This window comes from Schistocerca nitens, chromosome 4 (genome assembly GCF_023898315.1).
Source record: "Schistocerca nitens isolate TAMUIC-IGC-003100 chromosome 4, iqSchNite1.1, whole genome shotgun sequence".
NCBI classification, from domain to species: domain Eukaryota; kingdom Metazoa; phylum Arthropoda; class Insecta; order Orthoptera; family Acrididae; genus Schistocerca; species Schistocerca nitens.
The window spans coordinates 354,442,038-355,018,753 of record NC_064617.1 but is presented as its reverse complement, the minus strand read 5'-3'; the positions used below and the strand labels follow the sequence as shown (position 1 = coordinate 355,018,753).

Sequence of the window (576,716 nt, the reverse complement as noted above, 5' to 3'; positions counted from 1 at the left end):
ATCTTTTATTAAAATCATTGCATCTGGTTACGGAAAGCTCTTCCGCTTTTCCCAAAGACAATTTTAGCTTTCGGTGCCTGAACCCTTTTAGCCACTATTTACCTGCAATTTTGTTGGCGTCTGGAAAGGTAAGTATTATTTTGCTGGACTCTGCGAACTCGTAGGCAGCCGTCCTTGCCTACTTTTAATCTATCGGTAAGCCACGTGTACATAACAGCAGAATTCTTGAAACGAATTCTTTTTCTTGCCCCTAACTAAATATTGTTTGACAACATTTTACCTTTGTTGGAAAATTTTTTCTACTTTGCAGCCATCTTTGCCGACAGAATGCGACACTCCAAACAATTCTGTAGTGTGGTGCTGAGTTTTACCCTCCCGGTAAGCTGTAATTGCAATTTACGTGTCATCCTCGGTCTGAAAAGAAACATTTTTTTATTTTTTATTTTCCCAACTGCAATACAAAACGAAATCAAAATTATACATAACGAAAACATTATAATAATTGCAATAAACTGAAATAAAAGTATTGTCCATTTCACCCGTTTCACCCGCACTGTACTGATTCGGTTCAGTGGAAATCCAGAATATATATATATATATATAAGAAACTAGAATATTTTCAGAACTTACCACAAACAGCACAGCCTTCCACAAACTTTAACACAACAACGAACACACCAGACAACGTTTTCCACTTTCCAACATACATAGCCGGCCGAAGTGGCCGAGCGGTTCTAGGCGCTACAGTCTGGAACCGCGCGACCGCTACGGTCGCAGGTTCGAATCCTGCCTCGGGCATGGATGTGTGTGATGTCCTTAGGTTAGTTAGGTTTAAGTAGTTCTAAGTTCTAGGGGTCTGATTACCTCAGCAGTTCAGTCCCATAGTGCTCACAGCCAGCCAACTTACATACCGAGTTCCAACAGTCACCGCTATGTGGCGACACTTCCTATACAACTTCGTATGTGACTGTCAGAAGAAATTTTTTAAAATTGATCCGATTCATCTTCCGACCCCGGCCGACCTTACCCTGTTGTATGTCTGTAGCTGAGTATATTATGGAGGATTTGTGACCTTTATTTGATGATGTGATTATAATGTTGATGATAATGAGTAGACATACGTTGTTAAGCTCGACTCTGCATCACGTCTCTTCGGTAAATAAAATACGTCTCTCATTGCTGCACTTCCATCCGTGATGATCCTTTATCCAATGTTGTCGATTACTTCCGTATCGTGTTGTTAATGGAATACAATCTGAACTCAGACGGTGCTTTCCAGTCAGCTTCGAAGGCTCTCTGTAGCAGAGTAGCAATTTGACACCTATTTCTGTGAGTACTGAGAAAGAGGGAGAAATCATGCGTGTTTATAGCTCTTCTCAAGACCTCCCACTACTCTGGAACGAGAAAACGGTAGTGAAATTGCGCTTTAAGACACACCTAGCCCGCATCTCGTGGTCGTGCGGTAGCGTTCTCGCTTCCCATGCCCGGGTTCCCGGGTTCGATTCCCGGCGGGGTCAGGGATTTTCTCTGCCTCGTGATGGCTGGGTGTTGTGTGCTGTCCTTAGGTTAGTTAGGTTTAAGTAGTTCTAAGTTCTAGGGGACTTATGACCACAGCAGTTGAGTCCCATAGTGCTCAGAGCCATTTGAACCATTTTTTTGACACACCAATTGCATTTGGTACCTCACGTTGTGAGCGCCAAAAAATGGCTACCAGTGGCCCAATATGACATAGATTCTGATAAATCATAATTCTATAGTACACACTCATCTCGTATATCTTAGAACTTATTCTAAACTCAAACGTATCGAGGTATCTCAGACTGAATGACCTCCTACAGCTATCCACCAGGAATTCCACAGATGATATGAAACTGAACTTGCATTTTTCTCACATGATATCCTGAAAGCCATAAATCAAACAAGTCAAGTATAAGGAGTATTTCTTGTTTTCCAAATATCTTTCGGCTCCACCTAACACCTACGTTTATTATTGAAAGTAGGATCATATGGGATATCAAGCGAAATTTGTGACTGGACAGGGGATTTCTTAGTAGGAAGGGCGCAGCATGTTATCTTGGATAGAGAGTCAGCGACAAATTAAATAACTTCAGCTGTGCTCCAGAGAAGTGAGCAGGGAACGTTGCTGTTCATGTTGTATGTTATTGACCCTGTAGATAATATTAACAGTAGCCTCAGACTTCTTGCAGATGATGACGTAATTCGTCTACATCTACACCACACTCTGGAAACGACAGTGAATTGCATGGCAGAGAACACTGCGCATTTTATCAGTTACAGTGCTATTTCCCGTCCGTCATATTGGAGTGCGGAAAGAATAATTTCTTAAACCCTCTGTGGGCCATGTAGATAGTCTAATTTTGTCTTTACAATACCTACGACAACGAGACATGAGGGGATATAATATATTCCTAGATTAATCACTTAATGCTGGTCCTGGAAACTCTGTATGTGGGCTTTCGTGCGAAATCTGGCATCTGGCATCTGCTTCCAAGCATTTGTCAGCTCAGGTTTTGCAGCATTCCGGGACACTCTCCTGTCGGTCAAAGAAACTTGTGACCATCCGTACTATCCTTCTTTGTATACATTCAATATCCCCTGTTAGTCGCATTCGGCGGTTTCCAGACACCTGATCAACGTTCTAAAATGTGTGATAGGTAACATCCTTGACAGACTCTTTCCATTTCCCTGCACGAATCGAAGTCAGCCACCTAACTTACCTACGATTGAGACTACGTGAGCGAACACTCACGCATCAACAAATTATTGCTCTGAGGTGTTTTTATGAGTTGACCGATTCCAGTTGCGACACGTTGACATTGTAGTCAACGATACCACGGTCTTTTTTTGTGTGAAATGCACAGCTTTACACTTCGCTATATTAAAAATATGTTGCCACTCTTGAAATCTGAAACTCTACCAAAATCCGACCGAATCTCTGTACGGCGTTTTGGAGACAGAACTTCATTATACGTAATTGCAACATTTGCGAAAAGTTTCTAGTTACTATTTCTAGTTACTATTAGTATTGTATGTAAAGTCATAAACATGTAACATGAACATCAAGGGTCAAAACACACTTTTCTAAGGCACACCTAAATTTACTCTCCATTCAGGATAACTTTCTGCGTCCTCCCTCCCCAAAAAATCCTCAGTCCAGACACAAATTCTGCTTGTTAGTCCATACGTTCGTAATAAGCGTAGGTCTGGTTCGTAGACAAATGCATTCCTGGATTTTCCTTTGTAAAAGAACATTTGAAAACGGAGTGCAGCATTTCTATTTTTACTTTGTTACCTTTCATTTCAGTTCCGGTTTCGTCCATGAGTGTCTGGACACTAACTTTGGTCTGTAATGACCTACTGTCAAGAAATAGTTGCACATATTTAGTCTTGATCGGGCTTCAGAGTGATGCAAAAACTGGCAATTTGCTTTACTTGTTCAGAAATGTAAAATTGTGCTCTTCACAAAAAAGTAAATAAGTAGTTTTGTGTGGCTACAGTATCAACGAGATATCAACTGGGAACAGTCAACAGATACAAATACATGGCTGTAACAAATTGCAAGAACATGAGAAATGGAACGATTATGTGGGGTGAGTCGTATGTAAAGCACGTGACACACTTCGGTTCATTGGTATAAGACTTGGGAAGTACAATCAGTCTACAAAGGAGATTGCTTAATAAACACTCTCGTGTTTAGGTGTGCGGAACCTGTATGAGATATGACTAAAAAGGAAAATTGAACGTACACAAAGTGCAACATGAATGGTACAGGCGTCTGTTTGACTCACGGAAGAACGTCTAGGAAAAGCTGACAACCTTAACTGATTGATGTTTTTAGATATACGTCAATTATCTCGCAAAACCGGTGTTACAAAGTTTTAAGAACCGACATTAAATAATCTACGTGTGTGCGAAACCGCCTGTAGTCACTGCTGTGGCGATGCGAAGTCACGGTTAACGCATTGAGACAATCGTTTGCCCGTTACTCCTTACGTGAGTGAGATAGGAAGAAGCCCTGCTACGTACATCTACATCCATACTGGGCAAACCACTGTGAAGTGCATTCGTACAACATCCCCAGTGACATCAACTTGAGATGGGTTCTCCATACCTGAACAGTATTGCAAAATGGGTCGCACGAGTGTTTTTTAAGCGGTCTCCTAATTGTTACTATGGGAGAATTCCCGTAAACCTCAGTATCCACTCGACCTACGACCAGAGCACAAGAGAATCCGCTGTGGGGCTGCCTATATCGACGTTTCTCCAGCGTGTGTCGTAATGTTAGCGAGCCATACGGGTTATGGGTTGTAAGAGATAGCGCCCGCAGTTTGTGCCTGCCCTGCTTGTTGTCGAGGTTACCTCACATTGCGGAAGGGGAAGCGCTCGAGACGGGAGCTGGTCCACTGTTGAGACACCGTTGGGCTACGCACACATGGGCGGCAAGTGCTACTGCGGGCCGGTGACCCCGATATGCGACAGACGGAAGTAATTTCTCAACGATTCAGCAAGTTACAGAGGTCAAAACCTTTGGGGATCAAATTATGCTGGTGGAGGTGCGTTCTAGACTACGTAGTTTGCCCTAGTTTGCGAGTCAGGATGCGGACCGAATTCATGTGGTGGTTAAGCGACAGTTAGTCTGCCACTCCAGCCGGTTCTCCACGGTCTTTTAGAAAACACAATGCGAACAAAGTTTACATGTTTCACAGACAAAGAGCGTACACGACATTTCTCCCATAATGTGCATTCACAACATGTCTTTTTTCTGTTTACGTTTGCGCATGTCTTTACATTTCCAACAGCGGCAGCACTTTTCGTATTTGTGCGTACGTATTTAGTTCTAATTTGGCGGGCGTGCGTCACAGCACATTGCTTCTCGTGTTTGATGGGAACCTTATGTGATATTTACCAGACGACATGCACTTGGTACCGTTGTAAATTACATTGTGTATTGTATTTCAGTTGTGCTTCAAGGTTATTTGGCCGAGCGGTTCTTGGCGCTACAGTCTGGAGCCGCGCGACCGCTACGGTCGCAGGTTCGAATCCTGCTTCGGGCTTGGATGTTTGTGATGTCCTTAGGTTAGTTAGGTTTAAGTAGTTCTAAGTTCTAGGGGACTAATGACCTCAGAAGTGAGTCCCATAGTGCTCAGAGCCATTTTAACCATTTTTTAAGGTGATTTATGTTCAGCGACGTCTGTTGACTCAAAAGAAATACGCTGAAAATTATAGATGAAGTGATATGGAAGTCATACGGAAATCCAATTTCTAAATATCATTTGAATAAAAATATCATTTTGCCCTGCGTGCCAAGTGTGGACTTGACTTGGCGGGAACTAAAAGTAAGATACACTCGGAACGTTCGTAGTGTCATGCCGGCGTCTTCAACATTCCCGTCCGAATGACAAAAGAAGTGCTTGTCGGTGTCGGAATAGTATTCCGTCAACCACCGCCCCACCAATGACCTTTACATAGACCACGCTACTGACTGTGGATAAGTGTATTCAAACTAGCACGTCATGCTAGATTTTTACCTAATCCCGTAAATAATGTTTCATCCCGTAAGCCTTCGATCGAGCATATTCGTTAGGAAAACGAAATTTCAGTGTCGATTTACGGAACGACAAGGCCGATTCGTTCCATGCTTCGCCGCGTTACACCGCTACCCACTTAGCGTAAACACCTCGCGCGCTACACGTGCTGCAGGGACGTAAATACCGTCAGAACTAATGCGACGCCGAAGGTAGACCGTATGCATGCATGTCCAAAGGAACATTTCTGAACAACACAGGCACTGCAATCTCGTATTTATCCTCCGACACGAGGTGAGCGACTTTCAATTAAAATGTCCCCCCAGTATGGGAATGTACTTAATGAATATACGAGCGCAGGTTGTAGACACACTGCTGACGACACATCGAAGTTTGAATCTGGCCGTGATGCGTGCTGAGATAACCTAATGGTAAGGCGACAGCTCGCGATAAGCGGGAAATCCGGGTACGAGTTCTGGTCCGGTACAAATTTTCATTATCGTCATTCCATTATACAGCTAAATGTTGCATATATTCGCAAGTGGGAAGACATTTCATGTACTCGTATATCTATTATTTGTTTCTCACTTTTAGACAAATCACTTCACAAAACTATTCAGCGGTTTATTTCCCAATATTTTGCTTCAAAATTATTCTTTTGTCTGTTAAGTATCCCTTCAAACCAAATTTCTATGCCCAAAGTAGCTAGGCCTCGAAGAAATGAACTAGTTGACACTTCATGAAGCCAGCAAGAAATGGACGTGAAATGTTTCAGTTGTCCTCCAAATTGTGAATTCAGTTTCTCTTAATTATCCTGAATACTTTTTTGATTACTTCGATACCCCATTTGTACATTTGTCACTCTTCGTTTAGGCAAAAAAAAAATTCGGGTATAGGCCCATTGTGAAATTTCTGTGGAGACTTGTTTTCTCTCCGCTACAACTTTTGGCCAAGGTGCCTCTCTGTCTACTATCATTTTCCCAAAACCTCATTTCGATGTTTTGAACCGTTCACAAATAAAAGAGAAGCAAGTTTTAGGTGCCTCACCTTGTATACAGAATGTTACGGAAGGAACAGTAAATATTCCTGGAAGCGGTAATATAGACTAATTCAAATAAAACGTTCTATAGAACATATGTGCAACGTTTATTAGTTATAGAGATACATCTAGTTTCAGATATAACTTTTTATTTAGCATGTTGCTATTTCAGTTGCTATTTGTTTATTAACCGTTTTTTTATGTCCAACTTGTGAAGTTGTGCTTGAGCTTAAATAATTGAATTTTTCAACTGTGATCGTGATATGTTGCGTAAATCTACCGTATCGTTTAGGCAAAGCCGCGCCTTGTTCAGTACGCTCATAAGGTATTTGTGTACGGATTTTGCAATTGAAACTCTGCGATCGCTTGTAGAGAATACGGTTGACGACTTCCCAACCGCAGAGTACCAGATTCAAGAGTGTTTACTTGTGTTTTGGTTCAAATGGCTCTAAGCACTATGGGATTTAACATCTGAGGTTATCGGTCTCCTAGACTTAGAACTACTTAAAACAAGCTAACCTAAGAACATCACACACATCCATGCCCAAGGCAGGAATAGAACCTGTGACCGTAGCAGCAGCGCGGTTCCGGACTGAAGCGCCTAGAACCGCTCGGCCTCAACGGCCGGCTTACTTGTGTTTTCATAACCAACTTGAGACTGTTGCAGTGCTCAACATCCATATTTTATCCGAACACGCAAGTGAACAGAGTGTTGATGAAGTACAAGCTATTATTCAGTTGGCGGATCGCTGTCCTTCAACAAGCACACGCAGAGTTTCAGCACATATCGGTATTCCACGTACAAGAATATGGCGAACTTCGCACGTGGACGGCGTCTACCCATATTGTTTACTGTGGGACGGTTGGAATTTCGTCGTTGACTAATTGCAAATATTCGAGTAATGCCGCTGTTTACCGATGAAGCGATCCGAAGGAACTCCTCATGTCATTGTGGAGACATGTCTTACAACGTCTCTCTATAAACGTGTGATATACTACGATAGACAATCAGATGACTGGTCCTGTTGTGTTATCGTATCACCGTACAGGGTCCCGTTGTCTAGACTTTCTCGAGAACGAGTTCTCATAATTATTGGAAGAGGTTATTCCTCTGGCTACAAGGATGGATATGCTCTTTCAGCATAACGTGGTTCCTGCACATACAGTCGTCAGATCACACATCAACAAAAGCTAACATTTCCCGTAAGATTGCTCGGACGATATGGTCGCGTTTGTTGGTCACTGAGATCCTCAGTCCCTTAGATTTTTGTCTGTGTGGACGGTTGAAAGGCGAGTCTATGAAGAAAAAGTAAACACGAGATACGTATTGATCGTTCGGATCACGAATAAGGCCAAGACGATTTGAGTGGTGTTCTCAAGAGAATACGAAAATGCATTGAAGTCGCAGGTGGAATTTATGAAAATCAGCTTTCAACTCTAATCATTTGCCTTTGCTTGAAGCCCTCTCTGAGGACTTGCTTGGGTTCAATTCTAAAGATGTGTATATCTGGAACCAATAAAAATTTGACGCATATTATTTGGAATATTTTATTCGAATTTGTCTCTACTACCTCCCCCAGAAATATTTACTCAGGGCCTGGTGTCGCCCAGCTATGTATTTATTCCAGTCTTCTATTAGTTCACCTTCTCCTCCCCCTTCTCTCTGCCTATCTCCTCCTTGCCCATTCCCTGGCCATCTCCTCCTCCCCTCTCTCTGTCTATCTCCTCCTCCCCCCTCTGTCTCTGTCTACCAACTCCACCCCACTCTCTGTCGATCTCCTCGCACCCCTCTCTCTGTCCCTCTGTCCATTTACCCCTCCACCACTCCAATTCTATCTCCTCCTCCCCCATCTCTTTGTCCGTGTCTTCCTCCCCTTCTCTTTGTCCATCTCCTCCCCCCTTTCTCTCTGTCTACCTCCTCCTCCCCCACTATCTGTTCATCACTTTCTCCCCCTTTTCTCTGTCCATCTATTTCTTCCCCTGTCTCGATCCAACACCTCCTTTTTCCATCTCTGTCCGCCTTTTCCTCTTTCCTTTCTCTCTCCACCACTCCTCTCTTTCTCCATTTCACCCTCCCCACTCTCTGTCCACTTCCTCCTCTCCCTCTATTTGTGTACCACATCCTCATTCCCTCTCTCTCTCTCTGTCCATTCTTCCTGTCGCCATCACTCTTCATGTTATCACCTCTGTCACAGAAGGAGTCTCTTGGCTCTTGCCCCCACAGTATTTATTTGCAGATCGCAAGTAACATCTGCACCAAATTTGATTTAAATCGTTCCAGGGGTATAGGATGAGCTTTTTATTCGTGGCTTTGCCTGATTACACACATGTCAAATATATGTCACACGTAATTGTACACATGTTTCACCTGTACCTGTTACGAATTTCGCCTTGAAGTTCCATTTTCACGCAGCTCAATGTTTACGACGTTGTATCTCCAGAACTATGTGTCGTACAGTGATATAAATTTGTAGGTACACCCAGAGGTATATTTTTCTATTGTGAGCGGAATATTTAGTAGTAAAGAAGTAATAAATTAAAATGTCGTGCATGATGTGGCAATTTTTCAAGCATACGAGGTGTGGCAAGAAAAAAACCGGACTAGTACTGGTGAAACAATAAAACGAATGCAATAAGGCTGAAAGTCGCGTGGCCTGTCACGTGACTCTCGCTCCGCTTACTGCTCGAGTTTCATCTGCCTCCTGCACTCAGTCTGCCCGTGGCGTCTGTTTTAAGTAGTTGACGTTTTGTCTGTGCGTCGGAAAATGTTGAGTGTACAGAAAGAACAGCGTGTTAACATCAAATTTTGTTTCAAACTAGGAAAATCTGCAAGTGAAACGTTTGTAATGTTACAACAAGTGTACGGCGATGATTGTTTATCGCGAACACAAGTGTTTGAGTGGTTTAAACGATTTAAAGATGGCCGCGAAGACACCAGTGATGACACTCGCACTGGCAGACCATTGTCAGCAAAAACTGATGCAAACATTGAAAAATTCGGTAAACTTGTTCGACAAGATCGCCGTTTAACAATCAGAGCAGTGTCTGAGTTAATAGGAGTTGACAAGGAAAGTGTTAGGCAGATTCTTCATGAAAGTTTCAACATGAACAAAGTGTGTTCAAAAATGGTTCCAAAGTGTCTCACAATTGAACAGAAGGAACGTCGAAGAATGATTTGTTCTGACATCCTGGAAAACATTGAAAGTGATCCCACCTTCTTACAAAATGTTATTACTTGCGATGAATCGTGGTTTTTTACTTACGATCCCGAAACTAAACGCCAATCGATGCATTGGAAAACTCCTGGTTCTCCACGACAAAAAAAAAGCACGAATGTCAAAATCGAAATTCAAGGCAATGATGATTGTTTTTTTGACATCAAAGGGATTGTGCATATTGATTGGGTACCAGAGGGACAAACAGTGAATCAGCATTACTACATTAGCGTCCTGGCTACCCTACGTGAGCGAGTACGGAGAAAACGGAACGATTTGTGGAGAAAAAAGTCATGGATCCTTCACCAAGACAATGCCCCAGCTCACAGTGCGTTGTCAGTGAAGACGTTTTTGGCAAAACACAACATTCCCATCTTAGATCATCCACCCTACTCACCTGATTTGGCCCCCTGTGACTTTTTTCTTTTCCCTAAAGTCAAGTCAGCTTTGAAAGGAACTAGATTTGAGACTGTTGAAGCAGTAAAAGAAAAAGCGACGGAAGTAATGTATGGACTTACCGAAAATGATCTGCAGCATTGCTATGAACAGTGGAAAATTCGTATGGAGCGGTGTAGAGACCGAGGAGGAGAGTACATTGAAGGAGATAACATGAAATTGTAAATAATTGCAAATAAATGTTTTTTCCAGCATCAGTCCGGTTTTTTTCTAGCCGCACCTCGTATCAGTAATTGACGGCGTATCTTATAAAAAATTTGTAGTATAGTGATATACTTTTGTAGGCACATGCAGTGGTGCATGTGAATACTGTCTGCAAAATGCCTTGTGAATACAACTAGTAGTAAAGAAGTAATAAATCAAATCTGCCTCATGCGTCAGTTTTACTGCATGCAGGAAGCGATAAACTTTTTTTTTTTTGAGTTTGTGGAGATTGTCAGTGGGAAAAAGATTCGTAAAGGTTTTAAATTATTTATAAAGTTTCCTGCAAGTAACTAAGTGCTCTCACTCTCAAATACTGGATGAATAAAGTACGGGTATTTGCGTGTCGTGGTGTACAATGCTTTTACACCCCAACCCTTTGAAAGGTAGGTGGTTCTACCCCCACAGTAAATGACTGACAGACAGACAGTAAATGATATGTGCACCATGTTCGGTTGAAATCGGTCCAGTGTTTTACGAGTAGATGTGGAACATACATACGTATATAGACACATACTTATACACACACATACACTGATCAGCCAGAACATTATGACCACCGACCTACTATCGATATAAACCCGTCCAGGCTATAGCTGCATCACCTGAAGAGGAATGGCTGCTGGTCAGTGTACAAATGTGTGAACACACAGTGCACAGAACACTCCTAACGATGGGCCTCCCAATGTCTGTGCCAATTTTGACACCACGACTGAAACGGGCACGTGACTATCGGCACTGGTGGGTGTTGGTGCAGTGACAGTGTGTTGCATGGTCTACTGAATACCGATACCTTCTTCATAATGCGCGAATCCGTCGTCTTCCAGGGGAACAGCTCCTTGACATCTCTACTCCGGGACGGAGACAAGACGGGGCGGCTGTGTTATGCTCTGAGGAATACACACGTGGGCATCCACGGGTTCAGTGGAGCTCGTGAAGGTCACCACGACGGCTAAGGAGTATCGTACCACGTACACCTCTTCATGACGATCATGTTTCCCGACAGCAGTGGCACTTTTCAGGAAGATAATGTACCGTGTCACAAGGCTAGGAGCGTGATGGAGTGGTTCGAAGAACACAGTGGCTAGTTCCAATTGATGTGCTGGCCCGTAACTCACCAGATCTGAACCCAATCGAACACATCTAGGATGTGATTGAACGTGGCTTCAGAGCTCATCGTCCCCCTCCACAGAATTTACGGGTATTAGCTGAGTCGTACGTGCAGATGTGGGACCATCTCCCTTTCCTGGGACCTACAAGGGCCTCACTGCTTCCGTGCCAACACTTGTCGCTGCTGTTATCCGTGCCAAAAATGGAAATAACTGCTATTAGGCAGGTGGTCATAATGTTCTGGCTGACCAGTGTACGTACGTACATCCATTTTTACAATGTATGGATTCCTCCTGAAACATCCTGTACACCAGACTATCGCATCGTTGACGGAGTAGCTATGCATCTACTGAGCGTGCCACCGTGGTACATTGCAGAAGATACAGCATCGCTATTGACTAACTTCAGGCTAGAGGACAGCTGAATAGAGGAGAACCTCAAGTAGTCGGAACCGGCTGCAAACTCAGAACCACAAACAAATCCGCTGCCTAGTCGATACTCACAAGGGAACCTCCCCATCGCACCCCCCTCAGATTTAGTTATAAGTTGGCACAGTGGATAGGCCTTGAAAAACTGAATCCAGATCAATCGAGAAAACAGGAAGAAGTTGTGTGGAACTATGAAAAAATAAGCAAAATATACGAACTGAGTAGTCAATGCGCAATATAGGCAACATCAAGGAGAATGTGAGCTCTAAAGCGCCGTGGTCCCGTGGTTAGCGTGAGCGGCTGCGGAACGAGAGGTCCTTGGTTCAAGTTATCCATCGACTGAAAAGTTTAATTTTTTATTTTCAGACAATTATTATCTGTCCGTCCGTCCGTACGATGCGAGGTAACTGCGCCGTAGTATGGGGACGCCACACCTAAACAAACATCGAAACACACGACGTCAGTCGACTACAGCGCACGGAAGAGAGAGTATTTCTGCTAACGAGGCTCCCTGGCTGGCAGTTGACTGTTCACTACTTTAGACGAGAGTGCATTAAATACGTGAGATATATTCAGTGGGCAATATGAATTCAGCAAATATAGCTCGCGATTTCAATAACAATCGCACGGTTTTGCGGTGCGGTCGCAAAACACAGGCGCTAAACTTATTACAGTGAACAGAGACATCAGTGAACGAACGGACAGATGATAACTTTGCGAAAATAAAGAAAGTAAGATTTTTAGTCGAGGGAAGAATTGAACCAAGAGATCTCTGGTTCCACAGCCGCTCACGCTAACCACGGGACCACGGCGCTCCTAATCTTGCAGTGTCCTTGATGTTGCTTATCTTGCACATGGACTACTCAGTTTGTATATTTTGCTTACTTTTTTTCATAGTTCCACACAACTTCTTCCTGTTTTCTCGATTGATCTGGATTCAGTTTTTCAAGGCCTATCCACTGTGCCAACTTATAACTAAATCTGAGGGGGGTGCGATGGGGAGGTTCCCTTGTCAGCAGTTGGTCAGACCGAGCATTGAGCGGCTCTGTGTGCACTGCTAGCCGCCAGATGGCGGGTCGTCCTCTCACTGCTGGCTAACTAGTATGTTATTTCAGCGTGTCGCGAGCGCAGATTACATGCGAGATGTCTGACTGCACTGCGCGAAAGGTAGTTATTAACTAACAAAGTAAGGAAAGTGTACGGTTATTACCAACTGAACATAATAGCTCTTCTGCTCGACAGAAGTTGCGCTGCAACTGTTACGCTCGCTGAGATCTGTTTCGAGGTGATCCTCTAACCCAGACAGAATTGTCAAGGCTGCACCCACCCTCCTCCCCTTCCCTCCCTCCCCTATCTTCCTGAAATTTTTTCCATTCGGATTTACAATTTTTATAATTTTGTTAGTAGTCATACTAACAATAAAACATTATAGAAAAATATTACTTAAAGGAATTATACGAACGAAAAATACTGAACAAAACAAATTATATGTATTTAAAATAATTACAAAGTATGCAAACTTTCTAAAAAAGGGAAAGTAAAAAGGAACTACACTGAAGCGCCAAAGAAACTGTTATATTCATGCGTATTCAGATACAGAGATATGTAAACAGGCAGAGCGATGGGGCGCATCTCCGAGATAGCGATGAAGTGCGCATTTTCCCGTACGACCATTTCACGAGTGTAGAGAGAATATCAGGAATCCGGTAAAATATCAAATCTCCGACATCGCTGCTGCCGGAAAAAGATCATGCAAGAGCGGCACCAATGACGATTGAAGAGACTCGTTCAACGTGACAGAAGTGCAACCCTTCCGTAAATTGCTGCAAATTTCAATGCTGCACCATCAGCAAGTGTCAGCGTGCGAACCATTCAACGAAACATCATTCATATGGGCTCTCGGAGCCGAAGCCCCGCTTGTGTACCCTTGATGATTGCACGACACGAAGCTTCAATCCTCGCCTGGGCCCGTCAACGCCGACATTACCTGGTCGGACGAGCATCGTTTCAAACTGTATCGAGCGGATTGACGTGTACGAGCATGGAGACAACCTCATGAATCCAGGGACCCTGCATATTAGCAGAAGCTCTGTAATGGTATGGGGCGTGTGCAGTTGGAGTGATATGGGACCTTTGATACGTCTAGATACGACTCTGACAGGTGACATGTGCGTTATCACAATGTTTGATCACCAGCATCCATTCATGTCCATTGTGCATTCCGACGAACATGGGCAATTCCATCAGGACAATGCGACACCTCACACGTTCAGAATTGCTACAGAGGGGCTCTAGGAACACTCTTCTGAGTTTAAATACTTGCGCTGGCCACCATACTCTCCAGACATAACATTACTGAGCATATCTGCGATGCCTGGCAACGTGCTGTTCAGAAGAGATCTCCACCACGTCGTACTCTTACGGATTTATGGACAGCCCTGCATGATTAATGGTGTGAGTTCCCTCCAGCACTACTTCAGACATTAGTCGAGTCCACGCCACGCCGTATTGCAGCACGTCTGCGTGCTTGCGCGGACCCTACACGATTTGAGGCAGGTGTACCAGTTTATTTGGCTCTCCAGTGTATATCATACTGTTTGTGGCAGCTACTTTATATTGGCTTTGGAAAGATGCATAGTAAGGAACAGGTTTTATTTTCTCCTTGTAAGTTATTACTTGGAAATAAAAGAAAATAGGAATAAATTACAAGTAAAGAAAATATCTCTTTCCAGGAACTGTGTTCATATTAGAATTGAATTTTACTTTGCATTTTCTTACTTCGAGCAAAGCTCATTGCATACGTCATTGAAGTCAAATTTATAATCTGTGTGGTATTCTGTCGAACAGATAGCTAAATCTGATAATCTACTTTCACTCATACTCGAACTAAAGTAGATTTTTACAACCTTTAATTTGGAGAAAAGGTATTCACGAAATGCTGTAGTCACTGTGCATTGTCATAGATAGCCGCTAAGCAGTTTCTGTATTCTGAACAGAACCTTAAACATATCCTAATGAGAAGTCATGTTATTGCCTGTCATCAGCTTTTTCACTGGAACTTGAAAGCAGGTAGTTCGTTAGCTAGTTCCACTGTCCCAATACCTCTGTTACAATTGGCGCCAAAATCAGCTGCACATTTTTAGACAGTTTTTGTTTAAGGCGTTTTGTAACAGTAAATTCGCATCGGATGAAATTGTATGATATATGTTTTTCACTTATTGTTCTATAAAATACTTTGAAGCATCCAAGCACGAAGTTTCTCAGTACATGTTTGCATAGACGAGGGGTCAACTTAGATGAACAGAGTATAGATGTTCTTGGACACAGTGGGCCGGCCGTGGTGGCCGAGGGGTTCTAAACGTTTCAGTCCGGAACCACGCGACTGCTACGGTCGCAGGTTCGAATTCTGCCTCGGGCATGGATGTGTGTGATGTCCTTAGGTTAGTTAGGTTTAAGTAGTTCTAACAAGGGAACATCCCCATCGCACCCCCCTCAGATTCAGTTATAAGTTGGCACAGTGGATAGGGCTTGAAAAACTGAACACAGATCAATCGAGAAAACAGGAAGAAGTTGTGTGGAACCGTGAAAAAAATTAGTAAAATATACAAACTGAGTAGTCCATGCGCAAGATAGGCAACATCAAGGACAACGTAAGGTTAGGATCGCCGTGGTCCCGTGGTTAGCGTGAGTAGCTGCGGAGCGAAAGGTCCTTAGTTCAAGTTTTCCCTCAACTGAAAATTTTACTTTCTTTATTTTCGCAAAGTTATGATCTGTCCGTTCGTTCATTGACGTCTCTGTTCACTGCAATAAGTTTAGTGTCTGTGTTTTGCGACCGCACCGCAAAACCGTGCGATTAGTAGACGAAAGGACGTGCCTCTCCAATGGGAACCGAAAACATTTGATCGCAAGGTCATAGGTCAACCGATTCCTCCACGGGAAAACACGTCTGATATATTCTATACGGCACTGGTGACGGCATAAGCGTAACATGACAGGAATATCTTGTCGACCCATCTAACTTGTACACTTGGCGAATGGGTAAAAAGATTCTTCTACCTTGCCCGATTCAGGTTTTCTTGTGGATGTGATAATCACTTCCAAAAAAGTGATGAAAACATAAGAGTTTGTCACATAAACTGAAAATAAAAAATTAAAATTCTCACTCAAGGGAAGACTTGAACCTAGGACCTCTCATACCGTAGCTGCTCTCGCTAACCACGGGACCACGGCTCTGGTAGACTGCCAGTGTCCTTGATGTCGCTTATCTTGCGCATGGACTACTCAGTTTGTATATTTTACTAATTTTTTTCATAGTTCCACACAACTTCTTCCTGTTTTCTCGACTGATCTGTGTTCAGTTTTTCAAGGCCTATCCACTGTGCCAACTTATAACTAAATCTGAGGGGGGTGCGATTGGGAGGTTTCCTTGTAAGTTCTAGTGGACCTCAGATATTATGTCTCACAGTGCTCAGAGCCGTTTGAACCATTTTATACACAATGGCTAGCACACAACTCCTGTTACATTATTAATCAGCCTTGGAGGGCTTAAAAACTCTTGCTACATTATTAATCAGCCACGGAAAGCTGATTCTTAAATTCTTTTATATTTACACAGCGGATCATACTAACCGAAACTTATGAGCAGCAAAAGTACTCGCTGGAGGAGCGAGTACATTATATATCGTCTACATCTTTTTTTGCTTGCTTAATCAACCGTCGCGTCTCGCTCGAGTCCTCAGTCGGTAGAATTCGATAAAAATTGTAAGTCTTCGGTCAGGCAACATGTTTATATGCTTCGACAATGAGTCGCCGCAGCGGCTAGAATTGCTTTGTTGAATATGAGCGAGCTTGTGAACCAAGGGCACTTTCGCCACGTAAGCAGTGTTAGTGATAGACATTTCATTAGTGGTAGCTGATTCTCTATGATGCTATTTGGATGAAACGATACTGTAGAGGTGACACAATGACGACGGCGTGTGTTTAGAGTCGCGGGCTGGGGGAAACGTTTCTTCTCGTAGACAGAAGATAAGCCAGGTGCAAGGAGAAAGTACGTACCTATCGTAGATAATTGTAAACTGTCTTCCTTCTCTGTTTTTGTAAATATGCCATCTTATTAATTAATTTCTCGACAAAATCTGCTTTGTGATAGTATTTAATTTCACCGGACTAGTTTTGGGTGTTGCCTATCATCAGCGGCATCTGTATTACACAAAAGACACGGTTTTCTTACAATAAGTTACTTATAACGTATATTGTAGTGTTCTATGTATATGTGATTTCTCAGTTCATTGCAATTCGACTTGCCTTCTATGTGATCTTCTCTGGTGTATCCGAATGCCAATTTTTTGTAATGTTGATGTAATAATACCGACTCAGCAAAAAATTAAATTATATTCTGAATCAACCAACAATGAAAAAAGTCTGTGGACCTGATACCTGATGATGTTCATATCTCAGAGAATGCAATATTTATTTCCTTGGGTATAGCCAACATGTACACTAACAGTTAACGAAACTATTGAAATTATCGAACATAATTTACATGCACATGGTAAAAAGTGCACAACTGAAATAGAAGAATTTATAACTGTATTGAAACTGACCTATTTTAAATCCGGCAACCAGGTACATATACAAGAACAGCATTTTGGAATGGGAAATTGCCTTGCCAGTATATTAGGTAATATTTTTCTTCTCCATAACGACAAAAATTATAAAAAACATCCAGAACAGTCTAATAAAATTCAAAGCTACCGCAGTAACGTAGATGACACATTAATTTTATTTGAAGGAACAGAAAACGAAATAGATATCATCCACTGACAGTGGAATAGCCTACATAAAAATAACCCCTTTATAATCGAACATGAGCAAGATAAAAAAAGAAACTTTATTGATCTCGAAATCACAAAAGTGAAACAATGCACAATTTCGGGATCCACTGAAAACAAATAATTACAGGCTGTATAATATATAATAGCTCTTGTCATCCAAAAGCACACAAAGGGCCATATTTTCGAACGTATATAAAGAAACTGATAAAGTATCCATTGGCTAAAGAAAACATCTGAATTAAAGAGAGTAAGATGAATAGCAAAAAATAATGGTCACAAACCCACTATAGTCGACAAAATTTATAAAATAAAATTACACACAAATGAAAAGATAATAAAAGACAGAATTAGCTTAACAAGAACAAATTACAGCAAACATACAATATTCTCTATGGAGAAATTTCACATAAAATTAATCTTGCACTCCAGAAAAGCAACGTAAAGTAGGCTTCAGAGCACACAGTGCACTGATCTCAGCTTTGTTGAAACGTAGAACAGTTCCGTAGATTTGCACGTTCATATGTTTGTAAGTTAAAATGAGATAACTGTGAGAAAATTTGCACGGAACAAACTGGACGCAGTTTCAGAACACGTTTGAAAGAACAACTGAACACAGCTGACATGAACCTGTCTTCGTTTAGAACTGTAGGCGCCCCGGTTGTCCCGGTCGCCTACAGTGGACTGCGAGCTGAACGGTGACTTCTCCAGTTGTCAGGTTGCTAGGAAATGACTGTGGACGCGTCAGAAACGCCAAAGAAACATTATTAATTCATGACACCCTTATTCCTGCCGAGTACAATGTGGCCCGCGGAACACAGGCTGGCTGAGCTTGGTGATATCAAGGACCTTCCCCGAGTCCTCGCTGACTCGGAGCGATGACACCAGCTCCGGGCCGCACAGCGCCACGTGCTGTGACGTAGCGGTGGCCGCCCTTACTTCGGCCGCACGTGGCTGGCGGCGCCCGGCTGGCCGGCCAGCTCGGCGGTGGACAGCTGGCCGCTGCGCGTAAGAGACTCCGGGTTGGAGTCCCGGCGCTGTCAGCACGAGAGGCGTTCTCGTAGTGCGGAGTGTACTCTATCTCACCCCGTCTTCTTCCCTTGTGGCTCGTCCGCGGTGGACGGGCGGAACGGGCTGCAGTCCCCCAGCATCGTCGGCTCACACGGTTGTGACGGTGGATGCACAGGGCCTAGGCCCCGCACGATCTCGACGAGAGCTCACTGATGTGGTCAGCATTGGCGGCGAGCGAGTCTGCCCGATGTCTGCTAATCCTGGGTTGATGATTGACTGCGGCAGCAGAGAGGACCAGAGCTGGTACTGTCCCCTCACGTCTGCTGCTGAATAGGCCGCCCTTACTGCAACATCTCCTAAATAAAGATTAACATGTCGATCATCGAGCTGAGCGCTACGCAGCGACCCAGTACACATCTAACTGCAAGTCTAACTGCGAGTGTCTTATTGCTATCAAAGCTGGCGTATTTAAAGGAAGCACGAGCGACGTCCTGACGTCATGCTCGTTTGTAATGAATGCATTCGTTCCACTTATACTGCTGATTTATCTGTCGTACTCGCCCCTTAGGTGTTCTTGTGACAGAGTTACATGTTGTTAAGGTAGACTTACGCGAAGTTCTGAAATGCAGTACGGCTGATGCTATACCTCTGTCTTACACTCTACGAAAGTCTGTGTCTAACACAAACCCACGTGCTAAGCAATTCTCTCTCGCCTGTTGAGTGTAACCAGGCCACTGCCCCTGTGACGACACATTCCGATACATGTGCAATCCTCTTACCTCTTGGCTAACCTACTGCCTCTGGCTCTCGGCATAGGCAATGAAACTTTGACAATATTCCACGTTTCCAACTCTTTACTATTCCGTGACACTACAGAAAACACTTAAAAGAACAAAATCACACAGCCAATGATTTACGTTATATGCACCAGAGAACACGTATAAGGCAAGTCGAATTAAAACGAATCGAAAAATCAAATAAAACACTACAACATGCACTATAAGTAACTTATTATAAGTAATATATGTGTAATTACAGATACTGCTGATGGATAACACCCAGAACTAGTCCGCTGAAATAAATACTACCACAAAGCAACATTTTTAACTATTAATTAGTAACATTACAATTACAGTTTCTACAAGCTACAAAGCACCAAACATACAAGGTTCTCTTTTTTTGTTTTTCTTTTTCTGATAGGTTTTTATGCCTCCTCTGTGCCTTTGCCCTTGGCAGGAGCTTACCTCGTCATGGCTTCGGTGCGCCCCTATCCATACTAGATTCTTACGATTACACACGATAACAATGAAATGTCAGTTTACTATACTTTCCAAACGTGCATCGTGCGCTGACGGAAAGACATCTTACCAATACATGCCTTCAGTACCCTAACCAGAAACGCACACCAGATACTCATGCCATGAAGAAAAGGAAGATTAGGGTTAACTTTGTCGTCTGAGTGGCTAGGAAAAAAGAGTGTGCACTTAAGGGACAAGTGGATGACGCCTTGCTCGTAACTGAATTTCAAAGGAATAGTTAAGTACATTTTCCAAGAAGAAACACTCATAGGTTCACAGTCGGTCAGCTTTATGATTTTTTATTTATTTTTTAATCTTAAGTAAGTTATATGCTAGAATAGTAGACCTAAAGCTGTTTCAGTAATTGGAGAAGGGCAAATAAATTGCATGCAGCGTATTTATTTGACAAATGATTGGGAAAAGAAGAAAATTTAACCGACAGACACAAATAGTTTCATAGACATTCCCAAGGCTTTTGACAATATTGACAGAAGCAATCTCCGGTCGATAATGGCACGTATTGGATAGTCCAGACAATTTATAAAATTCATCAAACACAGGAGAAACAATGACTAAAGAGATTTTAGCGAACAGGACTGTGCGATAAGGGCACCCAGTACTAGGTACACCTTTTAATATATACGTACAAGGCATAAAACAAAACTGGAGACACTACGTAAAATGGAAATCAGATTACCACGAAGAAATACTTTACTCTAAGTAGAGAATATCTTGGTTTTGCAAGAAAGGAAATATATTTACTACGTGCACTGAACCATTTATATGATAAGGGCAAAGAATACGGTATTAAGATTTGCAAAGGCAAGACTAAAATAGTAGCGTCTGGGATAACAATTCATTAAGAACTAAATTCTTCTCAGATAAAACTGGAACTTGCTTCATTCTTCAGCTGCCGACGTTCGGTTATGTTTGGTATGATACGATAGCAACTAAGTTATTCAATTAATTTGTAAATATAATACTGTAATGTCCATTGCAAGTTAAAGGCTAAACCATGTGGGACATAAGAATGAAATTTCATAAATTTCATAAATTTTTTAAAATTTTGGCTCTTCCAATCTTTCTGCATCGCAGCGAGTTCAGGGTTGCAAGAGCAGAACAACGAATAGAATAACAAGGTCAGAAATTAAATTCTTGAGAAGAACAAGAGGCAACTCTAGAGCATATAACATAAAAAACCAAACTTTGTGTCAAGAACTGAAAGCAGAGACAAGTGAATGTGTAATAAATATGCAGTGTAACATATGATATGAACGCATACAAAGAACACACACCATAAATTTTACGATAGTGGTGATAAATTACAAACTAAATTGAAGAGCATGGCAAGACCGTAACAGAGATGGAGAGACGATTTGTAAAGACCGAAAAAGTCACAAGGTACAAGATGATGTGCTGAATTCAGTGGGTAGAATTCGTTTTCACCTGTCTTATCTTGCCATATAACTAATGACTGAAATAAAAGAAAGATTTCAGAGTAGGATTAAAATTCAAATTGAAAAGTTATCAAGTATAAGATTCGCTGATGACATTGCTATTCTCAGTGAAAAAGAAGAAGAATTATAGGATTTGTTAAATGAACAGTCTGACGAGTACAGAATATGGTTTGAGAGTAAATCGAAGAAAGACGAAAGTAATGAGGAGCATTAGAAATGAGAGCAGCGATAAACTTATCAGAATTCGAGGTCACGAAGCAGGACAAGTTAAGAAATTCTGCTACCTAGGCAGCAAAACAACCCATGACGGACGGAGCAAAGAGGACGTCAAAAGTACACTAGCACTGGCAAAAAGGACATTCCTGGCCAAGAGAAGTCTACTAGTATCGAACAAAGGTCTTAATTTGAAGAAGAAATTTCTGAGAATATACGTATGGAGCACAGCACTGTATATTTTTGAAACATAGACTGAAGATGTGGTGCTACAGAAGATTGTTGAAAATTAAGTGGATTGATAAGATAAGGAATAAGGACGTTCTCCGCAGAATTGACGAGGAAAGGAATATGTGGAAAACACTGACAAGAAGAAGAGACAGGATGGTAGTACATTTGTTAAGACATCAGAGAATAGCATCCATTGGACCGGGACAGATGCAGAGGGCAAAAACTGTAGAGAAAGACAGGGCTTGGAATTCATCCAGCAAATAAATGAGTATGTAAGGTTGCAATTGCTACTCTGAGATGAAAAGGTTGGCACAGGAGAAGGATAGGTACGCATCAGACCATTCAGAAGACTGATGACTCAAAAAATATCTTGCTGTACATTAGGACGGACACTGAAAGCGAACAAGGGAAACTTTTACAGCGTATTATGGGAATGAGATGTAAATTTCTCAGCTTTCACAGACACAGTGTTAATATCAATGACACTTCGTATTTATACTTGCAAAGGCTACCTCCACCAGCGATAACGACATGTAAAGAGCGGAAGGGAAATCTGTATGACATAGCTGCTTTAGGCATTGAAATTATTGAACAGCTGCACTTGAAAATTTGTGCCGCACCGGGACTCGAAGTCAGATGCTACGCTTCTTTAGAACGACTACCTTAACCGCGTCGGCCATCCGAAGACGCTTCCCGACCGATCCAAATTCCCAGGTGCTGCTCATCACTGATTTGGTGACCCAGTTCATTCTCCTCCATTGCCTGAAGCCTCATTGTATTCCCGCATGGGGACGAACATTGGTATGCATCCGCATTGAAACAGTTGTATGCTCATTGAGGCGGAGGCCACACATACAACAGTAAGCAAAGAGCTATTTTTGTCACCAGTCTTCTGAATGGTTTGATGCTGCTAGTCACAATTTCCTGTTCTGTGTCAATTTCTTCGTGTCCTCCATTATTTACTGTATACATTGCAAGGTCTGTCTTCCTCTACAGAGTGCCCAAGTGTTCGTCGAACGAGGAATGTAAATTACCCGCCCTGTGAACATAGCTGTTGCCATGTTCCCAGACATGAGTGCCTGTAGCATACTTATCATCAGTATTTAGGAGAAAGGGTAACACTTGGTCGCCAAGAACGTTGAAATAAACTTCCTGGTTCACGTCAATGGCAACGTGAATGGACCCAAGCCACAGAACATCACAAAACCGTCTGTGGCCTGAAAATACCCTCCACAGACAGTAGGTTAAACACTTTTCTGAGCCGTTGATGGACGCGATGCCTTGCGTCATTTGATAAGAGCAAAATCATTACTCGCACATCACACTACATCCCTCCAATTACCTGCTGCACGTCTTGCAGAGCATGTGGGCGATGTAACACTTACAACGCCTCTCGGTGTTAATAAACCAAAATAGCTTCCAAATTAGCCCCCATGCCCTCAAAATATAATTGAGGCACTCGGTCGTAGAACATGGTATCTAACAATTTTTGCCAATTGGCGTTTTTGGCAACGTTGGACTCCTTACAGCTGATTTCATAGATTGGTGAAGGAATCTGTGGGAGATGTGTACGTTGTAAGAAATTATGTTGGTATTATGTTACGGTAAGTGACAGCTGACTGCAGGTAAAACATTGTAAATAACAAACATGGCGGCCCGACACAGTCTGTTCCGTAGTGATGAGGAACTTAAATCGAAAGTTTCGAGCGCTAACAATAATTCTGACTACAGTTCTTCCTGTAATAACGAAGATGAAAGCCCAGAGTATTATCCTGTTTATGAGTGCAAACAAGTCGGATGCAAATTACTCCTTAAAAAGGTAAGAACAGAGGCCTTTATTTCTTAATCTGTTTGAAGTAAAAGATGGTATGTACTGCACTTACCAAGTTTTATTGCCTGTTCCGTATTGAAACTTTTCAAAAACGGAAATTCTGAACATTCCTTTCATCAAATATGAACTGAGTACGTGGTAACCAAACTTCGTAAAACATAAACACAATGCATTATATAGAAATAACAGAAATAGGTTTCATTTTGACTCGCAAATTATAAATATGTGCGAAGGTGACCACGGTATCTACTAGAGCTACCATGTTTTACACCCACTAGGTTAAATCACTCAGAATTTTTTCTATTATCATGGTGTAACTCAGCTCTTCAGAAGAAATGTCTACCTGAAACGTAAACACAACACATTTACCTTACGTCCTGTAGTGTAGCGACTTAAGCGCTTGACTACCAAGCCAAAGGTCACGAAATTGAATCCTGGTCGGATCACGAACCGTTTTCTGTTAATCTTCGGACCGATCGTTTTCAATAAGATACGAATTATGCCAGATACAGCCGCGGTTCGGCTTCCGCGATGAATTGTAGATCCCTTCTCTTGCAGGTTGGGGATACGGGAACCTCCCAAGTGGCTTCAATTTGATAGACTAACAACAGAAGCGGGAAGCACACGAGATTTTTATTATTACCCCTTGCACTTTTTTTGTTTTAGAAAGAAGGGTAATGAGCTTTTCCATACAAGTATTCCTTGTTTTGTTTCAGAAATCGACCGCGCTCAGTATCAACCAGGATTTTGAGTCGGAACCATGAACCAGTAGGTCTACAACCAATAGTCATGATGAAAACAATGCGGATGTAAGGTCACCTACTGCTTCTGGAAAATCTAATCCGCCTAGTAGAGTCTGTTATGCAGGATCGTCGGTACCTCTTGAACAGAAGGGTACTGTAGATGATCAGGAAAAATCAAACAAAAAATGTAGAAAAAGGAAACGTGGGGTAAACCAACAGGAATAAAATAAAAAAATTAAGAAATTTAGGTAAAAACTATTTGTCTTATCGAGGAAAAGGAAATCCACAAGCACCTCGAGAAGCAGACCCAGATTGCCTTTGTAAGAAAAAATGTTTTTCAAAGATTGATGCTGACGAACGACACTCGGTGTTTGAAGAGTTCAATAGAATGGGAAACTACAACATCCAAAACGCCATTCTCTTTGGTCTAATAGATGTTAAAAAACTGCCAGAAGTACGAAAAAGAGTGGAAGTCCCTCTCGAAGAAAAATTACCATTACTTACAGTATCTTGGTTGAAGGACAAAAAGTAGAAGTATGTAAAACTGCTTTCCCCAACATCCACGGACTGCAAAAAAGTACGGGGAGAGTCGAAATTTTGGTTTAAAAAAAAACCAATGGCGCTCATACTCCACCATCAGATAAAAAAGGTGCACATGGACACCACAAGAAAAAGTATTCAGAAGACGATATAAAAAATGTGCATACTTTTGTATCAAAACTGCCCAAATACGAAAGTCACTACACCAGGCGCAAAAATCCTTATAAGATATTTATGTCTATGAAATACACAGTTAAACGTTGTTTTGAAGAATATACTCAGTTCTGTTCAGAAAGTGGTAGCAGTCCTGTATCTTCAGACAAGTTCAGAAGAATATTTACGGAAGAATTTAATATAGGATTCAAGTCTCCTAAGACAGACACATGTAAGGACTTCGACTCAATGAGAATTGAACTGCAACAAGCCGAAAACGATAAAAATGACGCTAAAGTCCAAGAAATTGGACACAAAATCGAGAGACACCACCTACATGCTACTGCTGGCCAAAAATTTTTGCAAGTTGCCTCAGATGACAAAGAAGCCTTTGTTCTAACATTTGATCTCCAACAGGCGTTGCCCATTCCAAAATTATCCACTGCACCTGCATTTTACAAAAGAAAATTGTTTTGCTACAACCTCAGCATTCATGATTGCTCCAATAACCTAGGGTACTTTTATTACTGGGACTAGGCTACTGCTAGGAGAGGAAGTGATGAAATTTTAAGTTGCTTATTGAAACACTTCACCGTGAATGACATACAGTGCAAGAATCTGATAGTAATATCAGATAACTGCTGTGGTCAAAATAAAAACTGGACAATAGTTGCTCTCTGGCTTAAATTATTTGCAAGTGGCCGTGTAAAACGTGTTGAACATGTTTTTCCAGTAGTTGGACATACTATGTTGCCATCACATAGAGATTTCGGCCGAGTAGAGCAGTATGTGAGGGATCACATTCAGAATGTGTACTGCCCGGAGGAATGGGGACAGATCTTGAAAAACGCCCAACGCTCACCTCCCTTTAATGTGTAATGTGTACGGAATGCAGCAGGGAGATTTCTTTTAAGTTTCTTCACTGAAGGCATTGTTTAGAGCACTCAAGAATGTAATTGCTGCGTCTGTCAAACATCTGTTGGTCCGCGAAGAACCAGATTCTATGACTGTTTATAAATCATATTTCGGATCTGGTGAAGAAATATCATTGAAGCTGAAAGGTCGTCCTCTTACAGAAGATTTTCTGGGGAAATTTAACGCACCTCTTCCACTGCTGTATAATACACCAATGCCAGTCAATAAGGAAAAATTGCGCGATGTCCTCAGCCTGTTCAAGTATATTCCAAAGGCATAACACGGATATTACACGAGCTTAGTTCCTGAGCATTAAATGTAAAATAATTGTACCTAAACACTACTAATAAAACAATTGGTAATGCAACTTTCGGCTACTTTATTTTATTTTCAATGTGATTATCATGTTACACCACTGCACTGTAAACATCCTGGAAAGGTTCCATCTATGTGGTAACAGCCACGTACCAGAAGCAACATTTAACGTCGGTTGTTGTGAAACATGGTATCTGGCAGATAACAAGGTAGCAATGTCTCATACGTGAATGAAAAATATGGTATCTACGGGCATCTTTCCTCTGATTTTAGTTCTTATATTCGCAAAGAAAATGTTATGAGGAGCAGCTAAGACGAATTTTACTTTTCAGTACACACAGAATTTCTGCGCAACATAATTATGTGAGTTTTGTTAGAGAAAACTATTTGATATTTTCCTCAAAACTTAACAGTCGATTTCCCGTAAGTTTTTATTTTGGTGGTTACCATGTTTTACGACCGAACGCCCCAAAATCAGAAAATGTTCCAAGCCCCTCCACAAGTAGTAATTTACGAAATAGAAATAAGAGACAAATAGAGGGGCCCGCATCTCGTGGTCGTGCGGTAGCGTTCTCGCTTCCCACGCCCGGGTTCCCGGGTTCGATTCCCGGCGGGGTCAGGGATTTTCTCTGCCTCGTGATGGCTGGGTGTTGTGTGCTGTCCTTAGGTTAGTTAGGTTTAAGTAGTTCTAAGTTCTACGGGACTTATGACCACAGCAGTTGAGTCCCATAGTGCTCAGAGCCATTTGAACCATTTGAACAAATAGAGGGAAATCTATAGTAGAGACATAATAGAAAAAGAAAAGAATTTTAATCACAAATTTTGGAAGAATGGGAGGGGGGGAAACGATAGAAATGGTTAAATTATTAGTTATTCTTATATATGAGAAAATCAATATTATAGTCACAGAACGTAGGTCTTGAACACCAAAGACAGCGTTTAATAAAGTATAAATAGACATACTATGCATTTATGATACTCCAGTCTCTATCCTCTAGTCTGTTCGAAGTCAATTAGGACGTACAGCTTTTGGACGCAACAATAGGAGCTTTATTAAATCAGGGCGCAAGAATAAATCGCGACGAGATTGTTTTTTGGGAAGCATTAATTTCAGATCAGAATTAGAACTTTTGTCACATTAGAGGAACGGGGAGGTGATCAATAATCTCTCTGACTTTAGCGTCACTTCGTGTGAAGATTTAAATATTTTACGGAATTAACGATTTTTGGACAGATTCGGACTTTGTATTGTGATAGTGGAAAAGCTATACTTCACGCGACTAGTAATCATAGTTCGTGACAGTTTATGGATATTAAACGGGAACAATCTTTTTATCGAAAGTGACAGAACATTGTTTAGTATCTCTGATATTGACGGGATTCCAGATTAGATACTTGTTCAAAGAACCCCTTTGAATGCGATCGTGTGGATGAACTGATTTATTAATAATTATTGTTAAATAAAATAACGTGTTAATTTGAAACTGACTATTCGTCTTGAACTTTACTTCGATTTAGGTTCATAAATAATTTTGTTATGTGATTTTCACCAAGAATAAACTGCAGACTAGTAACTGAAACAAGTGAACGAGAATCTATTGAAAACACTAGTATTAATTTTCTTATGGATATTAAACGGGAACAATCTTTTTATCGAAAGTGACAGAACATTGTTTAGTATCTCTGATATTGACGGGATTCCAGATTAGATACTTGTTCAAAGAACCCCTTTGAATGCGATCGTGTGGATGAACTGATTTATTAATAATTATTGTTAAATAAAATAACGTGTTAATTTGAAACTGACTATTCGTCTTGAACTTTACTTCGATTTAGGTTCATAAATAATTTGGTTATGTGATTTTCACCAAGAATAAACTGCAGACTAGTAACTGAAACAAGTGAACGAGAATCTATTGAAAACACTAGTATTAATTTACTTATGGCTTTTTCCTTCAGAACTGGGAAGACAATACTTGTAGTGACTCACTGGGGTTGATTTAAGAACTAGCCGGGATAAAAAAAAAAAAAAAACCTCAATACCAGTCAATGGTTCAAATGGTTCAAATGGCTCTGAGCACTATGGGACTTAACATCTGTGGTCATCAGTCCCCTAGAACTTAGAACTACTTAAACCTAACTAACCTAAGGACATCACACACATCCATGCCCGATGCAGGATTCGAACGTGCGACCGTAGCAGTCCCGCGGTTCCGGACTGAGCGCCTAGAACCGCTAGACCACCGCGGCCGGCAATACCAGTCAATGTATAGATAAATTAACAGTCCTACTTTCATGCAAGATACGGAAGTCGAGATAGAAAAAAGGGTCGCTACAGCGAGCATTATCCTGTTGTAACAACACATCACTTTCATGTTTCAAGAACGGCAAAAGAACGGTCTAGCAACATTCTGCATGTACCGAGTGCTGGTTAGAGACCATAAGGCCTGGGGTGGGGCCAGTGTGCCTTGGGCGTATGCATTCTGCAAGACAGCGCTCACCAAGAGTATGTTGCATGTACAAATGACCATCCCTTGCATGCAGGCAGAATCTGCTTTCATTGCTGAAGACGAGGGCACGCCATTCCATCTTCCAGCATCAGTCGAGCTGCGGACGCCGATGCTGTGTGGCGTGAGTGAAAGACTGACTAGAGGTGTGCGTGTGTGCCGGTAGTCCCACTGCTAATAACCAGTTCGCAACAGTTTGGGTTGACACGACTGGGCTCACAAGCCCTCTTATTTATTCTGTGGTCGCTGTACGATCTGCCGCTACTGCGCTTACAATACGACGATTCTGGTGGGTGTCTTGCTGTGTCGACGTTCAGAACCTCCTCTACAAATGTTAGAATGCACATTAAAGTGTAGACACAGATAACGCTCTGGTAACTATGTCGCTACGCTATCTTTTGCGGGCGACGTTGAACCGTTATCAGTAGATCTACTACCCCCCACATTACATATGCCATCATAGGTTCAAAATCGGCGACGTCTTTCCAGGTGTACTATTTTTTTTTCCTGCAATGTATTTTCTTAAAAGTTTCATCTGTAGTGTAGCCTTATGCGGAAGCGAAACGTGGGCGATAATCGTTTCAGGCGAGAAAAGAGTAGACAAGAAAAGAATAGAATCTTTTGAAACGTCTTGCTACACAAGAATGGGGACGATTAGATGCGTAGGTCGTCTGAGGTGCTGAATCGAATCGCGAAAAAAATAATTTTATGTCATAAGTTGACGAAAAGGAAAGAGAGGTTGATAAGGACGCATCTTGGGGGATCAAAAAATATTGAAGATGGTAATGGAAGTAAGTGCATAATTAAAAATTGTAGAGAGAGAGAGAGAGAGAGAGAGAGATAGGGAGGCTTGAATACAGTGAAGTAGGTCCAAGTGAATGTAGGCTGCCGTAGATGCGCAGTGATAAAGAGACTTGTAGTTCTCCACACAGATCTACCTTACACATAAAACCATTCTTCGAAGCGAAGGGTACAACAATTTTTCTTTTGGTAGTCTCACAATTTATGGTTCACTTTCATGCAATGCTATGTTCCAGAGGTACATTCTGCGAAATGTTTTGCTCAGGTTAAGGTTATATTTGATACTAGTAGCGAGCTTTTGGACAAGATGTTATTTTTGCCTGAGTTACTACGGTGCTCTTTGTTTCTTTTTTTTTCTTCTTGGAAGGTAGCAACATCTCTTCACTATATGTCGTTAATTTTGTGGCTGATCCCATTTTTACTACTGCTCAGTAATAATGTCTTTCGTCGGTTTCTGCTCTCTCCACGATCTGTCGTCCGCAGGCTGATTATTCCATTCAACGGATCCCGTCATTCTTCCTTATTTTTAAAGAGAATAGCAATGTCACCAGCAAATTTCATCATTCATACATTTTCAACCTATACCTTAATCTAACTTTTAAGCCTTTTTTTTATTTCCTTGTAAGAACCACCCGACTGGAAGGCCTAGTCCAGCAGTTCCGCATCTCAATCTTGCGTTTTCGTATTGAGCTATTACATAGGAAAAAATTGGTTCAAATGGTTCTGAGCACTATGGGACTTAACATCTGAGGTCATCAGTCACCTACAACTTAGAACTACTTAAACCTAACTAACTTAAGGACATCACACACATACATGCCCGAGGCAGGATTCCAACCTGCGACCATAGCGGTCGCGCGGTTCCAAACTGAAGCGCCTAGAACCTCTCGGCCACCCCGGCCGGCTGTTACTTAGGACCGCGACCGCGACGTGTCTTACTCTTTTCTTATCCCTTCCAAGGTCGCAAGCAGCTTCACCCAGACCTCCTACTTGTGCCTGAATTTAAATAATATTTTAATTTGCACACATCTGGAAAATAAGAGTTATACACTTCCTGAAATCTCTTTCCTATTGATATTACTATCGTGTTTATAATCTCTAACGCTTCGTGATACAGCTGTGGTAGTAATGCGTCAAGGAGCACAGCACAACGATTTGTATAAATAGGAAGACTAGGCGGTTTACGAGAACGAGCTCTGTTATAGCCGTATTGTAGAAATCTTTTCCTCTGCTGCCAAACAAATGCGTCGGACAACTGATCTTCGTTATCAGCGGAAGAGAGACAGGCATGAGGTACCAAAATACGGCTTTCCTGCAGAATATAAAAACTATGATGGACTTTATTTGCAAACTTCTAGAAAAATAAAACTGAAAATCGAGTGTATATTGGACTTACGTCAACAAATAACCGAATATGGTTGACCATGTAAACAATACAGCATTACTACAATGTTGAATGCTAATTTTAGAAAGTGTGTTGTCGACTGTCTTAGGAATCTGTGGATCGTTGTAAGAAGGAACTAATTTATGCAGCGTTTTGCTGGAGTACATGAGACGTGAATCTACCCCACAAACGAACCAGTATTCAAATGGCGAAGTTGATATTAAGTGCCAGTAACATTATGGGCAGTTTTCTCGGATGTAAATGAGATTCGTGTTATTGGTTACTTCGCAAGGGGTAAACAATATAGCTGAAGTCATCTGGAGCAACTGTAGGCTGAATTCCAAAATAAAATTTAAAAAATAATAAAGGTTACAATACATGAACGCAATGTCTCTGTAAAAACAGATGGATTTGAAGTATTCGCTGCCGGACCATTTTTTAACAGATTTAGTATTATTATAAATTTGGCTAACATATTTGCGGGATGAAAACGATTTGAGTCCACAGGAGAGACTGTGGTAACTATCGATTGGGAGCTCAGAAGCCTTGAAGAATCACACTTTAGTCATGTAATCTGCTTAGCTCAGAAGCCTTGAAGAATCACACTTTAGTCATGTAATCTGCTTACTGGACAAACATCGGAGGAAATGTATTGACCTACGAGGTACACATAATGTAAAAGTTACGAGGTACTGCAATTTTTAGGCAAAAAATTAATATTTCTTTTACCTAAAAAGTGCTGTTTATCACCGCCAGGCCGCGAGTTTTCCATCCTGTCTTCGTAATTCTCGTATGAAAGTTGTACTAATAATAACAGACATCACTGAGAAACGAAGGTGTTATCAACCTTATTTGCATAGCTCACGGACATAATGGAAATACCACTTATGTCATTACCACCACCAATAAGTATCTTACTGCGTTGCAGCTGAGTTCAACGGAATTTCGAACATTAAAAACGAAGTGTATGCTACGCCATGCACTACTTGTTCTTTCTTACTACAAAACACAGGAAAATAAGTTATTTATAGAAATATTCGAATATCTGATAATATTTTTAAGTTTTGCATGTAAATTCTAAAGTGAGAAATGGGTAAAGTTGACCACGAGGTGTCTCAGTACTTAATCCAACACGCTTTTACACTTGCAGGTTATGCTAAGTCTCGGCTATTCACCCGAAATGTTACAATACTGAAGAAGACATGCGCCGTCATAAAAATCTTAAACTCTTCTGTTAAATGTATCAGCATTAAAAACAATTTTGAAATCATATCTAATTGACGGGCTTCCTCTTTTCTACATAAAAATGAACTTAAATCTTGATTTAATTTTATTGTAAGTATAAATGCTAGGAACTTAGGCAGCTGATCAACATGTAATGTTATATATATATATATATATATATATATATATATATATATATATATATATATATATATATTGGAATGATGTACTACCTGTATAAAACAGGTCACACATTTCATACCATACAGAAATCTAACATAATCCATGGGGCATTGAAATAATTAACTAGGGATTACAATTTACATCTCTGCCAAAATTCCCCAGTCAACGTTAACAGTTTGTGATCCACGATCGCTAACTCCGACGAAGTGCAACTTCCAGATTTTCTCCAATAAAATTTTTATTTCCTGTCTAGTCACCTCTCCAAATTCATGATCGACTAAGACACGTAAGATGCGAAATTTCCCACGATAATTACGAAAAATACGTTGGAATGGTTTTCTACCTTCTGACAACAGTGCTTTCAACGGTGTGCGCCAACTCCGTCCTGCCCAGCCAAGATGCCCAGCAGACACAACCCACCAATAAAACCGAACATCACTGTGACACTGGATACGGGACGACACCTACGATACAGTGCCATGTTTTTCAATACGGCACCATTCCCCAGTGGGACGTGAGTCGCAATCAGGATATTTGAATTTCAAAACACACGTTTTCTAGCTTCCATTACGCAGTGTTCACTTTGTTTTCAGGTTTGGCACATTTATATGGCCTAAATTCGGTGCTTCTAATGGAATGAATTATGTGTCATGAACCAACTGACTTCCAGTCTTATGACTGGTTTGATGCGGCCCGCCACGAATTTCTCTTTTCTGCCAGCCTCTACATCTCACAGTGCCACCTGCACCCAGCGTCCTCAATCATTTGTTGGATGTGTTCCAATATCTGTCTTCCTTTACAGTTTTTACCTCCTGCGTCTTCCTCTGGTACCATAGAAATTATTCCTCGATATCTTGAGACACGTCCTATCATCCTATCCTTTCATCTTGTAACTTCCAGGAAAGGTTTCGTCAATGTGTAAACAATGAAGGACGACATTTACCGACATGATTTTTAAAACCAACTAATGTAAAATGGCATAATATTTGTTATTTCACAAATACAAATATTTTCTCTGTATCTTTGTTCCTTTGTTTGCAATTACCTTTTGAAATACGCAAGGTATTTTTGCAAGGACCGTGAATGATCGTTTTGTTCCAGGATTTTCCTTTCAGCTTTCGTAAGGCAACTAGAATTCTCAGGTCATCATATTGGCACCTCTCTTCGAGGATTTCTTATGAAAACTATTGGTAGTGTTAGCTGACGTTCTTTCGAATAAAATCTGTCGTGACCTAATAAATTTTTACCAATCCAATAGTTCTTATTAAGAGGGTACGTTAGTTTCGTTAACGTCTCATCAACAGCAAGGTAACTGGAGCCGGAGTACAAGCGCAATCCGAGAAAAAGGAGGGACAAATTGGCTGTGACTTAATCGAAGCCTTCAACTTTGGATTTATTAAAGTGAAACTATGAAATCTAGAATGGTCGAATGGGAATTCGAAACGTTTATGAGCGCACAAAACCAGAACCACTGCGCCAACTCGGTCGCTCTGAACAAGGTCACGAACAAGGTCGTTCAGTGCTGTTGTCCTTACTTTCGCATCTGGTTCTTCCATCCAGGACAACATCTCTACTTGAAAAATAACGGTAACATCTCCTTGGTGTAACTACACTCGTGAAGTTTATTAAACATGCAGGTTGAATTTCACATTTCCAGAAATCAATGTGCCTGTTGAACTATGTGTATAAAACTTATTTCTCCGCTAAAAGCATCTTTCTTTTCAATCACAATCAAGGGTATCTGGTGACCACAGAGGCCAGTCAGATGAGCTACTTCTGCAGCCCAGGTCTCGGGTTGAGTGACCGTAGTGAAAGGCAGTCGTCGTGACCCAGTAAGATCCGGTGTAGCCGCTCACCAAGTGCAAACTTGGCTAAGTGCTCATTTCTCCGGATACTACAACCCCAGTCCGCAGTGTGGACGTAAGGCCCACTGCTTATACAGAAAGTGAATATCGTTGCCTCCTTTCACTTGATCTCAGTTTGGCCTTCAGTCTCTTCGCTCGACCACGATCATGGTTGGATGCGCTAATCGATATGTTGGTGTGAGGTCCGATCTGAAATCACAATGACTGGAGTGGTTAGGTCTGACGGGGTTCGGTGAAGGATGATAAAGTGACGGTGAACACCGCCAGTTCGTTCACAAGTGTACGTGTGTTAGTCATTCATTTTTATTGGCTGGCCGCGGTGGTCTCGCGGTTCTAGGCGCGCAGTCCGGAACCGTGCGACTGCTACGGTCGCAGGTTCGAATCCTGCCTCGGGCATGGATGTGTGTGATGCCCTTAGGTTAGTTAGGTTTAAGTAGTTCTGAGTTCTAGGGGACTTATGACCACAGCAGTTGAGTCCCATAGTGCTCAGAACCATTTGAACCATTCATTTTTATTGTCACCTAGAAATAAGAGTATATTTAACTGCTGTTTTGTTTGTTTTCAGGCACATGTCTGAAGTCCTGGTAAACACTGAAATCCCCGCGACTCAGTACCGTAGTACTCCGATAGAGGGGCCAAACAGAAATGGCGCAGTCCACCATCTCCACTTTATTTATGGACCGTGTCATTTCTTTACGGTCCCTGTAGTGGCGTGATACGGTACTGTGTTGCCTGGCTTTTACCTTTTACGAGCATCGAGTACGTATATCTAAGGAGCAAGCATAGCCTACTGCGCATCTTCTCAACATCACGTGATTTTGGGTAATTCCTTACTGAGAATGGGTCAGTTGCATTTACCTCCTGTTGGAATATTCTGATTCCTTGTAATACAGCAGTCTGTTGACGAGGCTGTACAAGGAACTTGCGTGATACTTACGAAATTCGGGTTAAGGACAACACGTCGCTACAACTACCACGCTGGCGCGAAGAACTGCTTCTTGAAGAGGAAACAGCCATTCCCCTTTTGCAATGTAGGTAGTACCAATACACCCAGCTGCTTACATGATCTATGGACTAAAATTATTTGTCTCCCTCAATCTGATTTAATTACTAGGTATTAAATATTAACCGTTACACTAATTTTTACATGGTTCGGTTAGAACTTCCTTGTGGACCTCTTTCTGGAGATACCCATTGAAGCTAGGATCAATGTGTCGATTATGCATAGATTGCTATAGCCAGCCGGCCGGTGTGGCCGTGCGGTTCTACGAGCTCCAATCTGGAACCGCGTGACCGCTACGGTCGTAGGTTCGAATCCTGCCTCGAGCATGGATGTGTGTGATGTCCTTAGGTTAGTTAGGTTTAAGTAGTTCTACGTTCTAGGGGACTGATGACCAAAGATGTTAAGTCCCATAGTGCTCAGAGCCATTTGAACCATCTGCTATAGCCAGTTGCACTGAAGATGTTGAACACAGTACCAGTATCGGTTCGTCGACGCAGTAGTTTTAAAATGTAATGCTTCAGTTTCAGTACGTGCACAGTTCTGTGAGCCAGATGCTACTGACACATTAGTATAAAGTGCTAACATGTGCATTGATTTTCCTGGGCTTCTTTGCGAGGCCGTTACTATACGTCTAAGTCGGCTAAAACCGATATTCCACCTTCCGAAGTACGAAAAAGGAGATTCAGCGCACGTGGCCACCACAGCATACCTCTCCGGTATTCGCTCCCGCTTGGTTAGTATGAGAAACAGTCTGCACTATTTTTTTCGACACATACCTGACGAAATGGCAATGGCAATGGCAGTAATATGAGAGAATTTGCCACTGTTTCCTCACACCATTCACCACACACCATAAGGTGGCTTACAGAGTTCAACTGTACATGCAGGTAGATTTATATAGCCTACCGCTTCTGGTAGGAGATGTACATCCAAGATGCGCTTTGGTGTGTTACTAACAAGTTTCCACGTTGCATCACCTGGATGTTTTCCACTTTACTCTGATACGGTATGGTACCTGTGCTGGTAGATACGTGGACCCTCAGTAATCTTATTCGTCGTGTACCGCGAGAAAACTATTTCCTACATTCTTGGCAGAGAAGGAAAAAGTAAAGGCTTAATGGGAACGTTTCAGTGCTGTGAAGGGCCGGACACCGCTAAGAGACCGTAAACTGGATATTTTGTTGTAATGGTATCGCGCTTCGCATCGCGTCGCACACTTAAGACGTCGGCGGAGCGAGACCCACTTCTCACGGCGCCGTGGCCTGCCTCGCCTTGTGAAGTTTTGCTGCGAGTTAGCAGGCTACACACAAAGAACCGCGCTGCCGTGTTAATGAGCCGACCCAGCGTGACCCGTGTCCGAGAAAGCTGCTCGCTCTTCGACCAGCATAGCTCGCCTGTAAGAACTCCACTTTTCTCTCACATTTTCGAGCAATGAATCATTCTAAATCAATTTCAACTACAAATTACCTGAACGTGACACGTATTTTTATTTCCACTACGTTTCAGAGAGTTAAAACCCCTTCAGATGGATTTCAAAAATGGTTCAAATGGCTCTGAGCACTATGGGACTTAACATCTGTGGTCATCAGTCCCCTAGAACTTAGAACTACTTAAACCTAACTAACCTAAGGACATCACACACATCCATGCCCGAGGCAGGATTCGAACCTGCGACCGTAGCAGTCGCGCTCAGATGGATTTATGTCAGTTAATAAGGCGTTTGTTGTATGTACGACTTTTGTGTTACCTTTGCCTATGTCTTTCATTAGTTACAGCCTCCTTTTTTGGACGTGATTACATCACATCCATGACAGAAATAATAAATTGTGAATGGTTACAGTAAACTGTACTTTCCATTGATGTTCACAACTGTCACGATTCAATAACCCTGGGTTCGGTGTGGGGCGGCGGTGAGGTGGGTGGACTGCTGTGGCCTGTTGTGGGATTTTGAACCACTGAGGGCTACAGCAGGACGAAGTATCTCCGTCGTTTCTAGGTCCCCGGTTTAGCACACACACACACACACACACACACACTGTCACGATTAAGCCTAATCTAAAATATTCCCATAAATTATTGTTCAGTAAAATGACGGGTATTTAAAAGAGATATCAGAGACGTGACATTTCATGGACGTTTTCCAATATCTAAGCTGTTCGTTGTTTCCTCAGTACCTGACATTTTCTTTCAAACGTTTCCAGGAACGCAGAAGGGTGAAATCCTTGAACTAATGGTTGCATGTGATAACAATGTGGCAAATCTCGAACAATTCTCTTGATAAAATTTGAACATAGCTTATTTGCAACCTTTTTCCCCAAATGTGGTGTACCATATACCAAAAACTGTCAGTTGTGGATGAGAAAATGTTTTGTGCTTCTGTACTGCAGTGTTGTGACTGAGCTGTTACGATTACCTATCGAAATGAAGTTAGTTTATTAGCTTTATGTTCCACAGATCATTTATGCAATTAACCGTAAGAATAATGAGTCATTTTACATTTATTTTGTACATTCATATGTTAATATAACTACATGCTGGCCATTTACAAAATACTGTTGTGAATTATTAATACCTGGACACCACGATTTACGTATTACATAAATAGAAATTCCTCTATGGAATAGAAACAATTGTCAAAGAGAAATATTTTCAGTTTGTTTTCAAATTTAGCTTCATTGTTTGTTAGAAATTTAATAATTTTGGGTAAGTGACAAAACATTTTGGTGACAACATTGTGTACCGTTTTCTGTACATCTACATGGTTAATCTGCAATTCACACTTAAGTGCCTGGCAGAGGGTTCATCGAACCATTTTCATACTTCTTCTCTACCATTCCACTCTCGAATGGCGCGTGGGAAATAGGAACACCTAAATCTTTCCGTTCGAGCTCTGATTTCTCTTATTTTATTATGATGATCATTTCTCCCAGCGTAAGTGGGTGTCAACAAAATATTTTCGCATTCGGAAGAGAAAGTTGGTGACTGAAATTTCGTAAATAGATCTCACCGCAAAGAAAACCGCCTTTGTTTCAGTGACTGCCCTCCAGCTCGCTTATCACCCCTACTGCGTGATAACACGAAACGAGCTGCCCTTCTTTGCACTTTTCCAATGTCCTTCGTCAATCCTACCTGGTAAGTCAACGGTATTGCTCCTTCTGAACTGCCGTACGTTAATACTACGAACTTCACGAGGAAGTAAATACAGGGTCTCCCAGGAGGAATGGTCAGTATTCTGGAATGTCACAGAAACGATTACTTTAAGCTAAAATGTTTAGAAAACATGGGCTCTAAAATGCATACCTTAAGCGTTATGGGTATTCGTTCATCTTCGAGACTGTGAAACAAATCTCTTCTAATGGAAGCTCTTTGCTTTCCGTATTTTGGGAGGAGGTAGTATGGACCAAAACAAGGAAAAATGTCTAGTAAGCATGGGCTCACAAAAGCCTACCTTAAGAACTATAAGTTCCTGTTCAGCAGAAGAGATGTTTTACAGTAGCGAAGATGAACATGTCCCCATAGCTTTTAAAGCATCATGCACTTTAGAGCCAAAGGCGTCATTGAATGCTGTATGGAGGAGCGTGGAGTGAGCACACAGCTCTCGCGGCCGCTGTCAGTTTTCGTGACCTGGAGCCGCTACTGTTCGGTCCAGTAGCTCCTCAATTGGCATCACGAGGCTGAGTGCACCTCGTACCAGTCCTCCCATCAAGCAAAGTCCCTGGCAGTATCGGAATTCAAATTCAGGTCCCCCACATTTTGGGTCATTGGAGTCAGAAAATGGTGGATTTGTCCTTTTCTTTCTTTTTCGGCGTATTTCTAACTTATTTATTTATTTCAGTATGAAGGGTTTTCTCTGAAATTTCAAACTGTTTCGACCAGTACTGGTTATTCTCAATTCGAATCAGCATCAGGTCGTTTCTAATACATGTTTCCTGTAGTGAGCAAATGTTCTCTGACAGTCGAGATCCTTTGACCCAAGAAGCTGAAGATGTCTATCATACTATAACGCCAACTAAAGTAAAGTTTTGGAAGTGTAGTTTCTGTAACATTAGTGTGTTTCATCCAAATATGACTCTAGTTATACCAATTTAGTTACATTTTCGAAGATGGGTATTGCGGGTTTGCTGAATTCAGTATAATTTGCCTGCGTCGTTCATTAAAACTTACCCAAATGCTTTGTAGCAAACGCGAAGTTCGTTTTTCATATTATGCTAATCTAAAAAGTACATGCCTGAAAGCAGAAGCGTTTCTTTCATACTACGCTTTGTTCGCTCTTCGTTATACAGGGTTTTACAAAAAGGTACGGCCAAACTTTCAGGAAACATTCCTCACACACAAAGAAAGAAAATATGTTATGTGGACATGTGTCCGGAAACGCTTACTTTCCGTGTTAGAGCTCATTTTATTACTTCTCTTCAAATCACATTAATCATGGAATGGAAACACACAGCAACAGAACGTACCAGCGTGACTTCAAACACTTTGTTACAGGAAATGTTCAAAATGTCCTGCATCAAACCAGTCTCAGGACTGAAGACCACAACAACAACAACATCACAGCCGTCCACAATACGAGCACGAAGAGTCTCAACATTTGGTACCGGGGTTGCGTAGACAAGAGCTTTCAAATGCCCACATAAATGAAAGTCAAGAGGGTTGAGGTCAGGAGAGCGTGGAGGCCATAGAATTGGTCCGCCTCTACCAATCCATCGGTCACGGAATCTGTTGTTGAGAAGCGTACGAACACTTCGACTGAAATGTGCAGGAGCTCCATCGTGCATGAACCACATGTTGTGTCGTACTTGTAAAGGCACATGTTCTAGCAGCACAGGTAGAGTATACCGTATGAAATCATGATAACGTGCTCCATTGAGCGTATGTGGAAGAAACTGAAATGAGCTCTAACATGGAAATTAAGCGTTTCCGGACACATGTCCACATAACATCTTTTCTTTATTTGTGTGTGAGGAATGTTTCCTGAAAGTTTGGCCGTACCTTTTTGTAACACCCTGTATACCACCAGCCACTGAGGCATATTTTTTCCTATTTCAGTCAATGCTTTCTGTAAATTTAGAAGGTCTATACATAGCTAAATGGCCTAAAGTTCTTAGCACACATATCCACACGCTTGTCAGCCACTATGTCTTTGTCCTCTTTCGAAATATTTATAGAGTGAGTAAACTGAGGGGCCACATTGACAAGCATGTCGTAACATACTCGAAGTCCCTGAATGAGTGCTTAGTAACTTTTTATTCAATTTGCATTGCGGGATACCTACCGATTTATTTGAAGCTGCCTTATATACAATCTTAAACTTTTCTCCCGCAGGACTTAGGCTCTGTTTTGTGACTGATATATATTCAAATGGTTCAAATGACTCTAAGCACTATGGGACTTAATATCGGAGGTCATCAGTCCCCTAGACTTAGAACTACTTAAACCTAACTAACCTAAGGACATCACACACGTCCATGCCCGAGGCAGGATTCGAACCTGCAGGCGTAGCAGCTGCGCGGTTCCGGACTGAAGCGCCTAGAACCGCTCGGCCACAGATATATATTCCCCCATTCTTAATTTTTTCTCAACTTCCTTAAGGTTTGGTTTGCTCATTTTGCTGTTCCAACCGTTCTGATAAATGAGCTGTCGTGAAACTACAATACCCAAACATATACCTGGCTAGTCATGTTGGATTGATAGCGCAACCTGTTGTCAGTTGCAGCGGGCCGAAAGGTCTCACGGAACTCGTCAGGCTTCGGCAACCCAAGCTGGCCTGCGTTAACGACTGTGCTCTAGTATACCAGGTGTACCGGTATGAAATGAGCATTAAGATACAAATGTGTCGATAGGGAACATTTGTTGTGATCGAGCCTTAATTTTTTTTTGTTTGGTTGGTATGACATCTGTCGAAGATATTTAGTATATATCAAGTCATGGAACAAACATCATCATATGTTTTCATCGTGTTAACAATGTCAAATTTTGTACCAGAAAGTGATGATTTGCGGGAAAGCATTAATTTTATCATTTGAAAAACTGCTGCAGAGTGGCATCAAATGCTTGTCGAGGCATATGGCGATCATACTCTATCAGAAGCAACATGCAAAAGATGGTTTCAACGGTTCATAAATAATGATTTTGATGTAAGAAATGAAGAATGTAGAAGACCACCAAAAAAGTTCGAAGACGCCGAATTGCAAGCAATATTGGATGAAGATGATACTTTGAGTCAGAAGCAAATGGCAGCAATGCTAAATGTTGCACAACAAACAATTTCTCACATTTTGAAAGTTATGGGAAAGATCCAAAAGTGTGGAAAATGGGTGCCACATGAATTGAATGAAAGACAGATGGAAAACCGAAAAACCATTTGTCAAATTTTGTTTCAAAGACATGAAAGAAAATCAATTTTGCATCGAATTGTTACTGTCGATGAAAAATGGATTTATTTTAAGAATCCTCAACGCGAAAAATCATAGGTTAATCCGGGACAACCATCAACATCGACTGCAGAACCAGATCGATTCGGCAAGAAGACAATGCTCTGTGTCTGGTGGGATCAGAAAGGTGTGGTGTATCATGAGCTTCTAAAACCCGGTAAACTGTGAATACTAATTTATGCAGACAACAAATGATCAATTTGAACTATGCATTGATCGAAAAAAGACCAGAGTGGGCCAGAAGACATGGCAAAGTAATTTTTTTAAACGACAATGCACCTGCACACAAAGCTAAACTGGTTCAGGATACAATCAAAACACTTGGCTGGGAGCTGCTACCCCATCCGTCGTATTCATCAGACTTGGCCCCTTCCGACTACCATTCGTTTTCATCAATGGGACACACATTGGCTGAGGAACACTTCGATTCCTACGAAGAAGTCGAAAATTGGGTGTCTGATTGGTTTGCTTCAAATGACAAACATTTCTATTTGCGTGGTGACCACAAATTGCCAGAAAGGTGGTCAAAATGAATAGGAAGCAATGGTCAGTACTTTGAATAAAATGTTTTTACTTTTCAATTGAAAATTAGTGTTTCATTTTCAAAAAAAAAAAAAAACGCTCATTTCATACCGGTACACATGGTAAGTACACTCCTGTGTCACTATTGTGTCACTATTGTAGCGGGTTGAACTACTTTAATGGTTGCGGTGGAGAGAGAGCTATGCAGGCTGGACGGTGAATTTGTACGCATCTGATTGAAGCATGTAGTTCAAATTATGGAAATTTGACCTTTGTTAGTTCGAAAAATGGTTCAAATGGCTCTGAGCACTATGGGACTTAACAGCTGAGGTCATCAGTCCCCTAGAACTTAGAACTACTTAAACCTAACTAACCTAAGGACATCACACACATCCATGCCCGAGGCAGGATTCGAACCTGCGACCGTAGCGGTCGCGCGGTTCCAGACTGACGGGCCTAGAACCGCTCGGCCACACCGGCCGGTTTGTTAGTTGCCGACTTCATTTTAGTCCAGTTTCAGTGATCACCATTGTATCTTTCGCAGGTGCTGACAGTGAATCGAGCTGCATGACGTGGCTGTATCATCCTGCACCGTCGATCGTCCTCTCGGGCACTAGACGGTTGGGACCGATGAACTCCTGCCTGGTGTACGGGTCCGGAGCGATAGCTGCCACGAGTCAGCCGCTCTGAAACGTGAGGCGCGAACCGCGCGGGCAGCGGCCGGCTGAATGTGTGCCGGGCTGGCCCCGGCTCGGTCACGGCCAGGGAGGCCCCGAGGTCGACAGCCGGCCTGTGTCGACACGGCGAAAGCAGCCGCGAGGCCGGCGCTCCTCGTCTGCGGAACATCTCCCCACCCCCTGACCTCCGCGGCCAGCGCGCCAGCACTGCGCTGCCTATAAACGGGGGTGCTGCCACATATCTGTCAAGTCCGCATCCGTGGAAAACCTGGAAACTGAACTAAATCTATTTGTTCATCAAAGCTCAGCAAACCCAAATCTGATTGTTGCTCGAACACAATTTCGTAGCGTTTTTGTTTTGCACGTTGCTATCCTGGGTCTATTTATCGATTGTCAATTTTTCTTTGTACTTCACTGTAACTATTCGAGTGTAGATATTTTCATTTTGTCAATGGGCGATAGTTAGTGGAGCTGTAGACACTAGAAAATGGAGTACCAAGCGGAGAAATCTGAACATTTCCGACATTTTCTCTTGTTTCAGTTCAGTAGGGGAGTGACACCAGCCGGCCGGGGTGGCCGAGCGGTTCTAGGCACTACAGTCTGGAACCGCACGACCGCTAGGGTCGCAGGTTCGAATCCTGCCTCGGGCATGGATGTGTGTGATGTCCTTAGGTTAGTTAGGTTTAAGTAGTTCTAAGTTCTAGGAGACTGATGAACTTAGAAGTTAAGTCCCATAGTGAGCAGAGCCATTTGAGTGACAAGCGAAGGGAGCCAGAAGCATTTCCGCTGTGTATGAGGATAGGCTAATGCTATTAGAGAGAGAACGCCAAGAAAATGATTCTTTTTAAGGAGGATCGTTTAGACATTAGTGACCCTCCACGTTCAGGAAGACCCTCGGGGTTTGATGAAGATCCATTAAACGCATTAATACACGGTGGTCCATGTCACTGTACTTTAGAGCCGGAAAACGTTATGAACTCTGATCATTTCACCATCGTGCGACATTTGCATGCAATGGGAAAGGTTCAAGGATGGGTGTATGGGTACCGCATGCTCTAAGCCAAAATCACAGAAATCAGTGGGTGGCTAAATGTGCATCTCTGCTTGCTTGTCATCAATTGGCTCGTGGACAACACCAACCGTTCCCATCCTGTATCGTTAGTAGTGACGATAAATGGTGTCTTTATGCTAACATAAGGGAAGGAAGGGAACGGTCGAGCAGAAACAATACAGCAACTCCCTAAACGAAGGCCTGCGCGCATCCAAAGAATATAATGTTATGAATCTGGAGGAACAGTAACAGTGTGTTGTACTACTAACTGTTTTCCCGAGGTTTAACCATCACTCCTGACATTTATGGTCAACAACTAAGACGTCTACCAGACGTAGTCCAAGAACAACTATCAGGAACACTACGTGAAGTGATACTACATCACGATAACGCCCGTCCGCATTATTTTAGACTGACAAAAAACGCTATACTGGACTTGGGTTGAGAAGTCATTCCTCACCCACTTTATCCACCTGATCTTGCGCCCTCAGGTTTTCATCTATTACGCTCTCTATCGAACAAACTTCAAGGAACTCCCTTCTGGGACAAAAATGCGCTCCGATCATGGCTCGACGAGTTCTTCGCCTGAAAACCACGTGATTTCTACAGCCGCTGAATCGAAAAGTTAATCCAGCGTTGGCACACTGCTGTAAGTACTCAAGGAGTTATGTGTATTTATTGTGTTTATTAAAATTACGAAAAAACGCTTCGAACTTATGCATCAACCTAATACAATCTCCTTGTGATAAGAGACGCTAGCGACATTATTATGCCATGTGAAAGAGAGATAGAAGTGTGGGACCTGCTGAACGGAATGGACAGTCTAACGAACACAGAATATTGATTCAGGATTAACCAAAGAAACACAAAATAAACTAACCAAAAATGTTAATCATCCGCTTAAACGAGCACACTGGTCGCCTTGGAGCGCTCTAAATCGTGACGAAGTGTTACCAGACGGGCATGCGACCCTTCACTGCGGACGTAAGAATCACAATGAAGTGATGTGTATGTTCAGTGGAGTCAGCACAGTAGGACGTGTCGACGTGCAGTCGTGACTAAGCGGCAGAAAGGAGATATTACGTTCGGATGTGCCCGCAAACTCACCATGAATGAAGTTGCCCGGTGTGTTGGTTTATCAACGCGGACTTTCCAAAGTGTTGATTCTCACTTATCCTCTCTCCTCCCTCCCCTCCCCCCCCTCACCCTTGGGGTGGACAGGAAAGGGCAATATCACTATACCACAATCTTACTAGGGAGAAACGGTGTGATTGACTGGACGAATTTACGTAGACGTTGCACTTTTCATTAAACATTCATTTCAAAATAAACAAACGGCATTAACCTGAAGGCAATTTTGATAAATATATTCTTGCTTTGTTAAGACACAATGCAATAATTTAACACGTAAACGACACCCAGAGGTTTTAACGTCTGCACAACTACAGTCAACTAACAAACAAGAAACAGTTATTAAAACACAGGATCATTTAATCCTAATCTCAGCTAACATATACTATTTTGACATTTAGCACAATAATCACCAGTTCTGTGAAATATCTTGTTAACTACAGTTATTAAAAACTTTAGAAGTTCAATTTCTTGTAGAACATCAAATAATTCAAAAACTGAGAGACATCTCCACTGTGGCCTCCACATAAATACGAACAAATTCTGACCACTGCCATACACGGTGCACTGCCAAGGACTTGATCAAAACTTCAGTGTCCTTGTTCTATTCCGATCAGTAATCAGTTTCTAAGAAAGGCAAGGCAGATTAACACGCAGATGCAAATCAGAAAATAAACAAGTATTAATTTCGTGCAGCGGTAATATAAATTTGTTATTTCTATTAAGTCTCAAAGAAGGCAGCTTGTAGTCTACACAACTGATGTCTCCTGTGTGCACTAACATTTAACGCGCCCACTTAATATGACAGTTTACAAACTATAATACAAGCAACTCTACTTAAAACTACGCCGGGGAGGTTTCGGAATAGTTTGTTAAATAACCAGTGCGCCCTCAAACCATTAATGACACACAACTGCACATGCAGCGCACAACGTCGCCAAGGGCAAATATATTCGGTAAATTGAGGGGTGCGTAATAAACCTCCAATCAGAACATGATAAACTGTCCACAAATCACTCCTGTGGCTTAATACACGTCACGAAGATAAAACCAAAAAAACTCCGAATAACATATTGCAGCGTACACCTAGTCTCTAATACATCTCATTACCGGTAGTACAGACACATTAAACTCCAAACGGCTGGACTCAGCAACCGTTTTTCGATACAGACTTCAAGACATCGACCTCACTTACGGAAATCAGAGTACAAAAGCAGTTCAGTACCTTGTAATTTGTAGCCGGAGAATACACCACGTGCCCCACATTTCTTAAGACGTCAGCCACAATAAGTACAAGCCTGGACGATGTCTTAGTCCGGCTCCAGTACCAATAAATCATTCAGTCCATATATATGGCTGAAACGTTCCACTTTTCATATACTGGCCACTCTCATCATCTACAGTATAAACGTTAATTGCTACCACACCAAGTTTCAGTTGCTGCCCTGCAAAGAAAGTTACAAGCCGCCTCCAAAAACCGGATCTTTTCTGAAACTCATGACCACTGTCTCCGGTCCACAGTACACCGGACAAGCCCCATTAGACACACACACGCCAGGAACCTTTCACACGCGTTGTTCCTTTATGCGTACAGTCAGTTTTCGGTAGATTGCGCGGTACGCCCTTCCCTCTGACTACAGAACCACCAGCAGCAGATTCGAAATGTGCGGACAACTGGCACAGTGTCTACAAGGAATGGTATACCACTTGTAGGCATCTAACATGGTATAAGAACAGTGTTAGTGAAAAGACCCAACGAACACGAACCAAAAACTAATGTCTTGCAGAGGAGTAGCGCCTTGGATCGCGCCTGTGTAAATTGGCCAGTATAGAGCAGACAGCTTCACACATGAGTCATGGTTCCAGGATGCAGATGTGTTTTCTGATCCAGCAGCAGTTTTAAGTAGTTTCAACTGTGGCCGAAATGTGTCGGCATCTTACGGACTTAAACCATACGTAGTTAAACCAATATATTTTAGAAAAGAATGTCTATCTTTTGTGAATATTAAATCTTCTGTTAATTATTGTTAAAATAATAAGTTTAATTATTGGGGTGAATAATGGTGGGAATGGAAAGCAATGTACTAAATTAATATTATTGTGTCAATTGAATATACGTTAGCGTGAGAACTGTATCTGTACAGAGTGAATCATAGTCTCAAGGGAAATTTGTATGGTGCAGCTGGTCAGTTTAAGCGACTGGGGAAACAAACATTTTACGATCATACTTGTATTTAAAGAGGGAGTATACTTTGATGATTGTGGATATTCTAAATTTGTTCATTTAATAAATTATTGATAAAAACTATCAGCTTGTGACGGATCAAAAGTAAAAAAAAAAAACCTAGTACAACATCGGATTGTTTATGCTTATCCATTACGGATATTTTAGAACCGTGACTGTATATTCAATGTAAATAAGTTATACACAACTGCAACCAGTCACTTTTTTTCAATAATAATGCTTTATTGCATGAACCGGTTTTCGAACGCTTTCAGGTTCATCTTCAGATGATTTCGGGAGGATCCGGGAAGTTACATCATTACTGGTAGTAGCATAATGCTGGGTGCTGGTTCTATGGCAGAAAGATGGGTCACACTTTAATGTATCGCCATGACTATAGCTTATCTGTCGATATGGATGTAAATTTAGTTTTTACTTACTGCGACAGTATAGGCAGACAGATACGAAAAAAGCCGCCTATACTGTCGCAGTAAGTAAAAACTAAATTTACATCCATATCGACAGATAAGCTATAGTCATGGCGATACATTAAAGTGTGACCCATCTTTCTGCCATAGAACCAGCACCCAGCATTATGCTACTACCAGTGATGATGTAACTTCCCGGATCCTCCCGAAATCATCTGAAGATGAACCTGAAAGGGTTCGAAAACCGGTTCATGTAATAAAGCATTATTATTGAAAAAAAGTGACTGGTTTCAGTTGTGTATAACTTATTTACATTTAATATCGGATTGGCTATGACCCAGATCAGCCAATGAGAGGACAGTACGTTCCCGCTTATTTTGTGGGCTAAGAGGATTGCTTTGGGAAGACTAGATTATGTACGTGCTCAGCCATCATAATGTTCGGACACATACGTTAGGATCTCTGAACATATGTGACAATTTCGCGGAATAATGAGTTAAAATTGACCTTCAAGCGCCGCAATGTGAACTCGAACGTGAGAGGAAGATTCAAGCGCAAATTTCAGATTTTTATATGTAAACTGTGACAAAAACCGCATGGCGTATTGTGTAAGTGTGGATCGATAACTGAACGTTCAGGGACATTTATTTGGATAATACTCGTATTAGAAGGAGCATTCTGTCAAAGTTAATCCGTTTTGCATTTTTTTCTGATTTTTAGTTTTGGTTCGATACCATAAGCTGGCTGCTTCGAGTGACTTATTGCGTATGAACGTCGAAACTGTAACTTACGATTAGAACGGGCTTGGCAACGTTTTTGTATTAAACAAATGACAATTTATCGAAGTTTTCATTCAAAAACTACCTTTCAATTTGTCGCTCAGTTAACCTGGTACAAGAAAATATTTTATGTAACTTGTAGGGATGTGTAGTGCGACTTGTTTCCGCTGTAGTTTTCTCTAGCCGACGAACATTACTTATTTTCTAACAGGTAGGGCGTGTGGACTGGACTGCAGAAGAAGAAATCACCGAAATGTGAGCGGACATTTTCTGTAGGGCGAACAATTTAAAACCGCGCAATTGCAACGTGTTGCCGATGAGAATCGGTTTTAAGCCCGACAAGAATTGGTGCTATCAAAGCTCAACCAGTTTCCAAGAAACTATTTTGAAGGGAATTGCACACAGCGGATATTTCGAGTCGGGAACATCGCTAAGGGCCATTGCTCACAGAGGGCAATCAAAGCTCCACGTCTTTAAAGATGCAAACAACACAGAAACTGGATCGTAGTTAACTGGAGGAGCAGAGTGTGATTCACGTATCTTTTCAAATAATAAAAGGAGACTAGTCCACCAGCGAGACGTTTAACACGCAGTGTGTGGAAGGTGTAGTTCAGGCCAGTCATTCTGTGATGTTTTGAAAGTATCGTTCGTACCCAATCATTCAAGTTACACTCAACCTGAAGCAGGTTTATTTAAACATTATCGTTGACCACGCGTTGCTCTTTCTTCTGTATCTTCATGATGAGTATATTCTGTAGACTCCCGTCTCCAAGGAGGACAGCAGTCGTGTTCACATGTCTCCAGGTACACGTTCCTAGATTGAGGAACACGCACCACTGTATCTCACCTCGACTGGCCGGCTAAATTACCCGAATTTAATTCCTTAGAAAAGATGTAGAACTATTTTGATCGGTGGATGAATAGCAGTAAACATTCCCGCAATTCGATAGCTCTACCGAAACTAAGGACCAATAAGTTATTTCAGCTGAACACAGTATACCTGCAGAAACTTGGAAACTTTCTTTCTCTCCTTATAGAAGCCATCATCAACGCTAGAGCCAGTGTTAACACGGGATCAGCTCGATGTTTCCTAAGGATGACTAACTTTTTGTCGTCTGCTTATTACGCAGCGCATGAAATAAGGTTAATATTAGTAGATGAACTGAAGGAATTACATTAATTTGCAAGCAAAATAACGCGACAGACGAAGCAAGGGGGATATAAAATGCAGACCAGCACAGACGAAGAGAGAATTGATCGACAAATGAAGTCGAAAGCATCAACATAGGTCATTGCTTGAGAAAGAATGTACTGCACGTGTGGAAAACAGCATTGTATGGAAGTCAAACATGAACCGTGCATGTCGTGGGATCTGGTGTTTCAGAAGGCCGCTAAAAACTGATTGACATGATTAGAAATGATGATGTCAGCAGATGAGGAAAGGAATGTATGGAATAGAAATGTTAGGACGACAGGATGTTTTTAAAGACATCAGGGAGTAACCTGCATGGTACAAGAAAGTGCCGCAGTGGGCAAAAACTGTAGGAGAACTGAGTATGTTGACTGTAATCGTTACATTGTGATGAACAGATCTACACAGGAGAAGGCATAGTACTTTCTGCATCAGACCAATCATAAGACTGATAATCCTAAAAGAAGTGTCTTACCCCAGCTAGAAGACTTCTCATTTGCGAAGTCGGAGAGCTGAGATATAGAACGCCGCACTTTAAAAGAAGGGAGGAAATGAAATTCCTTCACCACAGAAGACGAATTAAATTTTCCAGAATTCGAATCAAGAACAACTGCCAACAGTCTTAAAAGTAGATACTCTAGATGCAGTGAAACAGCTCAAATCACTTATAAAGTCAAGTCCTCCGGTCCAGACTTTAGATCAATAGGTTCCTATCAGAGTATGCTCATACAATAGCTCCATACATAGCGATCATGTACAACTGCTCGCTCGTCGAAATATTCGTACCTAAAGACTGGAAAGTTGCACAAGTCACACTAATTTCCAAGAAAGGAAATAGGAATAATCCGCTGAATTACAGATCGATATCACTAACGTCGACCTGCAAAAGGATTTTGGAGCATTATGAATCACGTCGAAGAAAACGATTTATTGACGAATAGCCAACACGGATTCAGCAAATACTTTTTCTTGTGAAACACAACTAGCTCAGACTGTCGTATCCAAGTGAAAAACCAATAAGCCTGAAGAGAGCTGTCGAGGATTTCAGTACTGACCTGTGTGCACTATCAAAATGGGCACAGACTATAGTGTTAAAGTTCAACCTACTCAAAATCAAACTGGTGCTGGTTGATCATTCTAGACACATTAGCCCTAAATATCAAGAATTCCTGCAATTTTTAATACTAAATGGGACAAATACCAACTTCTCTCCATGAGCAGATAGTGTAGGAGTAATAATAGACGAAAATCTAAATTCGACTGAGCACGTAATTACAATGTGCAAGAAGCCATCAGCATCTCCTCGTGCCCTGCAAAATGGACTTGAAAATGAAATTTGTACAAACACTTGTACTTGCACAGTTATTGATTACAGCAATGTTATCTAGCAAGGTATTTCTCAGAAAAGTTCACGGCGCTTGGAACCTGTTATCACTGCTTGTGCTCGTTGTATCTATGATGTTCGACTCTTGGATTGAATTTTACCACCATACGCACAGCTTGCCTGGCTGCGTGCAGAAGAACGCAGAGGTTTCAGTACACCCTCTCTCCTTTATTGCCTTATCAACGGACATTGTCCCGCATATCTGCCTTCAACCTTAATACTCTTGTCGGAACAGCATGACAGAAACATCCGTTCCCATCAGAGCAAAATACTTTCTGTCCCACTTTCATCACGCAGCTACTTTCTCGAAGGACTTTTCAGTAGCAGAAACCTGACTCTGAAATAATCTCCCTCATTATATTAGAGAACTGAACAACATCTACTGTTTCAATAGGCAGTAATGATGTGTCTACTGAAGTAACAATAATGACCGCCATTGTTTCTGGCGTACTCGTTGCACCTTTAATTCCTTCTTTCCAGCCAGATCTTCCTCATTTCCGAATGTTCTTAGCTGGTGTATTATCCTTAAATTATCCTTCCCCGGTACTCGCCGTACCAGAAAGTATTTTGTATACCTATCAGTTTTTTTTCTTTCTGACTCTACTATTATTATCATCAGGAAGTTGATAATTTTATCGATTTTCCCCATTACCTTCATTGTGAAGACCTGCACTAAGTAACTTTCACTGTCACTCTTTACAAAACAACAGTAACCAGTAAACAGTGATAGTGAAAGTTATTTAGTGTAGACCTTCATAGAGAAGATAATGGGGAAACCAGATAAAAATGACAAACTGTGAAAGGAAACAACTGCAATCAAAAACATAAAAATCCAGGAAAACCACAGCATGTGGTAACAAGTTAATAAAAGCCAACTGATGATGCTGAAACTTCGGCGAAACCTGTCTGGGAAATAAAGGGAAACATAAAAATTGTTTTGCTCAAGGAGGACCCTCTCAAAAATAAGCGATTTGTAAGCAAACACGGACAGAAGAGTTTCAACGTCAAGACGATCATAACAGCTACTTTCTTCAGTATTAGTCTAGATGCTGTATGAGAAGCATTAGCGCGTATTTTTATCAAAAAGACAACTATATGGTATTATCAGGATTTCTTTCCAATTTAAACGATTCCAGTAATCAGCAGACCCAAAATTAATCCTCTATAGGTGAGCACTTGGCAGAATACTCGTGTGCTCGTTCACCAAGCATTTAGCGAATTATACGGAGTGTAGTTAAGTAAAAACATAAATAAAAGTAACATTTTGGAACCATCTAATATTGCCTCTGGCATTTCAATATATTTTTCGTACATAAGATAAAGATTCCATGTATCCTTGACATTTTACTCTCATAAAGTGACAGAGCGTTGTATGACTGTTTCTATGAGAAATTCATTTAACTTGACCTACAGAGATCTCAAATATAGCAACTCAGGTTCCCGTAATTTCATATAAATATTTGTGGCACAAATAGTTTCATCTTACACCAACCAATTGATTCATTCATAAATTTGGGTTAAAAGCATTATTACACCGAAGCGCCAAAGAAACTGTTATAGGCATGCAGAGATATATAGACATGGACGATACGGCACTCCGCTCGGCAACGCCTATGTAAGACAAGAGTCTGGCGCAATTGTTAGATCGGTTACCGCTGCTACAATGGCAGGTTATCAAGATTTAAGTGAGTTTGAACGTGGTGTTATAGCCTGCGCACGAGCGACGGGACACAGCATCTCCAAGGTAGCGATGAGTGGGGATTTTCCTGCATGACCATTTCATGACTGTACCGCGAATATCATGAATCCGGCTAAACATCAAATCTCCGACATCGCTGCGGCCGGAAAAAGAGCCTGCGAGAACGGGACCAACGACGACTGAAGAGAACAGTTCAACGTGATAGAAGTGCAACCCTTCCGCAAATTACTGCATATTTCAATGCTGGGCCATGAAGAGTCAGCGTTCGAACCATTCAACGAAACATCTTCGATATGGGCTTTCGGAGCCGAATGCCCACTCGTGTAATCTTGATGAATGCACGACACAAAGCTTTACGCCTCGCCTGGGTACGTCAACTCCGACACTGAACTGTTGATGACTGGAAACATGTTGCCTAGTCGGACGAGTCTCATTTCAAATTGTATAAAGCGGATGGATGTGTACGGGTATGGAGATAACCTCTTGAATCCATGGACTTGCGTGTCAGAATGGGACTGTTCAAACTGGTGGCGGCTCAATAATGGTGTGGGGCGTGTGCAGCTGGAGCGATATGGAACGCCTGATACGTCTAGGTACGACTCTAACAAGTGACATGTACGTAAGCATCCTGTCTGATCACCTGCATCCATTTATGACCATTGTGCATTCCGACGGACTTGGGCAATTCCGACAGCACAATGCGACACCCCTCACGTCTAAAATTGCTACCGAGTGGCTCCAGGAACACTCTTCTAAGTTCAAACACTTCCGCTGGCCACCAAACTCCTCAGACATGAACATTATTGAGCATACCAGAGATGCCTTGAAACGTGCTGTTCAGAAGAGATCTCCACCCCCTCGTACTCTTACGGAATTTTGAACAGCCCTGCACGATTAATGGTGTCAATTCCCTCCAACACTACTTCAGACAATAATCGAGTCCATGCCACGTCGTGTTGCGGCACTTCTGCGTTCTCGCGGGGACCTACACGATATTAAGCAGATGTACCAGTTTCTTTGGCTCTTCAGTGTGCTTAGTCATTGTTCATCTTTAAGCAATTAAAAAACCAAAGAAGTAGCAATTAAGTTTACAGAAACATATTCCGTTAATAATCACATTTCGTATGAAATATCTGCAACACTAACTGATGATACAAAAATTTTGCAAATTATAATGATAGCTACATGCAAATAATTGCTCATCACTCCGCTACGAAGGCGGTCTTGATTATCTCCTGATAACCCCACTCTACTGTTCACACACGGTTATCCTTAGCTGACTCGCTGATTTGGCTTTTACTGTAGGGCGCAGAATTACGTCAGAAGTGAGTAGATTAGATTTATTTTCTCCCGAAGAATGTGCTGACTTGTCTGTAGTTTATTTGAATTGAGACCCTAATTGTTTGAGAAAACTGTTAGTATTATCTATCAAACATTTATATTCATTCTGGCAATTTTTTTTAATTTGAGTTAATAATTTTCATAACCATACGAAATTTCAGGCATTAAAACAAAAAAAAATGTGTCAAATAAGTATGTCTGTAATGTTAATTTGGTAAGAACATTGCAAATCTGTTAAAAATAAAACGAAATAGTCCTTTTAGTCTGGTTTCTTGGGGTACCAAAAACAGAACAGTTAGAAGAATATGTAAAACAAAAGTTATGAGATAGAAAAGACAGCAGATTATATCCAGTCTCTGTGTCTTGATGAATTTCGAAACCAATTATCAGAGGCATTATACATAGATACCAGAATACTCCAGAGCACTTTAATCATCTACTGATGATAATGACTTTAATAAAACAGTCCCAAAAGAATAGGGACAAAAACGACCTTCGCCAACGTATGAAAATTAAAAAAGTTTACTGCCAATGCTTGCAGTGTTCAAATGAATGGAGGATGAAACTGAATCGAAACAGTTGGCCTGGAATCCGAACCATGATTCTGCCATGATTGACAAACATACCGACGTGACGTGAAACACAGAAATAATTAAGATCACGATCGCCCAGGCCAGCTTTACCGCTGAATTATAGTAGCTCCTCATTAGGTTGGTTTCATGCCGGTAACCAATTAACGCAGCGGAATGGTTTTGTCTCATTTGTAGGGACAGCTGCGCACGTTTAATTTCACACCCTGGGACTGTCTGTAACTGACCGTTCACATATTGCGACGCACGAAAACTTGAAAGGTGAGATGTCATTGGTGAGATTGCTCTGCAGGCACACGTACCCTCCTCTGCTCACGCTTTCTCCTTTCGCTCTGGTATACTGCCCGCTATGTGGATGATGGCCATTTAATGGATTTAACGATGGCGGTCCGGTAGTTATGCAAGACTCATAACGGTGTACAAACTCTTACTGTGAGCAGCTCTCTGATTAAGAAATGCGACGACCTTCTAAAAAAATACGACCCGGGCATCCACTCTCTAAAGATACGAATCAAGTGCACTTGCTCCGGGTGCAGGAGAGAAATTCAGCCTTACGTAACGCAGGGTTTCTGCATCTAAAACACTTTTACAAAAGTGACAAAGTGCGCATGATCGTGATAAACAGGTACAACAGCTTCGAGTTTTATAATGAACAATTTACAACAGTGTGAGGTAGTCTTTTCCTTTATGACAGAGAAATTAAGTGAGGTTCCGTTAACCATCTTGGAATCCTTATCGAGTAGGCATGACACTAGACATCGAGCGCATTTTAGAGACGCTCTGCTAGGATGTTAACAGAACGGTATGGCCCATATATATCACAATATCCTTTTAAATAAATTAGAATATTATAGTGTAACAGGAAATTCTGCAAAATGATTCAAATCTTATATCTCTGGCAGGAAACAAAGGGTGTTATTAGGAAAGAGACATATATCAAGCTATCAGGCATCATCCAACTGGGAACTAATTACGTGTGGGGGTTCCACAAGGTTCCATTTTTGGGGCCTTTACTTTTTCTTGTATATATCAATGACCTTTCATCAGAAACATTACCAGACGCCCGAGGCAGGATTCGAACCTGCGACCGTAGCAGTCGCGCGGTTCCGGACTGAAGCGCCTTGATCCGCTCGGCCACCGCGGTCGGCTGAAGCTCAGTGAAATACAAGTTATTAATTTATTGAATATTCATTTTTACTTACAAATTGTCACATTGAATGTTGAAAGCGTCCCCCCTGTTGTTGAATACAAAATTCAATTCGTCTAATCATGTTTCCAAACACAAGCTGTAACATTTCTTCTGTAACAGAAGCAGTGAAAGTGGATATTGCAGTTTGCAATCCATCGATGGATTTTGGACGGTTTTTATAGCCAGTTGCTTTCGCTGCACCCCAGAAGAAAAAGTCACGTGCTTTGTTGGTCAGGCGATCGTGGAGGCCAAACTCCCTGTGAAATTATGCGATCACCAAAAACATCAGCAAGCAGTGACATTGAAACGCGAGCTGTATGCGCGGTTGCACCATCTTATTGAAAATAGCCGTTCACTATTTCACTTAACACAAGTTCTCCTATGAATGAGTACAGAATATCACAGCAGTATCGTTGTGCGTTTATTGTTTCGTTGAAAAACCCAGGCAGTCGAACAATCATACATCAAGCGCGGCTAACAATCATACGGCACTGCAATGATGACAGAGGCCTCACCCCAACGATTCACCGTGATTTTGTTCACTGCCAGGTCTCCGCAGACATTCTGCACTCACCCATGAATATCTGCGACGCTCTGGTTTTCCGCCAAAAGTAACTAAATGACAGCCCTCTGGTTGTAACGCACCTCCGTTACAGACGCCATTTTGAGGGATACGTACTGCACCACCACTATCGGAACTTCATGAAACTATAGGGGCTGACGCGAGAATATTCCCCATGTCCTGCAACAAATTGCGCAATTTTTAACGGCAATACGCCGAGAAAACATATGTATTATCTTACTTATTGAACGCCCTTCGTATGATGCAATCATGTGAAGATGGGCGCCCTACTTATGCTGTCACACAGTCAATCTATAGTACTGTGCGGAGAGATCCTCATTTCAGGCTAGCGTAATGCACAAATACTGCTGATCTGCGGAGAGTGACGACGCAATGGATAAGACACTATTCTAGATGACCACATGCAAATCTCCGTCAAACCGTTCTGATCTGAATTTACCTCAGTTTCCCTAAATAAATTAAGGCCACTTCCAGTATTGTTTCTTTGAAGAGGCACGACCAACGAAAATTTCCTTCGTTGTCAGTATTCGAACATGAACACCTGCGGTGGCATTGCCACTGCACTTTCACACATTCTCTTCGTGAAATTTAATGTTTCATTGCCAAATACGACATCCCACAGGTAACGAATAGGTAATAATGTTTTCTAGCCGCCTCATTCTTAAGATGTAAAACAGATGTAACAAAATGCTTCCTTAGTCACGCGAAGGAATGTACTATGACTCTCCAGAGGTTATTGACTTAGCACGTGTTCATTCTCCACCAAAGGTCGCGCAGTGTTCTGCGTCCGGTCGCCTCCCAAAAAGCGAACAGTGCTAGCATATAAATTGGCGTTGGAAGATTGGAGGCCGATGGCCTGGAGCATCGACAATGTCCGTCATTTGCATGTTCAGAACCTGTTCTGCTTCCGCGTCAACGACGACCCGGAAGAACTTTTGGTGGGTTTACCTCAGAGTCATCTGCATGCCCCAGGAGGCTCAGCAGTCGTGACAACAAAACAGGTGTCGTGTACCCACATCGTCATTGAAAATGTTGCTAAGCAGAGGCAACCATAAGCCATAAACCAGACCTTCCCCTCCTAGCGTTTTTCCGTTTTAGCTGGGTTTGCCTTTTTAGATGCTGGAATGTATTTTTATCGATCTACTTTATCTTCTGAACGGAAGCCCATGAGAAATATCCGATGCAATAAACAGGAATTACATAGACCGTTTCGGAATCGTGTTAATAATACAGAATAATAATAATAATATATAATAATAAAATTATTATAATAATATATAATAATAATAATATATAAAAATAAAATTATTATAATAAATTATAATAATAAATAATAAACTCAAACATCCCAGAACAAACAAACAAAGAACACCGCACACCAATTAAACAATCAGAGGAAAACGAAATCTTAAGACAGCCACCAGAACAAGCACAAATAGAACATGAAGTGACACACATGTTAGATATAGAATACAAATTTCAGCTAGCATATATAGAATACAAAGACACAAATACAGACATTAGACCATTCTTGCATAGACCACCAACTAACCCACAAGTCGAAACAACAATAACAACTATAAACACAATCATAGACAACAAAATAAATGAAAATACAATTATGGAAGAGTTACAACTACTGGTTTATGTAGGAGCACTCACTACACTAAATATACACACTAGGCAGAGATCAGAACCAACCAACACACAGAAGAAACCCACAACACAGGCTACAGATCAGAATAGAAAAACTGAGAAAAGACATCGGACAGCTAACACAATTTATAAGAAATGAAATGTCAGGAAAAAAACGAAAAAGGTTAGGTAAAATCTCACAACAAGAAGCGATAGAGCAATTAGATGAAAAGAAGCAGAAATTACAAGCATTGGCCAAACGACTTAGAAGATACAAAAAAAGTGAAAATAGAAGGAAACAAAACCAAACATTCAACACAAACCAAAAGAAATTTTACCAGACAATAGATAACACACACATTAAATTAGACAATCCACCAAACATAACAGACATGGAACACTTCTGGAGCAACATATGGTCAAACCCGGTACAACATAACAGACATGCACGGTGGATACAAGCAGAAACAGACTCATACAAGATGATACCACAAATGGCTGAAGTGATAATTTTGCAACATGAAGTCACCCGAGCAATTAATTCTACGCACAATTGGAAAGCCCCTGGAAATGATAAAATAGCACATTTCTGGCTAAAGAAGTTCACCTCAAGACATTCGCATCTAACTAAATTATTTGACAGTTACATTGCAGACCCATACACAGTCCCAGATACACTTACACAAGAAATAACTTATCTGAAACCTAAAGATCAAGCAGACACAACAAACCCAGCAAAATATCGCCCCATAACATGCCTACCAACAATACACAAAATATTAACTACAGTCATTACACAGAAATTAATGACACATACAACACAAAACAAAATTATAAATGAAGAACAAAAATGCTGCTGCAAAGGAGCACGAGGATGTAAAGAGCAACTGATAATAGGTACAGAGGTGACATATCAAGCTAAAACCAAACAAAGGTCGCTGCACTACGCATACATTGATTACCAAAAAGCTTTTGATAGTGTACCCCACTCATGGTTACTACAGATGTTGGAAATATACAAAGTAGATCCTAAATTAATACAGTTTCTAAACATACTAATGAAAAATTGGAAAACCACACTTACTATCCAAACAAATTCAAATAATATGACATCACAGCCAATACAGATCAAGCGTGGAATATACCAAGGAGACTCATTAAGTCCTTTCTGGTTCTGCCTTGCTCTGAACCCACTATCCAACATGCTAAATAATACAAATTATGGATACAATATTACTGGAAGATACCAACACAAAATCACACATTTGCTATACATGGATGATCTAAAACTACTGGCAGCAACAAATCAACAACTCAACCAATTACTAAAGATAACAGAAGTATTCAGCAATGATATAAATATGGCTTTTGGAACAGACAAATGTAACAAAAATAGCATAGTCAAGGGAAAACACACTAAACAAGAAGATTACATATTGGATAACCACAGCGACTGCATAGAAGCGATGGAAAAACAGATGCCTATAAATATCTAGGATATAGACAAAAAATAGGAATAGATAATACAAATATTAATGAAGAACTAAAAGAAAAATATAGACAAAGACTAACAAAAATACTGAAAACAGAATTGACAACAAGAAACAAGACAAAAGCTATAAATACTTATGCTATACCAATATTGACCTACTCATATGGAGTAGTGAAATGGAGTAACACAGACCTAGAAGCGCTCAATACACTTACACGATCACAATGTCACAAATATAGAATACATCACATACATTCAGCAACAGAAAGATTCACATTAAGCAGAAAGGAAGGAGGAAGGGGATTTATCGACATAAAAAACCTACATTATGGACAGGTAGAAAATTTAAGAAAATTCTTTATAGAACGAGCAGAAACTAGCAAAATACACAAAGCAATCACTCATATAAATACATCAGCTACACCATTGCGATTTCATAACCACTGCTACAACCCTTTAGATCACATAACATCAACAGATACAAAGAAAGTAAATTGGAAAAAGAAAACACTACATGGCAAGCACCCGTATCATCTAACACAGCCACACGTCGATCAAGACGCATCCAGCACATGGCTAAGAAAAGGCAATATATACAGTGAGACGGAAGGATTCATGATTGCAATACAGGATCAAACAATAAACACCAGGTATTACAGCAAGCATATTATTAAAGATCCCAATACCACAACAGATAAATGCCGACTTTGCACAAGCGGATGTACAATACTAGCAAATACAGAATACCCCAGAAGACATGACAATGTAGCAAAAATAATACATCAACAACTTGCCATACAACATAAACTAATAAAACCAACACGTTCCCACATACAAGTATTCACCACAAAATGTACTGGAGAATGATGAATACAAATTATACTGGAACAGAACCATTATAACAGATAAAACAACAGCGCATAACAAACCTGACATCATACTCACCAATAAAAAGAAGAAATTAACACAACTAATCGAAATATCCATACCCAATACAACAAATATACAGAAGGAAACAGGAGAAAAAATTGAAAAATACATCCAACTGGCTGAGGAAGTCAAGGACATGTGGCATCAGGATAAAGTTGACATTATACCAATTATACTATCAACTACAGGAGTCATACCACACAATATCCACCAGTACATCAACGCAATACAGCTACATCCAAGCATATATATACAACTACATGTTGTTGTTGTGGTCTTCAGTCCTGAGACTGGTTTGATGCAGCTCTCCATGCTACTCTATCCTGTGCAAGCTTCTTCATCTCCCAGTACCTACTGCAACCTACATCCTTCTGAATCTGCTTAGTGTATTGATCTCTTGGTCTCCCTCTACGATTTTTACCCTCCACGCTGCCCTCCAATGCTAAATTTGTGATCCCTTGATGCCTCAAAACATGTCCTACCAACCGATCCCTTCTTCTAGTCAAGTTGTGCCACAAACTTCTCTTCTCCCCAATCCTATTCAATACCTCCTCATTAGTTACGTGATCTACCCACCTTATCTTCAGCATTCTTCTGTAGCACCACATTTCGAAAGCTTCTATTCTCTTCTTGTCCAAACTAGTTATCGTCCATGTCTCACTTCCATACATGGCTACACTCCATACAAATACTTTCAGAAACGACTTCCTGACACCTAAATCTATACTCGATGTTAACAAATTTCTCTTCTTGAGAAACGCTTTCCTTGCCATTGCCAGTCTACATTTTATATCCTCTCTACTTCGACCATCATCGGTTATTTTACTCCCTAAATAGCAAAACTCCTTTACTACTTTAAGTGTCTCATTTCCTAATCTAATTCCCTCAGCATCACCCGACTTAATTTGACTACATTCCATTATCCTCGTTTTGCTTTTGTTGATGTTCATCTTATATCCTCCTTTCAAGACACTGTCCATTCCGTTCAACTGCTCTTCCAAGTCCTTTGCTGTCTCTGACAGAATTACAATGTCATCGGCGAGCCTCAAAGTTTTTACTTCTTCTCCATGAATTTTAATACCTACTCCGAATTTTTCTTTTGTTTCCGTTACTGCTTGCTCAATATACAGATTGAATAACATCGGGGAGAGGCTACAACCCTGTCTCACTCCTTTCCCAACCACTGCTTCCCTTTCATGCCCCTCGACTCTTATAACTGCCATCTGGTTTCTGTACAAATTGTAAATAGCCTTTCGCTCCCTGTATTTTACCCCTGCCACCTTCAGAATTTGAAAGAGAGTATTCCAGTCAACATTGTCAAAAGCTTTCTCTAAGTCTACAAATGCTAGAAACGTAGGTTTGCCTTTTCTTAATCTTTCTTCCAAGATAAGTCGTAAGGTCAGTATTGCCTCACGTGTTCCAACATTTCTATGGAATCCAAACTGATCTTCCCCGAGGTCGGCTTCTACCAGTTTTTCCATTCGTCTGTAAAGAATTCGCGTTAGTATTTTGCAGCTGTGACTTATTAAACTGATAGTTCGGTAATTTTCACATCTGTCAACACCTGCTTTCTTTGGGATTGGAATTATTATATTCTTCTTGAAGTCTGAGGGTATTTCGCCTGTCTCATACATCGTGCTCACCAGATGGTAGAGTTTTGTCATGACTGGCTCTCCCGAGGCCATCAGTAGTTCTAGTGGAATGTTGTCTACTCCCGGGGCCTTGTTTCGACTCAGGTCTTTCAGTGCTCTGTCAAACTCTTCACGCAGTATCTTATCTCCCATTTCGTCTTCATCTACATCCTCTTCCATTTCCATAATATTGTCCTCAAGTACATCTCCCTTGTATAAACCCTCTATATACTCCTTCCACCTTTCTGCCTTCCCTTCTTTGCTTAGAACTGGGTTTCCATCTGAGCTCTTGATACTCATACAAGTGGTTCTCTTCTCTCCAAAGGTCTCTTTAATTTTCCTGTAGGCAGTATCTATCTTACCCCTAGTGAGACAAGCCTCTACATCGTTACATTTGTCCTCTAGCCACCCCTGCTTAGCCATTTTGCACTTCCTGTCGATTTCATTTTTGAGACGTTTGTATTCATTTTTGCCTGCTTCATTTACTGCATTTTTATATTTTCTCCTTTCATCAATTAAATTCAATATTTCTTCTGTTACCCAAGGATTTCTATTAGCACTCGTCTTTTTACCTACTTGATCGTCTGCTGCCTTCACCACTTCATCCCTCAGAGCTACCCATTCTTCTTCTACTGTATTTCTTTCCCTCATTCCTGTCAATTGTTCCCTTATGCTCTCCCTGAAACTCTCTACAACCTCTGGTTCTTTCAGTTTATCCAGGTCCCATCTCCTTAAATTCCCACCTTTTTGCAGTTTCTTCAGTTTCAATCTGCAGTTCATAACCAGTAGATTGTGGTCAGAATCCACATCTGCCCCTGGAAATGTCTTACAATTTAAAACCTGGTTCCTAAATCTCTGTCTTACCATTATATAATCTATCTGAAACCTGTCAGTATCTCCTGGCTTCTTCCATGTATACAGCCTCCTTTCATGATTCTTGAACCAAGTGTTAGCTATGATTAAGTTATGCTCTGTGCAAAATTCTACAAGGCGGCTTCCTCTTTCATTCCTTCCCCCCAATCCATATTCACCTACTATGTTTCCTTCTCTCCCTTTTCCTACTGACGAATTCCAGTCACCAATGACTATTAAATTTTCGTCTCCCTTCACTACCTGAATAATTTCTTTTATCTCGTCATACATTTCATCTATTTCTTCATCACCTGCAGAGCTAGTTGGCATATAAACTTGTACTACTGTAGTAGGCATGGGCTTTGTGTCTATCTTGGCCACAATAATGCGTTCACTATGCTGTTTGTAGTAGCTAACCCGCACTCCTATTTTTTTATTCATTATTAAACCTACTCCTGCATTACCCCTATTTGATTTTGTATTTATAACCCTGTAATCACCTGACCAAAAGTCTTACATAAATCTGTAATTATTGATACATGTTCAATTACCCGAAGGTTCCTAAATGCAATGTAACATATACCGTACAGTAAAAAGGAAGTCACGCTTGATCAAGGTCCGCGTCACTTTCCATTTTCAATCAGACATAATGTCTGAGACAGGAAAGAATAATAATAATAATGGAGGTAGAATCCGTAGATGTAATATTAATGGAGTTGGTGGTAGTATTTGCAGTAGTTACAGTGTTGATAATACTAAAAGTACCTTTTCTGTATTTTTATCACATAATTTTCCTTAAACTGTATGTGTAAATATAACTTCTATTCTTTCTTTTGCTACAGTATTTATCCCGCATTGTGCGCAGGGTCGGTGGGGTTAAGGACGGATTTGGGATGGTTAATTTTAATGGGTGGTCGGATGCCCTTTCTGCCGCCACCCCATACCCTCCGGGACGGAATTAGTGTACCCCAGCTGTCTGCGTCTAGTGTAAATCGTGAAATAGTGTGAATGTGTTTCAAATGTCTGCGAGTCGTATAACTGAGGCGGGACGTGAGGACCAGCTCGGTATTCACTTAACAGGATGTGGAAAACCGTCTAAAAACCACATCCATGCTGGCCGGCAAACCGGCGGTCATCGTTAATCCGCCGGGCGGATTCGATCTGGGGTCGGCGCGCCTAACCGAGTCCAGGAAGCAGCGCGTTAGCGCTCTTTTTTTTTTTTTTTTATAAAATTTGTTTTTGTATTATAGATTTATTTTTGTTTCATTACAAACAAAGATCCTACAACTGCCGTAGCCGAGCGTCCGTGTCGTCTTCTCGTCTGTTGGGAGGGGTTCCTCCCTATTCCGTCCGTAGAGGATCAATATGCTCCAGGATTCTTCGTCATTTTCAGCGTCTCATACCCGGAACGCCCCAGTGAGCAGGAGGATCCGCAAATAATGAACCTAAATAATTTGCGAAACGAGTTCTGTACTTCGGGTGGCGGCTGAAAGCTGCATGTGTCGTCATCAATAGTGACCAAAAGTCGAGTGTGCCTTTGGGAGCATCGCAAAATATGTAGTAAACGGCCATGCCTTTTAGCCAGTTAACGGCGTTCGTTCTGGTTGATGGAAAGTATACGACGTCGGGGCGCAATACGTCATCAGGGGAGATAGACTCCGGCAATCGCCGCAAGAGTAATGCCAGCATGCGCTGCGTCAGTAGCCAGCACTCGCTGGTCGCGGCACACGTCAGACGGTGTGCATCCGAGTCAGCGACTGAGCATGTCGGACACAAGGGGTCGTCCGTGAGATGTATGGAATGTAACCTCTGACGAGTAGCAAACTTCCCGTTCACAACCACGTACCACAATGAACGCACCGTCGTAGGTAGAAAAGCCGTGTGTACCGCTCGCCACACCGTATTCCAGGCAACTTCAGGATGTCTGTGGGTGACCGTATTTACAGGTTGCCGCTGCTGATAGAGGCGATAATAGTCTTTTGTGCTGGGCTTCCGTGTCGTCGGAAGTTCTGACCGTAAGTAGCTGAAGTCAATAAAGAAGTCTCTGATGTGGGTGAGTGCCGGTGAAATGTGTCCTACAGAAACCGGGGGATGCAGAGAGTGTGGTGCCACTTCCGCTATCAGGGTGCCCGTCAGAGTGGCGTGGGCAGAGGTCCACGTGCGACGCATAGTGTTGAGATAAAGCGATCGCGCGCGGTTATATACGTGAATTAAACCGATACCGCCCGCCCGCTGCGGCAGTGTCAGGGTGGCGTAACGGACTTTAAAAACCAGACCGGTGCTTACGAAATGTCCGTATGCTGCTTGAAATCTGTCGGCCATCGTAGCTGTCAAGGGAAGGATATGCGCAAAATAGTTCAGTTTTGAGACAAGATAGGTGTTGACATAACGTGTTCTGAGGAACATGTCCAAGCGACGCAGTTTGTTGTCCTGCAGCAGAGCACGTGTCTGGTGTAGGAGCCGGCGGTACGTAGCCGCCGCCGTGCGGCGGACATTGCTATAGAATTGCACTCCTAAACACTTGAGTACGGGCACCTTGTCAAAGGGCACCGCCGTTGTGTGGGAAATCCCCCCTCCGACATCCATGTATTTTGTTTTCTTCACGTTGATGACGCTCCCAGCGACCGCCCCGTACTGGCGTAGCCACTGTAGCGCCATATGCATTTCAACCTCTGATCTGGCCAGGAACACCACGTCATCGGCGAATGCACCACAACAAAAGGTCACGTCCCGCAAGGAGATACCAGTTAATCGCTGCCGTAGACCATGTAAAGCTGGTTCAAGCGCTGCAGCAAATAATATGCCCGACAGGGGGCACCCTTGTCGCACTGACCGTCCAACAACAATGTGACCAGACTGATAACCGTTGACCATCATGCGGGAGCGCGCTCCGTGGACCAGTCGAAGGACCACCTGTGCAGACTCCGGAGAGAGGCCCATGTGTTGCAAAACTGCGCGTAAGAAGCCGTGATCGACGCGGTCGAAGGCGTGGTCAAAATCTACGGCGACAAGGGCGCCTCGAATTTTGCAGGCCGCCGTCAAAGCAATTACGTCGCGGTATGCTCCTAACGCCGTATGAATGTTGCTGACACCACCTAAACATGTCTGATCGGTGTGGATGGCTTTCCCGATAGCGGTGTGGAGACGCGCGCGGAGGATACGGGCGAAGATCTTGTAGTCGTTGTTGAGGAGTGTGAGTGGGCGAAAATCCTGCCACCTACAACCACCATTCGGTTTCGGAACTGGGATCAAGATGCCTTCTGTGAATTCTGTGGGGACAGTGAAATCAGGGCGGATCAGGTCTTGAAACATTTGGAGCCACTTGTCACCCATAAGGTGGTAAAAAGTGCGGTAGAATTCCAGGGGTAAACCGTCCGGTCCAGGCGACTTGTTCGGTGCTCCACGTGCCAAGGCCGATGTCAGCTCGTCGGGTGTAATGGGCAGCAGCAGACTATCATCGGGTGCCACGTCCCGAGGGGCGGGAAAATCGTGCAACAGCTCGTCATAATCACGTACATTTCGCGGATCTTCCATGTACAAGGTCCCATAGTGTCTGGCGAAAGTGTGCGCGATGTCCGTTTGTGTCACTGCGCGCCCGCCGTCCTCCGTGTTTACCGCCGTAATGAGCTGACGTTTGCGGTGGCGCCTCTCGCGCACAATGTGATACACTGACGCTGTTTCGTTGGGGATACAGTCTTGCACTCGCGCACGGATGCGGACACCGTCTAGCTGCTCTGTCCTGATGCGAAGTAGACGAGCTTTGATGCGTTGTACGGACATCTGACGTTCGGGAGACGGCGGTTGCGTCGCCAGCTCACGTAACGCTGTATAGTAAAATTCCGATGTTGCCCTTTGCCAGTTCGATCTGTCACGCCCGTAGGCCATCAAGGTTTTTCGGAGGGCAGGTTTGACACATCCCAGCCACCACAGCAACGTGGAAGCATACATAGGCAGGCGCCTGATACATCGACGCCACGTGTCAGTGATTGCTCGCCGACACGCTTCCTCGCGAAGGAGGGAGACGTTCAGCGTCCACGGGCCCCTGCTGCGTCTTGTGAGTTGTCGGGGCAAGGTGACAGTGCAGATGTACGCGAGATGGTCCGTGAAGGCCGTCGGCCAGAGTTCTGCATCACGGGTTGCTGTGCGGAGGGCACGCGAGACGTATATCCGGTCCAGACGACTAGCAGAATGGCTGGTAAAGTGCGTATATCCACTCTGGGTCCCATGATGTAAGAGCCATGTGTCGTGGAGCGCGAGGTCACGTATCAATGCTTGTAGAGCCGGGCATGGGACGTAATGCGGTATCTGGTCCTCGGGCCGCAGAACACTGTTAAAATCGCCGCCCACAATGTAATGGTCCATATTTCCTTGCAAAAGTGGGGCCAACTCCTCCGAATAGAAGACATGCCTGTCACCACGGTGCGAATTACCGGAGGGAGCGTAGACGTTAATGAGGCGCACTGCGCCAAGCGTGAGTGCGATGCCTCGCCCGTTCGGCAAGTACGTCGCGTCCGTCGCGTCTATGCCATCTCGGAGAAGGATGGCCGTTCCTCCTGCGCCATCACCTACGGGTAGGCTGTACGTGGTGTAGCCATATAGGTCTAAACACAGCTCGGGACGGACCTCCTGGAGAAGGGCAATGTCCAAGTCTGCCGCTCTGATCATGTCGTGCAACATGCGGGTCTTGACAGTGGAGTGGACACCATTTACGTTGACTGTTCCCACACGGTATGACTGAGACATATCAAGTGGCGGAGGCAGTGTGCCGGTGCAATCCCACAGTGATCTCACACACCACACACCACACAGCCATCCATCTGCATGCTGTGCATTACTGTGCCGTAGGAGTCCCTGACTGGCAGAGCCCTCCGGGCTCAATGTCAGCCATGGGCTCTGGTGGAGATATCGATGTTTGCTGTGCATCATCTGCCTCCATATCGTCTGCCCAATCACCAAGAGACGATTGTGATGTCATTGGGGGCTGGACGCTTTCACAGGAGCCCACATTTTGGGAGTCGACGCAGTGCGCCTCGTTTTCTGGGCCACCAGATTTAGGAGAGTGTTCCCTGTCTTCAGGCACCGTCTGGTGAATGATGCCACCGGAGTCCGTCGCAATTGTGGGCGAGTCAACGAAGTCGATGTCTTCCGCCGGCTTCACATTCCTGTCCTGTTCGTCAGCTGACAATCGCCTCTTCTTGTGTCGCTTGGGTGATTTTTGCTTTCGGGTCCGAGATTCGACATCCACTGGAGGGCGGGGCTCGACACAGTCTCGGTCGCGAGGAACCCCTGTGTCTGATCCCGACAGTGACGGTGGCTGGGTGCCCACGACGCTGCGGTGGGCGGAGGCTGTAGGAACCTCTGCACCGTTGGGCTGCGGCGTCGTCGACGGCTCTGACTCTCCAACGGAGCTGGCAGCGGCTTGAGGAGGGAGCAGGTTTTGATCATCCATCACATCATGTCGTGCCGCCTCCACATATGTTAGCGGGAGAGAGGTCATAGTGGATCGTTGGGGAAGTTCATTGCGGGGCACCTGAACGAGGCGGCGCTGCAGACACTCAGTTCTAACATGGCCCTCCTGGCCGCAGCCCGAGCAGGTCCTCGGTTGTCCATCATATATAACAATTGCGCGGCAGCCACCAACGAAAATACACGATGGAACGTGCTTCTTAAGTTCTATGCGCACTTGTCGTACCCCGTTAAGGACAGGGTACGTTTCGAATGTGTTCCACTTCTCCTCTGTGTGGCTCAGAACTGTGCCGTATGGCCGCAGCGCATCAACGACTAGGTTGGCAGGAACTTCGAACGGTAGTTCAAAAAATGGTTCAAATGGCTCTGAGCACTATGGGACTCAACTGCTGAGGTCATTAGTCCCCTAGAACTTAGAACTAGTTAAACCTAACTAACCTAAGGACATCACAAACATCCATGCCCGAGGCAGGATTCGAACCTGCGACCGTAGCGGTCGTGCGGTTCCAGACTGCAGCGCCTTTAACCGCACGGCCACTTCGGCCGGCGGTAGTTCAAAGATGCGCACGGTACGCACCCCCAGACCAGCATGGTCAACTCCTACCACGCTCACGTTACCGTCTGCGTGACAGAAGCGAAAGCCGTTTGCAGATCGTTGGAGTAGTCTGTCGCAGGCCGCTTCGTCGATCAGTTTGAGGTACACTGTGCTGGTTACAATAGACAGATGAATTCCTATCAGTTCTTGTGGTTCGATGTGCATGATGTCTCGTAGAAACCGTTCAATTTCATGGGCCTTCGGTCTCGTGTACGATGCGTTGAACGTTAGTTTGATTGTAGCTTTTCGATATGAGAACGCCATGTCGGGTCGGTACAGGTACTATACGGCAAGACAACGACGCGACCGCGCGCTAGCGTGTAAACAACAACACCTGCGGAGCACTGCCCGGCGCGCCGAGCCCGTCCGCACGGTAACACGGCTGAAAGCCGACTTAAAGGTAGTTCTCTTCTTTCACATCCCAAAGCCTCAAATGGTTCAAATGGCTCTGAGCACTATGGGACTCAACTGCTGTGGTCATAAGTCCCCTAGAACTTAGAACTACTTAAACCTAACTAACCTAAGGACAGCACACAACACCCAGCCATCACGAGGCAGAGAAAATCCCTGACCCCGCCGGGAATCGAACCCGGGAACCCGGGCGTGGGAAGCGAGAACGCTACCGCACGACCACGAGATGCGGGCAGCTCTCGGCTATCCTGGCGGGTTGTGTGTAAATGTAACTGTCAGCAGAAACGACGAAACTATTAATACTTGATAATAAGCTATAATTCCGAGTAAATAAATTAATTAATTGCAAAGTATTTATATCATTCAGCAGTCGCTGCTTAAGTTGTGCTCATAGTCGCCCAGCATATTGTCTGCATTGTACGCAGTTCCAATGAAAATCGGAGGCGTAGCTCTCAGGATCTATCAGTTCTCATATTTGGGAAATACAGGATGGTTATAACTAAAAAATACTTACTTGAGCCAGTGTAGACAGAAACCTACTTACCACACGGAAATCAACTTTATAGAAATGATGTTCAGACTGTGCACTGCAGGATTTGCGTTCTTATTTGTGTTTTTGTCATCACTTGCTGTTAGGTACCGATAATGACATGGCGACGCAGTGGTAAAGCAGAAGCATCAGCGTGCATTACAGTGGCAGACAGTCAACGTGCGTCTGGATGACGTGAACAGGGCTTTACTCGTAAACTTGTTTTGTCAAAACTACAGCAATACTGCTGCTGCTCTTGGTATGGCGACGTAGTGGGAGGCAGAAACATCAGTGTGCATTTCAGGTGCAGGCAAAGTGGATCTGACAGGGCATTACTCAAAAACCAGTTTTGTCGAAACTACAGCAATAGTGCTGCTGCTTTTCGCGAGTATCGACTCATTAAAGGAATGCAGAGAGGTCCTCTTTGCGCAACGAGGTTGAAGAAACATGATTCGGAAGTTCTTAGCTAGCGATTTGGGAATTGCTCCTGGGAGAGACCGACAGCAAATAACGCTATAAATTGTTGAAGAGGTTACTGTTACCATGACTGATAATGCTGGACGCTATGTGCCATCTTCAAGCGGTGCACAAGCTGTGTCACGACAGCTAAACGTTCCATAATGAAACATTGTTTCGGGCAGCAGTATAACAATCTCTAGCGCGGTTCCAGTCTGTCGTGGATGCAGACGTCACATTGAGCAACATTTGTAACCTGGAACGTAAACGTGGTACGCAGCTAACAAATGCTGCCCTCTCACGTAGAAATTAAAATGTCTTTCATTCAACTGTTTTATGGTTATTTCTCTTCCGAATGTCCTTACAAATCTTACCCCAAAGTTTCGTTGGCCCGCGATCACTCGTTTTTCATGGGGGTTCTCTCAAGTAGCGAAACCGTGATTGTAACCAGCCTGTATCCCAAATCTCTGCAAGATATTGTCGTAGACGACATGAGCAAACAGCTAAATTTGCAATATTTAACATAGCATTTGCATTCCTTTAAAGTGGCGTTGGATTTCGTTGGCCACTGTTATTGGGCATCACACAGTGTCATTAGCATTGTAGGGAGAACGGACTGTGGGTCTCGGCATTTTTTGCGGCTCAGCAGCTGGTGAAATTGCGACCTCGCATCCAGTTTGCTTATCGTCACAGAAACAAAAGAAGAGAATTCGGATGATGGCTCTTGGCAAAGTCTCTTCAACTAGCCGTTATAAGTTTATTTGCAGAGGTTGAATCCGCTTCATTTCCAGCAGTAACAGATTCTCGTTCACGGTTATTTTAAAAATAAATCAAGGACCGTACACCAAGCAGTTGTGATAAAATCACCTCAAACTTCGTAGCATACATCTCAGAGTTTAAATAAATTCATAGTAGTTGTTTCTGTTGCTATTTTTAGTCCGAAGATTAGTTTGATACAATTTTTCATGATAATCTATCCCGTGTAACGTTCTTCGTCTCTGTACAATTCTCGAAACCTACATCCACCTGATCCAGTTAACTGTCACTACGCCTTCGTCCCCTTTCACCCCTCTAACTGCAAGCCGTTTCACTGCCCTGTATAAGCAAACTGACGATTTCTTGATGTTGCATGATGTGTCCTGTCAAATGATTCCTTCTTTTATTCAACATTTACCATAAATTTGTTTTTATCCCCTTTGAGTCTTTACCTCGTAATTAGTTATTTGATTTTCCCGTCTAATCTTCAGCATGCGACTGTAGCGCCACGTTTCAAACGCTTCTCTCTTCGTCTTATTTATACTGCTTATCGTTCAGGTGTCACTCCCATATAAGGCTACATTCCGTATAAATAATTTCAGAAAAACCTTCCTAATACTTAAATTTATGTTAGATTTTAAAACATTTCTCTTTTTTCAGAACAGCTTATCTTGCTATTACCAGTCTGCATATTTTACCCTCTATCTCGCCCATCACCAGTTATCTTGCTGCTCAGATAGCGAAAACTATCTACTAATTTTGGTGTCTCATTTCCCAATCTAATTACCTCAATAGCAACTGAATTTTGCAACACTCCTTTATCCAAGATTTATTTTTGTTGGCGTTGATTTTACACTCTCTTTTCAAGACGCTACCCATTCCGTTAAACTGATTTTCCAAGTTAATGGCAGAATTACATTGTCTTCGGCAGATCTTAAATATTAATTTCTTCTCCCTCAACTTAAATTTCTTTATGAAATTTCTGTTCAGTTTCCTTTACTGCTTGTTCAATGTGCAGTCTGAATAACATGAGTAATGGGCTACAATCCTGTCTCGCGCCTTTCTCAGCTAGTGACGCCCATTATGTCCTTCGACTCTTTCTGGTTTCCGTACAATTCGTAGTTTACCTTTAGGTCGCCGTATTTTATCCCTGATACCATCATGATTTCAAAGAGTGTATTCCAATCATAGCTGACGAAAGCCTTTATGCGTACATGATGTAAGGTTCCAGTTCGCCGTTGGGTAGCCTCTATGCTCGATGCAGAGTGCCATCCTGGTGGATATGGAAGCATACAGGTAGAAAATGATAGCCTGTCTATATCTGCTGAAACTATGTCTAAAAATCGCGTACGTTATAAGATCACTGCAACGTCCTAAGTGATGCTATACGTGTTCTAAGAAGAGCAGGTTGGGCAATCTACCACGTTACGAAGACATCGTTAAGATATCCTCGTTAGGCGTAGCGAAAACTGCCTTGCTAGAAAATACCTTCTGTAAGCCCTTCGATAAGATACAACACATGCTGCTGCAGGATGTTTTGCACGCACCGCTGCGTCGACAGCGTCTTCTTATCACGACTAGGGGTGACCGCGTGTGGTATGTCACAGTCGCACAGACCTGCACGCCGGGAATTCAGACAGACGCAGGCAGCCGTTCTCACTGCCGGAATGCATCATCGCTAAACACTAACTACAGGTCTTCCTTGGCTAATGTATTGTTTTAATCCACACCTAACAAGGGAACCTCCCCATCACACACCCCTCAGATTTAGTTATAAGTTGGCACAGTGGATAGGCCTTGAAAAAGTGAACACAGATCAATCGAGAAAACAGGAAGAAGTTGTGTGGAACTATGAAAAAATAAGCAAAATATACCAACTGAGTAGTCCATGCCTATGATAGGCAACATCAAGGCGCACGCGCGCTCAGGAGCGGCGTGGTCCCGTGGTTAGCGTGAGCAGTTGCGGAACGAGAAGTCCTTGGTTCAAACTTACCCTCGGGTGAAAAGTTTAACTTTTTATTTTCAGTTTATGTAATAAACGCTTATATTTTCATCAAGTTTTGGGAGTGATTATCACATCCACAAGAAAACCTAAATCGGGCAAGGTAGAAGAATCTTTTTACCCAATCGCTAAGTGTACAAGTTAGGTGGGTAGACAACATATTTCTGTCATGTGACGCACATGCCGCCACCACTGTCGTATAGAATATATCAGACGTGTTTTCCTGTGGAGGAATCGGTTGACCTATAACCTTGCGATCAAATGTTTTCGGTTCTCATTGAAGAGGCACGTCCTTTCGTCTACTAATCGCACGGTTTTGCGATACGGTCGCAAAACACAGACACTGAACTTATTACAGTGAACAGAGACGTCAATGAACGAACGGACAGATCATAACTTTGCGAAAATAAAGATACTAAAATTTTCAGTCGAGGGAAGGCTTGAACGTCGGACCTCTCGTTTCGTAGCTACTCACGCTAACCGCGGGACCACGGCGCTCCGAGAGTCCCATAGCCCTTGATGTTGCATATCTTCGTATGGACTACTCAGTTTGCATATTTTTACTAATTTTTTTCATAGTTCCACACAACTTCTTCCTGTTTTCTTGATTGACCTGTGTTCAGTTTTTCAAGGCCTATCCACTGTGTCAACTTATAACTAAATCTGAGGGGGGTGCGATGGGGAGGTTCCCTTGTAAGTAGAGGCAACAGGAGGCGTAAGCCAATAATGGTAAGCGCAGTATACGCTAGGGTAACAATTTTACTTCTAGAAAGCGCCTGTCATTGAAAAAGTTAGAATACTGAGGCCTGTGACGGTGTTGTCACGTTCCCATTAAATGTAAAGACTGGAATATGAACTACGTTTTCAAACGTTCCTTTTCGAAGGAACAATCCACGAGTATGGCCCCGTTTATTCTTGCACTACTAGCTGAAGGCAATAGAACTGAACCATGCTCCAGGGCCTGCTGGAATTCCTATTAAATTCCAAACAGAATTTGTGGCTGAATAGCATAATGTATGGTAGATCCCTCGAACAAAAAAACAGCACCAAGAAATTGCAAGAAAGCACGCGTCACACCCGTCTACATGAAGAATAACAGAATTGACCCATAAAATTACCGTCCAGTATCCTTGACAGCCGTAAGCGTAGGTGCAACATATTCTCAGCTCAAAGGAAATGAGGTATCTAGAACAAAATGACCTCCTGCACGCCACCCGGCATGGATTCCGAAAAAAATGGATCATGTGAACCACATTTCATAAATTTCTCACGTGACATCCTGGCAGTCATGAACAGTCAGTCAGGTACATGCAGTATTTATTAGCTGCTGATAAAGTATTTGGCTCAGTACTACACCTGCGTTTATTATGGAAAGTACGAACGTGTGGGTTGTAAGTAGGCTGTTTAGGTTTTATGTTGGTGACGCCACTAGTGCTCTATATTAAAATCGCTGACTGCGCTGTGTGCAGCCTGTGGCTGGTTGGACTCATTGTTGGAATATTCGCTAGTGTAGTGTTGGGCTGTTGGATGTGAACAGCGCGTAGCGTTGGGCAGTTCAAAAAATGGTTCAAATGGCTCTGAGTACTATGGGACTTAACATCTGAGGTCATCAGTCCCCTAGAACTTAGAACTACTTAAACCTAACTAACCTAAGGACATCACAGAATTTGTGGCTGAATAGCATAATGTATGGTAGATCCCTCGAACAAAAAAACAGCACCAAGAAATTGCAAGAAAGCACGCGTCACACCCGTCTACATGAAGAATAACAGAATTGACCCATAAAATTACCGTCCAGTATCCTTGACAGCCGTAAGCGTAGGTGCAACATATTCTCAGCTCAAAGGAAATGAGGTATCTAGAACAAAATGACCTCCTGCACGCCACCCGGCATGGATTCCGAAAAAAATGGATCATGTGAACCACATTTCATAAATTTCTCACGTGACATCCTGGCAATCATGAACAGTCAGTCAGGTACATGCAGTATTTCTTAGCTGCTGATAAAGTATTTGGCTCAGTACTACACCTGCGTTTATTATGGAAAGTACGAACGTGTGGGTTGTAAGTAGGCTGTTTAGGTTTTATGTTGGTGACGCCACTAGTGCTCTATATGAAAATTGCTGACTGCGCTGTGTGCAGTCTGTGGCTGGTTGGACTCACTGTTGGAATATTCGCTAGTGTAGTGTTGGGCTGTTGGATGTGAACAGCGCGTAGCGTTGGGCAGTTCAAAAAATGGTTCAAATGGCTCTGAGTACTATGGGACTTAACATCTGAGGTCATCAGTCCCCTAGAACTTAGAAATACTTAAACCTAACTAACCTAAGGACATCACACACATCCATGCCCGAGGCAGGATTCGAACCTGCGACCGTAGCGGTCGCGCGGTTCCAGACTGAAGCGCCTAGAACCGCTTGGCCACACCGGCCGGCGTTGGACAGTTGCTACTTGCCTAGCTACCTTGGGGAAGTTGGAGGTGAGCCGCCAGCAGTGGTGGATGTGAGGAGAGAGATGCCAGAGTTTTGAGAGGTTACTATGAGCGGACGATCTGGACATGTGTCCGTCAGAAAAAGAAAATTTGTTTAATCGGATGTCACAAAATTATGTATATAATGACTTTTGAACGCTATTAAAGTAAATACATTGTTTGTTATTATCAAAATCTTTCATTTGCTAACTACGCCTATCAGTAGTTAGTGCCTTCAGTAGTTAGAATCTTTTATTTAGGTGGCAATATTGGCGCTCGCTGCATTGCAATAGTTCGAGTGACGAAGATTTTTGTGAGGTAAGTGATTCATGAAAGGTATAGGTTATTGTTAGTCAGGGCCATTTTTTTGTAGGGATTGTTGAAAGTCAGAATGCGTTGCGCTAAAATATTGTGTGTCAGGTTAGTGATGATCAGATTAAATAAAGAGAAAACTGTCTGAGTACGTTGAGTTTTGTACAGCTGTTTGAAAATCAAATAACGTAATAGTTTTTCCAGCACTGTCATTCTTTACATACAAAGGGGAAGTTACAGGGTTATCAACAGAAATTTCTGGCTGGACTGCGGATTTCTCGAAAAGGAGGAGTCAGCCTGTTATCGGGATGGACAGACGTCGACAGTAGAAGAAGTAACATAACATCAGACGTGTTCCGTAGAAGTGTGTTGAATCCCTTGCTACTTACGTTATATTTTAATGAACGCGTTATTAATAACAACTTCATAGTTTTTACAGATAAGGCAGACGTTTATAATGAAGTACCGTCATATAAAATCTGCGCAAATAGTAGTCATACCTTTGTAAGATTGCAAAATGAAGCAAAGACTGGCAGCTCCCTTTAAACATACACAAACTTAAATTGTGCTCTTCACAAAAACGAGAGACGTAGTATCCTATGACTACAGTATCAATGACTCTAAATTACAATCAATAAATTCACACAAATACCTAGGTATAAGAATTTGTGAGGATGTGAAATAGAATGATCATGCAGACGCATTCGTAAGTAAAGCAGGTGTCAGGCTTTGGTTCATTGGTAGGATACTGGGAAAATGTAATCGATCTATAAAGGTGATTGCTTACGAAACACCCGTGTGGCCTGTCCTAGAACATTGCTCGAATTGTAATATTCAAATCAAATAACAATTGCAGGGGTATTGAACGTACACAAAGAAAGGCAACAAGAACGGTAGTGAGTTTGTTTCATCCACGGGAGAACGTCACCGAGGTGCTGATGATAACTATTCTACAAAAGTCTACTTACAAAGTTTGAATAAGCAGTTTTAAGGGGTGAATCTAGAAATATGCTTCAACCCATTACGTATCGCCGCCATAGAGATGGCAAAGAAAAAAATTAAACTAATTACGGCGAGCTCAGAGATGATCAAACAATTATTTTCCCTTGCGCACCATACACGAATGGAATGGGAATAAAACATAAAAAATGGGTCAATAGGAAGTACTCTCTGCCCTGCATTTTACAGTGGTCTGCAGAGAAGAGATGTAGATGCACTTGGATGGTAGACAAGGAAACAATTGGAATCGCTTGACTTTGGCAGTGGATCAGGCGTCCATGGTTTGGATGTTCGCAAACTAATATTATTTGGGGTAAATGAGATGACTTTGTGTGCCTCCATGTAGTTCCAATGTCTGAACTAGTGTTCTCTTGCCAAACAATTTTACGGAAGTGGTGTCTTGATCGAGCAGAGCAACTTATGATGCAAGGAGTCCCTGAACCACAGCCTAAAATACCCGGTATCATCACAATGACCGACCGACGTCATACCCGACAAATTACTGCGTCTTGATGCACGGTAGAAATGTTGGTGTGCTAGACTTCAAAGTTTTCTGAACCGCCTCCAATGAACTCCAACAGATGATGACACCTGTCGCCCGAACGTATCAGTTCATTATGCTGTTTTCGGCATGCCTGTTGCAACGCACCTGAAAATCATTCAAAACTGCTCATATAAATGGAACACAGCTTAATAGACTGTATTTCAATAATCAGTCTACCAACAGTTGCGGAAGGTGGCAGCGCTTTGAGGTTTGCAAACTTAATGACACGCTCACGAGCAATTACATTTGGTAGACCGTGAATTCCGCCTCTTCACGGCTTTACCAGTTCAAAACAGTCACCTGCGATACCGGTAAACTGAGATACATTGATGAAAATAATGGGGCGATACTCCCTGTTGTGAGTTTATAAGAATACGGAAACAAAATTTTTATTTCACTTATATTTTCTTCATATTTTTTACTACTAACTATGAATAGTTCTCAAATTTACGAATTCCAGTGGGGGAGTAAACACTGTCGTTATGATTATGTAGAGCGGTTCAGCGACTGTAGTCTGCCTTGGTGAAAACGCAGTTGAAAGTAAATGATAATTAATTGAAACCCTCAGCTGCCGACAGGTGTTGATATACCTCGATGTGGGCCAGCTGAAAATGTGTGCCCCGACCGAGACTCGAACCCGGGGTCTCCTGCTTACATGGCAGACGCTTGTAATGGTACTTGAATTACGTAACCATTACGGCACCTCACCTCAACCTCTCAATACCAGCAATATTCTACTGTGTTTCTGTAAAATAGTTAACATATTTCTGTGAGAACATTCAGAATTGATCTCATTAATGTAGAGGTACATCGATATGTTTATATTGCAATGATATTATTCTTATGTGTATTCTTTCTTTTGTCACTATGATGTTTTAAGTACTTGTAACTCTGATTTTTGGGCGCGTAAGCGGTTGTTAGAGAGTCAAGTCTTGGTCGTCGTGGTGAAAAGACGCATACTGTAGTCAGTTTATGAAATGTGAACTTTAACAGTGAGGAAGATGTTTTCAAGTATGTTTTATATTGTGAAGTGATATTGCAACGAAAGTAATAAAAAAAGAAGAGTAACTTAAATTCGGAGTGCTGATTACTTTTTTACATCACCATTGTCCTAACTTGCAAAAGTTTAATCTTCAAGAATGGTTTGTGAAACACTTCTATAAAACTTTTGAATATCGCAGAATAGCACCTAGGCCTCTTTGCATCCGAGATTGGAATCATCACTATCTAGATTTTCGACGATTGAGCCATGAGTTCACAACGAGACCAGCGTGGGAAACACGAAAAGATGAGTGCCTAGTTTATCCATTATTTCATGAAATGACTATTAACTGTGCGCTAATGACACCTGCCACATAATATAACTTTGTTGTTGCCCGAAAATGCAATATTTAGCAGCGTGAGCAACACTACAATCATAATTAATTTTTGACCTTTGTTGTGGTAGAGTTGTTAGGAGTTGTTAGACGCTCTATCCATCTGAGCCACCGAGGACACAGATGAATAGCAAATATCTATTAGGAACATTACGTATGTAGATTGTGGACGGTTGGGAATGTGAATCTCACTGAAAGCGTGCAAGGGATAAGTCCCTGCATTCGCGCTATTCATCTGTGTCCTCGGTGGCTCAGATGGATAGAGCTTCTGCCATTTAAGCAGGAGATCCTGGGTTTGAGTCCCGGTCGGTGCACAAATTTTCAGCTGTCCCCACCGAGGTATATCAAGAAGACCTGTCGGCAGCTGAGGGTTTCAGTTAATTATCATATATTCTAGAGAAGCTTCACGGTCATCAGTGGTATCTGTTCTTTCGTGAGTAGTTACTATATTCATACACAGTTGAAAGTATTTCTCGCGCAGAGACGCAATGGGGACAGACAGCCTAAGCGCTGAGTTTGCGTTCCTGTAGAAAAGCATACAGTCATTATGCATACGTGATCAGAGCTCGGAAAAACAAACAATTCGCACGAACAGCACATAGAGAATCACATAAAATGACGGAAAAAAATTGCGACACCAAGAATAAATTGTGCGACATAAACGAAATTTGGAAGGCGTGTTTCTACACCCGCAAGGTGATGTCTATTCAAATATCGCGCCAGTTGCATAAGAGCTTCGCTAGTAGTAGTGCCACTGCGAGGATGCAAACCAGATTTAACGTTTGTGAGGGTCAGTTACCTTAAGACGCCATTATTAACACCTCACTGAGCTTGGTGTAATAGGGCTACGATAAGCTGGATGTTCCATCTGAAATACTGTAGAAAGTCTTGGCAGGAATGTAGCCACTGTACATGATTGCTAGCAGCGGTGGTTACGAGAATGTACAGTCGCAAGAAGACCGGGCTTCGGACAGCCACGTGGCACTATCGAGAGGGAAGACCGCCTTGTTTGGCGTACGCCCGCGGCTCATCGTACTGCGTCTGCAGCAATTGACACCACAGCGACGCAACGAACTGTCAGAAATCTGTTACTTCAAGGACAGCTCCGAGCGGAAAGCACAGTAGCGTGGATTCCACTAGCCCCAAACCCCGACATTTCCGACTTCAGTGGTGTCAAACGAGAGTTCACAGGAGGGCATAGTGGAGGTCAGTAGTGGTTTTTAATGAAAGCTAGTTCTGCCTCGGTACCAGCAATGGCCGTGTGTTGGATAGAAGGACTCCACTTGAGAGCCTGCAACCGACCTGTCTACGTGCCAGACACAATGGACCTACACCTGGTGTTATCGCTGGGGTACGATTTCGTATGACAGCCGGAGAACTCGTGGTTGTCCCACGCGCCCGGACTGAAAAATTGTGCGTCAGTCTGATGGCTCGACCTGTTGTGCTGCCATTCATGAACAGCATTCCAGGGAGTGTTTCCCACCAGGATAACGCTCGCCCACATACTGCTGTCTACAACCAACATTCTCTGCAGAGTGTCGACATGTTACCTCGGCCTACTCGATCATCTCTGTTTCTAATCGAGCACATATGAGACATCGTCGGACAACTCCAGCGTCATCCACAAACATCATTAGCCGTCCCTGTATCGACCGACCAAGTGCAAAAAGCATGGAACTCAATCCCACATACTAAGATACTGTATCTGTAAAACACAATGAAAGCACATTTGCATGCTTGCATTCAACATTCTGGCGGTTACACCGGTTATTAACGTACCGGTATTTCACATTTTCAATGGCTTATCCCGCGCTTACATTAACCTGCGAGCTTGCAATATTAATCGCTTAATTATGGTTCAAATGGCTCTGAGCACTATGGGACTTAACTTCTGAGGTCATCAGTCCCCTAGAACTTAGAACTACTTAAACCTAACTAATCTAAGGACATCACACACACCCATGCCCGGAGCAGGATTCGAACCTGCGACCGTAGCGGTCGCGCTGTTTCAGACTGTAGCGCCTAGAACCGCTGCCGGCGCTTAATTATGTTATCTAGACAAATGTATTCCCAAAATTTCATTACTCTGCATTAATTATTTCGGTGTTGAATTTTTCCGTCAGTATATTTCTTTCGCAGTGCAAAGGAACAATGCCAGTCCTGCTTGTATAGCTTGCAAGACAGGGACGTGGGCCAGAACCGGATAGTGTCCGTGCGGCGGATTGGTCTAATGCTCCAACCAGCCTCTGTGCGGCTTTTACGCTGTATCCACGCTTCTTAGGTAACTGCCGAGCTGGACCATTGCAAATACGACAGATAAACAATTACAATTGATAACACACAGGACAAAGTTAACACGATTTACTGATAGATGGCGCACTATTTCCCTCTTTTAGGTTAACTGTCGATGGTGCTGACTGGCAGGGACTCTGGCCACAACGTTAAACTAAGATAATTCTTCGAAACCTTCAAAATAGCGTATCCTTTTCAAAGGGTAAACATTAGGAAAGAGAGAGAGAGAGAGAGAGAGAGAGAGACGGACGGAGCAAGATAACAATCTCGTGCACAAGTTGACTCGCACTCACATAGCCCGAATTTGAGAGGGCGCTAGTCCAGGAAATTCATTTCGTACAGGATTTATTGACATGCCAATCGTTTCTACACACACATAAATCTTACTCTGACAGTACTATTCGAAGTGTGTCCTCTTGGTGAAAGGCATGCCGGATGTTTTATCAAAGTAATGCTTTGTACGATCGTGGACAAAATTACAAATGACACTTACAAAAATTTGAAACTCCAGAACGGAAAGAAACTGTCAGTTACCGAATTCACAATATAAGAGGTGGATAGCCGCCTTGCACGGTTCAACAAAATTCCAGATACAACTGGTTTGGCTGAGGTGCTCATTGTCTTACCACAGGATGGTCAGCCTCTAACCGTTCTGCTCCCATCGCCAGCCTATGGTGCACAATCGTCCTAGTACGACCACCACTTTAAATCTAAAATGTCCCCCACTATGTCCCCCACTCTCTCACTCTTCCCATGCGTCGCAGATAAATGGGTTCTCGGAAAGGAGGAAGACAAGTTTAGAACCTATGTCCAGATGTAACATATAAACACTAGGAACGCTATGCCACGGGCAGAAGGAACAGGATTGCTTGTTGACTGGGGCATAATATTGCTATCATCTCGTTTTGTAGTCAGACATGGCCTTTGGAATCTTCACCCTCGTTTTAGCTGAACTCAAACTCGTCCCACCTCCATATCAGAAGGCTTCATGTGATTACCAGCAGCACAACTCGACCACCTGTCAGCAACACTGTCTGCATCAAGTTGTCGTGCTGCTGTTTTAAAGCGTAACTGAGCGATTCTCTGCTTGACTTTGTTGTGGCAGCTAACTATCTTATACTTATGACATATCATCTCACGCCTGTCAGCACTATTACAACAGGTTCACGTAAGTGCTATTTATTAAAACCACTCTAATCGCGCGGACAGCCGCGTTAGCATTAGCTCGTACAAGTACTGATTTTCCAACTGGGTATTCCTTTTAATTGTTTAGTCAGCATATACATAATCGTTGATATTGTGGAGTACGGTGCACTTCAGTGTTGCGGAAAATATTTCAGAAAAGAACATTCTTGCTGGGATACAAATTTATTACCTTTCAACTACGAAAGTAAACGTATATGTGAATATCAGGAACCCTCATCTGCTACACGTACGAAGGCTATTCGGAAAGTAAGTTACGATCGGTCGCAAAATGGAAACCATTGTGAAAATCAAAAATGTTTTACTTGCCATGGTAAGCTTGCTGCTACTTCTCTACACAGTCGCCGCTACGACTTTGACATCTGTCGTAGCGTTGTACCACTTTCCTATACCCTTATCATAACAGGCAGCCGCCTTTGCTTTTCGCCAATTCTCGACGCACGCCTACAGCTCGTTGTCTGTGCCAAAATGTTGTCCTCACTCCCAGCGGTTCATGTGAGCAGAGATGAATTTCAGGACGAACCAATTACCGGTTGTGTTGTGGGTGGTTAAACACTTCCCATCGAAACGCTGCAGGAGCATCTTCACTGCCCCTGCAGAGTGCGGCCGAGAATTGTCGTGTAGAACGAAACGCATGACAGTTACGTTTTTCCATTTAGCGACCGATAGGCACTTACTTTCCTTACTTTCCGAATAGCCCTCGTGATATATTCCGGTGGCGAAATAATTCATTTTTTGGTTGCGACAGAGGCGCAGTGCCTTTTAACTCTTTAGTTATATTCGAAAAATGAAAAACACTGAAATTATGTTACGGTATTCTGAAAGTGACAACAACATGACCATGACTTGGTTGCCAGTTTTACGAGTACCCAGAAAACGAATATACTGATAAGGTAACACGGATGAGGCGGTACTTTAAAGCTGTTGAAACAATTTGAGGTTGATATTTAGGTCATACTGAACCTAAGACATCAACTGCGTCGATTGTAATTCTCACTTTTACTACTGAGCAACTAACCGTGTACTCTCCAAAACAGAACGAATACCACTTAAATGAGTGTCTGTATGATGCCTAGAAGATTGAGGATTCAATGTCTAAAATGCCTTGCGCCTCCGAGGCTGAGAAAGCCCCTATTCCCTTTTGTTGACGCAAGTATTGGGGCTTTCCAGCTGGGTCAAAGGCCAGATGGGTGGAGCGCATCTCTCACCTCCCCCCCCCCCTCCCCCTTCTCCGTCACAACTCATACGCTACATCTCATAGCTGGTGGCCAGCACCACACAGCGTTCGTGACAATGAACAGGTCACTACACTTTCCTTTCGCAGTGGTCTTCAAACAGGCAGTAACAGCCCTTTTTCTTTACCTTCCAAGCTATAATTTAAGGCATATTTTTAAAGTTCTTCACCCTTTAGACAGAAAACATCAAACGTATACTTACGCTAAGCTTCCATAAGCTTTTTTCTTTCAGTGATGAAAGGCGTACTGAGTTGTATAAAAGTGATGTCCCTTCTTACCACCTAGTTTAAAGCTGGCGACATGATTGCTCTCTTGGATGACAATCCAGTAATAAAATTCCTGAAGATCCATGTGCATTCAAGACAATGGTAGTCTCTACGTGAATTCGTTATAAATGGCAGAAGCGCACCTCTGTGAAATTACGTGAGGTTGTGGACGTAACAGAAAGCTGTGTAATGAGTTACCTACGAACACTTTAAATGGAGAAATTCGTCTGCTTCGTGGATATCCCTTGTATTACGCCTTGAGAGGGCAATTTTTGTACACTGGAAATATTAACACTGAAACTTCCTTTTGTCTCGTTCTCAGAGCTTCCGTGGAGTTGTGCGAAGTATTGCTCCTCAGATTTACCTTGAAACGTTTATTGACAAACTCAGACTAATTCTCCGTACAGCTACACTCTTAAGTTTAAATTAGAGCGCCGCAAGACAGAATTAAGACTCCCACTATCCCTGTATCACTAAAAAATTCCATGGAAATACTATTCACAGTTATTTCGTCAAAACAAATACAAAAACAGCACATTCCAAGTTTAAACGGAAACAAAAGGAAGCCATAGGCTTCAGTTGGACCTTGCCACGTTCACATCGTCCGTCGAACATCACCTCCACTAACCACTTTGCTCCACAATGTGATAAGAGGCCTCTGCCTAAACAGCAAGTGCACGCTATATTCGCCGAAAAAACCGAAAAAATAAGCGAAATTCAACGCTGTAAAACAGCAGCAGTGTTCTTCTTGAAAATACCATTCCCCACTACAAGAGCTGCTCGTTATTCAGTTTAGAGAGACTACACACAAAACAAAATGTGTTTTGGAGTTTAGATAGTCAGGGAGATTCCGTGATAATATTACAGACTTTCAGTGATAATGTAAAAGGGTAAATGTATCAATCTGAGATAAGGAACGCTGGTCCGAAAACGACCGAGTTGAAAGTTATAAGCGTTAATCGTTCTGGTACCTCTGACAATGGAATACAAAGTTATGTACCAGAACAGTTGTCACTAAAGGCAACATTCAGAGTTGATATTATAGACAAACCAAAAGTCTAGTAACAAGGGCTCTAAAATGCGTATCTTAAGAGCTATAAGCACTGTTGATCTTCGCTACTGTCAAACACATCTCGTCTAATGATCACTTTCTCATATGTCTTAAGGTATGCATTTTAGAGCCACTGTTTATTAGACATTTCTTATTGTTTTGGCCTATACCAGAACTTCTGAAAGTTACCTACCCTACAGTCTTAGCAACAACAATACCACTCTGTTAGAAGTATCAGAACAGTTTTCGCTTATATCTTTCGACTATGTCAGTCGGGAACTAGGGTCCATCACCTCAGATTGACAGATTTACTCCTCGCTATCATCCCTTAAAGTTTGTAATACCATCACGGATTCACACTGTTTTTAATTATTACCAAGAGAATTTTCCAGTTTACATTTTTGGGAATTAATTTTCTTTTTCGTTCCTGCTATGGCGTAATTACATCGTATAGCGTAGTGAACATGCGCGCGACGCACTACGGATACAGTCCCTTCCGTTACAGCCCCGTGGAGGAAAGGATCATTTCAGTGGTTGACACGTGGGTAGTGGAACAGGTACGCTCGTTAACTGCTTAAAGGCCGCTGTAATGTGCCAATAACCGAGAGTATAGACAGAGAAGGTCATCTGCGCAGGTGGCTGGCCGAAAGTAGATCGTGTTCCCCGCGGTCAGGTTTTCGCGTGTGAGCGCCGGTGGCGGGGAAACGGCCAGATCGCCAGATGAGCCGGCTGCCGCTGGAAGTGGGGCTCCTGCAACGAGACCACACAGCCTCTCAGCCGACCCCCATTACGGAAATATACTCCTAACCTAAGACCGCTACTTGCCGCGGAACAATGCTGCTAAATTGAGCTCGGCCTCTGCGGTTCAGAGTATGGCATTCCCAAGGAACAAGCGGTACTGTCTTGTATAACAAGCTAAGATCCTTCTCCTTTAACCCACATCTAGACTGCTGGTCACAAAATTTTCTACAGCATGAAGACGACATAAGACAAACATTTAATTGGAATGAACTGTACTATATACTTGGTACGCAAATGATTAATACACTACTGGCCATTAAAATTGCTACACTAAGAAGAAATGCAGATGATAAACGGGTATTCATTGGAGAAATATATTATACTAGAATTGACATGTGATTACATTTTCATGCAATGTGGGTGCATAGATCCTGATAAATCACAACCCAGAACAACCACCTCTGGCCGTAATAACAGCCTTGATACGCCTGGGCATTGACTCAAACACAGCTTGGATGGCGTGTACAGGTACAGCTGCCCATGCAGCTTCAACACGATACCACAGTTCATCAAACAGTAGTGACTGGCGTATTGTGACGAGCCAGTTGCTCAGCCACCATTGACCAGACGTTTTCAGTTGGTGAAAGCTCTGGAGAATGTGCTGGCCAGGGCAACAGTCGAACATTTTCTGTAGCCAGAAAGGCCCGTACAGGACCTGCAACATGCGGTCGTGCATTATTTTGCTGAAATGTAGGGTTTCGCAAGGATCGAATGAAGGGTAGAGCCATGGGTCGTAACACATCTTAAATGTAACGTCCACTGTTCAAAGTGCCGTCAATACGAACAAGAGGTGACAGAGACGTGTAACCAATGGTATTCCATACCATCTCATCGGGTGATCCGCCAGTATGGCGATGACGAATACATGCTTCCAATGTGCGTTCACCGCGATGTCGCCAAACACGGATGCGACCATAATTATGCGGTAAACACAACCTGGATTCATCCGAAAAAATGACGTTTTGCCATTCGTGCACCCAGATTCGTCGTTGAGTACACCATCGCAGGCGCTCCTGTCTGTGATGCAGCGACAAGGGTAACTGCAGCCATGGTCTCCGAGATGATAGTCCATGCTGCTGCAAACGTCGTCGAGCTATTCGTGCAGATGGTTGTTGTTTTGCAAACGTCCCCATCTGTTGACTCAGGTATCGAGATGTGGTTGCACGATCCGTTACAGCCATGCGGATAAGATGCCTGTCATCTCGACTGCTAGTGATACAAGGCCGTTGGGATCCAGCATGGCGTTCCGTATTTCCCCCCTGAACCCACCGATTCCATATTCTGCTAAAAGTCATTGGATATCGACCAACGCGGGCAGCAATGTCGCGATACGATAAACCGCAATCTCGATAGGCTACAATCCGACCTTTATGAAAGTCGGCAACGTGATGGTACGCATTTCTCCTCCTTACACGAGGCATCACAACAACGTTTCACCAGGCAACGCCGGTTAACTGCTGTTAGTGTATGAGAAATCCGTTGGAAGCTTTCCTCTTGTCAGCACATTGTAGGTGTCGCCACCGGCGCCAATCTTGTGTGAATGCTCTGAAAAGCTAATCATTTGCATATCACAACATCTTCTTCCTGTCGGTTAAATTTCGTGTCTGTAGCACGTCATCTTCGTGGTGTAGCAATTTTAATGAGCAGTAGTGTATTTCAGCGCTGTCACACGAAATAGGGATAGTAACACCATTCACATTTTGTATATCAGGAAGGTCAACGCAGTGGGTTTCTCATTCAGAAATCTCACTGCATTATGAGGAAAGAAAAATTGTTATCCCACTGTTTGAGCTAATTTTACCTTCACGATATTTCAGGAGGAAACAATAGATTGATTGACTCATCTAGGGATGTACGCTGTCGGAGATTTAATAGTAAATCACATCGCGCTGCACGACGCCTCTGTTGTAGCGTTGCCAAGTGAAGTTGAATGAGCATCTACGTGAGATTTACTAAACGAAACTATAACGAAACGCGCTACTCGTCTTTGGATCATCTTTATTTCCTCTATCAATCCCATCTGACACGTATCCCAGACTGACGAGCGCTACTGAAATACCGATACTACGAGGGTTTTATAGCTACCCCCTTCGTGTGTAAACTAGTCTTTCTTAGGATACATCCAGTGAATCTCAGTTTGGTTCCTACCTTTCCAACATAATTTTTGTAGAGTCGTTCCACTTTAAATGCCCTCGTACACTTGATCCCACGTATTGAATGGATACGATCGCTTCCAGTAGCTGTTCAGCAACTGCGTAATCTTACAATAACAGATCTTTCGGTGTAGTTATGTGCAGTACGCTTGTTTATGTTGAGGATCACCTGGCAGTCCCTGCACCAAGCACTGCCATGGCAGTCTGCATTTCGCTATAATTAACTGGAGTTTGCGACCACTTAACATACAACAGCATGACCTGCGAATAATGTCAAAGAGCTTCCGATGTTATACGCTGGGTATACCTTGAGTATAACGTCCTGTCGATGACGATGTTACTGGAGACGATGTATATGCTCGGATTGTGGAGGGATCAACAAGAAATTGGCAGTGCCTTTCAGTGTAACGATCCTGAAATTTGCCGTAAGCGATTAAGGGAAACACTGGAAACTGTAAATATGGATCGCTTGATCAGTCTTTCAACAGTTGTCCGCCGAATGTGAATCAAGTGTCATATCAATCAGCCCGCTCTTTCAGTGCCTTTTACTGCAACATACTCTCTGCCGACAAGAGGATTTTGATTCGGAACTGGACGAGAATCTACGAAGATTATTAACGAAAATCTCAAGAATCTCCAAAAATTATTTTTAATTAGTTTGTTCCTCAATTTACAATTTACTAGTATTTTCTGATTTCCTGCAGACCAAAATACAGCTACAAAAATTGCAGCCATCACTTCAGGCAAATGTCATCGATGATTACAAAGAAATTTCAAATCATCAAACGTGTTGATATATTTATCTCACTGGGAGACGAGACGATCAATTACTATTTCCTTCAATGCGATCGACCGCTGACGGATCCACAGCCGCACCCACTCTTGCGCTTCTCTGTCCGACTGAAACCGACGTCCACTCATGTCATTCTTCAGGTCACCAGAAATGTGACAATCACACGGTGAAAGACCCAAGCTGTACGAAGTAAGCTGCAGTATAGCCTTCGTCCGACTGACAGTGTGGGGGCGTTTTATCGTGCAACAGGACGATTCCGTCCGACAGCCCGAGGGCAGTCGGCAATGCCTACAGTGGAAACATCCCACATGTCTCCCGCCCAAGGAATCCAAAGCTGCACACAAACGTCATGATGACCTCCTCCTTTGACTGCAGGGGCCCTCTGCTCGTCGAGTTCCTCGAGTGTGGAACTACAATCAACTAGCAGCGCAGTGAAGGCACTTTGAAAAAACTGCGATGCGCCATAAGTCAAAACGCCCAGGTATGCTGTCGGACGAAATCATCCTGTTGCATCATAACCAGTCTCTCCCCCTCCTCCCCACACAAATACACTCACACAACACACACACAGTACCAATTGGATGAGGGCTATACTTCAGCGATTTGGTTGGGAAACGCTACAACTTCCTTTGTAAGGTCCGGATCTTCCATCGTGCGATTTTTACATGTTTGGCGACCTAAAGAGAGACATTCGTGGACGTCGGTTTCAGTCGGACGAGGCATGGCAAGAGTGAATGCTGTTGTGGATCCGTCAGCGGCCTACCCCGTTCTGAAAAACAGGAATTGACTGTCTCGTCTCCAAGAAGAATAAATGTCTTAACGCGTGTGGTGTTGACTCTAATTGTTTCATGGTCCCGTTGTGGTGAGTTTTAGATTTTCTTTTGACTGTCAGTTTATCATACAAGGAAGTCACAAATAAAACTGAAAGAACATTTTCCTTGGAATGAAAGACCAGTCGCATCTGTAAGAGGAAATGTCATTTTGTTGTAAGTAGCTGTTACAATCTCAACATGACAGAGGTTGATGCCACCACGCCTCTACCCATTAACTAACCACATCACACAAAGTTTTACATCACCCCGGTTCCCAGAACTCCTGAAGACAGACGTTGACTGTGGGTACTGTATCACAGACACAGTCCCTTTGAATGTTCAGAGATGTCACTAAACCTGCCCGAAGATTTAAACAACCAAGCATGAGCAGCACCTATTAGGCGGAGGGAGTCCAACAGCCGACCAGTTCCAGTATTCCACCAGGAAGGAGGTACAAGGTTCGTGTTGTCTGTTGTTCAACCATGCCTAGATGATCAATACCGCGGTTCGATCGCGTCCATATTGTTACTTAGTACCAGGAAGGGCTCTCAACAAAGGAAGCGTCCAGGCGTCTCCGACTGAACCGAAGCGATGTTGTTCGGTCATAGAGGAGATACAGAGAGACAGAAACTGTCGATGATATGACACGCTAAGGCCACCCAAGGGCTACTACTGCAGTGGATGACCGCTACCTACGGATTATGGCTAGGAAGAACCTTGACAGCAACGCCACCATGTTGAATAATGCTTTTCGTGCAGACACAGGACGTCGTGTTACGACTCAAACTGTGCGCAATAGGCTGCATGATTCGCAACTTCATTCCCGACATCCATGGCGAGGTCTATCTTTGCAACCACGAAACCAAGCATTGCGGTACAGATGGTCCCAACAACATGCCGATGGACCGCTCAGGATTGGCATCACGTTCTCTTCACCAATGAGTGTCGCATATGCCTTCAACCAGACAATCGTCGGAGACGTGTTTGGAGGCAACCCAGTCAGGCTGAACGCCTTTGACACACTGTCCAGCGAGTGCAGCAAGATGGAGGTTCCCTGCTGTTTCGGGGTGGTATTATGTGGGGCCGACGTACGCCGCTGGTGGTCATGGAAGGCGCCGTAACGGATTTACGATACATGAACGCCATCCTCCGACTGATAGTGCAACCATATCGGCAGCGTATTGGCGAGGCATTCGTCTTCATGGAAGACAATTTGCATCCCCCCTCGTGCACATCTTTTGAATGGCTTCCTTCAGAATAACGACATCGCTCGAGAAGAAACCCTATCGAACATGCCTGGAATAGATTGAAAAGGGCTGTCTATGGACGACGTGACCCACCAACCACTCTGAGAGATCTACGCCGAATCGCCGTTGAGGAGTGGGGCAATCTGGACCAACATTGCCTTGATTAACTTGTGAATAATATACCACGACGAATAGAGGCACGCATCAATGCAAGAGGACGTGCTACTGGATATTAGAGGTACCGGTGCGTACAGCAATCTGGACCACTACCTCTGAAGGTCTCGGTGTATGGTGGTACAACATGCAATGTATGGTTTTCATGAGCAATAAAAAGGGCGGAAATGATGTTTATGTTGAGCTCTATTCCAATTTTCTGTACAAGTTCAATAACTCTCGGAACCGAAGTGATGCAAAACTCTTTTTGATGTGTGTACAAGAGGAAGCTAATTACTATGTGATTTTAGTTTATGATTTGTTTCTTACTAATGATAGGACTGATGATTTAGAAATATATTATTAAAGTGAATAAGAATAGTTGTAACTTAACTTAAGGGTTATACATTTTTAATTATCAGTTGTTGCTTATTTATTTTCATGTGTTTAATTATTCCGAGGCCTACTCCCCACACTGATTTTTAACATAGAAGCTTATGGTGGAGACTATGAAGAAATATAGTTTATTAATTTTAATCAGAATACATTTTCGCAGAAGGCACATTATAGTCTAACAAAATGACAGAGGCCCTGAAAGAATGGGCCACATCTGTGTAAGATGAGAGGTAACCTCTGCCTTTGGTGTATCGAATACACAGACATAAGCTCTGCAAGCAGCTTATTCCATTCTCGCGGTATCCTATTTAATTCTTTGGTAGATGAGAACTTGTGAGATCCGTGCACGACAGCCTGGACCATCTAGAGGACAATCATAACGAGAAGTCGAGGGAAGAAATGACAAAAATAAATGAGAAGACACAATCGCAGTATTTGAACTTACGCACACCAGGATTGAAGAAATTCACACTCACACACAGTGCGCAGAATTCTAATTTTTGTCTGGGAGTATAGACATTTTCCCAGAAAAAATTTAGACTTAGTTCCAATCCCACAGTTTTGACCAAGGTTTTAAGAATATTTCCCTTGGTTATCAGATGAATTCCAGGCCTGGAAATCCCCCCCTCCCCACCCAAATCTTCTCAATTTGGAATCCCTTTGTCTGGTTACCACACCACTGATTTCATTGACACAGCGGACTGCAAAGAGCACCCTCTGAGTACAGTTGCATGTGAAATTAAAGGGGGAAATAAATGAATGTCTCCCATGAATCTTTAACAATGAAATTTACTATTAACTGAATGTAGATGTACTGTCTCTTAACGATGTAATAGTATCTGTATGGACTAGCTAGCTATATCGTCAATATCTGTTATGGTGAACATGCATTCAAAGTTTTCGGAAGATGTGCATCGCTTATTGTCAGACATTCTAGTTGTTATCGCCTAAAATTTTAGAACGAGTCACGGCTCTAGGGCTGATTGTTGGCGGTGACAGAAAGGGAGGAGACACCCCCCCCCCCCCCACACACACACACGCTGTGCGCATATTATCCTTCTCTGGCAATAATGTGGAGGCTTTCCGGCACATACTTTGTTGCAAAAAAAAAAAAAAAAAAAATATGGTTCACATGGCTCTAAGCACTATGAGACTTAACATCTGAGGTCATCAGTCCCCTATACTTAGAACTACTTAAACTTAACTAACCCAAGGACATTACACACATCCATGCCCGAGGCAGGATCGAACCTGCGACCGTAGCAGCAACTTGGTCGCATACGGCCACTTTATATAAAGTGTTAATGAGGACAAGAATCAGTGAAATCATATCGCTCTTAAATCTGGAGGAAAGCAACGTCCAGCGTTGTCCACGGCAAGGCGTCTGGAAATAAACTCTCTCGTTAGTTGGCAGGTGATGGAGGTAAAGGCATAGGTCATTTCGATATCAGACTGTCTATCGACTACGCGTGCACTTCAGGTAACATTATTCACCTACGTTTGTTGTATATAATCGTATAGCTTCACTTTATCTCATCGTTATTTCTTAACGAGAGACTAACAATGGGATCATCCATTAGTGGTCTGTTAGACAATATATTCATGAGGAACTTAGAGAACAAGATGATTAGCCACATACTAAAATCAAAAATATGCAAAGTTACACTGCCTGACAAAAAAACTGAAGCATCCAGAAGGGAAGCCAGGAACGAAATGAATCTCTACGCATTGAGAGGGTACGTGATAGTATTCCAGTGACTACAAAATCGACTCATATTCACAAAAAACTTGGCAATGTGAACCGACATATCAGCAGGTCTTGGACCTATCTGGCCTGCATGGATGCACAGATTCGGTTGGAAGGGTGTCAAAATCCCGTCCTATCTTCTCCCGAGGAAATCTGGGCCACAATCGTTAAACTATTTTATTATTGTGAGCGAGTATGTGTCATTTTGTTGTGTGTGGGGATTATTTCTCTGTTGTATCCTGATGTGAAGTGAATTATAGTTTTGTTAGTGCTGAGAGTGACAAACATCCTGTGAAACATTGCTATATGACTTCTCTGAAAACTACCCAGAATAGATGACTCAGAATGCCACCCCTGATGGAACTGTATGAGACCTAATGGCAACAAATAAGCCTGAACTCTTTGAAGATGTGCATTTCCGCGGCGCTTCTCTCATTGCTCTCCTTATTTTCACTTCGTTCAAATTTTGTTTGTCAGCTAGGTTTTCACTTCTCTTGAACCTTTGATGAAGCTATCTTTGTTTACGTAGCAGTTTTCGAACACAGCTACTAAACCACAGCGGGTCTTAACCACGCCTTAAGACCTCCCTCGAAACAACTTTCTAAAGCTTCCTGAACGGTGCTTCTGAATTTTTTTTTCCATTTCTGCTCCACATCTTCGTCATCAGCACTGAATATTCGATGTTGACTACTCAAATACTTTGCTATTTGTACCCTGCCGCTCTTGCTAAGCAAAAATATTTTCCTACCTTCCTTAACATTCCTCGTAAAGCCCGCAGTCGTAGGTGCTATGATCACTAACAAGCCTTTCGCCTATAGTGTTTTAGCAAGTCCGCAGAAAACCCAAACATGGATGGCTGGGCAGGGATTTGAACTCCGTTTCTCTAATCCAGTGTTTCAACTATAGCGCCACGCGTACCGCTTACGAGGAAGAAGTGCTGCCGACGCGAAGAGTCGGTAAATTCAAGGCTACAAAGCAATAGGGCCTTTGCAGTGACCAGGAAGCAAAAAGCTGGCAGCTTCGTGTACTGGAACGCGTATTTCGCGAACGGAGAGCGTCCTACATTCAACTACCGGTTCCACTTCAGTGGTTTCCACTTTCCTTAGTTGCTGCACCAGAATGTAGATTACTTCCTGCTCGCAGAGCAGGTTCAAGCCAATTTGTTCTTAGTCCTTTAAAGAAACAACAAAGCATCTACGAAGTTACGTTTGAATTATTATATATATTTCGCTTTTGTTCTCTATTAGCACCGGTTCAACTCCTTTCCATCTGCGTCTACATATACACCGAAGCGCCAAAGAAACTGGTATAATCATGCGTATTCAAATACAGAGATATGTAAACAGGCAGAATACGGCACTGTGGTCAGTAACGTCTAAACAGGGTGTTACAAAAAGTTACGGCCAAACTTTCAGGAAACATTCCTCACACACAAATAAAGAAAAGATGTTATGTGGACATGTGTCCGGTAACGCTTAATTTCCATGTTAGAGCTCATTTTAGTTTCGTCAGTATGTACTGTACTTCCCCGATTCACCGCCAGTTGGCCCAATTGAAGGAAGGTAATGTTGACTTCGGTCTTTGTGTTGACATGCGACTCATTGCTCTACAGTACTAACATCAAGCACATCAGTACGTAGCATCAACAGGTTAGTGTTCGTCACGAACGGGGTTTTGCAGTCAGTGTAATGTTTACAAATGCGGAGTTGGCAGATGCCCATTTGATGTATGGATTAGCACGGGGCAATAGCCGTGGCGCAGTACGTTTGTATCGAGACAGATTTCCAGAACGAAGGTGTCCCGACAGGAAGACGTTCGAAGCAATTGATCGTCGTCTTAGGGAGCACGGAACATTCCAGCCTAAGACTCGCGACTGGGGAAGACCTAGAACGACGAGGACACCTGCAATGGACGAGGCAATTCTTCGTGCAGTTGACGATAACCCTAATGTCAGCGTCAGAGAAGTTGCTGCTGTACAAGGTAACGTTGACCACGTCACTGTATGGAGAGTGCTACGGGAGAACCAGTTGTTTCCGTACCATGTACAGCGTGTGCAGGCACTATCAGCAGCTGATTGGCCTCCACGGGTACACTTCTGCGAATGGTTCATCCAACAATGTGTCAATCCTCATTTCAGTGCAAATGTTCTCTTTACGGATGAGGCTTCATTCTAACATGATCAAATTGTATATTTTCACAATCAACATGTGTGGGCTGACGAGAATCCGCACGCAATTGTGCAATCACGTCATCAACACAGATTTTCTGTGAACGTTTGGGATGGCATTGTTGGTGATGTCTTGACTGGGCCCCATGTTCTTCCACCTACGCTCAATGGAGCACGTTATCATGATTTCATACGGGATACTCTACCTGTGCTGCTAGAACATGTGCCTTTACAAGTACGGCACAACATGTGATTCATGCACGATGGAGCTCCTGCACATTTCAGTCGAAGTGTTCGTACGCTTCTCAACAACAGATTCGGAGGCCGATGGATTGGTAGAGGCGGACCAATTCCATGGCTTCCACACTCTCCTGACCTCAACCCTCTTGACTTTCATTTACGGGGGCATTTGAAACCTCTTGTCTACGCAACCCCGGTACCAAATGTAGAGACCTTTCATGCTCGTATTGTGGACGGCTGTGATACAATACGCCATTCTCCAGGGCTGCATCAGCGCGTCAGGGATTCCATGCGCCGCGTGACCGCTACGGTCGCAGGTTCGAATCCTGCCTCGGGCATGGATGTGTGTGATGTCCTTAGGTTAGTTAGATTTAAGTAGTTCTAAGTTCTAGGGGACTGATGACCTCAGATGTTAAGTCCCATAGTGCTCAGAGCCATTTTTGATTCCATGCGGCGGAGGGTGGATGCATGTATCCTCGCTAACGGAGGACATTTTGAACATTTCCTGTAACAAAGTGTTTGAAGTCACGATTAATGTGATTTGAAGAGAAGCAATAAAATGAGCTCTAACATGGAAAGTAAGCGTTCCGGACACATGTCCACATAACATATTTTCTTTCTTTGTGTGTGAGGAATGTTTCCTGAAAGTTTGGCCGTACCTTTTTGTAACACCCTGTATAAGACAACAAGTGTCTGGCGCAGTTGTTAGATCGGTTACTGCTCCTACAACGGCAGATTATCAACATTTAAGTAAGTTTGAACGTGGCATTACAGTCAGCGCACGAGTAATGGGACATAGCATCACCGAGGTAGCGATGAAGTGGGGGTTTTCCTGTATGACCATTTCACGAGTGTACCGTGAATATCAGAAATCCGGCAAAACATCAAATCTCCGACATCGCTGCGGCCGGAAAAAGAGCCTGCACGAACGGGACCAACAACGACTGAAGAGAACCGTTCAACGTGACAGAAGTGCTACCCTTCCACAAATTGCTGCAAATTTCAATGTTGGGCCATCAATAATTGTCAGCGTGCGAACCATTGAACGAAACATCATCGATATGGGCTTTCGGAGCCGAAAGCCGACCCGTGTACCCTTGATGACTGCACGACACAAAGCTTTACCCCTCGCCTGGGCCCGTCAACACCGACATTGGATTGTTGATGACTGGAAACATATTGCCTGGATAGACGAGTCTAGTTTTTCAAATTGTATCGAGCGGATGGACGTGTACGGGTATGGAGACAACCTCATGAATCCATAGACAAGCTGCTGGAGGCTCTGTAATGGTGTGGGGCGTGTGGAGTTGGAGTGATATGGGAGTCCTGATACATATAGATACGACTCTGACAGGTGACACGTACGTAAGCATCTTGTCTGATCACCTGAATCCATTCATGACCATTGTGCATTCCGACGGACTTGCTCAATTCCAGCAGGACAATGCGACGCCGGCCGCTGTGGCCAAGCTGTTCTAGGCGCTTCAGTCTGGAACCGCGCTGCTGCTACAGTCGCAGGTTCGAATCCTGCCTCGGGCATGGATGTGTGTGAAGTCCTTAGGTTCGTTAGGTCTGATTAGTTTTAAGTTCTAGGGGACTGATGACCTCAGATGTTAAGTCCCATAGTGCTCAGAGCCATTTTTTTGACAATGCGACACCACCACACGTCCAGAATTGCTAGAGTGGTTCCAGGAACACTCATATGAGTTTAAACTCTTCCTCTGGCCACCAGACTCCCCAGACATAACATTATTGATTATATCTGGGATGCCTTGCAACGTACTGTTCACAAGAGATTTCCATTCCCTCGTGCTCTTAGGAATTTATGCGCTGCTCTGCAGGATTCATGTCGTGAATTCCTTCCAGCACTACTTCAGGCATTAGTCGAGTCCATGCTATGTCGTGTTGCGGCACTTTTGGGTGCTCACGAGGGTTCTGCTCGATATTAGGCAGGTGTACCAGTTTCTTTGGCTCTTCAGTGTTTATACTCAGCATGTCTCTGTACAGCATATGGCGACGGACTTTTCACGACGGTCTTAGCGATTTCCTGTCTTGTTGCTTTCGCTTTTTGGGATTATACGTCTCGGTATGAGCGCTAATCTCTCCTATTCCCATGATCCCTACAAGAGATACGCGATGAACCCATTAAAATTACCACACCATGTTTCTCGAATAACTTCTCTAAATTTACCAACTAGTGTTTCGAGAGAACTACATTTCCTTTCTTGCAAAGATTGACTGTTAAGTTCCTTGTGGATCTATGATACCATTTCCTACGGCATATGCCGACCAGTTCCGAACCTGGAGCTCGTTTCTGGATAATTTCGATCTTTATTGACGTGGCTACTTGAAGGGAGCTCCAAACATTGTAGCAGTACTCAAGTTTCTTGGAAGCCATTTCCTTTACAGGTGTGTTTAAGTTCCCCAGAATCCTTCTAACAAACTGATGTTTTCCTAACGCTTTTCCTCTCTCTCAATAAGTAAATGCATTACATCACACTTAAATATGAAGAAGTTATGAATCACTTTATATATCACGTTTCAAATTAGTCCATGACCACCTACGTGTGATTTGTATCAATAGCCGGCCGCGGTGGCCGTGCGGTTCTAGGCGCTGCAGTACGGAACCGCGGGACTGCTACGGTCGCAGGTTCGAATCCTGCCTCGGACATGGATGTGTGTGATGCCCTTAGGTTAGTTAGGTTTAAGTAGTTCTAAGTTATAGGGGACTGATGACCTAAGATGTTAAGTCCCATAGTGCTCAGAGCCATTGGAACCATTTTGAACCATTTGTATCAATAAAATACCGTTCACGAAATTAGGTAAGGAAAAGATGTGTTGTTACGTCCTGTGCTGGCCCGGCGACTTACATTCATTCACACTTTTTCCTACGTGTCCTTTGTGGTACAGCTGCAACTGTCTCTCTTCTTGTTTCACTTTACAGTTCTGCGGTTCACTATCCGAAAAACCGAGCGTGGTGTCGCAGTGGTTAGCACACTGGGCTCGCATTCAGGAGGACGACGGTTCAAACCCGCGCCCGACCATCCAGATTTAGGTTTTCCGTGTTTTTTCTACATCGCTCCTGGCAAATGCCGGGATGGTTCACTTGAAAGTGCACGACCGATTTCCTTCCCCATCTTTGACATAAGCCGACGTTGTGCTCAGTCTCCAATGATCTCAATGTCGACGGGACGTTAAATCCCGTCTTCCTTTTTACTATCCGAAACACAAAGAGACGCGGAAGTATGACGAAACACAATCAATTTGACCGGATTCTGACCGGCGCTCGGTGGTCCTACACAGCAAATAGACCTACGCTGGCCCTCGGAACGAAGTTGCGGTGGTTAACGTATTCGGTTGGAATCGGGTTGGAACCGGAAAAATGACGATACAAACACGTGTGAGGTCACCTAGACTTAAATTCTCAGTTCTTTTCCTGAATCAGTTAAGACAAATCCCGAGATGCTTCCTTTGAAAAGGCTACGGCCGAGTTCCTTTCCTATTCCTGCCCAATCTGAGCTTGTTATCGTCGCTAATGAACTTGTCGTCGACAGGTCGTTAAAACTTAACCTTCCTTTCTTTGCTGCCCGCCGTGACAGCTCACTCTCTAAGTACACAAGAATTAAGAGCTGCTTGCAAGAACCCTCCCCACTCGTACTAAACCTCTAGAAAACCTCAGTTTAGCCAGTGAGTCCGTAGATGGTGGTATAAGGGGCGTACAGTATAACTGGCCACACTTTCCCTACCAAGTTTTGCGATAATTAAGCCAGTCCGTACTTGAGTCCGTAGATGGTGGTATAAGGGGCGTACAGTATAACTAGCCACACTTTCCCTACCAAGTTTTGCGATAATTAAGCCAGTCCGTACTTGACCTGACTTAGTGAGCCGGCGCGTAGGACTTCTTCTTACCTGTTACGCGGAGATGCTCTCTTAGTTTTATGTCCTCTTGTGGAGCCGTAGCAGCGGTTTCGGATTCCGAAAGTGCAATACTACTGTCTATGTTTTACGTAATGACACGGGGAGAAGTCTTTCTTGTGCAAATAATTTTTACACGGGGTGCCATTATGGTGCGTTTATTTAAGAAGCACCGTAAAATGAACTTGTTCACACTGATTATAAGCTAACTGTTAACGGTACAAGAGCATGGTCTACCGCAGGACTAGAACCAAAAGCATCCTAACGACGACTGCTGACGGTGGCGAACAGTTTGTAACTTGAGCGTATAATCGTAATAGTTCGTAGAAGATCGTACATCTTCGGTTACGCCAAAGTTATTCATTTATTTATTAATATCAACGTTTCCTGGCATTCCAAAATTAATGGAAGATAGTATTTATGATCCGTAGACTCCTCCTAATGCCTGAGTGGCAAACGGCAACTTTTGTTTGCAAATATTTATTAATAACAATTATTTGATTTGCACCAAAATAAATTTCCTTTCCCTGCGTATCTCTTTGCTAACATCAAGAGCGATTTCTGCATCGGTACCTCATCCCACTGGCTCTGAAAGCGCCGGAGGGCGAACCGTCTCTGCTAGCTAGTGTGGGAACCTACCTCTGGCTCTTTACTCCGTAGGTAATGCAGCGCTCATACATGCACTTCACGTATGTGAAGCAGCAAACGTGGAAATAAAGTAAACTTATCTTATCTGCAAATAATGAGTACCTTACATGCTATCGAACTTTTAAGAGGCTTGACTCAAGATGAAATCACAAATTTCTCTAATTAACATTCCTAAAAAATTGGCTGATCGCAGGAGGCGAATACGAATAGATATAGTCTTCGTCCTCTCATAACCAGGTCTCATATACCATCTTCGAACATAATAGCGTAAAGTGAAATCTGTGAAATTATTATAGCGATATTTTGGTAATTTTTCCCGTTAGAGGTGATGTTTTTCACTCTGTAGCGACAAGAAACTACAGCTTATATTGTTGCAGATTTCCACGAATGATTTTCAATGTCTTCTCAAATCAGGAGCGTTTCAGCAAGGGCAACCGCACCGAAAGAATCTTAGTAGACATGTTAAAAATAAATACAAAAGTTAAACTCCCGAATGCAGTTCATCTTTTTAAGATTGATGTGCGATTCTTTATCTGTTGTTGTTGTTGTTGTTTTATCTATATGCGTGAAATTAGAACAGTAGTTAACCCAGGACATCCGACAAGCACAGATAATTTTATGAAATATTTCCCAAATGCTGCCATCTCTTCGGATATTTACTGTCGCTGCTGAGTAGCAGGTACTGTACGTTGTCATGGAATACTGAGGGCAGTAATTTACGCGGCGCAGGCAGCGGAAGATGGACAAAATAATCCAAATTCCTCTCCAGTGTGTGCGGTGTAGTGTAACATAGGAATTAGTTCCATTAACTGCATATCGAGTACATAACCTACAATGAAGTGTGTATTTGCGGGATATTTAGAAAGACAAAAACTTCTTTTAGCACCTGTGTCCTCTTTTCTATACCATGAACGAAGACGTTATTCTCAAAGCTAGAGTCTTTAGTTTTGTTTGTGTGTGCACGTCGGCCGTGCTGGGAGTTGCGCCTCCTGAGGACAAATACATCAAACTGAAATGAAACTTTCAGCAATTTAAATGATTTGACTGAATTAGTATCTTCATAATTGGAAGTGAAGAGGCAGCAGTGAAAGGACAAGATACCTCTGAGTACTGTGCGCATGGAAAATCGTGCTGTCATATGAAGACAAAGAGTGGGTGAGAACTTGTGGGGCCATTTTTTATCACACGTACATAGTAACTGTATGGCATACAGCCAAACATTCGTAATACTCTGGCTACATTGAACGAAAATTAAAACTGATTCTCATTAAAAGTTAACGCAATACATGCGATGAACATGTAAGTAGTATACAGGGTGTCCCAAAAAACCTACAAGCTTTAGGGACGCGGTCCTTACACCAAAAAAAGAAAAAATGTCAAGTAATCGGACATTCAACAAAGCTACGATATGCCTTGAAAATGTCCTCCGCAGAAACGGACGAAACCTCTGGTTTTAAAGTTAAATCCCTTCGACCACGGCATAATAGCCCGGAATATTTTATTAAATGCCAAGTAAACATAGGCTCTAAAATGCATCCATTAAGAGTTATGAGCACTTCATCTTCGATAGTTTGAAACAGATCTCTTCCACTGTAAGTACTTTGCTTTCCATATTTTGGGAGAAGGTAGTACGGAACAAATCAAGAGAAAAAGTCCAATAAACATAGGGTCTAAAATGTACACTTTAAGAACTATGAGCATTTGTTCGTTTTCGCTGGTGTGAAACACTTCTCTTCTACTGAACAGGTGCTCATAGCTCTAAAGTCATGCATTTTAGAGCCCAAGAATAATAGCCATTTTTTCTTATTTTGATGCGAAGAACCTCTCCCAAAACCTTGTCCGTGTCTTTTTGGGACACTGTCTATATAGTTACTTATTAATGACAACTGCCGCGCAGGGTAGCCGCGCGGTCTGGGGCGTCTTGTTACGGTTCGAGCGGCTTCCCCCGTCGGAGGTTCGAGTCCTCCATCGGGCATGGGTGTGTGTGATATTGATGTGATCGTCTACCTCTAACATTCTTACACTCGCTCACTCCACAACAACCAGAATAAATATCACATTACTACTGCTAGAGACTACCACAAATTCCATTACTATTAAGCAGAGAGTACATGGACTAAGTTTAAGAGACAAAATGTGAACTAATGAACATGCGCATGCATAAGACACAAGAAGTACAAGGAACATCTCGGTTAAAGGTTCGTTAAAATCCGCAAAACATGTCAAGCATACAAATGAACCACGAACGCTGAAGACGTAGGCATTTACCGAGAATTTCATGAAAGGTTGTTTGTTGAGTTCCGTAACTCACTTGTCACTCCAAGTGCAATATAGTGACATTTTGAAAACCAGACTGTCAGTCTGTCCAGTATAATCCGCCTCCTGTTGGGAAATATTGTACCTGTGTGTGTGTGAGCGGATCTGGACTTTCCAGGTCCTTGTTCAGGTAGGTACTGCCGAGCATCCTCTGACAGCGGATGCCTTAGGTAGCCTGGAGACAGTGCAGAAGTACGTCTCAAACAGCCAAGGGCCGCAGCTTGTGGGCACCTTGTAACATATTACTTTGTACGCTTGTGAAGTAACAGAGAATAAAGTATATTCACATAAAGGTTGTGTTTTGTCTCATCTTTGCAGAGTGGAAATAAGGGGAGGACAGAGAGTCCTCCCGTACTACACACTCCAGACTTAGCCGGCCGGGGTGGCCGAGCGGTTCTAGGCGCTACAGTCTGGAACCGCGCGACCGCTCGCTACGGCCGCAGGTTCGAATCCTGCCTCGGGCATGGATGTGTGTGATGTCCATAGGTTAGGTAGGTTTAAGTAGTTCTAAGTTCTAGGGGACTGATGACCTCAGAAGTTAAGTCCCATAGTGCTCAGAGCCATCTGAACCAACTCCAGACTTAAATGTGCCTGCGCAGGCCCAGTGGCCTGCAAGTGAACTGCATACAACGCTTTAAATGTGATCAAATAGCACAAATCGCAAAAATGCGTTATACTGGTCAACTGCCAAAACACCAAATAGTTTAGCCTTCAGATATATACTGAAGAACCAAAGAAATTGGCACGACTGCTTAATATCGTGCAGAGCCCACCACGAGCACGCAGAAGTGCTGCAAAACGACGTGACAAAGACTCGACTAACGTCTGAAATAGTGCTGGAGGGAACTGACATCATGAATCCTGCAGGGCTATCCGTAAATCCCTAAGACCACGAGGAGGGGGAGATCCCTTCTGAACAGCACCTTGCAAGGCATCCCAGATAGGCTCAATAATGTTCAAGTCTGGGAGTTTGGTAGCCAAAAAATGGTTCCAATGGCTCTGAGCACTATAGGACTTAACATCTGAGGTTATCAGTCCCCTAGACTTAGAACTACATAAACCTAAAAAACCTAAGGACATCACACAAATCCATACCCGAGACAGGATTCGAACCTGCGACTGTAGCAGCAGCGCGGTTCCAGACTGAAGCGCCTAGAACCGCTCGGCAGCAACGGCCAGCTTTGGTAGCCAGCGGGAGTGTTTAAACTCACGTGGGTGTTTCTGGAGCCACTCTAGCAATTCTGGATGTGTGGGGTGTCGCATTGTCCTGCTGGAATTGCACATGTCCATCGAAATTCTCAACGGACATGAATGGATGAAGGTAATCAGACAGGGTGCTTAAGTACGTGTCATCTGTCAGCGTCGTATCTAGATGTATCAGGGGCTCCACACCACTCCCACTGCACACGCCCCACACCATTACAGAGCCTCTACCAGCTTGAACACTTCCCTGCTGACATGCATAGTCCATCGATTCTTGAGATTTTCTCCACACCCGTACACGCCTATCCGCTCGATACAACTTGAAACGAGACTCGTCCGACCAGACAACACGTTTCCTGTCATCAACAGTCCAATGTCGGTATTGACGGACCCAAGCGAGGCGTAAAGCTTTGTGTTGTGTAGTCATCTAGGGTACATGAGTGGGTCTTCGGCTCCGAAAGCCCATATCGATGATGTTTCGCTCAATGGTTCGCACGCTAACCTTTGTTGATGGCCCAGCATTGAAAATTGCAGCAATTTGCGGAAGGGTTTCACTTCTGTCACTTTGAAAGATTCTCTTCAGTCGCAGTTTGTCCCATTCTTACAGGATCTTTATCCGGCCGCAGCGATGTCGGAGATTCACCGTACACTCCTGAAATTGTCGTACCGTACGGGAAAATCCCCACTTCATCGTTACCTTAGAGATGCTGTGTCTCGTCGCTCGTGCGCCGGCTGTTAACACCACGTTCAAAGTCACTTACATCTTGATAACCTGACATCGTAGCAGCAGTAACCGATGTAACAACTGCTCCAGACACTCGTTGTCTTACATAGGCGTTGCCGACCGCAGTGTCGTATTCTGCCTGTTTACATATCTCTGTATTTGAATACGCATGCGTATGCCCGTTTGGTTGGCTATTCAGCGCATAGCATATTACAGCTTGAGTGAATTTTTCTATTAACACCTGGTTCAAACCCTGAATTCCACAATGGAAGAACATCGGTTTACAACGGAAATTTCATTAACATTTCAAAATGCATTTCGTACAGCACTCGCGCACTGAAGATGCACACATTTACTATGAGTTGCCAAAGAATGGTCTCAGATTCCACCATCAATCAAATGGCAGTGTGGCTATGCGAAGCCATAGACTTTCAAGTTCCAAACTTGAGAACTAATTGTATTTCAAACTCGCGGTCCTCACAGTTAGTTTAATAAATTTACTCTATATTTTTAGAATGAATACACTTCCATAGTCTCTTTTGTTCTCCCACACATGTGGAATACAGTTCTTTCACGCTTACCGCATTCTTACCAGAATTAAAAAAAAAAAAACGACACTGCAATTTCACACAAAGTTTATACCCACGCTAACTAACATGATTACCCCTGATTCCATAAGAAATTGCAATAAAACGACTGAAATTTCGCACCTTAAATATTTCAAACTCCACCATCCATGGGCTAAACGCAGATCGGTCCACACTCACCAAAATGTAGAGCGAACATTACTCTCAAGTACATTAGTACACGTCCAAAATCCGTGTTATATTGTGTTGGTGCGTAAGGTTGTAGCGTTTTTCCGTAAGTTTCTTAAACAACAGATATCCATAACAGAGACCCCATAACAGAGACTTTTGTCATCAATAATGTATTCTCCTTCTCAATTTTCGACAGTCTCCCAGTCCTGGGCTAACTTTTTAACTCTCCAACCGTAGAAATCACGTGTTTTTCAGGGGAAGAACTCGTCGAGCCATGTTCGGAGCGCATTTTCATCTGGAAAGAAAATTCCGTGAAGGTTGTTCGGTAGAGAGCGGAAAATGTGGTAACCTGCTGATCAGGTGAATAAGGTAGATGCGGAATGACTTCCCAACCTAACTCCTGTACAGCGCTTTTTGTCAGTCTAGGACAATGTGTTACTTCAGGGTAGCATCACTTCACACTTTATGTAGTCTTGTTGCTCGTTGTTCTCGGATCGTGTCTGCATGACGTCTCAGTTGTTGACAATAAATGTAAGCAGTGACGATTACACCTCGGGGAAGCAATTCGTAGTAACCATATAATCTTTTGTGGATGGGTGCAGGTCTTTGTATGGGCAGTTGCTGCTTTGTTTGGGCTCAACCATTCCTTCCTTTTTGTTATTTTAGCATAAAGACACCATTTCTCGTCTCCAGTAACGATACAAGACGGGAACGGCCGGTGTTGTTCACGAGCCAATTGATGACAAGCAAGCAGAGATGCACATATGGCCACCCACTGATTTCTGTCATTGGCTTAGAGCATGTGGTGCACATACAAACGATCTTTGAACCTTCCCCACTGCATGCAAACGTCGCAAGATGGTGGAATGATCACAGTTCATCACCTATGTCAATTCTCGAGTACACTGACGTGGACCATTGTGCAGTAATGCGTTTGAACGATCTTCACTAAGCCCCGAAGGTCTTACTGATCGTGGAGGGTCACTAATGTCAAATCCACCTCCTTAAAACGGGAAAACTATTTTCTTGCCGTCCCCTGTCCAGTGGCATTATCTCCAGACATGGCGCAAATGTTTCTGGTTGCCTGAGCTGCTGTCACCCCTCTATTGAACTCAAACAGAAGATTACGTCGGAAATCTTGCGATTTCTCCTATTGGCACTCATTTTCTAGCGTCCGAAGCTCCACTCACTACTTCCAAATCATAAAATGATAATATGTAAACTTAAATAGCAACAATGGACTACAAATAAAAAATGACAGTTGATAAATAAATCCGTAGCAACCGGAATTCCAACATGCAAAACAAAAACGTTACAAACATATGCACCTATTTAATATATTACTTTTTTCTAATGCCTTCAAATTCCATAGTGTGTTCCTGACTATGAATGTACGGGACAACTTAACGTATCTAATCTTCGTAACAAGTACAGCAGACAATCACCCCCTCTCGCAATGAGGCAGCACTCTAATACCGTGTAACACCGCCTCTAGCTTTGTAAACGGCTTCAGTTTGGCGAGGAATGGATTTCGCAAGTTCCTTCAGGGATACATATTGAGCTGAAGTTAGTCTTCGATGATTCGATTCCGTATAGCTACCAAACTGTGGGGATGCTGATTGATATGTTTCACTCGCTGCTCCAAATAGTCACAGACATTTTCTATGGCGATAAGAGTGAATAATTTAGTGGGTCAATTGAAATCCGATAGGATGAGAGTGTTCATTAAACCAGGAACGTATTCGTGCAATCCTGGGAACAATATTGTCATCATCTTGAGAGGCGTGACCGTAAACAGTATATTAATCATGAAGATGCAGCAGAAAGGACAAGCCGGCATCTGTGGCCGAGCGGTTCTAGGCATTTCAGCTCGGAACCGCGTTGCTGCTACGGTCGCAGGTTCGAATCCTGTCTCGGACGTGGATGTGTGTGATGGCCTTAGGTTAGTTAGGTTTAAATAGTTCTAAGTCTAGGGGACTCATGCCCTCAGATGTTAAATCCCATAGTGCTTAGAGCCATTTGAACTATTTTTTAGAAAGGGCAACAAGGGGTCACGAAGAACGTTCAAATAAACGTCATGCGTTCTATTCACGATAACTTGAATGAGTTGCTCCCAAGCGACTGGAAAACGGTCAGGTGACTAATATAAGCAGGGTAAAAGAACGGACCCGCAAAATTCCAGACCAATATCCCTAACACTTCGGTTAGCTGCAGAATTCTAGAAAATATTCTGAGTTCGAAAATAATACATTTCCTAGTGACCGAAAAGCTTATGTCAACAGATCAGCACGGTTTTAGAAAGCGTCGTTCGTGAGAAACTTAGCTTGCCCTTTTCTCACATGATTCACTGAGAACAATGGATGAAAGGCAACAGGCAGATTCCATGTTTCTACATTTCCGGATAGCGTTTGATACGTTGGCCCATTGCAGGCTGTTAACGAAAGTACGATCATATGGAATAAGTGTACACATTTGTGAGTGGCTCAAAGATTTCTTGAGTATTTGAATCCAGTTTGTTATCCTGGAAGCTGACAGTTCATCAGAGACGAGAGTATAGTCAGGAGTGCCCCAGGGAGGTATCTTAGGACCGCTCTTATTTTCTGTGAACATAAATGATGTGGTGGAGAACGTGGGCAGCAATCTTGTTATTGCTTACTGATGGCGCTGTGGTGTACAGAAAGGTGTCGAAGTTGAGTTCAAATTTTTCAAATGGCCCTCAGCACTATGGGACTTAACATCTTAACGTCAGTCCCCTAGACTTAGAACTACTTAAACCTAACTAACCTAAGGACATCACACACATTCACGACCGAGGCAGGATTCGAACCTGCGACCGTAGCAGCAGCGCGGTTCCCGACAGAAGCGCCTAGAAACGCTCGGCCACAGCGGCCGGCGAAGTTGAGTGACTGTAGGAGGATACAACATGTCTTAGACAATTTTTCCTTGTTGGTATAATGAAAAGCAGCTAGCTCTAAATGTAGAGAAATGTAAGTTAAAGCATATGAGTAGGAAACATAAAAACTCATAATGTTCAAATACAGTATTAGTAGTGTCCCGTTTGACACAATCACGTCGTTTAAATATCTGGGCGTAACTTCGTGGAGCGATAAAAAAATGGCACGTGCATGTGAGAAATGGTAGGGAAGGCGGATGGTCGACTTTGGTTTACTAGGAGAACGTTACGAAAGTGTAGTTCGTCTGTAAACGACACCGCATATAGGACGCTGGTGCGACCTATCTTTGAGTACTGCTCGAGTGTTTGGGATCCGTACTAGGTCGGATTAAGGGTAGGTATCCAAGCAACTCAGAGGCGCGCTGATAGATTTGTTAGCGGTAGTTTCGAAGAACGCGCGAGTTTTACGGAGATGCTTCAGGAACTCAAATGGGAATGCCTGGAGGGAAGGCAACACACTTTTCGAAGAACCGTATAGAGAAAATTTAGGGAACTGGCTTTATTTGAATCTGACTGCAAAACGATCCTACTGCCACCACGTACAGTCGTCCTCAAAAGTAACCGAACGACCTGAATTGCATTTCGCCTGATTCGCATGCAACCGGCATAACGCGGCTATCTAGCAGGTCCTATAATCGCTCCTTGGTACAGTCGTTTGACTATTGAAAATGGTTCCGAAAACTCACCACTAGAAAACACTGTTCTGTATCACAGTAACTCAAGATGTAAGTTAATACCACGATGCTACAAATATCAGGGAACACCTTATCACAGATAAGACTGTCCTTAAGGCTTGTAAGCTCACATTTATTACAATAAATGACATACCTGAAATGTTACCACTCTCATTATTACGTCAGATAGGTAATGCACGTAGTACGTTCGTCGTATTCATGATTTCCTCTTCAAAGTATCATACAATACTTACTACTAAACATAAAATGACATTAAAAATTTAAGTTATCCACGAGCAGCTAGTTGAGAATATGTATGAACTTCAAATGACACGACGAACCGTCTCGTTCTGCATATGGATTCAAACCCAGCTCAGGCAGACTAAGCAAAGTTTTCCTGACTGACGCAAACTAACAGTCATTCCTGATTAGGCATACAGAGAGTGATATACCTCAATTTTAGACAGTATCAGTTATCAAATATCAACTTTAAATTACACAACACAAACATTTTTAACGGACGCGAATTCCTACCCAGCATCTCTTCTCCCTGTTAACGAACTACGAGAGATGTTAAATATTGCTTCTTCACAAGTAACTTACTTGAAATTCCGTGAGGTAAAGGTTCGTGTTGGACAGGGATTCGTACCCAGAACCTAATCGGACTGATGTCGAAGCACAACCAACTGTGACATATCGGATTTTCTCGGCAGTAACTCGTTGTTTTAACCGAAATGATGAGACGAAACATTAATTTTTTCCTTCCAAGAACTCCAACCCGGTACCTATCGCTGTTATATTTTAGAGCCAACGAACGTTAAATATTGATTTGTTGCACCAGCAGCGACATGTGGGCATGTTTGAACTAGAAGTAATATGACGAAGGGTTCAGTGCTCAAAGGGAATAGAGCCCCACACATATTGTTGTTGACTACACACAAAGAGACGTCAGCTACCGAATTTTTCTCCACCAGCAGCTCGGAATAACATCTTGAACTTACAGTGATCTCGCAAATAGTTTTGTGTCCCACTGGGAGTCAAAAACGTCAGATATCGTTAGTGTTGACAACGAATGAAAATACATTATAAATCAAAATTATTATCCACCAGCAGATAGGTGTTCTCATGCTAGAGCTTGATAATACATAATGAAATCTTTAGTGCCGGGCCAGGATTCGAACCCATTCACGCGTAATATGTGGAGATGTTGAGGAATCTGCAGTTTTGAACAAACAACAAATTGTAGCCGAGCTGTATTGTCACGAAGGGATCAAATTCCGCGTTAAGGGCGGTCTGAGTTGCATTCTCAGTTCAGAACCAATTATATCGACATACAGAATCTCAGATAAAACATGGAATAAGTGTCCTGTGACCCCACATAGCGTTTGTTTCGTCACTAGAAATAAGTAACAAGTATAAGAAAGGTTACTGGTGATAGAGTTTCTACATGTCGCCACTCCAGACTTTATTGTGGTTCAACCTAACGTCTACTTGGCAGCGAAGGAATATCATCTTTAATGTGAATTTCAGACCACACTGCCATTATATCTTTTTCACTTGGTGTAGCCAGAAGAGAATGGAATCTTTCTCTCCCTATCTAAAATCATTGACGGAAGTGGGAATCAAACCCAGACCACAGGTATAAGAACCTATCATCAGTCCAACAGACCACCAAATCCTCATTTCCGTGACTCATTTTTCTACCATAACACCGTTGCGCCACACTAGATGAAAATTCTGACACACAGGCTCCCTGTAGTAAATTGCAGCATGTTCAGTAAATTAATTTACTTGGTTGACCGAATCACCATGAAATAGCTGCCTCGGCTACCCAGCACATACATTCGACTCTATTTTGTAATCACGGAAATACACTCCTGGAAATGGAAAAAAGAACACATTGACACCGGTGTGTCAGACCCACCATACTTGCTCCGGACACTGCGAGAGGGCTGTACAAGCAATGATCACACGCACGGCACAGCGGACACACCAGGAACCGCGGTGTTGGCCGTCGAATGGCGCTAGCTGCGCAGCATTTGTGCACCGCCGCCGTCAGTGTCAGCCAGTTTGCCGTGGCATACGGAGCTCCATCGCAGTCTTTAACACTGGTAGCATGCCGCGACAACGTGGACGTGAACCGTATGTGCAGTTGACGGACTTTGAGCGAGGGCGTATAGTGGGCATGCGGGAGGCCGGGTGGACGTACCGCCGAATTGCTCAACACGTGGGGCGTGAGGCCTCCACAGTACATCGATGTATTCGCCAGTGGTCGGCGGAAGGTGCACGTGCCCGTCGACCTGGGTCCGGACCGCAGCGACGCACGGATGCACGCCAAGACCGTAGGATCCTACGCAGTGCCGTAGGGGACCGCACCGCCACTTCCCAGCAAATTAGGGACACTGTTGCTCCTGGGGTATCGGCGAGGACCATTCGCAACCGTCTCCATGAAGCTGGGCTACGGTCCCGCACACCGTTAGGCCGTCTTCCGCTCACGCCCCAACATCGTGCAGCCCGCCTCCAGTGGTGTCGCGACAGGCGTGAATGGAGGGACGAATGGAGATGTGTCGTCTTCAGCGATGAGAGTCGCTTCTGCCTTGGTGCCAATGATGGTCGTATGCGTGTTTGGCGCCGTGCAGGTGAGCGCCACAATCAGGACTGCATACGACCGAGGCACACAGGGCCAACACCCGGCATCATGGTGTGGGGAGCGATCTCCTACACTGGCCGTACACCACTGGTGATCGTCGAGGGGACACTGAATAGTGCACGGTACATCCAAACCGTCATCGAACCCATCGTTCTACCATTCCTAGTCCGGCAAGGGAACTTGCTGTTCCAACAGGGCAATGCACGTCCGCATGTATCCCGTGCCACCCAACGTGCTCTAGAAGGTGTAAGTCAACTACCCTGGCCAGCAAGATCTCCGGATCTGTCCCCCATTGAGCATGTTTGGGACTGGATGAAGCGTCGTCTCACGCGGTCTGCACGTCCAGCACGAACGCTGGTCCAACTGAGGCGCCAGGTGGAAATGGCATGGCAAGCCGTTCCACAGGACTACATCCAGCATCTCTACGATCGTCTCCATGGGACAATAGCAGCCTGCATTGCTGCGAAAGGTGGATATAGACTGTACTAGTGCCGACATTGTGCATGCTCTGTTGCCTGTGTCTATGTGCCTGTGGTTCTGTCAGTGTGATCATGTGATGTATCTGACCCCAGGAATGTGTCAATAAAGTTTCCCCTTCCTGGGACAATGAATTCACGGTGTTCTTATTTCAATTTCCAGGAGTGTAAAATCATGTAACTGCCACCTACACAGAAGTGCCAACAGTGTAGGATGCAGAAATGTAAATAGGAAGTGTTCCTTTCCACTTGAGCTATTCTATTGCGCTATCTGTTTGTAGAAAACGTCGTGCAGCGCAAAGAAAAGCTCTCAGAAGTCTAGACCCGGACATTTGCATTATCTCGCAGCGCTGTGGTATGCAGAAGTTTTGGAGGAATTGTTGTTCAGCTCTGGAGCTCTTGTAGATATGTGTCAGCTAGTAGCGTAATGGCAAGTGTCGTACACCATAGGTAAAATGTCGCGACTTCCATTACATTTACTGTTAAATTTTTTTAAAACGCAATCTTGCTGTCTGCTGAAGTGACCAATCTAATGGAACTTTGAACATAATTCCCTTCACTTGTCAAACCAAAATAGTCGCATGTGAAAAAAGGCCTAACTTCTGTGACATTTTGTTGTTTTCAGGTTAAATAGAGAGGTAGGCAGCAGATGCATCTCGAAGCTTTTGTATTATGTATGGCGACAGCGCATCGTGCCCAAATCCGTCAGAAAAGTATTTTCTACATTAGCTGTCGTGTGGTAGTGGCATTTTATTCTTCTTCAAACATTGTTTGACAGCTTTAACTCAGAACAAGTTTTCTACATGCATGTAAACAATAAACTGCATGTGCATTGTCAGACTGTTATAGATAACATCAGAGAATTCCCATATATCGTTGATGATTAATTTCCCTCTCCTGTTTACTATTGTTTCAACAACACTAAAGGAAACCTTACGAAAATTGTGTACTGTATTATAAGAAATGAAATAAAGCTACCCATGATAACCTTACGACGAAAGACTGTTTTAATAAAACTGAGTATCTGTACACAAGCGTGCCTCTATCGACACGAATTAGTAAAATACTACTCACTTAGATTTTGATTGGGTCTGTGTTCAATTGGCATGCTGTGTCATACTCAAGAGGTATGCAAATGTGGCATTTCATAAATACAGTTATCTATTTCTAGAAACCCGAAATTTGCTTGTCAGCAGCGTAAAGAGGCGTCACCTGTTGTGCAGCATTGTAAGTTTTTCACCATTGCACTATGAGCCGAAAGTATTTTCTTGCGATGTCCTTATTGATGTTTGATCTGACTGCTTGTAGTTCTTTCACAGAAGGGATAAAAACGTTGCAGTCAGTGCGACTGGAACTGCGAACCATAACAGGAGCTTTCTCACAGATCAGCACGTTACCACAGAGCTGGCGAAGAGGTACGTGTCTTGCTTTTGTTATACAAGGCCAATAGCGGCTAGAACTCATAAACCGATATTTAAAGGACGAGATTAGTTGAGATTTCCACCTGCAACGATTTTCCTGTGCTGAAAACCGTAAGTTTACAATATTTTGTTACACCTCATGCGATAATAACTCAGATTATTCAATTGAAATGACAGATAAAATCAAGTGATATTTGAGGGTTAATTCCGTGCTCACCAGGAAGTAACTCGTCGATCACAGAGTTGCCAAACATACGTTGTCTTGTTGCCAAATCTCAGTTACAGTACCAGCAAGAAGAAGACGAACCGATGAGATCCTACAGCGGGCTGGGAAGTGACCATAGCTGGTGTCTCCAAGTCGCAGCTGCTACGGCCTGGAACAGGTAATGCGTCTGATTCGCATTTCTGTAACTAGGTTTAGGGACTGGAACGCAGTTACTAATAATACTCAGAATTGACTGCAAACTAAGCAGCATAAATCAATAACTCTCATACTTTTTATATTTCTTTCGTTAGTGTTCTCAAAACTAAGAAACTCATTCACAGGCGTTTTTGTGCCTCGCTCATAGTTGAGCACAACAAACAAATAAAAATAAAAAAAGAATGTGTGTGTGTGTGACAGAGAGAGAGAGAGAGGGGAGAGAGTGAGAGAGAGAAATAAAAGAGAATGAGGGAGAGATTGTGTGTAAAATATTGTTGTAAAGAAATTGAATCATGGTATGTAAATAATTCTTTCATTTAAAATGACACGTTCCACATCATTACGAAATGTCGTATTCATGATCTATGGAACAAGAATTAATCTAATCTAATCTAATCTAATCTAATCACATCATATGATGACTAGCCATGAATAGTCATGAATTACCGAAATTTTGGCCAATACCAGTAACCAAATCTAAACTTGAAAATAAAAGACGACGATTTTTGTAATAAACCGGTACTCCTATCAAGACCCTTTCGTCCCTGTTAGCTAACCACGACAGATGTCTGATATATCTCCATTCTGAAGTAACAAAGTGTGCATGCATTTAAAGATGAAGTCCATGATGTGAAGTTCTGTGACAGAGATATGAACCCAACACGTAATCGGATTGTTAACTAAGAAAAATCAAATGCTACGTATCGGTTCATCTTACGAGCTGCTAGGTATTTGAATCTAAAATAAGGATACAAACTTTAGTGCCTAAGCGACAATCGAACTGCACACCTACCGTGCACCCAGGAGTATAGCTTAAGTATCAGTTGCTTACTCACCAACAGTAAGATGTGTGCGTTTTTGACCAGAAATAACGACTCCTATTGCGACTGTAGCCAACACATGAACAGACATTAAAAATGCACGTTAATTTTCACTAGCGGGTGTGTGTGCACTTGATAGGGCTTGAAATGAAATTATGAATATTTTTGTACTTGATCCTTTGGAGGAGACCTAGAAAAGATTGCAGTCTTGGGAAAAGGAACGAAATGATTGAACTATACTGTTCCGAGAGATTCAGATCCTCGAAAGAGGAGATACGAATTCGAATCACAGTCCAGCACCAAATTTTTCAAGGTCTCTAGTTCAATCAAGTACAGGTAAAATAAGAGCCCTTTTCCTTAATTGGCTATCGGTTCATCAAATATAATAAAATTTCCTAATGTAAGTAAGTTTACTGGCGACTGTATTTCTGTTTGCCATGACTTCCGCTATGTCATTTTCCAACGTAAACCGGCTCTGCCCAGTTGGTAATGAAGGAACCTGATGTTTAATGCGGATTATGAATTATAACGTCTTTCTCTTGAGGTTACCAGAGGTAAAATAAATCTGTTCTGCCTCTTAAAAGTAAATGCCTGAACCCGTGCATTGCACCTGTGATAATTCGTTTCACCAGACCATTGTGGCCACATTTCCCAGTCTCAAGAGTGTGCTGAAACGGATGATGTGCTTAGCTTACAAAATTAGTCACGGTGGAAAAAATGCGAGTCTATGAAATGGTTAAGTAGAAGCAAGCTACTGACGCGGACATTATGTTATTCTCATGTCAGCAGGATGTAAACACTCTTCTAGGCATCATAGGCTCGAAGTAAAGCCATTTTGAATTTTCACAAATTGAGCAAATTTCTTAGTTCGAAAAATTCACTGTGAAGTGTGAAGTTACCGGATAATTCGATTATTACCGTCATTATTACTGTCATTTTATTCATACCGCTGCTGGAACACATGTGCTTGAACATCATTTAATGCCTTTTGGTCACTATAGTAGTAGTTTCCCAAGAACAGGTTCTTTCCCTGTATACGGAATCCTTTTCATGTTAAAATCAAACATCAGCAATTACTCGTAGATTACATTAAAACTAAAGTAATTGATGAAGACGTTACATGATAACATAAACGAGCTGCCTTTCTTCATTTACTTGCGCCTAGAAATGGCTTTCGAGTACTGCCAAACCAAAAGGCAAGAGATCTCACTGCCTTCCGATATATGTTGCTGTCAGTTCTTCCATACGATTTGGTCGACGTGACCTGTTTCAAGTTGTGTAGGACAGACAATGTTTTAGAAGATCAATTGTTTTCCTTTGAAATAAACAGAAAGATTTTCATTTTAAGCTATCCAAGTACAAAATTTTCACGATATTAGTTCAAATTTAATATCGGCTTCTATAATGTAGGAAAGTATTTCACAGTTGCAAAACTTGCATCCGGCTCATTGACCTTACATTTAGTCGCTGACCATTCTAAGCTAACCCAATACAAAATTTTCACAATATTAGTTCAAATTTAATATCAGCTTCTATAATGTAGGAAAGTATTTCACAGTTGCAAAACTTGCATCCGGCTCATTGACCTAACTTAGTCGCTGACCATAATTTCTAGCTCAGAGTGACACCAGTTTAAGTAACCTAATGTGGCGAAGACTGTTTGTCAGTGCTCTTTCTCACCCGACAACACGCAGTTCACTCATTTGGCACGATAAGTACACTGTAACAGTAATTTCTGAGTGTATGCAATGCAATTTCTGGCCAAAAACGCACACATCTTACTGTTGGTGAGTAAGCAACTGATACTTAAGCTATATTCGTGGGTGCACGGTAGGTGTGCAGTTCGATTGTCATCAATTGAATAATCTGAGTTATTATCGCATGAGGTGTAACAAAATATTGTAAACTTACGGTTTTCAGCACAGGAAAATCGTTGCAGGTGGAAATCGCAACTAATCTCGTCCTTTAAATATCGGTTTATGAGTTCTAGCCGCTATTGGCCTTGTATAAGAAAAGCAAGACACATACCTCTTCGCCAGCTCTGTGGTAACGTGCTGATCTGTGAGAAAGCTCCTGTTATGGTTCGCAGTTCCAGTCGCACTGACTGCAACGTTTTTATCCCTTCTGTGAAAGAGCTACAAGCAGTCAGATCAAACATCAATAAGGACATCGCAAGAAAATACTTTCGGCTCATAGTGCAATGGTGAAAAACTTACAATGCTGCACAACAGGTAACGCCTCTTTACGCTGCTGACAAGCAAATTTCGGGTTTCTAGAAATACATAACTATATTTATGAAATGCCACATTTGCATACCTCTTGAGTATGACACAGCATGCTGTACCGAGCGAGGTGGCGCAGTGGTTAGCACACTGGACTCGCATTCGGGAGGACGACGGTTCAATCCCGTCTCCGGCCATCCTGATTTAGGTTTTCCGTGATTTCCCTAAATCATTTCAGGCAAATGCCGGGATGGTTCCTTTGAAAGGGCACGGCCGATTTCCTTCCCAATCCTTCCCTAACCCGAGCTTGCGCTCCGTCTCTAATGACCTCGTTGTCGACGGGACGTTAAACACTAACCACCACCACCACACAGCATGCCAATTGAACGCAGACCCAATCTAAGTGAGTAGTATTTTACTAATTCGTGTCGATAGAGGCATGCTTGTGTACAGATACTCAGTTTTATTAAAACAGTCTTTCGTCGTAAGGTTATCATGGGTAGCTTTATTTCATTTCTTATAATACAGTACACAATTTTCGTAAGGTTTCCTTTAGTGTTGTTGAAACAATAGTAAACAGGAGAGGGAAATTAATCATCAACGATATATGGGAATTCTCTGATGTTATCTATAACAGTCTGACAATGCACATGCAGTTTATTGTTTACATGCATGTAGAAAACTTGTTCTGAGTTAAAGCTGTCAAACAATGTTTGAAGAAGAATAAAATGCCACTACCACACGACAGCTAATGTAGAAAATACTTTTCTGACGGATTTGGGCACGATGCGCTGTCGCCATACATAATACAAAAGCTTCGAGATGCATCTGCTGCCTACCTCTCTATTTAACCTGAAAACAACAAAATGTCACAGAAGTTAGGCCTTTTTTCACATGCGACTATTTTGGTTTGACAAGTGAAGGGAATTATGTTCAAAGTTCCATTAGATTGGTCACTTCAGCAGACAGCAAGATTGCGTTTTAAAAAAATTTAACAGTAAATGTAATGGAAGTCGCGACATTTTACCTATGGTGTACGACACTTGCCATTACGCTACTAGCTGACACATATCTACAAGAGCTCCAGAGCTGAACAACAATTCCTCCAGAACTTCTGCATACCACAGCGCTGCGAGATAATGCAAATGTCCGGGTCTAGACTTCTGAGAGCTTTTCTTTTGCGCTGCACGACGTTTTCTACAAACAGATAGCGCAATAGAATAGCTCAAGTGGAAAGGAACACTTCCTATTTACATTTCTGCATCCTACACTGTTGGCACTTCTGTGTAGGTGGCAGTTACATGATTTTATTTCCGTGATTACAAAATAGAGTCGAATGTATGTGCTGGGTAGCCGAGGCAGCTATTTCATGGTGATTCGGTCAACCAAGTAAATTAATTTACTGAACATGCTGCAATTTACTACAGGGAGCCTGTGTGTCAGAATTTTCATCTAGTGTGGCGCAACGGTGTTATGGTAGAAAAATAAGTCACGGAAATGAGGATTTGGTGGTCTGTTGGACTGATGATAGGTTCTTATACCTGTGGTCTGGGTTTGATTCCCACTTCCGTCAATGATTTTAGATAGGGAGAGAAAGATTCCATTCTCTTCTGGCTACACCAAGTGAAAAAGATATAATGGCAGTGTGGTCTGAAATTCACATTAAAGATGATATTCCTTCGCTGCCAAGTAGACGTTAGGTTGAACCACAATAAAGTCTGGAGTGGCGACATGTAGAAACTCTATCACCAGTAACCTTTCTTATACTTGTTACTTATTTCTAGTGACGAAACAAACGCTATGTGGGGTCACAGGACACTTATTCCATGTTTTATCTGAGATTCTGTATGTCGATATAATTGGTTCTGAACTGAGAATGCAACTCAGACCGCCCTTAACGCGGAATTTGATCCCTTCGTGACAATACAGCTCGGCTACAATTTGTTGTTTGTTCAAAACTGCAGATTCCTCAACATCTCCACATATTACGCGTGAATGGGTTCGAATCCTGGCCCGGCACTAAAGATTTCATTATGTATTATCAAGCTCTAGCATGAGAACACCTATCTGCTGGTGGATAATAATTTTGATTTATAATGTATTTTCATTCGTTGTCAACACTAACGATATCTGACGTTTTTGACTCCCAGTGGGACACAAAACTATTTGCGAGATCACTGTAAGTTCAAGATGTTATTCCGAGCTGCTGGTGGAGAAAAATTCGGTAGCTGACGTCTCTTTGTGTGTAGTCAACAACAATATGTGTGGGGCTCTATTCCCTTTGAGCACTGAACCCTTCGTCATATTACTTCTAGTTCAAACATGCCCACATGTCGCTGCTGGTGCAACAAATCAATATTTAACGTTCGTTTGCTCTAAAATATAACAGCGATAGGTGCCGGGTTGGAGTTCTTGGAAGGAAAAAATTAATGTTTCGTCTCATCATTTCGGTTAAAACAACGAGTTACTGCCGAGAAAATCCGATATGTCACAGTTGGTTGTGCTTCGACATCAGTCCGATTAGGTTCTGGGTACGAATCCCTGTCCAACACGAACCTTTACCTCACGGAATTTCAAGTAAGTTACTTGTGAAGAAGCAATATTTAACATCTCTCGTAGTTCGTTAACAGGGACAAGAGATGCTGGGTAGGAATTCGCGTCCGTTAAAAATGTTTGTGTTGTGTAATTTAAAGTTGACATTTGATAACTGATACTGTCTAAATGCGAGGTATATCACTCTCTGTATTCCTAATCAGGATTGACTGTTAGTTTGCGTCAGTCAGGAAAACTTTGCTTAGTCTGCATGAGCTGGGTTTGAATCCATATGCAGAACGAGACGGTTCGTCGTGTCATTTGAAGTTCATACATATTCTCAACTAGCTGCTCGTGGATAACTTAAATTTTTAATGTCATTTTGTGTTTAATAATAAGTACTGTATGTTACTTTGAAGAGGAAATCATGAATACGACGAACGTACTACGTGCATTACCTATCTGCCGTAATAATTGAGTGGTAACATTTCAGGTATGTCATTTATTGTAATAAATGTGAGCTTACAAGCCTTAGGGACAGTCTTATCTGTGATAAGGTGTTCCCTGATATTTGTAGCATCGTGGTATTACCTTACATCTTGAGTTACTGTGATACAGTGCAGTGTTTTCTAGTGGTGACTTTTTGGAACCATTTTCAATAGTCAAACGACTGTACCAAGGAGCGATTATAGGACCTGCTAGATAGCCGCGTTATGCCGGTTCCATGCGAATCAGGCGAAATGCAATTCAGGTCGTTCGGATACTTTTGAACATGGCTGTACATTTCACCTAAGGATCAAGGAGATAAAATATAAGGAATTAGGGTTCATACGGAGGCATATAGACAGTCGTTTTTCCCTCGCTCTGTTTGCGAGTGGAACAGGAAAGGAAAATACTAATAGTCGTACAGAGTACACACCGCCAGGCACCTTTCGATGGGTTGCGGAAAAAGTATGTAGATCTAGAAGTCTGGTGAAAAAAATAGCAAAGAGCATCCTTCATCCTTCGGCCCACTACACTCTCCTCACACTGCGGGTTAAAAGCCTTATTTGGTCGTCGGGGCACTCGATGCCTTACATCATTTAAAAAGATGCGAATTCACTATTTTTCGGATCACACTAGACGCCTCGAGTCGGTTAATGTCCTGTTTCTGTGTTTGTCTCAATAAAGACTTATATCTTAATGTGTCACTTCGAGCAATTGCCGTTTTCCAGGTATTCGATTCCAAATGTCCAATGCATGCAGTTCTCTTTGCAGTGTTCTCTCGGAAGGTAACTGAGATGGACCTACAATGACTAGCAGCAGCAGTTCCCATCGGGTTTGATCATCCTTATTAGGCGTTACACTCGTCTCCCGTCCGCGTCGGTCAAGATGCTTTTACGCTTCCAGTTCTTACGTCGTGTTACATACTGGGGAGTACACCGTTGTGTGTAGATATGCTGGACACTCCGCACTGATCCACCAACAACCGGTTATCTTCACTCTCTATTGTGACGGTAGGTCACATAAATATTGACATTTTTATCGGTTGTAAACCGTAGTTAACGTATTTTATGAATATAATTAATATAAAAGATACAGTTAATGTTCTTGAAGCAACTAATATGCAGCGATAATTTAAGAGTAACCTCTTTATTTAAACATGTCTATGAAAATAAAAAAGGATCGAAAAGAGACGTGATTCTACGGCCTAGGAGGAAGGACGTACTTTATGGTACTCACACTGTTTTGTTTCGCGATACGGAAGGCAGCCATTGAGCGGCTACACATATTTTATGTAAGTTATTCGGTATTCTGCTAAAATGGTCGCAGCGTCTAATTATTTTTAATAAGCATTTTTTTCAGTAATTTACGTTGCGAGAAGCTCATCTTCCGATGCAGCCTCTGGTCGGCGATTACGCGCCGAAATATTAATTTATTTTTCAGTGTTAAAAGTAACTGTAAATGCGAGAGATTTCGATGTAAGAACCTTTTCAAATTGCAACAGATAATTAATGTACGTTAAAGTTCATTTTTTAAATTATACAGATTCCATGAGTTCAGTAACTTTTATCTTGGCTGCTCCACGGCAACAATCGAAATTCTCTCGAGCCTTGCTTTGCAATCAATAAATAGAAATTAACAAAATTACATTCAATTCAGTTATCGGCAACTATATTTTAGTCATCACGTTCAAAATCTAAAGTTGGTACATGAATAACAGCGACCCTTCAAGAACCCGTTTCATATTTACTTATGCACGTAAGTAAAAGTGATAAGAAAAGATAATATCCCTGAAAGAATCATGCTCTAACAAAAGAAAAATTCATGCTGATAAATTACAAATAAAAATATATAAAATATATGTATATAATTTTTATACATATAACGTAACAAATGGCAACGTAACAAACTGTTTATGTACACTATGTAATCACGGGCATGTGCAAAAATATAACTCCTTTCTGTCATTCTGCCACATTTCCAACCCGATCCGTCGTACTGTTCTGATTCTATATAAAAAATTGCACATACACCCCACTTACGTCACCGGTTCAGCGTCTTACGACCTTCTAGTACCAGTTCCACAGCGCTCCATAGTGACCAGAATGCTCTTTTACGAGGGTGACTATGCTGTGTCCATGAAGTGTATTCGCAGTTGGACAACCATCAGCTGTATAATGCAGTGACGAAAATGAATATTTGTGCCACACCGGGACTCGAACCCGGATTTCCCGCTTATCGGCGAGCAGTCTCCTTACCATTATGGTATCTAAGAATGACTCACGGCCAAACTTCCATATTTCGTCAACCATGTGTCTACAACCTACACTCATACATCCATTTTAATTCAAAGTCGTTTGCCCGGTGTCTGCGGTTAAATACGATATTGCGTGGGGTGTGTTATTCAGTACGTTACAATGTTCCTTCGGACATACATGTATGTCCGGAGGAACACTGCATCGTAATTCTGAGCAACACAGGCACTGAAATATCGTAATACTGTGTCCGGCGAATTTATACGGATATGCACGGAAGCAACTTCGATACTCAGAACTTCCGTGTTTCACGCTCATTATTCTTCGTTTTAACACAAATAATTGTGTGCAAATAAATGTGTCAACAAAGGACTCTACCGCTGTTATTAAGAGAATTGACAAAATGGTCGAAACTGTTTCTCTATGTAAAGAGCTAGTCTTGGAAAAGAAAAAGGAGTTACCAGTGTTCAAGAACATAGCGACTGCAGGCAGAGCTGTGCTTGTTTTTAGAGCTCTCACAGAAGTCGTGAGCACTACCAAACACAAGCAACAGTCATGGCTGCTGACCTCGGAGCAGTATCGAAATTCGTCTGAGATGGCCCGCGGTACGACCCAGTTGGAACCAGACATCTTATCGCACTCCTTGGTTCTCTATTTAGTAACCGTGCTATGCTGTCCGCAGTCTGTCGACAAACAGCAGCATCTATACTTGACAACACTACCAAACACATCAGATTATTCTCATAAAATACCACAGTTAAATAAGCATCCGATTCGTTAAAATCGCTCCGGTTATGGAAATCTACAAAATGCATTACACACATCCTATTTCATCAGGCGTATTTATGACAGTCGTTGAATTTATTGTAATCGTTGGTGAGATTTTAAAAATCCATTCAGTACGTCATCTTCAGTTAAATAACCGAGGAAGGACATGGCAGTATTAAGACCAACAATAAAAAATATCGCTAGGTGCAATGTTGCCTTGCCAAGTAAACGACTTGCTAACCATACATCTCTTCTAGGAATTTCTTACCTCATGAACAATAAACCAAGAAACTATTTAGTAAAAACACTCAGCCCTATGGACTTTTACATTCACGTCTCGAATTACAATTTTGTTAGTGTGACCTATTATCAAAACACGCTAGAGAGGCAGGTTTCCTACTACAGATCAATATGAAGCTGGAAAAGTTGTTTGGAGCGCTTGTCAATCTCCTTCTTAAGGGAGAGAGAGAGAAAGATTGAACAAACTTAAGTATAAATCACCATCCCTTAGAAAAGTAGCTTGGGACAATCAGGTAAATGGTCAACTATTGCCATATTTTTCACTGATAGAATGTGGGCACTATAAATGTAAAACTGACTTGTTTCACATCATACCGAGAGACAGCAATTACGATCTGCAGAGCATGCAAATAACTTATAAACAGTAATGCAGGAACCAGACACGGGAATGTTCTTTCAGGACTATAGTGACTTACCTAAAAGGAACAACCTGAAAAACGAGGCTTCCTAATCTTCTGAAGTTCGTTGCCATCAAAATCTAAAATGTAAATGCATTTGAATATACAGTAATTTCGTGCACTGTGAGTACAATAAGTACGGGGTGTTTCATTATTGTACAATAACCCGTCAAGACCAAAGTCATTTGGATTAAGGTAAATAGGTACAAGTATACAATATGAGATGATACAGCTAAATACATCGCAAACGGGACGTTAGAAGCAGTTCCAAACATGTGGACCGCCGATATCCTCACATTAAAGATGTTTCGAGGTTGGTTCCTCCAAGTAATATAATTTCTATTACGTTGATTGTTGCTTTGCAGGAGGTTTAAAAACGAAAGCGCTATTGAAAAAGGAAGATAAAGGAAGACTGGAGTTACATGCCAAATCGGTAACGAAGCCACTGGGCACGGAACGCAACCTGGAATTGAGAAAGTTTGAGGAGGAAACCGGGCGTGTAATTTTTAAAGGTGCCATCCCGGTATTTCCTTCAAGTGACTTATGAAGACCAAAGAAATCATAAATCTGTTTAGTTGTTCGGGGTAACGCACAGTGCCTCTGCTAACAGCACGACATTGTCCACAATGCCTCTCCTGGAGTCGTGACCATATCTATTAGACCCTAGACGGCTGGAAAACAGTGGCTGATTACGTGAGTCCCGATTTCAGTTTTAAAATGTGCAGGCTCCAAGAAGCCATGGACCCAAGTTGTCAACTAGGCTCTGTGCAAGCTGGTGGTGGCTCCATTATGGCGTGAGCTCTGTTAGATGGAATGGACTGGGTCTTCTTGTCCAACAGAAGTGATCATTGACTGGAAATGGTTATGTTCGGCAACTTGACCATTTGTAGTCATTCATAGACTTCATGTTCCCAAACAATGATGGAATTTTTGTCGATGGAGATGCGCCATGTCACTGGATCATAACGGTTCGCGATTGGCTTGAACATTCTGTACAATTCGTGCAAATGATTTGGTAATCCAGATCTCCCGGCATGAATCCCATCGAACATACACTCATCCTCATAAATTAAGGATAATTGCAAAATATGGTGCCACACAACGTGGCACTACACAAAACTGGCACTAATAGCATAGGCAAATAGGGAACACACACGACACAGACCTGTAAGTCCACGGTATTGGTGATAAGTTGAGAAAACCGTCCCGAAACACAAGTGCTACAAAACGCCACTGTTTCCAATGCATGTACCCCGACATCAGTATGGGATATGATCACCATGCACACGTACACAGCCGGCCTCGGTGGTCTAGCGGTTCTGGCGCTGCAGTCCGGAACCGCGGGACTGCTACGGTCGCAGGTTCGAATCCTGCCTCGGGCATGGGTGTGTATGATGTCCTTAGGTTAGTTAGGTTTAAGTAGTTCTAAGGTCTAGGGGACTTATGACCTAAGATGTTGAGTCCCATAGTGCTCAGAGCCATTTGAACCACACGTACACAGGCGGCACAACAGGTTGTCATACTCTAGATCAGGTGGTCGAGCAGCTGCTGGGGTATAGCCTCCCATTCTTGCACCAGTGCCTGTCGGAGCTCCTGAAGTGTCGTAGGGGTTTGAAGACGTGCAGCGATACGTCGACCGAGAGCATGCCAGACGTGCTCGATGGGGTTTAGGTCTGGAGAACAGGCAGGCCACTCCATTCGCCTGATATCTTCTGTTTCAAGGTACTCCTCCATGATGGCAGCTCGGTGGGGCAGTGCGTTATGATCCATCAGGAGGAAGGTGGGACCCACTGCACCCCTGAAAAGGCGGACATACTGGTGCAAAATGAAGTCTCGACATACCTGACCTGTTACAGTTCCTCTATCAAAGACGCGCAGGGTGTTCGTGCACCAATCATAATCCCACCCCACACCATCAAACCACGACCTCCATACAGGTCCCTTTCAAGGACATTAAGGGGTTGGTTCCTGGTTCACGCCAGATGAAAACCCGGCGAGAATCACTGTACAGACTATACTTGGACTCGTCCATGAACATAACCTGGGACCACTGTTCCAATTACCATGTACTGTTTTCTTGACACCAGGCTCTACGGGCTCTCATGTGACCAGGGGTCAGTGGAGTACACCTTGCAGGTCTCCGGGCGAATAAACCATGTCTGTTCAGTCGTCTGTAGACTGTGTGTCTGGAGACAACTGTTCCAGTGGCTGCGGTAAGGTTCCGAGCAAGGCTACCTGCAGTACTCTGTGGCTGTCTGTTGGCACTGATGGTGAGATATCGGTCTTCTTGTGGTGTTGTACACCGTGGATGTCCCGTACTGTAGCACCTGGACACGTTTCCTGTCTGCTGGAATCGTTGCCATAATCATGAGATCACACTTTGTGGCACACGGAGGGCCCGTGCTACGACCTGCTGTGTTTGACTAGCCTCCAATCGCCCTAGTATTCTACCCCTCATAACGGCATCAATGTGTTCTTTGAGCCATTTTCAACACACAGTCTGAAAACGTCTGCACACTTACTCGCTGCACCGTACTCTGCCATACACCAACACACCTCTGCGTATGGGGACTGCTGCCAGGCCGGCCGGAGTGGCCGAGCGGTTCTAGGCTCTGCAGTCCGGAACCGCGTGATCACTACGGTCGCAGGTTCGAATCCTGCCTCGGGCATGGATGTGTGTGATGTCCATAGGTTAGTTAGGTTTAAGTAGTTCTAAGTTCTAGGGGACTGATGACCTCAGAAGTTAAGTCCCATAGTGCTCAGAGCCATTTGAACCATTTTGACTGCTGCCAGCGCCACCGTGCGACGACCGCAAGTCAAATGCACCGCATAGTCATACTCTGAGGTGATTTAAACCCGCAAACCGCACCAGAGCGTTGTTTCACCATGTATAAGCATTATCCTTAATTTATGAGCATAAGTGTATATGAGACATAGTCGAGAGGGCCGTACGTGCACAAAATCCTGTATCGGCAACACTTTTTCAATTATGATGCGACTGTAGAGGCCGCATGGCTTAATATTTCTGATTATGCTCACGTCTGACAAAGGAAAACGGTAACTGTGACACGAAGTATGCGACTTTTGGCTGTTTTATCTGAAAATTACTGCTTACACAAGTTAAAACGTGTATGGAATGACAGAATTAAATTAAATGTAAGACTAAGTAACATTTTGTCGAATATTTTACAACATTTAGAAAATGATGACATCCAGACAGTAATAAGTGACAGAAATTAAACATCAAAATACTAAATCAAAATCTCCCAATAAGTGAATGTAATTTTCTATAGTTGAAAACCGTAAAGTTAACTTCTGTTTGAAAGATAGATCTTGGCAGACCAGAAACAGAATTTAACGGTGTCGTTAATCCTAAATATGAAATAACGTTGTTTTGTCGTAGCAGATCCCAAAGATAATTTTCCTAACGCTTTTTTGTCATTGTTGTTGGTAAACTGGACAATACAAAGAACTTGTATTTGCTTGAAGACACTAACCTACATGAGGAAACCCCTATTACACAATTCAGCGAAGAAGTTACCGGTCGATAAGTAACGCTCGTTTTCAGAACTACTGAGAATTTGCCGGTCGCGGTGGCCGAGCGGTTCTAGGCGCTTCAGTCCGGAACCGCGTGACTGCTACGGTTCGAATCCTGCCTCGGGCATGGATGTGTGTGATGTCCTTAGGTTAGTTAGGTTTAAGTAGTTCAAGTTCTAGGGGACTGTTGACCTCGCATGTTAAGTTTGATAGTGCTCAGAGCCATCTGAACTAAGAACTTATGTCTGTACAGATCAGTCAGTATTAAAGTTTCAATCTGTGATGTACGAGAAAGAAACTACTTGTGACTGTCGTGTGTATATTATTAAGTTACTCTGTTCCTACGGACTAATCATCTACTATTCCAGAGAACATCTGGCAAATGTTAGCCGTTGGAGCAACCCACATTGCAGAATCTGCCTGTAACTACAGTGGCTGATATATCGCGCAAGGTATTAAAAACCTCGGACTGCCTGATAAATTAAGCATCCCAGCAATTGCAACCTATTTAAACCCCTTCTTATCGGTGAATGTAAGAAAATTGTTGTTTCTACGTCTGCTTCCAGTATGCTGTACCGTACATTTCATTTCGGGTATGTAAATTCTGTAGACACATCAACGACAATACATAGAATTTAGCAATGTGTACATGTTTTCGTAAAGTGTATTTCAGACCCACACTTAAAGCAATGACAACAAAATTTTCTGCATGTATACAAGAGAATCAGCTACCACCTTTCATGTTTCACATTATATACTGAACAAAAGCTACGAGATCACAGTCACATGAACAAAAGGCTAGCGGAAGAGTGAGCAAGACGGTAGAGAGATTTCAGAGCCGTCCAGAAAGAACGAGCGCTTACATTTTGTAAAGAAACAAAGATAGTAGCCGGCCGGAGTGGCCGAGCCGTTAAAGGCGCTACAGTCTGGAACCGCACGACCGCTACGGTCGCAGGTTCGAATCCTGCCTCGGGCATGGATGTGTGTGATGTCCTTAGGTTAGGTTTAAGTAGTTCTAAGTTCTAGGGGACTTATGACCACAGCAGTTGAGTCCCATAGTGCTCAGAGCCATTTGAACCATTTGAAAGATAGTAAATAAAACCTTTGTGACTCAGAATACTTAGGCATCGCGTTTTCTGTCACACAGACTGCGGGAGTTACATAATTTCCTGTTAGCACTGCGTGGAGGATGCACTGTGGAGCTCTTACGCTCATGTGGCCTGCTGTGCATGTCGTCCTCACAATGGAAAGCTTACTTCTGCCGGGAAAGGACCACTCCCATTTCCTGCTCCAGGCGGCGCTCTTCTCCTTATCTTTTGTCAGACAATACTGTAGATCTAGCGCGCAAAGAACCCGCTAGACACCGAGTATAACTTTCAATATCCCACCGTCGGCGCAACGATACCCCCAAATGACAAAATATTAAGGTAGTAACAGACGAGTCCCGTCGAGGTAAATAACATTTCTGTCCTGTTTTTTATGAAATTTTTCCGTAATTTGTGAAAACCAATGTAGTTAAAATATCTGTAGAAAATGTCGGTGGATTCGTTGGAAAATTTCTGCAACGCACAGGAAAAAATGTAGAATAAAACTTTTGGTGGCAACCTACACTCATCACACCGAATTGTAACCTAATACCAGGAAATAAGTGAAATCGTCCCATATTATTTGACTGCGCTATTGCAGGAGAATCTCCTGAATGAAATATCTAGACTTATCCTTTCTGAGCGGCATACGCTTGAAGTTCGTATAACCTTAATTGTGGGAAGGATGGACACCAAAAAGAGATTCATTTCAAACATCGTCAATGACTTATTCATTCAGGAAGGAGAACTGGTGAAATGGATGGTCTGGCTTCTTCGATATTGGTCACCAGCGTTAAATTCGTATGAAGGTGGGTGAAGAAATACAGATAGACAATATTCTAAGAATCGTTGCGCTATTACACAGTTTAGTTATAGTTGGTGCCAGACCATCACAAAATGCTCGACAGCCTCCATCAACAAAGCATAACAACAGAGATGTATATCACGGCATGGCTCACTCTTCAGATTTGGAGGGTGTAAGTTTGCAGACGAGTCACGAAACAAAGTGCTTCCTCCCCCTCAGCCTTATAGTGATGCATACAATAAGCCGCTCCACCTCGCACGTTCCCCAAAGGGAAAAAGGAACGAAAACAATATTGATACACCATGTAGAGTCCGCGACATTTCGTTCACGGCGCAGAGAGTACTTATTTTGAAGTAGGTTTTACACGTAGAAATAGCCACAGAGGTTTGAAGAGTGACTACCTAGGTCTCGGTGTTCGGTGTCTATTGATTTCGCGAGGTAATGAAGGCGACATCGACAGGCTTTTGCAACCTAACATAAATTTGCCCGTTTCTGTGTAACGAACTAATGACGATCTTACACGTAAAACTGTCCGTGTTCTTTAACTTAAGTTACGACATGAAGTCATGTAAGAGGCATACGGCCGTTATGTAAAATTGAATTGTTATCCACTGCTGAATATGTCGCTAAATAATTACTTACTTTTGTGTTCATAAGTGATTTATTGGGGCGTAGAGACTAAATGTGATACCCACATGGCTGCGGAAGACAAAATGTTTTAGTGATTAAAATTCTTCTGGGTATTATGCCGCGTCATTGCTAAAAACTAACAACAATAATAAACTAAAACCGACGTTTCGGCCGAATTGCAACGGCCTTCCTGAGTCTCTGAGTCGTGCCCTGAGGAAGGCCGTTGCAATTCGGCCGAAACGTCGGTTTTAGTTTATTATTGTTGTTAGTTTTTAGCAACGACGCAGCATAATACCCAGAAGAATTTTAATCACTATGACATCGGCCGCGGATGCCTGCGTTCATTCTCAGACAAAATTTTTGTTCGCACAAACAATTGCTAAGTCCCCCAGAACATAATAAACCATCCACCCACAATTACTTTTCGTTTTAAGTCATAAATCAAATATGATTAGAAAAAATTGCCTCTAATTACAGGGACTGGAATGGTTCTGTTACGACTTGCAAACTTCTGTTTTATTTGCAGTGGACTACAATCACCACTAGACAAGTCTAAAGAATATGCAGGAAAACAGCTATTACAACACAAAAAGATGGAAAACTAATGCTTGTTCTGTAGACAGACATATCTGCGTTCGCTGCATTAAAATAGTTTTACTGTTTTAATATATCAGTTATACAAGATAAAGTAAAATAGGTCTACATTAAAGAGTGAATCAGTGTACAGTAAATTTGAACAAAACTCTTTTAGCATGACTGGAAATTGAGGTCGTCAACAGAGAGCTAATCAGGAAGTAAGTGTACAACAATAATAATAGGACTGCGATGGTATGTTTATGGCAGGAACACATACATACGGAGCTCGTCCCAGTATTAGTCACACACAACAAAGAGGTCGCTTGGAGCCTAACGGAGTACTGTACGAGCCGAACACAGCAAAACAGGACGGGACAGAGTATCACACAACTCCAAGCACAGCCTTTTCTTCACGTAACCTGGTCAGTGCAAGTTGTCCGCAGCTCTATACAGGGTGATTCTGTGATGTTACAATCTTTCAAAGATGATGGAGAAGGGTAAATGTATCAATCTGAGACAAGGGTCCCTAGCCAGGAAACGACCGAATCGAAAGGTATAAGTGAAAATTTACTCAAGTTCCGCCTTATCCTAGCGCAACGCTCAAATTAAGGGCCCCATTTTGCCAATGCTGGTCATGAGGCTACCTACTGTGCTTTGTGTGGCCAACGCAGTAAGTAAGTAAGTAATCATGCCATATAGAATTCCCGCTGAATTATCCCCAATACCTTCAGATAATTTCCCCTGTTGATGGACTATTAACGGAGTGCGTAACTTGACGTAAGAAAGGCCGAAAATCCGAAGTCTACAGTACAGTAATAATGAGTTTCATTTACTATACAAGTTTCAAAAGCTGCTACATTTACAACAGTTGCTCAAAATGGTGTCCCCCAGCGTCAGTGCAGGATGACAGCGCTGAAGAAAGATCTTGTGGACCTGTTCTACACTCCTGGAAATGGAAAAAAGAACACATTGACACCGGTGTGTCAGACCCACCATACCTGCTCCGGACACTGCGAGAGGGCTGTACAAGCAATGATCACACGCACGGCACAGCGGACACACCAGGAACCGCGGTGTTGGCCGTCGAATGGCGCTAGCTGCGCAGCATTTGTGCACCGCCGCCGTCAGTGTCAGCCAGTTTGCCGTGGCATACGGAGCTCCATCGCAGTCTTTAACACTGGTAGCATGCCGCGACAGCGTGGACGTGAACCGTATGTGCAGTTGACGGACTTTGAGCGAGGGCGTATAGTGGGCATGCGGGAGGCCGGGTGGACGTACCGCCGAATTGCTCAACACGTGGGGCGTGAGGTCTCCACAGTACATCGATGTTGTCGCCAGTGGTCGGCGGAAGGTGCACGTGCCCGTCGACCTGGGACCGGACCGCAGCGACGCACGGATGCACGCCAAGACCGTAGGATCCTACGCAGTGCCGTAGGGGACCGCACCGCCACTTCCCAGCAAATTAGGGACACTGTTGCTCCTGGGGTATCGGCGAGGACCATTCGCAACCGTCTCCATGAAGCTGGGCTACGGTCCCGCACACCGTTAGGCCGTCTTCCGCTCACGCCCCAACATCGTGCAGCCCGCCTCCAGTGGTGTCGCGACAGGCGTGAATGGAGACGTGTCGTCTTCAGCGATGAGAGTCGCTTCTGCCTTGGTGCCAATGATGGTCGTATGCGTGTTTGGCGCCGTGCAGGTGAGCGCCACAATCAGGACTGCATACGACCGAGGCACACAGGGCCAACACCCGGCATCATGGTGTGGGGAGCGATCTCCTACACTGGCCGTACACCACTGGTGATCGTCGAGGGGACACTGAATAGTGCACGGTACATCCAAACCGTCATCGAACCCATCGTTCTACCATTCCTAGACCGGCAAGGGAACTTGCTGTTCCAACAGGACAATGCACGTCCGCATGTATCCCGTGCCACCCAACGTGCTCTAGAAGGTGTAAGTCAACTACCATGGCCAGCAAGATCTCCGGATCTGTCCCCCATTGAGCATGTTTGGGACTGGATGAAGCGTCGTCTCACGCGGTCTGCACGTCCAGCACGAACGCTGGTCCAACTGAGGCGCCAGGTGGAAATGGCATGGCAAGCCGTTCCACAGGACTACATCCAGCATCTCTACGATCGTCTCCATGGGAGAATAGCAGCCTGCATTGCTGCGAAAGGTGGATATACACTGTACTAGTGCCGACATTGTGCGTGCTCTGTTGCCTGTGTCTATGTGCCTGTGGTTCTGTCAGTGTGATCATGTGATGTATCTGACCCCAGGAATGTGTCAATAAAGTTTCCCCTTCCTGGGACAATGAATTCACGGTGTTCTTATTTCAATTTCCAGGAGTGTAGTTTCCCCTGTCCCGTCCGAACAGTCTCGCAGGTGGCCAGAATTCTTCCCAGGAGATTCTCTTCGGTTCAGACAAGCTTCTCGTACACAAGAAGAAATCAGCCGGCCGGGGTGGCCGAGCGGTTCTAGGCGCTACAGTCTGGAACCGCGTGACCGCTACGGCCGCAGGTTCGAATCCTGCCTCGGGCATGGGTGTGTGTGATGTCCTTAGGTTAGTTAGGTTTAAGTAGTTTTAAGTTCTAGGGGACCGATGACCTCAGGTGTTAAGTCCCATAGTGCTCAGAACCATTTGAACAAGAAGAAATCAAGTTGGGTAAGATCAAGTGAACGTGCTGGTTGTGAAACAGGGCCTCCTCTGCCTATCCACTTTTCAGGAAATGTCTGATTCAGGTGTCCACGAACGCTCAGTCCTAAGTGGGGTGGAGCTCCAAAGTCACATCTGTTGAGCAATAACAAGTGGAATACGTGGCTAGTACGTCTCTGATAAACACTGTGTACATTGGTGCATTTCGGAGAGAAGAAAGCAGAAACGGTCTTAGTACGTAGTCACTGACTGTGCCTGCCCACACGTTGACTAATAATCTGTGTTGACGGCTCTTCACAACCGTAGCGTATTTAGCACCCAGTCTCTGGTGAATCTGACCTTATCCATGGAAAGTACATATCCTGGAATGTGAGTATCGACTGTCTAGGCGCAGCAAGTACTATTGGATGGTTACGACACGAGGCCCTAAGTCAGCAGGAGTCAAAGTATGCACTCGCCACAAAATATTGTACGAAACATTCATTTCATGTGCAACTGAGAGCGTTGATTTCAAGCTCCTCATTCACTCGAGCAAGCACTGCATCTACTAAGTCGTGAGTCCGTGTAATTCATCATCCTCCTCGGTCGTTATACTGCAGTACCAACTGCCGAGTTTCACAATCTTTGGAACAATCCTGGAAACATTGTGTGAGCAGGATGTTTTCAAAGCGGATGTTCCGTCAAAAACGGTTCAAATGGCTCTGAGCACTATGGGACTTAACTTCTGAGGTCATCAGTCCCCTAGAACTTAGAACTACTTAAACCTAACTAACCTAAGGACATCACACACATCCATGCCCGAGGCAGGATTCGAACCTGCGACCGCAGCGGTCGCGCGGTTCCAGACTGAAGCGCCTAGAACCGCTCGGCCACTCCGGCCGGCTATGTTTAGTCCTGTACATCCTTTCCGCTTCTCTCCTGCTTCAATTTGGTTGCTCTACACGAAAACCATATCTGCAGATTCCGTCAGCAGGTACAACTCCATTTGGTTAGTGTTGATCGACAGTACAAAAACTTTTAAACAAAGACTGCAGTCTACAACAGTAAAGACATTGTACACAAAGACTGCTCATGTCAGTACACAGTACGCCACCTGCATTGGATTAGTTTAGTAACCATACCAACCTCTACACCTAAGTGCTTGTCGGGGTTGCCTACCCTACAACCTGTACATGTATTATGCATTCCACTGTCCGAGGTATAAGAACGATTTTCCCTTATAACTTCCGACTCGGTCGAATTAGGACCGGGATCCCTTACCTCAAATTAATACATTGACATTTCTTCACAAGGAACTCGAAACCAAAATAATAGGAAATAAAATCAAAGAACATTTTAAACCCTTGCAGAGAATCAGTATGGTTTTAGATTCGGTAAATCAAGCACAGCTGCACTATTCGTTCTTAGACAGGTTGTAGAGAAGTCCATTTAATACAAAAGATCAACTTATCTTCGTTTTACCGATATACAGAAATCTCTCGAAAGGATTTAGTTAACAGACGTCATAAATATGCTCTACAATTGTGGGATTCCTTTCAACTTGATAAAAACAATTGAAGACATTTATTCCCACAACTACACCCAGGCGAAAATTTCTTCCAGGCTAAGTAGTATACAGCCGTTACTAGTGAAGTTAAGCAAAGTAACTCTTTGAGCCTGCTAATTTTTAACGCAGTCACGAACGCATGGTGATAAAGAAGGTATTGGCTGATAGTGGTTACAGAATGGGGAACGGACAAATAAAAATGATTTGTTATGATGTCGATGGAGTCTAACAGTGAAGATAATCTGCAGAAACTTTTATATGTATTTAAATTAGCAGCCATAAACCTAAATATGGTCTTATCCATTCAAAAACTAAATGTGTGACCATATCTGTGGGACCAACTAGAAACGAACTCTAAGTGGATGGAAAAATTATTCAGTAGGTAATAACATTTAAATATCTTGGCATTGAATTGTTAGCAGCGGAAATATCGGAAAGGAAGTTGGACAATAAGTAGCAGGAGCAAACACAGTGGTAGGATGTTTTAATGATGCTATTCGGAAAAACAAACATATAGAAAAAGATGCAAAGGCAAGAGTACACCAAACAATAATATGACCAATTATGACACACACATTGGATACAAGACCTGAAACGTCAAAAACTAGAAGACTTTTGGAAACCACGGAAATGAAAATTTTGCGAACGATTCAGGGAAGAGACTGATAGAGAGAGAAGTGAAAGCATTAGAAAAGGATGTGAAGTGGATGCCGTTAATACACAAGAGAAAGCATGAATGGAACGAACACATAGACAGGATGGATGAACTGAAGATAGTGGAAATCATAAGAAATAAATCACCAGCTGGCAAAAGAAATATTGGCCGTTCAAGGAAAAGATGGGGTGGCAACCTTAGCGTAGACCGATGGGAACACAAGAAAACAGACTTAGCTCTAGGAAGAAATTAGGAAGAAGTAGAAGACACTACCCCATCATCCAAAAAAGTTTGTAATATCATCATGGAATCACTCTGTATACGCACGGCCAAAAGCAGCTTCGTACAGTTCGTGTTCGATTCTTGCTGCGGGTCATCTGCTTCAAGTATGGCAAACCGTAGTTAGCATCATTGTGACCTGGACTAGAACTGCTGCAAGGTAGACTTGTGACCATCCACCACTGACGGAAGCCATGGCAGTGGAGCGATTTGTATACGCCAGTCGGGCGTAATGGAATCAACGCAGTAACATGGGTCGATTTGGAGATGTGACACAATGGCAGAAAGGAGCTATCGTGTTTGGACGTGTCCTTATGCACACCGTGAAGGAAGTTGGTGTGTCACGTGGACTGTCCAAAGTGAACGGTGTCCCACTCGAAGCTATGTAACACGACGTAAGGTCAGTGGACGTAAATGGATCCTAACCCACAGCTCCGTAGATGTGTCATCCATTGGTTTCAAACCCGAGAGGAACTTCTGTTGCCATTGAACATTCTCTATGGCCATGTGTGGCTTTTCTTCACGATAAATATGCTGCGGACACACTCGTCTTCCAAGATGATGACACCGTGTTGCAGGGACACACTACCTGATCAAAAGCATCCGAACACATACTAGTGTTCATTAATGAGGTGTGCCCGCCCTTAGCCTACAGGATGGTTTGAATGTACTGGGGACACTTTCAATGACGTGTCTAAATGTTTGAGGGATGGCAGTCCATTCTTTCTCTAGAGCCGAAACCGTAGAACGTTATGATATTAAACTCAGGGCCCTGGAGCGAAGTTCACTTTATAACTCATTCCAAAGGTGTTTCATTGGGTTTAGGTCAGTCCATTTCAGGAATGTCATGATCCACTAACCATTGCTTCACTGATTCTGCTTGATGCTGATACAGTACAGTGCAGATGCTGATACTGTACAGTATATTTTACCGTGTAAGGGAGGTCTAGACAGGAGGTTCTTTTCTATTTTCAAACATGAAAGCAACTGATAAACTGAAGCCACCTGAGTATGAATACATCAAGAAAGACAGATGGAAGGAATCATTTGTAGATGTGCATTCAGGAGAATAATTCGTTTACATATTTAAGACTTATTCAGCTGTTAGCTGCAGAAACATTTGACAAAAATATTTAAGTGCAAGGAAACAGCTCTGCAACTGCTTATTTGTTCGTTTAGGAAAATTCAATTATTTATTTCAGAAATATGTAACAGGGTTCAATCCCGCGTCCGGCCATCCTGATTTAGGATTTCCGTGATTTCCCTAAATCGCTCCAGGCAAATGCCGGAATGGTTCCTTTGAAAGGGCACGGCCGACTTCCTTCCCCGTCCTTCTCTAAACCGATAAGACTAATGACCTCGCAGTTTGGTCTCTTCCCCCAAAACAACCCAACCCAACGTAACAGGACTACCTACCGACCCTCCTACAATAATTTATCTTACTCTTTTTATGTTTGTAGACGCTTCTGCGTGAAGAGTCTGACAGAGCACTGAAAGACCTGAGTCGAAACAAGGCCCCGAGAGTAGACAACATTCCATTGGAACTACTGACGGCCTTGGGAGAGCCAGTCCTGACAAAACTCTACCATCTGGTGAGCAAGATGTATGAGACAGGCGAAATACCCTCAGACTTCAAGAAGAATGTAATAATTCCAATCCCAAAGAAAGCAGGGGTTGACAGATGTGAAAATTACCGAACTATCAGTTTAATAAGTCACAGCTGCAAAGTACTAACGCGAATTCTTTACAGACGAATGGGGAAACTGGTAGAAGCCGACCTCGGGGAAGATCAGTTTGGATTCCGTAGAAATGTTGGAACACGTGAGGCAATACTGACCCTACGACTTATCTCAGAAAAAAGATTAAGGAAAGGCAAACCTACGTTTCTAGCATTTGTAGACTTGACAATGTTGACTGGAATACTCTCTTTCAAATTCTAAAGGTGGCAGGGGTAAAATACAGAGAGCGAAAGGCTATTTACACTTTGCACAGAAACTAGATGGCAGTTATAAGAGTCGAGGGACATGAAAGGGAAGCGGTGGTTGGAAAGGGAGTGAGACAGGGTTGTAGCCTATCCCCGATGTTATTCAATCTGTATATTGAGCAAGCAGTAAAGGAAACAAAAGAAAAATTCGGAGTAGGTATTAAAATCCATGGAGAAGATAGCAAAGGACTTGGAAAAGCGGTTGAACGGAATGGACAGTGTCTTGAAAGGAGGATATAAGATGAACATTAACAAAAGCAAAACGAAGATGATGGAATGTAGTCGAATTAAGGCGGGTGATGCTGAGGGAATTAGATTAGGAAATGAGGCACTGAAAGTAGTAAAGGAGTTTTGCTATTTGGGTAGCAAAATAACTGATGATGGTCGAAGTAGAGAGGATATAAAATGTAGACTGGCAATGGCAAGGAAAGCGTTTCTGAATAAGAGAAATTTGTTAAATGGTTCAAATGGCTCTGAGCACTATGGGACCCAACTTCTGAGGTCATCAGTCCCCTAGAACTTAGAACTACTTCAACCTAACTAACCTAAGGACATCACACACATCCATGCCCGAGGCAGGATTCGAACCTGCGACCGTAGCGGTCGCGCGGTTCCAGACAGTGTAGGTGACTGTGATGGGTCTGTGTGTAGCGTAGTGCCATATGTATGTTGGATGAGGTGCTGCAGTTATGGACTGTGCGGCTGGTCCCGACGGAGGTTCGAGTCCTCCCTCGGGCATGGGTGTGTGTGTTTGTCCTTAGGAAAATTTAGATTAAGTAGTGTGTAAGCTTAGGGTCTGATGACCTTAGCAGTTATGTCCCATAAGATTTCACACGCGTTTGAACATTTTTTGAACCTTTGAAAGGGAAAGGTAGATTTCCTTGCCTAAATTCCCACAAACCGAACTTGTGCTCCGTCTACAGGGTGGTCCATAGGTAGTGACTGGGCCAAATATCTCACAAAATAAGCATCAAACGGAAAAACTACAAAGAACGAAACTCGTCTAGCTTGAAGGGGGAAACCAGATGGCGCTATGGTTGGCCCGTTAGATGGCGCTGCCATATGTCAAACGGGTATCAACTACGTTTTTTTTAAATAGGAGCCCCCATTTTTTATTACATATTGGTGTAGTACGTAAAGAAATATGAATGTTTTAGTTTGATCACTTTTTTCGCTCTGTGATAGATGGCGCTGTAATAGTCACAAACGTATAGGTACGTGGTATCACGTAACATTCCGCCAGTGCGGACGGTATTTGCTTCGTGATACATTACCCGTGTTAAAATGGACGTTTACCAATTGCGGAAAAGGTCGATATCGTGTCGATGTATGGCTATTGTGATCAAAATGCCCAACGGGCGCGTGCTATGTATGCTGCTCGGTATCCTGGACGACATCATCCAAGTGTCCGGACCGTTCGCCGGATAGTTACGTTATTTAAGGAAACAGGAAGTGTTCAGCCACATGTGAAACGTCAACCACGACCTGCAACAAATGATGATGCCCAAGCAGGTATTTTAGCTGCTGTCGCGGCTAATCCGCCCCTCAGTAGCAGACAAATTGCGCGAGAATCGGGAATATCAAAAACGTCGGTGTTGAGAATGCCACATCAACATCGATTTCACCAGGAATTGCACGGCGACGACTTTGAACGTCGTGTCAGTTCTGCCACTGGGCACAAGAGAAATTGCGGGACGATGACAGATTTTTTGCACGCGTTCTATTTAGCAACCAACAGCGGTAACGTAAACAGAAATAATATGCATTATTGGGCAACGGAGAATCCACGATGGCTGCGACAAGTGGAGTATCAGCGAGCTTGTCGGGTTAATGTATGGTGCGGCATTATGGGAGGAAGGATAATACGCCCCCATTTTATCGATGGCATTCTAAATGGTGCAATGTATGCTGATTTCCTACGTAATGTTCTACTGATGTTACTGCAAGATGATTCACTACATGACAGAATGGCGATGTACTTCCAACATGATGGATGTCCGGCACATAGCTCGCGTGCGGTTGAAGCGATATTGAATAGCATATTTCATGACAGGTGGATTGGTCGTCGAAGCACCATACCATGGTCCGCACGTTCACCGGATCTGACGTCCCCGGATTTCTTTCTGTGGGGAAAGTTGAAGGATATCTGCTATCGTGATCCACAGACTATGCCTGACAACATGCGTCAGCGCATTGTCAATGCATGTGCGAACATTACGGAAGGCGAACTACTCGCTGTTTGGAGGAACGTCGTTACACGTATTGCCGAATGCATTGAGGTTGACGGACGTCATTTTGAGCATTTATTGCATTAATGTGGTATTTACAGGTAATCACGCTCTAACAGATTGCGTTCTCAGAAATGATAAGTTCACAAAGGTACTTGTATCACATTGGAAGAACCGAAATAAAATCAAACGTACCTACGTTGTGTATTTTAATTTAAAAAACTTACCTGTTACCAACTGTTGGTCTAAAATTGTGAGCCATATTGTTTGTGACTATTACAGCGCCATCTATTACAAAGCGAAAAAAGTGGTCGAACTAAAACATTCATATTTCTTTACGTACTACACGAATATATAATAAAAAATAGTGGTTCCTATTTTTTTAAAAACGCAGTTTATATCCGTTTGACCTATGGCAGCGCCATCTAGCGGGCAAACCATAGCGCCATCTGGTTTCCCCCTTCAAGCTAGACAAGTTTCGTTCTTTGTAGTTTTTTCGTTTGACGCTTATTTCGTGAGATATTAGGCCCGGTCACGATCAATGGACCACCCTGCATAATAACCTCTTTGTCAACGGGACCTTAAATCGTAATATTTCTTCGTTCCTACGAACGTCGCTCACGCACGACACACCATTGTTATTCTTGCGTTTGTGTTTTATCGCCTTAAGGTATTGCAAGCTGTCGTTCGCTTTTGTGGGCCACGTAGGACGTGCTCTTAGGCCATTTCAAACGCTGAAACTTCCCCCTCAGGGCAAATCACCGTCTTTCCAATAGCTGATAATGCTCTACAGCAGCTTACACACGCGACCCAAAATGGACGGAGCGACTTTCATATGATCGCCATGCCACGCCACTGCATTCTCCAGCCGCTGTGCTGTAGAAATGCTGTGGCAGCCTGCAGTGGCGGACAATGTGGCTCAATGTGGGTTCCCGAACAATGCCGTGATTACCGTTACACGAGGTAATATTGCCGAACCGATACTGCACGACAAGCTGCGCTGTTTATCATGTGTCTTGGCACTGTGTGACAAAAGGAACAAAAGTCGATTTACAAAAATGGTAATAAATATGATACAGGGAGGAATTTTGCTGTGGGGTAACACTATTGAAGTTTATTACGTCGATTCTGCTACTACGACCACCTGGAGGTAAACTTGTGCAATTCGTAAAGATATTTTGAAACCCTAGGCACAGAGAAAGCAAAAGTAAACCTTGAGTTGATACATTTACTGCCTGATAAGAAAAGCTTGGCAATAAAAACCTTCTTAGGCCGGTATTACACTATCAAATTTCTTTGACAAAGAAATATGATAAAATATTCGTCAAATTTCTTTGACAAAGATCTTTGACGTGGCGCTAAAAAGGGATATTACAATGTCGTCGTATTTTTCGTCAAATTTCAAGATGGCGGACAACAACTGTTATTATGCGCTGCACTTGTTACTACCATAATTGCATTGCGTGTATATTTGGGAAAAAGCAGCGGAAGAAAGGAAACATACTTGGATGAAGCTAAAGGTATAATAAAAGCATTGAGCAAAATTCAGAGTTTATTTCAGTATTTGCTCAGTAAAGTGGCGTCTCATATTACAAGACAGAATACTCTCTTGAGAAATGCTATATGTGCAGAAGACATGCAAACTGTGACACTGGGATTTCTTGATACAGGAGACAGCTACTGTAGTTTACAACACAGCAATGGAGTACCACATTGCACATTAACCAAAATAGTTCCAGAAACATGTGAAGTGATTTATGAAGCACTGAAGTGCGATTATGTGAAGGTAAATAAATGTTTAGTACCTTATATGGGTAATAAGAACTATTTTTATGTTTGAATAATTTAATTAGTGGAATTAGTGTTCCAACAACTACAAAGTTAATGAAAAGCTCGAAACAGAAGCATCGCTTTTTAACTTGTGGTATCCAGGGTTCAAAAATAGACAAAGTAAAATAGACAGCTAAGAAAGAATTTTTTTTTGTTTGAGAGTGCCACCACATCCTCTATTCTGGCTTGCTGGAAAGGTGGCTGAATGTTTCCAGATGTAGAGGTGGATGGCTGTAGCTATAATTGTGGACGTGAAGTCGCCTGCAGCATATTCCACCTGCCCATTAACACACAACTAATAGGAGCACATCAACTTTGAAGCCATGTTTACAAAACACACTATAGACACAAATAGCTGCAGTGACGCCAGCGCTCCAAGTGATTACATTTCACATAGCAGTGAACAGAAGGCGAAAGAATTTTATGATCAAATCTACGGCGAGGCCCTAGATTTGATTACATTTATTTGACGACAGGCGAGCTTTGACAAAATTCCCTATTACACCACCAAATTTCTTTGACATAAATATTTCACATATCAACTTTGACAAAGAAATATGATTGTGTAATACCGACCCTTATCAGTAAGAGTTGCGCGCCCTCTGTTCTGGATGCACGCACTAATTCAGTATCCCCTCCAGATGCACGCTAGACATTAACAGCTATAACTGATTCTCGATATCCTGGAAACGGGCAATGGGACTGAGTTGACGACCGAACTGGTTCCACGTATGTTCTACAGGCGACGTATCTGCGAATCCTGCTGGCTACGAAAGTACCTCAACATCACGCAGCCAGCTCATAGAGACACATGCCACGCCTGGACGACCATTGTCTTTTTGTAAAACGGCACCAGAAATTTGTTGGTTGATTGGTTGGTTGATTGATTTGGCAAACCAAATAAATAGTTAAGTCATCTGTCCAAACGGATTAGGGAAGTATGGGGAAGGAAGTCGGCTGTGCGCTTTCAGAGGACCCATCGCGGCATTTACCTGGAGCGATTGGAAATCACGGGAAAGCTAAATCAGGTTGCAGTAACTCCGTGACGAAACGTTGTACCTCCAAAGTCCTCTCAATCAGAATTATCTGAACTTGTGTAACTGATAATTCCCCACACAATGACGTTAGGAGTAACACCGCTGTGTCTCTACAGAACACTGGAAGAAAGTGACTTTTCTCCAGGTCGCCGGCATTCTCGCCGATGATAGTCATCCGGGGTACTGTAGAACAGCCCTTCATCTCTTAACACAATGCGACGCTATTCAGCAGCAGTCCATACTTTCCGGTCACGGTACCATTGCAAAAGCAGACCTTTTTGTTACGGTGTTATCGGCAGCATACGCATGGGGCGGTAATTCCGTTGTCCTGTTGCAGTTGAAAAAAAATGTTCAAATGTGTGTGAAATCTTATGGGACTTAACTGCTAAGGTCATCAGTCCCTAAGCTTACACACTACTTAACCTAAATTATCCTAAGGACAAACACACACACTCATGTCCGAGGGAGGACTCGAACCTCCGCCGGGACCAGCTGCACAGTCCCTGACTGCAGCGCCCTGTTGCAGTTAATCTCTGGCCAATGGTGCCGGCTGACAGTATTGCATGGAATCCATTACTTGCACTCTGTCAGGTGCAAATGTGTACGGGTTACAACGTGCTTGGTGCACTATACTGCCATCCTCTTCTGTAGTGGTCAGATACGAACGATCGAAACCGTGACGGCCAGTATGCCTGCCCCAACGTTCCGACGCAGTCTAACCCCCCCCTCCCCCACCACCACTTCTAGTCGACCTACTGGATTGAAATATAACTGACCGTGATCGCATATGCCTAATGAAACTTTATAGGGAGTAAGGCTATCGTTACCGAAGGAAAACAACACCGGTTAGTTGGAGGAAAGTGTACAACAGACACTTCTGAAGGAAGAATCTAGTCTAAACCTAATCTAAATACTGATGATAATTTTGAAATGGTTGGAATATACTGCAATCACTCACGAACCACACAGGGTGAAAAAGTACCACGTAATATTTACAACAAAAATTACTGATAATACAAAGAGAAAAGGGGATAGTTAATTGTCGCCAGGCCACTTGGGCAATGAGTCTGCAGACTTAAGAAAGGTAATGGCAAAGAAATTTATGCAAATAATCACTGGCGTGGCAACAGAAGGTTATCACGCTTTTCCACAGCACAACAGTTCACGAGAAAATAAACGAACCAGAAAGCAATGAGTTTGAAGTTACTTGTTCTGAAATACTAAATTTTGAAAGTAAAGTTAAATGGAGTTACTGGTTAAATAAATGTAACTACAACTTTGTTATGTAAAAAAAATTACTTTCAGTAACCTCAGCAAGGCAGAATTTAGAAAATGACAAGCAGTTTACTTCTGATTGTTGAAACATTGGACTGAATTTACTTTGTGCAAACAGGCAGTTGATTTTAATTTTAATGTAACAAAATACATACCAAGCCATCAGAAGTCACTCGCTAAGCTAAACACAGAATAAATGAAATTGCGCATTCTCAATTTGTGCTGAATCTTTAGTTATTAGTTTTGTCCGTAAAATTTTACGTCACTTTAAGTGAATGAAATTAATACAAAGATTTTCAAATTATTTAGGCCTCTGTTACGCAATACAAGAACGAACAGTTACTGAGGCAGAAAATTTAGACTGATACTGGTCATTAGCAAACACACAAAACTGGCAGTAAATAGTTACCCAATTTGTATATTCTTACGACACTCGGTGATTGCATGGAAAGGAAAGGGGCCCGGCCTGGTAATAATGTTTGAGGACAATTACAACACCTGTGCCGTACAAGTTATAACTATTGCTGGTTATTATTAAAGTTAGTCATACTTTGTGAAAGAAATATCACTGGATAATGCCCACGTAAGTTTATAATTTTTCACTTTACAGTCTAACGATGTTGTAGCTGTGTGGACGACGAACAATGTAACCGTCAACAATGCTGAGCTGCCGATGGTGCTGCTACTGCTGGCTGAGAAACCCGAGTCGTCTCCAGAGCCACGGATACTCATGGTCCAGGTAATATACAGGACCGAGCGAGGTGGCGCAGTGGCTAGCACACTGGACTCGCGTTCGGGAGGACGACGGTTCAATCCCGCGTCCGGCCATTCTGATTTAGGTTTTCTATGATTTCCCTAAATCGCTCCAGGCAAATGCCGGGATGGTTCCTTTGAAAGGGCACTGCCTGCTTCCTGCCCCGTCCATCCCTAACCCGATGAGACCGATGACCTCCCTGTCTGGTCTCCTCCCCCCAAAAACAACAAAAACAACAACTAATATCTAAAATGGCAGCTTCCTCCGTCTGTCCACTCCTTCCGTGCTCTCAATACTCGCCGGTTAACGAATCAGGGGCGTCTACACTGGCGCGAGCATAGCTGCACACCGCGTCTGCCAGAGAGCCCCAACAAATACTTCCGCACTCTTTTATAAATCAAGCTGCTCTGCCTCCTCTCTGCTCGGAACGCGACAAAGACTCTCCATACGCAAAGATAAACAACGGCACAGCTACTGCCATTTCGGCATTACTATCGATACATTTAAATTAAGTTCTCTTGGCTATTATCCAGCAACCTACTATATTTTCATTATAATTACAATCAATTATATACAGTCAGAATTAAATACACTATTACATCGATTACGTACTAAATATAATTTCCGTAATAAAGCTTACAGATTCAGAATCACAAGTACGGTACAAGTTATCAACGGATATTGTGGTGGTTCTTTATGTATTGGTATTTATATGTTATGAAAAGCCGGCCGAAGTGGCCGTGCGGTTAAAGGCGCTGCAGTCTGGAACCGCAAGACCGCTACGGTCGCAGGTTCGAATCCTGCCTCGGGCATGGATGTTTGTGTTGTCCTTAGGTTAGTTAGGTTTAACTAGTTCTAAGTTCTAGGGGACTAATGACCTCAGCAGTTGAGTCCCATAGTGCTCAGAGCCATTTGTTATGAAAAGTTGGTGTTAGCAACGGACTTAGCTCCACATGTTGTCAGTGCACCTGAGCTTGTATGTGTGATAGATTATTAGAACGATGGTAACATTTACAGTTCAGTACTTATTTGTCAACATATTACGATGTAATAAGTGTCGTACTCATCGGATCTTGTGGGACTCTCACAGTCAAAAGGCTGCATTTTGACGACGACATGTACTCATATCAGATAGTTTTATATTCTGACGGAATGTAACATTTGCAGTGTTACTTGAAAATGGCCATAAGGCTGAAATTGTAATCGTGATAATAAATATTTTATACAGTCAACGGCGACTATAATGTCTTTTAAGGAATTTAATAAAGTCTTCGGGTCCAGACTGTATACTAGTTAGTTTCCTTTCAGAGTGTGCAGAGAACAGCTGCCAACATGAGTAACGTAGATGTAAATACCCTCTGAGTAGTGAAGCAACTTAAATCACTTAATAAATGCAAGTCTTGAAATGATAATTAAATAGACACCCTAGATGAGATGGATAGAGCGTCTGCCATGTAAGCAGGAGATCCCGGGTTCGAGTCCCGGTCGGGGCACACATTTTCAACATGTCCCCAATGAAATACATCAACGCCTGTTTGCAGCTAGGGTGTCCATTTAATTATCATTTCATTTCTAGCAAAGCTGAATGGTCATCCACGGTAACTGTTCTTTCGGGAACAGATACTACCGTCATATATAAATGCAAGTCTTCTGGTCCAGACTGTATACCAATTAGGTTCCTTTCGGAGTATGCTGACGCATTAGCTCCATACTTAACAATCATATACAACCGTTCGCTCGACGAAAGATCCGTACCCAAAGACTGGAAAGTTTCACAGGTCACACCAATATCAAGAAAGGTAGTAGGAGTAATCCACTAAATTACAGGCCCATATCGTTAACGTCGATATGCATCAGGATTTTAGAACATACATTGTGTTCGAACATTATGAATTACCTCGAAGAAAACGGTCTATTGACACACAGTTAGCATGGGTTTAGAAAACATCGTTCCTGTGAAACACAACTAGCTCTTTATTCACATGAAGTGTTGAGTGCTATTGACAAGGGATTTCAGATCGATTCGGTATTTCTGCTTTTCCAGAAGGCTTTTGACACTGTACCACACAAGCCGCTCATAGTGAAATTGCGTGCTTATGGAATATCGTATCAGTTATGTGACTGGATCTGTGATTTCCTGTCAGAGAGGTCACAGTTCGTTGTAATTGACGGAAAGTCATCGAGTAAAATAGAAGTGATTTATGGCGTTCCCCAAGGTAGTGTTATAGCCCCTTTGCTGTTCCTTATCTATGTAAACGATTTGAGAGACAATCTGAGCATCCGTCTTCGGTTGTTTACAGATGACGCTGTCGTTTATCGACTAATAAAGTCATCAGAAGATAAAAAAAACTGCAAAACTATTTATAAGAAATATCGGAATGGTGCGAAAAGTGGCAGTTGACCTTAAATAACGAAACGAGTGAGGTCATCCACATGAGTGCTAAAAGGAACGCGTTAAACTTCGGTTACACGACAAATCAGTCTAATGTAAAAGCCGTAAATTCAAATAATACCTAGGTATTACAATTACGAACAATGTAAATTGGGAGGAACACACAGAAAATGTTGCGGGGAAGGCTAACCAAAGACCTGCTAAGGAGACTGCCCACACTACGCTTGTCCATCCACTTTTAGAATACTGTTGCGCGGTGAGGGATCCTTACCAGGTAGGACTGACTGAGTACATCGAAAAAGTTCTAAGAAAGGTAGCACGTTTTGTATTATCGCGAAATATGGGAGAGAGTGTCATAGAAATGATACAGGATTTGGGATGGACTTCATTAAAAGAAAGGCGTTTTTCGTTGCGACGGAATCTTCTCACGAAATTCCAATCACCAACTTTCTCCTCCGAATGCGAAAATATTTTGTTGAAACCGACTTACATAGGGAGGAACGATAACCGAGATAAAGTAAGGGAAATCAGAGCTCGTACGGAAAGATGTAGATGTTCATTCTACCCGCGCGCTATACGAGATTGGAATAATAGAGAATTGTGAAGGTGGTTTGATGAACCCTCTGCCAGGCAATTAAATCTGATTTGCGGAGTATCCATGTAGATGTAGATAGCTCCACACACAGCAATCATATACAACCGCTCGCTCGACAAAAGATCCGTATCTAAAGGCTGGAAAGTTTCAAAGATCGCATCAATACCCAAGAAAGGAAATACGAGTATGTGCTGAATTACAGGCCAATATCACTGACACCGATTTGCATTAGGATTTTGGAACATGTACTATGTCCGAACATTATGAATTACCTCGAATAAAACGATCTGTTGACGAATAGTCGGCAAGGATTCAAAAAATATCGTTCTTGGGAAACACAACTAGCTTCTTAGTCACACAAAGTAATGAGTGCTGTCGACAGGGGATCTGAAATTGATTCCATTTTTCTAGATTTCCAGCAGGCTTTTGGCATCGTCCGTCACAAGCGACTTCTAATCAGAATGCGTGCCTGTGGAGAATCACTCCAGTTGTGCAACTGGATCCTTGATTTCCTCTCAGAAAGGTCATCGTACGTAATAATCGACGGAAAGCCCTAGCATAAAACAGAAGTGATACCCACCGTTCCCCAAGAAAGTGTTATAGGCCCTCTGCTGTACCTAAAGTGTCGAAGCTGAGCGACTGTAGGAGGATACAAGATGACTTAAACAAAATTTCTAGTTGGTGTTATAAATGGCAGATAGGTCTACATCTAGAAAAATGTAAGTTAATGTGGATGAGTATGAAAAACAAACCCTTAATGTTTGGGTACAGCATAAGTAGTGTCCTGCTGGACACAGTCCCACCGTTTAAATATCTGGGCAGAACGTTGCCAAGCGATATGAAGTGGAACGATAATGTGCGGATTGTGGTGCCGGCATGAGCGGCTGTGCGGTTCTAGGCGCTACAGTCTGGAACCGCGCGACCGCTACGATCGCAGGTTCGAATCCTGCCTCGGGCATGGATGTGTGTGATGTCCTTTTTTTTAGGATTGTGGTAGGAAAGGCGAATGGTCGACTTCGGTTCATTGGGAGAATTCTAGGAAAGTGTGGTTCACCTGTAAAGCAGATGGCATATAAGGCGCTAGTGCGACCTATTCTTGAGTACTGCTCGTGTATTTGGGATCCGTACCTGGTAGCATTAGAGGAAGGCATCAAAGCAATTCAGATGCGGGCTGGTAGATTTCTTACCGGTAGGTTCGAATAACAACAATCAAGTGTTATGGAGATACTTCGGGAACTCAAGTGGGAATTCCTGAAGGGAAGGCGACATTCTTTTCGAGGAACATTACTGAGCATATTTAGAGAACTAGTATTTGAAGCTGACTGCAGAACGATCCTTTGCCTCCAACATACATTGCGCATAAGGACCACGAAGATAAGATACGAGAAATTAGAGCTCATATGGAGGCACATTGACAGTCGTTTTTCCCTCGGTCTGTTTACGAGTGGAACAGAAAAGGAAATCAGCGGTAGTCGTACGGGGTACACTCCGCCACAAGCCGCAAAGTGGATTGCGGAATATTGATGTAGATGTATATGGAACAATCTGAGCAGGACTCTTAGATTGTTTGCAAATGATGCTGTCGTTTACCCTCTAATAAAGTCATCAGAAGATCAAACCCAATTGCAAAGTGATTTGTGTCACAAGATAAATCACACAAATATAAAGGATGTCAACCCAGCTAAATCCTTAGGGTCAATCAGTAAAAAAAAAGTCAAGATTGCTTTTCGGTTTCGGCACTAAACAAAAAGTAAATAATTCCTATTCAGAACTGAAAGATGTGGCTTATCCACAGTATCCTTTATTTTTATTTTTCATTCTTTTTATTAGGTGTGACAAGTTGGCTGCCTGGCTCTGCCGGCCTCCTCCTTACCACTCAGCCCCTCTCGCTGCCGGCCGAAGTGGCCGTGCGGTTAAAGGCGCTGCAGTCTGGAACCGCAAGACCGCTACGGTCATAGGTTAGAATCCTGCCTCGGGCATGGATGTTTGTGATGTCCTTAGGTTAGTTAGGTTTAACTAGTTCTAAGTTCTAGGGGACTAATGACCTCAGAAGTTGAGTCCCATAGTGCTCAGAGCCATTTGAACCTCTCGCTGCTAGGCCGAAGCGCGTCCGGAGCACTCACGGAGCGCTGTTTGGCCGCGCCTACCGTAGAACGGTTGAGTTACGTCCTTTTTACTAATCTTCTATCAGATACTTGTATCGCTATACAGAATGAGATTTCTTCGGAAATAGTAACGATAATCAATGTGATACACTCGTAGTTAGGTGTAAGTGATGTATAGAAGGACGAAATGGGCATTTATCTATCTCCTCTTCTTTCCTTTCTCTGTTCATATCCGCCTTCCCCCTCGCTCTATGTCCTCCTCTTCCCCTCCCCCACCTCTTTGTTCTTCTCCTCCTTCCCTGCTCTCTCTCTCTGCATTATCACCCCCAGCCTGATAGGAGATTGCTGTTTCTGACACCATTTCTTTCCACATAGTAACTAATATGTGACTCACGTTTGGTTGAAATAGATCCAAGGAATTCGGAGAAGCTTTTTATCCGTGGCTTGCCTGCGAACAATGCACACTTCGCATATATTCAACGTATTTCACGCATATCTGTACACATATTTCACCTGCATCTCTAGCAAAACTCGCCTTGCAATTTCGTTTTCACGCAGCTCAATGTACATGACGCCATATCCCCAGAACTATGCGTCGTACAATGATATAAGTTTGCAAGTACATCCAGTGGTATATGTGGATACCGTCCCCGAAATGTATTACGAACAGAATCAGTAGTAAAGAAGTAGTAAATTAAAACGTGAAGAACGATGCGGCAGATCTTCAAGCGTCTCCCTGTTTATGATGTCATATGTCCTCAACTATGTGTCGTACAATGATATACGTTTGCAAGATATATTCAATGGTATACTGACGGAAAAATATGTTGCAAACAGGGATAATAGAAAAAAATGATAAATTAAAACATTATGCCCAAGGGAGTTGTTTTGCCTCATGAACAGCGAAGATGTACTAAACTATAAACTTTTCCCTTTTATCATTTTGAATGTGTGTATGTAGGGGGGGGGGGGGAAGCGGGGTCTGGGGGGGGGGGGGGGGGGACAATGAGGAAAAGGTCTCATAAAGGTTTGAAATTATCTGTAAAGTTGGTTGCAAGCCACTAAGTGACTCATTCTCAAATACTGGATGAATACAGTCTGGCTATTTGCGCGTCGTGAGCTATGCTCCTTTTTTACTCCCACCGTCACCCCCATTAATACGTAGGTGGTTCTTACTTTCACGGTGGTTCTTTTGCAGACAGTAAATGAAATGTGTGCCGAGTTTGACTGAAACTGGTCCAGTGGTTTAGGTGGAGACATGGAACATAAATATACACTTTTCTATATACATTTTTGTAATAAGTATGGATATGGGTTACCTCGGGGAAGCCATACCGTCCTGGGCCTGACTTGAATAATGTACAGTGTATTTGCAATATGCGCATGAATGTATCGATAAACAAATGTTTATTCCATCACGGTTCCTTACTGTGCCTGGCATATAGGCCTACATAACCACCATGACAATGACAAATTATTATTACTAATATTACTATTACTGTTCATTTGCAAAGAAACATGATTCGTTGTAATGATACAATTGTTGGTGCTAGGTTAAAAAAATGACATGTTTGGAACGTAGTATGGACAGACTTCTAGCCAGCCGACTTTGCATGTTTTTTAGCTGGTGCTGTCGTTTAATATTCAACAGGCTCGATTTCTAGGAAATGCTTGAGAAGCGCATTGTACTGCAGCAAATTTTGTTACATCTAAATATATTCTACAATAGTGCGACAGATGATCCAAGTCACTGTTACGTGTGGTGTATGATTTCCACGTAAGTGATGAATGGTTGAAAACTTACAATCTTCGGCAGATGTATTGTCTTCGTGAGATACATCTACTGATGAGCTATAGCCCGCATCTCGTGGTCGTGCGGTAGCGTTCTCGCTTCCCACGCCCGGGTTCCCGGGTTCGATTCCCGGCGGGGTCAGGGATTTTCTCTGCCTCGTGATGGCTGGGTGTTGTGTGATGTCCTTAGGTTAGTTAGGTTTAAGTAGTTCTAAGTTCTAGGGGACTGATGACCATAGCTGTTAAGTCCCATAGTGCTCAGAGCCATTTGAACCATTTTTGAATTTGATGAGCTATAAATGGGTATTTGACTTAAATAAATAATCAGTTTTAAAACTTACTGGTCGTTTACTGGCCGAAGGTGACACTGTTCAACTCATTCGTAAATTACCTGTGAAAACCTGGCTAATGACGAATTTTCACAATGACCGTTGTAAATGTCCGCCTCCGTAGATCAGGAGTCAGAGTGTGCTGTTATCTACTAACGACTTATTAACTTGTACTTCGCTAAGCTTGTACTTCGTTAGAAGAAAGCGAGATCACTCCAATACAGGATCTGGAACCGTGTGACCGCTACGGACGCAGGTTCGAATCCTGCCTCGGGCATGGATGTGTGTGATGTCCTTAGGTTAGTTAGGTTTAAGTAGTTCTAAGTTCTAGGGGACTGATGACCACAGATGTTGCTCAGAGCCATTTGAACCATTTGAACCAATACAGGAAATCAGAGACACAATAGAGAGAGCAGGTGAAAGGGCTAGTGTTTAGGTTACCGAAGTTAAACGCAATAGAGCCCTGCAAACTGCAGAGGCTCTGGGCAGCTGTTCCAGGGTAGAAGCTTTCACTTCGGAGAATTAACTGGTAACTATATACAACGCCTAAACGCTGACGTAAAGTGTCGTGGTAGAAGATGGTCAGAAACAGGCACATGTTAGCATAAGCAGCAAGTTTGATACTTGTTCCTAACAACAGCAACTTCACTGGGTTTAGGACTCAGGGCGGGGCCGTGTGACGAAAAACAAAGTTGTTGCTAGGAGTGGCGTTTAGCTTTCAGCGGAACGCTGTTGCTACCAAACTTGGAGTTTGTTAATGTAAAACCCGGGAACATCGTTATCTACAGCGTAGGTGAAAGGGAGGGATCTGAAGGTGGTAGGCCAGAGGCATCCTGGAGGTTGTAATAAAACTGATTATGGTGATATAAACGTACTAACCGAATTTGGATCATATGAAGTGAACGATGCCACACCGATGACATGACAAGCAATAATCCACTATTAGATAGCTAAGTGAAAATGTTTAAATGTAACGTTTATAAATATTAAATGTAATAACAACGATGATTAGGGCCTTCTCAAAATAGATGGATAATTAATTTATTTAATTTATGAAATGTATGTTTCAGGAATTTTTGCATAAATAGATCGATATATGTTAGTAATTTCTTTGCTGAATGTTATTAGAGGTAATTCTTTGTTGTTTGTACGAGTTTGAGCTGCGAAGATAGAGAACGAGTTATGTGTGTTTAACTGATTTGTATTGTGAAGTGAAACGACTGAAAATATATGTGTAATTCTGCAGAAAGTCCACCAGAATTCATATTATTATTGAAACATCTACCCGATCATCCAGGAGACGATTATAGAAAGGTAAACAACAGAAGAGAAATGCATAACGAGTCATCAGCACGCAACAAAGAAGAGTATTTTTACTATCAACAAGACTGGTTAATTAAATTCGGCCGGCCGGTGTGGCCGCGCGGTTTTAGGCGCTTCAGTCTGGAACCGCGTGACCGCTACGGTCGCAGGTTCGAATCCTGCCTCGGGCATGGATGTGTGTGGTGTCCTTAGGTTAGTTAGGTTTAATTAGTTCTAAGTTCTAGGCGACTGATGACCTCAGAAGTTAAGTCGCATAATGCTCAGAGCCATTTGAACCATTTGAATTAAATTCGACGGTCCCTTTCATTCGGTGCAGTGTGTCACTATCTCAGTTTGGCAAGTGCTACGAAAATGTAATCAGCCGGCCAATTTCCTAACTTACTCTAAACATTAATAAACCAACTTTGGGCAACAAGAGAGTGGGGACGGTCAAAAAGTGCAAAGCCGCACATCATATTGGCCGATGCCCGTAAAGTGCTGGTGGATTGATGGGCCAACTGTAGAAAGAAGGAAATAGTGCTCCGCCACAATCCTTTAAAAAACCAGGCTTTTGTATACAAAGGAATTCTCAGTCAGATCGTTGAGACAGCAACTCCGTGTCCCTCGTCTCCAGACCCCGAGAAGTCTTTTCTTCTCGCTTCGAGTGCTGTTCTCAATGTTTGGGCTTTATAATTCTACAAATGACTGATACTTTTGTTAGGCCTCACCACGGGGACTCAGACACTGACCACATTGCGCAACCAGCTGCATGACTTGCTTTTTCTAATGTTTAGAATTATCCTTCAGTGTAGTAGTTAGTCTGAATGCAAATAGTGTTATTCAGCCCCCTGAGTTCTTTGAGCTCCTGCTGCGATTATCCTATCGAGTCCCAGAATCGGCACCGCTCGTAGGTTCCCTGTGACAGTGTTTGGCGCTGATCCAAGTAGTCAACCTCCCATCACTGTCTTTCTGCATTTGCTGCTAAACGCTCGGGAAATGCAGACTGATATGTGAACCACTTTTTTTTCTCTCCCCTATGCTAGGAAACGACAGTGTGACTGCCATGCTAAGAGCGTAGTTTCGGTTCCCAGTACTGCTAGAGGCTTTACCCTGTTCTGAGTCCTGGAAGGGGATGCACTTTTGGCAGAGGTTGACACAGCTGTCAGTCAGTAGCGTGCAGAGCTTGATCGTGAAGCTAATTTAGTTCCTGATAAATAATGGTACGGAAAGCCTCAACAAAATCGGATTTTATAAGCAAAAGGTTTTCTCAAAATTGACAGAAAAACATTAAGACATACTACACTCCTGGAAATTGAAATAAGAACACCGCGAATTCATTGTCCCAGGAAGGGGAAACTTTATTGACACATTCCTGGGGTCAGATACATCACATGATAACACTGACAGAACCACAGGCACATAGACACAGGCAACAGAGCATGCACAATGTCGGCACTAGTACAGTGTATATCCATCTTTCGCAGCAATGCAGGCTGCTATTCTCCCATGGAGACGATCGTAGAGATGCTGGATGTAGTCCTGTGGAACAGCTTGCCATGCCATTTTCACCTGGCGCCTCAGTTGGACCAGCGTTCGTGCTGGACGTGCAGACCGCGTGAGACGACGCTTCATCCAGTCCCAAACATGCTCAATGGGGGACAGATCCGGAGATCTTGCTGGCCAGGGTAGTTGACTTACACCTTCTAGAGCACGTTGGGTGGCACGGGATACATGCGGACGTGCATTGTCCTGTTGGAACAGCAAGTTCCCTTGCCGGTCTAGGAATGGTAGAACGATGGGTTCGATGACGGTTTGGATGTACCGTGCACTATTCAGTGTCCCCTCGACGATCACCAGTGGTGTACGGCCAGTGTAGGAGATCGCTCCCCACACCACGATGCCGGGTGTTGGCCCTGTGTGCGTCGGTCGTATGCAGTCCTGATTGTGGAGCTCACCTGCACGGCGCCAAACACGCATACGACCATCATTGGCACCAAGGCAGAAGCGACTCTCATCGCTGAAGACGACACGTCTCCATTCGTCCCTCCATTCACGCCTGTCGCGACACCACTGGAGGCGGGCTGCACGATGTTGGGGCGTGAGCGGAAGACGGCCTAACGGTGTGCGGGACCGTAGCCCAGCTTCATGGAGACGGTTGCGAATGGTCCTCGCCGATACCCCAGGAGCAACAGTGTCCCTAATTTGCTGGGAAGTGGCGGTGCGGTCCCCTACGGCACTGCGTAGGATCCTACGGTCTTGGCGTGCATCCGTGCGTCGCTGCGGTCCGGTCCCAGGTCGACGGGCACGTGCACCTTCCGCCGACCACTGGCGACAACATCGATGTACTGTGGAGACCTCACGCCCCACGTGTTGAGCAATTCGGCGGTACGTCCACCCGGCCTCCCGCATGCCCACTATACGCCCTCGCTCAAAGTCCGTCAACTGCACATACGGTTCACGTCCACGCTGTCGCGGCATGCTACCAGTGTTAAAGACTGCGATGGAGCTCCGTATGCCACGGCAAACTGGCTGACACTGACGGCGGCGGTGCACAAATGCTGCGCAGCTAGCGCCATTCGACGGCCAACACCGCGGTTCCTGGTGTGTCTGCTGTGCCGTGCGTGTGATCATTGCTTGTACAGCCCTCTCGCAGTGTCCGGAGCAAGTATGGTGGGTCTGGCACACCGGTGTCAATGTGTTCTTTTTTCCATTTCCAGGAGTGTATATCGCGCAAAAGTTACAAGTCTCTTTTTCTCACTCGTCAACCTCCGTAGCTGAGTGATACCGACTCTTGCTCGTCGTGTTTGATAAGGGACTGGCCATCCTCTGTAATTAAAAAAAAATAATAATAATAAAATAAAATAAAAAATAAAATAAATAAGAACTATGTGAAGTTCTCATCTATGGTATTCGAAAGATGTCATCCGCACTGCCTATAAAAAGACGAAGAAACAAAAGAGAAAAAAGTGGGAAGCTGAGAATGAAATAAAATGTGTGGCCAAGGCCTCCCGACGGGTAGACCCGATCGCCTGGTGCAAGTCTTTTGAGGTGACGCCACCTCGGCGACTTGCGCGTCGATGTGGATGAAATGATGATGATGAAGACGATACAAACACCCAGTACCTGAGCGGAGAAAATCTCCAACCCAGCCGGGAATCTTAGTGCAGCTGTCCTCGACACTGGAGTTAACATGGCTCCACATCCCTGTCTGTGCATTTCAAACAAAAAAATGGTTCAAATGGCTCTGAGCACTATGGGACTTAACTTCTGAGGTCATCAGTCCCCTAGAACTGAGAACTACTCAAACCTAACTAACCTAAGGACATCACACACATCCATGCCCGAGGCAGGATTCGAACCTGCGACCGTAGGGGTCACGCGGTTCCAGACTGAAGTGCCTAGAACCGCACGGCCACACCGGCCGGCGTACATTTCAAACCTAACTGACTCTCTACCTACTCTTTTTACATCGGCCCTTGCTGCAAAATGCGTTTATTCAGGGTTCTGACAGATGGTCACAATAATGTGACTTGACAGCGTATAAAGGATAAGATGGGGAATAGGTTACAACCGTACCTCACTCCACTCTCAACGGACGTGACTTTGCTGTAGGATCCTGCACCTCGGAGTGAACAGTACACGAGGGCTGGATAAAAAATAGTGGCAATACTCCCGTTAGATGAACAATATGCGTCTCTGTTACAGACTCAGTTTCACGTTCTGCTTACCGACAAATAAATAAGACCGATTTAGAGTCGCAATGAGGCCGCAGCAGTGATGACGCTAGGGCCCCAATTCAGAAATATGTCCTTAATTTTTAAGCGTTTAATTTACCTCCGAATAACATGTGCACGTAACGCATTATCAGGTGCCACGCAAATTGCTTTTTAACTATTATCGGTGCAACATAACCAACATTACTCAAGAAACTAAAACAAAAACATCACAGACAATTCTTATTAGATCCTGAGGGTGTTTTAGAACAGGATAATTCTCGCCCACATACCGCTTTTCAGCAACATACTCTGCAGAGTGTCGCCATGTTGCCTTTGACTGCTCGATCAAGAAGCCTGTCTCCAGTCGACCACATTGGGACATCATCGGACGACAACTCATCCACAAGCAGCATTAACCACCCCTCTATTTGTCGATCGTGTGCAACATGTATAGAACTCCATTCTACAAGCCGACATCCGGCACCTGTATGACACAATGCATGCACTTTTACATGCATACATTCAACATTCTGGCAGTTACACCGATTATTAACGAACCAGCATTTCACAAATGGAATGAATTTTCTTACGCTTACATTAACCTCTGATCTTGCAAAATTGGTTCAAATTGCTCTGAGCACTATGGGACTTAACATCTAAGGTCATCAGTCCCCTTGAACTTTTTTAGAACTACTTAAACCTAACTAACCTAAGGACATCACACACATCCATGCCCGAGGCAGGATTCGGACCTGCGACCCTAGCAGTCGCGCGGTTCCGGACTGAAGCGCCTAGAACCGCTCGGCCACCGCGGCCGGCTCTTGCAAAATTAAGCAAACAGACAAATGCATTCTCGAAATTCGATTACTTTCGTTAATCATTTCTTGAGGTTGGGATTTTTTGCGTCAGTGTATGTAGAAATGAATTAAAACCTAACACTTGTACTACAAAGGCACAAGTTAAAATAACATAAAACAGGATCACATAGTTAGAACTAAGTGAATCAAAATTTTCACTAACCTTAGCTGTCAGACTTCGGAAGTATTCTGATTATCCGACAGTTTCAGTGAGTGGGCTATGTCGTATGTTGCGACGGTGTATCTACAATGTTTGTCATTAAAAGAGGAACTTCGGAAAAGATTGCAAGTAACGAAATTTTACTTAGTGCATGTATGTCGTGTGTTAGTCAGTCCTCCAGTCGAACACTCTCCGTATCGTTGTAGGTCAGAGCAGCGCGGGTAATATGTGGTCTTGCGTTATGTTATTCAAAGATTATGTCACAGATACCTTGCAGGTAGGACACCTCCGCTGGCCTTTAACGTCAGAACTGTATCGGCTAGTGACTCAATTACCGGCTATGCGATCATAGCTGATGATATTGTGTATCCTGTGGCACTACATACTATCACACGAGATGCTGGGCCCGCATGACGACAAAAAAAGCAATCTTCAACGTTCGATCTCCTTGGAGACACCACACAGGTTTACGTCCATAGTGATACTGTACGCGAAACTGGGAACGTCTAAAACGACGACATAGCGTCACTCTTGTCTTCGGTGTTGTAGGGCGCGCCGCTTTCTGTGCGCCTCTCTCTGTTGCCGCATCAAGGGAAACCGCAGCAATGTTCACCCTGCTGACAGCCGTGGTGTACTAGATGTCGTCCCACTGTCCGTTTGAATACTTACTTGCTACAAACAAGTCCATTTCCTGATACAACAGACGTGACTTCGCCGCAGGATCCTGTATATCGGAGTGAACAGTACACGAGGGCTAGATAAAAGACAGTGGCAATACTGCCGTTAGATGAATGATTTGCGTCATATGGCATGCGGGCTGTTTGTAGCTGAAATAGTGCAGTGAGCGGCGACGGCTATGTTTGAGTCTGTTGCTGTGTGTACTGTCTGGAAGTTAGGACGGCCTGATCAAGCGCCCTAACAGTAAGCTTAGGAAAAACGAAAAATATGCGTGGATCAGCACTGAAGTGACACGTGGTCGGGGCCCACAACAATGTCTTAGGGACTGCGTGAGACATATCGTTATGCAGCATTGCCATGTCGTAAGGTGGCCAGATGGGTGACAGGTTTTCGGTATGGCAGGGATGTCATTTAAGGTCAGCCCTGCGTCGGCAACATTGAATAAAAAGTTGACAGTTGATGGTTGGAGAGACGACATCACAGTTACGGGGAGACTGCGTAAACCAGTTATTTTGGCCACTGATGCATCGTATATATGGATCGTGATAACCCCTTCACCATCAACTAAGGCCTGAAGACGGTGCATTAAAACGCCGAAACTGGTAGTTATACAGTAAACGAGAACATAGAGACGGCTGTAGATGTTTCATTTTCTTACAACAGTGAACGGCCGTAGTGCCCCAGACCTCCAGCCACAAGGATGGACATACAGAAACTTGAATAAAAAGTTCTCGGGTTTCCAGCAGCGTCAAGTAATTAAAAGTGAACGAGTTTTCGGCCAAGTACTCCTTGGTCATTGTCAAGTGGTATGACTGATTGATAATGACCAAGGAGTACTTGGCCGAAAGCTCGTGTAATTTTAATTACTTGCCGCGACTGAAAATTCGAAAACCGAAAACCTTTTTTTCAAGATCAGCTCCGTTCTTGCAACAGGCTAGAAGGAACCTATGTCAAAGAGCGGGTGCAAAAGCAAACACATTTAACAGGTTCCAAGGCACGCAGTCTCACGCTAGATAGTGGCACGAGGACTGCTTGCGGGTGGTGTCTCTGACCTACGACCGGTACATTGCGTTGAGGCAGCACCGTTGACGATGGTGCCAAGAGCACAGGAACGGGCCAAAGAGGAGCGGGCTCGTGTGCTTTGCTCGGATGAGAGCAGATTCAGTATGAGTAGTGACTCTAGACGTACCCTCATATGACGAGAGGCAGGAACACGTATTACACCCCGGAACATTGTCGAACATGATCATTTTGGAGGTCCAGGCGTTATGGTGCGAGGAGGCATTATGTTGCGTTCTCTAAACCTTTGAACACCGCGCACACTCCGTTCAACGTTATGGCGACGCTGTACTCCTTCCCCATGTGTGTGTGCAGGGGTGCATTCGACTCTGACTTTATTTTTGTGGATAACAATGCGCTATCCCATCGAATAGTGCAGGTGGAGGAGATCCTGGAACGATAGGATATTTGGCGAATCAGCTGACCTACCAGTTCCCCCGTCTTAAATTCCGTCGAGCACATGTTGGATGCGATGGGCAGCGGCATTCCAACACATCCACATGCTCCAGCGACCATCCAGCAATTGTCCACCGCACTGGTGTAGAAATGGAACACCCTACAAAAAGAACTGTTCACCAACATTATTACCGGGATGGCATCACCTTGCAGATCATGCATCGCCGTCCATGGTGGTCAGACACGCTAATTAGCTCCATTACCCGTTTTCTGTAAAGTCCTGGGGACCACAGTGACTTCAGTGTAATTATTCTCTTTGAATGAAAGTGTCGTCTCTATTCGTCTTATTCCGTATTTCTCTCAGTTACCTTTCTTCTATCGGTGTATAGTCCACGTTCCACTCAGCTATGTTACTTGGCACCAACAGTGCGGAAGTTACTTTCGACCGTAACCTCTACACACTAGTGTATGACAAACTCTGCTTACAGCATGATCTAGCTCCTGTGCATTACGCATTGCATTACTGCAGTGTTTGTATTTGACAGCGTCTGCAATGTTCCTTCGGAAGTGCATGCTTGTCCGAAAGTACATTGCATCGAACTTACAGACACTGTCCAATACAAAGCCAAAGCCAAGGCAATCTGATGAGAAAACCAAATAAGTCTCTCCCTGTGCAGGAATCACATAATCGTCCGAGCACTGTGGGAAGCAGACACTGGGAAATATGGAAGTTTGGATCTGTCCGTGAAGTGTGCTCTGGTATCCTAAGCGCTGAAGGGAACAGCTCTTGTAAGGCAGCTAATCCGGATATGATTTGCGGTCCGGCACGAATTTTCATTTGATTTCAGTAAATTTTACAGGGTGAATCCCCTAAAATTTGCACCGCATATATCGCGGGAATGGAAAGTGTTACTGATGTGCTATTTTCACAGAATGGATTGATAGTCAGGGGCTCCTATTGACAGCCAACAAACGGATTGTAATCATACTTAGAAAGATTATTTTCTATGGAAAAATAATTTTCTTAAGTGGAACGATGCCCATTGATATTAATAATTTAAAAGTAGAGTAAATTAGAATGTCAGTGGTGATTGTTGCGGGATTCTAGTGCGAGTCGTTTACGAGATATCGTAAACCACACTTATGTAATAACTTTGGTAACATATACTAAAGAACAACACAAAAATGGTTCAAATGGCTCTGAGCACTATGGGACTTAACACCTGAGGTCATCAGTGCCCTAGAACTCAGAACTACTTAAACCTAACTAACCTAAGGAATCACACACATCCATGCCTGAGGCAGGATTCGAACCTGCGACAGTAGCGGTCGCGTGGTTCCAGACTAAAGCGCCTAGAACCGCTCGGCCACACCGGCCAGCAAGAACAACACAAATGCATATATTAGTCATGGGGATTCTGACCAGTAACGGGACCACTGACTATCACAGGTTGTGTCTAAAATGACTACCGGCAGTGCCAATACACGTTCCATTCTGGTAGGGAACGACTGCTGTTCACGTGTTAGCATCTCAGAGAAGATGTCCGAGCTGCACTAATACGTCGTTGCTTAGTGAGAATTTCATTCTGCAGTGGAGTGTGCGCTGATGTGAAACTTCCTGGCAGATTAAAACTGTGGGCCGGACCGAGACTCGAACTTGGGACCTTTGCCCTTTGCGGGCCAGTGCTCTACCAACTGAGCTACCCAAGCACGACTCACGACCCCTCCTCAAAGCTACAATTCCACCAGTTCCTCGTCTCCTACCTTCAAAACTTCACATAAGCTGTTCTGCGAGTTCGAGTCTCGGTACGGCACACAGTTCTAATCTGCCAGGAAGTTTCACGTCGTTGCATGTCGTCGGGTGTAGTTCATTTGTCCTTGTAGACAGCGACTTTCTGCTTTTCCCACAGGAAAAAGTCTACAGGCACCAAATCCAGGGAGAGGACAGAACAAAGCACAGGTCCTATTCGTCCAATCCAACGGTTTGAAACAATTCGTGAAGACATGCTGTAGTACTTCGTGCACTATGGGTTGGAAAGCCGTCATGTTGGGACTACAGATTCCTACTACTCTGCAGAGGAACGTCGTTTAGCATCCGTTGAAGATGGTCTGTTAGCAGGCTGCGATACTTGTGCGCGTTCAGTGTTCTATCTATGAAAGACGGGCCTGTGAGATGATGGTTCACTATCCCACACAACACGTTTACACTCCAAGGACGCTGACATTCCACCTGAGAAGCCAACTGGGATTGTCAACAGACCTATAGCGCATGTCCCGACGGTTTACCTGGCCGTGACTGGTAAATGTGACTTCATCACTAAACAAGATACATGATTCATCTGGAGTGTCCTGTCTTAACGTCGATGCACAGAAGTTAACGTGATTCTCATAATCGCCCCGTGCAGCTCGTGATGGAGGGAGATGTGATCCGGATGGAACCTATGCCGATGGAGAATGCGCAGGACATTTGCCGACTCATGCCGCTTCCTCGTGCGATTGCGCTGGAGCTAACGTGAGGTTGATAAATCACTGCCGAGATGATTGACGTCTATCGGGATATCTTGCCTCATATACCGTACAAGAACGAACTGTATTCTTCCTACGTTATCCATACATCATGAGCATGTCGGCTTCTTCTTGCATTATTAAATCCCATCGTCCACCAACGACCTAGTGCTTGGACTGTCACACGCTAACTGACTAGCAAGTCCCATTGCACTCAAGGTACATATTGTATGTGCACCCTCTAACCCTAGAAAGTAGCAACTACGCAGGTCGAATGGCGCAAACAAGTGTGAAATCTTTTCAAAAAGCGATAACTCGTAAACGACTGTCACTAAAATCCTGCAACAAACATCAGTGACATTCTAATTTATCCTACTTTTAGTCTGTTAATGGCAATAGGCACTGCTCCATTTAGAAAAGTTTGTTTGCACAAAAACATTTCTGCAATATTTGCGGTGCAGTTTGAAGTGGTTTCTCTTGTATAACTTTGCTGTTAGCGTATTGGCAATTTTCGAATACATTTCATCATTATGTATTAGCTTGTAGGGCGTGCCTTGTACTGTAAAAATACATCAGCCGCTGCACCTGGCAGTGACAGCTGAAGCAAAACCCGTACCGTGTAAAAATGGCCTATCGATGGGGAGGTAGCCGGAAGCAAAGGCCGGCCGCGAGGTCCGTGGCCGGGAGGAGTGGTCCGGCCAAAACAAGGGCGCGATGCGGCTCTGCGCGGTAGCGGGTCACTGGAGCGGCGACTGTCGCTCGCGCATGCGCAGTGCCGTTCCTCGGCAGAAGAGGCGGTGGCGGCGGCGGCTGCGGCCCGGCCGCAGTGTGTGCGCGATGGTCGACTCCGCCGGTTCGCTGCGGCCGCGCCGCTTGCTGCAGCTCCACGTGCCCCGCCGGTGAGTGCGCACGCGGCTACACTCGCCAGCCTTTTGCGAATATCCTCGGCACACCAGTGCATGGCAGAGGCTAATCCTGACTCACCTTTGCCCCTCTTCTACACACCGCGGCCAAAAATGAGACTTCATCCCGCTGTACCCGCTACGATCTCATCTTGTGCTTACGGTCCTTCTGGAACACACAGTGTGTTTGTGTGATGACGAGACAAACCCCCAAGGGTGTTGAACATATACAGATGCATCAGTTTGATGGAATAAGTAATTTTCATATTTTGGATTCTTTCGGCCCTTCTTGGAAGAACAATTTCAATATATTATTTGTTGGAAAACAAATAAACTGCATTTTTGTTCTGCTAGTACTTATTTCGAACCGGTCTTCGACTCACTGGGCCATCGTCAGGAAAGAACTGAATGGAGGAAATGGAAAACGTTCTAAGTGGAATTTTTTCACAAAACGCGTCTTCACTGCTGTTGCGTTCTCGGTACTCCGTTGCATGTCGCTACACTTGATCCGAGTGTCATACCATGCACGGAATGTTTCAAATCATTACTAGCTGCCGCATGATCCTTATGTCACGCAGTGGTACTCAATTTAGCCTGAGACGATTTGAAGACATAACACACCTTTTTTTGGTGAGTGGGCAGAGATTTTTGAGCTGCCACAGGGATTTTGCAATTACAGAGACGGAGAACTGGAGGTAAGGCTTTCCTTTGTTCCACAAGATTTGTACAAAATTGTTGACTCAGCTACCACTATGAACCCATTCCACGCAATGCCACTGCATACAACTGACTTCTTTTATTTTAAAGGCGCTGCCGAAATTTGTAGTCATTGCAGGAGTGTAAGATTTCCAAATGTTGTATGATCGAAGTGTGTCGTACTCTTTTCAAATAGGTAGTACAAATGAAGACTAGAAAAAATGTCAATGTATTCAAAAGAGGAAAGACCATGAGTCATGTACGCCATACCGTACTTCGTCTGAAAGACCAGCCACGTTTATGAAATACGAAACAGAAAGACCTCTTAACGATGTTGCCATTTCTTCCTCAACGGCACAGGGAGTTTTGCAGTAAGCTTTGCACCATCTAAACCCAAGAATGGAATTTTGTATGAAACAGAAGTCAATACTGAGACTTCTTTTCATGGATTTGTTTTTGTTACTCCCTTCTAAAAAATTTGAAAGAAATGAGACATTGTTGTTGTTGGCTACATTTCTAATAGTAAAATATTACTGCTGTATTTCTGTAATTGTATTATCCAACTAAAAGGTGGTGTCTCTGTATTACACATGAAATAAAACTTCTTGCTGGCACTAGGAACCAGTCAGTTCCTCGGTATGGCACCTAGAACATTCTCAATAAATTATTTTCTAATTTGCCTCATTATTTTTACAGTAATGAGATGGGCATGGTGATTCTATTATGTCAGAATACCTTCTCAGTTTCTTTGATACAAACAAGTTATGCACAAGAAGGGATACCGTTCATTGTTTCTTGATTCTCCTGACAAATGTGACATTTGGAACTTTTTCCATTTACTCTTCAACTACCTGTCGTTCACAAGAGACACTAATGTGTGGGAAACTAAACGTTGCAAACAAAGATGCTACCGATACACAGAGGCATCAAGCATGTTATTCTATAATTTAACACTGTAATTTAACATGCCTAATGCATAACGTAAGTGAATAACTTTCGATTTGACATCTCTCACGACACGACCGAAGATTCTGTTGTGTTGACAGTACCTTTGTTTCTAATGTTTGGTTTCCTACATATTACTGGCCCTCTTGAGCGCTAGTCAGCTGTTTCCTAACGGTGGCCCAACAAGCCGGAAACAGGCTCGAAATAAATATTAGTGGGACAAAAACGCAGTTTGTTGTTTTTCAACACTAAATAAATGATTTCCCTACCTGAGGCTGCTTTCGTTTGAAAAATACAATTTATTTCATTTCACTTGCGGTTAGTCACAGTCAGCCCTTTGGGCACTATAAAGTAAGTTCAGACAGTTAAGAAAGAGTCGTGTGACACTGTTGGCTGGGACACGCGGAGGTCTTTTTCAACCGCCTTATCGGAAATGGATTCCTTTTTCAGCGAATAGTGGCCACTCTGTACCTTATGTACGAGAGTGGTGTCTTAAGTGTATTTGCTGAGTGTTCGTGGTAGTAACGGGTGTTTATAGTGAGGTATTACGTTTGTCTTTTTAGATGATGAGAGAAGGGAGAGGAGGATATCCGGTGTCGGCTTAGCCTGCTCCTCCAGAACAGCACCAAGTGAACTACCGGGCTCTTCTTCCTTGTCTGACGGACAGATCACCACCACCAGTATCGCTTGTTCTCACTTCACGAGACATTGCGCAGTGATCTGAAAATAAATCAGGACCTTGGTGGAAACTGGTTGTTAGCAACGTTAATCTAAAACCTCTCCTCCCCTTGTGGCTGAAATACAGACAATGAAAATTTCAACTACCACCGGTATTCGAACTGGCTACCTCCGAGTCGAGCGCCACTGGACAGGCGTAAGCTAGCGACCTCGGCTACGTTGGCGACATCAGGAAAAGAGTGTAACATATACATATGCATTTCCACTTCTGCACATTATCATGTGCTGCATTCTTATTAGGGACGGCATTGCAAGTTGTTTTCTCCACACTGCTTGCTACGTGCAGCATTAAATGCTGTAAGCACATACGTAACTTCTGTGTGATCTCATACGATAAGTCAAAGCGGCAAAATTGGTTAATCTTAAATGAAATGAAATTAAATAAATTCTCCGTTTCAAATTTTAAAAAAATCCTCACGCAGCATCATGGCTCTGAGCACTATGGGACTCAACTGCTGAGGTCATTAGTCCCCTAGAACTTAGAACTAGTTAAACCTAACTAACCTAAGGACATCACAAACATCCTTGCCCGAGGCAGGACTCGAACCTGCGACCGTAGCGGTCTTGCGGTTCGAGACTGCAGCGCCTTTAACTGCACGGCCACTTCGGCCGGCACGCAGCATCATGACTTCGTTCAAGAAATTTAATACTGCTTTGGGCCCAAGAATAAAAGAAGACAACTGATACATCAATTTGAGATTTTCATGTTTGCCATTGGTTTGCTGGAGATGATAAAACTGCATGCAGACGCACATTTTTAAAGTTTGATTACCTGAGCAAGGTGCTATATTCATTGCAGTTCACCAACGTGACGTAACCCTTTTCAGTGCAGACGTTACACAGTCGCACGAATTTAGTTACGACTCGTCGTATCTGGTGGAGTAGTGATGAAGTGTGTGCCTGGAAAACGAAAGGCCTTGCCAACAAACCCCGCTCGTACCAGAGAATATGTCGGTCTACCTTTAACTAAATCTTCTGTTCTCAATTAAGCGAAGATGCGCTACGAACGATTCGTGGTTTCGCGTTAAACTGTAGATGCCCTTTCCCCTGTTGGACTATTGGGGTGGGTTAGGGATACGAAGGTCGCCAAAGTGGCGTCCATTCGAAAGAATTACACGTGTCAGTTGAGCCACACGTAATTCATATGCTCGTTCGAATAACTGCGGAGTCGTTGGAACAATATCGTCGGCAGCGAGAGCCTCTTCTGTCTCGAAAGATCTCTCGCAGATAATACTTTACATTTAAATCCACTAGAAAAACGCAAGTGGGGCCAGATGAGAATAACCTGGCCACGCAGCAGAACTTCACCTTCATATCCACACTTTAAAGAAAATCTGACTCAGGTGTTTGAGAACAAAATGTGCGGAATAAGCTGGTGCTTTATCATGTTGGACTATGTAAGTGCATGGGAATCAAGAAGAATATCTCCGAATCGCAATGTGAGTGCATCTGTCTGTCTGAAGCAAAGAGTACACCGAAAATGTTAAACGTGGAGGAAGCAGAGACAAGGTCACAGACAGGCCTGTTATGCAGTCTTTCACTATTTCCGTCAGCAGGTTCAAGGAAAATCAAAGGAAAAACACCACGACAAATTGCAGATTAAAACTACCAACATACGCATAATGTGCGAAAGAATTCAAATAAGTCTTAAAGGCAGCACAGAAAGTGTTGAAACATGTTTGAGTACAGCAAACCTAATCAAACTGTATTTCGCACAAAGCGGAATTTTCCTCCAATTTTTCTTAGCAAGCACGGAAAATAAGGAAAGCTACAACATCTTTAAGATTATTACACAATGTCCGACCGAAAAGTTCCGAGACTGACTTTATGGCTGGCGTCAGCGCAGTAACTCCGATGGTAGCTTGAACTAACAAGTTTAAACAACAGATGTGAAATCGATCAGCCCACATCACTTGTGAGCAAGCAGTGTTGCTTAGTTCACGTGCGGAAATAGTGTGTCAGCGGTGGTGTGTCACAAATCGCAATGGAGCAACATTTCTAAATCAAGTGTTCAGGACAATCTACATTCTGCAGAACGTTTTGAAGAAGATAAAAGTGTGTCCAAAGTTTGTCCCTCACACTTTGACTCCCAAACAAGCGTGGACACTTTCCGAGACTTGTTTGAAATTCTGTTCTAGAACAAATCATCAAAATTGACAAGATCTGACATTATCAATATGAACCCACGGCAAAAAGTCAAAATGCAAAAATTCACATGATGGGTCAATGCTCTGACGACACAACCGACATTCAAGCTAACGTGACGAGCGAGATGAACAACATCCCAAAGTATAATTTTTTCTGACAGCTTCACGTGGTTGTATGAGTGTTCTGTGCCTCGTGCTCAAGTTTTCTTTTCTGTATTATTTTGTTAATCCCGTCTTGAAACTCATTTGAACCGTCAAGCGCTGCGATTGCCGTAGACGTTACTATCAGCTCTAGGAATCGCTTGTCGTGAGTTTGCATCTGCTGAGCACTCGTGATATTTTTTCAAGTCTGTGAAAAAAGAAGAGATACTGTAAGATAATTAAACGCTGCGAAGACAACTGGGTCATTATGCAGGAGCCAGTAATCCAGTTGGAGGAATTACGTTATAGGATTTTATTGAGAGTTCAAATGGCTCTGAGCACTATGGGACTTGACATCAGTCCCCTAGAACTTAGAACTACTTAAACCTAACTAACCTAACGACATCACACACATCCATGCCCGAGGCAGGATTCGGACCTGCGACCGTAGCAGTTGCGCGGTTCCGGACTGAAGCGCCTACAACCGCTCGGCCACAATGACCGGCTTTATTGAGGGAACCATGCTACCATTGAGATATAATGTTTTACACACGAAACCTGAAATATTATGACTGGACGGGTATCTGAACCTTGTTCCTCTCAAAAAAAGCAACTTTTTGATCACTGTGCAATGTTGCCCATCTGCCACTCCCCTTTCCCCACCCAACCCCACGCCATTATTTCTTCTTGCAGATTTTGTTAAAGATTCTTTTCTTTTTCATCCTCTTATCTTTTTCGTCACTTGCTTATAGGTCTTTACTCACGCTGAGTGATAAGTTAGTTATACTTTTTGTGGGATCATGGAAAAAGGAAACGAGATTCCACGGAATGTTCCCAAAGGTTGTTTACCAGGAATACCCTCCGCTCACGGGGATGTACAAAAAGCGATCTCAGACCACCTGGCAGAGCGTGATAAATAACTGATATTTGATTTACTTAACGCTCCTTTTGCATCAAAAACAAATCGTATAATACAGGGGGCCACACCCGAGTCAAGAAAACTTATGTCAATAATGGTTCGTAACTAAGCTCCAACTTGTTTGTGATCGTGTTGGCCTCAAAATCGCATGAATTTTGAGCGACTTGACTCTCACTGAAGTAAGTCAAATTTCAATAGGGTAATCCGCTTTGCTGCCACTTCCTTCGGGATACGAAACGAAATTGCTTTTAAAATGATTATTGACCTACGAGGGTATATAGTTTTGATCCTCCCATAAAAGCGCATATATTTATAATGACTAACAAAGTCATAGGTTAACTCCACTCCCACAGGAAATACCGAACTGATTTCAATGATTTTACATATGCTAAAGAAAAAAATGACCATATTAATAATACGTCATTGCAGTTATGTGAGTTTGCACAAATATTAAGAAATGTGAAAATTAAATTTGTCTTCGTCAAATTTGACGAACAATGGGTAGTTAATAATGTACTAAGCAAACAGTACACGTTCACTTCGGCAGTTAAATTTTTATATATATGAAAATGGTATCTGTTCTTTCGGACATGTCCGAAAGAACAGATGTATATGATGAATATATATGAAGATATCCGAAAGAACATAAGGCTCACCGGTCATCTGACCATCTTCTTTGCAGATGCACAAACGGTGCCCGAAATCTTACGGGAATCGGAAGTAAAGTCGTGAGTAATGAGTATGATGGGCAGGGGCACTATGAATATAGTGCGGGACAATAAGTTGCGAATGTGGGTCTCAAGGGAGGCGTGCCAAAGATAAGTCCCTGCAGTCGCACTATCCTCTGTGTCCTCGGTGGCTCAGATGGATAGATCGTCTGCCATGTAAGCAGGAGATCCCGGGTTGGAGTCCCGGTCGGGGCACACATTTTCAACTGTCCCCGTTGACTTATATCAACCCCGTATGCAACTAAGGGTATTCATTTCATTGTAATTTCAAGTTAAATTTTTGACGTCATTACGTCAGTAATATCACTGGCGTAGCTTATGATTACAGCGACAGACACTAACACTGAACGTTGAGCGCTACATTGAAACTCATCTGTTCGCCCCGCCAAGTAATCATACGATGTAGTGGCAGGATCAGTCCACAAAAGAATGACTATGGCTTCACCGTTTGGGCAGCAGATGTCTGTCTTGTTCATCTGCCTTTTGAATGACGTGCTTCAGTACGCCGACAGCAAACGGTGTAAGTGACGATAGTGCGAAAGACCTAACAGTGCTACATACGACATAAAGCATCCTTGATTGATCACGCACGCCACCACACTTAACCACTGCCGGTCTACTTATGCCTGCTGCCGTCTTCCACACTTCATAACCACGAGAGATGTGATATGTGTTTATGAGTTCACTGCTGTAACCCCGAAGAACAAAAAATATAGAGCATCTGCAGAAGACAAGCCGCAGTATATTTTTTGGACCTGAAGCACAGCAGCATCCTGTTTCCTACATCAGACCAGCTATCCACGCATTAGCATGGCGAGGCCCTTCGTTTGACTCCTACAAATTCTAGATCACGCAGCTCCAATTTAGTTTTCCTGCCATTTTCCTAACTATCCGACTGAATGTACGCATCTTCATTATTGAGGACATAACACACTCCAGTATAGAGATGCTCGACCCGGAGGATGTCGCTTCGAATCCAGCTGATTTTCCTCACGAATGCATCAATGGCAAGGGAAAAAGAGATGCTGACTTAAAGTTTCCGGTCGCAGGCTCAGCCAAACTCATGTGTTAAATACCAAATCTCTCTGCATCGAATAAGGTTACGTGGCTCACCCACAAGATACAGACGTTAGGTCAAAGCGTCCCTCGTCCCCCATTCCCTTGCGCACTATTCGAAAGCAGCAGGTTATGTGCTCGCACTGGGTGTCACCGCTTCTCCGTCGCCTCTCGTCGTCAACAACAACATAAACTTGAGCCTCTACAAGAGCTCATCAAAGTCATCTGCCCTCAGTAAACACACACAATGCTCAAAATTCACGTTTTCAAAAGGAAGTAAGTCATTGTGTGTGATGAAAGAAAACGTTAACAATTAGGTGGCTGGAGGCCTCACACGATGCCTCCCGATCAACAATTTCATTTTTTAAAATAATTTTCACTAAAATTCGTGGAAAAGTTGATCCTCTTAGGCCTACGTTCTTTATCTGAGCAACTGTTTCTCATCTGTTATTCGCACAATCTGTCCATAGGTTGCACGTCCGTGACCGACCGCTGACTGCGCGTATGACCCAAATAACTCGACGAATCGCCGACGATCGTGTGTGGCAATGTGGCTATTAGCTGCGATACATTTGTCTAGCTATTAAGTGGTTCTGCAGTTTTGTTTTGTTTCGCTATGGCCCTTTGGAGGAAGGATTTTCCGTTAGAATTTATAGAGTTATTCAGGAATCACGGGACACTGAAAACTGAAGACGAATGAGGAGTTGCCATTTACATTAAGAAGGGATACAAAATTTAAAAAAAAAGTTCAGATCTTACAGTGACTACCATCCTGAAATTTGTGTCGTAGACTCATGGAGAGTTAATAGTAATAATCAAAACATATAGGCCTCCAGATGGTATTAATGAACAACTTGACGCTTTATTCAACTTTTTAACATCTAAACAGAAATAGCTAATACACTACTGGCCATTAAAACTGCTACACCAAGAAGAAACGCAGATGAAAAACTGGTATTCATTGGACAAATATATTATACTGGAACTGACATGTGATTACATTTTCACGCAATTTGTCTGCATAGATCCTGAGAAATCAGTATCCAGAACAACCACCTCTGGCCGTAATAACGGCCTGGGCATTGAGTCAAACAGAGCTTGGAAGGCGTGTACAGGTACAGCTGCCCATGCAGCTTCAACACGATGCCACAGTTCATCAGGAGTAGTGACTGGCGTATTGTGACGAGCCAGTTGCTCGGCCACCATTGACCAGGCGTTTTCAATTGGTGGGAGATCTGGATAACGTGGTGGCCAGGGCAGCAGTCGAACATTTTCTGTATCCAGAAAGGCCCGTTACAGGACCTTCAACATGCGGTCGTGCATTATCTTGCTGAAATGTAGGGTTTCGCAGGGATCGAATGATGGGTAGACCCACGGGTCGTAACACATCTGAAATGTAACGTCCACTGTTCAAAGTGCCGTCAGTGCGAAGAAGAGGTGACAGAGACGTGTAACCAATGGCATCCCATACCATCACGTCGGGTGATACGCCAGTATAGTGATGGCGCCGGCCGGTGTGGCCGTGCCGTTCTAGGCGCTTCTGTCTGGAACCGCGTGCCCGCTACGGTCGCAGGTTCGAATCCTGCCTCGGGCATGGATGTGTGTGATGTCCTTAGGTTAGTTAGGTTTAAGTAGTTCTAAGTTCTAGGGGACTGATGACCACAGATGTTAAGTCCCATAGTGCTCAGAGCCATTTGAACCATTTTTTTTTTTTTTTTTATAGCGATGACGAATACACGCTTCCAAGTTGCGTTCACCGCGATGTTGCCAAACACGAAATGGCTCTGAGCACTATGGGACTCAACTGCTGAGGTCATTAGTCCCCTAGAACTTAGAACTAGTTAAACCTAACTAACCTAAGGACATCACAAACATCCATGCCCGAGGCAGGATTCGAACCTGCGACCGTAGCGGTCTTGCGGTTCCAGACTGCAGCGCCTTTAACCGCACGGCCACTTCGGCCGGCGCCAAACACGGATGCGACCGTCATGATGCTGTAAACAGAAACAGGATTCATCCGGAAAAATGACGTTTTGCCATTCGTGCACCCAGGTCGTCGTTGAGTACACAATCGGAGTCGCTCCTCTCTGTGATGCAGCGTCAACGGTAACCGCAGCCACGGTCTCCGAGCTGATAGTCCATGCTGCTGCAAACGTCGTCGAACTGTTCGTGCAGGTGGTTGTTGTCTTGCAAACGTCCCCATCTGTTGACTCAGGGATTGAGACGTGGCTGCACGATCCGTTACAGCCATGCGGATAAGATGCCTGTCATCTCGATTGCTAGTGATACGACGCTGTTGAGATCCAGCACGGCGTTCCGTATTACCCTCCTGAACCCACCGATTCCATATTCTACTAACAGTCATTGGATGTCGACCAACGCGAGCAGCAATGTCGCGATACGATAAACCACAATCGCGATAAGCTACAATCCGACCTTTATCAAAGTCGGAAACATGATGGTACCCATTTCTTCTCCTTACACGAGGCATCACAACAACGTTTCATCAGGCATGAGAAATCGGTTGGAAACTTTCCTCATGTCAGCACGTTGTAGGTGTCGCCACCGGCACCAACCTTGTGTGAATGCTCTGAAAAGCTAATCATTTGCATATCACAACATCTTCTTCCTGTCGGTTAAATTTCGCGTCTGTGGCATGTCATCTTCGTGGTGTAGCAATTTTAACGGCCAGTAGTGTATTAACTGAGCAAGCTGAGTCAAATTTTTAAAGGTGTGCAGTAGCTACTGCAGAGATAAACTTTGTTTTCTCGCCGTTTCATATAATTTCTCTCTCCGTCATGTTAATTACAATAAGTGTTACGAAAAGCAGAATACCTGTTATCGCTAGAATTTTTATAGACACATTGAGATCGCAGAAACATAGCGTAAATGTTTGTCGTTAAACGACATGAATAATAAACGAGAAAGGAATCGAGGATTTTAAGGTATATTTACAAAATATTACCTTAAAGATATTCACAACACACTTGGCTTTCATGAAAAATGTAATATATTCTGTAACATAACCCACAACGTCAAAACGAGTTTAATAAAATGAACTCGCATTTCTTTTATTTTTGTCACAATTATTAAGTATAACAGTTGATTTTCTATACCGCTTAATGGCTCATCGATATTTGAAATGCTGGCTGAAACTGTTTGATAAATCGCTCGTGTGTAGCAGGGTGGAAGCGACCGACGGACTGCAGGTGATATCGCTAGCGATACATCGATCGTTTATGGGCCTTTACTGATAGTAAACAATTCTCTGTTCCCGTTAAATGCTATCTAGAAGAAATATTGGACAGGAGAGGGTATATCCCAAATAATTTGAACGAACAAAGCATAGTAACTGTGAATACTGTGAGGTTTAGAGGGATGCAGTAATGAGACTGAAGGAGCATGCGAATCATAATATGGGACAAAAGTACGTTGAGAATTTGTGTAACGAATTGATGTAACCCTGAGATCGGACTGAGTAGTTCCATAACGACGACCTAACACACCATGTGCGAATATGATTGACGCACAGATAGAACTGTAAACTCACCGAGTTTACATTGTGCCCTCCACTTGGCGTTACGAGTACAATGTCTTGACACAATGGCGACAAGACAAGGAAACACTTTTTGTGTGTTGGAATATGATAGTTTTTTATCTGTTACAAGAGTGCAGAGTGAATTCAGATGGAATTATGAAAGAGAACCGCCATGTAAACAGACCACTGTGCGTTGATATCGACAATTGAGGGACACGGGTTCTCTATGAACAGAAAAGTACTGATCGACTAAGTTTCTAAATGCAACGATGGAAAGGGTGAGTGAAAATTTCGTCCGAGTCCAAACAAATCAACGGTCCGCCCAAGCCACCGCAGCAAATTATGTGGAAGATTTTGCGACGGCGGTCACAGTTCAAACCGTACCATCTGCAGATCATGCAACAATTAAAGCCCGAAGGTTATGACTGGCGCCTTCAGTTTTGCATCACAATCCAGGAAGCACTTGAGGATGAAAATTTCGTCACCAAGGTTATATTCAGCGACGAAGTAGCCTTCCATTTATTTGGAAAGGTTAAAAGCCACACTGTGAGTATGGGGCACTGAAAAGCCTAATGGAATTGTAGCGCATAAACGAGAATCGCGGAAGGTTAATGTCAGAGATGAAGCTGTACGGGCCGTTTTTCTGATCTGAGAAGACTGAGGTGGTGCAAAATGCAAACTTGGTGAGCATATGGTTCTATTCATGTATCAATCATATTTGTAAATGTAATATTTTGGAAAATATAGAGCTTTGAAAACGAAATAGTCATATACAGTAGCCCCCTTACTAAAGAAAACTGGCCCCACGCTAGAAGTGTCCCACCACTGACGCATTTGCTTGTAAAGTGCTGAAAAATGTGTGTTTCTGCGTACAACTCTTATTACTGTTTTGTAAATTGCATACGACACTGCCAAATTAAGATTTTCACTAAGTCGTAGTTAATTTATCGGGTTACGTTGTATGTCTGAGGTACAAGAAGTAGGAAGTGGCTCGTGTTCATTAGAATTAAAGGTAGCAGAGTTTGTTATAGCAGTACCACAACGGTAATGTGCAACTCATGTTAAGAGGTATGAGCAATATAAACTGATGAGCCAGAGGAACTGATACACCTGTCTAATATCGCGTAGGGTCCTCGAGAGCACGCAGAAGTGCCGCAACACAACGTAGCATCGATTCGACTAATGTCTGAAGTAGTGCTGGAAGGAACTGACACCATGAATCCTGCAGGGCTATCCATAAATCCCTAAGAATACGACGGGGTGGAGATCTCTTCTGAACAGCGTGTTGTAAAGCATCCCAGATATGCTAAATAATGTTCATGTCTGGCGAGTATGGTGGCAAGCGGAAGTGTTTACACTCAGAAGAGTGTTCCTGGAGCCACTCTGTAGCAATTATGGACGTATGGGTTCTCGCATTGTTCTGCTGGAATTGCCAAAGTCCGTCGACATGCACAGTGGACATGAATAAATGGAGGTGATCAGACAGGATGCTTAAGTAGGTGTCACCTGTCAGACTCGTATCTAGACGTATCAGGGGTACCATATCACTCCAACTGTACACGCCCCACACCATTACAGAGCCTCCATCAGCTTGAAGAGTCCCCTGCTGACATGCAGGGTCCATTGATTCATGAGTTGTCTCCATAGCAGTTCACGTCCATCCGCTCGATATAATTTCAAACGAGACTCGTCCGACCACACAACCTGTTTCCAGTCATCAACAGTCCAATGCCGGTGTTGACGGGCCCAGGCGAGGCGTAAAGCTTTGTGTCGTGCAGGCATCAAGGGTACACGAGTGGGCCTTCGGCTCCAAAAGCCCATGTCGATGTTTCGTTCAATGGTTTGCACGCTGACACTTGCTGATGGCCCAGCACTGAAATCTGCAGCAATTTGCGGAAGGGTTGCACTTCTGTCACGTTGAACTGTTCTTTTCAGTCGTCGTTGGTCCCGTTCTTGCAGGATCTTTCTCTGACCGCAGTGTTGTCGGAGATTTGATGTTTTACCGGATTCCTGATATTCACGGTACACTCGTGAAATAGTTGTACAGGAAAATCCCCACTTCATCGCTACCTCGGAAATGCTGTGTCCCATCGCTCGTCCGCCAACTATACCTCCACATTCAAACTCACTTAAATCTTGATAACCTTCCATTGTAGCAGCAGTAAGCGATCCAACAACTGCGCCAGATACTTGTTGTCTTATATAGGTGTTGCCGACCGCAGCGCCGTATTCTGCCTCTTTACATATTTCTGTGTTTTATTAGGCTTACCGACACCAATTTCTTTGGCGCTACATGTATATCTGCAGTCATTTCCATTAAACAGACCACGATTCATAGAATTCCGACGACGCACAAGCAAAGCACAACAAAATAAGCAGAACAAAATGTGTGTATGAAGGATTGTTGCAGGCTTCACGCTACGGAAGTTGGATTTTGAAAGTGAAAGCAAACGGTAGCGTGGGTGTGATTATATACGTTACACAATTTGCAGGACATGCGGGTGCTACGTTATACCGATATGAAATGCTGCTGTGGGTGGAGGACTTTCGATATTTTATATGGCCAGTGGTATACAAAAACAAAGTTTCTAGTAATGAATGAATTAGCGATTTATATCTATTTGTAGAGTTAAATCTCTTGCGAGAAGTGATATACTAGTTGCAGATCACGTACGGCACTCCGCCACTTTTGAGCATGCTCACTTCTTGTAAATGAGACGCTCTAGTAGAGCACAATAGTTTGTCTGTGAACTTACTATTATTGTTATTACCGTACGACACACAGCAAATTCAGAAGTATTTACGAGTTAAGGTTTAAATTTGGTAACAAGAGGGCACCATATGATATCACTTCATCCAAACCGTTCAGAGCACCTTTAAATGCATGGAATAGACAGTTCTCTTATTGATATTTCCTTTCCACAACAGTTATATTCAGAACTTTCACATCAGTCCCCCTTCCTCAAGTTGCGGACATACCTTCCTCTTCGATTCGGAAGCTGTTGAGTCTCGTCCATTCATCTCAGGGAAGATCAAATCCTGTTAGCTTATTTGTTGAATTTTGAAAGAGGTGGGAGTTGTAGCTGATTGCTTGTTCCGGCATTCTTTCCAATTTCTCTGACATCTAAACAATATGAACCCCCAAGTTCCAAACCAATACGGTTTCCGTAACTGCCGTGCCTCGTGGATTATGGAAAGCGCTATTAAGAACTTACAATGAAATGAATACCCTTAGCTGCATACAGGCATTGATATAAGTAAACGGGGACAGTTGAAAATGTGTGCCCCGACCGGGACTCGAACACGGGATCTCCTGCTTACATGGCAGACGCTCTATCCATCTGAGCCACCGAGAGCACAGAGGATAGTGTTACTCCAGGGAGTATCTCGCACACACCTCCCACATTCTCACCTTATACGTCCACACACTACATTCGTAGTGTCCCTACCCAACACACTGCCGGCCGCTGTGGTCGAGCGGTTCTAGGCGCTTCAGTCCGGAACCGCGCTGCTGCTAAGGTCGCAAGTTCGAAACCTGCCTCGGGCATAGATGTATGTGTTGTCCTTAGGTTAGTTAGGTTTAAGTAGTTCTAAGTCTAGGGGACTGATGACCTCAGATGTTAAGTCCCATAGTGCTAAGAGCCATCTGGACCCAGCACACTCACTACTCGTGGAAAACATGTAAGTAGGCTGTTTAGGTTTTTTTTATTGGTAATGCCACCTCTGTATAAAAAAAATCACTGGCTGTGCTGTGTGCAGTCTGTGGCTGCTTTGCATTGTTGTAATACTCAACCATTGTAGTGTTAGGCAGCTGGCTGTGAACAGCGCGTAGCGTTGCGCAGTTGGAGGTGAGCCGCCAGCAGTGGTGGATGTGGGGAGAGAGATGGCGGAGTTTTGTAATTTGTCATGAACTGCTATATATATGATGATATCAAGGTAAATACATTCTTTGTTCTCTATTAATATCTTTCACTTGCTAACTATCCCTATCAGTAGTTAGTGCCTTCCATAGTTTGAATCTTTTATTTAGCTGGCAGTAGTGGCGCTCGCTGTATTGCAGTAGCTTGAGCAGCGAAGATTTTTGTGAGGTAAGTGATTTGTGAAAGGTATAGTTTAATGTTAGTCAGGGCCATTCTTTTGTAGGGAATTTTGAAAGTCAGATTGCGTTGCGCTAACAAAATATTGTGTGTCAGTATAAGCACAGTCCTGTAAAATTATTAAAAGGGGACGTTTCAAACATTCCTACCAAGTCCCATAAAAGGTCGGGTAATATGTGTGCATCCACACAGAAGAGGAAGATCATGGATGGTATTGCCAGAACTATATACTTATATGGATATGGTTTCTGTTCTTTCGGACATGCCCGAAAGAACAGATACCATCTTCAGATATATATATATATATATATATATATATATATATATATATATATATAAGCTCACTGGCCATTTGATCATATTCTTCTGTGCGGAGGCACAAACAGTGCCAGAATTCTTACGGCAATCGGCAGTAAAGCCGCGAGTAATGAGTATGAAGGGCAGGGTCTCTTTTAATATAGTGCGGGACAATAAGCTGCGAATGTGGGATGTCACGGGTGGCGTTCCAGAGATAAGTCACTACAGTCTCACTATCCTCTGTGTCCTTGGTGGCTCAGATGGATAGAGCGTCTGCCATGCAAGCAGGAGATCCCTGATTCGAGTCCCGGTCGGGGCACACATTTTCAACTGTCCCCGTTGACTTATATCAACGCTTGTATGCAGCTAAGGGTATTCAATTCATTTCATTGTCGACCGGGGGCTGAACCGCACAATAACGCTGAAAGAGTGGTTCGGTGTGGGGCGGCCGAGGGGTGCAGTGGACTGCAGTAGTCGTCGTGGGGTTGTGGACGTTTCTGGGCCCCCGATTAATATACAATACAATACTTACAATACAATGGTGAGTAGTACGGAAATGCTACATACAAGGTAACTCTTGTTAACGTTTAAGAAAACCTGAAGCTACGTAGATGGCGATGAGACAAGTTATTTAGTAGAAGGCACATGGGGCCGCAAATGTCGGGAAACAAACCAAAAGTGCTTGACAAGTACTGAACATGTGACTTCACCAGACGACGTACCCCGCCGCACGTGCAGCGACTCGGCTTGTCGATCCTACCCTCGCCGGTAGAGGGCAGTGACACGCACGCTCCGATAGGCTACTCCGTTTCCGAACAGTCTGTAGATGTGATCTGTTGTAAACGTAGAAGTTACAGAATTATTGTCCTCGGTGCAACCAATCAAAAGCTGTTCTAATTCTGTGTTTCTTCCTTTTGTCCCCTCTCTTTTTTTGTTTCCAGACTTCATTTAGTCAAGAATACATAGGTCATTTACTGATAGCGATGCAATTCGGAAGCTCAGTTTCATTTACTTATGACGCAATACGGTTTTGCTGTACTGTACTTTGCAGTTAATCAGCAGAGACCGCGAGAGCGGCAAATAAAATAATAAATCTTATCTCAATGTAAAAACGTGATTCCTTAATGCAATGCAAAGAAATACTGCCTGCCAGACGAAAGACTAGATCCGCGAGGCCCGTGCGCTAAAGTCGCGGCTGTATGCCCGGGGGCACACCGAGGTGAAAACTTTACTTGAGTTGGGATGATGAGCTGCGACAGACTTACAGGTGCCACTGCTGCACGTGCAGCGAGCTACGTCATCCGATGACATCACATGTTCAACATCTGTCATACACTTTTGGCGTATCGCCGTCCGCTGTGGCCGAGCGGTTCTAGGCGCTTCAGTCCGGAACCGTGCTGTTGCTACGGTCGCAGGTTCGAATCCTGCCTCGGGCATGGATGTGTGTGATGTTCTTAGGTTAGTTAGGTTTAAGTCGTTTTCAGTCTAGGGGACTGATGACCTCAGATGTAAGTCCCATAGTGCTTAGAGCCATTTGAACCATTTTTCGGGGTATTTCTCGACATTTGTGGTCCTGTGTGCCTTGTATTCAGTTATTTGTCTCAGTGTCCTCTAAGTCGCTTCGGGGTTTTTTAAACATTAACATGAATCACCCTGTATATTAAGTCGCAACATACAGATTTCAAAATAAGACATATATTTTCCCTGACAATTAAGCTTCGCAAAGTCACTGTGATCAGTATCCACAAACCTTTGGGACAGTCCTTTCAGTAAGGTCTTAAAGTCAGGCACTACCATATATATTGGGGAGCCCCTCAGCGAGACTGTATAGAACTGACCGATTTCCACCTAGTCTACAATGATAAGCATGCAGGTCATTTAGATCTGCTAAATGGCAAAAGAATTATTCTTCCGATATCTGGATAATGTCCTCATCAACGTACAGCAATGAAAGTGTGACACCAAGAAAACTTCTCAGATCATTCCCACACAATCAGTTCAGACCAGCCATCATTCAGTATGGAGTAAACGTTTCACTTATTCCCTCAGTGTGTGAGGCAAATTTTGTCGATGAATATTGGCAACCATGGAATTCCAGTTACCATTCTGCATAAGCGAAACACAAAAATCCGTTATTTTGTTTAGTAATATTCGCCATCTATATTTAAATATGCGTTATTAAGAGTAATGAGAGATGTAAATAAGGATGAACGTAATCTAAAGGACCGTCGTATGTTATTCGTAGTCTGAACAGTCGAAACATGAAAATCACATCAGGTCAGTTGCGACGAACTATGTGGCGTGGGTTAGTGAATGTGTTTTAATCAGAAGGGTAGTTTGAACACCGCAGTAAGCATTATTCTGTCTAAGTGGTATGCCCTTGTGGAGTACTTACCAAGATAGCTTTTCTGATACGCAATATACACGAATGTGTTGTGGTGTAGTTTATGTTAACGACCATTTTTATTTCAGTTTTAATGGAAAGAGATATGCATATTTTTCGACGTGTTCTACATTGAAGAGGTAGTTGTTCTTCCGAGAGGTTTCTTATAATGATGATTAAAACATAAGTATGGGATTGAAATTACCCTGAAATCACCCTGATGCTCGCGCATCAAAATAAAGTTCTTGGACAAATGCGTAAAACAAAAATCATAATCACTTTCAAGGAAGCTACACCACAGGAAAAAGTTCTTTGATACCTGTCTCAATTAATACGGGTAGGGACCATGATAAAACAATCCTTCGTTATTACTGTACCTTTTGTTTCACTGTGACAGCCGCTGCTGTATAGCCAAGAGTTGAGTTTCGCAGTTACGACTGATATGCTACAAAAGCAGTGAAGAGAACATTCTAACGCTATTATTCGTACCTCTGTTTTAATCTTCAATGGATTGTGTAGAAACACGACTCTGTTTATACTGCTATGTAAACTTCCCCAAGAGACTTCCACAAAAAGTACGTTCTTTCCTCTAGTAATTTCCGCGCATGTTATCCTTAACAGGTCTCTTACAACTTCAGCACCATACCTAAGATTCTCTATCAGTTACTGGACATTTGAATTATACCAAAACCTTGAGTGTTACCCAATAATAGGTCTCTTTAGTCTTAAACGAGGTTTTAAAGCGTAGGCCTACTAGAGTTACCATAATTCTAGAAATAAATTTCATTTGAAATATTAAAAAACTAAATAACAACTACAGGTGAGAGAAGACATGAAAAGTAAGAAAAAGTAATCAAGAGGACACCAGGTAGTGAGAACACATTATTACAGAGGAAGGCAAAATGATAAGAATAGCCTCGAGTGGCCAAATGACAAAACATGGAAGAGAAAGCCAAAAACTTCACATAGCATAATATTGGGGAACATTTCTAGATTGATAAACAGAAACACAGGGGGCACACTTCGACTGGGCCTCCTAGTTTCGGTTTTCTGTGTGTTTCTTATAGATAACAGGAGGATGTATGGGCGCTAGTTTCGGCAAGACCACGACTGTTTCCCTTCCCTGTCCTAATCAGAGGCGATCTCTGTGGTCACACCGTTGTAATAAAATTCTGCTGGAACATTTCCGCCTTCCGGAAGGCTTATGTGCAGAATATTGACTCCGAAAAGCAAATGTCTGATTGCGACTACCAGTCCAGTACACAGTATTGACTTTCTCCAACATGGCCACTATTGCCCTGATCTTCTGAGATCTGCGGTTTCACTGAAAAACTGGTTTAAACTGTATGTATTTGCAAGTCATAGCATTTATTTTAATGTGGATGTAATACGGCTGGACGAGTAGATTATTAGTAAGTACTTGACGGTAGTGTACAATTTCGTCTGGAGTATATAAGGCTCGTTTTGAATTGTGGTCACCTTATTCATACTGTACTTAAATACATTCATTATGTACAACGCAATAAGAGCTCGTCGAATGATATTCCTAAATGGGCGCTGAGCAAAGTCAACTTGTACGATGTAATATGTTGGAATGCTAACTGCTATCATGCCAGTCGTGTGATTGCGTAATGAAGCAGCAATAAATATCAGTGTCCTATCTACGACTTGGAAGTCAACAATAAAATTTTCTAGTGTCTGACGACATGTTCGTACACAGTGTCCTAGTCAGTGTACTAGCGGTAAGACCAGTACGAAATACCGTGATTCAAAGGAAGAAATAGCGTCTTCTCAGCAGTAATCAATACGAATCGTGCTGCTTTTGATTAAAAATGTGCTTCTGGTTCCAGTGTTTGCCAGATTTTGTAGTTGCTGCGTCTTAAGAGAGACTGCTGGCCGGCAGCTGAGCTGGTGCCTGTTTTCATTGAGTGCGCGTCCTTCACGCGTTATCGCGTCGGTCTCTTTTTTGTCCATTAGTTAGCAGGGAAGCTATGCCTACCAGCTGAACTGTAAGACAGTACTCGGTAGCAGAACGCTTGTGGAAGGCAATTCCTATTTCGGTCTACATACAGTCACAGTAAGAAGGACGTTGAAAATAAGGAAGCTACACTAAAAAAGATTGGAACCACATTAAGTATTTGTGAAGCACTATATTTTCTTATTAACTTGGTGTACATTTAGAACACATCGTTACTTATTAATTCATAAAATCACCCTAGCGTCGAGACTTTCAAAAGAGTTCTAACATTGTAGGACTATTCCCCTTGTTCTCAAACACTTTGTTACCGTTCCTCCGACCGTTGTCGGAAAAAAGGTTTTTCAGCTACGCATGCTGCCAATTCAGTTATCACTTGAAACTCGCTCAGTGTTAGATATGATGTGTTTAATTCTACGCCAACATTCGCAGCCGAAGCAGTGCGACAACTCCTACGCTACACCCAAAAAAAAAAAAAAAAAAAAAAACAGTTCTGTAGCCCAATAAATAAGTTCTCACCGTTCCAAGTCAAGAATTGCTCCTCACCAGCCCTTAAAAAATTGCTGCCCGTGTTCTGCGGTAAAAAGTTGAAGATTCATTTTTCTACGAATATGTATGCGTATGTAACCATTCTTTTAAGTATCGGTATTCTCGGGTAAGACTGAGCTCTCAAACTTCCATCTGCAGTTCAATAAATGGATATAGAAATTTTGCACATTAGCTTCGTACATGATTACAGACATTCTTTCTCTCGCTGTCTATTCATAAAACACTCCAGCGGACAATTGCATAAAAAAGAGACGATTTGCACAGGCCCCTCTTTAATATCTGTTGTGAAGCAAGGGGATAACGAAAAATAATGAGCCCCTCCATTGTATAATCATTTCCAATTTGAATTCTATTCGATATGCAACGGAGAAAAGGGATTTATGTTTACAATGAAAATGGATTGTTATTTTATTTAAAAATAGTCTGAGACCCGGAAACGCAGTTCCGCAGTTTTTAGTTGCGTATATTTGCATGGCAATAACTGACGCTTCAATGTTTCTGACGCTGCCTTAAAACAAAAGTATCTCTGTATTCACTGTCTATGGTGCAGGAGAGTGTAAAGATCAGAAAGCAAACGAATGAACAAAGACAATTTTCACAATATGCCTCATACTAATTGGAAGAAATTTCACCATGCTTAGAAACCACGAGAAACTGTCTTTCAAACGACAGAGTGCTACAAGGTTCTCAACAAAGATTTGTTTGCGTAATAGACTTTAAGTATGGAAGAATATTCATTAAAAAACGCTTGTTCACACAGAGTTCCTCACTTTCAACATATGCTGTGAACTTTAGTGGTCTTATAATGTGCAAACTGTCTGTGTCAGCAAAACTAAATATCTAAATAATTTTGTTCGCGATGGACAGTGCTGTTGCAGTAATAGTGTTACTTTCGTAAAATTGTAAGACAACGACCTGCCGTCTGGCAGTAGTCGTGATTTTCTTTCAATGTACGATGCATTTCGGGCCCTGGATGCTCATCTTCAAGTGCCTGTCATCACATTTCCATCATTGTTTCAAAATATTTTAACACTGATCCTTTTAAGTGTACGTGGGCAAATTGCGAGGTGCTGTACACTAAGGTGCCAAAAGTCATGAGAGCGTGATATGCAGTTATACAGATGGCGGGAGTAACGCGTATAAAAGGGCAGTGCATTGGCGGAGCTGTCATCTGTACTCACATGACTCACGTGAAAAGATTTCCGACGGGAATAAATACACTTGGAACGCGGATTGGTTGTTGGAGCTAGACGCATGGGACATTGCTTTCCGGAAATCGTTAGGGAGTTCTATATTCCGTGACCCACAGTGTCAAGAGTGTGCCGAGAATACCAAATTTCAGGCACCACGGACAACGCAGTGGCCAACGGCCTTCACTCAGCGACCGTCAGCGACCGAGAGCAACGGCCTTTGGTTAGAGTTGTCAGTGCTAACACACAAGCAACGCCGCATGAAATAACCACTGATATCTGTGTGGGACGTACGACGAACGAACTCATTAGGACTATGTTGCAAAATTTGGCGTCAATGAGCAATGGCAGGTGACGAATGGTTCAAATGGCTCTGAGCACTATGGGACTTAACTTCTGAGGTCAGCAGTCCCCTAGAACTTAGAACTACTTAAACCTAACTAACCTAAGGACATCACACACAGCCATGTCCAAGGCAGCATTCGAACCTGCGACCGTAGCGGTCGCGCGGTTCCAGACTGTAGCGCCTAGAACCGCTCGGCCACCCCGGCCGGCGGAGACGAATGATGCGAGTGTCTTCGCTAACAGCAATACATCGCCTGTAGCGCCTCTCCTAGGCTAGTGAAAATATCGGTTGGACCCTGGGCGATTGGAAAACCGTGGCCTGGTCGGATGAATCCCGATTTCAGTTGGTAAGAGCTGATGGTAAGGCTCGAGTGTGGTGCAGACCGCACGAAGCCATGGACCCAAGTTATCAACAGGGCACTGTGCAAGATAGTGGTGACTCCATAATGGTGTGGGCAGTGTTTACATGGAATGAACTGGGTCCTCTGGTCCTACTGAACCTTTCATTGACTAGAAATGGTTATGTTCGGCTACTTAGAGACCGTTTGTAGCCTCTCACGGACTTCATGCTCCCAAACAACGATGTCATAACACAGGGGTGCAACGGTTCGCGAGTGGTTTGAAGAACATTCTGGACAATCCGAACGAATGATTTGGCCATCCAGATTGCCCGACAATGAATCCTAATCGAACATTTGTGGGACGTAATCGGAGATACGTTCGTGCACAACATCCTTCACCAGCAACACTTTCGTAACTCTTATAAGGAGACTTTATGGGTGCAGCTCCCGTATATTAATTTCCTGAAGCAATTTTCAAAAAAGCTCGAAAAAATACCCTTTGAAGATTAGAAGACATACCAGCGCTGTTAAGTACAAAACATTTGATACTTATTAATGGACCGGCTGGTAGTTTAGGATATGTAATAGGATTGAATTCTGTAAGTCGATAGTTTGAATCTCGCTACTAGCACGCTTTTTTAAATCTTTTTTGAATTCTGTATTTAATAAGCATGGAAATATTAATTAATAAATAATGAATTGTAATTTTTAACACAAATAAAATTGTATTATTTTTAATTAGCATTCATATGAAAATGCCAATAACTTGAAATTTGGTACAAAAATGAGAAACGTCGAATATAAAACCAAATAGTTTTTTGTTCCCAGGGATTGAACAGTCTTATTTATGTATATATTTTTTCTCCTTTAGCAAAAATTATTTCGCTTTCTGGATCAAATTTTAATTTATTTCTATACCACCAGTAGTTAAATGTAAATGTTCATTAAAAAGTTGTGATTCAGTATTTGCTATTTAACATTTCTATTTATTGATAAATGTGGAATTTAAAAAAGTATACTATACGGAGATTGGAACCAGTGGCTTTGTGATTGCAATTCTGTTGCGTTATATACTTCTTTTCTTTTAACACTCAGACCAATCATCATGACGTTTCTGCTGTAGGTTAATGTTCAATGTTTGGCACGCCAAAGCACGTTTCTATAGTTTAATTGGTTATTATCTTTCACTTTATCCGAAAACGCAAAAAATACGTTATAATACAGGTTCCATACGTAATATCAAGTAAACTTCCGAACTTAGTTGCTGAAGAATTCATTAAGGAAGTACAAATGTTTTGCAGATAGCATCGCTCACAAATATTCCAGTCATCAAATATGATTTTTATTTTTTAGTTTTTTTTTTGTCGGGGGAAGAGGGCATTGGATCGTACTACTTTAGAAAATTAACGTTCGGGCACGAACGCTTAAAAGCTATGAGTATGAAGAATGCCAGTCTGTAAAGTCCCATTGTGTTGTAATGTAGCTGCAATTCTTATAAAACTGAGATAAAACGTAGTATTATTTACTGTTCCAGCATTGGTGATGTAGTTTTTAGGTACAGTATGTGTAAAAATATTTACATGCATTGAAATAATTTTAGTTTCACAGCACATTTTCAATATACTTAAACAAGTCGAAGAGTATCTGAATGTAAAGATGTCATATTTTTATCTTTACACAAGTGTTATTTGCAACACGAATTGTTTTCCCGCAGATATCAGATGTGAATATGTTGCAAAATGAATAGTAATGATTGTTAAATTCTGACTTCATTACATCGTAAGTAACATCTGACAGTAGAAAAAAATTCTGTTTTGCAAGCATCTGTATACAGATAAAATATTCATATCAAAACACACACACCCACACACACACACACACACACACACACGTACATACATGCGCACACATTATAGAGTTACCCTTTAACTGCTTTAAATTTTGTGCAAACGTGCTGTGAAACCAATCTGTTCCTACTCGAAACTATATAACTTCTAACCGAAGCAATAAGTAATTCTCTTTTAGTTTTGTAAAAGATTGTAACTACATTGCAACACTGTACAGCCTTGACAGCACCTGTGGTACCCTGCTTTCAAGCAATGATGTTAAACTCGTGTGAACTACCTTAAAGCAATTTTATGTAAATATTAATCCGACCATAGTTTCTTACCTCAACGTACTCAGTTTACAAACCTCCTCAAAGCACTCAGTTTACAATCCTCCACCGTCCATATAACTTTCACAATGAAATCATAGAACATTCCCCACCCATTTCAAATCGAAATGGCACTCTGTTAAATTTGTTCGTTTTACAGCACACTACTTTACAGTGGCATCATAAATGATCACCAACTGAAGCACGGTGCTAGCTTATTCTGGAATTCATACCGATGGATCTTTTATGTGGTATGAATTCGTTCTGGAACAATATTCAGCAATTATAGCCGCGTGGCCTATGGGGGTCCTGTCACGGTTCGGCGGCCTCCCTCGCCGGAGGTTCGAGTCCTCCCTCGGACATGGGTGTGTGTATCGTCCTTAGCGTAAATTAGTTTAAGTTAGATTAAGCTGTGTGTAAGATTATTGACCGATGACCTCAGCAGTTTGGTCCCATAAGACCTACCACAGATTTCCAATTTTTTTTTCAGCAATGATACTGGAAAAATATGTTTCCGAAACCGATCAGCAAATAAATTTCAAAGAAATAATTTTAGTTGTTTGGTGGAGCTCCTCGTACAAAGCGGATTATGCAGCTCCGGATCCAATCCAAGCATCCACCATGCGGAAACGCATCAGGCAAATCGTAGGGCTTGAGACTCGATCAAGTACTGCCATCACTACTCATCGATTCGCTTCGCCTATCGTGTATGCGAGTCAGCAAACACGGGTGCGATGCGGCTTGCATACTGGACGTGCGCGGCACCTGCAGCTGTCGGTAATGAGCACAGATGTGGAAGGCCGACTGATATTGTCTGGATGCAATATGGAATATTATGAAAATAAGTCTTCCCTGCGAAATATTTTTAATACCCCATGCACAACTCTTTTAGTTCAAAGTTATCGAAACAAGAACCACTGAACTTCACGCGGGAATAGACTTTGTCTGTCCGAAGTGGACAGCGCCATATTAAGAAGGTGACAGAATCTATACTCGTACCTTGGCTCTACATAACACATTAACACGAGTTCTTTTCGAAGCTATTTTTGTTTTTAAATAGTTCCAACAGTTTAGGACGCTCGATTATCAATAGAAGGGAATTTCTTTTCTTTCTAGACGACTCGTGGCCACGAAAAGTGACCTCCGGAATCTCGTCATTATTAGAAACATACATTTGGTATCCCACGCATAAGTGGATGTGTGTGAAGTTCTTAGGTTCGTTAGGTTTAAGGAGTTCTAAGTTCTAGGGGACTGATGACCTCAGATGTTAAGTCCCATAGTGCTCAGAGACATTTTGAAGAATCCCATCAGACTAGGTGCACTTCGCATTCTACAAACACAGCACGGTTCACATATTGCTTTTCTTGCACAGATATTGATCTGTTCATTTCTCATTATTTTCAGCCGAACAGTATGTGAGCGATTTTTAATCAGCCCGCAGAGGCAGAGATGCGAGAATAATTCCGTAAAAATGGAAACTTTGGTGGAATAACATATGTGAACCACTCCTGGGTACTGTGGCACTGCGCTGTATTTGTACCAGGAACCAAATAACACTGCAAACATTATACTGCACGGAAAAAACACGTAATACTAGCAATAAAAGATTTGTTGAGAAGCCATGATATTATGTTATTTGTAGTAGTGATCAAATTGCGTTCATACCACACTGAAATAGTAGCACAGCAGAGCACTTGAAGAATGGAAGTTCTGACTTTCATCTGCGATAGATTTCGTTGGCATCGCGTATGGAGCCGAACTTTTCTGGGTTGCTGCGCCAGTGAAAGCGTCAAGTCGCGTGATGTAACTGCACTGGGCAACATTCTCAGCTGGCTAAATGATGTGCCCTCCATCTACGGCCAATTTCCGCATTGAACCAGTAGTACTACTAGCTAGAGCTAGCTCTGTTCGAAAGAAGGCTACGGTTAATCTCCCGTCGGCGTCTAAGACATTAGAAACGGAAAAATACCTAAGTTGGATACAACATCTGAAGGAGGAAGGGCGAAGAGAAGGCGGTAAATCAAGTTAGTTTCACCGTGGATGACAAAGTTTTGATATTTAACGACATAAATCTCTGGGTACACTTGCTTAGTCAGTACCCGTTACATATTCTGGCGTTCTTTAAACTAATACTGAAGTGATACGTCTGTTTGTTTGCTGGCGCAGGATGCGAGATCGAAACCACCACGAATTCACTCGAACTATTTTACTGGAATACGCATATCAGAATAAGTGGTAGGTGATTTGAACCCGTCCTGCAGAACTTCTTAACTAACGCCTCACCTCGCCCATCAGGAGGAATCAAAGATGTAAGATCAGTGGAAAATTGTTTTGGTAAATGAAGAAAGAAAAATCGAGAAGCGGAACACAAGATCACACTGGACAACGGTGCAGAAGGAAATCGTCAGTCTCCTACTCAAATGACGCACCCCCGCGTCGGTTTAAGCGATGCAAATTTAGCTGGTTAGACGGACACTTGAGCCCATTCCTTCCGAAAGCGAGCGCCTTAGTCACTGCGCAAACACACTCGGTAGTTGTCAAAATATCTAAGAACTGGTTTGTAAATTACGCTTTAGAGTTCTACAGATTCTCAGTTACTGTAGCTCACCAGAGCGGTGATTGGCTTTAAAGCTTCTGTCTAGTTTCTACTACACAAGAATATAGCATCGACTCTTACTGGTTACGTGTAGCTCCTGTTACATCTCTCTGGCTATATTTCCGACCTTTTGGACTCCTGCAATTCTGCCATGTTCTCACGTATGCAGTTATCTCATATGAGAAACAAAACTTTCGTTTGCTTAGCTTATGGTTAGATTCTAAATGAAAGTTAGCAATCCATCTTACTCAGATACACTTCTACTACTAGTGAGTGAGGCTTATGATTCATATACGTAAACAGTTCATCTTATAGCCTTGGAATTGCAGCCCTGAAATGAATTAACAGTCAAAAACAATCTTTCTATACATTTGTCCCGTATCTCGTAGACTCATACAGCTACAAACTCACCTCAAACGCCGAATGGCATATTATTTGTGTACTGGTATGTGCAAGGCACGTAACTCAATCTATTACAAAACGGTGATATTGTGAGCATATCAAAGATAGGTTGAGGATTACGGAAGATTATACAGAGGATATGTGAAATAGGTAATAACGACTATGAATAAATCTATATTGAGACGAAAGTAGCAACTGCAGTGGGAGACCTCCAATAAGAATGCAAGCGTATGGATGACCAAATACTAAAAGCACGTAATGTCTGACCACGTGTTACCTGATGTGTACACCTCTCAAACTCTTATGATGATGATAATTATAAAAATTCTTTGGAAAAAAACACGCAATGGGATTCGGAATTAGTGAATCCAAAGAACGAAAATAGGAAGCAAATTCTTTGAAAAAAAAAAAAAACACACACACACACACACACAATGGGATTAGGAATTAGTGAATCCAAAGAACGAAAATAGGAAGCAAGAAAGTCTGTGTTACAGAACATGTGTAGAATTACTGATTCTTCGTTACTGCACGTTAAGATTCTCATAAACCGACTTATCGAAATTCTGAGGCTAAAATCCGCCCAGAATGTGGTTTGAGTTTTGATTGATCACACAGGAATGATAAGAAGCGTTTCGCTCAACATATATAAGGATAATGGAGATTTCCTTACCACTGTTTGCAGCGCACCTCATCGGGAGTGAGTCCTCTTTGTCTTATTTTACCAAGAAAGTGTCCACTCATGCAAAGTGTACAAGGAAGCTTTTGTCTCATTCTCTGACGAACTTAGCAAAGATGGTTCAAATGGCTCTGAGCACTATGGGACTTAACAGCTTTGGTCATCAGTCCCCTAGAACTTAGAACTACTTAAACCTAACTAACCTAAGGACATCAAACACATCCATGCCCGAGGCAGGATTTGAACCTGCAACCGTAGCAGTCGCACGGTTCCGGACTGAGCGCCTAGAACCGCCCGGCCACCGCGGCTGGCCTTAACAAAGATGGGCGTGTTTCTTTCACCCAAAGAGTTTGCTGCTTCAGAAATATTGATACTGACGGGGGTGTCTTAGCTTCAGCAGTTATTTCGTCTGCTGAAGGCTGACTGTTGGAAAAGTTGTAACTGAATGAAACTATTAATTCAGCCCAAAAATCCACGGTAGAAGTGAAGTTAATTCTTACTACTGTTCAATAAAATAAACGGCAATTTTCACGCTAGTATTATTAATTAAACTCTTGCTTGACAGGGCAACAGTAGATCTGAAATGTGGCAAAACAGTAAGAAACAACCAACAACATTTGTTAAGAATATTTTACGAAACTTTGTTTAAATTTGGTAACAGTTTGATGTGTGGCACTGGATATCTATACCCAATACAATGAACTCTAAATAACTTTTTTGTTCTTGGCAGTCTATGATTTTGTCACTATGTCTCAAAATAATTATGCAGTCTCTCGCTTCAATGTCCTGCAGGTGGAGTCACGAACGATGGCGATCGACTTTAGACTTGTTCTACGAACCTACGTCACGCGTTCTCCAACAACCAACGAGCATTCAATAGTATTGTCAGCGCTCTGCTGTGAATATCGTAGCCAAAGAGAGCACTAAACGTGATCGTAGCAAGTTATTCGGCGAATTTTTCTTCCATTTGTTGCGAATCGTCACGGCTGAAGGTGATGGTAGCGAAAAATTCTGCACAAGCAAGCGAGAGAGATAATTTGCGGACCCGAGCTTTCTTCAAGCCCAGAGCGTATCTCCGTGCTTACCGCAACCGTCGCTTGGAACCGGCAACAATGCAATCTCCGTCCGTGTCTGGAGCTGCGCGAACCGCAGTTGTTTCTGGATCGGACTACAGTTCTCCGTAAACAATGACCGGTAAGATGGAAGTATCGTCTTCTGAACGGAACTCGTGGAACTGTGCTCCGAAGCGTAACTGCGGGAAATGTTGGCACCGTCTGTGCTAGACAAACTGCAGAAACTGTCTGAGCTGGCTTCAGGCATTGAACTGTGTCCTCTGACTGTAGGATCTGAGCTCTCAATGCGTCCACGCCGCTCGTCGCTTTTCTGTCGATGGATGGATGACCATCTCCGCCAGCACTAGGCGGAAGCAAAGCAGTCCCCGGTTGACAGCGCTCTCTTTGGCAGCTGGCAACACTATTGGTGGACGAATACGACGCGCAGATGAACACGGCGCGGAACCAGAAAGATATTCCCAGTTGGCGAGTGCCATTGCGGGCTGACGCTTGAAACGGAGAAGGAGCGAACGGAGTGATTGTGCCTATCAGGTGAGCGGCATCTCGTAGTATTGTTGTGTACCCCTTGAGCTATGTACAAAACACTGTCGAAATACTAGAAATGTGGTAAAAACTTATTATGATTAATGTTTAGTGGCCTAAGTACAGTCAACAAAGCCAACTTTTACTCGCTGGCAAAATGTAAATTTGTGAAGCTGGCGCATTCTCTTTAATTGGCAGGGGCTGGAAAAACGGTAAAGGATTCTAACCTGAATACTTTGAGATAAGGAACTAATAGACGGAAATAAATATGTAGTTTTATTGACATAAATAAATCAGTCCTTGTATTTCAAATGGTTCAAATGGCTCTAAGCACTATGAGACTTAACTTCTGAGGTCATCAGTCCCCTAGAGCTTAGAACTACTTAAACCTAACTAACCTAAGGACACCACACACATCCATGCCCTAGGCAGGATTCGAACCTGCGACCTAGCGGTCGCGCGGTTCCAGACTGTAGCGCCTTGTATTTGTATTGTACGTATTGTATGTTAACCGGGGACCTAGAAACGACGGAGAAGCTCCGTCCCCACCGCAGCCGCAGTGGTCCACAACCCCACGACGAGTACCGCAGTCCACTTCACCCCTCCGCCGCCCCACACCGAACCCAGGGTTATTGTGCGGTTCGTCCCCCGTTGCCCCCCCCCCCCCCCCCCCAGGGAACGTCTCACACCAGGCGAGTGTAACCCCTATGTTTGCGTGGTAGAGTAATGGTGGTGTACGCGTACGTGGAGAACTTGTTTGCGCAGCAATCGCCGACATAGTGTAACAGAGGCGGAATAAGGGGAACCAGCCCGCATTCGCCGAGGCAGATGGAAAACAGCCTAAAAACCATCCACAGACTGGCCGGTTCAACGGACCTCGACACAAATCCGCCGGGCGGATTCGTGCCGGGGACCAGGCGCTCCTTCCCACCCGGAAAGCCGTGCGTTAGACCGCACGGCCAACCGGGCGGGCAGTCCTTGTATTTACAAAAATTATCCAATGACACAGAATTAACCGCCAGCTTTAGCTGACGGTGCTAATGCGCTGCTTCCTGGACTCGGGCATGCGCGCCAGCCCCGCTTCGAATGCGCCCGGCGGGCTAACGACGAGGGCCGGTGTGCCGGCCAGCCTGGATATGGTTTTTAGGTGGTTTTCCACATCCCACTAGGTGAATAGCGGACTGGTCCTCACGTCCCGCCTCAGTTACACGACTCGCAGACATGTGTAAAACGTTCGCACTATTTCATGGCTCACACTAGATGCAGACAGCTGGGGTACACTAATTCCGTTCCGGGGGGTACGGGGTGGCGACAGTAAGGGCATCCGGCTACCCTCTGCACTCACATCGCCAAATCCATAGGAACAGGGCCGATCCCGCGTTGAAGTGGGACAAAAGCACAAATAAAATGATGATGATGATCGAATGTCACAGAAATGTCATGGTACAGCACTGGCCTTAAGTTACCCTCGACAAGGACGAAAGGCGTATGGGAACTGCATGCCCGAAAGAAGCATTTGTGCATGGCCTGGACTCGTCGACAAGGAAAACCATATGCCACTGATACAAGTATATTACCAGGTAATGCGTTATCTGCAATTTTCGGGCATGTCTGGGCTGAGGGGGGTCGGGATGGGGGGGGGGGGGTTTACTGTTGTTCATATTGAACGCCTTGAAGCCAAATGCACTGCGTGCAACGTTTTTATATTGTCTCGTTCGACACAAAGTTACCATTCACCCATTTACTTCCAGAAAGGCAGCGAGCAACTCTCTCGTATTTTCTTAAGTGTACGTGCGAGTCATAATTTACGAGCTGGTGTTGTTGACTGTGGACGACCACTACTAGGCAGATCTTCAGCGTCGCTCTGTTGTACGCCAATTCAGCCGGCAACTTCCCGCACTGACAAATCTTCTGCCAGCAAAGTGACAATGCGCGTCCTTTCCTTCTTCATCCTAGCCTTTTGTTTTTCGACTACTGGGTCTGAGTTGTTGTAAGGGTTTTGGCAATGATAGAGACAGTCGGTGGCCCCCTGACAGAACCACTCCCCTCAGGACGGAATTTGTGTACCCCATCTGTCTGCGTCTAAAGTAAAGTAGATATTCAAGACGGAGATCATACTCTAAGGGTTTGCGCATATCTATCTGAAATGGGACATGGGAACCAGCCCGGTATTTACCTATTAGGATGTGGGAAACGGACTAAAATCCACATACACGCTGGCTGGCATGCCGTCCTTCGTTGTTCATCCGTCGGGCAGATTCGATCTCGTTACTAGCGTGTTTCCTCGCGTCAATACGTGCACAGTCTAAACTCGAAATTTTGAGACTTGACAGTCTGGGCAGTGTACACAAACCCTATTGTCTCCTTAACTTTCGAGACAGAGTGATCTACTGATGTGTTGAGAATGTAGGTATATCTCTTACTTCCATGACACAGGGGGATGTACTTGATAATTTCCCATGGTCAAAACGATACTGAGATGGTTTCCGAACAAAAGAAAACAAGCATGATGCAGCCACGAGTTTAGAACAGAACGTCAAGTGAAACATCTATTAGCCGTCTAATTTCCAAGCTGTTATTTTATTGGACTACCAATTTCGGCGACTTATTTCTCCAACTTCAGGCCCTCTGACCGACGTGTAGGAAGATTCCAACCTCGGTTCCGGTCAAAATAGGGGCCAGCATATCATCTGCCGACTGTCAGACAAACATTCAAACAAACTAGTCAAAGATGAATCTGATTTCTGAAGTGTTCACTTTATCAAGCAGAAATCTGCCGATACCAGTCTTTGAATGCTGGCCTCTATTTTGGCCGGAACTGACGTTGGAATCTTCCTACACATCGGCCAGGGGGCCTGAAGATGGCGTAATAATTCGCCGAAACTGGTAGCCCAATAAAATAACGGTTTGGAAACTAGACGGCTGAAAGGTGTTTCATTTGACGTTCTGCACTGAACAGCCGAGTGCTGCAACCATCTCTGAAAAGATGGACATACAGAGTCATGAGTTTGTTACTAAACTTTTCTCAAGCAGTTTCGTTTTCGTCGCGTAAAGTCGACGCGATTCAGACGTAACATAACCTTGTGCAGCACCCCGGAAGGTCTCGCAGACACGCCCCCTCGGATCGCTACTCATTACGCAATGCGTGGGGGAACGCGGCCATTAGGGATTCCGCAGAACAGGAAGTGCCGGGCCGCAGCGGCGAGTGCGCTCCCAGACCGGTCGCCCGTGACCGCGAACCGCCGCCTCGTTCCTTGAACTCTGCGGGCCGCGCCAACACGGGTACTCGCTCACCCACCAATCATTACGGCGTCGCCGCACCCCACCTGAATCCTCAACGACCTACAATAACTCACCTCCACGCAACCGTTAGGAGCATCCACGCGAGCGACTATTCGCCTCGGCACTCCGCAGGCAGAGATCGCCGTGCAGCAAACAGCGCTTCAGCATTACACTTTCGGGTGGAACCCACACTGCTGCTGTTACAATACTTGCACGTCCCATACAGTTTTAAACATGCATGGGTGTATTTCACCTTGTCTGGTGCCCCCCTTCCCATCCACGCCAGCCCGCAGCTAAACCTCCATCTCTTGGATAGTCCCTTGTTCGTTCTACATCTACATCAATACTCCGCAAGCCACCTGAAAGTGTGCGGCGCATTATAGTTCTGGTACCACTAACTGATCCCCCCTTCCCTGTCCCATTCGCGAGTGGCGGGTAGGAAGAACGATTGTCGGCAAATATTCGTATTAGCCCTATTTCTCACATTTTCTCGTTGTTTTCATTTTCTGAGACGTTTGTGGAAGGAAGAAATGTGCTGCCAGACTCCTCCGGAAAAATAATCTCTCGGAATTTCAATAACAGACTTCTCCTTGACGCAGGATTTCTCACTTGTCGAGCCTGCCACTGGAGTTTGTTGAGCATCTCCGTAATGCTATGGTGCCATCTAAGCGATCCCGTGACGAAACGCTCCACTATTCGTAGGATCTCGTCTTTCTCTTCTATTAATCCAACCTGGTAAGGCTCGTGGTCTAATGGCTAGCATTACTGCCTCTGGATCACGGGGTACCGGAGTCGATTCCCGGCCGGGTTGGGCATTTTCTCTGCCCGGCGACTGGTTGTTTGTGCTGTTTTCACCATCATTCACGACAGTGGCTAGACTGGACTATGTAAAAATCGGAGTTTTGTAGGGCACTGATGCCCGCGCAGTTGAGCGCCCCATGCACCAAACAAACAACCTGGTAAGGGTCTCCCAGACGTACGGGAAATACTCGAGAACCAGTCGACAAATGTTTTGTGAGTCCCTTCTCTCTTGGAAGAACCAATGGAAAAAGTGCTTCTATCGGAGCACAAATACTGTGAATATGTTCCTGTTTATTTCAAGACCCTGGCTGAAAAATGGAATACCAGGTGCCTCATTCTACCTTCCTCAGCACATTTAAAAATGTTCCCAAAACTTTTGGTATGCGAACATTTTCGCGCTTTTTGTAACATGCAGCATACCTCAAACTTCCACAAGCTACCCTAACTGTAACTCACTCACAACCACTAGTTTATCGCTGCAAGTCGCTCGTACCCATTTGCTCCCAGCTGCCCTTTCTCACTCACTCATTCAGTCCAACTCATGATCTCTTTGTGACTCTCTGTCACTGTCTCCTGTATCACAGGTGCAGTCCCCTTCGTTCTGTCTTACTCCTACGGTCTCCTCTCACTCTTGCTCTCCCTTACTACTAATATCTCATTCCTTCCTTCCTACTGCTACTGTCGCTTCTTACTGTCACTATCTTCCTCTTCCCCGTTGTCATTGTCATATACTCTGTCTCTCATTATCACTGGCTTTCAGTCATTTCCGCTATCTCTTTCTCTTTATTCACCCCCCCCCCCTCCCTTGGCACTGTTTCCTTCACTCTTCTCTTAGCACTTTTCTGTCACTATATTCCACTGCCACTGTGCACCCCTCTTTCTCTAACGATATCATTGTGTCCTTCGCTCTTTCTACACCACAACCATTGTCTACTATCTTACAGTATTTATTACTTTTCCGTCTATTTCCCACTGCCATCGACTCCTTCTCTCTTAGCATAAAAAAGCGCGAATATGTTCGCATGCAAAAACATTTGAGAAAATTTTTACAGGTGCTTAGGAAGCTAGAATTACGCAACTGCTGTCGCTTTTCAGCCTGTATATTAGTAAAGAGGAGCCTTTTTTGTGCTCCAATAGGAACATTTTTTTCCACTGATTCTCTTCTTTTCCCTACCACAGCAAGACATGTCACTCATACGAAAAGAACTTTATGGGCCAGTTAAGTTCTGAAAGTTTACTTATGCGAAAATGAAATAAAGTAAAACTAATTTTCCACCTCAGGTCGGATTTCACGTGCACAAAAATTGTTACGTGCTTCAGTACTACAATATCGGGTTTCCAGAACCCTTCTGATGATACCACAGACATTTCACAGCATATTTCTCCGTGCTATATCACTTCTTAAATTAAATTTTCGCCTGACATCGGATTTTACTTATGTATTTTACATGTCCAAGTACAGCAAATTTGAACCTCTGTATCTCGGAAACAGATACAGAGATGAAGAAAATTTTCAAGGTTGTTAGAGATTGGGATGTTAGGAAGATATCGTGAATATAAAGGCCATTTGTTGTGCATAGCCGTCTCGGAATATGCGGCTGGGTTTTGGTACCCACAGAATAAGTTTTTGGGGTGTTTCTCGATAACGGATAAATATTTTTGAAAACGTGGAGATGCTCTTATAGATAAATGCCTAGAGAATATATCGTTAAAATTAGAGCAATTTGCTGCGATTCTTTATTATTTAGATTTCGCCTCATACCGGATTTTACCTGTGGAAGTAGGGTAACTTTGAACCTCTCTATCTTTGGAATAGATAAAGATATCAAGAAAATTTTCAATGTTGTTCGAGATCAGGATCTTAGAAATATAAGGTAAAAATTTCAGCTGTTTGCTGTGCATAGCCGTCTTGGAGTCCTCGACTGGCTTTGATCCGAGAGTGACTGCGAAAATATATTAAAAAGAAACCTTTTTGTAGGGTTTTCTGAGGAACCGGCCATAAAATAATGATATCTCCACAAGTCCCATCAACCCCACTGTAGATCACATCGAATGCAAAAAGAACCAATCGATTTGCTCCATTTACGTAAGCGCGATTAACTGTGAAATACTCATATTTTGAGCCTATGCTGTAGATTAGTGACACTAAGACGATTCTTCTGTTGGAATTACAAATGGTACCTAGCCCAACGGCTACCAAAAACACTTGACTCTACCTTTTTATCACCAACAGAACTCGAGTATGAGCACCGGAAAATCTCGCTTTTAAGCGCGGCGTTTCGGAACATATTAGGTACGCATGCTGTCGCATGCGTATCTATTACACTTCTTGAAGTTTCTTCCTATGAATGTGTCTGGCATCTGTTTTTCCTATTAGCTATTTTATGTGGTTCATTCCACTTAAGGTCTCTCCAGATGATTCCTAGATATTTTACTGTAGTTACTGGTTCCAGCAATTTGTTATCAATAGTGTGACTGTACAGTAGTGGATTTCTTCTGTTATGTATGCGCAGTTCGTTACATTTATTTATTTTCAGGGTCAACTATCAGTCCCTGCACCATTCATCAGTCCTCTACAGTTTTTGCTACAAATCGCCAGTCTTCTGGTGTTGCTACCTTCTTACAACAACCGCATCATCTGTGAACTGTTTTAAGGAGTGTCCAACGTTATCTACTAGAACATTCATATATATTGTAAACAGTAACGGTCATTTCACACTTCATTGAGATACTCCCGAAATGTCTTTTCAATCCGTCGATTTTGTTCAGTAAAGAACGGCATGTGGAGTTCTATCTTCATGGCTGTCTTGAATCCAGACGCAAATCTGGTTTGCTTCTCGATAATCTAGTATTTTTTTCACTAAACAGCAGTGCGGGACGGTGTCATATGCCTTCTTGAAGTCTAGGAACACGGAATCAACCTGGGCGACGGTGCCTACCGCACTTTGTATCTCATGGAGAGACAGAGCTAGCTGACTCACGTAAGATCTCTGTTTGCAGAATCCATGTTGAGTTTTATAGAGGCGATTTTCTTTCTCCGAAAACGTCGTAATACGTGAACGTAAAACGTGTTTCATGATTCTACAACAGATTGACGCCATATAGGCCTATAAGTATGTGTATCTCTCCTACGACCCTTCTTGAGAACGGGAGTAACCTGCGCTTTTTATCTAGACGCAAGGTAACCTTTGAAACTCTCGCGACCTGCGGTAAACTGTTGCTAAAAGGGGAATAAGTTCTTTCGCAGAATCTCTGCAGAATATTATAGACAGCTCATCTGGTCCAGATGTCTTTCCCCTACTAAGCGATTGTAGTTGATTTTCTATTCTGCAATCAGTTATTTCAATATCCGCCATTCCGGCGTTCGTGCAGTCATCGAAAGGAGGGACCTATTACGATCTCCCGCGGTGGAACGATTTCAGAAATCCGCATGTTGTATTTCGGCCTTTTCTCTGTAATCTTCCGTTTTGGTGCAAGAACAGTCACTGAATTACTGCATAGATGATTTCGAACCGCTTACTGTTTTGAATTAAGACCCAGACCTCTTAATGTGTTTAAAGAGATTGGTTGACAAAATTTTACTTTCGGAGCTTCCGATGTTTCACGTGAGACAAATTGCTAATTTGATCGAGAACGCAATTGGCAGGCCTTAAATAATTTTTTGCATTGCTGATCATGTATTGTCGATCTGCATAAGGGTCGCTAGCCCCGCTTTGTCCCTCGAGACGGGGTTAAAATTGTCGCTTCTATAGAATTAATCAATGCCCTGTAGCAATCCAATTACTTTCAAAAGAGTCTCAAATCCGATGAATGAATTGGAAAACAAGCATCGCAGGCAATCACAACACCGCCTCAAAATGGTTTCTAGTCTATTCTGCCGATAATCTCCTCCATAAACAAAACAGGATATCATTCCAAAGTTAGAAAGCAGGACATACAAGAAAACGTCACACTTCCAATTTCCTCTGGGACAAACGAAATACATAATATCATTTAGCAGATATCTCCAAGTCCTCATTCGGTAAACTACGCATTCGGCTATTTAATGGCTCCGCGCTCTCCTAAGCAGCCTCTTCCTGCCGCATACGCGTACGCCCACTAAACTGCCGTGAAAATCGGCAATGATTAGCCGTCGTAAAACGCCCGCGCAAAAGGACGCACTAGGGATCTCTTTCGAAATTTCCCACGCAGGGAGAACATTTTACTGGTCACTGAGTATCACTGACCATCGACTGCTGAAACTCACTCCGTAACATCACCTCCACCACAAAGGGACAAAACTAAACTCATGCATCCCACGAGGGCACGCTGTACGACTTCCTCGCCAGCTCCAAAAACCGCCACACGAAATAATTTTAACAATCAGTGATTTCGGGAAATTAGGCTCAGAACGAGAATCCAAACATTTCCACTGGCCATTTCCAACTTCCACTAACTGCACTATGCATATATGATTTTCAAAGTTTATTTTCAACCACTGCTGGAAAATCGGTCATCTATGGGGATATTACTCGGCACTGCAAAGAGCATACTCGACCGAGATCACCGCCCTGTTACCAAGTTTTGGGAAGACGGGCCCACTCTATCGAGGCTGGATAAAAGCTTCCTTCCTTCACATTTCGAAAAGCACCCCTCTCACATATGATAGCCACAGGACAGACACCTACGTGTGGCCAGGAAATGATATGCAACACTCCCCACTGGCCTTCGTGAATTCACTGGGTTTTCGTTGATAATCTCATCACTAATCCCCGTTTCCGCCTGCGCTTTGATGCTTTTCCTGTGTACAGCCTCCTTGTTAGGACTGTCGTGTCCTAGAGGAAGCAGGAGAGATGTTACTAGGATAAGTTGTTACAGTGTGTTTTACGTGAAGGTCGCTTCGAGCACCACTCATCGTGCAATTTAAAAAGACACTAGGTGAAATGGCTGATGGCAGTAGTGAATCGACAAAAGTTGCTAGAGTGTTTACTATTTAAGCCTGATATTAAAGTGTTTCGGGTCGTTACCAAAGTTAGCAAATGTTCAAATGGCTCTGAGCACTATGGGACTTAACATCTGAGGTCATCAGTCCCCTAGAACTTAGAACTACTTAAACCTAACTAACCTAAGGACATCACACACATCCATGCCCGAGGCAGGATTCGAACCTGCGACCGTAGCAGTCGCGCGGTTCCGGACTACAGCGCCTAGAACCGCATGGCAAAGTTAGCATGTTACGCAGAGTAAACTGATAGTGTTGTCACCGTTTTATGTTGTATTTTCAATTCATGGTTTTTTCGTGTGCCGTTAGCTCAGCGTGCCGTGTCTGCTTTCGTACACAAAAGCAGACGATAAGATAAACTCAGCGCTGTCTGGTTGCGAAATCGGGCTAGGGTGGCAGGGAGAGAAAGCTATCATTGCCGGTCAGGCACATTCAGTTTGTATCGACTGAATTAGCTCTCATCACAGACCGCGTCGACATTCTTCAGAGAGTGCGCGAATAGTACTTTACGAGTAAGACAGTCACGAAACTATCATTGTTTCCGTCCTTCCCAGTTCCCACAACGCTATGGTATTACAGCGTGTCTTACAACAAGGCCGCTAGCTGCAGAACTTCCTGAGCAAGGAAGAATAACGTGACTGTCATTGTGGCCAACCTCCACAATTCCCGCTGTGTAATTGCCATACAGAAAAATTTTAAATTGTGCTGTCTGCGTTAGATACTTTGTCTTACAGAGCATCCTGTAGCTCCAAGCCGTTATAGACAGCAGTATATATCTAAGCAGCATTCTAAACCTATCCTGGAATTGTGTAGTAACGATAGTGCCACAAAGTGGCGCATAATGCTTCAGTAGGCTCTTTGTTCTAATGGAGAGCGGACTGTTACAGGATTAAGACGTCTCGATGTTACACAGTCCGTAAGATCTACGTTCACACCCGAACTTCAAACGGCGCTTAAAAACTACTAACTGGACAATAATTTAATCAGCAGTTTTGACTATCTCTCTAATGAAAACACTGAAGTACTAAAGTACTTCCTGCAAACAACCCGAACTAAAGAAAAACACATTAAAAAGAGTGAATCAAAAGCACGTTACCCAAGAACAATGCATGTAGAGCTACTTCCTGCAAAAAATCCGAACTACGAGTTCCTTTATTCTCAGAGTAATAAAAACTTGAGGATTACACAGAGTAATGTGTGTCCAAAGTGCTTGAAACCCTGGTCGAAATCATTCAGTGATCAGTGGGTGCAGTGTACGACGTTCAACAATGCCAATGTGCGAAGAATGACTGTCGAGGAATCAACAACTCCTGATTGCTATGACATACTGTTTTGACCCATAAACCTGGTGACGTAGTATGATTTCATAAGTATCCGTGATAATATCAGTCGCAGTTATCGACCCTTGCGTTTATGAATGCAACTCGTTCAGTGTATTATGTAGCGTGCCTTCCTCTGTGATTTCATTACTTAGTGGTATCGAACAGGTCGAGTAATCAATAAGTTACGCAATTCATGTCAGACGGAATCAGGTCTTCTAATCTTTGCCTGTGTCCGTGTCCGCAAAATGCTTTAAATCGTCGCTAAGAACCAGATAGTTTTCACTTACATGCGGCATCACTGACGAGAGCGGAAACAAACACAAATCTTCATCTTTCTACAGAGATGCCGTTTGACGTTACTCTTTGCATACGCGTAGATATCATCAGTTAAACATTCATCCAAGTGGACAGGGAGGAACATGTATAATTAAAATCTAGTAGCTGACTTGGTGCTCCTTCACATTCCGTGCTACTGCTACTAACTCGACACTGTTGTTTGTAGTGTTCAGTCTTATTCAGCATCGCACGATTGTGTTTGAAGTTCTTTACTTTCTTGACAGGAAAAAGAGTTCAGAAGCCATTCGCGTACCAAGATAAAGTGCTCATACGAAATAAGAATGGAACGCTGTCTCATCACCATGTAAGCCTAAGTGACAATTATTGAACTATATGAAAACAAAATGTAAATTGGTTACAAACTATGGCGTGCACACACTTTAGTCAACATGTAAACATCACTAAAGGCATTCGGCTTTAGCTTATGACATGTTCGATATTCCTATCATCATTGGCGATATGTGACGCAGACGAATAGCGAAACACTGCATGATCCACTGAAACGTCGGAACATCGATGCTGTCGATGACCTCCTGAATGACTGTTTCCAGCTCAGCAATGGTTTTGGGGTTATTGCTGTACACTTTGTATTCAATATCCGGGGAATATGGTGGCAAATCGAGGCCCAATGTCAGTGGCCACTGGGTACCCCAGAGCCATAATGTGGTCTCCAAAGTGTTCCTCCAGGACATCAAACACTCTCCTGCTTCGATGGGGTCGAGCTCCGTCTTACATGAACCACATCTTGTCGAAATCAAGGTTACTTTAGATAATTGGAATGAAATCGTCTTCCAAAACATTCACGTACCAATTGATAGTCACCATTCCACAAAGGAATATCGCAACGATTATTCTATGACTTGACACTGCACTCTACACAGTGACCCATTGAGGTTGAAGAAACTTCTCGATCGCGAAAAGCGAATTTTCAGTCCCCCAAATATGCCAATTTTGCTTATTAACGAACCCATCCAACGATACAGCGCTTACTAATTCCCATCACGCCCCGCGTCCTGACTCAAACCGTTCAGAAGTTATTACGATTTCATTTCATATAGTTCAGTAACTGTCACTCTGTATGTCAACTATGTAGTCCCGTCTATCTGCTGCTACGCTTCTTACTATTTTTGGGTGTCCAGCAATATCAAGTTTGCAAGATATTGATGCTTCACAACGAAACAAAGCCGTACACTTCTGCAATAGACAGGGAAAAAATTGAAAGAGGTACACGGGCAGGCTTAAGTAACCGCTCCCCTCTCTCACATTCAATATCGTCCACTTCTGACACCGTGCCCTCCCCCCTCCATCCATCGCAACCTCCCCCCCCCCCTCTCTCTCATTCACACACACACACACACACACACACACACACACACACAACCCTCACGAGGCAAGATGGAATAAAGATAAATGCATAACTTAAAGCTACAAATAAATTATTTACGTAATTTTTTATCTATTTCCAGTCTGTAAAGAGTTTTCAATGAACTACTATTATCTATGATCACTCTAGCACTAATACGTATTGGTGAGAGTCATTTTTAGATAAGATTTTAAGAACGAGCTTTATTGGGCGTTCGTATTCTTCTCACCGTCCCACTTCTCCTTTGCTCATTCAAAACCTGCTTCCATAATCACCCTGTACACAGGTGTTGGACAAAAATATGGAAACACTAAAAACCCAACACATCACCATACCTAATACTGTTTAGGGAACGCGTTAGTCATTCAAAACACCTTCTAGTCGTCTCGGAATGAATAAATATAGGCGCTGTATGGTTTTCAAGGGAAAATTATACCATTCATACTGCAGAATAGTGGTAAGCAGGTAACGATGACGGAGGTGGCTAGTGATCACGTACCCTTCTCTCCAAAGTACATCACAAGGGCTGAATAGTACTGAGATGTGGTGACTGTGGTTGCCAGGGAAGAGGCCTCGTGCTCACAAGATGAGTCCTGAAGGATGCGAGTTGTGGGAACAGGGCCCCTGTCTTCTCGGAACAAAGCATCACCATTGGGGAACGCACATTGTCACTTTGTACCATGGGATGGACCTGATCAACCAATATGCTCACATAATCCTAGGCGAAATGCAAGCTTGCGTGGTAGTCATGAGGTCCATGGAAAGCCACGATATTGCTCCCAAATCATCATCAAAGCACCGTCATGTTTCACTCTTGGGATGTAAGCCAGAAGTTGGAAACTGAACGAAACAACGCTCAACCGACCAAATGACATTCTTGTGCGATGTCCAGTCACATTAATGTGACCACCTTCCAGACGCCTGAATAATCACCTTTTGCAGCATTTGCAGAGTCAATGACGTTCTGGAAGGTACTAACAGGACTGTTGACTAATTCCGATTTCAGTGCCGTGGCCAAGGGCACTAGGCTTCTCAGTTAAGGATCCATGGCGCGAGCAGCCTGATCGAAGTGGTCCAATAAATTCTCGATTGGGTTTAAATCGGGGGAGTGTGGTGGCCAGGGGGGAGGGGAGTATAGTAAACTCATTCTGGTGCTCTTAGAACCACGTACACTGCTAGATGCCTTGCTGCCGCGGACAAACAAACTGCATGTAGCGGTTAACATGGTCCACAAAAAGATTCCCCAGACCATAATGCTCCCTCATTCGCCCTGGACCCTTCCAATGATTGTTATAGGGTGTTTGCTTTCAGACCTTTCACGCCGTGCACGCCAATGGCCATGTGTTCGATGGAACATAAAATGTGATTTGCCTAAAAGGTCACCTGTCATCACCCGATGGCCGTCCAATTGCGCTACTGGAGTGCAAATTATAGACTTCGCAACCGATTAACAGCAGTCACCATTTGTGCATGAATCAGGCGCCTGCTGGAAAGGCCCATATGAAGCAACATTCGCTGAACGCTAATTGAGGAGACACTGTTGATGGTTCAAATGGCTATGAGCACTATGGGACTTAACTTCTGAGGTCATCAGTCCACTAGAACGTAGAACTACTTAAATCTAACTAACCGAAGGACATCACGCACATCCATGCCCGAGGCAGGATCGAACCTGCGACCATAGCGGTCGCACGGTTCCAGACTGTAGCACCTAGAACCGCTCAGCCACTCCGGCCGGCAGACACTGTTGATGTTCTGACGTAATGAAGAAGAAGAACGCAAGACCAGAGAAGGCGGTGAAACGAAGTCAGCCAATGGTGCGCTGATTAGGAACGCACCACGATAGGAGCGGCATCTAGCCGAAGCAAATACGAGCACCACTCCTGCCAGCCTCGGCCAGACATTACTGGACAGGCGGCCGGGGTGGCTGAGCGGTTCTAGGCACTACAGTCTGGAACCACGCGGCCGCTACGGTCGCAGGTTCGAATCCTGCCTCGGGCATGGATGTGTGTGATGTCCGTAGGCTAGTTAGGTTTAAGTAGTTCTAAGTTTAGGGGATGATGACCTCAGAAGTTAAGTTCCGTAGTGCTCATAGCCATTTGAACCATTACTGGACAGCATTAGCGCGGCCTAGCAGAGTGTGCTACGAATCCAGTTATTAGTGGTCCACAAACGGTGTGACGAACTTGCATGAACTCTGACTTGCATGTCGCTTATCGCTTACAACACCTTTGTAAATACAAGTTAAGTATTGTCAATCTGCTTTCTTGAAATAAAACTACTAATGTTATTTGCTTGAATTGTTGTATAGCATTCCGAGAACGCAGTATGCCTTAGGCACCCAATACGAGACTAGTGGGCAGGACCACACATTTGGCGACAGGGACTCAACAGTTGGTAATCCCTTGATTCATCCGGGTGGTCAGTTGCTCAACGGTTGCACTTCTATTCGCGGGTAAACATCTCCGGTGCCATCGTTCACCCCTCTCATCTGTGGTCCGTGGTGTACCACAGCTGCCTCGGCGCCCGTTTTGGATAGCGCCATGCACGGTACAGTTTAAACACGGCGGCAAGCGAACGATTCAAAAATTTCGTAGTTTCTGAAATGCTTCCACCCTTGGCCCGAAAGCGAATGATAATTCGTTTCTGGACGTCAGATAAATCGCTCCGTTTTCGCATTACGACGACTGCACTGTTTACCGGGTAACTCGACACGCTTTTTAGACCCTCCTCTGCTGGTGCTGTCACCTGCCGTCTGTGAGTGGTTGTTGCATGCACATTAACGTGACTGAACCGTGTGTTGCTCCACTGTCCAGGTTTAACAGCTTCGGCACAACGTTGTTCTGTTAGGGGCATTTACATTACTGCTGAGTGGTTTTCGAATTCCAGCTCGCCCTACAATTCCCTGTTTATGGTATTCCCTCCGTCATGTTTTGGTGCTGATAGGCTTCGCGAATACGACATTCAGTTCTGCAGTTACTTTTGCAGCTGTTATCCTCTTTATTTTTCGTCAGAGCCCTGTTCAATGAACCAGCCGGAGTGGCCGAGCGGTTCTAGGCGCTTCAGTCTGGAACCGCGCGACCGCTACGGTCGCAGGTTCGCATGGATGTGTGTGATGTCCTAAGGTAGGTTTAAGTAGTTCTAAGTTCTAGGGGACTGATGGCCTCAGATGTTGAGTCCCATAGTGCTCAGAGCCATTTGAACCATTTTCCTGTTCAATGACCGTCTGTCACGACCACACAACACACATTCGTCTGCGTTGTGACTTACCGGATGATCTTTCTTCGCATTCTCTGCATACGCTATAAATATTATATATGGTGCTTCTTGAACACTTCAGCTACCTTTTTTACGGAAGGACCCGCATACGAGTACCAATAATGTGCTCACTTTCGAATTCGCTTAGCACCGACATAATGCACTCACAATTACACGGAGCTTTGTTCCGACGACGACTGACACTTGCAATGTATTGAGGACACTGCACGGGCGCTAGTTCTATATCAAATACAACAGCGCAAGCTGCAGGCTTGGCTAGCATCTTCATTTATGGTCAAGCATGCATTTCTCGCGATGTTCTCATATTTTTGTCCAAACCTTGTGCTTATGGACAGTATGTAAATTTTGACAAACAAAGATGCTAAGACATTAATGAAGTATTGACATACCTGTAAGGCCACATCGGGTATGATCGCTCAGTAGTAAGACACTGAACTCGCATTCTGGAGAATGGTAGTTGAAATCCTCGCCCGGCCATTCGTATTTAGGTGTCCCATTGTTTTCCTGAATCGTGTAAGGCAAACACCGGGATGGATTCTTTGAGAAATATGCAGCTGATCTCCTTCCCTATTCTGTCACAATCTGAGCTCCTGCTTCGACTCTAATAATCACTTTGTCGACGGGTCGTTAAATCCTAAAAAATGTGTGTGTGAAATCTTGTGCGACTTAACTGCAAAGGTCATCAGTCCCTAAGCTTACACACAACTTAACCTACACACAGCTTAACCTAAATTACGCTAAGGACAAACACACACACCCATGCCCGAGGGAGGACTCAAGCCTCCGCCGGGACCAGCCGCACAGTCCAAGACTGCAGCGCCTTTGACCGCTCGGCTAATCCCGCGTGGCGTTAAATCCTAGTCTTCCTTTTCTTTCTTAGTATATACAACAAATTGATAGAGAGTAATAAACAACAAGAAAATGCGTAGAAAATAATAAAAATAAAAAAGTCAATTGTCAGTTTAGAAGAAAAAGGGAAAGAAGAAAATGAAGTTGTCAGTTTAATCAGAAAAGACTCTTCAGCGAAAAATTACTTCTTAGCCTGCCACCTTATGTGGCCAGGGAAGCAGTAAAATAAATTATGAACCAACGTCTGACTGTTATATGGAAAAATTATACGGCGACCGACTAGAGCAGGCAGTATTCAGCAACTACTTGGGGTAGGCTAGCCGGAAGTCGTGCCTTAGATTTACGAAAGCACGTTTGTCTGCGTCGCGATGTGCGTCGTTAATTCGATATCGCGCTGCGAGTGGGACGCGGTAACGGTGCCCGCCGGACAACACGGCTATTGCTTTAACCGCCGGCCGCAGAAAAGGACCAACAAGCTGCGCATCCTGCGGGAAGTCCCATGAGTCTCGCAAACGAGTTACGAGCGGCCTGTTTCATGTCGTGGTAAGTACCCGTGCGACTAAGGACATCCGCAGTAGATTAAGGACAGAACAGCCGTCGAGGCACGACGCATATACACTCCCTGCTAGTTGAAGATGGGATTCAGGTCGCACTTGGCCACCGACAGTTTAAAAAGAAAAACGTTAAATACTCCATTATTTGTCATTATCGTTCCGGACTAAGTAGAAATATACAGGGCGTTTCAAAAACGACTTTACAACTTTAAAAATTCATATAAATTTATTGAAAGACGATACAGAGGTTGGTTTAGTGTTATTTTGCAGGGAAGCACATTAAGTTTTTTTTTTTTTTACCTTAAACTAAAAATGTTGTATGTGGCTTCCGTTGGTTATCCGGCACACAGCCCATCGGAAGCCAATTCCTCGCCAAATTCCCCATAGCATTGGCGGTATAACTTGCTCAGTGGTGGCGTAAATTCTTGCTCTAAGTTCACGTACACAAGCTGGCACAGGAGGTACAAACACAATATCCTTGGTGAATCCCCGTAAAAAGAAAAAAAAATGGTGTCAGTCTGGGGAACGTGGGGCTCATGCAATTGGCGCGTCACAGCCAATCCATTGATCTGGAAAGCGGTTAATGAGAAAATCCCGGACTTCAGCCAGGTAGTGGGGTGGTGCACCGTCTTGTATTAAGTAAACATTTCGTTCTTGGTCATCCTCATCGAACTGTCGCATCACAAATTGTTGTAACATATCCACGTACACTATCCCATTGACGGTTTTCTTACGGAAAAACAAGGGGCATACACTTTGTTCTTGCTCAATGCACAAAAAGCGTTCACTTTAGGGCTATCATGAAACTGCTGCAATGTTCGATGTGGATTTTCACTCCCCTAAATCCTACAGTTATGTGTGTTAACCTTGCCATTTAAGTGAAAAGTCGACTCGTTAGAAAAGATGATTTTGTCCAAGAAATTTTCATCCACATGTAATCGATTTAACAGATCCTCATAGAAGTTCTTGCCAGCAATTTTATCAGTGTCTTTTATCGCTTGTACGATCTTCATTCTGTATGGCTTCAGATGCAAACGGATTTTCAACACACGCCAAACAGTCGTATGTGGGATTTGCAGTTCGTGAGATGCACGCTGGGTCGATTTCGTGGAGCTGTTGACAAAACGTTGTCTCACTCACTCAACGACGCCGTCAGATGTGCTTGGACGACCTGTTGATTTCCCATGTCTTACCGAGCACCCTGTTTCTACAAAATATTTATGCCACTCATAAGCTGTAGACCTACTAGGAGGATCATTAGCGTACTTGGTATGGAAATTACGCTGAACTGTTGTCGCCGACTTCGATTCTTCAAACCAAAACACACAGTTACGCTCAGGTCCAGTGAAGGCAGCCATCTCTAACGCAACTGCCGCTAGCGCTCCTTACGGTGTGATTCGGCACTAGCAAACTACGCGAGACAAAACCTAATGTATGAGGTTCATATTTCCCTACAAATTGACGCTACAATTACCTCTGTAGGTTCTATGAATTAATTTATATGAATTTTCAAAGTTGTAAAGTCCTTTCTGAAACACCCTGTAGTATTCTGTTCCGAGAAGTGAGTTTTATTGAGTCTGACACCAACCCGTCACGGAAGTGGGAAAGTGTAGTGTACGTAGCCGCGAATTGTGTGTTTGGGTATGGTGTCATTTAGCTGCTGTAAATGACTGTCCAATGAACAAGAGGGATGACAAAACTATTTCATTTCCCTGCAATTTACATATAGGATGACAAAACGTTGTATGTTATTCCATCAATCCTCCTGAAACAAAAAAGAAGCAGTAAACTGCCCAGATTGATATCCTGTCATAAAACAGGATCACTGCCAATACAATATTATAACCGAAATTAATACATTTGAGAATATGACTTAACTCTGTCAGAATTGGTCGTGTGAATAAAGTTACAAATGAATACTGTAACCTCAGTTCATAGGGCCTTAAGGAAAGAGCTACCAGTATTATTCAACATTCTCGTTTACTTATGACTTGACGTTCAGGAATTGTACGCCTATACATCATTTTCCTTCGCCGGCTAAGTTCCATTCTCATGATTTTCTTCATCGTCTGTAATCGTACTATTTATCCTATGTGCGAGGTGTGTGAGAAAAGTAATGCGGCTGATTTTTTACCTACCAAATGTTTCTCTTTTTTTTCTTCGAACAACAGTATTGTCCCTTTTAAAGTAAATCAGCTGTACACCGGAGTAGGCGTTATTTCCAGCCTTGGTAGCAGGCCTCAACAGGCAGGGCCTTTTAAAATTACTGTCACATGCTTTTGTGTACTCTCCGGAGTACCAAAATGATGTCTTTCAAGACATTTTTCTATTTCGGGAGAAAGCAAAAAGTCACAAGGACTCAGGTCAAGTTAATAGGGGGCTGTGCAACAACAGGAATGCCTTCTGAGGTCAAAAATACAGTGACTGAAGTGGCCGTGTGACATAGGGCATTGTCGTGAGGCAGTATTCAGTTGTCTGCAGCGTCCAGTCTCTCTAGATTCATCATTTTCTTGAGCCTATCAAGGACATGTTTGTAAAACACTTGGGTGACATTTTGTCCTGGGGGAGCAAATACTTTATGCACGGTACCCCCGCTGACAAAAAAGCAAATCAGCGTTGTTGTGATCTTTGATTTGCTCATTCGACCTTTTTTTGGTCGAAAAGATTTCTCAGTATACCAATTATCGCTTTGCCACTTTGTCTCAGTCTCGTACTCCAAATCCCAGGATTCATCACCCGTGATTACATAACTGAACCACTCATGGTCATTGGCAATCCTCACAAGAAGATCAACGCATACGTTTCTTCGGTTAAGCCCCTGCGGCGCGGTGGGGCGTAGGCAGTCTGAGGCATACGTATGCCTCGTGTGTTGCCTAAAATCCAGTCATCTGTTTCGTATGAAGATGCCCAGCACAATTAAAGATCCTGATTCTCTTCTATAATGTCTTTATCCACTTATACACACTCATTTTTAAGATTTTGTTGCATAAAATCATTCTGTCAGTTTACTAGGGTAGGTAGTACGCAGCACACTTCGTTAGTAGAGCCTGTCAGTTCGGTGAAATCTCTTCGTCCCAGGACTGGTGAATACTACTTGCAGCACAACGTCGCCGGAAAGCGGGGAAAAATGACGTTTTCAATCACCTCTGTACGTTCAATGTAAAGACTTTGAAATATCCTGTATACTTCACCACCTTCATCAGTGTGTTAAATAAATGCCTCCTTAAAGTCTACACTAATCACTGCATTAATGTTTTCAGCTATGAGCGTCCATGCTATTGCGGCATATTTTCTAATTTACGTTAGGTAGCTGCTCTATTAAGGCATAGTTTTAAATTTTAGACTAACGTAATCCACAAGTGCATTAAAATCATGTCGTTCAGAATAAGAAATCAGAAATCTTTCGGCTACAGTTATTAACTATGCCTCGAAGTCTGCCGGCCGCGGTGGTCGAGCGGTTCTAGGTGCTACGGTCTGGAACCGCGCGACCGCTACGGTCACAGGTTCGAATCCTGCCTCGGGCATGGATGTGTGTGATGTCCTTAGGTTAGTTAGGTTTAAGTAGTTCACAGTTCTAGGGGACTGATGACCTCAGAAGTTAAGTCCCATAGTGCTCAGAGCTATTTGAGCCTTGAAGTCTGCATTCAGCCGGTTCCATTAGCATGAAATGAACTCTGCTATTGTGTTAAGGAAAACCATTGTGTGATCGATTTCTGCCCTCTAAAGAAGTGAGTTTTACTCTGCAGGCCTACGTCCGTTGTTGTTCACGAGTCCGTTTTGCAGCACCCACAATAGGCCTGCGCAAGTAACACCTGAACGAATAGCGGTGGTTTCTGTTAGTACTTGAGAAGCGGTCCTACCGTGCCATCTATACTCCTCACTCTTTTACATTCATTCACCACAGAGGACAATAATGCAGGCTGTAAAAACTTATGTCTGGGCTATAGTTTCATTTTCTCGGAGTACATGTCTAGTCAGTCTCATCTGCATTCGTCGCCAGCCATTCTAATCGTTCTAATCTTGATGTATATTAATGGTAATTTTTACTACTGATATCATGACGATCAGCAAGTTGATCTGGTGACTAAAAGGAAAAACAAAAAGAAATTAACTAAATCATTGTAGCCACGGCCCAGAGTGTGTCAAGTACCTGAGCTCTGAAGGAGACGGAGGCAACTTTCTTCAGTTTCAGCAAGGATGATGAAACAATTTAGGGATTTTACGTCGAATGACTGTTGGTCTCATTACGTGTTCTGGCTTTCATCAAACTGATAATTTATACATTTGTGTGCTTCATGGGTCAAGGTGCGATTTCTGTTTGTGAATATTTTCATTTTCTAATACCCTCACTATGCCCAGGGCTTCAGTCTATTAGCAATCTCTTAGTTTTCGAAAGAGGGAGAATGAGGACCATTCGTTTCCTTTGACAGGAAGAACACGACAGGTGTCATAACCCGATTTCCCAGAAATTTCGCTCAGTGGAAGAGAGGTCAAAATAATCGAACACGTTTCTCAGTTTATGCGTAGATACTCGAGCGTTTCGGAGAAAACGGCGGTCAAAGTTGTCGAGGTACTGTATGTGCCTTTGAGCTAGTAAATGGTTCAACCGATGCGGTGGCACAGTTTTGCGCGCCGTGTTCTAAGCCCGAATACTATTTTTTATTTTTCGTTTATCTACCCATGTCCGTAGAAGACAACTACACTTATGTTGTCCGATGTACGCTGTGTGATCAAAAGTATCCGGACACCTGGCTGAAAATGACTTACAAGGTTCTGGCGCCCTCTATCGGTAATGCTGGAATTCAATATGGTGTTGGCCCACCCTTAGCCTTGATGACAGCTTAGATTCTCGCAGGAATGCGTCCAATCAGGTGCTGGAAAGTTTCTTGGGGAATGGCAGCCCATTCTTCACGGAGTGCTGCACTGAGGAGAGGTATCGATGTCGGCCGGTAAGGCCTGGCACGAAGTCGGCGTTCCTAAACATCCCAAAGGTGTTCTATAGGATTCAGGTCAGGACTCTGTGCAGGCCAGGGATGTTGTTGTCGTGTAACCACTCCGCCACAGTCCATGCACAATGAACAGGTACTCAATCGTGTTGAAAGATGCAATCGCCATCCCCAAATTGCTCTTCAGCAGTGGGAAGCAAGAAGGTGCTTAAAACATCAATGTAGACCTGTGCTGTGATAGTGCCACAACAAGGGATGCAAGCCCCCTCCATGAAAAACACGACCACACCATAGATGTTTGCCTATTATACATTATGACCCTCTTCAATTATCAGCGGTCTGTCTGTCAACAGACGAGATCGCCTGTACGCTTTTGTGCTGCGTGTGTCCCTTAACTTTTCCACTTCACTATCACATCGGAAACTGTGGACTTAAGGGGGTGTTTGGAAGTATGGAAATCTCGCGTACAGACGTATAACACAAGTGACACCCAATCACCTGACCAAGTTCGAAGTCCGTGAATTACGCGGAGCGCCCCATTCTGCTCTCTCACGATGTCTAATACTACTGAGGTCGCTGATCTGGAGTGCCTGGCAGTAGGTGGCAGCACAATGCACCTAATGTGAAAAACGTAAGTTTTTGGGGGTGTCCTGACACTTTTGATCACGTAGTGAAATAACGTTGTCCTTATTCGTCTACTAATAGTATGTCTGTTGAATGAATTTAAAAAGCAATAAATGAATGAAAAATTATTTGAAATTGTTTTCGCTGAAGTTTCTGTATTGTATCTTGATTCGTAATCAATCGCAAACATCTTTTCGCGAAACTTATCCGTTACGCGTGGTTTGCCGCGAAGTATTTGCCAAAACTTTACTTCTTCAGCAATGTTAACGACGTTTCTTTCTCGAGTGAGATTTATACGAAGATACTCGCGGTGTTACGAATTTCATTGTTTCGAATACTTCTACGATCGGTATAATCCAAGGCAGTGAACAAAATCTTCCTGAAGAATAAACATGAGTATATAAGAATTAAGAGCTGATGTAAGTACGAAATACAAGAATATGAGAACGTAAGAAGACTCTAAACGCTGAAAATGCCATACACACATGTATTATGTAGAAAATATGAGCCGGCCGAAGTGGCCGTGCGGTTAAAGGCGCTGCAGTCTGGAACCGCAAGACCGCTACGGTCGCAGGTTCGAATCCTGCCTCGGGCATGGATGTTTGTGATGTCCTTAGGTTAGTTAGGTTTAACTAGTTCTAAGTTCTAGGGGACTAATGACCTCAGCAGTTGAGTCCCATAGTGCTCAGAGCCATCTGAACCATTTTTAGAAAATATGATAATTACTGTGAAACCCAGTTGTAATTTTACAATTAATAAAACGCCCTAGTATCCCGTACCTTGGAAAAAAACATTCGTTTAGTAATCTTCTACGGACATGAGTAGATAAACGAAAACAGAAATAAAATAAAATAAATAAAATCGGGTTTCGAACACGGGAAGGAAAAGTGAAAGACCGTGACGCTAGCCACTGTGCTACTTGTTGGGCTGAGCTTATCGACCGCTAAAACACATCTACATTACATCGAATACTTTGACGGTCGTTTTCTCAGAAGCGGTCTAGTATCTACAGATAAGCCGAAAGACGTGCTCGCTTATTTTGGCTCCCATTGAGCGAAGTTTCTGGGAAATCAGGTTATGGCACATTGTGCGTTCTCCTCGAGAGTTTAACTAAATCCTATGAAGCGCTTCGCGAGACAGTGGTGCGATTTCCACAAACTGTACACAGGATGTACGGTCCCTTGCTGCTACAAAGTACCTCGAACGTGACCTGTGTGGGCCTTCCGTCTCAATTGTGCGGAATCACAGTGACTGGCTCGTGGACGCGGCCATATTTAAGTGACGGAAGTGCCGTAATACTGTTGCCAAGATTTTATTTGTGTACTGCAACCGCTAACAGCGGTGGACAATGAGCTTGTCAAGGTGTGGACAGCGCAGAGTGGAGAGAGATAAATTTGCAGTGTTGACATCCGCGACTGCGGTTCAGCAACCTCGGCAACAAACCTGTAATGAAGACAGGGTAATAGCGGCTACACAGTTTTCATTTATTTGGCTGTGCAAGTCTTTTGAGTGATGTTCGCAAGATGGATTCATCAGAATCTCTTCAATTTATTCTTTTTAGAGTTCCCTACCTCAATTAGTAAAAATCGACTGCTTAAAGGATCACTTCGTCGTCGTCTGTATGTCCTTCTGTTAAGACCCTTTGTTCTCACAATCGGGTAGAGGCATCAAGTTGAAATTTGTTTCAAATACTAAGGCCTACGGTCAATTGGCGTCGTAAAAAATTTGTAGGGTACTTCCCGTTGACACCGTATCATGTAATTTGGCAAGAAGAAATGCTTCACCATGCAAGTAAAGGAAAAATTCCGAAAATTGTTAATTTGTAATTACGTCTCATAAAAAATATTTTTCGCCATTTGTTGTCAGTCTGTCTGTCGATCCTTTTTCTCGTGAACGGGTAAAGGAATCAAGTTTAAATTCATATCAATAGTAACGTCTATGGTTCCTTGCTGGCGTAAAACATTTAAGCCTCTCAGCCAAAGCAGTCAGAAGATACGGCCATTCATGCTACACACAGGTATTCTGACACACTTGTATCTACATCCATACTCTGCAAGCTATTGTAAAGAGCGTGTCAGAGGGCACGTTCCATTGTGTCAGTTACTACAGCTTTCTCCCATTCCATTCACGTATGGAGCACATTTACTCATCAAAACCTATAGACGAAGTAGTGATATACATAATTAAGTTTGAACCTGTACTGACTTGCTAAATCACCCGATGTTACCCCGTTAGAATTCGTATGGAACTACATTGACGAAAAAAATCGCAACACCAAAAAATAATTAATGTCGAGTAATGAAATTTACATATTTAAGTGATTAACATGGCAGGCCCACAGGTTAATGTAAGCACGAGATAAGCAATCGCAAATGTGAAATGGTGGCACATTAATAACCGGTGTAGCCGCCCGATTGTCGAATGAAAGCATGCAAATGTGCATGATTGTGTTGTAAAGTGCCGAATGTCAGTTTGTGGAATGGAGTTCCAGGCCTATTGCGCCTTATCGGTCAGCCGACAGTCTGTACAGCATGTTGGGTTACAACAGCGGTACGTGGGCGAGCGTTATACTGTTGGAAAACACACCCTCGAAGGCTGTTCATTAATGGCAGCATAACAAGTCGAATGTGCTCGATCGCAGACAGTTCTGGTAATCGAAAAGGCCATGGCAACATGCCGACAGTCTGTACAGCATGTTGGGTTACAACAGCGGTACGTGGGCGAGCGTTATACTGTTGGAAAACACACCCTCGAAGGCTGTTCATGAATGGCAGCATAACAAGTCGAATCACCAGATTGACGTACAAATTTGGAGTCAGTGAGACTGCTACTGCTGTCATACAAAATCGCATCGCAGGCCATAACTTCGGGGGTAGTTCCAGTGTGTCTAGCACCAGACACGTTGTCTGCAGGCCCTCAACTGGCATTCTTTTAATCAACAAACGGGCGTTCCTGGCAGCGAGGCAGAACCAGCCTACATCTGAAAACACAACAGACCTCCACCCTGCCCTCCAATGAGCTCTCGCGTGACACCACTGAAGTCGCAAATGGCGGTGGTTCGCGGTTAGTGGAATGCACGCAACAGGGCATCTGGCTCGGAGTTATCCTTGAAGTAACCAATTTGTAACAGTTCTTTGTGTCACTGTGGTGTTAACTAGAGCTGAAATTGCTGCTGCAGATGCAGTACGATGCTCTAGAGCCCCTTACACGCCCACACACTGCATTCGTAGTGTCCCTACCCAACACACTCATTACTCGTGGAAGAGATTCTTACAAAGACCCGTAAGAGTTCGGGTATTATGTGTGCATCCGCACAGAAGAAGAAGGTCATGGCCGATATTGCCAGAACTATACACTTATATGAATATGGTGTCTGTTCTTTCGGACATGTCCGAAAGAACAGACACCATTGATGACCTGCAGCCGCCTAGAACGAAATTAGAATTAATACCGTCAGCTGCCGACGGGCGTTGATATATATCAACGGGGACAGATGAAAATGTGTGCCCCGACCGGGACTCGAACCCGGGAACTCCTGCTTACATGACAGACGCTCGATTCGTCTGAGCCACCGAGGGCACAGAGGATAGCGCGACTGCAGAGACTATCACGGGCACGCCTCTGTGCCCCCGGTGGCTCAGATGGATAGAGCGTCTGCCATGTAAGCAGGAGATCCCGGGTTCGAGTCCCGGTCGGGGCACACATTTTCACCTGTCCCCGTTGATATATATCAACGCCCTTCGGCAGCTGACGGTATTATTATAGTTCTAATTTCGTTCTAGGCGGCTGCAGGTAATCAATGGTGTCTGTTCTTTCGGACATATCCGAAAGAACAGACACTATATGCATATAAGTATATAACTTTCGTTTATGTCGCACAACTCCTTGGTGCTGCAATTTTTTTTCCGTCAGTGCATCTGGAACAGCGGTGAAACGTAGCAGTCAACATCCCCGCATACGAGCAGCTCTGCAGGATGCAATGATCAATGAATGATTTCATCTGTATGCAGCATACCTGAAGAATCTTATGGACTCTCTTCCTCGCCGAATTGAGGTCATTATCAAAGCTAGAGGCGGCGTTGTACGGTGTAGCGTAACGTGAGTAACGTTTTGCTCGGTGTGCGGAATTACAGACTGCAACTTAGGTAACTACTCGAATGTATTTTTTTCAGTGTGAGGCCCGTCGTTCTCTGGTCTAAGGAGACGAGTAACGAACTCTCAGAGGTCGACAGCCGGTGGACTGTCTCTGGAGAGTAAAGAATATTCTTAATTAAATCTTAAGCTGCAGCAAACGACGAGGAGGCAGAGTAATGCAGCGGTGTCCTTCCATTGTCGCGACGGCCGTCACAGGGCAGCTTATTACGTGCCGCAGGGCGTGTAATCAGAACTGCGCCGCAGCCAGACACCGGTAATTACTCGTCCCAGCTAAGCGCTGTTCCCAGGCGTCTGGCTCTGCAACACGACTTCAACTTGATCCTGGTCTGGAAAGGGTGCCACGAATGAGACATACGTCGTACGTAGTGTTTCCAAGATGACGGGGCAAGCTGCAAAGACGATACAAGCGAAATGCTATACAAAACCTCGTTCTGGAAACATTCCACTCATTAGTCTTGTGGTGTCACCGCCAGACACCACACTTGCTAGGTGGTAGCTTTAAATCGGCCGCGGTCCATTAGTACATGTCGGATCCGCGTGTCGCCACTGACAGTGATCGCAGACCGAGCGCCACCACACGGCAGGTCTCGAGAGACGGACTAGCACTCGCTCCAGTTGTACGGACGACGTAGCTAGCGATGCACACTGACGAAGCCTCGCTCATTTGCAGAGCCGATAGTTAGAATAACCTTCAGCTAAGTCAATGGCTACGACCTAGCAAGGCGCCATTAGCATTACATAGCTTGTATCTACAGAGTCTCACTTGTATCGTCAAGAGCGATGTACCACACGGATGGATTAAAGTTAAGTATTCCAGGAGCTACGTACTTTTCTTTATAGCATTCATTACGTATCCTGTTTCAGACCTATCTACTAGCCTGCGTGAGTTAACGCGTGCCTTTCGGCTACTTCCAAGTGGCGTGGTTGTCTTACTACGCCACAACAAGTCTTATACCAAAATAGTACGAGAATTGCCTGTCTGGGATGTGACATTACTATATTTTTTTTAATTTGTCTCTTATTGTTGTTCAAACAGTACCAGCTTAGTAATGCATGGAGTAATTTGTGTACAGAGGTGGGTCAGACTGCTCTACCAGAACCCGAAGAGTTGGATACAGTCAGCTGCCAGACTATCTGACGACTTCCCTATTTCCGTGGGAGTTCATCAGGTTCAAAAATGACTCTGAGCACTATGGGACTCAACTTCTAAGGTCATCAGTCCCCTAGAACTCAGAACTACTAAACCTAACCCTAGGACATAACACACATCCATGCCCGAGGCAGGATTCGAACCTGCGACCGCAGCGGTCGCAGTTCATCAGGGATCTGCTCTCTCACCGCTCCTATTTATCACTGTCATGGGTACCGTCACAAGAAACCTGCAGAAAACCTCACCCTGGACGTTACTGCACGCTGATGATGTGCTACTGACCAGTGAAGATAAGAATGATCCACAACTTCAAGTCCAAGCCTGGAATGACCGCCTTGCAGATGTAGGATTTTGACTCAGTGTGTTGAAAACATATTACCTTTTCACATATTTCAATGACTCTGTAACCATCAGAATCGATGGTGTTGACCTCCCAACAGCAAGGACTTTTAATTACCTGGGCTAGAAAATTGCTGCCGATGCTCAGTGCAGAAATCTCCAACCGCCTTAGCAGCGCGTGGCTCAAATGGCGTTCCGTTACTGGAGTACTATGCCACAAGAAAATTCCAAAGAGGCTCAGATCAGAAGTATACCGATTGGTAATCCGTCCAGTTGCACTGTATGAGGCTGAATGCCGGCCTTCAACAAAGGAAGCAGAGCAAAGACTTGATGTTATGGAGACGAAAATGATTAGGTGGAGATTGGGATTAGCATTGCATGACCACGTCACAAAATGAAGAAGTTCGCAGGCTACACGGTGTTGCACCAGTAGTAGACAAAATGAAAGAAACTCGCCTGCGTTGGTACGAGCATGTCCTTAGAGCAGACGAGACAACAGGAAGACCTCAAGATCTCAGGCCTTCGCCCTGATCATACACAAGATCGCAAGAAGTGGGAGAACGAGCCAAAACATCGGACCCCGCCAAAACAGCGGACCCCGCCAGCACGCGGGACAAACGCTAAGGAAGAAGAAGTTTAAAAAAATATATATAAATGTACACTACGTGATTAAAAGAATCCAGACACCTATTATCACACGTCTTTATGATGGCTTGAACTCTGCTGGGGACACCTTCAACGAGGTTTCTCAATGCCTCTGGAGGAATGGCAGCCCATTCTTCCTGAAGAGCCGAAACCAGAGAAGGTAGTGATGTCGGATGTTGGGATCTGGAGTGAAGACGTCGATGTTGTAACTTACCCCGAAGACGTTCCGTGCGTCCAGGTCGGGACTCTGAGCAGGCCAGCTCCATTTGAAGAACGTTATTGTCCACAGACAGTTGCCTCAAAAAAATGGTTCAAATGGCTCTAACAACAATGGGATTTAACATCTGAGGTCATCAGTCCCCTAGAACTTAGAACTACTTAAACTTAACTAACCTAAGGACATCACACACATCCATGTCCGAGACAGGATTCGAACCTGCGAGCGTAGCAGCAGCGCGGTTCCGGACAAGCGTCTAGAACCACTCGGCCACAGCGGCTGGCCGTTGCCTCACAGACGCTGCTCCATGACAGGGTGGGTTGTCATGCTGATACAAACAAGTATCGTTTCCGAATTGTTCCCCTACGAATACAGAAACAAGTCTATAAACCGCGCTCACATCCTTTCGCATATAGCGTTTTTAAGCACAATACGGGTACCACACGCTAACCACAAAACACACACCCACAGTATAACACCATCAGGGTCGTACTTCACGGTTGGCGCTGCATGATGGCAGATAACATTCTCCAGGTATTCACCACGCTCGAACCATTCCATCGGATTGCCATACTATGTAGCGTGATTCATCACTACGAAATCACTTGTTCCCAGTCACCCACTGTCCAGTGCCGTCGCTCTTTTCACCACCTCAATCGTTGACTAGCACTGACTAGAGAAGTGTGTGGCTTATGAGGAACTGCTCGATCATTTTACCCCATACTTTTTAACGTCCTACGCACAGTCACTGTGTTAGGTGGACTGTTGGTAACAGTTTGCAACTCTCAAGTGATTCGTTCCTCTAATTTCATCCGACTTCTTACAAACATCTTCCGTAAACCCAGACATTCCCTGCCCGTCAGTGCATAAGGTCTGCCTGGTCTTGATTTAACTTTGATTGTGGCTTTGCATTTCCATTTCACAACCACATTACCAACAGTCGACTTGGGCACCCTTAGAAGGGTTCAAATGTCCCTGATGGAATTGTTACTCAGGTGACATCCGGTGACTAGTCCACATTCGAATTCACTGAGCACTCGTGACCGACACGTACTGCTGTTACCGCTACTGCACTGACTCGCAGTACGTCCCGACTCAAACACGGGTCCGCCTGTCGTAAGATCTAGTGCTTAATTCCACATTACATAGGGGTGTCCAGATACTTTTAATCTGAAAGTGTATGTGTGGATGTAATAAAATGATGTTTTTTACTGTTTTCGCAAATACTGATTCAAGATTAATGCGCTGAAACTTTTTGTTCAGCATTTGGTAACTGCGCTACTGTTGAAGAAGCTGTTTATAACTGGCTTGTAGAATTTTGCCATTGTTGCGCTGCCGTCACCAATAAATTTCGTAAAGATTCGACCAAAATATGTTGTTGGCCTGAGAGACATCCGCTGGCATATGAGACGGAGGGTTTCTTTGTCATGTCGAACACTGCTGTACACTTAATTTGTTTGAAAATTTAGGTATCAAAAGGATCTGTTCCCACTGCATTTCGCGAAGTTCAAAACAGCCGCTATGAAAAGTACGACCTGTCACATCATAACAGGAGAAGAAACTTGGATACATTGGTGCGAACCGAAAACTAAACAGCAACAATTGTTTGGAAGTTGCTAAATGAACGGAAACCAACAAAAGTGGTTCGTTTGAGAATTACATGCAAGAAAAAATGGTTCAAATGGCTCTAAGCACTATGAGACTTAACATCGGAAGTCATCAGCCCCCTAGACTTAGAACTACTTAAACCTCACTGACCTAAAGACATCACACACATCCATGCCCGAGACAGGATTCGAACCTGCGAGTGTTGCAGCAGCGCGGTTTCGGACTGCAGCTTGCAAGAAAATGAGTGCTTATTTCATCAGTTACAGCGAAAGTGTCGAGACTACGATGTTTCTACGATGGGCGGAGTGGAACGTGGCGCACTCAGCCTCGTGATCTCAATTGAGGCACCGCGTGGAATGAGAAGTAGCCGCTCTGCCGCTCCCATGTCTAGAAAGCCGGCGACGGCCACGAGGGTGGTGTGCTGACCCCATGTCCCTCCATACCGCATCCAAATGACGCCATTGGCAGAGAATTACACTACGGTCGGTCAGTCCGAATTGGCTCGTATGGGATACAGCGCGGAGCTTCACTTTGTTTTTCCCTTCCGAATGCAAGTCCAGCGCACTATCTATCGTGCCAGACCGTGGTTCAGTTTGGTATTGTCCGTTGCATGAGCTACTTCTCAGTGCCGTCGTTCTGGTTATTGGATTTCGATACTGCATTGTACTTGGACTTAAGTATTCCAGTTATTAGTTTTCACTTGATGTTCAGCTGACCACCAACTTGAATTTCTTTGTGGATTACTCCGTCGAATTGTGAGCCGACACAATACAGGCGCTTTTATTTCTGTGCTGTTTGAGACTTTTACAACGTAGTAACTTCTTCAGTGGTTCACGCCTTCGCGTCGAATAATAATGTGAAAGCTACACAATATGTCAACGAGACAGATGCTTGTCATCTTCAGGAACTTATTGAGGTATTGCTCCAGTGGCTCGCCAATATACGCGCTGGATCGCTAGAAAACCGCACGCATCAATGGGTGGGGTTATAACGTCATCGTACACATGTCGTAGAGGACGCTGACATGCAGTACCCCCTGCCAGAGAAACGGGCCACGGCCTTCTTATTCGTGGCACGGGAAAAGCGCTCAGATTAAGAGTTCGCACACAGATTCCCCGTCTGTAATGACTTACTAGATTCGTTCTCTGTGGCAAATGGTGCCATAGTACCGTCAGTGCTGATTCGTATGCCTCACTAAGTTGAAATCGCCGGCCGGTGTGGCCGAGCGGTTCTAGGAACTTCAGTCTGTAACCGCGCGACCGCTACGGACGCAGGTTCGAATCCTGCCTCGGGCATGGATGTGTGTGATGTCCTTACGTTAGTTAGGTTTAAGTAGTTCTCAGTTCTAGGGGACTGATGACCACAGATGTTAAGTCCCATAGTGCTCAGAGCCATTTGAACCATCTGAACTAAGTTGAAATCACATGCCTCTGTTGATCAGGTCGTTACCTATGTGTCTGTAATGATCGAGTCCCAGTACGTGCAGGCAGACGAAAAAATCTTTGCCTCTCCCCAGTTCATGCGATGTGCCATGTCAAGACAGCGCTCAGTAACAGCAGACTTTTCTGCCTCCAAGTACTGAGACTCGATCGTTAAAGAAGCAGTCGATATATACAGGGTGTTACAAAAAGGTACGGCCAAACTTTCAGGAAACATTCCTCACACACAAAGAAAGAAAATATGTTATGTGGACATGTGTCCGGAAACGCTTACTTTCCATGTTAGAGCTCATTTTATTGCTTCTCTTCAAATCACATTAATCATGGAATGAAAACACACAGCAACAGAACGTACCAGCGTGACTTCAAACACTTTGTTACAGGAAATGTTCAAAATGTCCTCCGTTAGCGAGGATACATGCATCCACCCTCCGTCGCATGGAATCCTTGATGCGCTGATACAGCCCTGGAGAATGGCGCATTGTATCACAGCCGTCCACAATACGAGCACGAAGAGTCTCTACATTTGGTACCAGGGTTGCGTAGACAAGAGCTTTCAAATGCCCCCATAAATGAAAGACAAGAGGGTTGCGGTCAGGAGAGCTTGGAGGCCATGGAATTGGTCCGCCTCTGCCAATCCATCGGTCACCGAATCTGTTGTTAAGAAGCGTACGAACACTTCGACTGAAATGTGCAGGAGCTCCATTGTGCACGAACCACATGTTTTGTCGTACTTCTAAAGGCACATGTTCTAGCAGCAGAGGTGGAGTATCTCGTATGAAATCATGATAACGTGCTCCATTGAGGGTAGGTGGACGAAACTAAAATGAGCTCTAACATGGAAATTAAGCGTTTTTATTTGTGTGTGAGGAATGTTTCCTGAAAGTTTGGCCGTACCTTTTTGTAAAACCCTGTATTTAATTAACGGCCTGATCAATGGAGACACTGGATTTCGACCCAGCAAAGCATAGGAAGCAGCACTGGCGGTACTAAGGCATCATCGGCCGCAGACTAACGAAACCGAGTCAACACAGACCGCACACTTAACTGGGCGCCAACACTCCGACCGCGCACGCCCTGGGCCGCGATGTACGGCCGCCCATTTCCCGCGTCCCGCAGGCGGAGACCGTAGCCTGTTTCTCCGGCAAAGGGCTCTGGATGACAACGTCCTGTACGATTCGTCTATAATGATATTATACCCCACGCCCTGACGTCTGCCCTTTACTATCGAGCCAGCGTATATATTGGCGAGCCACTGCAGCAACTCATCAGTAAGCACGTGAAATGACGAGTAGCTGCGCCGTTGAGATATTGTGCAGCTTTCACAATAATATCCGACGCGACACCCGTGAACCACTGAGCCACTTTTATTTCTGTTCACTGATAGCATATTGTTCACTTCCATACATCTTCTCCAACGTCCAATTGACACAGCGGTGTCGACGACAGTCACCTTTCCACACGACGCGTCCAACGTCAAAGGCTTCGACTCAGCAGGCTGGCGGAGCGGCGTGTGAGTCACGACTCTTCCACCACGAGCCGAGCACTCGCGGACTGCGGTAGGTGTGGCTTAGTCGGCCAGGCGGTGCGGGGTCACGACCGGCCACAATGCCGCCCCCGCCTCCGCCTCCGCCGACGCTATTAGCCATTTCAGCGCGCGCACCTGCGGACGAGGTAGCACACGAGACGGCCGTCTGCGTTTCATTGAGGAGCCAAGCACCGCACGCTTCTCTACTGTGGACTGCCTCTCGCCTCCAATGCGTCGTTACCTGTGTACCGTGATAGCTACCGTTATTGAAGTAACCACGTTAACAGTTCAGAGAAATGGAGGTTAGGATGGAACCAGTAATCTTCCGATTCTTTAAACAATCGAACTTTCGTTTCTAAAACAGCTTCAAACTTCTGATTACCTTACAATCGAGTTAAATGAGTTGAAGTTAAGCACGTAACCGAGAAAAAGTTTATAAAATTTTTGAAATTATGTTTAAAGTTTGCTGGAAGTCGCTATTAGATCCCATTCTCAAATACTAGCTCGATATAGCCTGGGGAATTTGCGCGCCGCCAGTTACGATTCCTCAAAACATATACACAGTTACATACCTTTAACGTAAGATTATACCTCTTAGTTAGAAAATTGTGAAATTAATTAGATTAATACACTACTGGACATTAAAATTGCTACAGACGCGAAATTTAACCGACAGGAAGAAGATACTGTGATATGCAAATGATTAGCTTTTCAGAGCATTCACACAACGTTGGCGCCGGTGGCGACACTTACAACGTGCTGGCATGAGGAAAGTTTCCAACCGATTTCTCAGCAGTTGACCGGCATTGCTTGGTGAAACGTTGTTGTGATGCCTCGTGTAAGGAGGAGAAATGCGTACCATCACGTTTCCGACTTTGATAAAGGTCGGATTGTAGCCTATAACGATTGCAGTTTATCGTATCGCGACATTGCTGCTCGCATTGGTCGAGATCCAATGACTGTTAGCAGAATATGGAATCGGTGGGTTCAGGAGGGATCCCAACGGCCTCGTATGACTAGCAGTCGAGATGACAGGTATCTTATTCGCATGGCTGTAACGGATCGTGCAGCCACGTCTCGATCCCTGAGTCAACAAATGGGGACGTTTGCAAGACAACAACCATCTGCAAGAACAGTTCGACGACGTTTAGCAGCAGCATGGACCATCAGCTCGGAGACCATGTCCGCGGATAGCCTTGACGCTGCATCACTGACAGGAGCGCCTGCGATGATGTACTCGACGACGAACCTGGGTGCACAAATAGCAAAACGTCTTTTTTTCGGATGAATCCAGGTTCTGTTTACAGCATCATGATGGTCGCATCCGTGTTTGGCGACATCGCGGTGAACGCACATTGGAAGCGTGTATTCGTCATCACCATATTGGCGTATCACCCGGCGTGATGGTATGGGGTGCCATTGGTTACACGTCTCGGTCACCTCTTGTACGCATTGACGGCACTTTGAACAGTGGACGTTACATTTCAGATGTGTTACGACCCGTGGCTCTACCCTTCATTCGATCCCTGCGAAACCCTACATTTCAGCAGGATAATGCACGACCGCATGTTGCAGGTCTTGTACTGGCCTTTCTGGATACAGAAAATGTTCGACTGCTGCCCTGGCCAGCACATTCTCCAGATCTCTCACCAATTGAAAACGTCTGGTCAATGGTAGCGGAGCAACTGGCTCGTCACAATACGCCAGTCACTACTCTTGATGAACTGTGGTATCGTGTTGAAGCTGCATGGGCAGCTGTACCTGTACACGGTACCCAAGCTGTGTTTGACTCAATGCCCAGGCGTATCAAGGCCGTTATTACGGCCAGAGGTGGTTGTCCTGGGTACTGATTTCTCAGGATCTATGCACCCAAATGCATGAAAATGTAATCACATGTCAGTTCTAGTATAATACATTTGTCCAATGAATACCCGTTTATTATCTGCGCTTCTTCTTGGTGTAGCAGTTTTAATGGCCAGTAGTGTAATTTGTTGAAATAATCAATAACCAGTAGCAAGAAAGATATTTTATCCCTGTGCCAGTTTCAAGCGCCTAATTCAATTTTTCAGTTTATAATCATCGCACTATTTGCGAACCGTTAAAGGAAGAGATGGTTCTAACTCTGTCGACTGAGTGTAGGGAAAGATAATTAATTCACTTAGCAGATTTCTTGAAGGAATACATTTCACCACGAGTGTTAAAATTTTTGCTTTCCATGATTGGGCAGTATCCATAGAAAATGAAAAAAGCCCACCCTATCGACAATGAAGCCTATCAGGATCTTCTGCAGCTGTGAACGCCTGGCATGTAACTTTTGCCTTAGATAACGTGTATAATGAAAATATCAGAGAGACAAAAATATAATTTTGCTCGGAGGGATATATCGATCAGTTTGCAAAACTGAAGCCACGATGATAATCCGATGAAGCTTTGCGCAGAAGTGTTGCGCAGTGTCTCTAGTGTACCTGTAGATCGCATCACGTCACACTTTTCAGTTCTGAGTGCACAGTGAGCACGTAAAGATGTCTAGAAAATAGTCTCCCACCGAGTATGGAGCTCCCTTCAGGGGTTCCTCCTGATTTCTTGCAGCCCATATAAAGTAACTGTCATCCGTTTCCTTCTTCGTGACAATTCTCGGCCGCACACTGCAGCTGCAACGACGATCCTGCAGCGTTTTATTGATCTTACTGTAAGGGAAACGAGCCTTAAATTCTGTATGGTAAATAAATATTTTGCGGAGAGATCAAGCTTAACAATTTCCAAGAAATCAGAAAGAAAAAATAATATAAGACAAATTATTCATATAGATCTGCGTTTGGGCGACAAAACAAAACTCAGTTAATGTTTTCATTCATTGATTTTCCAGATTCAGTGTTCAGAGCGAGTTAAGTTCCACTAAGACAACTGTAACAAGCTGTTAATATTAGTTCACAATCAGCGAGATATGTCAAACGAAATTATTCTAGAAAAGCGAGGCAACTGCTTAAAAAAACATCTCACTTCATGGCTCAAATGGTCCAAATGGCTCTGAGCACTATGCGACTTAACTTCTGAAGTCATCAGTCGCCTAGAATTTAGAACTAATTAAACCTAACCAACCTAAGTACAGCACACACATCCATGCCCGAGGCAGGATTCGAACCTGCGACCGTAGCGGTCGCTCGGCTCCAGACTGTAGCGCCTAGAACCGCACGGCCACTCCGGCCGGCGTCTCTCACTTCATGATTTACTGTAAGTGCCTCATGACTATTATGTAGCAGCTCTGAGATTATAAATCTGATTAGATAACTGAGCAAAGTTTGGTTGTGTTCACAGTTTTTACTATGTAGCCTCAAAATTAATTTAGCTGTAAAATCTCTTATTTGCACTCAACAGCCTTCCCGCCGGAGGTTCGAGTCCTCCCTCGGGCATTGGTGTGTGCGTGTTCTTGTTAGTATAACTTAGTTTAAGTTAATTTAAGTAGTGTCTAGGGACCGATGACCTCAGCAGTTTGGTCTCTTAGGAATTCAAACAGCACTCAACGGTTATACATATTATGCATATCTATGAAGTTCTGTGCAAACACAGCGGCTAGTCCCACTGCTAAATATAGTTTGCTGGCGAGAGGATGTTGAGGTTGCAAATTTATCAACTGGGAATCGTGATATCCGTTGAATGATAAATGAGATCCGTTTGTTAAACAGGAATAGGACTTTAATGATATAAATGGCAGACCAAGTTTATGCAGACTATGTAAATATTTAAACCGGGTACGAATGGTCGAATTAAAGGTACGAAAAGTTCGTATATTTTCCTTCTACTCGTCACGTCACATGATGCGAATCCACCAACAGATATGAAGCAAATTACATTTTCCACAAATCAAAAGATCCTTTCTCCTTAGAGATCTTAGTGAGCAGTCGAGCCGTCCACTATGACCGAGCGGTTCTAGCATCTTCAGTCCGGAGCCGCGCTGCTGCTACGGTCGCAGGTTCGAATCCTGCCTCGGGCATGGATGTAATTTTTACCAATCGATATTTGTCTTCGTAACGTAAGCACTGATTTCTGCTGAGAAGGTAGGAGAAAGTGTAAGATGTGATATTTTTGCAATAATTTCGTAAAAATCTGTTCAAGAATTCTTATACTATCCGCTCAAAAGTATCGGACACCTGTTATTGGACATTATCAAGGAGAGTATCCAACGTTCGCCTTTTGGATAGTTTGAACTTTGCTGCGTACATTTCCAATGAGTTGTCTGAATTTGTGTGGAGGAATGGCAGTCCATTCTTCCTCAGGAGCCGAATCCAGAGAAACAGTATGTCGGACGCAGGGGTACAGAGCGTAGTCAAAATTCTACTCACCCCAAAAGTGTTCCATTGGATTCGCGTCCAGACTCCGGACGTGTCAGTCCATTTCAGCACTTTTATTGTCCACAAATCTCTGCCTCACAGATGCTGCTTTATGACGTAGTACACTCTCGTGATGACACAATCAATCATCGTCCTCGAGCTAATCCTTTTGGGCCGAGGCTTGACGCAGGCTTTTCCTCATCTCATGTCTTGGCTTTAAAAATTTTTCATTTTGACGTAAATTTCGTCCAGTTGCTGCAGATCGTATCTTCTTTTAGCATACATTACCAGCACTGTCTGCAAGACTGCCCCGTATACCCGTAACTCTATTGCAGGGTGGAGAAAAACAACCTGACAATGAGGAAAGAGCAGGGTAAGAGGCGTCGAATCGAGCAAAGTTATCTTGGCAACCATAGGTCGGGAATGAGCGCTGGGGAGCTACGCCAGTAAAATCGCATAGAAGTTTGTCCGGTAGGCGAACGTTTTCGGGGCATGTCTAGCAGTGCAACTAATTATCTTCACTAATTAATTACGTTAAGGAACTTTTTAGTGTCGTTGATATAATAATATAGCTTAATTCAGAAAAATCACGGAAAATTCGTGTCTAACGTAACCAGCCATGAATACGAATTTAAAGTTTCTCTAGCTTTAACTGTTCAGCTGGAACACACTCTCGCGCGGTCGTCGCTGATTGGCTACCGTTTTATGGACGTAGCTCCACAACCATATGCTTCCGACATTATGACTTCGTGTAAAGTTTTGTCCCTTACATTCACCATATTATGAGGTTGTTTTCCACCGCCCTGCATAAGCAGCCGAGAGCCATTCATTTTCTAGCTGCGTATAGTTGGCATATATGCAACCAACGTAACAAGTTATTAGTGTATTATGCCGCTTGGAAATTATTGTGTGTCCACATCTCATAAAATACGCAGTAACCAAAGGAAAAGTTACGAGTGAACCAATCTGGACACCGAAAGCGACTCGCTGAATTGTATTCGGGAGAAAATCCTACCTCGCTCGCCAGAGTGCGTGGGGGCCAATTACGGGAGAGAGCTCGTAAATCCGCAGGTAACAAAAACAGAAACGAGCAAAGGGAACGGACGCTGCCGGAGCCACATTCACCTCCTTTTCGATCCGTGACGGAGTTACCAGCGACCCAGTGAGTTCACTCCAGCAATTACCCGAATGCCCCGCTTGCAAAAGAGAGGTGCTACCGCTCCCATGTCAGGTTGAAGTATCGTCGACGGGCGCGGGAACGAATACTAATGACGTTACTGCTGCATCAGTGAAACCTTATGACAACAAACTTTCAATTTTTGTCTGCTATATTAGTCGGCTTTTCTACTTGAGCTGTAGTCAATTCTCTTTGATTGTGGTATTTTAATTAGTATGTCACCCGGGACAAATGTTCCTATACCGAAAAAGACAGAGACAAATTTCGAATCTAGAAAGCATGTTTGATGTGACACGGAAGTGACATTTCTATTAAAGATGTGTGGAATGTTTAGTAGGACACAATTATACCTGTACCAAATGTCCACAGGCTAATCCAACTGATGCAGATTCCGATCACTGAACCTCAGGAAATCATATACTTCATTGATTCTTCCCCCTCCCCCCCCTCCGCCCTCCCTCTCACTCTCCCCCTCTCCGTTATTCTTTATTCTGTGATAATATTATCTTCAGTGCACAGCATTTGTATTTTAGAGGAATTATAACCCACTTTTCTGTTTTAATCAAAACAATATGTAAATACTAAAATTTCTTTTGAGAGAAAACTGTCCACGAAATCGGAAAGCAGCTAGTACATGTTACCCTTTAGCCACTAACAATCGAATAATTTGGGAACCTTGTTAGTGCCACAGAGAGATTCTTGCCATAAATGTATTCACCAATACATTAAAACAACCGATCCTACCAGACAACATGAAACAAGAGCATAAAACAAACAACGTACCCTAAGCAGATATACTGCGACATAGCTCACCTTTTATCAACTGATTATAAAATTTAACTTCAGAGCATACAGGTGCGGCAAAACGAACTCCCTTAATTTGAGAATGAATAAAAATAACTTTGAGATACAAACAATTCCTTTTTCTTAAATAAAAATACACAAAATGCCACTTTCAGTACCAGTTTACATTAACGGATTTTGAACAATATATCACTCAAATGGCGGCCCCTGTTGTTGATGCAATGATGGAGCCTGTCTCGGGAAGTTTCCATGACTCTGACAGTCATCTCGTGGGGAATGAACAGCAAATTCGTTTATTAGCACTTTCTTAAAAGCTTCCAGGGTTTTGAGGCGATACTGAAACTCCTTTAGGTATCCACGCAGGAAAAAGTCGTTGTGTGTCAAGTCAGTTAGTCAGGTAGGCGTGGAGGGCACCCAATATCACATCGTAGGGAAACAATGTGCCCGGGAGACATGTCTCTCAGTATTTTAAGTGAACGACGAGATGGGTGAGATTTTGCACCATCTTGTTGTAACCAAACTATTCTGCTTCGTGTTCATTAATACTCGTAATATTACCCACTTTTGGCCAGAGGAAGTTTTGCAGCGACACTCAATAACGATCATTATTTACTGTAACTGCCACACCATCTTCCTCAAAAAGGTAGGAAACCAACACACCAAATTGAAAAACTACACACAAAACTGTTGCTTTCGGGCAAAAAAGCTAAACATTGGTGAAGTTCTCGGAATTGTCTTTAAATCAGTCTCAGAAATATTGTTTATTTACTGCACCTTAAATATGACAATTGCCTTAGACCGTAAAGGTAATGACATCACTACGGCGCATGTTTCGAAGATTGTTTTATCACAATCTCGTAAGAGTTTCAAAGTATCTGTCATTCATATCTTGAGTCATCACAAACTTTACATCTTTAGATCTTGCTGAAGAATTCTGCGAAAACTTCGGCCCGATAAGTACAGGTCCGTCGTGTGTTTTCGTGCTGAGCGCCACCAGAGAATGCTGAACGTGACGCCTTACTAAAGTCACATTTTCCGGTCGTGTTGCAGTGCGAATGCGACTAGGATGTTTCCTTTTCGAAGCAGAGCTTGTTCCTCAAAAATTCCAAGCCCATGTATAAATCATTTTCCAATCCGAAACGGGATCATGTTGACCAAGCTCAGAGTGGATGCGGAAAGATCGCTGTGTCACAATCGGCGATCCGCCAGTTTTAATAAACTCCTCGATTATGCTCAGACGATGTTCACGAGACCAAGCCACGACTGACACTGGCTATAGCAGATCCACAGGAGTTGACTCTTCTCCCACCACTCTACATCCGTCCCTCACGTAGTTGTGTGGTTTGAAAATCGTGTAAACTGAATTTCGAAATGGCTACCTAGGTGGAGCGCTGGTCATGTGTTTCCGATCGTTACAATGAACAATAAGAGAGATCGATAAGCTCTTATTATTTGGGAAATATTTGAAGGTTCCATCGTCAGCCCAGATCTTTGCCCAGAAAAGAGAACCGCTACACGATGACCTCTGCATCATCAGCGAAGAGGAAAAATTGCCCATATTAAATGCGCTCATCTGAAGAGAAAGCCATTTGTCCACCACGGACTAGTGTAGTATTACAGTGTACTGACTTACACTAAATGTAGAGACTTTGTGTGATCCGTGCTGCATTAAGGGTCAGCTGGTATCTAGTATCGATGCCTTGCTTACCGGAAGTTCCGTGTTCTGAAAGACGAGAGATGAGACATTCACTAACGTGGATTATGACAATAAAAGGACTAATCAAAGAAGTTTCGTTCTATTTTGAACTTATAAATGCGGAAGTAAATCCATTCGGAAGATTTCGTGTAATTACAGTATAATGAGAAGTGTATTCGACGTCTGCCAGTTACGGAAGGGGTCGACTTTCGCACGCAAGTACAGATTTGCGGAGATTGGCGGTATCACGCACCGTTCAGCATTCAGTTCCTCCTTAGATAATGGCTCATATTCTCGCCAACGCGAAACGTATCGACAATTGCTCTCATTGATATATGCTTCCTGTGATTTACATTACAAGTATAAAACGAATTTCGGCTGACTGCGTCCGGGGTTACCTTCACTTTACGGAGAAAGTTGAAAGTACGCCTCCTCGGAGTGGTTCGAGATGAATCCCCGAGTGGCCTTTCATTCCAAGTCTGTGAGGAACCAGTACCCCGGTTCACGGAGGGAGGGGCCGTCCAGACCGAGGTGTGGCGAGAAAGTGGCCGCACTCTTACAGCTGAGGAGAGCGCTACACCAAACACTTACATCTTCATCCCGCAGCGAAAGTCCGCACCGTGGAATCACCGCATAATGGTACATCGCTGTCAAGTCCATCACGTTCCGCCGCTGCAATGAGTCGCAAATTATGGGCGAAGCTACATATGCATCGAAACTCCGCCAAGTCACATTACGATGAGTGGCAGAGGGTGCTCTCAGTACTACAGGTATGTCTCATTTTTCCTGTTCCAATCGGTGTTTATGAATGCGAGTTTCAATAACTTTCCCGTTATGATCATTTCACGAGATGTATATGAGACGAAGTAACGTGTTGCCTGATTATTCTTCTTCGAACGTACGCTATTGGAATTTCAACAGTAAACCTCTCCACGAACCACAATGCTTCTCTTGTAGCGTGTGCTGCTAGAGTTTGGTCAGCACCTCGGCGCCACTCTCTCGGTTACTAAACGAGTCCGTGACGAAATGTGCCGCTCTTCTTTAGATCTTCTCTGTCTCCTCTAAGAATCTCACTTGGAAAGATCGCAAGTAGGTGAAGCAGAACTCAAGAACCGATTTGACGAAAGTTTTGTAAACAACCTCTTTTGTGGATGAATTACATTTCCTTAAGATTCTACCAATGAACCGATCAGGATTCTCTAAGGTCGTTCTGTTTTAAGGTGCTCCGTTCGCATACCCCTTGATATATTATGTGATTTATTGTCAGTCGTGTAATACAGCAATAATTTATATTCCTGCCCATTTCTGTATAATACATTACACTTATTTACATTCATGGTCAACCGCCAGCCCCTGTACCATTGATGATACTTCACAGGTCATCCTGCATTTCTGTAGAATTTAATGGCGTTACGATTTTCCTTCACAGCATAGTATTGTCCGCGAACGGCCTCATGGGGTTCTCTACGTAATCCACTGCGTCGTTTACACACGGTTTTTCAGGAGAAACAATAAATATTTACGGAGGTAATAGTCTAGACTAATTCGAATAAAATATTCTATATAACATGCTGGTTACACATGAAAGTTTTTCTTCCATGCGTTGGTACTACAGTTGTTTTGCTATCGATTTATTGTTCGACTGTCATTTTTGTTTTGAACATGAAGCTGCTTGGTTGTGCTTGACTTAACAAAACTGATTTTTTCAGGTGTGACTATGATCTGTTGGCTAATTCTAGGACCGGTCGATGTGGCCGAGCGGTTCTAGGCGCTTTAGTCCGGAACCGTGCTGCTGCTAAGGTCGCAGGTTCGAATCCTGCGTCGGGCACGGATGTGTGTGATGTCCTTAGGTTAGTTAGGTTCAAGTAGTTCTAAGTCTAGGGGACTAATGACCTCAGATGTTAAGTCCAATAGTGCTTAAAACTAATTCTAGAGTAAAGGTTACGCAATCCGCACATATTTACAAACGTTAGAAATGCTGAATATGCCGATATGTAACTTGTGTACGTGTTTTGTAACTGAAACCCTGCTGCTTGTACAGGATACGTTAGACGACCTCCTAACCGCAGATTAATCATTTGTCTCTGCTTAACGCTTTCTTTGCTTGTTTTTGTTTGGATTACATTATAAAGGCTGTATCACTATAACTAGTAAACATTGGTCGCTTGTTTCGCGGAATGTCGTGTTCTAAATAGTCAATACTACCTTCTAAAATATTTACTAGTTGCATCAAAGAAAATCACACGTTGAATTTTTTATACTACGATGCCCTGAATCCAAGTTGGTTCGATATACCATAAGCTTATTTTTTATGCCAAATGGCTGTTTTCCTTGCAAAGAAGGAAGAAGAAAAACGAACAGTATCCGTTCCGCTCCTTGCATTCAGCATAGTAGTTCTGTTAAAATACATTCTCTGTTGGATTATATAGGACTCGAGCTACTGGGTACCACATCCTGTCAGTCCGAAATTAAATTTATACTTGACTCGTCTCCAAATCCACAAAATTCACTTACAGACGTTATAAATGTTCAGTTCACGTGCCCTGCTTCAAACACAAGGTTTTAAAAAACGAATACTTACTCGTGGGACTGAGAGATTACATCACCAGGTAATCCCCTTACATGAAACGTTACACAGCAGTATGTAGTAAGACAGCTAAACATAGAGCAATATAAATGTAGCTTTTACTTTATCTGTTTAGGAAAAAAATCGTGGATGTCATTTTCATGGATACTGGGCGGACTGCGTCATTTTTGGTTTCTGTGTCATTAATGAACCTATTCTACTAAGATGTAGTATTTGCAAGAGGAGAGAAAGATGGTTTCAGCACAACATGTCTGCCACTTTCTAGTTTCGGGAGGCGAAGTGCTAAATGAATTTGACAAGAGCGAAAGAAATAAAATGGACCGTAATTTTGATCAGGGAACCAGTCTACCACTCACCTGGGGTAATAAGGAAACTATCGATAACCTTGATTGGGACATCCAGAGTTTGGTTTTTGTTGATTTCCCTAAATCGGATTAGGTGCAGATCTCTACTGTTGCTTTCAATAGGTAACAAGCTATTTCCAGTCTCCCTCATGACCGCATGAGCTGCTGCTCCATTCATCTACATCTAGGTATCGACGAGACGTTAAACTCTAATATTCCTCCTCCTACACGCAATGTGGTATCTCAAAATAGTCCTACACAGCTCCATCCTAATACAAAAGGCTGCTATAATCTAAAACTACGTTTTGGCGTCAAATTCGCAGAGGAAGCTATATAGATTCTACGGCGCATTGAGATCTATCTGAGGAAATAATGCGCACAGAGGTCAAAGTAAAGGAATTGGACACTTCTCCAGTAGTGGGAGAAATAAGACAGCTTTGTGCAAAGCCTCGTGTGTAATCAAGTCCATATGAAGCAGTGATCTTACTCTGTCTTAAATTTCGCGATATTTATGAGAGCTATGACCCGCACACGTTGTATGTATAAGCACAAAGAACTGAATACAACTGTAAACTGCGTAGAAGGAGAGTCACGAAATTAAAGCAGTCAAACACCTCACGCTTAGTCCGAACACTTCAGTATGTAATTAGGCACAGTTCTCTTGCAAATAATACACGCATGCTGTTGCGTTTCACCGACATGTCAGTCGGCTTGCCCAGACAGGGAGGAACTTGCATTATAGTGTTCAGTCTGATGGCTCTGAGCACTATGGGACTCAACTGCTGAGGTCATTAGTCCCCTAGAACTTAGAACTAGTTAAACCTAACTAACCTAAGGACATCACAAACATCCATGCCCGAGGCAGGATTCGAACCTGCGACCGTAGCGGTCTTGCGGTTCCAGACTGCAGCGCCTTTAACCGCACGGCCACTTCGGCCAGTGTTCAGTCTGAGATTTGAGTAATAAATATAATAAAAAAACCACAGGACCTATTGGTTAAAAGCTTCGAACTTTAGGATTTGAGCCCTCACGTCTGACCTCTTAATTGCACTGCCGCGAAAGTTATACAGTAGAATAAATGTTTCGTTGAAGAAACTGAAACAAGAAATCTCTGATAACAAAAAGCAACCGGGTAACAATGACAACATGGTTAACTAAATGCGATGGTGAAGTTACATCTGAAACTCACTATGATCTTCAAAGATGATGCCGCCGGCGTAACAGTTATACTTCGTTTTCAGTTTACTTATTGTGTTTTCTATGTAGTGTAACGTATTATTGATTCTTTTATGACAACGCAACGAACGAATGAGGCTGAAAGCAGTTGGCAGGTGGTACATTACAGCCCATTAAAATTGCTACACCACGAAGATGACGTGCTACAGACGCGAAATTTAACCGACAGGAAGAAGATGTTGTGATATGCAACTGATTAGCTTTTCAGAGCATTCACACAAAGTAGGCGCCGGTAGCGACACCTACAACGTACTAACATGAGGAAAGTCTCCAATCGATTTCTCATACACAAACAGCAGCTGACCGGCGCTGCCTGGTGAAACGTTGTTGTGATGCCTCGTTTGAGGAGGAGAAATGCGTACCATCACGTTTCCGACTTTGATAAAGGTCGGATTGTAGCCTATCGCGATTGCGGTTCATCGTATCGCGACATTGATACTCGCGTTGGTCGAGATCCAATGACTGTTAGCAGAATATGGAATCGGTGGGTTCCGGAGGGTAATACGGAACACTGCACTGGATCCCAATGGCCTTGTATCACTAGCAGTCGAGATAACAGGCATCTTATCCGCTTGGCTGTAACGGATTGTGCAGCCACGTCTCGATCACTGAGTCAACAGATGGGGACGTTTGCAAGACAACAACTATCTGCACAAGCAGTTCGACGACGTTTGCAGCTGCATGGACTATCAGCTCGAAGACCATGGCTGCGGTACCCTTGACGCTGCACCTCAAACAGGAGCACCTGTAAGGTGTATTCAACGACGAACCTGGGTGCACGAATGGCAAAACGTCATTTTTTCGGATGAATCCAGGTTCTGTTTACAGCATCATGATGGTCGCATCCATGTTTGGCGACATCACGGTGAACGCACATTGGAAGCGTGTATTCGTCATCGCCATACTGGCGTATCACCCGGCGTGATGGTATGGGGTGCCATTGGTTACACGTGTCGGTCACCTCTTGTTCGCATTGACGGCACTTTGACCAGTGGACGTTACATTTCAGATGTGTTACGACCCTTGGCTCTACCCTTCATTCGATCCCTGCGAAATCCTACATTTCAGCAGGATAATGCACGACCGCATGTTGCAGGTCCTGTACGGGCCTTTCTGGACACAGAAAATGTTCGACTGCTGCCCTGGCCAGCACATTCTCCAGATCTCTCACCAATTGAAAACGTCTGGTCAATGGTGGTCGAGCAACTGACTCGTCACAATACGCCAGTCACTACTCTTGATGAACTGTGGTATCGTGTTGAAGTTGCATGGGCAGCTGTACCTGTACACTCCGTCCAAGCTCTGTTTGACTCAATGCCCAGGCGTTATTACGGCCAGAGGTGGTTGTTCTGGGTACTGATTTCTCAGGATTTACGCACCCAAATTGCGTGAAAATGTAATCACATGTCAGTTCCAGTATAATATATTTGTCCAATGAATACCCGTTTATCATCTGCATTTCTTCTTGGTGTACCAATTTTAATGGCCAGTAGTGTACATTGTCCTTCGAGAAGGCTATAGCCTACATTTTCCACTTCCTTCAGCCGTGCTACTATTCCGTCTGTTAACGATCTTGTTGAGTGGAAGCTGACTCTCGTTAATACTGGAGAGTCATCAAGTAGTACCCGCTTCCCTGACTCCACTGAAGAATGGAAATTCGTTCTAGAATATCAGCGTTGTTTCTTCCGTCAAATCGAGCAAAGGCAGTGACGGACTCTTTCTGATCACCATATTGTGCAGCACTATTTTAAGCTGAATTTCAAATCTCTGCGTAATGTATTCGTAGGTTGAGCGAGTGTGATAAATGCTGTTTCACCTGTCAAATGCGCTTAAGTTCGGCGGCGACCATAGTTTTATTGAAGAAAAATACCGGGTGATCAAAATGTCAGTATAAATTAGAAAACTGAATAAATCACGGAATAATGTAGATAGAGAGGTACAAATTGACACACATGCTTGGAATGACATGGGGTTTTATTACAACCAAAAAAATACAAAAGTTCAAAAAATGTCCGACAGATGGTGCTTCATCTGATCAGAATAGCAATAATTAGCATAACAAAGTAAGACAAAGCAAAGATGATGTTCTTTACGGGTAATGCTTAATATGTCCACCATCATTCCTCAACAATAACTGTAGTCGAGGAATAATGTTGTGAACAGCACTGTAAAGCATGTCCGGAGTTATGGTGAGGCATTGGCGTCGAATGTTGTCTTTCAGCATTCCTAGAGATGTCGGTCGATCACGATACACTTGCGACTTCGGGTAACTCCAAAGCCAATAATCGCACGGATTGAAGTCTGGGGACCTGGGAGGCCGAGCTTGACGAAAGTGGCGGCTTAGCACACGATCATCACCAAACGACGCGCGCAAGAAATCTTTCACGCGTCTAGCAATATGGGGTGGTTCTAATAAAACCCCATGTCATTCCAAGCATGTGTGTCAATTTTTATCCCTCTATCTACATTATTCCGTGGTTTATTAAGTTTTCAAATTTATACTGACTTTTTGATCACCCGGTACATTCACGTTGAGGAAAAAAAAAAAAAAACAGTAAACATTGAACAGCTAGAGACAGGACGTTCATATTCACAGAACATGTGTATTCTGTGAACTTTTCAGTCACCTCGGTTCAGCATGTGTCCTTTTACCTAGTAGGCACAGGGCCCGCCATCGGCCCTGAGGCAGGTGCTCGTGCAGCAGCATGTAGTCGAGCATTGTCTAGCTGAAAAATGGCGTCTGGGTGTTGTGCAGAAAGGGTACGGCTACGTCATTCTCGTAGGTCGCACACACCTTAAGGTCTTGAGTTGGTGCTGTATGTCTTGTGCGAATGCAGTATTTGTCTGCGGCGAACCAAAATGCGGATATCATGTTCAAATAAGCAGAACCTGGATTCGTCCGAAAACACAATCTGATGCCATTCCTGTCCCCAGTGACGTCGTCCCACACACCATTGCCGTCTAGCATATTTCTACACATTCGTCGAAGATAAGTGGAGAAGTGGTCGACGCACATGTAACCCATGCCGTAATAAACGGCGACGGACTGGCAATCCTGGTAGTGGAAGATTGGTACACTGTTCCACTAATGCGCCAGAGGAGGACGCAGATTTGTCCTGATATGCCATTTTAATGAGGTGTCGATTTTCTCGATGATGTGACCTAACCCATCTTGTCGTTTCCTATGGCTTTCCGTAAACGATTCGGCACACACCCGTTACACTGGGAAACACTTCGTCCACATGAGCAGCAATTTCCCGGATGGATGCAATAATGCGCCCTCTTTCAAACTCACTGATTTGACGGTATGGCTCGCGCATGCGTCTACGAGGCATTCTGCACGTCTGCTCAAGTCACACACATCCGCTGCCTTCGGTTTGTAGCGACAACGAGAGCCGCAGGCGCATTTTACCGGTAGGTGGTATTGCGCAGTGATATCGATGTTGACCATGAGCCCGAGGGCCGACATGTCACAAATGCTGATCATTTCAGAAGATCATACTAATGTTCATGTCTTCAAAATATAAACTTCATATGTCTAGTCGTTAAAGGTATTCTGTTTTTTTCCTGAACATGAGTGTACGAGCATGCTACACTACTGGCCATTAAAACTGCTACACCAAGAAGAAATGCAGATGATAAATGGGTATTCATTGGACAAATATATTATACTAGAACTGACATGTGATTACATTTTCACGCAATTTGGGTGCATAGATCCTGCGAAATCAGTACCCAGAACAACCACCTCTGGCCGTAATAACGCCTGGGCATTGAGTCACACAGAGCTTGGACGGTGTGTACAGGTACAGCTGCCCATGCAACTTCAACACGATACCACAGTTCATCAAGAGTAGTGACTGGCGTATTGTGACGAGCCAGTTGCTCGACCACCATTGACCAGACGTTTTCAATTGGTGAGAGATCTGGAGAATGTGCTGGCCAGGGCAGCAGTCGAACATTTTCTGTATCCAGAAAGGCCCGTACAGGACCTGCAACATGCGGTCGTGCATTATCCTGCTGAAATGTAGGATTTCGCAGGGATCGAATGAAGGGTAGAGCCAAGGGTCGTAACACATCTGAAATGTAGCGTCCACTGGTCAAAGTGCCGTCAATGCGAACAAGAGGTGACCGACACGTGTAACCAATGGCACCCCATACCATCACGCCGGGTGATACGCCAGTATGGCGATGACGAATACACGCTTCCAATGTGCGTTCACCGCGATGTCGCCAAACACGGATGCGACCATCATGATGCTGTAAACAGAACCTGGATTCATCCGAAAAAATGACGTTTTGCTATTCGTGCACCCAGTTTCGTCGTTGAGTACATTATCGCAGGCACTCCAGTCTGTGATGCAGCGTCAATGGTAATCGCAGCCATGATCTCCGAGCTGATACTCCATGCTGCTGCTAAACGTCGTCGAACTGTTCGAGCAGATGGTTGTTGTCTTGCAGACGTCCCCATCTGTTGACTCAGGGATCGAGACGTGGCTGCACAATCCGTTACAGCCAAGCGGATAAGATGGATGTCGTCTCGACTGCTAGTGACACGAGGCCGTTGGGATCCAGCACGGCGTTCCGCATTACCCTCCTGAACCCACCGATTCTATATTCTGCTAACAGTCATTGGGTCTCGACCAACGCGAGCAGTTATGTCGCGGTACGATAAACCGCAATCCCGATAGGCTACAATCCGACCTTTATCAAAGTCGGGAACGTGATGGTACGCATTTCTCCTCTTTACACGAGGCATCACAACAACGTTTCACTAGGCAACGGCGGTCAGCTGCTGTTTGTGCATGAGAAATCGGTTGGAAACTTTCCTCATGTCAGCACGTTGTAAGTGTCGCCACCGGTGCCAACCTTGTGTGAATGCTCTAAAAAGCTAATCATTTGCATATCACAGCATCTTCTTCCTGTCGGTTAAATTTCGCTTCTGTAGCACGTCATCTTCGTGGTGTAGCAATTTTAATGGCCAGTAGTGTAGCAGTAAATAAGGAAAAAAATTAAGGAAGAGCTCTAAACAATAGTTAACTCTGTGTTCGATCTCCTGCTTCCAGAAATGCAAAGTCCGTGCGTCAGCCGCAGTGCCTTATGCTCGATGCATCCCAGGCCGCACAGAGTGCAGTACCATCTGGAGTGGTGGCCTGGCCGATGCTGTAGAGGGTCAGCTGCAGGTGGACAGGCCGCTTTCACGACACGTGCTCTTGCTCCGTTCACTTTGCCCGTCCTTTCTCCGGCCCGGGCTACACGTCTGGCAGACGCGGAAACGCCGACGGGGAGTGACTCGTCCATCGCTACCTTTCTCTCGGGTCTCGACTATACAGCGGAATAGTTCACGGCGGCAAAAAAAAAAAAAAAAAATCATACAATGCGGACCGTGAAATCTCATCCGCGATATGCATACGAACGCCGGACGCAATTTCTTTGTCCTCAACAGCGCTCTGCTTTATCCTCTCCCACCTCCCACACTTAGCTTTCCCAGAACTCGCAACTATTTAACAGTAATACAGCGCTGCTTTTAATTAGATCCCACTGTTGCATGCATCACACACACACACACACACACACACACACACACACAGGAAGAGAGAAAGAAAGAGTGAGAGAGAGAGTAAGATAAGGGTTAAAACTAAAAAATATGGCATCAGTGACCTGATCGTACAGTGATGATGTCGAGGGAACGTTGCAGCGAAATGCGCCACTCTGAAAAAAGGCGGCGGGGTCGGACGTCGTGTTTTTGCTTTGTTGATTGTCTTTTCAATTACTGACAAACAAAAAGAACGTGTGTTTAATTTTCTTAAGACCTTTTCACGACACGAGTGGTGCATTTTGAGAAACCTGGTAGATCACAGGGAACAAATGAAATGTTGTAGGAATTGCAAACGCACCCCAAAGATTAAGTACGCGAGACAGTACGAGACTTGTGGGCAAAACGTCTAAACTGCACACAGATTCACCGTAAAATTCTGGCAGTATATGGAACAAATGTAATGTCGTGACCAGCAGTAGTGAAATGGTGCCTACAATTAGACAAAGACCGCACAGACGTGGGTAATGCTGATCGAGAATCGAGGCCATCGACGTCTCCCACAAACGACAGTGCCAAGGCAATCGAGGAAGAACGTCTGGTGGGAGGAGAGAGAGGGAGGGAGATATTTTCCAACCATGAGGACGTTCACAACAGCTCTGTGACCGTGAAGCGGATTTCTATCGCCGACGAACTGAATGATTGGTAGAACGTCCCGAACGTTGTCTTCGTAGGTTTGGTAGTATGCTGAAAAATAGTATTATATAGCTGAGTCACTCTGAAGTATAGTGCAGCATTCAGTAACAGTTACTTGGCCGCCAATGATACTATGCATCTTTTTAATGATCACCTTTGTAGATAGCTAGATAGACAGCTAAACCCGATATAATTGATTAAAACGATATTTCTGATACCATTTAATTTAAAAATGAGACCAGAAGGACTTAAAATGACATACAAATATGAAATGCTTATAAATGCTTTTTCTAACAGTTTTATGTTTTTAACCTGGTGACAGAGGAGAGAAACACAGTGCAGTTATGTGAAAGTGATCATCTTAGACTACGACTGAAAAAGGTGGAAAGAGATATCACGAACTTGGCATTTGTTTATGAGCCACTGATGATGTAGATTCATGTCAATTTTGTGAATACGTTACTGTTATTATTATTATTATTATTACAACTATTTCAATGTCTCCGTTACTGCTTTATATAGTAGCTTCCTGAGACCAGTAAAGATTGTGCACGTTTCATTTAACATTCTACAAAATGGTTCTAATGGCTCTGAGCACTAAGGGACTCAACATCTGAGGTAATCAGCCCATAGAACTTAGAACTACTTAAACCCAACTAACCTAAGGACCTCACACACATCCATACCCGAGGCAGGATTCGATCCTGCGACCGTAGCGGTCGCGCAGTTCCAGACTGAAGCACCTAGAGCCGCTCGGTCACACAGGCCGGCTAACATTCTACATATATATCAGATCTATCAAATAGGAATCAAAGTTTGAATTAGTTATTCTTTCCAAAAATACTATCCCATTAGGGCTTCATTATTAATGTATCCAAATTTCCCTGTTTTTAATTATTCAGCTGATTAAAATATGTTTTTGGTTACTTTCATAATTAATTATAGGCTTTTAAAAATTGCAAATTAAAAAATGGCATCCTTTATTTTACTATTATTTTATTAAAAACATGTTCAGTATTGTGGAAATATAATTTAGTGTAAAAAGTGAACTTTGAACAACTTATTTGAGATTATTAAAAATATTTTTTTGGTTACGAATTACAGTAAATTTAATTTATCATAATTACAGTTTTAATCATAACTTTCGTGCTTTTAAAGCGATGCTTACGGTAGTACTACGTACATAATAAGGTTTTTAAACAAAGTACAATTTGACTGTGTATTACCTGGGGAGACTTGTGGTATTGTGATGAGGAGAGAGAGAAGAAAAGCGGGGAAGGGTTGCTGAACACTATTCCAAGGCTGCTAGGAAACGCTGATATGAAAAAGGTTGAGTACCACTTATGTATACGACATTCCTCATTCTAGGTTAAGAGGTTACACTAAACGGCGTAATAAATACAGTATAATAAAACTGGGGGAACAATTTTTCACTTACAAGGCAGAGTGTGATCCATAAGAAAGATGGATTAGTTTTGTCATTCTGGTCACACGTAAAATTTACCTTTCCGTCTCAGTTAAAGGGGTAGTATAGGCGTATCACTATCCGCTAATGTACAGAGCATGTGAGCAAGAGAACCATTAATCCACCCCCTATCACATGTTCACCACATAAGCAGGATTCTATTAGCAGGTGGCAACTGAAATCACCCCGCAAACATTACTAGTGCTTCTCATGGGGTATGGAGGATTAGTTGTAACATCTATTCGGAAGTTGTCTGAGAGGCTCTGTACATTTTAACTGGAGAAGGTTTTACGTGATCAAGGGCTTTTTTTTCTTTTGACAATTCATAAGTTATAATTTCTCAGTTATAGCCTCTTTTTCCTTTTAGAAGCATGATCGTCTGGATGCAAGCTATACGCTGGAGGGGGGTACATAGTGTGAATGAGTATTTGAGCAGGCTTTCTTCATTGGTAACATGTCACAATGTTGCGTACCAGACTGGTCATTGCTTCTCAGGGGATTGAGTACAACCCTCTTACTATTTTTAAACCAGTTTATATGGTCTATGACCACAATTATTTAAACGTTCTAGAGTCTAGTGCAATCCAGTAAAACCAATTATAGAAATTTCTCCCCAAGTTGCAGGGCGTAATTCTCGGCAAGCGATTCGACGATACTGGATACAAGATGCGAAAAATAAATGATAACGTCGACTTCGGACATCATTGAAACATTCGTCAGAGCAACTGTTGCCAAATCTTCGATAAGAGCGTTTTTTGTTGCGTGAAATTAATCAGAACTGCAGCCTTTTCACAGAGACTATGTCGCGTGTGTGAATAAAAACTCATAGTTTTTGTTTTGCAACAGTTGAGATCGGAAGGACAAAGATCCTGCATACGGCGGTCTAAGTGGCCAAAGACGGTAAGCGAGTAATTTAATTCTCTTCTTCCGACATGTAGTACTAGAAACCTGTATCTCGAACCTCGGATTGATAAGTCGGACGGATGGGAAACTGCACGCAGAAGGGGTGATTGGAATCTTCTGAAGGTTAATTTTACCACTTGTAGAAATAAAATGAACTAGTCTCAGATGAAGCAGCGGAAAGGAAGGTCCATAATATTTATTAATGGAGTGGATCTTGCTTTCGGTAAGTTCTTGCTCGTTAACTATGCAACTCTTTCCGTACATCCGGATTCATTTATCATAATGAAACTCGCATTCGTTCGGAAAAATTTATTATTTCTTGACAGCTGTCCTGATTTGTCTTCTTCAGGAAGGTAGCGCCACGTAAGCAGCATCACGCCAAACACCTTTCCTGATGTCATCAGTTTTATATTAGTAACCCTAAACGCCGCCATAAGAGATCACAGACTGCACACTGCTGTCGGAAAATGCCATGTAATGAAGTAGTGGACGTATCTCTTGACTAGTTCTTTGAAACAGTGATTCGGATATATTAATCCTTTTTCATTAACACTCTGTTCAAAGGAAGTTTACGAAAATACCGCCTTCAGTCAAAAATATGCTTTTTTTATTCCATCGCGCAATACGTGTAGGCTACTGTTGGCCTACGTTCAGGTGTAATACCTTAATTTTTATAGCTTCTTCGCCTCCTGAGGATGTGTAACTGGGCTCTCTAAAAAAGACATAACATATTTTCTGCAATGTTCGTGTCCAGTAGTTAGGCTCGACCAAAATCATGGAGCTACGTAGTTGTAGAAGACATATATAGACGTAATTCGTCGAAAGCTTTTACGACCAATTGTCTTGGCTCCTGGTGAATTTATCTGATTGTACGATCGGGTTCCATAAAACTTTTTCTTCCAGACGGTTTGTCCAGCGATGCGTCGGACATCTTCATATGTGCTCCTGTTTCGATTGAATCTTGCCGATTGATGGGTCAGATGTCGGAGAGCGTTATAAATTCTATAAAAAGGGGGGAGGGGGGTGGAGGAGTTTACACGTGATCGGAAGAGATAATCTTCGTCAGAGATAAAACTTAACTACAGAACTGTCGTCTGTCAAAGGTGAAACTTATCGATCGATTCTGTTAGCTATTGTCTATATTACAGTTGCACCGCTTCTCCTTCTCTGTTAAAACTGTGCGTATGTTTACACATGTCGATGGCTTCTTTGTAATATAGCCGTATATAACAGGTCGTCATTATAGATAAAATTGTGATTCCGGGAATGCTCACCTCCTAATTTCTTGACTGAAGAGAATGCTTTGCTGCAGCATTTGCTCTTCTTTTCTTAGTCGGAAAAAAACTATTGCGTATCTTTATACGTGTATTCACACTTCTCTCTGTAGTTCCAGTGTAGACCTTACAACATGTACCCAGAATTTTATATACTCCGCAAGCCGACAGAGAAGGGCATTTATCGTTCACAGATCTGAGGCTTTGACATGTTTTCTTTCTTGGTCTAAAAGAAAAAGGTGTTACGTTTCTATAAAATCTTAACAATCTGATTAATTACTGTTTTAATAAAACGGAGAGATTGTGTTCTTTCATCGTTGTTTTTTATTCTTGTCCTTCAGCCTGCCGGCCTACTGTTATTTTAACGTAGAACTCCATTTAATTCATCGTGTTATGAAATAATATACACAAATTTGAAAGGAAAAATACTTATTTTTCTCGTAACTATTTTCTACGTATGCACTAAGGACACATTTGCACAATAATAAATAAATCTAGGTTAACGCTGCACTTTACTTAAGGGGATGAAATGGGCGGGGAGGTGAAGTTGTGAGGAGGTAGAGCTCTTCGGTTTTCTTGGAGAGCCAGACAGAGTGACGCATTCCCTGTCCTAGATGTGGAGCGCGCGGAGAAATGTCCTGCCAAGGCGGCACGTACGTGGCATTACGCCGGTTTCTCCGATAAACGGCTTACGCGCTCCGCCTAGGAAAGTGGCGGCCCGAACACAGAGAGAGAGCGCCAACCTGCTTAATCGTGTCTGGTGGTCCTACCCACTTGATCAGGATGCAACACCAACACGTTTCTGTTACGGCATGTTACTCTTCCAAATAAGATGTTTACAAATACAGTGGGCACGACTTAACTGAGTGGTCATCTCGGCATGACTGACTGCCATGCGGAGGACCTGTGTTCATTTCCCTCGGTGTGAGGACTGGAAAAATTTGGAAATTTGTGGTAACTTCCTATGAGACCAAACTTCTGAGGTCATCGGTCCCTAGGCTTACACACTACTTAATCTAACTTAAACTAACTTACGCTAAGGACAACACACACACCCATGCCGAGGGAGGGCTTGAAATTCCGACGGGGGGAGCCGCGCGAACCGTGGCAAGGTGCTGTAGACCACGCGGCTACCCCGCGCCGCATGAGGGCAGGAACGGGATGCACTTAGCCTGGTGATGTTATTTGAGCAGTTGCTTCAATGAGAAGTTGTCTAAGGTCTAGACAGCTGTAACGACCTGGAGAGAGAGTGTGCTGACCTCATGCCCCTCCGCACCGCATCTAAACGAAGCCATGTGGGACAGTGCGACGTGGCGGCCGGTTGGGAACGAGTGGTCCCTTTGAGCCTGATCGCAGAGTTACTTTTACTTTTTACGGCTGGCCGGCCGGTGTGGCAGTGCGGTTCTAGGCGCTTCAGTCTGGAACCGCGTGACCGCTACGGTCGCAGGTTCGAATCCTGCCTCGGGCATGGATGTGTGTGATGTCCTTAGGTTAGTTAGGTTTAACTAGTTCTAAGTTCTAGGGGACTGATGACCACAGATGTTAAGTCCCATAGTGCTCAGAACCATTTGAACCATTTTTTTGTTATCAATAAAAAGAGCCAATCAGCGAAAGAAAATCATTAGCAGTGATGAAGGTTGTTCGGAAGCATGAACTGAAACCTAAAACCCCATAAAGAAGAAAGCATTACGTAAGAATGTTATGGCCATTACTATACAGTGATACGCCAAAACATTATGACCACTGCCCACCGCCACGTTGGATGCCGCATGATGGCATTGAGGGCATGTGACGCGGTAAAAAATGTATGTTAGCGAAGCAGACACGGACGGGTGATTACCCCAGCCAAGATATGGGCTGCATATGGAGAAATCCATTGAGATAAGCGACTTTGACAAAGGACAGTTTGTTATTACGCAGAGCCTGTGAATGAGTATCTCAAAGACAGCAAAGCAGGTCGAATGTTCACGTGCAACTGTCATGAGCATCTACAGAAAGAAGTAGGACAGTAAAACTACCACTAGGCGCTAAATGGTTGGAGGTCCAGGACTCTTCAGAGAACGTGGGGTTCGAAGGCTTGTCTGCTCTGTAAAGTAGGGCAGATGGTGATCTGTGGCTTCTCTGCCGCAAGAGCACAATGCTTGTGCACGTACAAATGTTTCGGAGTACACCGTTTATCGTACATTGTTGAACAAGGAATTCCGCTGCAGATCACTCCTGTTCACATTTTTACCAAATAACGACATCAGTTACGATTACAGTGGGCACGGGAGCATCGGAAATCGACAATCGATCAATGGAAATGAGCGTTTGGCGTCATTGGCCGGGAGGCCCCTTAAGGGGAAGGTCCGGCCGCCATGGTGCAGGTCTTATTACATTCGACGCCACATTGGGCGACCCGCGCGCCGGATGGGGATGAAGTGATGATGAAGACAACAGAACACCCAGACCCTGAGCGGAGAAAATCCCCGACCCAGTCGGGAATCGAACCCGGGCCCTTTAGGACGGCAGTCCGTCACGCTGACCATTCAGCTATTGGGGCGGATAATCGATCAATGAAAACATGTCGGCTCTTCGGGTGACTCACATTTTTGCTACACTGGGTCGATGATCGTCTCCACAAACGTTGTCATTGAGGTGAACGGGGGCTCGAAACTGGCAGCGCGCCACGGACGAAGGCTGCTGGAAGCAGAATTATGCTATGGGAGACATACTCCTGCCCGTGAATGGGATCCGTAGTAGTACACGAAGAAACGCCGACCGCTGCGAACCACCTGTATCCCTTCATGCTTAATGTCTTCCCGGACAGTGATGTCATCTTTCAGCAGCATAACTGTCTGTGTCTCGGAGCCAGCAGCGTGCTACAGTGGTTTGAGGAGCATTATAGTGGACTCACGTTGATGATTTGGCGACCAAATTCGCCTGATGTAAATCCTATGGAACCCACCTGGGTCGCTATCGGGAGCCATCACGGCGTACGCAACTCAGCGGCCCATTATTTACACGAATGACATGACCTGTGCGTAGACATCTAATGCCTCATATCCCCACAAACCTACCAACAAGCTGTCGGATACCTGATACGCAGAATCAGTAATTATTTCGTTCCAGAGACGGACAAACAAGCTACTAAGCAGGTGGTCATAAATGTTTTGGGCCATCAGTGTACAGGAGGAGGGTTTGAAGATTTGCATCTTTTACTTTGTTTCAACCAGTGGAAGAAGAACCGTAGGCACAATGTCTGTGTATTGTAAACCTAGAAATCCCAAGGTCTCATAGAGATTAAATGGGACAACTCGACGCGCAAGTCGCCGAAGTGGCGTCAGATCGAAAGACTTGCACCCAGCGAACGGTCTACTCGACGGGATGCCCTAGTCACACGATTTGGTTGGTTGGGGAATGGGAAAATCAATGACTGAATGATAATTATATCATTTCCAAACTATATGATTTTGCTACTGCATCTGATCCCCCACTCTGCTTTCCACGCATTTTCTCGGCTGTAATCTTATTTATACGTGGCCTCAACTCTTGACATATGCCCTAACATCCCGTCCGTTCTTCTAGCTAGTGGTTTCAGATATTCGCTTCCTTGACGATTCTGCAGAGAACCTCTTGTTTCCTTATTTTATCAGTTCACTGAATTACTAGCATCCTTCCGTACCATCACATCTCAGATGCTTGGATTGTCTTCTTTTCCGATCCTTCCATAGTCCATGATTTGTTTTCAATGAAAACATATTCAGAAATTTCTTGCTCAAGGCCCAGATTTGAAACTGACTGATTTATTTTAGCGAGAAATGCTTCATCTGCCCGTGTTAGCCTGCTTCCTATATCCTTCTTGCATCGTCTTATTTTGCTTCCAAGGTAGCAAATTTCCTTTACTTCGGGAACTAAGCGATCTCCAGATCTGATATTACGTTTATCACTGGTGTCATTTCTGGTACTTCTCATTATTTTTATCTCTGGTTACTCTCAATTCCGTGCTCATTACAGCGCTCATTCCACTCAACAAATCTCGTATTTCTTCCTCATTTTCATTAAAGGTTGCAATGTCATCACCGAGTATTATCACTAATACCCTTTCGCCCTGAATTTTAATCCCACTCTTGAAATTTTTTATTCCCTTTATTGCACTGGCAACAATATAGCCTTGTGAAATTGTCTAATAATTTTTAATCACTTTGCATCCGGTTTCCTGAGATTATCGTAATGTTTCGAGACTGGTCGAGCACCAGGGCCCAATGGAACCCTGTCAGATTTTGTACCAAATCTTAGGCGGAGTTAGCCCCTCCTCTAACCATATAATATTGAAGATGCTTCAAATAAACACTGTGCCCAGCGGTTAGAAAAAAGCGTGAGTCACACCGGTGTAGAAGAAGGGCAGCAGTCACTATACTGCCGTCCAGTATCTTTGACATCCATATTGACAAGATATCAGTGATGCAAAGACTAGATGCTTGCTTTACTTATTCAAACACGTAAAACAGTGCACTTCACAAAACGAAAAAACGTAGTTTCTTATGACTGCAGTATCAGCGAGTCATGACTGGAATCGGTCAATTCATACAAATGCCTGGGTGTAAAACTTTACAGGGATAAGAAATGGAACGATCACACAGGCTCGTTCATAGGTAAAACTGGTGGCAGATTTGGTTTATTGGTAGAATACTAGGGAAATGCTACAAGGCTAAATAGGAGGTTGCTTACAAATCAGCCGTTCGACCCACGCTAGAATATTGGTCAGTATTGCTGTACGAAATAGGACTAACAGGGTATATTGAACGTATGAAGTGAAGGGTAGCACGGATGGTTACACGTTTGTTTGACCAGTGGGAGACTGTCACAAGAGATGCTGCAGAAACTGAACTGGCAGACAGTTGAAGATACACTGAAAACTATCTCGAGGCACTTACAAAGTTTCAAGAAACGGTCTTAAATGATAACTAAAGGAATGTACTACAGCCCCCTGATTATCCCTTCATTAGAGATCGTGAGGACAATATTACATTAATTACAGAGCGCCTAGTAGCATTTAAACAGTTATTCATCCCGAGCTCCATACGTGAATGGAACGGGAAGCATCTCTCTAAAGTTTTACAATGAGAAGTGCACTCTGTCAAGCACTTAGCAGTGGTTTGCAGAGAACGTGTGTAGATGTAGACGTGGCAGCGCTGCTCTGCCTGCTATAGAGTGAGCGCGTCCTGACGTGGACGGTGTGTGTTGCAGGACGATCGAGCTGGTGGCACTGATGGCGGTGTCGAGCACGCTGTTCCTGTTCATGCACACCCGGGACCTGCACACGCGCCTGCGCGCCATGGAGGGACGCCTGCAGACCGCGCCGGCCAGTGGCGGGGATAACCATCTCTCCGGTAAGTCATTCCGTGTAGACTCCAGGCCATTGCTTTCTAATCTGGGAGTAATTACCTCCTAAGAAGTATAATTACATTTTCTAAGGGGTAAAAATAAGAGATTGGATTCCGTTTCGATGACGAAACTAAGTTATTTTTAAAATATTGTTACCATTATCACTATTTCGTAATATTGTGATACCGATTACGTCATCCTTGTTTTCTTGCGCCTTCGTCCTGCACTGGCGCAGTGTCATAATGGCTGTTAACGGTTGTGACATGATTAATACATTTAAGAGCCAAAGAAACTGGTACACCTGCCTAATATCGTGTAAGACCGACCTAGCACGCAGTAGTGACGCAACTTGACGTGGCATGGACTCGACTAATGTCTGAAGTAGTGCTGGAGGGAATTGACACCACGAATCCTGGGAGGATGTCCATAAACCCGTAAGAGTACGAGGGGGTGGAGATCTCTTTTGTACAGCACATTGCAAGGCATCCCAGTTATGCACACTAATGTTCATGTCTGGTGTCCAGCAGAAGTGTTTAAACTCAGAAGTGTATTCCTGGAGCCACTATGTAGCAATTCCGGACGTGTGTTGTGTCGCATTGTCCTGCTGGAATTGCCGAATGCGTCGGAATGCACAATGAGCATGAACGGATGCAGGTGATCAGACATGCTGCTTACGTACATGTCACTTGTCAGTCGTCTCTAAATGTATCAGGTATCCCATATTACTTCAACTGCACATGCCATCAGCTTGAACAGTCCTCTGCTGACATCCAGGGTCCATGGATTCATGAGGTTGTCCCCATACCCGTACACGTCCATCTGGTCGATACAATTTGAAACGACACTCGTCCGACCAGGCAACAATTTTCCAGTCATCAACAGACCAATGTTGACGGGCCCAGGCGAGGCTAAAGGTTTGTCTCATGCAGTCATCAATGGTAAACGAGTGTGCCTTCGGCTCCGGAAGCCCTTATAGATGATGTTTCGTTGAATGGATCGCACACTGACAGTTGTTGACGACTCAGGATGGAAATCTGCAGCAGTTTGCGGAAGGGTTGTACTTCTGTAGCTTTGAACTATTCTCTTCAGTCGCCGTTGGTCCCGTTTTTGTAGGATCTTCTTCCGGCCGCACCGATGTCGGAGATTTGATATTTTACCGGGTTCCTGATATATACTTACTGCCTTACGTAGGCTTTTCCGACCCCAGTGCCGTATTTTAGCTGTTTCCATATCTCTGTATTCGAATACGCATGCTTATACCACTTTCTTTAGCGCTTCAATGTGTAAGAGGTGGCCGTATGTCCTTCCTATAGATACCCCGTTATTTATTATATCTGAATTCATATTTTGGTTCCCATTAGTGCTTGCTTAACGCACGAATAGCACGGGGGATAGGCTACAACCCTGCTTCGTTCCACTGTCAACCACTGCTTCCATTTCATGTCTTTCGGCTCTTATAGCTGCAGTCTGCTTTCTGCAGAAACTGTATCCTATACAACCATTCGCTCATTGTACTTTCTCTCTACTGCCTTCAGCATTTCAAGGAGTTTATTTCATTCAACATTCTCTAAAGTTTTTCTGAAGCTGCAAATGCTGTACACGTAGTTTTCCTTTTTTCCACCTATCTAAGATAGTTGAAAGGTCAGTATAGCCTCAGGTGTTCCTGAATTTCTCCGGAACCCAAACTGGTCTTTCCCGAGATCGGCATCAACCTGTTTCTCCATTAATCAAAATATCCACGGGTGTACTGCCGGTCTACAGTGTCCAACGGGCACAATATTTCGGCGATCATACATGTCGCCATCATCAGGGAACTGACGGACTGAGCTCCTGTGAACGTGCCGGCACGGAGATCGGTACGCTATGGCTGCTCAGAGGGAACTGGGTTCGGTCGCGGCGGCGGCAGATTTAATTACCCTCCGCCCGCGGTGCGCTCCCTCCGCTGTCCGCGCCCCGCGCCACGGTCGCGCGGTGGAGCAGATTGCGACGGCGTCTGAGATGACGTCGGTGTGATGGCTCTGTCCGCCGTGGTCGTCACAACTATACGTTTGCTCGATTTACTCTTGATTAACCCAATCGCTGGTTCCCAAGCCTTGCTAAGATTATAGCCACAGTCACGGTTTATGAGGTCGTCATTGGTGCGAATTTCGATGGCCTCTCTAACAACGCTGTCCCAGTATCTCGACGTCTGTACCAGAATCCTCGTGCGTTCATACTCCATAGCGTGATTTTCCGACAAACAATGTGCAGCGACCGCCGACTTTTTCGGATACATCAGTCGAGTGTGCCTCTGGTGTTCACGGCATCGATCCTCGACGGTACGCATCGTCTGACCAATATACGACTTGCCACATTGACACGGAATCTGGTACACGACAGCCTTCCTCAAACCGAAGTCATCTTTGGCGCTCCCCGTCAGTTCACCTAATGATGGCGACATGTATGATCGCCGAAATATTGTGCCCATTGGACACTGTAGACCGGCAGTACACCCGTGGATATTTTGATTATCAAATACGCCGCGAGAAACTCAAGAATCACAGTTTCTCCATTCTTCTATACAGATCTCGTGTCAGTGTTTTGCATCCATGACTTATTAGATAATAAGACGGTAATATTCATATTTGTCAGCAGCTGCCTTCTTTTGAAGGCTGAGGGTATTTGCCCGGTCTTACATATCTTGGATATCAAGTCGAATATTTTTATCGTGGTATATTCTCCAAAGGATATCGATAATTCTGAGGGAAAGTCGTCTACTCTAGGGGTCTTATTTTGACTTAGATCTTTCAACACTACAATCAAAAGACCTCAGGGACAGTGAAAGTTTGAATCAGACTTGGAAACGTGTTCGGAAGACCTAATAATCAACGTTACTCCTCACGGGAAGAAAATAACCCTGCTTTGACTACCCTTTTTAATTGTCACAACGTATTCATTATACTGCATCTTCAATATTTGTAGACGAATTTTGCAGATATAATTTCAACATCATAGACTTCATCCCCATTGATATCTGATTGAAATTTATGGCTGACAGTACTAAAAATGACAAAGAATTTTCAAAACTTAATTTTGCGGACAGCAGAACTAGGACATGGCAACAAATTAGCTGTAAGATGATAACACGAAAATGTATCTTTCGGTGACGGAGGAACGTTAGTAGAAGTGAAGGGAAAAGAATTTCTTTTAGAGTAGAAAGGAAGGAAGGCAGTTCAGAGACTAATATCGAGGTCATTACGGAAGGTCGGTAGCTCTGAATGTACAACGAGGGAAAGGGAAGCGGCCTGTCTTTATGTAAGGATGTGGAGTACTGAAACTAGCCAACTGGAGTTTCAACTGTCTCCTTCCGTATGCCATTCCCATAAATTTAACAGCGGAAGTTCCAGGGTAGGCCTCAAAATCATGGCCGAAAGTCGCGGGAATGGTTGTCCCATTTTAAGATGAGCGTTCGGCGTTGGTATAGACACGAAATTTGAGCAGTCGATTACAGTCAGATGTGTAGAGAGCACGGCAACACATTGCGGGTTGACCGATTCGAAATTCTAGATTCTAAGATTTTACTGTTCGTGCTGCTTTCGCATAATCTTTCAGTGATTGTATCAGTACTCGTAAGATTCATGATATATTGTGTATTTCCGAGTATTGGTGAGTGCTGCGAACCAGATCGTACTACATCGTCCATTGTAAACTTAATTTACGCCTTTTTAAAAACTTTTAGCTACAATATCCTCCTTGAAAAACAATCGCTCACTAATTTCATTCTATATGTGAAAAAAGGCATATTTTTGAGAATTTTCAGACGCTCGTAAACGTATATTTTCGAGAATTTTCGTAAGTTGTGAGTGTTGTGCACAATTTAGTTCGTAATAAAACGGCGTTTGTGATGTACAGTTACTTTATGCAAACAACATCGTGTCACATTAGATTTCCCCTTTAACATGAGGGTATATCGTCTGCATTTATCTAATTTGTTAGTTACCATAACTTAGAAAACATTGCAGACATTAAATTTCATACTAAGATTTTCTGTTGTAATGCACGCTCGTCTTGGCTGTTACTCGATTCAGTTCAAAATTGTACTGGTAATACTTACAGCACAACAGACCCATATTAAAAAGGAAGAGTAAACTTAGTTATTTGTTTGCTATTCTGTAAAATATTGCACCAGTCACAATACAAACCCCGCCTGCGTATGCTATTTTCGGGCCCGACATGAGCTAGTTGCTGTTCGTAATCACCTGGAAATCTTCCCGACTACTGTCAATCGACCGGAAGCTGATGCCAAACGAGTGTGTTGGGAGGGCTACCGAGAGTCATGCACCAGAGATACCAAATGTATCTCAAGTACTATTCACACTTGTGAAACTACAGGATCCATCACTACCAGTCCACTTGACTGTGAGTAGCGTGTCAATGATACGTCTAGGCGCCTGTACAGCGGATAAAGAAACAAAGAAATCAGAGAGTTACACCCATCCCCATAACCAACAAGTCCGAGGTGCTGTCTTTCACTGAAACTGAAGTAGTGCTGCATCACGTGTCAAGGAGGGGCAAATTCAGGAGTGTAGGGGTCTAATCGTTGACAGTTCAAGCGTACAGCGAGGAATGGTACGGCGTAGTGAAATGGCAGCAATGGACGGGAAGGAAAATCATGTACACTAAGTGTGCCTGGAGGCCTATTTCAACATGTTGAAGATGCTGTTCCGGCAACTGTTGAGGGAACAACTGGGTGCAACCAAGTGCAGAGTGTGGTACACGTTGGGAGAACGACTTGTGCCATAGGGTTGAGAGTTGTTGGGTCCCCCAAAGTGAATCTGGTGCGCACTACGTATCAGAGGCAGCTACCCAGATAGCTGACTTTGTTGGGTGCACGCAAGAGTCTTTTAGATCGGGCCACTCTCCATGCAGTCCATCTAAGGATAGCTGTAGTACACACGTAACTATCAGTGCAACAGCAAAATAATGTCTACCCTCCTAATTCTAGTTATCAACAACGTAACCATATGCAACAAAGAGTCGGATTTTGAAGCGCTTCTAAAAAGTAGTGTAGCTCACCTAGCACTTGGTGCAGAAGATGGTTGAAACCTGAAACTGACAGCAGTGAGATTTTTGTGGAAGGAGTAAGTGTATTTCGAAAGAATAGGCTAATGACACATGGAGCTGGCGTATTTATCGCAGTAGACTAAAATCCGCCAAGACAGAAATTGAAGCTGCATGAGAGATTGTTTGGGCAAGACTCAGTATCGGGCGTGGGCATACAATTATAAATGGATCCTTCTGCCGACTCACCTCCTAATGTGACCTAAAGCTGCAGAGAAAGCCTCAGTAGGCTAGTTCGTAATTACAGTCATACGTTAATTATTGGAGGAGACTTTAATCATTCAACAATCAAATGGGATAATTACAGTCATGCAATTGGGGAGCGTGACAAGGCACCCTGCGCAAAATTATTAAATTAATGCTTTGTCTGAGACTACCTAGAACAGAAGTCCACTCATGACGGAACTGTATTAATAGCAACAGACAGCCCCGACCTCTTTGAGGATGTTCGCACAGAAACTGACACCAGTGCCCAAGAGACAGGTGGAGCAACATTGGTTACCAAAGTCCAGCGGGCAATTAAAACAAGTAGAAAGATTTATATGTGGAGAGGCAGCAATGTCTTACCTCAAGAAGAAACTCAAAATATTTAGCTCCAGAGAGGAGAACCATGGCTAAAATTTAAAAAAGTTGTTGACCATGCACTGTATAGATATGTACTTAGTTTAACAGTTCGTGATGGAATGAACCGTTAATGGTATACAGTCACTGTAAAGATATTCCTAAAGCTACAGAGACTACAGCATCTTAGATGTAAAGCAAAGCATAAACTACTAGACGGGATACTAACTGAAACGCGTTTGGCCGTCAGTAGGGCAGTGCGTGGATCTTTGACTTGCTTCCCTTTGCTGACGTCTCAACAAAGAGCTTAATCACTGATATAAGCCGCGAATATCGTCACTGAGCCATGAAACAATGACGGCTTGCAGCAAGGTCCTTTGAATCCATGTTTCATTCTTACCGAACTAATGTGTGCTTGAAAATGTCGCGTGATGCTACGCATCCTGCATGTTAACAACGTTGACTTCAGGCAGGAGATGGCTCAGTTATGTTCTGGGCTTTGTTCAAATGGTCGCAGACGGACCCCATTGTCTGACTGCAGGGACGGATGACAGAGCGCTTTGAGTGGACATCCTTGCAGACAGTGTGCATCCATTCCAGTCATTAGAGTGCCCTGTTGGACATGGCATGTTTTAACATGACAATGTAACATGTCTCCGCTCTTTGCTTGCACGCAGGTGACTTGAGGAACACTCCAGTGAATTCACGACCACGGCTTGGCCATTCAGATCACCAATTATTACGCCAGTTGAAATTTCACGCTCGATGAACTCACCACCAACTACCTAAAAACCATTGCGGGTGGCACTGCAAGCTGTTTGGATCAGAATCTCTCCAGAAAGATTCCAAAACCTGATAGAGTCCATGCCTCACCATTAGAGTGCAATTTGGAAGTTCTCGAAGAAGAGGCTCATTAGGACGGGGGCTTAAAAAAAAAATCCGATCGGCCACGAAACGGAACCAACAGAGAAAATGTTTTATTTGCAACCCTTAGCTATGCCTTTCAGCTACTTCTCCACATAATTTTTAGCAGCATGTTACCAGTCTTCCAATTCACTCGTCATAGAAGGCTGCCGCCTGTGATTTCCGACAGTTGCTTAAGCTGGTCTGGAGCTTGTTGTCTGTGCCAAAATGCTGTCCCCATAGCCAGCTGTTCATGTGAGTGAAAAGACGAAAATCAGAGGGAGCCGCATCCGGACTGTATGGTGGGTCAGCAAATACTTCCCATCGAAAACACAGAAGGAGCGTCTTCGTTGTCCCTGCAGTGTGCGGGCGAGCACTGTCACGAAGGAAACTGCTGACAGATACTTTATGTGAGTTGCATAAAATCAGACGGAATCTGTCAAAAGAACTTCCCATTTGGCAGGAGACTATTTTATAGGCATCTTTACGTGCTCAGTGTGCGCTCAGAACTGAAAAGAGCGACGTGACGTGATAGAAAGGCATTCTAGAGACGCTGCGCAACACAATGGCGCAAAGCTTCACCTGGTTTTTATTGTGGTTTTAATTCCGCGACTGATCGGAGATTGAATAAAATAGCCCTCGTAACATCACGTTCTGTGCCTTATCACTTATTGCCACTCACTGTAGTCAGGGGATCAGTTGATGAGTATTTGTATCTAGGGCGGTTGAGTATGGCGAGTGTTTGGATAGCAAAAGGAATACACATAAGAACACAAATGGGCAAATACTTTTGGTAAAACAAATAGGTTTATCAGAACTACACTTCCGATGTGACTGAAAAGGGAAGGTTTACAATCAGTGCGTATTACGAGTTTTGATTTATAGCAGTAAGATGTGGAATTTTAATGCGACAACCATTCAAAAACTGATGGTTGTTCATTGAGCAAAAGGTAACTGCATTTATGAAATACTGAGGAACACAAAACAAAAACAGACTGATCAAGGAAGAGACCGGAGTAGATGGCATTATTATGGTTACATTGAAAATGAAATGTAAGTGTACAAATTATGTAACTATACAAACGAGTGGTAGTGAACAGAGAGAGAATTTCAAGAAAGTTCTTTTGTAAATTCGGAGACGTGAGAAAAGACGAGTCGAATATACTTATATAATAAAAGGTAGGAGGAAGACATCAGAAAAATCCAGGAACATCATCGATGCATCTAACTGAAGACTATAACACATGGAAAATATCAGAGTGACTCTGTACCAAGCACTGAGTGTCTTATGGACGATGCTGGCAATGATCAGCAGTTCATATGTAAAGTAGAAGTAATTCGGAACTATCGGACGATATCAGTGGGTTAACACAACCAATGGAACTCTTCGATACGATACTGGTCTGCCTTTGTTATTCAGAAATACGATGCAAAGTTCCTTAGGATTTGCATGAATGTCCCAAAGAACTTTCCATCGTATTTCTGAATAACACAGGCACGGCAATGTCGTATTTATCCGCCGACACCGGACAAACGACTTTCAAGTAAAATGTCTCCCCTGTAAGGGAATGCACATAATTGATGTAAGAGTACAGGTTGTAGACACATGGCTGACAGCAAATGGAAGTTTGGGTCTGGTCGTGAGTCGTGGTCGGGTAGCCGCTCGCGATAAGTGGAAAATCAAGGTTCAAGACCTGGTTTGGCACAAATTTTTGCTGTCGTCATTCCATTATACTGTTGACAATTTCCGTATTCGCAACTGGGAATACATTCAATGTACAACAGAAGTCTGGCGAAAATAGGTTTATACGAATTGCAGTTTTCTCACCGACTCTCTAGGTACCAGGGGGACATGATGGACATTCCTGTGAAAGCGAAAGGATCAGAGCCCTCGTCACAACTCTGTTAAAAAGGATACAGAGGCTTCGAGAAAGCACAGAAGTTTTAACTCTGAGTGCTGTACTGAATTTCGTGCCGGCTCCTCCCGGCAAAGAGTCCCTGTTTTATCTGGGTGAGAAATCGCTCGTAAAGGACAGATCAGGTGGCTGTAAGCAGAGTGGTGCACGCTGCTGCGCTTTCGCCCGACTGGCTCGGCGGGCGATCTCTGACTTTCGCTCGGGATCCGGTCAGCCTACAGGGATGGTGCAGCCACATTTCTCCAGGTCCAGCGAGAGCACCCGTCGCGGATGACCCCGATACCGCTGGACTGGCCAGGATTCGTCGAGCAGTTCACGACCGTGACATACACTGCCCTACGTGTGATAGGTGAAAAAGCTACAGTTCTATTCACAGAAGGGCCCCTCGTGCCAAGGGCAGATGAACACTACTTTCTTCCCCAGCTGAGTTTATTTGGGTATAGAAGCTTCGTCACAGATCTTGAGCAAGTACTATTCCTTCCTAGATATCTACACTATCCGTCAACCAGAGAAAGTAATGGTAGAATGTGTCATTCCGTCTGTATCGAGATAATTGAAAACGGCAGACTAGCTTGCACTGAACAGAATGTGTGTGTGTGTGTGTGTGTGTGTGTGAGAGAGAGAGAGAGAGAGAGAGAGAGAGAGAGAGAGAGAGACAGAGAGAGACAGTTTGAGGGCGGAGGGGAGAGTTGGCAGTCACTTGAAGGAATCAGTCCACATGCTTTAGTACAACCGCGGGAAATCTTAATCAGGGTCGCTGAATGTGAATCATAAGTCGACGCATTTTGAATACGAATGTATGTTTTTCCAATACTGCACAACATCGCTCGGCACTAATTAGAATTTTCGAGAAACCAAATAATATCGAATCATTTCATTTTTCCGGTGTTACGTCCGCATAAAACGCAATTGAAGCTTCTGGTCATCCTACATCTACGTTTTTAGTCTAAAGCCACCATGCCGCTGTAAAAGCAACGTTTCTCTCATTTTTATTCTAATTGCAGATGGCGCGTGGGAAGTAAGGCTGCTGGTAACCCCCAGGGTAAGCCCGAATATCCATAATGGTGCTGCATTGGTCACTATGTGAGATGTATGGGGAAGGAAGCAATATATTTTACGGTTCGTCCTGGACATATATTTCCATAACGCTCGCTTGCAGTTCACTGAAAATTTCTATGACACTCAAAATGGTTCAAATGGCTCTGAGCACTATGGGACTCAACTGCTGAGGTCATTAGTCCCCTAGGACTTAGAACTAGTTAAACCTAACTAACCTAAGGACATCACAAACATCCATGCCCGAGGCAGGATTCGAACCTGCGACCGTAGCGGTCTTGCGGTTCCAGACTGCAGCGCCTTTAACCGCACGGCCACTTCGGCCGGCTCTATGACACTCTCGAACATAGTTTTTTCTTTCTTTTTTCACTCACATCCGCTAACTTTTTTGATCGACATGCAGGGGAAACTGAGCTTCCTTTAAAATCTTTTATTTACTACAATTCTATGCTACCAAATGAACTGCAAAATCTCTCTACTGAATTACATTCACTGAAATAAAATGAATGGATCAATGGATCGGCGGGAATGAAATCAGTGTCGATGTACTGACATGAATGATATTAGAGAACACCAGTCAGCAACACTGAATGCGCGGTGTAAGAAATATGTCGCAACTAAGGAAGTTTTATGCCTGACCGAGACTCGAACCTGTATTTCCAACTTTTCACGAGTAATCACATTAAGCATTAAGCTTTATGTGCACCCCTCAAAGTCTGATACAAACTTTCATTGTCATTGATGTTGCCACCTGTGATTTCAAAACACTACAGCGAGAACAACTTCACTGACAAAGAAAGTATTGATCTGACCTGGAGAAGTGCTCAGATATCTCACTCATTAAAGTGACTGCTCCCCAAAAGCTGGAGATCCGAGTCCGTGTCTCAGCCCGACAAATTTTCATTAGTCACCACATATGCAGAATCTAGCCTTGTTTTATTGTATTTCACAGCCACAAACACTTGTTCTCCTCCCTATCTTGCTTTACCATTATTTATGAATGTTCACAATACCAAAAATGCGTAGAAAATCCTTAATATTCGCTCTGTGGAGCAAAGTAATTTCATTTTCATACATTTTCCGAAGACATGCAGCGATAATTATTGAAATTTTCCAGTGATTACCTCTCAACTTCTGGTTTATAATTTTACGTAGTTATTTATTTATGTTTTATCTGCTTTCTACATAATGCTTGCTAGGGACGAAATTATCCCTACTGGATATCCAGTTTGTACAAATATTTTCCTTGAGTAGGAATTTGAAATAGTGAATTTTCTCGTTTTCCTCGCAGTTACAATCATTGTCTAGAATGATGTAACACTGGTTCACTAGTCTAAACATTAATAGTTAACTGTCAAAGGCATATCCTTCAGAGGCTACTATGAAGCACGATATAACAGGAAGATTTAGCAGACGATCTAAAGCACCAACAAATTACCCTCCTTAACCCCTAGTATATAGCAACAGTATTGTGAGCTAACTAGCTACAGAAATTCTCATGAATTTGTTTCCAGCACAAACGAGTAAATGCCGCTTTCTCTTACCTAGCTTATAACATAAAAAGGAAACGCAAAAGTGTGACCCATTAGCTGGTCTGGTGGACATAGTTTAAAAAATACGAACAGGAACCGTTAATGCTATTGCAGAATTCCTCATTCCATAAATGTTCCTTAGAGCGTGAATGTCCACAGGTTATTGGCGTGTTGACACAACAATGGGCCAACTCAAATCTATTTTGTAGGTAACACACGGCCCTTCAAACCTAACGAAGAAAGATGCTAAGAAACCTTATCTAAGATATATATATATATATATATATAAATATGGTATAGATAAATGTGTTCAGGATATTAGAGACGGTTAGAAGCAAGTTTATTTTTGACTAACACTATGTCTGCAAATCTAGCACATTCGCTAAAGTTATTTAATTTGTAAATACAGCAATAGCCGAAATGGCTACGTAGTTTTACAACGTTTTATTAGCTGTTGAATTTAGTTCCCGTCTACGGGAATGTGTGGATATTCTTTTATTGACTGCATCTAAACTCCGTTTCTGTGCAACCTCACTGTGTCAAACGAAGTGCCAAACGAAAAACTGATGATGACTTACAATCATTGACTTCTGGTACTGTGAACTAAAGTATCAGTCTCTGCTAGGCTTCCCCCAAATTTCTTTAGGAGATATATATTTGTTGTTTCTCGTCGATAGTCTCATAACTATCTAGTTTTGACACCTTCTGTAGCACGAGAGTGCTCCAAAAATCAAACTACTAAAGCGAGTATCAGGCCTAGTTGGACTGTTACACTTTCTACAAAACTGTATTTTCATCAACTCGTTTCTACACGAAATTCCTGCGAGGAATCATACTTCCCGAGAGCTACCGCAGAATACAGACAGCTTACTGGGCTTTGGTGTATCCGCACCGGTAGCGAACAGCAGTTACCGAGATGAAGCGGGTCACGTTTCTCCGTGAAGCATGATTTATTCGAGAGATAAATATATACATATCTCTGTTTTGCCGTCTCGTTCTTCTTGGAAAGATCTTACAGACAGCAGGAACAAAACGACTGATCTTTGCATGGCCGTGAGGGTGTTTTGTGATTGATGGTCAAAAACCGCTACTAGGAACATATTGCTAATGTTATCACTGTAAGGAGAACGAATCTGTTACTATAACAGAGATCATCTGTAATTATTACAGGCTGCCTATGCATTCAAAGATCTTGGATTAGATCTCCGGTTAGTCCTAGGATCTGTATTTCTCTCTTCTCATTTCTTTCACCTCTGGAAATTACTGTCAAAAATACAGAGTCGCACCGTGGGTTGGAATCCACGTTAAACTGTAGGTCTTCCTATAAATAGCCGGGTAGGTCAGTTTAAAGGTCGAAGGAAGACAACGACATACCACCTCCGCGAGGACCGTGCCTAGCAAAGCACCACGAGCACCCGTGCCTATTAAGGCACTGTGGTGTTCGAATCAATCTTCGGGTCCTTAGCAGTTTTACCTTTATTACGCATTAGCTAACATAAAAAAATGTGTTTCTAAGACATGTGAATCTGTTGAAATTTCACCGATGAAGGTGGCTCAGCGATAAGAAACTGGATTCGTATTCGGGAGGATAATAGAATAGTTTCCCGTCCGTCCAGATTTGTTTTTCGTAATTTTCCTAAATCGACTAAAGCAAAAGTCAGGATGGCTCCTATATCGCGTTATTCCACAGCAGTGAATATTTTATTAATTTCCTGACAGATTAATACTACATGCCGGATCGAAAGTCGATAGTGGTACCCGTGATTTCGCAGACAAAGATCTTACTAACTGAGCTTTGGGGCACGAATCACGACACGCCTTCACAGGTTTTTATTGCCAATACTCCCTCCCGCTCTCCCAGCTTAGAGAAGTTTACTAATGACAGGTAGCACGTACAACTGACATTTCATAAGTCCCCAACACCCCTGTCCGAAACTGTACACAGTATTTGACCAAAAATATCCGGACATCCCTATGTAATATGGATGTCTGAGAGGCGGACGCACAAGTATAAAAGAAGATGGAGACTATTGTGTCGTTGGCAGAGAAACAATTTCATGGAACGGGTCGATCAGGAGAACTTCAAATGGTTCAAATGGCTCTGAGCACTATGCGACTTAACTTCTGAGGTCATTAGTCGCCCATAACTCAGAACTAATTAAACCTAACTAACCTAAGGACATCACACACATCCACCCCCGAGGCAGGATTCGAACCTGCGATCGTAGCTGTCGCTCGACTCCAGACTGTAGCGCCCAGAACCGCACGGCCACTCCGGCCGGCCCGCCGTTTTCAACGTGCCCTCGTTTCCCTAGCACTGGTCCCGGCAAGACGCAGCGTCCGCTAAGGCCTCGACAGTTAAGTAACCTCCCTTCTCCATTTACCCAAGCCTGTCACGGCACATGCCTCTCTAACGCGACCTAGTCGCAATCTGTGTGTAAGGCGTGTGAGTCGGTAAGGACGCGTCACTGTATCACCGTGTTTGCGCTTCTTGTTCGCTACTTGACATAATCTGTTACAGTACTAGTAAGTAATTGTACCCGACACGGAGTAATAAACTTACGAAATCAAATGTTCAAATGTGTGTGAATTCCTAAGGGACCAACTGCTACTGTCATCGATCCCTAGACTTACACACTACTTACGACAACACACACACCCATGCCCGAGGGAGGACTCGAACCTCCGGCGGGAAGGGCCGCTTACGAAATCGGTGGCGGATCTAAATAAGACTGAGTGAAAGTGCTTTTTCAATTCAATATCTGAATTACCCCATACTTCTTCATACCGACCGCCGGTTCATTCCTTACACCATTAAATACAGTCATGCTCATAAATTAAGGATAATTGCAGAATGTGGTGCCACTCAACGTGGCACTAGACAAAACTGGCGCTAATAGCATAGGCACATAGGGAACACAGACTTGTAAGTCCACGGTATTGGTGGTAAGTTGAGAAAACCGTCCCGAAACACATGTCCTACAAAACGCCATGTATCCTGCGCATGTACCCCAACATCAGTATGGGATATGATCACCATGCACACGTGCACAGGCTGCACAACGGGTTGGCATATCTTGGATCAGGTGATCGAGCAGCTGCTGCGGTACAGCCTCCCATTCTTGCAACAGTGCCTGGCGAAGCTCCTGAAGTGTCTTAGGGGTTTGAAGACGTGCAGCGATACGTCGACCGAGAGCGTCCCAGACGTGCTCGATGGGGTTTAGGTCTGGAGAACAGGCAGGCCACTCCATTCGACTGATACCTTCTGTTTCAAGGTACTTCTCCACGATGGCAGCTCGGTGGGACAGTGCGTTATCATCCATCAGGAGGAAGGTGGGACCCACTGCATCCCTGAAAAGGCGGACATACTGGTGCAAAATGACGTCCCGATACACTTGACCTGTTACAGTTCCTCTGTCAAAGATATGCAGGGGTGTATGTGCACCAATCATAATCCCGTCCCACAGCATCAAACCATGACCGCCATACAGGTCCCTTTCAAGGACATTAAGGGGTTGGTATCTGGTTCCTGGTTCACGCCAGATGAAAACCCGGCGAGAATCACTGTTCAGACTATACCTGGACTCGTCCGTGAACGTAAGCTGGGACCACTGTTCCAATGACCATGTACTGCGTTCTTAACAACAGGCTTTACGGGCTCTCCTGTCACCAGGGGTCAGTGGAATGCACCTCGCAAGTCTCCGGGCGAATACACCATGTCTGTTCAGTTGTCTGTAGACTGTGTGTCTCGAGAAAACTCTTCCAGTGGATGCGGTAAGGTTCCAAACAAGGCTGTCTGCAGTACGCCGTGGCCGTCTGGCTCTTTCAACATAATCTCCGTTCAGTGCGACGACCTTATGCCATCTTACTGGGACGGTCTGTGTGCTAGCATGGTTCCATTCTACTGGTCGACGTCGGACCTAACGTCTTTTTGCATCAATAATCTCCTCATCATCGACGAATTGCTTCCCGCAGAGTACAACCTTAACTGAGTCAAACAGATGGAAGTCGGAAAGTGCGAGATCCGGGCTGTAGGGTGCATCAGAAAAAAATAGTCAAACGAAGTTTTATGATCTCCTCTCGGGTATGCAGACGTGTGTGATACCAAGCGTTGTCATGCAGTACGAGTTCGTTCGCATTTTTGTGGCGTCGTTTCTACAATTTCCTTCAACTTCAGAGTTGATCGTTGCACCATAAGGAAGGACATCAAACAGAATAACCCCTTCAGAGTTGCCACGATTTTACCGGCTGAGTGTGCGGCTTTAAATTTTTTCTCCGGAGGAGAGATGGTGTGGTGCCACTCCTTCGATTGCCATTTCCGGTTCGAAGTGATGAGCCCGTATTTCACCGCTTGTGACGATGTTCGTCAAAAAAATGTCACGATCAGCCTCGTAACGCGCACGCAGTTCTGCACAGATCCGTACCAGGTCGGGTTGACAGAGGAGATAAGATCCAAAGAAGAGCGGCGCGTTTCGTCACATGGTTATTTGGTAAGCGTGATAGCGTTGCGGAGATGTTTAGCAAACTCAAGTGGCAAACTCTTCAAGAGAGGCGCTTTGCATCGCGGTGTAGCTTGCTGTCCAGGTTTCGAGATGGTGCGTTTCTGGATGAGGTATGGAATATATTGCTTCCCCCTTCTTTTACTTCCCGAGGAGATCACGAATGTAAAATTAGAGAGATTCGAGCGCGCACGGAGGCTTTCCGGCAGTCGTTCTTTCCGCGAACCATACGCGACTGGAATAGGAAAGGGAGGTAATGATAGTGGCACGTTAAGTGCCCTCCGCCACACACTGTTGGGTGGCTTGCGGAGTATAAATGTAGATGTAGATGGTCCTTCTTTGCTCTTTATGATCTTCTGTTAGGCAGCGAGGAACTTAGCGGGCACACACCGCTGAGTACAGCAACTGGTGGACGAGTGTGTCAGCACTACCAACAGAGACGTCCAGTTGTCCAGCAAGGTGTTTGATTGAAATCCTTCGATCACCTCGAATGAGAGTGTCTGCAAGGCCTAACACCGCAGAACTCACAGCTGTGTGCGGTCAGCCGCCATACAGGGGATTGGACAGGGTCGCACGACTCACCGTGCTTTGGTTCACTGCCAGGTCTCCGTAAACATTCTGCAAGCGCCTATCAATATCTGCGATGTTCTGGTTTTCTGCTAAAAGAAACTCAATGACTGCTCTCTGCTTGGAACGCACCTCGGTTACAGACGCCATTTGAAGGCTACTTACATGTAGTGCTGCCACCTGTCGGAACTGCATGAAACTATATGGGCTGAAGCGAGAGTATTTCACGATGTCAGACAGCAATTTCAAACGAAATATTTTGCATTACTTATTGAACGCCCTTCGTATTAGGTCGCTTTCTTGCCTATCGGTTGGGTACAAATCTTGTAATTTATTTTAAACTAACTTCTTTATGAACAAGAGACTTGAAATTTTAAACATATCTCAGAACTGGATGTCAATGCAATATAAACTCACTTTGTTGTCTGTCTCCCCCATAGAGTTGGGGGTGAGGGTGAAAAGATTTGGTAATCCCTGACATCACAGCAGGCCTGCAGGACCGGTGTGTTGTGTGGGTAGTATCGGAATGTGTGAATGTAGGCGGTATACGGGGAACTCAACGAAGGTCGCTAGACGGCACTACTAATCTGCGAGCGCTAGTATCGCCTCTACAGCGCTGGACTTAGTGCTCACGGCTGCACTATAAAGCTTAGCCACACCGTTGATTTGCCTTCAGCTGTGTATTCGTTGAGCTCTTGCATCGTTCTCGTTACACACTGTTGATTGGATCTCACTTTCGAATTAAACCTACTTGTCTGAACTTCCTTACAACGCCGTGCTATCTCCATTGTCCGTTTTCCTCTTGTTGTTATCCTTCTGCTCATACTCGGCTAATCACTGTTGACGCCCCTCGGCGATCAGCAACGCCGCTAGTCTTTTTGAATCGTAACTGACCCTCGTCAGATTCCGATCACAACAGTTTGAAACGACAAATTATTAATAGTGAATAGTGCATTTGTGACAACTTCTTCAGTGGTCCAGTAGACAGCCACCCGTTGGAAGTGATGCACAGAAAAGGAGAAACAAGTATCACAATAGAAGCTTCAGCAGATATTGGAAACAAGTAAAGTCTACAAGATCAGCCAAACGCCGAAAGCGAGCTAAATAAGTTTCCGAAAAATAGCGCAATGTCGAACGTGCAAAATGGTTCAAATGGCTCTGAGCACTATGGGACTGAACTGCTGAGGTCATTAGTCCCCTAGAACTTAGAACTAGTTAAACCTAACTAACCTAAGGACATCACACACATCCATGCCCGAGGCAGGATTCGAACCTGCGACCGTAGCGGTCTCGCGGTTCCAGACTGCAGCGCCAGAACCACGCGGCCACTTCGGCCGGCCCCGTCGAACGTGCAAATGCCAAGGAACGAGAATAGGCCAATCGAGATCGATAAGGCGATCAGGAAGGTGGACGTACATTCCTCTCGACTTGCCAGTGACGCGCAATTGCACGTTCAAGCAAGGACGAATGAAATAACCGAACAGCTTATCTCTCGCCTTCCTGTTGATTTCATCACGTTGGAACAAGAGCGACCGAGATTACTAAAAACGCCTATTTCTGAATTGGAATCAGATTTATTGAAACACTCTTAAGACCTAGAGGGACAAGTCAGGAATGTGAAGCAAGTTTATGATGTCAATGTGAGGGCCTTCTCAATGGGTAGCTTATGAGGCGGATTTTCATTCAAACATAAACACTTTTTGTGACAAGTGCTTTGATATCAGCCAAAAACAAGATTAAAAAGCAGCAAATAACTTATAAATAAAAATATTTTTTTAATACAACAAGTTTCAAATTGGACAGAGAAGTATAAAGTAACTTCTAATATACCCTTCGGTTTAAATATGGATTACTGCTTTTAGTGTGCTATTTGTTTATAACTTGACGTTCATGATGGGGACTGTTCTAAGGCAGTTACCTTTCGGGGATGATTTGTTATAAAGAATCTTGATCCCCCGAGGATGCGTCTTCTAGTGACGCGAGACCGGTAGTGACTTTTATTAACTAGTATTCTACAGCCAGTGCGGACTATTTCTTACAAAATGTGGAAATAGGCTGTGGTTGGCCGCAATTTAAAATAAGCGGGGATGATTTGTTATAAAGAATCTTGATCCCCTGAGGATGCGTCTTCTAGCGACGCAAGACCAGTCGTGACTTTTATTAACTAGTATTCTACAGCCAGTGCGGACTATTTCTTACAAAATGTGGAAATAGGCTGTGGTTGGCCGCAAATTAAAATAACAAGCCTATACAAATAGTTCGGAAAATTTGTGATTGCCAATTTATAGTAGCTGTGAAAATATGTATGAGATAAGTGTGTAAGTGATGCATGAATGGTTCACCTCCTAACTACCATTTATTGCACATGCCCTACACTTTTCATTACAAATCTTACAAATATTTTAATAGCTATTATAAATTTAGAATTAAAAATTGTTAGAACTATCTGTATGTGGTAAGGAATGAAAGTGTGTTATACGAGGTGCATTCAAGTTCTAAGGCCTCCAATTTTTTTCCTCCGGACTGGAAAGAGATAGAAACATGCGCATTGTTTTAAAATGAGGCCGCGTTCATTGTCAATACGTCCCAGAGATGGCAGCACCGCACGGCAGATGGAATTTTACCGCCAGCGGCGAGAATGAGAACTGTTTTAAATACTTAAAATGGCGACGTTTTCCTTACTTGAACAGTGTGCAATCATTCGTTTTCTGAATTTGCGTGGTGTGAAACCAACTGAAATTCATCCACAGTTGAAGGAGACATGTGGTGATGGAGTTATGGATGTGTCGAAAGTGCGTTCGTGGGTGCGACAGTTTAATGAAGGCAGAACATCGTGTGACAACAAACCGAAACAACCTCGGGCTCGCACAAGCCGGTCTGATGACATGATCGAGAAAGTGGAGAGAATTGTTTCGGGGAATCGCCGAATGACTGTTGAACAGATCGCCTCCAGAGTTGGCATTTCTGTGGGTTCTGTGCACACAATCCTGCATGACAACATGGAAATGCGAAAAGTGTCATCCAGGTGGGTGTCACGAATGCTGACGGACGACCACATGGCTGCCCGTGTGGCATGTTGCCAAGTAATGTTGACGCGCAACGACAGCATGAATGGGACTTTCTTTTCGTCGGTTGTGACAATGGATGAGACGTGGATGCCATTTTTCAATCCAGAAACAAAGCGCCAGTCAGCTCAATGGAAGCACACAGATTCACCGCCACCAAAAAAATTTTGGGTAACCGCCAGTGCTGAAAAAATGATGGTGTCCATGTTCTGGGACAGCGAGGGCGTAATCCTTACCCATTGCGTTCCAAAGGGCACTACGGTAACAGGTGCATCCTACGAAAATGTTTTGAAGAACAAATTCCTTCCTGCACTGCTATAAAAACGTCCGGGAAGGGCTGCGCATGTGCTGTTTCACCAAGACAACGCACCCGCACATCGAGCTAACGTTACGCAACAGTTTCTTCGTGATAACAACTTTGAAGTGATTCCTCATGCTCCCTACTCACCTGACCTGGCTCCTAGTGACTTTTGGCTTTTTCCAACAATGAAAGACACTCTCCGTGGCCGCACATTCACCAGCCATGCTGCTATTGCCTCAGCGATTTTCCAGTGGTCAAAACAGACTCCTAAAGAAGCCTTCGCCGCTGCCATGGAATCATGGCGTCAGCGTTTGAAAAATGTGTACGTCTGCAGGGCGATTACGTCGAGAAGTAACGCCAGTTTCACCGATTTCGGGTAAGTAGTTAATTAGAAAAAAAATCGGAGGCCTTAGAACTTGAATGCACCTCGTACACGGGGTTATGATTAAACTTTCCCTTCTGGAGAGGGCCCCAATGAAAAACGAGTGATCTTAGGACAACGAAACTTTATGGAAACAGTTGTAAGGACACGAGGAAGAAAATAATGAATAAACCATTGAAAAAATGGTTCAGTGGCTCTAAGCGCTATGGGACTCAACATCTGAGGTCCCCTAGACTTAAACCTAACTAACCTAAGGACATCACACACATCCATGCCCGAGGCAGGATTCGAACCTGTGACCGTAGCAGCAGCGCGGTTCCTAACTGAAGCGCCTAGAACCGCTCGGCCACAGCGGCCGGCAAACCATTGAAAGAAAGAAATTTTAACTTCGGCTTGAGAGGGTAACATTTATTAATAGCGTACCATGTTTACGTTTCATGTCACAAAAGATGCTCAATGTGACAACCATCGGCATTCACGACAACCTGGAACCGCACTAGAGATAGCTCTACTGCTGCCCGAAACACCATAGGTGGTACGTTGGCTACCTCCCTCGCTACTCTCATCTTCAACCTCCAACGTGTGTTAGTGTTCAGTTGATAAATCCTGACCTTTAGGTAACACCACAGTCTGAAATGACGAGGGTTCCAGTCTAGTGATCTTGGGCGCCACGCAGTCTATGACGGTCGGCCAATAATTCGGTTTTCTCCAGATGTGTTACGGAGTAATCGAGTGACCTCACCAGCTATGTGAGCTGGTGCTCCATCGTGCATCAAAACAGTTAAAGTCCAAAGCAACTGTCTCCCGTCGAACAGGAATGACACGTTGGCGAAGCAGATCACAGTAACGTGTACCGTAAATCCTGCAGCTTGCAGTCAGAACGTCATTCCTATAAAGTTGGCTACCTGTATGGTAAATTCTCTCCGTCTACACTGACTTAAGTAGTGAAGTTTAATTATAACCACATAGTATTTGAAAATTTATTGTTATTTAAATAATTATTTCGCTTTAGAACGCTGGATATGTGTAGAACTAGCACCAGGCGATCATGTGACAATCCATGGCAGAGAATTTTTGTGTACGCGCCAGTACAGGAAGATGTTTCGACACAGAGACCTGAGAGAATGCAGAGAGGGGCTGTTGTGTTTGGTCGTGCCCATGACCACGCAGTGAATTAAGTTGCCCGATTTGTTGTTGTACCAACGCGGACTGTCCAGCGTATTTGCACGAAATGGTGCACCTCTCGCAGCTATGTAACACGGCGTAAGAGCACAAGTCGCAAAAAGAAAACTGAGAGCGGCTGGTGACGGTAGTCTCGCATCGTCAGTGACAGTTGGTATCAAAACTGACAGTAAATGCTGCTTCAGTAAGGAATGTCCGTCTCAGTCAGCTTCCGAGCGAAAATTTTGGAAATAACTGTATAAAGTGGACATTCGGAGTCGGGTACATCGTAGCAAACCATTGCTTACAGCGCCACGTAAGTCTGCAGTGCAGAAAACACACAGAACCTGTAGAGCAGGGAGTGCTTTAGTGTGGTCCGGCAAGTCGTCATTTCATTCTTTTCAAATGATGAGATACGTCGGGTGCACCGCAATGAGACTTTTAATCCTCAAAGCCTGAAGTATGTAGTTCGTGCTGGAGATCGTTCTATGATGTTTTGCAGGTGTTTTTCGTACAATAATTTGAGCCCTCTCAATCTGTTACCCTAATCTCGATCCAGGTCGCTTATTTCAGTATCCTTGATGACTAAGCGTTGTCCCTTATTTTACAGGATTTAATCAGATCAGAGACAGCCAGACACAATTACCTAGTAGTAACAATACCTTGGATAGGAAATGAAACAACCACTTAGGCTCCATCGTACTGAGAATCCTGCTGATGGCGAAGTAATCACGAATTATGACGGATAAGTAGACAGTATTCTTGTCGTGGCGAAAGAAACAGGTATTGTATACCTTCGACCGTGACTCATCTAACTGTCGTGTGTCGTCCTCTGCAAGGCCGTGTGGTCACGCTGGCCATGAGCGTGGCGCGTATGCTACACGCTGCCTCCCACATATACAAATCATTTCCTTTAATACATTATCTTTTCCTCGATATAGTAACCGGTCTGCGCTGCGTACTAGCGCTCGCTTAAGTTCCTTTTACACAAGCGACTTTCTTGCCTCAATCAAGTAACTCATACTATTGTACGTGAGTCTACGGCAGCGGCTCGTCGTTTTGTCTCTGTACAGGCTCGCCTATTACGAGTGGTTGTTTCCGTTTACATATCAACGCCAAAACTAAGTATGTTGTGAGAGACGTTCGTTGTGCAGAAAATGAGGTTATAAAGCGCAATCTTTGCAACAGAAAGTCTAAATATGGTGACAGAATTAGGAGCTAGAAATGACAATAGTTTTTTAATGAACAAAACAACATTCTTATTGGATATTCTTGACGAAGGTCGTAAGGTAAATTTTCCACACTCCTGAGAACTGAAAGAATAGGAAAACTGACGTTAAAACTTTTCAAAACATCTACATTTGTTTGCTCGAAATATAACAATTTCATACTTCCAAACATTTTAAGCTATATGTATAAGACAGTAAATGGCATCTTTCTACTTTACCCTTTGTATCCTGTTTTCCTTCCAAATGCCAGATAACATCGAAATGTACTTTTCTCGTTAAACATACCTGACGTTTCAGTGATGAAACCGTTTTCATTAAAAATCGTTTTTCTATTTACGTTTTTTTTTTTTATGTGTAGATAGCTTTGTTCTTTGTCCGGGTACTGCAAACTTTTGTACTTTCTGATATTTCGTCTCTCTTGTAAGAAAACACTAGAAGGAAAAATACAAAGTCCTAGAGCAACCTTTCAGCGTATCACGGAAAAAGAGAGAGAGAGAGAGAGAGAGAGAGAGAGAGAGAGAGAGAGAGATATTAAGAAGACACAAAAGCACAAAATCCATTACCACGGTCGGAATGGAGTAGGCGAGAATGCGTTAACTTCCGAGGTTCGGAGACGACGCCACACTCTCCTGATTATGCAGTGTTTACATGTTGATTCTTATTAACGTACAGAAACGTCTGAAGCGACGTAGATGACGCTGAGATAAGTACTTTAATATGACAAACGGGACCGCAGGTGTCGGGATATACCCCAAAAGTGAATCACAAATATAGAACATGTGACGTCTGCAGCTGACGTACCTCATCGCTCGTGCAGCGGTTGAACTTATCGGTATGTCACACCCGACAATAATCAAGTATTCATGTCGGTATGGCTCTGGGCCCACGTGAGAGATTTTAGCGCATGGTGCTCAGGTATCGAGTCTTACGTCTGGCAGCAAGTTTTTTTTTTTTCACTGAGTCAGACAATTATGTGTTCATACTGTCGTAATATTTATTATTTTATTTACCGGTCTCGCGGTCTCCGCTGTTTTATTGCAAAGCACAGTACGACAAAACCTACCATATTGCGTCACAGGTAAGTGAGTATAAGATTGCGAACTGCGTTGTTAGCAGTACATGACTTAAGTTTTGTTCACTAATAGATGTCTTATATACAAAAAGGAAGGGGAAAAAGGAAATAAACAAAATAAGAACAGCTTTTGCTTGGTTACATCAAGAAAAATTATTTTGGAACTTATATGTTCACAACAGATCACATTTACAAAAGGTGTTCGAAATTTACTCGGAGTGTCCGAATGCAAGTACTGCATCGTTTAGTCATCTCTTCACGCCTAACCGCTGCACGTGTGGCGAAGTACGTGTGCTGACGTCAGATGTTCAACATCTGTCATCCACTTTTAGGGTATTTCCCAAAATTTATGGCCCCTGTACCTTATATTAAATTAATTGTCTCAGCGTCATCTACGTCGCTTCGGGGGTTTTAAACGTTAATAAGAATCATCCTGTATATTACTAAATAGCTCACCTGGAGCACGGTCCTAGTTCCAGATTGCCTATCTAACGGCTTACAGGGCCAACAAAATTTTGATTGCCAGTATTTCGTACCGTTATTGGCCGGATCCTGAAATTTAAAATGCTGTCAGATTCTACTCATTAAGAAATGTAATCTTACGTTACAGGCTTAAGATAATAAGTCAAGTATTACAGTTAGAAAATGTGTAACTATATTGAGGCACCAAAACTCACCACAAACTGCGAATTGCCCAGATTATACTCAAACAATATTTGAGAAAGTCCGCAGCTCGTGGTCGTGCGGTAGCGTTCTCGCTTCCCACGCCCGGGTTCCCGGGTTCGATTCCCGGCGGGGTCAGGGATTTTCTCTGCCTCGTGATGACTGGGTGTTGTGCGCTGTCCTTAGGTTAGTTGGGTTTAAGTAGTTCTAAGTTCTAGGGGACTGATGACCATAGATGTTAAGTCCCATAGTGCTCAGAGCCATTTTTTTGAGAAGGAGAGCACTCGGCGACTTACACACAAATGCAAGGCTTAGCGAAACAGTTTTTCGCTGATACCATCACAAAATGATGAAACGAAAAAAGTTCATCACTCATTAACAGAGGAGAATGAAAGCGTACAACGAAAGGACAACACGAATGGTCACAAGTTTGACTCGCAGGAGAGCTCATGCTCCAACCGAAAAAAAAAATATTTTTGTGTTGGGGTCTCATCACTTTTCTTCCAACTGGTTTGATACGGTCCACCACAAATTCCTCTCCTGTGCCAACCTCTTATCGCAGAGTAGCCCTTTCGCCCAACGTCCATGATATATCTGTCGAACATATTCGAATCTCTGTCGCCCCCTATGTTTTTCGCCCTCTACAGCCCCTCAACTATCATGGAAGTTATTCCTTGATGTCTTAAAACATGTCCTATCATCCTGTCTCTTCTTCTTGTCGAGAGTTTCCACATGTTCCTATCGTCACCGATTACGCAGAGAACCCTATCATTACTTATCAGTCCACCCAATTTACAACGTCCTTCTGCAGCACCACATTTCAAATGCTTCGATTCTCTTCTGTTCGGGTTTTCCCACACTCCATGAATCACTAGCATAAAATGCTCTGCTGCAAACGTTCGGAATGCACTCACTGCCTGTGCTGGTCTCCTTATGGTTTTCTTGCTACGTCCGTCGTGTTATTCTGCTACCAAGGTAGCACAATTCCTTCATTTCGGATACTTCGTAGTGCCCGACTTTCATGTTAAGTTTATCGCTGTCATTACTTTCGTCTTACTTCGGTTTACTCTGAGCATTCATTCCATTGAACAGGTCCTGCAATTCTCCCTCATTTTCACTGATTATGGGAATATCAACGGCCGCGCGGGATTAGCCGAGAGGTCCGAGGCGCTGCAGTCACGGCCTGTGCGGCTGATCCCAACGGAGGTTCGAGTCCTCCCTCGGGCGTGGGTATGCGTGTTTGTCCTTAGGATAATTTAGGTCAAGTAGTGCGTAAGCTTAGGGACTGATGACCTTAGCAGTTAAGTCCCATAAGATTTCACACATTTTTTTGAATATCAACGAATCTTGTCACTAACACCCTTACCTATTTCAATCCCACTGATGAAGCTGTATTTTATTTCCGTCATTGCTTCTTTGATATGTAGACCGGACAGTAAGGGTGAAAGACTAGTTCCCTGTGTATACCATTTCCAATGCAAGCATTTCGTTCTTTGTCTACCACTTCAATTGTTCTCTCTTCTCTTATACATGTCGTATATTAGTCATCTTTCCCTTTAGCTTACAGGTCGAGTATCAGGCGAAAGCCTGCTAAGGTACTTTCAAGAACCAGTATTAAGAACTGTACCCCCCCTAACCTTCGCTCCTGTATGGACAAGATTAGACTAATTACTCGTCACTATTCCCGCGCTCCGTACGCGAATAGAACAAGAAAAACCTCTAATACGTGCCGCGCGGGATTAGCCGAGCGGTCCTAGGCGCTGCAGTCATAGACCGTGCAGTTGATCCTGGCGGAGGTTCGAGTCCTCCCTCGGGCATGGGTGTGTGTGTTTGTCATTAGGATAATTTAGATTAAGTAGTGTGTAAGCTTAGGGACTGATGACCTTAGCAGTTAAGTCCCATAAGATTTCACACACATTTGAACATTTTCTCTAATACGTGGTACAATAGCAAGTGCCTTCTGCATACGCTTTTGAGAGGTTTGCAGAGTGTAGATATAGACGTGAATGTTCCGGCAATGTTAATCACTTTGCATGAGGTAAACAGCAATATACCCTCACTTTTTTAAGCGTGTAACAGACACGAGGCCTGTCCACGAGCCGCTTGCCGTGCAGTGAACAGTGCTTCTCAGAACGCTGACACGGGAGCACACGCTGGGCTGGGTGCCGGCTGCCTTTTGCTGCCTCCGCGGAGCAGCTGCCGGCCAGGCGGGAAAAACATTGCCGTTCGTAAACAGGGTTACGGCGCCTTGCCTGGAGGGGGGAGGGGGAGGGGGGGGGGGAGCTGCGCCGGAAACGACGGCCGTGCCTCGTGGCAAGCAGCTGCCAGCTATATTCAGCAGGGCAGCCTTCGCCACAAAATTTCTCCAGTATGAAGAGATAATTAACGTACAGGTAAATCTCATTATATGCAGAAGTTACGTTGCTCTGAATCGTCGAGCATACAGATTTCGCGTGAATCGAGAGTCATTTTATATGTAAGATATTTGGTTATATTCTCGTTTACTCAGATATTAATTTCAAAATAACAGCGTTTCTTAGTATTTTTACCAAAAACAACCATAATCATCTTAATAAAACGCATTTTAATGCAAAATTTCTGAATTTACGAAATACACTACTGGCCATTAAAATTGCTACGCAAAGAAGAAATGCATTGATAAACGGGTATTCATTGGACAAATATATTCAACTAGAACTGACATATGATTACATTTTCACGCAATTTGAGTGCATAGATCCTGAGAATTCAGTACCAAGAACAACCATCTCTGGCCGTAATAACGGCCTTGATATGCCTGGGCATTGAGTCAAACAGAGCTTAGATGGCGTGTACAGGTACAGCTGACCATGCAGCTTCAACACGATATCACAGTTCATCAAGAGTAGTGACTGGCGTATTGTGACGAGCCAGTTGCTCGGGCACCATTGACCAGACTGTTCAGTTGGTGAGACATTTGGAGAATGTGCTGGCCAGGGCAGCAGTCATACATTTTCTGTATCCAGAAAGGCCCGTACAGGACCTGCAACATGCGGTCGTGCATTATCCTACTGAAATGTAGGGTTTCGCAGGGATCGAATGAAGGGTAGGGCCACGGGTCGTAACACATCTGAAATGTAACGTCCACTGTTCAAAGTGCTGTCAGTGCGAACAATAGGTGACCGAGACGTGTAACCAATGGCACCCCATACCATCACGCCGGGTGATACGCCAGTATGGCGATGACGAATACACGCTTCCAATGTGCGTTCACCGCGATGTCGCCAAATACGGATGCGACCATCATGATGCTGTAAACAGAACCTGGATTCATCCGAAAAAATGACGTTTTGCCATTCGTGCACCCAGGTTCGTCGTTGAATACACCTTACATGTGCGCCTGTCTGAGGTGCAGCGTCAAGGGTACCGCAGCCATGGTCTTCGAACTGATAGTCTATGCAGCTGCAAACGTCGTCGAACTGCTTGTGCAGATAGTTGTTATCTTGCAAACGTCCCCATCTGTTGACTCAGTGATCGAGACGTGGCTGCACAATCCGTTACAGCCAAGCGGATAAGATGCCTGTCATCTCCACTACTAGTGATAAGAGGCCATTGGGATCCATTTCAGTGTTCCGTATTACCCTCCTGAACCCACCGATTCCATATTCTGCTAACAGTCATTGGATCTCGACCAACGCGAGCATCAATGTCGCGATACGATGAACCGCAATCGCGATAGGCTACAATCCGACCTTTATCAAAGTCGGAAGCGTGATGGTACGCATTTCTCCTCCTCAAACGAGGCATCACAACAACGTTTCACCAGGCAGCGCCGGTCAGCTGCTGTTTGTGTGTGAGAAATCGATTGGAGACTTTCCTCATGTTAGTACGTTGTAGGTGTCGCCACCGGCGCCTACCTTGTGTGAATGCTCTGAAAAGCTAATCATTTGCATATCACAGCATCTTCTTCCTGTCGGTTAAATTTCGCGTCTGTAGCACGTCATCTTCATGGTGTAGCAATTATAATGGCCAATAGTATAATAGGTATGGGAAGGGGAGGCTGGCAAAGCATATAGGTGACAGTGTAGTGGATGGTGGTGGGATCACTCATGGAAAAATTCCTGTAGTAGTTGGTGGAATAGCTGCACTTTTTTTTAGATTGAAGTCGGCTGATAGGTATACTTGCTTAAAGGAAGTCCCTCAAACTAAGGGCTCAGCCTCAGAGGACGTCATGTTTTCAAGTAGAGTTGGTATTAGCATATTTCACCAAAATATATGAGGTATTAGAGGTGAAGTTAGAGAAATGCTTATAGATGATGACTCTGAAATTATTGGTATGTTGCAGCACCACTTAAATAATTTGACAATTCAGAGGCTTCCTTTACCAGGATACAGATTAGCTGGCTGTTTTTCCAGGAGTTCCTTGCTGGGTGGGGGTGTGGCCATGTACGTACAAAACAGTATTCCATTTGAGTCCATAGACATAGCACGGCACTGCACTGAACAGATATTTGAATGTTGTGCAGGGGCAGTTGAATTTAGTGAAACTAAGCTTCTAGTTGTTGTTGTTTATAGGTCCCCTAACTCTGACTTCAGATCACTTCTGCTCAAGCTAGAGAGGGTTCTTGATTCACTTTGTAGGAAGTACCAGAAATTAGTTATACGCGTATGTGGTGACTTCAGTATAAATTTTGTATGTGATCGTGCAAGAAAAAGGATGTTGGTAGATCTCATAAATTCATATGATCTGATGCAGACAGTGTTCTTTTCAACTAGAGTGCAGGGGAACAGTAGCACAGCTATAGACATTATTTTTTTTAATTTTACATTACTAGATGGGCATTCTGTTAGTAAAAGGGTAGACGGACTTTCAGACCATGATGCACAAACTTTAACTCTAAAAGACGTTTGTACTCAAACGAATGTCTCACATAATTACAAATTATGTAGGAAAGTTAATCCAACAGCAACAGAGAGTTTTTTTAAACCTTGTCAAGGAACAATAGTGGCAGTATGTTTATAGTGCCGATAACATAGATGATAAATATAAAGCTTTCCCTAACACATTTCTCATGCTCTTTGAGTTGCTTTCCATTAGAACGTTCTAAACGGGGTACTAGCAGCAAAAGGCGCCGGCCTGTGTGGCCGAGCGGTTCTAGGCGCTTCAGTCTGGAACCGCGCGACCGCTACGGTCGCAGGTTCGAATCCTGCCTCGGGCATGGATGTGTGTGATGTCCTGAAGTTAGTTAGGGTTAAGTATTTCTAAGTTCTAGGGGACTGATGATCTCAGATGTTAAGTCCCATAGTGCTCAGAGCCAAGTAAAAGGCAGACTGGTTGTGGCTGAATAGTGGGATAATGATATCATGTACAACAAAGCGGGAATTATATCAAAATGTTAGAAGTAGTCACAATCAAGCCGCAGTAGCCCATTACAAATAGAACTGCAAGGTGTTTAAAAATGTTATTAAGGAGCCAAAGAGTATGTGGTACTCAAATAGAATAGCTATTTCTCAGGATAAAATTAAAACCATATGGTCAGTGGTGAAGGAAGTGTCTGGTCAGCAGCACAAGATCAACGATATATGCTCAGTTCGTGGTAAAAAATTACTGTTACTGATAAATCAGATGTATGTACAGTATTTAACAATCAATTTTCTGAGCACTGCTGGTGAATTAAATAAAAATTTAGTTTCTACAGGGAGTCATCTTGGCAAATGCCTTTCCGATATTGATGTCTGAAATACTCCTCTGTGATACAGACAAGGGGAGAGGTTGAGTCAATAATTAAATCACTGAAGACTAAGGACTCGCATGGACATGATGGAGCACCTAGCAGAATATTAAAGTACTGTGCTGCACATGTTAGCCCTGTATTTAGCCATATTTGTGACTTTTCTTTTAGGAATGGACAATTTCCTGAACGATTAAAGTACTCAGTAGTAAAGCGCTTTATAAAAACGGAGAAATGGATAATGTAGACAATTTTAGATCTATTTCTATGCCATCAGTGTTTGCTAAAGTTATTGAAAAGGCTGTGTATGTAAGGATAATTGATCATTTTATATCACACGATTTGCTATCAAATGTAGGGTTCGGCTTTAGAAGTCGTTTAACAACTGAAAATGCTATATTGTCTTTTCTCTGTGAGGTACTGGATGGGTTAAACAAAAGGTTTCGAGCGCTAAGCATATTTCTTGGTTTAACTAAAGCGCGATATTGTGTAGATCACAAAATATTGTTCCAGAAGTTGGACCATTACGGAATAGGGGTAGTAGTTCACAATTGGTTCATCTCTTACTTTAGCAACACACAGGTTTATTCACAGTGTTGAGAATAACTGTGATGTGGGGTCTGAGTGGGATACGGTCAAATGGGGGGGGGGGGGGGGCTCAGTAATCAGTGTTGGGGCCACTACAGTTCCTTATTTATTTAAATGATATGCCCTCTAGTATTACGGGTAACTCTAATAAAATATTTCTGTTTGCTGATGACACTAGCTTGGTAGTAAAGGATGTTGTGTGCAACATTGGTTCGGTTTCAGATAGTGCGGTTCATGACATAAGCTCATGGCCTGTAGAAAATAAAGTAAGGATAAATCACAGTAAGACGCATTTTTTACAGTTTCTAACCCACAATTCAACAAAACCTGACCTTTTAATTTCACAGAATGAGCATATGATTAGTGAAAAAATGGCTCTGAGCACTATGGGACTCAACTGCTGTGGTCATTAGTCCCCTAGAACTTAGAACTACTTAAACCTAACTAACCTAAGGACATCACACACATCCATGCCCGAGGCAGGATTCGAACCTGCGACCGGATTAGTGAAACTGAACAGTTCAAATTTCTAGGTGTTCAGACGGATAGTAAACTGTCATGGAAAGCCCACGTTCAGGATCTTGTTCAAAGACTTAATGCTGCGATTTTTACTATTCGAACGGTATCTGAAGTGAGTGATTGTTCGACACAAAAATTAGTCTACTTCGCTTACTTTCATTCGCTTATGTCGTATGGTATTATATTTTGGGGTAACTCTTCCCATTCTAATGGGATATTTTTGGCTCAGAAACGGGCGGTTCGGGCAGTAAGTGCTGTAAGTTCACGAAACTCTTGTCAACCCCTGTTCACGAGTCTGGGAATTTTGATGTTGGCCTCTCAATATATATAGATTCCTTACTGTCATTTCTTGTTAACATTATTAGCTTATTCCCAAGAATAAGCAGCTTTCAGTTAGTTAATACTCGGCAGAAATCAAACCTGCATTTGAATCGGACTTCCTTAACTGAAACCCGCAATAAACACTAAAATCATTATTCCATTTCCAATGAACTCCCAGCCTGCTCTTGTCACAACACTTTAGTGTTCTAGGATTGTGAGAGTTGTAGATAAGATAATAAGATGAACATCAACAAAAGAAAAACGAGGGTAATGGAATGTAGTCGAATTAAATCAGGTGATGCTACAAGAATTAGGTTAGGCGACGAGACACTTAAAGTAGTCAATGAGTTTTGCTATCTGCGTAGCAAAATAACTGATCATATACCCTGAAGAGCCAAAGGAACCGGTACATCTCTCTAACATCGTGTACGGCCTCAGCGAGCACGCAGAAGTGCCGCAACACGACGTGGCATGGACTCGACTAATGTCTGAAGTAGTGCTGGAGGGAACTGACACCATGAATCCTGCAGGGCTGTCCATAAATCGGTAAGAGTACGAGAGGGTGGAGATCTCTTCTGAACAGCAGGTTGCAAGACATCTCAGATATGCTCACCAATGTTCATGTCTGGGGAGTTTGGTGGGCAGTGGAATGCACAATAGACATTAATGGATGCAGGTGATCAGACAGGATTCTTAGATACGTCTCACCAGTAAGAGTCGTACTTAGACTTAGCGGGGGTACCATACCACTTCAACTGCACACGCCCCACGCCATTACAGAGCCTCCACCAGCTTGACAGCTTCGTCTTGCATGAACCACATCTTGTCGAAATCAGGTTCACTTCATGCACCGTTCGGTAGTCACCGTGCCACCAAAAAATATCGCACCGATTTTCCGTAACTGGACTCTGCACGCCACACAGTCACCAGTTGAGGGTGAAGAGACTTCTCGCATTCTCAGTCCCCCAAATGCGCCAATTTTGCTTATAGACGAACTCATCCAAATGAAAGTGGTCTTCGTCGCTAAAACAAACCATGCATGCATACTAATTCCCACCATGCCCCGCGGCCAGCCGTGCGGTTTGAACGTCCTAACGCAAACCGTTCAGAAGTCATGACGATTTTATTTCATAAAGTTCAATAATTGTCACTCTTTGTCAGTATTACATAACTATTCTTAACACGCTGAAGACGTAACATAATTTTTATCTGCTACAAAATGTCGGTCAACAGAGAGACAGAGACTATTTCACAAATTTTCGCACTTAGGTACTCACGTAATAGTGACATTTAGTTTCATAATCGAAACACGACTTTCACAAATAAAAATTATGATCGAAATATTTTATCACTTCTGCAAACTCATTATGAAGATGTGGAAACTTTCCCTGAGGAAAACAATGTAGAAAAAAAAAAAAAAAAAAGGTTCAAATGGCTCTGAGCACTATGGGACTTAACTTCTGAGGTCATCAGTCCCCTAGAACTTAGAACCACTTAAACCTAATTAATCTAAGCACATCACACACATCCATGCCCGAGGCAGGATTCGAACCTGCGACCGTAGCAGTCGCGCGGTTCCGGACTGAGCGCCTAGAACCGCGAGACCACCGCGGCCGGCAAAACAATGTAGACGTCCTGCACAGTGTAAACGTAAAAGGATTTGTCTTTAAAATGGGACTTAACACTACTTATGCCTTGTTACATCCGCACATGTACAGGAGCGCTTTGAACTGAAACGGATAACAGTTAAGAAAACAGTTATAAAAGAAATGTGAGATTGGCAGTGTCCTCAAAAACTGTTAGAAAAATATGGTTGCATTTTTTTTCAAGGCCACAATTAATTCCTGAATCCTCGTGTTTTCTTTAACGCCTATGAGCTTAGGGAACAAAACTGTGTTTTTTTCGGAATTTGTCCCTTTTCAATGCGATTTTCCTTGTAAACCTATCCGCATCAAATCAGAAAAAAGTTGTTTCTCGCCTTGCTGTGCAGTGTGCAGTCAAGGCCACTTAAAATGCAAGATCTGCAATCCATTCGCCTGATCTAACCATCGTTCCTGCATTCATTTCCCTTCCAAATTCAACAGTATCTGACTTCACATGGAAAAATTGTTCCAGGTATGCACCTTGACTTAACCTACGTACCTCGCAGTATTATACACACATCAAAAAATGTTTTGCATCACCCCGATTCCCAGAACTCCTGAAGATAGACGTTGACTGTAGATATTGTATCACAGACACAGTCCCTTTGACTGTTCAGAGATGTCACTAAACCCGTGCCTGCCACTGTGGCCGAGCGGTTCTAGGCGCTTCAGTTCGGAATCGCGCTGCTGCAACGGTCGCAGGTTCGATCCTGCCTCGGGCATGGATGTGTGTGATGTCTTTAGGTTTAAGTAGTTCTAAGTCTAGGAGACTGATGGCTTCAGATGTTAAGTCCCATAGTGCTTAGAGCCATTTGAACCATCTGAACTAAACCCGCCAAAAGATGTAAAAAGCATGCATGAGCAGCGCCTATTAGACGGAGGGGGTCCGACAGCCGATCAGTTCCAGTCATTCCACCAGGCACGAGGTACACGGCTCGTGTTGTCTGTAGTTCAACCATCCCTAGACGGTCAATACCGCAGTCCGATCGCGTCCGCATTGTTACTTTGTGCCAGGAAGGGCTCTCAACAAGGGAAGTGTCCAGGCGTCTACGAGTGAACCGAAGCAATGTTGTTCGGACATGGAGGAGATACAGAGAGACAGGAACTGTCGATGACATGCCTCGCTCAGGCCGCCCAAGGGCTACTACTGCAGTGGATGACCGCTACCAACTGGTCATGGCTCAAGGAACCCTGACGCAATGTCACCATGTTGAATAAATGCTTTTCGTGCAGCCACAGAACGTCGTTTAAGAGTCAAACTGTGCGCAATAGGCTGCATCATTTGCACCATCACTCCCGACGTCCATGATGAGGTCCATCTCGGCAACCACGACATCATGCAGCGCGGTACAGATGGGCCCACCAACATGCCGAATAGAACGCTCGGGATTGCCATCACGTTCTCTTCACCGATGAGTGTCACATATACCTTCAACCAGACAAACACTTCCCTTGTTTGAAGGCAACCCGGTCAGGCTGAACGCCTTAGACACACTGTCCAGCGAGTGCAGCAAGGTGTAGGTTCCTTGCTGTTTTGGGGTGGCTTTATGGGGGGCAGATGTACGCCGCTGGTGGTCATGGAAGGCGTCGGAACGGCTGTACGATACGGGAATGCCATCCTCCGACCGATAACGAAACCATATCGGCAGCATATTGGCGAGGCATTCTTCTTCATGGACGACAATTGGAGCCCCATCGTACACATCTTGTGAATGACTTCCTTCAAGATAACGACATCACTCGGCTAGAGTGTCCAGCATGTTCTCCAGACATGAACACTATCAAACATGCCTGGGATGGACTGAAAAGGGCTGTTTATGGACGACGTAACCAACCAACCACTCGGTTATTGTCTGAAGTAGTGTTGGAGGGAACTGACACCATTAATCCTGCAGGGCTGTCCATAAATTCGTAAGAGTACTAGGGGGTGGAGATCTCTTCTGAACAGCACGTTACAAGGCATCTCTGGTATGCTCAATAAAGTTCATATCTGGAGAGTTTGTTGTCCAGCGGAAATTTTTAAACTCAGAGTGTTTCTGGAGCCACTCTGTAGCAATTCTGGACGTGTGGGGTGTCGCATTGTCTTGCTGGAAGTGCCCAAGTCAGTCAGACTGCTCAATGGACATGAAAGGATACAAATGATTAGACAGGATGCTTACGTACGTGTTACCTATCAGAGTCGTATCTAGACGTATCAGGAGTCCCATATCACTCCAACTGTACACGCCCCACACCATTACAGAGCCTTCACCAGCTTGAACAGTCCCCTGCTGACATGGGGGGTCCATGGCTCCATGAGGTTGTCACCATACCCATACATTTCCCTCTGCTCGATTCAATCTGAAACGAGACTCGTCCGACCAGGTAACATGTTTCCAGTCATCAACAGTCCAATGTCGATGTTTATGGACCCAGGCGAGGCGTAAAACATTGTGTCTTGCAGTCATCAACAGTACACGACTGGGCCTTTGCCTCCGAAAACCCATATCGATGAATTTTTCGTTGAATGGTTCGCACGCTGACTACTGTTGATGGCCCAGCACTGAAACCTGCAGGAATTTGCGGAAGGGTTGCACTTCTGTCACGTTGAACGATACTCTTAAGTCTTCGTTGGTCCCATTCTTGCAGGATCTTTTTCCGGCCTCAGCGAAGTCGGAGATTTTATGTTTTACCGGATTCCTGATATTCACGGTACACTCGTGAAATGGTCGTACGGCAAAATCCCCTCTCCACTGCTACCTCGGAGATGCTGTTTGCCATCGCTCGTGCGCCAACTGTAACATCACGTTCAATCACTTACATCTTGATAATCTGCCATTGTAGCAGCAGTAACCTATCTAACAGCTGCGCCAGACGCTTGTTGTCTTGTAGGGGCGTTGCCGACCGCATCGCCATATTCTGCCTGTTTATATATCTCTGTATTTTAATATGCATGCCTAGACCAGTTTCTTTGGCGGTCCAGTGTAGCTATTGAGAATTCTCATCCTTTCTTCTGTCAATCACATTCATTTTTAAAAGTTTATGACGATAGCTTGCTAGCTGCTTCTTTTTGTGCCAACTGCCACTAAACCTATGACTATGAAGGTCTGTCGTACCACGAATAAATAGTGTGGGGGAGGAGGGGGTGGGTGGGTGGAAACAGCGCTCACCCTGCGATTCTATGTCGAACTGAAGAGAGTCGTGCTGGCCGAAAAATGTTGCACCGAATCACCAAATGAAACATTCGGAAAGGAATGAGCAAAGCTGGGACAGACCGACACTTGGACCGCATGCGGCCCACGCAAGCTGCACGCGTGAAGTATGGCACGCCGTGGCCGGCCCTGATCTAGACTTTAAGAAAATATCTGTTAACACATAAATTTATATTTTATGCTAAAATATTTATCTTTTTCAGAAACTCTTTTCTTGCTATTGTCAGTGTGCATTTTATCTCGTCTATACTTTGGCCATTATCGGTTATTTTGCTGCTCGAATAGCTACTACTTTTAATGCTATTTTCCTAATTTCAGTAGCACCTGATGTAATCAGTCTACATTCTGTTACCTTTTATAACCTTAATTAATTTTCATCTTATAATCAATATTTAGACACTATCCATTCTGTATCCATTCTGTTTAACTGATCTTCCAGGTCTATTCCTGTGACAGAATTACGTCATCGGCCAGTCTTAAAGTTCTTTTTTCTTGTTCTTGACCATTAATTCTCATTCCAAACTTATGTCTCGTTTCTTTTACATCCTGGCCGATGTACATATAGAAAAACAGGAGGTATAGGCTACAACCTTGTCTCACTCCCTTCTCAATTACAGTTCCCTTTTCTTGCCTGTCGACTCTTACAACTACTGGTTTCCTTAAAAATTGTAGATAACATTTTCCTCTCCGTAATTCAACTCTGTTAAGTTCAGAGTTTCAAAATGTGTGCGTTCCAGTCAGCATTGATACAACCAATAAATTTCAGCCAGCGTATATGGCTTTGAGGCTTTGCAGTGCCTTTGATATTTTTTCCTTTGCTCTGACTCTCAACCACCAATGTCTTTATATGTTTTCTTGTCTTTGTGTTGTCCGCAAACAGTCCGCGCGTTGACTGTCGGAAAGCGGCGAGAGGGCTTTTAGCACCAGACTACGGCGGCTGGCGTGATGACCTCAGTACGTCGGCACCGTGACGTCATCGGCGCGTTGGTGGATAGCGCTAGCCTGGCCGCGGTCATAATCACGCCTCGCCCTCCAGAGTTGAGATGTGTTCTGCTGAATCTTGTAGTATAGGACTGGGACAACAATGGCGTATTCTGGAACGACTATTTTCCTTATCCTTTCGTATTTATTTCTGGACATGAGAATAGTATGACATGCATCAGTTCACACTTAGTGTACAATTCTTCTTTTGTTCTGCTTATAAGATGAGCTCTACCTGTTTCTTTCCGCCGGCCGAAGTGGCCGTGCGGTTAAAGGCGCTGCAGTCTGGAACCGCAAGGCCGCTACGGTCGCAGGTTCGAATCCTGCCTCGGGCATGGATGTTTGTGATGTCCTTAGGTTAGTTAGGTTTAACTAGTTCTAAGTTCTAGGGGACTAATGACCTCAGCAGTTGAGTCCCATAGTGCTCAGAGCCATTTGAACCATTTTTTTTTGTTTCTTTCCAAATCAGAGGAAAACGTATCCCTTCCCTCTCTCGTCCAACGAAATATCTCGAAAACGACGCATCTACAAAAAAGAAGTGCTAAGTGAAAAGTTAATGTTAGTAAATGGGACACTTGTCTGTGCTACAACAGGCCACCTCCTAACCCCCTCCCCCTCCCGGCTGTGTGGGCGGGGTCAACTTCATATTTTTAAATAAGAAACCTCACTTTTTTGCATATTCGGATTCTGTATCAAAAATACGTATAGTTTACTGAAACGATTGTTTCCCATTCGTGGTAGATGGCGCTGTAATTTCCGAATATTAAGTGTACCTGTTTTTGCAACTAATAGCAAAAAAATGGCTCTGAGCACTGTGGGACTCAACTGCTGAGGTCATAAGACCCCTAGAACTTAGAACTACTTAAACCTAACTAACCTAAGGACATCACACACATCCATGCCCGAGGCAGGATTCGAACCTGCGACCGTAGCAGTCGCGCGGCTCCGGACTGAGCGCCTAGAACCGCTAGACCACCGCGACCGGCACAACTAATAGCCAACGCATTTGATTCTACATTTCATTTACGATGTGAATGTAAATCTTTGTGTTGTAACGCTTGATAGTGATGATAAATCGTCAGTTTGAGCATTTATTGTGAATTACAGTTATGGTGAGAGGCAAGGGAACTCGCCGAAATGAAGCATCCCAATGTTGAGAGGCAAGGGGACTCACCAAAATCAAGCATCCCGATGAAACAGAAAACTATTACATCGACGATGTTGTTCCTGGAACGCGCCAAGCGGAGTTTCTAACGAGATACTGAAAAAGCTAATCATATTGTACTGTACAGTCAAATTTACAGCATTAAAGTAAATTTCAAACACAAATATCAACCGTTAGAACACAAAGTTTTACGCTTCCATTGTAAATAAAATGTAGAATGAATCGCATCGGTTCTTACTAGCAAAAACAGGCACACTTGTTATTTGTTGGTTAGAGCGCCATCTACTACAAACGGAAATCATTGATTTGAGTAAACCGTCCTTGCTTTTTTGGCGTGGAAACGTAATATGCAATTAAAAAGGGAGGATCCCATTTGAAAATGCAAAGTTGACCCGACAACTCTGGTGGGGTGGTTAAGAGGTGACCAGTCGTAGCAGAGACATATGTCCCTTTTACTAATATTAACTTTTCACCTATAATGTTTTTCTCGTACACCGCGTTATTTTCGATACATAGTTGTCTCAAGCTACAACAAACACCTTATATACCCTACCAGGTCTGGTAACACCACTAAACACGAACAACAGTAATGTACTTTGGTAACCGTTCTATTGTGAAAGAGAACTGCTACTGTATTCATTTACATACCAGCCCATGATGATTATATGTATGAAATAGATACGCCTATGATGTTTATATGTATGAAATAGACGCCCAACCCTATCTTATAGGTGCTTAACTTTTTGTTTTGTCAGTCAGTGTACGTGATACCTAGTCTTTTAATAGCTTTTCCGCGACGTAATGTTTGCTCCGGCGGCGAATCCCCAAGACGCCGTCGTGCCCCGCTGGCAAAGTAACTGCGCGGCCTGGTTGCGCGCTCTAGCGACCAGCGAGCAGCGGACTCCGGTGTTTTTTGCAGCGCGCCGCGGACAGATGCAGCTATCCGGGACACTTCCGTAGTCGCCAAGTCCGAAGGCCGCACCAGACGTTACACAATCTGCCCATTGCAAAGGTTTCAGCAGTCGCACCTCGCCTTATGTCGTACAACAAGCATCACACCAAGGGCTTCCAGAGAACAACTGCATCGCACGCCACGTCGTAACAGCTCTTACACAATGCCCGTCTTCACGTATGCCGTATAACTTTATAACAGTAATATTCTCCCTAAGGGTCCTAATACGATGTAGCGGGCGACGTAGCTTGGATGCGCCAAATGAAGTGCAAAGTTTCATCAGTAAAAGGATAGCTGCACTCACGTGTTTAAAATACTAGCAAAGCTATCCCTAAATCGAAGGTTACTTCGAACACTGCAGTGGTTTATTAGTCGTGCCACAGTTGGAGCCCTGCCCTTTGGACTGAATAACCCAGCCATTTATTGGGAGTACTACAGTTTACATATTCTAGAAACTTTTTACGTTAATAAACATTTCCAAACGTGAAATAAATCATAGGAGACAGAAAAAAATTCTACGACTGACCGAGCATATAAACCGAAGCTACTGGATACATGTTTTTGATCCATCTGCCGTCTGGCTGGTTTGGTGTGGCCTGCCAAGAATTCTTTTCGTCTGTCGACTCCTTTGCATAGTTGCACCCAACGTCCTCTATTATTTGCTGAACATAATCCTATCACTGTCTCTCCCTAAAGTTTCTACGGCTCTCTTTAGGACCACAGAACTTACTCCCTGATGTCTTAACTAGGGCTGGGCAAATGATGTCGTGTTCGAACTGGCTCGAGGCTACCCGAAACGCAGTAGCGTTCGACACCGCATCGAGCTTGTTCGAACAGACTAAGACGAAAATGATCTACTCCAAAGAATATCATTTGACTGAACCCAGCATAATACTTTTATTTGTTTATGAGAGTTGGTAATGATATACCAAGTAGGTTGCAAAAGAGCAATTCAGTTCCTGTTCACATTAGAATATCAGGTAAAAAGTTATACGAGTTTGAAAACAAGACGTAAAAAGTTATACGAGTTTGAAAACAAGACGCGGTCGCAGGTTCGAATCCTGCCTCGGGCATGGATGTGTGTGATGTCCTTAGGTTGGTTAGGTTTAAGTAGTTCTTAGTTCTAGGGGACTGATGACCACAGCAGTTAAGTCCCATAGTGCTCAGAGCCATTTGAACCAGCCAAAACAAGACGGTAACATTCAGACGAAACAATCTACATCTACATCGACATTTATACTCCGCAAGCCACCCAACGGTGTGTGGCGGAGGGCACTTTACGTGCCACTGTCATTACCTCCCTTTTCTGTTCCAGTCGCGTATGCTTCGCGGGAAGAACGACTGTCTGAAAGCCTCCGTGCGCGCTCGAATCTCTCTAATTTTACATTCGTGATCTCCTCGGGAGGTATAAGTAGGGGGAAGCAATATATTCGATACCTCATCCAGAAACGCACCCTCTCGAAACCTGGCGAGCAAGCTACTCCGCGATGCAGAGCGCCTCTCTTGCAGAGTCTGCCACTTGAGTTTGCCAAACATCACCGTAACGCTATCACGGTTACCAAATAACCCTGTGACGAAACGCGCCGCTCTTCTTTGGATCTTCTCTATCTCCTCCGTCAACCCGATCTGGCACGGATCCCACACTGATGAGCAATACTCAAGTATAGGTCGAACGAGTGTTTTGTAAGCCACCTCCTTTGTTGATGGACTACATTTTCTAAGGACTCTCCCGATGAATCTCAACCTGGTACCCGCCTTACCAACAACTAATTTTATATGATCATTCCACTTCAAATCGTTCCGCACGCATACTCCCAGATATTTTACAGAAGTAACTGCTACCAGTGTTTGCTCCGCTATCATATAATCATACATTAAAGGATCCTTCTTTCTATGTATTCGCAATACATTACAAAGTAATCAAGTATGTAATGCCAAACAAACCAAAGATGTCGTTATAAAGTGACTGTAAATTTGATCTGAGTATGAATTACAGCGTCAAGACCTATCTTGGAAATAGGGACGAGCGAAAGACTGAGAAATAAACAGAATTATAACTGCAATATTTTTTTTCTGACATTGAAGATATTTCAGTCCGTGTTTCAGTTATTTTTATTATTAAAACCCATAGTACATTAAAAACGCTAAGACAGATCGTTGTGATAGTAAGAATAAGTCACTAGGTCGCACGCCTAGAAACCGTGACGTAGACTGTTCGAACAGTTAGAGTCGTGTTCGAACACAGTCCTGGTTTTAACAAATATCTTATCAGCCTCCCCTTCTTCTTGTAAACATTTATCACGTGTTCCTCTCCTCGACCATTCTGCAAAGAACCTCCTCCTTCCTTACCAGTTCACCTAATTTTCAACATCTTTCTGTAGAACCACATCTCAAATGCTTCGATTTTCGACCTTTTCTCTTTTTCCACGGTCCTTGAGTCTCTTCCATGCAGTACCGTGCTCCAAACGTATATGCTTAATAATTTCGTCCTCAGCTTAAGCCCAATGTTTGATACTACTAAACTTTCTCCTCTTGTCTACACTAGTCTGTTTTTTGTGTTTTCCTTGCTTCGTTCTTCAAGTGATTACTTGCTTCCAAGGTGGCGGAATTCCTTCACTTCGTCTACTTCCCAGTTTCGATATTAAGCTTATCGCTAATCTCGTTTCTGCTACTCTTCAATACTTTCATCTTTCTCCGGTTTACTCTCAGTCCATAGTGTGCACCCATTACACTGTTCATTCCATTCAACAATTCCAATAGCCCTTCTTCACTATCACTGAGAACAGCAATTTCATCAGCGAATCTTACCAGTGATATCTTTTCAGTCTGAATTTTAATCTCGCTCCTGGACTTTTCTTCTATTTCCGTTATTTTTTCTTCGATGTACATCCCTGTGTTACATCCTTTTCAATTCAAGCATTTCGTTCTTGGTCTTCCATTCTTATTATTCTCCCTTGATTCTTGTACATGTATATTACCCTATTAACCTGTAGCTAACAAATATTTTCGTGATAATTTCGAACATCTCGCACCATTTCATTCTGTCGAATGCTTTTCCAAGATAGACAAATCGTATGGAAGTCTTTTGATTTTTCTTAAGTCTTATTTGCATGTAAAAGTAGTGTATGGTACTATTGGCTGGGACATCCTGCGGTGTCGGTTCGGTCGCCTGTCGAAAAAGATGTTCTTCCTCCAAGCACATTGGCCCTTTTCCTTGTGGATATGTAAGAGCTGTATCGTTAGCGTATTTATAGAGCGGAGGTGAGTAGAAATGAGGAGTGTGTAGTGTCGGCCAATCACATTCAGTAAAATTTCATCCACCACTCGAATTCGAACCGGTGTACTTTCGAGTTGAGCTCCGCCGCACTGAGTTGCTTTAGCGACCTCGGATACAGGACCAGCTTATAGTCTCAAATATCAGTCGTGACGTCAGATCACCATCTCTGATGTATTCGCCTTTCCTAAAGCCAAATTAATGGTCATCTAATAAAACGTAGTCAATCTGAAATAATTATATATAACGATTGGTATAGTTAAGGATTCATTCCTCGAACGGTGACAAGTAATTGGCTCCCCGTGGCGAATAATTTCGAGAGATGACTGAAGAAGTGAGTGGCACAAAAAGCTCTAGAACTCACGTGATGAGACACCCAACTTTTGGATTTTTAATCTGACCTCAACTGAGCCGCCAAACCCATAGGATCATTGCCATATTGCAATCAATGTGTTTCCACAGGTAGACGAAGATGTATGTCCGTAATACATTCATTGACTTATACTTATCGATCTTAGAATTGTTAAATCTGCCTCGTTGGTCACGGTTTCTAAGACTCTCTAGTAGAATTGGGCCTAGAATCCTGATCACGGGAGACTCTTTCATTACGTGCATTTGGGCAGTAATCAGGACAGCTGCTAAGGCATAATACGTAATGATCGCACCGTGTGCTAACTTCCTAGAATCCCAAATATCTATCCAATGGTTCGACGAGTGAGGGCACATGGTACCATTGGTGGGTGATATACAACTTGGATGGTGGTAGTAAACGTGGTGGTACACTTTGTATTATTCCAGGGGTAGGCTGCACGCGTGAAATTCTTTCTTTTCATTTCTTAGAAACACAGATATTCCACACCTCTCTGTTCATTAGTCATAAATACAACACAGATGCACACCTGAAGTATTATAACAGGACGCAAGAAGACGGAGACAAATCACCGCCATAAAGTTTATCGTCAGCGATCGCTGATGAGTGAGTAATAGACTTACTAATCACCCCTCCACAAGTTGAAAAAAGGAGAGAACTTGAAAAAAGGAGAGAAATGTACTCTCATTATCAAATATTATCAGATACACCGAAAACTATCAAGAATCAGTAATCTAGCGCTTTGACCTCTTGACCGGCGACGTCGTTCTGCTAGACACGGGTACTAAGGCTACAGGGTGAAAACAGAAAGACGTTAATAACTCGAACATTAGTAACTTCTGACCCCACATTATATTAATAAAAATGTTTGCATTTCATATTTCGATGTACAGCATTTAAAATACAGTTTTCCGTCATCAACTTTGACCTAGATTCTTTTCAAAAACTAGGAAGTGTCTAACAAACAATTCTAAACACGTGTCTATTTATTTTCCATATAGAATGCACCTGCAAAATTTTATCAAAAACGGTGACCGCATGTCAGACCCTCGCCTTGTAAGACATACTGTGTTCGTGGAGTGCTGGACAGTAATAGACTCGTCACTGAGTACATCACGGTCCACTGTACCGTCAACATCCTACGCTGTTGCAGATCTGAAAACAGTATGAGCTTCCTGACAAAGGTAAACTGGTCATCAAACCGAACAGTTGTTTTATAAGTACAATTTTCAGGTACTATAAACGGCTTTCTCAATCAGTTGTACGAATACTTACAGTTCAACATGGAATACTATTCACTTGATAGCTTGACTTGAAGATCAAAGATGTAATTTTCATACGCTTGAAATAGGTGCGCTATGGATTTGGCGGTATCAGTCTTAGATAATTATCACTTCCTTTTACGCAAAAAGAAATAATCTTCGTTTTTACAGTAAAGCAGTGGAAGCATAATGTTTGTATAACAGTAAAAAACAATAATAACGAACTGTCAGTATTATTATAGCAAAAATGTTCACGTGGTAACCTAGTTTTCCTTTACTCGGAATATCATCTGTTGTCTGGCAGTTTCGCTGATCTGCTTGTACATCAGGACATTGAATGTTCCTGCAGTGCAGAAAGCTGATTCACTTTTGAATTTTTTAGCGACGAAAATCTTTTGCGCCGCTATAGCGTCACATACACTAAAACGTCTAAGACACATATGGTGCCTTTATCTGACGTGGGCAGCATTGAACTGTGCTTCAGCAAGTCACGAAACGATTCTCGCATACACAGGCTCACTTAACCCCACTTATTCCCTCATCACCAGAAGGAGAGCAAGGACCGTCAGCGTGTAGACTCTATTAAGGAACCAGTGGCACTCGCGAACGCAGAACAATAAACTCCGTACCGCACCATATAATATGGTTGGTTGGTTGGTTTTCGGGAAGGAGACCAGACAGCGAGGTCATCGGTCTCATCGGATTAGGGAAGGACGGGGAAGGAAGTCAGCCGTGCCCTTCGAAAGGAACCATCCCGGCATTTGCCTGGAGCGATTTAGGGAAATCACGGAAAACCTAAATCAGGATGGCTGGACGCGGGATTGAACCGTCGTCCTCCCGAATGCGAGTCCAGTGTCTAACCACTGCGCCACCTCGCTCGGTATAATATGGTAAAAGAGATTTCTAACTAGTTCCACGTAAGCCGGTGGCGATACAGATTCTCGGTTCTTGTTGTTATTAAATTTACACCATGTTTCATTACTATTTACAGTCATGACGATGAAGAGAGATGTGCTCGTATTGTTTGCCACCAATTTTTATTTCTGTCTTGATACAGAGTTCTTCGTCTTCCTGCATTTTTTAAAATTTTAATACCATGTATAAGATAATTTTAGATACATAATGACTTTTAGCTTTCTTTTTTTCAAACATGTAATTTTTTATGTGAATTTGCTTTTCTTTTCGTATCATAGTTCCTCTTATCTTCAACATTGCCCTGTGCATACTACTTATTTTGGAAATGTATGTAGTGTTCTTTTCAGGATGAAACGGGTAACACTCTTAACTTTCGCTGTGGAATACCGTTGGGAAATCAAATCCATACTCTTTAGTCTGAACACTGGACTCAAAAGTGCTCATATTTGCCTACAAATGAAGGTGAGTTAGAACATAATTTAATCTGCCTCCGGAATAAAAATCATTGGAATGGCGCACCTATCAGTTTGAATAAATTTTGTGTATCGTTTACCACGCCTTTTTAAGCGGATTAAAGGCGCTTTTCGTATTTCTACCTCAGAAACACATTACTTGAACAGCTGCAGTGTGTGGTAACACACACAGCAGAATTCACAGGCAGATGGCGTAAAAGAGTAAAACTTCAACTCTTACCCTCTCCCCGCGCTAGCTCTTACGTAATGATGACGCGATCAAAATATTACAGAAAAATTTCGTTTTAAGTTTACTTTCTGAGGTAATAGAAAAATCATTTTTTTCTTGTTTTCCTGGACGCTTGCAGACAGTCTAACGATGGGTTCAGTTCAGCTTTTCCACAGTTTCCACTTTGTGGCTTTGAGCCTGTCTGAAATGTGCAGATCGTGCTATTAGAACGCGTATCAAGACCCCAGAGATTTAAGAACGTGAAAAATATTTCAGCTATAGTCGACATAATCATCTTGAGGGATTCAGCAACTGTTTCAATAATTAAAATAATTCTCATGTAGTGTTCCATCTCAGTTGCACATTTTTAATCAGAGTTCATGTTCCGATCAGACTGGATCATCTTCAGATCTAAGTAGTTGTGTTAGCAACTCGTCTTGTCTATTGATAACCACATACCAAAGTACTGTCGTTCTGAGTAGACAAGGTGGTTTGCTGACGCAAATACTTAGATCTGAAGATGATCCAGTGTAATCGAAGCCTGTAATCTAATTAAAAATGTGTAACTGACACGGAACAATAAATGAGAACTATCTTAAACATCTCAGCATTAAACGATTGGGGCCTCAATTGTATGATCAACTAATACCACAACCAGAGTCAATTACAGACACATTAATCAGGTTTTTCCTTGTATAACTTATGATATACCCTCCAGGAATAGCTAAAGAATTGTTGAAAACGTAGAGAACTTTCTTAATTTTTTTTTATTTTTCTGTACTGCGTCGCCACTTGGTAAGACTTCCGGCTCACATAAGCTATGATTTTTGTGATCTAGCACAGCAAATAAGTTATATCGTTCGTAAGATAAGGTCCGTACCTTTTTCCCTCATGTGAAACTTGACTGTCTTTGGTAACCCAATTCCAATGACGTGCTATTCTACTTTCTTTGATCTGACCGATAGCGAACGACAGAGACTTTCCTGTCGACTAGACACAACTACACAAGCCGCAGTATTTGATTCCAGCTGTCCACATAGCGGCTTCTTCCAAGAACGAATGTAAAATTCCTAAGCGTAATTCGAGTCGTGCGTCGGAGCTCCGCAGGACTCTCTGCGATTTACATCATCAGACGGGGAGTCAATTATGCATGACGAAAGCTGCACAAAGAAGAGTTTCGTCTTTCTGAGGTCCAGCGATTTCTCTTATTGTTAACGCAGCACTCCCGTCGTCGCTTAAGTAAGCATGAAGTGCCGCTACGCAGCTGCTTTAAAAGTGACAATGAGCCTCTTGATTAAACTTAGCTTCATTTAAGACCCAGTAGATTGCTGATACCCTGTTTGAAACCATGATGCTCACAAGGATTTAGCGATACAACTATGGGCGTTATCCTGCCTTCTTCTTCTTCTTGGGGCTCGATGTTGTCAATATGAGTCCGCCTCTGATGTTTATTACAGTCTAAACTATGACCCCTGAACTCTTATGTTACATGTAGCCCCCGGTAGTGCCCACGGTAAGAGGCTAGGACCTACAGTAGAATGGTTGAATCTATACGTTCCTGTTTATCTTGTAATCCCAGCCCTGTATATTTTACTTATTTTGGACACTTATGTAACCTAGTTTTAAGACGAAAAAGGAGAAACTGTAACGTTCCCTGTGCAATATTGCATGAAAACTATACCAATACTCGCGATTGCAGGCTTTCTTGGCGTATTTCAGCTACGAAATCTTTACGGGTTATCACCCGAGTGGTGTCGTCTTCTAGTCGCAACGTTCCAATGGATTGCGTATCCATCATCTTCAGGCGGGTGATAACCCCTAAAGATTTCATAGCATATCCGTACTCATTACACACTCCGATTAAGTCTTCCAAGTTTTAAGAGTCAGTCATTGAACTCAATCGCTTATCTGGAAAACAAAGATTGCTTCATTATGTGTAAACAGTTCCATTTCTGCAATAACTAGTTACTTAGTCACATGTTCCATAGGTCATTTGAGCAATTTTTTTATCGAAGTGATGTGTATCGGGAATTGTCCAAATGATCAAAAATTTTTGTTGCTGTACATGGAACTCCTTTCCAAGCCACTGATAGCTTGAATAGTGGGTAATAAAGGTCACTTTTCCCTCTAGCGTTGTAGGCATGAACATCACTATTTTTCACAAGTTGTGACGGATTATTTATGACGAATTTCATTGGCGAATTATGTATTGTGAAGGTGCAGTTAAAATGCCTAACTCCTTGAAGGGATACCTACGTAAGAACCACAGGTGAACACAACATATTATTCTTGGTGCTCACTTTTTTTACAATCAGTACTTTCTTTCTAAGTGATGCACTATTCGAGAAAATTATTCCATAAGACATTATTGAGTGCAAATGTCAAAATAAGTCAGGAAGTCGATTCGTTTGTTTCCAAGACCAGCAATTATATCAAGAGAAAAAATAGTTGAAATTAATTGTTTGAGAAGTTCAAGGATATTATTCATCAATATGTACATCCAAAACTTTCGAGCATTTTACCTACCCTATTTACTGACCCCTGCATATGTTCTACGTCAGTTCTTGGTATGACTATCTTTGTTGTACAGCACCAAACATAGTGTGTTTTCTCAAAATTTAGGGAGAGTCAATTTTCAGAGAAACACTTAATAATTCTTTGAAAAATATCATTTAAAATCTCTTCTATTGTCTTCCCTCTAATAGGATTTATGATAATACTACTATCGTCTAAAAAAAGTACCAATTCTGTACATTGAATGATAAGAGGAAGGACATTCACAAAAATACGGAATCCAATAAAATTTTCTACCCTTCCAATATTGTTGGAATTATTCAACACAATATTTTGCATTCTGTTTGTTAAGCATGATTCAAACCAGTTATGTACAAAGCCTTTAGTTCCACCAAATTAACCTTTTCTAGGGAGCGTAACACGACCTAGACAGTTAAACTCCTCGGAAAGGTGACAACAAACACCAAATGGCGATATATATATATATATATATATATATATATATATATATATATATATATATAGAGAGAGAGAGAGAGAGAGAGAGAGAGAGAGAGAGAGAGAGGGAGAGAGAACATTAGAACATTCTTAATTGAGCAAATCGTTTGGAAAACAAACTGTGATGTTCTAAGTAAATTTTTTCTATTTAAATGTGAGACTATTCTTGAGTATATTACTTTTTTCGAATATTTTGGAAAAATACGTCTGTAAGGAAATTGAGCGGCAATTACAATTACTTAAGTATTTCTTGTGACCTTTCTTACAAAGGTTTAATAATTGCATATTTTAATTTTTTCTGGAAAAATTCCCTCTCCCAGTCGCTTCCAGTGGTATCAGCTGGAAGGTCTTGAATAGGTCCTGTTATCTTCTCTGTTTTGCTTTGTTATATTGTTCCCACAAGTTGTCGAGATACCCTAATTTGTCTGTCTGTCTCTTGGTGATGACGTTATTACTAGAGCAGACACAAAAATAAGCAACACTCAGACATTACAGCAAGTGACGTATATCTGCTTCTTTTGTGAATTTGTGATACATAAATTCAAAAGAAAGATACGTTACTTTCTTTTACGTTTTAATCACCAACTATAGGCTGCTCAGTAGTGGTATACATTGTACAATGTAATGCACCCACAGTGGCGAGCGTGGTGTTGTGGGTAGTAAGACGGTAAGAAGGTGATTGTGTATATATCCACCAGATGCCGACGGTTCACTCTTTTAACTTTAAGAGAAAACATTTTATAGTGAGACTTGCATTCTCGATCAAAATCAAGTATAAAAGCGTCGATGTTTCAAGTAAAGTGCAGGCGATATGTTTCTCCGACGGAGAACTTTGTTCTAGGTATATATATAAGTAATAAGGCAGAGCCAGGTAATTACTTAGCAGCATCATAAGAAACCGTCTAATAGCGCTCAAATGCTGGCTAGGGTCTGATGTCGGCAGCGGTTGAATACGACCGACCATAGCATTCTTCGAAGAGAGAAAAAAAGACCGATAAAGCTGTATGGTTTGTAGAGACGATTAAATCACTTGATAACAACATACTGTGGTAGTCAGCCGGCGCTTAAGAGTCACTTAAAGTGCTTTATAGAACTCTTCCCCATTGAATTACTAGCAGTTGCTTTAGATCGAGACCGTAAAACTTCGCACACGCTGTAAAATCGCGTGTCATGCTAAGAAAGATGTTATTGGGCTATGAAACGTCTAGGAGTTTATCTTTCTTTTCCGAACAATTATTAAATTTACGTTCGTTCTACATCATGTACACTGCAGTCGTTTATTTCTTAGGGAATAACAGTTAGTCTGTTTAGCAGAGTTCATTGAGAATTGTTGGTTGTCAATTCCAGTGGTCAGTTTCGAGATTCGTGTCGAGCGGTTTCAACAAAACTGTAACGGGAAGCAGCACAATCAAGACCTTGGAGACCCTTTAATGTGTCACGGCGTGCCCTTCATTCCTTTCAACATCCACACCTACATACATACTCCGTAACCCACCGCATGGTGCGTGGCGGAGAGTACGTAGTACCACTAACAGTTTTTTATTTCCTGTTCCACCCGCTAATAGAGCGATGGAAAAAACTATCTAAATGCCTTCGTCAGAGCCCTAATTTTTCTTATCTTCGTGGTCCTTACACGAAACGTACGTTGGCGGCAGTCAGTTTCAAAGTCCGGTTCTCTTAATTTTCTCAGTAGTATTCCTCTAAAAGAACTTCCCTCCTGGGGTTCACATCTGAATTCCCGAATCATCTTCTTAATACTTGCATGTGGATCGTGCCTACCGGTAACAAAACTAGCAGCCCGCTTATGAATTGCTTCGATGTCTTCCTTTAAATCTACTGGTAATGATTCCAAATACTCGAGCAGTATTCAAGAAAGGGTCGCACTAGTGTTCTACATTCGGTCTTCTTTACAGATGAACCACACTTTTCCAAAATTCTCCCAATAAATCGAAGTCGACCATCGCCTTCCCTACTACAATCCTTGCTTCCTCTTTCTCTTTTATAACGCATTAAGAAGAATGTGAATAATACGACACTGTCTGTAATGACGATGATACCAATAATACTATCCTCGTAGACGAAATCTAGGACTCTCGCAGTCATCTTCTACAGTCAAAGCACTTCACAAATAGTTAACTTACATCTCAAATTATGATACGTAGCATTCGAGTCGTTTACATGAGAAACTGAGATAGAAAATAAAATAAATTATGGAATGTTCGATGTTTTCATGAGGTAAAATTTAACGTTGTACGTCCTTAGCGAACTAACTAGCGTTACAATCGACAAAAATAGTTACACAGGGAAGAACATCCATTAGTACAGCTGAGTCTACAGCGTGAACGAAGTATTTTATCGCTATTCTCTCGCTTTAGGCGACGCTGAAAGGATGTTTCAAGATCTTCATTTTAGCCACATGCTCGGTGATTTGAACCAGTTATAACGCAAACTGACGATTGCTTGCTTCGTTTTTCTCAATGTGTGATGTTACGCTGGATATAAAAGCGCAGAGTCTGTGATACAGCAAGATCTCTGTTCCGATGCTAGTCTATCAATCTTCAGGAGAAGATACGAACTCTAGATCATTACGAAAGCACCCCATGTCTGATTCTCCCTGCATTACAGATGACGAACTGGAAGCACAATAGCATTTATTTTTCTACGGCACTTACAGAATGGAAAATGAAGAAACCTGTCTGTCCACCATGCTATGTCTTGCGGGTAAATCCGTAAATAGTGATGCAGAAACCATATTTATCGCTGTTTGATGCCTGACTGATTGTGAGAATCTGGAAAGATGGAACCACAATGCTGCAAATGGCTGCACTTGTTTGTTGTTTTTAAGTTATCGTAAGTAGAAATTTCATGTGGCTCTGAGCACTATGGGACTTAACTTCTAAGGTCATCAGTCCCCTAGAACTTAGAACTACTTAAACCTAACCAACCTAAGGACATCACACATCCATGCCCGAGGCAGGATTCGAACCTGCGACCGTAGCGGCCGCGCGGTTCCAGACTGTAGCGCCTTTAACCGCTTGGCCACCACGGCCGGCTAGAAATTTCATGTATATGTTTGAAATGGATAAGCTTCGAAACGCCAGCAGGTGTGTGAACAGAATTCTCTGTCCATGGATGAACATATTCGTGTGATGCAGGAATTTCCAAAAAGTCATATCACAAGAAAACCAATGGAACGCCTCTCACATTTTCCTCATTTTGGCTGTTTGCTGCTAAATGTCAGTGTTCTCAATTGCTGTACTAGATATAATTATGTAAGTATGTGTTTTTACATAATTTTCTTAATAAGATGTTGGCTTTGGCGTTAACACGATTAGCGCTTCAGAATTATTGCGTTATATATTTTAATAAACTGTTGGATTGTCATCTAGATTAGTATTATAGAGCACAGTACTAGAAAAATTCAAGCAGATGTCATAGACACAGAGAAAACGTAACACTATTTTACCTGGATTCCTTGTCCTGACAATACTGTCAGAGTTACAACTGATTCCGAAAACATCGTGTGATGGATCCCGACATTTCCGCAAGCACATGCGTAAGTAGTTCACTTTGCCTGTAGTTAGCTTTGGAGCTGTCTTCGTCCTAAGACATTCTAAACTGAATTACCCAAAAACGATATCAGAATCCCAGCAGGCGGATAAATAGTTTTTATACTTCTTAGAAATTTTCCAATGCGACGATATGGATACGTACATTTCCGTGCTGAATAACTGCCTTGTGCCGGAAACGAGAGGGAGTACAGTTGCAGAACATCTTCGATACGCTACTGTGCAGTTTCATCGCTTACCTAAAATCTCAATGCTTGGTTACGCGTCGGAATAATCTCACTCCACATCCAATCTCCTATCCCTAAGCCGCGCGGGGTAGCCGCGCGGTGTAGGGCGTTTTGTTCGGCTCCCGCGGCTCCTCCCGTCGGAGGTTCGAGTCCTCCCTCGGGCATGGATGTGTGTGTTGTCCTTAGCATAAGTTAGTTTAACATAGATTAAGTAGTGTGTAAGCTTAGGGACCGATGACCTCAGCAGTTTGGTCCCATAAGATCTTACCACAAATTCCTACCCCTAAAACAATAACCCCGCGTTCCGTTGCTATCTCTATGCCAAAGCATGGTTTGACTGTAAGCGTCAGTACTGAAGCGGATTCGTCAGAAAATACAATACGTCGCTATTCTTGAATCCAATTACTGGAGTTTCACGCTCCAGTCACGACGTAGCTCGCTGTGATAATCAACGGTTCACTACCCACAGCACGCCGAGCGTGGCGACCGAGATCGTGTACACGCCGACGAACAATTCTTTTATATGTCGGCAAATGATCTTTTTTATAACGGCAGATAGTATCTTAACTGTCTTTAGTACATCTGGAAGAGACAGGAGAGGGGAAGACATATGTTTTTGGTTTCCGGCATGAATGTAATATCACTGGACCCACACAAGAAAGAATCCTGTTACATCAGTGGCTGCACAACCCACCCGCATGAAACAGTATACAGCACAGCAAGCGGCCTCGCGCCCCCTCTTTAAGATGGCCCTGGTTAGGCACGACTAACTGCTGATAAATCACGTCAGTCCTACGCCACGGCTTACTGTTGACAACGAGCTCCCACCCACGCACCGAGCGAGGTGGCGCGGTGGTCAGCACACTGGACTAACATTCAGGAAGACGACGGTTCAAACCCGCATTCAGCCATCAACATTTAGGTTTCACTAGATTTCCGTAAATCGCCCCAGGTGAATTCCGCGATGATTCCTTTGAAATGGCGCGGCCGATCTCCTTCATCATCCTCAAACATTCCGAGATTGTACTCCGTCTCTGCTGACCTCGATTTCGAAATCCTGTCTTCCTTCCGAACCACGCACGTATATCCCTCTTAAACTACATGTATGATTTTTGTATGTATTGGAGATTGAAACACGCACGCTCAGCATTTTGCGTTGTGATGACTTCATTGCGGAGTCCCTTTAATTATCTACAGCTCCCTTTGCTGCAGCGAGTTTAATCTGACTGACACTAGATGAGTCCTTCAGGGAGTACATCAGTGGAAAAATGTTTCAGTTTGATCTTTGCAGCTACATACAACAGACAAAGTAGAAGTTTGTGAGGAGTTTCATCTCAATAATCCAATATTCGTCATTTGTCGATCCGGATAATGAATTTACGTCTGGGATAACGCCGTATTGGAAGTGGTTTGTCATTCTCTGCTGCCGACATGCTATGAAGCAGCAAGATTTATCATTATCTTGTAGATCACTGATCAATACTAGTGCTGTGTCGCGTTGTTTCCCTGTTGTTGGCGATGACTGTTGAGTGAAGCGAAGAATGAGAATAACTCTTGATGTCATCACGTAATCTACTCTTTTTTAATAGTAAATAAAGGCTAGAGAGTTTGATGTCTCAATTTTGCAGTAGAGCTCTTTGTAGAACCCTACATCCGAAAGAGACTAATTCAATTGCATTTCACTCTCCGAAATCCTATTAGGTAATTCAGAAATATTACGGTATTTATAACCTAGGATTCGTCTGTTTTGAAAATCGAAGTCTGTTATTTCGTACCCAAATACAGGAATTATCACATCGCATAAGGAGGAAATGATTTGTTACACCACCGCTTACTGACATAAAATGGTCAGAGGAAATAGAGTTTCGTATTTCCACTCTGTTGTTTATTATTATTTCTTTACTTTCTCAGACGTTAAGTCTGGTTAAAAATGGAAAGTGACGCGGACCTTGATCAAGCGTCACTTCCTTTTAACTGTACGGTATATGTTATATTGCATTTAGGAACTTTCGGGTAATTGAACATGTATCAATAATTACAGATTTCTGTAGTTGTATATATAAAGTTTGGATGTAGCTGTATTGCATTGATGTACTGGTGGATATTGTGTGGTATGACTCCTGTAGTTGATAGTATAATTGGTATAATGTCAACTATATCCTGATGCCACATATCCTTGACTTCCTCAGCCAGTTGGATGTATTTTTCAATTTTTTCTCCTGTTTTCTTCTGTATATTTGTTGTATTGGGTATGGATATTTCGATTAATTGTGTTAATTTCTTCTTTTTATTGGTGAGTATGATGTCAGGTTTGTTATGTGGTGTTGTTTTATCTGTTATAATGGTTCTGTTACACTATAATTTGTATTCATCATTCTCCAGTACATTTTGTGGTGCATACTTGTATGTGGGAACGTGTTGTTTTATAAGTTTATGTTGTAAGGCAAGCTGTTGATGTATTATTCTTGCTACATTGTCATGTCTTCTGGGGTATTCTGTATTTGCTAGTATTGTACATCCGCTTGTGATGTGATCTACTGTTTCTATTTGTTGTTTGCAAAGTCTGCATTTATCTGTTGTGGTATTGGGATCTTTAATAATATGCTTGCTGTAATACCTGGGTCCGCAGCTCGTGGTCGTGCGGTAGCGTTCTCGCTTCCCGCGCCCGAGTTCCCGGGTTCGATTCCCGGCGGGGTCAGGGATTTTCTCTGCCTCGTGATGACTGGGTGTTGTGTGATGTCCTTAGGTTAGTTAGGTTTAAGTAGTTCTAAGTTCTAGGGGACTGATGACCATAGATGTTAAGTCCCATAGTGCTCAGAGCCATTTTACGCCGGCCGGAGTGGCCGAGCGGTTAAAGGCGCTACAGTCTGGAACCGCACGACCGCTACGGTCGCAGGTTCGAATCCTGCCTCGGGCATGGATGTGTGTGATGTCCTTAGGTTAGTTAGGTTTAAGTAGTTCTAAGTTCTAGGGGACTTATGACCACAGCAGTTGAGTCCCATAGTGCTCAGAGCCATTTGAACCATTTTTGTAATACCTGGTGTTTATTGTTTGATCCTGTGTTGCAATCATGAATCCTTCCGTCTCACTGTATATATTGCCTTTTCTTAGCCATGTGTTGGATGCGTCTTGATCGATGTGTGGCTGTGTTAGATGATACGGGTGCTTGCCATTAGTGCCTTCCCCTTCCAATTTACTTTCTTCGTATTTGTTGATGTTATGTGATCTAAAGGGTTGTAGAAGTGGTTATGAAATTGCAGTGGTGTAGCCGATGTATTTATATGAGTGATTGCTTTGTGTATTTTGCTAGTTTCTGCTCGTTCTAGAAAGAATTTTCTTAAATTGTCTACCTGTCCATAATGTAGGTTTTTTATGTCGATAAATCCCCTTCCTCCTTCCTTTCTGCTTAATGTGGATCTTTCTGTTGCTGAATGTATGCGATGTATTCTATATTTGTGGCATTGTGATCGTGTAAGTGTATTGAGTGCTTCTAGGTCTGTGTTACTCCATTTCACTACTCCAAATGAGTGGGTCAATATTGGAATAGCGTAAGTATTTATAGCTTTTGTCTTGTTTCTTGCTGTCAATTCTGTTTTCAGTATTTTTGTTAGTCTTTGTCTATATTTTTCTTTTAGTTCTTCTTTAATATTTGTATTATCTATTCCTATCTTTTGTCTGTATCCTAGGTATTTATAGGCATCTGTTTTTTCCATCGCTTCTATGGAGTCACTGTGGTTATTCAATATGTAATCTTCTTGTTTAGTGTGTTTTCCCTTGACTATGCTATTTTTCTTACATTTGTCTGTTCCAAACTATTATTATTATTATTATTATTATCATTATTATTATAGTGTAGTTCACGAGTTTCGAGTCGTCACACCAAAATTTAACGAACTTCTACGTAAGAGAGTAATTAATTTTAAACTGAAGTCATAAAATTGTGAGTTCTAAACTCTGCAGTTTCTCTAAAATTACTCGAATCTGGGAGAGCGAAACACCGCTGAATTCTCTCTTTCAGATGCACGAAAATAGCAGTAGAAACTATTATAATTCAATTTCACTAAATGAAGTAACTAATACTGCTTTGGAAAGAGGTTATACACTGTTTAGCGGCGATTTTCTTGCAATTCATTTGAAGACAAAATATTCCAAAGAGTCATTCTTTACACGACGTGAGATCGTACACGACTGATTGGATTATCAGCATACGCAAAAGTGTCCAGATAATACGTTGTTTGGAATGACCCTTTACAATAAACGGACAAAGGTAACTGAAATAATAATTTGACAACACTAAGATTCTTGTGCAAGTCTCGGCTTATTAGGCTTCCGCATTTACGGAGGCTGCGCGGATTCGTCTGCGTCTTACAAATTTTAACAAAGTCAACAGCTATAAGTTACGCTCGTTGTGAAACTACGCATTAGGAATAGGTCAGCAGCGACAATGTTAACATAAGCGCGATGCCGAGTGTGGGCGGTCTTAGGTTTTGCTGCCGTGAATACTGGCCCCAACCCAGGATACCTGGTCATGGCTAATGTCTTCAGAGCAAGCATTTGTTCGTTGTATTTTCTCTTAGCTATCGCAGAACAGCTACCAACTGCTCTTGTGAATTTAAGGTGGAATACACTGACCACTGAGGTCATTTCATATAGCGCAGCGGAGGTAAGTCGGATCCGGATCGCAACTGCGCGGCGTGTTAATAGCCGTGGGCTCTTCCCCAGATTCTCTCTCATAGCATACGATACGCAGACAGGGAAAATACGATCCAGAGCGCGCGACTTACCACCCTTAGGTTGCCCTAGTGTCAGGAAGGGCATCTGGGCACAGAGTTATACGGGACGATTTTTTCCACTGTGTAAAAACTCTAGGAATTGATTGATGAGAGGATACGGAACAAATAAGGTCTAATGAACGTATGTCCGTTAACGCATGATTTCCATGCTAGAGACCATTTATTCAATTATACATAGTTACGGGGACTGCGGTCTAATGCGCTCTGTTCCATGAACTCACAGTTACAGCATGCATGGTCTCCTCCTACAGGGTGGTACTGTTCCCCATAAGTTCAGTACACATTCTTCCAATTTCCATGCTTGATCTGTGTTCAGTTTTTGGGCCATTTTACCACTAAATCTGAGGTGGGTGCGAGCGGAGTTCCCACGTCAGTATGCCGGCCGAAGTGGCCGTGCGGTTAAAGGCGCTGCAGTCTGGAGCCGCGAGACCGCTACGGTCGCAGGTTCGAATCCTGCCTCGGGCATGGATGTTTGTGATGTCCTTAGGTTAGTTAGGTTTAACTAGTTCTAAGTTCTAGGGGACTAATGACCTCAGCAGTTGAGTCCCGTAGTGCTCAGAGCCATTTTTTGAACCACGTCAGTAACCGATACGAAACATCACAGCTAGCTCTTTATTTCTATGAAGTAATGAGTGCTGTCGACAAGGGATCTCAGATCGATTCCATATTTCTAGATTTCCAGAAGGCTTATGATTCCGTTCCTCACAAGCAATTATTAATCAAATTGCGTGCATATGGAGTATCGTCTCAGTTGTGTGACTGGATTCGTGATTTCCTCTCAGAGATGTCACAGTTCGTTGATAGACGGTAAATCATCGAGTAGAAAAGAAGTGATATCTGGCGTTCCGCAAGGTAGTGCCATATGCCCTCTGCTAGTCCTGATTTACATAAATGATCTAGGTGATAAACTGAGCAGCCCCCTTAGATTGTTTGCAGAAGACGCTGTAATTTACCGTCTAGTAAAATCATCAGACGATCAATTCCAATTACAAAATGATCTAGAAAGAAATTGGCACTAAACAAAGAAAAGTGCGAGGTCATCCACATGGTTACTAAAAGAAATTCGATTAATTTTGGGTATACGATAAATCGCACAAATGGAATGGCTGTCGATTCGACTAAATACCTAGGAATTACAATTACGAGCAACTTAAATTGGGAAGACCACATAGATAATATTGTGGCGAAGGGGAAACAAAGACTGGCTTTGGTTGGCAGAACACTTAGAAACTGCGACAAACCCACTAAAGAGACAGCCTACACTACACTTGTCCGTCCTCTGCTGGAATATTGCTGCGCGGTTTGGGATCCTTACCAGGTAGGATTGACGGAGGACATCGAAAAGTGCAAAGAAGGGCAACTCGTTTCGTTTTATCGCGCAATAGGGGTAAGAGTGTCACTGAGAGTTGGGGTGGCAGTCTCTGAAACAAAGGCCGTTTTTTTTTCTTTTTTTTGCGGCGAGATCTATTTACGAAATTTCAGTCGGCAACTTTCTCTTCCGAATGCGAAAATATTTTGTTGACACCCACCTACGTAAGGAGATATGATCATCATGATAAAATAAGAGAAATCAGAGCTCGAACGGAAAGACTTAGGTGTTCATTTTTCCCACGCGCCATTCGAGAGTGGAATGGTAGAGAAGTAGAATGAAAATGGTTCGATGAACCGTCTGCCAGGCACTTAGTGTGAATTGCAGAGTAACCATGTAGATGTAGATGGACCAAGGAAGAATTCCGAGAAATATGACCGAGACACTGTCGTAACCGACGATGGAAAAAGGCATTATAAAACATCCAAGAGTAACATAGATTGGTGTAGCTGAAGACCGCAAAGAGAGAAAAGTCTACAGGATGTCTTTATCTAGTACTGAATGTTGAATGTCGGGTCGTGTTGTAATGAGAGCAACGGTTGCCTTCGCGAGTATCCCGCTATACTACAGGCAAGCTACCTGTCGCAGGAGTGGGGGAGGGAAGGAGGGGAGGACAGTGAACCGCGCGCGGCCCCGTAGAAGGGCAACATCTGCGGACGTGCGCACAGCCAGAGGTGTCCGGATTGTAGGCTAGCAGGCCAACGCGGTAGCCGCTCGCTGGCCTTCGGCGCGGCCGATACACCTGGCTGACACCGCTGCGTCACGGGCGCCGTCAGTGTGCAGTACCTGCACTTCCTGCTAGGCTGCTGGGAACGCACCTCTCCCTGCCAGTAGCTGACCACTGCGTCACGTTCACTGGGGTGTCTCGGACAGAACTCAACCGAGTCCGTGTGTCAGTTTCCTGTCGAGCACATTTCACGGTTCCCAGTGAGGGAAGAGCACAGGGTTCGACAATCAGTCAAGTAGTCTCACAACAAAGTATTTACATCTACGAGACAGCTGCACGCACGCCGCGTAAAGCCGTCGGCACACGGGCAGTGCTGTCGAACGTTTAAGTTGAGCGTGCCAAGTTCAACGTGCTGCTGAACGCTCAGGAACGATGCGATTTGTGCATACGGTACGTGGGCCCCAACGTGGTATACGCGATCGCAGCTCACTCCAACGGCAGTTGAGGGATGTTTCTAGTTCGTAAATCACACTGTTTACTCAATGGGCGCGCGCAAACTTTCGACGTTAGCTCTATTAAAATGCACATTTCCTCCATCGTCCACGAAAAGCAAAGTACCATGTCCAATCAATAAGGACACAGGCTTATATAAGTTCCATTACAAGCAGTGCGGTACAAATTTGGAATCCTTCTCCGCATAAGATAAACATTATTTCATCATTCACACATTTTAGTAAAACTCCAAGGGCAGTCTTACTTGATTCCTGTTCCTACCCAGTAGCAGAATCTTTGCAACATGTGAATTACGAAGCGTAAAAGAAAAAGGAGCAAAATATCTTTATACAAGTAGCGCAAGCTGTCCTATAGATTAAGCCAATCGAACAAAGTCACCCCTCAAAGAAAGGTGAACTTATATTTACATAACATCAGATATTGTAGCACATACTTATATTAAATTAATGATAAAGTATCAGAACCTAATAAAAACGCGAATGTTAGGAAAAAAAATTTAAGTGTGTTAAGACGCGTACCACTGCCTCAACAAAAACTAATTTCCGGTCAGTGACGTTACTCATTACGCTGACCCAACAACATGCTACTTGTTCTTAATCATATTATATTAACCCTTAATGAAAACGTTAATCGTAGATAATTATGTTACTACTTGAAATTTAGCTATAACAAACTGTACCAAGAACAACGCGTTTTGGGTGGATCTTCAGTGTGTCGCTGCCTTCAAATAACCTACTCTCATAATACGCAAGTTACAGTAATTCTTTTGCCATGAATATGATGTTTCTCATTATTTTATTGGAACGAATCACACAACTAACAACGGGTATTCCAGTGATTCTCAATTTGTTGGTGCTCAGAAATGGCATATATACATAGGCTTGAAATTAATGCCAATATGGCACCTCATAACTCTGTACTGAAGGGAGACGGCGTGCATGTGACGTAGGTGGCGTTATGCCATCTCGTAGGTCAACGCTCAGAATATCTGACATCCCATATATCGCTCTGCACGTTCGGAAAGACTGCCGAACGTGCTATTCCACGCTATGACGTCAGAAACTCGGCACGCTCAACGCTCAACGTTTGGATGCACGGTCCGTGTGCCGACGGCTTAAGGAAACGATATATATTGTAGTTGTGGACAAGGCTGCAAGCTAATAATTAAGCAAGTGTAGTACGCAGGTGAGAGAGTCCATAAACGCATTTATTTTCCAGCATACTTATCGTCTACTTACTAATGAGGTGGTACTGAATCGAAGAGGAGAAAAAACAAATTTATAGTACAAGATTACAAGAAGGCATATATCAATAGGACACATCGTGAGACATCGAGTGGTCAGTTCAGACTGAAAACCACAACAGCAACGACAAACACAACAACAACTACTACTATTACTTTTTGCCGTTGTGGCGCTGCTTTTTAATGACGTAGCAGTGTTGCTGTTTCTTGAAGAAGAGGTATTGGGATCGATATCTGCCTCGGTCATGAGTCGGTTTTGAATCTAATGCTGTACATCTGAAGTAAGTAATATTGTCCTGAACCTAATGGAGCTGGTATGCAGCTGCCTTCCCCCAACTTTGAACTGATTTATCCTGCTAGTTATAGAGGAATCTACAGTTTTAATTTGGGTCCGAACCACGGTGCAAGTTGGCAGCAGATCATGGATAGAAGTGAAAGAAGCGATACGCACCAGAAAAAAATTATTGGATCTGCTGGGGATGGAACTTTGCACCTTTATGTGTACAGGATGAGATACTTAAAACAAGTGGTTGACGTCTATTGGGATACCTTGCCGCATACATCGTACAAGAACGAACTGCATTCTTCCTACAGCCGCATACATCGTACAAGAACGAACTGCATTCTTCCTACAGCCGCATACATCGTACAAGAACGAACTGCATTCTTCCTACACTCTCGACACACCACGAGCATGACGGCTTTTTCTGCATTGGTACAGCCCATTGTCCATTCACCGCCTACTACTTGCATTGTCGCACACTGACTGACTAGTAAGTCCCATAACACTGAAGGAACACACAAGCACACTGTAAGCAAACATGACAACATCATACTTAGCAACTATGAAGGTTGAATGGCACAACCAAGTGTCGGTGTGGGAACTTTTCAAAATACGATATCTCGTAAAAGACTCGCACTAGAATCCTGCAACAAACAACACTGACATTCAAATTACGAGGGTTGAATGAAAAGTAATGCCTCCACCTTCGTTAATTGCGTTTGGGTGGGAATATTTTAATAAATCAAACGCAGAAATAGTCGTTAGAATGTGATATTTATTTACCAATATTCACTTTTCCACATAATCACCAGCCAATTGGATACATTTCTGCCGACGATGAGCAAGTTTTCTGAAGTCGTCACGGAAGAATTAGACACTCTGCTTCCGCAACCACAGTCTCACAGTTCTTTCAGCGTCTTCATCAGAAGCATAATGATGTCCCCGAAGATCGTCTTTCATTATCGGCAACAGATGGAAGTCAGACGGTGCTAAATCTGGACCGTATGGAGGATGCCATACGGTGATGAGATTCAGTCTCTGAAGTTCAGCTGTGGTGGCACGTCAAGTGTTTTACTTGGCATTGTCATGCTGCAGGAAAACATTTCCCTTTTCCTTTTGGACCTTTGTTAGGCGCCGTTTCAGAGTTCGCAGCGTTGTGATGTAACGCTATGAATTTGTAGCTGTTCCACGACCAAGGAAATGGATAACACAATCTGTGTCCCAGAACACTGTGCCCGTGATTTTTCCAGTAGAGAGCTGCGTTTTGAATTTCATTTTCTGGGGCGAGTCTTTGTGTCGATATTCCATAGATTGTTTCGTCTCCGGGTCGTAGGGATGTACCACGTTTCGTCTCCTGTCACAATTGAATGGAGAAAGACGTCACCTTCATTCTCGTAACGCGAGAGGAGTTCCTGGCAAATTTCAAATCTGTGCGCTTTCATTTCAGGACTCAGCTTCCGGGGTATCCACCCTGCACAGGTCTTCCGAAAGCCAAGCAAAGCAATAATTTGACCCACACGTCGTTGTGAAATGCCGATTGTGCTTGTAGTTTCTCTCTGAGTGATACGACGATAGCCGGCCGAAGTGGCCGTGCGGTTAAAGGCGCTATAGTCTGGAACCGCAAGACCGCTACGGTCGCAGGTTCGAATCCTGCCTCGGGCATGGATGTTTGTGATGTCCTTAGGTTAGTTCGGTTTAACTAGTTCTAAGTTCTAGGGGACTAATGACCTCAGCAGTTGAGTCCCATAGTGCTCAGAGCCATTTGAACCATTTTTGATACGACGATCGTCCTGAATCAATCGGTCAACATTTTGCTTGTGAAACTCGGTCGTTGCTGTCACAGGACGTCACACTCTTTGTTTGTCACGCAGGTCAGATGTTCCCGCCTCAACATCTTTAAATTTACTCGCCCAACGACACACAGTACTCACATCAACACAATCACCATAAATGCTTTCATTCTCTGATGAATCTCCTTTATGGTGACACCTTCTGCTGTCAAGAATTCAATGACTGCACGTTGTTTAAATGGCACTGACCGACCGTCTGCGCAGGGTTCTATACTTTACACTGCAACAACATAACCGTTCAATGCTAAGGCTTCCCGCCCACTGGAGCTGTGAAGAAGAGGCTACAGCACGAAAAAAAAAAAAGGTTCAAATGGCTCTGAGCACTATGGGACTTAACATCTGAGTTCATCAGTCCCGTAGAACTTAGAACTACTTAAATCTAATTAACCTAAGGACATCACACACATCCATGCCGGAGGTAACGGTCGCGCGGTTCCAGGCTGAAACGCCTACAACCGCTCGGCCACAACGGCCGGCGGCTACGGAACACGCCAGTACCTGGCGCATACCAATGTTGCCAACTGTTGAAGAGTTACGAAGGTGGAGGCATTACTTTTCAGTCAACCCTCGTAGATAATTTTTGTTTATTAGTGTCGATAGGATTTGTTCCACTTAAAAAGTGTATGTTTGCACAAAACATACACTTTCTGAGTATTATTAAAACCTGTTTATTGGCTAACAGTAAGAGCCTCTCACTACCAGTCCATCCTGCAAAACTGCAGATTAACAGACCTTTCCACTTTCGCCACATGTGCGGTGAAATTTGTATATATAAATATATAATCGCGATGCATTTATGATAGTTGGCTAAAACCACTTGGTGCCATTATTAAGGAGTTTTTTCCTCTACATTTCTCGTATTAGGAGGGTGAAAAAACTGCGTATAGGAGTCTATACGAAGTCGAATTTCTATCGTATTTTTCTCAAGATGTATACAGGAAATATAGAACGGTGGCAGCACAGATATTAACATACTTTTCCTCGAATACTGTTTGTTTAAATACCATCAACAAGTACTCGTGAAAATAATGTCGCTTTTCTTCTAAAGACAATAATTTTCTTCCCTGAGAATCTTCGCTAAACTTCCGTGTTAATTTCCCAGCAAGCACTCTATGAATCCGTTCGATGCCCGACGCCATGCATACTTGATGACGACTCCAGTCGTTGAAGCAGCACAATAGAATCTCTCTCGCCCCTCTAGTATGCCGTTTCCTTCCCAGATGCACTTCACTTTCACGCAACTCTCCAATAAATGCGTCTCCTCCATTCTCTTTCCCTACTAACTGTACGTATTCGTCATATTTCATAGATTTCTTTGTATTTATTTTGTATGTCCTAGACACTTAAGAATTATTATATGGAAATGAAAAATAAAGAAGTCAGTAAATACAACGCATGTGCCTGATGAATATATTGTCAAAGATTATTTCCGCAGCACTTAAATTCGACAGTGCTCACAGAACAAAATACTACGGTTTTTATGGTAAAAAAAAGTCAGTCATCGAGATCTCGAGATTGAACACTTATTTAACGAAACAAACGACTTCACGATTAAAATCTGTTTGTAAGCAACAAAGCTGAAACACAATGTAGCAGCGGAAAGAAGATGGAGAAATCTTGGTACGATATAAACGTCCCCGCTACGGCTGTTCATGAGCAGATCCTCTTCTTCTTCTTGTAAGTGATCAGGCGCAGTGGACTGCACGCTGCTACAATTTTCCTCCTCCATTGTATTCTGTCCATTGCTGCTATCCGCCATCCGTCCACATCTATTGATGCTTGGTTTAAGTCTTCATGGAGGCCATCCCTCCAAACGCTTCTTGGCTCTCCCTGGGGGTCTCTTTCCTGTGGGTGTGAAATCCAGGAGCTTCCGAGGCCATCTGTGATCTTCCATCTGCGTCACATGGACGGCCCACTGCATTCGTTTGGCTTTGACAATTACTGCTATGTTGGGCTGCTGGTATAGTTCCTCAAGCTCTTTGCTGTGTCTGATCCTCCATTCCCCAGTGTCGCCATCCAGAACCGGACCGAAGATCTTCCGAAGCAGATCCATCACTGTTAAATCATTTGAAAATCCGTAATGTTCTGAAATATCATGAAATGATTTGATTTTCTTTAACAATGATTGCCAAGTTATTTACACCAGTTATCAGCCACTACACTAATGAAATGTCTCAGTCATACGATGTGTGACAATAAAGTAGTGAGACTGATTTTCTTTGAAAGATGTGGCAACCCTGCAGGCTTGCGTAGGCACAATATCTTTGACCTTGGTTTATAAGCTGCTTCTAGTCCAGGCAGCACATCGATACAACTGCTCAGTCGTGAGTTGTGCTGTAATACGTTAACACGTGTTTGTGTTTCTCGTCACGGAAATGGAACCTCATAATATTGCGCGAAAGTATGCCATTTCTTTTTGCGTTAAATTGGGTGAAAACGCGACGACAACTTACGGTAAGCTTCAGAAGGCCTTTGGAGACGAGGTTATGTCAAGAGCTCAAGTTTTTCGTTGGCATAAAATGTTTAATGAAGGTAGAACGAATGTTGAAGATGAAGACCGCAATGGACGACCATGCATGCTTGTGTGCTTCTTTGATTCCAAGGGCATTGTTCATAAAGAGTGGGTTCCTCCTGGACAGAGAGTTAACCAATATTACTACAAAGAAATTTTAGAAAGACTTCGTAAAAGAGTTCTTCGCATCCGTGCCAACATTGCCGATAATTGGATTCTAGATCACGAGAATGCGCCATCCCATACTGCTCTGTCAGTACAGCAACTTGTAACCTCAACACAAATTTCAGTACTATTACAGCCACTTTATTCACCAGATATCGCTCTGTGCGACTTATTTCTATTTCCAAGATTCAAAACAGCTGTCAAGGGACACCATTTTCAAACAACATAGGGTGTTCAAAAAGCTGTGACGAGGGTCCTGGTGGGTATTACAGAAGATGTTCCAGAAATCTTGCCATCAATGGCAGAAGTGCTGGAAAAAGTGTGTGCAATCAGAAGGGAACTAGTATGTAGGAGACAACACTAAACTTGACTAAAACGGTAAGCATCATTTTTTTCACACCAGTCTAATTACTTTATTGTCGCATCTCGTATTATTTTTCATTGTCGTTACTGGTTTCTGAAAGTCAGTCCAGCTTCAGAAGACTGGAGTACATTTATGAGAGGTATACTGATCAAATGTTCCGCGTACATCCCTCTTTGTGCCAAGGCGCAAATAACATTGTCCTAGTTTTCTTTTTCGTTTCTCTATCCCTTTACAACCACGTAGCAAGAAAATGTGAAGCGGAGATGCTTTCATCGTATTTTCTGTATTAACAGAACTAGAGAATTTTTCAGCTTAAGAATGATAGGGGGCAGAGTTTATATATATGAACGAACAGCCCGATCTCTCAACAATTTTTCCATGAAAATGTAACACACAAAATGTATCTTGCCGAACTTCTATTCAGAAGTGGCTGTGTAACATGCATTCTTATCCTCTTCAGTCCCGAGGATGTATTAAAAGTACAGTGAGCTACTACTGCTTTAATTACTTTGTGTTAATGACCATCAAAAATATTTTTGAAATCATTGTTAATTATTCATAGATGGTATCGTATATGATACCTCAGTATTTATACAGACTTGGTATCAAAGCTTTTAACAATTGTAAGAAACATTTCAAAATATTTAAACAAAATTCTTCTTCTTCTTCTTCCATTGGCACTACATCCCGGAGTGGAACTTGGCCTTCTCAATAATTTTCCTACATTCCTCTCCGGACTTCGCCGTAAACCTCACGGCAAACGACTCTGGCAGCGTCCTCTCCAACCTCGGCACTCCATCTCAACCTAGGTCGTCCTCTTGCTCTTCTTCCTCCAGGTTCGCTGCAGCAAGCTTTCCTTGCGGGATCTGTCTTATCGAGTCACATTACATGTACTACCCATCTTAGTCTACACATATTTATGAACTTGACCACATCATCCTCCTTATAACAGTCATAAATCGTCATTCCTTCACCTTCTCCGGCTCCCATTTTCATATACAGGTCCAAAAATCCTCCTCAATATACTTCTTTCATGTGATCTCAGTTTGTTTTCACCCTGATTTGTAATTGGCCATGTTTCTGAGCCATAAGTGAGTATTGGGCGTATCATCGTTCTGTAAAGTCGGCACTCAGTCCCTCGTGATTGAAGCTTGGATTTAAAATATCGCAACATTCCAAAGTAGCATCGGTTAGAAGTACTTATGCGAGCCATAATTTCAGTAAAGGTGGCGCCATCTGCTTCTATCTTGCGGCCGGAGTGGCCGAGCGGTTCTAGGCGCGTCAGTCTGGAACCGCGCGACCGCTAGGGTCGCAGGTTCGAATCCTGCCTCGGGCATGGATGTGTGTGATGTCCTTAGGTTAGTTAGGTTTAAGTAGTTCTAAGTTCTAGGGGACTGATGACCTCAGCTGTTAAGTCCCATAGTGCTCAGAGCCATTTGAACCATTTTGCTTCTTGAGCCCAGATAGATGAAACATTCCACTTGTTTAAATGTCATTCCATCAAGGGTTATTGTGGCCTGTAAGGGTTCGTTAGTGCCGTTATACATATACTTCCTCTTTCCTTTATTAATTCTCAGGCCCATCTTCTCTGCACTCAGTTTTAGAGCTAAAAATGCACTTTGTAGTTCTCTGAGTGTTCTGATCATTAAATCCACTTCATCTGCAAATCCCAGCAGTTTTACGGACTTATATAGATAGTACCTCAAGTCTGAATACCCAATTCAGGCACCACTTTTTCAAGTGCCAGGTTGAACAGTAGGCAGGTAAGCCCATGTTCTTGCCTTAGCCCAGCCTGGACTGCACTCGCACGGTACACTGGAGGTACTTTAGGGTGACCCCTAAAAAAACGCACCAATTTTCCAGACACTCGAAATCCCGCATTGCCTCATAAAGTTTGGCCCGGTTTATTGTGTCATGGCGCACACCAACACTCAATTCATTGGTCTTTTCTGCTATTTGTCGGAGAGTAAATATCTGGTTTACAGTTGACTTTCTTGGTCTGAAGCCGCATTGATAGTTTCCCATAATGTCTTCTGCCATAGGTGAAAGTCTACTAAACAGGATATTTGATAGTACACTACTGGCCATTAAAACTGCTTCACAAAGAAGAAATGCAGATGATAAACGAGTATTCATTGGACAAATATATTATACTAGAACTGACATGTGATTTCATTTTCACGCAATTTGGGTGCATAGATCCTGAGAAATCAGTACCCAGAACAACCACCTCTGGCCGTAATAACGGCCTTGATACGCCTGGGCATTGAGTCAAACAGAGCTTGGATGGCGTGTACAGGTACAGCTGCCCATGCAGCTTCAACACGATACCACAGTTCATCAAGAGTAGTGACTGGCGTATTGTGACGAGACAGTTCCTCGGGCACCATTTACCAGACGTTTTCAATTGGTGAGACATCTGGAGAATGTGCTGGCCAGGGCAGAAGTCGAACATTTTCTATATCTAGAAAGGCCCGTACAGGACCTGCAACATGCGGTCGTGCATTATCCTGCTGAAATGTAGGGTTTCGCACGGATCGAATGAAGGGTAGAGTCACGGGTCGTAACACATCTGAAATGTAACGTCCACTGTTCAAAGTGCCGTCAATGCGAACAGCCGGCCGCGGTGGTCTCGCGGTTCTAGGCGCGCAGTCCGGAACCGTGCGACTGCTACGGTCGCAGGTTCGAATCCTGCCTCGGGCATGGATGTGTGTGATGTCCTTAGGTTAGTTAGGTTTAAGTAGTTCTAAGTTCTAGGGGACTGATGACCACAGCTGTTAAGTCCCATAGTGCTCAGAGTCATTTGAACCAATGCGAACAAGAGGTGACCGAGACGTGTAACCTATGGCACCCCATACCATCACGCCGGGTGATACGCCAGTATGACGATGACGAATACACGCTTCCAATGTGCGTTCACCGCGATGTCGCCAAACACGGATGCGACCATCATGATGCTGTATACAGAACCTGGATTCATCCGAAAAAAAATGACGTTTTGCCATTCGTGCACCCAGGTTCGTCGTTGAGTACAGCATCGCAGGCGGTCCTGTCTGTGATGCAGCGAACCCACCGATTGCATATTCTGCTAACAGTCATTAGATCTCGACTAATGCGAGCAGCAATGTCGCCATACGATAAACCACAATCGCGATAGGCTACAATCCGGCTTTTATCAAAGTCCGAAACGTGATGGTACGAATTTATCCTCCATACACGAGGCATCACTACAACGTTTCACTAGGCAACGCCGGTCAACTGCTGTTTCTGTATGAGAAATCGTTTGGAAACTTTCCTCATGTCAGCACGTTGTAGGTGTCGCCACCGGCGCCAACCTTCTGTGAATGCTCTGAGAAGCTAATCATTTGCATATCACAGCATCTTCTTCCTGTCGGTTAAATTTCGCGTCTGTAGCACGTCATCTTCGTGGTGTAGCAATTTTAATGGCCAGTAGTGTACTTTATACATAATATTAAGAATGCTATGCCTCTGTAGTTGCTGCACTCAAATAGATCTCCTTTCTTATGCACCAGACATACTATCCGTACATTCCATTCTTCTGGCATCTCTTCCTTTTCCTAGACGAGGCTCACTGTCTTGTACATTTAAACAAAATGTCCACAGCAAAATTTTTCAGAGTATTGTTGCTGTCCTGTATTTTATCACGTAAATCAGTATTAAGTCAACATTACTTGTCGTAATTCAATTTTATATTTTGTGGAATGCATTAAAAGAATTTCCGTTAGTAGTGAACCAAAGGAACACGTTACACTGCTCACATCGCGCAGAGGTAACAGAGGTAAGTCCTCTGCAGTCTTCTTCCTGTAAATTGACCTGTTCTTCTGAACATGGCAGTCGAGCCTGGGAATCAAGCGAAAAAATAAGAAAAAAAACACTTTTAACGACGCAAACGAAGTCATATGTGATATTCAAAAGTTTAAACCCGTTATAACATTAATTTGTAGTTATTAACTGAGAAAAATGTGTACAGTTTTAGTAAGTTGTTAAAGCATGTGAAAACACTTGTAATACGAAAAAGAAATGTCTTTACCTTTATTTCACTGAGGCATGTTGTGCAGTTGCAAAATCTGAAGTTTGCAATCAGTGTTGCCAACTCGTGGTGCCTGCCAGGATGTGCGAACAAGTGAGATGTGGTAACCGGGATTTGTATCGTACGTGATACCATAGGCCGGTAAGGATTCCGCTGCTTACACGTCCATGAATGAATCCTAAGGATTGTTGTTGTTGTTGTTGTTGTTGTTGTTGTTGTCTTCAGTCCTGAGACTGGTTTGATGCAGCTCTCCATGCTACTCTATCCTGTGCAAGCTTCTTCATCTCATAGTACCTACTGCAACCTACATCCTTCTGAATCCGTTTAGTGTATTCATCTCTTGGTCTCCCTCTACGATTTTTACCCTACACGCTGCCCTCGAATACTACATCGGTGATCCCTTGATGCCTCAGAACATGTCCTACCAACCGACCCTTCTTCTAGTGAAGTTGTGCCACAAACTTCTCTTATCCCCAATCCTATTCAATACCTCCTCATTAGTTATGTGATCCACCCATCTAATCTTCAGCATTCTTCTGTAGCACCACATTTCAAAAGCTTCTACTCTATTCTTGTCCAAACTATTTATCGTCCACGTTTCACTTCCATACATGGCTACAATCCATACAAATACTTTAAGAAGCGACTTATTGACACTTAAATCTATACTCGAGGTTAACAAATTTCTCTTCTTCAGAAACGCTTTCCTTACCATTTTATATCCTCTCTTCTTCGACCATCATCAGTTATTTTGCTCCCCAAATAGCGAAACTCATTTGCTACTTTAAGGATCTCATTTCCTAATCTAATTCCCTCAGCATCACCCGACTTAATTCGACTACATTCCATTATCTTCTTTTTGCTTTTGTTGATGTTCATCTTATATCCTCATTTCAAGACACTGTCCATTCCGTTCAACTGCTCTTCCAAGTCCTTTGCTGTCTCTTACAGAATTACAATGTCATCGGCGAACCTCAAAGTTTTTATTTATTCTCCATGGAATTTAATACCTACTCCGAAATTTTCTTTTGTTTCCTTTACTGCTTGCTCAATATACAGATTGAATAACATCGGGGAGAGGCTACAACCCTGTCTCACTCCCTTCCCAACCACTGCTTCCCTTTCGTGTCCCTCGACTCTTATAACTGCTATATGGTTTCTGTACAAATTGCAAATAGCCTTTCGCTCCCTGTGTTTTACCCCTGCCACCTTCAGAATTTGAAAGAGAGTGTTCCAGTCAACATTGTCAAAAGCTTTCTCTAAGTCTACAAATGCTAGAAACGTAGGTTTACCTTTTCTTTATCTAGCTTCTAAGATAAGTCGTAGGGTCAGTATTGCCTCAAGTGTTCCAGTATTTCTACGGAATCCAAACTGATCTTCCCCGATGTCGGCTTCTACTAGTTTTTCCATTCGCCTGTAAAGAATTCGCGTTAGTCCACACTCAAAAGGTCGACGCAGATTCCTTGCACCACCATCCTCCGACTAGGTTAATACTTCTCGATGTGGTCGAAACTTAAAATTCGAATCTTAATGACTTCATTTTCTGCTTCATGTGAACTATCGTAATTACTTGCCGATCAAAATATAGCACCGTAAATGCATCGTCTCCATTTTTTCCTGAGGGTATCATATATGATACCTCGGGACTGAAGAGGTTATTACTTGACCCATAATGTGAAACTGGAGAGGTCTGTGCCTTGATGTGAAACCCGGCCAACGGCTGCAGCCGTAGAGTGCCTGCAATCAGCGGCGGCCCAGAGTGTTGACCCCACACCCAGCAGCGGCTGCGAAAGCAAGCGATCGCCGTCTCCCGTGGCCTCGATGCCGGTGAAGGGCACGGTCAGTAAGTGACGTAGCAGCACTCGAGCCGGTCGTGCCTTACGACCCACTCTCATTAAGCTGAAACCGTGAAACCGGCGGAAAATGCCTCGTCACCACTCGTGATGGCCTTCTTTGCGCTGAGCGCGGCGCTCGTAACAGCTTTGTCATTTTCGTGCCTCATATTTCTGTTCAGGCGATGAATGAGATGGTGTATCGTTGAAGACAATGACTCCAGATGAGAGAGAAAAAAGTTTCATCTCTCTGTCAGTATTGCTTCTCCTAAACCAAGTGACGCAAAAGTTGGTAGAGTCTTGAAACACATAACAGTTCGTCTCCAACGAAGCTTGCGCTCTTTGTCTAGCTCTTTTGACGTCTACACACAAAAGGTCGACGCCGATTCCTTGCACCACCATCCTCCGACTAGGTTAACGATTCTCGATGTGGTCGAAACTTAGAATTCGAATCTTAATGACTTCATTCTCTGCTCCATGTAAACTATCGTACTTACTTTCCGATCAAAGTATAAGGCACCATAAATGCATCGTCCTAAATGATAGATGGGTCATCATTTTCAACCCATCCACCCTTTCTTATCTCAAAACGATCTGGTTGTTCTGAAGGAAAGAGCGCAGTGGTGGGGACACTTGCATACTGAAGGGACGGGGTTCAGACCCCTGTTCGGTGGTCCAAATTAAGGATTAAGGCGTATGTCTTGATGGTTTCTGTGATGCGGAAGCGGCCGATTTCACTTAACAAATCAAATGGCCCCAAGCACCATGGGACTTAACATCTGAGGTCATCAGTCCCCTAGAACGTAGAACTACTTAAACCTAACTAACCTAAGGACATCACACACATCCATGCCCGAGGCAGGATTCGAACCTGCGACCGTAGCGGTCGCGCGGTTCCAGACTGTAGCGCCTTTAACCCAGTAGTGAAATGAGTGCCTTAATTGTCCTAATACCCTGTTTTTGGTTGATTTTTTTTACCTTATTCAGTATTGGAAAGTAAGTTAATATAGCCACTCAAGCGTTTAATTGTATATTAAATAATGCTTATAACTTATGGTTATAGAGTTCAGTCAGCTTACGAGGTTTCATTACTTTATAGCACACGTAACATTGAATAAGAGGTTTGTTGGTGTGGTCATTTTTCGCAACAGATATATAAATTTTCCTTTCATAAATAAAGACTCCTTTTTCCTGCTTTAGTTAGCATTTCCTTCTCAGGTTAATTCCATCTTTTACATTAAGGCATCTTCAGCGGATTTTCTTCTGGGATATCCCGGTTTTGTTTTTAATATACTTATGGATCTGAAAAATTTCGCACGATCATTTTACATATATAAAACGTTTTTTCTTCCATCTGGTTATACGATAGAGTCCGCATTTCTACTTCACTTACGAAAATTCTGCACATGTTCGCTTAGAGTTTTTTCAGTTTTCTTGTTCTTACATAGAAAACATGAAAACAAAAAGGCATGTATCTGCAAGTGGCATTTTATTTATGTAAAAATTATGAACTGTTTCGAATCTGTAAGTCTCTTATGTAAAAAAAAATCTACATTATTCTAGAAGAAAATTGATTGAAGTTGCCTTTTACATTAAAGACGAAACAAATATGAGCAACTAATATTATTTCTTTATTTTTTATTACATGCAAGGTGGACACTAAATCTACATCTACGTCTACATCTACATCTAATGGAAACTCTGCAAATCACATTTAAGTGCCTGGCAGAGGGTTGATCGAACCACCTTCACAATTCTCTATCATTCCAATCTCGTATAGCTCGCGGAAAGAATGAACACCTATATCTTTCCGTACGAGCTCTGATTTCCCTTATTTTATCGTGGTGATCGTTCCTCCCTATGTAGGTCGGTGTCACCAAAATATTTTCGCATTAGAGGGAGAAAGCTGGTGATTAGAATTTCGTGAGAAGACGCCGTCGCAACGAAAAACGCCTTTCTTTTAATGATGTACAGCCCAAATTCTGTATCATTTCTGTGACAAACTATCCCATATTTCGCGATAATTCAAAAGGTGCTGCCCTTCTTTGAATTTTTTCGATGTACTCCGTCAGTCCCATCCGGTAAGAATCCCACAACGCGCAGCAGCACTCTAAAAGAGGACGCACAAGTGTAGTGTAGGCAGTCTCCTTAGTAGGTCTCCAAAATGGCTCTGGGCACTATGGGACTTAACTTCTGAGGTCATCAGTCCCCTAGAACTTAGAACTACTTAAACCTAACTAACCTAAGGACATCACATACAACCGTGCCCGAGGCAGGATTCGAACCTGCGACCTAGCAGTCGCGCGGTTCCAGACTGTAGCGCCTAGAACCGCTCGGCCACCCTGGCCGGCTCCTTAGTAGGTCTGTTACATTTTCTAAGAATCCTGCCAATAAAACGCAGTCTTTGGTTAGCCTTCCCCACAACATTTACTATATGTTCCTTCCAATTTAAGTTGTTCATAATTGTAATACCTAGGTATTTAGTTGAATTTATGGCTTTTAAATTAGACTGATTTATCGTGTTACCTAAGCTTAACGAGTTCCTTTTAGCACTCATGTGGATAACCTCGTACGTCTAGATTCCCCTCGTAGGTCTCGATTCCCCATAGTCTTAGTCTCCATAACGCGAGAATACAGAATTAAGCTGCAAGGATTCAGTGATGAAAGTAAGAGACTGTAGTATAGGGATTTAGACACTGTGACATACCAGAAAATTCGATTGATACAGGAGGCGTCCACGGATAGTCTAATGGGATGGCGACCTCTCGCGATAAGCGAGAAATCAGGTTCGAGACACGCTTCGACACAAATTTCTATATCTCACCAACATGTAGAACATCTGTACCTAGTACATCTGACGCCAAGTTATTCCCATTCAACAACTTTATTTTGATCTAGTAAATATTACACTACAGCAATAAAACGACATCTGAATTCATAAAACGAATATAACACAGAATTTTTACATCACACGTTAATTCGAAAATTACTTAAATAATTATACACTGTTTCGTAAACTTTTACTTCCATGGAAATCAACAGTGTCCTCACTCAAGTTACTACTTCATAATTCAAGCAGGCAAGCGTTCTTATGCCTATACTCTTTTACGTTGACAATTTCTGTTGGTGAACCACCCTCTGCAAAACGCAGATCACCGTTGCTTCCAGCAAAGAAATGGTGACAACTTGAACTGTTGTCGGTGCTCAACGAAGACTGGTTAGTATCAAATCTCCAGTCTTCGCATCATGCTGCCTTCTTTATTTCTGTGCAGGAGTTACAGCCGACATGTTTTGCAATTTGATAAATTTACTTCGGTAGTGAGCTTTGATGTTTTCCATTGAAAATAAAATAATTTTAACTCTTCTTTTTACAATAGCCTTCTACCAGCTCCCCCTCTCCCATTCTTTTAAGGACATCGTAGGTCATGATATTATCAGTCCATTTGATTTTCAGAAAACGCCTATAATACCACATCAAAAAAGAATTCAGTCGTGTCCCTTCTGTAACCAACACAGTCCAGTCTCAGCTATTGAATGCGACACGCCAGATATATTTTCAGAAACATTTTCCTGATTTGTAGGCTGCTACTATTTGAGGAGTTTCCTTGTCATTGAAGTCGCCTTTTGCTTGGGCTTTCCTCTTTCTTTTTCTTTGCTTCTTCCATCTCTAGTGATTTTGCTACAAAATAAGCAAATGAGTCAACTTACTGCAGTCGCTTGTTACTTACATATTCTCGTGATTGTTCGCCATTATCGCCTTTATTTTAGCCTGGTTTACTTTCACGTTATATTCTTTTCTCGTAATTTTGCTCATACCATTTAACATGGCTAAAAGATATTCTTCACTTTCAGCTAATAAAGCTACGTCTCCAGCATACCTATTCTTTGGTCATTTATTACTACACTTACGTCTAACTGTTCTTTGACTTTTGAAGTGCTTCTTCTTTGTACAGATTAATAATAACTTTCAGTACTGCTTATCCCTGTCGGAACCCTTTCCTAATATGTGCTTCTTCTTGGCTGAGCGCCCACCGGTAGGAACCATCTCGTTTTCGAAAAGGTTCTCTTGAGTTCTCGGTCACTGTAGTCGAGTCCCAGTTTCTTCCGTACTTCAAACATTTTTCTTACCCATTTTACTTTATCAAGCACTTTCTCTGTGACTACGAAAGCCATGTTTGTTGTTGAATTTCTCTCCATGTGTTTGTTCATAACTTATCTTAAATTTAATATTTCTTCTCTTTTTCTGAAGCAAATAAATTTTCTAAGACAGCGGCTTCAAATTTTTGTTGCATTCGGCTGAGGACGATGTTGGTTATTATTTTCTAAGAATGCACAACTAGCTAAGCGTTAGCCTCTAAAGAAGCAATGTATGTGTTGCGTAATGTAGTCGGAGACTCTTTAAAGCTCTGCAATCCGTTTCCGTAACCGAAATCGCTAATGCACAGTGATGTTTGACTTAAAGGTAGCCGCTTAGAACCCTGGTGGCACCACCACAGTTTAACTTGAAATGTGAGAAAAGAAAATAGCGTAATGTTCTTGATCACCAGACAATGTCCGCAGTTAAACTCAAAACATTTTCGTACTGTCTCATGGAGTACGATCATGTGACAGTATTGACGGTGATCCGTGAGTTGGATGGAACCGTTACGTTCGGTGATCCTCTAGCTGCTATTTGGGAGGAACAGCTGTGTGTCAGCATCGGGCTTCGCCCTCTCCCTTTTCTCTCTCTCGACGTGGACAATGGAAAAACGACGTGCTCGCTATATGCACCTACACTGGGCAGATATGAAAACATAACACTGCCACGTCGTAGAGGAAATGTCAGCGTGCGTGCGGAAGGAAAGTCTTTCCAATTAGGCGGCTTAACAATCCCTAGGGTGTCTCCCAGACAACATTGTCGTACACGATTAGTTTAATGCTGCTCGTTTTGTTAAACAGGGGTAATTGTATTAGATGAATATATTGGTAGAATTATTTGGAGCATAGCGCTCGGAACACAATTCATGGTGGCTTGCTGAGGAGTTGTCTTCAACATCTGTGGGGTCAGGGATTTTCTCTGCCTCGTGATGGCTGGGTGTTGTGTGCTGTCCTTAGGTTAGTTAGGTTTAAATAGTTCTAAGTTCTAGGGGGCTGATGACCATAGGTGTTAAGTCCCATAGTGCTCAGAGCCATTTGAACCATTTTTTCAACATCTGTGCTAATTCGTCCTGCTGTGGCTGAGGGGGATTTCCTTCTTGCGTGGTGTACGTCTTCTTTTGTGATCAATTGGTCTCGCTCCTTTCTACGTTTTTCTGTTACTGTTGACTGCTCTTTTCGTCATACTCTCAGATGTGAAATGCACCAGCGTTAACAGATGGTTTAAATTTCCAGTATGGCCGTGAAAGTGCTTTAATTGAACCTTTAAATGAATATTTTAATGTGGCCCTGTATATCTGACATACAGAAATCTTTACCCACCAAAACAATGGTGAAGAAATTCATCTGACTACGAAATTTGACAAGGATCTCAATTAACTCAGTTCATTACATATAAAATCAAAAGAAATAGCTTAACAATCATTGAAAATAATAAGCTAATGCCTTGACAAACCTGGGCAAGGAGTCTGGAATGTGATTCAAATGAAGCATAGCTGGTTAAGACATTTATATTTGAGGAATTCGTGTGTGATCGCCAAAGGTTAGTGCATAGAGGGCGAAAATGCTACAGGGGCTTAAGACAAATGGAGGTATGGTTCCTTTGTAAAGGGCAATATTGATTTCATTTCCCTACCTTTCCGAATCCTACTCTTGTCGTGTATCTTTTACCGTGACGCATATTTTATGGACATAATTAACACAATTTCATAATGTCCAGTATGCATATATTGTAACTATATTTTATACATAATGACGAAACTGTCAGTGGATTAATTATCACATCCGAAGACAGCAATAATTTTCCGAAACCCTTCGTGAGCTTTTATACTGACAGGCAACCTTTACATAATAAATAATTATCTGAACTTGTCAAGTGAATGTACAGCCAGTAGCGTATTACTCTAGTTCTGAGTGCTCATTTTTTGTTTACAAGGGGGAGCCAAAATTGTGTATGTGTTGAGTATTGTCTGCTGTGCAGCTTGGCTCCAGAATGATGAAAGTGAGGTTATGAGGGACCGTCCTTATAAAAAATTGCAACACAGCAACAGAATTGTAATGGAAAAGAGCGTCTGGCGTCATTGGCCGGGAGGCCCCTTACGGGGCAGGTCCGGCCGCCTTGGTGCAGGTCTTATTACATTGGGTGACCTGAGCGCCGGATGTGGATGAAATGATGATGAAGACAACACAACACCTAGTCCCTGAGCGGAGAAAATCCGCGACCCGGCCGGGAATCGAACCCGGGCCCGTAGGACGGCAATCCCTCACGCTGACCACTCAGATTAACTGTTTTTTATTACATAGGGCTGCTAACCCTCTGACCGAACACGCTGAGCTACCGTGACGGCGTATTTCTTTTATCACATTTCGTTCGTTTTCGTTCGTTGCATCTGCTCGTGGCGGACGTCGCAAGACACCCGTTTCAGTCCGTCGTTGATCCATTAACTCAGTTTTTTTTATTACAGAGGGCAGCTAACCCTGTGACCGAACACGCTGAGTTACCGAGCTGGCTCTATCTGTGCGGGCAGCAACAGAAACTAGGAAGCTAGTAATGGTAATAGAGTTTATTAATGACAAAACTCAGTTACATTGCAGATGTTCTTGATAAACGTAGTGTGGCAAATACTCCGCGATGTTGAGAAGTGAAAGAATAAAAAAAGTGCCCTACAATTCAAATCGTCAATATTTATTTGCTCAAGGAAATGTACATGTACAAACATACTAAAAATAATAGCGCCTTCTTACTTTAACCTTTGTATGTATATCTTGGTTTGTTTCTAAATGCCAACATCAAACAGTATTTTTGTCGATTAACAGATCTCAACTTTGATTGGTTAAATAATTTTCATTAAAAATGTCTGTCTACAAGGGACTTCCGAAAAGTAATGCCTCCAAATTTGTTATGTGAATACTCTTGAAGTTCTCAGAATGAAATTCTCACTCTGCAGCGGAGTATGCGCTGTTATGAAACTTCCTGGCAGATTAAAACTGTGTGCCGGACCGAGACTCGAACTCCGGACTTTTGCCTTTCGCGAGCAAGTGCTCCACCATCTGAGCCACCCAAGCACGACTCACGACTCGCCCTCATAGCTTCAACTCCACCAGTACCTCGTCTCCTACCTTCCAACCTTCACAGAAGGTGAAGGTTGGAAGGTTCACAGGAGAGCTTGTGTTAAGGTTGGCAGGTAGGAGACGAGGTACTGGCGGAACTGAAGCTGAGAGGGCGGGTCGTGAGTCGTGCTTGGGTAGCTGAGATCGTGGAGCACTTGCCCGCAAAAGGCAAAGGTCCCGAGTTCGAGTCTCGGTCCGGCAAACTGTTTTAATCTTCCAGGAAATTTCACTCTTGAAGCTTTTTAAATGAAACTTACGTCATTAACATTCTATATCCTAATTCTTCATGTCTACGTATTTCTTTCTCAACATACTCACCCGGGCGACAGATACATTTCTCTTACCGATGGACCAGTTTTTTCATACCACCACTGTAGAATGAAGACAGAGCCACGACGTGCCTCCGCATGCACAGCTTCATCAGTATCAAAGTGAGGTCCTCGAAGGTGTTCTTTAAGTTTTGGAAGCAGATGAAAATCGATTGGGACCAAGTCGGGTCTGTACGGAGGATGATTGATGACAGTTAAACTAAGTTGTCAGATTGTTGCAGATATTGCAACACTCGTGTGTGGTCTGGCATTGTCATGCTGAAGGAGAGGTTACTCCATGTGTGGACACACTCTTCGAATTCGAAACTCGTTTACAGCAATCTGTTTCTCAGACGCTAACATACACTATTAAGCCAAAACATTATGACCACTTCCCGCAGCGACACTGGATCCCGCCTGGTGGTGGTGCGGCCAGGTGACAAGGTAAGCGTTGTAGATACAAAGGGGAGTCATCTAGCGAAGATATGGGCTGAAAATGGGGAAATCAAGTGAGATATGCGATTTTGCCAAACGCAGATTATTATTATTATGCAGACCCGCCAGGATAGCCGAGAGCGCTAATGCGCTGCTTCCTGGGCTCGGGAAGGCGCGCCGCCCCCGGATCGATTCCGCCCGGCGGATTAACGACAACAGCCGGTGTGCCGGCCAGCCTGGATGTGGTTTTTAGGCGGTTTTCTACATCCTACTAGGTGAATACCGGCCTGGTTCCCACGTCCCGCCTCAGTTACACAACATTTGAAACACATTCACACTATTTCACGATTTACTCTAGATGCAGACAGGTGGGGTACACTAATTCTGTTCCGGGTGGTATGGGGTGGCGGCAGGAAGGGCATCCGGCCACCCCTTAAAATTAACCATGCCAAATCCGTACTTAACCCTGCCGACCCTGCGCACAGTGCGGGATAAAGGCCGTAGCAAAAGAAAAGAAAGAAAGAAAGATTATTATTATGCAGAGCGTCTGGACGAGTATCTAGAAAACGGTGAGCGAAGCTGGTCGGATGGTCACGCGCTACTGTTGTGAGTATCTAAAGTTAGAGATAGAAGGACAGTGAAACTACCATTAGGTGCTAAATGGTTGGACGTCCACAACTCTGCCCTGTAAAGTATCTGTGATCTGTGGCATCTCTGCCGAAAGAGCACAATGCTGGTGCACGCACAAGTGTTTTGGAACACACCGTTCATCGTACGTTGTTGAATATGGAGCTCCTCTGTCGACCACCCGTACGTGTTCAAATGTTGACTCAGTGACATCGTCAGTTTCGATTGCAGTGAGCACAGGACCATCAGTATTCTACCGTCAGTCAATAGAAACGTGTCGACTCTTCTGGTGAATCACATTTTTGCTATAGCAGGTCGATGATCGTCTCTACAAATGCCATCATCGAGGCGACTGGGGGCTCGAAACGTTGCAAAGCGCCTCGAACGCAGGCTGGTGGGAGCGGTATTATGCTATGGGAGACATTCTCCTGCGCTTGAATGGAACATGTGGTAGTAATCGAAGAAACACTGGCAGCTGCTTGATGCCTTCCCCGATGACGATGTCATCTTTCAGCTGTATAACTGTCCGTCTCTTGAACGAGAACCGTGCAGCAGTGGTTTGACGAGCATTACAGCGAACTTATGCCGATGTCTCGGCGACCAAATTCGCCTGATGTAAATCCTATGGAACCCATCTGGATCGCTATCGGGCGCCAGCGCCGCGTACGCAAATCAGGGGTCCGTTATTTACGCCAACTAGACATCTACCAACACATACCTCTTCCACCAACCTACCAACAAACTGTCGGATCTCTGATAAGCGAAATCAGTGATGTATTTCGCTCCAAAGACGGTCAAGCAAACTATTAAGCAGGTAGTCACAATGTTTTGGCCCATCAGTGTAATTACATTACACACTGCCATGTTACTCGCAACACTTCGGAGCCCTCTAGTGGCAGAAGGCTGCAAAAATTCACACATGAAGAACAAAGATGTAGAATGTTGACAATACTTGTTTCAGTTAAACGCTCTGAGTGTTCTCACAAAAAATTACGGAGGCATTGCTTTTCAGCATACCCTCGTATTCACGTTCTTAGATAGTGTTTTTGTCTATTTATTGTAAAACGTAAATAGCTTTTTTTCAGGTATTTGCTCTCCCTTGTCGGAGAACACTAGTAGAAAAAATATCACGTTATAATGCAGCCTTTGCAGCGTATAACGAAACCAAAGTAAACAATAAAATAAAGACCAGGAAAACACAAAGACACAAAACCGATTTCAATTACGAAGTGTGCCCAGTGAGAATAGATTTAACTTCCAATGTTGTTGGATGAAGCCATTTCCCTGTTCCGACTCGTGCGTAGACTGGACCATTTGGAACTATTCGGCACAGTCAACTGATCATTGACGTCACAGACACAATCACGACGTGGTAGGCGGCTAGTTTACACACAGGCAAGAGACGCGCACCCACCACAAGTAGTCGCTTTCCAGCAAAAATTCGCTAGTGTAAAATGGGCTGTGAAGGCCTCGTCGTCCACAGGGCGTTAAATCCTAATCTTCCTTCCTTTCAAATGGCCTGGCTCGGCTGCCTTCCTAGGAGCCAATTCCCCAACGGCTTCTGTCGTGGAAGAGGCACCTTTGCAGGAGATTCAGCCGTGCTTAGCCGGCAGGCATCGGCACTCTGGGCGTGCCCGACGGCCATAGAAAATCGGAAATAACCGACGACTGACACGACAGCTCATTACGCGCTCTCGGCGAGAAACAGGCTATTTTCTGTGGCCTGTGGGAAACCAGACATTTGAGCTGCTGCCGTCTCGCGCGAGGGGCTTCCGCGAAGACCGCAACCGTGGAGCGGTGCCCGCTGTGTGTGCAGAATGCGACGCGCGACGTGAAGGGAGCTGCCCCACTTCCACTGAGAGGATTCCTGTCCCGCCGCTCGTGCGGAACCCGTCACACCGGACGGCTGGGGCTATCGCGCAAGTGCTGGCGCGGATCTCTGTTTACCTGTACACCTCGATCGAGGTCGCCAGCCGCCGTGCCTTTCCGCTCGACATTGACTTTTTAGCGACAAACTGCCCGCGTGTTTCAATGTAAACCGTGTCAGCCCTGGCCGGCAGTGACTGAGCAAAACGGTCAACAACTGAGACAGCTTGTTTTCAGAGGGATTGTCACAATCTGTTGAGTCCGCCGGTTGAAGCAGCAACTGCGAAATTTTCCGAATAATACGAGTATTGTGGGTAGATGCCATGCAATGTCTTGCTTAATATAATTTCAGTTGTATCACCGCTTACTGTTAAAAATGTTCTAACTGAACGGTAGAAGAAAAGTGTACTACTGCTATATTTCTCTAGAGGTGACAGATTGCACTCTATAACCACACTGAAGCGCCAAAGAAAATTGTAAAGGCATTCGTATTCAAATACAGAAGAGACATGTAAACAGACAGAATACGGCGCTGCGGTCGACATAGCTATATAAGACAAAAAGTGCCTGGCATAGTTGTTAGACCGGTTACTGCTGCTTCAATGACAGATTATTAAGATTTAAGTGAGTTTGAGCGTCGTGTTATAGTCGGCGCACGAACGATAGGACACAGCAACTCCGAGGTAGCGATGAAGTGGGGATTTTCCCGAATGACCATTTCACGCGTGTACCATGAATATCAGGAATCCAGTAGAACATCAAAGCTCCGACACCGCTACGACCAGGAAAAAATCCTGCGAGGACGGGACCAACGACGACTGAACAGAATCGTTCAACGTGACAGAAGTGCAACCCTTCCGCAAATTGCTGCATATTTCAATACTGGGCCATCAACAAGCGTCAACGTGCGAACCATTCAACGAAACATCATCGATATGGGCTTTGGGAGGCAAATGCCCACTCATGTACCCTTGATGATTGGATGACACAAAGGTTTACGCTGCGCCTGGATCCGTCAACACCGACATTGGACTGTTGATGACTGGAAACATATTGCCTGGTCAGACGAGTCTCGTTTCAAATTGCATCGAGCGAATGGAAGTGAACAGGTATGGAAACAGCCTCATCAATCAATGGACCCTGCATGTCAGTAGGGGACTGCGCAAGCTGGTGCAGGCTCTGTAATAGTGTGGGACATGTGCATATGGAGTGATATGGGATCCCTGATACGTCTAGATACGACTCTGGTAGGTGACATGTGCCTAAGTATCCTGTCTTATCATCTGTATCCTGTCATGTCCACTGTGCATTCAGACGGACTTGGACAATTCCAGCAGGATATTGCGACACGACACATTCAGAATTGCTGAAGAGTGACTCCAGGAACACTCGTCTGTGGATAAACATTTCCGCTGACCACCAAACTCCCCAGACATGAACATTATTGAGCATATCTGAGATCCCTTGCAACGTGCTATTCAGAAGAGATCTCAACCCCCTTGTCCTCTTACGGATATCTGGACAGCCCTGCGGGATTCATGATGTCAATTCCCTCCAGCACTACTTCAGACATTAGACGAGTTCATGTCACGTCGTGCTGAGGCATTTTTGCGTGTTCGCGGGGCCCTATACGATATTAGGCAGGTGTACAAGTTTCTTTGGCTCTTCAGCTCATGAACTTAAACCCTTCCTTGAAATGGCGTCACTAGATCAGAAACGTGGCAACACAATAAGAAATGGTAAAATTTATTAAGAGTACCGTAAATCGAGCATACTTTGTTGCAGTCGTATTAACAATTACAAAGGAGCCTTCGTCTATATACCGATGGTTAATGTACGTATTCCTCAGTGCCACACTGTCTTTGGCATCAAGGCTGTATGATAAATTATTTTTATGTAATCCTGGGGTAACAATAGCCAGTGGTTATAGTAACCCCAAAACAGATAAATCATGCACATGACCTCAGAAATCCTAATATAGTGCCAGACGTGAACAAAAAACTAATCAGTGGTCTGTTTTGAGAATTAATCGAGTAACATACATGATATGGTTTTAAACACAGATCGCTTTGCGATTTAATGAAATCGGTGGATTTTTCACAACCATATTTTAACATACTTTTTCGTGTAAACAAGTTGGCCCACTGTTGAGCAAGAAATTCGCCACCAAAAGTTATACAGGTCTCTGCTGGCTCTCAGTTGTGTGTTCAGTGTATGCTGGTTGGTGGTAAAGTTCCATCAATATACGCTAAATGGTGCCATGTAGTGCCGATTTCCTTGCACAGCAGTCGGAGAACTTGTTATACGAAAAACTGAGTTAAAATCTGGTTTTGAAAAATCCACCAATATCATTAAACTGCAAAGAGATCTGTATGTTCAGCTATATCATGTACTATATGTTACTCGGTTAATTGTCAAAACGGGCCACTAATTAGTTTTCTGTTCGAGTGGGTACATCTGCCACTATATTACGATTTATGAGTCATGTGCATGATTTCTCTGTTTTGGGGGTTACCTTAACCACTGGCCATTGTTACCCCAGATTTACAGATATAAAATTTATTAAACAGTGTTGATTCCAATGACAAGGTAGAACTAAGGAATACATACATTAACCATCGGTATACAGACGAAGGCTCATTTGTAATTGTTATATGCCTACAACAAAGAAAAACAAATATTAGCCATACATTCCTCGAATTTCATGTTGTGGTTGAGACAGTGATAAAGCTATAACATATAATGTTCACATATCTCCAGAAACGAGGACTGAAGTCTGTTTCGCTACAAGTGCCAGATATTGTCTCGATAAATGAAAAACAGATAACGTTAATTCTAAGTGCAATGGATGTTTCGAAACGAGAATTTTGATCCACGATGATGTTGAAGGTTTCATCTTCAGATAAAAAAATGTGTGTGAAATCTTACGGGATTTAACTGCTAGGGTCATCAGCCCCTAAGCTTATACACTACTTAACCTAAATTATCCTAAGGACAAACACGCACACCCAGGCCCGAGGGAGGACTCGAACCTCCGTCGGGACCAGCCGCACTATGTTCAGATAAATTCGAGCTATGTATGTGGTATTCCATCCTAGTAGCTTTCATTATATTTACATTTTCGATGATGGATCACACTGTTATCTGTGTATCGTACTAGGTTTTTTTATGAAGCTTTATAAAACACTTAATAAAGCTTTAGATCAATGTATTTATTTTTGGTGGTCAAAGTTTCATTTGGTTTTTGAAATACTGACAGCAAATGGAATGACAGCAGACAGTTGCGGTGGAAGTACAGGCCAGTCAGTGCATCCCAAATCCATGTCAATTTTGACCACCTGCATTTTTTCCATTACTTCCTCTGAATTTTAGAAAATGTATTGTACTAATTAGTATGTAATCTTTTCATACAAAAACTCTATGTTCACTAACATAAATATCACAGAAGTTAAAAAACAGTCATCACGATCGCATTGGATCCAAAAATCCGTCAAAATATACCTGTTTTATGGTATGTTAGAAAATGATTCTTAAGTTTCGTACACTTTGATGTCACTTGATGTCCTAAACCCAATACATCGAAATCTAAATAAGTTTGCTGTCTCTTGGCAGTATAGGATATTATGACTGAATGTAGCCCGCATCTCGTGGTCGTGCGGTAGCGTTCTCGCTTCCCACGCCCGGGTTCCCGGGTTCGATTCCCGGCGGGGTCAGGGATTTTCTCTGCCTCGTGATGGTTGGGTGTTGTGTGCTGTCCTTAGGTTAGTTAGGTTTAAGTAGTTCTAAGTTCTAGGGGACTTATGACCACAGCAGTTGAGTCCCATAGTGCTCAGAGCCATTTGAACCATTTGACTAAATGTAATTTTCAGACACTATCGATTGTGCAATTACTCCATAAACAGCGACTACTAAGAATGTTGTCTTATCCATGGAAATCGTAGAACCGTGCTCCATAGCATAATAGCAGGATATGTACTGAGCTGGCTGCAGGAGCTGAACTGTGCTGTACTGTTTGCAGGATTGGAACTGCCTGATTGTATGTGGCACATCGTGTTTTGTGCCCATCAGCAGAAGAATTTCTGCCGGTACAAGGTAGAAGCAATGTAGTCCACAGTTGATAGCGCTCCCTTTGGCGCCTGGCAACATAATCACTTGATGGGTATGACGCACACCAGATGTGGTCCGAACTTATGACATGTGGAGGCTGCTGCTCGCAGCTGACAAGGGAACCTCCCCATCGCACCCCCCTCAGATTTAGTTATAAGTTGGCACAGTGGATAGGCCTTGAAAAACTGAACACAGATCAATTGAGAAAATAGGAAGAAGTTGTGTGGAACTGTGAAAAAATAAGCAAAATATACAAACTGAGTAGTTCACGGGAAGATAGGCAACATCAAGGAGACTGGGAACGCAGGAGCGCCGTGGTCTCGTGGTAACGTGAGCAGCTGCGGAACGAAAGGTCCTTCGTTCAAATCTTCCATCGAGTGAAAAATTTAATGTTTTTATTTTCAGTTTATGTGACAAACTCTTATGTTTTCATCACTTTTTTGGGAGTGATTATCACATCCACAAGAAAACCTAAATCGGGCAAGGTAGAAGATACTTTTTACCCATTCGCCAAGTGTACAAGTTAGGTGGGTCGACAACATATTCCTGTCATGTGACGCACATGCCGTCACCAGTGTCGTATAGAATGTATCAGATGTGTTTTCCTGTGGAGGAATCGGTTGACCTATGACCTTGCGATCAAATGTTTTCGGTTCCCATTGGAGAGGCACGTCCTTTCGTCTACTAATCGCACGGTTTTGCGATGCGGTCGCAAAACACGGACACTAAACTTATTACAGTGAACAGAGACGTCAATGAACGAACGGACAGATAATAACTATGCAAAAATAAAGAAAGTAAAATTTTCACTCGAGGGAAGACTTGAACCAAAGACCTCTCGTTCTGCAGCTCCTCACGCTACCACGGGACCACAGCGCTCTAGAACTCACATTGTCTATGATGTTGCCTATGTGGCCCATGGACTACTCAGTTTGTATATTTTGCTTATTTTTTCACAGTTCCATACAACTTCTTCCTGTTTTCTCAATTGATCTGTGTTCAGTTTATCAAGGCCTATCCACTGTGCCAACTTGTAACTAAATCTGAGGGGGGTGCGATGGGGAGGTTCCCTTGTGAGAAGCGCCGGCCGAGTGGTTGCCCCAGTGTGGCGCGGCCTCTTGTGGTATTTGTTGTGTACCATTAAGCGTGGTACACAATTGTTACAAAACACGACAGTAGTGCATATTGTAACATAACAAATGCTGCTCTATTACGACACGTTTGCCAAGTATTTTCGAAGCATCGAGGTTCAGAGTTTTACGAGTCTGTTGAATGTTACATGAGAGCGACAGCCAGCAACGTTAGCGCAACCGACTAAGACGGCAGACTAGAGATCTGTCCATATTGTGTTCAAGACTCACTTATTTTTTAAAGCACCGCCAAATACTTGTAACGGAACAACGAATTTTGTTTCTTCAGAGAGTAAAAATAATGATAATCTGTATTATTAAACGACTAACCCAGGGTATGATTACGGTTGCCGTTGTCTATCTAACGGCTTGCAGCGGCAACAAACATTTGTTTTCCACACAAACGGTTACGCACCGAATTTAAAAATGTAAAATGCTGTCTTAATCTACTCATTAAGAACTACAATCTTCTTTTTAAATGTTTAACATAAGAGTCGAGTATCCCAGTGAAAAATTGTATACAGAAAGAGGACAGAAATACAGAAAGACCGCGAGAAACGCACGCTTGAACGTAAGTGCAGATGCTCGCCAAGCCTGCAGGTTGCGCTGTTGTTTGACCACAAACGGCACCTGTGCAGTGATCTCAATACGTTGCAAGCGTCAGTCATGGTCAGAAGAGTATTTGTCTACTTGTGAGTGTATTACGTAGGAGATAAGTGAATTAGAACGTAGGCAAATTGCTGGCGCTCATATGGTGGGGTGCTTACATAACAACGTAGCCGAAGCGTTCAGGGATTCACGAGGCAATACTGACCTTACGACTTATCGTAGAGGAAAGATTAAGGAAAGGCAAACCTACGTTTCTAGCATTTGTAGACTTAGAGAAAGCTTTTAACAATGTTGACTGGAATACTCTCTTTCAAATTCTAAAGGTGGCAGGGGTAAAATACAGGGAGCGAAAGGCTTTTTACAATTTGTACAGAAACCATATAGCAGTTATAAGTGTCGAGGGGCATGAAAGGGAAGCAGTGGTTGGGAAGGGAGTGAGACAGGGTTGTAGCCTCTCCCCGATGTTATTCAATCTGTATATTGAGCAAGCAGTAAAGGAAACAAAAGAAAAATTCGGAGAAGGTATTAAAATCCATGGAGAAGAAATAAAAACTTTGAGGTTCGCCGATGACATTGTAATTCTGTAAGAGACAGCAAAGGACTTGGAAGAACAGTTGAACGGAATGGACAGTGTCTTGAAAGGAGGATATAAGATGAACATCAACAAAAGCAAAACGAGGATAATGGAATGTAGTCGAATTAAGTCTGGTGATGCTGAGGGAATTAGATTAGGAAATGAGACGCTTAAAGTAGTAAACGAGTTTTGCTATTTGGGGAGCAAAATAACTGAGGATGGTCGAAGTAGAGAGGATATAAAATGTAGACTGGCAATGGCAAGGAAAGCGTTTCTGAAGAAGAGAAATTTGTTAACATCGAGTATAGATTTAAGTGTCAGGAAGTCGTGTCTGAATGTCTTTGTATGGAGTGTAGCCATATATGGAAGTGAAACGGACGATAAATAGTTTGGACAAGAAGAGAATAGAAGCTTTCGAAATTTGGTGCTACAGAAGAATGCTGAAGATTAGATGGGTAGATCACATAACTAATGAGGAGATATTGAACAGAATTGGGGAGAAGAGGAGCTTGTGGCACAACTTGACAAGAAGAAGGGGCCGGTTGGTAGGACATGTTCTGAGGCATCAGGGGATCACAAATTTAGCATTGGAGGGCAGCGTGGAGGGTAAAAATCGTAGAGGGAGACCAAGAGATGAATACACTAAGCAAATTCAGAAGGATGTAGGTTGCAGTAAGTACTGGGAGATGAAGCTTGCACAGGATGGAGTAGCATGGAGAGCTGCAACAAAGCAGTCTCAGAACTTAAGACCACAACAACAGCAACATATGGAAGATTTATGTAATGTACAGGGAAATCGGTAAAACATCATATGCTGGCGAACGTGTATGTGAGGTATCGTAACAGACTATCATTGAAAAGGGTTGTGACGAAAAATAGGAGAACAGCTGCAAAGGAAACTGCAGAACATTTTTTAGAGTCGCATTCGCAAACCATGTCAGCACCAAAACAATACGAGAGGAGCTCCATAAGCAGGGAATTGCAGGGCGAGCGGTGGTGCAAATGCCCGTAACAGGAAAAGGTGGTGCCTAACTCATAAAACATGGACTATTGAGCATGGAAAAAAGTTATTTGGTCGGGTGAATCTTGATTCACACTGTTTCAAACTTCTGTCCGAGTTAACGTCCCAAGAGTGAATCATAGCGAGAGTTGGGCGATGATTTGGGCAACCATATCGTGGATTATGTGAGCATTTTGCTCATCAGGTGGATCCCGTGGTACAATGTTAGTTGCCCAATAGTGATGCCGTGTTCCAAGATGATAGTGACCCTGTTCTCACAGCTCGCGTAATCGAGGACTTATTTTGTGAGCACCTCCCCTGGCCAGCACAATCATCAGATCTCACGTATCATTGAACTTTTGTGATCTACTTTGGAGAGATCCATATCTATCTCCAACCCCTGCTGATGTAGAGAGAGAGAGAGAGAGAGAGTCCTGCGTCATTACCCGTCATTTATTGTAAAACAAGTGTTGTGTCTGCGTGTGCCTTAACGTTCGCAATGAGCTTCATAGATGAGGGTAAACATGGCATGTGCTTCAGTCCTGAACAGCAATTACGTGAAGTTGTTTCGCAGCAGCAAGTCCACTTTTGTAGTTTTGATATAATGCTTGTATGAAATAGCAGCATTTTTCTGCAAATATTATTATTTACCAATGAGACGCCTTCGAAAATCTATGGCACGTAAAATTACGAAATACATACTACTGAGTGGTGGAGAATATGCATTGTTGGATCCGGAACATGACACACGGCGGCAAAGGGGCGTAAACCGACGAAGCGGATAGCTGGAGATCCAGTGCGCATCGTAGCACAATGGTAAGACTGCACTCATAAACACAAGTACAGCGATTTAGGTTTTCCACGATTTCACAAATTCGTTTAACGTAAATGGCAGGGTGGGTCCTTTGTAAATTTTCTTGCCCATCCTTTCCCTATCCCAGCTTGTGCTCAGGTTATAATGAACATGTAGTCGACAGGATGTCCAGGACGTACGTATTACGAACTAGCACTATTTCTAGTGCGATGGAATTTTAACTGATTCGAGAATCTTTTGTGTACGATACTTATGCCACAGCATTTAGTCGTATTGGAAGTCTACCTTAGCGCCCGCTGCTTCGCTCCCGTAGACGGGATGGTCTGCACAGAATTGTTTGTTTTTCTTTACTCAAATTTTATATTGTTTTCACCCTGCAACACCTTCTAATCTTTTCACGTTAATTAAGGTCATAGAAGCATGGTGTTTTCCGAAAGCACTTCGCATCAAAAAGCGATTACGGTAGCTCGAATCCAAGATTTTAGTTAATCATGATTTTTGCGTTCTTGTGGTGGTACTTCCTTAGAAACTTTTACTCCCTAACACATATTTCTTTATATCTAACTGAGAAGTAAAATACCAGTTTCATAGATTTGCTTAGAAATATTTTTAATGTAACGAAATATTTGCTTAAAAATTTACATCCCCTGTTTCACCACCTTAATTTCCAAAGACAGTGACATGCGTAGTTTTTATTTCTAACAGAGAAGCCAAATACAAATTTTCATAGCTTCAACTTCAGAAATACTTGCATAATGAAATATTTCCATAAAAATGTTCATCTCCTATTTCAACACCACAGGATTTGAATTTCCAAAAACAGTGAAACAGTTCTTTTGTAACTGAGAAGTCAAATACCAATGTCCATTGATGTAGTTTTAAAACTACTCTAGTAGTTCTTTAATAAATCTATAACTACTTTAGTAGTTCTTTAATAATGCTATACACTGAAGCGCCAAAGAAACTGGTATAGGCGTACGTATACAAATATAGAGATATGAAAACAGGCAGAATACGGCACTGCGGTCGGCAACGCCTATATAAGACAACAAGTGTCTGGAGCAGTTATTAGATCGGTCACTGCTGCTACAGTGGTAGTTTATCAAGATTTAAGTGAGACTGGACGTCGTGTTATAGTCGGCACACGAGCAATGGGACACAGCATCACCTAGGTAGCGATAAAATGGGAATTTTGCTGTACGACAATTTCACGAGTATACCGTGAATATCAGGGATCCGGTAAAACATCAAATTTTCGACATCGCTGCGGCCGGAGAAAGATCCTGTAAGAAAGGGACGAACCACAACAGAAGATAATCTTTCAACTTGACGGAAGTACAACTATTTCGCAAATTGCAGCAGATTTCAATGCTCGGCTGTCATCAACAAGTGTCAGCGTGCGAATCATTCAACGAAACCACATCGACATGGGCCTTCGGAGCCAAGTGCCCACTCTTGTACTCTTTCTGGCTGCACTAAACAAAGCTTTACGCCTCGTCTGGGCCCGGCAACACCGACATTAGACTGTTGATGACTAGAAACATGTTGCCTGGTCGGACGAGTCTCGTTTCAAATTGTATCGAGCGGATGGACGTGTACGGGTATGGAGATAACCTCATGAATCCGTGGGCCCTGCATGTTAGCAGGGACTGTTCAAGCTGGTGGAGGCTCTGTAATGGTGTGGGGCGTGTGCAGTTGGAGTGATATGGGACCCCTGATACGTCTAGCTACTACTCTGACAGGTGACACGTACGTAAGCATCCTGTCTGATCACCTGCATCCATTCATATCCATTGTGCATTCCGACGGGCTTGGGCAATTCCAGCACGATAATGCGACACCCCACACCTCCAGAACTGCTACAGAGTGCCTCCAGGAACACTCCTCTGAGTTCAAACACTTCCGCGGGCCACAAAACTTCCCAGACATGAACATTATTCAGCATATCTGGGATGCATTGCAACTTGCTTTTCAGAAGAGATCTGTACCCCGTCGTATTCTTTCAGATTTATGAACAGTCTTCCAGGATCCATGGTGTCAGTTCTCTCGACCACTATTTCAGACGTTAGTCGAGTCCATGCCATGTCGTTTTGCAGCATCTCTGCGTGATCGCGGGGTCTACATGATATTAGGCAGGTGTGCCAGTTTCGTTGGCTCTTCAGTGTATTTTCAAGACAACTTACACCCACAATTTCATCCCATAGGGGTTAAATTTCCAAAAATGCTGAAACACATATTTCTTCATTTCTGATCGAGAAACAAAATACAATTTTCTAAGTTCTGGCTTCAAAACTGCCTTAATATCGACGTATTTTCAAATACCCTTTCATCCTCTATTTCACCCCCTTAGGAATGGAACTGCGAAAAATCCTCTCCTAAACGTCGCGTACTGTATAAGGTCAACACCCTCTTCAGATTTCAAGTTTCTGGGCTGAGTGGTTTTGTCTGGCCGATGACGAGTCAGTCAGTCAAGAATGGTTCAAATGGCTCTGAGCACTATGGGACTTAACTGCTGAGGTCATCATTCCCCTAGAACTTAGAACTACTTAAACCTAACTAACCTAAGGATATCACACACATCCATGCCCGAGGCAGGATTCGAACCTGCGACGGTAGCTGTCGCGCGGTTCCAGACTGTAGCTCCTAGAACCGCTCGGCCACCCCGGCCGGCAGTCATTTAGGACATTGCGTTTTAGATATAGAGATATGGAGAAAAAAGAACAAGAATCTGTACAGAAGTTGTAGATTTGATAGCCATGCTGGCGATGGCAAGCTTGTGATAACTTCTCATTTTATACGAATCGGATCAGTCACTTGTACCTACTTGACTACCGGACGGAGAGCTTCTTAAAATGTTTAAACGTACGCAAGCGGTCAGAGATTGTGATTGAACTTGAAACATTTTGTTTAAATACGTACACAGCAATTGACTTATAGTTGGTCTTATAAAGTGTTAGCGATAACTGCGGTGTACGCCATCACTTTTTCTTCTACTCGCTCGCTTTTTTTCTTTTGTTAACGGAGGAAAGTACAAGCAAGTTGTTTTTCCATTACTAATGCCCTCAGTACTTTTGCGGCTCGATAATTATTAGGAAGAATCAGTTAGGTAAAGAAAAATCTCCTTGCAAATTACTAAGGCAATAAAGGGCTTTTAATAATTTTAAAAAAATTGAGGCGTTAATGCTAAGCAAAGAAGCGAGGACAGTATGCAGTAGCAGGAAACAGACCTCTCGGATAGTAATTTTCTGTCGTGGTTTACGTTCCACAATGTAGCAATCAGTATGAAACTGAAATTTCGAACTTCCATGACAAATAGCGTGTACTCTTTCATTATACATGATTTAATTTTCGTGCTGCAGATATTTCACTTAGCAAAAAACGAAAATGATGTGAGCGCACAGACACACACAAACACCCGCCCACCCACCCACACACACACACACACACACACACACACACACAGTAACTACTAAAATTCGCTATGTGTATAAATTAGCGTTAATGTTAAAAGCTTCGTTTTCAATCTATTCGGAGTGGCCGAGCGGTTCTCGGCGCTTCAGTTTGGAACCGTGCGACAGCTAAGGTCGCAGGTTCGAATCCTGCCTCGGGCATGGATGTATGTGATGTCCTTAGGTTAGTTAGGTTTAAGTAGTTCTAAGTTCTAGGGGACTGATGACCTCAGCAGTTAAGTCCCATAGTGCTCAGAGCCATTTGAACCATTTGAACCATTTCAATCTATTAGATAATGTGAGTGGCGAACATTTGTTAGAACTGAAATTCTCTCCAGATTCATGTACATGCGCAAGTGTGTAAATCTGAATACGAAGTATTTATTTCATTTTTATGCGTAGCTTACCGTAGCTTACTGTAATTGGAGCACTTATTCTGTCCTATGTCTGACGCATTGAGCCAGTAGTTGTTAGTGCAATATTATTATATTGACAGATCTCGTGAAAACGAATTGTGAAACCAATTGATAAATATCAGACAGGTGTTGAAGCTTTTACCTTCATGTGTGGATGTACTCGTAACAGTCAAATAGTTGACTTCCTCTAAACAGGAAATCCTGTTAGTTGTAACATGTTTGTGCACAAACTTTCACCCAGTGCGTTCTATCGCCAGCAAAAGTCTGAGCTGGTGACACTAAGGCTGTTGTCCTCGCCGTTAAAGAGTGAAAATACAAAAGCCCTCGTAATGCCAGGCAGCGGCCAAATATTAACACAGCTGTCTAAACACGCCGAAACCTGCCCCGGGTGACACGGCGGCCGCGGGAGGGAAAGTTGAGCTGTTAAGCCTCGTGACGCCACTCCACAACAATGGCTCTCGGAGTAACGGAAAGACTACTCTGCGCCAGAGAGGAAAAAAAAAAGCCTCGCTCGGTGATTCAGCCCGATGACGGAGATGTATCTTCCAGCTGTAATGGGACCTTCTCTTTTTTGTCGGAGAGACGGCAAGGATTTCGGGCGCAGCGCTAATACCGGACTTCTCTCTTCATACATGAGCAGCAGCGGTTAAATCGTAACAGTCCCAAAAGATGTATTAAAACATATTCTTTCAATATTGTAGTAAAGAATTTCAGTTATCAGAAAGCGTTTCGAATTTTTTTTCACACGGAATGACAATTCAGATTTTTAGAATTGTCCATGTTGATTGATGTTTTTGAGATAGATAGCAGCTAGTCTTAAGTCTGCGCCTTGAAATGACAGTTAGCTCCATGTAACAGAAGTTTGGTGTCGTGGCTTCTACGGAGTACTTCACTTATATTCTAGAAGAATGAAGTAGCAGAATCTAATGGAGTCATACTAACCTTCAAACGATATTCACTTTCCACTGCTTAAATCAGTGGGAATCTGCTTGAGTGGCTGAATCTTCTTCTCTCCTGAGTATCTTCTTACAAGGGAACCTCCCCATCGCACCCCCCTCAGACTTAGTTATAAGTTGGCACAGTGGATAGGCCTTGAAAAACTGAACACAGATCAATCGAGAAAACAGGAAGAAGTTGTGTGGAAGTATGAAAAAAATAAGCAAAATATACAAACTGAATAGTCTATGCACAAAGTCTTCCCTCGAGTGAAATATTTAATTTTTTATTTTCAGACAGTTATTATCTGTCCGTCCGATGCGATCATTTTTTTGGGAGTCATTATCACACCCACAAGAAAACCTAAATCGGGCAAGGTAGAAGAATCGTTTTACCCATTCGCCAAGTGTACAAGTTCTACATTTATACATCTACATTTATACTCCGCAAGCCACCCAACGGTGGGTCGACAACATATGCCGTCACCAGTGTCGTATAGAATATAGCAGACGTGTTTTCCTGTGGAGTAATCGGTTGACCTATAACCTTGCGATCAAACTTTTCGGTTCCCATTGGATAGGCTTGTCCTTTCGTCCACTAATCGCACGGTTTAGCGGTGCGGTCACTAAACACAGACACTAAACTTATTACAGTGAACAGAGACGTCAATGAACAAACGTACAGATAATAATTGTCTGAAAATAAAAAAAAATTAAAGTTTTCACTCGAGGGAAGACTTGAACAAAGGACCTTCCGTTCCGCAGCTGCTCACGCTAACCACGGGACCACGGCGCTCCTGAACACATACAGTCCTTGATGTTGCTTATCTTGCGCATGGACTACTCAGTTTGTATATTTTGTTTGCTTTTTCATTCTTCCACACAACTTCTTCCTGTTTTCTCGATTGATCTGTGTTCAGTTTTTCAAGGCCTATCCACAGTGCCAACTTATAACTAAATCTGAGGGGGGTGCGATGGGGAGGTTCCCTTGTTAGTATGTTTCGATGCATCATTGATCGGGGTTTAACATTAACGCAGTGACTGTGTTAAAAGATGCTTTCATTTGTTTCTGGCTTTGGAAATTCTATCCACTGTAGTAAAGGCTTACTAAAGATGTAAATGTCTCTATAAAGTGGATACAATACGGTAACATAAATATCACTACCTACCGGGATCCTCAAAAATTGCTCTGAGCACTATGGGACTTAACTTCTGAGGTCATCAGTCCCCTAGAACTTAGAACTAGTTAAACATAACTAACCTAAGGACATCACACACATCCATGCCCAAGGCAGGATTCGAACCTGCGACCGTAGCGGTGACGCGGTCCGAAACTGTAGCGCCTAGAACCGCTCTGCCACTCCGGCCGGCCAGAGATCCTCAAGAACGATTCGAGGAAAAGAGGGCGCGAAACAGTTGCTAAGTTATTTGCCTGCTAACAGAGTTTGCTTCATGAACTGCGTTACTCAAAAAGTTTCTTTCCTATCTTGGGGCTATTTTGACAGCTTTTGCAATATGTGCGTTAGATATGACTACCAAAAGCTCGTATTTTGAGACAAAACTCGAAGGGGCCAAAAAATAGGTGGTACTCTCCGGTACTCGAAAAACTGATCACAATGGTAACAAATTCACAGCCTTTCCCAGTATGAAAACGAGTGGCAACTGTACGGTTCAGAATATTGTCAGCAGCTGCGCTAAATTGCCTACTGTGTTTCGTTTGTTCCAAAAAGGCCTCCATTTTTATACACACAGTTTGTCAGCTCAATTATGTCTCTCATTGTCAAATGAAACTTTCATAATTGCCCAAACATTCACTGTATGCAAATTAAAAGACAACTTCTGTTGGAGTCTAAGGCAAGTTGCTTATCATGAAGTGTTGTCTGGAAAAAAAGTAATGTGAGTTCACGAATGGGGTCCCTAGTTAAGAAACTCATAACGGACACAGCGAATAAAGAAGATGGCGTTTAAGGTGCCTTACATTCCGTAATAAGCAGAAGGTCCCAAAACAAAAAAGCAGCCTTTACATTACTTACAATCAATTTTGAAACTGCGCTGTGCCTGCACTTATTAACATATCCAAAATAAGTCACTGAGAATAATTTTAAATGTTCGTTTGTTTATTACAAACTCGACAATCTATAGTGACCCAAAAATCAAAACAATTTCGAAGAGACTGATTCCTTATCTCCAAGCCTGTACGGCAAACAAACCTACTAGACCAGTATTCAAATTCGTCTAGTATCCACCATTCAGGACCAAAACAAGCACAAACGTCCAAAATTACAGCGTTCATATCACACGTTTAATATAAAAAATGAAGTTTTTGGAACAATGCCATCAATTATTAAAGGTATTTAAAATCAGGCCGCGCAACTACCACGAATGCATACTACATCATCACACGCGTTTCGTTTCATTGATTTAAAACATCGTCAGTGGTAGCATTTGTGTCTTATTTTCACTTATTCGCTTACATCTAGAAATGTGATGATTTCACATCGGTTTGCAGCAATACACATTTACTGATCTGAAATACTTCAAAATATTGCACTAATAGTGCTTACTTACATTCTTGTACCTTAACGGCGGCACTTCCAGATGTACGTGGAAATCAGACGAAAGTGCTACCTACCACTGACGATGTTTTAAAACAATGAAACGAACACCTATGGTAATACAGTTAATTACTTTTGTCAGTAATAACAAAGACAGATTTTAAATACATGCAACGTTTAAAAGCAACTAGGAGTTCATACACTTTGGGCATACAAGTAAAGAAAATGCTGCTAGTATCTTTTAATTACATATTACATATGCTGAAAAGTAATGCAACACTTTAAACAAATCTTTTTCTTATACTAATGAAGCCTGTTGTTCAATAAAAAAGTGTAAGAATTCTTCTAAACTTCTTGTTGATTAAAAGCAAATACAAATTAGTTAAATTCAAACAAAATTACTTGAATATATGTTTCTATACACAGCTTAAAGACAGAACTGAAGCATTCAGAAGCAGAGGAAGAAACAAAATGAAACTTCATAGATACAGCATCCGCCTTCTATGCAAAACACTGTTTTTTCTTGTTACCCAAACATCTTTCAGCACCATTTGCCATCAAAATTGGTTTTTTCATTGAAGCATCGTAAAAAGTGAACATACACTCCTGGAAATGGAAATAAGAACACATTGACACCGGTGTGTCAGACCCACCATACTTGCTCCGGACAATGCGAGAGGGCTGTACAAGCAATGATCACACGCACGGCACAGCGGACACACCAGGAACCGCGGTGTTGGCCGTCGAATGGCGCTAGCTGCGCAGCATTTGTGCACCGCCGCCGTCAGTGTCAGCCAGTTTGCCGTGGCATACGGAGCTCCATCGCAGTCTTTAACACTGGTAGCATGCCGCGACAGCGTGGACGTGAACCGTATGTGCAGTTGACGGACTTTGAGCGAGGGCGTATAGTGGGCATGCGGGAGGCCGGGTGGACGTACCGCCGAATTGCTCAACACGTGGGGCGTGAGGTCTCCACAGTACATCGATGTTGTCGCCAGTGGTCGGCGGAAGGTGCACGTGCCCGTCGACCTGGGACCGGACCGCAGCGACGCACGGATGCACGCCAAGACCGTAGGATCCTACGCAGTGCCTTAGGGGACCGCACCGCCACTTCCCAGCAAATTAGGGACACTGTTGCTCCTGGGGTATCGGCGAGGACCATTCGCAACCGTCTCCATGAAGCTGGGCTACGGTCCCGCACACCGTTAGGCCGTCTTCCGCTCACGCCCCAACATCGTGCAGCCCGCCTCCAGTGGTGTCGCGACAGGCGTGAATGGAGGGACGAATGGAGACGTGTCGTCTTCAGCGATGAGAGTCGCTTCTGCCTCTGTGCCAATGATGGTCGTATGCGTGTTTGGCGCCGTGCAGGTGAGCGCCACAATCAGGACTGCATACGACCGAGGCACACAGGGCCAACACCCGGCATCATGGTGTGGGGAGCGATCTCCTACACTGGCCGTACACCACTGGTGATCGTCGAGGGGACACTGAATAGTGCACGGTACATCCAAACCGTCATCGAACCCTTCGTTCTACCATTCCTAGACCGGCAAGGGAACTTGCTGTTCCAACAGGACAATGCACGTCCGCATGTACCCCGTGCCACCCAACGTGTTCTAGAAGGTGTAAGTCAACTACCCTGGCCAGCAAGATCTCCGTATCTGTCCCCCATTGAGCATGTTTGGGACTGGATGAAGCGTCGTCTCACGCGGTCTGCACGTCCAGCACGATCGCTGGTCCAACTGAGGCGCCAGGTGGAAATGGCATGGCAAGCCGTTCCACAGGACTACATCCAGCATCTCTACGATCGTCTCCATGGGAGAATAGCAGCCTGCATTGCTGCGAAAGGTGGATATACACTGTACTAGTGCCGACATTGTGCATGCTCTGTTGCCTGTGTCTATGTGCCTGTGGTTCTGTCAGTGTGATCATGTGATGTATCTGACCCCAGGAATGTGTCAATAAAGTTCCTGGGACAATGAATTCACGGTGTTCTTATTTCAATTTCCAGGAGTGTATTTTATGTTGTAACTAATCTTAACAAAATGAGGTCTAAAGACAGTTTTTGTTCCTTTTTGTTCTTACCTTTATTTTACGTTATACGGTTTTGCCGGGCCATCAGTATGATGTCCTGCACTGATTTTATCAGCAAGGTAACACATCCCTTGATTTTTAAAAACATGATTTCGGTGTCCCAAAATGTTTTGCTTGTATATTTGTTATTACTCACGTTTTGTTGTGACAGATCGTTCTTCTTTCTCCTTCTATGGGCACCGTATAATGTAAAATCGAGATAAGAACAAAAACGAACAAAACTGCCTTTAGGCCTCATTTTGTTAGATCAGTTACGATCAAAAATATGTTCACTTTTTACAGGTTTTCAGTAAAGAAAACCCACTGATGATGGCCCAGAGGTGCTGAAACATGTTTCGGTAACAAGGGAAAAAAACACTGCTTTGCATAAACGGCGGAACCTATATCCAAAAGACGAAAAAAGTTATGCAACTCTTTTTTTCTCAGTTCATTTCGGTTGAATAATGCGGAGTTTTTTGTAGCACATCGTGGAATTTTTCCGCTGCATTCCTTATAGTTTCATGAAGCTCCGATTGGTGCGGCGCTGTACGAAGCCTTCTAAATGGCGTCTGCAACGGAGGTGCGTACGAAGTAGAGAACTGTCACTGAGTTCCTTTATGCGGAAAACAAGACCATGGCAGATAATCATAGGCGCTTGCAGGATGTCTACGGAGGCCTGGCAGAGAACAAAAGCACGTGAGTCGTTGGGCGAGGCGTTGTCATTATCGCAACAAAATCCCACATTCTGTCTGATCTCTCGAGTGCCGGCCGGCAGCACACAACTATGTCTCCTGCAGTGTTGGAACGTGCGGACACTCACTGCACCACTGGACGTCTCTGTTTGCAGTGCTCACACCAATTGGGGGTACTCGAACGTAGCTGCCCGCTGGGTTACTCGACGCCTAACAGAAGAACGAAGGACCGTCTGTGCGGAACTGCTTGCGCCGTGCAAGGCTGGTCGTGACAATTTTTGTCGAACATCGTCACAGGTGATGAAACGTGGGTTCATGACTTCGAACAGGAAACAAAATGGCAATTCATCCAGTGGGCCACACCACCTTTCGTCCGATGAAAAACTTCAAAGCCGCACCCTTAACCGGTACGGCCATGGCGACGGTCTTCTCGTACTCTGAAGGGGTTATTCTGTTTGATATCCTCCCTTGTGGAGCAACTGTCAACTGTGAAATGTACTCTGCTGCCCTAAGGAAACTGAAGAATGACTTCAGAGTGCTCGTCACACAAAACTGCAAACGAGCTTCTCCTCCATTGCGCATTCGAGACGAATTCATAAAACTTCACTGAATTATTCTTCCTCATCCATCTACAGTCAGGATCTTGCACTTTCTGACTTTCAACTGTTTGGCCCAATGAATGAGGCCAATCCGCGGGAAGCAATCCGTGGATGGTGGGTGAGGTTACTGATGCAGCAATACGTTGCCCCGACATCGACCAGTAGACCGGTACCATGCGGGCATAGAAGCCCTCCCAATAAGATGGCGTAAGGCCGTCTCATCGAATATCGAATGGAGATTAAGTTGAAAAATAGGGACTTGTAGCCAAAAGAGTGGGGAATAATACGGTGTGATGGCATCGTGAAAGAAACCAACCAGCTTTCAAAAAAAAAAAAAAAAAAAATCGTTGAATTACTTGTTGAACGCCCATCGTATTTGAGAACTGAGATTATCAAGGCCATCAATTATCATGGCATAACAGCTCATGGGAAATAAGGCATCGATTCAATCTGCGTTAGTAAATTGAATAATATATATGTAAATAGAACAGTTTCACTCAACTTCATCAGAATAGTGATACATTAAAAGTTGAAAGATTGCTCAGGCAGGGAGATTCCATGTCGCGAAAACTATTCTCTCCTGCCCTGCAGGCGAGTTCCAGGTTTTCTTAAATAAAATACAGAAAACAAAGAAGGAATAATTATTAGAGGAACATAACTACATCAGAAATTAAGAAATTCAGCCTTCAGTTGCAAGGTAAAATTTTATTAGTTTACCTAGGTTTCTATGTCAATAATGGTGTTTTCTTCAAAACCTATAAATTGACCCATACAGACATACGTTATACATTGAAATACATCATCAATCTAATGATCTCGCAACAAAGAAAATCGTGGTACTTACAAAAATTAAATTATTTTGAGGGCCAAACGTTGGCCATGTTACAGAATAAAATTAAAACAGAATAAAGACGGAGCATTTCCGCGGCGAATCTAACTTCATAATGTAATTCCTTCAGCCAGATATAGTTAGACTACATTTCATTACCCTAGTTTTAATTTTGTTTTAGTTCGTATTATAATCTCTTTTCCAGTTACTATTCATTGCTCAACGGCTCTTTAAAGTCCTTTTCTGTCTCTGACAGGATTACAGTGTCATCGGCAAACGTCATGGCTATTATTTCTTTTCCCTGAGCTTTGTCCTTGGCTTGTTTTCCTGCTTGGTCAGTTTGCAGATTGAATAATAGTGGGGATAGGCTACAACAGTGTCTAACTTCCTTTGTAATCACTGTTTACCTTATGTCCTCCGAATCTTTATAACTGCAGGCTGGTTTCTTTAAAAGTTGCAAATAACAATTTGCTCCCTGTGTTTTACCCGTGTTATCTTCAAAATTTCAAAGAGTGGAGTACAGTTAATATTTCAAATTTTTTCTCTAAATCTAAATATGCTAAAAATATAGGGTTGCCTTACTTCAACCTGGCAACGTCCTTGCCGCAGTGGATACACCGGTTCCCGTCAGATCACCGAAGTTAAGCGCTGTCGGGAGTGGTCGGCACTTGGATGGGTGACCATCCAGGCCGCCATGCACTGTTGCCATTTTTCGGGGTGCACTCAGCCTCGTGATGCCAATTGAGGAGCTACTCGACCGAATAGTAGCGGCTCCGGTCAAAGAAAACCATCATAACGACCGGGAGAGCGGTGTGCTGACCACATGCACCACCTATCCGCATCCTCATCTGAGGATGACAACGCGGTCGGATGGTCCCGATGGGCTATTTGTGGCCTGAAGACGGAGTGTTTACTTTACTCTATCTTCTGAGATAAATCGTGGAGTCAGTATTTCTCACGTGTTCCTACGTTTCTCCGGAACCCAAGGTGAGCTTCCCTGAGGTCGGCTTCTAGAAACTTTTTCTATTCTTCTGTAAATAATTCGTATCAGTATTTTGCAACCCTGACTTATGAAACTCATGGTTCTGCAATATTCACACCTGTCAGCACCCTTCTTTTTTGAAATTGGGAATATTACGTTCTTCTTGAAGTCCAAGGGTATTTCTCCTGTTTCATATATCTTGCACATATCTCAAGAATTCTAAGGGCATGTTGTCTAGTTTAGTGGCCTTGTTTCAGTAATACTACATTCAAAAAAATTGAAACACTTATGAAAATGAGTAGAAGTGGGTGGGTCTTATAGCCAGCCGACTGGATGGTGGATAGACGAAGTGAGTTGTTTGTTTGATTCCAAGAGAGAAACCGAATAGAGGGAGCTGTAGGCAAGTATAGTGTATCGAAGTCACATAAAACTGAGCACTCCTACACTGTGTATGATCGCAATCACAGAAAAAATTCCAGATTACTAAAATTATGTGCAAGAAAGTGATGTCTTAGGCAGGATACAGCGTTCAGAATACACAGCATAGATCTGTTAATTTCCTGAAGATGAGATATCAGAATTGATCACATGATTTTAGCCATAAGATAACGAGCAGATATTTTTCAACGTTCACTATTGGAATTCTAGACTTTTATTCCCGTGTTAATCTTTATTGACTACGTCTTTCATAAAATCGAAGTGTGGTGAGTTTGCTCCTCCTAATCCAGTTTGAGGACGTAATTGTCAGCAAAGGACAACAGCTGTGTGAACTCCGTACCTTCTAGGCTATGTCATATTACACCAGTCGATCTGACTTTTCCGACTCGGCCATTCCTACCTATTGGTGGCTCTTCTTTGTCCTAATATGTAACCAAAAAATGCTCATTTTTGCAATATTTGAAAATATTTGCGTGAAATGGAGATCGTAAGTCATTCTGAAAGTTTCCGAAAAAGTCAAAGATCTGGCCTATAATCACTCTTTCGCGAAATACACACGATATCAGTATCTAATCTCATCTATTCTTTCTAATAAAACGCAACACTGTGTCGAGATGGAGAAGTCTACTGCGATTTTCTACTGCCGATTCCTGTTGCCACAGCAACCTCCTTCAAATCACATTACTGCCCTGGAAATATACACTGACGGAAAAATCACAATACCAAAAGCTAATTAATATAGAGTAATGAAATTTCGGGAATACATTTGTCTAGGTTACGTATTTAGCTTATTAACATTGCAAGATCTCAGTTTACTGTAAGCACAAGATAAGCCATTGCAGATGTGAAATGCTGGTACATTAATAACAGGTGTAACTGCCAGTATGTTGGATGCATACATGCAAACGTGCGTGCACTGTGATGCACCAGTGCCGGAAGTCAGTTTGTGGAATGGAGTTCAATGCCTGTTGCACTTGATCAGTCAATACAGGGCGGTTAATGTTGGTTAGGAATGACGGTGGAGTTGTCGTTCGATGATGTTCATATGTGCTCAATTGGAGACTGATCTAGCAGGCCAGAGCAACATGTCGACACTCTGGAGAGCATGCTGAGTTACAACAGAGGTATGTGGGCGAGCGTTATCTTGTTGGATTTCAGCCCCTGGAATATCGTTCATGAATGGCACTACAAGAGGTCGGATCACCAGACTGACGTACATATTTTCAGTCAGATACGTGGGATAACTACGAGAGTGCTCCTGCCGTCACACAAAATCGCGCCGTAGACCATAAATCCAGGTGTAAATCCAGTGTGTCTAGCACGCAGACATGTTGGTTTCAGGACCTCAGCTGATCTCCTTCTAATCAATATACGGCCATTAATGGCACCGAGGCAGCACCAGCTTTCATCAAAAGACACAACAGACCTCCACCCTGCCCTCTAATGAGCGGTGGTTTGACGTCAGAGGAATGTGGATTGGAAGTAACCGATTTGTAACAGTTCGTTGTGTCACTGTGGTGCCAACTGCTGCTCAAATCGTTGCTGTGGAAGCAGTACGATACGGCAGAGCCATGCGCCAAACACCAAGCACGACGGTCTTCCCTCTTGGTGGAGCCATGTTACTGTCCGGACCCCTGTCTTCTTGTGACAGTACATTCCAGTGCCCATCGCTGCCAGCCATCATGTACAGTGGCTGCAATCCTGGCAGGTGTTTCTGCAGTATCTCAGAAGGAACATCCAGCTTCTCGTAGCCTATTACGCGCCATGGTTCAAACTCAGTCGTGTTGATAATGGCGACTTTGACGCCTTAAAGGCATTCTTGATCAACATCTACTTACTAAGTCCAATCTCAAAGACAACCAACGCTCACGACCGCTACAGCGTGTATTTAAAGCAAACCTGACTTGCAGCTTCACAGTGGCGTTACTAGTGCCACTCTTATGAGATTGGCGCGAAATTATGATAACCATCATCTTTCAGATGCAGAAACAGGCCTACCAACTTTCGTTTATATCGCCCAACTTATAGTTAGTGTTATGACTTTTATTCCATCAGTGTCCTTACAAAATAGTATACGTTCGATTTCAAGTAGCACCTTGTGCTCTTTCTAGTTTCTGTGTTTCGTTACTTGCGGGAACCAGAGGTATGAGTCGGAGGCTGTCATTACTGCACTCCATAGTGATTGAGTTTTGCTGGATAGACGGTCTGTAGGTGTTTTGCTAAAGGTTGCTGTACTGTGTGCCGTGTAGTCGCTGTTACTATGTACAGTATTCTACGGCGATACCTTCTATCAAAGTGTTGATCCACGCATAATTTGACTTTTGCGATGCTGATTCTCCGCCGACTAAGGTACTTGTAGGATATCCTTAAAATGGAGGCATGTGTAAAAGGTCGGAGTCTGGATGATGCCGGAGTGTTCCACATAGCGCACGCCTTGCCTATGCTGTGCCGACCGTCACGTCAACATCTGATAAAACATATGATGACATCCCGGACCCGCAAAACTCTACAGCCACATTACAGTACGAGGTGGAAATTGCTGTTGCTACCAGTATTTGATCCTCCCATCCCTGTGGCAAGTGAGAAGAATGAATGTCGGTAAACCTCCGTATGAGTTCTAATTTCTCTTATTCACACGTTGTGGTCATTTCCCGAGACGTCTGTAAGAAAAAGTAACATATTGTTCAATTTTTCCATTGTACTCTTTCGGAATTTCTCTATAATAAGCAGCGCTCCCTCACAGCGTTTTGTCACTAGAGTTTGTTTGCAACTCCGTAACGCTCTCGCAGCGAATAAATCCTGTGATCAAACGCGACGCTTTTCTTTAGATCTTTGTTGACAAGGGTCCCAGACTGATGAGCAATAATCAAGAATAGGTACAACAAATGTTTTGTAAGCCACTCCTTTTGTCGGTGAATTACACTTCCTTAAGATTCTTCCGCGTGGTGCATTCAACCCTTGTGAGGCAAACTGAGGAGCCAATTGACTGAGAAGTAGCGGCTCCGGTCTCGTAAGCTGACTACGGCCGGGAGAGTGGTGTGCTGACCACATGCCCCTCCATATCCGCATCCAGTTAGGGCTGTGGGCTGAGGTCCGACGGTGACACGGCGGCCGGTCGGTACCGTTGGGCCTTCCAAGTCCAGTTCGGACAGGGTTTAGTTTCGTTTAATTTAAGATTCTTCCAATTAATCACAGCCTGCCATCTCGTTTACCTACAATTAGTTTTATGTAGTCATTCCATCTGAAGTCGAGACAGGTGGTTAGGCCTAGCTAATTTACGGCAGTTACTGTTTTTGTATCCCGGCGGGAAGGCGGCGCATGGGTTGGATCAGGAAAAGGTAAAACACGTCAGTACTGCTGTATGAATTTAAATCCCCTTTACTCAAGCAATAAGAATACATAACTTGGAATGAGGTGCGAAGCTGAAGCGAAGTTTCCTGGCTGGCTGCACCTGATGAAATGGGGAGAATCTGCAGCGGAGCTCGTAGAGCTGCACAGCATCAGCTAGAGGGCGCTGCCGTCGGTGTCTCGTGGTAGTGCCAACCTTTGAAACTATGTAGCATCGTTACTATCGATACAACTGTCTCCAGTAATTTCTTGCTATTAGTGTTCTCAATAAGTAGGGGATTTCTTCACCTATTCATGCATAATACGTTACACTTATTTACGTTCAGTCTCAATTGCCGGTCCCTGCGCGTATCGTCGGTCCTCTACGGATTTTCCTGCATTTGCTACATTCTTCTGCGGTCCAACATTTGCGAAATACAACAGTATCGTCTTCGACTTTTATCTTCCAGATCATTTATACAGGATGCTTGTCTATCATGGGAACAAATGCAACCGGCGAGGAAAAGACTATGAAACAAGAAGATACACTTAAAAAAAAAAAAAAAAAAAACGACGCACCACGAAGGAATTATCCAAATGGGACGGAGATCGGTAATGTACATGTATAGACAAACAACTGATAACAGCTTCAGAAACATTAGACGACAAATACAAGGTAAATAGGTTCACAAACTGAGCAATTCAAATGTTCAAATGTGTGTGAATTCCTATGGGACCAATCTGCATAGGTCGTCGGTCCCTAGACTTACACACTACTTAAACTAAGTTAAACTAACTTATGCTAAGAACTACACAGACACCCATGCACGAGGGAGGACTCGAAGCTCCGGCGGGAGTGGCTGCGCAGCCTGTGACAGGACGTCTCAAAACGCTCGTCCACTCCCTGAGCAATTCAACAACGCGTTGGTCCACCTCTAGGCCTTCTGCAAGCTGTTATTCGACTAGATTGATAAAATTATTGGATGTCCTCCTGAGGGATATCGTGCCAAATTCTGTCGAATTTGCGCGTTAGATCGTCAAAATCTCAAGTTGGCTAGAGAGCCCTACCCGTAATGCTCCAAATGTCCTCAATTGTCGACAGACACGGCGACCTTGCTGGCCAAGGTAGGATTTGGCAAGCACGAAGGCAAGCAGTAGAAGCTCTCGCCGTGTGCGACGGGCATTATCTTGCTGAAATGTGAGCCTAAGATGGCTTGCCATGAAAGGCAACAAAACGGGACGTCGACGTATCGCTGTGCTGTAAGGGTGCCGCGGATGACAACAAAAGCTGTCCTGCCAACCTAGACCATCACTCCTGGATGTCGGGCCTGTCACATTAACATGGCGACCGCCTATGTTCGACGTCAACGTGCAACAACCACTCACAGACGGCAGGTGGCAGCACTAGCAGTGGAATGTACATAAAAGGCTGTCGGCGGGAAGTTGAAAACAGTGCAGTAGTTGCCGTAATACGGAAACGGAGCGATTTTACTGACGTCCAAAAGGGCGTGATGATTGGGTTTCGAGCTAGGGGTGGAACCATTTCCGTAACGGCTAAGTTTGTAAACTGTTCGCATGCTGCATTTGTTTAAGTATACTGTGCATGGCAAAACTGCGCTATCCATCATCGGCGCCGAGGCTACTGTGGTGCACCGCGGGCCATAGGGTAAACAGCGGCTGCTGAGACGTGTACGGACGAATAGGCATGCAACTGTTCAGCAACTGACCGCTCTGATGAACTATGGGACTACCAATAGTCCCTCCCCAAAGACCGATCAGCGAACGTTGCCGTATGGGGCCCTCCGCAGCGGACGCCTGGATTATGCAATCATGCCAAATGCTATTCATCGGCGACAAGGGCTGTAATTTGTCCGCCAGTATCACAACTGGACGCCCACTGAATGCCTGTAGATGGTCGTTTAAGATGAATCTTCTTTTGTGCTCCGTCGGACAAATGGCCATTGGCGAGTACGGTGTGAAACGTCTGAAACCAACATCATGCAACAATCGTGGGGAGGATCCAGGCCGTTCCTTGGGTGATCTCGTCATTCTGAAAGGCACAATGGTTTAATGTGAGTACGCATCTATTCCTGGGACCATATCCGCCACTACATGCAGTTTGTTGTTCCTCGGCACAATGTCATCTATCAGCAGGAGAATGCAGCGGGTCACACAGCTCGGGTGTAGGTGCGTGGTTCAAAGAGCACCACGATGAGATTGTCGTACTCACCCGGCCTCCAAATTCTCCGGATTTAAACCCAATCGAGAATTTACATGCCTACGCATCCATTTCAGAACCTCATCGACTCTCTTCCTGCACATCTCGTAGCAGTCCGAACTGCAATAGGGTGTTATTCAGGCTTCTGACAGTTGATCGCATCAATGTAACTGTACAGTGTATAAGGATCTCATGTAGCTTGCCGAGAATCATATGCCAGCGTCAGACGTAGAATTTTATAATAAAGTTGTCAGCCGGCCGTTGTGGCCGAGCGGTTCTAGGCGCTTCAGCCCGGAACCGCGCTGCTGCTACGGTCGCAGGTTCGAATCCTGCCTTGGGCATGGATGTATGTGATGTCCTTAGGTTAGTTAGGTTTAAGTAGTTCTAAGTCTAGGGGACTGATGACCTCAGATTTTAAGTCCCATAGCGCTCAGAGCCATTTGAACCAATAACGTTGTCTGTTACAGAACTGTTACGAATGCTGCATACATGTCAACGAACGAGGAGCACAATGAACATTTAATTAACTTTCTACGCCAGCGACTTTTGTTGGTGTACTAAATTTTAATTATCAGACACCTCAATACATTCAGTAGGGTGTAAAGTGCTAATAGTTGTTTTTTCTATTTATTTACCAGGTTATTTTTTGACATACTCAAGAAACATAGTTGTTTAGTGCAAGAGCGAGCCAAGTCCATTTTTTCTAATTCAATAAATATCAATAAATCTTGGGTTCGTTATGTAATAAGCTGTTATGATGTGCTGGTGGCCTAAATAAATGTCGGGAAAAGGTAAGATACTTAGCCAACGGTCATTCAGTCAAGATGGTGTACTCAGCAATGAAACAAAGTAGTAGGCTCTGCCAGAAATATAGACAATGTGTCTAACAGAGTATTTTAATACGACAGTATGCCATCTTAGGCAATTTATGACACATGTAAGTAAGGATTACAAATATGGATTGTTACAAGGTTATACCACTTGTTATGTATTTCACTGCTATTGCCTAACCTTTCAGAAAACACTTGATAATGGCACTTAGAAGCCGAAATCATGATTGGGTAAGTGTAAATGTAACACTGTAAATAAACAACAATCACTTTAAAGAAATTAAGAAGCTGCTTGATTGAGAAGTAGCGGCCCCGGTCAGGAAAACTGACAACGGCTGGGACAGCGGTGTGCTGACCACATGGCCCTCCATATCCGCAACCAGTAAATCCTGTCGGTTGAGGATGACACTGCAATCGGTCGGTACCGATAGGCCTTCCGAGGACTGTTCGGACGGAGTTTAGTTAGTTAGACAATTTTTTGTACTTCACTCGAAAATATGTAAAAGTGACCTATCTGATTATTGCAACAATTACGGTGGCGTGATGAGTGAGACCGGCCTGTTTGTTACGTTGCAGGTTCGAGCTCCGGGGCGAGCAGCAGCCTGCAGCGGCAGCTCGCCGACTACGGCCTGGTGAGTGACCCACTGACACGCCAGCGCAGCCACTTCGCAGGTACTCGCCGCGTTTCCGGAGCACCGCCGTTATGTCAACAAGCCGCGTCTCCCGCCAGCAGCTGCGCAGCTACCCAACGGCCTACCGTTTCAGATATATCTTTCCGTTCTACGGGCATATCCTCGCAACATGAAACAAAACTTGTGAATGGATTGAAGATTTTTTGGTAGAGAGGACGCAGCACTTTATTTTACGGAAAGTCATTGACAGATGTAGAAGTAACTTCAGGAATGTCTTAGGGAAGTGTGTTGGGGCCCTTGATGATCGAGTCGTATTTCTGATCTGGCAGACAATGTTAATGCTAACCTCAAACTCCCTGCAGTGATGTAGATATATACCAGGGCTGCCCAGAATGTAATGCAAAACTTTTTTCATCAGCAACAAGAATGGTACGAATGCATTATTTGAAAGTTCCGGAGTGTGCGCGCAAATTTTCGATTTTCTCCGACAGATAGTGTAGCTTCAGCATTGTTTCAAAATGGCGCCAAAACGACGCAGTTACAACCAGCGTGTCGTCATTGAATTTCTCAGTGCGGAGAAAGAAACTGTTCGGAACTTTCAGAAACGTTTGTGTGAAGATTATGGAGCATCTGCAATCGACGGAAGTACGGTTAGTCGCTGGGCAAAGAGGGTGATACCATTACGACAAGACTGTTCGGCAGAGCTCCAAGTTTTGCAGAGCTCAGTGACGCCGTTCACGGCTGTCACACCTGACAAGCTGCAGCTTTCTGGTGCGCTCACTCGCGAATGTCGACACATAACGACTCTGCAGCCGGCACTGAAACTCAAAGGAAGTATGGATGCAATCAATATCCCAGGTGATTGTTAGATTCGACATAATAGCCGTCAGCCTCATACAAGTTTGAGGACTTCGGAACACAGGGTTGGACAGTGTTACGCGACCCATCCTACAGCTCTGACCTAGCTCTCTCAGACTTGCACTTGTTTGGACCACTAAAGTGTAATATTCGCGGAGACGTTTTGAGGATGACGGAGAGGTTATTCGCATAGTGAAGAAATAGCTTCGTGAACATAACAAGGACTGAAGTACTGGCACCGATAGGGCATACACGCCTTGTATCTCGCTGGACGAAGGCCACAGAACGGCAAGGAGATTACGTGAAAAAATAGGGTATGTAGAAGAAACGTCATTCTTTCTTGTCTGTCCGTTTCATTGCGTTCAATAAACAACAGCTGAAGAAACAAAATGCGGTGCGTTACTTTCGGGACGACCTTCGTAGAATGAAGTATTATCTGACAAATATATGCACAAATATCAGGTATTGATAACATTTCAAAATGGTGCAAAGATTGGCAGCTTGCTTTAAATGCTCAGAAATGAGAAAGTATGCACTTCACAAAACGCAGAACAGTAGTATCCTTTGACTTTAATATCAACGACTCACAGTTGCAATCTGTCAACTCATGCAAATACTGAAACTTCCTGGCAGATTAAAACTGTGTGCCGGACCGAGACTTGAACTTGGGACCTTTGCCTTTCGCGGGCAAGTGCTCTACCGACTGAGCTACCCAAGCACGACTCACGCCCCGTCCTCACAGCTTTACTTCTGCCAGTACCTCGTCTCCTACCTTCCAAACTTTACAGAAGCTCTCCTGCGAACCTTGCAAAACTAGCACTCCTGAAAGAAAGGATATTGCGGAGACATGGCTTAGCCACAGCCTGGGGGATGTTTCTAGAATGAAATTTTCACTCTACAGCGGAGTGTGCGCTGACATGAAACTTCCTGGCAGATTAAAACTGTGTGCTGGACCGAGACATCCCCCAAGCTGTCGCTAAGCCATGTCTCCGCAATATCCTTTCTTTCAGGAGTGCTAGTTCTTGCAAGGTTCGCAGGAGAGCTTCTGTTAAGTTTGGAAGGTAGGAGACGAGGTACTGCCAGAAGTAAAGCTGTGAGGACGGGGCGTGAGTCGTGCTTGGGTAGCTCAGTCGGTAGAGCACTTGCCCGCGAAAGGCAAAGGTCCCGAGTTCGAGTCTCGGTCCGGCACACAGTTTTAATCTGCCAGGAAGTTTCATATCAGCGCACATTCCGCTGTAGAGTGAAAATTTCATTCTACATGCAAATACTGTATCTGTGTAACAATTTATGGGAATATGAAGTAGAATAATCAAATGAGCTCAGTCGTGTGTAAAGCAGGTGGTAGACTTGGATTCAGTGACAGGATACTGGAAAAATGTAGTTGTAAACAAAAGGGGATGACTTACGAACCACTCCTGCGTCGCATTTCTGAATATTAGTCAAGTGTGTGAGATTTATATCAAATAGCACTAACAGGAGGTACTGAACGCATACAAAGAAGGACAGAACGAAATGTTACAAGTTTGTTCGATTCAAGGGAGGACATCGCAGAAATTCTGAAAAATTTAGTTGGTGGAAGCTTGAAGATGAACTCCAATAATACCTTTAAAGCCATCTTACAAAGTTCCAAGAACAAGCGTTGGGTGAAGATTCTGGAGATATACCGGGTATTTATAATTAAACCGACGGTGTTAAGAGTACTGTAGTGCAGACTGTATACATCGCAAGGCGCTGAAACATTGCAGATATGTTCATTAATCGGTGTGCTCATTGAGTATGCTGAAAAAATAATAATTCCACTTTCTGAGTATGCTGAGAAAATAATAATTCCACTTTCTGCCATCAGGTGAAAATATGGCGTTGTAAACAGTCAGAATGTAGTGTGTAGTGTGTGTGTGTGTGTGTGTGTGTGTGTGTGTGTGTGCGCGCGCGCGCGCGCGCAGAAAAAGGAGAGGAACGATCAAACACATGATAACGGTGTTATAGCACGTTCATTAGGATGGCACATGTGCTTAATATGGCCTCCCGACTCAGGAACGTGCTACATCTGTAACACGGCACGGTCGACAGTTGCTCGCAGCGTATCCGATGTAATCGCAGCGATGTGTCGTCGCATGCTGCCCTTCAATCAGGAAGAGACCGTTTACATCCCTGAGAGACACGATCTTTCAGATATCCTCACAACCAGAAGTCATATGGATTTAGGTCGGGGTGTCTGGAAGGCCACACATCTTGAAACTGGCTAGAGATGATACAGTCGTTACCGAAGATTTATAGAAACAAATCTGTCACCTGGCAAGCGATATATAGTATCGTCTCATCTTCCCTGAAAATAGTTGTGCGGACACAGTTACGTTCTTGAAAATTTGAATCACATGTTGCCAAACGAGGTTCTCAAAAATGGTTCAAATGGCTCTGAGCACTATGGGACTCAACTGCTGTGGTCATCAGTCCCCTAGAACTTAGAACTACTTAAACCCAACTAACCTAAGGACATCACACACATCCATGCCCGAGGCAGGATTCGAACCTGCGTCCGTAGCAGTCGCACGGTTCCGGACTGCGCGCCTAGAACCGCGAGACCACCGCGGCCGGCCGAGGTTCTCATAACGTGCAAATTTCATTGTAAACCTAACAGGCCCGCGAATTGTCATCTCCTTGAAGAAAAACGGACCGAGAATGGAGTTTGTGAAATCACACGATACAGTCACATAAGCTGTGTATATTGAATGTTCCTGCACAACATGTGACGAGGTAGAGCCCCATGTGAAACAGTTATGTGCATTCACTGAACAATACAGAGTAAAATGTGCCTAGTCCGTCCAAAGAAAATCCCCCGGTAGTCACATGTAATCCATTTCCAAGCGCGCCAGAGCGAAGGGCAAAGTCACGGCGTTGTAGCCTTCGGGCTTCATTTGGTGCACATTCTAAATCTTGTACGGATACCAGTGTAAAATGCACCGCAAATTCTTTTGAGCTATTGACTAGGAGAGAGACAATTTCAATGACACAGCTCGAGCACTGGCTGCAGAATTTGAGGCATGTGCTGCACGGTCGGCTGTAACTACAGCAACTTCAACAAAAATTTCTTGATTATATGCTTTAGCCCGTTTATGACAGGGAGCCTCTTCGCAGCTATTTCTGTCGGTGATATTCTCCCAATGCAGCGCTGCTATTGCTGCCGCTCCGATAAACAACTTAACCAGCAAAGCACGGTTATTCTTCTTAATAGCCACTGCGTTCAGTGCGGAAAACTATAACTTTCTTAACCCACTTACACCAACAGTCACTTCACAAAAGGCAATCAACACGTGTCGCCAAACATCAAACAGCACTGACGTCAAAACAGGAAACATTTCATATTCACGCTGTTTTCAGCTCCCCATTTTCATCTGATTGCAGAAATTGTAACTACCATTTTCTTGGAATACTCCACGAGCGCACCGGTGTTTCAGCGTCCTGCGATGTATACTACAGCCTACACTGCAGCACTCGGAACACCGTCAGTTTAATTATAACCAGACGATATTTCACCTCACTACGAACTTCTTCCGAAGGGGCCACGAAAACAATATTAGGCTGATTACAGCCCACACAGAGAGATTTAGGCAGCTATTCTTTCCCTTCCCGATTGGAACAGGAAAACCCTAATATGTTGGACAATGCAAAGTGCCGGCCGCGGTGGTCTAGCGGTTCTGGCGCTGCAGTCCGGAACCGCGGGACTGCTACGGTCGCAGGTTCGAATCCTGCCTCGGGCATGGGTGTGTGTGATGTCCTTAGGTTAGTTAGGTTTAAGTAGTTCTAAGCTCTAGGGGACTTATAACCTAAGATGTTGAGTCCCATAGTGCTCAGAGCCATTTGAACCATTTTTTTTTTTTTTTTTTTTTGACAATGCAAAGTATGTTCTGCCACGCAATTCGCAGTTGTCTCAGAGTATGTACGTAGATGTAGAATCGTAAATACTATGAGGGTTGGTTAAATGGTAAAGATATTTTTTCAAATAAGCTCTCTGTTCAGAAAACGACATTGCAGGTGACAGCATTTCTCAACATAGTCTCCTACAAGCGCTATGCAGTTCATCCATATGTTGACTAGCTTGCTAATTCCGTCCTGGGAGAATCTCACCGACATCGTACGCATCCCCTCTGTTATCGCCTCGACAACTGTAATATTCGGCAATAAAATTTACATTCACGCAGGTGCTCCTTCATCATATCAAAAAGGTGTCAATCTACATGGAACTAGGTCCAGATTGTGAGGTGGACACCAAGATTTTGAATACACTGGAATCTTTTCCCAGCTCTGTGAGGGTTGGTATTATCCTGAAGCCAGGTCACACCTCTTGAAAGCTTTCCACTCATCTTCATTCTGAATTTAGGTTTCAGCTCGCAATATCTATGAGTGTTCACTGTCTGGCCTTTAAAACTGTAATAAATCAACAGTGGGCCTCTCACAACCCAAATTACCGCCATCTTCAGTTTTCTTGCAGAAACTTGACTTTCGCACATTTTTGCTGTAGGCGAAGGTGGATGCTTCCACACTATGTTCTGGGGACTACTCAGTGGTTCGTAGTGAGGAACCTACGAAACATCAGCGTTTACTATGCAACTGGAAGGGTCTTCTCCTTGCTATTCAGAACACCGCAAATTTTGTTTCGTCATTTTCAAACGTTCATGTTTGTCAATCAGGTAACGTGGTCCCCAACGAGCACAAACTTTGCGATTATTTAGAGATTCCAGGGCATTGAAAATGCTTAACCGTAGCTAATGTTCAACTCGTGTGCAATATCACCATTTCTGTCATGACGATCATCACACATCATTCTCTCAACCGTTTTAATGTTCCTGTCCATTTTCTAAGTGCCTACTCGAACACTTTTCGTCGCACTTCTGAAGTATTATGCACTCGTACATAATTCGATCAACGAAACAACTATCACTCTGCTGCGGCTGCATTCTGCGAATAATTTCAGGGGACAGTAAACGAATCATTTTCTCCATTTCTCTTTTTATACATACGGACAACGTGGTACTCACAATGAAATACTCTCAAATCACTATGAATAGAGCTGTTAACTGAGACAACATAACTAACGAACGAGAACATAATTGAAATTAAGACATATCATTGTTGAGCCAGAGCTGTCATCCTAAGGAGCAGAAAAAAAATAACTTTACTTACTGACTTGCTCTCGTACACACTGCAGTTTCAGAACAAAAACACAGATTTGTGATTCTTGCTCTAACACAGGGGTTCCAGGAGGAAACAGTGGTACACGCAATTCTAGACGAAATTACATGGGCACTTGTTCTGTTCTCAATGTGTTTCAGTATAAAGCTTTTTGAATATGCGAGGAATGGGGACCAGTGCAACATCAATGTAAACTGACAGATTCCCCTATACACCTTATGTTCAGAACTTGAAAAAGCAACTTCAGTGCATATTTGGCAAAGCTTTCCACTTTATGCGAAATACAGTCCCCCACTAATATATAACCCAAACCGGTTTTGAGAAATTTATAGCGTCTTCAATGGGTCTTTTTATTGAACTTAACTGCGTTTTTGTTACAGCATAAAAACCTGCAGTAAATATGTTTGCCTTTGGTGGATAAGTGGAGGTTGTCACGTTATTTTACTGTTCTCTTGTACTCTACACTAATTCGTCAAAACAACACGTTTTCTTGCGTGTAAGTCTGTGTTTGGCTGCTGCTCAATCGTATGAAGTGAAAATAAACATCTCACACACTTGAGGTGTAGCACATAAGAAACATCTAAAACAAAACAACCGATGAAGATGTCACAATGGTGTTGAAACACGATAAGGTACCAAAATACCACCGTGCAATGAAAAAATACCTGTCCTTTACGCAAGGACGAATCCTTTTCCCAATATTAAATCATAAACACGGAAACAGAGCTCTCTTCGTCTCACAGTAATAAACTTTAATAGATTCTGCAAGTCCTGTGTGGAGACGTTATGCAGTTAATTTCAGTTACTGTCGACATTCTGTGTTAACTTCCAATAAAATCATTTAAAATAAACCACTTGGCATATGAGCTTCGTGCTTCCATCAACCCCACAAATAATGGTCTAGCGGAGGAAAGTCGAGTGATCTTGGTTGATGCTCAACAACACCGCCGCAATAGATCCAACGCGGAGAATTTGTGTGTACGTTACAGCCACTGTTGGTGGATTACTCTCCGCGTCTTCACCAATAAATTCTATACAAACTAAAACGGGTACCAATAATAACTAAGCCAAGGAATGATTGGCGACGATACCAAACCACATGTTAATTAAGAATCGACGCTGAAAATTGATGTTCACAGCCTACGTAGGAGTTTTCACTCGTCCGTGTGGAAGTGTACCTACTTTGGCTGATTCTTTTGCGCAGCCTTTGTTGTATCAGTTTATAATTAACAATAACGAGTTTATAAATTTACAAAGTGGCATTGCCTCCCCCCTTAGAGTCCTGTTTATCTGGAAGTGGCAGACAGACAAGTTATGCTTTGTACTGTGTCCCACATTAGTGTGTTGCAAACTCGGTTGTGTAGAAATTCTGCAGCAGCTTGTCGGGTTGCTACGAATTGTTCGAGCTATGTTGTCATGTCATGTTGGACTTGACGATCTGAAACAGTGCAGAGACAGAAAATACACACATTTACAAAATGTAAGCTCACCAGTCAAAATATTAGTCACTCTCTTGAAAGGATACAGTGTTCGTTACGGAGCGCTGTAGATAGGTAGAACTCGTACCAGGCGGTAATGTGATCTTCCACCGCTAACGATAAGTCGTGGTAGTGGAGTGATGTGTATAGGATCAGAGCATTAAAATGGTTCAACGTGGACACGAGTTAGTATGGCAGAAAACAGCTATCGTATTTAGATACGCCCATCACCATTTCCTGAAGAAGGTTGTCCCATTTGTTCGTGTCTACAAGGAATTTTGGAAATTTGTGGTAAGGTCTTATGGGACCAAACTGCTGAGGTCATCGGTCCCTAAGCCTACACACTGCTTAATCTAAATTAAACTAACTTCCGCTATGGACAACGCACACACCCATGCCCGACGGAGGACTCGAACCTCCGACGTGGGGAGCGGCACGGACCGTGACAAGACGCCCCAGACCGCACGGCTACCCCGCGCGGCCCTACAAGGAATGTTGTACCAGTTGCATCCGTGTAAACTAACAGAGACCGGAAACGTGTATCGTTCCTTGAAAACGACAGTCGGAAGGAATCGCAGTTGTCAGTAAATACAGGCCCTTCTCTGCCACTTCCCGAACGAACGCAAAAAGCCTACTGCAGTGGAGATTTAAAGTCGGGTACCTCACAAAAGGCCATTGCCCACAGCGCCAGTCAAGTTGCACTTCTTGTATGGGCCGAACAACACGGAAACTGGACAATATTGACTGGAGGAGGAATGTAGTGCGGTCCGAGGAGTCGCGATCTTAGCTCTGTTGAAATGATGCAAGACGTCGAATGCACCATCAGACGTCTAACACACATTGTGTGGAGAGTGTAGTTCAGGCTGGACGTGGTTCTGTAATGCTACGAGGATGTTTTTCGTACCATATCTCGAACACATTCACTCAATTTACTGTAAACAGGAACCAGTATGTTTATTTTAACACACTTGGTGCTCAAGTGTTGCCCTTTCCTCCACATCTTCATGACGAGTATGTTGTGGACACCTCCGTCTTCCAAGATGCCAACAATCATTTTTACAGAGCCGTACGCTTGTGTTCCTGGTCTGAAGAACATTCAGGAACACTCTGACATCAATTGGCTCGCTAAATCAACCACACTTAATCTCACAGAAAACAGGGGGCACCACTTGGAACAGCGGGTGAAACGTAGCAATCAACATTCCCCAGTTTGGCAGCTATGCATTATCTGAATTCAATGAGTGGCATCAGCTGTGTAGACTCTCTTCATCGCCGAATGGTGGTCATTTTTTTTTCTCTCTGTGTGCTTCTCGAGACCTTCGCACACACAGTTCTATGCTGAATTCTTGTATAAGGAAATTGTCGAAGGAATTCTCAAACAGAAGCCCTAGATTTCCAATGACATGACCTTAGGCATGTACCATTCCACCATCATTTGGCTGGGTAAATAATGACGGCATCAGAGGGCCGAATACGAATTGCATTAATAAGTTCTACCCCTATTCCAAAATGATATGCACAATCAAATGGTCAGACCAGTGAAACCTTGTTTTTTAAATATCTCGTACGCTGTAGAAATTGCAGCATTATTTTACATAATGTTCGTAGTTCAGCGTTAGCGGAAGGCTATTCCCTTCTAAAGCACACGGCACTTTATATAATGGATTTTCTAAGAAAAATAAGTGGCAGTTACTGTCGTTGAAAGCTGTACTACACAGTAAAAGGCTATACAAAGCTCTGAAATCATAGATATATCAAGAGGTCTTTGAAGTTAATGCACAATGTAATGTAACGGTAATGCTTGCGCTACTAAGATGGGGGGCATCTCACACTCGAGCATTAAATTGAAATTAATGGATACTCAGCAAAGGTGAGCAGGAGGAGGAGATTAGTGTTTAACGTGCTGTCGACATTAAGGCCAGTAGAGAAGGAGCACAAGCTCGGATTGTGTGAAGGATAGGGAAGGAAATCGACCGTGTCACTTACAAGGAACCATCCTGGCATTTGCCTGAAGTGGTGTAGGGAAATCACGGAAAACCTAAATCAGGATGGCTGGACCCAGGTCTGAACCGTCGTCCTCCCGAACGCGAGTCCACTGCGCCACCTCTCTCGGTTTGGTATTCACACCAATTGCAAAAGATGACATTCTCAGCCATAAAATTATTTCTTTCGGACGAGAAAGGGCATCCAGTTTACATCTACTAATTAACCTTCATTTAGCAGATAACGTACAACTGGTTCCCACATTAACTTTCACATAACCATTTCTCGCGACTTTTTATCCAGTCTTCAGGAAGGTAATGATACGCTGTCAGTAGGTTGATATGAGTACAGAGCGTTCAAGTTAGAGAGTATTAGCACGCATTCCAATTTATTGTTGTTCGCGTGAGCTGTAGAACGTAAGCGCTGTCTTTTTGATGTTTTAAAACAACAGCAATAGTAATGAGATGAAATAGCTTTCAATTAAAAGTACAACAATAAAATAAAAATGCTTAAAATTACAATACCGATAAATGTGGTTGATCAACACCATACGCACAAAACATGCTCCCTAATACAGCAAACTATTGACGACTGTGGGAAATATAGTTCTACTAATCTGTCGTGCAACTTTTTTTCTGGATTAGGTTTGTAATCATATAGCACCCTTCGTTGTTCCAGCAACATACGATAAATAGCCCCAGTGTTTCCGCATATTTGCCGGCCGCGGTGGCCGAACGATTCTAGGCACTTCAGTCCGGAACCGCGCGACTGCTACGGTCGCAGGTCGAATCCTGCCTCGGGAATGGGTGTGTGTGATGTCCTTAGGTTGTTAGGTTTAAGTAGTTCTAAGTTCCAGGGGACTGGTGACCTCAGATGTTAAGTGCCATAGTGCTCAGAGCCATTTGAACCATTTTTCTCCGCATATTTCATATAGAATCGAAGAATCGAACAGGCATCCTATTAAGTCCAATGACTCTTTTTTTTTTTTTTTTCCTTGCAACTTAATCTCATTTTCAGATCCATGTTCACATATTTTCATACCTCGTGGGACCATTTGTGCGACAGTCGAAAACTGGTCTGCATCGGTGAAGCAGTTCCGAAACAGAATTTATTATTTCAGAATTCATTAGAATCTGCCACTCAGTTTCTTTGTTTTCCTAGTAATTTTCTAAAATTGTTGCTGTACTGTAGTGGTTGCTTCCCATTACACACTGTCTTCCACGGCACTTGTCCAGTATGTGGCCTACAACACGGCAGAATTTATGCCAAAGATCATCTGCATTCTCCAGAGCTAAGTGTTATTTGCTGTCTGCTTAATTAGTTATTATTTTCGTAACACTTATTAAGCAGATTTCTGGCTTTCTCAGCCTTTGCTCCAGCACCTCTGATTACAACGATAATGCAAGATTAATGGATATAAGTGCAGATATTTCTACTGAACAATATTTCATCAGTATTTACGTTATTTACAGACTGATAATTATAGCTATTTGGAGTACAGTCAATCAGGGCAACTTTTTACTGGTCAGGGTATCTTCGTACCACTTATCACTTTGATTTCGGTTGCTGCACCAGCTACTGGCATTATTTCGTACTGAAAGTAACTTTTATTAACTCTGTGGTTTATAGTTGGTAATTCAATTGTCTTTCCAACTTACTATAATTGCGCTGACTGTGAAGAGAGCCTTTGGCGACAGTGATTTAGTGATTTAAGTCAAACAGCGCCAGTTCAACAGGCGTTTTTTCTTTATTTTATATGTTTTGAGATTGGTCTAAAGAGATTCTGAATCACAGTGTAACTTTGCACCAGCACTGAAATTGAAATTTTACTCTAATAGTGCATAGTTAGCATTCGTTTTCACTTTTACAAGCATTCAGTAACTATAGATGTAAAATGGTACAATGTCTGTTGTGATCTGTAATTTGTTTTATGTCCAGTATTTTTTTAAAAATGGTAAAAAGTGGTACAAAGTTACCCAATTGACTTTAGTATGTTTTTAACTTGGCTAGTATCTCCAAGTACATGTAGCAAGAGCAAGCCATTAATCCTTATTTTCCCCTGACTGGCAGGTCACATGTTGAAGCGTGGGAAGCCAAGCGGTTAGTCTATATTGACAGGCACAGTCCATTAATGGTGCAGTTGCGACCATGCAGAAAACATCAGGCACTAAAGTTTGTGATGTGTTTGTAAGACGACTGTTTGATGCAGAGAAAAACCACCAACACACTGAGGTGTGCATATCTTAAGGTACCACACATAAAAATATCTGCAATTATACTCGTTTTAATACACGCTGCGTTCACTGAATCGAGGCGTTTGGGCTTATTTATTTCCAACAATTTATCGTGGACGCATTGTCTTACAAACCTCGCGAGATTTTAAAAAATTCTCATTTATTCTTTAGTCTCAGTTGTTCACTTTTAGTTGTATGACATATTTTGATCTCTTTGGATCATCTTCAGATCTAAAACAAAGAAAAATTCTACACGGAAGAACCAAGGAAAATGGTATAGGCATGCATATTCAAATACAGAGACATGTAAGCAGGCAGATCTCTTTGGATCATATTCAGATCCAAAACAAAGAAAAATTATACACGGAAGAGCCAACGAAAATGGTATAGGCATGCGTATTCAAATGCAGAGACATGTAAACAGGCGGAATACGGCGCTGCGGTCGGCAACGCCTATATAAGACAACAAGTGTCTGGCGCAGTTGTTCGATCGGTTACCGATGCTACAATGACAGGTTATCAAGATTTAATTGAGTTTGAACGTGGTGTTATAGCCGGCGTGCGAGCGATGGGACACACCTCTGAGGTAGCGATGACGTGGGGATTTTCTCGTACGACCGTTTGACGAGTGTACCGTGAATACCAGGAATCAGGAAAAACATCAGATCACCGACATTGCTGCGGCCGGAAAAAGAGCCTGCAAGAACGTGACCAACGACGACTTAAGAGAATCTTTCATGGTGACACAAGTGCAGCCCTTCCGCAGATTGCTGCAGATCTCAATGCTGGGCCATCAACATGTCAGCGTGCGAACCATTCAAGGTACATCATTGGGTTTTGAAGCCGAAGGCCCACTCGTGTAGCCTTAATGACTTCAAGACACAAAGCTTTACGCCTCGCCTGGGCCCATCAAAACCAACATTGGACTGTTGATGACTGGAAACCTGTTACTGGTCAGACGAGTCTCGTTTCAAATTGTATCGAGCGGATGGACTTGTACGGGTATGGAGACATCATAAATCCGTGAACTCTGCATGTCAGCAAGGGACTGTTCAAGCTGGTGGAGGCTCTATAATGGTGGGGGGCGTGTGTAGTTGGAGTGGTATGGGACTCCTGATACGCCTAGATACGACTCTGACAGGTTTGATCATCTGCATACATTCAAGTCCATCGTGCATTTCGACGGACAAAGGCAATTCCAGCAGGACAATGCGGTACTCCACATGTTCAGAATTTCTACAGAGTGGCTCCAGGAACACTCTAAGTTTAAACACTTCCGCTGGCCACCAAACTCCCCAGACATGAACATTATTGAGCATATCTGGGGTGCCTTGCAACGTGCTGTTTAGAAGAGATCTCCAACCCCTCGTACTCTTACGGGGTTATGGACAGCCCTGCAGGATTCATAGTGTCAGTTCCCTGCAGCACTGCTTCAGACATTAGTCGAGTCGACGCCACGTCGTGTTGCGGCACTTCTGGGTGCTCGGGTGGGCCCTACACGATATTAGGCAGGTGTACCAGTTTCTTTGGCTCTTCAGTATATACGTACAGTTTAATATTTTAGAATAAGCAGAAAAAAATGTATCTAAATGTATAATTTACATAAGTTGCGTGAGCAACTGTGGTCAATGTTTTAAACTGGTTTCTGATGTAGGTAGATGAGAGGGGAACAGGAAAAGGAGGAAAGGGGGGTAAATTCGTAAGGAGGGTGACTGGTAGAGGGAAAAGGAAGCAGGCATGGGCAGCAGTAGGGACGTCATGAGTTTAACAAGAGAGGGTACTACGCTAAATTTTAAAAATGATAATTAGATAAATATTCTCGTTAAAATAGTAATAGTGTAGGACAATGAATGTGTGAGTTGTAAACGGCATAAAATAGGAAAATTGTAGAGTAGAGGGAGGGGGAGTGAGGCTGCAGAAAAAAGGCAGGGAGGGGATGGGAATGGAAGTTGTAGGAATGTTGTGGGTTTAACAGGAGAGATAGACTTATACTAAAACGCAAAAAGTCATTTATGTAAATTTTTTCCATTAAAAGTATTAAAGGCGTAGACCAGTGTACATTTAAATTATAAAAAGCATTAAACAGTAAGTTACAAAAGTGGAAATAAAATAACGAACACTGAGTTACTATTTACAATAGTAAAAGCATAAAACACTGAAAGCACAAAACCATAACGGTCTTGCTTCAATAGCATTAAAAGGACATGACGGACTTCCTTCCACAAACCAAGATTTACCTCTGTCTCTAACTACCTCGTCGTCGACGCGATTTGAACCCTAATTTTTCTTCCCTTTCTAAGGGACCTGAAGTCGACGAAGAGTAGTTCAGCAAGGCGGAATTCATTATAGTGGTGTGTCCTCAGCAGACTTTGTAGGTTGCTCCTGCCGCGACTGGAGCACACGTGGTCCGGTTGTGCAGGTCGCGCCGAACCCGGAGTCGGCAGAAGTAGGCGTCGTCCTGCGGCCATTGTTCCCTGCTGAATTCATTACGGCGGAATTAATGTCCTCGCTGAGCCTGGGAAACCGCAGCCGGCAACAAACCGCACAATTACGAGGTGAGGCGTGCCGTTCGTTACGCAGTGACGCGACGCGGGGCCCGGGAGCACGACCGGAAGGAGACTCCCATTAGGCGACGCCCACAGCTCATGGCCACTCGCAGCTAATCATCTCTCTTACCAACATTCACCATATCGATCGGGCGAAGAGGTGTGCTGCTTGAACGCTGCGTGCTGGCTGAGGTGACTTAGGGTCTCCAATATCAATGTTTTTTCACGAAGAACAATAATTTGCTACGGAAGTTCTGCTGCAGCAAGACAGAATTAAGCTCACAGACGTGCCCACGAAATACATCCTCTTAAAAGTAAACGTAAGTAATACTGTCCTCAGCTTGAAACCTGGAGAGAACAGCGCAGTGCTTGTAACAGGCATGGGTGTATTGAAGGTGGTATGGCCAGACCTACCTCTGACATCTGAACTGAATCACGCAGGCAGTTATAGTTAAACCTACACTTTAACTTCGACCCGGAAATGCGATCCAACGTGGCAGGTCTCACCTTAATTATTAGTTCCAAGAGGTGAAGGAAGCGATAAGTGACGCTAAAAATCCTAGAACTGAATGAGGGTTAACTCTGGAACTTTGCACACTCACGGAAAAAAATTGCAGCACCAGGAAGGAGTTGTGCGACATAAACGAAAGTTCTTAGGCGTGTTTCTACATCTGAAAGATGGTGTCTACACAAATTTCGTGCCAGTCGCATACGAGTGGCAGTAGCAGAGCCACTATGAGGATGCAAATCAGATTTGCTTTGAATACACGCTGTAACGGTCGTGAGCGTTAGTTACCTTTGAGACTGGAGGTGGTGATGGTTCAAATGGCCCTGAGCACTATGGGACTTAACATCTGAGGTCATCAGTCCCCTAGAACTTAGAACTACTTAAATCTAACTAACCTAAGGACATCACACACATCCATGCGCGAGGCAGGATTCGAACCTGCGACCGTAGCGGTTGCACGGTTCCTGACTGAAGCGCCTACAACCGCTCGGACACAGCGGCCGGCCAGGAGGTGGTCAGTTGATGTTAGTCAAGAATGCCTTTAAGGCTAAAAATGGTTCAAATGGCCCTGAGCACTATGGGACTTAACTTCTGACGTCATCAGTCGCCTAGAACTTAGAACTACTTAAACCTAACTAACCTAGGGACATCACACACATCCATGCCCGAGGCAGGATTCGAACCTGCGACCGTAGCGGTCGCTCGGCTCCAGACTGTAGCGCCTAGAACCGCTCGGCCACTCCGGCCGGCTGGCTAAAAAGACGCCATTGTTAACGCCCTACTGAATTTGTACGAGGTCGTGTAATAGGACAACGAGAAGCTGTATGTTCCTACTGTGATATTGCGGAAAGACTAGCCAGGAATGTAGACACTGTACACGACTGCTGGCAGCTGTCACTAGAATGTACCGGCACAAGAAGACCGCGCTCGAGACAGTCACGTGGCTATACCGAGAGGGAAGACCATCGTGTTTGGTGTTTGGCGTATGGCTGTCGCATCGTAGCTGCATCTGCTGCAGCCATTAGAACAGCAATTGGCACCACCGTGACCCAATGAACTGTTACGAATCAGTTACTTCAAGGACTTCTCCGAGCCAGGCACCCTATAGCATGCGTTTCACTGACCCCAAACCACCGCCATTTTCGAGTGCAGTGGTGTCAAGCGAGAGCCCATTGGAATGCAAGCTGCAATCTGTTGTATTTTTTGATGAAAGCTGGTTCTGCCTCGGTGCCAGTGATGGCCGTATGTTGATTAGGAGGAGGCCAGTTGAGCTCCTGCAACCAACATGTCTGCATGCTAGAGTGCTAGACGCAGTGGACCTACACATGGAGTTATGGTGTGGGATGCGATTTCGTACGACAGCAGGAGCACTCTCGTTGCTATCCAACGTGCTCTGACTGCAAATTTGTACATCAGTCTGGTTATTTGAGCTCTTGTGCTGCCATTCATGAACAACATTCCAGTACATTTCCAACAGAATAGCGCTCGCCCACGGAACGATGTTGTAACGCAACATGCTCTAAGTAGTGTCTCCACGTTGTCTTGACCTGCTAGGTCACCAGATCTGTCTCCAATCGAGCACATATGGAACATCATCGGACGACAACTGCAGCGTCATACCCAAACAGCATTAACCGCCCGTGTATTGACCAAGTGCAACAGGCATGGAACTTCATTCCACAGACTGACATCGGCAGCGGTACAACACAATGCGGGTATGTTTGCATGCATGTGTTCAACATTCTGGCGATTACACCGGTTATTAATGTTTCAGAATTTCGAGTTTACGATGGCTTATCTCGTGCTTACATTAAACTGTGATTTTGCCATCTTAATCACTTAAATATGCTACCTAAAGAAATGTATTCCCTACTCTACATTAATTATGTTTTGGTGTTGTGCTTTCTTTCCGTCAGTGCCTTTTACTCTCCCATTTAACCTCCGACCTTCGATTCCGTCTAAAGAAGAAGATTATGACAGTACGCTACCTTTTGCGAAAATAATCAACTTGCAAACGCATTATGGTGTTCGGCGGAGAGTACTTTGTGTACCACTCTTACTCCTCTCCCACCTCCCCCACCCCCTCCCGATTTTTGATAACCTTCCATCTGAGCTCAAATCTCTCCAATTTCACCTTCAGAGAAAGATATTTATTGGTTGACTCATCTAGCAACTTAAGCTCTCGATATTTTAATGGTAAGCCACAACATGATGTACAGCGCCCCTCACGTACCATCTGCCCATTGAGCTGCAGACCATCTCTGCAACATTTTCGCGTTTATCAAGCGAAACAGCGAAGAAACGCGCAACTCTTCTTTGGGTTCTTTCTGCTTTCTCTATCAATCCTATCTAGTACGAATTCTAGACTGACGAACATATACAATATGAGTGAGAGTTTTGTAAGGTACCTCATTTGTAGGTGGACTACGCTTCCTGCGGATTCTTCCAATGACTATGTCTGGCATCTGCCTTCCCTGCTATTTTTTATCGTGTCGCTCCACTTAAGTCACCTAGTTTGCTTTACTCCCGGGTTATTAATGATGTGGCTGCTTCTACTGATTGTTATGCAATAGTGTGATCATACAATAATGGCTCTTTTCGCCTCTTTATGAGCAATACGTTATATATAAGAGTATTTATGTTGGGAGTCAATGCCAGCAACAAGTTTTGATCTTTACAGATCTCCCTGCATTTCGCTTCAAATTTTCTGCCGTTCCGACCTACAGGATTATTCATGAATAGCCTCAAGGAGCCGCTAAGCACTAAGTCACCTATACAGGATGGTCCATTGATAGTGACCGGGCCAAATATCTCACGAAATAAGCATCAAGCGAAAAAACTACAAAGAACGAAACTCGTCTAGCTTGAAGGGGGAAACCAGATGGCGCTATGGTTGGCCCGCTAGATGGCGCTGCCATAGGTCAAACGGATATCAACTGCGTTTTTTAAAATGAGAACCCCATTTTTTATTACATATTCGTGTAGTACGTAAAGAAATATGAATGTTTTAGTTGGACCACTATTTCGCTTTGTGATAGATGGCGCTGTAATACTCACAAACGTATAATTACGTAGTATCACGTAACATTCCGCCAGTGCGGACGATATTTGCTTCGTGATACATTACCCGTGTTAAAATGGACCGTTTACCAATTGCGGAAAAGGTCGATATCGTGTTGATGTATGGCTATTGTGATGAAAATGCCCAACGGGTGTGTGCTATGTATGCTGCTTGGTATCCTGGACGACATCATCCAAGGTTCCGGACCGTTCGCCGAATTGTTACGTTATTTAAGGAAACAGGAAGTGTTCAACCACATGTGAAACGTCAACCACGACCTGCAGGAATTGATGATGCCCGAGTAGGTGTTTTACCTTCTGTCGTGGCTAATCCGCACATCAGTAGCAGAAAAATTGCGCGAGAATCGGGAATCTCAAAAACGTCGGTGTTGAGAATGCTACATCAATATCGATGCACCCGTACCATATTTCTATGTACCAGTAATTGCATGGCGACGATTTTGAACGTCGTGTACAGTTCTGCCACTGGCCACAAGAGAAATTACGGGACAATGACAGATTTTTTGCACGCGTTCTATTTAGCGACGAAGCGTCATTCACCAACAGCGGTAACGTAAATCGGCATAATATGCACTATTGGCCAACGGAAAATCCACGATGGCTGCGGCAAGTGGAACATCAGCGACCTTGGCGGGTTAATGTATGGCGCGGCATTATGGGAGGAAGGATAATTGGCCCCCATTTTATCGATGGCAATCTAAATGGTGCAATGTGTGCTGATTTCCTACGCAATGTTCTACCGTTGTTACTACAAGATGTTTCACTGCATGATAGAATGGCGATGAACTTCCAACATGATGGATGTCCGGCACATAGCTCGCGTGTGGTTGAAGTGGTATTGAATAGCATATTTCATGACAGGTGGATTGGTCGTCGAAGCACCATACCATGGCCCGCACGTTCACCGTATCTGATGTCCCCGGATTTCTTTCTGTTGGGAAAGTTGAAGGATATTTACTATCATGATCCACCGACAACGCCTAACAACATGCGTCAGCGCATCGTCAATACATGTGCGAACGCTACGGAAGGCGAACTACTCGCTATTGAGATGAATGTCGTTACAAGTACTGCCAAATGCATCGAGGTTGACGGATATCATTTAGAGCATTTATTGCATTAATGTGGTATTTACAGGTAATCACCCTGTAACAGCATGTGTTCTCAGAAATGATAAGTTCACAAAGGTACATGTATCACATTAGAACAACCGAAATAACATGTTCAAAAGTACCTACGTTCTGTATTTTAATTTAAAAAACCTACCTGTTACCAACTGTTGGTCTAAAATTGTGAGCCATTTGTTTGTGACTATCACAGCGCCATCTTTCACAAAGCGAAAAAGTGGTTCAACTAAAACATTCATATATCTTTATGTACTTCACGAATATGTAATAAAAACTGGGGTTCCTATTTAAAAAAACGCAGTTGATATCCGTTTGACGTACGGCAGCGCCGTCTAGCGGGCCAACCATAGTGGTATCTGCTTTCCTCCTTCAAACTAGACAAGTTTCGTTCTTTGTAGTTTTTTCGTTTGACGCTTATATCGTGAGATATTTGGTCCGGTTACGATAAATGGACCACACTGTATACAAAAGGCTCCCACAAATGATTAATTAGATTTTAAAGTTCTACACTTTCGCAACTATTAAATGCGCCAATATGCTTGATGCATGAGAGGAAGCGCAAACTCAGCGAGTTTGCACTGTGCGCACCATTTAGCTTTACGGGTGCAATGCTTTGACAATATGGCGAAAAGGTTAGAAAAGCGTTTCTGTGGCTTGGAATATGTGGGATGTTCGTCTTTTAGAACAGTGCAGCGTGCGTTTAGAAGGAGTTATGGAAAAGAACCGACCTGTAAATAGAGTATTGTGCGTTGGTATCGACAAACCAGGGACGCTGGTTGTCTCTCTAAACGGGAAAGTACCGGTCCACTAAGTGTTCGAGATGCAACACCGGGGAGAGTGAGGGAAGGTTTCATACAGAATCCAAAAAAATAAAAGGATCGTGCAAATCATGAAGTTCGAATACTACATCATACTGTTTAAAAGATTTTGCAATGGCGGTTGAATTTCAGATCGGACAGTTGCAGCTCGTGCAACAATTAAAACCGGAAGCTAATGGGCAGCGCCTTCATTTTGCATCACAATGCAGAAAGCACTTTAGGAAGAGCATTTTGTCTCCAAGCTATATTCCGACGAAACAACCTTCCATTTGCCTTGAGGGGTTAATCGCCACGATGTGAGTGTGGAAGCACTGAAAATCCTCAAGGAATTGTAGCACATAAACGAGATTCGCAGAAGGTTAATGTTTTCCGTGCAGTGTCACGGACGAAACTGCATGGACCGTTTTCATTCTGCGACAAGACTGTGAAGAGTACCTCTTACCTTGGTATGTGCAGTTGTGGTTGTTTCCGCAACTGACTGCTGAGTTCGAGAATTTCATCTTCTAACAAGATCTCAATAGAGAATCGACTTCATTGCTACCTAAACGATAAACTTCCGAATCGTTGAACTGGGTGTTGTGGTGCATACGATGTGGCTACATTCCAGTTCAACGATTCGGAAGTTTATCGTTTAGGTAGCAATGAAGACGATTCTCTATTGAGATCTTGTTAGAAGATGAAATTCTCGAACTCAGCAGTCAGTTGCGGAAACAACCACAACTGCACATACCAAGGTAAGAAGTACTCTTCACAGTCTTGTCGCAGAATGAAAACGGTCCATGCAGCTTCGTCCGTGACACTGCACGGAAAACATTAACCTTCTGCAAATCTCGTTTATGTGCTACAATTTCTTGAGGATTTTCAGTGCTTACACACCCGTGGCGATTAACCCCTCAAGGCAAATGGATCTTCCGGTTTAATTGTTGCACGAGCTGCAACTGTCCAGTCTGAAATTCAACCGAAGTTGCAAAATCATTCAAACAGTATACTTCTACGACTGTGCGCTATATATACCCTTTAAGCATGATTAAATTGCATTTCCACTTATCGGCAGTGTTCAGTTCTGTATCCAACACCATACAGGTGGCCGTTGCGTCTGCGCAACGAGTAAGGCCAAATTATGTTTACAACGACTGAAATCAGCGGCGGCTCATAACACACATTCGCAGTTATCTCGCCAACAACTCATTTGCTGACAAATGTTTGCTAGAAAGTTTTCGTTTTTGCTATTTTACAGAACTCCATCTTGTTTGTTGTTTCCTTCAGTCCTGAGACTGGTTTGATGCAGCTCTCCATGCTACTCTATCCTGTGCAAACTTCTTGGATGGGTAGACCACATAACTAATGAGGAAGTATTGAATAGAATTGAAGAGAAGAGAAATTTGTGGCCCAACTCGACTAGAAGAAGGGATCGGTTGGTAGGACATGTTCTGAGGCATCAAGGGATCACCAATGTAGTATTGGAGGACAGCGTGGAGGGTAAAAATCGTAGAGGGAGACCAAGAGATCAGTACACTAAGCAGATTTAGAAGGACGTAGGTTGCAGAAGGTACTGGGAGATGAAGAAGTTTGCACAGGATAGAGTAGCATGGAGAGCTGCATCAAACCAGTCTCAGGACTGAAGACCACAACAACAACAACAACAACAACAACAACAACATGGTTTATAGACCAAATGACGCATTATCACCCGCCAGACTGTCGTATGAGCCATTGCCAGTTCTCTGCTTCCACTACGAGTAGCCTTTCGTGGACTCCGCTGATTTTTTTCCATCATTGCATCAAAAGTGCGAGACCGACCTGGAGTCTTACCTTTGCACAAGCACCTTGTCCCTTCAAATTGGCGATACCAAAGAGGATTGTTTTTGCCTGCAGGCTGATCAATGCAAAAGCAGCTGGACCGAAATCACTGCTCACTCTTTGTAAACTGCAGCACACGGAATGTCTTCTGTTGAGCGGACTCAATCTGACTGCAAACTGAGAAGACTCATTGACTGACACCTAACGGCGATTTTCTGAAGCTCTAGACCACAGCCATTCAAACAACACACATTTCACTGTCGCAAGTCCCATGTTTCGTAATTATTAATGTCCAAAATCAGGGAATTCTTTTTGAAACACCCTGTATATCTTACCAGCGTCAGTTTTGGCTATTAATTGCTAATCACCCTATACAAGGTAGAGGAGTGTATCTAGGATTTATCCCTGTGGTTCCCTATAATGATTTCTCTGTAGGAACAAGATTTTATCTCCTTCCCGCATAGTTTGCTTTGTTCAACACCACTTTTTTCGTTACCTGTGTTACGTATGGTTGTCGCAGTTCAGTAACGCACATAGTTTTTGAAGTAGTTCAACGTATTGTGTTTCAGTCTGAGGCAGACCTGGACTTGGAACAGCTGAATAACACGCGGCGCGCAGCTGTGGACCTGGTGTTCTTCAACCGGGTGCCCAAGGTGGGCAGCCAGACGTTCATGGAGCTGCTTCGCAGGCTCGCACTGCGCAACGGCTTCGCCTTCCACCGCGACCAGATACAGCGCGTCGAGACCATCCGGCTGGCGCCGCCAGACCAGGTCAGCTGCCTGCACTACTAATCAAACTAAGTACACCGGACGAAAACTCCTTACTCCCCGGAGACATTACGCTAATAACACCTTCTCTAGCCTTGATAATGGCCTCAATGCGGCGAGGAAGACACACAACAGGTTTCTTCAGGTATACCATATCAAGCTCAGACCACTCACTGGTAACCAAATCCCGTACAGCTACGTAATAAGGTGGATGATGATTGCTACGTTTCACCCGTTGCTCCTGTGTCTAATTTTCACCGTACCTGTAATAAGTAACAACGGATGTAGGTTTTGAAGAGTTTATGCACATTTGAGACTGTTTGTTTTGGTCTTTCAGCGGAGATTGCTTGGATGATACAACCATTCGTTGTAGGTTATATTACTTTTAAGGGGATACGGAATCACCTATCCCCGCAATGTTAATATATGCCTACTATAGGGAACATTTTCTCACAAACTACTGGAGACAGAGAGGTAAAAATTTTACTGTATGTGCATTCATATGTTACAACAATACTGAAACAACAGTTTATTGTCAAAGTATTTTCTTACAGAGATATTGTACATTTATTTTTAAGTAAATTTTTTCCATCGCTTTTTACTAGACTATCACCCCTAAGTCTTTTGTAAATCAAGTAATTAAAAAATCGTTGTTTCAGTATGTAATAGGGACCTATGTCACTACGTCATAAAAATTTCAGACTTCTAGGTTGACCAGTACCTGAGATAATGTTCCTAGATGAAGTAAAAAGTAAACTTACGGGAAACGGAGAAAGAAGATTAAAACATTCCTGATCCGTAGCTAATACCCCCTTCACAGTCTTCATAATCATCTTCAAGTCTTCTTTTGGCACCCCTCTGCACCTGTCTTGCTTTTTTCACTAATGTCTTGATTATATTATCAGCATGCCTTAGTCTGTGCTGATCTAAAAAGAACATAGCACGTACCGTACGGGAACCAACACACATACCCAACTTTTAAAGGACCTGGCATTTAGTTATATTTCCAAGATTGAAGGTTGCCACAGCATCATACACACCAAAATGTAGTGTATTAATTCCGACAAACACTGTTTTTGGGAGACGATGCCATATCACACTATTCAAGCACTCGTTGGGGTTCTGCGTTTTTCCGTGAAGACATTTCATCAGAAGACTTCTGTCAGCCAGATCTCTGAAAATGGGCTTTATTTCTGCCATGATGGCTGATGGTAGACTGTGGTGGTGAATGTATTTCTCTCCTGTTGTTAGTCCCCTATTGTATTTACACCAGCTGTTTTCACCTTTGGGGCACAAACCATGTTGTGGATGCTCATCCGTGGATGCGGTGTGGAAATATAAAGCCCATATAGCTCTCCTCATTTCTTCAAGATTGCCTGTATTTTGCCTGATTGCAAGGCCATAGCAGTTCTGAATGTGGTCTATTATGGAATCAGTCAATCTTCCTCTGCCATCCAAGGTTTTCCCATCATCTAGTTTTTTCCCTTTCATAACTGATTTTAACCTTCTCAGCCTGGCACCCATTCTCTTCTGCACATGTCCTATACATTCAAGTTTGCTTATATTTACACTGTTCCCATATGGTTTGCTTTCCAAAACTTCTTTGAATGCTTTAGAGTCACCATCTCCCAGATATTTGACATAGCGAACATTATACCACTGTGAAGAGCGCAATACCCGATCTCACAAATATATAAAAATAAAATAGTTATAATTGTAGTAGAGCTATGTATGATACGTCATTTTAAAGAGGAAACATGGCAGAATATAATACGCCAATAAAAAAAAATTCGATTTTTTAACCCAAAATCCGATTCCGTATCCCCTTAAGACAATGTTTAATACCTTCCCTGACAACCGTTACATTAGGCAGTAAACAAATTCATTTAACAATATCATTGGCCACGTATACAGATGTTTTTATTTCTATGTTTAATATTCTCTACATCACTTAAAACTTCCGGGTTCATAAGCCGTGGTCAATGTATAAAACTTTCTCCTAACGTTTTCTCTCCGACTGCGGGAGACATCTTCGGAGCTAAAGTGACGAAGTGCAACGAGAACTCGAAGGAACGCCGAATATATAGGCAGTGAAGAGGGCACCACAGTCCATCACGTGACGTGAGATTATCTCTGGTAGTGCCAACATTTTCGATAGAAAGTAACCGATCGTCATTCTTACGTTGCAATGTTGACATCCTAATTTTGTCTAATTTACACACTTTCCTCTTTTCTGTTAAACTTACATCCCAATAGCCTCTCTACACATACGAGCATCACAATGCAATGTTTTCGATATGACACTCATCTTACTGAATTTTATTTCATGATCACCCTCATGCTAAAGATGTTCCGTTACGACCGATTTATCCGTATGTCCCAGGAGGCAATTCCTCTTGTGTTCAACCAGACGCCGCGCCAGGTAGCCGTGCGGTCTGAGGCGCCTTGCCACGGCTCGCGCGGCTACCCCCTTCGGAGGTTCGAGTCCTCCCTCGGACATGGATGTGTGTGTTGTCCTTAGCGTAAGTAAGTTTTAGATTAAGTAGTGTGTAAGCCTAGGGACCAATGACCTTAGCAGTTTGGTCCCATAGGATCTTACCACACATTCCCAATTTTCAACCAGACGGGTGTTAACACACCAGTCGACAACTACAAGAAATTTTGTATACACTAGGAGAAAGCCAAAGGATGCCGTACGTCTTTTGCTGATCTTAAATTTTATCTTTCTGCAATGTCTGAAGGAAGTTTCCACACCATACCTGCTCAACACATTCCCAATGCGATCTGTAATCGTATTGACGAACGAAAGGAAAACTTTCCCTGGCGGCGGCCGTCGTTCTTCGTCTATACTGATTCTCTTTAGGTCTAAATGCTCGATCGATCTCCTTGTTAAAAGAACCATTCTTCTTGAATGTCGACACAGCAGATGTTAAAGGTCATCTCTTAAATAAGTCGCTTCACAAATTTTGTGCGCCCCGTTCACCAAGGTAGCTTTACTGTATACCCTACGGCCCAAAGTCCCGTTTCCTCGCTTGCTAACAGACATATCCACGAAATTCAGTTTGCCATTATTCTCCGTCTCCATAACGAACTGTATTTCTGGGTTGATGCTGTTGAGATGTACCAGGAAGGCACCCAATTCCTCTGCATCGTGTGTCCAGACTATTAAAGTATCATGGACATACCGGTACCAACTAGCTAGTCTTTTACTGGTAGTCTGCAACGCCTGTTGTTCAATGTTCTCCATAAACAAATTGGCCACAGCCGGACTAAGAGGACTGCCCATGGCCAACCCCGCCAATGTGTTCACAAAAATCATTATTGTATTGAAAATAGGTGTTGATGAGACAGTGTCTGAATAACCCAATAACATTGCTGGAAAAATATCCGCGATAAATGAGATACCTTTGTTCACTGGAATCATGGTAAATAACGACACAACATCAAAACTAACGAGGATATCACCTTGGCCCACGTGCAATTCTTTTAATTTGTCAATGAAACGATATGAATTTTTAATATGACTGTCAGTTTCAGCAACGTAAGGTTGCAGCAATGAAGCAAGGTGTCTAGCTAATTCGTGTGTGGGAGGCCCTATAACGACTGATGACCATAGATGTTAAGTCCCATACTGCTCAGAACCATGTGAACCAGGCCCTATAACATTCACAATAACCCTCAAAAGAATCTGTGGTCTGTGTGCCTTCGGGAGCCCATAGAGTCTAGGCGGGTACGTTTCCGTTTTGCAGAGTAGCTGCTTATCATCAAAGGAGAGTGACGACTCTTTTACCAACCGATTAGTGATTTTAAAAATCTTTGTAGTTGGATCATTCTGAAATTTTTTTCAAGTGGTGAAATCCATACTATTATTGATCTTTTCATAAACTAACAGTAATTTGTCGCAGGCACAAAGGAAGGTGCTGAGGGATATCAATGCAGATAAAAACATTATCGTTCTTATCACAGACAATTGTAATGCGTTCCTGACGACTAGTGAGAGCTATTATGAAAAGGCTAGTAATATTTCGGATCCCACCTATTATTAAAAAAAAACAGAAGATTTTAAAAATCACTAATCGATTGGTGAAAGCGTCTTCACTCTCCTTTGACGATAAGAAGGTACTCTGCAAAACGGAAGCGTACCCGCCTAGGCTCTATGGATCTCACCCACTGTGCACGAACCACAGATTCCTTTGAGGGCTGTTGTGAGTGTTACAGGGTCTCCCACACATGAATTAGCTAGACATCTTCCCTCACTGCTGCAACCTTATGTTGCTGAAACTGACAGTCATATTAAAAATTCATATCGTTTCATTGAAAAATTAAAAACAATGCACGTGCGCCAAGGTGATATCCTCGTTAGTTTTGATGTTGTGTCGTTATTTACCATGATTTCAGCGAACAAAGCTATTTCATGGATAGCGGATATTTTTCCAGCAGATATTATTGCTTTATTCAGACACTGTCTTATCAAGACCTATTTTCAATACAATTATGATTTTTATGAACACAATGGCGACACATTGACGGGGTGTGCCATGGGCAGTCCTCTTAGTCTGGCTGTGGTTAATTTGTTTACGGAGAATTTTGAACAACAGGCGTTGCAGACTGCCAGTAAAAACCCAGCCAGGTGGTACCGGTATGTCGATGATACTTCCGTAATATGGACACACAATGCAGAAAAACTGGATACCTTCCTGAAACATCTCAACAGCATCAGTACAAAAATACAATTTGTAATGGAGACGGAGAGTAATGGCCAGCTGAATTTCTTGGATGTGTCTCTTATCAAGGGAGGGGACGGGAAGTTGTGCCATAGAGTATACAGTAATGCCACGCATACTGACCGTTACCTGCGTAAAGATTCTAACCACCATCCCAGACAAAAATTAGGTGTGATTAAAACCTTGGTGGACAGGGCACATAAAATGTGTGAACCGACTAATTTAAAAGGTGAACTTGAATATCCGACGTCGACATTCAAGAAGAATTGTTATTCTAACAAGGAGACAGATCGAGCACTTCGACTTAGGGAGAGAATCAGGATCGCCGAGGATCGACGGGTCGCCAACGGGAAAGTTTCCTTTCATTCATCATTACAATTACAGATCGCATTGGGCAAGTGTTGAGCAAGTACGGTGTGGAAATTACATTCAGACCTACCCGGAAAATAAAAGAATGTTTAAGATCAGCAAATGACATACGACATCCTTCGGCTACACCGGGTGTGTATAAAATTCCTTGTAGTTGTGGGCTGGTTTATATAGGTACCATAAAAAGAAGTGTTAACATCCGTCTGGTTGAAGACAAGAGGAATTGTCGCCTGGGACGTACGGTTAAATCGGCGGTAGCGGAACATCTTTACCAAGAGGGTGGTCATGAAATAAAATTTACTGAGACGAGTGTCATATCGAAAACATCACATTATCATGTTCGTATGTATAGAAAGGCTATTGAGTTTTATAAACACCGTGATAATTTTAATAGAAAAGAGGAAGTTGTATAATTAGATAAAATTTGGATGGCAACATTGCAAACGTAAGAATGACGATCGATTTCTTTCAATCGAGAATGTTAGCACTGTCAGAGATAATCTCGTTGCCGACGTCACGTGATGGGCTGTTGTGCCCTCTACACTGCCCATACATTCGACGATCCCTCAAGTTCTGGTTGCACTTCGCCACTTTACTTCTTAAAATGTCTCCCGCAGTCGGAATGTTTTATACATTGACCACGACCTATTAGCTCGGAAGTTTTAAGTGGTGTCAGTACTAGGTGTGAAAGCTCACATTGTTTAATGTTCTCCATTTAGAATGTATTATGCCAAAAGAACATTCGATTGTAGTTTATGCTCGTGATATCCTATTGTCCAAGTATTCTTCGTTAGCATCTAATTGATGCCTTATGTCAGGTTTTAACAAAATGGATGAAAGAGGATACACGTCATAGCGTAGAATAAGAGGACTTTTATATCACAGTTTGGCAAAGCTTAGAAACTAGATATTTTTATTTTTCCCCCTGAAAAATGCCGAAATAAAACTGTAGACATAAATGTTCCGTAGACCTAAATGTTCCAGCATGGCTTTGTTTCCCGTAAGCAGCAAAATAATTTTTACGAATAAACCCACCGCGGTAGTGAATGCTGTGCAGCAGCATTATAGGAACTAAACGGTATAACGAAATTAGATAAGCGGAGAAGAGACGAATGGGGAATCATTCTAGCCATGATACTGGTCAAAGCCGGGAAAATCCACGGACATAAGTTGCTCTGATAGATAGAATTTGTTATAGACCGGCTCCTTGGGACGGAAACGGTCAAGTTGCTCGGCTGTTCGCTATCTATGGAAAGTGGTTGGAGTATGTTGAGACCATGAGTAGGCGACAAGGTGTTTTGCGTCTACGGCGGAATGTGGAGGCCGGAGGCTTGCCGACCCTGTACAACAACGTAGACGAAGATCTGTTGCAAATCTGTCGACAGAGGTCAGTGCTGGTACAGGTGTTCCGGAGCACACTGTTCAGCTCAAATTACTGAACGTGAGGCTCCACAGCAGACGACTCCTACGTCCCAGCTGCATCGCCAGTTACGATTACAGTGATTACACGATGATCGAGATTGGACTGTGGATAGGTGGAAACGTGTCCGCTTGTCGTATAAATCACGCTTCTTGCTACACCTAGTCGGAGGTCACGTCTTGATACGCCGTCATCCGGGCGAACACCGCTGCTCGAAACATGCACCATGCCACAGACGCAAACCGGTAGGTGTAGTATTATCCTGTGAGGGACACTGACCTAGGCTTTCAAACGCCTGTGGTAGTAATCGGAGGCACCATAGCTGTGAACTACATGAACATTATTGTGAATCACATGTAGCCCTTTGCGCTTGATGTCTTCCCCGAAGACGAGGGCATCTATTAGGTAACTGTCTTTATGACAAAGTCAGAATCGTGTTACAGTAGTTTGAAGAGCATGTTAGTGAAGAAAACGTTGATGTCTTAGCCACAAAATTCGCGTGATCTGAACACAATGGAACACATATGGGACGCTATTGGACGCCAGTTCCACAAACCACTGGCCCGTAGTTTACGGGAACTGCGTGAGCTGTACATAGACATCTGGTGTCACATACTTCCGGAAATCTACCAAAGACATGTCGAATCTATGACAGTCAGAACCACTGTTGAAGTGCGTTCCAGAGGTTAACCAATAAGCTATTAAGGAAGTGGTCACAATCTTTTGGATCAGCGGTGTATATGATGACCCTCAATCACTTCTTGTAAGTCAATATAACATAATTGAACAGAGAGTCAGAATGGGCAAGATGAATAACTGAAACAGATTTTGCACCCACATTTCCTAAGCAATTGAAAAATTTCAAATATTGGGGTTGGGTTGTTTGGGGAAGGAGACTAGACAGCGAGGTCATCGGTCTCATCGGATTAGGGAAGGAAGTGGGCCGTGCTCTTTCAAAGGAACCATCCCGGCATTTGCCTGGAGCGATTTAGGGAAATCATGGAAAACCTAAATCAGGATGGCCGGACGCGGGATTGAACTGTCGTCCTCCCGAATGCGAGTCTAGTGTGCTAGCCACTGCACCACCTCGCTCGGTTTCAAATATTGCATACGGTACGGAGGCAGTAGTCAATCGCTGTTTTGATTAATTCATCGACTTCGAAATTTTCATTTTTCACAATTTGATAATCCTCCCATATAATTCCAATCACCTGTCTTACGATTTCCGCTTAAGTTGCAACTCAGACGTAAAAAGAAATCGCTGGGCTTCTCAGTGAATGACTCGTAGACACAATTTTTTTTAAATTGTAAACCAGTTAAGCCCTTGCATTTTCCTTTGTATTTATCGTGTATTATAGTTAAGTAGTGTGATTTTGAACGGTAAAGTATTGTTAATCGCACGGCATTTTCTTTTTCAACAACTACAATACGAAATAAATGGAAGGAGTTACGTGATAAATTTAGGACTACCTTGACTTCCACTGCTCGGCGCCTAGCTCCGTGCTGTTATAAAAGCTTATAAAGCTTATAAAAGTTGAGAGGCACACTTTTCATTATTCGCTGCTCCTATCGAGGTTCTTATCATTTATCATAGCTCCATCGCAAACGTTTCCCAAGTCACAATAGATTGTTGGTGCCCTGAAAGAGTCTGCACAGGCGGTGTGATGTCTTTCTGTCAAACACTTTTGGTCATCTTGTGCGGCGGTTTACGGTTGTCGAAACGTACTCTTTGCGATATTGCAAATCCACCCACTCCACTGTTCACCTAGGAAACCAGAATTCTTGTGTAATTTCCCATGTGTCTTACACCGGTTATCATCATATGTTCAAAGTCGGTTAACTTGCGGCGTGTTGCCATGCTCTCTACGCACCCATCTGTATCAGAATGCTCAGATATCGTACCTACATTCGCAACATATGCAGCATCAACTACAACATTTGGGCGTCACACACAGCCCGTCTTGGAATGGGGCAAGATGACGTTTGGCCTCTCAGTTTATAACCAAAACTATAGAAGAAAAAAATGGAACGAGCATCAGATTCAAAGATAAAGCTGTGCTCGACTCGAAGGTTATTTGAACACCACAGTCCTGTACTAGACTTGGTCCTGTAGAGGGAGGTATAGCTTCCTCCAACCTTTCAACTGATTTACCCAGCCAGTTATAGGAGTGCCTGCAGTTTATGTAGTTTCCGCACTTGGCATTTGTAACCTTAAAAAACAATTGCCACAGATTAAAATAGCATAATTGACATAAATTGTGGTACCGACAGGATATGCAACCACGGACCTATGGATTTTTGGTCTGACTCTTATCAACAGAGGCAAATTTCAAATTAGAAACGTAACGAAACTTCTTGACAGATTAGTACCGTGTGCCGACCGGGATTCGAACCGGGTACCTTTGTCTTAAGCGGACAAGTGCTCTACCATTTGAGCTACCCGAGCACGACTCAGGAACCGTCCTCACAGATTTACTTCAGCCAATATCTCATCTCCTATCTAAACTTCACAGAAGTTCTCCCGCGAAACTAACAGAATTAGCACCCGTGGAAGAAAGGACATTGCGCAGACATGGCTTAACCACAGCCTGTGGGACTGTTTCCAGAATGAATTTTCATTCTGCAGCGGGTTGGCACTGATATAAAACTTCCTGGCAGATGAAAAGTGTGTGCGGGACTGGACTCGAAGCCCAGTTTTAATCCGCCAGAAAGGTTCATATCAGAGCACTCTCCGCTGCAGAGTGGAAGTTTCATTACAGAATCATGATGTTTTAAGATCAAAGACTCTCTACATAAAGATCTTCTGGATCGGATATGTCCTCATATTATAAATAGCTGAATCTACGTTTCCATCTATATTGTAGGTGACCATCATGTTATGTAGTACAATTGGAGCAGCAACACTCATATACTAACGTCTCTCCTGCCACAAAAATTTCGTAAAAGGAGAGAATAAAATTCATTTTCTAAGTTGACGTCGGTAGAAAGGAGCGTAGTAACATTCGTTATACGCATGTCACTAATGGAGATTATGTTGCCTTTGGTTCTTTATTAAATTTATTATTTGTTAACATTGTACCAGACAATATTTTCAAATCAAAGGGGACGAGCTTTTCTGATGCCGCTCCTATTGCTTTCAGTAGCGGTTAGGATGAGTCAGACTGCTTTCCAAGGAAATGTTTACGACCACCCTTGATGGGGTATCCTCACGAGTGCATTCTGAGCGTATGCCTAGCTACTGCTACAGCCAAGAAGACCCAAGTCTGCACTAAACATCGCAGCACTTGTTGGCGCGCCGCTTAATTATCGCGATCACCTCCACTGCGAGGGTTATCACGCACGCCTCCTTAACTGCACATGTTTAACGGACGGATTGATTTTTGTATTGGGCAGGAACCGATTAATAAACTGTTATACAGTAGGAAGTGATCTCATCAACTCTTGGCGTTGCAGAGTATCGATAGCAGCTTTGATGGACACAAGCATAGCACTAACATTGTTGTTACTGTGAGAGATCGCTCAATACCATCTCACCACGGAATTGCGTCACAAGCCACTTCCAAAAGTTGCAGGAAAATTGGTACATCATTGTACAAACTAGAACAACTTCACGGATACAGACTCCGACCGCGAAAGCCTACGAACATACATTAGGCCATATATTTGAATTCATTCCTATTACAGACCATTTTCAGCACCACACAGTCATCGTCATGTGCATAAACGACGTTAAATCAGTATTTTTTTAGGTTGCCAGAGTACTTATCGCGTTAAATGAGTGCGTTTTTATTTGAAACTTAGGTTATGTAACTAAGTACTTTCGTCGCATCATCTATAATTTTTAAGGAAGAGCAATACTTGTTGGTTAACTTATATATAGATTCCTTATTAAAATAAGCTAAAGAATATATTTGATGGTTGAAATTATCTCCTATTTGTTTTACAAAATTCGTTTAAAATTTTCATTTCGTCTTCAACCCCTTGAAGTCCTAAGGCGAAGGAAGGTTGGAAGCTTCTATATTTTATAGTTTTTTCTCTACCTAACATCTTTTCACTCTGTGTCAAATGTATAAATGAAGTCAACAATCAGCATCATCTGTCCACAGTTTGCTGGCACTTAATTCATGTTAAGCCAGATGTATGAAATATTACCGCGTGGGCACTAACAAGTTTTTTGAAGTTGGTGGAGAATGTTTAAGAACATTTACTGTTGCGAAACATGGTCAACCAGGAAATAAGACTTGGAATGGAACAAAGAGAACTGGTTGCACCCAGAATGAATCTTTCGCTCTGGAGTGGGCTATGCGTTGTTTTAGAACTCCTGGAAGCTTAAAAATACATGTCGGACAATCGACTTCTTTTACCGTCTGAGCTCTCCTCCAGACATGACTCAGGATGCGTTCTCGTGGCTTCACAGTTCCACTTCTGCCACTACTCTTCTTCTGTTTCTCACGCTTCAACTTTCAGCTTGCATGAAACCCGGCACGAAGTAACTATCTTGACGATCCAGGAACGTCATATGGAAGGATTTATTCTACGGATTAGAAGATGGAAGCTAAAATGTATATACACTGCAGGCCATCCAAAATGCAGCACCAAGACGGACCGGAGATATTACAGCCAAATTGACTTGTGAGATAACACGTTGTACAGTTGCTGGCTATAACCGCTGCTACACGCCTAGGCACTTTATCAAAGACGCTCTGTATTTGTTTTTGGGGTACAGCAGTCCATGCTGCTCCCAGGGCAACAGGGAGGTCAAGGCAGCAATGCAATCCGATGGGCGACGAAGAATTCTTGAACACTGCGTGACACGTATGGTCGCGCAGTATCCTGCTGCAGTGTGGCCGCCGGCAAGCTCCAAAGGTATGGGAGGACAAGAGGCTCGACACTCCACAGATGCAACGCTGGTTGGTTATTGTACTGGCAATGTGTACCAGGGAGTTGCGAGAATGGACTCCAATACCACCCCAAACCATAATATCGGGTGCAGAAGCAGTATATCGACGCACAAGGCACCAATTCAACAACCTCTCACCATGGTGTCTAGAGACCCTAATCCAACTATCGTGGTGTTGCAGGCAGAATCGGGATTCGCCGTAAAAACAATATCGCTCCATTCGGTAGTCCATGTCCGTCGTTCATCACACCATTGCCGGCGAAAATGCCTGAGGCGTTGAGTCAGTGGTAAAGGCAGCAATGAGCGCCTTGAGGACGGTCCAGTCTGTCGCAAACGACGACGAATCGTACGCGCGGACACTGCTTGTTGCGCAGCTGACCGAATTTGTTGTGATGTGGCTCGTGATGAGGCAGAGCGATTTCATACTGTCGTACACACAATACGTCTGCCATCATGTGTAGTGGTGCAACGAGGTGAGTGTAATCGATCCCGTCGATCAGTCGTTCCCTCCTGCATCCAGCGATTACAGATCCACATCACAGTTGCTTGGTTCCGTCCGACATGTTCACCTATTTCTCTAAAGGATATCTGCAATCCCTATAAGCAATTATCATTCCTCTGTCGAACTCAGACACGTGCTCTAAAGACTCTTGCTGTCTTCCACGAGGCACACAGAAGCGACTTACGCAGAACAACCGCACGAAAGAACAATTCAAGTACGTCCAAACGGCCTTCTGTTCCCCATTTACGAAGGTGAGTCAAATGAAAACATGAAATTTGTACTAACAAATCGAAATTTCGCACCGTTATCCTGTAAGTTGGTAAGCGTGCAGAATGGCCTGTAGGTGGCAGCATAGTGCAGATGCATGAATACAGTCGCAGTATCAGTATAAAGATGGCCACCCCACTTGCGACTTGCACCAGGGAAGAACAGCGTTCTGTTATCCGGTTTTTGCGTAGTGAAGGTGTGAAACGTATTGAAATTCATCGACGAATGAAGGTTCAGTACAGTAATGCATGTTTGTCACAGCAGCAAGTCTACGAATGGAATAGGAAGTTCGCAAATGGTGTGACTTCAATGGAAGATGCTCCTCGTCCAGGTCAGGCACAACGAGTTGTGACTCCACAGAACGTTGCAGCAGTTGGAACCATAGTGAAGGAAAACAGCCGAGTGACACTGAATGACATTGCAGCACGTTTACAGATTATTCATGGGTCAGCACACCACATTGTGTATGATGTGCTCCAGTTTCACAAAGTATTTGCAAGATGGGTGCCACGGCAGCTGACTCCTGAAATGGGAAAACGACGTGTTGATGCTTGTGAAGAACTTCTTCGGCGCTTTGAACGAGAAGGTGATGGCTTTCTTGCAAGAATCGTTACTGGGGTCGAAACCTGGGTTCTTCCACCAACCGGAAACGACGGGAGCGAGCAAGGAATGGCGCCATTTCTCATCACCAAAACCAAAGAAGTTTCGAATAGAACCATCAGCAGGGAAGATTATGCTGACTCTCTTTTGGGACGGAAAAGGTGTCACTGTGGAGTATTACATGCATAGGGGGACCATTGTCACCAGTGCATCATACAGAGATCTCCTAAAAAATTATCTGCGGCCTGCAATCAAATAAAAGCGACTTGGATTGCTGTCAGCAGGTGTCCTTTTTCAACATGACAATGCAAGGCCCCACACTGCCTGTACAACAGTTGCAACAATCACAGACCTGCATTTTGAGTGTCTTCCTCATCCACCATACTCACCAGACCTTGCCCCAAGTGATTTCCGTATGTTTGGACCACTCAAAGACGCAATGGGAGGAAAGAAGTTCCGTTCTGATGAAGAGGTACGCCACGCGGTGCGTGAGTGGTTGCGCGGACTATCAAAAGAATTTTTTACTAAAGCAATTTATGTACTTTGTAAGCACTGGAGGACTTGCATTGAGCGTAGAGGAGATTATGTTGAAAAGTGATACAGCTTTGTACAACTTCTGCACAATAAATAATATTTTAAAAAATATTTAAGGTTTTCATTTGACTCACCCTCGTATATCGCGTTTGCAGATGGCGCTCCTGGCGCCCGTGATGTGCACCTGCGCTGAAATGCTAAACATGTGCATCTCTCGTCACCGCAAAAGCATACTGCAAATTTCACTGATTTGGATACTTCCTTCAGGGTGTTGCATTTTGGGTGGGCAGCAGTGTATGTAACGTCTTGGAAACATCGGAATTCACATCAGCATGATGAAGCCATATCGTATACTGTCGAAATGGATTTTTATTTTCGTGAACGAGGTGCATTTTGCCACTAAGTCAGTCAGGCTGTTATGTGCTATAGACGCGGATTCCCACTTTCCACTGCTCTGTGTAGATAACACGGGATTTGCGACCGAGACAACAGCGGCCGCTCTGAAGCCCGTTGTCTTCACTGTGGCCGCTGTAGGCGTTCCGGGACGGAGAAGATGGCGTGTCTAAACACACGCCGGAAGCCGCCGTCCCTGCCTTTGTGGTGCGCTGCGCTCTAGGCCCCAACACGCCACGCTGTCGGAGCTCCGATGTTAACATACCAGTCAACTACAAAATGCCACACCGGCTACGTGAGATAAACATTTCAGCAACCTGCAACTATCTTTACACTGCTGTGACGACACCGATAGTCGTGACTGGCCAAATTCTTCAACTGAAAGCAAAAACAGGTAGCTCGGCTTAACTGGCTTTGTCTCTGACGTCAATCACGAAAAACGGGCGGGCCATGAAGGCAAATAGCTGCTATCCCGTGTAGGTCAAGGTAACCAGACTTCCAGATGCGCTGTTCAAGTCCTATCTCATTGCTGATGTCAAGTTTTTGCACTTTTTACTCTCATATTAATGTTGTGCAATTACTACCTCCATAATCGTGTATATATGGCGTACCAGAGAGATGCTTTTACAAACCTTGGGAGCGGGTTCCTCACACGAAACAAGGAAAAAAGTCGATGTAAACACACGTCAGAAAATCCTTCAATTTTGAATGCTTGTTGAAATAATATTTTTGAGCATCTTCGCTTCGGAAACTCGTAACATATGTTTAAAATTTTCTCTTCTAGCTTCTACACAATCATGCACTCGTCTGATGGCGGGCAGCATCACTGTTTCGAACATCCCCATATAGTGTGTAACGTTTTCACAGCTTTTCACGACACATTCATGAAGCGTCTCTGCACTAGTATTGTATGCTGAATGAACCAGTTACTTTAGATGGCCTCCCAAATGATTTAGGTCGGGGCGACATTCATACCATGAAACTGGGCCTCCCCTGCCTATCCATCTGCATGGTAGATGTCAGACAGGCCATCACGAACAAACTGACCTAAATATTATGGAACCCCTTCATGAATAAACTACATGCTTCTTGTTATTTGGAAGATCACATACTGTAGCAAGTCTGGAACAGTATTTCGAATAAAGTCCATCTAGGCAGTACCGGTCAGACGAGCCGTGAGAATATACGGACGTATCAAAAAGCCTCTTACAGTTCCAGCCACACAATAATCTTAAGCTGCTGCTGATGTCTGACCAAAATCGACGATTTGCAGTGGCCCTCAAAGTTAAGCGTGTCTGATGCAACCTACATGTCGGAGCCGTACTGAGTGTTATCTTGTAATCTCGATTTTGGTACTAACAATACACATTCACACTAATATTATCCCTGAACAGCTTGCGTTGAACATCACTGTTCGACCACCTAGATGATGATATTGCCTCTATCAGCATGGTGCTGACTTGGCTGTAAGATTTTTTCCTAGTAAAATGTGATATTTCATAGTGACTGTCCAGTGGCAGTGGATCCTTCAAATACGTAGAAGATGTCATTATATCACTATTTATTGCAACCACAATGTCAATGAATTTTCCAATTAAAATTTCTCATAGTTGACTAGTAACGCATACTGCCTCCCACAAGCACGTTACTTGGCACACATCTGGAGCTTGTCCTGCTAAAACAATTCCTATTAAAAATGTTCCAGTGTTATTTTGCGAAAATTTCTTAATATGAAAAGACAACAGTTTTCTAAACAGTCCGTCATTTGATACAATGCGCTGAGGAAAATAGAGAGATTCTTACTCTCCATTTCTGTAGATCCCACAAACACACCGAAAATATGTCGCAGTAACTGGAACGCCACACCACACACTGCATAAAACGTGAATCCACAAACCGACAGAGGATGAACGCATCATTTCACAGGCTCGTGGTGGCTCATGGTCACATGTTCTGCCAAGGAAATCAAGTTACTAAAAGTTTGCGATGCGTAATAATACGTTGCGAGTAGCAACGTATGACTGCCAATTTCTCTGAACAATCGTCGTCCAAAGGTCGATGAGTTTACATGGTCTAAGTATGAAATCAATCAAGTTGCTTTGGTTTCAGACAGCCTAATCCATTCTACATCAGTAACGTTTAAAGTCTATGAGGACGTCCAAACAATCGGGTTTAGTACATTTAGGTCACCAGAAATCTCTCATGAATACTTCGAGTGGTCTTAACTGCAGCAGGACAACTCGGTCTGCTGGCTGTTGTTACTTTATCACGAATAATAGCTCATTTCCTACGTCCATCCACTACATTATTCTCAGGCAGTGGTCCTTTCATTATTATCACACACTCTTTTAAACATGTTGATAAATTTAAGCACGAAGATATTAGTGATGTAGAGTCCCTATTGGACGATGTAACAAGTATATCTACCAATAACACCTCAGATGAAAATGGTGGTGTTCTTACGTGATGTTCAACTGTCGGCAGGCGGCACTGGCGGCTCACGTCAACAGCTTCGAGCCACCTGCAGTCTACGTCAAACACGTCTGCTTCACCAATTTCTCGCAGTAAGTAACGTTTCTGAACACACTCCTCTTGTATAAAATAAGTAAATATACACTAGAGAAATTGTTATTTACTTTTCTCGTGGGAGCCATACAGGCTGATCTTGACCAACTCAAATCCGTCTATTGACTTTTCATAGCGCCTTTACTATGGAAATGTAAGTACGTTTCTAAGTCACAACATAGTCGTCAGACCTTTAGTTGTTATATACAGGCCTTCGCTGCTATGTCAACACTTCAAAAACGCCTATCTGACCTTAACTGGGAAGTCAACCCGCCAAAAATGCATATCTGCGAATTTTATTGATTGATATGATGTCAGTATGAAGTACCTCCTACAGGTTAACATTCACAGTTTTCAAAGATGACAGTGACATATGGGAGTTACTTCATAGTGGTCTCATAGTAAATCAACAAGATCGGCGTGTTACCATCCCAATGAAGGTAATTACTTAACAGTTGAAGCCATGACCATGGACCCGGAAGTTCTAAATGTACATTAATATAGTGAAAACGCTATGAAAAGACAGTATACGGATTTTATTATTAAGATTTCCATTTTTTTATTTTCTTTCCCAAGTTCCTATCATTCAGCAGTGTAGTGAAACACGAAGGCTTTTTAAGCTTACCGGACAAAAAATTAGTCACCCCAACATGCACGCACAGATGAATCGTTAAGCCGTTACAGATGACGCAGCGATCGGGTCACGTGCTCAACCGCTCGCGCATTACCTCTTCTTGAGCATAAGGAAGAAGCGATCACTGAAACATTTATGTTTCATGCGAACATTGTACGTAAACGTGTGTAAATGTGAGAATGTGACAGAGTAGCAAAATGGGGCAATCTTGTTTGCCCGTGACCATGATCATACATCGTGGAAGTTGCTGAACTGGTGGTGTTTCGCGGGGGCTGTTCAACGTGTTTACAAATAGTGCTGTAACACACGTGGCAGCGAAACACGACGTCAGAACTGTGGCCGGAAGAAGGTCCTGACTCACAGGGACCAGAGACGCGTTTCGCAGCTTGTGAATTAAAATAGCTTCCAAAGACGACAGTAATAATTGTAGGCAGCGAATGAAGGTTTTTCCCAACCTGTAAGCGTGAGAACGTGGAATGAACGTTTGGAGTCGGTCACTTCGCAAGAGGTCATTAATCACACAGGCACATAAAGACAACAATAGCAAAATTCATCGGTCTGGAAGAATATGTGACTGTTTTTCAGAACAGTCTCCCACACTACTGCACCCCGACTGGCTTGTAAAATCACCTGACTCGAACCCCACAGAAAATCGATGGGGCATGTTGCAGGAGAGGGTAAAACGCCAACATCATCAGAATCCCCGCAATTTGGTGCAACTGCGCGATTAGATAGTCAGAGAGTGGCTTAACCTGAATGTGACGTACCTGCACAGTCGTGTGCACTCACTTCCTGCCGGTCTTACATGGTAGTAAATGATGTTTGTAATTATTTCTCTAGGGGTGACTAATTTTTTGTTCGGTAAGCTAAACACTGCTGTAGTCTCCATTGCTGCATAGCGGCAGTCATTTCAGCAGAACCAGTATCTTCCAAACATTAATAAATAATTTACTTCGGACGTTGTCCTATTCTAAAATTAAGTCAGAATATAATTTTCTGTCCCTCCTTCACACACACACACACACACACACACACAGGTCATATGAGCATTTGATAGCAGAGCTTTTATGAACAATGTTTTCAAATCACGAAGTTTGTAGAGTCTTCTTGACACTTCATATAAATTATGTGCTGTAAAATAATGACGCCTACTTGCTGACTGATCGAAGTAGACCTTTAAATCATAACAATCCGCCCCCCCCCCCTCCCCACCATGAAAGTGCGTAGTAAATATTTCGTATTGGAATACTATAATCGCATTAATTTAGCAAGAGTAAAAGTAAGGGCCTTTGACCTACTTTATAGTAACTAGCAGATCAAAACTGTGTGCCGGAGCGGGACTCTAACGTTCGACCCAGGTAGACTTGCGTCCCAAGGTCGAGTCCCGGGCCGGTACACAGTTCTAATCTGATTGGAAATTAAAAGTCACCGCACACTCCGATGCACAGTGAAAATTCATTCTGTTTATGGAAACTAGTTTAACCTTTGATTAGTGCTGGTCACTTAGCGGTATTTCCTAGGCGAAGGTTTCACGCCGTTTCAGTCGGAGTCTCCGGTTCCGGTTGACTAGGAAGCGAGGGAGCTTCAAACAGATAGTTCTTCTCAATGCGTAACAAATTATTCATATATTTTCATACAAAAATCTCTAGAATTTTTCGTAATATTGCGTGGGATTAAAAACCCAGAGAAAAATAAAGTGTTTTCTACCGCTTTCTTATGAATGTAAGGAAATTCAGCATAGCGTATCCTGTATACAAATGATTTGGTCCTTAGCAGGAAACATGCTCTTTTTCTGTTTAAGAGGATGAAACTTTTAGAAAGGCGTGGAAAAATGTTGATAACGATGAAATCAAATTAATGACGATATCGTGCATTTTGATTGGAGAACAGAAAAAAGCCACAGAGAGTAATGCGAGTAAATTAAGAACAACGAAATACATATTTAGGTTTGTGACAAGAAAAATACTGTTTGGTTCTCCGCTTTCAAAAGAAATCTATTATACAGCTGTCTATTTTGACAAAATTACTAATAACTTAAGCCGGCCGCGGTGGTCTCGCGGTTCTAGGCGCGCAGTCCGGAACCGTGGGACTGCTACGGTCGCAGGTTCGAATCCTGCCTCGGGCATGGATGTGTGTGATGTCCTTAGGTTAGTTAGGTTTAAGTAGTTCTAAGTTCTAGGGGACTGATAACCACAGCAGTTGAGTCCCATAGTGCTCAGAGCCATTTTGAACTAATAACTTATTTTCCAATAGCAATCGTAATAGAGAAAATAGTTCCCTATATATATAACACACAGTGTGAAAGCTCTTCTCCTGGCTTTAGTCAAACGACAATCTTCTTCGTTTCCTCATGACCTCATGAGGTAGTAAACGGAAACTCCGCTTACCCACCATCTCACCGCATCCTCTTGATGACCTCGATTTTTGGTGCGTTTAACTTCACACTTAGTTACCTTAAACAGTCACTAATTCAGAGGCAGACTAAGAAATCTCCGTGATTTACTACGGAGCAGAAACATGAAGATTTGCTGGAGCAGAGCTGTATAAACAATGTTAAGAGTTAGACATCCCCAATAAATTGATTGTGTGAGTAAAGCAACTGTGGAAAACACCAAGATTCTAATTAAAATACAGAATATGTTATCAAGTGCTGTGATCACAAAAAAGGGGTAAGACAGGGAGACGAATTATCCTGACTTCTGTTTAATATGGCCTTGGAAAAGGTTCTGGGAGATACGGGCATCAATACAGGAGGGACAAATCAGTTCAGGTGCTATGATATGCAGATGATATTGATGAAATTGCAAGAACGCCAAGACTAATGAAACAAACCTTTACAAATATTCAGAGAGATGCTAGAAAGATGTGCCTGCAGACGAATGAAGGAAAAACTAAGCATTTTTCAGTAACCAAGAAAGATTATCCAAATAAGCCCCCATCCATAGAAACTGGTTCTAAAAGTCATGTCGTTCGTAGTTTCACTTACCTTGGATCAGAAGTATACTGTGATAACAATGTAGACTCTGAAATTCAAAAACAAATATTGTACAAAAAGTGCTACCATGGCCTCAGAAAACATCTGAAATCTAAGCTGCTGTTCAGGAAAACAAAACTCATGATGTATATAGTTTTAGTAAGGCTGTTGCTAACATACGGTGCTGAAACACGGACATTAAAAAAAATTGATGAAAGACAACTGGGCATATTTGAAGGAAAGATCTTGATACAGATTCTTGGATCAGTGGAAGAAATGTTGACTGGAGGAGGATATTTAACTATGCATTATATAATCTGTATAACGAACCAGACATTGTCAGCTACATTATGATTGAAAGGCTGGAATGGGCAGGACATGTACTGAGAGCAAACGATAGAATGATTATGAAGGTATTCAGCGCAGTACCTGGAGGACCTGGAGAGTAGGAAGACCAAAGATAAGATAGGAGGAAGGTGTCAGAGAAGACGTAACGAAAATTGGAAATCAAAATTGGAAGAGTTCGGCACCCAACAGGGAAGAATTCCTTTTACTGAAGGCAAAGGCTCTCACAGGGCTCATGCACCGATGACGATGATGACACATATTTAGGATTGCCGGTGGTGAATTTCACGCCAAGTATCTGATAAAATTCTATGGTCGTTCGAAGGTCGAACAAAAACCTTTAGATTTGTAACGTGACATTCGATCGCATATCCGCGATATCAAAACTTCAAGTTGCGGCTAATAACAAAGCAATGATAAGACTTTGTCTACCGATACTCATACACAGAGGAAGTGATTCAAACGAGGGCGGTAGCTTTGGTAAGTTCAAAGCCCCTAAAATTTTTTCTCAATTTATTTTCCTCATAAAGCAAACAAAATATTACAGAATTTCTGAATTTGTACTTATAGCGTATTCGTGCCAGCTCAAAACATCACATCCTCAAAAGAGTTAAACTTATCTCTCTCTTTGAAGAAAGTATTCTTTAGAACTTTCGCTTAGTGCTCTCCGTCGGGAAGCGTAGATAGAGTGGGCAATGCACCGAGGCATTCTTGTCACACTGCCCACGGGCCTCCGTGGCACTTTCACCGCTTTCCTGCTACGGAGGACATAAATTCTCCAGAAAGAGTCAGAGCACCGGAGACATGCCACTGGAGAAAATCATTCCATATCTGGTCAGCCAGCCCGTAACATGTTTATTTCCGCACTACGTTAGTCGCATCTCGTTTGTACTGTAACTTACAGTTATGTGGCTTGGCCATTTATTCCACTTGTTTTGTACTGTCCTAAGTTGTTGTGATGACACGAGACACACGATACGTCACGTTTCTTAATTGCTTCATACCAGTGGCCGCACCATAGAAGGTATGGGACCAATACTACAAAAATAACGTTTTTTTGTCTTCAATATTTTGGCACAAAGATTCTTGTTGATAACTTCAGGAACGTTAGGTAAAGTCTGAGGAAAATCAACAAACAAACTGGTAATACTTTACTAAGTGTCTTTAATTGAAAATATGGGAGGTATAAAACCAGTTAAAAGAGGGGCGGAGTGTAATAGATCTTCCGATATTGTGATCTGTTTGCGGTATTAATTCGTTTAATTCATTTATTATTTACCTTGGGGTGTAGTATTACTTACATGTATGGATGCATAGTTAAACTAAGGTTCACAGTCATTTACAATCATCAGTTAGTATTACAATATTCACAATACTGAGTAACAACGTACGATTTCGTAGCTCTCAAAGTGGAGACTTCCAACGCCATGGCGCGTCGTAAGACGCCGACGTACGAAACGCTGCAGCACCCACCAAATCTTCGTGGTGTAATTCGAATTTCAAGAACTCCGTTTCCAATACTGACAGTTAATTTCGTACCCGTGCCCCACGGTGGTCTCATTAACAGTTGGATCTAGATGTTCACATAGGAACTAAGCAAGAGGGACGGCATCGGTTGACGTGGCAGGCCAGAAAAAGGAAATAGTCACTGACTCCAGCTAATACGGAATACCTTCTTATTATGTCTGGGTCTTTACGTTATTTTAATGCTTTTTACTGGCAACCTCCAAATGAGGCCAAGTAGGACAGTATGACATGTAATAGAGATACCTTCAGGACGATAGGTGAAAATAATCCATGCCTGCTGAAGTTTGATTCGCGGACACATGTTACCTTTCTAAAAATATTCAGTAGACCGTTTCCTACTTCCTCCGTATTTTTTTACATTCATACGGAATCACATTGTATGCGGAGAGTACATAAAGTCTTCTGTAGAATTAACACCTGCTAAGTTCTCGTTAATTTTTTGTGCGGCTATTAAAAATGTATGTACAGTAACTATGCTTCTGGCTCATGTATGTGTTTACGTCTTTTTTAAAAAAATGGAATATGCAACTAAATCTAAATAATGTTGAACACCTAATTTAAAAAACAGCCAAATAACATTTCATTACGTGTGATGTCTCAGTGTATTCATACAATTATGATTACTGTAGTGTACGTGAACTAACACAAAATCGACAAGGAAATTGACGTGCCATTGCAAAAAAATTAAACAATTAGATGTAGATTGATTAATTATAAAAGAAAGTCTGCTATTGTAGCAAAAATCGTGGTAACATTAAACCTTATACACTATACTAACAAATAGGAATACAATACGGCATCGACATGTGACGATTTAAACCAGTTACAGAAATACTCAATGAAAAATTAAAAGCCGTAAATATGCCTATGTCAGCAAAATTCCAAAGATAAACGTACATTATAATAAAGTAGACTAACAACTGAAACGTGTCAAGTGACTCGAAGGAAAAACAAAGCGGTTTGCTGAAGAGACATAGTTTCACAAGTAACTACGGTGAATAGTTGAAGAAATGATTCAGCCTCAGTAATCATAAATGCTAAAATTTTACAGCAATGATAAAGTATTTTGAGTAAGATAAAATAAGAAAATATCATACAGAAATAGATAAAAACGAGAATATTAAAGAACGTGACATTTCTGAAGCATGCAATGACAAATTTTGTCTGCAGAAGTAGTAAGATAAAGAAAAATTCCAGAACAGCTAAGAATGTATATGTTAGGTGAAGTACCGGTACTGAGACTCTGACTACAAAGTACAGACAAGATGTATAAATAAATTGAGATATTACACTAAAACTTTTAATCGGTTTCCTCAATCGGCGTTTTCCAATCGAGACTGTCGTCACTAAAAAACTGTCCCAAAATACTGCGTCTTTACATTTATTCACTTGCTTATATGCCTTCATTCAAATCTATACTATATTGTCTGGAATACTGAATATTGACTGAATAACAAGAAAGGAAGTAAAATAAATTAAAGAAATGTATTTTTCTGGTCATTTTATCCTAGATTTCATTTTTTTCGGAAACAAACTGTGAAATTTCTGCTGTTATGTTGGTGACGATACGTTCTTGCAGTGTCAGAACGTCTGCCATGATCACCGACAGAAAAACAGGAAAGGAAATAAAGTTAGATTAGATTTTAAGGAACCACAATAACGACCACATTGCACCAGCTCGGAGGAAGAAAATCGACTAAATTCTTTGTCAAAAAAGCCATTCTGACACTCGCGTTAATCGACTCAGGAAACGCAAGAGAAATTTAACCCTGCTTACTCTGTCTCAAGTTGAATCCCGATCCTCCCGAATGCGAGTCCAGCGTCCTAACCGCTGTTCCACCAAAGAAAATGAACTTTATGTATCTTATACTTTATTGTAATTTGCGATCAGACTTAAGTAGTTTCTTTTACATGTCATAAATTATCATGAGTCTTATAAAATAATTTTGAATAATATTTCAAAAAGTAATTGTAATTTTGGTGTAGCACCGTATTATAAAGTATGTAGAAATGTTATACTAGATGTCTGCGGTGCCGTTGAGAGCCCCTGCTGTACAGCTCAGTGATAGCCAGTGCCGCTCTCGTGTCTCACTGGCTGCCTACCAGGAAGGCGTAAGAGAAACGGAAAGCGGCCAATCAGACGTATAAAAGCAGTTAAGGACAAAACAGCGATAGAAGGAAATACGTTTACTTATCAGATTGATCTTATCTGTAATTAAGAATTCTGCGCCAATGATATAGAAAAATTATTCAGAGGCACGACAATGTAAAACGTGATTTGTGGAGGAAATAAATTAAGAAATAGACCCTCATCGATTGAAATACGTACTACGTGGAGAAAATTTAGCCACAGCCGAACAATTTCTAATTAAATGATCACAATCTTGGAATAGTTAAGTAAAAGAAAACTGTAGTTAACTGCAGATGTAGTTCATTTTACAATACGGCTGATACTGCAAATAAAATCAAACAAATAGAGAACAGAGTAGCAAAAATAGAACAAAAAAGTTATGTTATCATTTACGAAAACAGTATAAGAGAGAGTCGCCTAAGTAAATAAATTAAAATCATACTAAGAAAGGATAATTTATTTTTTAAAGTTATCTTAATGTATTACTTTCTGGGTTGAGAGCTCACACAGATTTAGTTGAAGCGTTGCAAGAGATCCTCACCTTACAACGTAAATTGGCTCGTTCCTTTTATCCTTGTCTGTAGAAAACCCAATTTTAAAAAGAGTGACATACAATTTACGAATCTCTGGATGTAATAAATAACCCGGTACTACCTTACATAGCTGTTTAGTTAGAACGAATGCCTGCTGCATAAGACGGGATAAAACTATTGCCTCCTTTCTGATGTACTATTATAACCACAATATGCTAACCATTTTCTTTTTGGTAGTGTAGTAGCAACGATCTACTTGATCACAAGTAATCCACATAAATAAGAAAGTATGCATGGTATTTCTCATTCTTTAATGTTTCATTTTAATTCAGTTTCGGCACAACATGTAATTTGAGTGCATTAGTGAGCTATTAGAACCATCCAATAGGAGCTTTTATTCAGTAGAATAGCTACGTTTATATTTTCACTTCACTCAGTTTAACCTGATACGAGATTTGTTCTTGGTTAAATGTTTCAACATTGTTGCACCCTCTCTGTAAACAAGTGACAGTTACGGTTACAGTAGCTGCTGACACGAAAATTTTCTCGTTGAACGCTATGTACACCAAACAACCTTTACTGATGATCGTAGAGGCACATCTTTTGTGTCACGATTGCACTAGGGTTACCTCAAATATTGTTGTTCATGAGTGAATGGGACAAAAGAGTTTGTGAGTTTAGTTACATAAAAATCTGGCATTAATTAGGCACTCCAACGTTTAACAAAAAATGTACAAAATGAAGAAATGATTTGTTCTAAATACATTTTACTTCGGATGTGATTATTGAGCTTCTCCCACCGTACTGCATGACGAAATAGCTCAAAGGCGAGCGGACGGATGTCAGGACCCAGCAAGAACAGTATTTCGGCAAGCGACCACGTTATCATCGTCAGGTGCACAGATGAAGTGATAGCTTGGGGGCTGACTATTTCATCTCTCCCCTCCCTCCCTCCTCACTCTCCCTCACTGCTATCTTCCTTTGTATCAGGCTTTGGTGTCCAGAATATCATCTCTGACTCCTTCCACCGATACGTTACTCCGTCCTAGGTTCGCGTATTGGTGGCACCTCTTCTCTTCCTGCGCCTGCATCCGAAATCAGTTCGTTGTGTGGTATCACCTTCCTAAATACCTGGTCCACAAGCCTTACTAAGGACGTATCTGCTATCACAATTGATTAGCGGTTCCCTTACTCTAGTCTGGATAGTTTTAAATGACACAGTCCCAGAAGTTAGATATCTGTATCAGAACCTTAGTATCGTCGTTTTACTTCCTCCGACTCACATAATAATGAACCAGTGCAAAACTTTTTCAAACGATTAACACAAGAAACTGAAGGTTTCAAGTATCTGACATCAGAATTTCCTATATTAAGTCATACAAAACTGAAAGACGTCATCTTGTTTGGCATACAGTTTAGGATACCTTTACAGGACAATTAGTTCTATGACGTTCTTCAAACTGACAAGGAGTGGATTAGTTTTAAGAATGTTTAACCAGAATTTTTCGAAAACAACGAAGCGCCCAATTACACGTGCTCGTACATATATGCTCACGTACGGCCATTAACTTGAAGCTTGGATGTGTTTGAGGATTTACTTTTTGCCATGTCCAAACATTTTTAAGCACTCAGCGATGAACAATAGACGAGATGCTATAAGGACATTGCTGTTAGTGCGAAAAGGTTTAAATTAGAAGGAAGGCTGGAAGGATTAGTGGACAATTGCTGGACAGTCAGATATTGTGAAATATGTGAGTCATTAATTTCATTATCACACATTCCTTAGTTTAAATATAAGAACTAATGCTTATCAGTGTGGTGACATTCCCTTCCCTTGTCAATACTGAAATGTAAAAACCTCATTTGAATAAATTTACGAAGACATTATAAAAAAATCTGTCGAACATTTATTATTATTTTTACTGTCCCCTCTTTATTGCGTCAGTAATTCTTGTAACAAATATTTTGGGAATTTAAGCTTCTGTCAATTTCAAGTAGAAGCAATGTTACACAGTTAAATTCTGTTACCTACGCCTAAATAAATGGAGTCACACAGTATCTATACTACTGAACATTATTATATAGTATTCGTCCTACGATTATTGCTCTTCTTGCTTTAGCAATGTAACTAAAATTTAATGTACTTTATTTTATAGACGATTCTTTAGTAGTATAGTAGGACGTAGGCGACTCCTACATGAGAGCACAATAATAGTGAATGTTTGTTGGGGACTTTCTCCAGAGTCGGTGTGCTGGATTAGTTCCCGTGCGTATATTCGTCACACTCTGGACATTGTGCTCTCTTCTGTTAATTCCATTTTAAAAACAAATTAAATACTTATCGCTAATTTACATCGCGTACCTCATCTCATTTTTTTCTAAACATCCGTAGGCCTTGCATTTTTTTCTTTTTCTGTAGTCTGAGTCACTTTCGAAGACTTTCCCCTGGGTCCTCTAAATTTCAGAATCTCGCGACTTAAATGCGGTTCCCGACACAAATTTCAGGTAGTTGGTGGATTATTCCTTAACGAAGGTAAGCGGTCTCCTCTTCATATCGACATCACTTATCAAACTGGGAGAAGTCTAGCAAAAGAGAACATGTAAGATAACATTTCACTTTGAAATATAGGATTTCTCTTTTCATATCTGCCCACCTTGCAAGTCTGCATTCTCGTTGTTTCAAACTGATTCCAATCGATCATAAAAATATCTACATCACAGAGAATTATGTTTTGCAGTAGATATTAGAATCCTAAATGCAGTGGGACGGCAGATAGAGACTAATACTAACGCGATGGTATTTTTCGTTCATTTTCATACAATGTATAACTATTGAAAACATAAGTGAAGGTAACAATGATAGACTCTAGTGGAAGAACTATTCAAACTTCCTAGTCTCCAGATGTTTAGGCAGTATGTAACTAGAGAGACAACAGTCTCTGAAATGATGAGCTAAGTATATTGCTCTGCGAAATTTTAAAATGATCCACAATGTGAAAGGCAAAGATTATCAGTATTGTAACTCATTATATATGTTGGGAAAAGTTATCAACTTAAATTCACTGCAAGAACATGTAAACCAAGTTTTGTAGAAAATAATATTTAAAAGCCGACATTCTGTATGTCGTTCTTTTTCTTCCCTTGAGAGCCACACTAAAGTAAGTGGATATCATGCTAGGGCATAGTTTGTATGCTTTTCTGTCCGTTTTGTTAACAGTTAGCTATAAGGTGGAATAATTGTTATGTTTTGCCTATGGTGAGAAAAATTTCGAGTACATGTAAATGATGACGCAGAAATAAGTAATGTGTTTTTGAGCAGTCTGTGAAATCAGACGCTGTTTGTTGCATTTGGGACAAAGACAGCTCATTTAGGGACTTATTCCTTCTTTGAAATGGTAAATGGGTTTTCTATTATTTATTAACTGTCACGAGCAAATATTTGACATTTGTTCAACTTATTTCTTTTCTTAAAAAAAATCAATGACCAAATTTTCAGGTTTACGCTAACCTGGCGAAATTAAGAGTTATTCTTTAAAAGAAAGATTTAATAACAGGTATTTTACCGTATTTGCTATGAACAGAGCCAATTATCCAACTAACTGCATTTTTTGTGTATAAACCAGGACAGTGCGTTATAGAAAGGTGCATTCCATTCTCAAATTACGAAATGTTCATTTATTGTAGGAACAGTATAATGTCTGACCTCAGGCATCTTTACGCAAACTTATTATTGAATTTTTACCTCTTCAATAAGAATATCTACGGTGCAGGGAGAGCAGATATTATTTAGGGATTAGTGAATAATTTCCAATTAGTTACAATAATTTGAAATAACTGATCTGACCCAACGAGCCGTCTGTAATCCAAATTTAATACACAACGAAAGACGTAAAACTATTTGATGGTGTACTTAAAAGTAGACTGAAGCAAAATATTGTGATACACACACACACACACACACACACACACACACACACACACACACACACACACACATGACAAGCCCACGTCCCTTTATTCTGTTTAGGTATTTCAGTGTGGCATACTGTGATTTTTGTGTGCCTTTTGCCCACAAGGTACGGCCTGCCGGAGCCCATCTACGTGAACCTGGTCCGTGACCCAGTGGAGCGCGTCATCTCGTGGTACTACTACGTGCGTGCGCCCTGGTACTACGTGGAGCGCAAGCAGGCCTTCCCTGACATCCCACTGCCGGACCCGCGCTGGCTCAAGAAGGTAACATACCTCTCTGTGTCACAAGTGGCTAACAAACACACCAAAAGTGGTAGCTGGTTATCGAATAGAAAAATATACATTGACTTTTTAACGTGTCTACCTGCGCGGCCCTCTGCAACACGTATTCTGGAGGTCCTATAAATGGTCATTCACTTAGTGTGGGTTACGATTCCACGAAGGAAAGTTTTGTTTAACAATTATTAGTATACAGGGTGTTTCACAATTCATGTTACACACTTCTAGAGTTTGTAGAGGGGACATAATAGATAAAGTTTTACATAGGAACTCATGTCCGGAAACGTCATCCAACGACGCTACAAATCGTCAAAATTATAGGCGAAGGCACCTCTGAATGCATGTATATTCAGGGTGATTCCGTGATGGTGTTACAGAATTTCGACGATAATGCAGAAGGATAAATGTATCAATTTGAGATAAGGGTCTTTGTACCGGAAACGAAGGAGTCGCGAGTTATAAGCGATAACCCTTTCGATACCTCTGACAGTGGAATACATGTACTGGTACTGTTGTTGCTAAGACGTGCGAGAGGGAACTGTCGAGGTGTTAGAATGCGCGAAAACGAGAAAAAATGTCTAGTAAACAAAGGCTCTAAAATGCAAACCTGAGGAGTAATGAGCACTTGTTAAATAGAGGAGATATTTCACAGTAGCGAAGATGAACAAGCGCTGATAGCTCCCCAGGTATGCATTTCAGAGTCCACGTTCACTCGACATTTTTTCCTTGTTTTGGTCAATACTACCATCTCTGAAAGTTGCCTGTATCAGAGGTATCACAACGGTTTTCGCTCATAACTTTAGACTCGTTCATTTCTGGTGCAGGGACCCTTATCTCAAATTGATACAATTATCCTTGTCCATCATCATAGAAAGTTTGTAATATCGTCATCGTCACGGAATCTCTCTCTCTCTCTCTCTCTCTCTCTCTCTCTCTCTCTCTCTCTCTCTATAATGCGCTGTGTAGAGTCGTTGGATGACAAAGCCGGACACGGATTCCTGTGTATAACTTTATCTACTAAGTCCCCTCTATAGCGTCTAGAAGTGTGTAACATGAATTGGGGAACACTTCTTTATATAAGGTGTTTCTTGCAGCACTCGTCACAATCAGAAAAAAGTTCTACAAACTTACATTCAGAAATAAATACACTATCTGACAAAAGAAGTGAAGCATCCAGAAAGCGAGGAGGAAACGAAATAAAACTATATAGGCCGAGAGGATATAAAATGTTCTTTCACTAATTACAAAATAGAGTCAAATAACTTGGCACTGTGAACCTATTTATCACTATAACGCTGCATCCCCTCTGGTCTGGATGCATGCACTGATTCCGTTGGGAAGAGTAATAATAAGCCACTGATGCAAGTTGGTCCATAACTAGCCCCACACATGCTTTATCGTGGACATATCTCGGGCTCTTGCTGGCCACCAAAGTACCTCAGCATCACACAGACAGCACACAGAGACACGAACCATGTGTGGACGAGCATCGTCCTGGCGAGAAATGGCACAATGATACTGCCGCATGGCAGGTAAGAAACGAGGATGCAGGAGTTTCGTGGCATACCTTTGTGATCTGAGTTGCGTCGATCACTATCAGCCATGACCTTAAATCATACCCGATCGCTCCCCACAGTATGACACCAGGAGTATGGTGGGCGTAAAGTACCATGGACGCTAGATGCGCATTCGGCTGGGGAAGTGTGGGGAGAGTGGCAGTGGGGGGGGGGGGGGGGGGGTTGCTCAGTGCGCTGTAGGGAAATGCTGTTCTAAACTGAAGCCTACACTCACATTTTTTGTAAATATGTGGGCCCATCCAAGTTCACACTTGCATAGTGACCATTCAAAGTGATCTACTGATCTACTGTCACCTCTGAGTTTGTTAGTATCTAAAAATAATTCCGCCGAAAATGCAGCAATTTATTTTCTCCTGGCTTTTTAACCATTTGTAACTTACAGAGAAACGTCATGAGCGGCGAATTTTGAGTAAAACCTACGCATTCCTCTGGCTGCTATGTCAAAATTTGCTTCTTTTGCCAAAACACAGCGGAGTTTACAATGCCTCAGCTCACTAACATATTGTGCAGACACAATTGCAAGAGAATTCTGAAACAGTGGTTTATTAAGTTTATTATGTGAGGAACTGAGGAAAAGTAAAGTCAGTAGCTTATGAAAGAGCACACCCTCGGTACAACAAAACCTTGTATGTCTTCACATGTATTGTTCCAAAACCATAGCATTTCTCGTTTCACCAGCTATCGATGGCTCTTAAAAATTACATTCTTTCACCAAAAAAGTCTGTAGTTGTTGGAATAACAAGGTAGATAATGAAATTGTACATAATAACGGTACGGTAAAATAGTCTCCTCTTGGGTGCTATCATTTGCCAAACTCTCATTTCGATGTGTACAACCGTTTATGGAATATGAGGAATGTTGTGGATATTTTACTCCGGCTTTATCGCTGGCGCGGAGCGATCGCAGATAATTGTGCTTCATGACATTAATTTTCTGAAGATTGGTGACAGATTGATACCACTACCCAAGTGTAAAGAAAAATTCAATATGTTAACTAAATTTCATAAGCAGCAACATATTACCTATGTAATATGCACCAAGCGCAAAATCATAGCGACCTCTAATTTTCATTGCACACTTTTCCGAATCTGTCGCATTGTCTTACTTTCACGTAAATATCACAATGACTGCGATCATTAACGAAATGCTAGGCACATCATCATGAACCTCACATATAAAGATATAAGCAAAGCAAAAACGAAATTTTTTCCTAATAGTTTCTTTAAAATTGTTTGAAAATGATTGCAGGGTGCGTGCCTCGATTCTGTCATCGCTGACCGGCCGAAAGGTGGAAAACACTTATCGGCCCGCCTTCCGAACAAACGAATGGACTCGCCCAGCGCTTGGAACGAAAACTGATCACTGCAAATCGGCCACCGTATCCTGCACGACCTATAACAGCGCTGTGCCTTTTCGAAACGAAGGAACAATGGGGATTTCCCCAGGTCGCCGCCATACTAGCCGATGATCGCCATCCAGGATAGTCTAGAGCCGCAATTCATCGCTGAACTCAATGCAATTTCATTCATAAGCAGTCCATGCTTTATGTCATGGCACCACGCCAACCACTGCCGTTTGTGTTGTCGTGTTAACGTCAAACGGTGCATGGAACAGTAGTTGTGTAGTCTGGATGTTGCTGGTCTCTGTCCTACACTGCGAGATGACACACAATAATGTAACGAGTACATTACTTGTACTGGGATGGCAGGCGCAGATGTGAATGGGCTACAATGTATGGAACATGCAACTAACGGAGCGCTTGCTGCTGTATACTGCGATTCTCCCTTGTATTGGTTAGACATAGTCGACCAGAACCTTGACGATGAGCATACCTGACGTGTTCCCCAGCAGTTCAACACTAGGCCACCGTCACATACGAATGCCCCACAAATCTGGATATTGCTGGGTAAACTCCGTCAGTTGCTAATGATCCTGTCTCAAACGATTATGTAACACCTCGTCCGCCCGGTTAGCCGTGCGGTCTAACGCACGGCTTTCCGGAGTGGGAAGGAGCGCCTGGTCCCCGGCGCAAATCCGCCCGGCGTTCTTTTGTCGATGTCCGGTGAGTCGGGCAGTCAGTGGATGGTTTTCAGACGGTTTTCCATCTGCCCCGGCGAATGCGGGCTGGTTCCCCTTTACCGCCTCAGCTACACAATGTTGGCGATTGCTGCGCAAACAAGTACTCCACCATTACTCTACCACGCAAACATAGGAGTTTCACTCGTCTCGTGTGAGACGTTCCCTGGGGGGGTCCACCGGGGGTCGAACCGCACAATAATCCTGAAAGAGTAGTTCGGTGTGGGGCGGCGGAGGGGTGAAGTGGACTGCGGTAGTCGTCGTGGGGTTGTGGACCACTGCAGCTGCGGTAGGGACGGAGCCTCTCCGTCTCTCCGTCGTTTCTAGGCCCCCGGTTAAAATACAATGCAGTACAATGTAACACCTCCATGTCATTCGTATGGATCACTTAAGGTCTGACGCTGTTCGTGTTCTTTATACACTCCTGGAAATGGAAAAAAGAACACATTGACACCGGTGTGTCAGACCCACCATACTTGCTCCGGACACTGCGAGAGGGCTGTACAAGCAGCGATCACACGCACGGCACAGCCGACACACCAGGAACCGCGGTGTTGGCCGTCGAATGGCGCTAGCTGCGCAGCATTTGTGCACCGCCGCCGTCAGTGTCAGCCAGTTTGCCGTGGCATACGGAGCTCCATCGCAGTCTTTAACACTGGTAGCATGCCGCGACAGCGTGGACGTGAACCGTATGTGCAGTTGACGGACTTTGAGCGAGGGCGTATAGTGGGCATGCGGGAGGCCGGGTGGACGTACCGCCGAATTGCTCAACACGTGGGGCGTGAGGTCTCCACAGTACATCGATGTTGTCACCAGTGGTCGGCGGAAGGTGCACGTGCCCGTCGACCTGGGACCGGACCGCAGCGACGCACGGATGCACGCCAAGACCGTAGGATCCGACGCAGTGCCGTAGGGGACCGCACCGCCACTTCCCAGCAAATTAGGGACACTGTTGCTCCTGGGGTATCGGCGAGGACCATTCGCAACCGTCTCCATGAAGCTGGGCTACGGTCCCGCACACCGTTAGGCCGTCTTCCGCTCACGCCCCAACATCGTGCAGCCCGCCTCCAGTGGTGTCGCGACAGGCGTGAATGGAGGGACGAATGGAGACGTGTCGTCTTCAGCGATGAGAGTCGCTTCTGCCTTGGTGCCAATGATGGTCGTATGCGTGTTTGGCGCCGTGCAGGTGAGCGCCACAATCAGGACTGCATACGACCGAGGCACACAGGGCCAACACCCGGCATCATGGTGTGGGGAGCGATCTCCTACACTGGCCGTACACCACTGGTGATCGTCGAGGGGACACTGAATAGTGCACGGTACATCCAAACCGTCATCGAACCCATCGTTCTACCATTCCTAGACCGGCAAGGGAACTTGCTGTTCCAACAGGACAATGCACGTCTGCATGTATCCCGTGCCACCCAACGTGCTCTAGAAGGTGTAAGTCAACTACCGTGGCCAGCAAGATCTCCGGATCTGTCCCCCATTGAGCATGTTTGGGACTGGATGAAGCGTCGTCTCACGCGGTCTGCACGTCCAGCACGAACGCTGGTCCAACTGAGGCGCCAGGAGGAAATGGCATGGCAAGCCGTTCCACAGGACTACATCCAGAATCTCTACGATCGTCTCCATGGGAGAATAGCAGCCTGCATTGCTGCGAAAGGTGGATATACACTGTACTAGTGCCGACATTGTGCATGCTCTGTTGCCTGTGTCTATGTGCCTGTGGTTCTGTCAGTGTGATCATGTGATGTATCTGACCCCAGGAATATGTCAATAACGTTTCCCCTTCCTGGGACAATGAATTCACGGTGTTCTTATTTCAATTTCCAGGAGTGTATATTTCACCAGGTCTGGTAACCCACTAACTACAAACATCACTAATGCACTCCGGTTCAAAAATGGCTCTAAGCACTATGGGACTTAACAGCTGAGGTCATCAGTCCCCTAGAACTTAGAACTACTTAAACCTAACTAACCTAAGGACAGCACACACATCCATGCCCGAGGCAGGATTCAAACCTGCGACCGTAGCGGTCGCGCGGTTCCAGACTGAAGCGCCTAGGACCGCTCGGTCACTAGGGCCGGCATGTACTCCGGTGGTCGTTCTATCCAACTGTGACTCCAATCATTTACATATCCGCCAGTGGTTTGTACATGTATGAAGTTATGTTGACTTACATTTACATCTACATGGATACTCTGCAAATCAGACTTGAGTGCCTGGCAGAAGTTTCAACGAAGCATCTTCACAAAAATTCTCTCTTATTCCACTCTCGAACAGAGCGCGGAAAAAACGAACATCTATGTCTTTCCATGCGAGCTCTGATTTCCCTTATTTTATTACGATGATCGTTTCTCCCTTTATGTAACTTCTTTGGAAAACGCCAGAAATCACTTGTTTTAGCCGGCCGCTGTGGCCGAGCGGTTCTAGGCGCTTCAGTCTGGAATCGCGCTGCTGCTACAGTCGCAGGTTCGAATCCTGCCTCGGGTATGGATGTGTGTGATGTCCTTATGTTAATTAAGTTTATTTAGATACAAGTCTAGGGGACTGATGGCCTCAGATGTTACGTCCCATAGTGCTTCGAGCCATTTGAATCATCACTTGTTTTGCTCTATGACTTTCCGTCAGTTACTACAAACTGTGACCTCTCTGACAGGAAATGTCCGTCCATATCTTTTTCGTGCTTCAGTTTCTTTCTGTGATAGTGTACTTCTTGAGATATGGGTGGTTTTACATAACGCTTTCCACGCTGAACACTCTTCAGTGAATGGTAAATGAAATGAAATTAAATTACCTGAATAATTTTGGCCTGGTGTCGCAGAGTGGCAACAGAAAGAAAAGGAACAGAATGTGTAGAACTTGCAAAAACGTTGCACGTTGGTTCAGAGCAAAGCATGGGGCCTAACTCGGCGTCAAAAAATAAAATACGGACCAGTACGGTCGTTTAAGCTAGGGTGAATAATGGCAAAACGGTGAGTACTCTGTCGTTTAGCTTGTTTCTCTTTTGACGTTCATTGCCGGTTGTGTTTGTCCCTGTACCTAGTCTCTTACTGTGGTGCTATTAACAGACATTGCACTTCCAACTGTGTCCTACATCAGTCACATCATTTAGCAGTTACATTGGCGTCAGGACAAGGTTAGTGATTCCGTACAATATGAACAACATAAACACTGAAATGGAAGACACGGTATGGCTTAGCCAACGACATATGTCGTGTTATAGACATCGAATGACATCCTCAGGGTCGGATTAAATCTTTAAAAAAATCTTCAGCAGGCTTTTCCACCTACTTTTACAAACTGGAATGAATAGCAGCAAGGACAAGGAATAGCGGTTGACATCATACAGAGCGCACGCCAGATATGAGAGAACGCTTGTTGTGACCAGATGATGCTGAAGCAAGTAAATTGACAAGTTCGTGCAGACAATTAGACTTTTAGGTGTAAGGCAAGAGAAAGTGAAGTTTCGTGGCAAAAACGTAGGAATAGTAAATGTTATACGGTAGCAGATCGGAATGAAAGATGTCTCATCGACGTATGTGACTATTTAAATTTCACTGCGAAAACCAGTTATAAAGTCAGTTTTTTAAACCTCGTAACTGTCCCCCCACTGTGACGCAACAGTTTGAAATTTGGCCCAAAGGTTCCTGCAACCTGCTTGCTGGCATGCGGAAACTAGTCGTGGCGATGAGGTTGCCTACCATCAGGCGCTACAGCAGCAGCGGAGTGCCACACAGCCGAATGGATGTCGAAGTCGCTGTGCAGGTACATTTTTAAAATGCTCAACAAAGTTGTGCTGGTGACATCGAGGGTATTGCCGAACAGAGCGGAGTCTTAGTGGGACCCTTTCCGGTTTTTTTGCACGTGTCCATGTTGTCTGTCCGTCCCCCCCTCCTCACCCTTTTGATAACGTCGCAGGAGAGCTGTCAAAGCATAAACACCTCTTGCTACTTCGCATCAGCTTCAAACGCCGTCGAATGGTTTCGAAACATCCCTAGTAGTGATCCATCCGTATACTAGAGAAAAATTGCGGTCATGCTTCACTTCAAAGGGGTCAGATCACGTTCAATTGTGTTGCAGCCCCACGATGTTCTTAGAGATGGGTTGAATCGTCTAGGAAGTGGCAGAGTGTCGAACGATCTCAAAACAATGTCTTGTTGCTCGTCGCTCTGCAAACCGTTGTTTTCGACCACGAAATGTGTGGAAATCAACTCCCCAAGGGATGGGGTGGTTTCATTGACGCCATTTATGTCATCTCTTGAGGCCTCTGCGTGTCGATTCTGAGCGGCGGTTTATCTGAAATGTTATCCTCGTCCACCCACAAGAAAACCGTATCATTTCAATGCTGGGCGTCCCGTTTCTCTCCTCCAACGCAGAGGCGTCAAAAGAAGAGTGAAAAGTGGGTAAGAGAGAGGATGACAACCTTCCCGTAGTGTGAAATTTGATGCCATCTTACCAATCACATGAAGTTCTGGGTCTGATCTCTTTTTCGCATGAAGCATCACCGAGCCAGAGTGTGGCGTCGCAGGGCGCCACGCTTCTTCACCATTACACAGGAAATTTGTAGTCACCTTTGAGCTAAATTTTGAGCTGCTGCGTCACAATGGGAGACAATTATGGGGTTTCAAATGTGACACTTTAATTGTGTTACGCATTGTAGTTCCATTCACAGTATTGAAAAAGTGAAAAATTACAACCCCTATTATATTGAAGCTGCTGAAGGGATAAATAACGCTCTTGCGTGATCAGTTTTGGGCGAACAGCAAGTTCTCAGCCCTCCAGATAACCACGCTGTACTACACATCTGTCAAAGTATTAAGACGGCGTGCTGAACATACGCACGTCCACAGCTTCCATTTTATTTAGGGATGAGGCAAGATTCACACAGAATACAATAGTAAAGTACCATAATAACGACGTTTGGGAGCATGAAAATTCTCCAGCGCTCATGAAAACAAGACATCAAATTCGGTTTAGTAACAGTGTGTGAACAAGAATTGTGGACTATAATGATACCAAACAAATCAACTGGTATCGTTTACTTTCAATTTATGGGCGCCAATTTTTCGTGTATTGGAGATGGTTAATATGGAGGTGGCCAAGTAGCGTGGTCTCCCCGCTCATCTGACCGGAATCGTTCAGATTTCTGGATATGGAGGCACGTAAAGCCATCTGTGTAACGTGAACACATTACACTAGCATATGTCGCATGCATGTGACCAACATCTCATGCAGCAAGACTTATTCGCGTGATTTCAGAATTCTTTGAGGAAGGCTGAAGGATGTTTGTGAATGAATGTTCAAATGGTTCAAATGGCTCTGAGCACTGTGGGACTTTACATCTGAGGTCATCAGTCCCCTAGAACTTAGAACTACTTAAACCTAACTAACCTAAGGACATAACACACACATCCATGCCCGAGGCAGGATTCGAACCTGCGACCGTAGCGGTCGAGCGATTCCAGACTGAAGCGCCTAGAACCGCTCGGCCACACCTACCGGCTGTGAATGAGTGTTAATCAAATTGAGCACCTCCTGTAGCGTCAAGTAACACCTGTCTATCAGATGAGGGACTGGTCCATACGTCAACAGGTATTTGTTTCCAGACGCGAGTTTACAGCCCCTTTTTTTTCCTCTAGTACTGTCTCCGGTAAGAATACAAGACGTTTAAAAAACTTTTGTACTTAGTCTAACACTAAATAAAAAAGGCTGTTCGCATTTGCAAGGAACTATTGGTCGTAGCGTGTTAGTGTGCGCCTGTTTTCGACTTTGAACTGCCATTTGAACTGAAAATTTTCACCAAAATCGATCGACTTAGTAGAAGTGACTAAACAGTTTACTACTTTAAGGCATCTTCAGTGGTATCTATAACGATACAGTTTTGTTATGATTTTGTGCGAGTCTTTTGTCCTTTTGGGCGTTCTGTATTAATGTTGGACAATGCCTCTTTAGGCAGTTTGTAGTTTTAGTGTGTTCCGAAGAAGGCGTGGTTATCCGCGCCGGAACCTAGGTCAACATCCGGTTTCAGTTTGCAATCGAGGCGGATTATTTATAATCATTAAATTACATTAATTTTGTAATCGGATCCTATCAAATTTTTTCTCTTTCGTTTAGGCATTACCCTGGATTTATCAGAATTGACAGCGAACTTCCAGTCATTATATCAAGCAGAAATTTATTCCAAATCTTTCCGCATTTCATTGCAATCGTCCGTCCCTGCCCACGACAGCATCGTCGGGGGAATAATTTGGTCGTGCTGCTGACCCCTACCAAGGGAAGTTTCTGCATTTCCTCATATAATTGCAGATGAAATGGATAGGGCAGTATTATTTACTGCCAGATTCGCCATCTTTATGTGAAGATAACTAAAATCCTAATCTACTACTTCAGACAAACTCTGGCACTGTTCTGTAAATTGGCAGCAGGTCGGTCATCTTTTAGATTACTCACACTTCTGTGGCATTGTGCTATTGCATTTTTTTCTATTGAGTACACATTAGGCATCTACACAATCTGAAAGATTTCTTTCGATGTTTTCCGTAGCTGCCAAGTTAAGAAAAGGAGTCAGTGTCTATAACCAGACCAAGTCAGGGAACAGTTAGCTAATCATCAGTGATGGTGGTGACTATACTTCCGATATCTGTACAAGGACTAAGAAATGAAAAAATGCGTGGATATCGAGTGTTTCTATTGCAGGACTTCGAGACATGTGTGCTGCGCGGCGACAGAGAGTGCCGATATCTGGAGGGAGAGACGCGGGAGGGCATAGGCGACCATCGAAGACAGTCGCTCTTCTTCTGCGGACACGCCGACGCTTGCACGTGAGTATACAGCCACAAATGTAGTCTCTGACCAAAACGTATCATAGTGTCAATCACGATTTGTAAGGGAAAATCTTACATTTTATGGAACTGATAATTTTAAACAATTTGTTTAAATCACACCTCACAAAAAGAATGTAAAAACTTGTACTAAATCATTCAAGCATTGCTAGAAGGAATGAAATTTTGCTAACAGGGGTTAAATCACGAAAGGAATCCTATAGGGTTCAATTTTAGGTCAAGTTCTCTTCCTTACTTATGTGAAGTGGATCGGGCCACAGAGCTAAAATAAAACAAATTTGCCAAATCGTGAAAGCTTTGACGTCACATCCTCCTTGCAGTCCATCCTACCCTCTATTAATCCCAACGAATCCCCCAACTACATTTCGTCAACTTCATTTCTAGATGCAGCCAATGATACATTTCCATCAACCAAGCAAAAACCGAGGCAACAAATACAGTGGAAAAAGAAGTCACCTGAGTAATGTGTCCCAGAAACTTTTTCCTGATAATCTACAGCTGTCCAATCCAGCTAACTAAAACTCTAAAACATTTTGGACTAATATTCGATCAAAAATTAATCTGGAACCCTCACTTAACAGTCATCAAAAAGAAAGCCTGCAATAGGCTAAAAGTACTAATGTCCAAAAACTGGGCTTCGATCTCACGACCATCATCCATACACACGAAACCCTCATCTGCTCCAACCTTACCTACGCCGATGCAGCACAGACTATCCCTCCTTCCGAGTTTTATCGCTCACTACAACGCCTTGTTTTCTGAAATTCTCCCAATCCATATGTGGGATGAATCAGCAAACCAGTGTTTAATAGTATTAGTTGAAAACAGTCTTGGTTGCAATTTTAGTTTTTTTATTTATCAACTACGTGTTTCACCTTATTTAGGCATCTGCAGGCTGATCTTAATTTGGTATTTCTTAGGACGATCCTTTAGACAGTCTAGCTAAAGGGCGTCGTCGAGTTACTGAGGTTAACGAAGGCGATGTTGGCTTGATGTACCCGACAACGCCCTTTAGCTACACCGTCTAAAGGATCGTCCTAAGAAATACCGAAGATGCCTAAATAAAGTGAAACGCCTAGTTGATAAATAAAAAACCTAAAATTGCAACCAAGACTGTTTTCAACTAATACCTTGTTTTCTGTATTCGATTACGTACTCATACTTGTATCTTACACCAGTTTATAAAGCTTCCACACCACCTCAAACGCCTACGACACCTTCGCATCTCCCACACCTCAAGTAAACTTCAGCCTAACACCCTAAAGTCTTTTCCATCCTTGGGAGACCTGATCTGCTGCTGCCCCTGTATCAATACGTCCGCTCTTCCTTTCATTTCTATACACTTCCTTTCCTTTTCCAGCGTAATTTCAGTCGCCTTAGTCTTGCAGATCATTAACTAAAACCTGAAATCTACCCTTCCTTCATACTCTAACAAGCCCTACTCATGAAGGCTCCAGCTCTCTCTTTCCTTGTCCTCTTCCATCCCAGTCATATTCTTATGCCTTAATCCCGTCTACCAGTTTTTTCCGACACACACGAACCACATCCTTTTTCCTATAACATCTTCTCCCTTATTTCCCACATCACTATCCCCACCCAAAGCTACCAGGAGCATCTATCACACCATCCTCTCTATGAAAATATACTACATCACACCAATATAATCGCGACAAAAACATCTGTTTTAATCTCTTAAATTATTTTGTATTAAGTTTTAAGATTGTTTTATCAAACTGTTGAAACGTGACAATATGGACGCCGAAAGCATTCCTCCAGTAGGAGGGGCATAAATAACAATTAAATAATTTTAAAATATTACTAACCCTTTACCTACCGTCGTGCCTCAAGAGGTCCGTCCGTTATGTTTAATACCTTCTGTATTAGTAACTATATATTTTATTTTAATGAAAATTTTTGACTTTTCCTAATTTTCAAGTTACTTATAATTTTGGGAAAAAATTATAAAAATTTACCTAGGGCTTTGTGCTAAAGTGTTGGTGACGTTTCCTCCCGTACGGCCCTCGCAGGCCCGTGCGACTAGAAAAAATTTTTCAACAACCCCATGTGTCTCTGCGCAGCGTCTTTTACGTCATTTGCCTCTGTTGACTCGTGCTGTTATTCTTTCAGTATTCAATAGTCTTTCTTGTGATAAGCACATGTTTATTCCGGTACATTATTTCATAAAGGTTGTCTGTTCTCAAACTGAAAAATGTTACGGAGAAGAGGACTATCAGATGAGAAGGTAAGGGAATTGTTGGAGAAGTCTTCTGATTCTGAAAACCCAGCTAGTGAACGTGAATCTTCCAGTGATGATGATAATGAGGTAGAACTACCCGAAGATGATGATCGTGAAGAACCCCTTAACGATGAACAATTTAGCGGAAATTCTGTTGAGTGTGACTTATTGTTTTCACGCAATGGGAATGAAATATGGGCTACAGCTCCTCAAGCTGGAATTTCTGATAGGTGGAACAAAAAGTGTGTACTGAAAGAAGACCACGGACCTACAAGCTATTCGATTAGGAACTGTAACCATGAAGAATGTTTTGTCTGGTTCTTTCGTGTACCCCTCATTGAGAAGGTGAGTATGTGGACCAATAGGGAAGATCGAATCGTTTACGAGGACTGGCTTGATGTAGATATTCATGAAACGGAAAAGTTTCTTGGTTTTCTGATCCTGACTGGAGTTTACAAGTCAAGAAATGAAAATATCAGTAGCTTTGGAGTGTTGAGAATGGCAGACTACTGTTCAATGAAATTATGTCTCGCAATTGCTTCCATGCTATTCTGAGGGTGTTTGACAATGCAGCTGCTCGACGTGAACATAGGTCAAGTGATAAGTCTGAAACAATGAGAGAAGTTTTTGAGATGTGGGAAATTACCCTTAGGGATGCGTACATTCCAGGGCCGTGCATGACCGTGGATGAACAGTTGGTGACGTTTCGAGGTCGCTGTCCATTCGGCAGTACATCCCATTAAAACTTGGCAGATACGGAATAAAGTTCTGGGCAATTTGTGACAGTGCGACAAGCTACTGCTGGAAGATAAAAGTGTGTTTGGGAAAGCAGGAAGAAACCAGAGCCATGCGACTTGGAGAGAATGTTGCGAAAACCTTGGTGACTGTATTTGAAAAGTCTGGATATAATATCACCTGTGATAATTTTTTTACATCTCTGGATTTAGCTCATCATTTGTGTTAAAAAGATCCGACACTAGTCGGCACTATCCGAGGAAACAAGGGTGAACTTCCTGCCCACTTTATTACACCTAAAGACCATGAAGTATACCCTATATTACTTGGTTTTCAACCCGATGTGATGATAGTCTCTTATGTTCCTAAGGTTCCTAAGAAAAAAAAGTCATCACGGAGCGCCCAACGGTGTCATCATCACAAGTAAAAAAGCCTGAGGTTATAACAACATTCGGTGTCACAAAGGGGGGCACTGACATCATCAACCAGAAGACGCGATGCTACAGTGTGAAGGGAAAAACAAGGCGCTGCCCATTGGTGTTTTTCTTCAACATGATCGATGCAAGTGTAATGAATGCATACTTAATTTGGATGATGGTGGTTACCAATAAAAAAATGAGCCGTCGAACTTTCCTCATCAATTTTGGAAAGCAACTAGCAAGGGTAAAGAAATCAATGAATTCATTACTAGCAGCTGGCCCAGGAAAGGCAGCGAAACCATCAGCTAATAAAAGGAGAAGATGCGCATGCTGTGTAGAGAAGGAAGACAGGAAAAGTCAAATTACATGTTCTAAGTGCACCAAACCTGAATGCTCGGAACATTCTGCTGTTGTCTGTAAGTCCTGCGCAAATTTGCAATAAGAATAAAAGAGAATAAAAGCCATCAGTGATAGTATAAAAATTGTGTTTTTTTTTAAATGTAAATTTTGAATAAATAAAATCAAACAGTGGAAAATACAGGATGGAATATAACAATATCATGAAAAGGAAAGTTGCTATTCACCATATAGCGGAGATGCTGAGTCGCAGATAGGCACAACAAAAAGACTGTCACAAATAAAGTTTTCGACCAGTAAGGCCTTCGTCAAATACACACACACACACACACACACACACACACACACAAACGCAAACGCAACTCAGACACACGTGACTGCAGTCTTAGGCAGCTGAAGCCGCTGATGGCTGAGACTGCAGTCATGTGTGTGTGTGAGAGTTGCGTTTGTGTGTGTGTGTGTGTGTGTGTGTGTGTGTGTTAGCCTTACTGGCCGAGAGCTTTATTGCTGACAATCTTTTTGTTGTGCCTATCTGCGACTCAGCGTCTCCGCTATATGGTAACAACTTTCCTTTTCATAATATTGTTCAATAAATATAATTATTTTAAAAGTCTTATACCTAAAAAGTAATTTACATCATAAGTGGTCGAAACAATGTCAATTTATGTCAGTATACCAGCACGGGTCTGAGAGGCGCGACTAGTAGGCAACGCTATACAGATTTTGTGGTAAGCAGGGCTGAAACGACCTTGCCTCTCACGACGGGATAAACGCTAGGAAAGAGCTGTTTACAATACTGCTGCGGCGCCTGGCAGGCCGTTAACTGCGGTGTGTGTGTGCGCAGGCCGTTCAACACGGTGGGCGCCCTGCAGCTGGCGAAGCGCGCAGTGGAGCGCCACTACGCCGTCGTGGGCGTGCTCGAGGAGCTCAACACGACGCTGGCCGTGCTCGAGCACTACGTGCCGCGCTTCTTCCGCGGCGCCGCCGACGTCTACTGGGGTAAGCGCGCACACTTTATCTGCTTACTCCGCCATGCGGAGGTTACTTTGCACCATTCCCTTCTCTAATCTATTCGCAAAGGGTGTGAGGGAAAAATCATTGTCTGTATGCTTTCGTGTTATTGTTGTTATCTTCAGTCCGCAGACTGCTTTGTTGTATCACTCCGGGCTAAACATTGTACAATCACGACGGTAGTAATTTTTTGTTTATCATCTCGAAAACATCGAGCTGTGACCATGAACCTTTGTTTTTGTCTTTCACATCGACCCGTTAATGCGATACATTTTTCCCAACGATGGATCACGTGTTGCAAACTCTGCTTATGGAAATCTGCACTTCCAGCTGTTCGGGGAAAGTTCCACCTCGAAAATCACCTCGCCGTCATTCTGGAAGTGTCTGCCACGCAATGGTTTCTTCATCCGAGGAAAAGGGTGGAAGTTACCGAGTACCATGTCAGGAAAATACGGGAATGCGACAAATTTCGAAATTCTAAAGAAGTGGTAGCAGCAATATTTTCACTCATCCGTACATCACTTTTGCAAGGATCCTGGATATGTCTTGGTATTACAATTTAAGAACAACGAAAATAACGTAACACGAGTACTTATCGATAGAGTTTAAGGATGGGATAGATGGTCGGCCGTGGCCTTATTGTAGGAACCATACCGGCATGTAGAGAAATCACGGAAAACTTAACCTCCTTACCATAAAGTGGTAACGCATCCTATACGTCTCGTCTGTTTTCATTTGCACTGAAAACAGCGTTAGTGTGTGTTATGTTTATAAACCAAATGAACCTGATTTATAAGAAGAAAACTGTTTTTTCATCTAAGTGTCGTCTACGACACGGTCATGTGACATGTGTCCTGACATTCCACTTTGTTGTCGGGAGGCTAAATCAGGATGGCCGGATGACAATTGGAAGCTCCAACCTACCGGATACAAGGCCAGTCTCAAAACTGTGCTACATCATTCAGTTTATGCCAAGTATACAATACTGTTTTCTAAACAAGTTATTTTAATAATGTAACAGACTAGTGCTACACTGTTCATTCAGTTCTCACTCTAAGTCATTGCACACGCGCTGCTTCATGACGCAACACTACACACACTATTAGCTGACGGCAGGGCCGCAGCAACGAAGTTTCGTTTCCACTGTGCGTGCCGCAGCTAGCCATTTGCTAGCCTGAAAAATTGAGTCACCATCCGTCCATAATGAGTGAGATGCTGATGCCTTTGTGACTACGTTTCTCCGGAAAAAAAAGGAAGAAACAGTGTGACAGTATTATGTGTTTTATTGGCATTATTAGTTTTGTGTGTTAAATTTTTTAACACAACCTGCTCAGTTTTATCTAAACGTAATCTTTCACTCTACAGAATATAATGCTTACCAGCTTCTTTTTAAGTGGCTTGTTTTACACTATTGGCCATTAAAATTACTACACCAAGAAGAAATGCAGATGATAAACGGGTATTTATTGGGCAAATATATTACACTTGAACTGACATCTGATTACATTTTCACGCAATTTGGGTGCATAGATCCTGAGAAATCAGTACCTAGAACAACCTCCTCTGGCCATAATAACGGCCTTGATACGCCTGGCCATTTAGTCAAACAGAGCTTGGATGGCGTATACAGGTACAGCTGCCCATGCAGCTTCAACACTATATCACAGTTCATCAAGAGAAGTGACTGGAGTATTGTGACGAGCCAGTTGCTCGGTCACCATTGACCCAACGTTTTCAATTGGTGAGAGATCTGGAGAATGTGCTGGCCAGGGCAGCAGTCGAACACTTTCTGTATCCAGAAAGGCCCGTACAGGACCTGCAACATGCGGTCGTGCATTATCCTGCTCAAAGGTAGGGTTTCGCAGGGATGGAATAAAGGGTAGAGCCACGGGTCGTAATACATCTAAAATGTAACGTCCACTGTTCAAAGTGCCGTCAATGCGAACAAGAGGTGACAGACGTGTAACCAATGGCACCCCATACTATCACGCCGGGTGGTACGCCAGTATGGCGATGACGAATACACGCTTCCAATGTGCGTCCACTGCGATGTCGCCAAACACGGATGCGACCATCATGATGCTGTAAATAGAACCTGGATTCATTCCAAAAAATTACGTTTTGTCATTCGTGCGCCCAGGTTCGTCGTTGAGTACACCATCGCAGGCCCTCTTGTCTGTGATGCAGCGTCAAGGGTAAACGCAGCCATGGTCTCAGAGCTGATAGTCCATGCTGCTGCAAACGTCGTCGAACTGTTCGTGCAGATGGTTGTTGTCTTGCAAACGTCCCCATCTGTTGACTCAGGGATCGAGACGTGGCTGCACGAGCCGTTACAGCCATGCGGATAAGATGCCTGTCAACTTGACTGCTAGTGATAAGAGGCCGTTGGGATCCAGCACGGCGTTCCATATTACCCTCCTGAACCCACCCATTCCATATTCTGCTAACAGTCATTGGATCTCGACCAACGCGAGCAGCAATGTCGCGATGCGATAAACCGCAATCGTGATAGGATACAATCCGTCCTTTATCAAAGTCGGAAACGTGATGGTATGAATTTCTCCTCCTTACACGAGGCATCACAACAATGTTTCACCAGGCAACGCCGCGCAACTGCTGTTTGTGTATGAGAAATCGGTTGGAAACGTTCCTCATGTCAGCACGTGGTAGGTGTCGCCACCGGCGTCAACCTTGTGTGAATGCTCTGAAAAGCTAATCATTTGCGTATCACAGCATCTTCTTCCTGTCGGCTAAATATTCGGGTCTGCAGCACGTCATCTTCGTGGTGTAGCAATTTTAATGGCCAATAGTGTAGTAACGTCTTTAACAGAAACAGAGTGTATGACTGTCTTGTGCAGAACGAGCTGGACCGTTGTCGTAGATCAAAAGCACACCTTCAGACAGCTTCTCGCTATTTTGCGTCTTGACAGCCTCCAGTAACCTCGATAGGAGATTTTAGTAGCATGTGCGCGTGACAGATTTCTCCTTTCGAGCGTAATCAGTCCAGAAAACACTCAGCATTATCTTGTCCGATGACGGTTGGCTCTTCGCCCTTTTTCAACGGTGGTAACCCCACTCTTTTCAACTGGTTGTTTTGCTCCCTTGTCTCGGAGTCACAGTAACGGTACTCGTCCAAGGAGATTAGGCGGTTAAGGAAGGTATTTGGCCCGCATCTCGTGGTCGTGCGGTAGCGTTCTCGCTTCCCACGCCCTGGTTCCCGGGTTCGATTCCCGGCGGGGTCAGGGATTTTCTCTGCCTCGTGATGGCTGGGTGTTGTGTGCTGTCCTTAGGTTAGTTAGGTTTAAGTAGTTCTAAGTTCTAGGGGACTGATGACCATAGATGTTAAGTCCCATAGTGCTCAGAGCCATTTTTGAAGGTATTTGGATTGGCCTGACACAGCTGCAAAAATTCTGCTTTGCAAGAAAACGAAAACTGATCTGTGACTTTTTCCACAACTGCCTCTATTATAACACGCCGGGCTTCGAAAATCTGTGCCTCTTCTTCTCTCATGATTCCCAATTCTTCACAAATGGTGTGCTAACATCGTTCTTCGTCATTCAGACTTATCTGACCAGGAAAAGTCTGCGCTATCTGACAACTGTGCCATATGAGGGTATATTGTTGCAGTCCAGTCACACTAGCCTGCATGGATAAATGCGGTATTGTTACCTTTGTCAATGTACTGCGATATTTTCTTTTGGCTCCTCGGACGGCATGCTACGGTACTGAGATTTCAGTGTGTACCTGCACTGCAGGCACATACCCCCAAATAAACAAAAAAGTTGATTACGTAGCTTTATTTTTTCGATACGATGATTAAAAATTTATGACTGCCCCTCCCGTCTTCATATTCGCTCGATCTTGTCTACTGTAGTCAAGCCTTGATTTCGTTCTACAATTTTAACCCTCACCCCCTTCCCAAAATGAACAATTCCTTGATGCCTCATGATGTGACCTGCCAATCTAATCCTTCTCTTAGTATATTTTTGCCATAAATTTCCTTCCTCTTCCATTCGATTCACTATCTCTTCATTATTTATTCGATTTCCTCATCTAATCTTCAGCATTTTTCTATAGCACCGCTTTTGAAAAGCTTGTATTGTCTTCCTAAAATACGAGGTCCAGTATAAATCCCCGGATCACACATGACATAAAAGAGTTTAACTAAATGCGAAGACAAATTATAAAAATACTGGAAATGAAGCAGAAAAAGTCAATACAAACACCTTAAACTTAGACTGGTGGGAAATGCAAATTGGCAACGCAGGCATGGGTACTGGAGAAATGCTAAACTGTAAAGTATGAATGTCTATAGAAAGGATGTAAATTTGAAGACGACCTTATGGCAATGCAGGAGGAAATAGTTGAGGCTGAGATAAGAGGTATGATGCTGTGGGAAGAATTTAGCTGCCTATTTACTCCAGTCATAAAAAGTAGGCGGTAACAAACATTCAAAGACCTTAATTTTTGACGACAGTAATAGACGAGGCTCTCGAATTCTTTCTGTAGGCCTAGTTGGTAGTCAGCATTGCGTTAAGTATTTGTAATTGACTTTTGATCGTGTCTTTAGCTTTCATAACTGTTTTTATAAAGTACATCATCTTAAATTTTTAAGCTCTGTGATCGTTCCTTTCTTTACAATAGTTTCACATGTTCCACCAAGTCATGGCTTGAATTTTATTTTATCAAGGATTGCTTAGGAACCGTAAATGTCTTTGAAAATGACTCGAAAGTCAATGACCACCGTAAGGAGGCAACAGATATCAGACTTCCGGAATGAGGGCAGCATACCGTTGAGAATGAAGTTCATAAGGATAATTATAACTGCGGCTAGTAATTGCATCCTGCTGTGCACTGTGGGAATTTCAACGAATTAACCCTGTGCTATCGCAGTTAATTAAAATAATGCTGCAAACAAGACTGCAACCGTTGCGGAAAACCAAGCAGTCTGAAAATTTTTAACCTTGTCTATTATCTGAAGAGGAATTGACTTGACTTCTTCATTACTTCCACTTCATTTAAGCACCAGTTGGGAATTATGCCGTAAGTTCAATAGGAACATCGTTTTCACATCAAACCAAAGTGTTTTGCTGATGACTTTTTTTATAATTTTCTTATTCATTTTGGAACTGACTGATAAATTTGTGACCACGAACGTAACACAGCAAAACAATTGCAACATCAAACCTCACTTTTTCAGACAGGTTCGTCATTTTCCAGCAGTTTATTGGATTCAGCATTCTCGGCAGGTGGTATGGTCTCGAAACAGACAGTCCTTCAAAATGTTTCAAATGGCTCTGAGCACTGTGGGACTTAACATCTGAGATCATCAGTCCCCTAGAACTTAGAACTTCTTAAACCTAACTAACCTAAGGACATCACACACATCCATGCCAGAGCAGGATTGGAACCTGCGACCATAGCGGTCGCGCGGTTCCAGACTGAAGCGCCTAGAACCGCTCGGCCACATCGGCCGGCCAACAGATCTTACAAGTGTTGAATGTGAAAGAGATAGTCCTGAGCGGACTAGCCTCTATGTGGCCCATTAGTATCATATTTGAGTGTCGCACCAGAAAACGATAGAGACCATATGGACATTTTATCGACACAATGATGGCTTGCGTTCTGATGCAACTAACAAGGAGATGTAGCCTATTGTGCGTCAAGCATTTCGATAAAATTTCACACAAAAGTCCATCAGAGGGAAACTAGCCCTGTTCCTGGTTTTAGCTCAACAATTCAGTTTTGTAGAAAATCTGTGTATCAGCTAAAATGACTGTACCCTCTAGCTAAGCAGATCCCGTGGGGTAAAGGTGAATGTGTCTTGCCCCGGATATGCGGATTCAGATTCAACTCTCTACATGAAATATTTTTTTTTTAACAAAAGAATTAACATTTCAGTATCATAGATAGTTTTATTCATTTGATGTGGAAGAACTAATGCGAGTCATTCATTTGCTTTGTTGCTGCTTTCACGACAAGTTCCAGCCGAGCCATTTCGAAATGCAAAGCGTGCAGGTTTAATTAGTTCATGGTACGATGCAGTTTTTGTTTATTGTGATTCACAACTTCAGATTCGTGTAACCAGTATATAATGATTCCGTGAACTCAATATTAACTGCTAATCGAATAAAAGTTTGTCAGTTTCTTCCGTATGAAATGAATTAATCTACTTAAGATATTTAAATGCCGGTTCCTTGTGATAAACAGTACAAAAATCGTCAAAATTGACTTGAATGTAACCACACCATTGGCCCACTTGAACTGATCGCCAAGTGTTTATTTGGGAAATGTAGATTTTTCTGCGTAGATTTTCTCAAGAACGTCGAAGAGTTGAACGAAAAGCAGGAATAGGTGCACTTTCTTTTAATCAAAACGATTATCAGTGCGACATTTCGTCCAAATCTGACACGTTTGGCGAAATCCTCTTTTAAGATACCAGTATGACTATCTGAGACAATGATTCCCGCTCGTGTACCTCTTCTGAACTGTAAAATGTACTACAATATTGGGAAATTTCAGTTTTTCAATGGGAATTACTGAATTGCTCTGATGGCCAGCAGATCTTTAATTGCGACATTGTCATCATCATTCAGGAAAGAGATGTTTCCCTTTACTACGTGCTTCTCACAATGCAGACGGAATAGCCCCAATGTAAACGGAATAGCCGACATCCAATTCATAGGAAGGATGATACAGGGTGTTTCAAAAATGACCGGTATATTTGAAACGGCAATAAAAACTAAACGAGCAGCGATAGAAATACACCGTTTGTTGCAATATGCTTGGGACAACAGTACATTTTCAGGCAGACAAACTTACGAAATTACAGTAGTTACAATTTTCAACAACAGATGGCGCTGCGGTCTGGGAAACTCTATAGTACGATATTTTCCACATATCCACCATGCGTAGCAATAATATGGCGTAGTCTCTGAATTAAATTACCCGAAACCTTTGACAACGTGTCTGGCGGAATGGCTTCACATGCAGATGAGATGTACTGCTTCAGCTGTTCAATTGTTTCTGGATTCTGGCGGTACACCTGGTCTTTCAAGTGTCCCCACAGAAAGAAGTCACAGGGGTTCATGTCTGGCGAATAGGGAGGCCAATCCACGCCGCCTCCTGTATGTTTCGGATAGCCCAAAGCAATCACACGATCATCGAAATATTCATTCAGGAAATTAAAGACGTCGGCCGTGCGATGTGGCCGGGCACCATCTTGCATAAACCACGAGGTGTTCGCAGTGTCGTCTAAGGCAGTTTGTACCGCCACAAATTCACGAAGAATGTCCAGATAGCGTGATGCAGTAATCGTTTCGGATCTGAAAAATGGGCCAATGATTCCTTTGGAAGACATGGCGGCCCAGACCAGTACTTTTTGAGGATGCAGGGACGATGGGACTGCAACATGGGGCTTTTCGGTTCCCCATATGCGCCAGTTCTGTTTATTGACGAAGCCGTCCAGGTACAAATAAGCTTCGTCAGTAAACCAAATGCTGCCCACATGCATATCGCCATCATCAATCCTGTGCACTATATCGTTAGCGAATGTCTCTCGTGCAGCAATGGTAGCGGCGCTGAGGGGTTGCCGCGTTTGAATTTTGTATGGATAGAGGTGTAAACTCTGACGCATGAGACGATACGTGGACGTTGGCGTCATTTGGACCGCAGCTGCAACACGGCGAACGGAAACCCGATGCCGCTGTTGGATCACCTGCTGCACTAGCTGCGCGTTGCCCTCTGTGGTTGCCGTACGCGGTCGCCCTACCTTTCCAGCACGTTCATCCGTCACGTTCCCAGTCCGTTGAAATTTTTCAGACAGATCCTTTATTGTATCGCTTTCCGGTCCTTTGGTTACATTAAACCTCCGTTGAAAACTTCGTCTTGTTGCAACAACACTGTGTTCTAGGCGGTGGAATTCCAACACCAGAAAAATCCTCTGTTCTAAGGAATAAACCATGTTGTCTACAGCACACTTGCACGTTGTGAACAGCACACGCTTACAGCAGAAAGACGACGTACAGAATGGCGCACCCACAGACTGCGTTGTCTTCTATATCTTTCACATCACTTGCAGCGCCACCTGTTGTTGAAAATTGTAACTACTGTAATTTCGAAAGTTTGTCCGCCTGAAAATGTACTGTTGTCCCAAGCATATTGCAACAAACGGCGTATTTCTATCGCTGCTCGTTTAGTTTTTATTGCCGTTTCAAATATACCGGTCATTTTTGAAACACCCTGTACCATCGTGGATGCACCACCTCGCACCGTATTGTAATCGTGATCGCACACACGAAAGTTCCAGCAAGTGCCTATATATTACACAGATCGACTGGAAACAAAAACATGTATGCCGCACGATCTTACACTCCTCTCAAGTTGAGGTCTGTCTTGTTAGTAAGGTCTGTATAAGGACTATAATCGCGTCCCAGTTCTTAACACTACCACATGGTATGGTCACAGAGAGTTTGCTGAAATGTCAGTCATACGTTGTCTTCAGTCGGATTATACGACTCTTTCGAATCACCTCTACGGCTTCTATCTGCCATTGTGCACCATACATCTACGTGACCACTCTGCAATTCAAGCTTATAAGTGTTTGGCAGAGGATTCATAGAACCACATTCGGACTGTTGCTTAATTTCGAGCGATCGTTGCATTCATCAACCGCAGATGTATTACCGTTGTGATGTTATCAACGATTCCAATAGGTAAAGCGTTGCCACTCCTGACACACTTATTCAGTGATCCCTATCAACTCTATTGAACAGCTGTTTCGAAAATAGCTAACAGATTTCGAAATCCACAAAAAATTATTTCATAACATACACCTAATAGAGATGCTAGGAAAACTGTCGCTTATTTTCAAATCTTATTGGCCAAATACGTATTTTAAACTGTTACAACACGATAAAGTGGTGCATTTCTTGAAAACTTACATACAGTATTTTAAACTTTAACAACACGATAAAGTGAAACATTTCTTGAAAACTTACATGTAGGTATGCTACGTGATTAAACATCGCCACACATATGAGGAAGTATTATAGCGTCAAATGGAACCGTCTACTGTACAGAGATGTCCAGAGGTATAACTCACTTCCTGAGTAATTTCATCGTTTTTATAGGCACAGATTTCGTTACAAGTGATTGTAGTCAGCGTGGCACTTCTTTAATCAAAAACATTCCCTTTAATACAGTTATTCTGTAACACACAGCGTAAGCAATGTGATATGGGTGAATGGCGGCGACGGTCCAGGTTGTGAACAGAAACTGCTGTGTCATTTTCGACAATTGGCTCTCAGGTAAGACCGCCACGCCACGAAAAGCGGTACATTCTTGTTACGAAAGATAGCCCCAGAACATGGCTTCTTTCAGAAGACTAGATGAGTCATTGTACATACTACTGCACCTATTTCCCAATCAACTTTCTATCAATGACTGCACGTTGTGGTGTTTCTTTTTTTTTCCGATGACTAGCATTAAAAAATTTCTACGAAAGGTTAAAAAATATCACGATGTGTCCTATGTGCGGGCATTTGGGCATGCAAAACGGATAAGTCAGTTTGATCTGCCAAAAAGGTTATGGTCAGATTATATAGGACGCAAAAGCGATTTTTCTTACCGATTACCTTCGAAAGGCTATGCTCAGTTAGGTGGGATACGACTGGATAGGCGACAGGATTTTCATACTTTCCGTTTTCTTCAGCTTTTGCTTAATCTCTGGTGTCTTCATTTCGTCTCCTCGCAAGTCGCGTATCCATTACTACAATAAAAGATCTGATACTTACACTATGCACAACACTAAATCTCTCTCCATCTCCTTCTCCATTTCATCTGACTCTGGAAGAGACTAAACTAGCTTGCTTCTTACGCTAAACCAAGCTGCTTTCAAAGGGAGATTAAAGCTTTACCTGTTATCTTCGACGTAGCCTCTTTCTCGACTAGCTATCCAACTGCGAACCAATACTTCTGCCACTTTGTTTATTCTACGCGTGCTTTAGTCATTCACACCCGTTTCCGTTTTCTGTCTCCTTTACTAACATTGCCCTATTAGTTCTCGCTCTTCTCCAGAGCAACAAATATCTTTTCCAGATTTGATTCCTTCTTAACTGCTGTCAAACATTTCTATTAGATGTCATTACTCTTTTTCGAAAAACAAATGTTATGAGAAGATTACTTAACACAGTGTTAAATAGACTGACTTTACTAAAATACCATCCTTTCATTCGTCTAAACCTACATCAGACTCCGCAAACCACGTAACGGTGTGCGGCAGAGGTTACTTCCGGTACCACTAACTGATCACCCTTCCATCTTCCAATCGCCGCTGTATTAGCTCTAATTTCTAGAATTTTCTCGTCGTTATCTTGGTCGTGAGATGTATGTAGAAGGAAGTAATATGTTGCTCGACTCTGCGAAAAGTCTTCTCGCGAAATTTCAATAGTAAACCTCTCTGTGATGCACAACGCCTCTCTTGTAATGTCTGCCACTGGAGTTTGTTGAGCACCTCTGTAACGCTCTCGCACCGACTAAGAGATCCAGGGACGAAACACACCTCCTCTCTTATGTCAGTCCTACCTGGTAAGGATCCCATATTGATGAACAGGGTTCAAGAATCGGTCGAACCAGCGACTTACAAGTAGCTGCCTTCGTGAATGAGTTGCATTTCATTCAGATTCCTACTGTGAAATTGCCTGCCATCTGCTTTTTCTACTATTGATTTATGTAGTCATTCTACTCAAGGTCGCTCTGGATAATTACTCTTAGATATTTTGCGGTAGATACTGTTTTCAGCAGCTCGTCATCAATACTGCAGTTGATGTTCTATTTACACACATCAAAAAAAGTTTTGCATCATCCCGGTTCCCAGATTGGTTCAAATGGCTCTGAGCACTATGGGACTTAACAGTTGAGGTCATCAATGTCCTCCGGTTCCCAGAACTCCTGAAGATAGACGTTGACTGTGGATACTGTATCCCAGACACAGTCCTTTTGAGATGTCACTAAACCCGCCCTAAGATGTAAACAACCATGCATCAGCAGCGCCTCTTAGCTGGAGGGGATCTGACAGCCGATCAGTTCCAGTCATTCCACCAGTAAGGATGTACGGTTAGTGCTGTCTGTAGTTCAACCATGCCTAGACGGTTAATACCGCGGTTCGATCGCGTCCGCATTGTTACTTTATGCCAGGAAAGCCTCTCAACAAGGGAAGTGTCCAGGCGTCTCGGAGTGAACCAAAGCGATGTTGTTCGGACATGGAGGAGATACAGAGAGACAGGAACTGTCGATGATATGACTCGCTCAGGCCGTCCCAGGGCTACTACTGCAGTGGATGACCGCTACCTACGGATTATGGCTCGAAGGAACCCTAACAGCAACGCCACCATGTTGAATAATGCTTTTCGTGTAGCCACAGGACGTTGTGGTATGCCTCAAACTGTGCGCAATAGACTGCATGATGCGCAACTTTACTCCCGACGTCCATGGCGAGCTCCATCTTTGCAACCACGACACCGTGCAGCGCGGTACAGATGGGCACAACAACATGCCGAATGGACCGCTCAGGATTGGCATCTCGTTCTCTTCACCGATGCATGTCGCATATGCCTTCAACCAGACAATCATCGGAGATGGGTTTGAAGGCAACCCGGTCAGGCTGAACGCCTTAGACACACTGTCCACCGAGTGCAGCAAGGTGGAGGTTCCCTTCTGTTTTGGGGTGGCATTACATGGGGCCGACGCACGCCGCTGGTGGTCATGGAAGGCGCCGTAACAGCTGTACGATCCGTGAATGCCATCCTCCGACCGATAGTGGAACCATATCGGTAGCATATTGGCGAGGCATTCGTCTTCATGCACGACAATTCGCGCCCCCCATCGCACACATCTTGTGAATGACTTCCTTCAGGATAACGACATCGCTCGACTAGAGTGACCAGCATGTTCTCCAGACATGAACCCTATCGAACATGCCTGGGATAGATTGAAAAGGGCTGTTTATGGACGACGTGACCCACCAACCACTTTGAGGGATCTACGCCGACTCGCCGTTGAGGAGTGGGGCATTCTGGACCAACAGTGCCTTGATGAACATGGGAATAGTATGCCACGACGAATACAGGCATGCATCAGTGCAAGAGGATACCCAGTAGCACGTCCTCCTGCACGTGCTATTGGGTATTGGTGGTACCGGAGTGTACAGCAATACCTGTGTGTACAGCAATCTGGACCACCACCTCTGAAGGTCTCGCTGTAATGTGATGAAACATGCAATGTGTGGTTTTCATGGGCAATAAAAAGGGCGGAAATGATGTTTAAGTCGATCTCTGTCCCAATTTTCTGTACAGGTTCCTGAACTGTCGGAACCGAAATGATGCAAAACTTTTTTTGATGTGTGTATTTACGTTCAGGGTCAACTGCCAAAACCTACATCATATATCAATCCTCTGCAGGCCATTCGGCAAATCGATACTGTCTCCTGGCATTGCTGTTTGCCTATGGACAACCACATCATCTGGAAACAGTACTTAAAGAGATTCAGACGCATTCTACTAGATTATTTATATACACTGTAAACAGTAACGATCCTATGACACTTCCTTGGGCTACTCCGGGAATTATCTTTACGTCTGTCGATTCTGTTCCGTTAAGGACGACTTGTTGTGTTACACAGGCAACAAAGTGTTAAATCCAGACGAAAAATGTGGACCGATAATGATAAGTTCTTTCGGGACGGTGTCAAATGCCTTCCTGAAGTCAAGGAACGCGGCACCAATCTCAGCTCCGTTATCTACAGCGCTATGGATCCCATGGAAGAACAGTTTCGCAAGATCTTTATTTGTGTAATCCATGTTGATTTTTATAGAGGAAGTTTTCACCCTCAAAAACGTCATAATTTTCGAGCGTAAAACTTGTTCCATATTTGTACAACAGATTGACGTAAAATGATATAGGCCTATAATTATGTGCATCTGACCTACGACTCTTCTCGGAAACGGAATGACTTGCGCCTTTTTCCAGTCCCTGGGTATTCTTCGTTTCTCTATCGATCTACGATAAACTGCTGCTAAAATGGAAGCAAGTTCTTTCGCATAATCCTCGTAGAATCTTATAGGTATCTCATCCTGTCCTGATGCCTTTCCACTACTAAGCGATTGTAGTTCCATTTCTACTTCGCGATCAGTTACCGCAATATCTGCATTTCGGCGTTCGTACGACAATGGAGGGAGCGTATAACAGTCTTCGGCGATGAAACAATTTCAGAAGACCGAATTTAGTATTTCGACATTCTCTCTGTTATCTTCAGTTTCCGTGCCTGTATGGTCACTGAGTGACTGAATAGACGTTTTCGAATAGCTTGCTGATTTTTACGTAAGACCAAAACATGTCAGTGTTTTTTCTCAGATCGGTAGACAAAATTTTGCTGTCAAAGACATTGAACGCTTCTCTCATTTTCTCAAATGGCTCTAAGCACTATGGGACTTAACATCTGAGGTCATCAGTCCCCTAGACTTAGAACTATTTAAACCTAACTAACCTAAGGACATCACACACGTCGATGCCCGAGGCAGGATTCGAAACTGCGACCGTAGCAGCAGCGCGGTTCCGCACTGAAGCGCCTAGAACAGCTCGGCCACAGCGGCTGGCTCTCATTTTCTCCTTATACTCATTTTCGCGTCGTTCAACTTTTGTCAGCTAGGTTTTGACTTATCTTGAACCTGTGATGAAGCTCTCTTTGTTTACGTAGCAGTTTTCCAACACCGCTATTAAACCACAGTGGGCCTTTCCCATCCTTTAACACCTTGCTTGGAACGGTGCTTTTGAATTTTTTTTTCATTTTTGCTCCACATCTTTGTCCTCAACACTGAGTATTTACTGTTGATCAGTCAGATATTATACAATTTGTATCCTGTCACTCTTGCTAAGCAAATTCAGGGTGAACATGAATAAAACCGGCAAACTGCAGGAACGGATTCCTGTCTGAAAACGAAAGAAAAAAGATCCTATGAACATGTGTCTGGAAATGGACAGTGTGCGTGCAACGACAACAAATCGTCCCGGAACGCAGTACAGAGCTGTATCGTATCCATGTCACAACAGATGTTGGCTTCCATGGGATGCAGTGCACGCATTCACACATGGCACCGTGGATTGCCGCACTCTTTCGCAGGTTCCGGTCTCTCTCCGGATAGCGTTACAGGCACCATAGGCACACTGTTGAAGGGTCTGCACACAAAGCTTTTCAGATGCTCCCAGAGGTAAATATCCAGAGGGTTTAAGTCCCGTGATCTAGCAGACCATGCTACATGGCCTCCGCTTTCTATATAACATCCGAGGAAGATGATGTTGAGGTGTCGGCGAACTGTAATGCGGAAGTGGAGTGGTGCTGTATCATGCAGAAACCACATAACCTGTCGTATCGGTAAAGGCACATTTTCAACCAGCCTAGGCAGAGTATTCAGCAGGAATAATAACCGATCCGAGTATGTGGTCGCCAATAATCCCTGCCCACACATTGATGCTGAACCGATGCTGATGAGAAGCCTCAACCATACCACGATGACTGTAGCCCACATATAGATGATATCAGTTCTGATAGAAGTTGCTTTGTCTCGGTAAAGAGGACTGACGACAGAAATCCCATAACTGTGATGGCCTCGTGCGTAAACCATCTTCAAAATCCTTCCTGTAGAGGGAAATCCGTAGCTGATAATCTTTGCACTCGTTGCAGGTGATAGGGATAGTAGCGATTGTCATGTAGGATACGCACAATCGCACTTCGGCTTACGTTATGTTGGCGGGCCACTTGTCTGGAACTTCTACTAGGATTCGCCTCAATATCCTACACAAACCGGTCCTCCAAATCTCATGTAAGCACAATCCGCCGCTTCCCTGCACGTTCGTCTGACTGAAAGGACCCACGATCACACAAACTCCAAAAAAGGGCTTGAAATGTTGTGTGATGTGGTTGTTGTTTTGGCATAGCCGTGCTGCCTCTCAACCATTTCCATCTGCTTGGCCGTACACAAAGACCATCTGGGTTTGTTCGCGACATGAATAACGACCATTTTGCTGTTTACAGTACGCTGCGTCAATCACACAGCCTGCAACACACAAGACACGTAGTCAGAGGCACTGTCATTCGTCAGCGCCATCTGCCGTCACAACGATGCATTTACGGATACATGTTCATAAGACCTTTCTTTTCCTTCATTCCCAGTCAGGAATCCGGCCCTGCAGTTTGTCGGCTTTACTAATGTTGACTCTGTATTATCGTCCTATCCTTCTTAACATTCCTTGTAAAACCTTCAGCCATAGTTGCTATCACAGCCTTATGATCACTGGTATCTTCTTCCATGTTAAATGTTTCGATAAGTTCAGGTCTGTTTGTTGCTGGGAAGTCTAAAACGTTACCTTCACGAGTTGGTTTTGTAACTACCTGCTCGAAATAACTTCCGGAATAATGTGACGCTAATCCCTGTCTCTGGCACCCGTTTTCATAGAACGAGTCTCTCAATCTGTACCTGGCAAGTTTGCCATCCCCATCACAACAGCATGATCTGGAAATTTATTAACGATACTCTGCAAGTTCTCTCTGAAGCGCTCTGCCACTACAGCTCCTGACGCGGGCGCTCTATAAAAGCACCCAACTGCCATTTTTACCGACCTTCGCTGCTTAACTTCATCCAGATTAAAATTCACATTCGGAATTCTTGATAACCTCGCAAGCTACTGTTGATTTCTTTGCTGTAATAAATAGGTCGCCACCATTGGCGACTAATCTATTCTTCCGATATATAATTCCCATCTGAACTTCGGATTTAGTTGCTGTTCACTTCCAGTTTCAACCAAATTTCTGTATCTAATACCATCTGGGAATCACGACCTTCAACAAGTGATACTAATTTTAAGACCTTTCCTTTCTGCTTCTGCAGTTTACTAATATATTAATCTTTTCTATATCTGCGAGGACGTTGCATTCTCTGAGAACATTGTAGCTGCTGTAACTTCGATTTTGTCATGAATTTCGTCTCTGATCCCAAGGGAGAGGAGGGGGAATTCCGTGTCTGCAGGGTGATTCTTATTAAGGTTTAAAAACCCCCGGAGTAATTTAATTTGAGACACAGGGCGCCGCAAATGTTGGGAAATACCCCAAAAGTGGATGACAAATCTTGAACATGTGACGTCACCAGATGATGTACGTCGCCGCACGTGCAGCGGTGGAGCGTATCGGTCTGTCGCATCTGATCACCCCAATCAAAGTCAGTCATTCACGTCGGTATTGCTCCAGGCCTCGTGCGCGATTTCAGCGTCTGTGGCTCAGGGTTCGAGTCTTGCGTCTGGCAGGCAGTACTGTTTTGCATTTCGTTAGACAGTTACGTGTTTACACTGCGGTCTCCGCTGGTTACTTCAAAGTGCAGTACAACAAAAACCTACCATACTGCGTCACAAGTCAATTAGCATAAGCTCCAGAACAGCATCGATACCAGTAAACAATCTACGTGGTCTTTACTAAGTAAAGTCTGTAAACGAAAAAAGAAGGGACAAAAGGAAAGAAACACAAATTAAGTACTGCTCTTGCTTGGTTACAGCGAGGGAAATAATTTTGGAGCTTCTACGTTTACAACAGATCATACTTACAAAAGGTGGCGTTCGAAAATAAAATAGCCTAGAGCACCGATGTGCAGCACTTCCCCCTACCAGTGAGCGTAGGGTCGACAAAACCCAACATTTGTCGTCCAATTTTTGGGTATTCCCCGACATTTGCGACTCCATTTGTCTTATATTAAATTATTTGTCTTAGCATCCTCTACTTGCTTTTTTTGGGGGGGGGGAGGGGGTCCTAAAACGACAACAAATATCACGCTGTACATTTGTTGTTGTTATTATTATTACTATTGCTACTTTGTAGTGAACACGTACTGCTCTTATTGTAATGTTAGATTATTAAGGATATCTGGTTAGCCGTATGCGTGGCCCTCAGACCATAATTTTATCTGGTGAAATTAATACATAATCAAACAGTAACTGACGAGCACTAAGCTAGTGCGTAGTCTTGACTTACGGCGTGGAACAAAACGTGATGAAAGACCTGAACTGTAAAACAAAAATTTCTCCTTTCACCAGGGGAATGGATTTGCCCACAAAGGCGCTTCAGCATTGCAGGAACTGCGGGAATTGAAAATGTTATTACTGGAACATTCACGCTATGAGCATACCCACGAAGCTATCGCGCTTGCTAAATTACTAAACTGACTGCTCTTGTTTGGGTCTTCTGTATCTTCTCTTTCAGTCACATGTGACAAGGATAGCAAAGCGCACCCAGAGAGGACGTGGACTGAATTTGCAACTTAGTAGTGATGAACAGTAGTTGAAATTTTGGCGAATAGAGAGAAATAATAGACGAAAAGGAATGTTATAAATATAGGGCTGATTGAGACGAAGTGGAAATAGATGAATGTAGTAAGTAAGGGCGCTGAAGTTAGTGCAACAAAATAGAAAATAACATACAGAAGGAAATAATTATGGGAGACATGAAATAGTGGGTATAGTGAACGCAGGAAGAAAAAACTATGAGCGGAGCTCATAGATGGAAGAACAAAATGTAAGAAATCTTAGGAATGAAGTAGGAAGGCAGCAGTATAAGTTGCTTAGGAATGAAATCAATGGGAAGTGTAAACAAGCTAAATCATAATGGATAAGAGACATATGTAAAGATATTGAGAAAATCGACGCAGCATACAGGAGAAGTAACACATAAAAGGGTTAAGCTGCAAACAGACTACCTTCACTATATACAATAGGAATCGATGACACACTTTTGGATTTACGGAAATCTATTGGAGTTGTTGCAACAAGATAATTATTTGAGCCGGTGACGAAAATCCTAAAAACAGGTAATTCACAATATAATTTCATAAAATCATATAATTAACACATTACCAAAGAAGGTATCTTCCGATCAATGAGAAAATTACAGAATGATTAACTTGATAAGACAATTGTAAACTGCTGACCAGCATAGTACACAGAAAAAAGAAATGGAAGTTCGAGACGCACTGGATGAATATCGGTATCAGGAAAGCATTTCCGGCATTATACTTACAGTAATGGAAGGCGGACTGAAGGAAAATCAGGATATCCTTTAAGAATTTGCGGACCTACGGAAAGTCTTCTACAGAACAAAATATTCGCAGTGCTGAGAAGTTTGGGGCTGAAGTACGGAGACTGTTATCTATGAAAACTAAGTGGGAGTAATATTGTATTTCGCTACAGTTTTCTGGCTTTGCCATTTTCCTGTCTTCACTATCTGATCAAAACTATCCAGTCGCCCCTGTGTAATGTGGAATTTACCGCTAGATGTCACGAGAGGCAGACCCGACAGTATAATAAGCAGTGACAGCAGAATGAGTCGGTCGGGAGAGGTCACGACTTCGAATGTGGTCAGTCGTTGGGGAACACCTAAACAGCAACTCCATCAGGGAACTTCAGTCCTTTCAGAGCTGCCCAAGCCGACTGATGATGATGTAACTCTAAAGGGGAAACGCGAAGGAGCAACCACACCCAAACAGGACCAGACACAGCTGATGTACTGACGGGCAGAAATAGCTGAACATAGCGGAGAGCGACTGTAGAAAATCGTATGAAATCAGCGGAAGGAATCACTCGTGAGTTTTTAAGTGTTACCAGCCGTCCAGCTAGCACAATGACTGTGTGTTGGGACGTAATGGGATACAATGATCGAGCAGCGCCTCATACTCAACACACTTCAGTAGTCAGCACTAAGCAACGTGTGAGGAGGTGTACAGAACGATTCCACTGGATAGTGGGTGATTTGGAACGAGTGATTTGGAGTAATGAATCACGTTACACACTGTGGAAAGTTGATGGAAGGGTTTGGGTTTGGTGAATGACTGGAAAACGTTACCTACCATCACATGTAGTACTAACAGTGCAGTACGCAAGAGACTGTGTATCGGTATGAGGAAATTTTTCGTGGTCTGGGTGCGGTCCTCTGCTTGCGCTTAATAAAACGCTAAATGTAGGACGACATGATTACCTTTTACAGCATTGTGTAGTGCGTACAGTAGAGAAATAGTTCGGCAACGATTACTGTTTGTGTCACCACGAAAATGCACCGTGTCATAAAACAGCTACTGTATAGCAATGGTTTATGGACAATAACATTCCTGATATGATCTGCCCAGAGTCCCGACTTGAGCCCAAATGAACACCTTAGGATGATTCAGAATGTCGACTTTGCTCAAGACTCCTACGTCCAACGCCACTTCCTTCTCCCGTTTCGAATCTTGCAGAATGGGTTACCTTTCGCCCACAGACATTTAGACAGCAGAATTCAAGCGGTCATAAAGGAGAAGAGTGGACACACCCCACATTAATATCCACTAATAGCTATCCGGATACTTTTCCTGAGTCCGGATTAGGTTTTGCTTATTTTCCTTAAAGTAGTGCAGGCAAATTTTGCGTTGACTCATTCGATATGGCCACGACCAGTTCCTTAACTCTTCCCTTCTCCGAGTTACGTCTCTTTTTTAATGGCCTTACTGCCCTCGAGATGCTGAATCCTAATCTTCCTTAATTCATTAACAGTGTCTCGTTTGTTTACTATGTGACACACTGCAGGAAAGAAAGGCAATTTTGCCCCGAACACTTGTGCCGAGAATGGTGATAGAGAACTGCCCGCAAAGTACACTCCACCCTTGATGATTAAATCCCGATGATAAGTCCTTCCATCGCAAGAATCTGAACTTAGCGAATTAGGAGGCAAGTATTTATTCCAGCAACAATTCAGTTCTTGAAGAAATTTCTGCTCTGTGGCAAATTAATTTTTTTCACCTTCCATTCCCTGACCATGTGTGGACTATCATAACGCTGTCGATGCTTTTCATTCACATCCCATACAACTGGAAACGGTGCAAGTGCATTCCCTGTAGGCAGTTCATGGAGCGGACTTCCTTTACTGGTTTTCCCTTACAACCCAGTGAAACATCTGAAAACTATGTTCGGGAGCAAAGAGGCAGACGTATTTTTTTTCTGGGCTAGTAATTTCTCTGTAAAAAATAAACTGCTCAGAAAGAAGTTTTGCCCTACCTAAATACAGGCGAACGTTTCGATTCAAAGAGAGCAGGGAATCAAAGAATAAGCCTTATGAAATTAAAAAATAACTTTACTATGAAATATAAATAAAACAAATTTGGACGTATAATGCGATGTACCATAGGCAAACGAACCTGACTGTTGTTCGCAGTTCGCAACGTGGGCTTTGCCCGCTCTCTGATACCCCTCATGCGCATTTCTCATTCCCTCACGCTTCCTTTCCGTTCCGCCTGGATGCACGGAAGCGCCGCCCTACGTGACGCGGACTATAGTCAGGTTGTGGTGGATTTTGTGAGGCTTCCCATACTCACCTTGTATACTGGCTCCAACTTACACTTCAGCCAATCAACCCAAAAAATGTAGCTTACAAAATACGCTTTGCTCAGCTTTCGTTATGCCAGTTTAAATGAAAGAAATAGAAATCATGAACATAATATAATAAATCCTTTAACACGATCAGCTACAAAATTATGTGGACAAACAAAGTATCAGCAGAGTTGAAAAAGTGTTTTGTATTTATTTATTCTCTGGTTTTCCACTTCGAGAAGCCTCATTCTGACATACTTTGTTGGTTACTTTTGTAGATATTCAACAGAATTTTCTCAATCTTTCCATATTAAATTTTAGATTTTTAACTTTCAGTGGCAACCGAACATTTATAGAATATGAATAGTCTGTCTGTGAATATTTTCTAGATACATTTTAACTCGTTGCACACCATGTATTTAATCATATGAAAATTTATGACTTGAAATAAAACGGTGGCACACTTATTTGTGCTAGTAATATTAAAGTTGTGCTTTGGATGTGCTACCGAAATATGCTTATTCTTTAGATATCAAAGTAATCTACAGTAGTGGATGACTGTCAGCTGTCAGAGATTAATCAAGTTTTGTTACATCTTGTCAGCATTAGTTTTTAGGCAGGAGACGTTTTGAAACTTACCGAATCTATTACATAAGAAAATCGAACAAGTGTGTGTCTTTTGATTGCACTGACTTAGAAGCTTAATTTTTTTTACATCGCCAAAGAATCGCAGACCTTAGTACACTACTGGCCATTAAAATTGCTACACCAAGAAGAAATCCAGATGATAAACGGATATTCATTGCACAAATATATTATACTAGAACTGACATGTGATTACATTTTCACACAATTTGGATGCATAGATCCTGAGAAATCACTACCCAGAACCACCACCTCTGGCGGTAATAACGGCCTTGATACGCCTGAGCATTGAGTAAAACACAGCTTGGGTACCGTGTACAGGTACAGCTGCCCATGCAGTTTCAACACGATACCACAGTTCATCAAGAGTAGTGACTGGCGTATTGTTACGAGCCAGTTGCTCGGCCGCCATTGACCACACGTTTTCAATTGGTGAGAGATCTGGAGAATGTGCTGGCCAGGGCAGCAGTCGAACATTTTCTGTATCCAGAAAGGCCCGTACAGGACCTGCAACATGCGGTCCTGCATTATCCTCCTGAAATGTAGGGTTTCGCAGGAATCGAATGAAGGGTAGAGCCAGGGGTCGTAACACATCTGAAATGTAACGTCCACTGTTCAAAGTGCCGTCAATGCGAACAAGAGGTGACCGAGACGTGTAACCAATGGCATCCCATACCATCACGCCGGGTGATACGCCAGTATGGCGATGACGAATACACGCTTCCAATGTGCGTTCACCACGATGTCGCCAAACACGGATGCGACCATCATGATGCTGTAAACAGAACCTGGATTAATCCGAAAAAATGACGTTTTGCCATTCGTGCACCCAGGTTCGTCGTTGAGTACACCATCGCAGGCCCTCCTGTCTGTGATGCATCGTCAAGGGTAAACGCAGCCACGGTCTCCGAGCTGATAGTCCATGCTGCTGCAAATGTCGTCGAACTGTTCGCGCAGTTGGTTATTGTCTTGCAAACGTCCACATCTGTTGACTCGGGGATCGAGACGTGGCTGCACGAGCCGTTACAGCCATGCGGATAAGATGCCTGTCATCTCGACTGCTAGTGATACGAGGCCGTTGGGATCCAGCACGGCGTTCCGCATTAACCTCCTGAACCCACCGATTCTATATTCTGCTAACAGTCATTGGATCTCGACCAACGCGAGCAGCAATGTCGTGACACGATAAACCGCAATCTCGATAGGCTACAATCCGACCTTTATGAAAGTCGGCAACGTGATGGTACGCATTTCTCCTCCTTACACAAGGCATCACAACAACGTTTCACCAGGCAACGCCGGTCAACTGCTGTTTGTGTATGAGAAATCGGTTGGAAACTTTCCTCATGTCAGCACGTTGTAGGTGTCGCCACCGGCGCCAACCTTGTGTGAGTGCTCTGAAAAGCTAATCATTTGCATATCACAGCATCTTCTTCCTGTCGGTTAATTTTCGCGTGTGTAGCAACTCATCTTCGTGGTGTAGCAATTTTAATCGCCAGTAGTGTATTTGGCATAAACTCCAACTCGACACTTGTACCCGTTTCTGAGAAAATGTGATCTCCACAGACGGACGGACAGACAGACAGATTGACGTCAAAATGTTCCCAGAGGAGTTCAGTTTTTACCGCTTGAGGCACGGAACCGCACGAAATGCTGCGCCATTTTGCTTTGGCTCATTTAGTGACGAACTGCGGTACCGTGGTACAAAGATTGCAATGTGTACCGGGACTGCAGACTTGTACATACAAACCATTACGCAACTTCATTTTTTCGAGGTGATAAATACAAATCTGTGACAACCCCTCGTACATCCTGTCGCCAGATTTTGATAGCTGTTTACTACCGCAAACCGTTATTTCTACGGCTTCCATTTTGAAACTATGTTGCAGGTGAGATGGAGCGCTTCATCCGCATAAATCGCAACATGTTCAAACCGCCGGTGCGCGAGGAGGTGAAGGATTTGGTGCGCGCCAACTTCACGCGCGAGACGGAGTTCTACCAGTTCTGCAGGCAGCGGCTGCACCGCCAGCTGCTCGCGCTGCGCCTCCCCTCCTGACGGGCCGGCTTCCCCCACCACCGCCACCGACGCCGCCCCCCGCCAACGCCACGGGATACGGGTCGCCGAGCGCCGCCGGCGGGGGGCGCCCGGAGCCAGCCTCAAGACTGATCTGCCGCTCGTGGACTGTGTCTCACTCCCCTGCACGTGTGTCCAGGCACACGGTCTGACTTCTTCCGCTGTGCGGATTTCATTCAACATTCATGTATCCATTAAAGTGAGGTCTGTGTGTCCTGATCACCCAGAAACAGTGTGTACCATAGCAGTGTGCTCATAACAAACGTGTGCAGAGAGAAAACGAGAATACTCCGCAATGTGAAATCTTCATCCATATTCCGTACGCTACCTTGCACTGTGTGGTGGAGGGTACTGCTAGCGTCACTATCACATGCTTAATTCTTCTTGAGACATAGACTCCTGAAATTTCAATAGTAAACTTCTCCATAATGAAAAAATCCTCTCTGGTGGTGTCTACCACTGCAGTTTGTTGAGCATCTTCATAATTCTATCGCACTTACAATCGTAACAAAACGTGCCACATGCTGTCGGATATTACCCCGCCCCTCCCACCTCTCTCTCCTGTTAATCCAGCTAGTTAAATGTCGCAAACTTACAAGCAATACTCAAAAAACAGACAAGTGTTTATCAAGTCACTTGTTTTGTAGATGAATTATGTTTCCTTCGGATTCTTCCAATGACTGTCAGCTTGACATCTGCTCCAATTTTGTGATCATTCCACTTTGGGTCACCCCAGATGGTTACTCCTTGACATTTTATGGTTGTTACTGCTTCTATGATTTAGACCAATATTTTAATTCAAAAGTAATGGACCTCTTCACCTACTTATGTACAATATATGTAACATCTAATTACATTCAGAATCATTTGTGAGGCCCCACATCTGTTATTAATTCTCTGCAAGTCTTCCTGGATTTCTCTGCATTTTTTGGGTGTTGCAACCTTCCTGCAGATGACAGCATTGATTGAAACCAGCCTCACAGAGATTATATTATCCACTAGACCATTTTTACATATTGCAAATAGTAACAGCCTTATAATGCTCACTTGGAGTACTCCTGAAATTATTTTTATGCATATTGATTTTGCCTCATTAAGAACAATGTGCTGAGTGCTGTATCTGAGGAACTCCAAAATCCCATCACAAATCTAATCCAGTACTCAGTAAGCTCATATTTTGGTCATTAGTTGATAGTGTAGGACTTCTCCAGTTGTTCTTTCTGCCAACTGCCAATTCTGTGGCCATTATCAGACTGGGGTTTGGGGGGTGGGGGTGGGTGGTACTGTTTCCACTTTTGGTTCTCTCTTTACAAGCTGATATACTCAGAACACTACTGCTATCAATTACTCATGCAATTTGTTATTTCCTTTGTCACCCACAGTGAAAACTACAATGGCAAAATAACCATCAGTATATCTGTACTAGCAGAAAAATCAACATGAAATTTTCAATGTTTATCAATGTGTTCATAGCCATCAGTTATACTGTTGCCTAGTGCATCACATCATATACTGTCCCTTGCTAATGGCATTGCCCCATCAATAGCCTCATGAGTTGCATACCACTCTTAATGAATGTCCATATTAATAACCAACTGCATATTTTTTTATCTTCATTGTTCTTAAATGTGTACTGTTGTATCTACTTCATTGGTAACTTACAGTATCTTGTACAAGCAAATGAGACATGAAACTGATTGACAACAATGTAAAAGGTAATGTAATTTTAGTATCTGGTATCTTCCTACATGTTTTCAACAGCAAGGTGGCAAGGAATAGAAGCACCACAATTCCTCCTACGTAATAGGTTAAAGATAGTGATAGTGCTATCATTCAGCAGCCTTTGGGTAAGTTGATGAATCAGTGCAGTTGCTTATCTTCACAGACTTCTTAGAGTGCAAGAAAGCATTAGTAAGGGCTTTTCTGGAAACAAAATAGGAGTGAAAAAGTCCTACTGATCAAGGCTGTTTATTGAGCCAGAGCCCCAACCTGGAAACTTGGCTTTTGCAAGCAATGATCTTAATCAACTGAACTATCCCAGCATGACCTACAACCTCATATCCATAATTATATTCTTAGTGAACAGATAAAAAACAAATTCATAATGCCTTGTTCTCAAATTTTCAACCCCAACATATTTATAATTCTTTGCAATACAATGAACTTCTGTGCAGCATCAATCCTGTGAAAGAAATCAATAAGAGGCAATGCTAAAGCATCAGGAAAGAAATATATAACTGCCATAAGGAGTTCAATTGTCTCACTGAAGACTATCAGCATTTCAGATACTAGTTTCTTGGAAATGATAAATAAAGGCATTCCAAAATAAATGAATGTGTTAAGTACTGTATCTTTTACTGGCTATAATTTGTTTGACCACACTGCATTATTAGTGTTAACAGACATCAATTGAATGTTGTTTAAGTATTTAAATACACACACCTATATCACTATAACTTTCATTACTCTAAGATCTTTCAGAAACTCAGCAAAGACACTCTAACTGAAATGAAGATACACAGTGTGTGAAATAAAGTGGACTATCTTTTCTGTATATGTATGTATTCATGTCCACATGATGAATGGCAGAGGAACAAACAGAAAACTATAAATAATTCAATGTACTTGTGCTCTTTCGTACAGATAAGAAAATGTGCTGAACAAATTGATGACCGGATTTACACAATATCAAAAACCAATATATATTGTGCACAAGAAGACGAATATATTCATTGTTGAAGTTCTGGGTAGTAATGGTCACTATAAAATTCATAACATTCCATTATTCAACATACTCACAAAACAATGCCTACATTTCATTGATGAGAAATCATCCATTGTTTTTTTTAACAAAGAAGAGAAAGTTTGTAAATTATCATAAATGTATTTTTTAGAAACAAAATAAATTTTTCAAGAAAAAGTATCATTAATTTGTTATTAAGATTTAAGTGTTTTAACTTCACAAACTCTTTTAATGCTACATGAAAGTATTGAAAGAATAGTGCTGCATACTCTCTCACCCATTCCTTCCAGACTATGAGACAGACTATGAAAGTATGACTAAATGGCGCACAAGTACACACAATTTTCCAACAGAAAATATCCACTCATGAAGATAGGTGTTGCTATCACTCCCTAAATCACAGAGAAATCTAGATTTCAAGCACTCAGTATGATACATCACAGAACCACAGAATGTAACTCAGGCAAAAAAAAAAAAGTTAGTATCTACTTTAAGAAACTGAACTCGTTCTCGTTTCTGAGATGAATCAGGTTCAATAACCAGTCCAGCAACATTTTTATAGGATTTTTGACAGTCATTTCTGGTGAAATCTGCAAATATTCTTTTGGAAAGGCATGGACTAACATCTTCCTTTTGTCCAACAGATCTAAGCTACAGTACCATCTCCTATGGCTTTGCTGGCAGTTGTACAAGAAGACTGATATTAAATCTGTAGCAGTATGTACTACACCAAAAACACTTTGTCTGCATTTACTGGTGAATAATGAATTTGCCTGAAAGAATCTTTTCATAACTGTGAGAAAACTGTTAATTTAATTTCAGAACACTCATGTACATCCTGAGCACACGGAAGTTATGGTGACAGCCATAGTTTTTACCTTAGCACTGCTGCATATCCCAATGGTACTATATGAGTCAGTTAGTTTTACGTCTCATCTACATCTGTACCCGTATCTGCATCTACATACATACTCTGCAGGCCACCATATATGGTGCATGGTAAAGGGTATTTTGTAACAGTCCTAATCATTTCCCATCCTGTTCACATATAAATAGAGTGTGTATCCATACAAGCCATAGTTCCTCTTATCTTACTTGCATGGTCCTTACTAGGAATGTACATTGGAAGCATTGAATTGTTCTGCAGTCAGCTTCAAATGCCAGTTCTCTAAATCTTCTCAACAGCTTTCAGCATAAAGAATGTTGCATTCCTTCCAGGGATTTCCATTTGAGTTCACAAAGTATCCCCATAAAACCCAAATACTGATAAAACATACCAGTAACAAATCCACCAGGGTCATTCCATGTCAAGTACCCTAAGGGTCCCCACTTGACCATCTCCAATTTCAATGAAATTTTTTCAGGATGTACATATAGACCTTGCATGAAGCACTGCCAAATTACAGCTTCACAAGTAGCATGGTGGGGCCACTAGCCACCTTTTCGTAAAGGCTTGTTTTCTGACACTGCGACTGAAACGAATAAATGATCAATTTTGTTTTACCATTTTCCTGGATCTAAGAGACCTGTCGTGCTGAAACTTTGTGATCCTGTTCAACTTTTTGGGTACAATATCTTAGATGTAAAACGAAAGGCAAACTATGGTAAATTCATCATAGTGTGCTATCAAAGTGGCCCATAAATCTTGTCATACCAAATAAACTTACACTTATATTACATTTAAAAATTACATTTAAAAATTACATTTAAAAATGTTACTCTTTCAGTAGATACAAGGTAATAAAGTATAGTCAAAATTTGGTATGACAAGATTTATGAGCCACTTTGATAGCACACTGATGAATTTACCATAGTTTGACCTTTTGTACTAAAACTAAGTTATTTTACTCAAAAAGTTGAACAGGATCACAAAGTTTCAGCATGACAGGTCTCTTAGATTCTGAACAATGGTAAAACAAAGTTGATCATTTATTCATTTCAGTCGCAGTGTCAAAAAACAAACCTTTACAAAAAGGTGGCTAGTGCCCCCCCCCCCCCCCATACTACTTACGAAGCTGTAATTTGGCAGTGCTTCGTGTAAGATCTATATGTATATCCTGTAAAAATTTCATCAAAATTGGAGATGGTCGAGTGGGGAGCATGTCTAAATTTAGGCCACTTAACATGTAATGACCCATAAGCATGTTTCTGAATTGCTTTGTTGTCTTCCTTTAATCCAAACCAGTTAGGATCCCAAACACTTGAGCGGTAGACAAGAATGGGTTGCTCTGCTGTTCTATGGAGTCTCCTTTATGGATGAACCACAATTTCCTAAAACTCTCCCAATAAACTGAAGTCAAACATAAGCCTTCCCCATTGCCATCCTTATGCAATCACTCTATTTCGTATCACAAAATATATCTATTTAAAAAAGTAGATAAAATTTGTTTGATGCCTTCCTATGAGACAGTCTCCACTACTTCCAATCTGACTACACAAGCATAGATTTGATGTGGTTTAAATTCAAAGAAATAATATCGACAGCAATTCAGAGATGTTTACCAAATAAATTAATAAGAGATGGGACTGATCCACCAGGGTACATAAAAGAGGCCAGAACATTGGTCAAGCAGCAATGAAAAAAGCATGCCAAATTTAAAAGATACAACTTCCCCAACATTGACAAAGTTTTACTGAAAATCAAAATTGAGTGAAATACTTTTAACAGTTTCTACAACAAAACCCTGCCTCACAACCTGGCAGAAAACCAAGAGAGATTCTTGTCATATATAAAGTACACCAGCAGCAAGAAGCAGTCAATATTTTCACTGCACTGCACTGGAAATACTATTGATGACTGTGCCACTAAAGCAGAGTTACTAAACACAGTTTCTGAAATCCCTTCACCAAATAAGATCTAGTAAATATTTCAGAATTTGAATCAAGAACAATTGCCAATGTGAGTAACTTGAAAGTAGCTTAAATAACTTAATCAATGTATCCAGTCCAGACTGTATGCCAGTTAAGTTTCTTTCAGAGTATGCGGATACAGTAGCTCCATACTTAGCTACCATACACAATTGCTAGCAGCCGACTGTGGTGGTCGAGTGGTTCTAGGTGCTTCAGTCTGGAACCACATGACTGTTACGGTCACAGGTTCGAATCCTGCCTTGGGCATGGATGTGTGTGATGTCCTTAGGTTAGTTAGGTTTAAGTAGTTCTACGTTCTAGGGAACTGATGACATCAGATGTTAAGTTCCATAGTGCTCAGAGCCACAACTGCTAGCTCCATAGAATGATCTGTATGTAAAGACTGGAAAATTGCATGAATCACACAGATACTCAAGAAAGGAAATAGGAGTAATCTGCTGAATTACAGACCCATATCGCTAAAGGCAGTTTGCAGGAGGGTTTCAGAAAATCTACTATGTTCAAACATAATGAATTACCTCAAAAAAAAAAAAAAAAGAAAAAAGAAAAAAGAAACAACTTATTGACAAATGGCCAACACGGATTCAGAAAATCTCATTCTTATGAAACACATCTAGCTCTTTATTTTACACAAAGTAATGAGTGCTATTTATGGGGGATTCAAATTGATTACATATTTTTAGATTTTCGGAGGGCTTTTCACACATTCTTATCAAACTGCTTGCCTACAGAGCATCGTCTCAGTTGTGGGACTAGATGTATGATTTCCTACCAGAAAGGTAGGTTGGAGTAACTGCTGGCAGACACAGAGTAAAACACAAGTGATATCTAGTATTCCCAAGGGAAGTGTTATAGGTCCTCTGTTGTTCCTGATCTATATAAATTATTTAAGAGACAGTTTCGGCAGCCCTTATAGATTTTTGCAGATTATGCTGTCATTTACCGTCTTGTAAAATCATTGATGAACAAAACCAGATCCAAATTGATTTAGATAAGATATGTGTATAATGCAAAAGTGGTAGCTGACTCTAAATAACGAAAAGAGTGAAGTCATTACTAAAAGGAATCCACTAAATTTTGGTTATGGAATAAATCGCACAGAACTAAAGGATGTGAATACAACTAACTGCCTAGGAATTTTAGTTACAAATAACTTAAATTGGAAAGATGACATACATAATTTTGTGAGGAAAGTGTAAAAAAGACTGTGATTTATTGGCAGAACAGTTAGAAGATGGAAAAGGTCTACTAAACAGACTAGCTACACTTCATTTCTCCATCCTGCCCTGGAGTATTGCAGTGTGGTGTGAGATCTCCATCAGGTAGGATTGAAGAGGGACATTAAAAAAGTTAAAAGAAGGCCAACTTATTTCGTATTATTTTGAAATAGGGGAGGGAGAGCCACGGATATGATTTGCAAATTGGGGTGGCAATCATTAAAACAAAGGCATCTTTCCAGAATGAGATTTTCACTCTGCAGCGGAGTGTGCGCTGATATGAAACTTCCTGGCAGATTAAAACTGTGTGCCTGACCGAGACTCGAACTCGGGACCTTTGCCTTTCGCAGGCAAGCGCTCTACCATCTGAGCTACCGAAGCACGACTCACGCCCGGTACTCACAGCTTTACTTCTGCCAGTTTCTCATTCTGGAAACCTCCCCCAGGCTGTGGCTAAGCCATGTCTCCGCAATATCCTTTCTTTCAGGAGTGCTAGTTCTGCAAGGTTCGCAGGAGAGCTTCTGTAAAGTTTGGAAGGTAGGAGACGAGATACTGGCAGAAGTAAAGCTGTGAGTACCGGGCGTGAGTCGTGCTTCGGTAGCTCAGATGGTAGAGCGCTTGCCCGCGAAAGGCAAAGGTCCCGAGTTCGAGTCTCGGTCGGGCACACAGTTTTAATCTGCCAGGAAGTTTCAAAGGCATCTTTTATTGTGGCAGGATCTTCTCATGAAATTTCAATCAAAACTTTCTCAACCGAATGGGAAAATATTTACTCAGGGAGCAAGGAAAGATTTAAGTGTTTGGTTTTCCCTCACACTGTTCAATAGTGGAATGCTAGAGAAATAGCGTGAAGATAATTCAATGAACCCTCTGCCAGGCACTTAATGTGAATTGCAGAGTAATTATGTATGTGTAGATGCACTAATCTACATTAACTTACTCACTACTCCGGCAGCAGTGTACTTACAGAGGGCATTTGTTTTTAAAAAAGACTAAGTGGTAGTTTGAAGTCCTCTGGTGAATGCTTGCCAGTCAGTATCCAGAGAGCAAAATCAGACCATGTGCATAGTACAGATACTTTGAATGACAAAATTTTGACAGTAAATTGTCAAAATACATCCTAAGAAAAAATGAGCCGTGAAGGAATTATCTGAATGGGACAAATATCAGCAGATGAGATATATATGCAGATATACAAATGATTACGATTTCAGAAAATTTGAATGGTTTATTCAAAAGAAAGAGCTTCACAGATTGAGCAAGTCAATGTGTTGGTCCATCTCTGGTCCTTACTCAAGCATTTATTTGGCCTGTCATTGACTGACATAGTTGTCGGATGTCGTCCTGAGGTATATCATGTCAAATTCTGTCCAATTGGCTTGTTGGATGGTAAAATCCTGGACTGGTTGGAGGTCCATGCCCACAATGCTCGCTGTTCATTGGGGCTCAATTTGAAGTGCGACTCATCACTGAAGCCAATTCTACTACACTCAATGAAATTCCAGGCTGAAATGTGCCTCGAGATGCCATGGACAGCAGTTGGATACCAACCCGTCAGTCACCACCACACAACCCAACATCCAGGAGTGACAATTTGGGGTATCATTTATTTTCACGGCAAGATCCCTTTTGTTGTCATCCACCATACCCCTACAGCACAAGGGTGCATCGACGATATTCTATGCCCCATTTTGTTGTCCAACATGGAAAGCCATCCTGGTCTTAAATTTCAGTAAGATAATTCCTGCCCGCACATGGCGAGAATTTCTACAGCTTTTTTTCAAGCTTGCCAAACCCTACCTCGGCCAGCAAGGTTGCTGGACCTCTCGTCAACTGAGAACATTTGGAGTGTTATGGGCAAGGCCCTCCAACCAGCTTGGGATTCTGACAGTCTAACACACCAGTAGGACAGAATTTGGCTTGATATACCTCAGAAGTGCATCCAATAAGTCTATCAATCAATCCCAAGCCAAATAACTGCTTGTGCAAGGGCCAGAGATGGAATAAAATGTTACTGACTCACTTAATTTATGAAGCTCTTTCTCTTGAATAAATCATCCAATTTTTCTGAAATTGTAACTATTTGTCTGTCTGAAAATGACATCTGATTTCTACCCCATTCAGATAATTCCTTCATGGATCAGTTTCTTCTTTTTTTAATGTGTCCTTGGCAAAGTTCCTAAATTTACTGCCCATCAGGAAAGTTATTGTGTTCAACTTATTTTTGGAACCAAAATCTGGCTCAAACCAGTAGTAGAAAGCTGTGAAATATTTAGCAGGATGTGGAACATGCATGAAAAAAGCAAATTAGATGCCATAGGAGGGGAGGTGTTTATTGCAGTTTGCAAAAATATTGCGTCTAATGAAGCCAAAATTGAGTCTGACTTAGATGCTATCTGGATATGTATAATAGAGCTAGGTGAACTCAAGGTAATTACAGGATGTTTATATTGGCCACCTGATAACACGATGATGATTTTAGAATCATTCAAATAAATTCAATGTTCAGTAGTGCAGAAATACCCATATCATGCAATGTTAGTTGAAGGTGACTTTAACCTACTGAGTATAACTGGGGTGCCTGTGGATTTTATCACAGGTGGTGGAGACAAGCAGTCTTGTGAAGTTCTTTTGAACATATTTTCTGAAAACTGTCTTGCGCAGCTAATTCAACAGCCCACAGGAAATGACAATATTTTAGATCTTGTAGTGTCAAACAGGCATGAACTCGTCAACAGTGTCAGTATAGAGACAGGGAGTAGTGATTGTGAAGTCATATAGTGACAAATGTTACTAAAGTTAATAAATCAATCAAGAAGGCTAGGCAAGTATTTTTGCTAGGAAGAGCAGGTAAGCAGTTGTTGGCATCATTTAGTTCCAGTATGATGGACACAAACAAATTATGGGCAAAGTTTAAATGGATCACAAATCAAGCTCTGGAGAATTATGTGCAGAGTAAGTGGTTTAAGGATGAGAAAGATCCACCATGGTTTAATAAAAAAAATTTGGATATTACTGAGTAAGCAGAGAATGTTGCACTTTCAGTTCAAAAAAGAATGTGCAAATGATGACATGCTGAAGTTAGAAGTAATTCATGCACCTGTAAAAATCTCAGTGCATGAAGTGTATAACAAGTACCACCATCACACCTTAGCAGAATGTCTCTCCCAGAACCAAGAATATTCTGCGTAAAATCCTGAGCCAAGTCAAAGGCTTCTATCCAATCACTCATTGACTGGACTGGTGTGGCAACAGAAGATAGCAAAAAGAAAGCAAAAGAAGATAGCAAAAGGAAAGCCAAAGTTTTAAATTTCACATTTAAGAAATCATTTCTGCAAGAGGATCATAGAAACATACTGTTGGTTGTCCATTGTAGAGACTTCTGCGTAGGGACGTAGTTGCAGGCATCCCAACCATAGAGAAGCAACTGAAAGAGTTGAAAACAAATAAGTCGTTAAGTCCAGATGGAATCCCAATCTGGTTTTGCAGAGAGTACTCTATAGCACTGGCTCCTTACTTAGCTCACATTTACTGGCAATGTCTTGTCCAGGGCAGAGTCCCCAGCAGCTGGAAAAAGTGCAGAGTACTCCTGTTATAAAAAAGAGTAAAAGAAAGGATCTGTAAAATTAAAGATCAATATCTTTAACACTGGTTTGCTGCAGAGTTCTTGAACATACTCTCAGTTCAAATGTAATGAATTTCCTTGAGACAGAAAAGATTCTGCCCTCAAATCAACACAGATTTAGAAAGTATTGCTAGTGCAAAACTCAGCTGGCCCTTTTCTCATATGATATCCTGTGAACTGTAGATGAAAGGCAACACACAGATTCCATATTCCTAGATTTTCAGAAAGTATTTGACATGGTCCTCTGTTGCAGGCTGCTAACGAAGGTCTGAGCATACGGAAGAGGTTACCAGATATGTGACTGGCTTGAAGACTTCTATCTATTTATCTATCAATCTATCTATATTCAATACCTCATGTTTGCTCTCGCAATACCCATAAAATCATGAAGCAAATTACAGTTTAAATTAATTTATATCATTACTAGCCACAAGTACTTTTTTATCTCTAATTAACCTAATTCTGATGTGGTGATAAAAGTTGGCCACCCTTGGAAAGTGAAAGATAACACCAGGGAAAAAGAAACACAAGTCAATGAGGCCCTGAATGACACAACAAATAAAAAATCTTATATAGGAAACAAAAATATTTACAGATACAGATTTTGACCAATATAATAAACTCAGTACCCGAATATCTATTAAACATCTCAAAGAATGAAAGAAAAAATAAGTAGTGATATATACAACAACCTTCTACATTCTTACTAAGTCCTGAAACCCAAGAACCCTATTGTTGTCTGTTACTGCGCCCCTCTGACGGAATCTCTACTCTTATGGGCCAACATCTTCTGCCTATTACCCATAACCTACCCTCCTATGTAAAAGAAACTAACTATTTACTCCACTAACACTCTACAGCTCCTGCTCCTTTACCATCGAGCACCCTGCTCATCACTAACATCCGCAAGGTTCATGGCCTTGCTGATAAACTGAACACTACCTTTCCAAATGCTCAACTGACTCCAAACCTACAACCCCCTCCCAGTCACCATGACATATTACATCCCCACTCACAGTTACTTCTCCACTGAAGGCATCACCTACAAACAAATACCTGGTACAGCAATGGGCACCCACATGGTACTTTTCTATGCCATTATATTCATGGCCCAATTAGAGGAATCTTTTCTAACCAGCCAGATTCCCAAACCCCTCACCGGGTTCAGGTTCACTAATGACATCTTCGTGATCTGAACCAAGTGTGAGGACACCCTATCCACATTTACACAGAACCTCAACATGTTTTCCATAAATTCGCTCCACCTGGTCCTCCTTAACCCACATTTCTCAATGTTGATCTCTACCTCAAAGAAGGCTATATCAGCATTTCTGTCCACATAAGACCACCAAGCACCAACAATACCTCCAGTTTGACAGCTACTGTAGTGCTTTGAGAATTTTGGAGGAAATTCTAGAATCACTCGGCATTCCACCATTTCGAACAGCCAATATTTTAGATATGAGTAGGAGAAACGAATCAGCTGACTGTGCATAGTTTATTTGTACGTGCAGGTCAAAAAGAACAGCAATGAGAAAAAAGATGGACACGGTGCCCGAACGGCTGCAGACAAGTACTTGCTATACAGTCCACAGAGTTTTGTGTATGGGCAAAGAAGAACAAGAAAAGTTTATGTAGTATTCTGTGCTCTTTAATGTCTGTGATGAATGTAAAAAGACTAGTGGACAGTTGAAAGTAGTTTCCTAAGGACACTCATGAATTGGACTTGTTTTGAGACTAGAGATTCTTGAATTACTCTACGTCTCTGTTATGATCGAAGCGAGATGCTTGTAAGCTATTTTAAAGAAGTGTAAATGATTCTAATGTTCGAAGAATGAGTTAGCTTGCTGAAGTTATTGTTTATGGACATTGAAAATATTGTTGTTGAACTGAAAAGTATTCTATGAGTACACAAATTATTTCAAGAATAGAAAAGTAGTTAGTAAATTCCTTTAACCAGCATCATATCTTCAGAGAAGAAGCTTTCAGGAGATCGACGTAGTGGATTAGCCAGAGAAGAGGATCAGCTACAAACAACTGCCAAGTTAAGTGAATTGAGAGATGTGTGAGTATTCACCCCAGCACCACACTGCCTCTTGATGTCATCCACAGAACGTTAGACTACCAAGCTTTCTGTGCAAAGAGGTTCCATATAGCATAGCTACCTGAGTTTGTTGCATCTGTAGTGATAAGTAGTTTTTCTCCAAATATGCCAGTGGTCTCACTGAAACCTTCACAGACCAAAATTATTGTCACAACCTTGTCCAGAATCAGATCTCCCATCCCTTGTCTCTCCAGTGACCTGCCATCCCCTATATAACCACTCTCCAGCCACAAAGGAGCATTCCTCTCATGTCTCAGTACTGCCAAGACTGGAGAAACTGAATCGCATTCTCTGCAAAGATTTCGACTACCTCTCCTCATGCCCTGATGTAGGGAATATTCTCCCCACTATCCTCCCCAACCCTCTTACAGTGTTATTCCACCACCCACTGAACATACACAATATCCTTGTCCATCCCTATTCCACCGTTACTGTCAACCCCTCAGCTCATGGCTCACATCCCTGCAATGGATCTAGATCAAGACCTGTCCCACACATCCTCCCACTAATACCTACTCCAGTCCTTTCACAGACATCTCCTACCCCATCAAAGGCTGGGCTACCTGTGAAAGCAGCCTTGTGAGCCATGTGGTCAACAAACTAAGCTGCAGCCACTGTGGCACTTTCTACATGAGCATGACAATGAACAAGCTGTCTGTTAACATGGACGCAAATTGCCAAATTATGGCCAAGAGACAGGTGGACCACTCAGTTGTTGAACGTGCTGCTCAACATGATGTGCTTCACTTCATGACTTCTTCACAGCCTTTGTCATCTGGATTTTTTCCTGACAACGCCAGCTTTTAGGAACCTCACATGTAGGAAATCTCCCTAGAACATTCCTTCATTCCCATAAGCCCCTGATCTCAACCTTCACAAGCTCCTGTCCTCCAGTTATCTATCCTTTTCCCTGCTCCCACTCCAGCACTCCACACACCTTCCCTACCAAAACATCTACTAGCCTTTCCCCCTTCTCCGCCCACCCCCTCCCACCCACACACACATCAGCAAACTTCCTGACTCTTCTGCATTTAGCAGCCTGTCCTAGCCCCAATACATCGCTGCACACTCCCACAGGGTGCACAGCATCATCCCTCACTCTTACGCTGCAATCCCTCCCACTACCCATCCTACGTCCCCTCTTTATCCTCTCCCCCCACCCCAGCAGAATGCTGCTCACATCACACACAGTCACAGACTGCACTTGGGCCACAGTGGCCATGTATATATGAGAGTTGTGCTTCTGTGAATATGTGTGTGTGTGTGTGTACACGGCACTTTTTCTGGAGGACTTTCTATCCAAAACCTTTAATGTTTAGGATTCTTTTTCATTGTGTCTGTTGACTCAATGCCTCCTCTGTCTTGTGAGAAACTACAGCATCATACTTAACAGGAAAAGGTTATCATTTTTTGAACATGTAATGTGGCAGATCTGCATGAAGAATATACTGAAGAACTACGTGATAGACAAGATGTTAATTATGTCCTGAGTTATGTAGGTACAACAGATTGCCACAAATCATTTAAAGATAAAGCCTGGGAAAATTCTTTTTAAAAGCAGACAGTGGATATCCTTCCAATTCCTGGACTATTACACCTTCTTTAATGACCTCACTGGCAGTGGTATATTAAATTCTAAAATTCCTTCTACAACAGAAGAGCTGGAAAAATAATTCACCAATTAACAGACTAGGATTCAGTAATCGTTTAATATTTTGAACAACAACAATGTGGAAGGAACAAAAAATAACCCTGCTGAGTCAGTAAAAAATGCTGAAGATAAAGTCAAAGAACAATGTGCAAAGTTTTGTGTGTGTTTTATGAGGATGGAACACGAAAAGTGTTAAAATTGTAAACCCTGGTATTACTATCACATATGTCAAAGTTCATTAAACCTCAAATATCACTAACAAAACCTCAAAAGTTAAGATTAACCAACATTCAAGATAAGGTCAATTTGAAATTAGAAAAGGAAAAAGAACAATGGTGACCAAACGATTTACAGTATTTTACAGTGGTATCCAGAAGTTAATATTCAGGCTTTCAGAAAGAGGCAAAGGTAAGATGGGGCACCTCCCTACCTATTTGCAATGGAAACAATGAAAAATAATACAAAAAAATTAAATTAATGATAAGTTAATTTAGAGAAATATTCAAAAGATTGTCTTGGAGGCTGAGACTGGTGGTTCTAAAATTAATTTAGTATGGAAGTTCTTCTTTCTTGGTTGTATAATTACAGATCATCATAGATGTTTCAACAAAATGAAGAAAATAATATCACTAGCAAAACTAGCATTTATATTTATGATAAATATTCTTACATGAAAAGACATCACTGTAGAAATATGGATATCCTTGAAAAAAATCACTTGTGGGGAGTTCACTTTTCTATGGATATCAAAGCTGGACATATGGATGAGAAAATTGGAGGTAAAAAATACATGCATATGAAAGAAAATTGCCAGAACAAACTGGTTAGTAAAAAATAAAGAAATCTAGAAGTTCTACAGAAAGTAAGAGAGAGCAAAACCCTAATTAGAGGAACAGAAATAATTAAGATTAAAATACACAACACATCCTTGATCACAACACTAGTTTCAAAATGTAAGATGGCCATAAGGTGTGGAATTATCCTTATAATGCAGGATGTTCCCCATAAAACCATTTCAAATCAGATGCCAGAAGATGATGAGTATGTCACTCATCAAAACGTCGCAGTTTGAAGACACCACCACCCGGCTGGAAGCCCGAGAACTCTTCGCCAGCTGTATACGCCGGGAAAGCATACATTCACATTTACGACACCTCTACAGGGAGGAGATGCTCTGCAGCTTCAAGCTGCTGCAGAAACGCCAGAAGATCACGAGTATGTCACTCGTCGAAACGTCACAGTTTGAAGACACTGCCACCCGGCTGGGAGCCCGAGAACTCTTCGCCAGCTGTATATGCTGGGAAAGCATACATTCACATTTCAAATTGAGTAACTGGTTAATTATCTCTACTCAAACTGCTTGTGAAGTGGTAACACTATCTTGAAAGTTGGCTGCACAGCATTTTATCAAAAAGGTGAGTGCAACTGTGTGTTTGTGTGTCAGTTGTTGTGAGAAGCTCATATTGTTGAGTTGTTACAGAGATAAGCCAGTTTGCATAGAACAGTGGCTTGATATTGTGGAGTGTTTGACAGGCTCTGTCAAGGAATGAAAATAAATGTTTCAAGCTAAGTATCCTGGTAGGAAACTCCCCATGACTAGCATTATTCAAGATCTGTACAAGAAATGGGGGGCTGTAGAATCCATTCAGAATGTACAGAGGAATAAGTGACTGACAGTGAGTATCCCTGAAACTATAGCCAGGATTTGCAAGGACATTACGAGCAGTTCCTGCAAGTCGGTAAAGATGCTTATCACAGCAGGTTGATGTATCTTGTACATTGTGTCATTATGTACTAAAAAATATGAAATTAAAAGGTTCATTAATGAAACTGGCTATTGACATCAATTGCTAATGGTTACTTTGACCCCTTGTTTTACTTTGCACCAGTTCAAGCCTGGTTTCATTTGACAAGATATGTAAAATCCAAGAATTGCAGATATTGGTCACAGGATAATCCATACCCTCTGCATGAAGAACCTCTCCATTCAAAGAAGATAAGTGTTTGGTGTGCATTGTCTGGTATGCACATTATTGGCCCCATATTTTTCAGTTATACCTTAAACAGAGCCAGGTATCTACAGACCTTTGATTCTATCTATGCGCAATTAATAGATGCAGAGAAGCTGTATACAGTATTCCAACAAGATGAAGCAACCACTCACATAATCAACCAAAGTATGGCCTCATCATCAACGTGTTCCCCATTTGTCAGTAGAGGTCTCTGGCCCCCAAGGTCTCTGGATTTAACATCATGTGATTTATATTTGTGGGGCAAACTAAAAAGTCTACTGACAGTCTTCCCCAACAGACAAACTTAAATTGACCATTACTAGAGAGTCTGTCAAAATCACACCTGCAGGATTATGGCGTATTGCTGATAACATCATCACCTGAAGTCAGCGATGCTTGGATGCCCATGGCTACTTCCAGCAGCTCTTATGAACAGGTAACTACATTTTTTTTTTTACATTACTATTACATAAATTTTTTTAGTTAGTTCATCGTTATGTGAATTTCAAGCATGGGATGTACCGAACTTCCAGCACACTGGAATAGCTGTTGGTCAGCAACTTCTGTTAATCAGTACAACAAAAAACCAGTCCAAAGTTGCAAATTTTACTTTTTTTTTTAATTTGAGTTATCTGTATGTGCTGTTACTGTTCATTGCACATTTTTGACATAGTTTTCACATTTTTAGAAATATCATTTTTGACTATGTTACGATGATCTGAAAATGGGTCTTGGCTCGAAACTAGTCATCGAGTGAATATTAAAATAATAATAATAATTAAGTAAAATTTGCAACTTTGGACAGATTTTTCATTGTACTGGTGATGTGTACTAGTTTTATGTGGGACACCCTATAAAGACACAGGTGTTTGAACAGAAATTTAAAGTTAAGCAGTATGAGATGGGAGAGGGGGAAATGCAAGGCTTTTATGCTTTGCTGTATCATATAGATAAGAAAAAATTCCATGTTTTGCAACTGAATGCTTTATTTGTTACTACCAAACATGTTTTCACCTATTCATCAACTAGGCATTATCAGTGGTATATGTTGTTGTTGTTGTTGTGGTCTTCAGTCCTGAGACTGGTTTGATGCAGCTCTCCATGCTACTCTATCCTGTGCAAGCTTCTTCATCTCCCAGTACCTACCGCAACCTACATCCTTCTGAATATGTTTAGTGTATTCATCTCTTGGTCTCCCTCTACGATTTTTACCCTCCACGCTGCCCTCCAATACTAAATTGGTGATCCCTTGATGCCTCAGAACATGTCCTACCAACCGATCCCTTCTTCTAGTCAAGTTGTGCCACAAACTTCTCTTCTCCCCAATCCCATTCAATACCTCCTCATTAGTTATGTAGTATCAGCAGTATATGAAACTATGCTACCAGCATGACAGTCATTTAGAAAGCTGTTATCTTCCATACAACTCATAATTTTCAAAATGAAAGGAGGTGATGTGACTTATCAGAATGATAGAAAATTACACAAGAAAAAGATGGTGTCTTTCAATTAAAGACAGTTTTATTCATACTTTAATTATGTCACATTTTATACAGAACAAGGCAAATGCTGATGATAACCCATAAAACTTATAAAATATGCTCGACATATTGCCTAGCACAGTTGAGATTGTTGTTATCTGCTCTTCTGTTCCTCATGGACTTTAAACAACATATTACCAGAATGCAAGCACAGCATCAACAATCCACTAAGGTGTGCAAGGTTTCTGATCTTCACTGTGTACACAACTGCTTTCACATGCCCCCACAAACAGGTCACAGTTTCCTATGAGATGCAATAATTACTGTGCTCTGGACTCTTACTGTGTGATTCCAGAATAGTGGTTGATGTGCCTCATACACAGCCATTTCCAATCATCCAGCTATCGGTATATTTGTGACAGAGCCATTTTCATGGAATTTTGTAAGAAATTTCAGCACTGCACTGTGATTAAAAGGTGGTCTGACTGCGAATTATGGGTTGAAACGCAGGTGCTCATCTCTCCTAATATCAAGATGATCTGAATGTGTTCAGCTAATGTTAACACCATCAGCATTCATGTAACCTGCAATGAAGAAATAAAAGTCATAGTTTAAAAATGACAGAAGCTCTTCTCAAATGAGACATCATTGTATTTCCAGTGTAGTTCTATATTTGCTTGACATGTGACATGATCCCCTTTCCACTCAAAAATTATGAGTTGCACCCAAGATGGCAGCTTTTAAAATTGCTGCCATGTTGGTAACATGGTATCAAAGCCCCTCCCCCCTTTCCATCTAATACTATTTTTAAAGAGTGGTACTGTAACTATTGTTTCATGCACCCTGCATGTTTTCGTCTTACGATACACTGCATATTTTCGTATTACAAAAGTATAAATTTAATCCCCCCCCCCCCATGAACCATGGACCTTGCCGTTGGTGGGGAGGCTTGCGTGCCTCAGCGATACAGATGGCCGTACCGTAGGTGCAACCACAATGGAGGGGTATCTGTTGAGAGGCCAGACAAACATGTGGTTCCTGAAGAGGGGCAGCAGCCTTTTCAGTAGTTGCAGGGGCAACAGTCTGGATGATTGACTGATCTGGCCTTGTAACATTAACCAAAACGGCCTTGCTGTGCTGGTACTGCGAACGGCTGAAAGCAAGGGGAAACTACAGCCGTAATTTTTCCCGAGGACATGCAGCTTTACTGTATGATTAAATGATGATGGCGTCCTCTTGGGTAAAATATTGCGGAGGTAAAATAGTCCCCCATTCAGATCTCCAGGCGGGGACTACTCAAGAGGACGTCGTTATCAGGAGAAAGAAAACTGGCGTTCTACGGATCGGAGCGTGGAATGTCAGATCCCTTAATCGGGCAGGTAGGTTAGAAAATTTAAAAAGGGAAATGGATAGGTTAAAGTTAGATATAGTGGGAATTAGTGAAGTTCGGTGGCAGAAGGAACAAGACTATTGGTCAGGTGATTACAGGGTTATAAATACAAAATCAAATAGGGGTAATGCAGGAGTAGGTTTAATAATGAATAAAAAAATAGGAGTGCGGGTTAGCTACTATAAACAGCATAGTGAACGCATTATTGTGGTCAAGATAGACACAAAGCCCATGCCTACTACAGTAGTACAAGTTTATATGCCAACTAGCTCTGCAGTTGATGAAGAAATTGATGAAATGTATGACGAGACAAAATAAATTATTCAGGCAGTGAAGGGAGACGAAAATTTAATAGTCATGGGTGACTGGAATTCGTCAGTAGGAAAAGGGAGAGAAGGAAACATAGTAGGTGAATATGGATTGGGGGGAAGAAATGAAAGAGGAAGCCGCCTTGTAGAATTTTGCACAGAGCATAACTTAATCATAGCTAACACTTGGTTCAAGAATCATAAAAGAAGGTTGTATACCTGGAAGAATCCTGGAGATACTAAAAGGTATCAGATAGATTATATAATGGTAAGACAGAGATTTAGGAACCAGGTTTTAAATTGTAAGACATTTCCAGGGGCAGATGTGGATTCTGACCACAATATATTGGTTATGAACTCCAGATTGAAACTGAAGAAACTGCAAAAAGGTGGGAATTTAAGGATATGGGACCTGGATAAACTGACTAAACCAGAGGTTGTAGAGAGTTTCAGGGAGAGCATAAGGGAACAATTGACAGGAATGGGGGAAAGAAATACAGTAGAAGAAGAATGGGTAGCTCTGAGGGATGAAGTAGTGAAGGCAGCAGAGGATCAAGTAGGTAAAAAGACGAGGGCTAATAGAAATCCTTGGGTAACAGAAGAAATATTGAATTTAATTGATGAAAGGAGAAAATATAAAAATGCAGTAAATGAAGCAGGCAAAAAGGAATACAATGTCTCAAAAATGAGATCGACAGGAAGTGCAAAATGGCTAAGCAGGGATGGCTAAAGGACAAATGTAAGGATGTAGAGGCTTGTCTCACTAGGTGTAAGATAGATACTGCCTACAGGAAAATTAAAGAGACCTTTGGAGAGAAGAGAACCACTTGTATGAATATCAAGAGCTCAGATGGCAACCCAGTTCTAAGCAAAGAAGGGAAGGCAGAAAGGTGGAAGGAGTATACAGAGGGTTTATACAAGGGCGATGTACTTGAGGACAATATTATGGAAATGGAAGAGGATGTAGATGAAGATGAAATGGGAGATACGATACTACGTGAAGGGTTTGACAGAGCACTGAAAGACCTGAGTCGAAACAAGGCCCCGGGAGTAGACAACATTCCATTAGAAATACTGATGGCCTTGGGAGAGCCAGTCATGACAATACTCTACCATTTGGTGAGCAAGATGTATGAGATAGGCGAAATACCCACAGACTTCAAGAAGAATATAATAATTCCAATCCCAAAGAAAGCAGGTGTTGACAGATGTGAAAATTACCAAACTATCAGTTTAATAAGTCACAGCTGCAAAATAATAACACGAATTCTTTACAGACGAATGGAAAAACTAGTAGAAGCGGACCTCGGGGAAGATCAGTTTGGATTCCATAGAAATGTTGGAACACGTGAGGCAATACTAACCTTACGACTTATCTTAGAAGAAAGATTAAGAAAAGGCAAACTTACGTTTCTAGCATTTGTAGACTTAGAGAAAGCTTTTGACAACATTAACTGGAATACTCTCTTTCAAATTCTGTAGGTGGCAGGGGTAAAATACAGGGAGCGAAAGGCTATTTACAATTTGTACAGAAACCAGATGGCAGTTATAACAGTCGAGGGGCATGAAAGGGAAGCAGTGGTTGGGAAAGGAGTGAGACTGGGTTGTAGCTTCTCCCCGATGTTATTCAATCTGTATATTGAGCAAACAGTAAAGGAAACAAAAGAAAAATTCGGAGTATGTATTAAAATTCATGGAGAAGAAGTAAAAACTTTGAGGTTCACCGATGACATTGTAATTCTGTCAGAGACAGCAAAGGACTTGGAAGAGCAGTTGAACGGAATGGACAGTGTCTTGAAAGGAGGATATAAGATGAACATCAACAAAAGCAGAACAAGGATAATGGAATGTAGTCAAATTAAATCGGGTGATGCTGAGGGGATTAGATTAGGAAATGAGACACTTAAAGTAGTAAAGGAGTTTTGCTATTTAGGGAGTAAAATAACTGATGATGGTCAAAGTAGAGAGGATATAAAATGTAGACTGGCAATGGCAAGGAAATCGTTTCTGAAGAAGAGAAATTTGTTAACATCGATTATAGATTTAAGTATCAGGAAGTCGTTTCTGAAAGTATTTGTATGGAGTGTAGCCATGTATGGAAGTGAAACATGGACGATAACCAGTTTGGACAAGAAGAGAAAAGAAGCTTTCGAAATGTGGTGCTACAGAAGAATGCTGAAGATAAGGTGGGTAGATCACATAACTAATGAGGAGGTATTGAATAGGATTGGGGAGAAGAGAAGTTTGTGGCACAATTTGACTAGAAGAAGGGATTGGTTGGTAGGACATGTTTTGAGGCATCAAGGGATCACAAATTTAGCATTGGAGGGCAGCATGGAGGGTAAAAATCGTAGAGGGAGACCAAGAGATGAATACACTAAGCAGATTCAGAAGGATGTAGGTTGCAGTAGGTACTGGGAGATGAAGAAGCTTGCACAGGATAAAGTAGCATGGAGAGCTGCATCAAACCAGTCTCAGGACTGAAGACCACAACAACAACAACAACAACAACAAATTTAATCCCACCAAAAACAGCATGTTAGTTTCTGAAGCATTGAAATCGAGATTCTGACGCACATTTATAAGCCAATCATAGCTCTTGTCACATGATCTCGCTACGTGATGACAGCAGATATTCATAGCATACCGCACGTGATGTTGTCAACCAGTAGCAACACCACTGTTAAATAGCGCAAACGCACAAATAGGAAAAGTTAATGATTTAAATTAATATACATAGCACAGCTACAAGCAAAGCTAAACTTTCACATATAATATTCGTCTCAAAGATTAATAAGCTACAAGAGAAGCTAAGCTTTTACATTCGATACTGGTCTTTTTTGCGTGTGTTACACTAAACTGTGCTCAATCGCTGGCAGCAACAGAATGTCATCCAGATTTTCTGGCGAAAAGCTTGGGCCTCCCATTGAAGTTTTTGCATTAGATAAAGCATATTTAGATGATTCTCATCCTAATAAAGCTAATTTAACAATAGGAGGTCCATGTTGTTGTGTATTTCCTTGTATTGTGAAAAATATCAGATACACCAGTCTGTGTGTGTATATCTTACTAGACGAACATGTGTGACAAAAATATTTTGAAGTCGTGAGGTGTAATAAACTTATGAGCCAGTTATAGAAACAGAGTACTGGAGAAGTTATTGAGATTGTAACCCGCACTTTTGTTAAATATGAAAAAAATTAATTCATTTAAGTTTCTAAGTTAGCAGTACCGCACGTTTTCTGGCGCACAATGGTAAATGCTGAAACGAAATTATTTCCAACATGTAGCAGGAAAATATTGTGAATGGTGGTTTGAAAACCGTTACTTTCAAAGTAATTTTCCTTTTACACAAGATGAATTATGTTACGTGTGAGCATGCACGATGAATTTCTTAAATCACAGAGCATTTAATTTTCATTTAAAATTTAATACTTTGAGGACCAGCCACATAGAAGAATCTCAAGCCCAGAAGAACAGACTTTTATGTCATCATCTACAATTTTACTGGCACTTTTGTGTGATGTATCTCTTCACAGAGGCTGTTAGACCAGCTTAAGTAAAAATTCTGCTATATTTCGGTTTTGAGTTTTTCCCAGTTTTCTCCCAGATGAGAAAATTCCTGGGTTTTTCCCAGTTCTCCTGAGGCCTATACGCCCTGATTTACATTTAGATTAACAAAATTATATGTGGTCGGGCAAGCACTGTAGATGAAGCATACTCCGGCCACTCAATTAAGGCCACCTCAAAGGAAACCATTGACAAAGTCCATGATAAGGTAATGCAAGACTGCCAAATAAAAATTCATGAGATTACTGAGACTGTAGGTATCCCAGCTGAGTGAGTGCATTATATCTTGAATGAAGAATTGGGTGTGAAGAAGCTGTGTACAAGGTGAGTGCACTTGCGTTGGCTGCAAAAAGGGCGAGCCTGGAATGCAAAAACCTGCTCTTCCACCAGGATACTGCTCTGTGCCACGTGTCAGCAATAACAGTGCTCACAGTCAACCAAAAGATCATCCATCACAACACTACAATGCAATGTCTGGTGATGTTCAATCACAATCTGCAAGAGTTTTTGTGTTGATTTGTGACTGTTGATGAAACTTGGATCCCTCATTACACACCAGTCAAACTGCAGTCAAAACTTTGGAAAAAGGCTGGTGAAAGTGCACCAAAAAGGCAAAGCCAATTTTGTCAGCTGGTAAAGTGGTGACCACTGTTTTTGGGTTCCCAAAGAATAATCCTTGTAGATTACTTGAAAAAAGACAAAACCGTGACTGTACCCTATTATGCTTCAATGCTGAATCTTTTGAAACTTGCGTTGGCTGCAAAAATGGTGAGGATGGCATGTAAAAAAACTGCTCTTCCACCAGTATACTGCACCGTGCCATGTGTCAGCAATAACAATGGTAAAAGAATATGAATTGGGTTTTTAAGTGTTCCTTATGCTTACTATTCATGAGAGTTACTCCTTCCTGTTCCCTAACTTGAAACTTTGGTGTGCTAGGAAGAAATTTTCATTAAAAGAGGAAGTGATAGTTGCAGTCAACAAGTATTTTGCAGAGTTTGACAGAACTTATTTTATCTATGGAATGAAAGAGTTGGAGGATCATTGGACCAAGTGGATACCACTTAAAGAAGGCTACGTCGAGAAGAAAGACAAGTAGTTTACAAACAATTTTCTTGCATCTTTACCACACTTATGGAACCACATTCATATAATTTTGGACAACAGATTTATAAATAGCATCTATGACCAAAAAACTTTGGAAAAAAAGTGAATAAGCTTGCCTGGAGCATCAATGCTGTACAGTATGCTTAGTGGCATACTGAAACTAACTATTTAATATTTTGACTAATTATTTAATATAAATAATTTTGTTGGATTTTGTCTTAGTATATTTTATAGAATTGATTTTTTAAATTATAGTGTATTGGTAATGTAGATGTTTTATGAAATATTATTTTAAATTTTTTAAAGTAGATTTTATTTATTGTACCTTTTGTATCAGGGTTTATCAAAATTTTAGTATTTATTTTACTCGTCTCGATTTGGGTTGATTTATAAATAATTTATAGTTAATGTATCATAATTATTATTAAATTATTTATAGAAATGAGATGTTAGTCATTTCCTAAGATATCTAGTTTCTTAAGAAAAAAATTAATTTTTTGAAGTTAATTGTTTTTATTTAATTTTTTAAGTATAAATATTAACTTATTTATTCTTTAAGGGATAAGCTTTGAAGTTAATAACATATAATTTGTTTTTAAAAATATAATAGTAAGCTTTAAACCAGCTATCTTTAAGATTACATTTTAGTTCATTTTTTTTATTTTGATTTTATAAATATTTTAGGTTTTTTATTAAGATTATTGATTTAATTTTAAAATTTTTGTAATAATGATAGAATTAGTACATTTATTTGTATAAAATTTTTACCTTGTAAACTTAATATAAGGAACTAGGCAAAATTGATTTCCGCCTGTTTATCAAAAACATGTCCTCTTGAAAATATTTTGAGGTCTGGCCTGCTCACTGAGTGGATTTTTAAAGAGCCACGGTATTTTGACCGTGCAAAGGTAGCATAATCATTAGTCTCTTAATTAGTGGCTTGATGAGAAATCTACTGTCTCTTAATAAATTTTTGAATTTAACTTTTGAGTCAAAAGGCTTAAATTCTTCTTTAGGACAAGAAGACCCTATAGAGCTTAACATTTTACTTTTATATAGTTTTTTGTTTGTCTTTCTATATTTAATGATGATGTTTTGTTGTGATGACATGAAGAATAAATAAACTCTTCATTATTATATCATTGATTTATGTTTGTTGTTTTTATCCATAATTTATGATCATACGATTAAGTTACCTTAGGGATAGCAGCGTAATTGTTTTTGAGAGCTCATATCGACAAAGCAGATTGCGACCTCGATGTTGGATTAAGAAAAATTTTGGGTGCAGGAGCCCAGTGATTAGGTCTGTTCGACCTTTAAATTCTTACATGAACTGAGTTCAGACCAGCGTGAGCCAGTTCGGTTTCTATCCTAAGACTATTAATCCATATTAGTACGAAAGGACCATATGGTTAAAATATTTTTTATTATATTGATTAATATTAATTAATTTACTATTTTGACAGGTTAATGTGTTGAATTTAGAATTCATTTATGTAGATTTTTTCTACAAATAGTATTGATACTTTATGATTTATTTATGTTTATTTTAAATTTTCCTTTATTAGTTATTTGTGTTTTAATTAGTGTTGCTTTTCTAACTTTATGGGAGCGTAAGGTTTTAGGTTATATTCAGATTCGTAAGGGTCCAAATAAAGTAGGATTTGTAGGGATCCCACAGCCCTTTAGTGAAGCTATTAAGTTGATTTGTAAGGAGCAGCCAATTCCTATTATATCTAATTATTTACTTTATTAGTTTTCTACTGTTTTTAATTTAATGATTTATTTGGCTGTTTGAGTAATTTTCCCTTACTTAACTTATATGTGTTCTTTTTCTTATGGGTTTTTGTTTTTTTTTTTTTATGTTGCACTAGATTAGGTGTTTATACCGTTATAATCGCTGGTTGATCTACTAATTCAAATTATTCTTTATTAGGTTCTCTTTGTTCTGTTGCTCAAACAATTTCATATGAAGTTAGTTTGGCTTTGATTTTATTATCTTTAATTATTTTAATTGGTAGTTTTAACATGTTTGATTTTATAAATTATCAGCTTTATTGTTGATTTATTATTATTTATTTTCCTTTAGCTTTAGCTTCTTTTGCTTCTTGTTTAGCCGAAACTAACCGTACTCCTTTTGATTTTGCTGAAGGGGAATCTGAGTTAGAAATGATAGACATGGAGAAAGACAGAGAAGGATGTTTACAACGACAAGGCATTGCCTTTAGTGAATTATTATGTTTGCACTGACCATGAAAGTGCAGATAAAATTTACAAAAATTGAAAATCCCAGATGGAACAAGATATGTATTAACCTTGAGATCACTATTTAGTATATAGACAGCCACTGAGGTTATGACAGGCCTGTAAAAAAAAAGGTGGCAAATGACTTCATTTTGTGAAAAAGTCCTTTGTCAGGACTAAACACACACACACACACACACACACACACACACACACACACACACACACACACACACACACACATGGCCACTGCTTGGATTTCAGATCTAAGTCCTTTCACTGCAGTCATTGATACAGTCTATTCAGCTACTAAGAACAAATATGTTACAAATTATGGATGCTTTTGTAACAAAGCAAAATGGGATCTCTTTGCTCCCTCTCTTGTTTTGCCATCTGTCTCCTTAAATTCATTTCATTTTCATTTTTGCCTAATTACCATTAACATGCATGAGTATAATCTGCATTTCCAGAAAAGAGAAAGGTTGACTCTCAGTCTTAAGTACCTTTATTTATTAAGCACCTTAAGCCTATAGAACTCTAATTTTGTGCTTAGTTTTGTGTAAGCAATTAATTTCCTGTATGTTTTATATCAGCACACACTCCGCTGCTGTGTGAAAATTTCATTCAGGAAACATCCCCCAGGCTGTGGCTAAGCCATGTCTCCACAATATCCTTTCTTTCAGGAGTGCTAGTTCTGCAAGGTTCGCAGGAGAGCTTCTGTAAAGTTTAGAAGGTAGAAGATAAGGTACTGGCAGAAGTAAAGCTGTGAGGATGGGGCGTGAGTCATACTTGGGTAGCTCAGATGGTAGAGCACTTGCCCGCGAAAGACAAAAGTCCCGAGTTTGAGTCTCAGTCTGGCACACAGTTTTAATCTGCCAGGAAGTTTCAAATTTTTTGGCTTGGGAGTAGAAATTTTCCAATTAGTACATACTGAGATAGGGCTTGAACATAAAACTATTGCTTTTGCTAGTAGAACATTACAGCCACATGAAAAGAACTGTAACATTTCAGAATTAGAGGCATTGGCAATTATTTTTGGATTTCGAAACTTTGGTTACTATGTGTTTGCACGTAAGACCGTAGTGTATACTGATCATAAGGCTTCGAATTACCTTCAGAAGTGGAGGCTGCAGCACACCTGGTTAACTAGGTAGTCTTTTTATTTGCAACAATTTGATTTGGAGGTAAGGTATGTTAAAGAAAAAGACAATGTTGTGGCTGGTGCATTATCTAGGATGCCAGCAGGGAAGAAGAATACTGACAGTAGTGAGAACTGTCTACAACAAATAAGGTCATTTTATTTGCAGGGAGTGAAGGATGAAAAGCTTATTAGGAAAATTTGTTAGCAAATGAGAAGGGAGCAGAATGAGGATCCAAATTTAAGGTAGGTTAAGAGTATTACAAGTCAGACAACATGTCAAACATGGAGTAGTGCTATACTATGCATAAGGGGTTGTTGTTTAGGAGGAAAATTTTGAATAATCGGGACTGGAAGTTATGCTTTCCTCACAAATATGTTGATAAATTTATTCACTACTTGCATAAGAGTTATGGACACTATGGGGCCAGGAAAATAGTAGCTGAGATACAGGAGACAGAAATATTTAACAACTTGTGGAGAAGGGTTAAGCAGAGACTAGAAAGGTGTGATAAATATCAGAGAGTAAAGACAACTGGTGTGCCTTGAAAAGGCTTAATACATTCCACTCTTCCTAGTGACACTAAAGAGCTTATAGCAGTTGACCTTCTAGGAATGTTGCCTGCAACTATATGAGGTTGTAAATTTTTGTTGTTTTGGACAGATTATCAAAATGTGTAAGACTGTATCCAATTAAGAAGGCAAGTACTAATACTATAATTGAGAAGTTGACATCTGATTACTTTTGTAGGAGTACCAAAATCACTTTTGTCTGACAATGGTCCACAGTTTGTTTCTGAGAGGCTTGAACACTGTATGGCAAGACGCAAGATAAAACACATAAAGATTTCTACCTATTTTCCACTAGGTAACATGATTGAAATGGTTGAAGGAAATTAATAGACTGTGCAGGACTTATTGTAGTAAGAAACACACTGCTTGGGCTGGTCATACTTGACATTTTGAAATATTATTAACAACTTATGGAACGAATCGACAGCATGTGAGCTAATGTTCGACAAGAAGCCCAGCAACATCATCAGCGAAGAAGTGGATTTCCCTCAGGTAAGTGAAGTAGCACAGGATGAAAAGAGCAGATTGGCTAAAGAGATGATGAAAAAGAAAATAGCAGGAAGGAAGAGAATGCATGGCAAAGGAGTGAATCTGACTAGTGTCAGAACAGGTGATCTCGTCCTCATCAAAAACAAGGCAAATCTAGCACAGTAAATGAAAAGGTAAAGAGGTTTTTGCATGTGTATCATGGTTCTTTCAGAGTGGTACGCACTGACTGTGACAACTCTTATGATTTGGCTTACACAGAGATTTTTGGATTACGGAATATTATTGACCTGAAACTCTATGTATTATCAATTAGATATTTGAATATTGATCCATTACAGTTTAAAATGTTTCTGAGCTTTGGGTAGTATTGATTTTGTTAGGATAATGGAGTGTGCATTCAACCAGGAGTAAGATCTATGTAGGTATTTATTAACTGTACACTTCACTACAGAGCATTGATACTATATTTCCTCGATCATCTACAATACAATATGATCAACAACCGTATTAACATGGTTACCACATGTAGCATGCTTCTGACAATTGCACACACTCCGATGCTTGTGCTGCAGTAGGTAGAGGCCTACTGGCCACTTGGAGAGTACGCTCTTCTGGCCGACTGGTTAGTGTGGAATGACCAGCTGGGGTCGCTACACCACACCTCCAAAAGGGAGAAAAAAAGCAAGAAGAATAGAAAAATGTTGTTACTGGCTTGAACTGTGAAAGTCCACTGGGTCGAAACGGAACCACACTTTTCATCCATATCGGGTTTCTGTTGTGGCTGGACATTGGTGGGTCAGCTGTTGTTGCTAAGTAACTGCTGCATCTGGGTGTCCAGTGGCTGGTTGGTTTACTGGTGGGCAGCGCTGCTCTGTGTGGCATTCCTGTGCCATCGGCTGTGGTTTGACAGGTGCCCTGTGACCGGTGCTGGCCTGCATTTCGGCGGCGCCTTCTACACTTGGGTAGGCTCGCTTGCACTGGTCGATGGACATTACTGTGTCTACCCCTTTAAAGTGGAGAGTGAGGTTCTGTCATTCCATCCCATGACTGCATATGGGCTTTGGTAGGGCAGTTCCAGTGCCCTGCACAGTGGGCCATGTCAGAGGAAAATGTGCTTTGTCGTTGGAAAGCCTTTGAACATGAAGGTAGCCTGTTTTCCATGCCATGAAGTTTCACTTGGCCTCACGGCCTCAGTTTCCCTGCAGAGTTCTGTGACGAAGTCTTGAGTAGAGTGCAGGGGTCCAGTTTGCTGTGTGAAAAACTCTCCTGGTGAACGCAGGGATTCAGCATACACTAGTTCCACTGGAGATGCCTGTTGATCTTATTTTAGTGCACTGTGCAGTCCTAATAGCATTACCGAGGGTGTCAATCCACGAATCTGTCGTGTGGCACATTACGGCGACCTTCAAGGAATGGTGCAGATGCTCCACAATGCCATATGAAGCAGTGTGGTATGGTGAAGTATTCATCATGTGTATCCCATACAACCGGGCCATTGCACGGAAGATGTCCGCTTCCCACTGTCGACTCTGGTCGGATGTTACTTACTGGGAATAGCCAAAACATGAAATCCAACCACTGGTGAAGGCGTGCGCCACGTTCTCAGCTGTCTGTGTTTCCAGTGGGAATACTTCTGGCCACCTGCTGTACCTGTCGATTGCTGTGAGGCAGTACCAGTAGTTACGGGCGACTGGAAGTGGTCCTACCAAGTCCAGGTGGATGAGTGAGAACTGAGCCTCTGGGATGTCAAATCTTCATAGCGGAGCTCGTACATGCCACGTTATTTGCACTTTTGGCAAGGAATACAGGTCTGAGTCCATGTATGGCAGTCCCTCTGTATACCAGGCCACACAAAACGCTGTATTACTAGTGCCCTTGTAGCACGGATTCCTGGATGGCTGAGTCCACGTAGAGAATCGAAAACCCTTCGTTGTAGAGGGGCAGGTACATATGGCCGCTGTCAACCTGCTGACTCGTCACAATATAGCAGCTCCTCAGTACCTGGCAGTGGTATGCGATGCAACTGCAAAGCCTTCTTGCATTTCAGCAAGTCCTTTAACTCTTCGTCACCATTTTGTGCTGCGGCTGGTTTCGCGAAATTCACAGGTGCGGAAATGCTTTCCACTCTAGACAAGGTGTCAGCAGTGACTTTTTTGGACCACTTACATGTCAGATGTATGTTGTGAATTGTAAAATAAAATTTAGTTGGTTGATTTGCACTGGGGGATAGTTATTTCTTGTCTGTGAAAACGCGAAAGTCAATGGCCCGTGATCTGTGTATATAGTGAAAGCATGCCCTTCCACCATGAATCTGCAGTACCTGACTGCCTCACAGGCTGCTAACAGTACAGTGTAAAATGATGGCCAAGAGCACTGTTTCTCGGTGATCTTCTTGGAGAAGAAACCCAATGGTTGCCAGCACCCATTTACCTTCTGTTGTAAGACAGCGCCGAAAGCATGAGATGAGGCATCTGAGGAAATAGCTAATGGGGCATCAATGATTGGGTGTGCAAGGAGAGTGGCCTGCTTGAGGCTTGTCCGGCAGGCTTCAAATGCTGTCTGCAATTCATCAGTCCACATGACAGGTGTGGAGCCACGCACTTTGGGGCCAGTGAGGATGGCATGGAGTGGTGCTTGCACTTCAGCAGTTCGGGGTAAAAAGTGACGGTAGAAGTTGATCATCCCCAGGTAGCAACACAATTCACACACTGTTTTTGGAGCTGGATAAGTTGTGAGCGCAGTGATGCGCTCAGCTGGTGGATACGTACCAGTCACAGAAACTTGAAATCCGAGGAATGTCACTTCCTTAGACCCAATAACGCATTTGGCCGGATTTATGATGATTCCGTACTCATCAAATCTTTGGAAAACCTTGCATAAGTGTCTTTCATGTTGATCTGTGGGTGATGATGCTACCAACACGTCATCAATGTATGTGAAGCAAAAGTCCAATCAATGCAGAACTACATCGATAAAATGCTGAAAGGTCCGTGCTTCGTTTCGGAGGCCATATGACATGTATGGGAATTCAAACAGTCCAAAGGGTGTGGTAATTGCAGTTTTATGGACATCCTCTGTGGCCATTGGTATTTGGTTGTAGGCTTTTATTAGGTCTAAAGTCAAGAAAACGTAGCAATCCGCCAATTGGCAAGTGAAATCTCTGATGTAGCGCACGGGGTATCGGTCAGCAATTGTACAGGCGTTGAGTCCTCTATAGTCACCACAGGGACGCCAGCCATCTGGTTTCTTTAGTACCAGGTGCAGAGCAGACGCCCAATGGCTTTCCAATGGTTGTGCTGTGCCTGCTTGGATCATTGCGTTGAATTCTGCTTCTGTGGTGCGCAGTTTGTTGGGGCCATGAGAAAACTGGAGCACCAGGAGTGGTCCTGATGTGATGCACTGTCAAGTGTCAGGGTGATCACGGCACTCTGGTGGGTTGTGTGACTATCAGGAACTCATTTAGTAGTTGCACTAATGGCACTGGCGCCACAAGGAAGTGTATTGACAACTCACTGCACTGCATAGGCTGGCATGCCAACTTCAATGACATAACATGGTCCAAAAGGGAAACATTCCTTACATCCAGTATGAGGTCATAATAGTACAGGAAATACAGCCTGATTATAGCACAGGTCACGTCTGCAACCATAAATCGCCACTCAAATGACCTCTGCAACCCGATGTTAAGATTTAAAGTCACAAGTCCATATGTACATATGACCGAACCATTTGCAGCTGCTAAGTCATAATTTGTGCGTGGTCGCGATTCCCACAGCAGGCGCTTAGTAAATACGCATACGTCCGAGCCGGTGTTCACTAAAAATTGTAACTTAATTGTCCTGTCTGTTACCACTAAACATCACGATGGTTGCTGGGCTGATGCTGCTAGCAGACCCGCCCGTCAGGCGTAGGGCACTGCCATTCACGTTTCCTGCCCAGGAACATGGCGACCTGCATCTATGTGCTCTGTCTCTGAAATGACAATGGTAAAAGCACTAGCTCCAGTTCAGCGAGGGTGAGGAGCACATGTTGTGTCATCCATGTGATGGTGTGCGGTCTCGCCGTTGGTATATGCCGAGAGCTGCGACCTGCTGCGTCAACTCGTTGAGGCGTGAAGTCGTGTCGTCCACCCTGTCTTTGGTGGGTGTTTTAGTGAAAACCTGTGGAGCCGCAGCCTCAGTTACTGTGTCCATGATCTCTACCAGCTTGCTCAAGTTCTCCTCTTGCGTCACTGTGAGCATGGTGTGATGCATTTCCGGCAAGCGTGACATCCATATGGATCGTAGCAGAGGGTCCAGGACGTCCGATTCAGCCAAGGTGCAGAGATGTCGCAGAAACTGTGACGGCTTCCTATCGCCAATTTACCTCCTACGCAACAACTGTCTTAAGTGCTGCATGTTAGAGAAGGATAGACGGCAAATGAGCTCGCCTTTTCAAAATTTCGTACTTCCCAGAAACCAGAGGGTTGGTGATCACGTCACTGACCTTGCTGGTGGAGCAGCTGTCCAGTAGTGCCACCACATGTGCATATTTTGTGGCAGCTTGCATTATCCCAGCAGTGCCGAAATGGCATTCAATGTATGTGAACAAAAGTGAGGGACACTCCATCCAGAGGGCTGGTGCTTTGAAAGCCACATGCTTCACTTGAGCAGCTGGGGTGGCGGGGGGTGCCAGGGAGGACAGTCACGAACTTTCCTGGCAGCATGCTTGCGCGTGCTCTTCTTGTTCCGCGGTAGGCGGTCCCCTTTCTTCCGGCCGCGTTTGAAGCTACTCCTCATGTTGCTGTTGTAGCGCGGCCATGTCTTCCACATGTTTGCACTGATGACCTCACAGTAGCTGCTGCTGCTGTTGTATAAGTTGTTTCTAGTGGTGTATTGTTGCTGCAGTTGCTTCATCTCTTCTTGTTGCTGTCCTAACTTGTTATAACTGCTCCGTGATACTTTCGTCGGGTTCACCACTTTGTAGGTATTTATCAACTGTACACTTCACTTTAGAGCACTGATACTTTATTTCCTTAATCATCTACAATACAAAATGACCGACAACCAAATTAACATGGTTACTCCATGTAGCACATTTCCGACAACCACACACACCGATGTTTGTGCCCCGATAGGTGGAGGCCGACTGGCCACTGGAGAGCGTGGTCTCCTGGTGTTGGTCTTTCACGATGTTGCTGACTGGTTAGTGTGAAGCGACTAGCGAGCTGGGGTTGCTACACCTACAAGCAAATAGGGGGTTCAACATTCTGTGTTGGAATCAATTATGTGGCAATAATGATTACTCCAGCTGTCTGTCTCATTTTTTGTGTTTGCTGAGGCAGTCATACTCTTCTCCTATCCTGTTTGTAGTTTATAAGTGAATCAGAAACATTCTATCTTTGACTTTCATGTGATTTTGTGCAGCAGGATATTTTAATACAGGAATGTTTCAGAAAGGGTTTCTCCATTGTTATCTATATATATATTATGTTGTGTTAGTGATAAGTTATGGAATAATAAGAGGATGAAAGAAAGGTCAGTAAGCAAATTTTGTATGTACTTCACCCATCAGGCTAGAATCTCAAGCAATTTGATGGAATACAGTGAAATAATAGTTTTTTAAGTGATAATTTCATGTGATCAGTGATGAGAGTTAAGTTTACCTTAGCATGAGGATCTGTTACTGTGGAGTGTTTTTCAGTAGAATCAATTTTGCATTGGATAAGTGGAGTAGGTGTTTATTTATTAGATAATGATGCAATAACGAAATAATAAAATAATGAATAATGTTCTGGTCTTATTGGTTAGGGACCCTGTCTCTGCAGTAGGGATATTTTTTGAGAACGTACTCCACTAGCTAATGAGGTAAGAAATGTAAGTAAAATAATGGAGCTGACAGACATGATTGAGTAATGAAAAAGATAACTGTATACAAACAAATATGGTGTAACTATACTGATGATCTATTTTTGAACTAGGCAACATTGGGTACTGTGTATATTGTGCAATTCATGACACTGCAGATGGGAATGTGAACTTAACAGAAAGAGCAATATTTTAGTGAGGTACAAGTCATATAATGCTGCATTATCAGATCTATACATTATCTGAAAACTTCTATTTGTGTTCTGAGGAATTATGAGCTTAAAGTGGTAATACTGGAACTATGAAAAGTAATTTTTCTGATAACTGATATCTGTAGTGCTAGAGTGATGTTAACATTTTGACAGGCCACTATTTGGTAACATATTATTATTTTGCAAGGATTTAATTTTCTGGTTGAATGACAGTAGTACTCAGAGTTGAGAGGAGAAGTAGGTCAATGATTTGGTACAGCTCCCATCTCCTTAATTTTGATTTGAGTAGTACTTAAGATGTGTTGGTGACTCTATTCTTTTTTCATAACATAATGATTAGTAAATGTATGTTACTCCACATCTTGAGTTTTTCCAGGGGTAATGTACATATTTTGCACATTAAGGTGATACGAGTCCATAAATGATATGAATTTCAAACCAGGACTTGGCATTTTAGTGATTTTGCAAATGGAAAAGAAACCCAATTCTTTCAGTTTGAGACAGAGCTATGACCTAGAGTAACGTCTTGTAGTGTAATGTGCACTTGATTTTAAAATTTTTACTAGTACCCACCCGTCATTCTATAGTCAATTTTAGTGCTAATTATTGTGATGTTATGAGAACTGTGTAATTTATTTATATATTAAGTAACGACTGTTATTTGCCATTTGTGTGAAACATTTTTTCCTTATACTTAGAAGTAAAAGTGAGTGTACTAAAGTTGGGTATTTTGCCTAATTTTTTTACTGTAGCAGAGGAGTATCACCTCCAAGGGAACTGATAGAAGTGCATTTCCTTACTAACTGCCACTTGGACCTGTTGAAGGCATGGACGACTTGGTAAGAAAATGTGTTAAAACTCATTAAAAGAGTGAAAGTGCTTGTGCAAAATACTAAACTTCGAAAAGTAAAATTTTTCTGTCTTAAAATGAACTGAAAGATGCAGTGCAATTTAACTTTTTGCAACTCATGATCTCTATTCTTTGAAGCAAGACAGGATTTGTATAAAGTGATATGTATCTTAGAATGTAATCTTTGCTTTTCCAAAAGGGCCTCACTTATGATGAAGATGCCTATTTTTATTGAAAATATAATCTGTGGATATTTTGTGCCATTGTGCAATACACTATATGTAAATATTTTGTATGGGGATTTTTCATATATCCTAATTTATTTTGGCCATTCCTAGTTAATCTCTTTTGCTACAGATCATTATGGGGTGAAATCAGAATTTTTTGTGATTTAGGTTCTATCGTTGACTTATAAACAAATATAAATTCTGTGCTTATTATAAACATCTGGAAGAAGAACTACTAGGATTCTTAATGTATTTATTTGGCTCTATTCAAAAACATATTAGCAAATCCAGCCCTTAATTAATTCCAAAATAATTACCAGGTTTGTCAAAAGTATTGTTTGTATAACTATATCTGTTAATTTCATTATTTAAACAAATAATTCAGCCTAACTTTTGTGGTAGAAGGAACTGTTAAAAATAAGGAATTTTTTGGCGTATTCAGTTAATTGAATGAGTTGTTTTAATTGTAATTTCTGTAACTTAAACATCAAACAATGTATAGTTTCAGGGCCTATTATTGTGAGGATATGTAAACGACCGATTTTTGGTCCTGAGACCGTCAGTCCATGGCCAGTTTTCAGATGTGAAACATGTATTGGTTAGATTAACAACAATGCATCAACTTAGCAGTGGAATAAGTGTAACACAAATAGGCTGTGTGTTAGAACAATTAATGACAATGTCTGTTTAATTTATTCAAAAAAATAGTGTCACATGTTTCGTATTATTACACAAGAACTGTGAACTGTGTGGTTAGGTTTCTACTGCTCATTGATGTTCAACAGAAACTATTGTAGCAGTATGCTGATGTTCCCCACAACCTATTAATGAGGCTTATCGACATTTACCAATAATGAAGTGGCCATATGATTATGCAATATTGGGGGGTTGAGAACAGTGAAAGTAGATAACTGTGAAACACAATTTTGCAACTATTGGCTATATCATTTAAAGTAGTCAGTATTGAACTTCCACCTCCATTTTTCAGCCTGTATAACAATGTAGTACATCAACAACAAGGACTATCAACGAAGAAATAAAGCAAGCGAACATCACAGAGCTGCATTATGTAACTTCAAACAAGTAACAATGATCAGCTGGCTCAAAACTAGACACACATGTCCACATGCTGATTAGATTTAGATTAGATTAGATTTACTTTCATTCCAATTGATCCGTAGTGAGGAGGTCCTCCAGGATGTGGAACATGTCAGAAAAACAATACATGACAAATATTTACAACTAAAACAAATAAGCTAATGTACCATTCCACAGGTCCCAAGTGGAATGATTGTCATAACACACTAAGAGCAACTAGCTAAAATATGATGAACATGCAGATGAATATAATAAAACTGAGGGATCACCAGCTTTTTCCAAATTAATAATTTTAGTGCCAACTTCATTTTGATAAAATCAGGCAGTGGAAGCACAAATAGTTTGCAGCAGTTTAATGGTAGTTAATTATTAATACAGGTTCTAGCAGTTACTTGTGTTTTTGAATGTATATAATGATTTGTTCCGCATTCTGATAGTTTCTCCTTCATACAACTTACTCACAATTTTTCAAAGTAGTTAAGGAGCAAAATATATTACCTGTTTCATTTTAATGTATTTGTATATTTTTCCAGTCTGTACTTTGTAAATATTTCTTGAATTCCAAAACCTTCACTGTTCTTGTGACTTTCCACTTTGTTATATTACTTATGCCCACCTCCACAACATTGAACATTAGTAGATGATTATCATTTTCTTAAAAATGGTTAACTACTTTGCAGACTGGAAGTGTAACTGAAAATTTTGTCAATAACAGTATTTCTAGTTCCAGTAAGCACGCTACTAATCTGAACAAATGGTGTGAGGCTATTTGAAATGGTAAGAGATTCTACTACAGCTCTAGAAGACCGAAATCTACATTCAGTACATTCTGTTTAGAAGCATCAAGTTATAAATACCTTTAACTTAGTACGTGAAGCCCTCTATTGGTCAGCACATGACACTGCATGGTGCCCATACTTTCCAAAAAGTCATGCATGAAAATGTGATTTTTCAAGGGTTGTATCTAGGGACATATTGATCGCAGAGATAAGGATTCCAATGGTTTGGGTACCCCTTGGCCTAGTTGCCATTTGTATACCTATTGAAAGAAGAGGCATACTATAGCTATCCTACAGCAAAGGGTCAAAATTTAAACACTACGCTTTCTCCAAACCAGCCAAATTTAGCAAATTAGTTGGTTCTTTTGCACTAGATGTGACCTAGTGTGGACCATAGGCAGCTAATAAAAGCACAATATGTTGATGGGCAGTTCCTGAGAAAACCCCAAATGATTCTTGGGTAGGAAAAGTGCCCATTGCAAGGATGGCCATTCCTACAATTTCTACTCCTGTCAGATTGCCAAAATTTTTACCATATGGTGTTAAAATGATATTCTTAGGGAACCTTGGAACTTTTTTTGATATTGTTATCTGTTACTGAAATCCTTAGATTCAAAGTTATCATAATAATACAGATAACCACAAAAACTCATTTTTAGCTGTCTTTGCACCATGGGCCACAATTATCGAAATGGCTAATGAAATCAAATGCCTCAAATTTTAACTGCACATTCTTTAGACATCCATGTAGAAACATTATTTTCCCATTTTTAAAAATAAAATCAGCATTAGTTATCAAAATACAGCTCCCCCCCCCCCTCCTCCACACACACACACACACACACACACACACACACACACACACACACACACACACACACAAACACACAAAAAAACATGATTTTCGGGTACAAATGGGGGGGAGGGGGAGGGGGAGAGGGGGGGGAAGGCTACTTCTATAATTTCTTTTAATAGCAAATTGTCAAAATTTTTGCCATATGTTCTTAAGATAATGTTCTCTGGGAATCTTGACACTTGTTTCTGTATCAATCTCCATTACTGAGATCTGGAGTTTCAAAGTTACCATACTCATTCACTTAAAATGTGGACCTAATATCTGGTTTAAAATGCAAATGTAGCTTTAACCAACATAGTGATCAAATGGCAACGATTCTAGGGTCATCACAAGGGTTCTGAGGTCACCAAACTATGATTTTAGTCAGTATTCTTTCACCAATAAGACTTTATGATACACTATCCTGTATAATGGACCTTTCATGCCTATAAAAATATACTCAAATTGGTACTGCAGTAACAAAATATGAGCTAAACATGGTCTTAACACGCCTGAAAATAACTTAAAATTTCTATCGAATATTATGTAAAACTAGAAAGACTGCAAATTCCATAAAATATTTCTAAAAACATTTTTACTCTGTAAAAATTATGTTCATTTTAAAAGAGCCTGACAGATACATGAAGAACCAGCTGCCTCAGATGTCATTCTGCCATCCTCATAAAAAATTTGGCTTGCAAACATATTCACAGTTTTTGTACTGCAAGGGAGTAGGGGGTGACAGTGATGGTGGAAGAGAGTGCCACTGGGAGAGAAAGAGAGAGGAGACAGTGATGGTGGGAGAGAGAAAGTGACAGTAAAAGAGAAAGAGATATCGATGAAGACAACAGCAATGGGAGCTGCCAGAGAAAGGAGATATTGAAAGTCAGTGACAGACAGTGGCAGTAAAAGAGGAAGAGAGATGGAAGGAGATAGAGGCAGTAGGAGCAAAAGAGAGAGGAAACAGTGCAAATGAAAAAAAAAAAAATGAGTGTCAACCATAAATAGACTTGGGGGGGGGGGGGGGGGGGGTTTGAACCTGCTCAGACTGGCAAACTTTAGACACATTGGTATACAGGAGATAACATTTTAGACCAAAATTTTAAACATGCGGGTATAGGGGGAAAGATAAGTTGGACCCTCATAAATTTTAGCTGCTGAGGTATGGTGGTGACAGTGGCAGAGGGAATAAAAGACAAAAGGAGACAGTGCAATTGAGAGAGGAGACAGTGGCAGTGGGATACACTATAAATCAAAGGGAGAAAACGGAGACAGTGGGAGAGAGACATATGTAGACAGTGTCAGTGAGAGGGAGATGTTGAGTATGTAGGCTTAACTACAAAGAGAGACCAGGTGAAGGGATTTAAGATGTTCTGTGTTAAAAGAGCACGAACTTGGTGAGAAAGACAGAATGAAGATTGAGGCACCTGGTTACCCACTTTTCTGTCAGAGTCTTTTAAATAGGAGGGTATTCACCTTTTTTGTGATCTGACAGGAACATTTTTCTGCTGGTTCATTGTTGACTTTTATTATTGCCTTTCCACAAATTTCTATTTGTGAAGTATAAATTTCAAAATGGTTATTTAATAGGCAGAAAATTCAATAATCATAAAGTTTCAGCTGCTATTGCAATTGTTGTGTATTGGAACCTGCCATGGTAGCATGGCTTGCATGCCTCAATGATACAGATAGCTGTACAGTAGGGGCAACTGCAATGGAGAGATTTCTGTGGAATGGCCAAACTAACCCATGGTTCCTGAAAAGAAATAGCAGCCTTTTCAGTAGTTGCAGGGGCAACAGTTTACACCTACATCTACAGCTACACTCCATAAACGACTGTAAAGTGCATGGTAGAGGGTACATTACATATCACTAGCTCTTAGGGTTTTTTCTCATGTTATTCATTTATGGAGTACAGGAAGAAAGATTGTTCAAAAACCTCTGCATGTGGTGTAATTAGATTAATAATTAATGAGATTAGATTAAGCTCACAATATTCCAGTACCCTTGTTTTTAAAATGTGCTCTTCAAAGACCTCCAGACATGCATGCATGTTTGAAGGAACTGCCACTGCAGTCACTGACAAATGTATGGAATGCAAGAAATGTATTCACAATTTGTAATATGATCAGACACCACTGCATTGGTGACAGTGAAAATTTTTGCCAGACCAGACTCAAACCTGGGTTTCCTGCTTAAGACAAGCGATAACCTTAGCCACCTTGACCATCAGAACATACCTCCTGGATTGACCAAATCTTCCACATTTCACCATGTGTCTACATTCTACATTAGCACCAATACACTGAGCAGCTGGAGTCTGATCGTATTTACAGTCATGAATAAATTTCTTGTAATCTAATCTTGTCCTCATGATTCATATGGCAGCAGTACACAGGGGAATAGTGGATACCTAGAGTCAGGATTTAAAGTTGGTTGTTGAAACTTTGTAAGTAAGCTTTCTCAGGATAGATTACATCTCTCTTCAGGAGTGTGCTAGTTCTGTTTCTTCTGTGACACTTTCCCACAGGCCAAAAAACCTGTGACCTTTTGTGCTGCCATTGTCTGCATAAATTCAATATCCCCTGCTATTCCTATTCGATAGGGGTCTCCCACATTTGAGCAATATTCTAGGATGGGTCACACGAGTGATTTCATTTCCCCAGTATTCTGCCAATAAACTAGAGTCTTGTGACATGACATCACTGCACTGAAATTGTTTTAAATAAGGGGACGTTTTCCAATGTATGAAATCTATGTGCTGGAAAACATTGGGGTGTTCTGTCAGAAATTTTAACTTGTGAGATGATTTACCAGGATGAACATGTGTGAACCTTAGCCTGCTGTGGGATTCCTGCAAGAGAAGAGATGTTATCTCAGTGTCACTTAGCTGTGGGTGCTCGATACATCCAACAGGAGCTCAGCATGGTGAGTAGAGGATTTCACATGTTTATGGATGAAAACAGGAACATTCAGTCACGGATAGTTAAGTGTTGCCTATTGTACTGAGCTGGAACAGAATGGATTAGTGATGAGCACTGAGCAGTGCAGGTATACTGCTATGGCCAACATGCTGAAAAACACCCATGTGAGAATGTACGAGGACTTTCAGGGAGCAGCTAAATTTAAGATTACAGAGGTGGAAATTCCACTCAAATACACTGAAAAATATACAAAAATACATAATGGCATGCAAAATTAGAAATTTCATTACCAATATCCATTAGACAAAAGTAAGACCTGTGCGGAATTACTCCATAAATGGCTAATTATACTTCTAAATTAAGAAATGGTGCAGACAAAATAAATGATAAGTCGAACCTTACATTCCATCTTAGTAGTAAGTTACATCTATAAGTTTTTATAGTATAATTTACTTGGTGTGAGAGGACTAAAAACACTGTAATACATCAAATTAATACCAAATAACTTAACTGGATAGATAAAAAATATACTCACCAAGCAGCAGCAGAACACACATATGAAAGAGGGTTGTAATTAGGCAATCTTTCGGAGCTAGGGGCTCCTTCTTTAGGAAGAAGGGTTGAAGGGGAAGGAATAGGCATGAAGGAAAAGGACTGAAGAGGTCTAAGAAAAGGGGTAGATTTCAGAAAAGTCACCCAGAACCATGGGTCGGGGAGACTTACCGCACTGTGTGAGAAGGAAAGAATGATTGTCAGGGACTGCATCAGATGAGATTTGAAAACGTGGTAGCTTAAAGGTGGAAGACAGAGTGATATGAAAGACAGAGATTACAGCTGAAACATCAAGCATGAGTTAATAAGAGTGAAAAGATAAAGGCATTGTACATAATTGAAATGGAGCAAGGAAAAGAGTAGTTACTGTGAACAAATGCTGAGACAAAAGAAATTAACATAAATTAAGGACAGGTGGGTGGTGAGAACAAAGGACATGTTGTAGTGCTGGTACCACTCCCAGGAGTTCTAAGAAACTGGTCTCTGGGGGAAGAATGCAGATGGCAAGTGTGGTGAAACAGCCATGGAGGTCAAATTTGTGATGTTGTAGAGCATGCTCGGCAACAGGATATTGCAAGTTGCCAGTATACACCCTCTGCCTATGCCCATTCATCCTGATAAGTAATTTGGTTGTAGTCATGCCGATGTAGAAGGGTGAACAGTGCTTACGTAAAAGCTGGTAAATGACATGTGTCATTTCACAGGTGGCTCTCCCTTTGATAGTATATGTTTTGCCAATTACAGGGGTGCTGTAGGTGGTGGTAGGTGTGTGCTAGGGCAAGTCTTGCAGCGGGGACGGTCACAGAGGTAGGAGCCATAGGGTAGGGAGATGGGTGCAGGAGGGTCACAGGGCCTGACAAGCATATTGCAGAGATCGGGAGGGCAATAAAAAGCTATTCTAGGTGTGGTGGGCAAGATTTCAGACAGAATGGATCCCATTTCAGTGTATGATTTTAGGAGGTCATGGCCCTGTTGAAGTAGCTGTTTTAAACATTCCAGCCAGGATAATACTGAGTCACTAGTGGTGTGCTCTGAAGTGGTTTTTTGGAGGGATCAGCAGTACCAGGATTAGATGTGATGACCCAGGGAATCTGCTTTTGAACTAGGCTGGTGGGGTAATTATGTCCAGTGAAGGCTGAGGTGAGAATGGTGATGTATTGCTGTAAAAAGTCTGCATCTGAACAAATACGTTTATCTCGAATGCCAAGGCTGTAAGAGAAGGAACATTTGTCATAGAAAGTATGGCAACTGTCAAGATGTAAGTACTGTTGTTTGTTGGTAGGTTTAATGTGAACGGAAGTGAGGACAAGATCAACATCAAGGAAAGAGGCATGGTATTCAGAGTAAGACCATGCGAAATTTAATTGGAAGAGGGTATTCAGAGATTCCAGGAATTTTAACAGGTCAGTCTCATGATGAGTCCATATGGTAAAGACATTATCAATGTACCTTAACCAAACCTGGGGCTGAAGACTTATAGATCCCAGGAAAGCCCCCTCCAAGCAACCCAAGAAAAGTTTGGCATAGGAAGAAAACTGGCGTGCTACAGTCGGAGCGTGGAATGTCAGATCCCTTAATCGGGCAGGTAGGTTAGAAAACTTAAAAAGGAAAATGGATAGGTTAAAGTTAGATATAGTGGGAATTAGTGAAGTTCGGTGAAGCAGGAACAAGACTTTTGGGTAGGTGAATACAGGGTTATAAATACAAAATCAAATAGGGGTAATGCAGGACTCGGTTTAATAATGAATAAAAAAAATAGGAGTGCGGGTAAGCTACTACAAACAGCATAGTGAACGCATTATTGTGGCCAAGGTAGACACGAAGCCCAAGCCTACTACAGTAGTACAAGTTTATATGCCAACTAGCTCTGCAGATGACAAAGAAATTGAAGAAATGTATGATGAAATAAAAGAAATTATTCAGATAGTGAAGGGAGACGAAAATTTAATAGTCATAGGTGACTGGAATTCAACAGTAGGAAAAGGAAGAGAAGGAAATGTAGTAGGAGAATATGGATTAGGGCTAATAAATGAAAGAGGAAGCCGCCTGGTAGAATTTTACACAGAGCACAACTTAATCATAGCTAACACTTGGTTCAAGAATCATAAAAGAAGGTTGTATACATGGAAGAAGCCTGGAGATGCTGACAGGTTTCAGATAGATTACATAATGGTAAGACAGAGATTTAGGAACCATGTTTTAAATTGTAAGACATTTCCAGGGGCAGATGTGGACTCTGATCACAATCTATCAGTTATGAACTGTAGATTAAAACTGAAGAAACTGCAAAAAGGTGGGAATTTAGTAGAAGAAGAATGGGTAGCTTTGAGAGATGAAGTAGTGAAGGCAGCAGAGGACCTAATAGGTAAAAAGACGAGGGCTAGTAGAAATCCTTGGGTAACAGAAGAAATACTGAATTTATTTGATGAAAGGAGAAAATATAAAAATGCAGTAAATGAAGCAGGCAAAAAGGAATACAAACGTCTCAAAAACGAGATCAACAGGAAGTGCAAAATGGCTAAGCAGGAATGGCTAGAGGGCAAATGTAAGGATGTAGAGGCTTATCTCACTAGGTGTAAGATAGATACTGCCTACAGGAAAATTAAAGAGACCTTTGGAGAAAAGAGAACCACTTGTATGAATATCAAGAGCTCAGATGGAAACCCAGTTCTGAGGAAAGAAGGGAATGCAGAAAGGTGGAGGGAGTATATAGAGGGTCTATACAAGGGCGATGTACTTGAGGACAATATTATGGAAATGGAAGAGAATGTAGATGAAGATGAAATGGGAGATACGATACTGCGTGAAGAGTTTGACAGAGCACTGAAAGACCTGAGTTGACACAAGGCCCCAGGAGTAGACAACATTTCATTAGAACTACTGACGGCCTTGGGAGAGCCATTCCTGACAAAACCCTACATCTGGTGAGCAAGATCTATGAGACAGGCGAAATACCCTCAGACTTCAAGAAGAATATAATAATTCCGATCCCAAAGAAAGCAGGTGCTGACAGATGTGAAAATTACCGAACAATCAGTTTAATAAGTCACAGATGCAAAATACTATGTGTATTCGCTACAGACAAATGGAAAAACTGGGAGAAGCTGACCTCGGTGAAGATCAGTTTGGATTCCGTAGAAATATTGGAACACGTGAGGCAATACTGACCCTATGACTTATCTTAGAAGCTAGATTAAGGAAAGGCAAACCTACGTTTCTAGCATTTGTAGACTTAGAGAAAGCTTTTGACAATGTTGACTGGAATACTCTCTTTCAAATTCTGATGGTGGCAGGGGTAAAATACAGGGAGCGAAAGGCTATTTACAGTTTGTACAGAAACCAGATGGCAGTTATAAGAGTCAAGGGGCACGAAAGGGAAGCAGTGGTTGGGAGGGGAGTGAGTCAGGGTTGTAGCCTCTCCCCGATGTTATTCAATCTGTATATTGAGCAAGCAGTGAAGGACACAAAAGAAAAATTCAGAGTAGGTATTAAAATCCATGGAGAAGAAATAAAAACTTTGAGGTTCGCCAATGACATTGTAATTCTGTCAGAGACAGCAAAGGACTTGGAAGAGCAGTTGAACAGAATGGACAGTGTCATGAAAGGAGGGTATAAGATGAACATCAACAAAAGCAAAACGAGGATAATGGAATGTAGTCAAATTAAGTCGGGTGATGTTGAGAGAATTAGATTAGGTAATGAGACACTTAAAGTAGTAAAGGAGTTTTGCTATTTGGGGAGCAAAATAACTGATGATGGTCAAAGTAGAGAGGATATAAAATGTAGACTGGCAATGGCAAGGAAAGCATTTCTGAAGAAGAGAAATTTGTTAACATCGAGTAGAGATTTAAGTGCCAGGAAGTCGTTTCTGAAAGTATTTGTATGGAGTGTAGCCATGTATGGAAGTGAAACATGGACGATACATGGTTTGGACAAGAAGAGAATAGAAGCTTTCGAAATGTGGTGCTACAGAAGAATGCTGAAGATTAGATGGGTAGATCACATAACTAACGAGGAGGTATTGAATAGGATTTGGGGAGAAGTGAAGTTTGTGGCACAACTTGACTAGAAGAAGGGATCGGTTGGTAGGACATGTTCTTAGGCATCAAGGAATCACCAATTAATATTGGAGGGCAGCGTGGAGGGTAAAAATCGTATAGGGAGACCAAGATATGAATACACTAAACAGATTCAGAAGGATGTAGGTTGTGGTAGGTACTGGGAGATGAAGAAGCTTGCACAGGATAGAGTAGCATGGAGAGCTGCATCAAACCAGTCTCAGGACTGAAGACCACAACAACAACAAGGAAGGAGCTATCCTGGTTCCTGAGGCCATATCCCTGACCTGTCTGTGAGTCTGCCCTTCAGAGGTCAAGTAGTTGTTGGTAAGTATAAAGTTGATTAAGGTAAGTAGAAGTATGTCATAGGTTTGGACTCAGGTGGGTGCTGACTGTGGAAATGTACAGCAGCAGACAGACCATGTATGAGGGGGATGTTGGTATAGATAGTAGTGCCATCAATGGTGAGAACAAGGTGTGTGGTGGGAGTGGGATGGGCAACTTTTATGTAAACACTGTTCGCCCCTCTAAATTGGCATGACTACCACCAAATTATCAATTAGGATGAATGGGCATAGACAGAGGTATACTAGCAGACACAGTATCCTGTTGCAGAGCATGCTCTTCAACATGACAATCATGATCTCAGTGCCTGTTTCACCACACATGCCATCTGAATACTTCCCTCTGTGACCAGTTTCTCTGAACTCTACAGGGTGGTACCAGCACTGCGACATGTCCTTATTTCTCACCACCCACTTTGCCTGAATTTATGTTAATTTCTCACCTCTCAGCATTTCTTTAGAGTAACTACTCTTTTCTTATTTTAGTTTTCTATATCTTTCATTGTCTTACCCACCTATTTTTCACTGTACCCCCCCTCCTCCCCCCCCCCACCTCTGTTATGTACAAGCACTTGTATTTTCACTCTTATTAACTTATGCATGACATTTAAGCAGTAATATCTGTCTTGCATATTACCCCATGTTCCACCTTTAAGATCTCAGGTTTTAAATCTCGTCCGATGCAGTCCCCAACAATCAGTCTTTTATTCTATCCCTGTGCTATAAGTATCCCCTGACCTGTTGTTCTGGGTGACTTTACCGAAATCTACCAGTTTTCCTTCACCCCTCTTCCTTCCCCTTGAACCATTCTTCCTGAAGAAGGAGCCACTGCCTCCAAAAACTTGCCTAATAAGAACCCTCTTTTATGCATGTGTTCTGCCACCACTTGGTGAGTAGATTTTTTATCCATCCAATTAAATTATTTCATCAAAAATTGATTGTTTTTGTTGTTATATTAGCCCGTGTAGCCACATTCCCCAAAACCTGTCATCTGTTTCCTACCTTACATGCTAATCCATTGTTTTATTTATCTGTATCATCAAGATTAATCAACACGTTGCTCCTACATCATTTCTAGTACTGATTTCTGTGCATGTCGATGGGTCAATTGTATTTGTATATTATGATTACATTGTTATTTACGAATTTGCATACAACAATTTACAGTTCATTACACTGCATGGCCTTCTCTGGATTGTCTTTTGCCAATTTATTTGCAAATTTGACAGCTATTTTCTTTCTCACCCTCCACTTACCTCGTTCATACATAACTCTTTCACATTTTTATGCGTTTGTTTTTTGGCAAACTGTTGGTTGACTTTTATTGACGTCTCTTTTGTCACTTTAATTGCCAAGCTATATAGTTTACATTTTTTCTCCTATGACTTTCGCTTTCTGTTTATCCAGTTTTCAAAAATTTTGTCTGCTTATTTATTTATTTATTGAAACTCCCATGATTTCCAACTCTTCAAACTGTCCTCTCATATTACATCTGTTCTTTCCAAAAACATGCTTTTGCACTATCAAACTAAAGTCCCACATTCTGTTTCTTGAAACCTGCTTGTCCATTGGAGTTACTCCAAAAGGCCTAACATTGAAAGTCCCTGTCTCTCGTAATCCTAATCTACACCAGGCTCTTTTACAGTTTCAAATGCAGCAGTCTCTTGCTCTTACCCATTAATCTGTAACCTATGTGCCTCATCAGCCAATTTCCAATCTGCCAGACTTCCCTCCTTCTACAAAATCCTGCAGCTAGCTGCCACTCATGTATCCTTGGATGTATCATCCTCCAAATAAACTTCACAATGAAACAACAGACCAGACTTCACCTTAAAAAGCTAGCCCACCTACTTCTAAACTACCTGAAAAATGGTGTTTCCATTACTGTCCCTCTGCAGCTCCCTAAGGGCCAAACTGTCAACTACCACACTTCTCCTACAAACCAAGCTTGGCCAACCTCCTTAACATCCCACAGCCTTCACCACTGGCTCCCAGACCAAGAATAACCCATAATCAAAAGAACCAGTCACAACAGTACAGTGTTCTTAGCCTCTCTTCTAAAGCATTCCCCACTAAAATCTGTACTACCTAAGGGTCTCACCTTCAGGCCTAAACCTGCATTTGATTATGCTGCTCTGGTTAAGGACCTACTTTCTTTCACACATAACATCAACTGGAAATATCACTTTGCAACCTAATCCCAAAGCCTTTACAACAGCAAACCTGACATTGAACAGTTCAGACCATGATCCCAACTTAATCCACCAGCACTACCTCAAAATCATCCCTTACAAGCATTCCCAGAATTCCTCACATCCAGCATTGCTTCACAACCCTTCCTCAGTTCCCTACAACACGACCATAATCTATCCACTGAAGAACTCCATGCTCTACATACCCTGAAAGTTGATAACTCCATCATTATCCTCCCAGGAGACAAAAGGATCTACCACTGTAGCAGTTGAATATGTTATTGAATGTCTACCCCAGCTGTCTGACACCTCTACATACAGTGTCTGCCATCAGGTTCCCATCCCTGTTATTCAAACTGACCTGGAGTCCCTCCTTAAAACCACAGACCCCTACAAGGACCCCTCAGTCCATAGAACTTCTCCCCCCCCCTCCCCCCCCCCCCCCCAACCACACACACCCACCTTTTACCTTATTCCTATGATCCACAAATCCAATCATCGTAGCCGTCCTATAGTTGATGGCTTCAGAGCACCCACCGGATGTATATCTGCCTTAATTGATCAGCACCTGCAACCCATAGTACAAAGACTCCCCTCCTATATCAATTATACCAACCATTTCCTACATCATCTGAAATCTGTGCCCATCCCACTCCCACCACATACGTGGTTTGTCACCATTGATGCCACCTCCCCCAATACCAACATCCCCCACATACATGGTCTGTCTGTCAGTCAGTGCCCACCTGATTCCAAACCTATGACAGCCTTCCTACTTACCTTAATCAACTTTATACTTACCCACAATACTTCACCTCTGAGAGGCAGACTTACAAACCAGGACGGCTCCTTCCTATGCCAACATTTTCATGGGTTGCTTGGAGAGGGCTATCTTGGGATCCAAAGTTTTCAGCCCTGGGTTTGGTTTAGATACACTGATGACATCTTTATCATATGGACTCATGATGAGACTGACCTGTTAAAATTCCTGGAATCTCTGAATACCTTCTTCCAATTAAATTTCGCATGGTCTTACTCTGAATACCTTGATGTTGTTCTTGTCCTCACCAAAGACTAGCTACACACTTTCGTTCACATTAAACCCACCAACAAACAACAGTACTTACATCTTGACAGTTGCCATACTTTCTATGACAAATGTTCCCTCCCATACAGCCTTGGCATTCAAGGTAAACGTATTTGTTCAGATGCAGACTTTTTACAGCAATACATCACCATTCTCACCTCAGCCTTCACTGGACATAATTACCCCACTAGCCTAGTTCAAAAGCAGATTTCCTGGGCCATCACAATCAATCCTGGTACTGCTGCTCCCTCCAAAAAACCACTTCAGAGCACACCACTAGTGACTCAGTATTATCCTGGCTGGAATGTTTAAAACAGCTACTTCAATAGGGCCATGACTTCCTAAAATCATTGACTGAAATGAGATCCATTCTGTCTGAAATCTTGCCCACCACACTTATGCCCCTTCTGCACCTATCTCCCTACCCTATGGCTCCTAACCCTGTTACAACTCCTGCTGCAAGACTTGCCCTATGCACACTCCTACCACTACCTACAGCAGCCCTGTAATTGGCAAAATATATTCTATCAAAGGGCAAGCCACCTGTGAAATGACACATGTAATTTGCCAGCTTTTATTTAAACACTGTTCAGCCTTCTACATCGACATGACTACACCAAATTATCAATCAGGATGAATGGGCATAGGCAGAGGGTGTATACTGGCAACTTGCAATATCCTGTTGCCCAGCATGCTCTACAACATGACAATCTTGACCTCGGTGGCTGTTTCATCACACATGCCATCTGCATTCTTCCCCCAGAGACCAGTTTCTCAGAACTCCACAGAGTGGTACCAGTGCTACAACATGTCCTTCGTTCTCGCCACTCACCTGGCCTTAATTTATGTTAATTTCTTTTGTCTCAGCATTTGTTTACAATAACTACTCTTTTCTTCAATCCATTTCAGTTTACTACAACTTTCACTGTCTTACCCATCTATTTTTCACCACGCCCCTCAAACCTCTGTTACATATAATGCACTTAGCTTTTCACTCTTATTAACTCATGCTTGATGTATAAGCAGTAATATCTGTCTTGCATATCGCTCTGTCTTCCACCTTTAAGCTTTCACGTTTTCAAATCTCATCTGATGCAGTCCCCAACAATCATTCCTTCCTTCTCACCCTGTGCGATAAGTCTCCCCTGACTCGCTGGTTCTGGGTGACTTTTCCGAAATCTACACCTTTTCCTAGGCCTATCCAGTATTTTTCCTCCGCCCTCTCCTTTTCTCTTCAGTTTTTCTGCCTGAGGAAGTAGCCACTGGCTCCAAAGCTTATCTGTGTTCTGAAACCACTTGGTGAGTAGATTTTTTTATCTTATCAATTAAATTATTTTGTTAAAAATTGATTGTTTTTGTTATCAGATTAACACAGCCAGTTGAGTTTCCCTTGGGGCCCAAACATGACTGTCAGTGCATTGGAATATAAACAGAGCAACAAGCAGGAATAGCAATGATGCAACTTCAGTAGGCCCTTGCATTTCCTTACAATACCATGGAGCCTTTGATTCATTACAAAGAAGAACATGTTTAATTCTGAAGCGGGGAAAGTGATACGTGCTTTAGCTAGAGGATTGCCTGTGCTCTCACTGTAGTTATCCCAGATTCATCACTGAGTCAAGAAGCATACTCTGTTTGAGACACACATCAGTGACCTTTGTATCTTTAAAATGTCTCTTGGATGGCATAAAAGAATTTTGAAAGTGAGCAGATCAGTGATGATGAAGAAGTACGCTTTAGATGAAAAGGGATAAATAGCATTTCATCTGGTTCATCTCCCAATACATGGGTATCATATGCAAGTGAAGACCTTGATGGCATGATTGAAGAAGTTGCTGCAGACAAAGAAGAGGAACTGAACTATGTTGATATTCAGTGGACAATATCCAGTGCAACAAATTAACTAACGGGCTACAGTCATTTTCATTCATTGGAAAAGGTGAGCTTTTGATGGATTTGCCATCTAATATTAGTGCAGATGAATTGCTTTTGGTATTCTTAGATGACAAAGACTAATAGATATGCAGAGCAAAAATTGCATCAGTATGAAATGACTGAAGATGTTCGACTGGATAGGTGGAAACCCACATCATCTGAGAAAATTACAAACATTATTGGACTGCTGATTTGGATGGGTCTAGTACAGAAACTGTTCATTAGAGTTGGTCAATGGACCCTATTTACAACTTTACACTTCCGCACAGCAGGATGTCCCATAATTGTTCTGAATTACTGTTGCCAAACTTATATTTTATAAATAACAAAACTATAGATGGGAGTAGCAGACTTGGAAAAGTTTCACCACTCCTAAACATATTGACAGACAATTATCAAAAAGTCTTTTCACCAGGTAAAGATATTGTAGTGGATGAGACAATGGTTCCTAGGAGGGGATAACTAAGGTTCAAGCAATACATACCCAAAAAATTGCATAAGTATGGTATCAAACTTTTCAACCTGTGCTCCATAGAATGGAATACATGAACTGCAAAATTATAGTTGGTTGGTTTGGGGAAGGAGACCAGACTGCGTGGTCATCGGTCTGCAAAATTATATTCTGGATGAGATACCAGTGGAAGAAAGCAAACTGCACAGCCAAAAACATCTGCATTGAACTAGCAGCTAAAGTGCCAAGTGAAGGACAAACTTTGTTTATCGACAACTTTCACACAAGCTATGAATTAGCAGTCAAATGTCTAAAATTCAAAACAAATGTCATTGGAATTGTACAGTACAACAAACAGTTTATGCCATGTTTTGGAATGTTGCACCCATTGAAAAGAGGTAAAATGATTGCACGTGAAGACGACAAAGGTATTGTGGTGCTAAAATGGAGGGCTGTTCATAATGTTAGGATGCTATCAACAAAACATGGAATATTATGAGGTCAAGTTTGGATTCTACACATCATGGCAATGCTCTGAAACAGAAACCTTTGGCAGTACTGGCATATAATAATGGAAAAAATGACATCAACAGAAGCAACCAGATGGTGACATGCCACAACGATATTGAAGGGTATCAATTGGTATCATAAATTAACACTACATTAGCTTTTAGGAACAAGTATGTATAGTAAATGCTCACATCATGTATCAGAGGTCCACAAATACAAAAACAGAAATAAGGAAATTTCTGGGACGTCTTGTTATCAAATTATTGTCCGCTGAAAATGCTGTACCCAACAGTAATAGAAATAAAACAAGGAACATGTCCCATCATTTATCGATTCATAAGAATCAACAGGACATGCCTATATGAAGGATGTGTGCCCTTTATTCTCAGAAGAAGAGGCACACTGCCAAATACAAAGAAGTGAAGAAAAATTGAGAAAAAATTACAACTTATTGTTCCAATTGTCCAAAACCACCTCAGATCTGTTTAGCATGTTTTAACAAACACCATGTGACATAGAATAATGTAATGTGTTATCCAAAATATAAATGAATAAAATGTATAGTATTACCCGTATTATGTTTGTATGTTTACATTGTATACTCTGTAGTTATATTTCAGTGCTTATTCCATCAAATTCCTTTGAAAATTTCAACTGCAAATACTATTAACTTGAACAAGAAGAAAGTCACCCAGATGCGGGTGACATGGCCACCATGGGAGTTTACTTGTCACGCAGCTGTGATGGGCATGTTAATGTGTGTGTTAGCAAACTTCATATAAGATGTCATTTCCATAAATCAGTCAACTGGCTTGAAAACTGTAAATTTTATATTGCATATACAGGGTGTTACAAAAAGATACAGTCAAACTTTCAGGAAACATTCCTCACACACAAAGAAAGAAAATATGTTATGTGGACATGTGTCTGGAAACGCTTACTTTCCATGTTAGAAATCATTTTATTACTTCTCTTCAAATCACATTAATCATGGAATGGAAACATACAGCGACAGAACGTGCCAGTGTGACTTCAAACGCTTTGTTACAGGAAATGTTCAAAATGTCCTCCGTTAGCGAGGATACATGCATCCACCCTCCGTCGCATGGAATCCCAGATGCGCTGATGCAGCCTTGGAGAATGGCATATTGTATCACAACCATCCACAATACAAGCATGAAGAGTATCTACATTTGGTATCGGGGTTGCGTAGACAAGAGCTTTCAAATGACCCATAAATGAAAGTCAAGAGGGTTGAGGTCAGGAGAGCGTGGAGGGCATGGAATTGGTCCGCCTCTACCAATCCATCGGTCACTGAATCTGTTGTTGAGAAGCGTACGAACACTTCGACTAAAATGTGCAGGAGCTCCATCGTGCATGAACCACATGTTGTGTTGTACTTGTAAAGGCACATGTTCTAGCAGCACAGGTAGAGTATCTCGTATGAAATCATGATAACGTGCTCCATTGAGCATAGGTGGAAGAACATGGGGCCCAATCAAGACATCACCAACAATGTCTGCCCAAACGTTCACAGAAAATCTGTGTTGATGACGTGATTGCACAATTGCATGCGGATTCTCGTCAGCCCACACATGTTGATTGTGAAAATTTACAATTTGATCACGTTGGAATGAAGCCTCATCTGTAAAGAGAACATTTGCACTGAAATGAGGATTGACACATTGTTGGATGAACCATTCACAGAAGTGTACCCGTGGAGGCCAATCAGCTGCTGATAGTGCCTGCACACACTGTACATGGTACGGAAACAACTGGTTCTGTTCTCCTGTAGCACTCTCTATACAGTGATGTGGTCAACGTTACCTTGTACAGCAGCAACTTCTCTGACGCTGACATTAGGGTTATTGTCAACTGCACGAAGAATTGCCTCATCCATTGCAGGTGTCCTCGCCATTCTAGGTCTTTGCCAGTTGCGAGTCATAGGCTAGAATGTTCCGTGCTCCCTAAGATGCCGATCAATTGCTTCAAATGTCTTCCTGTCGGGACACCTTCATTCTGGAAATCTGCCTTGATACAAACGTACCGCGCCACGGCTATTGCCCCGTGCTAATCCATACATCAAATGGGCATCTGCCAACTCAGCATTTGTGAACATTGCACTGACTGCAAAACCACGTTCGTGATGAACACTAACCTGTTGATGCTACGTACTGATGTTCTTGATGCTACTACTGTAGAACAATGAGTCGCATGTCAACACAAGCACCGAAGTCAACATTACCTTCCTTCAATTGGGCCAACTGGTGGTGAATCGAGGACATACAGTACATACTGACGAAACTAAAATGAGCTCTAACATGGAAATTAAGCATTTCCGGACACATGTCCACATAACATCTTTTCTTTATTTGTGTGTGAGGAATGTTTCCTGAAAGTTTGGCTGTACCTTTTTGTAACACGCTGTAGATACATCACTAGTGATGTATCTATAGTGACTAGTGACTTGTGACTAGTGACTAGAAAGGAGACAGTAAAAAGTGACATCTGAATACAGGCTAGGGGTGCTGTGGTACTGGGGGAGCATGTATGACGGAAGGGTTGTACAAGACTTGTTGTTTGGAGATGAAAAAGTCCCTAATTATTTTTTGAGCCAAAGAAGAGAAAGCAGAAAGGTAGAAGTAATATTATGTAGAGGCTCTATATAATGGAAGCAAGCTTGGGGATAATATTACAAAAAGAGGAAAGAAACAATATTATGAAAAGGATAATTGCTACTCACCAAATAGCGCAGATGCTGAGCCGCAGATAGGCACAACAAAAAGACCGTCACAAAATGAGCTTTCAGCCAATAAGGCCTTTGTCAAAATAAGACAACAGACAAAACACACACACACACACACATCATGTGCACTCACACACATGATTGCAGTCTCTGGCAGCTGAAGCCAGACCAAGATTTCCCTCAGAATTCTTGATATCCTTGGGAGGGTACCATGATATAATTTTTCTATATAGTGTGGAAGATACATGAAATAGGAGAAATACCCTCACACTTCACGAAGAATGTAATAATTCCATTTACAAAGAAGGCAAGTGATACTAGGTGTGAAACTACTGAACCATCAATTCAATAGATCATGGTTGCAAAATATTAACACACATTATTTACAGAAAAATGGAAAAACTCATAAAAGCCAACCTTGCCAAAGATCAGTCAGAGTTCCAGAAAAGGGTGAGAGCACATGAGGTGATCCTCACCATATGTCTTATCTTAGAAGAGAGGTTGAAGAAAGAAAAACCTACATTAAGGCATTTATAAATTTAGAGAAAGCTTTTGACAATGTTAACTGAATTACATTCTTTAAAATGTTGAAGGTAAAAGGACAAAATACTGGGAGTGAAACATTATTTATAACATGTAGACGAACTAGGTTGCAGCTATAAGTGTTGAAGGAAGTGAAAGAGAAGCTATAGTTGAGGAGCAAATGAGACAGAGTTGTAGCTTCTCCTTGATAGTCAAACTGTACATTATGCAAGGAATAAAAGAAACCAAAATGAGGAATTTGGAAAAAAATTAAAGTTCAGAGAGAATAAATAAAAACTTTTTGCTGATGATATTGTAATTCTGTCAGAGACGGTGAAGAACATGGAAAAGCAGCTGAACAGAATGTATAGTGTCTTGAAAAGAGATTATAAGATAAATATCAATAAAAATAAAATACGAATAATAGAAAGTAATTGAATTAAATTAGGCAATGTTGAGAGAATTAGAGTAGAAAATGAGACAGTAATTGTAGTAGATGAGTTTAGTTATTTGGGGAGCAGAAAAACTGATGATGGCTGAAGTGAGAGGATATAAAATGCAGACTGGGAAATTGCAAGAAAAGCAACTCTGAAAAAAAAAAAAAAAAAAAAAAAAAAAACTTTGCCAGCACCCAATACAAATTTAAGCATTAGGAAGTCTTTTCTGAAGGTATTCGTTTGGAGCGTAGTCTTGCATGGAAGTGAAACAGCGACAATCAGCAGTTCAGACCAGAAGAGAGGAGAGTTTTTTGAAAGGTGATACTACAGAAGACTGCTGAAGATTAAATGGTACACTGAATAACCAACGAGGATGTACGTAGTTGAATAGGAGAGAAAATAAAATTTTGACACAACTTGATTAAAAGAAGAGATCTATTGATGAGTAGTCAGTTTGGTAATGGAAAGAAGTGGGAGACATGAATACAGTGAGTAGTTCAAATGGATATGGGTTGTAGTAGTTATTTAGAAATGAGGAAGCTTGCATAAATAGCCTAACAAGGAGAGCATCTATGAACCATTCTTCAGGCTGAAAACCAGAACAACCACAAACAGTTTTCATATTTGAGTAGTCCTCTTACTTCCCACATTGCCTCTTCAACAGAAAAATTATATGTCAGTGTTGACAAGGGAACAATCCTGCCTTACACATTTCCTGATTTTAACTTCTTGTATGATTCCATCTATCCAGACTATTCCAGTTCACTTGTCATAATGAGAGTGAATTACTTTACTATTCCTGTAGTTGATACCACAGTGTACAAGAATAAAAATAAAGAAATATTTATTCCTTCTCAGATAACCAAAAATCTCTAAATCTATTAAGCCAATGCATTTGACCTTGTTTTTCTAAATTTTCTTTTTCTATTAATAGCAGCAGTGCTAAAATAGTTTCTCAAATGTCCGTCACCCCTGCTCCTCCTTAGTTAGTTTTGTGTCCATGGATAATTTTATGACTTATTGTGGTTATATTGATTAAGTCATTTTAGATTCATATTACTCATTCCTATGTAAATACTGCTACAGGCCTGTCAGACATTTTGTATCACTACGTAAGTGATCAAAAATTTTGGTGGCAGCATTGTGCAACCATTTTTGTAATAAAGACAATCTTAATGAGGAATGATGAATTTCATTTTTTTTCTTCAGGTATGATATTGTAATTATCCATATCATTGTTCCTTTTTAACTTTAGTGGGTTATTTACGATGAACTTTGAGGGAATAAGTTGGAACTAGCACAGCAAAATAAGTGATTCTGAATATGAAAATGGAGGACTAGGACAGTAATATTTTGACATTCATCATTATGTAGAACAATATATTACAGTGTATCATTAATAACACTACAGAGAATACAAAAACTATTGCACTCAATGGAGTATATTTTGCTGCACACACATACACATAAAAAAAATTGTTCATATATACCCCTCTGAGCAGATATTTCTGATGTCACTTTCACAAGACAAACAATATTGTTTCATTATATTCTGAAATTTCTCCTTGTTCAATGATTTGGTTAGTACATATATTCCATGTATAAACAATATACTCCAACATGTCCTTGCTCTATGTACTTCATATCAATGTGTTTGGTTCAGGCACTAGTAATATCATTTTTGGTTAAGTTTATGGCTCCATTGTTATCACAGAATACCTTGGTGGGGTCTATATAGATACTGGACTCTATCTCACTTCTAGAGTAATAACCTACAAACTTCTTGAACTGTTAGAGCTCTAATCCACAATATTGCTCAAATTGTGTGTGACAAAACCATGTACTCACCTTCCACATTGCTCAAGGCTACCATTTTCAGTCTGTTACAGGACCAGGATATAAGTCCTCCCACTAATCTAAAACAACATCCAGTAATGGAATGTCTGTTCTCTAACTCACTTCCCCTGTCTGTATCACTATAGCCCTGGAGTTTTATAGTTCCCTTTTTACAATATCTTAATTTATATTCTATTGTTCCCTTTAGATATCTAAACACCCTTTTAACAGCTTTCCAGTGTTTCTCTCTTGGGGCTCTGTAAATCTGCTTTCAGGATTTCTGGCCAAAACAAGATCAGGCCTAGATTTTTGTTACAAACACAAAAGTCTCCCTACTGCCTCCAGATATGGTACGCATTTGTTGCACTCTATATCTTATTCATTAGTCACTAACTTGACTCCTAGTTTCACCAGTGTAGAAATAGGTTAACACTCACTCATACCAAACTTTTTCAAAATTTTCTCCGTGTATGACAATTTGTCTATGCTCTAACTCTTCTGTTTTTGTATTTTTAACAGTCTTCATACTGATATATTGCTTCACCTCTCCTATGTCGCATGTTAAACTTGATTTTTAACTGCCTTTAAAATTTTCAATGAATTCTTTACCTTTAGTTACAGTGAAAAAATCATCCACCCATACAGCCATTGTGACTTCTTTACTTTTTCTATAATAGATACTAAAATCCACATTGGATAGTTTCATACCCATGTTTATCAAGATTTTGTGCAGACATCTGTTCCAGCAGTGGCCAGTCTGTTTCATTCTTAAAATACTTTTCTTTGATTTCCAAGTCTTCCCTTTTTTTTTTTTTTTTGGATGAGTTTTTCTAGCTTCTTCTGGTGAGATCATATATATTTCTTCATCTAATTTCCCGTTTAAGTAACCTGTCTTCACACCCATTTAGTGATTTAGTTAATCTCCTTTAATAGCCAGGCCAAAAGGTATCTAAGTGATTCATATTGTAGCACGGGTGAAAACATTTTGACGTAGTCTATCCCTTCTTTTTGTGAATATCCCTTGACTATAAGCCATGCTTTGCAGTTTGGTGCTCCACTCTCAGGATTTTTCAAGTTAATAATCCATTGCTCCTTTAACAATTTTTGCTTTCAGGTGTTTCAATGCATTTGAAAGTTTCCTTTTGATAAAAGCACTCTAATTCTCTTTCCATAGCTTCTCTCCACTGTTGAGTATTGAAACAACTCATTGCCTCTTGAACTATTTTAGGTTCATCATTAAAAAGTTGGCTACACACATACCACAATCAGGGTACTCTTTAGGTTTAGGTACATGAGAAGAATATCTTAAAATACTTTCTTCCTCATCTTTATCCTCTAGCACTTCATCTATATAGAATGAATCTGTGTGTTCGTTGCCATATTCTGCTTCCTCTTCTTTGATTTCTATTTTGTTTTCCAGACTTAATATTTCTTAGATTTGACTATGTTAAAGAAGTGGTTGTATTCTCTTGACAAGTTTCTTTTACTTCGTTTTTATAATTCTCAAGGCATTCTAGATCTGTACCGGTCAATGTCTTGTTATTCATAGGATTCATGAATTGGTAACCCTTTGAATTTTCACAATTGTCTACAAAAATATATTTCTTAGACTTTGGGTTCGATTTTCCAATTGTTTCATGATCTGTACCATAGCACTGCATCCTGAAAGGCTTAGATTTGGCTTCTTCCCAGTCCCCACTTCATAGTGGGTTCAATTTTTTACCACTCTGGTAGATGATTGATTGATCAAATACATCAGTATCAACTCACCTTTGTCCCAAAAAAAGTTAGGTAACACAGCATCGATTAACATACTTTTCAATTTTTCAGTAATAGCCCTATTTGCTTTCTCTCTGGAACTCCAGTCTGGGAAGACTGTATCTGATGCTGGTTTGTTGTGTAGCTCCTACTCCCTCCAAATGTTTTTTTGAAATTTTGATTGGTATATCCTTTCCTGTTATCAGATCTGACAATTTTAATCTTCTTTCCAGTTTCTCTTCCTACTATATTGCAAAAGTTCTCACAAATATCACTCACTTGATCTTTACAACTTGAAAAATAAACAGGGTTATGTCTTGAGTAGCATTTACAAACGTAAGACTTTATTTATTTATTTATTTGGTCCTGTTGATTACATATTATACAGCTAGTGTACAAGTAATATAGGACAAGTCAATTGATGCAATTACAGTAGTACATTAACATTTATATATTACATTGCACAGACATTGGTTTATTTTACAAGAACAATTACTTGCATGCAGTATTAAAGCCTGTATTAGGCCAAAAACAGTTTAAGTGATTGTTTAAAATAGTAGAATAAGTGACAGTGCATATTTTTATGCTACTGACATATATAAGGAAGTAAATTTTCTTCATGGTCGTGGTTTGAATGCATTCCTTAAGAAGAGGTTTAAGTGAATGCTCAAGAGAGTGGGATACATGGGAGTTCACATTTTCTCATAATGAAACAGATAAATTTATATTTTATCACCACAATTTCAGTTAAACTACAAGTAACAGCATCACACTTTATCTTTAAGGGAGTGCTTTTCTTAGGCAGTTTCCCCCACTCTTGTACATCATAACTCTAAGTATTCACTCATTTTATAAAAAGTTTGTTCGATTAGAAATAATTTTCCTTTTGAAAACCTGTACATTGTTTATTTCCTTTTTTATATTGATGGGGAGCTTATTGAAGACCTTTATACCTGACTCAGCAACTCCCCTATGTACTTTAGTGAGAGATGCAGAGCCTTGATGAAAATTTTTCATCTGTCTTGTGTCATGGTTGTGGATGTCACAATTTTTCTGAAACAGTTCCCTGTTGTTGGCTACAAATAACATCAGTGAGTATATATACTGACCTGCGATGGTAAGTATCCTGAGAGATTTGAAGAGACCTCTGCAAGATGTCCCATTAGGGACCCCACATATTAGCCTCACTGCTCGTTTTTGTATTCTGAAGACTTTTTCAACACCTGCAGCATTTCCCTAGAAGATTATGCCATAGGAGAGAACAGAATGGAAATATGCAAAGTATGACCTCCTCTAGACCCGCACTCCATCACTCCACTAATACCTGTATGTATTAACTGCAAGATATCTGTGTATAGGTATTTCACAGAGTTCCTCCCATTTATTGCAGTCTCCCATTTCTTTTACCATATCCTTTAATAATGATGTGCCTTTTTTATTTAGATGCCCATGTCTTCCATTCCATAAGAAACTTTGCTAACTGCATGTTATGGTGTTATGGCATACCTAGGTAGTGATATCACCATAACAGGACATAGATGGTCTGTTAAAAACTATACCACAAGAGTAAAACTATATTCAGAAATGGGGACCATAAAATGTGGAGTCCCAAGGGATTTAGTATTGGGTTTGCTGTTATTCCTAATAGACATAAACAACATTCCAGAGACTACAGGAGTATTCAAGAATTGTAAAGCTTGCTGACAACATTAGCATACTAATCAAGGTCTCAAACTTACCCTTAACATAGCCCAGATGATATCTGAATAGGATCACAAGTGGTTCACAAACTCATATTATGCACTTTCTATCAAATAAAAATTGCTGGAATATCACTATAGAGTGATACAAATGGTGTTTGCTGTCACTCATCATCTTTAGATAATAAGAAGCATGCAGTGGTTCATTCCCAAACACTACATAAATAACACTGCCAATCAAAATACTTTTCAAACAATCACTAATATCTCCAATATGACCAAATTGTTGTTGTTCATAAAATAAAATATGTTTAATATGAATATCAGAGCTAAGTGGAATTTACGACCACGAATCCAAATATTTTAATAAACTGTAGAAGGGGTGGCTAATAAAATATTCTTCTACTTCATTTTTCAATATCTGGTGGGGGTTTACAATCTAGGTAATACTTGCAAAAAACGTATTGTAGAGTATTGCATCAGAACATGAAACTTCATTTTGAACCCTAGATAGACATGCACAGACTATATGGAAATTATTTTTACTTCATGCACTGTGATTGTTTCACAATTCATATTAAATTTATTCTTATTATTATCCACAAAATACCAACAGTAAGTAAATGTACTGGCATGTTTGTGTAAGAACTCCAAGGCACCTGAAGAGGCTTCTGCAAGATGTAAAGTTACCAACTTCACACAAAATGTTTACTGTACACTTCTGTAGAATAAATACTTGTTTACCTGAGTGTCTCATCTAGTGTGTGCCTCCTGGTCTCTAATTTTAGTACCTGTAAGTCTTGTTTATTTGTATGGAAATGCACAATATGAGTCTCTGTAAGATTAAGGTTTAAAGCTGTTTGCTGTGAACCAGTTGTAAGCCTGTTCCATTATTCTCCTGACTGAGTGTAGTATGGAAGAGGTTGAGTCTTTTACTTGTACACTTGTGTGATCAGCAAACATCAGAATTTTTGAAGTGTCAACGAATTTCCTGGGCTGGAGGACCAATAACAGGAGCATGTTAAGCACTGAATCTTGCAGAATTCCATAGTAAATGGTTCTCCACTTTGAATTTAGTTCACATTCAAGTGACCTACCATTTGTTAATGTGATTCTCTGATTTCTATTCTCAATATACTATTCCACCTTTCACAGGGAGTGGTATAATGAAATGAATGTTTTAGCTTTCCTAATGGAATTTTATTATCTGCAAAATAAACACATTTTGGCAAAATAATAGAAAATACCTCTATGGTCATTTTCTTGTACAGTTCTACCAGGATAGAGCTTGTGAGATCAAATCTTGCTTTCTCTGTAGAGAAACTTTTACAGGAGCCAAATTCAGGTGTTATTAAAAATTTATTGTGAGAAAAATCATTCATTATCCTGCAATAAAATACTTCCTCAAAAAATTTTGAGCATATGGGAAGGAGGGAGACTGGTCTAAAAGTAGACATCACTTGCTACTCTAAAAATCAGTGTGAACTGCATGGATAAGGGTACTTCCACTGAACATGGAACCACAATCAATGTGTAATGCTATGAAGACAATTTACAGATACTCTTTTGACCCCTAAAATCAAAACATCTAGGAACACCATTGGACGGAACCATCTTTTTGGACAGTAATACCTGCTCCAAGATTGCCAATCAGACAAAGACCATGCTTCATCCATTTGGTTCAGAAACATTGAAACATCCTCTGTACAACCTGGATCATTTACTAGGTAATTTTCACATCATTGGTGACCTAAGAAAGACTGGCATGGACATCAGTTTCAGTTGGACGACAAAATGCAAGAGTGGGTGTGTTTGTGGGACTAGCACTTCCAGGAATGGCAGTACTGTGAGTTTTGCAGAAGAACTTGTGTGAAGTCTGAAGGGTAGAAGATGAGGTACTGGTGGAAGGAAAGTTGTGAGGATGGGTCGTGAGTCATACTTGAGTAGCTCAGGTGGTAAAGCACTTGCCCTTGAAAGGCAAAGGTCCCAGGGTTTTAGTACTAGTGAGGGAACACAGTTTTAATCTGCCTAGAAGTTTCATATCAGTGCATACTCCAGGGAGAAAATTCATTCTCAACAGACTAATTTGTCACAGCATGTAGCCACACACGCAAACAAATGAAGTATGTGTAGCTTATAAAATGAATCATTCTACATCAATTTGAAAGAAATTGTGTAAATGATACATTAAACACAAAATTTACTAACTCTCAAGCCAAATTTCTTTGATGAAGGCATCAATTTTGGCATAAAGAGATAAGCTGAAGGGAAAATTCCTGATGGGAGAGTTACAGGACTTGCACCGGTAAGGCACTTTCAAGTTAAGAAAAAAATGCAGAGATTTCATTGTATTTTAAAGCTTTCTGTAAAAAGCCCTATAAAGTTTGCAGATATTTGTGCATTATAATGATGGCATGTTGTCTTATCAGTGAGATATGCTCAAGATTTTATTCATTCAAAGCAACCTGTGAAACTATATAGCTTATTTAATAGTTACTGTCACTGGAATAACCCCTGCCATGCTCTGAGGGAGGGAGTGTGATCATTCTGCTTGCTGATCAGGACAAAAGCCACATATATTTGATCAGTTACTTTTGACTCATCTGTATAATGCCATATCTGTAGCCATCCAGGCAGAACTTGTGGTGTGATAGTTAATCTGCAAAACTAGCATTTTAGGACAATTTTCGAATCAAAATCCTATTTCATAATATTTAAGGCATATTATTTAATTTTACAAAATTTTACTGGATGATTTTTGACGTAATCATTCATGAGACTAAAAACTAAAATCATTAAGGTGTGAACATTTACTAATGTTGCAGACATTTATTTTCTACAGACAAAAATCATTATTTTAATTTTGAAAGTGACATAAGTTATTGCAGCTACAAGCAAATATGTTCCTTAGGCAAATTCAACATAACAAACAGAATTTAGCAACCAAACAAATTTTACCTACTTTTAATTCAAACCTAAGGCTTTCTCAAATAATCAGCCTTAAATTTAGAGTTTTAAATACCACAAATGCAGGAAAAGGCAGATTACTACTCACTGTAAAGAAAGTAAGTCAAGTTGCAGACAGGCACAATGAAAAGACACTCACATAAAGCTTTCAGCCATAGCCTTTGCCAGTAAAAGACAAACACACACACACCATCTCTCTTTTACTGATGAAGCTGATGATATTCCTACCTGGAGTTTCCATTGTATGATTTAAAGTTTTAAATAATATTTTTAGCTAATTGGTTTGGGAATACAGTTCATAGTAATGGTCTACAGGTACTTATAGCATTGCTGGAACCCAGTCATCTTAAAATATAACTTTCAGTACTGAGTGAAGTAAAATTGTTGAAACTGTCTTCTAATATGGAGGTTCAAAGCCTGTTTCTGAATAATTGCAGTACTGAAAATAACCTTTTTTCCTTGCTGTTTTTGAGCATAAGTGACTGATCTCAATAATAGGTAAACATCTCTGATATTTTATGGATCCTAGTTCAGATGTAATGAAGTATGGAAGACATCAGTTATTCACTGAACTCATTTCAAGCTGCAAAAATTCCATTAACCATTGTTTTAAAAGTCTTTGAGATTTTACCAACTGAATTTGGAAACTGACACGAGGGAGCCAGAGGTTCCAGAGATGAATGCTGACTTAATTCATTTCAGCAGTCAAATGAAAAACTCAGATAAACAAGCCCATACAAAATAATCACATTCACCTCTTTTACACTTATAACACCTCTTTTTTAGTTTTTAGTTTTTGCGATGTGAGCTTCATAGTGGTGCAGGCCCCGAGGCAGTAGCCTAAATAGTCTGTGTGTAAATGTCATCTTGTATCTGTAAGACATTTAAACTGGTACTAGCTATAGCAGCCCAGGACATCAGTTAAAGATTGGTAATTCTCAATACAATTAACTCACAGTTTGAGTCAAAGTTCTTGACTACTCTTCTTTAACCATGAACTTGCGTTGTGTGAATCTAATGGACAAAGTGCTCATGTGGTTGTGAGATGATCAATGTGCTCCCTTTGTTATGTAGCATCACCACTATTTTTTTAGCATTACTTTGAAAGCATAGCAGTGCAGTATTTGCAGAAGCCATAGGCAGCTGGTGAGTGCAGGGTTTTGGCACGCCAGTTACAGCAAAACGTGCTCCCTTTGTTATGTAGCATCACCACTATTTTTTGAGCATTACTTTGAAAGCATAGCAGTGCAATATTTGCAGAAGCCATAGGAAGCTGGTGAGTGCAGGGTTTTGGCACGCCAGTTACAGCAAAATGGCTGTTTATGCATTGCAAGATAGACCAAGCATTGCACCACCATCCTGCCAGCATAGGAGCAAGACAGGGTTCTTACGGGATGGGCCAAGTGGATTCTCCACTGAGGGGTCACAGAGATGTTGTCAGGAACATGACTGTAAGGAGTACAGTAACACAACAAATGAGCCACTGTACTATATAAATAACTGTCACTCTTTAGAAGAGATTCTCACAGCCTGGTGGACTTGTTATGACAACACCAGCCACTACTACATTACGGATCAGCAAGCAGCTTCCACCACACCATCTTCTAGTACAAGCCCTCTTTCTTGGCCTTGTGCTTCGCCACTAGTGGGCCACTTTCAAGCTCACTATAGCAGGCAGTGGGTCGTGATTGGCATGGTACAGCCATTCTCCCTCCTACGCTGCTGCAGCTGCCATGGCATCTTGTGGCATCACTCACAGAAGCAGGATTTCCCACTGGAAAGCTTGAACCCTCTGAAAGTGTTTCGGTCACCTTCCACATACATGACAACACCCATAAAAAGCTGCAACATGCCTAATTATGTCACACACTTATAGCTGACCAGAGGGTGTCATCATACCAGGGTGCATACCTCATGGTCTAGTGGCCTATGAGTGCCACATGAATTATAACAAAGTGACTGATTTTTAAAATTGTTTCACTAAGCTACCATCAGTATGCTCCTTGCATGATCCTCCACTGCTGCCCAGTGCTGTTCAGAAGTGACCCATCACCCCCACCACCCCCCACCCAACCCCCAGTTGCAATTGAGTTACAAGACTGTGGAAAAAATGATTCAGTTAGTAGTTTGAAGAAAAAGAAGAGATGCAATGAGCTTAATGGATATTAAGCTGTAAAAGTAAAATTACTGAGATATGCCTAGAACCCTTCCACCACAGAAACTACCCTTCACCTCCGCAAGCTAAGGTGTTAGAGACTCCCTAACTTGTTCATGTGACTCAGCGTCAGAAGTTACTTTGAATCACATTCTTTTTTGTGTGAGTGGTAACACATTCAACGAATTACTATGAGCGCTATGAGCAACACACCAGACGTTAAAACATAAATTTCCCATTATTTTTACTGTAAACATAGCTGAACCAAGGTGCTTCATCATTTCTAGACAGTGTGTTTCCCAGTTGAGCTCATGATTCATCCGTAGTCCCAAAAACTTGACACTTTCTAGTCCTTGTATTTAATAGTTTCATAACTTATTTTTATACCTTCTGGCCTGCTCTGTGGGAAGTTCTGAATTCGCTGTACTGAATCTTGCCAAAATTCAATGATAATCCATTTGCATTTAACTATCTGTTGATGTTTTTAAATATTTCATTAGTTGCCTTTTCAGTAATCAGACTGGTACTATTTTATATTCCAAGCTTGCAGCATCTGATAAACTGCACAATTTGCATCTTCTGAAATCTCTAACTGGAAGATCAATTATGTAGGCTATATCAGAAACAATAGAGGACAAAAAATCGAACCTTGTGGTATACAATGTCTGAATGCTTCACATTCTGAGTGCCTGATAGGTAAACATTGCTTTATGTCATTTAGTTATGATAATGACCACACACCTGCTGTGCCTACTATTCCATAACAGCCCAACTTTTGCATTAGGATATAATGGTTCACACATTTAAAAACCTTAGCCATCACAAAAAAATTTCTAACGCTAGTAGTGGGTGATTTATTGATCCCAATGTTGTATATTTCAAAGAAAATAAGCCTGTACCGTATTCAAGTGACAGTCCTTTTTGAAATGTTAACTGTTTATTACTGGTGAATTTGTTTTCCCGTAATATGCGTGTACAGTGTCTATTACAAATTACAGAAGTTTTAGGAAATATTGGCAGTAATCAAATGGGTCAATAATTTTTTTACTAACGTTCTGCCTCATTCTTTGTGAAATTGCTTCACAACAGCATGATTAAATCTGTCTGGGAAGGTACCACTGTGAAAAGATTCATTACACAAGTAGCTCAATATATTACTAAGTTCATCTGAACCACATGGTAAGACCTTACCATAACACTCCCTACGTTAGTTAAATTTTGCCAAACTTGTTTTTGGAGGCATTTCTTAGCCACTTCTTGCTATCTGCTAAGAAGGCAACCACACACAAATTATCTGCTACTGACACACTGACTGCAAAATGTATTAAAAGTGTCTTCATTTTTGGGCTATTTTGATGAGTTTATTATCTACTGGCACCTTCAAGGAAAGTTCTCCATTTTATTGATTCATTTTTCCTGTCCGACTTTTAGCTATGTTCCAAACAATTTTTGTCTATTTCCTGAGAAGAACACTCTCTTTTATACATTTAGAAACTCCGCCAATTCGTCGTAGAGGTCGTCATGTAGCTATTGCACCTTATATGGTATAGTAAGTGCATCGGATGCCCACTGTACTTATTTTCTACATACAAAATCCGTTTTCTATGGCATTGGTATTTACTTACAGTCTGTGAATTCGTTGACTTCATGGAAGATCGTTGCCACAGAAACAAAAGCTTCGAATTCAAACAGCATAACAAATATGCGGAAATACGATACACATATTGAACCGGCCGCACTGCAATGGACGTCCTTCTACTGCACTCTTACAGTCACACATTGTTGAAATTGCGAACAGCAGATTAGATTTGCTGCTGCGATTTCGTATGGCAGTGCAGTAATGAAGACGAAACCAGTTATTCTCAGGATTATCAACGAGACAAAGGTTAAGTGGTACGCTGTGATTTTTGTAAAAGTAATATACATGCATGACTTATCCTTAAATCTTCCTCTTGGGTCTGCCGCAACAGATTGGACTAATAACGAATTCAAATCCTAGGGCTGAATGCGTTCGGATAACTTAGTCTACAGCATACATCAATATCGCGTATGTTTAAACATCCTGTTCACGCCCCATCCACGAATGGATTGCAAGGAACACTTAGCAATTGATAGTGCAATAATAAGTAGCTTAAAGGCTCCGGTACGGTTCTTTCGCACTTGTTCAAGTACACGCCACGCAAGCAATTAAATACACCGTATTTATGTGCTGGGTGATCCAGAAAGTATAAAAAAGTGGATTCGGTAACACGAAAAATAGTGTTGCATTATTTTGCGGTCTTCCGGTTTTCTTAAACACCTACCGGTACTTATCTGTACCCGTATGATACTTATGTTCATTATATTTCACATTTCATTGTAAACATTTTTATAATATTTTTAAAAAATTTTACTCTCCATATATCCAAAAGACATATACCGGTACCGGTAGTCGCTAACTCCTCGCAGGATTTGAGTATGATAGCTCAACAAGAATGCATTGAAACGTATGGAATTTTTTCTTCGACAGGAAATCATCTGCTATTTCAGTTAAATGGTGAAAAACAATTCTTTAAGATCATAAGACTGAAAATCCAACGATCAATAATCAAAACTTTTTGATTTCAGTTAGATCTGCTGCGCTTTCTACTGAAACGACATTGTTTTGCCCCGGTTACACACTCTTGCATGAGGGACAACCGCAGCCTGCAGTAAACATCTTGAACAATAACCGCTTGGCTGCTCTTGTTTGTAATAGTGACAACCCATAGTGAGAAACAGAGCGAATTACTTAGATGCTAAACCATGACATTAAATCTGTGACATGGACATGACCGCACAGTCCTGGTCTATGAATAAATGACGCAATTAGCGATTCGTCAGGCAAGCAAAAAGCACGGGTTCCGTTCTGTCCGTGTCCCAAGTTTAATGTTAAGATTTAATTTGCTCCATTTCTCACTACTTATTGTAACTATAATAGACCACAATTGTAGCAACGCTTTTTCTAATTTAACAGATCTAACCTGATGATTAGTTTCTAGTCTACGAAACCGGTCGCTACAAGACCAGCCGAGAGGTTGTTATTTAAGATGATTGCCGAGTTGATAAAGTTTTCGGAAACTACCTTAACTGCCAAGAAATGAAAATGAGATTTCGGTCTAAAATTACCAAGATTCCGTATATGACGAACAGTTACGGGATGAAAATTAATGACGATAGTACGTTAACCAGTAACTGAATCTTTATGAGTTCACTAAGAAAATGTCTACGGTGACAGAAGTATCGAAATACTAGCTTCTAAATATTGTATTATATATCCCAATCATTCTTAATTGAGGTTTAGCACCATTAATAGTTTCTATACGCAGAGAGAAAAATATACATGTATGTCACTATTCCTTCGAAACATCATTTTATTAAACTTCATTGGGTACCGTGTATTTTCGTGTTATCTGTCTTCGACAGAGACAAACTCTTAATCTGTTGATATGCGCTTGTTGTTATTCAGGATCTCCAAATTACTAGAAAAATTATATGTATATTTGGCTTTAGATGTCTACTCGGGTAGCTACACTGCAGATATTACTCGTAAAAAGTCAGTACCGTAATTCAATATTTGTCCTACCTGTTGGACGCTCTGCCATCTCTTCGAAAATCTTGCTTTCTTCGTTTAGCGTAGACTAAAAAATCTGTTTAAAAACTTTTGCTTGTATTGAAACTTATCTGAAACACACAGCAACAATGACTTGTCATAGACGTTTTAACGCCTGCCCGTCGTTTGCATCAGCTTTTATCGTTGAACCATGCGCATATGCGGCTGCGGAATCTGCGGTCCCAGTGAGTTAAAGCTGCAATGTCAATTTTAAACCGCCCTTCGCTTGCACTGGGAAACCCTGTTGATATATCTGCGAGGACATGCAGAGATAATTCTATTTATTTAGACTACAAACTGACCTGCCTTATCAGTAGATACTGTTTCCACAGCACGTAATAATCGCTAAACCCTTTGGGAAGGAAATCAACCCTTCTCAGTAGTTATAATATTTTTCAGCGTATTTTATGATTTTACGAGTTGGACGATGCTGTTCATATTATTGAGGACTAGATTGCTGATACAAGAGAGACTGTCAGATAAAATATCAGAAGGCCATGTTTTACTTCGCAAACTTTCGAACTTGTGCAAACTTAATTAGCTTTTCTTATTACGTTATGAAAGAGGGAAATCAAGTTTTTGCATTGACTTTAGACACAGTTATTGTGAAAACTTAGTATAAGACATGGAAGACACCGAGACGATATCCAGAATGAAATTTTCACTCTGCACCGGAGTGTGCGCTGATATGAAACTTCCTGGCAGATTAAAACTGTGTGCCGGACCGAGACGAACTCGGGACTTTTGCAGGAGAGCTTCTGTAAAGTTTGGGAAGTAGGAGACGAGGTACTGGCAGAAGTAGAGCTGTGAGGACGGGGCGTGAGTCGTGCTTGGGTAGCTCAGTTGGTAGAGCACTTGCCCGCGAAAGGCAAAGGTCCCGAGTTCGAGTCTCGGTCCGGCACACAGTTTTAATCTGCCAGGAAGTTTCATATCAGCGCACAATCCGCTGCAGAGTGAAAATTTCATTCTGGAAACATCCCCCGGGCTGTGGCTAAACCATGTCTCTGCAATATCCTTTCTTTCAGGAGTGCTAGTTCTGTATGGTTCGCAGGAGAGCTTCTGTAAAGTTTGGAAAGTAGGAGACGAGGTACTGGCAGAAATAGAGCTGTGAGGACGGGGCGTGAGTCGTCCTTGGGTAGCTCAGTTGGTAGCGCACTTGCCCGAAGGCAAAGGTCCCGAGTTCGAGTCTCGGTCCGGTACACAGTTTTAATCTGCCAGGAAGTTTCACCGAGAGTATATGATTGTGTACAATACGACACGCTTTAATAAAGGCGGCACGACAGGGTGCTAACCGGTGCGACATTTGTATTCCCACTGCAGCGAGCGGTACAAGCAAAAAGACATCACGAATCACGTTTCTGCCTCAGTTGCAATCATGAGCCTTTTACTCAAGAGGACGTTACTATGGCTTAGTCTTGTTTGCAGCTCATAAAAATGAAAAACAAAAGGATGTGGTTGGTGCACTCGTACAATGCTATAATATCGAACATAGTTCGGCTGTGGTTCCTCGTGAGCTTTTTAAACATACCATAAAATCCACGGATTCTATCGAATGAGTCCAGACAGTTCCCAATTTTTGGATCAAGTAGTATCAGCTACTCTGAGAAAGCAGGAAACGAAGTTTTGGCTTGCTAGTTCTCCTGCTGAGAAGCTATTCATTACAAATAATTTAAGTTGGCCCAAGTGTTTGAGTGATGTTAAGAATGCCATTGTTGTTGTTGTGGTCTTCAGTCCTGAGACTGGTTTGATGTAGCTCTCCATGCTACTCTATCCTGTGCAAGCTTCATCTCCCAGTACCTACTGCAACCTACATCCTTATGAATCTGCTTAGTGTATTCATCTCTTGGTCTCCCTCTACGATTTTTACCCTTCACGCTGCCCTCCAATACTAAATTGGTGATCCCTTGATGCCTCAGAACATGTCCTACCAACCGACCCCTTCTTCTAGTCAAGTTGTGCCACAAAATCCTCTTCTCCCCCATTCTATTCAATACCTCCTCATTAGTTACGTGATCTACCCATCTAATCTTCAGCATTCTTCTGTAGCACCACATTTCGAAAGCTTCTATTCTCTTCTTGTCCGAAATATTTATCGTCCATGTTTCACTTCCATACATGGCTACACTCCATACAAATACTCTCAGAAACGACTTCCTGACACTTAAATCAATACTCGATGTTAACAAATTTCTCTTCTTCAGAAACGCTTTCCTTGCCATTGCCAGTCTACATTTTATATCCTCTCTACTTCGACCATCATCAGTTATTTTGCCCCCCAAATAGCAAACCTCCTTTACTACTTTAAGTGTCTCATTTCCTAATCCAATTCCCTCAGCATCACTCGACTTAATTCGACTACATTCCATTATCCTCGTTTTGCTTTTGTTGATGTTCATCTTATACCCTCCTTTCAAGACACTGTCCATTCCGTTCAACTGCTCTTGCAAGTCCTTTGCTGTCTCTGACAGAATTACAATGTCATCGGCGAACCTCAAAGTTTTTATTTCTTCTCCGTGTATATTAATGCCTACTCCGAAGTTTTCCTTTGTTTCCTTTACTGCTTGCTCAATATACAGATTGAATAGCATCGGAGAGAGGCTACAACCCTGTCTCACTCCCTTCCCAACCACTGCTTCCCTTTCATGTCCCTCGACTCTTATAACTGCCATCTGGTTTCTGTACAAATTGTAAATAGCCTTTCGCTCCCTGTATTTTACCCCTGCTACCTTCAGAATGAGAAAGAGAGTATTCCAGTCAACATTGTCAAAAGCTTTCTCTAAGTCTACAAATGCTAGAAACGTAGGTTTGCCTTTCCTTAATCTTTCATCTAAGATAAGTCGTGGGGTCAGTATTGCCTCACGTGTTCCAACATTTCTACGCAATCCAAACTCATCATCCCCGAGGTCGGCTTCTACCCGTTTTTCCATTCGTCTGTAAAGAATTCGCGTTAGTATTTTGCATCTGTGACTTATTAAATTGATAGTTCGGTAATTTTCACATCTGTTAACACCTGCTTTGTTTGGGATTGGAATTATTATATTCTTCTTGAAGTCTGAGGGTATTTCGCCTGTCTCATACATCTTGCTCACCAGATGGTAGAGTTTTGTCAGGCCAGGCTCTCCCAAGGCTGTGGGACTGCTACGGTCGTAGGTTCGAATCCTGCCTCGGGCATGGATGTGTGTGATGTCCTTAGGTTAGTTAGGTTTAAGTAGTTCTAAGTTCTAGGGGACTAATGACCACAGCAGTTGAGTCCCATAGTGATCAGAGCCATTTAAACCATCTCCCAAGGCTGTCAGTAGTTCTAATGGAATGTTGTCTACTCGCCGGGGCCTTGTTTCAGTGCTCTGTCAAACTCTTCACGCAGTATCATATCTCCTATTTCATCTTCATCTACATCCTATTCCATTTCCATAATATTGTCCTCACGAACATCGCCATGTATAGACCCTCTATATACTCCTTCCACCTTTCTGCTTTCCCTCTTTGCTTAGAACTGGGTTTCCATCTGAGCTCTTGATATTCATGCAAGTGGTTCTGTTTCCTCCAAAGGTCTCTTTAATTTTCCTGTAGGCAGCATCTATCTTACCCCTCGTGAGATAAGCCTCTACATCCTTACATTTGTCTTCTAGCCATCCCTGCTTAGCCGTTTTGCACTTCCTGTCTATCTAATTTTTGAGACGTTTGTACTCCTTGTTGCCTCCTTCACTTACTGCATTTTTGTATTTTCTCCTTTCATCCATTAAATTCAGTATCTCTTCTGTTACCCAAGGATTTCTATTAGCCCTCGTCTTTTTACCTACTTGATCCTCTGCTGCCTTCACTATTTCATCCCTCAAAGCTACCCTTTCTTCTTCTACTGTATTTCTTTCCCCCATTCCTGTCAATTGTTCCCTTATGCTCTCCCTGAAACTCTGTACAACCTCTGGTTCTTTCAGTTTATACAGGTCCCATCTCCTTAAATCCCCACCTTTTTGCAGCTTCTTCAGTTTTAATCTACAGTTCATAACCAATAGATTGTCGTCAGAGTCCACTTCTACCCTTGGAAATGTATTACAATATAAAACCTGGTTCCTAAACATATGTCTTACCATTATATGATCTATCTGAAACCTTCTAGTATCTCCAGGGTTCTTCCATGTATACAACCTTCTTTCATGATTCTTGAACCAAGTGTTAGCTATGATTAAGTTATGCTCTGTGCAAAATTCTACCAGGCGGCTTCCTCTTTCATTTCTTAGCCCTAATCCATATTCTCCTACTACATTTCCTTCTCTTCCTTTTCCTACTGTTGAATTCTAGTCACCCATGACTATTAAATTTTCGTCTCCCTTCACTACCTGAATAATTTCTTTTATCTCATCATACATTTCTTCAATTTCTTCATCATCTGATCTCTGTGTTGCGGTAGACAATGTGTTTGGAAAAATTGATAAAGCCCATGATGATAAGGAAAATCCTGACGTATCTTCTCAGCTTATCCGGCGTTTCTTTCAGAGGTAACAGAAAATTAGGTTTCAGATCTTTGTCATGCCTGTCACAATGTTTCCTGAAATCATGGAGGACTGAGTAAGAAAACATTCAGCCAGTGTCGTCACCTAATGACTCCCGGTGTCTTTGCATTTCAGCAAGCCTTTCCAATTCCAGCTTCAGCTTATGTCCGCTGCATACGAAGAAGAGAGAAACGGTGCGCTTCTGAACACATTGTAGGTAGTAGCAGATGGCAATAGCCTTGCGAGTGGCGTGTAGCAGCCAACCCCGCCGTATTTTCTCATGAATGGAAAGCGGTATGGCTCTCCTTACATCGTTAAAAACACTTTCGACATATTACCTGTATTTAGAATGTAGCAATATGTGACCTAAAACACACCAAAAATGGTTCGAGGAGCTCTAAGCACTATGGGACTTTACATCTGAGGTCATCAGTCCCCTAGAACTTAGAACTACTTAAACCTAACTAATCTAAGGACATCACACACATCCACACCCGAGCAGGATTCTTACCTGCGACCGTAGCAGCAGCGCGGTTCCGAACTGAAGCGCCTAAAACCGCTCGGTCACAGCGGCAGGCAAAACACACCAGTTCTAAACTGGCTAGCGAATACATTCTCCAATGCAAACTTTTCGATATATGGCTGGTGTTTTACTTACGTTCCGTGTATCAAAATAATTGTGGGCAGTAACGAAAAGAAAACCATTCATTATCAGGTTGTGATGTCGGACTATAAGACACACAAAAAACATTTTTCCTTAGAATCGAATGAGAAAGACTGCAGAGTGGAGAACGCATTTAAAGACCGTGATTTTTACTTCTTTACTCAAAAAGTAAAATCTTTTCTAAGAAATCAAGTAGAAGGCCGTAGCTTTGCTTCATTTATGTAAAACAGTTTTTTTAGGCACATCTGATGACTCGAAATTGGTATCGTAGACAAAGTTGTGTGGAACAATCAGCACTCTCTGTTGTGACAGGCGACATGACAGAGCCAAGTGTCTGTGTCGTGTTGTTCCCATCCCATTGTTAACCAATTAAGTCGTTTCAACCACTTTTCCATGCGCTTCACCAATATCGGTTGCTTCTGCATTGTACACTGGTGTTAAAAATTAAAAGAAGAAACTTTTATTTCCCCTTGCTGTGTTTAATTCTCGGTATAATCACGACAATCGGATCAATGGACAACAACGCCAGCAATGACGCCAGGGCACTACCGAGTGGGGTAGTGTTTGCAGACAATCGCTGTGTACACCGTCAAAGACGATGCAGTACGGCAGAGACAAGACGCCTACAGACTCTCTGCTGTGGAGGGCCATCGGAAGAACGGAAGTAGGGGAGTCGCAAACTGATCTGCCCCTACGTGTTAATGTGAATCGTTCTGTTGTTCCTCGGATGAGCCTACGGTTTATAGAGAATGAAACTGTATCCCGGAGATCAGGATAGAGCCGACCACGTGTGACATCAGAAAGAGGGGACCGTTATTTGGGTATAAGGGCACGGCGGTACCGCCTTAGTACTGCACTGCAGCTGGCATTTGACCTCGCAGCATCCCCTGAACGTGTTGTATCGAGGCAAATGGTGTACAGAAGGCTTCAGCAGAGTGGCCTTTATTCTTGGAGACCTGCTGCTCTACTCTGGCGTGTCTTCACAGAAGGCGACGTTTAGAGCGGAGCCGTCAACATGCCACCTGGACAGTCGACAGGTGGTCCAATGTTGTTTTCGCAGAGTCCCGGTTTTTTCTGAAGAGTGATTCGCGACGGATTCGCATCTGGACGGCACGTGGAGCACGATTTTGGGACCCAAACATTGTGGAAGGAGACCGATATCGACGAGGTTTCCCAATGATGTGGACAGGGATTATGTTGACCACTCGAACACCTGTTCATGAAATTGTATGGTTTAATCAATAAGATTTAACCGCTGTCTGTATCGCGAGCAGATCGTGGGATCTGATGCACGGTTGTTGCAAGGTGCGATGCGCCCAGACTTCATGTTGGTGGATGATAATGCTCGACCTCATAGAGCACGAGTGGTTGATTTAAAAAGATGGGTTGCATCAGGTCAGCATCCGCCAACCACTCTCCAAGACTTGCGAGCAGCTCTGCAGGAAGAATAGGCGTTATTGTCTCAACATGAGATTGATGACATCATCACAGCATGTCCAGTTGTTGTCAGGCCTGTATTGGAGCCGAAGATGGTCACACGCCATACTGAGCAGATTAACCAATTATCAGAACGAGTGTGCAAATCTGTTAAGTTAGAAGAAAACGAAGTACATTTTCGTCTATCGTTAAGCGCTCTGCAGTTGATTATGTTCTGTATTCTTTACATATTTTATTGGACAACAACGCCAGCAATGACGCCAGGGCACTACCGAGTGGGGTATTTTATTATCTTTACATATTTTATTATCACCTGTTTATACTATTTTGTGGCAAAAAAACGCAACCTTGCAAAATTTCCGTTTGTTGCTTTAATTTTGGACACCAGTGTATCTTGAGTCACAATGCTTATCGTATTACATACCATTTGACTCCGTGAGAACCGCTCCTAACGCTACAGACATCTAATCCCCAGTCACGTTTTCAGTACACTCTCTAATGCAGATGTGCTGCTATTGGAGGCCGTAAGAATTCTTCAAATCTGTTAACGTCTCTGAAGATGTATTTTTGAGGGATACGGGCAAACAACGTGACAAAATGCTCGCCTCATTAGAATAATAGCACCTGCAGGATTGCGGCGACCAATGTTACCAGGGACAATGGGTGATGTAGAATATGCGAAGGAATGAAGATTACGGCTTAACGTCTCGTCAGCAACGAGGTCATTAGAGATGGACTTCAAGCTTGGGCAGGGAAAGAATTTGGAAGGAAATTGGCCGTGCTGTTTCGAAAGAACCATCCTGGCTAATGCATAGATCAATAACCTCACAGGTATCGATTTAGATACACGAGGTGACACCCCTGCCTAACCACGCAAATGAACTCAGTTGCCGGCCGCGGTGGTCTCGCGGTTCTAGGCGCGCAGTCCGGAGCCGTGCGTTGCTACGGTCGCAGGTTCGAATCCTGCCTCGGGCATGGATGTGTGTGATGTCCTTAGGTTAGTTAGGTTTAAGTAGTTCTAAGTTCTAGGGGACTGATAACCACAGCAGTTGAGTCCCATAGTGCTCAGAGCCATTTTTTTGAACTCAGTTGCGTCATCACAGCTAGTCGATGGAGGATATGATACGTCAGAAACACCCATTTTCACTTTTGAGGTGAGAGTACTGAAGAAAGTAGTTAGAACTTACAACTGTGCAGTGCGAACAAGGTTTTACGTCTGCATCAACGCAGTTATCATATCATCCCTTCTTACGTAGCTACAGCGACCTCGTCAATGTGCTGGTCTATACCCATACAGCCCTCTGCATCACCATCCATTCTTAAATGCATCATTCTTTCTTTCCACAGTCATCAACTGATCTTCCAAGAATCAAGACTATTACCTATAATCAACTACAACCCCAATCAATACGCGGGGCATCACACAGAGTTCATCTCAGCAGATACCTACTTTTCCCTAAGACCTCTCCCAGATCCATCACCGAAACCTGCAGCACTTTTAATGAAATTACATTAAAAAAATAATCAGTTACTTTTTTTTAAATTTGTTTTTAGTTAATTTGCCTTTCTTTCCTTCTGTACGTACGAACTTTGTTGTAGAACCTCTTATTTACGTGTGGTAATAAAAATTCATTTACACAGAATTAAGTACATTTAAAATTACGTGAATTCATATTAACTGATTAAGAATATTTAGTTGAGAATTAAATCCTTTACATAATTCGGCCTTGGCACACATTTTCTAAATGCAGTGGTTTTTTTAAAAAAAAATATTTACTGAATTCTTTCCCGGCGTTAGCTATGGAACACAAGACTGTCTCTATTAGCAGAAAATGGATAAATATTGCCAAGCCGACGTTTAATTATCATTGATAAAACACACTTCACTATATATTTAAGTTATTTGAAAGAACCAAAATTGTTAAATTTCAACGTTAACTATCTGCCTATGAATGCACAAATGTGAAACTAGTAATAAATTCCGTCAGTCTCAGGATCGCTGTAAAAGAAAAACATTTTCTTAATTCAATGCTAATTTTTATCTGCTCCCGATTTACGGGTTTGGTTAATTTTTCTTAGCGGAACAATTTTTTTAATGTGCCGCCGCTGCAAATCGTTCGGTCGCAGCACAACCCAGCAACACCGCTAAAAATGCTGAAAATTCTTTAAAGAAATATTATAGATGACATGGGCAAGCTAATTTACATTAGTAATACACACTTTTGTTTAATTATAATGTATTTAGACCACAACAATAATTCAACTTACATTAGTTTGTAATTTCTCCTCTAATGGCGGCTAAATCTAGATACAGACAAAAGAAGTCTACCCATTCATAAAATGCTACGTCACAGCTTCCTCTCACTCTCAGCTCTCGAGGAAGACGACAAAGAATGCACATTATGTATTCCTATTTATACCACTGCCGACCGTTAATGTCTCTTTGCAATCTTACAACATTACTCCCTTCTGTGGCTGAATTTTACATTTTTGCTGTCGCAGATATTGACACATTTCGCAATTACATTATGAGTATAGAAATATTACAATCATAAATACATCGAGAATATTACTACAGAAAATATTACAATAATAACGAATGTCCTTTACACAAAATTAAATAATTATTTTTGTTAAATAATTACAGTATATACAAATTGCTTCATAGCGGCGTATATAGTACAGTTAAATTTTAGTTTATTAATAGTGTGAGTGTTGCCAGGGAACGTTACACACTGCAATAACACATACTTTCAAACTACCGACTAAGCAACCATCAGCACTCCCAACACTGCCATTCCATTTTCTTACCTTCACGTTGATATTGGTGCCAGTATTAGTACAAGACAACAGACATGCAAGTACACTCACATCATCATATGGCTCAATTTGATTGCCATCACCTACAATCTGCACCAAAAGTAACAGTATTCACACGGCTAACAGCTCCTGTAGAAAGCTACACCAATATAAAACTACCCTCTGCACAGTCCCAGAAACCTGACAAATTCCCATTCACAAATCTCCAACCACCATCCAGTGTGGAGGGCACCAAAAAGCTTTTGAAGCACCATTCTGTGGACAAAATTCCAATATCTCATCCCAAGAAAACACACACTAACTACCTCAAATCAAGCCCATAGAAACCATTTTCATTAAGAAATCTCTCACTCAGTCATATTCGTAAACAGTTTTTGAAAGTTGTCCCAAGTAGAATAGCTATGAGGAACCTGGCGCACAGAACACGCGGCCGCCGCTAGTCGGCGCTTCAGCAGCCAGAAAGCCTAAGGTGGCTGTAGCGGGAAATTAAAAAATTGGGGGTAGCGTTGGTGGGAAATTTAAAAAAAACTGAGAGTTTTATACCAAATACATTAATAAGAGATGGATCAGATCCGCCAAGGTACACAAAACAGGTCAGAACACTGTTGCGAAAGTAACGAAAAAGCATGTCATATTCAAAAGAACACAAAAGCTATAAAATTGGATATATTTTACAGAAACTCGAAATTTAGTACGAAATTCAGTGCGAGATGCTTTTAATAGTATCTACAACGGAACTCTGTCTCAAAATCTGACAGAAGATCTGAAGAGATTCCGACAGTATGTAAGGTATGCTAGCAGCAAAACACTGTCAATATCTTCCCTGCACAACAGCAGCGGAACTGTTACCAGTGATGGTACCACAAAAACGGAGTTGCTAAACATGGTTTTTCGAAATTTGTTCAACAAGGAAGACAAAGTAAATATTCTGGTATTCGAATCAAGAATAGTTGTCAACATGCGGCAATTGAAAGCAGATACCCTGAGTAAAGACAAGTCTTCCAGTACAGATTATATACCGGTTAGGCTCCTATCAGAGATTTATGATGTAATAAATAAATACTTAGAAATTATACAGGGTGGTCCATTGATAGTGACCAGGAAAAATATGTCACGAAATAAGTGTCAAACGAAAAAACTACAAAGAATGAAACTTTTCTAGCTTGAAGGGGAAACCAGATGGCGCTATGGTTGGCCCGCTAGATGGCGCTGCCATAGGTCAAACGGATATCAATTGCGTTTTTTTTAAAATAGGAACCCCCATTTTTTATTACTTATTCGTGTAGTACGTAAAGAAATATGAATGTTTTAGTTGGACCGCTTTTTTCGCTTTGTGATAGGTGGTGCTGTAATAGTCACAAACGTATAAGTACATGGTATCACGTAACATTCCGCCAGTGCGGACGTTATTTGCTTCGTGATACATTACTCGTGTTAAAATCGACCGTTTACCAATTGCGGAAAAGGTCGATATCGTGTTGACGTATGGCTATTGTGATCAAAATGCCCAACGAGCGTGTGCTATGTATGCTACTCGGTATCCTGGACGACATCATCCAAGTGTCCAGACCGTTCGCCGGATAGTTACGTTATTTAAGGAAACAGCCATATGTGAAACGTCAGCCACGACCTGCAACAAATGATGATGCCCAAGTAGGTGTTTTAGTTGCTGTCGCGGCTAATCCGCACATCAGCAGCAGACAAATTGCGCGAGAATCGGGAATATCAAAAACATTGGTGTTGAGAATGCTACATAAACATCGATTGCACCCGTACCATATTTTTATGCACCGGGAATTGCATGGTGACGACTTTGAACGTCGTGTACATTTCTGCCACTGGCCACAAGAGAAATTACGGGACGATGACAGATTTTTTGCACGCGTTCTATTTAGCGACGAAGCGTCATTCACCAACAGCGGTAACGTAAACCGGCATGATATGCACTATTGGGCAACGCAAAATCCACGATGTCTGCGACAAGTGGAACATCAGCGACCTTGGCGGGTTAATGTATGGTGCAGCGTTATGGGAGGAAGGATAATTGGCCTCCATTTTATCGATGGCAATCTAAATGGTGCAATGTATGCTGATTTCCTACGTAATGTTCTACCGATTTTACTACAAGATGTTTCACTGCATGACAGAATGGCGATGTACTTCCAACATGATGGATGTCCGGCACATAGTTCGCGTGCGTTTGAAGCAGTATTGAATAGCATATTTCATGACAGGTGGATTGGTCGTCGAAGCACCACACCATGGCCCGCACGTTCATCGGATCTGTCGTTCCCGGATTTCTTTCTGTGGGGAAAGTTGAAGGATATTTGCTATCGTGATCCACCGACAACGCCTGACAACATGCGTCAGCACATTGTCAGTGCATGTGCGAACATTACGGAAGGCGAACTACTCGCTCTTGAAAGGAATATCGTTATACGTATTGCCAAATGCATTGAAGTTGATGGACATAATTTTGAACACTTATTGCATTAATGTGGTATTAACAGGTAATCACGCTGTAACAGCATGCGTTCTCAAAAATGATAAGTTCACAAAGGTACATGTATCACATTGGATCAACCGAAATAAAATGTTCAAACGTACCTACGTTCTGTATTTTAATTTAAAAAACCTACCAGTTACCAACTGTTCGACTAAAATTGTGAGCCATATGTTTGTGACTATTACAGCGCCATCTATCACAAAGCGAAAAAAGTGGTCCAACTAAAACATTCATATTTATTTACGTACTACACGAATATGTAATAAAAAATAGGGGTTCCTATTTTTAAAAAAAGCAGTTGATATCCGTTTGACCTATGGCAGCGCCATCTAGCGGGCCAACGACAGCGCCATCTGGTTTCCCCCTTCAAGCTAGACAAGTTTCATTCTTTGTAGTTTTTTCGTTTGACGCTTATTTCGTGAGATATTTGGCCCGGTCACAATCAATGGACCACCCTCTATACAACCGTTCTTTAGACAAAATATCTGTAACTAAAGGCTGGAAAGTTCCACTGGTTGTAGTGTACCAAACTCGTGCGGACACCATCTTGTTGGCAGAGCCAATTGAGTGTGTGGCACCTCTCGTTTATTTTTGTCGAATTCATTGAGGGAACCGCATATGCGCTGTGCTTGTTATCAGAATTGTATGAGTATCTGTTACTGCAGAAGCAGGCATCGTTTTTCTGTGTCACCTCGCTGGGTAACGAAAGCAATACACAGCATATTGCAGGAGTGACCAAGACCATGTATACCTGGCCGCCTTTCAGTGCGAACCTTAAAGCTGTCATGACCCTGAGGTGTGCACACGTTGTCTAGCTATTATGCAGAGCTATTATGCAGAGGATTCTAAAACTGTTACGAGAACTTTCAATTTCACCACTAACAAGAGTGTCTTAATGCTTGGTCATACCCTTGATCATTATATATGATGTTATATAGTCAACTGTGCAATAAATAACTTCATCTTCGGAGCTCTTACTTTTAATACAGTGCAGTAATAGGCTACCTTCAGTTTGATTCTTAAGTAACTGCTGAGGGAGGTTTATGGGTGTCCTATTCAGCAGTGCCTACAGAGAATTTTGGGACTTTAATAATCTCAGATACTAGGAAATCTTTAATCGACAGCGGCAGAGAATATTATTGAAGGATTTGGAGTTCTTACACTGTTCAGTCACATTGATGCGACCAGCTGTCAAAGTCCTGAATAACCACCTTTTTCTGTGCATACCATAGCAATAGATGCAGGAAAGAGTCAGTGAGGTTTCTGGATATGGAGCCATGCCAACTCCAGTGCCATATCCAGCTGCGCTAGGGTTCTTGGTTGAGTGTCTATGGCGCGAACAGCCCAGCTGTGGTGGTCCTACAGATTCGCGATTGGGTTTCAGTCCAGGGAGTTTGGTGACTGAGAGCTGTGTGACACGTTGCTTTGTCATGCTGCTAGATGACATCATATTGAGGAAATACGTACTGCATGTAGGGGTGGTGAGCCGTGCACGGCTCGCGTTTATCCCATTTATTGTTTGTCATCCTCTATTACGGTACTGCCGCCTCGTTTTCTTCTTCCATTTACTGGCGTCACTAACTTCCCGCCTTACTTGCCCGTGAGCGGCAACAGCAGCGCGTATCGATAAGTGCACTGTCGTACCAGCTCTGGAGCGACCGATAGTATTTCCGGGTCGTCGTGTGTCTGGCAGTCAATTGGAGACGGACCAGCAGTGCAGTCGGGACGCAGCAGCAGTGAAGTCGGGGACGGAGCGCCGGTGAGGCGCCGACAGCCAGTGCTCGCCGACCGCTAGCAACACGCATGAACTGTCCAACTGAGGGAGATTGGAGCGGGACGATCGTTGGTTGGTCGTTCAGTTGGTCGTCTCATCGGCCGACGTATATTTGGTCCTTTCACTATTTCCGGACCTGTAGTTGATTGGTTGGCGTGGAGCAGCGAGGAGATCTCCGCGGCGCATAGTTTGGCCGGGGCTGCTGGTGGCGTCTACGCGCGTTCGGACTGTGTGGTGCTGTTCCCATTTGCTACGAGGTCCGTGGCTCACCGATCCTGGACACGAAAGTTAAGTTTTGACTTAAACTACCAGCAAGTAGACGACTGTTCACATTGCGTATTTTGGATTTCGTTGTCGGCTGTTGGGACATTCGCATTAGCAACAACGTGTGTTTCCAGGTTTGCAAATTTTAGCTACCCCCCGGTGGAGTTTAAATGTACTTGGTTATTTTGAACTGAAGTGCACCAGTGGAACCTTCTGCCTTGTAGCCGTTAACGTTACGGTTACTTGCCCTGTCTGTTGACGTAAATTCAGGCAGTGTATTTTCCTCACCATGTTGTCGCCGTCCAGCATGGTATGTAGTTTGACAGCTCAATGTATAATTGGTTGTGGGCGCCAATACTTTCTACGTTGTTCCATTGAACTCCCTGATGTGTGCCGGTCGAGTGGAGCGAAGTTATCTTGTCAATGGGACCATTGACTGTCTGTCGGTTGAGCTGTCGTCGGATTGAGAATGATGGGCCGACTGCCTGTCTCACCTAAGCGAGCGTTAGTGTTCGAATTCCAGGCCAACCCTCGGAAACTTCTGAGTGCCGTTGGGTGTACTGCCTTTTCTTATTTGTTCTTGTTGTCTGTATTTGTATGGCTTCCAGCCGATTTTTAAATTAAAGTTGTTTTGTCCGTAAGTCGTGAGATTGTTTGAGCCTTCAGCATAATTAAAGAACTGTTTTAAGATAAGGCCTTTGCCTTTTAAAAATTTAATTTTGGTTTGAGTCTTAAGAGATGGGCCTTCAGCCGCTTTTTTTATTACATTAAAGTTGTTTTGCTCTTAATGTATGAGATTGTTTGGGCCTTCAGCCTAATTGAAAGAACTGATTTAACATAAGGCCTTCTGCCTTTTAAATTTCTGATTTTGGTTTGAGTCTTAAGTTATTGGCTTTCAGCCGATTTTAAAGTTCTCTTGCCCGTAAGGCATGAGATTGTATGGCGCATTCAGCCGGTAGTTCCAAAAATTAATGCTGTTTTTTTTTTTGAAAATTTTCTTGGCTCGTGTAATGTTTGGTCAAATAAATAAAGTTGTATGTTCGAGTGTAGCTGACAGCCGCTTGTTTTGGCCCCTTTCCACAATTTAAACTACCTGTCCTGTCCTGCGGGTTTAGCAGGGCGTATCAGGTGGACATGGTCCTCAAGGATAGAAGCATACTTGTGTTCATCCATTCTCCCTTCCAGAAAGACAAGATCAGCCATGAAATGCCATGAAAACATTCCCCAGACCATAGGGCATGCAAGGCGTTTGCTTTCAGACGTTTCACACCTTACATGCCAAAGGACATCTGTCCGATGCAGGATAAAACGTGATTCATCTGAAAAGGTCACCTGTCGCCTCTCAGTGGACATCCAGTTATGGTATTGTCGTGCAAATCCAACCTTCGTCGTTGATGAACGGCAGTCAGCGTGGGTGTATGAATCAGGCGATGACTGTGAAGGCCCACATGCAGCAATGTTCATTGAATGGTCGTTGTAGGTGGCCACTTTGTTCTTCTGGGCTGTTAGTTGCTCAACAGCTGCACACCTATTCATGTGTACACATCTCTGCAGCTGTAGTTCATCCCTGTCACCTATGGCTCATGGTGCACCACAACTGCCTCGGCGCCAGTTGTCGATACAATCATTTTACCATGCATGGTATGCTGTAACCGCGGCAGCACGTGTACAGTTTACAAACTTAGCCATTTCGCAAATGCTTCCACCCGTGGCACAAAAGCCAATGATTATGCCCTTTTGGTTGTCAGATAAATATCTCTGCTATGTATTATGACAACGACTGCACTATGTTCCGCACCGTCCTGACGTGCTTTAATACCCTCTACTGCTAGCTGTACCAGCTGCCGTCTGTGATTGGCTATTACACACTGACATGGAACACAGATGGTAGTCATACTAATGTGACTGGACCATGTATAAAAGTTCTTTCCCAGCATCTACATCTACATATATACTCCGCTAGCCACCAAGCGGTGTGTGGCGGAGGGCACAATTCGCGCCTAAGTCATATTTTCCCCCCTCTGTTCCACTCGCGAATCGCGCGAGGGAAAAACGACTGTCTGAACGCCTCAGTACGAGCTCTTATTTCCCTTATCTTTGAATGATGATCATTATGCGATTTGAAAGTTGGTGGTAATAATATATGCTCTACATTCTCGGCGAAGACTGGATTTCGGAATTTCGTGAGCAGCTTCTTCTGTTCAGCGCATTGTCTATCTGCAAGTGTGTCGCACTTCAAACTTTCTATGAGATTTGTAACGCTCTCGCGATGGCTAAATGTACCAGTCACGAATCTTGCCGGTGGCAAGGGTCCCATACAGAAGAACAATACTCTAAGACTGGACGAACTAACGTATTGTAAGCTATTTCTTTTGTTGAAGGATTGCATCGCTTCAGGATTCTACCAATAAACCGCAATCTAGAATTCGCCTCACCCGTTACTTGTGTAATCTGACCATTCCATTTGAGATCATTTCGAATAGTCACACCCAGATACTTGACTGATGTTACCGCTTCCAAAGACTGATAATCTATTTTGTACTCATACATTAATGGGGGTTTTCGCCTTGTCATACGCAGTAGGTTGCACTTACTAATATTGAGAGATAACTGCCAGTCATTACACCACGCATTTATTTTCTGCAAATCCTCATTGATTTGTTCACAACTTTCGTGTGATACTACATTCCTGTAGACTACAGCATCATCGGCAAACAGTCTAAGGCCGCTGTCAATACCATCAACCAGATCGTTTATGTAAATCGTAAAAAGCAGAGGACCTATTACGCTGCCCTAGGGCACACCTGAAGTTACTCTTGTTTCTGTTGAAGTTACCCCGTTCAGGACAACATTCTGCTCCCTGTCTGTTAGAAAACTTTCTATCCAACCGCATATGTCATTGGATAGACCGTAAGCGCGCACTTTTTGTAGCAAGCGACAGTGCGGAACTGAGTCGAACGCCTTTCGAAAGTCGAGAAATATGGCATCAACCTGGCAGCGGTATCTAGAGCCTGTTGTACATCATGCACAAAGAGGGCAAGTTGTGTCTCGCATGCCCGCATCTCGTGGTCGTGCGGTAGCGTTCTCGCTTCCCACGCCCGGGTTCCCGGGTTCGATTCCCGGCGGGGTCAGGGATTTTCTCTGCCTCGTGATGGCTGGGTGTTGTGTGCTGTCCTTAGGTTAGTTATGTTTAAGTAGTTCTAAGTTCTAGGGGACTTATGACCACAGCAGTTGAGTCCCATAGTGCTCAGAGCCATTTGAACCATTTTTGTGTCTCGCATGACCGCTGTTTCCTAAAGCCTGCTGGTTTCTGCAGATGAGCTTCTCAGAGTCTAGAAAGGTCATTATGTCTGAACACAAAATATGTTCCATGATTCTACAACAAATCGCTGTCAGTATATGTTCCATGATTCTACAACAAATCGATGTCGGTGAAATTGACCGGTAATTATGTGCATCCGATTTTCTACTCTTTTTATAGATTGCTATGACCTGGGCCTTCTTCCAGTCCCTTGGAACTTTCCACCCTTCTAATTATCTCTGATAGATGACGGATAAGAATGGTGCTATATTTGTAGCATAGTCAACATAAAATCTTACGGGGATACCGTCTGGGCCAGATGCCTTTCTGCCGTCTAAGGATCTTAACTGTTTTACAATCCCAGATACACTAAACACTTGAAAGGGGGAATGGTGCTGCAGTCCTCTATCGTAAACGAGTTTTTGAAAGCTAGGTTTAGAATTTCGGCAGTCTGTTTATCATCATCAGTTACATTACCCGTACTGTCAGCAACAATGCATATTACTGGCGGAGAGAGTTGATGGCAGAAATAATTGGAGATTTTTTACTGCACTGTCGCCATCCCTGCAAATTCTCACCAAGTTGCGACTTCTCGCGCTTTGAAGATGAACCTGCATGAAGCTTACTTGATTATCCAAGTGGATAAACGACGTCCGACACTAGACGTCTTGTGTTGTATTGTATTACATGGAACTGGGGACCTAGAAACGACGGAGAGGCGTCGTCCCCGCCATAGCCCGCAACAGGCTGCAGCGGTCCACTCAACCTACCGCCACCCCACACCGAACCCAGGGTTATTGTGCGCTTCGGTCCCCTGCGAAATTATTTTGTTGACACCCATCTACAAAATTATCATCTTAATAAAATAAGAGGAATCGGAGCATGAACAGAAAGAGTTAAGTGTTCGTTATTCCCACACGCTATTCGGGAGTGTAACGATAGATAAATAGTCTGAAGGTGATACAATCAGCCCTGTGCTAAGCACTCAGGTATGAACTGAAAGATGGCGGCAGCAGGAAATGAATAAATGCACGATGGCACTGGCTGGAAAATTAAAAAAAAATCGCGTTATTGGAACTAGCCCAGTTGTGTTAAGTTCAAAATGACAGAAAATTGCAGAAGGTGGAACTAATCCAGTTATGCTTTGCAAGCCCACTGAACTTACAATCCAATATGATAGCATGTTCGAAAGTAAATCTACGATATGAATCGCACCTTCAGACACACTGAGGAGTTTTTTGCCTTGCAGCAATTAAAATACTGTGTAAGATCGTTGCCCAGATTCTAGTACATTATTTACGAGGTAGAATTCGATCAATTCTTGTACTGTCTCATCAGTAAATTTCATCTCACTCTGTTTTATACATCACTAAAAAATCTTTATATCAAATACTCTACTGCCTTATCTGTTAATTTCATTGCTATGGAAAGCAAGTGTGAAGTACAGTGCTTAATTTCTAAAATTTTATATGCCTCAACTATACAAACCTCTTCCACCCACCCCCTCCCCCAAATTTCCATTTTTGAAAGTCGAATGTATGTTTTAACAGTGGTGTGGGACAGGGAAAGATGAAAGGATGTTGAGTGCCGCGGTCAAAATGACGTCAGGGGAAGGATGTTTACGTATCCGCTCGAAATCCTGCCAACTTTTAGCCATGCATGCGCCGTGCGTGCAGTTGATCTGGAGCTATGGCATTTATTATGACATGGCGATATGGAAGAAACAAGGTTTCGTGAAAGCACATTATACAGCAGACGCTCATGTTCAAATACTCGTCAAGCTATTTATGTCCCATTGACGCACATAACGCGAGAGATTGTTGAAGTTGCTGGCAGTTGTAAACAAGGGCGATATGTACCGATCACAACTTCGGAACGAAGCACAACGTAACTTTGGAATAATGCACACACACACACACACACACACACTACCTCGCCTAGCGTTCCTGCCCACGCTGGTCACCTGTTGTAAAGTGCACTGGTACCGGCGCAGCCGCAAATAATATTATATTTACGTTGAGCTTTAATACAAGTGCACTGTTCTAAATCTCCGGTGGCGACTTCTTCCGCTGATTTAAAAAGATATCCCTAAAAGGCGCCTTCAAGCTGAAATTAAGTCCTGATGTACTATTCCACACAGATTAGTGCAAGCGTTACAAACATTAAAAGATACGAGAGTAATGGTCCACCTCCTTTTGAAACTTCCTGGCAGATTAAAACTGTGTGCCGGACCGAGACTCGAACTCGGGACCTTTGCATCTCGCGGGCAAGTGCTCTACCAACTGAACTATCCGGTCTCGGTCCGGCACACACTTTTAATCTGCAGGAAGTTTCAAAATCAGCGAGCACTCCGCCGCAGAGTGAAAATTTCATTCCGGTCCACCTCCTATTAAACTGAAGGAACCTTCAGATGAAATAAATAAAAGTAATGTATTATGTTGCAAATCAGTTATGCTTTGTAAGCCCACTGAACTTACAATCCAATATGGTGGCATGTTCGAAAGTATATCAACGATATGAATCTCACCTTCCGACAGACTGACACATGTACACAATAAAATCAGTTATCATCATTTATTATATGGTAGTGACACCAAGTCATCACTTTATCGAAAGTATGAAAAGTTCGACATCTTCTGGTGATAAACATAGGTAGACCTGTTCAACAGTAGTAAACCACATTATGCTAGGATTGAATAACGTACTGTACAGTCGTTTTAAGTTCAGAATTCAACCTCATTGTCGGTAATCGTCTCCTTAACGGAAGAGTGTTTCACACCTTTTGTTCTGTGCATTACTTGTCCTGACTCAGTCTCGACTGCGTACATTTTAGCTTGTAGACCGTCAAATACAGTAATAGGTTCACCATTCGACTCCTCTTTCATTAATCCAGTCTCCTTTTTATACACAAGCGGAAAAGTTACATCTTCTATTTACAAGGAAACCTAAAGTATCAGACCGCTTATGTCCATCATTCCTGATATCCTCAGAAATAGTGCAAGTTTTAATGTGATAAATTAAGGTATCGGTTTCTGTGTAACACAGATTTAATTGGTTTGCTGGAAACTTGTTCAGTATAAATCGCTTATTTGTGAAAGGACATAAGTCAGAAAAGTAAATTTTTTGTCCATATACGTTGAATGGTTTAGTGGGAAGGTTTTGTGCACGAACAATACAGTATAACTACAAAAAAGTTAAAATTTTGGAAATTTTCTTGACTTTTGCTTTTGCATAAATAAACGCACTTTTTAGAAAAATGTATTAAATAATATTACATACCCGTTAATAATGCTTTATTTTTACTTCTTTTAGAATAAATGTCGTCAGATATTCACAATGTCATTTAACGAATTCCAGTAAGCTATAAAACATAATTACCAAGAAGAATTGCTTGTGTCTCTATAAAAGTCTTGATGTTCGTCTGGTATGTGTTTCATGGCTTTAGATAAGGCCTCAGTTTTATAGTGATTGATAGGCAGTTTTTCATCATATATGCTCTTTCAGTTGGCATTATCTATGAGGCATTCATATGAAATTTGTGCCTTAGTACAAAAGTGTGCTTCATTAAACACCCTCGTGTGTTGTGATGCAGTAACTATGCCATCAGTGGCTTAATTGTACTCAAACTGCATGAAACTCGCAACGGTGAAATCTTGTTTTTGGGTTCCTGCAACTGCACTGGATTTAGATTATTCTAATAACTGCACTGGGTTGTACAGTTTTGGCCACCATGTTTTGAAATTTAGTGCGTATATCGCCGGTGTAACCATGTGAACGATAAATTTACCAGGTACTGCAGCAGAGCAGATGATTTCACGAACTACCAACGGTTCATAGTGTCTATCTCTCTTCCTGAGAACTCGCTTTACAAGTCCAAAATCACGGTCACAAGGTAAGAATGAGTGACTGAGAATTGGAAAGCGATTAACAGTTTTGTCAAATTTCTCACAGTCTGTGAGGCTAGTAAGAATCTTATAATGCAATGATTATGCTCGTCAAATGAATCTCTAAACAGATGAAGTTGTCTGATGTTTGGGGAAACATGCACATTCAAATATTTGAAAAGAAACGAACATGTTTCATTGGGTCCTTGTTTCTCTTGGCCTCCAAGGCACGAAAAGAAATCAGCACTTCCGTTGGTAAGATTACGTACTGCAAATGAGAAAACACAAAGCTACCTGTTCAAATGGCTCTAAGCGCTACGGGACTTAACATCTGAGGTTATCATTCCCCTAGACTTAGAGCTACTTAAACCTGACTAACCTAAGGACATCACACACATCCATGACCGAGGCAGGATTCGAACCTGCGATCGTAGCAGGAGCGCGGTTTCAGACTGAAGCGTCTAGAACCGCTCGGCCACAACGGCCGGCAAAGCTGCCTGTAATACTATGCGTCTTGAACAGGAATGCATGGCGGGGATGAGTTGTGCATGCTATCACACGTTCAAACTTTCGTACACTTGCTGACTGTAAAAATATTTGGCTTTTATTTGCTATAGTGCTAATTAAGCAGCTGCCACATGTTCCCCAAAATAATAGAAAGAAGGACTTTTAATTTAACTTGGAGCTGTTCATAAACACCATATATATCAACTTGTTGTTTAGCAAAGCATAAACCACAGCAATGTTTGTAAATCTTTTAATACTTCACCTGTAAATCTGGAAACTTTTCCTTGAAAAGGCAGTCTTTGTAATACGTAGAGCTGAATGAAAATATTTAATTCCCTTTGAAGCATAGTAGCTGGTGCTTGTGGGAAAGGAACGTAGGCGTTCTTTAATTTGTTTCATGGCTCCTGCTTGGACTGTCCTATTTTCTTATTGGGCTCAACTGCCCATTTACGATTTTTCCATCAATAATAAAGTCTGTAGTCTTCTCACCTTTTTTCAGGCACAGTGTACAATTGAAGAAACGCATTTTTACACACCCTGTTGTCTCCATTCACTACATACTACTTTGAAAAATGAACTTTCTTGTTGTTTTATCAAGGGACATAAGAAGCTGACTTCAGATGTTACATTCATAAATGAAAAAAGAAGACGGGGCTTCTTCGCACCATTCTAAGCATCGGACTTAGTTTCTTTCTTTACCTAACGATGCGTTTACATTAAAGAAACAATTTTTCACCCATAACTCATTTTCACCAAAAACATACTTATGTCCTTTCACAAAAAAGCAATTACATCCGCAATGAAAGTCCATAAAAAGTGTCTTTAAAACATCCCAAATAGCCATTCCTACTGCTGTAGGCTCATCAAAACACTGCATTAAGTCTTTTTAATTCAACACCAACAAAAATTTTGTTAAAAATCACACTCCCTTGAAAATAGCCGCCCGACGTGGCCGAGCGTTCTAGGCGCTACAGTCTGGAACCGCGCGACCGCTACGGCCGCAGGTTCGAATCCTGCCTCGGGTATGGATGTGTGTGATGTCCTTAGGTTAGTTAGGTTTAAATAGTTCAAAGTTCTAGGGGACTGATGACCTCAGAAGTTAAGTCCCATAGTGCTCAGAGCCATTTGAACCATTTTGAAAATAAGTTTTACAATCAATGCAGCAGCTTCGTGTTCACCGTGCCAGAATGTCAATAGCTTTATGTCTCTCATCTTTCATATATTTGACATTCTTTTATCAAGCACACTGTTCTTCACCAGACTGAAAAAATTCTTCTCAAGACCGTTGCTTGCACTCCCACATTTTTGGGCGTTAATCTCAGTGTATAATTTCATTCAGGGAACGAATCTAACTGCAAAATTCCAATTTATAATGTAAACGTTGTTTTAGACTTCTATAGTGAGCAACATAGGTATTTTATCATACAAAGTAGAAACTAATTTCTTTGTTTTGTTACTATCCGATAGGGTGCAATTTTTTCAAGACATAAGGGCAAATCTGAATGAAAATCGTGAATACTGTCAGGATATTCCAAGCCCACTTCTAAAATGTATCCTATGTCAAAATCACCTGGTACGTTTTTCACATCAAAAGTTTGAATCAAAAGTTTCAACTACGGAACTGGACGCTGGAAGATTCTGTAACATGCACAGCTGTAAAGGCTATTCACATCAAGATATACAGGGTGTTACAAAAAGGTACGGCCAAACTTTCAGGAAACATTCCTCACACACAAATAAAGAAAAGATGTTATGTGGACATGTGTCCGGAAACGCTTAATTTCCATGTTAAAGCTCATTTTAGTTTCGTCACCTACGCTTCCACCTACGCTCAATGGAGCACTTTATCATTATTTCATACGGGATACTCTACCTGTGCTGCTAGAACATGTGCCTTTACAAGTACGACACAACATGTGGTTCATGCACGATGGAGCTCCTGCACATTTCAGTCGAAGTGTTCGTACGCTTCTCAACAATAGATTCGGTGACCGATGGATTGGAAGAGGCGGACCAATTCCATAGCCTCCACGCTCTCCTGACCTCAACCCTCTTGACTTTCATTTATGGGGGCATTTGAAAGCTCTTGTCTACGCAACCCCGGTACCAAATGTAGAGACTCTTCGTGCTCGTATTGGGGACGGCTGTGATACAATACGCCATTCTCCAGGGCTGCATCAGCGCATCAGGGATTCCATGCGACGGTGGGTGGATGCATGTATCCTCGCTAACGGAGGACATTTTGAACATTTCCTGTAACAAAGTGTTTGAAGTCACGCTGGTACTTCTGTTGCTGTGTGTTTCCATTCCATGATTAATGTGATTTGAAGAGGAGTAATAAAATGAGCTCAAACATGGAAAGTAAGCGTTTCCGGACACATGTCCACATAACATATTTTCTTTCTTTGTGCGTGAGGAATGTTTCCTGAATGTTTGGCCGTACCTTTTTGTAACACCCTGTATAATACAATATATGTCAGTTTTATGATAATAACTAGCCATGCATCTGTTGTTTGCAACAGCTTGTCTGCAAGGACAGTGAACTATATCAAATGGCTCTGAGCACTATGGGACTTAACATCTGAGGTCATCAGTCCCCTAGAATTTAGAACTACTTAAACTTAACTAACCTAGGGACATCACACACATCCATGCCCGAGGCAGGATTCGAACCTGCGACCGTAGCGGTAGCGCGGTTCCAGACTGAAGGGCCTAGAACCGTTCGGCCACATCGGCCAGCGAACTATATCACCTGTAACGCCCCGGTAGTAAGCTGAAGTTCTGCTCTAGAAATTTTCAGTAGATCACCACATGCCAAACCAGGTGAAGTAATGTAACGAGGAAGATCCAGCTCGGATGTTGTAATACACAGCTTGCGGAAGTTTTCGAACACATCAGCAAACAGTATCTACATCTACATGGATACTCTGAAAATCACACATTCTCTATTATTGCAATCTCGAACAGTGCGCGAAAATAACGAACTCCTATATCTTTCCGTTCGAGCTATATTTCCCTTATTTTACTATGATGATCGTTTCCCTCTATATGGATCGGCGTCAACAAAATATTTTATCATTCGGAGGAGAAAGATGTGATCGAAATTTGTTGAGAAGATACCGCCGCAACGAAAACGCCTTTATTTTAATTATGTTCACTCAGAATCCTGTATCATGTCAATGACACTCTCTCCTTTATGTCGCGATAATACAAAAGTGCTGCTCTTCTTTGAACTTTCTCGATGTACTCCGTTAATCCTATCTGGAAAAGATCTCAGACCGCGCAACAGTACACCAAAAGAGGACAGACATGCGTAGTGTAGACAGTCTTTTTAATAGATCTGTTATATTTTCTAAGTGTCGTGCCAATAAAACGCAGTCTTTGGTTACCTTTCCCCACAATATTTTCTATGTGTTCTTATCAATTTGAGTTGTTCATAGTTGTAATTCCTGGGTATATAGTTGAATCTACGGCCTCTAGGCTCGACTGAATATCGTGTAACCGAAGTTTAACGGTTTTCTTTTGGCATTCACGTGAATGACCTCAAACGTTTCATTATTTATGATCAATTGCCAGTTTTGGAACCAAACAGGTATCTCTTCTAAATCGTTTTGTGATTTGTTTTGATCTTCTGGTGACTTACTAGACGATAAACGGCAGCATCATCTGCAAACAACTGAAGACGGCTGCTCAGATGGTCTCATAAAGAACAGCAGATGGCCTATAACACTACCCTAGGAAACGCCAAAAGTCACTTGTGTTTTACTCTATGACTTACCTTCAATTACTACGAAGTGTGACCTCTCTGACTGGAAATCACGAATCCAGTCACATAACTGAGAAGATATTCTATAAGCACGCAATTTCACAAGAAGTCGATTGTGTGACACAGTGTCAAAAGCCTTCTGGAAATCAAGAAATACGAAATCAATCTGAAATCCCTTGTCAATAGCACACAACACTCCGTGTGGTGTAAAGAACTAGTTGTGTATCACAAGAACGACGTTTTTTAATCCTTGTTAATAATACGTGAGAATAGACCGTTGTCTTCGAGGTATGTAATTCATAATGTTTGAACACAATATATGATCCAAAATCCTGCTGCATATCGACGTTAATGATATGGGGCTGTAATTTAGTGGATTACTCCTTGTACCTCTCTTGAATATTGGTGTGACTCGTGCAACTTTCCAGTATTTGGGTACAGTTCTTTCGTCGAGCGAGCGGTTATGTATGATTGCACATCAATTTTCCACTAGAGACTACTTTTCGAGACTGAAGGACGAGACAGATAAAGTAAAATTTTAAAAAGTCAGCGGAAATGAATGAAAGAGCAGGACCATGTTGCCAGTGGTCTCCCAGTGATGCACAGAAAGCCGGACGTGACATGACGTGACGTCAGCGTGACTATAACGCCAAGCGGGGCTGGCCCCGCAACACGGGGCAGTTGATCATGTCACAGGCGGAACTGGAAGAAGGGCAAAGTGTGACAGGTGTGGCCCAGGAGTTTGTTACCGTTCACAGCATTGTTTCGTGTGGGTGGGAAGCATTCAGAATCACAGGCACTGCTGCTCGAAGAAGAGCTACCGGTAGACCACTGTCAAAATGGTTCAAATGGCTCTGAGCACTATGGGACTCAACTGCTGTGGTCATAAGTCCCCTAGAACTTAGAACTACTTAAACCTAACTAACCTAAGGACAGCACACAACACCCAGCCATCACGAGGCAGAGAAAATCCCTGACCCCGCCGGGAATCGAACCCGGGAACCCGGGCGTGGGAAGCGAGAACGCTACCGCACGACCACGAGATGCGGGCAGACCACCGTCAACTACGGCAGCAGATGACCATTACATTTGGAGCAGGCTAGAAGGGATCCACGTCAAACAATGAATGCTATTGCAACCACATTTAACAAGACTGCAAGGCATGCAGTTTCACGCCCCACAGTGGTATGGCGACTCAATGTGGGTGTTATCTTTGCCCGACGAGAAGTACTTTGTGTTCCGTTGACACTTACACGTCGGCGGCACAATTTGCAATGGTGCCAAGAGCGTAGAGACATGGCGAACGGAATGTGGGGCACATGCTCAGCTTCGGCAAGAGCAGATTTAGTCTGAGCAGCACCGTCATATGGCACTAGTTGGCAACACATAATGCACCCAGCAACATTTTGGAGCATAACAGTTTTGGTGGTTCAGGTGTTATTCTGTGGGGAGGCAAAATGTTGCATGTGTGTACTGACCTCCAAATCTCTGAAGGCAGTACAGTCATCGGTCAGTGTTATTGTAGCCTTGTACTCCTTCCCCTTCCCTATATGCATTCATTTAGTGGTGCATTCCACCCTGACTTAATTTTTATCGATAACAATACGCGACCTCATCCAACAAGGGAAGTGGGAGAGCTCTTGGAACGAGAGGATATTCGGCGTATAGATTGGCCTAACTGTTACCCCATCTTAAATCCCATCGAGCACATATACGATGCTTTGAGGAGACGTATTTCAGCATGTCCACACGCAACAACGAGCATTCAGCAGATTTCAACTTCGCTGGTCAAGGAGTGGAACGCCCTACTATAATGGTCATTCAAAAATAAACGAGCCGGAGGCACAATTACAGAAACCAGTACCTGTATGTTAGAAGTATTGACCCTGGCTGCTGAAACACTTGTCCCACTGTCATAGAAGGCAGTGAATGCCTGTCTCATAAAATTCCCGGGGCTGCGATGTTAACCAGTTCCACACGTACAGCTGGACGTCGTCGTCTGAGGGGATCAAAAATGGCGTAATCACAGGGAGAGAAGTCCGGACTGTATGGAGGGTGGCCGAGAACCTCCCATTTGAATTTCTGCAGGAGTGCCGCTACTGTGTTGGCCGTATGAGGCTTTGCACTGTCGTGGAGCAAAATGACCCCCATGGGTGAGATTGCCTGGTAGTTTTGATTTGATCGCTTAGCGAAGGGTGGTCAAGGTTTGCGAGTAACGCTGGGCATTCACTGTTGTCCTGTGCCGCAGGAAGTGAATCAGAAGGGGGCCATCTTGGTCAAAGAAGAACGTCAGCATAACCTTTTCTGCACTCGTGTGGATGGCTTCCAGTGGAAGCATTCAGGATCACTACCACCAAAAAAAGGTGGTGGGGACCCTGGATGGACACTGGAGACTTTGTCGTTTTGATTCTGGTTCGAAGTGATGACACCATAACTGATCCCCAGCCAGCATTCGTGCCAGCAACGCATTCCCTTCCCGAGCATAGCACTGCAGATGAGTGAGACAGAGGTCCATTCGACTTGCTTCCTGGTGTGGTTGAAGACTGTGGGGCACCCATCGAGCACACAGTTTGCGCATGTGCAGTCGTTCCTTCATGATGGCGCAAACACTTCCGACGCTCAACCTGACCACGGCGGCTGTGGCTTTCACTGTCACTCGGCGGTCCTGGGTAATGAGTGCATCCGCCAGCTGGACGATGTCATCAGTAACGCAGTGTGGTGCTCCAGACCGTGCATCATCGGCTAACAACACCCGTCCTTCCCTGAAGCGCTTGTACCACGCCTTGACCCTTGCAAGGGACATGCAGCGTTTGCTGTACACTTGTGACATTCGTCGAAGAATGTCCGTTTCTCCTACTCCTTCCGTTGTCAGAAAACGAACATCACCTCTTTTCTCTTCATTTGACGCCTCCGGTCACTGTTTGCAATGCGACTGGCAGCGTTGGACGATCGATGCATGCTGCTGCTAGCTCTGTATCGTCACGTAACGTGCACATGTTCCCTCTAGCGACGGGCTGGGAACTTCCACGTTTTGGTCGGAACCACACCTCTTTACACATACTCCAGTCAGCCATCTTGTGTTGTGTGTATAACATCGAAGCAATTTGTGCAGTGGCAATCAGTGACAAAATATAATGTGCAATAGTGTAATGTCAATCAACAGCTCCGTCATTACACCAGTGATGCAAGTGAAGCAGCAAGATGATGTAATTGTAAGTGTTCAACTGTCATATAAAAAGCCTTTCACACTATTTTTGTAACACATAACTGATGCAAATCCATCTGCATCCGATACAGGCTGTGATATCCGTAGTCAACAACAAAGAAGAAAATCAACAGAAGACATCACTGACTTCGATTTCTACATATACACTGCCCCCCTCCTTCCCCCCAAATGCCACACCAGCAGCTACAGTAAAAAATAAAGTGTTCTAGATTAATCTAGTTTAAGACTGTTTATTTTTAAGTAACATTTCTCAATGTATGTATGTATGTACAAACGCTTGAAAATGAACAAAATATGTTCGAAACGCGTTGCATTATTTTAGATTAAGCATAAAATAAAAAGTGACTGGTAGCAGAAACTCGAAATAAATAATACTTGTAGTATAATGATCCACACTGAGATGGCAAAAGTGTTGGGATAACTGCTAACAGTGTGTAAGGCCTCCTTTTGTCCGGCATAATGCAACAACTCGCCGTGGCAGGGACTCAACAAGTCGTTGGAAGTTCCCTGCAGCAATACTGAACCACGATTCCCCTATGTGTTGCCTGTGAAGGACGCTGTGGACGAATTGGCCTCTCGATTATGTCTCATACCTGTTCGATAGGATTTACGTCGGACAATCTGGGTGGCCAAGTCATTCGCTCGAATTGTCTGAATGTTCTTCAAACCAGTCGCGAACAATTGTGATCCAGTGACATGACACTGTTGTCTGGGAACATGAAGTCCATGAATAGCTGCAAATGGCCTCCAAGTAGCAGAACACAACCATTTCCTGTCAATGATCGGTTCACGTGGACTAGGGGTCCCAGTCCATTCCGTTGTAAACACAGCCCACACCATTATGGAGCCACCAGCAGCTTGCACAGTGACTTGTTGACAACTTGGGTCTATGGCTTCGTATCCTACCATCAGCTCTTACTACACTACTGGCCATTAAACTTGCTACTCCAGGAACAAATTACAGATGATAAACGGGTACTCATTGGACAAATACATAATACTACAACTGACATGTGATTACATTTTCTCGCAATTTAGATGCATAGATCCTGAGAAATCAGTACCCAGAACAACCAACTCTGGTCGTAATAATGGCCTTGATACGCCTGGGCATTCGGTCAAACAGAGCTTGGATGGCGTGTACAGGTAGAGCTGCCCATGCAGCTTCAACACGATACCACAGTTCGTCAAGAGTAGTGACTGGCGTATTGTGACGAGCCAATTGCTCGGCCACCATTGACCAGACGTTTTCAATTGATGAGAGATCGGGAAATATGCTGGCCAGGGCAGCAGTTAAACATTTTCTATATCCAGAAAGGTCCCTACAGGACCTGCAACATGTGGTCGTGCATTATCCTGCTGAACTGTAGGGTTTCGCAGGGATCGAATGAAGAGTAGAGGCACGGGTAGTAACACATCTGAAATGTAACGTCTACTGTTCGAAGTGCCGTCAATGAGAACAAGAGGTGACCGAGACGTGTAACTAATGGCACCCCATACCATCACGCCGGGTGATACGCCAGTATGGCGGTAACGAATACATGCTTCCAATGTGCGTTCACCGCGATGTCGCCAAACACGGATGCGATCATCATGATGTTGTAAACAGAACCTGGATTCATCCGAAAAAAGGACGTTTAGCCTTTCGTGCACCCAGGTTCGTCGTTGAGTACACCATCGCAGGCGCTCCTGTCTGTGATGCAGCGTCAAAGGTAACTGCAGCCATGGTCTCCAAGCTGATAGTCCATGCTGCTGCAAACGTCGTCGAACTGTTCGTGCAGATGGTTGTTGTCTTGCCAACGTCCCCATCTGCTGACTCAGGGATCGAGACGTAGCTGCATGATCCGTTACAGCCATGCAGATAAGATGCCTGTCATATCAACTGCTAGTGATACGAGGCCGTGGGGATCCAGCACGGCGTTCCGTATTACCCTCCTGAACCCACCGGTTCCATATTCTGCTAACAGTCACTGGATCTCGACCAACGCGAACAGCATTGTAGCGATACGATAAACCGCAATCGCGATAGGCTACAATCCGACCTTTATCAAAGTCGGATACGTGATGGTACGCATTTCTCCTCCTTACACGAGGCACCACGAGAACGTTTCACCAGGCAACGCTAGTCAACTGCTGTTTGTGTATGAGAAATCGGTTGGAAACTTTCATGTCAGCACGTTGTAGGTGTCGCCACCGGCGCCAATCTTGTGTGAATGCTCTGAAAAGCTAATTATTTGCATATCACAGCATCTTCTTCCTGTCGGTTAAATTTCGTGTCTTCGTGGTGTAGCAATTTTAATAACCAGTAGTGTAACTGAAATTGAGACTCATGTGACTAAGCCACGGTTTTCCAGTCGTCTAGGGTCCAACCGATGTGGTCACGAATTCAGGAGCGGCGGTGCAGGCGATGCCGTGCTGTTAGCAAAGGCACTCGTGTCGGTCGTCTGCCAGAGCCGGTAGTCTGCTGCCATCGGCAGTTAACAAAATTTTGCCTCGCTGTCCTAACGGATACGTTCATCGTATGTTTCATACTGATTTCTGTGGTTATTTCACACATTGTTGTTGGCTGTAAGCACTGACAACTCTACACAAACGCCTCTTCTCTCAGTCGTTAAGCGAAAGCCATCGACCACTCCATTGTCTGTGGTGAGGGGAACACCTGTAATTTGATGCTCTCGGCACACCCTTGATTCTGTGGATCTCGGAACAATGAATTCCCTTAACGATTTGCGAAATGGAATGACCCATGCGCCTAGCTCGAACTAGCATTCCGCGTTCAAAGTCTGTTAATGCCCGTCGTGCGGAAACATTTTTACACTAATCACCTCAGTACAAATGACAGCTTCGCTATTTCACTACCCTTTTATACTGTGCGTACGCAATACTGCCGTCACCCGTATACGTTCTTATCGCTATCCGATGACGTTTGTCATCTCAGTGTAATTTTGCAGCTACATTCAGTGGTATATGTGAATCCTGTCTGCGAAATGTGTTGCGAATAGAGTTAGTGGTAAGGAGTTAACAATTAAAAATTCCTGCGTAATGGATTAGTTTTTCACGAATCTCCGTGTTTATGATGCCATATCTCCTGAACTAAGTGATGTACAATGATATATTTTTGCAAGTAAATTCAGTGAAATGTTTCAATATTGTCAGTAAAATGTGTTGCAAAAATTTTGGAATAATTTACGCTAAGGACAACACACGCCCATGGCAAGGCGCCTCAGATCACGCGACTACCCCGCGCGGCAAAAATGTGTTGCAAATAGAGTTAGTAATGAAGAAGTAATTAATTAAAATGTCATCCCGGATGTGGCAATTTTACTGCATGAATAGCGAAAATGTAGCTAGCGGTAAACTTTTTTCCTTTCATCGTTTTGTGGAGGATGGTGCGGGAAAAAGTATCCTAAAGATTTCACATTAGATGAAGTCCTGCAAAATAATGACTCCGAACTTTTTATGTGTAAACACTTGACACTTTTTAAATTAAACAATCGTTGTTAACATTCTACACCTTCACTCTTCATGTCTATATTTTTATTTCTCAACATACTCACCCTGGCGTATTCAAATTTCTCCCAACCACAGACCAGTTTGTTGACACCGTAATTGTAGAATGTTTTATTTCGTTAAAGGACACACAAGCTCGCCTTTTCTTGCACTGCTCATTACTGTCAAGGTGAAGTCCTACAAGGTTTTGGAAACAGCTGAAAATCGGATGGGCCAAATCGGGACTATGTGGAAGATGATCGATGACAGAACGCAATGCGTCGTATTGCTGCAGATGTCGCAGCGCTCGTGTGTGGTCTGTCATTTTCATGCTGAAGAAGAGGGTGGTCCATGTATGGACGAACTCCTCAAATGCGAAATTCGATTACATCACGCTGTTTTTCAAGCACCGTTACAGTTACGTTACACGCCGCCTTGTTACAAGCTACAATTCGGAGCCCTCTAAAGGCAGAAGGGTGCAAATATGTAGATATGAAGAATAAAGATGTATAACATTTGTTTTATTTAAAAAAACTTCGAGAATTTTCGCATAAAAAATTCTAAACGGTTTCTAGCATGCCGTCGTATGCGTTAAGTTGGCTGGAAGTCACTAAGCCCTCTCATTCTCAAATACTGGATGAATATTGTCTGGGTATTCACGCGTCATCAACTTTTTCTATCATTCCACACCCCTTTGAGAGGTAGGTGGTTCTTACCCACTCAGTGGTTCATTCCAGACAGTGAGTGATATGCGTACCAAGTTTGGTTGTAATCAATCCAGTGGTTTAGGAGATGTGAAACATACATACACTTGTATAATATGTATGGATACCTGCCACTGGGCGTGATGCTGTTCTGTTGACTGACTTAAACTGTGCACAGACAACAAGGTGCGCATCTAACTTTTCTTTATAATTAAAATACCATAGACAACACCCACACAGCATGAAGGATTTGTGATGTGCAGTAATGCTATAACGTGCTAGAACTGAAAGGTTTAGTTACTTACAGAAATAATGTATATCTGTATTAGCAACCTGCGACATTAGTAGATATACATGTGTCTCACGACGGTGTGTTGTAACATACGAGAACATTACTCTAATTTCCTTCTCATTCTCCTGTCTTCTACAATCATCCACTCATAATCATGATACCTGATACCACCAAATTAACAGAGATTCTTTCATTCTCTTTTTTAAGTATGCACACAAGCTTCAGCTGTAAAGGAAATGGTTTGTTAGTAAAATTTAATTTGTTTTCATATGGAAAATATTCAGAGACTCATTGTGCATGCTGTTGGGAGAGGAGCCGATATTCCGAAAGTAAATTCTTATATGTAATCGCACCCCAGCTTCACACGGATAGCATTAGACATCTACAGCTGGCCAACTTGTTTAGCATACCAGTAATTCAGTTTCGGGGCACTGCATAGAGTTATGACAAAAAATCGGGGAACAATGCTAGGAAATAAATGTCATCACTTTCATATACATTAAATGGTCTAAGCAGTACACACCACTTGCTGGCATAGTGCAGTAACGGCGTAAATGGACTGCTCGACACCAACCCACTAACCATGTGAGCCGTCAGCAAAATCCCTACAGTAGTTCCTGAGAATAGCCTTCACATGCAGACAGAAAAACGTGGCAGGCTATTGTATTTCATCGCAGTTCAGCCAATTTGCACCAAATATTTATAAATTATAGACACAGTCCTTCCACGTGAACAACTGTATCTATTAGTAACAATCTTATAAAAATCCCAACAGCAATTCCTCGAATTACCCTTTATATATAACCATAAAAATGTGGCAGGGAAGGAGAATGTATGTATAAATGGACAGATTACGGTAACAATCATTTCATGTGGCTTAATGTGCTGATGTAAGTCTTTTAATTGGACGTCACTACAAAGAACTGTATCTCCACAGTCCGTTATCCAACTGGAAAAAGGCGACATACAGGTAAACCTGGAACGTGAAACACGCTTTGATGCTATGAATCTGCATACTATTGATAGGTGATTGTTTGGTTAAAAACGAAGACAAAAAAACCATGATCTGGCTGGAACTTGATACCCCAACATTTCAGTTACCAAGCACACGTTACCACCAGACCACCAAACCAAACATCGATTTTGTTCTTGCAAATGAAAACTACAGTATAACATGGAATATGAACCACGTTTTCCTTCTGGTGAATGTGCACATCATTGTGAGGAAAATGCTAAGTTAAAAGACAGTGAAATATCCCAGTCCAGCACACATTTTTACTCACCGTCACTAATTTGGCATAAACTCCCAGTTCAGCTGATATCATTAGTTCCTTCCCTTTCCTTTTCTTTCTCCCCCTTCCACCTTCAGTTTACATAATATGTATCGCTTATTAAAATACATACAACTTGCTCACTGGCACTACTTGAATAATGACCCTATTTTCCATAACCTATAATCCACAACCAGTAGCCTGTAACCCATAGCCCATTGTGGTGGTACGCCACATAACGTGAAAAGATAAGATTGAAGAACTCCGCAAATATAAGAAAACCGACGTCGTAACGAAATATATATTATCGCAGAAAAATCACAAAGACTCTACAATCAGTTAATAAGAACTGCAAATGAAATTGCAATCTCTGTTCCTTTTGAAAAAGGATCGCATCACTTCCTTTTTGTCTCTTCGTAGTGTAAGAAGCCATTTTGTGACGAGGCACGAAAACCTGTAAGTTTCATCTAATATTTAGCCTAAATATAATCAAATATTACTTAAAAGTGTCGCTAATGTTTAACTGTAACAGATCCTATATTCATGAAGTGAATGACATAAATGCTTTATGCAAATTTTGTAGGGCAACATTGGTGCAGAGATCAACGCCATTGTTCTAAATGATAACAGCGCAGAGTCGTAATAAATATCTTAATATTTGCTAATTTTCACAAATAAAAATTAATGTAAATGTACAAGGATTCTTTTGATTAGCGGTTCTTCCTTTGAAACAGTAAAATTAATCAGTTTTTCCAATATTGAATCACATTTGAGTAAAATGACTTCAGTAAATTTTTTTGATCCCCACTCAACGGAAATTGCGAGAATCTCCTCAGCACTGTATTTTCACAAAATTAAAGAGTAATTTACAAAAATCAATTAAAATTATAGTTACAGCTATATATCTGGAATTTTGTGAGTTGGTGGTGTCTTTCAATATAAAAACAACATGTTGGGCAAACTAACTGCAATAATTACCACAACTGAGTCACTGGTGTAATAATTTTCCAGTTGTGAAGCAGCCAGAAAAGCACTAACTCCAGCTATTCATAGCATAGAAGTACCAAAACATAAAAAAGAACCACCACACCATAACCCGTAACCAATAACCTGTAACCTGTAACCCATAACCTGTAACCTGTAACCCATAACCTATAACCTGTAACCTGCAACTTATAAAGTGTAACCTCTAACCTATAGCATGTAACCTGTAACCAATAATGTGTAACCTATAACCCATAATATATAACCTGTAATCCATAACCCATACAAGAGGACCAATTTTCTGACTGCAGTGCATGAATTACAGATTATAGGTTATGGGTTACAGGTTACAGGTTGTGTGTTTCAGGTTATGGACTGTGGGTTATGGGCATCAGCATATGGGTTAATGATTATGGGTTGTAGGGGTCATTATTTTAGTGGTACTGATAAGTGAACTGTGTGATTATAAAAGGTGATATGTGGAAATATTTATTTTGAAGTACCATTGAGCTTGTAGAGCATGTGAAATATTAGACACAAGCTGTTTCCTTCTGGCTTTGCATGTATACATGTATGTCACATACATAGCACACATCTCCTTCGCCATCCTGTCTTTGCCCACCTCATCACCCTTCTGTCCTTCTCTTCCTATCCCCTCTCTCTATCCCTTTCCTACTGCTGCCTCTCCCCACCACTCTCCACCTCTCCAACTCTCTCTATTCATCTTCTCCTACCCCTTCTCCTTCCCATCTCCTCCTACTCCATCTCCCTACCCATCTCCTCCTGCCCCCTCTCCTATCCACCTCCTCCTCCCCACCACTCCCTATACATCTCCTACTGCCATCTCTCTCAGTCCTTTCCCTCCTCCATCCACCTCAACCTTCCAAAGCTGTGCCCATCCACACATGTAACCCCTGAAAAACATGTTGATAAGGCAGACCAATGTGCCTGTTGCACAGAGCAGTCTATATTTAAGGGGCTTGAAAACAATTCTTTGCCTCTGGCATATGGACTGCCATGAAAAGCAGATCAGTACACACTGGTGGATACTATTACAACACAAGACAACTGTCATGCAGGCCAGCATGCGTGTTGGCTGAAAAACTATTTCTCATCTCTGATGTGTAGGCTGCCCTGCAAAGCAGGTCGATAAGGCAGGTCATTAATATTCCCACACAACCCCTCTCTTTGTCCATCTCCTCCTCCCAATCTCTGCCCATCTGCCCATATCCTCCTCCCCACTCTCACTGCCCATTTTCTCCTTTCACATTTTCTGCCCATCTCCTTCTGCCCCAGTCAATCCCTACATCCCCTCTTCTCCCTCACTCTGTCCATCTCCTCTTCTACCCCTTTCTCTCTCTCTCCATCTACTACTTCTCTCCAAGCTCTCTTTGTCCATACTCTCTTTCCACCTCTATATATCTGCTCCTGCCCTCGCTCTCGCGGTTCATCCCCAACTCCATCCACCTCAACTCCCCCAGTTTGCACATGTAGCCCATGCACAATAGGTTGATGAACCAGGGTGACACTACTCCTACAACATGCCTGTCATGCAGGGGCTATAAAAACATGTGTTTGCCCATACCTCGGCTCCTATAGGAATTAGGAGGTTATAAATCCAACAATATTGATACTCATGAAGCGAACTGTTTGGGACCCAAATTTAGTTCAAAACAAACAGGGGCCTGGGAGAAGATCTGGGGCATGTGTACATACAGTCTGCTTTATATATAAACTGACCCACAGATTCACCCACCTATTTGTTCAACACATGTACTACACACATCTCCTCCCACCCCTTCTCCTGACCCCATCTCTCTGTCCATCTCCTAAGGTTCTCCTGTCCCTATCCATATCCATCCATCTCCTCCAGCTCCTCACATCATGGATTCATCTCCTTCACCCCCTTTCACTATCTATTTCCTCCTACCCACTCGCCCTATCCATCTCTTCCTGCCTCTCCCTCTCACTCTATCCATATCTTTCTCTCCTTGTGTGGGTTCATCCTCTCCTGTCTCCCTTGTCTCTGCCAATACTCAACTGTCCCTCTCTTTCTGCTCATCCCCTCCTCTATCCATCTCAATATTCTCAAAGCCATAGCCATTGCCACATGTAGCCTCGGCAATACAATTGGATAAAGCAGGCTGATACTGCTCTCACAACACACCTGTCATGACAAATAGCTTATGTGTCAAGGTCTCAAAAGCAATTTTTTTGCCTCTGCATGTAGGCTGCTCTGAACAGCAGGTAGATGAGATAGGGCTTACTCCTTGTAACGTTCCCTGGCCGCACACACACTATTACTAAACTAAAATTTAATTGTACTATATACGACGCTATGAAGCAATTTGTATATACTGTAATTCTTTAACAAAAAATATTATTTAATTTTGTGTAAAGGACATTCGTTATTATTGTAATATTTTCTGTAGTAATATTCTCGATGTATTTATGATTGTAATATTTCTATACTCATGATGTAATAACGAAATGTGTCAATATCTGCGATAACAAAAATGTAAAATACAGCCGCAGATTGCAAAGAGACATTAACGGTTGATAGTGATATAAATAGGAATACATAGTGTGCATTCTTTGTCTTCTTCCTCGAGAGCTGAGAGAGAGAGAGGAACCTGTGACGTAGCATTTTATGAATGGGTAGACTTCATTTGTCTGTATCTAGATTTAGCCGCCACTAGAGGAGAAATTACAAACTAATGTAAGTTGAATTATTGTGTGTATTACTAATGTAAATTAGCTTGCCCATGTCATCTATAATATTTCTTTAAAGAATTTTCAGCATTTTTAGCAATTATCGCTGGTGTTGCTGGGCTGTGCCGCGACCGAACGATTTGCAGCGGCGGCACATTTAAAAAATTGTTCCGCTAAGAAAAATTTAACCAAACCCGTAAATCGGGAGCAGATAAAAATGAGCAGTGAATTAAGAAAGTGTTTTTCTTTTACAGCGATCCCGAGACTGACAGAATTTATTACTAGTTTCACATTTGTGCATTCATAGGCGGATAGTTAACGTTGAAATTTAACAATTTGTTGGTTCTTTCAAATAACTTAAATGTATAGAGAAGTGTGTTTTATCAATGATAATTAAACGTCGGCTTGGCAATATTTAACCATTTTCTGCTAACAGAGACAGTCTTGTGTTCCATAGCTAACGCCCGGAAAGAATTCAGTAAATATTTAAAAAAAAAAAAAAACCACTGCATTTAGAAAATGTGTGCCAAGGCCGAAATATGTAAAAGATTTAATTCTCAACTAAATATTCTTAATCAGTTAATGTGAATTTATCAGCATGAGAAGGTTGACTAAGCTCAAGTAATTTTAAATGTACTTAATTCTGTCTAAATGAATTTTTATTACCACACGTAAATAAGGGATTCTACAACAAAGTTCGTACTGACTGAAAGAAAGAGCAAATAACAAAAAAAAATTTAAAAAGTAACGTTTACAACCCCCCCCCCCCGTACATTTTGCAAAATCAATTCACATTTCATTTTTTTTTAAATTTAATTTTATTTCATTAAATTGGCGCCCAACGTGGGGCTCGAATATGCAGTGGCCACAAAATATCCATGAGATAACTAGGGAATTATTGTAGTCGAACTTTGTTGGAGAACAATTAATAATTTTTTCATGTATTGTATGTATTGCCTAACCAATATTGTGTGGTAATACCTGTATATGATTTTTTGCATGAGAACACTATATACCCAGAGGCAAGTTGAAGAAGAGAGCTCATTATATCGAAAAATTAATTACCTACGACAATACCAGGGGGCAGTTGCACCCAAGATAGATCACCAAAAGGCAAAGCTACAGTGTAGTTGTCCTGTGGGTAGTAAAGTAGCCTCAGTTCAGTGTTCTCGGATCATTAGTGGTGTGCTTGTTGTTAGTGTTCTTTTTTTTAAAAAAATAACAGGACATTTGAGTAGCTAGTCATCGTAGTATATAATAAGTGTGTTTCAACAAACGATCATTTCTTGTGTGATTATGTCAGTGAAACCTGAGTGTTAGGATATTTAGTTCAGATTTTGTTTCTTTTGTTGACTATGGTTAGATTGCGTAGTCAGAAAGATATAAACATGGATAATGAACAACAGTTAGCAAGCAGTGATACCGAGTTAGAAAGTGGGGCACGAAGTAATGTTAGTGGCGTAGTTCAGGAAGTACAATGTGAGAATCTGGGGGCAGAAGGGCAAGAAATGTTGCCACTGCCCGCCAGTGATTCAGTTAAGAGTAGAAATACTGTACCACCCACAAGCACTAGACACGGACCAGAGAGTGGTGAGGTGTCAGAAGTGCAGTCATTAAGGGTTATGTTCGAGCGCATGCTCAATTTCCAAGCTGAATTTGCACGTATGCAAGCAGAACGCGATAGAGAACGTGATGCTAAACAAGCAGAGCGTGATCGACGCCAGCATGAGAGACTTGCAGTTAGTGCAATCTTTGGAAGCTATGCAAAGCGAGATTGTTAGTTTGAGACAAAACTATGAAACCATACCAAAAGCGGTGCAAGAACTGAGTGAAAGAGTAGATAATATCCTAGTGGCTAACGCCAGTATCGTGGGTGAAATCAGTGTACTGGCTAACAGGATGGAACAATTAGAAATTGACACAAGTCAAGTAATTGAGCACAAAATGTCCGAACAAGTGCACAAAATTGAAAACGAATTTATAAAAAAAATAGACGAGAAGGTGCACGCCGCGATTGAAGCCAAAGCCTTGGGCTCCAATGCGTAAGTGCAGGACCTAAAAAAGGTGGCGGAATGTCAACCGTCGTCTTGCGTAGCTGGACAACAGCATGCTGTACGGCGACGCACAGGCGTGTGTCACACCAGCCAGATCCAACAATGATAGGCATATAAGTACACCAGTGAAAAATTGCGACTGCGAGACAGAACAGGCAACCAATGTTAGCGAAACAAACAAATGTCACTCCAAAATAGTGATTGAAGAAAGCCTGATTAAAAACCGACAGTTTCAGATCTTTACAACGGAGAAGAAATCTGTTCACCCTGTAGTGTTTATCAAGGGATTTAGAAACATTTTGCCTGGCGTTTGGAGTCATACACAGAAAATACAGTTCGTTATGTCTTACATACAAGGAGAAGCTGCATTATGGGCAACCGAAGCAGCTGACAGTTGCGACACATATGAGCAATTTGAAAAGGCATTCTTGGCCAAATATTGGTCAACATGTATTCAGGAGAGATTACGGAAAGAGGTATATAATCCAGAGCCGTATTCTCCACGATTAGTCAATTTGCGAAAATATTTTGAGAAATACATTAATAAGACCCGTTACTGGGACGAGCAGATTTCATCCCGGGATTTGATCAGGCTTTTAAAATCACACTTGCCGATACACGTAAAGGAAAAACTTATACACGTACCGGAGAACGACATGGAACATTTCTTGTCTGTTCTGGACTCAATTGACCTGATCCAGGAGGATGTTAAAGCAACCTCTGAACAGGCTAGAAGTAACGGAATCGGTTACAGAAATGGTCGAAATAACACGCCTCCAGCAAATAATGGAAACGGCGGAGGTAACAATAGGAGACAAGATCATGTACAAAACGGGAATAGAGGTAGATACCGGAACGGCAATAGTCCGCCTGTGAATAATGACCGGAAAAGGAGGCCAGAGGACCGATATGAAACAGGCCCACCAAGCAATAGTAGATGGAAAAATGCCAGGGGGCCGTGGAACACTAATACCTATAACGATGCAAACCGAACTTGGCCACAGAACCAGAGGCCCAGTCCGGACCGGCAAAACAGTGAAAGATATGACAATAACCGACCGCCACCACAAAATGCGCCAATTGTGCAACCGTGGCGGCCGACGCAACACAACTTACACATAGTGGAGGTCAGCGACACAGAGCAGCCACACCCATCCACCTGTAATAATCCAACAAACTAGATTCAGCCGAGATACGCTCTCCATCGTCGGCTGAGGTTTGGAGTGAGAGCAGCCCGACACAGAACAAAACATCGAGAATCTGTATCCTCAGGTATAATGACGGGGTACAGATGGGACATGAATTAATAACTGAACCACCCACGTGCATAAAAGAGCACAAAGACAAAGTACAAGCGATAATAGAGATAAAAATTAACAATATTGATGTGCAAGCAATCGTAGATACAGGTGCTACTGTCAGTGTCATGAGTATGGACTTATTCAGAGTACTGGGGAAAGAAAAGCGTATGCTGACTTTTCCTGTGAACAATTGCAAAGTCACTGGAGCCATCAGTACACAGCGACAAATAATTAAACTCCAAGTGCGGGTAGAGATGTATATAGGGGGAGAAGCCATAGCGTGCTCGTTCCTGGTAGAAAAGGGTTTAAAGATAGCCTGCATTTTGGGGGTAGATTTTTTGAGAGAAAGGGACGCAGTAATCGACCTTTCTCGAGGAAAATTAAGTTTGATGAACGCGGGTAGGAGGATAGAATTGTCCATGCTCAGATCTGAAGAGGTACCTGTGCCTAATTGTAATGCTATTAACATAAAATGTAGGAATCAGTGGATACTACATTTAGACAATCATTTTCTAGGACAAAATCTCTATTATCCAGACGTACAAAGTGATCAATTAAAAGCAAATGTGGACGCACTTGTGAACAAAGTATCACAGTCCGAAAATTTGAACTCAATGCAACAGCAGGATTTAGTACAGTTATTATCAAACAATGCAGATGTATTTTCAGAACGACCAGGAATTGTTAAGGGGTATCATTACAATATCAAGGTGAAGCCTCACAAAACCTACTGTCGAGCCTCATACTCCATTCCTTGGTCCAAGAAGGAAATAGTAGCTAAAGAAATTAGAAAACTGATCAAGTGGGGAATAATAGAACCGTCTTTGTCCCCTTATAGTAGTCCTTTGGTGGCGGTAGCAAAAGCAGATGGACAGGTACGGTTAGTATTAGATGCGAGAGACATAAACGAAATTATTGTACCTGTCAGGACTCATCCGGAAAACTTAGATGAGCAAATTCAAAAATTCCATGGAGTGCAATATTTGACATCTGTTGATATGAAAAATTCATTCTGGCAAATCCTGCTCACACCCGAATCGAGGAAATATACTGCATTTATATTTGGGGGAAGGAGCTACCAATTTAGGGTACTACCTTTTGGCGTAAATGTAAGTGCAGTAGTTTTCATAACAGCCCTCGACGCAGTTTTGGGTCCGGATTTGCTGCAAAGGATAACAGTGTATGTAGATGATCTGGTGATTGCTACTGCCACCTGGGAGGAGCACGTAGAACTACTGGGTAGAGTCTTAGAAAGGTTTAAGCAAGCGGGAGTAACAGCGAATCTTGAGAAATCCAAATTTGGACGTAATCAGATTAAATTTCTAGGTCACATAATAACACCACAAGGCATCAAACCTGACAGCAAAAAACTTGACGCAATTCGTGAGTTTCCTAGCCCAAGAACTAAGAGACAACTCAAAGCGTTTATAGGTCTTGCATCCTTTTTTAGACGGTTTGTTCCAAACCAATTAATGAATAACGAGTCGTTATTGAGCCTGTTGCGTAAAAATGCGCACTGGGTGTGGATAGAAGAATGTCAACACGCATTTGACGCTATCAAAAACGCCTTGGTGAATGCAAACATACTGTGACACCCACACATGACAAAAGATTTTTGCATAGCGACAGATTCGTGTTCATATGGTCTGGGCGCTTGTTTGTTTCAGTGGGACAGGAGCAACGACCCCACAACAATCAATGTAATCGGATTTGCCAGCCGCACACTAAACAGCTGTGAGAGAGCATATTCCGCTACCGAGTTAGAGGCTCTTGCAGTGGTTTGGGCGGTAAAGAAATTCAATTATTACATCCATGGCAAAGAAATCAAAGTATTCAGTGACCACCAGGCTCTGAGCTATTTTATGTCTTGCAAATTATACCATACCCGCTTGCTAAGATGGAGGTTAGCATTGCAGGAATATAAAATTAAGATTATGTACATAAAAGGACAAGATAATGTTGTAGCTGACGCCTTGTCAAGGCTCCCACTAGGGTAATCCTCAGTGTCGAAGATTTTGGAACAATCGGAGGAATACCGAATACTCTTAGCACAAGATAAGGTACATAGGAGGGACTTTTTACATATGTGTAAGAATATGTCTACATTGCAGGAAACTGATCCGATTTGGCGAGGTGTCATTAGCAAAATTAAAGAAGGAACCAATCTTAAAAGTGTTAAGAACTTCAAAATAGTAGATAATATTCTGTATTATAAAACAGGTGTGTCAAATGACCATGGAGTCGTGTGTATACCACAACAGGCTATCCCAGCTCTAGTGTGGCACACGCATTTAGCATGGGGTCACGCTGGGATAGGCAAAACAATAAGGATTTTATCCAGATACTGTTACTTTAAGGGAATAAGCCAGCAGACTCGCGCCATTATAAGGACTTGTCCTCTGTGCCAAAAAGCTAAGTTTCAAAATAAGTCCACAAGGTTTCAACTGCATCCTATAGTGCCTCAGCGGCCACTTCAGTTAGTATCTATAGACATAGCAGGACCCTACCCTCGAGCCAGGGGTGGATTAAAGTACATTTTAGCGGTATATGACCTTTTCTATAAATACTTAAAAATATACTGCCTTAAATCAACCACCGCTCGTGGAATAGTTAAATGGTTAGGGAAAGAATATTTTACACCGGTGGGTAAACCTGAAGCGATAATATCGGATAATGCTTCCTATTTTACAGGTCATACCTGGAAGAACTATTTACATGAACAAGGTATAAAGCACATACTAATATCCCGTTTTCACCCACAAGCAAGTTTAGTAGAAAGAACATTTGGAGAGTTAAATAAATTTTTCAGGTTATACATTGCATGTAAGCACACAAGATGGCCAGATCTGATACCTAAATTTTTGGAAATTCACAACGCAACCCCGCATGCCTCTACGGGGTATCCACCAAACGAGATTATAATGAATAATAATAGAGTACTGAGTGAGTGGCTGGCACCTTTGCCTAAGGTCCCAGTCATTCCTGAACCTAAGGAAGAGAGGATAAGGAAAGCAGGGTGCAACCTTACCAGGTGCGCTCAGAAAAGGAAAGAAAAATATAATCGACATGTGACGAATAATCAAAAACTTAGTGTTGGGGACTTGGTGCTCTTACGCAATCATCCTAAGTCCTCGGCATCCTTGAAACAGAATAGCAAGTGGCAATTGGTGTACAATGGACCTTTTAGAATAGCAAGTGTGCCACATGAGTGTAGCTATCTCTTAACAGATCCCCATTCAGGGAGAGTACGGGGACTGTATCCGCGTAAGGATGTGAAAATATTCCTACAGTAAATGACTTATAGTTCTCTGTGTTATGTGTAAAAAAAAAAAGGACGCCATTCTTTTGAAAATGAATGAACATTAATGATGTGTGATCTGTAGAGATAATGTACTAGTGTAGAAGTATTTAGTTATAAGAATATGATTGACTTTCTCGTTTGTTTATGAATATTTGTGATATGTCTTTTTTTAATTAGTGTTAGCTTAAACATGCTCTAAATGGCTGCACAGATAACCTGATTAGTGCAATTATTTATAGTGTTAAATTGTGACAGAGATCAGTCAGGAGGAACATTTTAGTAGTGATTAGTTTGTGTACTGCATAATATTCTATATATGTATCAAACTTGAAATATTTGTTGGTACAATCTTTTTGTGTGTGTGTGTGTGTGTGTGTGTGTGTGTGTGTGTGTGTGTGTAGCTGTCAGATTGACAGATTCGAACCCAGAATAATATTATTAATATGAGACCCTGAGAACCTTATTTTCAAACCAGTGTTATCAAAGAGAATAATGCAGCCAGTAGTGACCCGAGGAGAAATTACGAACTAATGTAAGTTGAATTATTGTTGTGGTCTAAATACATTATAATTTATCAAAAGTGTGTATTACTAATGTAAATTAGCTTGCCCATGTCATCTATAATATTTCTTTAAAGAATTTTCAGCATTTTTAGCAATTATCGCTGGTGTTGCTGGGCTGTGCCGCGACCGAACGATTTGCAGCGGCGGCACATTTAAAAAATTGTTCCGCTAAGAAAAATTTAACCAAACCCGTCAATCGGGAGCAGATAAAAATTAGCAGTGAATTAAGAAACTGTTTCCTTTTACGGCGATCCTGAGACTGACAGAATTTATTACTAGTTTCACATTTGTGCATTCATAGGCGGATAGTTAATGTTGAAATTTAACAATTTGTTAGTTCTTTCAAATAACTTAAATGTATAGTGAAGTGTGTTTTATCAATGATAATTAAACGTCGGCTTGGCAATATTTAACCATTTTCTGCTAACAGAGACAGTCTTGTGTTCCATAGCTAACGCCAGGAAAGAATTCAGTAAATATTTAAAAAAAAACCACTGCATTTAGAAAATGTGTGCCAAGGCCGAAATATGTAAAAGATTTAATTCTCAACTAAATATTCTTAATCAGTTAATGTGAATTTATCAGTATGAGAGGGTTGACTAAGCTCAAGTAATTTTAAATGTACTTAATTCTGTCTAAATGAATTTTTATTACCACACGTAAATAAGGGGTTCTACAACAAAGTTCGTACTGACTGAAAGAAAGAGCTAATAACAAAAAAAAACAATTTAAAGAGTACATTTTGCAAAATAAATTCACATTTCATTTTTTTTAAATTTAATTTAATGTCATTAAATTCTCCAACACAATATGCCAGTAGCGCATGGCAGCTTACAGGTTAGGGGCTGGAAAACGTTTCTTGTAGCTCAAGCTTGCCTTGCAAGTCATTTTGTGCAAGGAAGCTTATACGGCAGGGGCTGAAAAAACACATTTCTGCCTATATATCCACCTGCATTGGAGCTAAGAGGCTAAAAGCCTCTCTCTCTCTCTCTCTCTCTCTCTCTCTCTCTCACACACACACACACACACACACACACACACATATATATATATATATATATATATATATATATATATATATATATATATATATTGCTATGAAGTTGGAACTGAATTTTCTTATAGATCTGTAATAATACATGTGTGTGTGTGTGTGTGTGTGTGTGTGTTTGTATTTGGTTAGTGATTTTATGAAAGAATTTACTTTAAAGATACTGACTCATCTCCCACTAGTTGACACCCTCAGTAGCTGTTACTTCTACCTGCCAGTAACTTAAACCCCCACTGTCATTAATGAGGCCACAACATTATAACATGTGTGTATTACAGAGAGACTACAGTGTTCCACAGTACAGTGGCAAAAGATGACACGTTTTGTACTGAGATAATGGTAGGGATTTTGATCATATTATCATGCCAAGTTCATTCCAATGCGTGTGGTGAACTGCTTTTGCGATGTTGTCATTGTTTGCTTTGCTAATTCTTGGTATACTTTAGAATGTAAATTAGATTTATGGTAGTGCTATAAATGAAATTAGTGTTGTAAATAAGCGAGCTGTGTACATTTTAAAAAGTTATACAGACAGTTTAGGTGTGAAAATATTTAATTTGAATGTCTATTGTGCTTGCAAAGTGTGGTATGTATACTGGACTTTCAGTTTTAGAGATGGGGTTTGGTCATGAGGGAAAATTGGTAATTCTTGAGATTGATCTGCAGCAGTGCTCATTTGTGTGTTTTTGCAACCAATTATTTTACGTATGTAGATGAATTTAATGTGTGGTACAAAGAATGAACTATATTCATGTACTGGCTTATAATTTCTTTAATTACTGTCAATAAATGAGCTGTATGTCTTTTAGTAAGTAATACAGACAATTTAGATGTGGGAAAATTTAATTTCAGGGCTGATAGATATCGAAAAGTGTCCAAAATCTTATATAGTTCTAGAAAAAATACAATTTTTCTCAAATTTTCATAGAGACTTGCATATCATGGTAAATGTGCCAGCTGTGTATCGTTTAGTAAGTAATACAAACAACTTAGATACGGAAATATTAAACTTGAAGGTCCACTGTTGTCAAGTTTGCAAAATCTTAAATATTTCAAGAAATAATACAATTTTATTTTGATCGAATTTTTGTAGAAGTCTAAAGTTGCACTTGAGTATTGTGAAAAGCATGTAAGTTTTCAGATATTAAATACTTAACTCGAAGATCCATCATTGCACTTGCAAAGTGTGTAAAATCTTTCACGTTTTGAGAAATAATACAATTCTATTTTGCTCTAATTTTTGTCGAGGTCTCTAATTATAATTACATATCATGATAAACATGACAACTATGTGTGTCTGTGTGTCTGTGCATGAATGCATACGTGTGTGTTTTGTTGTGTACAGCTTCATACACAACGGTAAGGAGAGATGGGCTACAGAGCGGTGCAGCAGCTGTCGTTGAGGAAAGCTGGACAGGGTCAGAAATAATTAGCAGCGATGTGGAAGGCTTAGTATACCGTTAGCAGAGCCTGTTCTGTTGATGGTGCGAATGGAGCGGTCTACTGCCTGTCGAATCTCTGGAACAGTTCTGAAGCGAATGCTACGAAGTGGTTCCTTCATCTTAGGAATCAAACCAAAGTCATAAGGACTTAAGTCGTATCACTGTTCGTTTTTGGAACATGAACTGCGACCAGCTTTGCGAAAGAAGCAGCGACACTTTCTGCACAACCCATCCATCATTTTGCACGACAATGCGCAGGCGCATAAAGCGCAAGCTGTGAGTGCTCTGTTTGGTCGATGGGACTGGGAAGTACTGTACCATCCTCCGTACTCCCCGAACGTAAGTCCTTGTGACTTTTATTTGATTCCAACGATGAAGGAACCATTTCGTGGCATCCGCTTCAGAACTGTTCCAGAGATTCGACAGGCAGTAGAGCGCTCCATTCGCACCATCAACACAACCGGCTCTGCTAACGGTATACCACGCCTTCCACATTGCTGACAACGGGTTCTACACAACGCTGGTGACTACTCTGAAGGACAGAAACAGGTGCAAACATGTAACTCTTGTGTACCGGTTGTCAATAAATAGTTGCCACTATTTAAGTTCCATCCCTCGTATAACTCTGGTCTGTGAGCAGATAATTTCATCACACCTGCAGATTCATGAGCTTCGCATTTTGCACTATGTTGAAGTTTGGCAAACAAATTTCTATTAGTTTGTATGTGACAAAGAATTGTTTTCTTATTTCTTCTTTAGAACTTTATGTCACCACGTGATGTAATAGGCTTATGTGGGAATGGAATGGAATAGTATTTTCTTTCTGTGTTCTAGTGACGTTTTGTAGCAGCCATGTTATATTTGGTAAGTATAGAAATATGAGCATCCAATGCTGGCGTGATCAGACAGCTAGAATTCAACATCCAGGTAGAATACTTGTAGAGATGACTGGTCCGAGCATAAGACAGATTCTCGCTATGTATTATGGAAAAATATGCAGTTCAAGTGCTACATTACAATGAAATCATCAAAACATCTTCTCCCTTGCCTCCTAGTGTTTCTTTAGTTCATTTGTCCTTTGGATATGTTTTGTGAGTAAGTGTATGTTTTCATATAATGTATTTTTATTAGATATTATTGTTATTTAATGATTGATTATAGGAAATACAGTCTAAAAACGTTTAGAGAGCCTTGGCATCACAGTTGAAGTTGGTTAATGTTGGAACATTCGTCAAAACGTATTACTGTACACAACAGCTAGTAGCCCTGAGTCATTAGTAAACAAGGCTGTAATTGCCCATCAGTATCACTGATGATATTTTTCTAGTGTATAATATCATGCATTATCTGTGTCCCTCCTAAAATGCTGCTTGAGAACAATGTAGACATGGAAATATTTTATTTGAGGATATCTTGTTACTTACATCAAGAGTAGGTCTAATTAATTAAATTTTTCCAGTAAATCAGACTGCCTGTTTGTTTCTGTGCTTACCTCTTTCGAAAATGGTTCAAATGACTCTGAGCACTATGGGACTTAACATCTGAGGTCATCAGTCCCCTAGAACTTAGAACTACTTAAACCTAGCTAACCTAAGTACATCAGACACATCCATGCCCGAGGCAGTATTGAAACCTGCGACCGCAGCAGTCTCACAGTTCCGGACTGATGCGCCTAGAACCGCTCGGGCACTTCGGCCGGCGCTAACCTCTTTAGTGTAGTATTTTAGCTAATATGGATTTTCTGTAGTTATGATCCTGGCCAGGTTAGTTTTATGACAGCAGGCTCTTAGGACAGATTTGTAATGTCAACAGTTTTTTATATGTTATTTGTAACTTTTTAAGCATGGAAATGGAATTGGAGTATTTACTTTTGTGACAATCATGTTTCAAGTACTAATTTGTGTATCTGGAAAATAATATTGTGATATGTGATCTAAACTTTGCAGCTTTTTGCATTGCTGACGTATTTTTACAGATGTTTTACATTTGGAAAGAACATTAAGACAATTTACATTGGAAAACAATTAATTTCAGGCTCTGTTGTGTCTCAAACGATACATACTACTCAGATAGAACTATGAATGCCACCGCCTGTTAGCGATGACAAGCAACAGAAGCTTAAACCAGTAGATTGTTTTATTTCACGTTTTTTAAGTTTAGCAGAATAGTATTTAAAGTAAAACTTATCTCTGACTACTACATAATACAATTCGTTAATTACCTTGCATAAGCAAACATCGGGTTTTAACTATTTATATAGAGTATGTTTCATCCTGGTTCTCATATCACATTGCATAAGCAAAGGTTGGCTTTTAACTATTTATGGAGACAATGTTTTATAGTCATTCTCATATACCATAAGAAGTTTACCTGCCAGTTTAGCAGACCACCTGTGTTTGGGCATGAAAACAACATTGGGTACTTACTTTAAAGTTTGCAGTCATGTTCTTGAAACCAATTTGTTGTAGACATTGCACTTTTTTGCGTTGTTGATGCATGTTTGTAGACTTGGAAAGATTGTTGTGACATTTGATAAGTATCATAGATGCGGTAAATAATTAATTTCAGACTCCGTTGTATCTCGGGATACACTTATTCAACTTTGAATATATTACAATTGCAGCCATTTGTTGACAAAGATAAGCAATAGGAGCATAAAACCAGCAGGTGAATTTATTTCTCGTTTTTGAAGTTTTATTGAATGATATGTAAAGTAAAACTCCTGCTTGACAACTTTGTGTTACTACTTCGTTATTTACATTGAATAATCAAATGTTGGTTTTTAAATATTTGTGGTGAGTGTGTTCTGATACTAATTTTTCACAGGGAATGATATATCGCTTCTAGTGAAACTTACCAATGCGAATGGTGAGCCAGTAGATATAAATGAGTTTTGAAGTCAGTATTGAAAACATATTTGACAAAATTTTCGTTATTTTATGCAGTTCAGATTGATTTTTATGTCTGTGACGTATATTTTGATAAATAAGTTAGGTAGTTCAGATACGGTTGGGCACAGCCCAGATGGGGCTATGCTGTAATTGGCTCTTTCATTTCAGTAGTCGCTAAAATACTAGCGTGTGACTGGAGAAGAGGAAAAGGAGATGATTAGTGTTTATTCAGTGTGTGTGTGTGTGTGTGTGTGTGTGTGTGTGTGTGTGTGTGTGTGCACGTGCGCGCGAACTTGTGTAATTCAGAATCAAATATCTTTGCCATTTTACATGAACTTGTCATTTTTACACACCACAGTGAGAGAAAGGGGGGAGGGGGGAAAGAAGCGTCACTTATTTTACTTTTTATTTTTTATTTTTTCAAATTTTTCCACTAGCACAATTGAGTGAGTTCCACTGCCCACTGCCTTGGTTTTTTGCTTGTTTGTTTCATTTTAATACTATCCTGTGATTGGTTGGAGAGAGGGAGAAGAAAGGTAGGAGAGGGAGAGGGAAGGGAGAGAGAGGGAATGGATGTGGCTTGATATCATGTATTCAAGGTCATTGTCCCTGCCCCTGCATGTGCATGACCTGCACTAACGCTTGCACATTTCAAGGTGAAGTGGACGCTACCTTGGTTTGTGACATGTCTGGTGTCATATTTCGATACCATATTTAAGTGCAAAGTAATCCAGGATCTCACAGACATATAGCTAGAGGAGTTCTCGAAAGCACATAAAAAATTTGAAAAAAATTTCTAATATTTTGTGAAATGATTCGTATAAAAGTAAGAAATAAAAGAGATTACAGAAACATTTGAGGTGCCCGTTTTAATTATGAAGCGTTTTTTTTTTTTCAAAACTCGACACACGCAAAAACGATCAAAATTGAGTTAGGCATGGTAATGACATAATGTTGACCTTTTACAACAGCCCCTGAACCAAGTTTTAGCTAAAGTCGACAGTTACAGCAAAAGTCGACAAATGCAATATACTGCCTATTGGCTTCTGTCTCGGGTTCTTCGGCCGACGTTCATCTAATGATTTTTCTGACGTTTCGCCAGCACGAGTGGCTGGCATTGTCAAAGCTTCACCCTCCATTGCCGGTGGTGAACTGGAGCCGAGCTCGCGGGCGCAGACTATATGTACCTGGCGCGCCAACGTCCGAGGGCTTCTCCGCGGTCATTTCCGGTGCGGTTCTCCTCTTGCTACCTGCGACGGTCGTTCGCTGCAGTACGGGAAGCCAGGATCCGTTGACCTTAAGGCTTTCCTCTTTCTTGTTCAGACTGTTCGCGTGTTTTTGTATTTCTTGGCCTCTCTGCTCCAACCACACGTGGGGAAGACCGACACATACATTAAGGACTCAGGACATTTCATTGAGAAGCTGAAGAAACTGAAACTTGCACCAAACGACATCCTGGTCAGCTTTGATGTTGTTTCGTTATTTACGAAAGTGCCACTCAGTGACGCTCTGGAGCACATCGGTTCCATTTTCCCGCTAGACATCAGAAAGCTCTTCCATGCATGTCTCACCACGAGCTATTTCACGTGGAATGGCGACTTCTACGAACAGCTGGAAGGCGTCGCCATGGGTAGTCCTCTCAGTCCAGTGGTGGCCAACTTCTTCATGGAACAATTCGAAGCACAGGCACTGGACTCGGCCACTTGCAAACCTAAGGTGTGGTACAGGTACGTCGATGATACTTTCGTGGTGTGGAGCCATGGTGAAGAACAGCTCGGTGACTTCCTAAGACACTTGAACAGCCTCCATGCCAACATAACATTTACCATGGAAGTAGAAAAGGACAAGCAACTGCCATTTCTAGATGTGCTGGTCACAAGGGACGGCGAAAACCTGGGACACAGCGTGTATCGAAAACCGACTCACACGGACCGATACCTGCACAAACTGTCAAACCACCACCCGAGCCAGAAAAGGGGCATGATTA

At 42.6% G+C, this 576,716-nt stretch overlaps 1 protein-coding gene and 1 non-coding gene across 2 annotated transcripts; both read left to right on the top strand.

The window, feature by feature from the left end:
• The first annotated feature begins 163,147 nt into the window (after nt 1-163,147).
• On the top strand, nt 163,148-456,717 carry LOC126252307 (heparan sulfate 2-O-sulfotransferase pipe). The gene is made up of 9 exons (XM_049953189.1): nt 163,148-163,332; nt 253,541-253,683; nt 364,343-364,398; nt 386,591-386,791; nt 402,982-403,061; nt 415,283-415,439; nt 425,811-425,935; nt 430,548-430,702; nt 453,679-456,717. Exons 1-9 carry the CDS (start codon nt 163,148-163,150, stop codon nt 453,843-453,845), a joined length of 1,269 nt encoding a protein of 422 aa, XP_049809146.1. The 3' UTR covers nt 453,846-456,717.
• On the top strand, nt 218,810-218,884 carry Trnat-ugu (transfer RNA threonine (anticodon UGU)). Its single transcript has one exon. It is a non-coding gene; the product is annotated as a tRNA-Thr (tRNA).
• Nucleotides 456,718-576,716: the final 119,999 nt, after the last annotated feature.

What these genes read in the sequence shown, in the direction of transcription:
- LOC126252307 (XM_049953189.1), top strand. Translation starts at nt 163,148, where the DNA reads ATGCGGCTCTGCGCGGTAGCGGGTCACTGGAGCGGCGACTGTCGCTCG. An exon ending in CAGCTCCACGTGCCCCGCCG is followed by an intron (nt 163,333 to 253,540) that starts GTGAGTGCGCAC and finishes TGTGTGTTGCAG; the next exon opens with GACGATCGAGCTGGTGGCAC. An exon ending in GGCTGGCGCCGCCAGACCAG is followed by an intron (nt 386,792 to 402,981) that starts GTCAGCTGCCTG and finishes AACTGTCGGCAG; the next exon opens with GCGGCACTGGCGGCTCACGT.